General features: G+C 40.0%; 13 protein-coding genes and 2 long non-coding RNA genes across 38 annotated transcripts; 4 read left to right on the forward strand and 11 right to left on the reverse strand.

The window, feature by feature from the left end:
- Nucleotides 1-51,936: 51,936 nt before the first annotated feature.
- On the reverse strand, nt 51,937-64,984 carry bbs4 (Bardet-Biedl syndrome 4). Its single transcript, XM_056378379.1, has 16 exons — nt 64,736-64,984; nt 63,135-63,177; nt 59,746-59,825; nt 59,263-59,326; nt 58,902-59,013; nt 58,565-58,637; nt 58,055-58,108; nt 57,838-57,965; nt 56,902-56,956; nt 56,687-56,755; nt 56,331-56,483; nt 55,560-55,731; nt 55,230-55,299; nt 54,978-55,122; nt 54,684-54,888; nt 51,937-52,737 (listed from the first exon to the last, which is right to left on the reverse strand). The coding sequence occupies exons 1-16, from the start codon at nt 64,874-64,876 to the stop codon at nt 52,583-52,585; spliced, it is 1,719 nt and encodes a 572-aa protein (XP_056234354.1). The 5' UTR covers nt 64,877-64,984; the 3' UTR covers nt 51,937-52,582.
- Nucleotides 64,985-65,999: 1,015 nt separating this feature from the next.
- scamp2l (secretory carrier membrane protein 2, like) lies at nt 66,000-73,135 on the reverse strand. Its single transcript, XM_056378391.1, has 9 exons — nt 72,969-73,135; nt 72,128-72,205; nt 71,556-71,642; nt 70,790-70,916; nt 70,553-70,681; nt 69,924-70,083; nt 69,243-69,344; nt 68,648-68,765; nt 66,000-67,409 (listed from the first exon to the last, which is right to left on the reverse strand). Exons 1-9 carry the CDS (start codon nt 73,023-73,025, stop codon nt 67,254-67,256), a joined length of 1,014 nt encoding a protein of 337 aa, XP_056234366.1. The 5' UTR covers nt 73,026-73,135; the 3' UTR covers nt 66,000-67,253.
- Nucleotides 73,136-74,542: 1,407 nt separating this feature from the next.
- Nucleotides 74,543-175,317, reverse strand: myo9aa (myosin IXAa). 11 transcript variants are annotated; one of them, XM_056397722.1, is made up of 45 exons: nt 175,020-175,317; nt 151,294-152,265; nt 120,456-120,550; nt 120,303-120,365; nt 118,530-118,629; nt 116,366-116,419; nt 113,402-113,499; nt 112,833-112,959; nt 111,932-112,021; nt 108,744-108,860; nt 108,346-108,480; nt 103,817-103,938; nt 102,076-102,217; nt 101,156-101,351; nt 98,660-98,707; nt 98,032-98,107; nt 94,745-94,885; nt 94,155-94,194; nt 93,927-94,049; nt 92,619-92,699; nt 92,289-92,399; nt 89,117-89,239; nt 87,950-88,099; nt 87,023-87,333; nt 84,773-86,557; nt 84,096-84,195; nt 83,648-83,863; nt 82,607-82,704; nt 82,318-82,451; nt 81,955-82,178; nt 81,647-81,763; nt 81,270-81,458; nt 80,985-81,035; nt 80,638-80,749; nt 79,606-79,667; nt 79,147-79,339; nt 78,903-79,031; nt 78,647-78,752; nt 78,411-78,542; nt 77,661-77,784; nt 77,427-77,474; nt 77,015-77,032; nt 76,545-76,753; nt 76,269-76,411; nt 74,543-76,173 (listed from the first exon to the last, which is right to left on the reverse strand). In XM_056397722.1, exons 2-45 carry the CDS (start codon nt 152,176-152,178, stop codon nt 75,674-75,676), a joined length of 8,118 nt encoding a protein of 2,705 aa, XP_056253697.1. In that variant the 5' UTR covers nt 152,179-152,265; nt 175,020-175,317; the 3' UTR covers nt 74,543-75,673. The 11 variants fall into 11 exon arrangements, with proteins under 11 accessions (XP_056253697.1, XP_056253284.1, XP_056253197.1 ...); XM_056397309.1 differs by lacking the exon at nt 98,660-98,707 and adding an exon at nt 99,549-99,668 and having other exon boundaries at nt 82,318-82,448; XM_056397222.1 differs by lacking the exon at nt 98,660-98,707 and adding an exon at nt 99,549-99,668.
- Nucleotides 175,318-175,437: 120 nt separating this feature from the next.
- On the forward strand, nt 175,438-179,016 carry senp8 (SUMO peptidase family member, NEDD8 specific). Of its 4 annotated transcripts, none has more exons than XM_056375257.1 (2): nt 175,438-175,583; nt 177,606-179,016. In XM_056375257.1, the coding sequence occupies exon 2, from the start codon at nt 177,633-177,635 to the stop codon at nt 178,296-178,298; it is 666 nt and encodes a 221-aa protein (XP_056231232.1). In that variant the 5' UTR covers nt 175,438-175,583; nt 177,606-177,632; the 3' UTR covers nt 178,299-179,016. The 4 variants fall into 4 exon arrangements, with proteins under 4 accessions (XP_056231232.1, XP_056231231.1, XP_056231233.1 ...); XM_056375256.1 differs by lacking the exon at nt 175,438-175,583 and adding an exon at nt 176,381-176,471; XM_056375258.1 differs by lacking the exon at nt 175,438-175,583 and adding an exon at nt 176,501-176,707.
- A 3,363-nt stretch (nt 179,017-182,379) lies between these two features.
- Nucleotides 182,380-186,328, reverse strand: LOC130168899 (uncharacterized). The gene is made up of 3 exons (XR_008827761.1): nt 185,772-186,328; nt 184,216-184,302; nt 182,380-183,971 (listed from the first exon to the last, which is right to left on the reverse strand). It is a non-coding gene; the product is annotated as an uncharacterized LOC130168899 (long non-coding RNA).
- A 2,719-nt stretch (nt 186,329-189,047) lies between these two features.
- On the reverse strand, nt 189,048-215,751 carry gramd2aa (GRAM domain containing 2Aa). 7 transcript variants are annotated; one of them, XM_056375251.1, is made up of 14 exons: nt 215,440-215,578; nt 208,211-208,295; nt 207,210-207,398; nt 206,516-206,620; nt 201,008-201,065; nt 199,268-199,586; nt 197,985-198,088; nt 197,294-197,392; nt 195,134-195,205; nt 194,980-195,036; nt 193,781-193,958; nt 191,528-191,621; nt 190,737-190,841; nt 189,048-190,148 (listed from the first exon to the last, which is right to left on the reverse strand). In XM_056375251.1, exons 3-14 carry the CDS (start codon nt 207,233-207,235, stop codon nt 190,145-190,147), a joined length of 1,221 nt encoding a protein of 406 aa, XP_056231226.1. In that variant the 5' UTR covers nt 207,236-207,398; nt 208,211-208,295; nt 215,440-215,578; the 3' UTR covers nt 189,048-190,144. The 7 variants fall into 7 exon arrangements, with proteins under 7 accessions (XP_056231226.1, XP_056231225.1, XP_056231229.1 ...); XM_056375250.1 differs by lacking the exon at nt 215,440-215,578 and adding an exon at nt 212,577-214,184; XM_056375254.1 differs by lacking the exon at nt 207,210-207,398.
- A 1,377-nt stretch (nt 215,752-217,128) lies between these two features.
- On the reverse strand, nt 217,129-292,305 carry LOC130166947 (zinc finger protein 609-like). Of its 2 annotated transcripts, none has more exons than XM_056372823.1 (8): nt 290,922-292,305; nt 268,869-269,754; nt 241,733-241,958; nt 229,160-229,247; nt 224,135-226,538; nt 223,654-224,020; nt 222,014-222,394; nt 217,129-220,500 (listed from the first exon to the last, which is right to left on the reverse strand). In XM_056372823.1, exons 2-8 carry the CDS (start codon nt 269,625-269,627, stop codon nt 220,457-220,459), a joined length of 4,269 nt encoding a protein of 1,422 aa, XP_056228798.1. In that variant the 5' UTR covers nt 269,628-269,754; nt 290,922-292,305; the 3' UTR covers nt 217,129-220,456. The 2 variants fall into 2 exon arrangements, with proteins under 2 accessions (XP_056228798.1, XP_056228790.1); XM_056372815.1 differs by having other exon boundaries at nt 223,654-224,023.
- Nucleotides 292,306-302,305: 10,000 nt separating this feature from the next.
- trip4 (thyroid hormone receptor interactor 4) lies at nt 302,306-370,632 on the reverse strand. The gene is made up of 13 exons (XM_056378145.1): nt 370,465-370,632; nt 369,525-369,706; nt 369,150-369,280; nt 368,799-369,017; nt 368,595-368,673; nt 368,390-368,495; nt 368,030-368,245; nt 367,795-367,924; nt 367,509-367,702; nt 367,238-367,362; nt 366,977-367,068; nt 343,825-343,927; nt 302,306-302,671 (listed from the first exon to the last, which is right to left on the reverse strand). The coding sequence occupies exons 1-13, from the start codon at nt 370,542-370,544 to the stop codon at nt 302,607-302,609; spliced, it is 1,722 nt and encodes a 573-aa protein (XP_056234120.1). The 5' UTR covers nt 370,545-370,632; the 3' UTR covers nt 302,306-302,606.
- Nucleotides 370,633-372,302: 1,670 nt separating this feature from the next.
- Nucleotides 372,303-391,540, reverse strand: LOC130161227 (neuronal acetylcholine receptor subunit alpha-7-like). The gene is made up of 10 exons (XM_056364761.1): nt 391,390-391,540; nt 387,880-388,019; nt 387,451-387,495; nt 383,713-383,822; nt 382,001-382,080; nt 378,604-378,771; nt 378,286-378,480; nt 374,610-374,696; nt 374,126-374,235; nt 372,303-373,632 (listed from the first exon to the last, which is right to left on the reverse strand). The coding sequence occupies exons 1-10, from the start codon at nt 391,442-391,444 to the stop codon at nt 373,090-373,092; spliced, it is 1,533 nt and encodes a 510-aa protein (XP_056220736.1). The 5' UTR covers nt 391,445-391,540; the 3' UTR covers nt 372,303-373,089.
- Nucleotides 391,541-393,228: 1,688 nt separating this feature from the next.
- Nucleotides 393,229-403,866, forward strand: cln6a (CLN6 transmembrane ER protein a). 3 transcript variants are annotated; one of them, XM_056373707.1, is made up of 8 exons: nt 393,229-393,486; nt 395,959-396,079; nt 396,293-396,391; nt 397,200-397,388; nt 399,469-399,524; nt 401,023-401,145; nt 402,091-402,375; nt 402,477-403,866. In XM_056373707.1, the coding sequence occupies exons 1-7, from the start codon at nt 393,431-393,433 to the stop codon at nt 402,359-402,361; spliced, it is 915 nt and encodes a 304-aa protein (XP_056229682.1). In that variant the 5' UTR covers nt 393,229-393,430; the 3' UTR covers nt 402,362-402,375; nt 402,477-403,866. The 3 variants fall into 3 exon arrangements, with proteins under 3 accessions (XP_056229682.1, XP_056229692.1, XP_056229701.1); XM_056373717.1 differs by having other exon boundaries at nt 402,481-403,866; XM_056373726.1 differs by lacking the exon at nt 393,229-393,486 and adding an exon at nt 393,539-393,927.
- A 169-nt stretch (nt 403,867-404,035) lies between these two features.
- calml4a (calmodulin-like 4a) lies at nt 404,036-408,019 on the forward strand. Its single transcript, XM_056373740.1, has 5 exons — nt 404,036-404,145; nt 404,267-404,297; nt 404,549-404,689; nt 405,274-405,462; nt 407,729-408,019. Exons 1-5 carry the CDS (start codon nt 404,143-404,145, stop codon nt 407,824-407,826), a joined length of 462 nt encoding a protein of 153 aa, XP_056229715.1. The 5' UTR covers nt 404,036-404,142; the 3' UTR covers nt 407,827-408,019.
- Nucleotides 408,020-408,477: 458 nt separating this feature from the next.
- Nucleotides 408,478-475,410, reverse strand: LOC130167467 (A disintegrin and metalloproteinase with thrombospondin motifs 7). Its single transcript, XM_056373692.1, has 24 exons — nt 474,989-475,410; nt 472,069-472,436; nt 463,559-463,742; nt 461,398-461,594; nt 458,143-458,226; nt 456,601-456,725; nt 454,245-454,394; nt 452,438-452,581; nt 447,071-447,215; nt 442,500-442,592; nt 441,550-441,695; nt 440,457-440,626; nt 440,206-440,339; nt 438,699-438,819; nt 437,993-438,237; nt 437,115-437,256; nt 434,769-434,895; nt 432,596-432,809; nt 428,976-430,781; nt 428,426-428,578; nt 427,452-427,625; nt 426,290-426,436; nt 424,443-424,605; nt 408,478-412,547 (listed from the first exon to the last, which is right to left on the reverse strand). Exons 1-24 carry the CDS (start codon nt 475,104-475,106, stop codon nt 412,408-412,410), a joined length of 5,490 nt encoding a protein of 1,829 aa, XP_056229667.1. The 5' UTR covers nt 475,107-475,410; the 3' UTR covers nt 408,478-412,407.
- A 633-nt stretch (nt 475,411-476,043) lies between these two features.
- On the forward strand, nt 476,044-478,583 carry rxfp3.3a2 (relaxin family peptide receptor 3.3a2). Its single transcript, XM_056387246.1, has one exon. It carries the CDS (start codon nt 476,860-476,862, stop codon nt 478,003-478,005), a length of 1,146 nt encoding a protein of 381 aa, XP_056243221.1. The 5' UTR covers nt 476,044-476,859; the 3' UTR covers nt 478,006-478,583.
- A 1,604-nt stretch (nt 478,584-480,187) lies between these two features.
- LOC130176316 (uncharacterized) lies at nt 480,188-483,251 on the reverse strand. The gene is made up of 4 exons (XR_008828851.1): nt 481,135-483,251; nt 480,916-481,034; nt 480,617-480,829; nt 480,188-480,540 (listed from the first exon to the last, which is right to left on the reverse strand). It is a non-coding gene; the product is annotated as an uncharacterized LOC130176316 (long non-coding RNA).
- Nucleotides 483,252-489,469: 6,218 nt separating this feature from the next.
- On the reverse strand, nt 489,470-537,691 carry itga11a (integrin, alpha 11a). Of its 2 annotated transcripts, none has more exons than XM_056382667.1 (30): nt 537,246-537,691; nt 528,413-528,527; nt 517,357-517,466; nt 516,756-516,847; nt 516,380-516,494; nt 516,117-516,244; nt 515,724-515,872; nt 515,483-515,627; nt 514,838-515,003; nt 514,193-514,263; nt 510,992-511,136; nt 510,036-510,184; nt 507,984-508,127; nt 504,653-504,856; nt 503,551-503,681; nt 503,192-503,358; nt 501,256-501,395; nt 500,622-500,732; nt 500,456-500,541; nt 500,107-500,317; nt 499,825-499,923; nt 495,933-496,009; nt 495,614-495,697; nt 495,302-495,392; nt 495,086-495,199; nt 493,631-493,714; nt 493,415-493,525; nt 493,134-493,229; nt 491,910-492,023; nt 489,470-490,766 (listed from the first exon to the last, which is right to left on the reverse strand). In XM_056382667.1, the coding sequence occupies exons 3-30, from the start codon at nt 517,439-517,441 to the stop codon at nt 490,689-490,691; spliced, it is 3,387 nt and encodes a 1,128-aa protein (XP_056238642.1). In that variant the 5' UTR covers nt 517,442-517,466; nt 528,413-528,527; nt 537,246-537,691; the 3' UTR covers nt 489,470-490,688. The 2 variants fall into 2 exon arrangements, with proteins under 2 accessions (XP_056238642.1, XP_056238633.1); XM_056382658.1 differs by lacking the exon at nt 537,246-537,691 and adding an exon at nt 535,362-535,516.
- Nucleotides 537,692-553,934: the final 16,243 nt, after the last annotated feature.

The raw sequence follows: 553,934 nt of genomic DNA on the forward strand, positions 1-553,934 counted from the left end.
TCTTATATTTGTTTATTTTCTCCAGTCTTACTGATCATTTTGAATTTCTAAGCTAGAATAATGCACTTTGATGCATCTCCCTCTCAGTAGCTACAGTAGTCAGGTTGAAAAGCAGCGTTGGGTACTAGTAACAGTATGCTGAGATAAGTTGAGGATAAGATTTACATATGGTTTCGTCATATTCACATATCAAGGGTTTCACTGGAAAAGTCTTGTCTTCTAATATTCATCATGTAAAAAAAAACATAGAAACCCAGCTGACTTTACTTTGAAAACATTGGTACTTTGCAGAAAAGGCTGTAGGGTGCCTCAAAATATTAACCCTTAACTATAATGTGGTGTACTTTTTTTACTTTTTGTATTTTTCAAAATCAACTTTGTGTTTTCAAATGATGGATTTATCATTCTTTTGAGGCAAACCTTGCACACACAAAACGAAGGAAAGCAAGAGATATATTGTGATTCGACTTGCTGCAAATCTTGATAATTTTGTACTCTAAAGCAAGACCGCACCGGGGAAGTCATTAAATTCTCTCTATATGTTGCATACATGCATGATATTGAGGTGATGGCACATTTATAGACAACATCCAGTACAGTCAGACAGATTATTATGGTTTTGGCTTGTAGCTAGGTTTACATGACTGCCCATTATAATGTAATGGCCAACATTTGTTCCTGTACAAGACATATTCCCCAGTCTGCTGATAAGAAACCAAAACATTTATTCCAACAGTATATGAAACCCGACCACAGCTTTTTAGAGTATACTCTGCCCTTTATAATGAAGCAATATATTCCACAGCAGACCTGCCTGTTAAAGTCAGTTCTCATCCTAGGGCCAATTATATTATGTACATGCACACAGCTGGGCTCAAACTCACTTCTAATTCTTTAACAGTGTGCCCCCCCCCCTCCTCCCACTGCCACATGACAGCCTGTTGCTCTGCGCTCTGGGAACATATTTCTTACAGATTAAAGAACAAGGTCATACCAAATCTCAAATCTCCGACATTAAAGAGATATTCACGTCATGAATCAAATAATGGCGACCATGCAGTTGAGGAAATGGCCATTAGATTACTGCACTGAAAGGATGGTGGATTAACTTGCACTTGAGACAGCTGTTAAGAGTAATATTTCAAACGTTTTTAAATATTTTGAACTCTGTTAAAAGCAGCAACCATATGTACAGCATAACATATTCAGGCATCATTAAGTTGCACGGAAGTGTGTGCTTGCAGAGGAATGTTAGTATGCTGAGAAAAAGGGAAATCTACACACACACTGAATCTAATCTATATCCCTTCTCCATTTACTGACTAATTTTATGCCATATTATTTAACTTTAAACATGTCTCCCTCATTAATAGTACAGTTCCTCCAATAATTTCACCAAATCAGCTGTTCTCTTCAAATGATTGGTGTGGATTACCAATACTGGCATTGAGTTGAATGCGATCCCAGCATGATCCTGATCTTATTTAGAACAGGATTAAGAGGCACGAGGCTCAGCTCATGGACGAGCCGGATGAACAGTCCTTAGCGTGGCATTTGGTTCATCCTTAGGATTATTTACACTCTAAAAAGAAATATCATCTCAGCCACTGACCCCTGCACACAAAGGCGCAGCTCCGGTGCTGAATTACAGCTAGCCAACCATTAACTGAATAAATAGGACAGTTATGGTCAACACAGTGGTGTTAGCTGTGGTGACTTAATGAGCCACTCTGTGTGTGTGTGTGTGTGTGTGTGTGTGTGTGTGTGTGTGTGTGTGTGTGTGTGTGTGTGTGTGTGTGTGTGTGTGTTGCATATGTGCATCTGTGTGCATAAATGTAAAAGTTACTGTCCACAAGAAAACAGATGACATTTCAATCCTGAACCTGCAGTGATATTTCCTCCTCCACAAGTGTTTGTATATGTGTGTACGTGTGTGTGTGTGTGTGTGTGTGTGTTATTTACCCACTGAGACAAACAGCTGCTGTGTACCTGGCCCAGACCCTGGGCTAAAGATGGCAGCAGCACATGGCCTCATGGAGCATTCTCACCTGCCATCGCACAACACATAACTTGCTTCAGCGGGAAGCAGGCAGTGTTGCACTCGGACACCCCCCATCATACATGTGCTTGCCTGGGCACATTTTCAGAGCCTGGCACAGCTCACCTCACACATGTCAGCACTTTCATTCCCTGTCTTCACTCTTTTCCTGGATGCTGGTAATCATTGTTCTAATTATCTCTCAGTGTGCAGCTGAAGTATCACAGCGCACAGCCTGCTGAAGCCGGTGGCTTGATTGACGTCAGAAGTCATGGAGGATGCAGAGGGCAGAGGGCAGAGGAGCAGACGTGCACCCACAGCAAACAAATACACTGGGATCTATTCCAGTCTGAGCTCTTACTAGTAAAGGTAATGGTGTGGATTTTGTCAGATTACTAACACATTAGTGAGCAGTGGTTTTGCTCTGGTCACGGTTCAGAACAGGCCTGCCAAGTGTCACATGCAGCATGTGCATGTGACACTTAGCTATACCCAGATTTTTCTAAATATCAACAATGGTAAAGATATAAGTAACACAAAGGGCAAAAAGCAAAAGTATGAACCATGCAGTAACAGAATCTAATTAATTAAAAATGACTTACTTAATATATAATATCAATCAAAATGGGACGTGAAAACAAGTCCCAGAATGTGACTGTAGATGGTACAAATTATAAAATGATTAAAAAAAAAAGAAATGGAGTTTAAATAACAACAGACAAGGTTGTATAATCCTAACCAGGAATGTGTAAGGGATGCGTGAACATCCACAAATATATGGCAGGGGTTGGGCAACAAGTGCACAAACATGGGAGAACTGGTCAGATATAATGCCACATGTGTAAGTATAGTACATTATGAATTAAAAGAGCATACCTGTTTTTCAGATGTGATAAGTACATAATTAAAAAAATGCTATTGGAAATGTGTTGACCATACGGGAAAGAATAAGCGAAAAGTACATAAACATTGAAGTGACTTAATCACAAGCAGAAACAGTGCAGCAGAGGTGGGTCCTTTTGAGCAAGGTGCAGCTGTATCAGAGGTCTGGCAATCATCACTGTGATATACGAGTTTTCAAAGCAACATAAGCTCCAAAAAGACCAAAATCTCTGTAGCCAAACTGCAGGTGCATCGGTGAAAAAAAAAAAAAATTCAAATGTCAAGGGGAACAGCTTTCGTCTATTTCACCACAAAGTCCGATTATGGATTCTGAATACGCCATGGAGATAAATTTATGAATGCTTTGATTCATTTTCAAGGGAGCTGTATATGGGAAATCTTGACAACATATGGTGAACAAAGTCAAACTTCATCAACAAAGAGGAGCAGAATCTTGAGCTGAAAGTAACCGACAAGGACGTGAAATGTACTGCCACCGCACTGCTAAATGGCATCAAAGCAAATACGGCCCAAGCCTGTTTGCATTCGTTTCTCATGAGGAGGCAACATTTTTATTTACCTCCTGTAGGTCTTTTGGGACCATAAGCTTGAAATTTATTATGCAGTACGCAGTGTAAGACACTCATATTGTATAGGTATGCTGGATGGATTTGTACTGCTCTGAAGCACGCAGCATACTTGAATATACGCTTGTCTGCAGGCACATCAAATACGTGAATAAACTTATATGTCAAACGGAATTGAGCAGATGGAATTATTGTGTATTGCTGCTGAACATAAAGTAGATGTTTTTAGACATTTTATTTTTTCTGCCTTTCTTTCGTGATCAATTTTTTTTTTTTCCCCCTCATTAGTTGGTTTTATGTTTTAAAAATGGTCAGAATTGTAAAGCAGACCGAAGAGAAAGAGTGTGTCATTATGACACCATTTTTTTCTCTGGGCTTTTGTCTCTTCGGGAAAGACACATCACTCTTCTTTTTAAAGGTTAGTCTGTGACAATAGCGTACAGGTGTGCTTGAAATGTCAATGGTTTCTAATGAAAGGAATAGAAATTCAAATCGGAGCCATTAAGCCCAACAGCTCTTGGTTGGATAAATCTGTTCACCCTGCTACAGTTCACAGGCACACGCTCTGCGTTCGAGCCTATTTCACAGACAGACAGTGGGTGATTCTATCTGCAGTTCATTTGCTGAATACGGACAGTCCCTGCACTCCGAAGCCATACATGTACATTCAAGCGCAATACTTTAAAAGGAGAAGGCGTTTACAGGGGGATATTGGGTTGAAGGAAGGTGTAATTTGTCAAAACTGGTATTTCAAACCAATTTGACAGTGGAAGATAATGTAGTCTCAAGAGTCCTCTCCCCGTCTTCCCCTCCTCTCTGTTAGACTCCATCTTGTGAAGGCAGAGGCTTCCTTAACATCCCAGCAGGAGCCGTCTGCTCCGAGACGCTAGGCTAACAAACTGAGCAGCGTAAACACGGGCTTCAAAATGAATACTCGATGCTGTATGGATTTTGCCGTGGTGCCCCGCTTTGAGTTATAGCCACTGAAATATGTTGAAAGAAACCAACTGTGGAGGCACTTTAATTTTTTCTCTCTGTTTTATGAGTAAATATTTTGAGATTTTGTGGAAACCCTGCTGATAAATTCAAATTCAAAATACGGTGCACTATTTCTGACAGAAAGTAGTGAAGTGTGTAGAAATTACAGACCACTAAAATATAATGAGATGTACAGCCCTCTACCATTCACAGTTTTGTACAGAACCCAATCAATTTTGTGAGCCCGTGTTGACACCCTCTTGTCTTCTCTCCAGATGGGCTTGGTTTGTTTTATACTGCTGCCCTGAATGGATGGCTTTCTATCGGGCGTAATGAGCACCATTGAGATGAGGTGAAGTCACTTAAGGGGCTGTCTGGGCAACACATGCAGCCTTCCCAAGATGTACAACCACAAGCTGCCTTCCTCCTGGCTCACCTCCCACCCCACCCCACCCCACCCCACCCCTCCCTCCCTCCAGGCCCCAGCTCTTGTGGTTAAGGGCCTTCTTCCTGCCAGAGGAGGTCGACTGTTGTTGTTGGAATTGCCATGGCCACTTAAAGGGACTCTCTCAATCAACAGGGACTGCAACTCTTTAAATGAGACTCGGGGATCACCGGAAAACACGAAACAAGAAGTAGCACCTAATCTTGCATGCTCCACACTCTCTGAGTACAGGAAAATGCATTCAATTTGACCTGACAAACAGGGTAGAGGTTTCCATAAGTGTTTCATTTTGATAGTAGGTGGCCAATTTTACTAGAATATTTTCTGTGCTTACCCCCCCCATTTCCTGCCTAAGGAGGAACTTGTGGCCACAGGGGTGTAGTGTAATGTTTTATCCATGATGGATGATCATACACCTTCACCAGGGATGTGGCCGGAGGGCTAGGCACAATGTAACGAGGCCATGCTATAGCAGCGCCGCCTAGACTGACAATGAAATGAAGAGTGCCATATTGCAATAATGGGAAAAGGGGGGAGAGGGAGACAGAAAATAAGTGAGGGAGGGAGGAGAAATACACAGCACTTCAACAGGGAGGCAAAATACCGCAATCTGTTCTGGCAGAACAGATTGAAACGATTACAGTGAAGAGAATATTCAGTTTTGGGATTTTTTTCACCCCCCTCTACGCCACCTCATCCGTCATGACGAGCATGAACGCTCTGACTAGAGTAGTGGGGTTGGGGGGGTGGGGGGTTGCGCAACCGTCACTGCCAAATTATGCCTTGATGTTTGTAGCATCTTGGATCATTCTTGGTTTTATGAATTACATGTGTGAAGAGGGCAATGACGGATGATAAGATTAGTGCTGCCAAAAAAAAAAAAAAATTCTACTCAAAACACCTCGAGGCAGAAAACACCTATTAGATGCTGTGGGTTTCTTTAAAGAATTTATTTTATTTATTTAGAACATTTTCACAGAACATGGGTGACATGACAGCGACAATCAGACACCCAGAAAAAAGTATCTAAACAAAAAATCTAAATCTAAAGTCTGATTAAGATCATCCATTACGATACAGAACGTCCTTAAGACAATCTATGGTATAAAGTAGGAAGAAGTGAAACAGAAAATACATAAATATCAATAATATTAAAATAACTAACTCACTAAATAAATAAATAACATCTAGATTAAATCCTTTTAATCAACTCCTGAAGCAGACTGAATTATTAATAAGTTTAACAGACTCAATGAAATTTATAAATTAAAAAATGACTAGTTCAATAGCTGAGAGAGATTTTGAAATTTAGAACTTATAAAGATGAAATGATGAAGAGTCTATTATGTTTGTTGGCTCTCGTGCTCGTGATATAGCATCTGGCTTCTAGCTTGTAAAGTTTGTTTCATTGGCAAAAGAATCCTGTAATTTTCTTCAAAACGCTTTTTTAATTGGACCTTGTGTTGAGAATTTTACTTTTTCCAAGGTGAAGAATGAATCTTCAAGCTCAAGATGTGATGGGACTTTGAGGAATTTTCAACGCAACAGAACAACTTTATCATTTGTTCCTCTTGTAAAAATAATATTGCTTTAATACAACAATAATTGGTATCAGCTGTTTTTGTTATCTGCTCAGCATTAAAGAGCAAACAGACTTAAGGCTGTTTTTCTTTTAAACAATCGACAAGCCTTAAAGTACATTTAAATCTCCAATTAATTTTCTAAGGTATGGAAAAACCAAATCCAATTGCTGAGATGGTTTGTTAAAAAGATTGTGTTTTGTTTTGTTTTTGTCCATCATTTGCTTATTATAAATTGTTGTGACATAAAAGAATATCGTGGTTATTATAAATTGTTTTAAGGGGAATGGATGTTTTGGGTTTTTTACATTATCATTTCAATAATAATAACAGTAAAACACACGCATAAAGGTGGAAAAAACCATGATATAATTGTGGTCCTGCACTCAGGATCTCCCACTTGTGAAAACCACAAAAAGGTTAAAAATGTCAAAGAAAATAATTATCATAGAACATGTTGGGTGTTGAGTATCGGGCGTGGCTGCCATAATATGTGTACACATGTTGACCTTATGAGTGAAGGCAACAAGTGTAGGGCCCCACACTGGATGCTGCAAGGCATTCTGGGAAACACAGCCGAAGCAGAAGTAGAAGAGGTGGTTTGAGGTTAGGTGGGTACACCAGAAAAAGAAACTCCTAAAATAAACTGGACCTGAAAAACCAATGATGATATGATGCGCCAGGGATGCACTCGTCTCTTATGACACGCTTTCCTGACTTTTTTTCCGCAGAAATGCATAAAAGTGAAAATATTTTCAACAGTTCCAGTGCTCATCAATGTGACACTTGGGCCAGACAGCCCCAAGCGCACCCAGCCGTTTTGCTCTGCCATGGTATTTTTGAAGCAGATACATCTGTAATGAGGCATCTCTGTGTGATCCCCACCTAAGGGTGTCCAAGGGCACAAGTTAAGATGATCCTTCCCATCATTCAGTTATATATTCCATTTAAAAACACCAAAACTAAATGTTGAACCCGATTACCTTCTCTTTTTTTCTGCCCTTAGAGAGAGAGGATTAATACGGATTTTAATTCACCATGAGGCAATATGTGGCCAGAATGGGCCTGGCACTGTATCTCTGGCACAGTTGGGATATACAGACGCTTATGTCAAGATGTAAAAACTAAATTATCACAGAAGTGGCTGCAAAACAATCTGCCCATTCCACAGCAGCATGCCAGTGCAGCTGAACATCTGTATGATCAGAGAACCTCACTGTGAACCGAGCATGCCACAACAACCTGTCAGGCAGAAAAATGACGCATTAACTCCCCATGGCCAATTACAATGCATTACACTGGCGTGCCTGTCTCCTCTCCAATAGTTATTTATTCCTGCCCTGTAATTAGGCCTGCCTGCAAAAAAAAAAAAGTCGATTTGTTTACCCCGATGTTTCTTTCTCATTATGTCTGGAATACATCCCCCAAAGAATTACTCTGCATGTAGCCTACGGAGCACAGGGGTAGCAGGGGTTGTTTTCAGCAATGATGAATAGTTCTTCCTTTATTCTTTTAAGAAAACAATGCTCGTTTTTTCCATCTGGGTATCAGTCATACAACTAAGGCGTGGTCATTTGCATTTACAGTAGGTGCATTACCTGCACCTCAACAATAGATAATGGTTGGGTTTACATAATGGATGTATTTTATGTTTGGACTTTGCAAACTACAATCAAATATCTCACAAAATGTTACAGTGGTGTCTTGAGTTCTGTGTTGTGTTCAATAATCAGACACTTTGTTTTTGAGGCTGTCATTGAGACCTGCAGGATGTGAAGGACGGCATGTCATGTGTGTCAAAATCAAATCAAAAGATGACGACATGTTTTTACAGCACAGTACTCTGGATTTGCATGTTGTGGAATGGATATTAAACAAAAACTCTAATTGAAACCCACAAATTACCAGAAATATATAAGAAAGTGTTGCATGTAGTGTATATACAGTATATCTGTAATCACATTCAGGTCATCATTATGAGGCTGTATTTAGCTACAGTAATAAATACAGTATTGAGCTAAATTCTTATTTTAGGATGCTAACATGCTAATGCTTAGCAGATTTAACTTTCGCCATTGTCACCCTCTTAGTTTAGCATGCTATCATACTAACATTTGCTAATCAGCAAACAGGTAAGGCTAATGGAAATGTCATTAATTTTGCAGATATTTGAACCAAAGTACTGGACAAATTACAATTTTGACCTGATGATGCTGCTGGATGAAAAGTGGAGACATCGCCAAAGTTACTGCATTTCATTCTCCTGCAGGGGACAGAAATTTGTGCACAAACTTTCATGGAAATACAACCAACAGTTGGAAAAAAAACAAAAAAAATGTTAACTTGATGCACGAGAGTAAAAGTGAGGAAAGTCATCATGATCCATCCTCTGGGGACCATGAAGGTCTGTAAAAAAAAATTCAGGGCAATCCATTCAATATTTTAGTCGACTGACAATTCCATCCATGAATGAACACAACTCAACACATCACATCTGAACTCTGACTTAATTTGCTTTAATCATTAAACAGTTACTAAATTTTCTCCTTAACCTCGCAACGATTGATGTGATAGACCTAGAAGGATCAGGTTTGCCTTATTTGGTTTAGAGGAATTAATGTTGTAAGCCATTTGTTGTCCAGGATTACTGAGGATTTTTGTTTTCAAATTCATTCAATACAGAGCAACATTGTTATCCTGGGGACATAGTATGTCTGTAGACAAAATCAGGGGGGCTAAGTTTGGGGTTACTATGGTTAAATTACAGAAGGGTTTGTTATCTTTACTTAAGTAGATTATGATTTGGGATGATGAGCTAAAGCTTAAAAGTCCCCTAATTTTCACACTTTTCTTCACACGGTTCTGACTAATGTGTGACATTCAAAATAAAAACACCGGCAAAAAAAGGCCTAAATCTATCCACAGAGGAAACCCGCAGTCCAAGATACTAGAAAACATGGACAAAATGAAAAACCACTCTAGATTTCCTTCAGTGTCATATTCAATAACAATAAAGAAGACAGCGATACGCAGATCACCAACTGTCTGGCACGAGCAGGCCTTGCTTGAAATCACACATCTCTGAGCGGCGTTGCTTGCAGCTTGTCTCAGCAGGCTCCTTGTTAACAGGATAGCACTTCCAAATCTGCTCCTGTAACACCTCCCAGCACAGGTCATTACTGCAGAGATCACTGCAGATCATAACGCAAAAGGATTTCCTGCAATCAACCAACGACGTACATGCAGGCAGTGAATGGGCATTATAACAATACCCTTAAATAACATCCAGAAAGGCTGGGAGGGAAATAGGAGGTGCTGGTGTGGTGCTAACACAAGCTTCATTATCACATGGACTACAGATGAATAGATTTGGTGTGATACTATGAACACACCCGAATCCATGTGTGACTGTGCAATTACAGCACATTTACTGCACCAGCTGCTGTATAAATCGAGGCGATTGCGCAGTGTGGTGTGACAAACACTCCCAGGAGATTGAGCAGTTGCTGGCTTTGATGTTGAAATATAGTATATATATATATTCACACTTGAACTAGTGTTAAGAGAATATTAAGTCACAGGAATATCATATGAAATCACATCAGCCTAGTAAATTCAGTTGGATTAATATGAATCCCTCAAATGTGTTTGATATAAGGGCAGTAAATGTATGCATGTACACAGTATTAACGCAGATTTTAATTAGAAGGACAGCACATCATTTTGGGTTGAATTCTAAGATTGAAGGAGAAAACGTAGCTGTAGAAACTGATTGAGCTCGCTTTTTCTACAAATACCTTTGAGGTACTTGAGAAAGGCAGCGACGTCGATAAGTGGACAACACCGAACTTAACATCAGACAGATCCTGGGTGTTAATGAGCAAAGTAGTACAAAAACAAGGTTGGTCGAACTCACCCGGATAAATGAAGATTAAATTAGGACAAAGAATGTCTCAATTGGTTGTTTATCCTGCATGAGTTAAGGAATTGTTGTTGTAGTATGGAATGACACCTGTGACACTTTTGAGAGGTATATAGATAATATAACACATTGTTATGGATTTAACTACCCAACAGTGTATACAGTAGCTAGAATTAACTCCACCACTTGTAAATTGCTTCTAGGGCTAAATGTGAGAGTGAACGATTGTCTGTCTATATGTGCCAGCCCTGTGAACCCTGTGTGACTGGTAACCTGTCCAGGGTGTACAATGCTCTTTGCCCAATGTGTTTGAATAGGCACCACCCCCCCCCCCCCACCCCCCCAGATAATGGCTAGATTGATGAATGCATCAATAATAATAACTCAGAAACTCTGAGTTTAAAAAGATCATCCTTTAAAGTGATAACAGCAGTTGACCAAATAATCTCCACACCACAAGGTCCATTTAGTAGCTGTTCCAGGACTTTCGATCATATCACAAGTTGTCCTGGATTTTCAATTTTTATTTTTTACATGCAATGAACAATTAATAGCAACAAACGGATCTTGCAGTTAGAGTATTTTGACAGTGAAATCCAGTAATTGTATAACTAGTGGTAAGTAGTAGTAATTACTTCTTGCAAGCCTCTTATTTTTCATTGTGTTATCAGGCTCTTACTTAAGAAAAAGCTCTGAATACTTCTTCCACCACTGAGTTGCTCTTTGTTCTTTTTCCGCAATGACATGAGTTGGAAGTAATTATGTGCCTGTGTTGACAGGAAATCAACCCGAACTCACCGAGCGCCTTACAGAAACTCTCTTGACACTGTCACTACACTGGGGAGTTTGCTCCAGTAGCCTCTCTTTCACTGCTGACATTTTGTGTGAAACTTATGGCGCTTCTGCCAATTAAGCCATTCATAACCCCAAGACAGTGCGCTTGGCTTATAAAAGCTGGATGTTGTAGTCACTTGTTGGAAAATGCATTTCTCTGATGTGTCAAGGTCTTTTAGGAACATTACTATTCCTTCTGTTCTGTATTAGCGTGATCAGAACAAAAGATCCTCCGTTTGACTACCAAATTCACTCCACCAGCTTAAGGAGAGCTGCTATCAAAAGCAAATGTATTTTTAAGATCAGTTTTGCTAATTCATGCTCTGGAAATGTTGAATTATTGATCTGACTTTCAGTGAGAGTCATGAACATGAAGTCACCATGAGAGATAAGATACTGCAGCTCGGTTCAGACATTAATGTGAAGCACAAAGAGAATGTTTCAGCATGCCAGTCTGATCTTTTAAAATGTTCGGGACTGCTGCTCCAAAATGTATGATGGTGTTGAATCTGTCAGTGGTGTAAAAATGCAGACAGCCACTGCCATATGGTATCAACAAAGCTCGGATGGATGGAGGGAAACTGTCAACGTACTTCTTGCATTTGAAGTTGCATTCATGCCTTAAAATAAATACAGTATATAAGTTTATATTAGTATCATGTAGCCAACGGCTAAAATCATTAATACTTCATAAATTTAATTATGTAGTCTAAGTGGGAGCATGATTGAAAAACATGAATGAGATGAATGTCATGTCATGTCAACAGTATGTTCTGTTTCTTCACTGAAGACTATATTTGATGGGTAGTCAGTGCTCTTTGAAAATCATGTGAACAAAGAACAAAAGAAAGTCAGGACTCCACATATTTTGAGAAATAAGAAGTCACTGGTCTCTTTGTAAATCGCTCGGAAACTCACACAGTTCATCCATGTAGCTGCATTACTGTAGCATTACTGCAGTGTAAATGGGGTCTTTAATCCTGTGTGTCTTCTTCTTCTGTGTCTTTACAATTGCAAAGTAACTTGTTCGATGCCAATTATCAGTCAGAGGTTTGGCAATCAGTGTTTGGCTATGTGAGCTTCCAAAGCACCGTGAGAGAGCTAGCAAAGCTCCAAAGTGGCAGAATTGACTGTGGCAAAACTGCTGGTGCAAAATATTTAACGTCGAAGGGAAACTGGAAAATCATTTCCATTACCGCAAAATACAAACTGCATTTACAAAAAGTAACAGTTAGACTCCACTTCTGTCAAGTATTTGTCTTTCTGTATAATCTGTATTGCCCTTTAATGATAGAGGTTGTCAGAAAATATTAATCACTTCCTTTTTGGATGCAGACAAAGGTCATAAGTGAAAAGCTTTAGTTTCATTACCACTTTACAAAGAAATGCCATTTAATCACAGTGAAAATTCTGTCATGAGAACCAATTCAGAAATGCAAATCTCTTTTTCCTGTGAGAATGAAACAAGATGTCACCAGAATAATAATAATAATCCCTTACGTTTTTTTAAGAATGAATATTTTACATGTATTATATCCTTCTGTATGGAGTGTGATGAAATTAAAAATGCTGCATTTAATGTCACTGGGTACATTCTAAACGGCTTTTGAGAAATTGGTTTAATAAGGTTTTGTCACACGCAACCTGCATTTTACTGCATACCAGGAGCAATTAGGTTAAACAATTTCACAAACGTGAGACAAAATCTAGCATAAACCTGGTTTTAGTTTAAATGTATCAACAGTTGCAAATTGCATATTCAAACTACATAATTAAATTACTGTCTTGGATTATTGGCTGTAGACATTTTACTGAGTACATAAAAATAGTCCCATTTTATTTGGCTGGTGCACAAAATAGCTTATTATTCAGATACTGTGTCATTTTATCTATGTGTTTTCTTTAGTGCCACATAGCCAATGTTTCTGTGTGACTTTTTTTCTAAAATACTGCTAATAAAGACTCACCTCTCAGTGCAGTGAATGGATGGTGAGAGTCCGGGTGACATATGGAGGCCACTGGAGGTGCACTTTGGGTTCCCATTGAACAGGTGGAAAAGCCCCCCTCCGGGCATCCAGAGTGGACAACCACAATGATCGGAGGAGCCCCAGTTGGCAAGGTCCCATCCCTCAGTTCCACAAGCAGAGGATGTGCCAGGGAAATGGCATGTTTCCTGCCAAGGCACAGAGCCATGTCTCTGACAGCTATGCCAGGTGGGATGGGGCAGGGGGAGAGGGGCGTGGTCCTCAGAGAGGCAGCGGTGTATGTCTGTCCTATTACAGGACACAATTGTCTATGAAACAATCACACACACAAGAAACTCAAACACACAGACCAGCAGTGATCACTGGAACAAATCTCTGAAAATAAGACACGGTGCAGACAGCTGGTTCCCATGAAACACACGTGAAAACATGCATCCTGAGATTTGAGGAAAAGTAAAGGAGACTGTAAAGTCATCATTTAGTCATCAGAATATAAATCCATATATTCCCCTGGTCAATTTTGTGCTAAATAAATGATCAATCATTATAATGAATGATCTCCTAACTTAAAGACGCAGCATCATCAAGCACTTTGCAGCTCAAAATATTATATGACACAGACAAGCGTTGTGCCATGACTCTCATTCATCAGTCATCAGTCATCATTACTGGAGGCTCAGCACTCATCAGCATGCTTCAGGATGATGATTCATCATGAGCACCGAGAGGAAAAAGAAAGGTCAAGCTCAGAGCAAAATCAAGTTGCAGAAGCCTCGCCCTGTTCTGACATCTGAGCGGCCATCAATCAAGAGCCCGAGCCATTTACTGATCACGAATCTGTCGCCTGTGTTGACCTCAATCATTTTTTAAGTATGACTGCAAATTGTTTTATTTAAGAGGGATTCATAGCCACTGATGCAATCATATGCTAATTGAGGGCACTGTCAAAAGTCCAATGTCTGACAGTGGTATGATGCCCCCTGTTGACAGATTATCCCTGCACCGATGGCTTTGTTTCCATGGTGATTTACTTAACTGAAAATAGTTTACGCTGCACTACTTTTCTTAGATTATTACGCTAAGTGGTACAGTCACAAATTTCAAACTACACTATATTTATACTCTTTGTTTTATAAATAATGATAATAATAAAAAGAGAAAATGTTTGCATCTTCAAACAATCTGTAAAAACCCATAAAGAGCAGAAAGAACTGATGTGATGTGGTGACTTCTCTCAGGACATGACAAAGCCTGGGAACAGTTTTTGGTATAAATTGTAGTTTTTGGCTCTTTGACCTGATGTGATCAAGTTTGGAGGTCGTACAATAATGAATCTCTAGACCTGTGAATGAGGAATGAGCCAGTCTTGGATTAATGTCCCAGACTTGTCAAAGACAGTGATTGTGACTAGATTAGAAACTTCTTGTTCCACAGTACTGCAGTAGAAAAAATACACAAAGACTAGATGGCATATTTGGAGTAACTGCAGAAGATTATAATGACATGTATAACATTCATGTTACGTACAGTATGTTAAATATATAAAATGCCAAAATGTATAAAGTCAGGAGGAGGAGGAGGTTGCACATTTTTCTATAAAGGCTAATTTTTCAGCCTTTACTAGATGATTTAAATAGATTTTCTTTTTCTATTTTTCCTCTTTAATACAAGATAGAGTTTAACCTTGAAAACTATCATTCTATTTCAACAATGGGAGTAATTTCCTCCCAAACAAGACAACACTGCTTTATCGGCATTCATTCTGCTTACCACGGATGTTTTCTTCCACTGCAGCCAGATTACATTGTGGAGAAGCAATTAACATATGGATTACTACAAAAGCTTTTGAGATGCATGCTTTTCAGAAAGAAAAAAAAAGAAGCCTTTTGGACGTTTGTCTGCTGTCTTCATTAGCATGAAATATGTGGTGTACTGATGATATGGGTGGAGGGAAGTTGACATGATTTACACGCACATGTTTCAAAGAATGTTGCTCACTTCTGTGGATTAAACGGGTTACTTTTAAAAATAGAAGCGTGGCGATGCTTCTTTAATCTATGTATGAACATCATACTGGCCATCAGCATTAATCCCACTGCAACAATACCCAGGCTTCCAGCTAAAACCCAACAGCTTGAAGTTGTAGAGCCATCAGCGGTGTCTTCCAACAGCAAAGAGAAGCTGAGAGCAGAGGGAGAGATAAAATGAGGGAGAGCCGGAGCTGAGCCAGTGGAGCTGTTCATTTTACAGAGAGAAGTGGAAGGGGAAATGTGCTCCTCTCCACTAAAGACAGCCATGATGATGAATGGGACTCAGTGAGACCAGTTAAATATCTTGTCATCATGTGAATGGAGGGTGTGCACTGTCCCCATCCAGCTGTACAGCTAGTGGGCTATTTTCATATGATAGTAGTCTGCAGATGAGTTAATGATTATAGGACAGGGTTTATGAATCATATGGTATTACGATATAATTGCTCAGTTTTTAACTTGTATAGTCAGTGTCTGAACAAGCCAGCCTCTTGGAAACTCTTGGTTCCGACTGTTAAAAAAACATGTTTTAGTAACAGGATTATATTCCATACTCCACTAAGAAGTAGAGTGTTAGCCTTTGTCCTCTCAGTCACATCATGTGGAGGCATTAACATGCTGTGTCCCAATTGGATCCTACAGTATGTACTAAGGCCAATTGTCATAGCATGCAGTTTTTTGCAGTTATTATACAAGAAAATGTATGTATTTACAATGTACGTACAATATGTGCACTGACAAACAAATGTCACTTGAGTTTTCACATCATGTGAATAATCTATAGATCGTGCCTAAAACCTTTGCACAGTGGTCTGTATTGAAGCTTTCAGAAAAATAACTGACTTGATGTTGACATGACTAGTATTTATAAAATCAGACACATCAGATGTAATTTCAGCAACTCCCACATAACAAGCATATTACTTATAGTCAATCTGAACACAGGTTGTCCTCAGGTCTGTCACTCTCTTTTAGCTGGCTCCATTTCTCCTCAGCTATCAGCGTTCCTCTGCTTCCTGCACTGACCCCATGTTTCCCTTTAACTATCATCTCATTTCTCTTGTCTCTAAGCTGCTGTCTCTACTGTTCTCTTGTGCTTTTCTTCTCAAATTATTTCCTGTGCCGTCCCCAATTCCCTGTCATTCTACTTAAGGCGGCCAAGGTCTTCGAATCCTTCTCTCCCTCTGTCTCTCCCCTCTTTTTTTTGCATAAAACTCTCCTGCCTCTTCTTGCAGGTCACACTCCTGCCACTCATTATCACCTACACTATTATCATCATCATCGTCATCATCATCATCATCGTCACCTGGTTTCTCAAACTCACTTAACACCTACTGCATCCTGCAGGCTGCTCGCGACCTCTTATCTCTGTGAACAGCTCTCCACTGTGTGTCACAGGCTGATAGCTCAGTCTGTCCCTGCGTGTGGCTCTTTGTCCACCTTCCTCTGCAGTTACAGCAGGTACTGACCATCCCTACCAGGGGAGAGAGGAGCCTTATAATTAAGCACAGCTGCAGCTAATCTACCCCATTTACCCCTTATTTATTCAACAAAGCAACATTAGAAAAACAGCAAACTAATGCAAAGAAAGCATACACAAAAATTGTAACTCACAATGTGCAGTAAATGCAACACAGACACTGGTAAAAGCTAATGATTTGGTTGTATTTCTTACAGCTGCATTATTCAATTGTCTTGACCACTTAAGAGCAGAAAAAACTCCACAATATCATCACCTCTCTACTGTGAAAGCTCTCCACTATCCAATAAATGCACAAAATGGCAAAAAAGAAAAAAAAGAAAAAAAGAAAGTTGGATGGCAAACATGTTAACAAATGACAGCACACTTCACACATCCAGCAGACACAGAGCAAAACTAGCACAATTAAAATTTTCAGCTCTCCTTTTAGCCTCGCCTTGATCTCCACCAACTACTGAGAATAACATCCAAGTTTTTCACTGCTAAATAATCATATTCCTTAGTAACTTACTAAGTTACTACATCTGTCTGCTGTTTGGTCCAGAGTAGGTAGTGGACTGCACTATGCACTGATCAGTCGCAACATTAAAACCGGTTGCTGGTTTTAATTTGGTGGCTGATCAGTGTAATTCCATCACTCTGAATGAGAACAGCATGTTTGGTTCAGCTGCACAGATGAGCCAGTCATTTGTGAACAAAACTGTGGTACTCCAAACACCAAGCATATGGAAACATTCAGTGAACGTTCAGTGATATAACACATGACCAGCAACATGTCAGCGTGTTTTCAATGACCAGCTCCTATGGTACCAATGTCTGATTGCCTCGCAGGTGAAACCACTTCTCATGTGGTCTAGAGGGCCATCTGGACCGAGAACAACACAGTTTTGATGAAATAAGCCAGAGCACATTTCTCTGACCTTGTGCAGTGAACTCAGACAATACAGTGAATTTATGAGCATCACCAGTGGTATTTTTTCTTTGACTTGTTCTTAAGGAGAAACTTATAGCATGTCATGTGAAATGACTGGGCGTTTCAAAATTGAAGCCGCAACTGGCCAAACAGTCGACCAAGCAAGAACCCATCTCTCAGCTTCTCATCGACCATCTGGACGTAACTCAAGATGAGGCACAGAGCCAAATTTAAACAATCCCTCCTCTGGGCAGTTGTGCTGACTGATGAGGTGCTACGCAGCAGCCATGACCCCGCTCAGCTCTCTGCTTTTTCCAATAACAACATACACTCATAGTGGCATGTCCGTGCTGCCAAAGAGCATTGCCCCTGATATAACTGTCTCCATTACACAACGTGTCACCACGGCTGCATGTGAGTGCACACATACATGGACCAGGGAGGGTGTTATGGCGCATTCCACAGTGAGGCCCATTGTATGGAAGCCACAGGGCACATAATAAAACCCAGCGGTTGTAAAACATGACATTTGACAGTAGCAGAGTAACCTGAGAGATTTGACTCTGGATCTCATGAATGACATGGCTGGAAGTAATGACTGTGTGCTAATGAAAGCTGGTGTTTATTTTAGCAGTTTTAAGTGGTAAAACAAACACTTAACCACTGTCCCTTATGGTTCCACAATTACTCATAGCAGTGTGCGATTTTCATTTTGTTGCTCAAAATGGTAAAAGCAACATACTGCGGTCTGGGAAAATGTTACACTTCAAGAGTCACCACAGGAGCTACGGTGAATTTGTCACAATGACTTCCTTTCCCAGGCCTACACTGCTGACCCGTACTTCTCCCTGCACCTCTATTTGCCATGACCTTGAAGACAGCTCACCTAAATCTGGCTTAAATTACCCTGTATGACTGACTGAAAGCCACACAACCCCCTTCTTCCTCCTCTTCCAAACCCCCAGTTCCTCAAAAAAACACCAATATGACCAAAGAGGAAGCAGCTCCAGCTCAGACAGCCTCTCAATATCTCAGGCTTTCAAACACCGCCAGGCAGCCTTTCTACTGGCTGCAGCGCTCCCTGTCCTTGCTTAAGCCTGGAGGACTGCCTCCTCCTATACGGATTAACAGTCATTTTATTCATGGGAATCAGCCTGGAGCAGGTGCTGCACGGATCCAATAATCTCCACGTCAGATGGATTACCTGGCTCTTAATCAATGATACGATTGACACATTCACATCAGAAATACAGTTTCTATAAGCGGCGCCAGTGTCTGCTTTAAACTGATAAAAGAGTTTCACAGTCAAGCACATTTAAGTGTGCCTTTCTTGTGCTTACTCACATGAAAAAAATCAAGGATAATATGAGGAGCTGTTCTGCTCTGAATGGGATTTTTCTGATTTTGTTCATCCAATTCAAGCTATTAAAGTCTGAGAGCACAAAACTTCAACTGGCTCACAAAAGCTGATCATTAGGAACACATTATAACTCCATCCATCATTCATGTGAACAGCTTCATATCCTCTAATTTCTGGCAGGTCCTTTTTTGGATCTAACTCTAACTCTCCGCTTTGTCTGCCCTTACGCCTCCCTGCTGCCATAATGACAGCAACCTGTGGAGCTGTGCAAGATGCAGCTACGTTACCGACGACTGGCTCGCTGGCACTGGCGGAGGCTTCTGTGTGATAGGTAGAAAATGATTAATGAGCAGTCTAAATGCAGCACAGGAAAGTCCACTTATTCAGCCTGCAACGTTTCAAGAAGCTGGCAGAAATGAAGAGGTCCGAGAGTAGAGTCCTGAGGGACTCCGGTCTGCTGCTTGTAAAAATGCCTCTCTCTTTGAGCTTGACGGTAAACAGGTGGCTGGTTCTAATAGATGGATGTCTTCCTAAACTACTAAACACTAATGTGAGATATCAGGCTTTTGGCCCTCTCTTGTTAACTGCAGTGAGCTATGCTGTATCAGCACCCCTCTGTGACTCTATTAGCTCTGTCTTCGCTCATCAGCTAATTACTTCGGCTATACATCTTCAGTGGTTTTATTCATGCTGCTACCTCTGACATTTGTTTTTTTAAATAAATGATCACCTGCTGATGTTGGTGTCAGATTAGAAATGACTCAGGCTATTACATCTATCAGTCTTTTTCTTTTTATGTCTGTATGATCAATAAGGCTGCACGATAACAGGCCATATTTTCTATATCATGTCATATCATTTAGTTATAATCATTAAGTTATATAAACATGTATATCACATATTAATATTACACATTCGTATATTATATTATGTTTCAAATTATGCTTGATTTATTCATTATTCATACACGCAGTGTATAAATATATCTGTGTCTACTTTGTTGCTTTTATTAAAAAAAATATTGAAAAATGCTCTTTAATGAATTTTACTTATTTGTTAATGCATTTGTATTTTCCTGTTTATCTGCAAACCTCCCCTCTACATCATGGGCCCATTTTTTTGTGCTGCTGTGAAGCTCAATTGCCCTCCTGGTGATCACTGGTAAAAGAACAGATAATAAATGATTTACAATATAATGTGTGACAGTTGTAATCATAAAAAATACTGCATGTCAACATATTTTATATAAACATTTTTAAACTGTGTTCTGAATGGCAAACACATATGAGTGAATATAATATCACTTTGTTATTCTAATTCATTATCTGTTTATACACCAGACATGGATGTGTCATAGACAACATTATACTTTTGACACAGTATAACATCCGACATATGCTTATAATGCCAGTATAGTGTGTTTGTATACTGCTTACAAATGCCAAATATGGGTGGTTTGAGTAAAGTGTTCCCGCTCTGTCTCATCTCATCTAACTTTAGTCTCCTAGCTGAGAATTGTTGTGTGTTTTGAGATTTCAGCTCAACATGCCATATCTCATATTGACTACCTGCAGAATACATATGCACCATTTTGTAAAATCCATGTATGCTTCCACCTCTGTCCTCCCTCTTTCTTTGTTTTGACCTCCCATTCCTTTTCGCCAGTTTTGTTATGCAGCACAAACGTGCGCACACACACACACACACACTCTCTCACACACAAACACAAACACACACACACACACACACACACACACACACTCCATCAACATACCTGCTGGGCTCAGATTACAAAGCCTTTGCCATGGTTAGGGAAATGCCCCTCAGGAAAGCGGTATAGGAGATACTGTTGCTGGCTGCCTCTCCAAACCTTTTCACTCCACTATATGGGCTGTAATGAGCTGCAGTGAGGGCAGCGATAGTTAATAAAAATGTGAAGCACATGGGAATGGGCATTTTGCTCTGTTCCCATTTCATCTTTGTGAGACTTTGTGTGTTCAAACGTGAGAAAAGCTACACTGGTAGAGATTTCTGGACATAAATGAAACAAAGCTGGTTTCAAGCTTGTACAACTTTCTTTGGCAATATTAAACACACAAATGAATCCCCATTTTATCTTTTCCTTTTCTATTTTTTTTTCTGTCTTTTATCTTTTAAGTCCTCATCTAATTCTAACTCATGGCATTTCCTTTCTACTCTAAAAATATCTCTGTATGATTACCTAGTTATTTTGGGCACCGGTGCACTGTCTACATATTGCATTACTTCTCAAAAAAGACGTAACATTTCCTGCCTTGCTGATACGTGAATAACGGTCCAAGACCATCAGAATACCAAGAAAATGAACATATATGTGCATATGGGAGGAAAGGTGATTGGAGATAAAGAGCCACAGACAGAAGGAGAAGAATGTGACCTTTGTGGCTTTGACCTCCTTTCATCATGACCACCACACTCCATCAATCACTACCTACTAACCGGCATCCTGATGGCTAAACAGTGTTTCTCTGCTGATGAAAGGTGCACAGAAATGAGGGAAAACAGCAGTGACACAAAGAGTATGGAGAAGAAATGTGTGTTATTACACGGTGCGGTGTAGTGTTTTCTGTGATATACAGTCGTTTTTCACTGGGGACAAGCTTGGCACTATGAGAACAATATACTTAAATTTAGGGGTTTCAGAATAAAGACATTAGATAAATATATTTTGTTGTGCTGGGGAACAAAAATGCCATATTCCTGAAAGTGCCTGAGGGATAAAAAAAGCTTAACAAAATAACCAATCACAGCTTGTGGATATAAACATATGGGCCTATAATTTAGCCACCAGAGTAAATCAGAGATAAATTTCCAGATAAACAGGATGAAAGAGCAATTTGGACATCTGTGACTGGCCAAGCAGTTTCTGAGAGTTGTTTGATATATGGCAGGATGTTTGCAGGGTTTTGCCACGAACCATGCAATGTGAGTAACAGATTGTTTCGTAATCAAAACCATTCAGCACGCAGGGTGTACATTATTCTCTGGTGGATAGATTGAGCTCAGTCATTCACAACCACGCCATGCCTGGGTCACCTAAATACGTTGCTCTGTTCATATAAACAAAGTGATGTTTACGTGTGAGGAAGGAAGGAGATTTAAAAACATGTTCAGTCAATGTACGCTGAAGAAACTGAAATGTCAAGAGACACGCAGTGTTGACAACCCGTTCCCCCCACAATGATACTCACTGCCCTAGTAATAATTTGCAGGCTGACTAACTGCACCGCCAGTCTTCTTTGCATGACTACTGACAACACTGCCAGGCAGGATGGGGAGGCAAAGGCTCATCAGCAGGGAGGAGGAGATGTGTGCAGCCCCCTGTGTGGTGCTCCACTGCTTGGGGTTTAATACCTGTTGAGTGGACAGAGATTTAGTGAGCTTGAGCACCGCAATCCGAGCTTAATGTTGTACAGGTGCATCTCTCCTCTCAGGTTAAACTTGCCTCAGGGCAGCTGGCAACATTAACTGGAAAAGCTTCAGCCTCCTGCAGTCAGCTGGGGAATCAGTTTGACACTGTGGCAAAGGAAAGGGTATCTCTTATGAAAGGCAGAAAGAAATACAGCAGAAAGATACAAAATTCATATTTAGACACATTGGATACTGATATCTATCATTTGTGAATCTGTAATCTGCTACCTGACCAACACCTTTCTCAAGTAAAGCATTAGGGATAATAAGACATATCTCTCATTCATCTAAGCTGAATCAAAATGATCAGTATGAATTTGACAATGACGTTCACACTCCCATAGAGGCCAGTAACAACGAGGCCATGGGTGTAATTATTTTTGTGCTCTGTTTCTCAGGAAAATAGATTATTATAAATTATTTCATGCTTTGACGAGGCAGTTTTGTATCCTTGTGATCACAAAGTGTTTTATGATTTTGATTATGATTTTCACACATTTAGGCATTTAGGCTGCATCTCTGTAGTCTTACTGGTTGATGGCTGCAGCCTTGAAAACACAACCAAGTACAACTATGTCACAAGGAAACAAAAAGCAAACGATAAAAACAACAATCTTCTTCTGTGGTGGCCCGCTGATTAAAGTTATCATTACATTTAAGATATTAGAATCTGTTTGGGCCGTTATGAGATGACTAAATGATCATTTCAACATCATGATAAAACAGACCTTATTATGTTAAATTGCCTGATGATGAAATATTTTGTCCCATAATCACAAGAGCACAAAACAAAAACATAAAAAAATAATTAGAGCCATAAGTGGCCTGTAAAGACGTTTGGTGATATTCAATACTTTTGTTTTTGTTTTCCATGAAAAGACCAAAGCCAACAATGTTACTCTGTGTGCGTCAACATCTCCAGCTTCTCTGTGGCTGTCATGAAGACATAAATGTTTAAAAAAAAGCAACAAACTTTCATTTTCAAAAAATGTCTATAAATGATTGTCACTGCCACTGACGCGCTTTATAATGGAAGCCACATCCACCCATTCACACACATTCATACAGTGCTTCTTCCTATACATATAGCACTTTTCAATTACACGCACAGTCACATCTACACACATGCACACACCCATGATACATAGGGGCAATTCAAGTTTCAGTATCTTGCCTAAGGATACTTCGAAATGCGAAACTGGAGGAGTCAGGAATCGAATTCCGATAGTGGACAACCTCCTGAGCTTCAGCCGCCACAGAGGGACTCACATGCCTGACCGGCTACCAAAGCAAAGAACAGAGAAACTCAGATTACAACACATATAGAGGGAGTGTGACTTTGTTCTCTGCTCAGAACCCCATTACAGCACTATATCTTTACATAGAAAATTGTTGTTTGCTGCTGTATTAATGTTTAAAATCTTGTTTGTAGAACCTTTAATAATAATCCCAAACAACTGGCCACTGTTTACTTCAGCAAACATCACTGTGTTTTTGTTGGGGATTGTGTTCAACTGCACAGATTTGGTCCTCTAATGTGAATTTGTGGCGGTAGGACGACACTGAATGTTAGACTGACTAATAATGAACAACAGTGCCCTTGTTTCTGGTAATTAATGAACATGTCACCCGGTGCAACAGTGTGGCTCACTGGTGTGTTTTTAACAATAATAGTTTAATCGTTTTTGTACAATAATGGAGCTCTGTGGCAAAGAAGATACATAGATCAATTCATTGTTGGTTTTGTTCTTCTCACGGGATTTGAAAAGTATATAAAAGAGTGTAACTGAGTTACAGGCACCTTTTACAAATTCCAACCCTCCAAAGGCCTTTTCAATCTCAGTCATTTTGACTTGTCACTGGAAAACCAAATGTGTTACTTCTAACATAAAACAATGGGTGGGTTCCACTCAAGTGTCCAAGAGGCAATGCACAATACCATGACCCTGAAACTTGAGCAGCTAAATGGAATTCAGCCATTATTGGTTTTATTATTTACACCTTTTCCTACTGAGACAAGTCAAAATTTGTTATGTGAAAAAAAAGCCTGTTATCTCAAAGCGTAAGTATCATTTTCCAGCTCATGTCTATGCATATAGCTCATTGTGATCAATTAATGAGCGCTAATTACTTTGTGAAAACAGTTTGTGCTCCCTAATACTTTCTGAACATGACATTCTGAATCATCTGTTCTTTTATGTATAAATAAAGAAACTTTTTCCTATACTCAAAAACAGATCAAAAAAAAAAAAAAGACAGATTCTATTCACAAAGGCTGTAAATATTTCAGGGGCCGAGGACAAAATTTCAAATTAGTTGCCATAGGCCTTATGTTTTATGAAAATAACTCCTCGAACTTCTCTATAATTTACAACTCTCTATGGGGTCCTTTGGACTTACCTGTGCTCCAGCTTTGCCCTGGACAGCTGTGGAAAAATCTGACTTCCTTCCACAGCACTATGTAAGGTAATGGAAACATGGTTACACCGACTGACATCATTACAGCAAACAAGCCTGTGCAGTCATTGGTTTGGGCCTGGAGCTCCAAGTCATGGGCTGTGGAAAAGAAATCCTTTGTTAGTGGCTACACCTGTTAAAGTCATAACAGAAGAAAAGAGATCTGAGCTTTACAAAGTCAGTCAGGTTATCGATTTCGGTCTTTGTATCACTTTTATGGCTGTTTTCTTGCTCTGTTTGACGGTACACTGTGCTTCTTTAATCTTTGCAGGCATCTCTACCTCAGGAGACGCTTTAATAATGTGCACTGTAACCAAGATGGAACAAAAGACTTCGGAGGAAGTTGTGAGCCTTCTCACTCACTTGACCTCTCGCTTCTTTCTGACCTGACCTCCCGTTGCACTCTACCTTTTAGTTTATCTTCCAGACTAATGTTTACACCAGTCTCCTAGACCCTAATGAAAGGCAGCTTTCAGGGGCTCACTGCTTTTCCTCAGTCAATACACAGCAAGCAGAAGTTGTCAAGAGAACATTATGACCCCTCTGACAGATTATCCTTTTGAGAAATTCCTCTGTGTTTTGGTAAAGTGTTAAGTCAGATGTCACATTGACTTTGTGGGACTGGTGGAGTAACAGCATACACATATTTATTAAGAATGTATTGTAATGTATTCTACATCTTTGAAATAATAGTTTGACATTGTGGGAAATAGATTTTTCTTGCTGTAGGTTAGACGAGGAGCGTGACATGACTCCAATGTTAGCCTAGCCTGTTAGCATAGCTTAACATGAAGACTGCAAAAGGGGGGGAATCAGTTAGCCTGGCTGTGTCTGAAGGTAATAAAAACTGCAGTCACTGTCCAACAGTGGTTCACTCTAGTTTAAATGTACAGTACATGACATATGGATATCCGTATAAATGTATTTGTGCTCTGAATATGATGATATTCATTCTGATTTTTTTGAGAACCTGGATGTTTTTTGGTTTGTTATTAAGAGGATTATTAGTAATTACTCAGTATGATGTATCATTTCGCTTGAGGGGCCACAAAAAGTTACCAATATTTAAGCAATCTGTAATTAACAAGTGGCTAATTAATGAGTAGCTAATAGTTTTGTACAGCTCAGAGGCTGATTCAGAGTTAATAAGCAACAATTCATGAGCAAAGTGCTCAGAATGCAACCCCGTCTCTGAGAAATTACGACATTTTTTAATTCCTTATATGAATGAATGAAGCGCTACTTTTATTACCAGCTGCAGAGTCGCCAAGAGGTGGTTGTGGTGGACGGCAGGAGCACAAAGAGCTCGACTGTCACATCCAGTGGCCCGTCTTTGGTTTGGTTTAAACAACACTCCTTGTTCCTCATTTCACTTCTCGACCACTGTGATCCTCAAATCCCAGGCCTTTTATCAATCCCTCAATCTAATCGTATGTATATTAAATAAATATGTATGTTCTATCCCTGTGTTATGTGTTGGTTCTTTTTAATCTCACTGTGCTGTGTTTTATATTGTAATTTATTACAATCTTATTAGTATTTTTTTTATACATTTATATTTTTCATGTGTGCGTGAAGCAAAAAAGTGCTAGATAAATAAAGCTTTACTTATTTACTTACATGGTCTGAACAGTCTACTGATACTTTAGGGATCAATTTATTTGCAACTTACCAAATACATTAATTAAAATTTGCTCATCACATTAATAGAAAACGTTATTCGGTCTCAACAATGTTTTCCTTCAAAACATATTTGCTGCTACAGATTAGTTGTATGTAAACATAATTTCTAGGAGACAGTTTTGTAGCATGGCATTTTAACAATAAATATTAACTATTCATTTCCTAATAATTCATTAATATGGGGTCACCATTGCTTACTATATAGTCCCTGATTCAGAGTAATTCAGGGATTATGTATTCCTCAGTTTTCTTACTTCACAGTATTCACATTTTTGTGAACCATCTTGCAAAGTGTTACCCAAACAAGATATAAAGTTTTAATAGGTGATGTTTAGAGGTCCTTTGGGATTTTGAAGGTTGGACAAACATGTTAGCTGTTTCCCCCTAAGCTATGCAAGTCGGCTGATAGCTCGCTATAACTTCATATTTACAATACAGACTTGAGGGTGGCATCAATTTACTCATCTAACATTTGGCAAGAAAGTGTATGTCCTACTAATGCTAAACTAGAAATATGAGCAATACGAGTGAGATTTGGCTTTATTCATCATCTACTGAAACTTCTTTGTTGCATACAATACTAATCTAAATGTGGGGATCCATACCAAGACCAAACATGACCGTCATTTCCATTTCTCTTTCATGAATTAATTTTAAAGCACCAGGAGATATGGAATATTAGACAGTTTTTCAATTCTGCTAAAAAGAGAAATAGTAGAACATAAAATATTGAATAATTCAATGGTGAATTCCCACAGAGATAAAGGCTTTCTGGATGAGTAGCACAGTCAATGAAGTGAATATCTCAATTCAGGGGATTCATAGTCGTTCTGTGCTTTTAATGGCCTGATAATGTTCCAGTACTTATTATTCACACTCAGTGCCAAATAAATGACATTCAAGAAATGTATTTAAAAGTACAACATTGCCTTTTATTTTAACATGAACAAATGGCAATAATGAAGAATCATTGGATGTCATCCCCATTTTTGATGATAATAGTTTGCTATATTTGTGTGCGCGTGCGTGTGTGTGTGTGTGTCACGTTGTGTTTGTTAACTCTAAGAGCGTGTGGCAGCGTGCTGGGGTTCACCCAAGATGCTGTGTGTGCTGTAGCGGACATGATGTGTAACAGGTGTGAGGCGGTGAGGAGGGGAGACGTCCGCAGCTGTCCCTGTAGGCAACGGTCATGTCCTCCCCCATCTGCCTTCCCCCAACCTCCCACCAACCACCTTGTATCCTGGCATAGCTGAGTGTGTGTGTATGTATATTTATGTATATGTGTGAGCAGCAGCTGCTGAATCCCTGCTAATACTGCAGCCAAGTGTCGTCACCTCTCCATCCAGCATCCCACAGCCTCTCCCCCCCTTTTCTGAACTAATACTCTGCTGGTACCCACGGATTCTGGACACATGTGGTTTTGGCCATGTGTCCATTTAACAAAGAATTGTCATGCTTCATAAACTCGCTTTGGCCAGCAGCAATCCAACCTTCATGCTGATCATTATGTCTGGGCGAAATTTAAAATCAGATTTCTTAAATTGAATACAAGTTTCAGAGTGTGAATTTAAATCACATGGTGGGAGAAATGATGAAATTAAAGGAAATTAAAGCGGCGTTCACTCTAGTGAGAGTGAATGCCACTCACGTTTTACGACAGTTTTCCGGCACATCACATGACGTCTCCATGGACACGGCCCAGCATGGCTGGTGCTACCTAGCTAGAATATCAGCCTATTTATTAAAAAAAAAAAAACTGAACAAATGAACGTGAAGTAGTTCATTTTTGAAATTGTGAATTTAGTTCACAAATTCAAAAACTATGAACATGAACTAGTTCATTTTCATCTGTATGAACTGAACTTTGAACTAGTTCTTTTTAAGTGTGAACTAGCACAACACTGCATCTAGTACCATCGTAGGGTCAAAATTTTAATTTGTCCAATACTTTGGATTATAACTAAATACCTGCCAACACTAAATGACATAACTAACCTCACCTGCACCTTGTGTATGGTGCTAAATGCCAAATATTAGCATGCTAACACACTAATACTAACATGGTGAACATGGTAAAGATTACACATAGTAAACATCAGTATGTTAACAATGTGATTACTTGGCGTAATTTGACTTTTACATTGACTGTAAATGGATGCCATAAATTATCCATACTGCTCTTCTTGCCTTTTGCAGAACCTCAAACACACGACACCACCTTAAACAGAGACAGTAACAAGCTAAATAAGGGGGTTGTCTTGATCTCAGGTGCCTGCAGGAGGCACTAACATCACTGTAGCATCTCACAAGAGCAAATTCTCTATGTTAATAAGGCAAATGCAGTCTACTTTTTGCACTTACCAAACCTCAGAAGATGACACTTGGGCCAATCTGGTAAGAAAGCAAAGAAGGAGTGATGAGCCAGTGTTTTGTGATACAGTTGGTCTATATGTGCAGGTGAGACTAGAGGCAAAGATACCACGGTTCGCATTAATAACCTCAGTGAAATCTGAACACAGAGACACAATACAGATATTTTTACACTCTCAGTGGTTATCATTATTTCTAAAGTCTGTTGGAAATAAATATCAATAGATCCACTTAGAAATCATAGAAAAAGAATATGCTCCAGAACTAAAAATCATCTACACGCACAGTCTGATTTTGAAAACCCCTGTGTTAGAAGACACACTGCCTTCATTCCTGTTTAATCTGGGTGCATATTCAGCCATATTAAATGAAGAATAAGACCAGTACCATCATGGCATTACTAATGAAAGAAACTATCAAACAATAGGAAAAAAATTAATATGCAAAACAGACTTTACAATGTTTTAATTATTCTGGATCATTAAAAAAACATTTTAAAGCACCACATACGTGAAAATAGTGTGAAAATTGAGGTTTAGAGGCGTTTTAATGGCTTGATTCTTCTTTCCTTTGTGTTTATACATAATCCTTTCTACTCTGATGTTATTGTCATTAGCCTGTCTCACAAATAATGATTCTTTTAATTTTCCAGTATGTTGATTCTGTTTGAAGGTAACCACCATCTCACTTATTCTTTCCTCTTAATTCTGAATATTTGCTTTTAAACCTCAAAATGCAAATTTTGCATATGCCGTGTTTCAACATCTATTTGACCTACAACTCAGTTTTTCTCTCATCTTAGTTTTTCTTTAAGTAGCATCAGAAATGTCACATCAATGAGCTTCCTACGAGCTTAATTTCATGTGCGATTCTTCCGCTTTACCAAGAGAATATTGGGTTTTCTTACCTTAAGGGCATCCCGATGTCTGACAAAATTTTGACTGACAGCTCAAGCAGATAAATATATCCCAAATAGAAATCAATTAAAGCCTGGTGACAGATTAGTAAAGGGGGGTTACTTATCCCTAGCAACACAATACCCCCCTCAGGTAATCTGAAAATGGAATGTCATGAAGAGAAAATGAATCCACAAAACTTCCTGCTGAACCAATACTGAGTGCCAAAAGGGTGACTGTGATTTAGAGGTGACCTGCAACACAGTGCGAAACACTTAGAGACGTGAACAAACAGAGCCGAGAGGTTTCGCATGCAGCCGGAGCCCAGTCACATTATTTAAAATAAAAAAAAAAGCCGCTGGTCTTTTTTTTCTTCTTGATTTAACAAGTCAAATGAAAAGGTCTCAAAGTATTTTCTGTCTGCTGATTTACTGTCCGTTTATTTGTTTACACAATTAAAACATCATGATAAAAAGACATTCAATATTAAAACTAAATGGATAAACGCAGGCGAGGAAGGAAGCTAAACGGCCTATACATTTGTCTATGTCCTCCCCATTGCAAGTTAAATTAAATTAAATTAAGTGTATTCATAAACATCAGACAGACAAGACAAAAACAGACAAGAGTAACAAGCGCACAATGTCCCGGGGCTTAAGTGTCTAAGATGTGCATCATGTAATTGCAATGCTTCTGCTTTAAATCCTGCCAGGGACCTTTGTTGTTCATCCTCCTCGTGTTCTCTAGCAGAAACTACAATTAAATCATGTTGTTTGTCACTGTCAACAGACAGCGTTTTCACCAGGAGCATGAGAAAAGCTGAAGCATCTGTGGTTTTAAATGCTCATAGCAGGCTGTGTTTGCATTTTTGTGATTAACAACCTCTTGTGGTCAAGCAAAGGTGGAAGCAGCATGACATTGCTTAACCATGACCACAACCTTTCCCTAACCTTAACCAAGCAACCAAGTGGTTTTAGTTTAACCAAACCTTAATCAGATCAGATCTTAGCAGATCAGAAGATGCTCATTTGGACACCGGCATCTTTTGACGTTGTTCTGCCCGCAGGAGTGACAGATACAAGTGCCCTATTTTGTTGTTTAGGTGTGAGGACATGTTGGGTCAGCGAAATCTTTTTCATTTGAAGATGTAACCAGTTTAGTTGGTTTTAAACAGTTCTAAAGAGATGGACTTGTATGATATAAATATAATAACAAAAAGCATGAGGGGAAGATAAGCTAAAAGGAGAAGAATATGACTGAAGGTCTTCAGATTGATTGACATAAATGACAAAGCTGCGATACATAAAGATACTTGTATGCAAAATAAATGTGTGTAGTATGTTAATATTATAATAAAAGAATAGAATAGTTTTTTTCTAAACCTCAGGGCCCGTAACCACTTGTATTGGTGATGATTCTCAAAAACCTCATATACCCCATAATATATTAAAACTGTTCATATAGAGATAAATTACACTGAAACATTAAGTTAAATAACACGGTGGTGAATCAAACTTTCTTCAATAATGTAAGACAGATGAATTATTTCAAAGTTATTAATCAATATGTGTGTAGCTTGTTTACTTGAAACATTTAAATATTTGTACCAATTCTGCATTTGCATGATCTTTACAAACCGTAGTCAGGTCTTTAGCGTAAATTCAAAGAATTCACCAAGACTAAACTCAGCACAAAAAACCATTACTAGATCTGAATGGACTGAATGCCCTACCAGTTCTTAACCATACACATAAGCCTGACTTAGGCCTTCATTGGCCATGACTAATACATGGTTCCAGACACTGATGTGATGTAGAGGAGCTGGGAGTGCACCAGTTCATTACAGGCCCACCGGGCGTACTACATTTTGATGGATTTCCCCAGGACTCTCCACATGGTCTATGCTGCACATCAGGTAATTGCTGTTAGTTTAAGTGCACTACCACCAGTCCCCAGACTAAAACCCTCATGACACATTGTCCTTCCTCCACCCTGAGTGTGTGTGTGTGTGTGTGTGTGTGTGTGTGTGTGTGTGTGTGTTTTTGAGAAAGACGAGGGGAAAAAGAGAAATGAAGATGGAGATAAAGTGTGCATGTGTGTGTGTGTGTGTGTGTGTGTGTGTGAGTGTGTGTGTGTGTTTGCTTGTAGGCCCATGCATTTAAAAGGCAGAGTGAGATTGGCTTTGTGATAATGATATATGAAACATAAACTCGAGGTCATCTGTTCCAATAAAGCCTCCAGTCTCTCGGCCCCTCTCTTGCATGCAGATGAACCAATATAAAGGGCGCGCTTGGTTTCACAGGTTACGCTCTCATTTCTCTACACAGACAACTGAGGGGTTAGTTTACTGCCTGTCTCCCTTATTGAGATGATAGAGAAAAAAAGGAGACGGCAGACACAAAGGAGAGGAAGAAGAACAAAGGAAACGTGAAAACAAAACAAAACAAAAAAAAGAACACAGAGAGACTCCAGGTTTCCAATTAGTCAGCGTTGAAATAGGATGTGAAATAGATTGGAAGGACTGTCCAGTGCTAAGTGTCACTGAGCATGGTGGGGAGGTGGTTAGTGGTAGTGGACGGTGGGGGGGCTGCCGGATTAGGAAGAGATGAGAAGAGAAGCGCTGCATTTTCCTCTCTTCCCAGACAGCTCATATCTGCTAGCTGCTGGAGGCTGGCAGAGAGAAAATACACACCAGGGGGTCTGGCTTTGGAAAGTTGCTGCAGTACTTCAACTGAAATATCTGGCCTCAGAACTGAGTTCATTTTTGGCTGCTCACATTTGCTTTTTCTTTCCTGGAAGGTCAGGAAAGAAAGAAACTGGACCATTTTACCATTAATTCCAAAATTCTGATGATGAAAAGTATTATTAAAATTGTCAATCTGAAGTACTATTAAACCTGCATTAGTTCTTGTTTGGGCACTTGGGGAAAATGGAGAGAAGCTGTAACAACAACATATTATCACCAATTATCAATGTAAGTCTAGGGCTGCAACGATTAGTCGACAATGTTGACAAAAATCGATGACAAAATTAGTCGCCGACGAATTTAATTGTCGATAATTGTTGGTTACGTCATCACAAGTCTTTTTCACGCTGTAGAGCTGAACAACATCGTTTTTAGTACAGAGTGAGTCATCTCGCTTTTCTAACTATCTCTGCTGAGAGTTGCACATGCGGGAGGCGACAGGTGAACGACATAGCGTAATGGCGGTGGCTGATTTAACACCCTCTCATCCCAAAATATCAAAGGTCTGGGAGCATTTCACTCTCGACGCACTGAAGAAAAAGATAACCTGTAAGTTTTGTAAAGCTGACCTCACGTATCACGGGAGCATGTCTGTTATGCATGAGCATTTGAAGAGGAGGCATGTCGAAGTTCTGGATGACGTGGACTCGCCTTGGTAAGATATTTAGCTTGTATAACTATGTATAGATGGAGTTGTCTTGGCTTTTAACATTAATATAATACTGTAGTGCTATAGAAAAAACGAGACATATCTCTTTTGAACATCAACTGTATTATTTAACTTCACAGTCCAAAGTTACAACCATGCAGTTCTCTTTTTCACTTGTTTACTTCTTCTTTATGTTAATTGGCGCTATTGGTACATTACCGCCAGCACTCTTTACATTTTCAGTCCCTCACCCATAAGTTAATGTTGTAAGTCAAGACAAAATATGGCTTGAATGTATCCTTTTTCAATTTTTAGATTGTTTTGCATTCCTGGCATATTTAAGTTTAAAGGAGTAAAGTTACTATTTTATCTGACATTTATCTATTTCTTTTTTTAACTTTGCAGAGCCAGCAATATCCAAAAAGGAAGATCCTCTCATATGGTGGAGGGAAAATGAGGGGCGTTTTCCAACACTATCAAAGCTGGCAAGATCTCTTCTGTGCATTCCTGCAACATCCACCCCATCAGAGCGAATCTTCTCTGCAGCGGGGAATATCTGTTCTCAGAAGAGAGCGAGCCTCACACGAGACCATGTTGAGATGCTGACTTTCTTCAGTTTGAATAAACTGTAATTGACATATAACCTCATGTAGTTGGAACTTGCAACAGACACTGTTGACCACAGAATGCTGTGCACAAAATGCACGGCAAATGCACTTTTATTTTCTTTTTATTAAGGGAAAAGTATTGAAAAGTTTTTGTTGTTGTTGATTTCAGGTGATATCAGTTTAAAATGTCACAATTCACAACTGTAGCATTGATTTCCTGAGTAAACTGAGCCACAGTGGTTTGAAGTAGTTTTTTTTATTTTTTTTATTGCTGCTACTTTGCCTGTCCTTGGTTTATAGAAAATATGGATACTTGATTTTTTTCATTTTTTATATCAGCACTTTGCCTGTCCTTGGTTTTAAATGCCTAAAAATTTTATATAAGAATTTTTATTCATCTTATGTGTCAGTAGTAGCCTAAACAGCAGCAAATTTTATTAAAAGACATATTTTTGAATGATGTATCTTTATTGTCTTTATTGTTAGTTAGCACATGCCTAATACAACTTCAAGTCAAATATAACAGCTGTTAGCTAAATAGTACCATTGAGTAATTGTGTGATTTATTATCCGATTAGTCAATTAATCGTTTCAATAATCGATGACTAGTCGACTATCAAAATAGTCATTAGTTGCAGCCCTATGTAAGTCCAATACTCACTCTATTTTAGCTCAGTTTTGGTCTCCACCAACTCCTGAGAAAAACATCTGACTCAATTACAAACTCATCTGTGTTCACCAGCTAGCTTTTCTTGCTGGAAACAGCTTGCTCATGTGGCTGAAACAGAGTCTATGAGAGCAGGGAGTGTGAACCTAAACAGGGACTTTGCGATCCGGAAAACCAAAATTATGAGCTGAAAGAGGCTGAAATGCTTTGTAGAGCTGACGGAACCTGTATAGTTGGGTGATTATTCTCTATGGGTTCATGACCACAAGCGACACGTTTCACATTACACAGTCATTACATTCATTGTTAATGTTATGTATAAAAAATAAAAAAAAAAAAAAAAAAAAAAAAAAAAAGGTGATTGTATTAGCTTTAAATATACATGCATTTTCTGTGCAGGTGACACATCTACTGCTTTCCTTCTTTTCTTCCACTTATACTAACCTCACTTGCATGCTCATGTAAAACCACCAACATTTTAAAATATGTATTATCGTTATGTTTTTTCTTCATTGTCTGTCTGACTTATGACCATTTTTCATGCATTTACAATTGGATGTTAATTAATAATTTATTTAAATGTGGCTGGATACTGGAAAAGGAAAAATAGACATGTTAAAATGTAATATGGTATTGCACTGTATACGATGCTGAAACAAGTAAAATATCATTTAAAAGTCCAGTTTGATTTTAGTGATGTATTTGTAGATGACTAGCTGGGGGCTTGTGAGCCAATATTTACTGAGGTCTAATAAGGAGTAAATGAGGTGTGAAGATGGAATAACAGTTTAAAGGATTTTTTGATTTCGGTGAATTTGCTCGACTAGATAAGCAAATTAAGAAAATTAAGGATATTCTTTCCAATGGACCCATTCTCTTTCATTCATTGATTCCTATCCCCCAGATAAACAGCCCAGGCCAATGAATAAACATTGGACCATTTTAGTGCTTAGAAACAGTCTCTGAGCAAGAGGCCTAATTCAAGTAACATCCTTTCCAAGGGATCGATTCCGTGAAGAAGCATAATGCTATGCTTGGTTGTTCAGCTCGTCTCAAGAAAACAATTCCAGCACCACCGGCAGCATTTGTTACTGGGTTGTCTTAAAAACCTCCCTGCAAGAAGTTATTGTGCTGCCATGCCATGGTGGAGAGGCATTTAAAACAATGAAACAGCTGCTCAGGGGGCAATTAAACCCAGGTCAGGGCTGATTTATGACCCATTTGAATGACATGACAAACTCAGTTGTTTGTGCATATTTGTATGTCTGCATGCACATGCATACAACGATGCAGAGAGATTATCGCCGAGGTTTTCGCATTTACATTGTGTTTACCAAGGCCATTTGTTTCTACCGGTGAGCTGCACATAAACACTTGCTGCTGCAGCCATTTACTGTTAACATTAACACTGTTACTGCTGTAATGTCCTCAGTAGCCATCAAGAGATACCCACTTAAATTGCGGGACAAAACCCAGTCCCTTTTACTGTGCAAAAATCTATGCTATTGTTATGCTGAAGTGAATATAAGACCTCAGCTCTAAATTAGTCTAATCAAGTGGGAATCTTCCAGACAGTGTTTTAGTAGACAGACTTTAGTAGACAGACTTTAGCACTAAGTAGGCTGTAACTCTGCAGGATATCCACTCTAACTTAGACTGCGGAGCCCTATAGTGCCAGGAAGTTCAAGTTTTGTGTTGCCTTGGTATACCCAGGTTCAGACCTCTATATGATATATTGAACTTTTGAGTTTATGGGTTATTTTGAGTATGAGTGTGGCACACCTCTTCAGAGTGATACTGAGTAGAATTAGAGCAATTTATGTATCATTATCCTCCCAAAACATTAAGTTAAATGTTAAATGAAGCTGGTAACTGATTAATGATTGAAGTGTTATATTATATATATATATTTTACTTACTTTATATAAACATACCAAATTGTATGTATGTTTTACAAACGCACTGGAGACATTGTCTGCAACCAAACTGCAGCCACAAGTCTTGTCAAATTCTAAAGGCTGCAGGAATAGCATCCACAGGCTAACAGACTAATGAGCACCGATAGTGCCAGACTCTGGTACATGAATGAATCTGGCGAGCCCCCAAGCAACCTCTTTGGTATTCTCTGGTAGTTTTGGTATGTACTAGAAGTGTCAAAGCCAGCGAGTATGTATGAAAGCTGCAGCAGCCAAGTCAAATCGGGTTCATGAGTTTGTACAGGTTTGCAGTGCTGAACAGTCTCAGCAGTGAGAGCATACAGCTACGGTAAGCCCCGAGGGGAAAACTTGATTCAGTGAGTCACCACCTGGACATCTAAAAGCAAGCTCCACTTTGTCACACAGTAGTTGAGTGAAGTTTAAGATTGTAATGCTTCAGTTTTGACAGCTGGCAGATAATGTGGTAAAAAAGAAAAGCTGAGTGTGAGCTTTTGTCAAGTGTCCAGACCCAGGAGGCGAGGTTTTGGCCATTTCCTGAAGCAGTGCGTAGCAGTGCAGACCCAGTTTATACCGAAGTCAAAAAGGAGTCGCTACTAAAGATTTGTTCGTTCTTTTTTTTTTTCAGCATTACTTAAATCTCAACTTTAGCAAAGATTCTGACACCAAATGTGGACTCTGCATTTTGTCCCCCATCACTTACAAAACAACCACATTAACGAGATTTCTTTACAGCCAGAATGGGAAAGATAAATTAGTACAGAGATGCATGTGAAATTTATTTTTTGACTGAACCTTTCCCTCAAGCTCTGAAATCTCCATACAGAAACTTAACACAACTGTCACAATCTGCATATCAAAAAAGACCCCCTGTGTCACATCACCCAAATATGACGTCAGCCAGCGATTGATCCCAGCGGAGGGAAACAGCCTGACCCAGCCTGGCAGGAGTTTTTCAATTATTCACCGGCCCTCGCCCTTGGCCCGAGGCTGTTCAACTCTTTTACTGTTGCTCTCTCTATACCTCATCACTTGCTGTATTCATGAATAAAAAAACATGGAGGAAGGCTCGATGTGATCCACCTACACAGTTATCAGAATTCACTTCACGAACTATAAAACTTCCCCAATGCCTCTCTCCCGAGCTGCAGTCGTCAGGAAGCCTCTCTGAGTCCTGATCAAGGTAGATGAGTTCATATGATGCACTGCTACTGTTCTAACCTTGCACAAACATTTTTTGTGTATTTACTACAAAAATTAAAAAATATACACTATAAAAAGTATTCACACCATCTGACTGACCTTGTTGCATTGATTGTATAAAAAACACAGACAACAATGGGGTGGCAGCAACACATAGACCACACCAATTTTCACCAGGATTCTCCTATTTTTCTAGAAAAATTCAAAGATGCTATAATAACATAAAAATTCTACATACAACAGCTTTAAATCTTGGAAAGCCTCTGACATGAAAAGTCCTATTTGTTGAGAGTTGGCTCCATTGAGATGGGGCTCTAAAGAAAAAAATAAAATCTGTCACTGTAGCAAATGGCCCACAAGAACAAATGTTTACATTCAAGTGACAAAGCCACCTATAGGCCACAGGAAGAGAGTGCTGCAGGAAGAGGCCTAAAACCCACAAATAAGTATTTGCACTTGTTCACCTCTGGTTCCCTCGTCTTGCATTCTATGGGTTTTTTGGTTAGATTACTGAAATAAGTTCTGTGATTAACACAGGTTCAAGACACTTCCACCTTTCACAAGTTGGAGGTTTAGCCGTGGTGACAGTGACGTCATGTGACACAGTTGTGATGACAGTTTCTAGGAAATAGATGACTTTCCCTGTATAACTGCTCTATTCTAATTAACTGGGTCCAAAGAAGCTTTTCCCAGTTTCCCAGCTACTGCACATTTCATTCAGTATTGTTACACTATATGGCCAAAAAAGCTGTCCATTTATTTTTGTCTACGTTTGGTTTTTGGGCAGTTTTGTATGGTCTGGGCTCCGACCACACAGTTCAAATTAAGGGGAACACTTAAAGATAAAGCATACAGTGTGCTTATAACAGTTTGGGAAGAGAATTTTTACAAGGCTATGCGCCTGTGCACAAAGACAAATCAATAAAGTTTAACAATGGTTTCCAGAGTTTGATGTGGAGGAACATGACTGGGACACCTTATCACAAAACATCAGCACTAGACCTCACTAATCTTTGCAGCCATATTCCAAAATCTTGAGGAAAGCCCGAACCCAGAAGAGTACAGATTAATGCCCATGGTTTTGTAATGCTCAGCAATCAGATGCAGGTCGGATGTTTGGGATGTTCACATACTCCTGACCATATAGTGTACTGAGTAGATTACTGGCACACTGCATATGAGACTTATGCAACCAAATCACTGATGATATCAAGCGCATCAGGCCTGCAGCACATGTTTGAGTGCTGAAATAAAGAGTCATGTCACTGCTGCAGACCAGCTCCTGTAGCAGTTTGTTACTCCTCATGATTCAGTTGTTTATCTGCTTTTTAAACTGTAATATGATCGTTTGACCGTGCAGACATTGCTCTGCTGCACTCATGGTATCACCAAGGAAAACATGTTTCCCCCCGATGCTTCGTATCTTGCGGTTTCAAAGGTTTCTGTTTGTATGACTTAACATCCTCTTTTTTCATGGAGTTTCCCCTCTAGACTGAAACGAGGCTGTGGAGCGATGAACACATCCAACTGAGCCTCCTGATTACAAGCTCTATTTATCAGCTTTCCCAAGACCAGTGGCCATGCAGGAGGCCTCGCTCTTGTGTTCAAAAACATTTTAAATGTATCCCTGCTGCTGCTAGTGAATTTTCTAACTTTGATGTGCTGCAGGTTTAAGATTATCTATGTAATCTATAAGTTACAGAAGGCTGTTTTGATCTGCTATCTGCCTGTCTCCAAACCAAATGCTGGTTTGGTCTTTGAGATGCTATCTCCTGTTGTGTTAAGCAGCAACAAAGCTGTTATCACATGTCATTTTAACATTCATACACACAACTCCTTTTTGAATATCGCAGTGTCTTAATTTTTAAATCGGGAGTCTAAAACCCCAGTGTCAGCCTTTGATTTTTATTTTCACTTCAAGTCTTGCTGCTCTTGCTGGAGAGGACATTTGGTCTCTGATCACTGATTCACATTTCTGACATTTTTAAGGTGACAAGTGGTCAGCCTTTGAAGAGCTGCTACTTTGATCCATTACTTCATCTTCTAATAACTAACTTTATATAACTAACTTTACTCAGAGTTTTACTATATTTGCAGCATTTCAGCGTTCTGCTCCTTGTGCCCAATTAAATGTAACTGAAACTACCATATTGTCATGTACAATACTGTGCAACAGTTTAAGGCTCTTCAGATGTTTAGATCACATATTAGCATGAGGGAGGTGTCTGATGGGTCATTCATTCTGCAGCATAACAATGACCCCAAACCTACAGGCAGTGTCATAAAGAACTATCGTCAGCAACAAGAAGAACATGGAGTCCTACAGCAGATGGTTATGACCCTCTTAGAGCCCTGAGTCAGTCTGGGATTACAGGAAGAGACAGAAGACACTGTGACAGCCCAGGTCCTCAGAGTCCAGGAGAACTGTGGCAAGTTTTCCAATGTACTTGAAACGACCTCCCTCCTAAGTACTCTAAAAAGCTATGTGCCTAATTGGTGCTGGAAAAGTGTGGTCACACCAAATTTTGATGTGATTTAGGTTTTTTCTGTTTAAGGCACTTTGCATGAAGTGAGCTTGTTAATTAAAATTATTCATGGCATTATTTTTGAAAGCATCTTCACTTTACTAGTGCTTAAAACTTTTGCACTGTACTCCAAAAGAAAATTAGCTTTGTGACATTTTTTTTTTTTTATGTAAGTTCAATGGGCTTTTAAGAGTTAATGAGATCTGTTGGTTCAGTATGAAGCTGGTGCCGGAGCTCAGCATAATGAATGGAAACAGCTCTGTCCACCACTCCAAAGCTCACTAAATACTATGCGATATTTCCTTTCTCTAACCATACAAAGGTTGATGCGCAAAAATTTTAGAAAGTTTTGTGACTAACCCTAACCGCAGTAAAGAAATGGTCATAATTATGTTATACTATTGTTTTTACAGTTTGTTTTTTGTTACCTTTTGGTACCTTTGACTTCAGTCCGGCTGCTGGCGGTAGCTTCATATTTAACGGACAGATACGAGAATGGCTCTTATATGCCTCATCTAAATCTCAGCTAGAAGGTGATTGAGTGTATTTTCAAAAAATGTCGAACTATTGCTTTGATCCTTTAATTCATCCTAAAAATGGACAGTAAAGATGTGGATTGTGATTTTCTTAAAAAGCTTTTTTTCAAAGACAAAGTTAAGAAAGAAAAGTTTCAAATGGTTCTTCACACTGGGCACAGAGTTAATTGTTTTCGAAGTAATTAACTGCAGCACAGGTTCTTTTTTTATTACAAGTGTAATATCACTAGAGTCCATCTCCATTTGCAGTTATGCTGTGATCGGTTTCATTGTGTAGACTTGTCTCAGCCTGCTTTAAATCCATTGAGTTAGATCTGGTGATAGTACTTTCATGTAATTTATAGGTATGATTTTCCAGGTATGCGTGAGATATATAGGCTGTCCCTGTCATTTATATCTTTGGGTTTTCCCCAGAGTATAAAACACAATAGATCAAATGAATCAGCCAACACTGTAACGTGGTTTGTAACAATCGATCACAGCAAGAAAACAGGACTTCAATTTTTGAAGTCTTAAAATACACTAGTAAAACATCTTAGACAGGAAGTATTGTTTTTAAATCCATTGTAAATGTGCTCACAGAGGAGGAGTGAGGTTCAACGAATGACAGAATGGCTGACATGTTGGTTTACGTCCTGCCTACCTGCCTGCGTGGACTGTGCATGGAATACAATCTCACCACATGGCTCGGATAGCTCCACAGATCAATATAGCCAGAGAGGAATGAAATAAATAGTCTTTCTTACCAGATTACTGCAGTGACAGTATTTTGCTTACATGAGTAAAATTAATTCTCCCAGGCTGCTGGGTAGAGAGATGGGAAAACAATAAAGTGGGAGAGTATGAGTGGACTTTAGTAGGGCGATATCACATCTCACAAACATCTGGGGAAATACATGTACAGAAATGGGATGGAGGATGAGGGAGGGACAGATGAGCTGGTGATATATGTTCAACTCCTTTTATGTAACTCAGCAGCTTTATTCAGTAAAACGATTCAGTAATTTATTCTGTAACCATCTCAGGAAAGGGAGGCGTGTCTTTTTTAGGCAGTAAACATATTTCAAATGGTCGGGATCGTCCAATGTACTCATAATTTAACACAAATCTTAAATTTCCACTTTCGCAACAGGAGTCTGGTTCGGCTTGTTGGAGTGGAAAATCATGTTAAGAGTCCATTATAATGTGGAAAAACTGACCAGGGACTTTACTCACATTTCATATAATTATTAATGCACAACCATAAAAAATGGCACCCCAGTAAAAGAATAAGTAATATGAGATTTCTTTCCCAATGTTAAAAAATGCTCCCTCACTCTGTTTTGAATTGTCTTATTGGCTCCAGCAAAATGTAAATCGGCTGCTGAAACAAAACTATCTGCCTCCCAAAGTATCAGAAATACTTTGAAATCCCTGAGTCGATGCGGCCCACTTTATTTTGAGACAGGTAATTATTCAGACAGAGAGCTATCTATATGCAACAAAAGTTCTCTCCAAGTAGTCAAACACAAAATAAGTTAGAATTTGTAGTTTGTGGTATTTGTACTACATGGAAAAAAAGAAATTGGCAGCATGCATGCATTTACAATTACAGTGTAAAACCCTTGAAGAAGTTGCAATAGTTTTTTTTTCCAGGGAAAGAAAAGGAAGTTGCAAACACCTTCTGTTTTTATGACTTTTGTCATTATTGTGGCACAAATTGTTGTCTTTACAACCAGGTTTGACATCAGCAAAATTATGCCTAAAGCCTAATTAATCACCCATGAGGGTTCAAATAAAGTCCACTTTTCATTTGGATTAAAACTACCCCCAACTATGCCTGTGATCAGGTTCCCTGGACTCAGCAGCCTTTGTTTTAGCATTGTAATCTTAGTTATGCCCAAGAAAACTCCCACATACCCTCTAAAATAACAACAAAGGGGACACATTTCCCTTCAGAGCAGCTGGAGCAGCTGGATTCTGTATTCATGTTGGAAACAAAGACCTAAACAGGCATTAATCTGATAATTTAAAACTAAGGTGACATTGAAAACATAAGTCAATGTGATTCACTGGCTTGAGCTTCATGCATTTTTTTACTGCTCTACATATTTTACACAGCTATGGGGGAAAATGTTACTCCTAGCTGTGTACGTACGCAACACTTTCAAAGTATCTCTTTGAAGATGTAACTTTGAAAATTATCTCTGTTGCTCTGCACATAAATTCCCTTAACTGGTGTCAGCAGAACATCCACTTCCCTGCCTCTTTATTCGTATTAATTTACATTCATATGGAGTGATGGGAAATGAAACAGTAAACCTTTGTTGAGAGAGCTGGTGGTGATGCTCTAATGAATGGCTCTCTCATCCCTGAGATGCAGTTTGTGACTGTGACTTGCAGCCTGTGGCTGACACATTGGGGTGACACAATGAGAAGAGGCTTGTGGAAAGACGGGACGAGCGGAGAACCCAGATAAAGCTGCTCTGCTGAGCTGCCAGCAGGGGGTCTTTGAGTTGTCTCCAGGAGAGGGGCGGAGGGGGGAATTTTGGGAGGCAGAGCTCAGAGTAAACAGTATCTGCCGAAAAACAACAACAGCAACAACCATGCTCCCTAATCAAGTGGCTCTATTGAAATGCAAAGCCTCGCTCCTTCAGTTCCTCAAGAAAAACGCAGAGTGATTAAAAGTAAAATACATTATATGCACCATTACTCTACCTAAATTACATGTTTAAACACCAACTAGGATTCTACAACATCATATAATTAGGCATTATTAGTGTCATCATGAAATATGGCATGAGTCTAGTGAAGCTAGGCAGATTAATTACGTGAAACAGCACCTCAAAGGCACAGTGGGTATGAGACTTGTCTCTCTCTCGCTCTCTGTTAGTTTCCTGTCTGTATGTTCTAATCCATGTATTGCTGCCCTAAATCCCAAACACTGGTTTGTGTTAAGCCGAGAGGACTTATGAAAGGGCAATCATTGAAGGGAAAGAGGCAATGTCAAGACACAATATGAAGTTGAATTATAGTAAAAATCCATTTTTACATCTCTAAAACTTCAGTACCCACATTGTATCTCCTTATTAACCATTTCAGAGATACATTCAACGTGAAATTAAAGAACACAGAGGACCAAACAAATACCATGTCTTTGATGCCATTTACTGTAGGAAATAGATTTATTTGCCTTCTTGCTAAGAGCTAAATGAGAAGATCAATAACTACACTACATATCTGCATGCTGAATATGAAGCCACGGCCAGCAGCCAGTTAAGCTTATCTTAGCATAAAGACTGGAAACAAGGGGAAACAGCTCGGCTGGCTCTGTTCTACCAATAATACCATAGACTGCACATGGCTCATGGATGTCAGCCATGGGTTTATTTTGAGAGGTTTTGAAGCTCATGAGATGCTCTGCCATCGCCATCTTGACAGCGCCTGACTCAACCTAACTCCTGTCTTATCCAAAAATAGTTGAAGAGGTTGGGCGTGTGTGGAGCCCAGACTCTGAAGTTATAATTTAGTTAATAACTGTCGCAAGAATATACTCCCGTTAGCATCGTTAGCACGTCTGGGGTCTTGCTCGTTGGCTAGCCCAAGGCTAATTCATTTGCTAGCTTATTAGCTAGTTAACGAGCTAAGCTAACACGATATGATGAGCGCAGGCACCGATACCTGCTAATTAGTGCCAACAATGTAAATAAAATACTAGAATTTCACTCACCTCAAATAGGAGCACAGACGTCCTCACGTTTTGTTAAGTCAGTCACAAGCGAAAAATCCAAAAGCCAAGAGGTCACGTCCAGTGACGCTAGCAAACACCTGAGACAGACCCCGCCTGTTACTCAAAGAGGCCATGCTCTTAGTTATGCATAACCTTAAGCCTTAATAAAAATTGAAATGGAAGATTTATACAAAAATTCACCCCCTGTACAGTTGTCATGAAGGAGGAAATTAGCTATAGTGACCAAAACTGTTTTTTGTTCCAGGCTGTAAACATATTTCTTTCTGCTGTAAAGTAGGGCGTTTTAACAGGAGTCTATGGGGAGGGAGGGGGCTTGGATAATACCTAAAGCTCTATTTGTCCACAAACTCCAGCCCTGGCACATGTTGTGTAAGATCACAACATGTAATTTTTACACTTTGGTTTTTGTACAAATTTAACAAACGATGTGTAGCATGTTAATTAGTCAGCTGATAGGTAGATTTATGCTTCCCTCTGGAGAAAGCCAGAAGAGTGGTGTCAGTCTTTTCATCTAATTCTCATTAAGAAAGTGCATAAACATATTTCCCAAAATGTCAAGCTATTCCTTCAACTGAAAATTTAAAAAACAAGCATGTAGATCTTTTACAAACAATACAATGTTGAAAGTGGATTTGCTTACCAGGAATACAACAGAAAAAAATTGTAATATGACCCAAAATCCCACACACAGGTACACATGCTGTTGATGTGGAGGCTTTGCACACTGTCTACACTGCTTTTAACTGAATGGCAATACATGCAGTATCAGACCTATTTACTGTTTGGGTTGATACTTTCCTTTGAAGCCGTTATAACAGTAAAATCAGGTCAGATCTCCAGGCTCTGCCTACACAAGTTGAAGTATAACACAACAACACCAACACACTATTTCATTGATACAGAAATATTCTGCCCCATCTGCTCTACAGCGTGACTGTAAACAATGTAATGTTTCTAAAGTCTCAGCACTGAGGTCTTATTTCACTTGTTGGCAGAGAATCATCCCGGTTCTTTACAGCCTGCCAGATAGCCACCAGCACCGCTGAGAAAAGAAGAAGTACTCCGCTGGGAAATTCTTTTCTTGTGGCGTTTGTTGTCCCTCATCACAGACATGATGCATACATACATCCAGAGGAGGCAAAGCAATTGAGCCGGCACCATAAACATGTCTTACTGGAAGGAATAACAACCACTTAAACGTGAACACCAATGATGAAGCGCTTTTCATGAAAACAAAATTGTGTCTTAAACCCAAACATGCCTGATTCAGTGGGTTTAATCCTCAACTGATCACTCATTTGCAAATGATTTTGATTACAACCTTATATATCTCTGCTTAACGAATCAGCTTTATGTCCCCTGCTGCTTTGAAATCTCCACCCAGGCACAAACCCTTGTTACTGTGAAACAGCACTGAAAGTTACAGGGAGCACTCATGAATTAATAAAACAGTCTCAGAGACACTGAAAGACGTAGTTTTTGGACTTTGACATGGTCAGCAGGCAGGAGAGCAGAAAGACATTACACAGGCCCTGATCTTATAAAGTTTAAGGCTAACATGTTAGCGAACTGTTGCCTGTTTACACATCCAGCAGACACAGCATTCGTCTAGAGTTGTGTTTTTGACCACCTTACAAATGTAAGTACATAATTCACTCTCCTTTTAGCTCTGGTTTGGTCCCTACCAACTCCTGTGAGAAATAGCTGGTTCTTTAGCTGCTAGTGCTCCACTATATGCTCACTGGCTTGTCACTAACATTGTCTGTCTACTGTTTGGTGCTGGGTGCTTTATCAGGGCTTAAAAACAGCTGCCTGCTGTGGCTGGAAACAAGGTTGAGGAGTGCAGTGAGACACACAATCAAAATGATTAAGTTGTGGGCCAGAAAACCAAATTGGTGAGCTGAAATACACTCAAATGCTCGATCGAGCTGAGGGAAAACAGGCTGTCTACAGGCAACTCCTTTCACAACACACATTTGATCTTAATATGTTCATACGAAAAGATTAGTGCAGCTTTAATTTTACAAAATACCTTCAGTAGCAAGAAAAGACATGAAACTAGTAGGATCAACGTTTTGGGGTTTTGGTCATTTTCATAGTATGTTTTCGCAGTAAGAAAATCATTAAATATCACCAGGCGTCTGTACAAGCAGCTTATTATGACCCACAGCTCCATTTTGTTGCTAGGTGACCTTTAGCATCCATGGTGATTATGATTGGAGCAAAGGAGGAAGTCAGGTGATGCAAGCAATAATGTCAGTGTTGGAAGGAGGAGTGGGTCGAGAAAACACAGGAGACCACTGTTCATTTCCCATGTGAAACAAAAAGATCAACATTGTTTCTTTTATCCATGACTGTAAAGATAGTACTTCTTTTAATCCAAGTCTCGATCTCTTCCTTATTATTGTAACCATGATCAGGTCCAGTACACCTGCTGCCACAGGGGTGTTATTTCAGGAGATGCTCCTACGGGTGGTATCAGAGGGTACGGACAAAACTGAGGTTAGTTGTCTTTGGAACAAATAAAAACACATTTAATTTCTCAAGAGGTAAAATTTAGTGCCCTTATTCTTTGATAAGCCTTTTAAGTAACAACTGCCTTTGAGGGTTGAAATTTGTAAGTTAATGTTTCCATTCGCAGACAAGCATCAGAATCATATTAGATCTCGCCATGTGTGCAGGAAATAAAGTCAAAGTCACTCTGTAAAGCATCAACTTGACATGCATCAGTTCTAAACCAGGTTTATATCTGACATAGCACATTACTTTCCTGCTGTGCTGAGGCTTCTCCAGGCTTGAGAAGCACATGTGAACCCCCATTGTGAGCTGCATGCAGGCTGCATCAAAATTTTTTGATACAAAGTGGCCTAAAATTTTAATGTTGCTGTCATTACTTTTCAAAACAAGTTTAATATTTAAAGTAAATTGATGAGCTCATGACCGAATTTTCAGTTTCTACAACATTACATTAGGATGCCAGTGCTGCAGCAGTGAAATTTGTAAATTGATCTATAAGGAATGTAAGATTTATTACAATTCCCAAGGTGGTTTGTCTTAGACAGGTGCAAAATATGTTTTCTAAATGGGCAGACTCAGCTTCATTCAGATAATCTCATAAATCAAACTCCTGCACAAAATTGAAAAATGACATCAGGATACCTTTAAAGATTAATTAGAGAATCCAGCTTTTATAAATGAGGGCCCAAGTAATTCCTGCACATCACATCAGCTTTCAGTACATGAATACAGTTTATAAAATTATAGGCTGAGGACTCCTATTGAGAAACTGATAAATCATCTTACACACAGTCTAACAGGTGGATGGAATCACTTGAGGGTGACCTTAAAAATGTCAGAAATGCATACTTTGCTGAAATAGGAGGAATCATGTGTCCTTGAAGAAAAGCATGTTTACGTTCTCCATCGCTCTGCTGTCACCTTGTTCACCCGGAACTGCTGCCTTCTTTTATTCTTCGCAGTGTACTCAAACCTCTCGGTTCATCATCCGACTCTGTGATCTGTGGACGGTAACATAATTAGGATGGATCAATATTAAGTTGCCACAAGACTGCTGTACCTTCGTTCCTGTGATTTGTGTTTCAGGAGCTATTTATCAAGGTTTCCACTGTGTTGCTTTGTCCCAGTATCATGCTACATACCAATTCTAAACAGCTGTTCAGTATGTAGTGTTTTCACTGTCAAAGCGGAAAAGTATACAAAAAAAAAAGGCAATATTTGTAGGCAACTAAAAACACTAGATTTTTAGTGCATTGTTGATTGGTGTTATTCTCCCACAATGCAACGCACAAAGGAAAAGGGGCTGGACACAGCTGGAAGAAATTTAAACTAATTGTGTATGGTGATTGTCAGGGACCAAACAGTGAGGCTCAAGAACACTCAAGAACTTTTCAAAAATACAAAAATAGGGAAACAAAAATAGAGAAAAATGATTTCAAAACCAGTGCCCTTCATCTTAAACTGAGGTCAAATAAACATACAGCAAACTACATTGAACTCAACATAACTGAGCTAACAAATTACACAAAGCTGACAGATATTTAAATCAAGAAACTATTTACAAACAGAAAAATGTCAGCAAAAAACACAAAAAACAAACTCAAAGTCCAAAATAATAGTAAACATTAAATATGATTATATAGCATATACTGTATTATAGGCTGCATGGTGGTGCAGTGGTTAGCGCTGTCGCCTCACAGCAAGAAGGTTCTGGGTTCGAGTCCCGGCTCGGCCGTGGGATCTTTCTGTGTGGAGCCTACTAGAGGATAAGCAGTAGAAAATGAATGAATGAATGAATGTATTGTATACAATTAGTAAGAAACTGGGAAAGTGGTGGGTTCAGAGGAAAGTAGAAACAAATTATGTGTAACTGAAGAAAGAAAGGAGGGAGGGAGGATGAAAGTGTGTTGGACTACTTTTAGCCAAGTTGCCACTACGGATCTTGATGACCTCATGATTATCTGGGGAACTCTTTAAAAGATCCAGACAAGGGACAGAGACTGCACGAAGAGCTGTGGACAGAATTACAGTAGTTTTACTATAATGTAAAAGTTAAACGCTGAGGTTATAGAACTGCAAAGAAGGAAAATGGATGAAGGTTGACAGCAAATTTTGACAGTCAAAGCTCCACACTTCACTACACTTGAAATGAGAAAGACCAGGGTTGTCGAGTGGTGCAGTGGGTTGAGAGCCCACAGTCCTCGCTGCAGTCGGCCCCGGTTCGAATCCCGCATCGGACGACCCTTTACTGCATGTCATTCCCTCTCTCTGCCTCCCCATTTCCTGTCTCTCTCTACTGTGCTGTCATAAAGTCATAAAAAAATATACTTAAAAAGAAATAAGAAAGACCAGATGGACAAAAGAAATAAAACATTTCTTCTTCTTTGTCCAGGTAAGGCCTCCTGTGCTGTAATGCTGCAATGAGAAAAAACAAAAATACAGCACACCAGCTGTGAGCATCTCAGCAAACAAGTCAGTCAACAACTTTGAGTGACAACAGCTGCAGGGAATAACACACAGCAACTACAAGCCAAAACATTATAAAAGTTATAAAAAAGAAAAAAAAACTTGATGGGAATGTAAAAATAAAATATAAAGTGAAATCTAGTCTCATTTCAAAACTAAAGCTTACCATTATTATCATAAAGATACTGTATTTTTTTTGGTCTATTAATATAAGTTACATCCTCATCAGTAATAAAATCTGAATAGAAAAAAAAACAACACCACTGAAAAAATAGCACAACGTACCATTCCCTTGAGCCAGAGAACCTTAAATGAAACTTCCACGAGATACTGAGACGCCTCCACAGGCGATTTGAATTGTAGAAAGATGAGAAATGGAAAACCAATCTTCCACAGCTGCACTGAAAAATAACTGCAGCAGGAGCAGTAACTTACATGCCATCAGCTGGCTTGTAAAAGTTACGACTACAGGCAATCCAGGCATGCACACTTTAACAAGGGCCTAATGGAAAAACTACAGTCTCTAGGTGATAAAAGCAGCACATGTAGATGCCATTGTCAATCATAAAAAGCATAAAAAGCTTAGGTTCGGGGTCAGATTATGGTCTGGTTGGGTTCAATCTCCAGTGACAACATGCCGCAGTTGTTGATATCTGAATATCCGTCTCCAAGAAGATAGTATAAAAAAGAAGGGAAGGGACTATCAGCTAAATCAACAGACTGAAAAAGAAACCATACCAAGATATCAGTGGCAGTGTTATCTCCATCAAAGATTATAATATTATGACAAAAGCTTTATAAATGATTCTATATATTTAATATCTGTATGGTGTCAAAAGAAGCTCAGTGAAAACATGAAAGACATCTGGAATGAAAAATAAATGATAATTCTCCAAATATGAACCTAAAACCATGAGGAAGAAAAAAGATTAAACTTTCAGTATTTCTCAAGCCTTAACTTCATTAATAGTCATTTATATTCCACCGAGCTTAATTTGACTCCATAGGTAATTACTCCTTGCTAGAATCATATTCTAGAGTCTGAAGTTGTGGGGTTCAGCTTGGGAGATAAATGGTGCCAATAAGCTAATTTTAGAATTGTTCAGTTCAGTCTTTGCTCTTCCACATGGGAAAATTATTTTTTGCAGAATTGCAAACACATGTAACACATTTAACACATATACAGTTTACTGATCAGCAGCTAAGATGTAAATTCAGTCAGAGCATGTGAAAGGTTTGAGGGTGATGTATGCACAGCAGAGTTTGTAAATATTTAGATATGTCCATATCTGAAGTCCCAAGAGCAGTCGGTCATCATGACAGTAAGACGCCATGTTCATACTTCTTGAGCACCATTATCTCTAAACTACAGATAAAATCACAAACAAGGCTTTCAACATGACTGTCTTGTCATCATATCAAATAGCAATGAGAATAGTTTTTAATCCACTATTATCTCAAATAGTCTCAGTCAAGCATCTGTCATTTTATTATCTCAGGTCAGGATTTGAAACAAAACAGCAGAAAAAAACAAACAAACAAATCACTATTTAACATTGGCTGTGCTTAAACTGGATTATTTTTGTGAACCATTTTTTTTTTTTTTTTTTTAAGTTGAATGCTCTAAAATCTCTGAAACCAATTTACATTGTATTCATCATTTAAAATACATTAAACTATACTCTCTGAATTGGTTGTTGCACTGTAGACCTACCTCAAACTGAATGGACTCACAGTTCATGTCAGTACAGTTCACAGTACAGTTTTTAAACATCTCTCTAAGTGCAGTTTTCTTCGTCTTTCTTTGTTTAATTCGTAGCTCAGTTTCTAAACCACTAAACCAAACAGCAGCAGTTAAATATTTATATCCCTCCAAAGTATTAAACACACGAACGTAAATATATTTGTGTGTCTAGACTTTGGCACGGGGGAATATTTCATACATATATTTGGTCAATATGTATAGTACGTCCCATCCATATTGTAATTCATATAAATAAATAATTTCAGTTTGTATGTGATCTTCAGTACAGATATTTTATGAGGTCCCATCTTACACAAGAACAGTTCATCTCTTATTCACGTTTTTTCCCCACAACCATTAGTGGATGTTCATCCTGACTGAGGAAATGCTCGGCTTGATGAGTAGCTCAACGCTATTGCACATTTCACACGCACACAAACAATATCAACACATTAATATTTTACACTTTAGAAACAGATACTTTACTGTAACTCTTCATCCAAGAAAACACTATGTTGACAGTTTGAACATTAGCACGGACGATGGAAAGTTCAGCTTGCTCATGGATTGTGTCTTAGATAATGAGTAGACTTTGAAAGCTCTTAAAACAATACTGTCCCCTGTTGGTGGTGTCTGCTGAACTGAATGATCTTAACATAAGAGAACACAAAGACTGGACTTGAAAAAAGAAGCAAGAAAGCTTTTTCTTTAAACTTACAAACAAACAATATCCTGTAACTATTCAAAAACATCCCTTTCTGTCCTCAGATCTTAGCAGTGATTGTCGCAGCGTTTCCCTCACATGTATTCAGCTGCAAGCCAAACCCAGCAGCCGAAGGACTGATACCCTCACCAGAAACGTCAATACATGGGAAATGCATCATTTAGCCTTATTGCTAAGCTCATCCAAGTATTAACACTTGCAACTGCACAAATGCACATATCATCATTTTGTTGAATACAGGCATTCTTTAACTGCAACACCTATTGGAATTGGTTGTGACCTGTGCACCAAACCTGCCACATCTACACAGATTTACAAGAAAGATTTGATTATCTCTGGATTTTGGTTTAAAAAGCAATAAGCAATGAACTGACATTCAATATTCCTGAAATAAACTGTATTACAGAAGTGCACATGGACCTCGCCCTTTTCAGTGTAAAGTAAATTATTGTGTGAGATATGAAATGTCTGCGCACCATGCACCTAAACCACAACTCTTTAACTCAAGGCTTCATGTCTGACTACAATGAGCTAGAAAACCACAAATAGCTTAGCTGCTGTTTAAGAACCTTCATTTTCCTTCAGAACATGAGACTCGTCTAATGACAAAGATTTCAAGTAAGATTGAAGCCACCAAAATCATTCATTCCTCCACCTTAGTTTTCCTCTTGGAAGTTCTGGGTTTGGCATTGTCTGACTCTGCAGGTTCTGGGGAGCCTGGAGGATCACTGGGTGGGCTGGGGGCTTTGTCCACATCAGGTTCTGGCTCAAGGGGCATGGAGGGTCCTTTGGAAACTCCTGAAAATATGAGCATAAGAGTCGATGCCATTATTTTTTCACCAAAGGTTGTTTAGAAAAGTTTTTCATTTCCAATGATCTACACGGGTCGAATTCAAGCATGCACAATCTTGAGCTGACCACAGTGAACTCACAAGTCACAGTTCACCTTTAAACCCCACAGAGGCAAACAGAGGCCAATAGAAACACTGATACACCATGTTTACTTATTACCCTCACTGAAACCATGACACCACATAATGTTTTGAGGCTGAGTGCAGGGAAACTTTTTAGCCTGATGTGACTGTACAGAACAATGTCTTTTTTAAAAACACTCTAATTAACCTTTATTTAACCAGAAACTCTCTAGAGATACATTATTTCTTTTACAAGACAGACCTGGCCTAACCTGGTGAGATAGGTGTCACGTCACGTTTTCCAGTTGTGAAATCCCACAGTTTAGATTGGCTTGTTTAAATGGTTCAATTTCATCGCTTTAAAGAGTTGGTGAAGCATTAAGGACAACACTTCTTTAGCGTTTATTTGCCCTTTGACCCTTGTTTTTTTTTTATTATAGCCCTCTCTGTAACACACATGGATGAAATGTACAAGGCTACTGAATGTCTGTAAAACAAACATGCCAATACAAACATAACTTACCTTTTGGAACTTACCATTTACATTGTTTTCATTTGGACAAGTAACTTTCTTAATATCAATTAACTTTTGCAAATGGTTTTAAACCCACATTGCACTCTTTCACCCTCAAATCCCAACTAAGTTACAGAGTTAAGTTGTTTTCCATGTACAGTGTCTGAATGGCATCGTAACTACCAAGAAACCCAAGTCACTGCCTGTCATAGCTGAATCCTTGTCTCCAGCAAAATTAATTTACAGACTCGTTATTAGAGCGTAGCAATAGGAATATTGACACAGCAAATACATACAACCTCTACTTTAAATAGTCAGTCTCTCTAACAAGTGACTTGGTGGGTACTTATCCTTAAATTAACTGGCTGTAAAACATATATACACACTATATTTGGTTGAGTGTTAGAAAGCAGAAGATTGTCTGAGCTGTGTAATTACTGGACGTAAAACATCAGTCACTGAACATAGATGCATGGTTCTGGCATTATTTGTTAGCAGCTAAACAAAAGGGGTAGAAATCACAGCCAACAGGCTCTTGTGAAGAACACCACTCCTTTCCACTTACTTGTGAGAGCTGCAAGATACTACAATCAATTCAGAGAAGCCCTGAATTTATCATGTGTGATTTTTCTACACTACTGATTTTCTTTTGTTGCCAATAATATATACTGGCTAGAGGTTAGCTTCCTTTTTTTTCATAGATTACATTTGGCCTCAGCCCATATATTCAATCTGGTACAGTAGTTCAGCTTGTGAATAGCAAGGGATATTTTTAAGTTCCCATTTTAAATGAACAATTGGGCTTTGGTTTAATGGAGAGAGGTGGAGGCTGTGAAATTTGTCATCATCTGCACTGCCAGTGTAATACTGGACTTCTCTGAGGGATTTTTGTTCAACCTCATTTTGAGTCTGTACTCAGGACAAACTTCAGAGAGATATTTGCCCTGGATTTCAGGTTTTACACACAAACATCACACCAGAAGCTCCACTTAAGGCCTGAACGATATGCAAAAAAAAAAAAAAAAAAATCATATGTGATTTTTTTGGCAGATATTGTAACTGTGATATAGAGTCATAGATATAGATTGCCATTGACAACTGGAGAATATCATTTGAAGGCCTGGGGATCTCTGTAGCACCACAATGCTTCATTTGTGGTCTGTTGTGACACATTTTACCACATTTAAAATGGCAGCTCCTGTGATTTGGATATTGGACTCAGCCATGTTGTGATTCTGATAATATTTAATTAAACTTAATTTGATTCATTGTTCAGCCCTACTTCACTTTGTATAAACCATACTGGCCGTTTGTACCTGCTGGTAACTGGATGTTCTTGTTGTAGCTTGCAGCAGAAGACATGGCCTGACCCAGGGCTTGGTTAGTACCGAGGGGAGCACCAGGGGTTTTGGTAGCTGCTGCTGAGTTTGGTTTTGATTTGGAGTCCTTGCCTGGTTTAGTCCACACCAGACTCTCTGCCACCTGCAGAGCACCTCCCATCTTCTGAGCCATGTCCACCAGCTGTTAGGGAATGAAAAGCAATGCATGACAACAAGTAATAACTTCAACAACTGATTCTGACACATTGAAAACAACAGGAACTACAGTACCTCAATATCAAATTCAAAGTTGCTACTGCTGTCTCGAAGCTGGTTGACTTTCCTCTCCATCTCCTGATACTGATCCAGAGCTCCCTTCTTATCACCATGATTATAGAGGAAGATTGCAAAGTTCAGGTTAACCAAAGGGTTGGATCTGTAGGAAATAGATCACCAAGGAAGAAAAAAAAGATTCAATAATCTGATACATTTTCAAATTCAGCTTTATTGAACAGTCAAGGAAAGAATATAAGACAGACTCACTCATCCAGAGTCACAGCTTGTTCATACGCTCTGGTGGCATTCTCCACATCCTCCAAGTTGGTCAGAGCCACTGATAATCATAAATATCAGACAGTTATAGACTGTTACTGAATCATTGTTGATTGCTATCACCAGCAACAACTTCAGCAGCATGTTCAGTTTGATGAAAATGTAGCCCACCGGTCCACTACATTTTGTATCCTTTGTAAAGTCTAAATTAATGCACAACAGTAAGTATAAAAATCAAACAGCTGCCATTATTTGCAAAGAGTGTCTTATCAAAGGCAGAATTAAATCACAAATTATTTCTTTGTCTCTTTGACACAGTACCTGCCAGCAACATATAGAGTTCCCCCATCCGTGGGTTCAGGTTGATGGCTGCACTGAGGAAGTGGAAGGCTGAAGCGTACTGCTGCATTGTCAGGTGTACCAGACCCAGGTTGTACAACACTTTCCAGTCAAAAGGAGACAGGTAGTGGGCCCGCTTCAGGCAGCTGATGGCCTGAAGGAAAAAAGAAGTTGCAAGAGAGAAAACAAAAGTATCTTAATAATATATGAAGAACGATCTAAGATACAACAGATTCTGTACAATGGTGGATTTATAATACTGCAGGAGAAAATATAACAAATTAAGTGAATATACCAGTTAATATATTTATAAATATGATCTTATCTGTCTGGCTCTAAAATTAGTCTAATCTGTTCTATAGTGGATGCAGTCACTTAAGGGAAACTGATCTGCTAGTTGATGGGAGCTTCTGACTTATCAGATACTGTATAGTATACATGAAACCTGCTCATAACACTGTAGGATGAGCTGTGTGTGCTATATGACTATTGAGGAAAGATGAAAGACTCAGTCCATGGTTTGTGTACAAACTATACTGAGCAGCACTGATCTGGTTGTTTCACTTTGGCAGTTTGAAGTTAGATTTCCCTCTGGTTGTTTTGACTGAATACTGGTTATTATTTTTAGAATGGGAAACTATTGTTATGACTGATATTTTCTGATATATTTCAAATATCTAACATTTTCTTGTGTTATGAGCACCACCTTCACTAAGTCCTTCATTAAGAAAACCCCGAAACAACATTACTCACAGCTACATATTTCTTTTTCCCAAAGAAGCACATGCCGATGTTGTTCCAGAGAGGGGGGCTCTCGGGAACAGCACATGCTGCCACTCGGTACTTATTCATGGCCACATCAAAGTCACCATGGGTCTGCATCATGCTGCCTGCAGCCAGGATGGCCTGAGAATAAAAACAATGATTAGAGAGACATTAGAGGAAGATGCACTCTTTGAAACAGCACATGATGAAAGACAGACCTGACAGTGATTGACCTTATATTTGACTGTGCTGCTTTATAAGAAGTCCTATGAACTGTCCTCAGGTAATTTGGTAGCAAACTAAGTTTATACCGGAGCATAATGCTTGTTCAAGTATCCACATACCTTATAATTGTTGGGGTCAAAAGTGAGGGCATTTCCAAGGTGCTCAAATGCTTTTTGGTATTTCCCAAGCTGAGAAAAAATGAACACAGAAAATTATACTCCTTTTTTTTTTTAGATTTTTCAGACACCTATATATGTCACTTTTATCCTGCAGCACTTGTTGCTTGTGTACACACAATTTTACAGAAAAGATAATTAAAAAAAATCCTACCTACCTGTAAAAACAGCAGGCCAAGAGTTGTCAGGAGTTCGGTATTCTCTGGGGAGTATCTGAGTTGAGAACAAGACAATCCTAATGAAAAATGTCACTTTATCTATTTATATATTATATATAATGCCTGTGCTTATTCTTGAGCAAACATAGTTGATATTCAAGGAATCTGCTGATTATTCAATCAGACTTTGATTCAGCATAATTGTGGAGTATTAATTATGACCTATGGGGGGTGTGGGGGTGCAATGTGGCTCAAAGAAAAAATGTTAGAGAAGAGACAGATCAGCATTAAAATAAGATTCTCAGTGGTATGTCTCATTAAAAGCAACACCAGTATTGGGGCACTTGATTAATTCATTTATCCCCAACAGGAGGTAGCCATAATGAGCTCTATTATAGACACTGATGTCATTTCCTTATTTACGCCATGGCCTAATGTTTAAATATTCAACATGTGAATAGAAGTGGAAATGAAAAGAATTTATACCGAAGTGAAAACGACCCCAGGTTAAAATGTGGCAAGGCTGGAGCTTGGTGCGAGATTGAAGGAGGCCCACTTACTGAAATGAGCTAAAAAGACTGAAAATCATCAGATAAATCAAGAGGAAGCAACAAATCTCATCTGAAACCGCATGTTTTATGGCAGTCCCTTTAAGTATCTTCACAGAGCGGCATCATGAAGACAACTGTCATGCTGAGGCTGTTAACAGTTATCAATAAAACATTCCCTTATTATTTGGATTTGATGAAAAACTTTGCTGTGGTAAATAATTCCTGAGCTTGAAACTTAAATAGTTACGATGGATTACTGTATATCAATGTCTACTATATTTAAAAATACTCTATATACAGAACCTACACTGACTGGTTATTCATTAAGTATTAATTTCACACATTCCTCTTTAAATGTCTCAGTGCTTTTTCACATTTTACTTACTCCACTGCTCTCTTATACACTTCTATGGCCTTGTCAGTTTCTCCAGCCAGTAGATGAACTTTCCCAAGCATCATGAACGTCTTGTCATGTTTATTTATCAGGAGAGCTATGTTTAGATGCTCTTCAGCCTGACAGAGACAGAAGATCAAAATAATCAAATCAATGTTTAATGAGAACAATTTGTACTGTATAGTGTTGGTAAAATCCACATACTCACATTTTTGAAGTCTTTGATGAAGAAATAGCACACACCCAGATTATGACTGATCTCCTGGGGTGAGAAAATGCCAAATTTTACATGGAGTGTTGCTGCATGCCTAACTGAACAAGGCAGAGCTAAATTTAATTTCCAAAACTAAAAGTTATTTAAGACAACAGCTCTCTGGAATACAAATTCTACAGTGTTACTGTCAGCAATATTAGAAGGGACAGTTTAAATTTCCAAAACATGCTGGTGTGAGTGATTAATGGCCCTGCCTGGCCAGTTTAATGCAATTTTATAGGCTTTATAGTAAAACCGCCCTGGATCAGTTTGGAAATGCAACCATGAAGTTGTTCTTGATAAATTGTTGCATGAGTGAGACAAATTGGTTCAGTCTAGGTATTTCCGTCTAAATATTGTGATTTGTTGAGAGAACTTTGTGTTCAGAGTGAAATACGCCCGGCCCACTGAACACTTTCCCTTACAAACTTTGAGACAAAGCAGAAAGTGTTTCTTTTCTTTTACCCAGTCTTTCTCATTGAGCCTTGCAGCTTCATGGTAGAATTCAATGGCTGCTTTGTGCTTTCCCAGGAGAAATCTGCAGAATGAATAAACAACAATAATCCATATGAGATATTAACCCATCTTAATGCTCATGCTCATGTTGAATAGCTATTAATAAAATCTAGCAACAGAGGAATACTGTCACTTGGGGTGGATTAATTTTTCCCTACAGTTAAAAAAAAAAGTTCTTGCCGTAACTTCTTTGTCTGTTATCACTGTATATTTCTCTTTTAAGTCTGTCTTGTTAACTAATGGAGACGGGTTGATGCACCCTAGGACTTGAGGGCAGTAGACTCACAGGGATCTGGCCACTTGCTTGAGATTGTCAGCACTGCTGGGATTAAGGATGGCACAGCTCTGAAACAGCTCCAGGGACTGCTGGATCTTGCCCTCAAGACGCAAGATTAGTGCTGCAGGAGGAAATTAAAAAACAAAAAGAGAGGATCTTAATCTAAATGAGGAAGTAAAAAAAAAAAAAACACATTAAAAAATCAAAGGCACAGCATGGGGTCCAAAGAGCAGATTTGGGGGAACTAAATGATGTATTGAGGAGCTTGGGTGTCGACAACGACACAGGCTTCATTTGATGTAGCTGTTAATTAAGATCATACATGTTTGATGTGTGAGACGGGAGGCTTACTATAAAAATTATGGCTCACCTTGAACATATATGGCATATTCACACATTCCGTTAGTCTCCTGCAGTTGTTCTTTGATGATCGCCTACATGGACATAGAAAGGGAGAGAATTTCTACAACTGAGGTATGTTATTGCAACATATATGATAGGGACATGTCTGGAATTAATGGCTAATATGCTTGAACACTTCAGGCTGTGCTGAATACAAACTCCAGTGTGATTCCTCTAAGACCAAGTGAGCATGAGTATTTCAGTACAAAACCTTAAGTACAGGCATCTGTTCAGAGATTTTATTAAGTACCTGCTGGTTTCATGTAGGAATATACAGGTCAATGCAGTGAATTAGGCCACAATAAAGTACAGTGTTAAACAGAATCTTGTACATGCCAGGCTTCCATTATCCTCATTATGTTTAAAAGGTCAATTAGACCAACACTGTGCATAGACGCAGGCCAGTGACTGACTAAATCATAGGGAGAATGGAAGGATAAAGGTGCTTTACCTTACAGGTATCATAGTCTTTGCGGATATAATGCTGGTGGATTAGCCAGTTTCTCCTCTCCACAATGGGAAGCTCTGGAGCTGAGAGGAAGAACATAATAAGATGAGAAGACTATAATTTCAAAAATCTAGGAAACTTTTAAGCTCATTACCCTTTACTGTTCAGATGATGTCTTATTCGGTTGATAAGTGAATGATTAATCCTGAAAGTGCCCTCCTTTTCCAGTCATTAGTAAGTCTCTGATCTGACAGTTAACACTGATGTAACACTTCAACCTAAATCCACAGGCTAAATTTAAGTCAATTCACCAGACACATTGTAAATCTCAGCTTGTTAGCAAGTTTTGGCTTACAAGCAGACAGCTCAGACTATTAAGAGTTATGTCTATTTGGACTATTTTTAATTTATACAGTCTTTCTTTTTAAATTGACAGCTGAATAAATAATCCTGAAAGAACCCTCCCTCTGCAGTCACTAGCAAGTCTTTGATCTGACAGTTAACATAGATGTTAACACTTCAACCAAAAACCCCAGGCTAAACTATAATCAATTCACCAGCCACGCTGTAAATGTCACCTTGTAAGCAAGTTTTTCGTTACAAACACAGCTTTTTTTCTGTCTCTCTTTTAATGTCTCGGCAGACTGAGATATTCTTCCCGTTGCCAGGGCAACAATGTCTCTCGCAAGCCAGGTGCTTGTGACAGAACAGAGAGGTGTAGAGACAGACTGAAAGAGGAAGGCTGTAGGAATGAACGGCACAATGCAAAGCCAGCTTTAGAAAAGGGTTAGGTAACCTAAAGAACCAAACCACAATGCTCCAAGTCTTCTTCCCAGTGGAGTACATTTCATCTCACAAGGAAGCAAACGTAATTCCAATTCGAGTGAGTTTGATTCTGGTAATCCTGTTATCTTGCACCTACTACCTTCCTCCGAGGCTAAAAATAGGATTCAATGCAATACGAAATGAAGTGCTGGGCTTTGAGTCTGCCACTGACATTGGGGGATATCATTAATGAACTGCCTGTGTAAAAATACAGTGTGAATTACACTAAAGCTCCCTTCTGTTTTTATCTGTCAGCGCTTCAAGCAGTGCTCTGTTGATTTGCTGCCTGAACTGGAGCCGCTTCCAACTACTTCACAGAAATCCTCTCCATCGCTGAGTGCGAGACTACATGGCCTTCACACGTTTGCTTCGTCAAGATTCGGAACGGCCCTATTTGTAGCGACCTAATCCGCTTTTTTCCTGCTGAGACAGCAATAATATTCTTGTCTCTGGGTTTCAGCTGTGGCCCTGTGGTGCTCCAGTGTCCACATACAAAAAGCCGGGCAGATTTGGAGAGAAGAGAGATGGGATACATGTGCGACATGTATTCCTGCAACTACCGTATGAAAGAAGGGTAGAAAAGGAGCAAAGAAGAAGAGCGCAGCATGAGGTCTCCTAAATATAGTCCCGTAAAAAACTTCATCCCAAACATGGAGGAATTTTCTCATTGTTATATTTGATCTGGCTAATGCTAAGACAGATTTGCCCTCCATGTGCTTCAACCATCTGTTAAAAGGGGATAAGAGCGGGGAAGAGGCATGCTGAGATCAAAAGACACATGGGGAGAATGTAATGAAAAATATGATGAAAATTATTTCGGAAATTTTACCGCAAGAAACTTCAAACGCTCTGGGTCTTGTCAAGTTATCTAGTCTTATATTCAGCCGCAAACATTTATTCTTCTTAGGAATTTGACCGAAATGAGCGTCGATATCTTGAAAAAGACGGAATAAGGCTGATCACTGCACTAGTGTCAAGAAATTGACTCTTGATTCCATAAAAATGAAACATGCTGTACAGGAAACCGGTGAAATGACTTTATGCCAAATCTGCCGTTTTTTTAATTTTTATTTAATTTTTTTTGCTGGTTAAAAAAATATTTTTTCAGACTTTCTGGTGGGCATGCTCATATTTCTGCAACATCACCTGGGTGTTAACTGAATGTAGTAGAATGTCATAACTGCATTATACAAAACTTAATAAAAAAATATAATGTATTCATTGTGCATAGCATAGTAATTTTGTGTGTGCAATACATAACCCTAATTACATTTAATGATGTAAACACAGATGGAGTATGAACTTAGTCGCTTATGAAGACAAACTGTGGTTTATGGCTTTTTATTTGATTATTGCAGATTGTTAGATTTTTGAGTAACAAGATGGTTCACTTCTTGCTCAAATTTATGTGAATTTGGACCAAATTTCAACATTCATTCATTCGAAACTTGATACAAACAGTAAACCAATTACTTCAATCATTAATGTTTTATGCTTAGAGTATACCTTTTATATCACTAATTATTTTTATACATACCCCATATTGGTAAGACATGATGAAATCACAATTCACTAAGAAGAAGCCATGAAGTTCATGCACCTGACTGCCATTATATTTTTTAACTCAGAAGTTGCTTTTAAAGATTGTGTTAATAAATTTCATAATTTACTTTCTTTAGTTACTGAAAGTTCCAGTTTTTTTCTTTCAAGTCTGTACCCATGTATGTGTGTGGCATATGTTTTTCAGCTTTATATTTCCTTATCATACTTGCCTACTCTTTATACTGCATTCTATTGTATGGTTATTCCAAATATTGTACTCTTAATGGTTATTTGCTTTACTAATATTGGCGTATTAGAGTCATAAGCAGAATTAAAATTCATAGTCTCACTGTTTTTGACTAAGTTATGGAGCTTTTAGTGCTTCACGTATACAGTTCTGTACACTTACATTACATTAAGCAATACAAATGGAATTTTACTTCTCTTTTTATTACTTAATTACTCATCTTACCTTACATTAATGTACTTAGCATTTCGATTTGCTTTATCTCTTCAAATTAAACTAAGTACAACACAGTAAGGGCTTACATGCCATGTGAAGGATCACTGCATGGAAATACAATACCATACCGTGACATGTACTTAATTGCTCCTATAGGACTTGCATTCTCAGCAGTGGTGATGGTAATTACAAAACATTGTAAAACAAATCAAAAACAAAAAAGCTTAATCCAAGAGCAACAGTATTAACTGGCAAACGGGACATATATTATTATGACAAAATATCCTCAATGATCAACAAACATTTTCCACACAGAGGAATGTGTGCAACAATGCTCAGCAGTATACTGTATACACAGTTCCTTCCTTTTAGGGACAGTAGAGAGAAGAGTAAGGGTGACCTCTGCAGGACGCTTCGATCCAAACTCGCTCTATCAATATCCTTTACCAGTTACACACAAATCGTCAGAAATTAATAAAAAAATGATGGGTGTCATAAAAGGAATTGTGTTGCTTGAAAACCATTTTGTAAGAAGACTTGCGAGTGTCAACTCTTGTTGTACCTTTTGGTGCCCGGCGTTTCTTGGCTTCAGTAGAAACTGGGAGCTGAAATATATCAAATAAAGTACAAACAAATAAATGATTAATAGCATACAGGATCCCTATGTTATACAGCAAAACACACTGGACACCATCTATAGATGTTTCTCGAGGAGTACCCCATGAGCAGCCCAACCAAAATATATTTGCCTTAACAAAAAATTGTTTCTTGTATGGTTTCCTCCTGATCAAAGACACTGTGTGGAAATATAGGTCACTGCCTTTGCATGTTGTCCTGTATGTCTTGTGAGAATTTAAAGTGTACTGCGGGGCAATTCATATTAATTGTTTATGGTCCTTTCTAAACAAACAGTTAACTAAACTGCTCTGCACTCACTTACTGTACTTGTTTGAGCTTCCCACTGGTCAAAGAATCACTCCCTACCTACTGTTATGCACCCACATACATATGGGAAACACTCATTTATATGTGATACTATATTCACGTTTTAGTTTTAAATTTGAAGACTCCCAGCAAAATCACTCTATCCACTGTCTACAGGTAAGACGAATATTAAGTAGCCTACAGCAGCAGTCTGCACAAAATGCCATTTTTCAAAACTCATTCAGATCAATAAATATCAATGCTCTCCAGTTAAAGGCTTATTACAGGTGTAGGAGCTGATGCTGAATGCACAATCAGAGGGAACTTATTTGCACACTCCGATCTGGTTTTGGTGATGCTTTTCCTATTATTATAGATTTAGATTTCATTTAAATAGCCAAATTACACAATATAAGCAATTGATTGGTAAGTTGTCAGCAGAAAGGCTTACTCAGAGTTCCCCCTCTATTTGGCAAACCTGTACTGTCAAATGCAGTCCAGCAAAAACTCTTGAAGCTCTAGTTTGTAAATCAAAAGAAGATGACTTTTCGCTGACATATGTGTCAGAGACATGGTTCAAACTCTTTGAAAGAAGAAAAGCAAGAAAATTTACTAGTTCTGTGATATAGCTATCTTACGTGCAGGTAGACGCAGGCATGCACAAGCCCAGCGTTCGCTTTAAATAATTTTCCCATATTTGACTCACTTCTAGTGCAGTCACTGACGTTTTCTTTGGTCGGTGTATTAATATTCTCGACATTTCATCACTTCCTAAACGGTAGATCGTATCGGTACTACACAGCTGGGATTTGCAGTGAAGCCAAGGCAGTTACAATAGAGCTGGACTGTCAATAAATAATGTTACCTATCGTATTAAGAGTGGGTTAACGATGGTAAACAATGCCTTTTTGCACTGTAAGGTTACCTCTGCGCCACTGCTGCTTTCACTTTACTGTAGCTATAGCTGTTAGCTCTCGGGTTTTACTTTGCCCTTGGATGAGTGGGATTATAAACAGAGTACAAGTTACCGCTAGCTGTAGCTAATCAACTTAGCTCCGACTTAGAGTCGGTTAGCCAGGCAGCTAGCTAACGTACAAATAACGAGTGTTGTACGACGGTTGGACACAAACCTGGCATTACAGTTACTCACTTGCGTGTCACACTACCACTTCCTCCAGCTGCATCTTTACCGGTATATTTACACAAGCAAATGATAACTAGCTTTGGCTTTGCACTTACCACCGTGGTTGCCTCTTGGTCCGCCATCTTGGGATGAGCAACACTAGAAGCTGTTGCCATGGATACATCTGTGGAATGCGGAGGTTTAGCCGTCCAGCAGTGCCCAGTTAACATTAAAGTAGGCCAATTTTTAGTTTTCATTTTCAATGGAATTGCATTTTTTTCCCATAGTTTCTTCTTTTGACTGATAATATTATATTCAACATTAAACTCCTCACTCACTTCAAAGATGTAAACCTCAGAATCCAAAAGTATATATTATCATAGATTCGCCGCTTGCTACGTAGACTACCCTGTGTTTTTGTTTTTTTGCCTACATTTTGAAAAATTACGAATTTTTCGCCGAATTAGCTTTTAGCAGTTCCTGTTTGCATATGTATCATCGGATGTACTGACAACCACCAATCAATTACTCCGACGCACAGCAATAAATTACTCTGACACAGTAGAAAACTTGAAAAAGTTATGTTTGTAAGGAAATTTCTAGCTATAAGATTTCTAAGAGGGTTTATGGACATTTATTTGCGATGACGAATTCCGTCTGAATATTCAAATTTGATAGTTATGACTCCGATTTTCTACAATAACTACCATGCACCTGAGTGCACATGTCCCATTACTACACAGTATCTTAGCCTTATGTTTCTCCCCCATGCATCTCCTGCTAGTCTCCCACATCTCAGTTACAGTTTGAAAACCTCTGGAGTATATCTTAAAGAACATGCTATGGCAAAAAGTCTTCACTTAAGAAGAAAATCACAAGGTATCAACACCTAGTATCAAGTCACAATTTCACACAGGATCATAGTATTTCAGACAGTCCATTTCCTGCTCCATATATTGTCTGCCATTTACATCAGAATATCTACAGATTTCCCCACCTTACATTCACACATCTGTACACCTCACAGCTGCACGTTCTATTCTCATTTCTACCTGGGGTGTTTCTTTATATGTGACTTCATAGTGATTATGGAGTCAATTGTTTTGTATCTGCACAGTGAATGAACTGATACAACAGAAAGAGATTTGAATAATGAAAAAGCGAATGCACTTGAGGATTTGATCACCAGAAATATGATCATCAGAAAAACTGTATAACTGACTCACAGTGAACATAACCTTGTTATGTTGCTACACTTCTGTACAGATGAATCAAGGGGCTACCTCCGTGTATTTTACATCATGTAGCGAAGACATTTGGTGCAGTATGATTACATCTTTACCTGGCAGGCTTTGCTAAACATGATCCAAATTTTCAAGAGAAAGAAAACAGTCAGTTTATTGAATGTTAAGACAGAGAAGCAATTTCTAACAAACACCCCTCCAGTAAATATGTTTTAAATAAGTCACCAATATTTACAGCACATCTCATTACACATTCTGATCGTCAGGGGGAAACTTCACCATAAAACAAATTTCTCTATAAAGAAAAACTAAATCAGACAAAACACTAATAACCAACAGCCTTGTGCTTAAACCCCCACACAAAAAAATGGTAGGTTCCACCTGTGTAAAGGCCCTGAGGTTACACCTAAACAAAGTGATTCAGTGTTACAGTAACAAATATAAACTATCTGTAACTATTCAGTAACACATGACTTTGTCTGCAGTATAATTACTATGTAGATAAAGTCAAAGAAAGGATAATCTACAAATAAATATTGTTCTTTCTGCTCATTAATCTTTCTTTTTTTAGTACATACATCTAAATTCTATGCTATGTCAGTAACTTTACATTAATAAACCTGTAACTTGGCTGGAGCAAGGCTCCATACTATGACAGAAAAGATAATGGTTTTTCTAGAGGGTCACCATGCATTAAAATGTGACACACCAGTTAAACCACTTCTTCATTTGCCCTCAGGAGAGCGTTTTGTCTCACTTCATCATAATCATTAAGCTGATCAAAAAAGTAGAAAAAACCCCATCACCTTCATTAATCATCAGCTTATCCAATACAGTATTATACACATGAAAACATAAAATTTAGAGAGAAATATTTATGTGTTCATCAGTAGTGTAACATGTAACAGGTTGCATTTCATTGTAAAGGGCATAATGGACTGGTTACCCTGTAAGGCTCTAGATGCTGCTGTAGTATCCATCTTTAGTCTACTATGTTGAATGCATTCCAGGAGTCTTGTTGTGATGAGGTGTTGCCAATTCAATTCCCACTCCTTTTTTTGCCTTGTTTAATTCAACTTCAGTATGTGACTTCCTACATTTCCCAGAATAAACTGATTTTTGATAGCATGAAGTTTGAACATGCTAATTAGGGTGAGGGTGTTAAAGACTTCATTAACAATCGAGACATGTGCAAGTCAATCCATGCATGTATAAGACCCCTACCCTCTCTTCTGTACTATACCACAGTGCCTTTAAGGGTGGAGAAAGGGGACACCTCAGTAGCCTTTTCATTAAATAATCAAACCCCCATCCTCTACACCCAGAAGAATGCTGTGACATGGCTAGTCTGATAATTTAGTCGGAGAAGAGACTAGCCTGAGGGAAACGTCTAATTTCCCTGGCCCCTGCCAAAGGTTCCCTGGGCAGCGGAGGAGGCAGCGCTGGCTGCGGCAGACTGGAACGTTCTGTTGGTCAGGACTCCTTGGGAGAACTCCTGCTGGGCCTTGGTGAAGCTGGCACCTGTCCTCCTGTACTTAGAGTGGATCTGAGGAAATGGGAAAAGAGCCAGAGGTTAGGGGCAGCAACAAGTTTATAAATCAGATCAGATGATGCATCACATCTGTTACTGGAAATTTTTCTCAGCTCTCACCATTAACCTGAGCATTTGGGGATATCAAAGTGAAGCCAGCCAGTTTTCCGAGTAAACTGGGAAAATTGTGTTTACTAGATTTTTTTTCCCAAGGGTTTGATAACATTGCAAGATAGATTATTTTAGGCAGTTTTAAAAGTTTTCAGATTTTCTCATGAAGTATTGTACTTGACAAAAAGGTGTTGGTTGTCTACCAATGTGTGTATTTTGACACAGATTTGGGTCAAGATGCAAATCACAATTTTATAAACATATCTTCTATTAAAATAGCATTGTTAGGATTGTGCAGGCTCTGTTGGCGTATGTGCTCTCTGATTGCTTCCTACTTGTAGTCATGATTTTTTTGCAGAGCAAGAGCATATATTTGCAGAAAAGAATGGGGGACAACATGGTCTTCAGACTCCACACAGCACACATGCTTACTGTTAAAATTAAAAGTCTTAATACACTGACCACAAAGTGCTACTGTCCCCAAAAGTTGCCACAAAACACAGTTGCCTTTTCTAGTAGATAAATGGTTCCACCTCCCATTTTTTTGCCCTTATCTCCATCATCTGTATTGACTGTGTTGACTTTTTCCAAATCAATTGTTTGTAGGCCCAGCTTCCTGACTTGCTTTGAGTATTTCTGATCCTTTATATCCATTCAGCGGTTTCTAAATCTTCATATTCCCTCTGATGCCATAGTTGCCCTTTCATTGCAGCTGCTGTTCAGAGTTTTTGTCACTACCAGTTTTAGTTTCTCTTGTTATGTTTCTCCCTTTGATCTGTTGCAGCCTACTGAGTTGGAGTGAGAATAAACAATATGAAGCCAGTGTGAATACCCATATTTATATATGTATGCCGCACAATGTTTGACTCTCTATTTTGGGCAAGTTCAAGGAATTCCAAGGCACCGATCTATTTAATTTGACTGCAAACACAGGGTATATATAGACTGCAATTTACTTTAAGATATTCAAATTAGGGTTATGTAACCTATTCAGGGATTCAGAGATTAAATGTGACGGGTTAATATTGAAATTGTAATCAGATTATCCGCAAAGTGTAAACTGTAACAAACTGTAACATAGTTCAATATTCCCTTTTGTGAAGAGAAGTACTAAAACGTCTAAATTAGCTTTGGCTACATACCATTTTCAGTAGGATGACACCAAGAACAGCGTTTACAGTGAAAAAACCAGCGACTACCATCATGACCACAGCCACAGCCAAGTTTGTGTTGATCATGGAGATTGATGCGATCCATCCACTGCCAACAACAGAGACATACAATCAAATAACCATGTGTCATTTCACATATTGTCTACAGTGAGTGTCTACTGTACAGTACACAACAAAGTTTATTGGCATAAAAAAATTGTATGAAAATTACTGAATTAAAGAGAAATGAGACAACATCCTAACCTGCCCCAGCAACCAATGGAAAAGCATGAAGTTTGGAAAAAGTGAATGATGGAAGATAGGAAAGCCTAATATATATTATATAGATATAGAAAAGTAACCCAAAGAGAAAAGTTCCACACACTTACAAAGCAGCAACCCAGACAAATTAGGGCAGCAGGAATCTGTCAAAGAGATGCAAGAGAGGAGATACAGGGCAAGAATACACACACAAACGCATAGGTGTGAATGAAGAAACATACTGACCCATGCATACCCACATTTACTATGAATCACATTCACCCAACATGAAGATTATTAGTCAGTTAAAAAGGTTCCCACTGACCTGTTTCCCCAGTTGGGGATCCCCACAGACTGGATAATGTACACTGCCACTTGGAAGAAGAAGACAAAAAAGAAGAAAAAGAAGCTGAAGGAGCTGTCAGACCTAGGGAGAAAAAACAGACAGTGCAGAGGATATGATATTAATGTTATTTAGATAAGACATTCACAAGTCACAAAAACAAGTCAAGATCTATAATTCAAAGCCCTCCAATTAAATACTTGTGCACATATATCAGGAATTAAAATATAGTGGAGGTTTCTCGCAGGCCAAAGAAGCAAAGCAATAGTCTGTACAACCTTCAAAGAAACTTTATTTTGTATTTTTGGAGTCAAGTGAAAGTCTAAATGCTGTTTTAGATGTTTCTCCTTAGCCAAAATACAAGTTTTCAGGGGGAAAAAACCTAATACATTGACCTGTAAGCAAGAAAATTATGATATTAGCATTTTCTAATATTTTTATATTTTATCCTTCCTTGAATTCACTACCAGAATTGCAGGATGAGGGTGTTCACAAAGTTTTATTAAAGTAAAAAAAAAAAAAAGGGAAAAAGCTAACTAGTTCATCAGCATCTATCTGTATTTCTACTGCTAGTACAACAAAGTGGTTACGTCCAGTCCTGTGTGAAAAGAAAAGCAAAAAATACTTCATCATCAGCACAAGGCTGGTAAAACATAGTGTTACCTGAAGGCTTTGTAGACAGGCCTGTACCAGCAGATGAAGGACACAGGGGTGAAGAGGATGAACCAGAGGATGGACAGACCGAAGTCCACACCATACTTAGCGTCTGCAGTGAAGTAAGCCAGGCAGGCCAGCACGTTGAGGAAGAGAGTGGCACTATGGACTGGAAAGACACACAGGAAATAAATGAACTGGGCTGAGAGTAGTGGAGTAGTAACTATCACGCATGACTCTGCTTTAGAACAGCTAAAAAAACAGGTATGTGTGGATTTTTCTGGTCAACCATCTTTAGTCCCTTTTAGAGAAATTAGAGAAGTAAAGAGAAGTAAAATCACGATGGAAAGCTGCTGATATTTGCCAGCCTTGCAACCTACAGGATTTTTGCGCTGAGGCGTGCAACAATCTTGATCCATCTCCGTCTCAAAAGCATCAACAAGGCAGGAAGTGCTGATACATGCATCTGAAAATATCTCATTTTTTTGTTTTAAACGGAGATGGGCTTGTTTACATACAAAACCATCAAATGTAAACCATACTATCCTGCAGATCAATGACTCTTTCATATTCAAAAACAACGCAACGTTTGTTGTCTGAGGAGGTATTGAGGAAAAACCGCATGTAGCTGTACATACACATCCAGAGGTAGTACATTCTCTTGCAGATCCTGCGGTACTCCTCAGGGATTTCCTCCTCAAAGTCCTGGTAGAAGCAGGGCCGCACAGGGAAGAAGTTGGGAAGAGGTGGCCAGTTGTTCTCTTTAGCTGACAAAGATTTCACAATTTGATTATCATGAGTGGCGTGTCCATTCTTATAGTTCATATATATATATAAAACATATTTCACAGCTTTGAACAACTGCAGGCACTTACTTCCAGGGTTCGCTCTGCCTGTGTTCCTGTTCTGTAGCTCCTGCTCCTTCCGGTCCAGCTCTGCTGCTTTCTTCTCCAGCTCCTCCTGCTGTTTGATCAGGTTAGCTTGGGCAGCAGCTGCAGTGGCCTGATGAGTGATGGAAGAGCTGCACTTTTAACACCGTGTCCAATACTGGCACTGCATCACTACAACTCCAACGAACTGATTATCAGATTGTAACTGCTGACTCACTATTAAAAGTCTAAGCAATGAATGTGAAAGTAAGCGATTAAAATGATACAAGTGCAGCTATTTATTCTTAATATCTGTGTAATAGACCGTATGTTTGTTGTATTTGTTTAGTTTTGCATGTGAAACAATGGCACACCTTGGAATGCAAGATAATTCTCAGACAAATATTCTGATAACAAATAGAAATCAAATCAAATATTAATATTGGTGTATATGCTGGCCAAGATATTGCACCAAAAGCAGCCTATATAACAATTCTTTATTTCTTCAATTCTCAAATGTTGATCTTTGCCCCAAACATTAATAACTGATTAGGCTCCACTTTCTTCTATCACAATACACTCTTGATTAAGTCAAAACTGTAATCTACCTCTATAATCTTGATCTATTATTTTGAATATTCAAAGTCACAGTCAGCTCCCTCTCTCTGGTTAGTTAATCTCAACTGAAATATAAAACGACTGAGATGTGACTTCACCCCTGCTTATTTAATTTCCTTTATTTGTAAACGTGTGGGTCTTGTGTGTGACTCACTTGTGCACTCTGCTCCACAGACGTCTGTAGTACAGCAGGTTGAGAGGAGGCTGCAGAGATGGGGATGGTCGTGCCTGAGTGGTTTCCCTGTTAAACGATTGAAGCAATATTTCTTTTTAAATGTGTAAATGACCTTTCAGCGATGAACACCTATACAGCACATCCATGAAGGGATTACTTAAAACGGCCAACTATGCACAGGGGCCCAAAAAGTCAGGGGGCCCATGGCCCAGAGCCTTTGTTTGAAGTGACTGTTAACATTTCTTGTTGTAATGTCAGTCAACCTACTATAAACCGATGGAAAACGATCAGAAAGAGAAAAAAATGACCACGTTAAGACACAAAATGACCATAAACAGATGCAAAAGAACCACAGAGAGACATAAAATGACCACAAAGAGATACAAAACGACTACACGTCAGCATTATTTGCAGTCGTTTTGTACCACTTTTAGTTTTAGGGGTCTTGCTCTTAATGTAGGAGGGGTGGGGGGACCTGTGTCTGTGCCCAAAGGCCCATCGTCTCATAATGTGTCCATGATCACATCATTAAAAAAAAAAGAGTAGCTAACCGTGTCAGTTGCAGAGAATGGGTTGAACTCCCCGAGGTGTTCACTGCCTCCGCTGGTGGCTTGTGTGACTGAGGCATCCTGAAAAAGAGACCAAACATAGCTTAATGTTATGATGTGTTATTTGGTGCTGCTTGTGTGAAGTAAGCACTGTTCAAGAGAGTCCCCAAGAGAGTCGCAACCAGTCCAGGAAGAGCACTTGAACGCCAAGCTGTCTCACACCACATTAACTATTAATAGACTCTTGACTCTGGATCACATTTGTCTCAGTTAAAACACAATTTCTTAGGTCTGAACAAGCGAAAGGTGCTTTTTGTTTTAAGTAAATATGTGACAAGGACATGTTCACCTGACATTAACATAACTGCCTGGAGCTATTGGATGTGAAAACACTGCGGTGTGATAATTACACTAAAAACAAGAACACACCACTAATGAAGATCCTGTAAATCGCACCATTAAATCCCACAATGCCCCTTGTAGATTTGATTTACAAAATTAATCACTCGGTTTTTATCAATGGCGCATTGAATAGGAGTCACAGTTGATGGCTACATGGCAGCAGGCACCTGTTCGTGGGTATGCTTACCTGTGCAGGTAAGTTAACAGCCCACGTACAGCGTAAATACACGGTTTTACAGATAATAGTTATATTTAGTCTAAGATTGGACTTCAACGTGTCATACTTCATAATAGGGACGATTCTTAAGCCAGGAAATGCTGAGGCCAAACCCAGCAACCAACCAAACAGGTTTTTGTAGCAGCACTATCTCAGTCTTCACTTCACACGAAAAACCTTCTCAAAAACTGGGTTCGCAGAGATGAAATGATACAACAGTCTCACCTGGAAAGGGTTAACGTCCACTGGGTCGACGAAGGGGTTGCTGTCAAATCCCGACATTGCAGAGAAAAGTTTACCTTTTGTGAAATAAACAAAACGACAGTCCCCGTCTTCCCTGACGGCTGCGACGGCTCCAGAGTCCTGATGGTGCTGCTGTGACACTGGGCCTCTGCGCATGCGCCGCTCGAATGGCGCACAGCGTCACCGGAGGTTGTCCGGAGTCACTTCTAATCAATTTAGCCTTCCTTTATTTTTAGACATAACGTCAATTGGTTTCAAATGCGCAGTTCTCGTGACAGTCTGAATTCAGTCCATTGTGGTGAACGTACAAAGTGAGCTCCTTTTCAGTTGTGAAGCAAATATTCAGATCCTTTACTTCAGTAAAACTACTACTAATACCACACTGTGAAAGTACTCCAAGTAAAACTCCTGCATTCAAATGTTACTTTTAAGTATAACCAGGACAGTGTACTTCAACTGTAAAAAGTAAAACTACTCAAAACAGAAAAATGGTCCCTCATTACTCATGCATTAAGGTGCAAACATTTTGCTGTTGAAGGTGAGGTGCCTCTAATTTTTAACTATTTTATATACTAAGGCTTTAACTCCATTTTCATAATGGAGTAATCTGCTTATTATATTCTGAATTATTCAACTGAATGTTTGGTTTGTAAAACTTTTGAAACTAGTGAGAAATATCTTAACAATTACCCAGAACCCAAAGTGACGCATGATGAATGCCTATTATCGCTGAAAAGTAGTCCACACCACAAGATTATTACAAAATAATTAAGATAATTGAATCAATCATTTAATTGACTAATCATTTCAGCTCTAATCTTGAGTACTGCTGACAACAGAACTATAGTAATGAGTTTAATCTGTAGCGGTTCATCATATTCTATGAGCCTTTTCATATATTTTATATGTAAAAGTAAGAGAAAAGTAAAAAGTACTTATCACAGTAATATTTTCCCCTGAAATGTAGTGGAATAAGTACAGAAATAAAACACTCAAGTAAAATAAAAGCACCTCAAATTTGTACTTAATAACAGTACTTGAATAAATGTAGTTAAATACTTTCTACAACCTTTTAAAACTTAAGGACGCAACAAGCTAACTCAGAAAATGGGAATTTCTTAGTATAGGCCTGTCCTATTTAGGTTATTTCTTTTGATGTGATTTTGTTTCTTTTATATTTTTTTTTACAATGTTATCTGCTGCTTTCTTAAATGCTGCTGCTGCCTTTTAACTCTGGAAAACACCTATTTACTTGCCTCTTAGTGGAAAAGTACTTGTCTCCTGTGTTGGCTGTGCTGGCTCACGTGCGCACAGTCGTGGCTTTCTGGGACCTTTGAATATAATGGAACCATTACTAGTGCTAATAGTAACACGTGTTCTTTTTCTACTGTGACATGTCCAAATGTCTTATTTTAATACATTATCTATGATTGGAATTTTGCAGTTATGTCAAAGTGTTAACTATTTCAACACAGGCCTGAAAAATAAATATTTAAAAAGTAGACAAATGACAAAAACATAAACATTTTCATTAATAACGACAGAAGACATTGTGATTTTATGTTCTTGCTTGGTTGCTATTGAGCAAACACTTTAGAGACAGGAAGTGGGGATGGGTTCGGGAGCAAGGGGTAACAATAGATTTCAAGAATAGAATGGCATTTGTCCACTATACTGTACATATGAACTGTACTGTACATTACAATTGTTGTATGGCTGTTAAGCAGTGAATGCATGGATTTTATACACATCCGACATTCTTTACAGAGCTGGGATCCCCTTGGCTGGAATACACACCAGCTGACTTGGTCCCTTTGATGGCGGTATTTCCCTTGTAAGGGGGAAAAAAAAAAAAAAAAAAAAGCAGCACAAACTTAAAACACATGAAGTGGTTCTCTCTTTCTCACACATACATACAGTCACGCATGACCGCTTGGCAAATGCAAACACACACACACTCACACACATAAACCATCCACTGCCCAAATCCGTACATCTCTGTCCAAGATACTCCAAAAAGATAAATATTTGACTTCAACTACCCAGCAGAGGCTGGTGTTCCGGCTTTGTACAGTATTTATACCTGTATATTATATGCTATAAAGAATTTCTGTGACATTAAAATTTATTAAATAAGGGAAAAATAAATTTGTAATAACAGAGCAACCACTGCTTACACTCCTTGTTATGAACTGTAAACTCATAAAGCAGCTAATAATGGAGAGCTTTATTTTCACTGTAACATCTGTCACGCCTGATGTTGCCTGACTTCTTCTCATATGCTGTAGTTCACCGCTTTGGCTTTCCAGCTCTGTGTCGTTCCCTGATGCTGAGTGGTCTTCTGTGTATTTCAATGTTCCCTTTTCTCTGTCCTCCTGCTCAGTGTGTCTCCTCTTGGCGCTGAGTAAAGTGCTGCCAAGGCACTGTGAGAGCATGGGTTGCAGTTTAGTCTACAGAAGAGGAGCCCTTCCACTGATACCCATCCATCTGCCAAACATCTCCCCCCTGTGGAGGTGGAAACACTATACACGGCACTTGGGGACACTTCTTTGCAGACTTCAACGAAGAAAGGCTAAGCAAGAGTGCTTTGAGAAGTGGAGATCAGTCGCCACTACGTTACCTCCCATTGAGAACATCTTTGCCTGCCAGGGAGTTGGATAAGGAGTGCTTTGGTGTCCCAGTGTTCTTCATACCATGAATTCATTACTGCCATATAATACCAGCTGCTGTGGTATGTCTGGAGGGTCCCTGCCATGGCCACCGCCATCTCTTGAGTGCCCCTGGGTTGAATGCTTGGCCCCCTTAAGTTTCTGTTTGCCCTTCTCTGGATTGAACGTGCCTCGGCTGGTAAACTGGGGCCTTTCGTCATATGCACCCTTCTGGTCTCCTGTAGGGCTTCTGTCTATGCTGTCGCATCGGGAGGCGTGAGATGCATTCAGAGCCTGGGCCTGAGACTGGGCTGGACCTGAGCCTAGGGAGGGAGACTTGGAGTGGAAACGAAAGCGCCGGGTCGTGGCAGAGGAGGAAGAGGACGATGGGTGGAAGTGTGATGAGGACGAGTAGGAGGACACACTGGAGCAAGAGTCAACAGAGTCCAGAGAGTCAGGCTGCCGGTGGAGAGCACGGCGTCGGGGGCTCCTCCCGTCAGATCTCCGAGGCCAGGGGGAAGTCAACACTGGACCTCTTTCTGCAATGAAAGGCAAATAGAAGTTAAGTTTTTTAAAACTATTTTTTCCACTTTTTTCTCATAAATGAATTATGATTCCCTGTATTTTGACATACCAGAGAAGTCAGAAATGGTTCCCTCAGAGTCAACATTGAGGTTTTCAGAACTGTCAGCTGTACCGATAGAGGCCTCTGACTCCAGGGTCTCATCATCTGATGCTCGTGGCTCCAGAGTCAGCATCTCAAACGTCAACTCCTCTCTGCACAGGCAAACATCCTGATTAAACAATGGGCTGAGCGCACATGGTGAGACACAGCTAACATTAATAGTACATGCAAAATAGTAAGGTTAATTTTTGTAAATTGAGTTTTAAGTGCAGTGATGGAGTTTACTTTTCTTTCTGCAGGCTTTCAATTTGCTCTGTCAGCACTCTCTCTTCCTGCTGCATGGCAGCCTGCTGATGCTCGGAGATTTCAGCAAACGAGTCCGCTCCCTCCTCACCACCACTCTCTTCTACCACAGTGTTGGCCACAGAGGGCAACCGGGGACTTACTGGAGGCGAAGGCGTGTGGTAGCTTAGTCGCTGCACGTGGCCTTTTCCCTGAGAAACAAATCAAGGGCAGTTTTTTTTCTCACTAATGTGAATATTGCATTTGTGCTTCATAAAAAGAGTTGACGACCACTAAATGAAAGCAGTTATGCTGTTATATATGGTACATTTCACCACTTTAAGCAAGAAGCTACTGTCTCAAACATGCAGTGATAGAACCACATGACAAGCTGTGCTTAAAACAGTACAGCAGCACTAAAGAGACTCATCAAACTCAAAGGTGGGTACAGCACAATGAGACACAAACTTTACCTTTTTAGCTGCGTTTGGCTGCTTAGAGCAAAAGTGAGAAACAAAAAAGATAGGAATCAGAGTTTTCTTAGAAGTTAAGCTTTATAGATTTTAAGTCATAGAATACACAAAAAGTTTTCACTTTGTATGTTCCATACTCCACATAACATTATGTGAATCTACTGCATGGTTGTATAATGTCTTTTCTTGCATCCACAAAAGACAGTTACAAAATTAAAGTAAAAAATAAAAAATCAAACAAAGCAAAAAAGAAAACAGAATCAGAGACAGTAAAGTGATGACTCATGCTTTAGGGATGAAGAAGGAAGATGTTAATTTTTGAAAAGATACGACTGTACAGTGATCAGTACCACATCAACATCACCAATGGATGATGGCTTGGGAATGCAATCCATGGTGTGTGTATACATACCCTAGTGCGTGCTATGCTCATAAACCTAACAGCTATTAGTACGGGTCTCTGGGTAAAAGAAAGGACAGGTTAGGGGAGAGAATCTGGAGCAAGAGAAAAACTGCTTAGAGAAGGAGGAAATCAGGGGAAGATATAGGAATGAAGGAGTTGGCTCAGTCAGGTAGATTAAGCAATGAGTCACTGTGACTATGAGATTCTGATAACAGTGTGATTAATCATGTAATTTGATCTTACCATTGACCGTCGAATGAGGGTCAGTCTGCACTTGGCCTTGTTTTCAGCAAACTCCAGGGTGCTGATGTCCTTTAGTCGTACTTTGTACTTATTCATCTGTTCACAAATGATAAGTTCTACGCACCTGAGGAGGGATGGCGAGAGACAAAACCACTTCAGAATGACTGGAATTACTTAGCAATATCACAGTATGGTATTTATTTATACAGTATGTGCCTCCCTTTTTCTATTTGCCCAGTCATTCTCAGTTGTTTTCTATCAAGCCTGTCTTTGGAAACAATCCATGTCCCCATCCCATTCATTAATTTATCAACCATTATTGCAGCAAAGCAAGCCAAATGAAACATTATTTCATTGAAATAAAGTAATTATGATGTAGTGACAAGAACGACACGAGGCTGTTCTGACAGTGAAGATGAGAACAACTTCAGTTGACTTTAGTTTTGACTGATGTGTTTACTTTCCAAGCATCACCTTTCTTTTTGTTAACATTTCTCTTCCCAAAAGTCTTCTCAAAAACAGGTTCAAATTGTACTTGTGCCATCTGAATAAATCTTGATAAATTGGATTTGATGGCCATGAAAAAGAGTTTTGTTTATTGTTCCCACATGAAACAGATTAATTCAATCTTAGTACCACTCCAATTTTTCCTCCTGGTCATGCACGCCCCCACTGAAATGCCAGCGTGCCCCATCTCAACCCACACTTTCTTAGATGAAGCAAAGAAATAATTTGATAGAAAAGACTTACGCAGTCGTCTTGCTGATGTCCTGGACGCTCTGCAGTGGATCAATGGTGTCAGGACAGCGCAGGATACAAGGAGCAAAAACTATAGCCAAGGCATTGGCTGACATACGGTTCGTGTCTTCTTGCAAGGCGATCCTAAAAGCAATAAACTCAGTATTAGAATAGTCTACCAGGATGGAAATAAAGCAGTCTCATGTATTAATCCTACTGTAAGATTAAGAACAGCTTTTCTTTGTTACCTGACAAGATGAAATATGAGGCGTTCCAGAGTGTTTAGGTGAGTTCTGCTTAGCTGGTCAATAACTGAATACACCCCTCTGATCATTTCCTTTTTATCCTGCAAACCTGGAGAGACGTTCCCGCAAGATAAATCACCATTTGCTGCTACAGCAAACAAATGTATCTTCTGCTGTTTGCAATAATGCATTCTTATCGTGGACAGAATCTACAGTGTCAAACATAATAAGAGTTGGATGCCTGATGTCGACCACTCACCCATGGCACGTATAAACTCCTCATACAGTTCAAATGTCATGAGAGGATTAGGCAGGTCTCTCAGCCACTGCTTGAAAACACTAGCAATAACATGGATGTTGTAGTCATCCAGACTCATGCTGTCCACATCTGGAAGGACAGACAGAAACCAAATCACATTTAATCCTTTCCCACCAATGTTTCTCAGCTTTTTTAAGCCAGCTTGCATCATTCACCTGTTAGCTGTAATCTATAGCAAAGTTACCTGTGTCCAGTCCCTGCTTGAGCTCCTTAATTTTGTTGGTGGAGCCTGACTTTCTGTATATTCCTTCAGTATAGAGGCCATGCATCTCAATGTAGTTAATAAGCTTCTCCACTACCAGGGGCACCGTCCTCTCGTCATTAGTCAGACGAGAAACTTCCACTCCGAACTGTCTGGAGGAGAGCTCTGGATCAAACTGTTCACAGACACAAACAAATATACTCAGACATGTGGTGTATATATACATGAATACACATGCACACAGCAATAAAGACCAGTATTTTTATATACAAAAATTGGAGAAAAAAAACCCCACAAAACTCAGCCTACTAAGTCTTGGATTTTTACAACAATGGCCTCCCGCATATCAAGTGACAGAGAGAGCTACTGTACATAGACCCACAGTAATACAATTAATGTCATGGGACATTATTGTGTTGGTACACACTATGGCCGACTCACCTTCTTACTGCATTTGGTGGTTGTCTTCTGGCAGCACTTTCTGTGGCAGGCGTAGCGGCACACTGGATAAACACAGCCAGAGAAATCAAACAGGTCATTTCCATTATCAACAGAAAGGCAGTGCCTCCTCATTATTCAGCAAAAGTTGGGACAAAAGAAAAAAAATGTTATCAATGTTATCACAAGCAGCATTGGCTGGCATGAAGAAAACATCCTGCGCGAATAAAGGACAAACTGTGTGGAGAAATCTCTGGAGACACGGAGCCGCAGACCCCATGAGTCCAGTTGAAAACAATCTGATTAGGGCTGAGGAGGGAGAGAGGGCGGGGCTCACACTGAACCCAGCTCTGCCCATGACATTTTGTGTGTGTGTGTGTGAGTGTCTGTGTAAAGATGAGGGGTGTTAGTGAGTGCATTTGCGGTCAAAAGATTTGACATGAAAAGCAATTTCTTCTACAGCGCATTGTCCAACAGTAAATTCATTTCATCACTAATATTCTGCTGTTGGTTACATAAGAACAATGTTGGCTGTATGAGTGAGTGTGTGAATGAGAGAGTGCGTGTGTGTGTGTGTGTGTGTGTGTGTGTGTGTGTGTGTGTGTGTGTGTGTGTGTGTGTGTGTGTGGCAGGGTCCCAACAGTCACTGACATCAATTTTAAGGACATTTCAGTTACCTTCTGTCAGAAAATAGTGAAAAATGCTCATCATGAGTTCCCAGAACTCTTTATTTTGTCTGATCCACGGCCCAAAACCCAAAGATATCAAATTTACAATTACACGAAACAGAGAAAAGCAGCAAAACTCCACGATTAAGAAGCTGCAATCAGCAAATACGTAATTATTAAAATTGCTGATGCTTCATTTTTTTCTTAATTGAAATGTCAATTATTTCAGGACTAAAATATTTAAATTAGAAAAAAATGGCAATCAAAACAATACATTTAAAAGAAAAGGTTCATAATCTTTCATAGGTCTATGAAGTTCAGGGATTCTCAAGATCAGTTTTTTCTGTTATTTTGTATGTGCACTCACGTTTGCACACGCAGGCACGGTCCATCATCCAGATGAGCGATGAGCAGTATTCACAGTAAGTAGGGATGCTGTACTGGGTGGACTTGAAGATGTGGCCGTTATGCTCCTCCACCTGCAGAGAGCAGCAGAACACAGGTTTATTTGGAGTTTCCTATTACGTTTATATGGATTTTTTTATTTATTTATTTATTCTGGTTTTTTATATATCCTATTTTCTATTTTGGTCACTGGAGTATTTATATCTTGTTATTCCAAAGAGCAGATGGAGGTGTCAGAGCAGTGTTGTCTTTCTTCTGTTGCTCTCAGGATCGTGTACTCAGTAATGATGAGAGGGAACGGAGACTCACAATGTCAGTGTCCTTTTTCCTCCGTTTTTTGCGTTCAGGTTTAGGTAGCGGCTGTAGTAAAAAAGAATTTAAAAAAAGACAAAAGAGAACAACATATATGTTTTAGTATTCAGTAGATATGTTGCTGTAAATGTAAGTACTATTAATACACATTAACATGATGTATAGTACATGACATTTAAAGTTTGTAAAGATCGCTACACTTCCAATTTCATCCACAACAGTTAATACACACCAATACACCAAAATGTGCATATATCCCCGGAGGCTGTTACACGCCTTTACCTTGCTGATTGTGCTGTCCATAGGTTTATACTCAGTCATGAACTCATCCAGGAAAACTTTAAAGGTGTTGACCCACACTCCGACAGGGGACTCGCTCCAGTCCCTCTGCTCCTGTCGCATGGTCTTCTCCAAGATGTGCTCAAACAGAGCGTAGAGGTCTTTGTAGCGGATACTCTTACCGTCATCCATCTACGGAGGAAGAATAAAAGATCTAGTCTAACTCTTTTGAATCTGCTATTATGTAAAAAGCACTGTGATCTGATTACAAACTCGTGCTTCTAATCATAAAAAGATCATGAGTGATATTTCCATATGATGCTTTACTTTTAAAGAGTATCTTTCAATTTGAAATGATCAGATAAACCATGCTGACTTACCGCCAGTGCAGTGGAGTACGAGTTGAAGATGTTTAGACGGAATTCTTTCAAAGCCTTTTTAAACACAACGTCCACCATGGTGTCCTTCTTACTGTCCTCTGTGTCCAAGTCGTTGATCTAAAATATGACACCACAAACATCTTCGCATGAATATGGAGGTCAGCAAAGAAAAGAAAACTCAACACTTGAGCTCCAAAGTGCATTGTAATCATCTGGAGTTACTCCTTGTGAGGACACACAGCTGCAAGACATGAAATCATCTTTACACATATGTATCAAGAGATAAGAGAGAGCACGTTTGGCTGTACCTTCTTCATGAGGAAGTCGTTCATGCTCCTGTAGTCGTTGGTGCAGGTGAGGATCTGCAGCGCGTCGTTCTGCCACTGAGCAGGTTCCAGAGCCACACTGCTGATCTTGACACTGCGGCGTCGCTTCACCTTGGGAGACGGTTCCTTGTTCTCCTTCAAGTCTCTGAACCCTCGATCCAGCGTCAGATCAGGACTGCAGGGGGGCGACATGTTTTCCTGACCGGCTGTGTGGAAGAGAATTGCAGTTGGTGACACTTATGCAGGTTCAATTCAAAGATTTCAGCATCCAGTGTCTCTCATCTTGTAATTTTTAGTTTATATGAACATCATTGAAATGGATGCATTTGCTCCTGGGTAACGCACCCTCTCCCAGCAGTGGCCCAGTGTCTCCGTAGTCTCCATCCAATGAATCAGCTCCGCAGATCAGCTTCTCTCTGGATGCCTTCTTATCGCCGTACTTTGTCTTTCCCCAGAAACGCATCTTACCACGAACCCTGCTAAAATAAAAACAAATTTGATGATGATTACTGATGAAACTGATGAAAACTGTGATCATAAGTGTCCTTAACAATTTCTATTAAGGCCAAGGCATGAAAAAGAAAACGTTATGGTAAAACTCTGGATGCTACCGAAGCTGAGTTGAGGAACAAACCTTCCATCTTGCGAGTTCTTGCGCATCGAGTCCACTTTGCCCAAATCTCCTGACGACATGGCTTTGTGTATCTTCTTTTGTTCCTCGGAGCTTGCAGGCTGAAAGAAAATCAGGTTGCAATTACATGTAAAAGAGAAGAACCTCTCTTATGATGTATTCCCATGTGGTCTTGTATATTATGATCTGAGAACAAGTTCACGCCAGTAGAGGGCAGCATCACATCACTGGAGCTGCAATGTACATTTACCAGAGCTCTAACTTCTTCTATGTGTCAGTGAACGCTAACAAATGCCTACAACAAAATTACACTTCTGAAACATATGGGGGGAAAAAAAATCATCTTTCCCAGGAAAAGAATCATTAAAAGACGGGAGGTTGTTAAGTGATGAAGAAAGGCGAGAGTGAATGATGACCCATTTTCAAGGATTCTCCAGGTCTGACGAGTGATAAGCGCTACGTGATCAGAGAGGAAGTAAGTGACGTGCAAATATTACCAGAAAGAGTAAAGGAAGGAGGAAAATCCCTGTTAGAGCTGTGAGAGACAGAGAGGCCAAGTCGTGTTATAAAAGCAACTATGTTAAAGGCTTAAAGTTTTAAAGGGAAAACACTCCTGCAACTTTCACGATGCATGAGGTCAAATTAACATTCACTATTGATAATGATTTCTAGACAGTTTGTCAAACCAATAAAGTACTGCATTTATGGTTGTTTGACAGCCTTGAGTACACATCTTTAAAAATTGGTAGGTATTCTATTGGTAGGATAGTGTTTATGTTTTATTGCACAACACCATTTTAGCAGGTATTTTCATTTTATGTCTTTGAAATATCCGTCTTGAAATACCTTTGAAATGTCTTCCGCTCTCAGGAAAAGTTTTTATACATTTTTAGAAAAACAGAAGTTTGTTGAAGCTCAGTTTGAGTCAGAGGTGTGATGCAGATCTACGCTCTCTCTGCTGAAGGGGGTTAGAAATGTCAAAGAGAAGACACGCTTTAAGAAGGTAAGAGAGGGCCACAGCCGGCTCTGATTGGCGCCTGTTACCATGTCTGAGTCACTGAAACAGGACTCTCGTAAGCCTGCCTCCGTGGAGCTCTGTTTGGAGAGCGGCAGAGTGTAATGGCGGGGGCTCAGGGGGCTGTCGCCATCATAGTCATCCTCGTCTGAATCGCCCCCGTGCGAGGCGATAGGGGCGCGGGTGAGGAAGTCGGAGCGGGTCCGTGCCATTCTGGCTTTCTTTTTTTGGCCCGCTCTGCCGACCTGGAGTTTACCAGAAGTGATAACAGCATGTTTAAAAAGGTGCTTTAACGCGTAGAAGAGCTTCAGTGCACTTTGATCTGCATGTAGGTCAGCTGTGTTGTTTTTAGTGTAAGACCGGGAGCTATCCTCCCAAGGTTCATTAAATTATTCACAACAAAAGGCACTCTTGCAAATTTGCAAACGCATGCTATACGTCTATTTTGAGAAAACAAAAAAAGGAGAGATTACTAACATCCCGTGCTTTTGTTCCTTTAGTGGGCTTGGACACTGGCGAGGGTCCTTCTCTGGGAATGGTCACAGGTGTTTCTTCAGTGAGGGTGTCGCTGTCAAACCTGATGGACAAAAAAAAGGGAAAACACAAATACAAAGAGCTATTCTTAAATTCAAATTTCATTAGGTGGCAACCAAGAACAAGTGTGTCAATGAAATCTTAATTAAATGCACAATTAAAGCCATGTGAGGAATGTTTATGTGGGTATGGCATCTTTCAGATTGGTCTGATGGTAGAGTTTTTTGTTTGTAGAAAAATGAGCCACCCCATATGAAAGCTGGTGCAGTCCATGTTACTTTATTGTGCGAGTGCCTGAAACAGCGCCTTCATGTTATGACCAATGGGAGGCGCCAAAGTCAGAAATCTTCAAATTCTTCACTTGGTAAACAATTAATGTCACCATGGTTTATTTTTGTTATTTTATTTTGGAAACATGATTTATTCAATCCTTGAACATAAATTAATTTATATTTGTTTTTTCATTTATTTGTTTGTTTATAGTAATCCTTGGGTATTTTTATTGATAATAACTCATTATTCGTACAAGGATTTGAATCAAATGTCAAACAACTCTAGTTTTCAACAAAAACATACCCAGTATAAGCAAATAAAAAGCAATGTATTAATTTATTACTCACTTTGCAAATGTCACTTTGTCCTTTGGAGAGAAGAAGATGTTGCCCGTCTTATCCGTCATACTAACGGTGGTGCCTTGATTACTCGGCGGCTTCCTGGCTGCTGTTCTCACCCTGGCCCCACCTCCGTCTCTGGACTCCAGCGTGAGTTTGGGTGCCCAGCCCTCAGCAACACGCCTGCTCTCCATGCGTCTCTCTCTGGGAACAGAAGCGGGTGGAGGAGGCAGCTGGGGGAGAGGGGCGCTGCCTTGGATGTCTACACCCAGGGGAGAGTGCGCTGATGGAGCAGTGGAGTCTGAATGTGTTCTGGCATGAGGAGCTAGCTTTGCCGTCCTCTCAATCAGCAGGGAGCTGGGTCTAAGGGGCTTGCTGGAGGTTGCAGTTCCACCCACATCGTGTCCACCCTGTCGACTCTTCTCTATCCTGTGCAGAGCCTCTCCTCTTTGTTTCTCAAACATGTCTCTCTCATACTGAGCGAAGTAAAGGCGCTGCCGCTCCAGCACTTCTTTCTGTTGTCTTATCTGCTCCATCATCTCCTTTTCATTCTGCTGTTGCTGATTACGTTGCCTCTCCTCTTTCTCCTCGTTTAGTCGCACAAGTTTCTCAATGACAGCCTGGTCGGCCTGAGGGGCAGAGGTAGAAACAGGGACGGGACCTTGAGGCACTGTTGCTGGGCCTGCTTTCTGTGGCGATGGGGTCAACTCCCCTGTCTGGGCTGCAGAATCTCGAACCTCTACAGGGGGACGGACGATATCACTCAGCTCTTCGCTTAATGGTGTTTCTTTCTGCATACTGATGACCACCACCACTGGTCGACGCGCCGACTCTCGCCGTTCTCTGAGAGGCTTGGTAACAGTGGAGGTGGTTGTAGAGACGGCTGCATCTGTTTTCTGTTGAGGCTCTTCAGCGGGACGATGGGAGATGACCGTGCTGCCCTCACTAGCAGGGACGTAAAAGGTAGGGAGGTAGTTCTCGATTTTGGGCGGATGTGTGGGGGCAGAGGGGGCTGGCAGATCCATTTTGCTCTGACCCTGGCTGTCTGGGGGGGCAACAGCATCAGAAACCCCTGCCGTATGTGGTTCAGCTGGTGTCGGGCTTGTCGAGACAACCTCCACATTCAGCTCTGGTACTGAATCTATTGACGGAAGAGGGGAGCAGGCGTCCTCGCTGTCTGTCACCTCTTCTAAAGCCTTGGGCGGTTCCTCATCCATACTCAGAAGCTCAAAGCTGCCTTTGGAGCTCTGGCTGTCAGGCGTGCCCTGGGGTGAACAAGGAGGCGGGGTAGCAGGAGGCACCAGCTCGACAGACCAACGCCGTTCCTCGGATGGGGACGAGGCTCCGCCGCTGGTTGCTCGCACCTTGAGGAGCTCCAGGCTGAACTTGGCCTGCTCCAACTCTCTCATCCGCCGGCTCTCTCTCTTGGCCCGAGTGGTTTTCTGGCTGGGCTCATCTACAGTTCTGGCCCTGTCTCGAACAACCACAGCAGACGACGGGATTGAGGCTGGTGCTTCACTTAGCGCTTTAGAGGAGCTCTCTTTTGTCCCGGCATGCTCTCCTCCCTCTGCTTCGTCCCCGACTGTGTCCTCGTGGCTGCTGAGGATTTGGAGGCTCTTTTCTCGTTGCTCATAGGAACGATCCTCCCACGTGCTGAGGTCCAACCCCATGATTCTCTCAGGCGACTCCTCCTCTTCCTCTGGTGAAAGACTCACCTGGCCATTCTGTAGCTGCAGCAGCTTCTCCTGCTGCTCCTCCTCCTCCCTCCGTCTCTGCTCTCGCAGTTCCTTGAAACTGTAAATAAAAAAGGCGCGATTAAAACTTAAGCTGATGTCAAACTGTTTCCTCACCCTTTTATCAAGATGTATTTTGAACAGTCACAGTTATTTATAACAAGCTCAAGTATGCACCAAAGTCAGAGTCTGATATAAAAATTCTTGTCCCCAACAGCTCAGCTGATTGTAGAGCTGCTTTGGGTTGGATTTCTTGCGTAATGGCATGCTCTGTTTCCACACTGAACAATGACCAAATACATTGCAGAGGCTGTGTGCAAAGATTAATCTGGTTTTGCACTAGCTTGACAAAAACCATGCAGTCACTTACCCATAGAAGCTACTCTCAGAAGATGGAGCCTTTATTAAAAAATGCTAAAATGTTTGCATTCCTTAAACTAAACTCACCTCAATTTTCTAGCAACAGAAAAAAGAACTGGGGCTACTGCTCAGAATAAAGTAATCAGTGTTTTATGGTATGGTTTACCTCTGCCTGCTGAGGTAGCCTCTGCTAAATGCCTGTAGTTGTACCACAGCGGCATACAGACGCAAGTAGGCTTGTCTGGCTTGATGACAGCGCCAGGCGGTCTGAACAACCAGAGCTGCTGTGCAGCGCCGATGGAGCCATAACCTCCATGCCCTCTGTAGCACCAGAGCAGCCTCCCTCCACAGCCTGAACCTCTGGCGCTCCCTGTAACCTCTCCACTGTGTCTGCAAGCACAAAGCTGCCCCCTCCTGGACTTTAGGGTCATAGTCCTCCTGCTCCTCTTCTATGGGCCGGTACAAACGCCACCATTTCTGTAAGGAGATGATCGTAATGATAGATTATTTTCATGATAATATCTTCTTTTTTTTCCCTTTTAGTCAAAGCCTACTTCAATGTTCATTGACTACAGCAACTCCATTAGAAATATAATCATCTTTACTCAAATCTCAATTTTCTTTTTTCAGATTTCAGATAATTTCCACTTTAGTCACTTGAACTAAAATAAATAAAACATCCCTGATATTAATGCATGCCTTTCCATATTTTCATTTCAGATATAGTGAAGTACTGAACTAAGACTGGGCAGTATTACCAATATCATTTCAATATTGATTGGTATCTCAAAATTGCAAATGTAAGCAAAATCATATGGAGTATAACATGGGGTTTCATTCAAATTTTTAAAATTTTATATATATATTTTTTTTTAAATTTTGGATTCATTGATTTGGGAAACAGAATTGAAACTATAATATAAAATGATCATATTATCAAGATACAAAGCCACTGAAAGGAACAACACTGAACTACTGAGTTCCCGCTCGGCTGCTAAAACAACAGGAGAATATTCCAACACAAAAACCATAAAAAAGCGATTTAAATCAGACAGAAATGAAAGCACTGATGATGAAAAGCTCAGTACTGTACCTGGATGCAGGTTGCTGCCTCTCTCATCCTGACAAACTGCTTCCTCTCCAGCCGGGCTCTAAAGCGCCGCTGCAGCATGACGATGAGTCTGAGAACTTCCCCGTGGAGTAAGGCCTGCAGCCGCTGACGCTCAGCCTCCCGCAGAAACACCTGAAGGGAGGGACGACGATGGGAGTCAGCACAGGACAACACACACACACACACACACACACACTTAATGAAGACAGAGGCTGTCCAGCTGCTTACAAAGGGATATACACACACATTCTTTAAAAAAAACGAAAAAAAAAATTCCCGCTCACAGTTACTCACAGGCACACACACAGACCTCAGAAATCCCTCTAGCTGGATACATGGTCACAGGAATGTCAGGTATGATCCTCTAATTATATAGACAGCATCCCATAGGCATGGACCCCACCATCATGTCTCATTCATACCGCACCAAATATGGGGCACCTTCTTCATTACATCCTTTTGTTAAGAGGATGCTTTCAGGTAATATGAGGTTATCCTCAACACTATCCTATCCTGACTCTATTTATAGTGTGTGTAATTAAACAGTTTAATAAACTGACCAAAGTATTAGCAATTTAAAACCACCAAACAATGACACAGAAGAAAATCACTCGACCACTGTCTTGTCCTACTTTTTCTCTTTACATCTGGATTATGCATCGTGACTTTATTTAACTTATTGAACCCTGATATTCCCTTAAATTCTCACTGAACTAGCTGCAAAAACATTTTCCCATATCACATTTCATTTTGAATCGGCTTGTTCCAAAACTTAACTGAAGCTTTATCATATGCTCAGACCGTGTGACATATTATGAAGCAGACACCAGTTTGTACACATTGAATATTCTACATATCACATTCATCAGTTTAACTGTCACTCTGCGTGGTAGTTTTGGTATTGATGGAAGCTTTGGGATAAATAAAATTGAACTATACTGTCTGAGAGTTAAACAAAGCTGAATTGTGTAACATTCATGTGTACTAGTGAACACTAGTGAACAAATTATTGACATGTTTTGTACAGTAGAGGAAAGCATTTCAGAGAGGGATACTGTGCAATATTGAAAACAGATGCCACGCCATATTTTACTGTATTTGTTTATCAGGAAAAGGAAAAAAAGAAAGGAGAGAGAGCAGAGTAAATACCATCGTCTTTCCCACTTGGTACCCATCTGGCTCTAGGTCTAGCTGGTCCAGACATTGCTGGATGCCCTCCCTGGTGGCTCTGGTGCCCTCTGGGAGCAGCACGCAGAAGTGATGAACAAAATCCTATCAAGAGAACAAAGGAAAGGTGTTAAGGGGAAATATGTTTATTAACCTTCAGTATCTGTTCTGGGTTTTATGTTTCTGTGTCACGTGCACAAGATATGGGTACAATAATGTCTCTAACAAACGGTTTACGCCAATGAATCTGCTGAAGCCATCGGTTTTTCTAACCGATTTATCACTTGTAGACACTCTGGCCCTGAATTTGAAACATAACTCTTGACCGGCACCAGAGACTCAAGCAGCCTCCTGTAGCATCTCTTGAGCAGAAAGTTGCCAAGGCACATGTGGTTTCAGGTAAAAGTCCATGCTGTCCATATTTGCAGGGGTTCAAACATCATGGCATAAATATGCTCAACTCCCACTCTTCAAACTGAGGCCCATTGTCTGAATTCAATACGCTCTGCACCCTGGGCTGTAGGGGGTGGATAGGGAAACAGATGCTGTGTTTATACAATTACAAGCATGGGGAGTGTTTCAGAGACCCGAGGACAATGGAGAGGCTCTGTTCTGAAGAGTTGGGAAACAGCCGAGTCCTCCAAAGTGATACTGTGCCCAAGATATTTCTCATTAGTGCTGACCGCAGCACTAAGTATGTTTCTAGGAATTTCTGGTAAACGACGATGTCTGATGCTAAAATTATTTGAGTGAGCTCATCAAAGCAGTTACAGTTTTATGAGCTTTGCACTCCAGATTTTTAACTAAAAGGCCAGTCCATAAACAACTAAATTTATACTGTGGTTTCATGTTTATATTTGTTTACAAATATTAGTGGTAACTATTTCCCAATTGGTGGAAGAAGCACTCAGCATAAGTATCAGAACAATAAAGTAAAAACACAGCATTCAAAATCCTACTTCAGCAAAAGTACAAAATGAAATCAGAAAAATATACTTTGAGTAAAAAATAGTCAGGAAAATGGCATCTGTGACTGATGTATACTACGTTATTACATTGGTAACACATTGTGCATTCAGTGCAGTACTTGAGTAAATGTACTTTCCACTGCTGCAAATTTCTAGTCAAGTTGAAAAATAGTGAAACTGTCTTTAGTGAGGTCTGTGGATTAGCCCCACTAACTGGGACATTGTTTCAGGATCAAGTCACTGCTGTTGACTCAGAATTGACTCATTTTCATTGCTTTAATTCCCATTAATGAAACTCTGTTATCTTTGATTGAATCTGGGAGGAAGCAGCAGCAAAGATCTCAGAACCCCAGCAAATAAAACCTGATCTGTCTACTGCTGATACCACTGTGTTTACATGGGAAAATAAGTTGTGATTCGGTGAAGTGACTCCATAATAAACTAGCACAGTGACTTCATCTTTTTCCAAAAACTTTGACATCACAAGACTGGCACAAATTAAAATTTAAGACCGCAAAATGGAAACTAATGTTAAGAAAAAAAACTGGAGTGGGAGAGAGCCCACTTCTTCTGTCCAAAGACTCCCTTCCAATCAGCATTAAACACGATCTTCTCGATTAGTCATACAGTATTTCTCACAGGGTTGACATCATTCTTATGAGAGCCAGTATGGTTAAGATGGCTGCCACCTCACGTTCCCCATAATTCCCTCTTGACACAACACACAATGAATCCCGGCTCAAACATCCTCAGCGACATGTTTCCAGGACATTAATTCAATTCTCTGGCACCGAAACGAATGGAAACCTGAGTGTCGCTTAAGTTCTGGGACGTGAGCAGTGAGACTGATCAGAGTATCAGTGTCCTGGCCGGCGCACGCCTCCACAGAGAGAACATGTTAGTGGGATCTGCTCTCAACTCCCTTTTCTGTCTTAGTGAGTGTTTGCTTCCTGAAAAAACGTCATACCTGGCAAAAATAGTAGATGAAGTGAGTCTGTTTTAACTATCAGGAAAAAAAGGGAAACTCCACCAATCATACACATACAGGTCAGTTCACCAGCCATGGTTAGTACTTCTCAGTCTGTGAGAACTGATTTATGATGTCTTCTCTGGCTCTGGGGAGCTTTGTCATGTCTGGTAAAATAATTCTCGGGCTGGGCTTGGAGACAGCAATTTTTTTTTTTTTTTAACAAAAAGTTGAGCTGAAAACTGGGATTGTGGAGTCTAATGAAAAGATGTTATTCGTTTAACATGGAAATGGAGAATCCAGTATTTTTAGAGTTTGACCCAGATTAAAGAAAAAAAAACAAAAAAACGTCCAGAGTCATCACCATTCTTTTCACAATTTTAGATAATTCATTCTGTATGGACTACCACCAGTGCTGGACAAAGTAGTCAAATACTTAAAGAGGCTATTTGTGAGTTTTCTCTGCCGCTGAATGTGGTTTCTAACCGGAGGCAGGTGGTGGTGATTGTCGCTTAACAATAGCTTCCACCATGGCTGTGTTTACATGACTAGAGGTTATAATACGCCATCTGAGCAGCTACATCTTCAGGGCAGCTTGGAGGCTTGCAGCTAGTCACTGTCAGAAAGTGAGAAGATGGGCCGAGCTAGCTGGTTAGCATGCTAACTTCAGTTGAAGAAAAGACATGATTGAGACAAGACTTAACATTGGAGTTGCTTTCCACCTCTGGAGACAGCTCTTGGCGAATAAAGGAATGAAGTTTGATGCAGAACTCACAACGTTTCCTCTAGACTGGTAAGTAAACAGCTGTTTATGCTAACACTGTAGCAATAGCAAAACTTACAAATGGCTGCTTTAAGTAAAAGTAGTAATGCCCCATTTTAAAATTACTCCTTACTCTAGTAAAAGTTCAGAAGTATTTATTTTATACATACATTAACTGGTAAAGAGGAAGCTAATTTTAACTACTTTAGACAATGTTGGGTAGTTCTCATCTTTAATAATGGATAATATTTATATAAAATCTGTATCTGCAAATGCATCTAGTAATAATTGATTTCAAATAAATATACTGGAGAGAAAAGAACATTTCCTTTTCAAATCTACTGGAGAAAAAGTATAAAGTGGCATAAAATGGAAGTGCCATTGACCACTGATTGGCAAACTGTTATTTACTGTATTTTAAACAGTATCTACAGGGTGTAAATGTGCGTATGTTACCTTAAAGCTGTACTTGATGTTGTAGCCCGACTGCCGAATGCGCACAGTCTCCAGCATACCTGTGTAACGCAGCTGCCTCAGCACCAGGTTGTCGTTAAACCGTAAGGGCAGCTGAGAAAGAGAAAGCCAGAGGGAAAGGAGATAATGAGGAAGAGGGGAGAATGACAGAAAAAGGGAAGAGCGACAGGCAGCAGAGGTTACAGAGAGAGAAGGGGGGGAATGATAAACAGCTCTAAAAAAAAAGTTGGAACTTCAAAGGAAATGAAAAATGCTTTGAAAACTAAACCAAAACAGTCAAAGTAGCTGCAGTCTGGAGTGAGCACACTGTACCTTCTCAGCATTGGAACGGATGCACTTGACAAAATAAGGCTCAGACTGACCCAGAGTCTCCATTAGCTTATTGAGAGAGGCCTGTGGAGTGAGACACAGAGACAAGATGTCAGATTCGCCACAAAATCTGACTATAACAAGCTACGGCACGGCGCTTCTGATGCTACACAGTTGTTTGACAGACAGTAGTCAAAGTCAGGTGGCTCTGTCAGCTGCCAGTAACCGTTGGTCCATGTCTAAGAAAAACTCTTTGCTGCAAGATTAAAGTCACAGCCTGGGATCATAAATACCAGCAATATGTCAACGTAAGCATATGGTTCTGTAGAAGAAAGAGGACCGTGTGTGTGTGTGTGTGTGTGTGTGTGTGTGTGTGTGTGTGTGTAAACACTTGCACATGTGTGTCAGCATGTGTGTGTGATAATTCAGTGGCTGGAGGAATTCAGTCTCCTCCCCCTCCATGGGAGATTAAAGCAATCAGCGCAGCATAGGATGTGGGAAGTGAAGTCATCCACACACTGGGGCCGGGGCGGCCTGCCAGAGGGGCCTCAGCACTCATCTCTGCCTCCAACAGCTGGAGCACACAGTTCACGTCCAGAGAAATCAGGGAGAAAATAGCAGTTTTTGGTTGTTGAGCTGGCGTGTCAGCTTTTATCAGACATTTGTGACCTAAAGAAATTATTATGGATGTTAACAGTACTTTAAAAGGAAATCCTCTGCTAACAGGTGCTAAAACAAAGGCCAGAGCACCTAGCTACAACATCCCATTTGTCTTCAGGAGTTTAAACGGTAGGAATAAGCTTATTTTCAGCTTGAGGCGTGTACAGTTAACTGTTTTCATGGTCTCATCGAACCATTAGTGAAGAAATTCAAAAGGGTGTGTCAGTAACTGAGACAAGGCAAGCCACCAGTTTCTCACCAAATCAAAGTATTTTTATAAGACATTTATTATTATTATTTTCATAAATTCCCAGACATGATGTCATACATTTAAGACTTTTGGGCGGGTGTGTGAACTACGTAATAGACTTCACACACATTGCGGACAAATACATGGATTAGACAGTGGACAGTAAAGGCCGTTGGCAGGCAGAGAGATGGAGGGATGTTTCCACCCACAGCGAGTTGTAAAGGACACACCTTGTTTTTATCATATTCACAGCTGGAGGGGGATTCCTACGTCCAGCTCGGGATAATCTTGTTATTTTTACAGTGAGAGCACTGAATGGCAAATCATGGAGCTCTAAGCAATATGCTGCTTGCTCTGTGTGTGTGTGTGTGTGTGTGTGTGTGTGTGTGTTTTGTTTCGACCTGGAACTGTGCACTGATACTGGGTGGTTTCTTCTTCTTGTGGAGGTGAAGCAGCGACTTGGTGATACGGTCGTGAAGCGTCAGGTTGCTGAGGTACTTCAGTGACTTGACGTTCAGTAAATGCTGCAGATGTGAAAATAAAGAGTCAATTGATAACGATGAGAATGTGACACGACATCATATTTTTCTGCGCCTTCTGTGAAGATAATCAAAGAAACTGAACGCTACCTTCGGAAGAACTGGCTTAGATTTGTAGTTTTTGTTCCTCCTGTTTATAAAAAAACAAAAACAGAAAAGTTAGCAGCTCATTTGAAATTGTTTTCACCACAAAGCAAAAAAATCCCTCTCTTTTCCAAGGTCAACAAAGCACTGAATTAATTTCAGAAATTCTTCCCGAGTGGGTCGTATCCCTGTCAAAATAGTGGAACTTTATTCACCCCTGTGGGGAAATTCTCTTTTCACGTGCTCTGCTCCATAAGGAGGTCAGAGGTCAGGGTCAGCTACAGAACAGCACCCTTGGAGCTGGTAGGTATGTAGCGATCACTGAAGGACACTTCAGCAAGGCAGATGTTTTCTGACACTGAGTTTGAACTCAGGTCTTTCAACTTTAAGGGCGTCTCCAGGCCAGTCGGCCACACTGCTGACCAAAATACCAAATACCAGTAAAATAAAACGATGCTGGAAGCAGTTTTGCATTTTACAATCACACAGAAAGCACAAAAAAAAAACATTAAATAGTGGATTAATTAGATTTACAAATCCGGGTTAACAGGGAGTTTAAAGCATTATTGTGACTGTGGCTGTGTCTTGTTACTGACATGAGGATGTCGTGGGCTCGCTCAAGGAGTTTGCTGCTGGCTGAGTTCACAAAGATGCCGTCTTCATCCGCAGTGGAGCTGCTGGACGACAAGCGGCTGTGTCGGCCCACACGCCCGTTCCAGCCGAGGCCCGGAGAACCCCTTTTGGACAAAACACACACCAATAGAAGTGATTAATTTAGGAAATCCAAACTTTAGACATGATGTTTACTTTAGTCTATGAACTTATACATTACAAGAAGACAGTAGAAGAAAGAAATAAAAGCAATAAAGGGATAATCGTTTTTTTCTGAATTCATTTGGACAGTTATTTATCCTCCTTTACTTTGGAAATTCAATATAAAATCCATTTTAACAGCAATAAGAGAGTAATCACCAAAGACCTTTTGCAAGAGTTTGTGAACTTCCTCAGGTACATTGACTGTTTGTCAATGTCTCAGACGTAACATCAAATACTTTATACTAAGAGGTCAGTACTTTGAGGAAAAGCTGCAGGGAGAATTGAGCTTGTGTTGGAGTGATCTGATGTAGCTCAGCTTTTGAGAAGTGTAACCTATGCATAGTCACCAGCAGGGGCAGCAGCTTCTATGTTTTTTTCCCATAGGACAGAGTGGAATTCATCTCAAACAGAATTAGACACGGTTTACTGAAGCCTCAAAGGGTTTAAACCTCTGGCCTCAACGTGAAACCTAACCACCTGCACAGAACTACAACAAAAACACGAGCGTCAGGTCATGGTTAAAACCATTAACCAATCTGAACTATTTTAGCCCAGAGGAGAGGACGAGAGAGGAGCAGCTGAGGAACCGAGTCAAGAGCCAGAAATGAAAGATTCTCAACATCATTGTTCAGAATCAGAGTACAGATGTGGCAGCAGCAATTTATTATTGATTCAGCCCTTCCGATTAATTGAAGCCCTTTCCAATATCATCATTCATACTGTGTTATTAGAGCGGGCTGAATCATTCAACTGGCTGATGAAAATGAGAGTCAATACAAATACGGAACAGCAGGTTAGAAGGTTGAGCTTTTGGTCCAGCTGTTTGGATTGAAAGTGATTTTCCACTGCTGAAATACATTAATAAAAAATAAATAAAAAAACACAGCTTTCTCTCTGATCATTGTGTTCAGCCTCTGTGCACAAGGAGCAAATATTTATATGAAATTATTAATATGAAATTTCCATACTGACTTTGAAGATTCCCTGACTTTTGTTCTTGTGCCACCATCAGGTCAAAAATGTGAATTGTGGTTTATCATCAGCTAACTGTAAAACTAATCATACTCTCATCAGCCTCGGTTGTTCGTTGTGTATTTGTGCCAATTAGCAAATGTTTAAACTAAGACACCAAATGCCAACATGTTAGCAGTGTCGCTGTGAGCATGAGCACACTTACGTTAGCATTTAGCACAAAGCACAGTCTCACACAGACTGGCAATAGTCTTGTTAGCCACAGGAAATTGGAGTCAAATTCCTTGTATGCCTAAACATACACTGGCCAGTGAAGCTAATTATGATTTTAAAATAACAAAACGTGAAACGATAGATGTTTAACTTTGACTTAATCTGGCCATAATTTTCTTATTCGGTCAAATATAAAAACATGAAACAGATGTGGACGCAGATGTGAAAAAGATAATAATAAAAAAACTCAGGTGTGACCGGCCTACTACTTTTTCTCTCTATAGACGCCGCGGAAGAGACCCACAGGATGCTGCTCCATAATCCTTACCACAGGATGGGGTACATCTCCACTGTCCCAGAGGAGCAATAGGATACATATGATTTGAACTACCAGCTTGCACTAAATTACAATATTATGAATTGCGACAGGAGATCCACAAAGCTCTAGTCTGTAAGAGAAAATCAAAGTTTATACTCCATCCTTATATAATCTTATGACCGGTGTTTAAGGGTTTATTGTATATGACTAAATCAAAACATAATTTCTGATGGCACAGTATGCAATGAAGAATAAGCACAAACTTTCTGTTTGCATCTGGCCTACCATATAAAGGAGAATTTCTCCCCAGTTGATCATTGATCTCAGTTAATGGTGACGGTACAATATGCCTTTTGTAGTGACTGTTTTTCTCAAAGAGTCCCATAAAGCACTGCACTGTCCGCTGCTCTGTCCAGCTGACACGCACCCTGCAGGGGCTGAATATTTATCGCTCCCCGGGCACTCCTCTCCAATGCATAGCTCTGACTTTACATCACAGAGGAAGCAGCTGCGCAGACCTTAGTGCTCTTTTTAGTATGTGGACGATGAGTGTGTGTGAGTGAGAGAAAGAGACAGAGAGGGAGGGCAGAGGTTGCAAATCACATTAAGAGGGGATTTTAACAGCCCCTGACTGAGCTCTTGTGTAACAAAAACTATCTTGTACGGGTTGCTCTGTGCTGCCAGTCGTGGTCGTGGGCTGCTAATCTCACGGTCCACAGCTAATTAGAGGAGGTGGTGGACCGGAGGCTCAGTGGGGTGGTATGGGAGCAATGCTCGGGGTCAGAGCACAGCCATCACTCTTTTTTTTCTTTTTTAAAGGAATGCCAAGTCTGTCTCAATGCCCAGAGGTGAATCTCAACACATGATGATTAAAAAGTATATTATCTAAAGTATGACAGCACATCTGTAAGAAAGGTATTAAGGGGTTTGTTGATAATTACAGATGTCTTTGTACTCTGTCTGTGGGATTAAACACTAATTTACAGGACACTATGGGGGCGTGGGGGTGAAGACTCGCCATCATCCTCAGTTTGATCCTGACTGGAAGCGCTCTCTCTCTCTCTCTCTCCCCTCATTTCCTCTTTTACTGTTGACTCACTAATAAAAAGGCACACAATGACTAAACAAACAGGCGGTTTATTCTACCCGCACTGCTCTAGTTGCATCATCTATTTCTTGTCTTTTTTTTGTCCAATAAAATCAATATGATCAGTAAATAAGGAAAAATAAGGAATAAAATAACAAACAACTGTTTTAATAATAATTAAAATCAACCTTTATGAAGCTCGTAACAGCACAGTAACTTCTCTCAGCCTGTCAGTTGTGGTGTTGCGTTAGACTGCATTACATTGTCAGGTGTGCCAACACATTTGTCCTCATGTGATACATGCATGGGAGCTCATGCTCATCAAGCCCCTACACATCTGTGGTATTTTGTGAATGCAGGCATTAGGATGACCTGGCTTTGAACTGTGTAATTTATTTCTTCACATACGTGAACCTGGAAAGTGAGCGGAAGCTTCACAAAGACCTTGAGACGCAACGTTCAACACAGACTCTTACCGTGGCGACTTCTCAATGATGGTGTTGCTTCCCTGAAGGTCTGACAGTGGCGTACGTGGACTCTTCCTGGTCACACCTGATCACGAACACACAGGTTGGCGTCATGCGAAAGAACACCACACACAAACACAAACACACACACACACACACAAAACAGACAAACACACTCGCAGACAAACCCCTTCCCAAGCAAAAACACACCTCTGACACTACGTGACACCCCAGTGTTATTGCAGTGAGTGTTATGTGCCTTTTTATTGCAAATATATTCTACTGCAGATGGTTTGATACTGAAACAAAGATCTGTGAGGTTAATAGTGAGTTGCTCTTGTTAATATCGCATTATGGAAGATGATATTGAAGAGTTATTGAGTTTAGTTTGGACTGTAGTTTTGCTTAAAACTTTGATTAATATAAAATACGGATATTCAAACAGCATCTTCTCCTATAATCAATAGTCAGCAGCCATTTAGGTCAAACTAAAAAAAGAAATTGACATTGCTAGAGTGTGATGGCTAGGTTTCGGCAGTGATAAGCCCTACAGTTGCTACAGCCAATCAGTCACAGTGATGAGAAATCAGAGACATCTACAGTGTGTTAGCCTACGTATAAAGACTGAACAGTGTACCGTTCTCAGTTTCATCACTCTGTACAACATTGTCACTCTCATCTGGAGCTGCAGGGTGGCACACAACAAAAAGACACAAACACATTTGAGTGTGATGAAATGTTTGTGGAGGAAAAGTGACCTTTGAGAGAAGTGTGTGTGTGTGTGTGTGTGTGTGTGTGTGTGTGTGTGTGTGTGTGTGTGTGTGTGTGTGTGTGTGAGGCCAGCTGTATGTCCTGAAGTTAGTGATTATAATGTACACATCGGTGTCCCCCAAACTACGTCATTCATGAACCTCCGTCTCCTATCACCATCACCAGCCTGTGTGGTGGTGTTAGTGACAGGAGAGGGTGGTGGCGGTGATTTTAGAAGTGTGTGCGGTGGTGGACAAGCAATTATACCCAACTGCCCAAAAGACAGGACTGGACATTTAAGCGTAGCGATGTGCTATTACTGACAAAAGGAAAGTGACGGACACCTAGAGGTGTTACTGCGCCGTTCCCTCGGACCACAGCTAGCTGATAAAAGCAGTACAACCATGCATTTCTCTGCTTAGCCTTTTACTAGCACAGTGTTAGTGACAGAATCGCCGAAGCATGCTAGTGAGCAACATGCAAGACAAACTAAGAACGAACGCATGCAGGCGCGTAAGAGAGGGGGAAGAGGGGGAGGCCGGAGGGAGCGGAGACCAACAAGCATCGAGTGTAATGATAGAAAATATGAGCTGTAAATTAAAACTTTGTGAAACTATATCCTCTTTAAGTTTGAACACTCTTATGGTTTTGATCTATTTTGCCTCGACTTTGGCTTCAGTAAAGTTGATGATGCTGGTCAGCCTCGTCCCTACAGTTTCCCCAGGTCATGGTCTGGCAGGAAGTGGGAGGAGTTATTTTTGTATTGGCAGCCTTACTGTACTTCTCCTCTTTGCATCTCTGCAGGATCTCTAAGCTTCTCTGATGCACAGGGTGCTGCAGAAAGCTAAAACTATCCACACTTTTCAAAACTGCACATGGAGCAGCGTCATCATGCCCTTGGAGAAGCAAAACAAACAAAAAACAGAAAAAAGAGGGAGAGGAAAAAATACACAAGTAAAAGAGATGGGGGGAAAAGAGAGAGAGAGAGAGAGAGAGAGGGAGAGAGAGAGAGAAATGACAGATTAGACAGCGAAGAAGAAGAGATCAAGAGATGCAGTCGTCTACTGGAGAGATACCTGTGACCTGTGCAAGACTTCTGGAGAGAAGATGATTGACATTCAAAACTGCAGTAGGATGTTTGTCATTGTACTTCTGTGTGTAAGTGTTCGCCACCCAAAGGCACTTCCATTCAACGTCTTCTAGAGGTTTTTCTGTAACCTGATTCCACTCCTTGTCCTCTTAGACAGGGTGAGGGTATTTAAAGGTGATTTAATTTACAGCTTATCCCATAATAATTCATAAAAATGAAATCAAAGACTTATAAACAACTTTGCTACAAGTCAACACAACTGTCATTTTGCAGAAATGTTTTAGAAGACATGTAACAGGTTCCCTTGGGTGACACCAATATCTTTAGAGTGTAGTTGGAAGGATTTCTAAAAGATGTATAAGGATAAGCAAAGAATACAAGATTTCTAACAAAAAAAATCTATTTTAAACATTACAACATCTACATGTAAAACTTTATGTGTAGGAAAGATCAAGGGGGTGCAGAGCGCAAGACTGATTCATACGACGGCAGTGCTGAAAGAACGTCTGATGGTAACATCTACTGCATATCAAGGACAGCAAGAGTAAACTCTCAGGGAGAAGGAGGCATTCATATAAAGCCAAAGCTGAGAGAGACAGAGAGCGACAGCTACTGTAAATACATAGCAGCACTACCAGCACTATGCACACATACTACAGGACAGGAACTACTGAAACACAAAATACGGCGCAGGTAAAGAGAAACTATCATGAACAAAGAGGACAAAATTGTAACTGCGTGGCATGTGAGCATACGGTCCTGAACATGCTGCTTCAAAGGTGGCACACACCTTTTTCTCTGCCGACAGCCAATAAACTGCAAGCGTCAAACACACAGCAAGAGGAGATGAAGAATTAAATACCCATTAGTCCCTACTGCAGATTTAATGAGTTCACTGTTCTTGCTATAGTAAGTACCTGGAATGCTCACATGCCATGCAGTACGTTCAACGTCCTTTGCCTCTTTGTGGATTCTTTGGTGCTGTTGTGACACAGCCTGAGATTTACACAAACTGCAGGGCAGCACAGATTTTCATCATTCTGAATATTTATTCTAGTATAATCGATCACTGAAAGTCGTGCAGCTGCAGAATGCTGTGACTTAATAATATAAGCAAACTCAAACACCAGTAGTTGCCTTGATGCAATAAAAAAACAAAACAGATATTTGTAGATGACAAATACATTATATAAGCTTTACTTTACTTTCTAAGTTCAGATAAGATTTTCCCTATGTATCTCTCATCTGTCTGTTTATACATCACTGCTATAACGTGTGCGTGTGAGAGCTCACCAGTCTTCTTCTGCGTGTGTCTCTTCCCAGCCTCTCTGAAAGCCACCAGGGCTCTGAAGTAAGCTCGGAGAACCGCCCAGCGGAAAGTGGCCGAGGGGTCGATGCCGATCAGCCCGCAGATGAAGGCGTTCTTGCTGCTCTTAAGTAAAGCCACGATGTCTGGGCGCATGTGGTCTGTGTTCTTCTCCCTGAAATCCTGTGTGAGATATACAATAGCATCCAATGGTATTATTTGCTTATTTGTTTATTGTATTGGATATCCACTAGCTTCTGCCATAGCAGCTGCTATTTTCCTGCGGTTTGCACATTAAAAGATGTTCCAATAAAACATTAATACAATAATGAGAGCAAGGTCCAAAAGAAAAAACAAAAGTTACAACAAAGCAGCCGAACTTAATGCAACGAAATCAAATTACTAATAACACAAAACAATCAGTCATATCAATAAATGGTTAAAATCATCCAATAGAACATAAATAAAATAAATAAAGAGTGTCCCAAACAAGCACAAACAAATTACAGCTAAAACAGCTAAAACTGAAGAAAACAGTCATCCATAAAATTCATGAAAGCTTAAACGACATTAGATATATAGTCATACAGTATATGCCATTTAATGATAATCATATATATATACACATCTGCTTTTGTTTCATAAAACTTTAAGCAGAATCTCTATTACTAACTAAAATGTTTAGTCTTGGATCCAGGGAAACAAACTTGAACTAAATACACAGCTCTCCTCATGAAAACAAGCAGACTGGAATGTAATCTGACTTTAACTGAGAGCCATGGCAGCCATGCATGTATCGCAGGCGTGGCTGTGTCTGAGTATATATAGTCTTCTCTACATGAATGCTAAATTCTTCCATTCAAAACGGCACATTTCGGCCAGGTGTGGAAGTGAAGATTACACTGACCTTGACACCGTACTTGACCTTGCCAGCATAGTGTCGGATAATGAAGGCGGGCTCCATGACAGCGGGGAACTCGATGTAACTGTTCCCCTCATGCTGCCGCTTGAACTTATCCAACAAAGTCTGGTTGGTGGCTTGAGGGAAACTGAAGTGAGAAGGAAAGAGAAGTTTGACTTGGAGAACAATGGGATTTTTACAGCTGTTTTTAAAATGAAAACACATTACGTAAGGACGCCCGCCAAGAAATCACCATGTCGATGCACTACTATAAATCACACTGAAAATGTTCAACAGATTCCCGAGGTGTTCATCCAAACAGAACATAATGAATTAAAGGCATTTCTTTTCCACTAGTCTCTAACCCAGCCACAGCAGCAGTTACTACACCAGTGCTTATAGTGGACCACCGAAAATGTGGCAGGTTACTATTATCTGATCTGTTGGACGATCATTTACAGCTCAGATTTCCCTTCTGCCCTTTAATAGCAACTTTGAAGAAAATCAACGGCTTACAGGAAGAGGGGAAGAACGAGACACCAGGGGTTTTGGAACGGGGTGAAATCTGAGCTACGAAAACAACACAGCCAAAGACTCAGAGCTGTCCAGCTTTTTCAAGTGGGAGGAATTTGATTCAGTGTACAAATGGAGAAGGGGGGGGGGGGTAAAGAAGGAAATATTGTTAGTAAAAATAGTCACAGTACAGTCATGAACCTGGAAGGATTAAATCTCTGCAACCTTAAAAGGGTTTTACATTACAGGCAACTCCATTTAATGGATGGAAAGGTAATTTCATTACATTCTACAGTATGGGCAGAAATACATTAGCCAAATTCATTTATTGTTCGAAATGTTACAAAGTTCCCACAATGTACAGGGACAGTCACAGTCAAAATGTTACACATGTTCCCATGGAGCTTTGCAGTTGTTAACATATTTCAGGCAGGGCGTGGACTACACTTTAGCATTTCCCTTCACGGTGAGAGAGTGTTCAGACTGAGTCCATAAAAGATGAGTTTTCAGAATCTGCACATCAGCCAACCCTTTCATGCCCCCCCCGTCAAACGGCCCATGGTCTTATCTGGGATCTTCTTATCGTTATTATACATGCTCGCCATTTTCATTAGTTGCTTTTTAGAGAGAGCAGTGGATCAAATTGATTTGTCACTCGCCTACGTCAAAACAGAAATAAGACCAGGTAGTGGGAGTTTTACAACTGTAAATGTGAAACCAACGAAGAGGTGATAAAAACAAAGAAACAATCTTTCTTTCACGCTCTGTAAGCTCCAATGATCACACAATTGTATTTAGCTTCATCCCAACAATCAACCACTTTCACATTCCACATCATCAGAGGTTAAAGTTCTGTGTCGCTACACGTCGGAGCCGTCCTCCAGTAAAAGCGCATCCATGCTAGCTAACCTGGATCGCCTGGTAGCTCACTTCCCATATCCAGTAACAACCCCTCCCCTTCTTTTTTTTCCCCTTAACATCTACACTGATCTCATACACGGCCTCTCCCCTTTATTCAATTTTAATATAAAAACTTTAATATAGAACTGCATCTCCACAGTGGTGGATAAATATTTTATGCTCTATGGTTCACAGATGACAATTTAGGAAACAGCTGAAAGTATGAAGACAGACAGCGGGGGTGGGGGGGACCAGTGACATTGCAGTTATGTCTGGACGTGTGCCAGTTTTTCTTTGACCTTCCAGATGCACACGAGGGTTTACTAAGACTCACTTGCACTCTTCATCCAGTAGGTGGAACAGCGCTGTGGGCTTCTTGCTGATCAGGTTGATGCAGCCTGTATTGTCAATGTAGTCGATGTTTCGCCAGCTGATGCCCTCTGCCCTGTACTCCTCCTGCAGGGGAACATAGTGCAAACAGAGAGTTCAGCGTTGGTACTTCTGCCAGTAAAACCTTTTCTCTGCATGTCTCACTGTAAAAAAAACAACAACAATATTAGGTGCCTTATTCCATCACATTTGCCTCAAATTTATATGTAACTTGTATTTAAATATATTGGTTTGCATTTTTGTGCTTTTAAGCATATGGAAAACGGACAAAGAAGATTTAAAGTCAGTTTCAAATTCACACACAGCACGTGTAGCATCAAAGACAATATCTCTTGGCACCCATAAAAATATTAATCATTAACATGCCATTGAGAACAGACAACCAGTCCTATGTGGGTCAGGCTGTTTTAAATTTTACAATCAAAGCAACAATGCTGTTTGTATGCATGCTTTCATGTTGGCTGGATCTCTCTGGGCCTCTTGGTGGTTTAATAATGAGAGAAGCATTAAGTGCATTTATCATTGTTCTTCCCCATATATGTTATTTTCCTGTGTTCCTGGGAAAGAGATTTAACCAATAAAGACCTCAATCCAGGGGAGGTTTAATAAAAATCACTGGAATCTCCTTTTCTTTTGTCTCTTCTCTTCTTACCCTGAAGTCAGGAGGTGGAAGAAAGAAAGAAAAAATCAAGTTAATTACTGCTGCTTACACCACTTGTGTGCTGGGAGCAATAAACTTCATGGGCAAGAATATCTTAAAAGGGAAGATAATCCTTTTCTCAGTGTTTGGTAAAAATTAAACCGAACGGCTGAGTGCTGATGTGAGCAAAGTTTTGCTTGCTACAATCAAACAGAGCAAATTTTTTTGTCTAGCCATTCTTATACAAAAAAAAAAAAGAGTTCGACATTTCATTAACATTGCAGCAGCGTGAGAAGCAGTAGTGCCTTTTTCAGTCATTTGTTGCTGGTGCTGAGATTTCTCCATGCAAACAATCCAACTGATTCCATTCAACTCTTATCAACAAAACACTTATCTAACTGTTGGTAAGTAAACACATTCTTGGGCATCAGCTGTTGCTCCCCTGCTAAAAAGCACAGCTGGTTCATCCTCTTGTTACAAAATCAGAGGGAGGAAATGCCCCCCCCCCCCCCAAGAGTTTTACGAGACATACACCAGGGTTCAGTCTGTTAAAAAAATACCATTTATCCTTAACATCTACTGAGACATTTAAAGCAAGTGTACTGTGAACTGAACTGAGCAAGAGTGTGTTTTATAGCTTATAACCTTCGCTTTTCATTTGTATGAAAAGAAATGTATTGTTTCTCTTCTTTAAAAAAAAATGGCACTGTCCTGCTTTAAAATCAACCATCCTGGAAAATTAACTTAAGATTCACCAAAACTAACGTATGTATTTTGTCATTTTTTTGTTGAGGAAACAGATATAGTCCTTGCCAGAAAACTCACAGTGACAGTTTTCACTCTTTCAATAAGACGCACACAGGCTGGAAACTAAAAAACAAACACCTGTGCAATATAATCCAATAAAGCAAACCTGGAATAAACATGTGTGACACTCTCAATATTCAAGTCGTGTGTCACATGGCTGCTGACTCACCTCCTTTGGTAATCACTGCGCTGTGGTTTGTGGCATGCGTTGTACTGCACTTCATTATATTGTACATGATACTGTATCCACCCCCTCAAAATGCCTTTGGATCATCTTCCTATAAGTGATGTGATTCACTCAAAGTTTGACAAGAAAGGAAACTGTAACAAGTCTTTTCATCATCATCATCTTCATTCTCTGAAGATTTCTTTCGTTTCGTTTTTGCAGTTTCTGTTAATAGTGTGTGATCAATGTTGCCCAATAATCATATCATAAACAACAGCCCATAACTGTAGACCAGGGTGTGAAACTGGCTTCAGTGGAAACAAGAAGCGAGCCAGCTCTTGGTCAGCCTATCCTTGTTGAATCATTTTCAGAGGTTTTCAGGCTGCCTCAGTGTTCTACATGGATTTTTCCACACACACAACTAATGCTTTACTGTACTGTACCTCAGCTATTATGAATTCCTAAGCTCTCCAGTTTCCTCTGACCGAGACGTTGGTAGAGTTTTAATCGACTTTTGTAACATCAAAAGAAACCTGTTTAAAAGATTAAACTTAAAAACTGAAAACTGTGGATTTTATTCTGTCACTGGCCTGATAAAATCCAAGATGACTGATAAAAGCTGTAGCTTAAAAGCTGTAGTGACAGTTTGATCCATGGAAACATTAGAAATCAATAGGAGCACTGATCATTTCACAGGCCTGCTCATGTGCAGAGTAACCGGGTGCTGCGGCGGTCGATATATTGCGAACCAGCGTGTCAGGGTTGGCTTGGTGTATGTGGCTGCATCTCTGCGAAAATGTCAAACTGAAGTTCAAAGTATAGATGAAGATCACCAGTGTGACTTTTGTCTTTGGCAGTGTGACAACTGTGTGCTGCTGCATGCCCGCAGAGATTTACCCATCAGGAAGTGGATGGACATCAGGTTCTGTCCTTTATCTGAGCGAGTGGCTGTTGTTTCATCCAAAACACTCAATGACAATAGCCCACATCTGCACGAAGTGAACACGCACAAGAAAAGAAACTTACCCCTGAAAATACCCCTGACCTCTGGGTTTGAATAAAGATTTTAAATTTGTGAAGGCCCTGTGTTTAAGCTGTAACAGGGTGAAATGGAAGTAATGGGGAGCGGATGATATAAAGACAAAATCTGGAGGATCAGGGAAATCCAAAAGGACTGCTAGGGAAAATGGTCATGTATCAAAAAGAAAAAAAAACAAAAACAAGTTCTACATCGTCAAGTTTGCAGCACAAACACGAAAAAGAAGACGCAACACACAGAGGCTGCATTTAAAGAGAACATCTTTGTTTGAGGCTGGATCTACTATGACCTGGGTTAGCGCAACAACCAGTAGCACAGGAAGTACTGTGGGATTCTGTGAATTATCAACAAATACTGCAAGCTGAAGTCTCAAAGTCAGTGGGGAAAAAAAGAAAAGAAGTAGGATATTACACGATTGTGATCCTAAACATACCTTAAAATCAACCATGAACTCCTTAAATATACTACTAAGATTAAGGTTTTTCGCAAAGGCCGTTACTGGCCCCACAGTTTACTATTGAAATATTTGATCTGATCTCAAACATGTTTTACAAGTGAAGCTGTTTCCAAGCGCGAAGTCTTCTACAAGGACGAGTGACAGGAATGTTTCACAAGAATGAAAAGAGTGTTTGCAAGTTACAATAAATATTTGGGGGTAAAGGAATTGCCGAGTGACTGCTGCCTTAACATTTGTACATGTTCACGACTGTTCCCTGCAGAGGTTGCATTAAAACTATGAAGACTTTGATACTGTAATTGTCAGGACATTGTTTAATTCAGTTCAATAGCTCATGTGAAGAACAAACATCTAGTCCTTAAAGGGGCTATTTATAAGTTTGCTCTACCGCCGAATGTGGGTTCAAGAGGTTATAACACGACGCTATATCTTCAGGGCAGATTGGAGGCTGCAGTGAGTCGCTATCGGAAAGTGCCGAGACGTGCCGAGGCTACCTTGTTAGTGTGCTAACTTCAGTAAAAAAAAAATAGAAGTGATAGAGACAAGAGTTAACATTGGTGTTGCTTTCCACCAAGAGACAGCTCTTGGTGAGTAAAGACATGAAGTTTGATGCTGAACTCGCAACGTTTCTTCTAGACTGGTAAGTAAACGGCTGTAAATGCTAACACTGTAGCAATAGCAACGTTTACAAATAGCCTGTTTAACCTTCAGAGCAATGATCAAGAATCTAATTTACCTTAGCTTCCGGGGCAAAGAAGTCTTTGAAGTCTCGTTTCATGACATAAATTTAAAGTGGATGCCTTGACAGGGTTTGTGAACAAATGCCTCAAACAGGAATGACTGAGAACACAGACCTTCATGTCTTTAAGTCGTGAACTGCGTGGAAGCTTTCAAGCAACTCAAGCCATTAAAACGTGTCAGGACAGGCCTGCTGATTCGGTCAATTTCAAGGTAAACACAATGTTTAACTTACAGGCAAAACCTACAGATCAGGACTTTCAAAAGCCCTTTGAAGTTAATCAGCTCACTTAAGAGAACATACATCCAGAGTTGGGGTGGTCACAGTGGTGTGAGTTGAGTCATACGGTTGTCAGGTTCTCAGTAAACCCTCTTGCATAATGTGCTGAAGAATTTCTTCATTGTTTCAGTGTGATTGTGATGCATGGGCTCTGTGCGGGGTGATAAGGATGAGGGATTTCCTTGGAAATGGTCACAGGCAAAAGAACTTAAGCGGATAGATCTATGGTACGTTAAAATAATAGTTGCAGTAATACAGTAGTTCAGAGGTTTAGCTCCTCGCTCAAAGAGGCTGAGCCTAATAATCGTCGTCCCACAAAAGAATATTTATTTAAGAGGCATTTCACCTGTTCGAGCTTGAAGATGTGCTGGTTGAAGTAGTGTTGGAGACGTTCATTGGCAAAGTTGATGCAGAATTGTTCGAAGCTGTTGTTCTCGTAGTCTTCAAAACCAAAAATGTCGAGCACTCCGATGGACAAGATCTGAGGAAGACCAAACCAAACACAATGTGACAGAATTAAAGCTTTCATCCCAAATTGTTGCTCATCCATGTTGGTTCTTGAAAATCCTGACAATTTCATGAGTAAAGGAAGTAGGTTTCCAAACAAAATATAATATATAAAACTGAAGCTGAATTAACAGTTATTATTTTTTGAAAGTTTCCATGCTGGAGAATTTTCTAAAACAGACTGACCAGGTCACTCACACACAGCAGCTCTTGTCTAATATACTTGTACCGTCCTACCTTGGTGGTGTCCTCCAGGTCCTTGTTGTTGAGCAGAGCGTGGTTGATCCTGAAGACAATCCAGTCAAAGAGAGCACTGTACAGCGACTTTGCCATGGAGTCTCGCACCGTGCCAGCCTGGATGTGGACAAATATACGGTATCTATTTAATATAGCCAGAAAAATATGCTCAAGCAAATCATGGATCTACTCCATGGCTATGGGGCATTGAAAGAATTTCCCCTCCCCACAGAGGAGGAGGTCTGGTTTATAAACTATTGAGGAGAGAAGCTTTCTGGATATAGGCTACACACTTTAACACAGTTGAACCACAACTGATGCTTGGCCCCCCCCTGCAGACATTACTCCTGACTCACCCCCTCAAGTTCAGTGTCCCACACATCTGTATTACACATTACAGTTTGGCCTTGAATGCCTAGTGTTGTGCAGGTCCAGCATAAAAAAAACAACAATGAATAGAAAGAAAAAAAAAAAAACAGATTTATATATAAAGACATCTCCCAGACAACACTGACCTCGTATGAAAACCGTTGTGAGTCAAGATGATGTACAGACAGTTATAGTTCTACTTTACAACCAATCGTTTACAGTTTGACCTGAGAATAAATCACATCCTCACAGTCCTGTCAGAAACCACTGTGCTCAGAGCTCATGATGGAAAACAAGAAGTAGTGCATCCTAAAAATGTAAAAAAGCAGATAACAAAGACATAAGAGGAACAGTTGTACTGCACTTCCCCAAACACATCTCCGACATTGATTTTCTCTGCTGAAACTTTGGCACAGAAGGCCAACGTTGCAGACGACACGCTGGCTGACCGCACAGTGCCACAGCAGGCCGTCCCGGGGCCATTATTACTGTCATTCTCCAGCCTAACACTCATCAGGTCGACTCATGAGATCTGCCAATCCGATCTAGTGTGGCACAGACGGTGTGCGCTGCCAAGCTCTGATGGATGAGGCTGCAGAGAGGTAGCATTTCAGTCATGACCTAATGGAAATATTAGCTTTGACCGGCTAAACATAGACTGTATAAACTAAATGTACAGCCTGTGAGGCTTTGCTGCTGTGAAGACCAACATGATATTCACATCACAAACATGAAATATTTGGAAGACATAGAAATAGCCTATGTCACATTAGTTACAATCATATTCATAAACTTTATGTTTATGAATAGTACTTAAAGTCTGGGTTGGACTGAGAAAGAAGAGTGCGCTTTGTCGGAGTTGTGTTTTCTTTCATGACCACAGGGATTATTTGACAAAAGCTTCCTTGTCAAGTTATTGAGAGAAACTTTCTAATTCCCGTATCCGCTGGAAAGATTTGACCTTGCAGCAGCAAAGTTGAGCCACGGTCCTCAGAAAGCAAAACAAACCACAGAGTTGCTACTCAAACTTAAAATTCCTTTGTTTCTAAATAATTAACCGGGATATTTTTAGCCATCGAATCAGACCAAATATGCCTTCCATGAGTCAGGACAGATATTATTTTGAACTCCACACATATTGTGGTCTAATGACTCATAAGCTTTTCATTATTTAGAGGAAGTTGGACTTAAAACATTGAGAGGGAAATGGCCTCGTGAGCAAATGGAGAGAACTCATTACAGAGACGCTCAGATTTCTCTGAGGTTTTCGAGTGTGTGATTTCAGTCAACAGGCAATGAGACTGTTGTGACTGTGACTGAGCAATATTTACACAGAGACCACCCAGTATGCTACCAAAACAATCACTGTTTGTTCATATGAAATGGCTCCTAAATATCAAACAAGCCTTTATAAGGTTACTGCCATTTTGATGGGAACATGTAACACACCATCATCTCTTGGGAGAGTTTACGTTAAAATACTGATGAGACAGTTTGCACTGGAGAAAAAAGATCATCATTTAACTCAACTCTCAGTATGTGTATAAGCAAAGATTTCATGGTTTATATGAAATATTTAAGCACTGCTGCGAAATTGTGCAATGCAATATCTACATGTATAAAAACAACTTCACTCAGACTGACAGGCGTGTTACAGTGTGCGTCCACGTCGCTCCCTCTCTCCTCTCTCAGACGGGTCTCATCCACAGACCATGACGTGCGCTTGTTTTTGGGAGCAGGGGTTTAAATGAAAACTGTAGAAGGGCCCTTAAATGCCTTCCCTTTCTCTCCAAACAGACTGAAGGACTTTGTGCATGTGTGCGTTTGTAAGTGTGCACTGGTGTGACTATGCGCACGTGTGGCCACAGACTGAGAGCTGCAGAGAGAGGGAGAGAGAGAGTGATAGAGAGAGAGAGAGAGAGAGAGAGAGAGAGAGAGAGAGTGTGTTACTGCACACTGTCCTGTAAACATGGCTGGGTCAGACTGACTAGCCATGACTGCAGCGCGGTTATTGAGTTGGCAAAGTGCCTTTAGTCGCATAACTGAGTATGAGACTTTAGTCTAACTTGGGAGAACTGCAGATACGTGTGGTTCTTTAGGTATGGCTGTTTTGCTGTGTGCCAATTCCATAACACATAGATGTACTTACAGTATTCGGTATGTGTTGCACAATTTTGCGGGCAGTATGTATGAGACCGACGACAGGAAGTGATACAAGGCTTGCACCATTCGACATCAATACTTTAGACACAAAATATCTTTATGAAAATGTAATAGTTCGTTTTCGTTTCCTAAAAGCTAAAATGGTTTCCTTTATACAACACCTTCATCTATACCACTTTACAATGTGCGCCCCATTCACCCATGCACGCACGCACGCACACACACACACACACACACACACACACACACACACACACACACACACACACACACACACACACACACACACACACACACTGATGGCATGTGCACAGCAGGGAACGGGGTTTGAACCACCGACCTGGTGATCAGGTGATTGCTTGGAAGAACCACAACTGTTTTCTGGTGCTGGAGCTGTTTGACCACCATCCACAACAAGTGTAATTTTTTTTACAGCTGTGAGCAACTCTTCCTTTTCCATTTTGCACTGCATTGTGGGACAACAGTGTACAACAACGGTACATCCAAAAATAGTAGTTTTTTTGTTTTATTTTGCCATTTTTTCAGTACTAACACACAACATTTTGATTCAGTGGTTTCCTACATCCTGATTGGTGCACAAAAGTAAATGACATCACAACTTTATAACTGATGCTGGAAAACAACTGTAGTCTCACCTCAGAAAGTTTGTAGGGGACAATCAGCTTCTCTCCCACAGTAACTGTCTTCCGTGTCGTCAGAGCTTCAAACAGCATCTCCTCTCTGACCTGGTGATGGCAGCGAGGGGGAAATAAGTTAAGAGTTTGACTTGTTCAGAAGAAACCTGACCTTTCCTTTCCAAGCTGCCTGTCATTTTTGACAGTGGTTGGGGAATTGAATGCTGGGTTGAAGGACTGCTTTAAAAAAAAAAACTAGCAATGTGCTCTCTCATGAGAAACATCTCCTCAGTCTGTTCTTTTCTCACAAACATCGCTTCAGTTCACAGAATGAAGAGATGTGACAATTCAGAACAACCACACAATAATGAAGGTTAACATGTTAAGAGTCAACTCACTACAAAAGCTAATGATCGACACACAATAATTATCTTTCTGAAACAGCATTACAAGGATAACTACCGACTGTCACTTCAGTGGAATCTCTGCAGGATATAATATTAACATCAGGGCTCCATGTGTACATGTAAGTGTTTTCACAACTAGAGGCTCCAAAGGAAATTGACTAAACACTTTGTTGTACTTCATGTTAACTGGGAATTTGTGCAGCTGGCATGTGTGCATGACAAAAATCGAAATAGACTAAAAGCATTTGACCCCGCCAACATTCACAAAAGGTTCCCATATTTAAACTATGGAACTAATAATAACTAATTTATATCATATTTTATAAACGTGAAATTGTGGAGAGACGATATAGTTTTTATGTTGTTTTATTTTGTAATGTTTGGCAGTACAAAAAACAAAACCCAGGAAAAAAAACAGAGAGGCAATCAGAGCAGGCGTGTCATGTAGACTTTGACACCATCTGTTTAGAGAGAGTGCAGCATAATAACTCCCAGCATTACGCTTTTCCCCGTACCTCCAGCAGTTCTGAGACGACAGGCAGCACCTCTGGGTTACAGATGTCTATCGAGTCGTCCCTGTAGGTTTTCCTCTTGTAGCCGATGTTGCCCAGGTGAAGGATAGCCGACAGTAGGGAGAAGATCCTGCACAACGGTTGAGGAAAAGTTTAAGAGATGCCGCGCTGGAAACATACTGTGGGACCATCTGTAGCTGCAGTCACTGTCAATCTATTGAAGCCTTTGATTTTATTTGATTGAAATAATGATAGAAATGAAAATTCGTTGCGCACAGAATTAAACACGGGGAGTAAGCTCAGCATGTGAGTGTGATACAGTGAGTGAGAACAGCTAAATGTCTTTAACTTGACAGAGTGAAATGCATGTACAACGGGTAATAGCACAGTTAAATTAACCATCTGTCGACAAGTTATGTATTCATTGGTATTTATGTGACTGCTGCTGAATTGTGGGTAACACACCGCTTTCTTATTTGCAAAACAAAACTGTCACCGTCACCGGGGACTATTTGAGTTTATCTTATCACACACTCGTTGCAGTTACATGCGCGTGTGTGTCTGTCACTCACTGTTTCCGCGTGGCAGGAAGAAAGCCCACCATCTCCATGGCCAACTGAAGCCTCTCAAAGTCATGCTTCAGGTCCTCTCCTTCAACAGTGAAGCAGTCCTGTAGGAGAAAAAAGAAATAGAAAAAAGAGAAGCAGTGAGCGGGTGTTGTCAGGCTGACAGCAGCTGTTACGACACAGCGCCCTGGAAGCCAGAAGAGCTAATGACAAGTCGCTACGAAGTTTAGAAAGACTTACCAAAGACTGTTGACATACACAGTGCCCAAATGTTTTTAATGTTTACAGAGTGTCTTGCAAGGATACTTAAAATAGTTTCTTCGTTTACTTTGCAGCTGAAACAAAAAACGGCAAAAGTGGCCTGAAGCAGACAAATTGAATGACTCATACTAAAGTAAGCTATCATTAAGAAGCTTGGGGGTCAAACAAAAGAGCAGCACTCCAGTCTGATGTGCAGAGCATCTAGTGAACAGCGGCGTGTGCAGCTTCTGCTCATGTGGTGGAAAAATCGAGTCTGGCTTCCCCTTTAGACCGATCCACAGAAATTTGCCGAGTTGGCAGAAGAAGCTGAGAATCTAAAGGTTTGCCTGTGTTTGAGAGACGGGTGGCAAGTTCAGCTGACAAAGGAGGAGACTGATTTGATGCAATAACAGTGATGTGTGCAGACAGGTGCTAGTTTTTTTCACACGGTACATGTAATACAGGTGAAGTGCAGACATTCAGCCTCACCAACACTCAAATACACACACTAAATAGCCTGTGGACAGCTTGTTCTTAAACCCAGTTTAATAGCTGTAGTGGAGCCAAAAAAAACGTTGGCATGTCCCTGGTGTCCGTTGGTAGAAGAAGAAATCCTCTGTACCTTTATTTTTACTAAAAAAGTACAGCATCACAATTCAGAAATAGCCCATTACAAGTAAAAGCTCTGAATTCAGACTTTTACTTAGGTAGAAATATGGATTCATCAGCAGCATAACAACATTATTAAGTATATATATATATATATATATGTGTGTGTATTGATTTGTAAGGAGGATTAATGTTGTAGCTGGATGAGGTGGAACTCATTTTCACAACTTTATATACTGTTGTGCAGTTTAATCTATAATAATGCATCATATGTTTTGTAAGTAAAACATACAGTAAGTAGTAAAGTAGAAAATACAACATTAACCTCTGAAATGTAAGTATAGTAGCCTATTGGCTCTTTAAAGCAGCTTGTTTAATAAAACTATTATGTAGCAACCCAATGCACATGCGGAGGAGTAAACATCTGGATAAATCTGGATCTGGATTAGTTGTTAATGACGAGAGGAGGAGTTTTCCCAGACTAGGAACACATGCTTTGATGCAACTATTTCACTGTGTCTTTCACTACGTTCACCCACCGTAATGTGAGCTCTGCTCTTTGCTTTTTGAGCTCATTCCACCATGGCTGCCATAATTATCACATACCGATTCCTCAGAAAGACAAACATGAGGCTCACACTCAGACCAACTTGCCTCCTTTTCTCTGACAGAAACTTGTGACCTATTAGTGACTCTGGTGTTACATTTCCATAGCAAGGAAATCTAAATTTATTTCAAATATTCCCTCATATTGCTCTAACTTGAACTTCTTTCAAGTGAAAACTTTCAATATAGTCACAAAAGACGTTTGAGGATTCCAGATATATTATAAATTTTTTTTACACACACTGGCGTTGTCCAGCATTTTCTATTATCAATTTCTATTGTCAGAGTTTACATAAACTGCATTATGCATCTCACAGTATTATCATTATTAAAAAAAAAAAAGTTTATGATTTAGTCAAACTGTTACATACAAGTATTAATAAACAGAGAGCTCAGTGCCCACCACAAAACCAAACCCAGTGCAAATCATAAAATACTTTTTTGATCATTGACATCATTCAATCAAAGTATTTCTACTGCAGAGCGGCAGGTGTGATTTGAATCAGAGCCAATGATTCACAGGTGAAGGTGTGCCTTTGGGCAAACAAATGTGGCAACTCAGTGGTATCAGCATGTAAATATACTGTAGCTCGGTCACTGGCTGGTTGGTGAACAATGGAGCTCTGATATATCATTTAAATTTATTGTAGAGAAGTGAGCTGTGGCTTGTTCGTTCAGGATAAACGTTCACTCTGCTGTTCCTCTTGAACTTATTAACTGTGATGATTTGACTGCCGAGCATCTATCTCAACTTCACCTTCATGTGTTCCTGAACATTTAAGTCCCTCAGACAGTTGCACACGTACAAGTGAGTTGGGAGGATGAGATGCCAGGGTCTCCACGTCTTTTATACTATACTAGAGACCAAGGGATCAAACAATCCGGGATCACCAACAGCAGTGGCCTCAGTTTACATTGGTTCACACAAGTTAGCAGACTTACTCTGTCCATCCAAAGTCTTTGTTGAAGTTATGAAGTTATCATAATTCCAAGTTTCTGACTTGTAAATGGCATTGACATCATCGTCCGAGTCATAAATACAACTGGGAAACTCTTGTATGTCTGACTTGGCACAAACAGAAATGAATGTGTGTTATTTTGAATTAAGAGAATCATTCAAAATTACCCACATTTTTTTCTGTGACTTTGCGAGGACCTCATCTTCAGCAGGGAGGATTTCATTATCAATACTAGAAAATGTCAATAATCAAAAAAGTCACACAGGCTAGAGCAGCACAGGAGGCTGCAGTGGCCAGGATATGACTAGACATACCAACATAACTCAGAGAAGCAGCGCAACAGGGAAAAGCAAAAACAAACACAGCTAAAATAAACAGTACCCCAAACCAAACTAGGAAATATCCAAGGAGCGACAAAATAAGCAAAGGAGGGGCAGGGAAGGAGTGCGCAACTGTGCAGGGGAAAGTGAGGCTGGAGCTGCAAGTGCGCAGGTGACTGAAAATCTACTTGTTGCGGTTTGTCCGACACGTACAGACACACACAGCTGATACTGACCGGTTCACTCTCACAGTAACTGTCCCAGTGCGGTTGGTGCGTTGTCTTTGTCATCTGGAAATGTCAAGGCAGAGTTTACAGAGGGAGGGGAGGGGCAGGGAGGGGGGGAGGAGGAGGGGAGGGGCAAGGTTTAGGTTAGACAGCAGCATTCCAATGCCAACACATACTGTACACTTAAACATGTACGACAAGATTTATGTGCCACGAACAGCGAAGGGAGGACGTGTTGTTAAGACGCAAGCGACGGGTGAATTTTACAGCTCTGCTCGTTACATTCAGACACAGACAGGCTTCACAAACTCACAGTCAGACAACATCCAAGAGCACATGGACACTGATGAGGGACACGTATGCACGCACAAAGAATTCACAGACATGAAACAATAAACGTGTAATGATTGAAGGCGGATTGGAAGGTGGAATGAAAGCTGAAGATTACACTAATTGGCTTCACATTACTGCTGATTATTTCTAAAAGCATACCATCAGTTTTTATGATTCATCTCCTGCCTTCTGCAAACAACAGATTTCTGAAAAGGTGTGAAAATCAACGTGCAGACAAGCTAAACTTGCAACCTCCGTTTTATCTTTGAGTAATTGGTTGAATGCATGCTCTTCCAGTTTGTAAGTGGGAACTTGTTTTAAAACTCTTCTTCAGGTTTGTATTTCAGAATTTGCTGCAGCAGTAATTTATCATCATCTATGTGGGGCTAGCCGGTTAGCATGCTAACTCCAGTAGAAGAAAAGAGTTGAGAACAATGGCGTGTTTTCCACCACTGGACACAGCTCTTCATGAGTAAAGGAATGAAGTTTGATGCTGAACTCGCAACGTTTCTTCCAGACTGGTAATTAGTCAAATGTTACTACGATTGCTGGCTATGTAGCAATAGCAAAACTTGCAAATGGCTCCTTTGAAAGTGTCTAAAGAAAGTTTCAAGTCTCTACAAAATGATTTTCATTCAGTAGTTAAATGAGCCAGAACTAGCGGTTGCGACAAAAGCAGGAAATCAACCTAAAAACCTATGGTGTGCTTTGGACAACGGTCAGTCAGGTGAACATTTGTGGTTAATTGTCTAATCAAACGATGCAAACAACAGGTGTGGTTCTCACACAAAATGCAGAATGAGTTATGGTTAAGGACCAGGGTGTGAAAAAATGTGCAGCTTGTTAACAAGTCGTGGACAGGAGGGGTTGCGAAATCCATTCAAAAGAGCTGCAGCTGATGCAAGAGTGTCATTTTTTTTATGTAAACAGACAGAAAGTGATCAAGCGAAAGCAGAGGAGGATAGGAACAGAATGCAAGAATGTGTGTATGTATGTATGCATGTACGCATGTGTGTTTGTATGTGCACGTCAGTGGCCGGGAGGAATGGAAGGAATTCCCTGCTTTCTTCTACGTAGGCGTAAGGATTTTCGGAGGAGGGGAGCGGGTCCCTGGTTTGTCATGGCGTGACTGTCAAGGCTCAGAGGCAGAGATGCAGCAAGTTTTACACAAAATCCACATTCCATATGCTTAATGTGTGTGTGTGTGTGTGTGTGTGTGTGTGTGTGTGTGTGTGTGTTTATTGTGGCTTGGTTTCATGGTCATGTGAAACCTGTTTTTCGTTGTGGTAAACACACACAAGAGAGACAAGGGACAAATACCATTTTTGTCTTTTTTTGGTTTGTTTTTGTGTGTTGTCAGCGGCGGTGGTGGGGTGAGGATGTGCTGGTCCACACACATGCAGTTACACCCATAAAACACAAATTACCACAAACAGATGTACAAATTAAAACAATCTTGCTTGTGTATATGAAGAAAAAGAGGGTCTTGTGTGAGTGTGTATGAAAGGGAGAGGGACTGTGCAGCAGGTGTTGAAAGCCACCGACAGTGGAATGTGTTTCCTTTGTGTCCTGATTTCTCTCTTTCCTGTTCGCCGACAGAGACACGGAGGTAACTGTGCTCGGGTCTGAGGACGTGCAGATGACACCAACACAGATGCACAAAGATTCACAACCCTACAAATAAATGAAAACTGCGGCGAACGCTTCACAACACATGACACGGAAAACAGAAACAGAAAAGAACAACAACCAGTATCAGACGAAACCAGACATGTTTACTTGTTTATCTCATTTTTTCTGGAGATAAACAGCTTATTGTGCCTGGTGCTGAAGGTCCCACCTGACTGAGGTAATGGTATTCTTCAGGCTTCTTGAGGTGAAAGGCTGTCCTCTCGTCTTCACTCGCTCCTGCCAGCAGGTAGTAAAACACATGGTAGTTTCTAAAAGAAAACAAAAACAAAACAGGTAAGTTAAATTTAAACTCATAACAGCTGCAAGCGTAATTTTTCACTAACCAAAATGTGTCTTTTTATTTGTTTATATATGAGAACATGTGCATGTAGGACAGAAATATTTGCTTCTTAAAACGGTTAATAAGCTCATGGTTTGCAAAAGTAAGGAAGACGTTAGCACCTTAAGTTAAACTACAATAGTAGCATGTAAAACATGATTTGTTTATTGGCTTGTTAGCTACATATTAAAGCTAAATATTAAAAATATTAGTTAGCAACAACAGGATAATAATATGTGTACAATTAGTGTGGCAGCCTGCTAACATTTAGCCATATGTAAAGTCTCAGATACAAACAGTTAGCTTAGCAACATGCATACACATGTGTAACATGTGTATTCTATTTCATCTTACACTAGTACATTTTGAACTCATATTTTCTATTCCACGCTATATTATACTGTACTGTATTAAACTATGCTATATTATATTAATATGCAACATTATATATTTTCATCATCATTACTTTTTCATATTATTTACTATTCTGGTTTATGTTATTACAGTAAAATAGTATCATTATACACTAAACCTTACTAAAATGTTAGTTACAAGTTTTATTTATATTCTTATATTCATTTTATGTATCATTATATCTTACATATCATTAAGTATTTATTTTTTACTTTCTCTATTTATCTGTACTTATTTTTGTCCTGTGCCGCTGCAACATCTGAATTTCCCCTCAGTAAAGGTTGATTTTATCTTATTTTAACGCTCACTAGACTCACGTGTTGGACTGATGGACCAGTATCGAATTCCCTAAAGCCACGCTGCTACAGTGGCTGAAACTAAAGCAAGAAGTAGGAAAAAGAGTAATGACACCTCAGTTTGTTTGTGTGTGTAAGTGTGTCTGCATGTGTGCGTGCACTTTTTCTCTCTGACAGCGCAAAGGTTAGAGGTCAAAAGTGTGCAGCAGCTGGGTGACCAAGAGTCCTCTCGGAGCACGTGCGCACACACACACACACACACACACACACACACACACACACACACACACACACACACACACACACACACACACACACACACACACACACACACACACACACGAGCCTGGAGTCAGCAATTCATCTCAATAAGAGATGGCTAACGCATGGGGCCCTCTGTGAGCCCCCCATGGTTAACCCTCACCACTCCATCCGGCCAGTCCAACACATTAGTGTCAGCCTCACTTAGACCTCAATTCACTTCATGACTCACACTTTGGCAAACTCAAACAACAGGCTTTCTGAGCTAAATTGTCTCAGATGCACTTTTTTTTTTCTTTTTGCCAAAATTCAACTTTCATTTATTTTATCCTTGGTTCGTGAAAAAGGTTTTAAGCAAAGTGCAGTTCAAATGTCACGTAAGATTGATTCAACATACAAGATTAAGATCGAATTTAGTTTGCTGACATATTATAGATTGTGTTAAATTAATGCGTCCAAATCTGGAGGCCAACATTTAACAGTTTGCCAAATTTTTGAGTATTTATTAACCTTCACGTTTGTTTTCAAATGCACTTCAAATCAGCACTTTTAACTTCACTGCTCAGAAGCGAAGCGAAGTGTCCAAGTCCAAGTGTTTGGCATTTGTAAGATTATGATTAAGTTTGCTCACCGCTCATTGTGCTCCTGATAGACCAGCCTTGACTTCTCCAGGAGGTATTTCTCCACATATGCCCTGGAATAAAAAGCAGAATCAAAGGGTTAACTTCATGATTATTTTTCTTTTTTGAAGAGGAAAAGGAAGCATTTGTCTTTGGTTCCTCACCCTCTCACAGTGCCGCTCTCCTGGTAGTTCACCTGAATGAACTTGCCAAAACGACTCGAGTTGTTATTGTGGGCTGTCTTTGCGTTCCCAAATGCCTGAAGGGGAAGAGAGGAAGAAGTGGTGAGATGAATACGAATACACACAGCTGAAAATAAATGAGGAGACGCCACATATTGCACATCTTACACACAGGTTAGTGCTAAACATGTGAGGTCAAGTTCTGAGTCGACGTTAGGTGTGGATAATTTGTTTGCGGGTCAAGTACACAGAGACTTTGGCCTCACTCCAAACATTGTCTTGAAACACTGTCAGCCTGGATGGCGCAGAGCAAGCTTTTCCTCTTACATAGTTTCAAACAGCATCAGTCTGAGACAGATTAATAACATGGTTTTAGGATCTATTTAAGTCAGAGTCAGACAAATTGCCAGAGTGAGGATGAAGGAGCCAGGGCCAGCGGGCCTGATGGAAAAAAGCTCCTCAGTGAGTAATGGGATCCATGTGGCCGTTTGGAACATGTGTAGTGGTTGTGCTTTAATAAGACGGTCCAGTATTTCCCCTCACTGCTCTGTTTATGTTGTATGGCTGCCTGGAGGGGAAGTAGTTTTTTGCCGTATATAAACCCTGCAGTTATTTGTAGCTCCGCCACAAGTAAACAAATTCCTCAGTGAATCACTTAGAGCGCCCCAAGCCTTGTGTCTGTGGAATGGGAAAACACCCCTCCTTGACCCCACCCTTTACCAACGCTACTAACCAACATGCAAGCATGCTCGGAGGAGGCTAATGCCAAGCTAATCGGCGAGGAAGTCAAGGAGGTCATTCATCGCTGGATTTCACTTGAATCTCAAAAACACCATGCTGCTCTGTTTCAGCGTGGGACGCCGTTGGCTTGCGGATTCGCTGCAATGCAACACAGATGAAAGAATTAGGACAAGATTTCCTTTTCCAACCACAAACAGCATGTCAAAGCTTCACAAGGCAAAGTGGCAAGCTTTTTCTTTTCATCATTGCTTTTAAAATTAATCAATGTTGTCTCACAGTTTGAAATGCATTTCAGTCACAAATATGCACAGTATGACGCATGTAAGGTCCTTTGTAGAAGTTAAAAGACCAATGTGTTGATAATGTAGCCCTACAATACATCAGAATGAATTCTTAGAAGAAACCAAGTGCAAGTAAACTGAGACTCTGCGAATCAGAACAGTCCATTGTAAGTCTATGGGCAGAGATCATCAAACCATTAAGATGCTTGTGGGAATCAGGGCCCTGGAGAACTCGGGACACTTTAGCCTCTGTGCTACTGGCAGACCCTGGCTCAAAACAACTGGATCACAGCACTGAACTCGCCCCTTCATTTATGACTCACCCAGCTGAGTAAATCATTAAAATGGGCAGACACTGTGGAAAAACATATTCAACTGCCGTCTGGACAAAGAAAGAGCATCCAGGGTCAGACTGAGTTACAGTGACGGTATCATTTCGCATCCAGAAACGTGGGCTTGAAAATGCGACGCCTGATGCATTTGATAATCCCAGAGGAAGCTGGTATTCTGTTCACCACTCCATCTGTCTCTGAACTGGCTAACCTGCCTGGTTCAGGAACCGCAGGTCAGACGAGGACAGAGTAACCATCAGTCGGAGTCCTTATGTAGTAAGAACTTCCTGACTGGACGGCCAGTAAAAACCAAGCACTGATAACAACAACCTGCTCGCAGACAGGGTGAGGAACTTGGGTTAGACGAGCCTGATATCGGACCTTTCACTGTGTTTTTCTGTTAAATGGCTTGACATTCAACATTTTGTGTTGGGCCAGCAGGAAGCAGGATGTGGAGCAACTAAAATACTGAGGGCTGATTTATGTTCAAGCAGTGTGTATTCGTCCACCTGGTCTGTGTAAAAAAGATGCATTGCATAGTTAAAGAGGACATTTTTATGGCCGACAGTTTGTATTCTTTCTAAACTTGGCTAGCTCCATATCAGCGGCCATAAAACACAAATCTTGCCACAGAAGGGACGTTTGCTCATAACAGACGTCTTCTGGGAGAGGAGTTTAATCAACATGGAGTTACACATATAAAAGCATGCAAAAATGAATCAGTCACTACAGAGAGCCTGCTGTCATTAGGGTCCCTAAACTAGTTAGTCAGTGTCATGACTAATTCCAGTGTTTTAATTTCTAAGAATAAGTAAAGACATTGCCAGGAACATCAGTTACACTGGCCTTACATCATCCGAAGCGTTTACTACAGAACAACAGAGCAATCTGGAGTCACGTGTCAGCAAACACAAATAAATCTGTTATAGAGGGACATTTTTTTTTTTCACCCAAAGTAACCCCGAACAGACCTGAAGGCCGAGCAGCCACAAGACAAGTTGTGCTTTCAGTAACTTGTTCGCAACTGCAAAAAATTATTTTACTGCACTCTTGCTCTTTCCACCTACACACACAGCCCACAACAATGCAAATTTGTTCTTGCCCCTTCTCCTACGGGAGCTGTCAAACATTATTCTGCAACAAACTTCAGCAAAGTGGGAAGACTAAAAACACAATATGACATAATTTAATGACAACATGACTATTAAAATTTCAAACACATAGCAGTGGAAAAGTATTTGAGGGTGGACGGACATAAAGACTCAAAGGGACACCGGAGCTGTTTGCACAGACGTGATTCGCCCCACTTCAGTCACTCCAGTAGGTCAACATTGTTATTCTTGGCTACAAACCACAGACTGAGCCAAAGGCAGACCAAAGACAGAGTTGAGATGGTGCCAGCGTGTTCTGGGTGTAATGTGTCTGACAACGGTCTCGGTCAAAGTCGTTCAGAGCAGCACAGACGGAGGAGGTCGCCACAAGGCTGATGTGATGTTTTCATAAGTGAAGCACTCTGTCTATCCTCATGTCAACATCTGGAGAAACTGTTCAGATGTGTTGAAGTACTTGTGGTCACGGTGAGAAAACCTTTTAATTAGAAGTGTTTGAGTTGTGGCTTTTAGAAAGGTTTTACATGGGGGGTGCACTAATCCCATTTATCTGATTCCTTCTATCGGGGCAGTGACCAAACCTTAATTATGATTTCTTTCCAATTTAGAATCTATTACTCTCTTGTTCCCAATGTTTTTCTATCTGACGTTCCCCTACAGCCCCTTCACTGACAAATACAGTTACAGTACCTTCTTCCTGGAATTGTCAGTGTTTATTATTGTCTCTCTTCTTTTTTTATTACTGTCCATCTGGTCAAGTCTGTATTTGTACTTCTGCCACTTGTAGTGGAAAAAGCTGGACATTTAAACTACATATCCGTTACTTTTAGATGTAAATAGACTTTTCTGCTGACTTTAGTAGTTTTCAGGCACTTTCTGCGCACTGGGCTTAACGTAGCTGCTAGTTTATTGGCCGGTCAGCCTCTCATTTTTAGCCGACGCCTACCATCGCTCTCATCACTAAAATTATGAAACCTACAATTAAATAAAATAAACCTGTTTGTCTGTTTAAAATTGTCTGTTGTTGGGTTTGTGTACTTTCTCCCATTCTCCCCACCTTCATTTGTATCATATCAATAAACTACATACATATTTTACATATCTCTCCTGATGTCCAGTATAACAAATCAAAACATCTAGTGTGTCCAAGAACATGAAGGTTTTCATTCACGGCATATGATGCACAGGATCATCTAGTTCCTCATTTGTTCTCTTCTAGGAAATCAATTAGACTTCGAGCGGCGCCTTACACAATGGTATTCAGTTCAGATTCTATTAATGCCTCTGTCTGTAGTGAGTTAATTAAGGTCTTTGTCCGCCGCTGTATGCTCTGACTCATGCAGCGCACAGCAGAGACAATTTTAATCATATGAGGATGACTTCATTGGCTGCTTCCTGAGAGGAGAGGAGAGGAGAAGAGAGGAGAGGAAAACAGACTGTCATACTGGGTCGAGTCTGCAGGGAGTTGAGAGTGTTTCAAATGGTTGCAGGGGTCACACTAGACTCTCAGATAGAGAGAGGAAACAAAAGAGCGCTTCATTTAACGCACAAAGGGATAATCTTTCAGTAAGTCATCAAATGCTTAGGGTTACAAATGAATTTCCATGCTGGGTTGTGTTTAAAGATCATGTGACAGCACAGTCCTAAACTGGACAGAGAAACGCTTTGTCTTCACTTCAAAGTGACTTAAGTGAAATGGCCATGAGAAAAAAAAAAAAAAAAAACGGCATTCTTCTGACTCACTGACTGCAAAATGATTTGGGAAAGTGTCACCAAAATTTTTAGCATTCCTTCTCTGACAGTAGCTCTGTGTGATTCCATGGCTTCAAAGAGGCATTTGCTCATTTAACCTCTGTGGATTCATGTCCTCTCCCGGGCCTTTTACCAGGCCAGCTCACCCACCGCAGCGAAAGAGCAAGTGACTGAGCCCAACGTGGATCATGCTTATGTCACAGTGTGCAAGGGCAGATGACGCTCTCCGGAGGCTAACTCGTAACCATGGCCCTTGTAATGTCAAACCTGAGGTCACGCTGGTCAGACTGGACTGTGGTCACGGTGGGTACTTAATAATAGTGTGTGTGTGGGGGGTTGGGTGTGTGGGGTGGGGTGGGGGGGGGTCTGTACTCATGGTTCCCAGCTCAGTGGAAGCGTGGTGGGATGTGGGTTCTGGCAGTGACCGTTTCTGTCAAAACAGTGCCTTAAAATGTGTTTGAGGGCAGGATGTGTTCAGGTTTAACTGTCAGTATAAAACATTTAAGAGGTGAAATGTTTGCCCTGTTCACCATCTCACAGCACGCTAGTGCAGCTGAGACTGATGTGATGGGCTCATTAGTTTAGGAACTATTTTGTCATAAAACAAGTTAAAAAATTTGAACCTGATGATGGCACTGGAGTCAGAGGGTCACCAAAGTCGGTAGGATTCATCTTCTGGGGAGCACGAGTGTCTGTCTCTTGAGATATTTCAGTCTATTTTGATGATAGATTTTGAATAAGAGGCAAAAATACCGAATATTGTGACTTGAGTTGTGACTTGTTTTTGTTTGAGGCGATAGTAAACTGAATATCTTTAGGTTTCATGCTGCTGGTTGGACAAAATAAACAATCTCATAGCATCACCTTGGGTGTAAGAAATAGTTTTCTCACTACTTCCTGATATATTTTTTAGACTAAATGATTAGTTTATGAATTAAAGAAATAATCAGTTGATAAATCGATAATGAAACTAACTGAAAGAGAGGTAAGGGATCCAAGCTCTAACACAAACTGTCAGAATACATTGAATGGCGCTATACGTTGACGAGCTGCGGTGTGACGATGTAAATGTTTTCCACATTAGAACTATGATCCTTCATCTTAATAATTAAGATTTCAATACATCCAAATCAGCAAACTTAGGCGACCGCAATGGGTAACAAAAGACTGAATTAAGAAAAGTGCCTCTGTCTACAGTCGAGATACAAATCATCTCCATGCAAATCACTGTCAACCACCATGTGACATAGGGAAATGAGACTCAGCCATTGAAAACGGTACCAATCTTTGGTTGTAAGCTTGGTTTAAAAGGTCAGGCTGTTTGTAACACTGCACTAGATCCTACTGGCAGAAAAGCTGTCTCCCATAATTCTCAATGAGTTCACCGTCACTCAGCCTCAAACACCCCTGGGAGCAGATCTGATGGTCCAGTGAAATTAGTAATACAGACGTCAAGCTTCACACGTTGTGCAACTCTGGGCAAGAAGCATCGGGCTTGAATGAGCCGCCAGGAACCTCAGCGCTTGTTTGTTTGGGGTTTTTGACAACTGTTGTGTCCAAGAGAATCTCAGCTTCAAATGATGTTGAAACTGCAGTCACATCCATTTACCCTGCCTCTTTCTGTGCGGGCGTAATAATGTAAGCACAAGAGGTTATTGAGGTTTCCAGCACTACGTTTAGAATTCAACTGCAGTAGTTACTTTATGTATAGCAACTATTTTCTGAATTCATATTTGCATATACAACATCTCATGAAACAGCTGGATCTTTTTCTCATTTTAGCAATGTATTGACATTTTTTCTTCTTTTTTTCTTTTAACCAAATCATCATGTTGTCTCTCTAAAAATCTAGGAAACAATAGGAAACATTCCTTGTTTTTATGAGATAGGTTTTTTGTATAACAAAGGGAAGGTTTAATGATGTAGCAAGATAAAGTTTATTATAGAAGTTGAAATATTTGGTACAATAATGTGAAAACAGGTGATAACACCATGAAAAATATCTGGTTAGAATGTGAAAAGGACCTGATCAAAATGACACAAACATCTTTTTGTCACGGTGGTAGGAATGGACATATAGAAGTAAAATAATAAGCGCATTCCCCAAAAAGTCAGACTATTCCTTTAAAAAGGTTTGGGAATCACCGGACTACAGCTGACAGAACTGTCCATGTGTATGCGTGTGACAGAGAGGCTGACTGAGAGAAAAGAGACAAGCAGACAAACAAGAAAAATGTAATTAGAAGAAGCAATGGCCTTTTGATCAGTGCAATAATTGACTAAAGTATTTGGCTCAATCAGAAAGTCCTCCTGAGTTAGAGAGAGAGAAGCGAGCATTAGTCACAGGGATGGAGATGAAAGCCAGGCGCAACAGAAAAATAATCACAGATCTCTGGGACTCCTCAGCTATCACAGACAGCTCTTATATAACATTAACCTCCCTGAATCAGAGAAGATGAGCGGGAGAAAAGCCACATTCCTTAATTATAGGCCCCTCAGACAGAAGCAAATCACAAACTTTCAAAAACCTTGAAATGGGCTAATTCATTTGTTATGCTATTCCAGAAATGGTAGACCTGTGTGTGAATCCTGAATGTTTTCATATCCTCAGGCTGTGTATGCATCTCTCCATCATTTTACTGTTTGAAAGCTGAGCCTACATTAGGCAGGAAATTGTGGGGATTGAGTAATGACAACAGACCGTGCACAGTATGATAGGCATATCTGAATGCATCCATTTGTGTACTGATAATGATCTGAAAGGTATAGGAAGACCTAAACCAAGATAATCTGATCCTAAGTTAGCTTAAAGAGAAGACGATAGGGGCGTTGTGTGGCGTAGTGGTCTAAGCAGGCGCCCCATGTGTAGAGGCTGCAGTTGGCCCCGGTTCGAGTCCCGCATCGGACAGCCTTTACTGCAGAGAAGACGATAGCATCTGTAATAATTACTGTCAGCCGTGACATTGAGTACCAGAGAAGACAGTTTGTATTCATCAGGTCGGGGACACGGAGGAGAATTTCCAGGAACGTGGACAAAAGCCTTATTCGTCATTGGTGTTATGTGATGGAAAATGTTCCCAACACACAGTGAAACATTGGGATCCTTCAACATAACTGAAAACAAAAAATAACACTAAAACTGGAGTTTGTGTAATGAAGCAGGATTTGAATTGTGCAAAACGCAATGAAATAAATGAAAATTAAAGGGCCGGTGCATCACATTTACACAAACTGACCTACGTTGCAGACTCGGGTCTAAAAAGTCAGAGCTGATCCAGCTTCTTTCTCATTTTGAGAGAAGCTTGAGAAAAAAAAGCTGCAGATTCACCATCGTTTGGCGGCGGCAGCGTGTTTACTTGTTTTCTTCAGTCGTGAGTCAGCTCAGCGATCTGCACAGTCATTCTTCATCTGCAATAGAGGTGACGTCTTCTGATTCAGACTCCCTCCCTCTGGCAACTGATCCCCACTTTATCTGTGTTTCTACTGATTTCACTCTCGCCTTCACTTTCCCTCACACATGATGGATACCAGCAGACCAACAAACACAAGCACGAGCTAATAACAGGTTTATGTTGGTAACCACAATGTATAACACCTGTGGTTAGAGGCTGACGTGTTTCTATACACACATGACACTACAATATCTCGATGCTGGACTGTTCAGCAGGGACAGAAAACAGAACCACCAGAACAAAAAACCGCACTGAAAACTAAACAGGAAGAGCAAAAATCAATTCAAACGGCTCTGGCTTCAGCAATAACCCCCAAAAAAACTGAACTGCAATAAACAAACTGAATCCAAACTAAACTGGTTCTGTTTCTACAGCAGACGTTCCTTCATCATCAGTTACATTAAAACCTCAATGCGAAGGAAATTCATTTATATAACATTTTTCATTCACTAAGCAGCTTTAAAGTGCTTTTACAAAAAAATTGTAACAAAAGACTGAGAATAAAGCCATTAAAATAAAATAAAAGTGCTAAAAACAACAATGGGAGGCAGCAGGATGTTGCTTTTAAAAGCAACAGTTCCTACTATTTATGTCGACCTACAGTATACATAAGTAGTAGTATATAATCATTACTGAATTTAACTGTGGTTGCCAAAATAACCACTCTTAAATTGAGCTTCCATTTTAAATACTTAAACTATGAGGACTTTTTGTGTATAAGAAGGATATGATTTGCTTAAATCCATTCACTTCCTGTTTGATGTATCTGCACAAACTCTGCCTCACAGAGAGATATCAGCAAAATTTCAATTTCAAAAAGCAAGAAAAACAAAACCACAAGGAGCTTTAACCACCTTTTCAGCCACTAATGTAAAGAAAGGTTGTATGAGGAACTCTCTCTGGTGTAGAAAAGTGATAGAGATGTAGGAAACAGATGACACGAGACAAGAGACTGTGACGTTCACATATCCAGCTCTGTTACTGCTGCTTTCTACATCAGATTAGTCTGCAGGTGCAGTGTGGAGATATGAGGTTCAGCTAAATTGAAGGTTAGTCCTCTTTCTTTTTATGCTCCCATCGGCATTGAGAGTCGAAGTTACGTGTGTGTGTGTGTGTGTGTGTGTGTGTGTGTGTGTGTGTGTGTGTGTGTGTGTGTGTGTGTTTGATTTATATATGTTTTAAACATAGTACAAGTGTATAGTACAGAGCTCTTTAAAACAGCTAAAATTAGACATGTTGATGACCAGGCTCAGCTGTACATGTGACCACAAGCAGGGAAGTGACATTTCAATACAAATGGAAACTGAAGTGGGAAATTAAGACGAACACTGGGCCTTTCCCAGTCCCAGGAGCTCAAGGTCCCAAGGAACTCGCATCAGGAAATGAAAGTTAATCTATGACAGTAAAGTCAATATTTTTGGGGTTTTTGGCATTGATCACTTGATTTTTCCCCGAAGGAAAACGGATTGCACATCAGTTAGAAACTAACAGGCAACAGGCAGTCGAATAAAACAGGCAATGAGACTTTTCATGGGTGTTTTCCACGATGTCAGGCATTAGAAAAAACAGGAAATGAGGCCACAGAGAAAGCAGTTACCCAATTAATCAACAGATTAAGACAAGTGTTAGCTGCTGCCAGAGTTATTGGAAATAATGTAATACTGATCACAGAGTAAATGACAGAAACGCCTCTCTGTATAACACACTAAAGGATAACAAAGGATAATAAAGGATATTAGACTTAGTTTTAGATATTTGTACCTAATAATAACACAACTGCATGTACAAGAAGTTGAATGAAAATGAATGAACTTAATACCCAAATCTGTTTTTCTACATTTTGTTAATATTGTAGAGTTCCTTGTGTTGACTTTTTGTTAGTTTATATCTAGTTTCTAATGTTTCCTTCCACATTGTATTTGAAAATCTAATCTTCACTTCCAGTTTCCATTCTTCTTTGATATCTAAACTGTTGTCAAACATATAAAAGGTTAGGTCCAGGTGAGATGGCAGCTTCTGCAACTGAAACTTCCCCTGGGAAATATCTTCCATTTTAAGGATTCAACTATTTTGGGCCATTACACTGGAAAAAGCTGTACAATCACGAAGGCAGGTCTGCCTTGATGCATTCTTCCAAAAAGAAGTTAAACCACATTCCTCTTCAGTGCAGCTAGATGACTGAACCTCGAGTCCTTTGCCGTGTGTGGTGACTATTTGTAGCAGAGGCCTCTTCCTTTGCTGCGGAGCACAGCTGCCTCACAGGATTTATTTCAAACATTGTCAAGATGCCTTTGACGCAATGTCATTTCTCACACCGGCACACAGTGTCTTCTCTGTTCTTCGGTCATTCACCTCATTATTCCTGCTTCTTCTGCCATGTGACAATTTCAAAGAAAAAAAACAAAAAAAAAAACTTTTCCTCAACTGAACTTTTGACCCAGTGTTACATAAGGGCACGTAAGGGTACATAAGGTCTCTGAAGTGTGGGAATGGGGGTTAATGTGGTTTAAAGATGCAAGATCCATGGAAACGTATTTCCTCAACCCTAAAGGGACGCAGAGGGCGGCAGAACAAACGGAATCGGGAAGCTTCTTGTTTCAGCGACAACTTTACCGGGACGTTCTGGGATAAACAATAGTGCAGTGTTTCCTCGTGGTAACGAGATGAGGTAAACGAGAGGCACCGAGAGAGGGACCGAGGAGGCAAGAAAGAGTGGGACAGAGAGGAAGAGAGAGAAAAAAAGAGAAAAGGTGTGGAAAGAAATGTAGATTACAAGGACTTTTAATTTCAATTGTGCCAGTAGTTCAGGACATTTCCCACTGCGGGGAATCTTCTGTTGAATCAAGGTAAAATATAGAAACTCATTCTGTAGCCTCGGAGGACGAACCATCACTCTTCATTAATGTTATGTGCTGAGTTCATATGGAAAGAGGAAGTGTGAAATGATGATTAAATCATATAATTCAGATAAACAGAAGGGAAGGAGAGAAAGACATTCCCAGTGTTTATTTTCACATTTTAAGTCAAATATTACCAACAGTTTGAACAAATCCCTGATCCTCTGTAAATATTAACTTTGCATCAGTTCCTGGAGCTTGTGATTGTGTCTTTTGACTCCACACATCACCTGTGCTTTAATTACACAAATAACACAAAAAGAGATTACCAGCAGAGTAGAATGGCTGTGCGGTTTTAATGAGTGATCACTGGAACTAATTTAATACCATTGAGAATTTATATTTTTATTTTCATTGAAGAACATAAAGTTTTTTATTAAGTACTACAGAAGATTTTCAGCTCGTCTCCAGCCGACCATATGTGATCAAGGAATAAGAAAAGTTTGTCATCTTGTCTGAGCAACACATGGAGGTGTAAACACCATCCATATTCACATTCTGACTGATGCCGTCAGTCCTGGAGGCCGTGCTGAGTCCGTTTCTTGTCACCTGACACTGGAAGATGATGATGATGATGATGAAGTTTGCATGATAAAATGGTAAAATGAAAGAAATTATTCTACGGTAAAGATCATATGTATACACTTTTATCTGTGCCGCCTGTGAAAGGTCTGTTAATAATTGAGTTCATATCATACTGCATGTTTAGTACCGGTGTCAAGAGAACGCAGTGCCAAGTGTTTGCTCCTGAGCGTCACATTTTATCTCTGAGGAATCCACAGAAAACGGCGCAATACAAATGTCAAAAAGACTCGGACCGGGGGCTTTTCTGGGGCTTTTCTGGGGTTTTTCTGGGCTGCATCGTGATTCAGCCTCGGCGGTCTTCCTCCTTCTTATTCTGTGTGTTAGCGTAATGATTAGTCCTCCAGAATCAGTAAATGATACAATTCTTTCCCTGATTAAAATGTAAATACTGATTTAAGTAAACAAAAACAGCACACCTCCTCTCACATAATTTGTTTATATGCAAAGTTATTTATGGTGAGATAAAAAAAAAAACCTCCTGTCTGGTGATGGTTCAAGGGGGGGGGGCTTACTCCTCCTGTCATATTCAGTGATAACCGTGGTATTAAAGTGTACTACCTGTCCAGTCTTATTAGGATTAGAAAGGTTAACAGGATGCAGACTGATGGTTCAGTTTCCAACACATATCTGCACAAAATGTCCTCACTGTCAGTCTTCATTAGCGCGGCCCCTCTGCAGTTTTTTTGGGTTTCACTCGCACAGTAGGGGAGAAGAGCTGATGTCTGATAGTCATGAACTGCTGTCATTCCTTCCACTCAGCCCACAGGCTCAGCTCAGTGCTGTGAGTCACTCCACCGACACAGAGGAACAAGACCCGATTGTTGAGTCAAAAATCAGACTGACCAGTGCACCCGCTGCAATGAGCCGCATGGAGGGGAGAGGAGATACACATTAGGAAAAGAAACCAACCTCACAACTAGGGCTGAAATGGTTAATCGATTCATTAAAACAATCGAGTGACAGAAGATTAATTGGTGACAATTTTGATAAATATCATTTGTTTAAAAATAATTCACAGTTTCCAGCTTCTCACATGTGAATTTGTGCTGGTTTCTTTTGTCTTTTATCATAGTTAACTGGATATATTTAGGTTATGAGAAGAGTAAGTAAACTTAACTGAAGTCCCTAATGGACAATGATAACATGAATCACAACACTCCCACAGCTGAGCCTGATCCAAATATATATATATATATTATATACACACAGATATATATAATATATATATATATATAAAGAAGAGCAAATATTGCTCTGACAAATTTCAGTTCAGTGCCTGCGACCGGGCCATCAGGCTAGCATCGTTCATATTGATCCACATGCACACAATTGAGCATGCAAACCAATACAGACACACACTCAGTTACAGACACACACACACACACACACACACACACACACACACACACACACACACACACACACACACACACACACACACACAGTCAGAGCCCTCAGCTTGAATCTCTGCCAGCACAATGCAGCACTGCAGACCTGGGTGTGGCCTCAGCAAAAGGCCCTTCTCATCAGTACTTGTGAATCTGATGCTGATGTGAGGACACTGAAGAATTACTGCACTTACACTTGCACCTGGAATTTTTAAGTGGTTGCTTATATTAGTAGATCGATATTTGTGTTTGGTTGTACAGTTTGCTGCATCATGAATAACTACCCGGTGATCAAACTACAGAAATCCACAGTTAGAAATGTAAGTGTTCATACTGTCACATCAGTGGTTCATAAAGGCAGCAGGAAAATATCTGAGGCAAATATCTGCAGCTTCAGCCTCCCCCAGATCACAACTCAGAGCAAAGGCCTCTCAAGAGACATGATGAGAGGGCGCTAGGGCTGCAGCTAATGATTATTTTCATTATAGATTCATCTATAGCCATATCCAATCATCTTCTTAAGTATCAGAAAACAGTGAAAAATTCACATCAAATTTGCAAAAGTTCAAGATTTTTTTTCATACTTGCTTAAAAAAAATAACTCAAGAAATTATGCAAATTAAATTGTTGCTGACTAATGATCAATTCATTGGCTAATTCTTTCAGCAAAGAAGGAAAGATCGTGCTTTCACATGAAATATGATTGAGAGTGATGATTATTCCACACTGCCAGCAGTAAAAACACGTGGGAGGGAAGAGGAAGACAGATTTTTTCTTGTCAGTTTGGACTAACGCAGCGGCTATCTGGTATTAAAGGGGTTTTATTGGCTAGCAACAACATTTACAAGCTCTCACAGTCTGATGATGTAAGAGCTTCCACAGCAAAATCCCTTTACATGCCATGCTCCCACATCCCTGCCCTCTTCACTCAAAGGGTTTATTTTAATGGCTGGGTGGGGATAATGTCAGGTTCGAGTATGAGGCTGTGGACTTCAGAAAGGGGATGAGTGAGTCAGTCACACGCCGGTGGTTTTTACCGGTCACCATGTTTGATTTCTCGATTAGGGGCAAACCTAGGAAATAGAATTTAGATCCTAATGTAAACAGTGGTGGAGTGGAGTTTCTATAGGAGGTGTTTTTTTTAAAGTGTGAAACACTTTAGGCTCCAGCTCTGCTCTGGCCTGAGCTGGAACCAGGCATTTCCTCTCCGGTCCAAAACCACTCTGGGCAGCAGCTGCCACACATAACGTACAACATAAAACACTGGGAAGACTTGAAGTAAGCCTAACCATACACCAAGCTTCTAGTTTGTAAACATAACTACAATATAATGCCGTTAAATACATTAGCAGCAACTCATTTGATTACACTGCATGTATATACACAACTACGCTGATGTTTAAGGCCTTTAGATGTTTAGATTCTCACCCATCACTGAATATCAACAACGAAGCGTCGGATCGGCTCCAAATTCATTCTGTTTACTGACATTTAAATAATCAAAATCAAATTAAATGTTGACAAAAATCATTAGCTGCCCTAAAAAATGCATAAAGGAACGCAAGCATGCACATCAGTGATGGAATAGTAATGAAAAAAAATAGGCAACTTAAATAAGAGGTAAAAGCACTTAAATAAATAAATAAATATCAAAAGTGTTTAATATTGGTCTGTTACTAATAATTTCAATGTTACACAGTAGATGCCTTACTCTACATATTGTAGGCTACTTCAGGCTAGTTTAAATTCCAACATGGAAATTTTACTTTGTGAGATTATTACTATAAATACAGTCTATTGTATAAAAACCTTATTCTAACAGTAACAATAAAAATACAGCTAGAGTGAAACGTGCTATACTTCATCGGTCTCCAACGCTTTTAATGATAAACTAAAAGCAAACTTGTTGAAACCAAAGAAAAATAATACTGTCTGTGTTGGAGCTGATTCTGTGGCATTTCAGTCAGAGCTGTGCTTTGAGGATGACGGAAGGTTGAGTGACCCGAGTCAATTTGCCTCCCTGTATAGGATGTGTTTGACAAGCGCTAAGTAAATGTGCTCAGCCATTAGGAAAACAGGCCTATCTTTTAGAGCAAACACTAATCCCACTCACTCCAGAAGCCTGTGTCAATACGCAATTTCTCTGTGCCAGCAAGCTGCCTGGATAACCTGCAGCAGCTTTGAATGTAATATCTCCCTCCTGTTACTCTGAGAGAGCAGGGAGCCTTTTTTTAACATTAGCATACAGCTTTACCAAAATAAAAGCGCTTCATTCAAAATCCTACTAAAAAAAGTAAGTAAAGTAAGTAGTAAAGTAAAAAAGTAAGTATTAAAGTATCATCAGCTACATGTAGTCAAAGAATCAAAAGTTAAAGTAGTGGGTTGTGCAGTAAAATGCTCCCTGTGATGGATGTATAATAATATATGACACTGTTCGATTGATAATACTGTGCAAGCAGCATTTTACTGTTGTAGCTCCTCTAAGGGTCGGGCCTGTCCAAAGGGTCACAAGATAAATCTGAGGGGGTGTAGGATGATTAGGAAAGTTCTGCTGCACAGATTTGTGTTCATTCATAGGCTATTGGATAGTTTGAACAGTTATCGACATGAAACATATGAGAAGTTTAGAGGGAAACGTCTTGTTGGTGGAACTGCTAACAACTCAAACATCTGAAATGTGACTGTAAGAGATCACAAAACAAAGAGGTTGAGAAGAACTGGTTTAATTTTTTAATACTGCATTGCATTGAATAAGGGTATCATAGGTTTTTTTTCTATTGTAAGATCTTAATCTGAAAAGTAACTTAAGTACTTATTATTAGTATTAGTATGCTAAAGTTAGCACATGTCAACTTTAGTGACATGATTCTGCTGTTTTAACAAGTGAAGCCCTTTTCTAGACTTTTATTATGTCTCTATTCTTTTCTAGATGAAAATAACAGCTTCTGATACGTGGTTCCACACGTCAACTTAAACAGTGTGTAATATATTCTAAGTGGAACAAGCTGCCGAGCACAAACACAATCTAACATCAAGACGTGACTGCAGGAGCGGCCGAGTTGAATGAGATAACTCATGACAATTGTAGGTTACAAAGCAAAAAAAGCGTCTTTTGGATGAAACCTCCTACGCTTTGTACTGCGCACTCACATAGTTGTGTGTGAGTGTGTGTGTGTGCGTGTGTGTTGTCTCTTGGTGAGTGTGGAGGTGTGCCATGAGGGATGGAGGGTGGATTTATGGAGTGGTGACAGACCTCTGGGCTAGTAGAGAAACCTTAATCCAACTCTTTGCACTCTGGCTGAGTGTCTGTGTGAGCGCAGCGTTTACAGCAGCTCGGTACGCTGCAGAGGGAGAGTGTAAAGTATTGTCACAAAACACTTTCCCTACGTCTTAGCTGTAATTCCATACAGCCACAGAGAAAATGAGTCAAAGTTCCTCTCAACACTGCTCTCTCTCTCTCTCTCAAAAAAAAAACAAAACTGGAGACGATCAGTGTAGAGTGAGAGAAGCAAAAAACAGACCAGACATCAGCAGAAAGGGAGGAAATGCGGGAGGCGCAGAAAGAAGCTTCCCAAATCTGGCTGCCATACAGTGAAATGGAATGTAATAGTGAGGGGGAGTGAAGGGGCGGGGTCACGATGTCCTGGAAAACATGGAGTCCCGTCCCAATTCACTGTGTTCAGACACAAAAACTAGATGAGTGTTGTGACCGACTGACACATCTACAGTCTTGTCTCAGATCCAGTCTTAGAGAGATTTCTTTCTTTCTTTCTTTCTCCGAGAGAGAGAAAGAGCAGAAAAGCATTCGTCGATTAATCAAATCGACAGAAATATAGCCGGCAACTCTTCTGACAGCTGATCAATTGTTGTAGTCATCTTTCAAGTAGAGACGCCAAATATTCCAACTTGTCACTTCTAAGTATTTGCTGCTTTTTCTTTATTGAAAGTGGCGTCACAACCTCTCGCCCACAAATATTCACACCATCTCCCATTCATTTCTATTGATCGACAAAATGGACAACTGCAATCTCCAGCAAGCTCCGGTCGACCCGCAGGTCAGAGTCCCCCCCATTTTTCAACTAATTAGCACGGCAGCTAACCATTGTTTTCATTATCAATCAACCATTTTCTTGATTAATCTAGAAAATAATCATGTGGTCCACAGCAGTCGCTCACAACCTTTTCCAACTCCTGGCTCACTTGAAAATTTCAAAAAATGTTGGCGGCTCAAATCTGAGCTCATAGGGGAAACATGTAGGAAGCTCAATGTGTCTACTTTGTTTGGCGAGGGAGAGATCGCCTGTCGAGGCTGTACGATGTGGTCCGGCGGCTGCAACATAAAAGTTCCTACCACTGGCTTATCACAGTGACAGGCCTTAATATGAGAAGAAGAAGAAAAAAAAACTATTAAGGGAGTTTTTAAAGATAATTTTGTTTTAAAACATTTACAACATTTACTTTTGAACGACTTTTAAAACCTGAAGATATCCAACTCATAATTGACGAATGGTTACTGCCAAATTGGCTTTCAAAAATGGATCAAACAATTAATCAATTATCAAAATAGCTGCAGATTAATTATCTGTCGATTGTTTGATTAATCATTTCTGTTTTTTTAAGGTTTTGAGAAGTTGGTTTGCAAGAACAACCAACTCCAAACAAACAAACAAACAAACATCCCCTTGGGCTTTTAGAAATAGTGATTTTTCTCTATTTTCTTACATTTTACAGACAATAGTGTGGGTGAAATGAAAACATCTGTTAGTTACTGCCATGCCCCAAATTACGTGCCTCCAAAATATTTAAATGGGCCATAAAAGATAAACATACAGCCTTGTTTATCTCTGCAGCAACAGGCTGTAACATAACCCTACTGCCCTTTACAATGAAGAAACTCAATATTCAACACAGTCACACTGACAAAATGCAGAAAGAAAGTGTTGTGTTGAAGATAAAAACAGACAGAAATCACAGTTCCACACATGAACTCAGAAACATGGCTGCACACATTGCACTGCAGGACAGAGAGGATTACTCCGCCACAGAAATATAAACCTGCAGTCTCTTCGAGTATTTATAAGCTCAACAGTCTGCTCACACTAACAGTGCAAAGCTGTCGCTAATTGTTATTACAGATCAGTCAGTGCCGGGGCCGGGCTTCAGCTTTCCCAGTTTCTCAAGTTAACACGGCGCCAACTGCACAGAGGACGAGAGCGGACGGACACGGCACAAGTGGAAAAGGAGACGGATCCATTACATGTTAGGACAGTAGAACAGGTTCTGCTCAAGTTTTGTCGGAAATTAGAAACAAAAGCGACAGTTAAACAGGTTTGAGGTATTTAAATGCATATTTATGATCCTGTTACTCATGCGAAAAGGTATCTGGATTATATTTCCCACCGCTGAAAGGTTACTGCAGGTTATCCAGTTAAAAATCATGAGCAGAAATCAGGTCCTCATCTGTTATTTTACACATGATCTTACTGCATTATATTCAAATTATAATAACTCCTTTGAGGTTGACAGCCACCATTTAACTTGTTTAGATTGGTTTGTAAATATGTGTCTTAACTTGGAGAGCTTGGCCTCGGAGCAAACGTCTATTTCAGCCTGGCTTCATGTCAAGTATCACCACATCCAGAGATTTTTCTATCAACAAACCCGAGCTGTGTACCCGACACTGTCAGTACTGTTTGAGTTTTAGCTGCCTGCGCACTTGGTAATGGAGATCATCAATTCATTTATCTGATCATCTAGGCAAACCAGAGAGGAAAAAATGACAGGCTGAAAGAAGGCAGAAGGCTAAAGGAAAAGAAAACTGTAATTCCTTGATTACAGCTGGATTTGCTCATTGGGGTTTTGTTGTGTTGAACTGCCAAAATGTAGACTTTTCATGATTTAAACATGTAATAAATGATTTTATTTTTATTTTTTTGGCCACCTGAGAGCAGTGCGAAAGAGTCCTGAACCCAACTTGTTAGCAAACAGCTGCTTATTTACACAACCATCAGGTACAGGGCAACGTTATCATTCATGTAGAGTCAAGTTTCTGCCCACCTGGCAAATGCAATTTCAATATTCACTCTGTTTTTGTTTCCAGCTCCTGAAGGAAATATCTAATATGCTGATTCTCCACTACGTTCACCGGCTTGTTGCTAACTGTGTTTTAGTTTGCAGAGAGTTTTTTAGAGCTTGTTCACTGAAGACGGCGTCTTACTGAGGCTGAAGCAGACAGTTCGACAGTGAACTGAAACTCACTATAAAGTTCTGTAAAGCCAAGAGCTGCTGATTAGTGTGATAATTCTCTGTAGGTTCATCACTGCGAGCGACTCCTTTCCCATTGTCACATTGTCATTTGGTGCATTGTGATAGGAAAATACTGATTAGACCCACTTAAAGAAAAACAGCCTCATTTGAAGCTTCATGGCATTTTTTTTGTTTAGATAGACCACTCGACCTTTAAAGTGTTTTATTGACCTTTATTGGAATTTAACCTTCAGTTTATCACAAATGTTTCAAGAAAATGTTAAAAAAAACTTTGGAAGTAGATGGCTTCTTTTTTTTGTCATTTTATTTTTTCATGGTCTTTTGAGTCATTTTTATACTTCTGTCCTTTAGACACACACATACAAACACACACACACACACACACACACACACACTATTACCTGTGTAGTAGAAATCTGTCTCTTGTTATGTTACATACTGTACCTGCACCCAGTGAGGAATATAAGCCACAGTTAACCTTCAACTTCAGCCAACAGATGACTCGCTATATGTGTGTGTGTGTGTGTGTGTGTGTGTGTGTGTGTGTGTGTGTGTGTGTGTGTGTGTGTGTGTGTGTGTGTGTGTGTGTGTGTGTGTGTGTGTGTGTGGTACACTACAGCATGTGTATTGTGACCTCCCGGTCATTAGCCAACACCCGGATCACATTAGTAAAGCTCTGTCCACACAGCTATCCATGCTGGAGCAAAGTCGGAACAGGTGGTCTTATCAGCAACACGCCCCATATGTAGGCCACATGTCAAGCATTACATGGCCAGCGCTAGGCTAACACTGAGCTATGCTGAGGGCAAGACAATGCGGCCAGGTGAGGGGAGTGACTTAGCACAATCACTACACTGAAGCTGAGCCACATGGTCGAGGCAGGAAGGAGGTCAATCCAATTAGTTAGATCTGACACACACAAACATCGGGACTCTGTCCAATCCCGTGCCAATCCAATAATATCCGTCCGCTTCAGGTCCTCCGTCTCACATCACACACAGATGTGTTAAACTGACCGGGTCTCACATATAAAAGTATTTCTCTCAGTCTTCTAAGACTCAAAACATTAAAATAAGATGATGATGAGGTATGCGCATTGGGTGGAATTAAGTGGTTAATTATCTAATCCAAAAAGCATGGCTGCCCGATTGTTTGACTTCACTAAGCTAATAGCAAGTCGCCTCACTTTACTCATCATCAGTGTCGTGTGTGTGTGTGTGTGTGTGTGTGTGTGTGTGTGTGTGTTGAATGCATTTCCTTTCTCATATCACAGTTGCAAAGTAAATTTTTTAAATATTTTTTGGGGGGGGGGGGGTCGACCCGATAGCCAAATGGTTAGGGTGTATACATCATTAGCGCAGATGCTCTGAGCAGTGAGTCCCTGGTTCGACTCCGGCCAGCCGGACATTTTGCCGCATATCATTCCCCCGTCTCTCTGTCCCTCGATTTCCTGTTTCTCTACACTGTCCTGTCAAATAAGTAAAAAGGTAGAAAATGCCCAAATAGAAAACTAAAAGAAAAAAGAAAAGAGAATAATTTTTTTCTGAATATTTTTGAGACCACTTTTTGCTGCTGCATGGCCGCCGGCAACTTACAACTGATGATGTAATGAGTTATCAAACAAAATTAATTTTCCCCCAATAGCCTGAGACAGTCTAACATTATTTGTATTATGAAACAGCGTGCAGCATCAAAGGACAAAGCTGTCGTGTGTAAAACATAATCCTTTAACGACTGAAGCCCGAGGTCAGTGTTTACTGAGCAGAAGCGGCGATGTCTGAAAGACGGTGGCTGTTAAAAGCTTTATGATAGAGGGGGGAACCATGTCTCCACACTTTCTAAACGGGCCGCAACGCCTCTTCAGAGCCATTGTTCTGGACAGTTAATGAGTCATTCACATCACCACAGGCAACTTTCCCAGAGTGCAGCGAATTATTCTTAGCATGGCAGCGGCACTTATCTTCTGACTGGGATGGGCCAGTGGAGATAGACAGGCTGCTACTGTAGTGATGGGCCAACAGAGGAAGAGAGAGATAGAGGGACAGAGAATAAGGAAGATGATAATGGCACTTGATAATTGCATTTCATTTCCTGAAGTGATAACATATCAGTGGAACAAAAGTCAAATCTTATCTTAGCTAAGACCGTCATGTTTACTCCTGTATGAGCCAGAGGAGAAAATTAAACCCAACTTCCACCAACAAATCTAAGACAAACTACAACGCTCGTGCACGTGGCCAGCTGGGGAGATGCCTCCATGAGCGACGAGCTCCGGGGTGACATCCCTCATGTTTTTCTGCTCCCTTCCAGATGTGTGCGTTCTTCACACTGGGTTTTATTACACCACATCTGGACATATGGGAAGAACAAGATGACCACAAACCACACACACACACACACACACACACACACACACACACACATGCACACACCACATGAGGACCTCTCATGCAGAAAGGTCACCTGCAAGGATTTATGTAACTCAAGTGAGGAGTGGAGGGTTTGCTCTCAGCATTTATGTAACGGACTTTATTGATACTCAAAATCATGAGGAATCAGCTGGAGGAACAGAGGGGTTAGAGGGGAAGGGGTGGGTTCAGATTTTAACGGATGCTGTCTTTGTAATCACCTCATATAAATAATTTTAATAATAATAATAATAATAATATATATAATCAAAAGCCAAACGTATCCTTCAGATCATTTACTGAATTTGAAAACGCTCGATGAGAGACATTTCAGAGCATCAACAGAAGACTTTCTGTTGTGAGTCCTCTTCCTCTCTTTCTGCTGTTGCCATCCCCACAGGAGGAGAGCGGAGGGGAGGGGAGGGGAGGGGAGGGGGGTGGACATGACTAAGCATCCACAAAGGGCTTTTAAAACAAGTCCTGAACATCCGCTCCTCCACAAAAATCAGACGAGGGGTTTCTGAGGAGGGATGAGCCAGCTGCAGATGGACACAGTCACGGCAACAGAGGGGAGGACGGAGGAGTGTGTGTTTCTCACTGTGTGTGTGTTTGTCATCTGAGAGAAACAGAGGACACAGAAGACACTTTCTTTTCTCTGGCTCCGACTAACAATTATTTTAATCATCAATTTATTTATTTTTTATATTTAATTAATCATTTGATCCATAAAAATAGTCAAAAATTGTGACAAATGTCCATCAAAACAACAAAGCCAGAATCTACATATTTTAATGTCTTCTTTTGTCCAACCATCGGTCCACAAGCGAAAATTATTTAGCAAATATTTCCCAAGAAGAATCTGAACCTGTGAATTTTGGCATTTTTGCTACTATTAATCAATTATTAAAATGGCTGCTGATTAGTTTCCCCATCAATTGACCAAAACAGCAATCACCTAATAGTTTCAGCTCTTCATGACTGAATAAAACTAGACTTCTCATTAGAAAACATAAAATCTGGGAAAAAAAAATAAAGCTATACAGTAATTGAAGGTATTAATAACACAGATGTGCTCGAAAGTCATTCGTTTTAAAGAGTCCGCATCATGAATTTTACGTCACACAGAATAAAGCCTTTTCTGTTCATCTCATTTCTACACAATGCCCTGGTGCAGGTGTTGTCAGGGCAGTGGGGCAGCTGGTCAAGTCTGACAGCAAGTGCTGTGTGTGTGAAAGTGTGTGTGGGTGTGTGTGTGTGTGTGTGTGTGTGTGTGATGCTGATGAGGCACCTGCAAACTCCAGCACAAAGAAAGAGCCTGTGAGAGGACATCTGTTGCTGACGACCGACTCAGAAAGTGCAATGAGAGACACGAGTCACAGTGGACAAGGCTACAGATCCTGACAGACACTTTACTTTGTTGGCCATAAAAATATATCAGCAACTAGTGATCATTCTCATTAATGATTTTCAATTAATCATTTACAAAAATTACATCACAACCTCCCAAGGCCAAAGGTGACATCTTCATGTGTCTCAGTTTGTGCAACCAGAAGACATTCAGCTTACAGTGATATGTGACAAAGAAAAACAGCAGACGCTCTCGTCTTTTTGACTGAACTTTTCAGTTATGGCCAAAAACGTGTTTTGCCGAGTCACAGTGACTTTTGACCACCAAAGTCCAAGTCGGTGTTTGAGCCAAAGTTGGTGTTCCTGAGACAAGAAAGTGTCTGTGGTGGGAACATCTGTTGTTGAAGACTGACTAGTTCACTCACAATGAGAGCCACGTGACTGTCATTACACTTTGATTAACACACTATCAGAATAGCAGCTGATTCATTTTCTGTCAGCAGACTAAGTGATTAACTGATTCATCGTTTTGAAACAGATGTGCTGTCGCCATGACGACTGTGACAGATTGTGATAGTTATCCTTTTTCTTAACCTCAACAAAATCTGGCAATGCTGAAAATTTCATACACAAGTTATGAATGTAGTATACAAGTGAAAATAACTTCTATTACCACTTTACCAGCACAGTGAAAATAAAACGTCGACCCGTGATTATGTCGACTTGTTTTGACGGACAACACAACACAGACTACAAACTACTCAGCTGAGCCAATAGAATATCTGCTCTGACCCTTTGAGACTGATGTGTCTCCACTAAATCTCTCTGTAACCTCTGACCTCAAGCTGTTACAGTCAGAGTAAGAAGCTGTATCAACACTACCCTCTGCTTGATAGTTTTTCTTTCCCTCTGTACAGATGGGTTGACAAAGCAGGAATAGTATGTGCTCCTCTCTCCCAGCCAGTGGTACCCGTCCTCACGTCTACAGTTTCAGAGGAAAATAGGAGCTTGGCACCAGGGTGGCGAGATAAACAAACAGTGAAAAGTAGCAGCTGGAGCTGTTGGCATTCTTCATCTTCAGCTGAGTAAAACATTGTTAACACTGGCTTTTACACAGTCTGCAGTTGTTGCTTGTGGGGTATCATGTATTAAATTTGAATAGATGAAACTAGCTCAAGTAAAACTTTGACATGGACCGAAAGAGGAACACCTGCTTCAAAGAATTTAACTCACGGCTTTACTTTGACAGAAACCCAGAAAGGATGTGGAGAGAGACAGAGTTGCCATCTCCCGTTTTGCTACTAAATCCGCTTTTGCTTTAACCGTCAGCGTTGCTATATTTTGAATAAGCCGTTTAATCACATCACATTAAATGAGAAAAGTACTTTGAAATATTCCTAAACTCAGCTACAAAAGTGGACAAAACACTGAACTTCAGCTAATTTCACTTGGGTTTTGTAACGTCTCATTTGTGAACACGTAACCACAGCAGCCTTAACACACTCTCGTATCAATAACGACTAAAAATACAGAGTTTCCCACGACATCAAACTCTTGAACTCACAAAAGCCAAAGTCCAGTAATGTTTGTTCTACTGGCTACTTCCAGCATTGAAGGTGAGTAAAGGAGCGAGTGACTCATTCATTTCCTGTGATATGTTTTTATGAGTCTGACTTATGACAACTATGGGGGTTGTGGAGAGCAGAGGAAGGACATGGTCATCTGGACATGGTAAGGAGCATATATCAATGCAAATATTGTATAAACTCCCACAAGCTTCACCACAGAGAAATAGAAAATTATTTTTTGTTTGTCTCTCTTTCTGTCTGTCAGAGACACAGAGAGTTCCACTCTGAGTTTATATAAGGACAGTATTTTTCTCAGTATTTCTGTTTTTAGAGGCCTTTAACAAACCAAACGTCATTTCCCATTAGCCCTGGATTAAACCTTCAACAAAAGAGGTTTGGACATGTTCAGGTCAGAGAGGAGTGAATGGTTTTTTTAAACAGAGATTACAGCTAAAAAGCTTGAAAAATGACTTTACAAGAGAGTGTTGGGGAATTTTATGGATGTGCGATGACAAGGACGTAGATACCTGCAAATTTTTATGGGAACTGTATTTTGACAGAGCGCTCACAAAGTACAGTTTCAGCTTCCTAATAGCAAGTCCTGTAGTGGATGTCAATGTGTCTTTGAATGGGAAAAGTAAACAGCAGGATTACACATATTTGAAAGATGAATGAAAGAAACGCTGATAGAGCGATTGCACTGAGCAACAGAAACTAGTGAAACAGAGGCTAGCCCGGATGCGAGGTCAGTACTTCAGCTTAACCAACAAGTGCGAGAAAACAAACAAGAGAGTTAATAAAACTGATAACAGTTAAATCAAGAGCTGTGTTCATGACAGAACAGCCTTCCCTCGATCATCTGGGACAACCCTAAGCAAAGAACTCTAACCGTATGGCCTGATATTACGTAATCGTCTAACCAAGGTGAGGAGCCAAATAATGTAACTACACGACTAACCTCAAGTAGCTAAATGAAGAAAAAAAAATCCTGTGGTAAACTGCTTGTGTAACTTTCTGTTTGTGTTTTTTTACTCCATACTGTTCATGACTTTACTAGCACAGATAACCTGGCACCTGAGACTCGCACCTTGCATGTTACTCAACCGGGGAATGCAGCCTATAGGCCGAGCCCACTGTGTAAGCATTCACTCTTTACCCTGGTTTCACCTCAATAAAACACACAGCGCTGTAACTTTACACTCAACCAAGGGACACTGTGCACACTCAATCATTCCCTGTCTCTCTCTCATCTCGGCTTCTTTTTTCCTTCTATCCCAGCCTGAGGAAAACAACACTTTCAGGGCACAGTAAATCTCGCATGACCCCGCCCGGTTGGGGGAGATCCCGTAATACACACTAATCCTGCTCAGTGTTAGTGGGGGCTCTAGGGAGATGGTATTAAATGTGCAAGTGTGTGTGCCTTTCTGCGCGAGTGTGCGTGAGCGCATTGAGGTAGCAGCGAAGGCGATGCTGAGAGGTGAAACTGCTGACCTGGGTTGACTCACACTGGGAGTGTTTCTGTTGGCCGAGAGCACAGAGGAGCACAACAGGAGCTCCGGCGCTCACCGGGCCAACAAGGTCTGCAGGTCCCTTACATGAACAAATTATGAATTATGAAGGGGGAAAAAAACTGCAGATTCATTGCACATTATGAAAGTACTGCAGGAAAAAGCTTTTTTTTTAACCATTCTTTGTTTTCACTCACTAGTTAGATTCACATTTAAATGTAACACAATTTTAACTGAATTTCGAGAAAATTAATTCCTGTCTCCCTCCACTGCCCCTACGTGAATATTAGGAGTAGGTTTGTCGAGATAAACAGTTGGTGTTTGTGCTAATTTTTCCAACCTGGTGCCATCAAACCACCACAAAGGAAGAGGGCGCAGCGCTGAGCGTCCTCTTCCTCCAAATGTGAAAAACAATAATATGGTGTTTCTCTTAATTTCATGTATTCGAAGGTTACAACCTCCTCACGATTTAAGTCTGTTATTGCACTTTGGTTCATTTTGCTTTCATCAATACACAAACTTTTCCACCTAAACCAAGATTAAAAGCATTTTTTGTGATATCTGACATTTTGACTTCAGGAAAACTCTAAAAACTCCATAATGCTGAATCCTTAAAATAAAAAACTCAAACTTTACAACAAAAAAGCTTACAAGTAGCTTCCTGAAATGTAAGTCCAACATTAACTCTCTTTTAAGCTGTGTTTCGGTCTCCACCGACTCCTTCAATGTCCTTCCAAAGTACAGTCTGTATTCATCACTAAATACTGGCTAAATGTAATGATAGGGCAGATCAAAGTCTAGCTTACATGTCTCTGTGTCAGTAAAAGTAAAATTTATGTGTGTTCAAACATGAAAGTGGGTGTTTGCATATCATTTGATAGGAGCAGCAGCAGCAGCAGCAGCAGTTCCTCCAACATCCCACCAGCACACACACCATTAGCTGTGCTCCTGCACTTTAATGCCGTGTGACACCTCCCTGGTCTTGGAAAGCAGATCGTGATGATGCACTGTCAGAGTGAGCAGCGTGCGGTAACCTCATACTCTCCCTCTTGACCCAGGGGAGAACGGGAGACAGCTGAGCTCATATTAAGCTGTCACTTGGCTCACATGTAAAAACAAATGACCGTGCTTCCTGTGAGAAGTCTTTGTTTCCATCAGTGTCAACAGTAATGTTGAACCAAGCCTGGTTCCTTCCTAAAATAGCATTACAGCCTTGCATCAGTATCATGAAATGACCTGAATTCAAATCCTCATTTGTTATATTCCATTACAAATCTCTACATTAAATAAATTTGCTGATTACAGTTTATCCTGTTGTATTTTTTTGGCAATTTTTCTTTTACTTTTATTTTATTTTTACACCAAAGACTCGATAAAGTACATTAATCAATAATAAGAATAGTCATCACAAGCCAGAGACAAGGCGTTCTGTAGGACTTCATCTCACAGAGACAAGACTCACTGTTTTCTGCACGAACCTGTCATTACTGATGAGCACTGTTGGACACATGGAGATCAAGCAGAGAGGCACACAGCAAATGGGCTTTAATAGTAATGCTGCACTCACAGCTCTTCTCCAGAGGTGAGGTGTCTGTCATCCATTGCTATGCAGCCAGTGTCAGTCTCCCTCATCAGTATGCGTGTTCAGGCAGCAGGTTGCTTTAAAATATAATCCTAGTGTTTACTGTATAGGGGGAAAGTAACACACATGTTCCACGTTGGCAATCGAGACAAAAGAAGATTAAGACTACCCAAACAATTACAAACCGTAAATTCCAACGTGGAAATATGTAGTCACAGGAATTTAAGGTTTAACGTCGATTTCATTCATATCTGGGAGGAGAAGGAAAACAACGTCAGGAATGACAGACGGCAGATAAGAGCTCAACCAACAATCGGTGAAGTATTTCTCGTATTTCATGTATGCTTGTGTTCGTCTTCATTCTGCGGGGTCAATTCAAGTCCAAAGGTGTTGAAGATAAGATTACTAAAACCAGTCAACTCCCCTTCACACTCTTACCCCAAAAGAATTGAAGCATCTCTCACATCTCAAATTGCCTTAATTTAGAAAATAACCATGTTGAACCAAAGCGCTGTAACTTCCTGTATATCTAACCAGCACCACATGCCCTTATGGTTTATGTTTCCATCTCAGTCAAGCTGAGTTTTATTAACTGGAGCACTTGAGCGACAGGACTTGTCAGGATCTTAACACGTAACTGCAGCTGTTGGCTGGTTTCCAAAAACCAAAACCTCTCGTAAGTGATATCCTCTATCAAGAGCGTCTCTTTATACGCTTCAAGTCTCAGGGTGAGTTTGCCCGGTGACTGACAGCGAGTAGAAAACATCTGCGTGTCTGCTTTGCTTTGCTTTCGTATTGTTTACATGACATTGTCCCGGTCTTTGATATCCGTAATTTCTGAAGGATGAACTCGCCCAGTCACTCATGCCCTGAAGTGTAAACTAAATTACACCCCATGTCACTGCCATTAAGCAAGGAACTAAACCCTTGGTTAAGTTAAGTGGCTCAGTGAACAACAGTAAACTACTGTTTTCATACTGGGTGTTACTGAGGTGTACACACAGGTGAACATAAGCATGAAAGCTCCTCAAACCTTTGATGGATATTTACTATAAGATCGTAAAATCATCTGCTTTACCTCAAAATGTCTTGTCAAAACCAAACAGGATGTCTAACCATGATGGCCGAAACATCCTCCAGACAATTTCCTAAAACTACTAGAAATACTAGTCATACTATATTGAAGTGGCATGCCCAAGTCTGTCACACAACCCATGCAATATCCACAAAAGCATCTGATGAGTTCAACACAAAGCGAACAAAACATTTCCTTACACTGTATTATCTCCAAATCATGTAAGATGATCTTTAATTAGGATCTTCTCTCTTTTCCTTAAAAAGGGATAATCCACAGATTTAGAATTGCAAACAAAGAATAGCTTTGACAACATGATCAGAATTGTTGCAGCAGAACCAGAGATATCAAACTTAGTGGCTACATTACCCACAATGCAACTCAACTTGTAAAAGATTCGGGTGTGTAATGCTAGTAGCAGCTAATGCAGCCTCAAGGCTATAGCCCTTGAACGTGGGACAAGATAACATCAAACCAGTGCGGTTTGGCAGTATTTTGATGTAGAAAATGAAAATAAAGTTGTATGTAGCCTGTGTCAGAATAAACTGGTGTATAACCACTCGCCTGGAGCAATGCATATCCACATTCAGCACAGTCATGTGGACGTTAACCTGCAAGGTAAGAAGGCTGCTTGTACTAGCACTGCTAATGTTAGCCACACTAGGCAAACCAATATGACACTGTTTACCTGCAGACGTTGTATTTTGACTGTTTTCTGAGTGTTTTCTTACTTTGAGTTGTCTATTTAAATTTAAATTTAAATTTTGTTGCCAGGGAAATAAGGCGTCAGGAATGTCCCTGCTTCAGGCCCAACCAACACTGACTCAAGTGACATTACTTGAGGGGCCACAAAAGCTCCTGTCAGAGGTCAAGTTTAAATTCAAAGCTCTTCAACTTGAAGTTGAAAGAACTTAAACTCCAGCGGAGGTCAATACTTTTACTGTCACCTGGACACTGAACAACTTGTCAATGACAAAATCCTGTAATGAAATATAACTAAACACAATTAAAGGAAGAGATTAAAATCCACAGAATATACTAAAAATGGCTTAAAAATATCATTCCACCATTGCTGCTTGTCTACTTTCCTGAATGAAGAGCTTTACGAAAATTAAGTATGTCCATGATGTAATGTTGGCTGCCGCTCTCTCCCTCCTCTCCCCTATCTCTCTCTGCAGTAGCGCCGCAGCTTTAGACTTGGCATCAATCACCAGGAGGCAGATACGCAATCTTGCTGTGCAAACAATTAAAGGCTGCTCCTCTGCACTCAAAACTACTCACTCGTGTTGCCGTGTCGAGGATTAATCCAACATGCTTACACATTAACCCCGGAGACACATCACTGAATGGCATTCCTGAGAACTGTGTTTGCTAAACGGAGGGCAATAAAACACGGTGTGGAGCTACTTGTTCTCTCGCTTCTTACCTTTGAACTTGGCTTGTGAGCTGCCATTTTCAACTTGACATTGATGCTAACAACATTGGAAGGATTAGCTTTCGTACTGTGATTAACCATCAAAAACCATACCATAAATTATTTGGCTGATAGATAATGAACACAATTATAAAGATGAGGAAATAGGACGAGGACATGTGTGTATTGTAACTGCCCTGTTCTTTGTAAGTGTATCAAGTGTGAACAGCTGGTGGTCAGGTGACGACACAGTTAGTGATACCACCCCCTTTTAAAATACAACTCTCTTGACAATATATAACCTGTAGTTGCCTTCTTGACTGGCAGCATTGTGTATACAGTTGAAGGGTGTTGTGCAACCTTTAGGTATTCAGTTGATGTTGAAGACGTGTAAAAAAAAAAAAAAATGCGCGGTTGTGAGCTTGTCAAAGACTCTTGACTGCTCTGCATTCAAGCAACAGGTCCCTGAAGAAAAAAAAAGAATATGAGTGGAATGTTTTGAGTGATATGAAAACAACCAGCTTCCTTCACAACCTTCAGCTGGGCCTCCACAACGTCTGCCGTGAGACAATCTTTCCAGTGTGGAGGGGAAAAAAAATGGTCATAATCACAAAAAACAAGAATCTGCAACTTCAACCACTGATAGGCCACTGGCTGTTTGCAGATAGAGAGCTCCACTGTGCACGACATAATCCCCACACAGCTGGACTGAAAGTGCAATAAACCTCTGAATGGGGGCAGACACAACTCAGGGCCAACCATAGAGGCAGTTGTGGCTAATGCAGTGTTGTGTAACTAACATTAAAAGCCACACAAAAGCAGGAATCAGTCCTTTTACACAGTAGAGACTGTGAATGCAGAATAAAGATCTCACACTGAACATATCAGCCCACACATATTGGCGTAACCGGGATATCTACAGATGTTAGTCTCACTTCGAGGGTGAGGGGATCTCTGTGCAAGAAAGGACCTGGAGTGATGAGCTCTGAACTATGTGGTTTTTATATAACAAAAGCTTTTCAATAAGAGCTTTCACTAACTTTTCAACATTAATGCAAACAATAATTTTTTTTTTTTTTTATTGAAACCCAGAGTGCTAGATGTTTTTTCTTACCTCTAGTACTGGCCCCGCTCCCAAGATGATCTGCTCCACTCCACTGGCGAAACCCTTCTGGCTGAGAGCAGTCAGATGATGAATGAGGAAGTTTGTGCTCTGCGTCTTCCCAGAGCCGCTCTCCCCAGATATAACAATGCACTGATTCCTCTGTCTCTGCAGCATGGTGTGGTAAGCCACATCCGCCACGGCGTAAATATGCGGCTCCAAATCTCCCAACGTATGATTATCATACAACTTCACATACTTGGGGTTGTAGATGGGCAGGAACTTGAAGGGGTTAATGACGATGAGGATGCTCCCGACGTAAGTGTAGATCCTTTCCTGGCGGAAACGCGAGCGCAGGTTGTCCAGCAGCGAGCGCTCGTTGAGCTCCGGCAGGCGGCACAGATCTGCGTGGTTGCCCTGAGATTCAGGCTGTGGCAGCAGTCCACGCTCCACCATGCGCCTGCGCTCCTCTGTGACCTGCAGCCACATCTGGAGGCTGCCGCCATAGTGAATCGAGCCATCTAGGTTCTTCTGTCTTAGGAGGAAGCGGTAATCCTCGCCACCAGACAGCGGGCGGTGCTCTAGTGCCACACGGGGCCAGAGCATCATCCTCTGCACAGGACAGTCGCTGGGGTTCAGGATCCATTCCTCCCCACCAAACTCCTTCACCTCAGCTAGAACATAACACTTGGTGCGGTCCAGCTGGAGGCGTTCAATGACATGTTCGATGGCCTCAGCAGCTGTGGTGGTCTTGCGGGCACTGATCGGGCAGTAGATGGTGCCCTCGGCTAGGGCGCCTGGGTAGATGCGCACGGTGAACTCTGAGTTCTCGAAGCGCTGCCGTCGGCCCAGGGTGCCCACACCACCGACGCCACCAACGCCATCACGAGCACTCATGGCGGAGCAGGAGTTCCCATTAGCAGCAGCCCGGCACTGGCACGTCCTTCACTGGGCTGGAGGGGCCACCAGTTCAAGACATTACCACTGCAAAAGAGAAGGACAACAAAAATTACTCAATACTGTATGACAAAAAACACATAACTCAAAATGATCTTTATAGACTGTTTGGTCTATAAAACAGTGAAGAATACCCTTTAGAATTTCCTGAAACCCAAGTTGATGTCTCCAAATATCTTTTTGTGTCCAGCCAACAATTCAAAAATCCAAAAATCACTAATCTACTATCACATAAGTCAAAGAAAAACAGTCAATCCTCAAAATTAATTAGTTGGAACTGGGGACTATTAGGTAATTTTTCTTGAACGAGTATCAAATTATCAGTATAGCTGCTGATTAATTTTCTCTTGATTGACTGATCGATTAGTCAATTGACTGTTTCAACTCTAAAATCTCTGATCTGAACCTGAAATTAATAAATGAAACTTCTACTATCTATCTAACTGATCTAGGACCAAGCATTTCAACAGAGCCATCTGCGATCTGCCAGATTACGAAATTCGTCTGATTATGACACAGACCTCATATGCTATTACGTAATCTACTAAAGGGCCAAATTATTTTGCTGGAACCCGACATGCATACTCATAAAGGATAAAGGATAAGTCATCAGGATCTACAGGATTACCATTAACACACATACACACTCCCAAGCACACACATAAGCTCTCGCAAACACCAAGACCAACAGCTGCCTCTGTCCTCTTCACTGAATACACAATCAAGCCATTCACAAGTTCCCTCTTCAATACACGGCATCGGGACATCATGGGATGAGTGGAGGCCACAGATACAGAAATAGAGAGAGGACGGGTTTAATGACTTAGCTGCTGACAAAAACTCTGCTGCTCTGTCAAGAGGATTTGGACTCTTCTGTAGCACAAACACTCGATAAACTACATCTGAATGAAGCAAATCGCCGTCTTTAAAATGAAACAATGATAACCAATATATTCAGCACAGCAAGGGATGAAGGCGGCGGTAAGGGTGCCATTCGAGCTATGTGCACTCTATGTGCATTATCTGCAAAACTGCAAATTAAAAAGCTTTTAAACTCAACCATATATCCAAGTCATGTCTCTTAAAAAGCCGAGGTGGAGCAGCGCAGCTCTTTGACTGCATGATGTGTAGAAAGTAGTATAGGCTCTGGCTGCGAGTCAACGAAGCCCCGTATTGCTTTTAAAAGGAATCACATTTGGTGAAAGGGCCGAAATATAAGTCTTGTTCAGTGTTTACATAAACCAAAAAGATGTTGTCAACCATAGATGAAGCCTGCAATGCAGTAGCTGACATATTTGTCCTTTTGCCGAACTCAGGTAGCATTGCAGTCTCGTGTATCATCAGTCTGAAATGCTCAGTGCATTCCAGGAGTCATTATGCGACATGCTGTACCCACTTCCCTTCAGTCCGACTCATCGACTCCTGCTTCAGATACTGATTTTCAAAGCAGCACAGGAATGGAGGGCGGGAATGGGCTTCGACTTGTTGCCATCAGCTGTGGCTTTTTCATGCGGGTACAGAAAGGAATGCCGTACCGTGGCACTTAAGTTGCCACTATTAATCAAAGTGAAACACGTGTTGTGGCTGTGGCTGCTGAATTAGGTTCTAAGGGAGTCTACTACACCTCTCTCCTGTCACTGCAGTCCATGCAGCTAACCCACCACCGCACCACCTCCCTGCCTACATTCGTCATTTCTGAACTTGTTGAACCGAAATAAATAAGTCATATTTTCCAAAAAAGAAAAGAAAAAAAGAAATGCCAACAACAATTATGAAAATCCGGATAAGCAAGAGACGACGAACGAACGAATTATCAAAATGGGTGCCAATTCATTTTTCTATCAATCAACCGATTCCTTAATTGACTAGTACTGCTTACATACTTCCTGAACAGCATGTAGCAATACACAGCAGGAAGAAAGTGAAAACAGGAAATGGAACAGGGACACATGTAGTTGGTGCACGCAGTGGAGTACAAAGGATTTCAGCAGGAAAATGATACAATGCTGCACCCCTGCCTGGTCATTTCCTGTCGCCCCATATCCAACCTCTCATGCCACGTGTCGCCTCAGCAACTTTGATATAACCATGTGCCACACAAACACATGCACACAAGACCTCCCCCCTTTCCAAATACAGACACACACACCCACATGTGAGACACAGGAAAACACGCATGCATCACCTTTTTTACCCTGACACAAAGCATTCAATCGAGCTGATACCATACACATATCCACTGGCAGGTATTCACAGAGTGTGATGAATGTATTTCCTGCTTGTGTGATTGTACCGTGTGTGTGTGTGTGTGTGTGTGTACTGAGCACTCAGTTCGGGCCTGGCGCCTGGAACAGATGGTCAGCTCGCTGCTTAAAGGATAGGGAGGGGAGATTTAGGGTTGAGGCAGTGCTAGACAGCACAGGGCCATGCTGGCTGCCTCTCTGTTAACCATCACATGAGGACAATCAACTAATGGACATCTCCTCCGGGAAAACACAAGCAAATCTTACCAATCACAGCCTATCTCCCAATAGCAACTATCTCCATTGCTATCTTGCTTCTTTTTTTTTTTTTTTAGAGAGACAACTGCATTAACCTCAGTCTGGGATGGATCAATGTGACATGAGGGAGGTCCTGCTCAGATTGGGGAATGGGGTGATGTGACAATTGTCAGATACATGAATTATCCATGATGAATTAATCACTGAAGAAAAATTGCAATGACAGCTTTATACAATTCACTGTGTTATTCCAGCAATGCAAAAACAATGACAAAGTAACTGCAAAGTAACTGCTCTTGTTCACTCAACCTGTCATTATTCAGCAATTTGCCACACTGAATTCAAAAGATTATGTTTTATCTTTTAGATTTTATGTGGTGAATTGCAAATTTCACAATGATTACACGCTATTTTTTAAAAGACATGAATGAGATGAGACTGAGTATTCAGGGCACTTAGAGCCTGAGCAATTTTGGTATCAACAAGTGCTGTGACCTACAAATGCAGATCATCTGTTCTGATAATGCCGATTATCTGTATTATGGTCTTCTAACAACACACAAACAAACCAGTGTTTTCAGACCAAGTTTTTATATAATCTCTCATGATAAATATTTGGTGCAACAGCTTTGCAATGGATAATGTTACAAGGAAGGAATGGCAAGAGCAGCAGCAGCAGCAGCCACGGTGAGCTGGTTAACTACGTTCAACAGGTGTTAACGCCATTTTAATCACAAAGGGCGGATGCTTTTATCTTATTTTATTTCACTTTAACAAGTAGGCTGAAGGTGTCTTCTGGAGATTACCCTGTGGGCAGCCATAAACATGGAGGAGGGGTGGCGGTCGGGTAGTTGCAATGACAGGAGTAAATTCCCTTAGAAGCTAAGGTGTGTTTTCATTTCACTTATACCCCCCTGGACGTTGATCTTAAAGCAAAAGAGTGTATGTTTACGGACATGAATATAAGCAGAGCCGATTATTGCTCTGAACTGGGAACAGGTGATGAACAAAACATCGGTGCCTGGGTTAAAAATGCATCACACTGTGTTAAATTGGAAACAATAACTTTTTCTTTCGTTTATATTAGTGACAGTGAACTGTTTCCTTTTGTCTGCTGTTTGTATGTGCACAGATATATGATGGAAATGTACATTTGTTGAAAATATTGATAAAAAAAAAGAAAATCCTCAATTATGAGAAGAAGGGCCCCTGGGCAGAGACACATAAAAGACCCCCAACCCCTCCTACATAGGACCCCCAGACTAAGAGGTACAAAATTACTGCTACAAATGACTACTTCGTTATGGTTATTTTGTGTCTCTTTGTGGTTGTTTTGTGTCTGATTGTAGTTGTTTTGTGTCTCTTTGTAGTTGTTTTGTGTCTGATTGTAGTTGTTTTGAGTCTCTTTGTAGTTGTTTTGTGTCTGTTTGTAGTTGTTTTGTGTCTCACCTTTATCACTTACAAACCACAAATGTTAAAAGTCACTTCATAGAGAGGCTCTGGTGAACGGGCCCCAAGAGTTTTACGGGGCCACTGGTCCTGTAATCTGCAGACACATTCAGTAATACCTCCATGGCGCGGCGGGCAACTTAGTTTAAATATCCTTCAGTTAGGATGATCAGTGATTTACAGCAAAGCATATTAACAAGTGAGAGATGAAGCCTCAGGACGATGGCAAAATTAAGAGAATTAGAAACTGCAACACAAGTTTCATTATTGTTAAACCAACAATCCAACATGTGATCAAAGAAAGTAAATACCCTTCACCACGTTGTTCCTGCTGAAATAAAAACCCTTTGTGTGTTCATATCAGGGGTAAGGATCCTGGTTGTTGGCCGTCCACACGGTGCAGTTATCCCAGCATAAATCTGGATACTGAAATCAACCACACGAACGGAGCTGTCGTCCCAAAGGATGATTAAAAAACTGCCACACCAACTGTCATATTTTCAATCGAATTCTTGACAATGATTAATTAATAACAATGAATCATTAGCATCCCTAGCTGGGAATGATGCTCCTTTATCTTTCGAGATAACATACTGTACATACTATTCATTCTCCAGATCAACACAAAACGAAAAAAGCTCCCTGTGAAAGGCAAACTGTGATACTTGTGAACATAATCAGAATGGTTGCACTTTTTTCAGCTAGATAAAGTCGGTGTTCCCACACACACACACACACCACACACACACACACACACACACACACACACACACACATATTCGGCACAGACGCACTTTCACACCCTGCACTGACGGTATCGCTCACATTCTGTAGAGACGACCTTCTCAAAGTAACAAACACGCAGCTACTCTGCTGCTCAGAGGGAAAACGCCTGAAGACAAAGAGGCAGAAATCAACACACTGAGAGAAGAGGAAGAGAAAATGTCTGAAGCATGATGGCATTTCACCTGAGCGTCACGCCTGTGTGCCTGCATGGTAACTTAGGGAAAAAAAAAAAAGGTTTGATGTAGATAAGCCAGAGGTTTGTGCCCTGGAGGAAGTTACAAAGCAGATGGAGCACAGCTGGAGGAAAAATGCAGTGGCCTCTTCTCGTCTCTGTTCTCCTCAAATGACTGAACCAGAAACAGATCTGGTTACATCACCTGAATGGTTGGAGATTAGGAATCACAGTCAAGTAATCTGACCTGGAATCTGTGTGTGGAAACGTTTCCCAAGACACAGCAGCTCAGGATAAACCCAGTCAACGGAGACATCCACAAACAGCAAAGTTAGAATTCATACGCAAATTCTGAATATGCAAAAGATATTCATTCTAGCTTTGAGCTTTTTTTTTTTTTTTTTAATAAATCAAATTTAGGGCCAGATGTTATCCGAGTTCACAAAAGTTAAGATTAATGTTGGAAGTTATCTGCACTTGAATCAGTGGCGTAACACAGCCTGCAGCTTGAGTGAAACACAAAATACAAAAAGACAAAGGAAGGAATACTAAACAATAAGGAAATACAAAAAAGTGTCCCACTCAATTTGAAATGCAGAGGATTCAATAAAACTTTGATTTTATTTTTCTCAAAACATTTGAATGGTGCCCTGTTTTTAACTAATAGCATATTTTTAGTTAAAGGTGATTTGTGAAAGATTTACCCAAGATGCCTGAAAATGGACGTATTTCATTAACAGATACTGAATAATTAGAAGAAAATTATACAATTTGCACTCTCTGAAATCTGAACATTGTCTGGGAGATGCCTGTGTGGAGGACAGGAAACCAAGGAGAGGTTCAACCACGTGAGTCAGACTCTTCAATGGCTGCCATTGTTACAGAGGAGTGAAGGATCAAGTTTGGTTAGCTTTCTACGATGTGAAGTCACTTTTTCTGAAAGGCTGTGCTTCTGTGTGTGTGTGTGTGTGTGTGTGTGTGTGTGTGTGTGTGTGTGTCACGGTCATCAGGGCTCAGCACATGTTTTCAAAGCTCATAATGTTGTGGTGGCTCTTTATTATACCTTTAGCCGATTGGGAATCTGCATTACACTAAGGTGTGTGAGTTGGCACTGGACTGTGAACTCTCACATCTAGTCTGCACATTTTTGTGGGATCATTTGTGAACCTGACAGCTCCATGGTGCCAAATTTAGCTGCTATGTTTATTAGCTACATGTCACAGGACCACACTGCTAGTTTCTCACTATTGTGCCTCTGTTTTCTGTCAATGACAGAAATGAGTTTGCAATCAAGTGTTGCTAAAAAGCTTTAGCTCACATCTTTGACCACTGTTAGGCTAAAGGTTGATAACTCTAACTGTAAACTCATCACTTTTTTATTTGAAAGCCATCGTTGTCTTTATAATAAATGAAGTTATAATACATCCTCTGAGCAGCGCTACGTCTTCAGGGCAGACTGGAGGCTACAGTAAGCTGCTATCGGAAAGTGACGAGATGGGCCGAGGCTAGCTGGTTAGCATGCTAAGTTCAATAGAAGAAAAGACGTGAGAGAGAGACAAAGCGTTAACATTGGCGTTGCTTTCCACCTTTGGTGAGTAAAGGAATGAAGTTTGATGTTGAACTCTCAACGTTTCTTCTAGGTAAGTTACCAGCTGTTAATGCTAACGTTAGTTTTGTAGCATTAACAAAACTTACAAATAGTAATTTTAACCATCTTCTTCATCTTTGGCACTGTCCACACACAGCTTAACATTCAAGTCAAATTCACAAACATGTTTCAATTATGTCTGTGGAGTTTAAGGTGTAAAGTCTACACAAACAAGAATATGTTTTGGTTTTTACAACGAAAACAAACTGTCTTGTGAGATACAGACGATAATTTCATGTTATGTTATAATGCAGGACTATTATTTGGATGCTTCATATATTATACTATATATATTATTCAACCCTTAAATTCAGATAAAACAATGCATCCTTCATCCGCTGGTCAGAGCTACAGGTACAAGAGATGTGTCATCTTGTATTTACTATGTTTATAACAGTTTTATTCAGTTATTTTTGCAATATTATTTCTATTACTTTACAGTTATCATGTAAAGTAATTATTATTTGCCCGGGAGGTAATGATTTTAAACCCCGGCTGTTTTTGTGTCTGTCAGCACAAAAAATGGAAAATGTTTTTATTGAATTTGATGAACAATTTGAATTTGTACGAAATAATACAGTGACAAGAAAAAATATGTGAAGCCTTTGGAATAACCTGGTTTTCTGCATTGATTGGTCATAAGATGTGATCAGGTCTTATTGATCTTATTGAATACAGCTTTTAAACATCACAGTGCTGGTGTAAAAAGTAAGTGAATCCATAGAGTAATAATACCGTACTATAAAAACTAGATACTCTGTTGCTGTCTAAGTCTGTTCTGTGAATACCTTTTTATTAGGACAATACTTTCTAATACTTTCTAATAGGACATGCTTAGTTTATGGGTGTTTGCCTGTATCACGTGTGGAAGAAGGTGCTAATAGCGACATTGCATTACAGCACAGATAAGATAAGGCACGGAGAGCCAGACTGCATTATGCAGTGTGCATACCACACAGAAACTCATTCCCCCCCCCCACTTTTAATAGGGCTACACAACCTTCAAAAACAGACCCAACCCCCTTCACAGTTACAGGGAGAGGAAATTGCACTTCAGACATAAAACACATACAGTACAACCAGTCATAAAACCAACTGTAAAGAAACAGGATGGGCATGAGCTACTTAAGAATAAAAACACTTTGCTTTCTACAGAATGTGCTTTGATCGATCAGAGCAGATGCTTTAAGTGTTACAAAGACAACAAACAATGCCTGCAGCCTTCCATTCAATTACAACAGCAAAATATAAACATGTGTACGAAAAACTAAATTGTGTTCTACTTTATTGAGGCATGATGTAAGTGATCATAAAGAGCAGGAGGGGACAAAGAACTTTAACCTAGCGATTCAGTGGAGTGCAAGGTCCGTCTTTCCCGCTCCTAGATGTTGGTTGAAATGTACTATTTCTCATATGCCAGTGACAAAGGAAGTAGTAATTTAGCCAATTTCGTTAATTATTGTTCATCTTTTCAAAAACAACCTGAAAATCTAGCACGGACACAGGTTGTTTTTACATGTTAACAGTGTTTTCAGATGTGCACACCTCAGTCTGCGGAAGAAGTAGCCCGAGCTGTAGCATGAGAGGACCGGTGGGGTCAGCTGATGGATGCGGACGTGCCACACGAGCACCGACACGTCCAACAGACACACACATGCACATAATTGCAGGTCACCATTCCTTGGACCCAAATGTATCAATGTGTAACACAACTCTGCGTCTGCAGTGTCCCACAGATATAGTTTCACCTTCAGCCTGCAGGCGACTCTGCAGCTCACCGACAGAGGCCTTGACCTTGTCAAGCAAAGAGCTACATTTCTCCAGCTCGTTCGGACTCTGTGTAGAGGCCACTGGAGCGACCCTGTGTCCTGGAAATGACACTTGTATGCAACTAAACTGCAACAGCAAATATGTTCACACTGAACGTTCACAGACAATTTATTTGATCTCTGCAAAAATATCAGATGCAGTGACCACAACTTTTTTATGGTAACGATTAGGCAACTCAAAGCACAACACAGGAAAGACTGCAAAAAAATATTTCCTGTTGCAGTTTAGTTGTATACTGTAGAAATGATTTTGAGGAAACAGGGTTGACTAAAGTAAAATCACAGTCGTGGAAACAGGAAGCTGCAGAGTTCACTAATTGCTAATTATTTCACTGGTTGATTGACAATCATTTGAGTAATCTATCAAGGAAAAAAGAGCCTGGTCACACCAGCATGTAACAGCAAAGTTTTGTGACGAAATCTTTTAATTCTGGTGGAATCGCAGTGATTGGTGGATTAGCAAGCTTGCTGCCATCAGTCAGCAAGCTCATTAGCTCTCATCATTAAAACTTATTATTGAAAGAAATTATGTACAATCCATGATGTAAAATGCCAGGTGGGGGTGAACATCACTGCACAGAGAAAACAGAAAGAAGCTTGAGGAGCTGTTGTGGCTAACGGTAGCATGTTGAAGCCAGTCAGCGTGTTAGCTTGTCAGCATATTGTTGCATTTGCACATCTTTAGATTTGGATATTTTCTCTTCTTACATTCAATAGCTTAAAGAAAAAACATTGAAGTGTGAAAAATGAGAAAGATATATAAGAAAGATGTATAGAAAGATAAAGCTCCTTTTGTGAAGCTTTATTCTGCTGCTCTGACTACAGTTGTATCTGACAGTGTGCTGTTTTACACCATTTCCTTCAGAGAAGTTCACAAACCATTTCTGAGTCATACCAGTAAGGCTGCCCAAAAGTGAATGGTTGACAGAGGTTAACTTTTTTTCTTAGACCATGTGGTAAATTGACTGTAACATGAGGATATGGCACAGCAGCCTACTGTAACCTTTCCTTTTATTTAACTCACTGGTGAGTGACCGTGTTTGACGCTAATTTGGGTAAATGGAAAACGAGGAGCGCAGGATGCCAACATTTTTGTCAGCGTCTTTAACATTTCGGTTTTGGGGTTTCGTTACAATTGCAGTTAATACATGCTAATGCTTCCTCAAAGCTCTAATGTGTAGACTGTGCTCACTGCTCCAGAACCTGGACTTTTTTAGGTGGAGGAATGACAGCGCCAATAGATTTGCAAACACAGGAAATATTTTCTCAGAGCAGCTTCTTCGTGTTTGCAGAGTCTGAAAGGAGCTCTACATCTTCAGATGATTTTTTTTTATAAAAGTAGAGTCGCAAAAGGTGTTTGATGTTTAATATCCAAAGCATTGGAGCAAATCTTGGGATCGGTATGAGCTGAAAAAATCTGATCCTTTTTACTTTACTTTGTTTCATTTACCTCGGCCTGCTCCGGTTGCAGAACAACAGTCCTTTACCATAGCAGTACAGTGCATTGCAGCACAGCACTGTAGACTGGATTCAAGTCGCACTTGAACTTGTCTGCTATGAGACTCGACTCTTAGTCGAAACCTGAAGGGGAAAAGCTGAGAAGATCTAACCATAAATATTACAGAAAAAGACTCTTAAATGCACGTTGGGGCAAACTGTAATGAATAACTGATAACATAACCAGGACGTGTGCAACATCTCCGTAGTCTAACGCATATTTCAGTTGTTTCTGTGATGAACACAAGCCAATAATAATATTGAGGAGTATCACCTGAAAATTAATCCATCAATAAATCTTTAATCTCTAGTTCAGCTAGATTTACCACTGTGATGACAATGGAGAAGGATGAGTCCATGTGAACTTCAGGGAGTGGAGATGAACTGTTTCCCTCCTGAATCAACGTGTCAATTAAAGCCCAAAAGGAGGAATCGTTTGCTTCTCATGCACTGACAGTAATATGGTTTCAGGGCGCTGCAGAGAAACACAGCATTACATACATTTTACTACGTCTAAAGCATGTTGTGCACTCACTCACACGGCTCTCAAGTCTCTGTAACTACTAATGACTCGGAAGTGGAGGCCGGGGTGTGGAACATGAGCTCTGGCAGAAACGTTCAGACAGCCAGCAAAGAGTGAGAAAGGAGAATGAACTGAGAGGGAACAGAGACAGAGACTCACAGAGAGAGAGAGATTGAATTGAGAAAATGGAGGAGATGCAGAGACGGAAACAGACAGAGAATCAGAGAGAGAAGAGGATGTTGGTTTCCTGAAATCTGAGCTTTGGGAAAGGGAGAGTGAGCGCGGAGGAAAGGAAGGAGTCAGAAATGAAAGAAAGGAAAGAGCCGACCTGGCTTCAGCATGGCGACACATCACTGTACTTGTACTCATTATTGATACGGTTCAACAATTTTCTGGTTTAGTCCGCCATTTCAGCAACAATTTGTGCCCTCAGAGCTGAGAGTTCAGTAGGAACATCACAGCAGATTATATCGAAAATATATTATCACTGTCCAGCGTCTTGAGTTTTTAAACCTTTAATAAACATGATGAAACATGTATTTAAGTAATGTCAAACCACACGAAAGAGGGGAAGGTTATCTTTCCTGATCTGGGTTTGCTGTAATGTGGCAGCAAAGGCAGAGAAGAAGACTGCAAGCTCGTAAACATGGACATAAACAATGCTGGATTTAAAATACTTAGAAAATCAGCTTTGAAAATGTTTTATGAAAAAGGAAATGCAGTTGATTTGGTAAACTTCGTGGATGCACATGGTGCCGTTTGGTGACACTGAATGTAAATATAACTTGTTTGTTTCCAAGAAAATTTCAAAGGGCACCTTTAAATATCTTTGTGTTTTGGACTGTTGGACTCTCTGAGCTCAACCAAGAGAGCGTCAAAGCGGCATTTTTGTTTTTTCAATTTCACTTTATCGCTGCATGGAAATGTAGTTTAAGTGCAGATTGATTTGGAAAGTGTCCTTTACATTACTATACGGGTCATGACGTTGCTACTCATAGTGATGGATTAACTAACTTAAGCACGATTCAAGAGTCTACATATTGATTTTGGAATGGATGTCAATGGCTGACTCTGGACATGGGAAAAATAAATTCAGATTTCTTGTATTGTACAGGTTCCATTTGAAAATGGAAAAAGGAGCAGTAATGTTTCATCAGTTTGAGTCATGGATCTCAATCAATCAATAAAAATAAACTACAACGAGTTAGCAACAAAAGGCTGACACGGTTGAAGTGTGTTTCCAAGACACCTGAGTCAGTGAGGCTGGGGCCAGGCTGGAACAAGTCCATACTGGAATCACTGTCCACACCGTAATTAAAAATGACTGAAGGCCCCTTAGGCCCGTCTGTGCACACAGCAGAGGATAACCGTGGCTGGTCATTCTGAATGAAGCGCTGGGCCTTCACTAACTCCCTCCACATTCCACCGGCTGAACACCAACAGGTGACACAACTGACATGAAAATATGACACTGGAGGAAATGCCATGTGTGTTTGCTAAATTAAGAGCCTGACTTCGCCGTGCAGGACCTATTATTGTTGTTGCCTGAACTGGGCTGGAGAGAGTGGAAGGAGAAGGCAGAGGAAGGAAATTAATACAGTGTACGGCAGGAGTCCCAAGGACAACACTGTAAAAAAAAAAAAAAAGAGCAATGCACCGTACTGTGTGTTCTGATATCTACAGTCCCTGCTATTTCTGTACCTTCAACTTGTGTCTCTTATCAAAAAACAATATGTAGCAAATGTTAATCCAACCAGTTTCAGTCCCAGTTTCAGTATAACTTCACAATAAGACAAAATACAACGATTCCAAAGTACAAGATGAAGTCAGGAACTCGTAAATGATTGATGGATTTATTTTGATAGACCCTCATAAAAAGGGAAAGAGGCTAGCAGAAATGGGAACATGGCTGCTCCCACCCACACTGGTTAAAATGCACTTCAATTTTTATAGTAAACCTTTTATGTCAGTGGTGACAAGCATTTACAAGGAAGCAAGTTTTAGATTTATTGTGCTGGACAATTCTCTCATGGTTCAACCTGGTAAACCTATTTAAATTAATGATGACTATAATCAAACAGACTGCTTGCCATTAAAGTGAACTCAGTTACAGGCTGCTGAGAGGAATGGATATTACAAAATGCGACTGGGGGCTTGTAGAAAGAAACACTGGGAGTAAACAGCACCACTCCTCTGTTGTCGCCATAGAGAATTCCACTTCCTGTGTCCACTCCCAGGACAACGACAGCAGCTTTGGGTGAGACAGGAAGTGTAGCTGAGGGGGCTTCGACATAACAACACCATAACAACACCATCATGGGACTGTTGATATATTTCTATTTCACCTTCTAGAAAAAAATCCTTCTAATGTCATATTGATCTTTTTTGATTTTCAAAACCCCAAAAAGTGACAAAGCTAGTTTTATACCACATAGAACAGGGGACAAAAAGGAGAGGGTTTTCTGCAATGCAACACAACCAGTCACGTGACATTTTAGACAATCACAGACGGTCTCACAGTGGGGAATGGTGTGACCGTGGTGCAGACTCCACAGTGTGCACAACACCTTGCTTTTACCACTGATGTTCTTGCAAATCTAAATCCTGATTTGAGTACAGAGATGCCATAACACACAATAAAACACAACATCCAATACAATTATCTGGCTGCATGAGATGATCAGTTTGAGCTTCAGATTTTCTGTTTCTAGGTTAGCAGGTGAGACAGCCAAGTCAGCTGATCCTGAAACACCTGCTCTGAAACCTGTTGCTTGTCTCCAACTCTGTGTCTCAACTGCTGGTCTCACTCTGTTTTTGGTTAACTGCTCTTTTTCCCTGCTGCTCATATAAACTTCTCTTTGCCTCCTACTCATGGTGGACTAAACCTCTTGGCGATAGGACAGTTTTATTTATCCAGTTTCCGTGTTTCTTAACAAAAGGAGAGTGTCTATGTGCCAGTAGGTGCTTTACCAGAGAGCAACTCAGTGTCAGTAAAAGTGTCATAAAACTGAATAAGTGTGAGCTAATGCTTTAATGGCTCGCTGCTATCAGAGGCCAGTGGTGTGTGTGTGGGGGGGAGGGGGTTAATTCTTCACGGAAACTGATTGTGAGAGTAATGAAAGGTCTCAGTACATAATGAAGCTACAACATGATTACGTGTAACAATTACAGAGATCAAATCATTTTCTAATTAAATCCGAGTAGCATTAAAGAAGAATCACATTTCCCTGCACACTCCACACACATAGTTTAAGTGCATTTCATCAGGTGCAGTGTGTGCGGTTTTCTCAACATGCTCTCCCGTGCTCGCCTTTACTCCATAATTGCCTGAATTATGTTCTCATGAAGCTACCGTAAGAGGAGAAATTGGTTTTGCCATGTGCCGTATGACTATTGAGCACTGGTGTAAAATGTTCTGTCTGAAACAAGGCCCTTGCTCTTGCACTGACCCTCGCATTTACATTTTATTGTTTTAGAGAGTGGAAAAAAGTATTTTTCCTTTCAGACTCCACTCTAGCTCTGGAAATATCAATATGAGGCTTCACAGTCTACATTTGGCCGGTGGAGTCGGAAAAGTACACCACCCCGCAATAAAACAGGCCAGCAAATGCACGGCACGCCATCAGTAGCTGCTGTTTTAAAAGGCATTAAGTGTTTAGGTTTAATGGTTCTCTAGGAAATCATGTTCAGAGAATGTACATGTTGATTTTCTGAAATGCAACAAAAAAACTTTAAACAAGAAGTGGAAACACTGAAACAGTAGAGAGGCCTTTTAACTTTGCTGAATTTAAGCTGTGGTAGAAATTTGCCAACTTTCAATACTCAGAAATGCGGCTAAAAAAATAAATAAATAAAAAAAGACTTTGAGAAGGAACAACTGCATGACACGTGTATGTAAAAAGCAACGTTGCAAACACCGACTCTGACATGAATATGACAGGAAAAAAGACTCATAAAAGCTATCTTGTAAAGTAAAAGGCGCTTTAATAGACTGGCATATATGATGAGACCAGTATCTGTGCGATGAGGTCATGGCGCGTGACGTATCAGACGATGAGAAACTGAAATACAGAAATGTCAAAGATATGTTTTGAAACAGTGTCACTAAAACTATTTAAGCCTTATCAAAAGAAACTTCATACTGGCAGACTTATCAGTCTCAGGTTTTTCATACTCTCAAATATCAGTATCAGCGTCAAACGTTCTGTATCTGTCTATAAAAGTTTCATATCAATTTGGTAAACTGGTCAAAATGTACTACAGACAGCGGCTGGCGAGGTGTTATCAACCAGCAGAAGCAGCAGAGGCAGAGATGAAAGAAGAGGAGGGAGGCGACGAAGAGGAAGACGGTGAGGGACTAGGAGGTATCACTGACCTGGATTATGCACACTCCATTTCCCCCTCAGAAAGGGAGTCTGTTGGGCCAAACGGACCCATTCAGCCGCCCCTGGCCTGAGGGGGAAGACGGGGCTGAGGAGCAGCCAGGACACCGGCACGTTTTCCTCCAGAAAGAAGTCAACGTGTAAAAGACGACATACCAACCAGCAGCGAGACTGTGTTTACACAAATGTAAGACTTCAACACAAACGAGCACAGTACACATACACACAGCGGAGTGGGTAAAAGGGATTGGGAGCTTGTCTGCAAACACAAACACACACTCAGACTAAGAGAGGCTGCAAATGCCAAAAGGACTCATCTCGTCTTTCATAGCTGAGCGGAGATGAGCAGTAATGACTGTAGCTACTCACACAGCGCAGTGCCAAGATGCCTCCGACCTCGGAGTGACGAGCACAGACGTCCTCTAATGTGCACCCAGAGATGAGAACTGTTTCCTAAATTGGATACCTGTGACCAGGTCAAGCGTACACACAAACCACAAAAAAAAAAATTCAGATCTCCTTTGTAACTTGCATGCAAGGGCTCGTCATCTCCACAGTCGATTAACTGCAGTGAATTTGATTAAATTAGCTGCCAGAGATTTCTTTTGTGATGCACTGCATATTGATACTGGGGCAAAATTTCTTCCTTAAGGGCATTGAGCACCTACAGTGAGAGCTATTTCAAAGACATCACTATGAATCATGGCATACATGAGTGAGCACCAGGGATCAAAGGAAAACCTTGTAATGTAATGTATCAGATTTTGGCAACGCTACAGTCATCGAGCAAGTTGAACAAACTCACCACATATAGTCAGACTGACACCCCTGAGTGACACAGTGCAGTGCAGTCTGCAGCCAACCTCTGTACACACCTCTTTTTAAATGTAAAATCACAATAAATCTAATTTTAAGGCAGCAGAAGAAAAAAAGTCAGTGCAGTTGAAAAGTCCAGGAAACTAATTGAGAATAGAGTTGTTGCTGTGAAATCAAATATAATTCAGCTTCAATCAGATCACATTTATATATGGTGCATGTCATTTTATTTCGTTTTGCTGTTCAACTGAACTTTAATCTGATCGTTATTCTCTGTTAAATCAGTTGTTGTTGTGATTCTTTTGTCACAGAAAATAAGACAGTAAGAAAATTAACATGGGGGGGGGGGGCTCGGTGGCTCACCTGGTAGAGCGCGTACCACATGGGCTTAGTCCCAACCGCAGCAGCCATGGGTTTGCATCCAACCCGTGGCACTTCGCTGCATATCGTCCCCTCTCTCTCTCCCTGAATTTCCTTTCTCACTTCACTATCTGAATAAAGGCAAAAATGCCCCCCCCAAAAATTCTTTAAAGAAAATTTACACAGAATTTGAGAATCTCAAATCCAAATCATTTGGTTAAAAAAAAAAAGAACCGGTGTGTGCCTCCACCAGCTGATAGTAATGACAGGTCATCACGTCCAACTGGGGCTCCGAATGTTAAGCATAATTTTAAGCACATCTGTTTAGCGTATTAGGAAAAAACATGACCTGTAATTACAGGGCAGTGTTACAGAGGCTCTCGCTGTCTCCTCTGAGGATGGGGAACAACTGCTGTCTTTCTGCCTTCAGCAGACCGCAGGCTTTTTGAAATCTGAGCCCGGTGGTGTCAGAGCCGCAGTCGACTGAGAGGCAGACAGACAGCGAGAGCTGCAGTGCGATGATAACGCTAGTTCGGTTGCAGGCTTCAAGGAGATGAGGGGAAGATGTTGGCCAGAATCCATTTTTCTATTCAACATGCTTCACCTATTTCTCCTTTAGTTTGTTAAGTTCTTCATTTCCCACAATGCCTTCTGACAACCCTACACAGCATGCATGGTCTTGTTTAACTAGCGCACATGTGATAAACAGTGGTAACAGAAAACCATGACCAAGACAGATAAGAGTTTTTTAGACAAGAAAGAACAAGCAGTGAGCCTCTTACTTACGACACAATGTATTTTTTGTTCATATCATGTATATATATCTAAGAACATGGACCAAGGAATAGATTCAGGGGTTTCCCGAACAGTTATTTCCATTAGCCATTAATCCATTCTTTTTGTTTTTTGTTATTAACCGACCGATCGAATGCTGATCACAGTCTCCCATGATGCAAGGTAACATTTTCAGATTTCTTCTTTGTCCACATAACACTCCAAAACCCAAAGATTTCCAAGTTACAGTCAAATGTGCAAATGTTGTTGACTAACTTTTTACCGACTGACAAATCAATTAATGCTGTAACTGTAAGACTGACAGGAAAACAGATATCTCTCTCAACACTCTGACAACATGCACAATCACGTTTTCAAAACTCATACACTTCTTATTCCCCCGAAAGAGAGCACAGATCCACAGAGAATTAGCAACGAGAACAGAATGACTTAGTCCACTCTTTCAGAACAATACTTCTTTCTCTCAGCTGAGAAGGTCAGAACAGTCCAATCCTTCATCTGAACCCTCACTGAGCTCATGCTGGCTTGGTTCTCTCCATGTCCAGAAATAGGACTTGAGGAAAAACTCATTACAGTTGGCATTTGAGTCTACTTCCATAGCTCACCTGCTCCTTGGTGCAGCTCAGTCAGCGTGACATGTAGAGCAGAAACATTTGCTAGTCTGAGACTGCTTCACTTTTAAGTGGGCTCTTTGAGGGCTGAGTGGAGGACTCGGATTTTGTGAACATAATAGGGACCCTCTAATCTTCTCCAGGGTGTCTGACCAGAATCGGTCACCCAGACTGCTCAGTCGGTGCAGTGAGTGCCCGCTCCGAAATATACTGAGTGGGGAATCAGCACAAATGTAGGTGAATTATCAGATTTTTGCACCTTCAAAACACCTCTACCATTCGGACAGAAATACTTTCATCATCACATAATGTAGTTTTTTTCTTACGCTCTGTGTGGTAAATGGTCAAACTGAGACCCACCCCTATTCCTTCCTTCCTAGACCTTGTATCTCTTGTTAACTATTGTCACTTACTACTACAAAAAAACTCAACTCAGAGAGTGCATACCTCTGCCAAAGCTTTACAATCCTCCTATTAGTCTTAACAAAATACCAAGATTTGCACCTGAACTCAGATGGTCAAAAACATACCCTGTCTTCCTCGGCCCCGGGGTTAACTTTCCACCTAAATTTAACACAATCTGGTACTGAAACTTTCTTTAATAAAACCTGAATATTTGCGACCAGCACCTTAACGGGGCGCCCTCCGAGTGTCATTCCACAGTTAATGGTTAGACTTTCTCTCAAAGTAGTCTATATCATCTGCTCATTTACTTCACTGATAACTGCTGTATAGATTAGACAGAAGAAGCATTCCAACTGTTAGTGAGCCTGTCTCAGGCTGCACCTTATCACAGCCTGTTTGTTGTCAGATACCCACAACTATCTCCGCTCTTCCTCCCCTCTTGCCTCACTCACTCTGACAATGCACAGACTACTGTAAACTGCCACTATTTCTCACAGATGAGAGCATGCGCTGTACTGTCGAGACTAAACTCTAAACTTCTCTTTCTCCCTGTTCTCTTGACTTCCCTGTGTCCCATCATCATTTCCTTAAGGTTTTGATATCATATCCAGCTTTGAGTGGGTGTGAAGAGATATACAAACAAAAAACACAACTCTTGCCGGTTAAATATCCAAATCGAGGGCCAGTGCTGTCATTTGAAGGCTCCAACAAGACAGTCACACTTTTGACTGATGGTTAAAGTGGTTCCATGGCAGCACTGCTCAAATGGACGGTATTGTGTACCATTACACAACAGCACATGCCTGAGGATTAACCATGGGCCCTGTCCTGTCTGTTCCATGAGGCTGCAGGGGGCCAGTAGCTATTGTCATAGTTGTGTGACACACAAAAATTCAGCAAATCGCAAGATTTCCTGTGCTGTGCTGCCAAAACCCTGCAGTCATATAGCCACTGACATCAGGAGGCTTCTGTCATTGAATGTGTCATCAGGCCTAGATTTTAACTATAACACATCAGTACCTTAAATTAGGACTTTTACACTTGAGCCAGATGAGATGGTCCGGGTTTGTGATCAGGATGCCTCCCGAGCGCCTTCCATTGGAGGTTTGTTGGGCACGTCCAACTGGTAGGGGGAGGCCCTGGTGTAGACCCAGAACACGCAGGAGAGATTAGATATCTCATCTGGCCTGGCAACGCCTCGGGGTCCCTCAGGAGGAACTGGAAGGCATTGCTGGGGACTGGGATGTCTCGACCGCCTTGCTTAACCTGCTGCCACCATGAACTACCTCCAGATAAGTGGTAGGAAATGAATGGATGGATGGTAGGAAAAAGAAACTCAGAGGTCTTGATGCTCAGCAAACTGCTCTCTTTGTGTGGTGTTCAATTTTTCTGTGATTTTTAAAGGCCTTGACTAGATTACCACTCAACAAAAAAGATGCTAAAAACACACTTCGTCCAAAACAAAACCATGGAGGATAGAATTTAATTTAAGAGGATACAAACTGAGCTTCCAAACAGATCAGTATTGTTTGTTGACTTTATTTCCCATTTTAAGGGATTAATTAAAAAGAACAAGTTAAGCTCATTTCACATAAACAAAATTGCAAAGAACAACACAATGCACTTTCTTCTCTCTGTCTCACTCCAGCTACTGTTAGCACCAGTGAGTTAATGAGGGGAAATGCAAAATGCGGGGAAGCTGAGCCTTTGAGGCCAAAGCCTCACTCATATAATGGCCTACTAAAGAAAGGGGAGCTTTGTTCGGTGCAACACAAGCAGGTTCCTCTTTAATGACTTCATGTGCATGCCAATCATTTACGCCATACAATCCCGTCATGCGGCCACAACACTTTTCAGGACATCCCAATCATGCGAGCTTGCAGCACGTGACTCGTGTTGTGACCCCCAAACACAAGCTGCGATTCGGTTCAGCAGGTAACACCTTAAGGGCTGATAATGGGGTCATTCCCATTTTCAGATTATGGCAGAGACTGCAGGAACAATGCTCACAGGAGCTGCTGTGGATGTGCAAAGAACTAGTTATAGCCCAGAGGGTTGTTAACCCAATTATCAAGAGAAGAAAACAGCATGTTTGAAGAGCCGCTGCACTTTTCAAACACTGTATTTATGTTTTTAAAGAACAATTCTGGCATATAGGCCCTGGTAACTGTTGCAGCTTTCTTCCCAGAGCTGTATTTCTACAGAAGCTGCAGCTATGAAGAAGAGCGCATATTTTGTACATAGACCTATCTGAGTATTAGTGGATGCACATCACAGTGACTGTCCCTTGGTATTGGGGTCACATTGTGGCTAACTTTAAACAGGAAATGATGCAACATGCGAATCTGTATTTCTTTTATTTCCCTGTTCAGTTTGAAATGTCTTATAAAATAATGTGTTTACATCAGTTTCTTGTCAGTAGAAATAGCAGCTGATAGCAGCATTATGTTCAACCTGAAAATGATGATGATAAATTACAAAAATGTGCTAAATCTTAAAGTTGATGAACAAAGACTGCTGACACAGATTTTATGACAGGGAGTTTAAACTGCAATGATGGTTGCTCTTGTTGCCGCCTTGATACCTCAGCTGGTCCACATCTAACATGTGCTGCAGCACATACCGTGTATGACACGCTCCAACACAGAGGAGTCTTCTGAAGCCCAGCACTGTATTCAGTGAACTGACTTTGGAATCAACTTCTGAAGTTTTATTTTGTGCCAAATTTCCAGAGATGCATGAGCGCACATAACTGAAACAATTCATAACAACCTACAACAAAGCTGTTTGAACTCAGCTGGACACAAGGAACAAGACTGGCCAAAAGTGAGGCCACACCCCAGGTCTAACTGGGAGACATGATAAAAACCTTCAGTCATGATTTCTTTCCCTGAGAGAACATTGACTGAATCTCAAACCATGTAGCTGTGAAGATGAACTGCAGAAACTCTGCATGAGGTGATGCTGCTTTGTTGTTTGTAGTTTCAAAACATGTGCACCTTCATCAAGATGTCTTACAGAGGTTAAGTTTTTCTCAAGTATTCAAAGTAGAATAACAAAGGCAGATTGTCTTATTCTAATCCTGGAAATCTTTCACATAACCACAGAATCTCCACACAACAGTACAAATTATGCTCCTGCAAAGACTCAAATCTGAGCTTTCAAATCTTCTCAGCCACAGCTTCAATCTTTCAGGTGGTGTCGGTGATAAATCCCAACACAGACGCAGCCCGACGTGGTACAAACTGAGGCCGGTCTTTTAGAAATAGCAGACAGAGGGCCTGTGGGGTGTCAGATGTCGACAGGGACCAGTTGCTGGAGTCTCAGCCTGGGCCGCCTCTCATGCTACAGCAGCTGTGTCTTCTCAGACCTCACATTCCTGCAGGACAGGCCCACTTTACTCTCATCACCTGTGCTGATCTGAGGGCAGGATGAGTTCTCAGGGGAACCTCACAGCTATTATGAAAGGAAGACTGATCTAGAACAACAATTACAAATGTTTTTACAAAGTCAAAAGACAAATAGCAGCATCATATTAAGATGTCTAGCACTAAAAACCACAGAAATCCAGTCCAAAATCTAACAGAGGTATTATATAACCGTCACACAAATACAGTGAGATGATCAGAGGCACCGTGGTGGTTTAGGGTTTATGACAATGTACTGTTCTCACTTTGAGTCCAGCTGGGGACCCCATCTCTTTCTACTCTCATCTGAGCGCCACACACACAATGCAGGCAGAAGCCTCTGCAGAAACGCTTCTGTGCCATACAAGATAACACAAGAATCCATCCAGGTGCAGTGAAGCTGCATATTGCACAGAACCAGGATGTCTAGTGTTGTAAAATCAGTCTGAAGTCGACTCTCTGTCCACTGACTGAGACGCACACCCATGATTCAGCAGCTTCTTCACCCCATTAGACCTCCTCGTACAATTAGGGCTGCTTTGCAGTCTGTACTGCTTTCACTGCATTATAAGCTGTAGTGCCTGACCTCCACTAAATAATACATGTAAACATTTATCCCTCCCTGCTGCAGCCAAACACTCAGACTAGTACAACCCTTCCTCATACACAAAATACTAGACTTATGTGCTTTAGCAAATTAATTAGTTGAATTGCTGTATATGGTTCTGTTTTAATACTACTCCTGTATGTGCACCAATGTTGTTTTGTTATCGCTTTTTGTTTGTCTAGCTTCTTTCTTTCCTTCAATGCATAACAACATCACCCTGTCCAGTGACTGCAGATAAAGATTAGCCTTTTGGCTAAATCTGACACATTTATATCATACTGATTAAGAAAAACTTGCAACTATTCTGTTAATTGATTGGCTGTTTCAGTTATTTTTTAAGCAAAATGGATGGTTGGATAAAACAAGCTACTTTCTGAGGTTTCAAAAGACTTAAACGATGAATCGGTTAATTGATAAAATAACCAGCATATTCATTGATACTAAAAAAAATAATCTGAATTGCCCCTAGGGAATAAATAAAGTATCTACCTCCCTAATATTGATGCTAATGAATGTGTTTAATCCCTGATAGTGAATAGAATTGAATAAAGTAAATCCAAACAGGATTCATCATCTTACAGAGCTGTGATTCTCCAGTGTCTCATTTCAGAAGGATAATATTGGTGTGTCTTTAGATGTAGAGCAGACACTCTGTAGTCGCAATGTCACTGAACAGCAAACTTTTTACAAGCCTTCACACCAAACACACACACACACACACACACACACACACACACACACACACACACACACCTCTGATTGTGACTCGTCAATTCAACAAAAGCACCGGGTGAGCCCATACACACCTTAACAGCATGGCAACAGAGAACAGTGTTGCTAATGAGTGGAGATTAAAAGAACAGGTTTCTTACACAAACTAAAACTGATTCATGGATCCAGTGGCTGCTGCTTCCAGCCCCAAAGACCCTCTTCCCACTGCGGGGCAGCCCACACCACACCAGAGCCTCACTACAGAACATCACACACTCTTACCTCCAGACGTGAACGCTGAAGTAAACTGGAAGTGGGACTCAAGTTTTTCGTCTCTTCTCGGGATGGGTTGTGGACCTTGTAGCCAGACAAAATGTCTAAGTCTCTATTTAATTCCTTGCATTCCCACTGAATTAATATGCCTTCTTCTCTCTCCCGCCGCTCGCCGAACAACTGCTCGAAATTCAAGTCCGCGCTGAACACTTGCGCATTTTTTATACATATATATCCGAGCGAGTTTGAATGTAATTACAAGGCAGTGCCTCGCAGCTCGGTGACGGTCGCTGAAAACTCCTCTCTGCTTCTCTAATCAGTGCGGCCACTCTCAAGCGCGCTGCCGTGCGCGTTCACGAAGGTCCTGGGCGGGGAGAAAATACAGAGGCAGGACGGAGCGAAATAACAGGAAGTAGGCAGAAGCTAATGTACACAACGCGCACCTCATGTTTCTGGAACATTATTTTAACCGAATATAAGCAGCTATTTTGAGTTGATGCAATGACTTGACGGGAATTGGGCTGATTTCTACATACGTAATTGTTTTTCCTCTTATACAAGTGTGAAATATAAGTAGGTACATTTAATTTGCTTTACTTGAGTATTTTCCTTCAGCTACTTTCTATTTCTACTGCACCACACGTCAGAATGACTTTCTACTGCAGTACATTTACCTGACAGCTTTCAAAAATTAATGGTTTACGTACAAGATCTCATAAAATATGATGCACTGATGTAGATTAAACTCAGTATTATAGTAGTGTAGTCAACAGTACCCAATAGCAAATAAAATTAGAGCTGATATGATGCGTCAATTAAAAACATACTTACAATTTTTAATAATAAGTGAACTAAAGTGAGTGTTTTAATTATCTTAGTTATTTTTCATGTAAAAACGTGAAACATTTAACGGTTATAGGCTACAGTGTACGGTATAATTAGCAAATTAATAATTAAAATGATCATCAATTGCCTCATATAAAATTGTTAATAATTACCGTAACTAAAAATTACAACAATTACAAATGTTGCTTACACATTAATGAATGAGTATTGAGGGACGATTTTTCTTTTTACTTTTGAAACTTGAAGCACATTTGATTGATTATGCGTACATACTTGTACTATCTTGTAACTTAAATGCTGGACTTGTATTTGTTAATGAAGTATTTTTACAGTGTTGTAGTAGTACTTTTACTGAACTAAAGAATCTGGATAATTCGTCCACCACTGCCAATTTCTTTTCAATGCTCAGGTGTTATGAATCAGACAGTTACCCTTCCAGTAAAAGCACTGCGCAAGTACCCGGATGAAACCAGCCAATCACGGCCAAGCTTGTCTCCTCCCAACTGTCGCGAAATGTTTACGGTCTCAAACCTGTAGCGGTTTACGTTAGTCATTGCAATGAGGGACAAGACTGCAGTTTTCGTGGTTCTTCTTGTTTGAATGTGTCTTTTAAAGGTATGGACATTGAACGAACAGCACGTAATATAAATCGACAGTACACGGGTTATTTTCTGCGGGCTAAAATCACGGTTTAGCCGAGTTGTTTCTCTTCGTGTGCTGATGGAGAGAGTGGCGGTTAGCTAGCTCGTGCTAACCGTTTCAACGGTGAACTATAACGCATTGCAGTAATGTGACTCCGCAGTGGCTTCACCCTCCGTAGTTTGTCAGTTACAGCCGAAAAAACGGCCATGGTAAATATCTGAAAGTAACACTACAGCTCTAAATAAATTAATCCAGTTCCTTGTAACAATCCACACCATTGAAACAAACCTGGATCTTTGTGTGTTCGCTTCAGTCAGCGGTGGACGAAGTATCCAGGTCCTTAGGTGAAAGTATTAAAAATGCAAACAAAACTCATTTTATCAAAAATAAAAGTACTCACTGAAGAAAAATGGACCCTCACTACAGATGCATTAATGTGTAAGCATGTGTTATTTTATTAAAGATGTGAAAAACAAAAAAGCTAAAGAAGACATTCAATATTTAAAATTGGCATAATTTATTTTTAACTTTAAGGTGAACATCAGTGAACAGGCTTATATTTCAGTTTACTTCACAACAGCACAAGTTTAGTGTTTTTGGATATTTTCTTTTTCTTTTTTTAATTAGAAGAAGTTAAAACATCTTTACTTATAGGTATGTTTCACATATATTGATAAGAAAGTATTTTATCTTAAAATAATTGCTTACAGGTTAAGTTATAAGTCATAAAATATTAACCTAGTAAAAGTTGCCTAACCTAAAAAGATGTCATATTACAGTCAAAATATCATTTTGAAATTACTACTTTAATCTGACCAACAGTGTAATTTGATTACTTCTCTTCTATTGACCAACTACGACAGAGCTGCAAATATCAATTATTTTCATCATCAGTTGACCAGTTACTTTCTTTATTAATCAATCAGCTGTTTGTTCTATTAAATCTAAGGATTTAGTTAAAAGAAATCCACATCAAATCACAGCTTTCACATCTTCAAATTGCTTGTTTTGTACAACCAACATAGTTGCTGATTCATTTTCTGGTGATTGACTAATCAATTAATCAGCTAAACATTCAGCACTAAACTCTTCCTCTTTGTTTTTCAGATTGACACTCCCTGACCGTGTAGGAGGATGGACCCTGTAGTGTTGAGCTACCAGGACAGCCTGCTGCGGCGCTCTGATGTGTCCTTACTGGAAGGACCTTACTGGCTCAATGACCAAGTTATAGGTTTTGCCTTCGAGTACTTTGCTGCTGAGCGCTTCAGAGTCCTGGGAGGGACCATCATCTTCATCAGCCCGGAGGTCACCCAGTTCATCAAGTGTGCTTCTTGCCCTGATGAGTTAGCCCTATTTCTGGAGCCGCTGGATCTTGCCTCTCGTCGCTGGGTCTTCCTAGCTGTTAATGACAACTCCAATCAGACCGCTGGGGGATCCCACTGGAGCCTTTTGGTCTACCATCACAACTCCAACCACTTTGCTCACTATGACTCTCAAAACGGCAGCAATTCACTGCATGCACGGCGCATCGCCAGCAAGTTAGAGCCTTTCTTAGGTGCTGGGAGAAAGGCGCTGTTTGTGGAGGAGCCCTGCCCTTCACAGCAGAACAGCTATGACTGTGGCATGTATGTTATCTGTATCGCTGAGGCCTTGTGTGAGAAGGCCAGGGTGGAGGGTTCACCGCGCCTCCCTGTGCAAATCATCACCCCAGCCTACATCACCCAGAAGCGGGCTGAATGGTGCAGACTGATCCAGAGTCTAGCTCAGAATGATCTCTGCTGCTCTCTGTCTTTTCCTTAGCACGTTGATTGCCCCTCAGTATATGCAGAACAGCTGTCAGCCCCCACATATCTACTGCTGGAGCATTGGAATGCACTCCTTGAATACAGTATTTAACTATATATGAAGTATATTTCTATTACAGTCTCTATCATACTCCACAAGAGAAATACGTTTAAAAAATAAAGCAATGTTACGAATCTTTAATGATTCATTGAACAGTTGGTGTCATGTTTATCCCTTGTATATGCACAGCAACATACAGTATGTAAACAAGAACACCAGCATGCCTATGAAAGGAATCCCCCACCCACCCACCCCTTGTAGATATTTAGTGAGGATGAAGAATATGTCATGTGGAAGAGGAGACACACACTTTCCTTTTCCTCCATTTGATTAGTTTGGAGCGAATGTAGAAATATTTACACAGATTATTGCTCAGGGTCATTTTAAATGAACTAGAATTGACAATAAGAATGTGCATCTTCACTTTGGCTCCTATTTTATGTCACATGTTCTGGTCACATTTTTTTTTTTTTTAGTATGAACAGGTGTGATGTCTGCCACTACAAACTTTAAGTTTTGAAACAGTTCAAAGAAAAGTGCTGCATGAGAGTAGGATGTGCACCGAGTGTTGCGAGTGGTGGAATGTATGTTCTCATATAAAGCAAATGTCAAACTCATCGTCTGTTGACTTAATAAATTTTACTGTTGTCACACTTTTGTTGACAAAATGCTACATTTGCTTTGTGGTTTTTTAATTTGAGGTCTCAGCTGTCTTCTCTTCATTGACTTCAAAGTTGTATTAATAGAAATAGATTTACATTTTCACTAAAGTTTCCTTCAGCATTTAAATACACAGTGACCTCACTAAAGAAATCGATTTGCAGGTTTGTAGATGCACTTTTACTGAAACTTTTAAAGAAATGTATGTTTCAGTGTTTAGCTTGAATAAAGATAACTGACAGGTTTAGATACAGATGTGAACCAAGATGCAATAGGGAAGACAAAAAATACCTCTCAAGTTCATGGATATTACTACAAAAAATGTGTTACCAGAATGTTATCCCATGGTAAACTGCTTTTGGATACCTTACTTTGGCGATTTCCCCATGTTTAAAATATCCATACTCTGGTGAGTGTTTTAAAATCCTTCAATAATAATCCAAAATTCGCCTAAAATTAAAGAAAATAGTAGAATTATCACACAAATAACATTTTGTAGACTAAATGGATTCAAAATAAATAAACAAGATTAAGAATCTGACAAAACAAACTTTAAGTACCTGAGTTTTTGATTGTTACAAACAATTCAGTGAGTACTCAGGCCTCCCGTGCAACAGCTTAACGTTCAAACATCTCATTGTGGTTGGAAAGAAAGGAACTTAATACTCACAACAGTTCAATGGACTGCAGCAATAAAAAGCTGAAACACATTAGAGGCAAAGTGTAAACTTCACTGTGAGCCTGTTGCAAGAAATCTGTAGCAGTAAAGATGTTCAGACAATAACCTGACTACATGAAAATGGACTCGCCAAGTTAATTGACCACATACAGTGTATAATCAGGGATACCATCAGTAATTGTGTGTCAGAAAAAAAGAAGCCCTGCACTTATTGGACGGTTTCCACCCTCCTCTCTCTCCCTCCTCTGGCATCCTGTGTTCATCTACATCCCACAGGCATATTTCATCCGGAGTAACCAGTCGGACGAGCCATCAGGGTTTACTATTGTCCTCATAAAATGCCACAAAGCTGGGGCATTCACCACGCTGGCAGCACACCACATTAGTGAGACAAAGCACCCAAGGAAGGACACATTCATTTAGACTAATTTGCTACTTAATTGCCACAATTTGTATCAAGTCAACTTCATTTGGGCTTACAAAGAAACTGAACTTGACTTCCGGACAGGTATCTTAACAGCTGCCACGCCAGTTCATCTAGATAGATAATCTTAGAGTTTGCTCAGACCTTGGTAAAACTGCATTTTCTTATTGTGCAGCCAGGGCTGTGGTAACACTGCCTTCATATGAGGCATTCAAACACTGCATTCAAAGAAATGTAATTGTTTTGTCTCGTGTCACTCAGGCTTTGTTTTGTTGCCATTAAATGGAATGTTTGTTATTTAACTATGTGACACTTATTCTGTGTTGGCACTTTGTCCAGATCTCTCTTGTAAAAGACACAATGAATCTCAGGAGACTATGGTTAAATAAAAAAAAATTAATCAAACGTAATTTGGAGGAATATTACACAGGGACTTATTGTAATGTTCTGGATAATCTAAACTGAGACGGATAAACCTAAATCCTAGGAAATCCTGTACCCTGCTCTTTGCTCTATTGGCAAATAATACACATCTCTCTGTGGCGTAAAACAAAGCATCTTAGTATCTGTAGCTTTATTTAGCAATAAAACAACAGTGAGGTTTTCGATAATCTCCGTCCTAATCAGAGAACAGGTCATTCTTCACCTGCTGGACTCAGGTTTGAGTCTCTGTCTCCAAGCTCTGCCCCTTAGTACTCATGTACATGGATCACAGCTATGCAGTGAAATGAAGGCTGAAGACAGCAGTTGGTCTTTAAAGCCTTTTACTGGAAGCAATTATGAAACTTATGACCAGTGTTGTTCAACAAATTTGAGGACAGTGATTAGCGCAAGTTCAAAATAATTATCTCTTGATCTAAATGCTATTTCAACTCGTTTTGACTTGAATATACACTCCGAAACACTTTCAACATGTTTTCTACATCCAGTTTGAGCTGAAACTATTTAAGACATACATATGGCTTTCATTTATGATCAGATGTGCAGACATACACCTTCATTTATATACATAAAATGAACAGAAACACAGAGCTGCATCAGTAAACTCACTCACCGCTGTTCTTAATCAGGGTTGTGTGTAATTGATTTCAGGAGCAGCAGCCAAGGTTTCTCCTCGGATCTCCAGGTGGTTCATATTCGCTCATCAGATTCAACTCCTCAGGCCTGGAGGACGTACATACATACATTTTCTCTCACACACACACACACACACACACACACACACACACGCAACTCCTAAGCTCAGACTTGTGTCTGGCCCGTCAAAGTAAAATCTGTTTTGGGAGTGTTGAGAGTGTTTTTGTACATTACATCATCTCCTGTCACAACACATCTGCAACCAACTACAACAACTTGGAACCGTTTTAGATTAATTTACAGCAGCCTGCGTGAGAATCAGTTTGATTAAAACAAGCAGCATCCTATCAAGAGGCCCAAACCAGAACAGTAACATCCCGGTATCCAGGTGTGCACTGCACGGTAACACATCTTTCTTGCTCAGGGCGTTTAAGTAGGTCAGGTCCAAATCACATCTCATCAGAAATTAAAAGAGAAAGGCAAGAATTAGATGCTCCACTGCATGTGCAGCACGATTCCCGTGAGATAAGGCTTACCGTTGTGCTCCATGTTAAAACACTGTACCAGTGAGATTCAGAAGTGCCAGCCAGGCTTGTCCATCCCACCTCCATGGATCATTCGGTGGACTAGAGTTGTTATGAGAGTCAGTCATTGTATGAGCACTTTAACTTTAGTGTTCTGTCACTGAAGGAAACAGTTGGAAAATTACAACTCTTAAATCCAACAAAGACAGTGCAGAGAGTTAGAAACTAGAGTCACCAGCTTCAATATGGGAAGTATTACACAGAACCAACAGGACAAGACCATTAAAAACACATTTGGAGAAATCTGTGAATAGTTATTAAGGTGAAAGTACTGATTGACTTTTATCAACCTCTGCTGGCAACCAGGGAATTGGAGCAATTTCTTTTCTAAAGTCCTGTAAGTTGGCTAATAACTCATATTAATAACATCCAACTCCATTTTTATATTAACATCAGCCAGCAGCTGGTTCACTTAGCAAGGGGGAGACAGCTAGCTTAGCTGTTTCTTAGTAAACCAAAACTTTTTACACTTTAGTCTTTGTACAAATGACACAATAATGATACAATGCGTTCATTATGTAGCTTTAGAGATCCTGGTAGGCGGATTATGTTATCGTCAGACACAGCTAGGCTAGCTGTTTCCCCCCATTTCCAGGATTTGTGTTAAACTAGCTGCTGACGTTAGCCTTACATTTACGGTACAGACATGAAGGTTAGAAAGAACATGAGCATATTTCCAACCAAATGTCAAACTATTACTTTAAGTCTATATTACACATTAGAACAAGAAATCATTCTGTCTTTAATGGCTCAATAGACTTAAAATATGTAAAAATGAAAGCAAAAATGAAATGAAACAATAAGTTTCTTTCACCACTTGTGTCTTCTTTAAACAACTGTAGCCTGTGTCACTTGGTGGGCTCTTAACCAAAGCCATTGATTCTGTGGAAAGTGAATACACACTGAGTTATGAGGAACCGCAGATCTTTCAGCAAAGGAGATGCTGTGTTGAATTAGTTATTGCTGGAAGGAAAAAGAAAGAGCTGATGAAGTGCAGATGCTAAGAGAGGCGGAGAGAGGGGAAAAGATGAGAGTGAAGAAGAAAATGAAAAAGTACAGTAAATTTAATTCCATGGCAATGTTCATATAGACAACAGTTAATCCAACCATGAAGATTCAGACGTTCACAGCTGTGTCTCCTTCACAGGGACTGTAGTTATTACAATGATGGTATCATCAGACTTGCACTAAAACAGACTGAAACCAAAGACAGAGTTTGTCCAATGAAAAATCGTCATTCCTTTACAGAAAAAGTCCCAGAATGCCTTTCAACAGCTCTCCAGAGAATGGGTGTGAAAGTGTTGCTCTCAGTCAATGGTGGGCATATAGATCTATAAATATAGTAAAGCTATCCAACTTGTTCGTGAACACAGGGGTGTGTCTGTGGTCACAGCCAACCTCTGTTAATCAAAACACAGTTTAATATGTGGTTGCATTGCATTCTGGTCCTTTGAGGTCGTCTGGAAGGAGAGAAATGAAATGTTTAACCAGAGTTTTACCATTAAGACAGCTGACTATGTTTTTGCCATCAAACGCAGTTGTAGCCTAGAATGATGTAATTCTTTTTTCTTCGCTGGTTTTCCATGAAAATAAGAAAAATGCATTGTAAACTGTTTTCTCACAGAGTTAGCACTGATCTTTTTACTTAATGCTTAATTGTAGTCATGTATTATTAAAGAAAATTTGTTCTCTAATGCCATTTCTTATCCCTTGTCAGGTGAAATTGCATGTACATCCATCTTACTTTTTATATTAGCCTTTTTCATAATTCTATTTCATAAACATGCATGAATTTATTGCCCCAGTGTGGAATATTTCCTTAAAATGTATAGCTTTTGTAATGTAATGTAATATTCTCTCTGGATATTTGGTTCCAGTGTATACAAGAAAAACACAGCACCTCTCACTTCATAAATGGATTAACTGTAACACTTGGATTGTGACGTGGACACATTTAATGCATCACTGAGGTAATATGTTCTTGGAAAACCTCCAGTAATGCAGCCTTGGTGTGATGATTTTACTGTGTGTAACGCAGACCATTACCGTGAAGTTACAGTCAGCATTCTCCTTCACACCAGAGAGGTCAGAGGTCACCCAGAGAGCATTCCAGGACAGACAATACGGCTCTCTGGAGGTATGGACGAGGCTGCAGCTTGTCTGGCCATCTGCATCGACCTGCCCCCATTACTCCCCAGCTAAAACTGACTCCACATTCACACACACACACACACACACACACACAAGGAGTTACAGTAGTTGGCCTCTGCCCTTTGTGCTTATTTATATCTCCAGGCTTGCTGTTCACAACTTTACAAAACTGTCAGAATTTTCAATAAGAGATTACAGACTTTTAGTAACATGTTTTTCTTTTGTCTCATTCGAATCAGTGGTTGTTTACTTACACAGGTTACTTAGTTTATAAGTAAAAGCATGTTACACACTTACTGCATGGCATACAACTGACTTGCTGCTGTTTGAAAAGCTTGCAACTCCAGATCCCTCCATATCAGTTTAGGGGGTCACATGATTGCTCTGACATCGAAAGGGAGAAAGAGGAGGAAGGGAGGAAAAGAATGAAGGAGAGAAGGGGAAATGAAATTAGAAAACTTGTGCAGGTGAAGAGAAAGAGGAGGGGTATGGAGTTAAATGATAAAACACCTTCCACAAATACAAAAAATACATTTGTAAACTCACAAAATTATCTTGCAACTATAAAACGGAGCTACAAACAAATTTCACAAATAAAAACATCTGTGAATGCCTTCAATTAATTTACAAATAAATGAAAAGCATTAGTGAATATCTCCCTAATTCTTACAACTTTCAAACAAATATTTTTTAATCAATTTTTCTTTCTCTACACTTGTGGATTTGCACTTTACACAGTTTTAAGACAACAAACTAAAATCGACTTGTATCCTGTCACTCCTATCAAGAGATCGCCTGCTGACGCCACCATTTCTGCTTTTCAAAGTAAGAGCACGCAGTTTTCTTTGAGCTGTTTTAGTTCCTCAAATAATCGGCGACACGTGCGCCATTCTGACACTCCATACTCATGAAGATGCATTAAATAGACCACATTTCATACCCATCCAACCTGTAAAGAGATAACTAGTGTCATTTCTTTACCAGAGTTTATTATAATCATTAAGTCCATTTGCTGTTTACACCATAATGGGTAATTTCTACATGTAGCCTATACTCTTCATACTTTTCACTTGTCCTGCACAGTCACTGCAACAGCCAACTCGTCTCTTACAGGATGTAATAGTAAGGAATGTTATAATGCACAATATATATTAAATAAGTGAAAGAAAGGTTACAAGGTTAATGTATTTATCATTTGACACAGGATTGTATAACAAGATGAGACTCCCCCATTAAAAAAATTATTCTTATGACATCTTATTTATTCACTTATTTACAGTATATCATTTTGTTTTGTTGAGTGGAATAAAGGGAACGGCAACTAGCATGTCTCCATATACAATGTTATAAATATCCAGTCAGAGATGACTTAAAATAAAGATAAATATTAACATGGATAATTACATTGTTCATGTTGAGAAGTTAGACTCAGTGTTATATTTTAGAAGATATTTATTCAGAAAATTAAACTCGTCATGCAAACATACACTATTTACAAAAAACTCTGTAAATGTGCATTAAATGACATTTTTCCATGCATGAATACAAGTTTAAATAGTATACATTACACCTCATCCTAGAGAAACTACCAGTGGGAAGCACCTGTTAAGAATACTAAGAGATGTCTGTTTGACAGATCAATCAGTTAGACATAAAATGCATTTAGAAAGTATTCAGGCATGTATTATTTTTTACATTTTCTTGTTTATTATTCTTTGTTGAACTCATTCATCAATGTACAATGCCAGCTAGCAGCTTGCTAATGCAGGGGAGGTGGCTAGCTTGCCCACAGTGGGCAAGCAATGATAATACAAAATACACTTAATCACAAGCTATGAGACACAGGTATGTACCTGGGATGAACGGTTAAAGTGGAAACCGGCAAGCTGACCCCGGCCTTTGTCATCCTACCAGCCTCTGTATAAAGCTGCACACCTGGTGGGTCCTGAATGCAGCTGGGGTGGCACCTCTGTGTCTCCATAAGTCCTGGATGCAGACAGAGAAAGGTTTCAAATGTTAATGTTGATATTTGTGTCACACACACGCACACACGGATTTAGGGGCAGCTAGCTTGTGCCCACAGCGGGACTCGTTGAAAATAATTTTGTCCATCCTTTAGGGTTTTACCGGCTGACTGCAGGCACTGAGGGGAACCGCATGTAAACGCCCGGGGCGTTTGACTACTACCGCTTTTGTGACGCACAACGTAAAAAAAAGGGCGCATGGCGTTGAGCAAACAAACATTGGAAAATAACGTCTAAGCGGCGGAAAGATACAAATCACAACTTCCGGTCAGGGCCACAATAAAATCATAATGCAGATAGTGATGCGCAATAAAAACCAGCCCAAATACCAACAATACAGTGTAACAAAACAAAGTCAGTATATTGACTATTCTCCCACTTTAATGAGGAATTAGCTGATCAGAAATGCATAAAACAGGTTTTCAACTGGACACATTACAGTTAGTGCCAATGTAAAGCAGAGGCACACAACAACAACAACAACAACAACAACAACACTTCACCAGTCCTATGGCATATTCCCAGGAGATACCTCAAAATGCATAATGATGGCAAACACAGCAGAGTCTGTTACACTTACATTAATTGGTTGTGGTTTAAATGATATTTACTGCTGCCAATGAAAATGAGCCTATTTCACCCTCTGCTAATTCTAGCTGACACTGTTTAGTGACAAATACGACCTCATTAAAATAGTAGTATCCAGTCCCAGAGTCCAATCAGAGGGCAGGTGGTTCTGTTGCCTTCATCGACAGATTCTGGGTCCGTGAATGTTCAGGGGAAAAAAACGAACTGGCTGAACTTACACGGACCAGCAACAATAAAAATTCAGTTCATTTTATTCAGCGACTCAACTTTGTGCTGAGTAACGCTCTTCCAAAACAATCAAGTTGCTTCAGTTGCATTCATTGTTTTAACCTGTGCTTTCACCATGCAAACAAGTCATCTTCCCAATTAAATAAGATCTCTGATAGAGTAAACTTTACTCTACCTCCGGTACCGGGTAGTTGATTTCTTCTGCAAATGAGATGCAAGAGGACGACTGTTCCTGGAGACCGGCGTGATGATGAGGAGGAGATCCGAGTATTTTTACCTACTGACCGCGGACTGCACACTGAGTCAAGAGTGATTCACTGACGCCATCATGTTGTTTGTCGTCCGTATTTAAAAATCCGAAATGGCGCCAACACTGTCCAATCACCGCAAGAGGTCAGTGTATGACAGTGCAGAGCTTCCCTCTGCTCGGTGTCTTCCCCTCCCCTTTCTGCTCCACCGACTGTTTGTTTGTTTGTTCCCCACCATGGTTTTATTATTTCAATCTAATATGTCTTATAATAGACCTACATCCATGTTCCCCACATCATGGTTCCACAGTTTACTTTTCTAATGCTGTTATTCCTTGTAAGAGATGTGTCAGAGATTACACAAATATTTTGTGGCCTTGCAGCATCAGAGCCCCATTCATTGTTATAGAGCAAACTGGGATGACATTGCACATTTTAAGGTTCTTCCTTTGGTTTCTTACTTTAGAGGAGAGTGCTGCACTTTCACAAATATTCACCAGTTTGTTCTGGGGCACAGGAATAACAAATGTGAATTCTTGAAAAAGGGTTGGGTTCTCCTTTAAATGCACAATCCATGATTATGATATAGTGTTCCATCCTCAAAGCATCTGGAAAAATAACAGGCTAAAATGATAAATATTAAAGTCATTATAGAAGCCTATTGGGCACTGTTAAGATAATCATGTAAACTTGAAAATGAAAATTTAATTCCATGATGGCAATGTAATTTTTCACATGTGTTTTAGGATTACACTGGACTTTATAATATATATATAATATATAATATGAGCAGAGTAGCAGACGCAGTCAGCAGGACATTTCAAGGGATGGATGAGTGAAGCTGATCGAGTGAAAGAAGAAGAAGAGGAGAGAATGTGAACAGAGTGATCTGGAATAGATCAAATAAAATACTGTCAGTTAATATTACAGTACATTTCCATATTGTTTATCCTATGATGCTATTCTTTAAAGTAATTTAATATCATTAGAGTAAATGTTCTTCTTTCGGCGTAATATTCAGTTCAGTCATGAAGATGTTTACTGGGCCTTGTTTAGGATCCATGACTGCTCACATATTATCATCTGGATTTAAATGTAGATTTGTTATCTAAACATTAAATCTTTGAACTGTAATCCAGCATAGTGTCGCAAAAATAGGTGTCAAGATTAGTGATGCTGTTTATGTTAAAATTCATTCCCCACCTATGTCATGGAAATTCAAAATAGTAACATCAGACAATTTTTGCCTCTTTTTATGTGACAGTAGTGAAAATTTGTCATTGTCAAAATCTGTTGTGTTGTGGTTTCAGAATGATGGAGACAGAGAACAATTAGATTCAAAATATGATGTAGGCATCGGATGATTTTTTCCTGGGCAACTATCATGTTTTTCCCAAATGATGTACAAATGGCCTGATACAGTAAACAGTGCATGCAGCTGCTGTGAATGGGGGGGGGGGAATTCCCTAGGGGAGCATGTCCCCTGAATATCAACTTAAATTGGGGTTAAGCACTGAATGTTAACAATGTCTGGCCAAGGTCATTCGATCAGAGAGTTACAAGCACCACCGTTGGATTAGGGAGACCATTGAGATCTGAAAACGGTCCCTGGGATGCTGTTCTGAAGGAGCGGCTGAACAGCAGGGGGCGTGGTCGTCCTGTCAAACCTCACGAGCTGATAAGAAACGTCACAGCAACATCAGGTGACTCTTCTGAGGAAGACAGCAGTCGAAACGTGTGAAGGTAAAATAAACACCTTAAAGCACTTGTCTATCAATGAGAAAAAGGCATAAATGTCTGGCTCTGCCCCTTCATCTGGCAGAAAACCATTGCCACTCCATGTGCAAGTTGTTGAGGACTCTGTGCTTCTGCCGACATTGTGTTCCAGTTTCACAATTTAGCCTGAATTGTGCAGGTTCCTTAAATTTGCTAAATTGTTGGGAGTCAAGCCTCTTCATGGGGGTCCTCTGTGTAGTGACAGTATGACAGGATGTAATTTCAGATGGTAAAACCTTGGCTCCCAAAATGACCAAAAAATACATTAAAAGCCACAAATGTTTATCTACATTTTGTTTCCAATTTAATTCATACGGATCTGCAAACTAGTCTAACTAGGACTACATTTCACCCATATTTGCAAAATTAGTAAAACATCTTCAAAGATAAACCATCATCATCATCACACTCCGAACCTCAATGTGTCATTTTTGAGTTTTTGTTGACTTCATTTGAAATGTATAAAAGAAAAAAACATTCCTTTCACACAGCAGATTCGTACAACAAAAAACAAAAATTATGCATGTCATCTAACTATCTCATTCACATTACAGTTAACACCCATGGGTGGTGTTATCACTCCTGTATGTTGACTTCAGACACTAAAGTCATAACAAGACTTCCTTCCATAAATACTTTCAAAAAATGATAACTGAGTACCTATAAACAAGCAAAAAACAGCTAAAACAGTTACATACATTTGAAATAATGTGAACATATGTTAAAAAGTGCTTTGTCGCAGCTAGTTGTAGCCTTCCTACTAAGGGCTGTGGCAGCAAGATCTCACCAGAAAGAAAAACATTCAGTTTAGTCCACTTGTCAGTCAGAATATATGTCGCATGTCGCATATTAATTGATGAGTTATGACTGCTAACACCACTCACCTGAAATATCTTTGCTATCAGTCTTTTCAAGTAATTAATGTGTTGAATTATGTCTTACCTTTCCATCCTCACCTTTAGTCTCCACCACTGCTAAACTAAACTTCATCAGTGTTACAGAGGGTTCAACTGTAATCTGCTCTACACTGCAGCATCATGTGGTTAAAGATGAAATGTCTGTGTGAGGGACCGGTCATGGTAGACAATCATTATCTAAAGTAAAACCTACTTTATATTCAAAAATAAATAGACAGTCTGTTTGCATAGTCTGGAAGTGATCACTGAATAGGAACTCATTCCGCTGTGGGAAGGTCCGTAACATGCCCGGAGTCAGGTTGATGTTGCTCCTTTATGTGTTGCAGCTGGTGTGGGCTTTATCTGTTCTGGGCTTTAAGCTGGTCCTGGATCAGGGCATCAACAACTCCAAGCAGGGGAAGAATCAAAGACAGCCAATCTGATGGGTCACAGCGGAGAGCAGCGGTTACCTGGACAAGAAGAGAGCAGCCAGGTTAGTGGACTCTAATGAATAAATGGAGGGTAAACCAACAGCATAAACATCTTTTTTATTTTTTCAGGCTGACACTGATCCCATTACACACTCACACATATGCTGATACTTTACACGTGGAAACCAGCAGAATTTCAAACTAACTAAACTCAAACCTCCTTGTTTTACTCCTTTAAAACCCTAACCCTAAGCATGGACAGGAGCTGCAAATTAGCTTCAGCTAGAAGCCCTTTATAAATCATATCTGATAGTTATTTTATTGATGCAACAATATCAAGGTAACAGTAATGTCCCTTAAATAGCAGTGTTATCAAATACAATATAACAGATAATAATACAATACAATAAGCATAACTCATCTTATTACAAATTAAAATCTAATTGTCTCAAACCTTTGGTTTATTTTGTCTCCAATGTCTAAATCTCATCTTTCATTGCACATTAAATGTCCTTATTTTGTGCATATTAATGTATTGTCTTTTTTTTTTTTTCCCCCAATAAAAAAACAAACAAAAACACAAAAACAAACTCAGATGTACTGATGATGTTGCTGATGTAGTGTTACCTCTCTCTCAGGGGCAGATTTGGGTTACTGAGGAAGGACAGCTGTTGCTCCAGACTGCACACACGAAAGGCCAAGTAGCACGATGACAGGATGAGGAGAATAATACTGATGAAAGAGGAGGAGACACAGATAAATTCAGTTAAAGGTTTGAGGATTATTATGACATTTGAATGCTCTGTTGTGGAGGAAGAGAGCTGCAGTGCCTTCGATGAACACTGGGAGGCAGTGTTTGACTTGCTGTCAACATATTATGGCTCCACACTGTCCTTGATCAACCCTCTTTAAGTGTATGTCTTAAAGGACCACAGCAGTGTTTTTGCAAAAACTAAAAAGAAATCTAATCTAAAGAAATAAGAAAAAATAAAATCTACAAAAAATAAAATAAAAAAATAAACCTGCACTCTCCCAGTAATATAATATGTCATTTATTCATCTTTTAAGCATTAATATATAGAGTTAGGTCAGGCCACGGCAGCGTCCTGCTAAGCTAGAGTGCAGGTGGAGTAATGGCAGCATGATAGTCACTGAGACAAATTATTTGATGCATTGCGATGAATCTTAATAAATAAATTAAGTCTCATGACAGGCAACTTCTCTATGTAAAAATGCAAACTAAAAAGTGTTTTAATAGCTCTGCTCCGCTGTGTTCAGTCTGACTGTTTATACCTCCATGTTAATGCGCAGTGTGTGTGTGTGTGTGTGTGTGTGTGTGCGTGTAGCTGTGAGTCAGCTGTTGGAGGAGGTGAAGGTGTTGGTGTTGTTGTTGTCTGTGTGTCCCTCTCTATACTCACAGGAGGGTGAAGAACTTGAGCAGCTGGTACTCCATCTGGCCCAGCTCTGCCACTGGCTCTGATAAAAGACCTCTGTCTGTCTGCAGAGCTCGCTCTGTCACATGCACACACACACACACACACACACACACACACACACACACACACACACACACACACCATAAACCATTAACAGTGCTTGGCTTGACTACACTACATGTTTCACTTTTAAAAGTGCTGGCCCACCTGTTAGTGTACATCTGAACACATTTGGACAGCGCTCTCTCACAGCTAATGGTCTGACAATATGCACTCTGGAGCTCACAAATGAATCACGGTATTTAGGCAGTCTGATCAATTATGCCTCTCAAAGCGTACATGTTGTTGTTTATACATATGTAATGCTGGATATTGCAATTAAATCATATTAACACTGAGCTGACAGATCCCAGCTGCTGCCTGCAAAGGTTGCCATGATGAAAATGAAACTTTGTGGTTGTCATGGGGTAAAAACATAAATAGTTTTAAGACTATAATGTTTTTACTGTTTGTTCATTCATTCTTCATTATAAATAAACAGTGAACGGTATACCCTGAGCTCATTATTATGTCCCTACATCTCCATTACTATTGCATCCTAGCTGACATACCTTGCTTCTTTTGGCATGGGTTCTATATATGTATAACACAGGTAATTACATCACTTCCCAGCCGTCCACTCCACTTGTGAGCTGTGATGATAATGTACACAAAAGCTCACAATGATTAAATATCCAACTACATTAATGTAGGCGAGCATTTAGAAATGTTTTAAGGTCTGTCAGCATACAGCTGATAAACTGTCCTCGGACAACTTTGACAGCAGACATTGTTTGTGATAATCTCCACTTAATCTGCATCCGCCCCAAGCTTTTTAATACAAGCCCCCACACGATTTAATCTCCATTTGGAGCTTAATGTGTGTCATTGCGTAAGAGAGACGTTGCCATCCAAAAGCAATTACTCTGTCTTTTGCTCTCTCTGGCTCTCTGACACACACAGACACGCAATATTCAAATGAAATGAAAGATACACACACAAACATATGCATCCACTCAACTCAACACTACATCTATGTGTCACACAATAAATGTGATTTGATGAAAACAAATATTCACACCATTATCCTATAATGTAAGTGACATTTTGACGATGCAACACTGATTTTGTCCTCACTTATTATTCACCTATTGCTACTTATTACCTGTAAAACTTTTCATGGATTACCACTTCCTTAACAGGCAGAATGCCTTAAATCTTTTACTCCCCCACTTATACTTATACTACATCATTTTATCTATTTTATGTTAATATTATTTTGGTAATTGTTTTCTTTCTTCTTTTTAAGTTGTACTTTTAATTTCTACGTCTTTCTTTAATTGTATAGAGACACTATGTGATCGTACACTCAAAATGAACTTACTCACTCACATTTTGGTTTACAGGGCACAATTCTCTTCAAACTAGTTATTGAATAAATCCTTTCAGGGCTCTTGTTGACGCAACTTTTTTTTTTTTTAATCAGTTTCAGATAATGGTGACATCTTGTACAGACATGCTTCGGCTGCAACTCTAAAATCTCTTGATGTTGTCCACCATACTGCTCTCAGGTTCATTACTGGTGATGCTAATAACACTCATCATTTCATCCGGTACAAAAAGGATGGATACCTGGAACTAATTACAAAGCACTTTGTGTAACTGTTGGTACCTCTTGGTCATTTTAGATTCTTAATCTCTAACATTTAAATTTCTGGTTGCACCTATTTTATTGATTCTTGTCATTACATTATTTATTAATTGTATTCACCTGTTTATTCTAATTAATGTTCTTTTATTTTTATCTGCTTGACATCCTTGTAAATGAGGGCTTTACCCTCACTGATTTACAAGTTTAAATAAAGACATAATAACTGAAAGTATCGGCCATGTTATAACTCTAGTACTGTGTTAACCAGGAGCAAAAGGCACATTCAAAACTGCCTTTGAATTCGAACTACTTTTGAGGTGCAGCTTGATTTACCTGACTATTCATCGACAGTAGCAACCAGTGATGTGGATATTTCTTATAATAAACGTAAACATAAACCATGCCAACAACTTTCAGCAAATTATTTGCAACCTCCAGCCAATCAGTTCTAACAAGAACCAAAAAGTGTGTGGCCTTGGATAAAGCCTTGGACTTTGTATCCATACTCTGACACTGCATTTTCACTGTATGGATCGTTTTATCACCTTCCAGCAGCTGCTCTGATTTGAAGGGTGTGTCTGTGGCGCTCAAGCTGCTGGTGGAGTTCCCCAGGAGGTCAGGAAGGGAGGAGGACACAGACACCACTGAGGGTTTCCTTCTCCACTTTAACACTGATGGGAATTCGTCGACCACTGGGAATTCGTCTGGAGTCGGGAACTCGTCCTGTGGCACAGAGGGAAGAGGAGGATGTATTGGAAAGATAGGGATCCAGACTAAAGGAAGTATAGGTAATAGGTAAATAGAATCATTATAAATGTTGGTAATCCATTAATATACACACATGGATTTCTCACTTTCTAATAAACCATAATTCTGCACTTATAAATGTATGTAAATGTACATACCTAGATAATAAATGGATTTTGGTCCAGACAAGTGGTCCAACAGTCATGGGGATTTTTCACAAAAAAGTTGTTCTTATTAATCGTTTACAACTGGTCTATAAAACATTAGAAAATTATGTTTTAATTATTTATAAAGTTGTAACTTGATGATTTATTAGAAAGTGGTACCATTCATTTTCAAGCTCTGAACGCCTAGATCTCTATTACGCTCAATGGGAGCCTGTATGAAAGCTATACTGTAAAGAGATATTCAGCAATATTCTGGATATTTGGAATATACAAAATCTACATTTATTTCTTAATATGATTTGGTATTATGAATATAATTCAGGCAATTTAACATTTTCTAACTTCAGGATTAGCAAAGCTTTGTAAAACCATCACAATATGCTGGCAACGTGAACAAACATCCTTTTTTCTTTGAACACTGTCAGCATAGATTAGAGCGTGATCAAGGATGAGCATGTTAACGGAAATTAATTATTCCTCGATACAAAAGCTGTTCTGTCGCAGAGCGGCCTATGGTACACACACAGAAGGTGACTTCACAGAGCTCTTTGATAGCATCTTGCCGACTCGGGGGATAATTCACTGCAAGGCTGCAGCTGTAATACAATGATCTATTGATCCTGTCTGTGTAAGGAGGTAAGTCAGCCTTCAGGTCAGGGGTAGTTGTGAGAGTTGTCAGAGGCCTTTAAGCCAACATGAAACATGAGAATGAAACGTTACAGATAGTTCAGATTGGATTACGAAATGTTCCACTTTGAGCTTTACTTTTTTATGGTTTAATGATGGTTTATGAAAGAGCTTCTCTCTGTGAAAGACAGGTTGTCACTGACCAGCGATAAGGTCGGCTCCTCCATAAACTGCTTCAAGCTCAGACTCTTCCCATTGACCTGGAGAGGGAAAGGAAATCACCCCTTCACTTGACATGTACAACACACAGTATATAGTCTGAATGAAGAGTATGCATGAGTGTGCACGTCCTCTGACCTGTAGGTGTGTGCAGATCCTGCGAAGGACGTCATAGACGCTGTCTCGTGATAGCAAAGATACGAATACATACTGAAGAAATAAAAAAAGAGAAACAGTGACATAAAACTCGTGTTGATGTTTTCTTTATAATTTTCATTGTATTGTGCACAGTAAAACCTGAGAACAGTATACACGGAATAAAAAAGATTTAAAAAAATCAGTATATTGAAGAATAAAGAGAGTTGTGTTAATGTCTATCTGCATGTAGAACATTAACATGACTGGGCAAGGGTTAAAATTTGCTAGAAATAATTTGGGTGAATAACACTTCAGGGATTCAAAAGCTTTAATCTGGGGCACAAAGAGGATATTTCTCTAATCACATTTCTGTTCCAGTTTATTTTCTCATGAAAAATGATGAATGGCAGGTCAGTGACAGCTTACCCAAATATCTCTCTGACCTGGATAAATTTCATTGTTATCTAAAAAAGTATTTAGGAGCTTTTGAAACACTGTGTTACTGTGTGTTGACTTTTATCAGATGTTTTTATCCACGTCAGTTCATAAATGGTCCTGCTGCATCTCTCATGACAGTCATGCGGGTAAATGAGATGAAAAATTACAAATGAGCCTGAACTTTGTTGTTACAGACACAAGTTGTGAACTTTTTACCTCATAAACAGAAGACCCAACCTCGGTCATTTTTCAAACCTATGCAGTATAGTCACACTGTATAGGGGCATGTATTTGTGTGTAGTTATGTAATGCATATTACATAATCATGCAGACATACAGTGGGGTCCAAAATGGGAAAGTAGTCTCAGACTTTTGGACCCCACTGTATAAGGATAGAGATATTTGTCCTTGTAAGGTATGAAACACATACTGCATGTCTCACATGCTTTGACAAAGGTGATTCTTTGTTGGGAAGCTGCTGCTCTGACCTGCTGCGTTGGCCAGGGGTTGATTATCTGCAGTTTGGGCTGATGGGCTCAAATATTTATGTAATATTTCACTTATTTGCTCATTTTATAGCAGTAATATTCCAACCTCATATGTGAACGACTGTTTGACATTGCTGATTGACGGGCTGAGTTAACATGTAACCTTAAATAGAGAAAGAGGGGGGAAGCATGTGACCATCTGAAGGTGAAGACAGAAACCTTATATGAGGACATTTTGCATGCATCTGGAAAACTAAGTGTTATATAATTCACACATAGTATAGCATCTTGTGTGGTAAAAAAAAAAAATCAGCCCTGTCATTATTTTTTATTAATAATTAATTGGGCACTTAAAAACATGTATAACATGCCATTTCTGAACTCTGTGATTCCCATAATGCTGAGGTATGGGTGTGCTGAGGCAGCAGTCTGCATGAAGTATATGAAATATGTCGTTACAACTAGAAACATGCAAAATATTCTGTGATCCATTGCTGTGAATTATGCAAAAAGGTCTGCCAATGGTGTGAGAAAAAACAACAAGCATCAAAATCAAGTTCCTACAAAACCCTGTCTGATGGTAAACTTAAGGAATCCAAATCGCATCATGTGCTTGAAAGAGCACTATTTGCCTTTTAATTTGGCTCTGTTTATATGTTCCTATCTGAAAACAGGACTGCAAAGAAAGATCTTAATTTTTCTGCTTCTTTTCACCTGCCAATACCTGTACCATCATCCATATGAAAAGAATAGACAGAATTGAGCTGTAAATTGCAAAAATGCTAACATACTTGTGTTTTTGAACTTCTCCAGAGCCCAACTGGGTGTTGGGGGTGGGAGGTTTTGGATGAATCACAGTGTTCATTTTGTGTTAAGTGGTGTAATGATACATTAGATTTTAAAACATGCTAATATTGCTTATCGACTAGCATTATTTATGGGTTGTTGAGGCCAGAACAGAGTTTGAAAAGACACATTATGTCTTTGGAAACACCACCACCTGATGACAGGTTGAATTTGACGTGATAGAAAGTTAAGAGGCCTCTCTGAACGTTGCTGTAATGGTGGAAAAACCCTTCATTCTCTTGTGCTGCCAGGCTGGGACTCTACTCTGCGTCTATCTATAGCATGGTGTTGTTTTTTCCATCACACCTCGCCTGGAAAACACACCACCCATGCTGCGCTAATCAGCATAAGTATTTTAATTCACAGTGACTGCGATGGGAGTGTTTACCTTCTGGCCGGTGTCTGTGGTGATAGCCAAGCCATTGGGCACGAGGCCCGCTGTTTTGTGCTTCTTCACCAGCCTCACAGAAGCGACAGGGATAGCCACCTAGAGAAGATGGAAAAAAAAGGCACAAAAATAACAGAGACACTCAGATCTGAGGAATCAAACTTAAAAGCAAGACGATGAGAAAATGGTAGGTAAAGGAAAAACACCAGTGCGTATTGAGTAAATGGTGACAGCAAAGACAGACATTGAAGTACACTCAGGAAACACCCCCAAAGAAAATCAGTAGAGGACATGAAACGTGTCTTATTTTAGTCAGAATGTAAGGAATGCAGTCTGAATAAGAAGCTTATTGTCACTAAGATGACAGCAGAGGTTTAGTTTTAAGGAAATGAAGGAAAAAGAACAATTCACAGCATATCAAAGAGAAAATCACATAACTTTGAGGTTAAAGGTTCAAGAAAGTCTACCTGCTCTCGGTACATAAGCTTAAATCCCAAACATGTAGAGAGGTATTTTCTATGTGGTAGAATTAAGACTGTGACACTGGAAGCCAGTCTGTAATCCTGACTGACTTTCAGTTCAATAAATTGTCAGGTTGTCCAACCAGCTTGTCAGATTGTCACCCGCAGTCACTTGGTTCAAGGTTGTCAGTCATTTTGAGTTTATTAAGCTGCCTGTCAGTCATTCATACCTTGATGTCTTTGCCAAAGAGGTTGGCACAGAAACACAGCCAGTTTCTGGAGATGTACAGTCGGCCTTGTAGAAGGATATCTCTGAGAAGAGCACAAGAGTACACTGAGGACAGAAGAGAGAGAGAGAGAGAGAGAGAGAGAGAGAGAGAGAGAGAGAGAGAGAGAGAGAGAGAGAGAGAGAGAGAACGATATTCTTACTACAACTATAAACTGGACAAAGAAAAACATACAGGTTTAATAAGACAATGTCAGATCCCTCAAACTGCTTCACTATTAATCAATTTTATAATCATTCACCTCTAAAGTTTCACATCATAGGGTTTATTTTCATGGTTTCAGGTTTCACAGAGCATCAAAGGTTATGATAAACCATGCTGAAGTGTGCGAACAGCAGAATTGATACTGTGCAGAAGAAGCTGGTTGTGCTGAAACCTGACAGTTCAAGTGTTAATCTGAGTTTAATCAGATTCACAGACCCAAAGGGATAAGAATCAAGGCTGGATACAAGTCAAGAGCGCCACTTCAAACCAATAAAAAGTACAAGAAAAGCAAAAATTACAAAGAACTGCACTGTACAACAGTTAAAAGGTTTGTTCAATGTGGCTTTTGGAGCATGAATATTGTTAAAAATACCTATATGTTGAAGCTGCTGACACCTTCTACAGATATTAAGAATTGTTGGACATTTTCAACTAAGATTTTGCTTTTCCACCAGAATCTTTACTGTTACCAAGGTGGAGAGATATAAATGAAATCATGGCAGGACACTGAAAATACAACAATTATATGAATTGATAAAATGTGCATAGACAATGAAATATCAGTGTAGATTTGAAGACTTTACCTTTACATGGTCAGAAAATATTTCTAATGCCCATATTTTTCAAGAGCCAAACGGGAGGTGTTAAAATAGCTTGCTTTATTCCAAACCCAAGCAATACATTGAATTCTTAACAATATAAAACAGACAAATAGTAAATCCTCACAAATGTAAAGCTGGAACATGGGAACTTTAAAATTTGTGATTGATTTTGTTTGATAAATGACTTGAAGATTAATCAGTTATCAAAATTTCCAACTGAGTAATCATTTCAGGTCCAGATCACATAGCCAATATGTAATATTCAATAAAAGGACAATATCAGTCTCATGTTAACAGCTTGCAATCAATACAAATGCATAACAGGAAAATGAAATGGTATGAGTGAAGCTGAAACATGAATAATAAAACAGATGTTGCAGTACAAAACACAGTCTTAAAGTTGGGTAAAAAAGACAGTACCTTTCATGAGTATCTCATCCTTGGGCACGCACTGGAACAGTTTGTGGTACTGGGAGTTGTACTTGCTGACAGTCTGTGCAGAGGGACAGGGCAGAGTCATGAGCAGCTCCTTGGCGGACCGGCCTGCCTGCACAGCACTAGCACCGCCGGCACCACCAGCCACTCCGCCACCACCGGCCACTCCTGCTCCGCTCGCCGCAGACACCACCCTCTCCCTCAAAGGACGCGAGCTCTGCACCAGGCTCAGCACGTTGGCACCGTACACACACACACACTCGCGCACATCCAAGGCCTGGAGCAAACCGCTGCAAGACACACACTGTTCCCCTGTCGTCAGTCAGTACGGGGCAGAGGTGGACGACTGCCTCTGTGCAACTACCTCTAGTCTACATGCACGTACAAACACACACCTGGCTCTAATGTGCACACCTACATCTACATCTACATCTACACACACACACACACACACACAGACTACTAAAGAGTTACAGCAGCAGCGCCTCAGTTTACAGCCACTGAGCTCTTTCTCAGAAACTACAAGGCTCTCTTTCTCTGTCTCAAATACACCTCCAGTGACTCTACACTTTGCAGCACCCAGCTGACACCCTCCCTCTCCTTCTCCCTCCTCTACACACATACACACACTCTGCCCTTCATCATTCTGAGCTGAAAAAAAAACACACTCTGGCACACACAGGCACTCTGCACTACTCAGTTGAAATCCTTTTCTTCCTCTGCCTTTTGCCTTTCCTTCCCTCTATCTGTCAGGTTCTCCTCCTGTCTGTAATGTCAGTCTGTGACACCTAGAAGTGCTCGCTTTCCAAGGAAATTCATACACTCTCCTCCCTGAACACAACAAGAGGTCTCATTCATTCCCTGCTCTCCTCCCTCACCTCTCAAACTCACCTCCAGTCCTTGATATCGCTGCCACCACAATATTTTTCCCTATTTCTCCATCCTGTCCTGCATCTCATCTATCTTTCCTTCAACGTGTGTCTGCTCAGTTTGCTGTTGTCTGCAGCTCCTGTTTTTGTCTTTCTATTAATAGCTCATGCTAGAGCAGCTTCTGTCCTCAGTGATATGGTGCTTACAGTAAGTTACGGTAAAGGGCTCAATCACCATTGTGGGCAAGCCCGGAGATGATGGTGACTATTAATGTGATGTTGCAGAAAGTGAAAATTTTGGCAACTTAACCCCCTTTATTTTACTACTCATGATGTGAATTTGTTTTGTACTTTAGTCTAAAGTGACAGGTGATGATAGATGAGAAAATAAGGAGGGTAACTCACAGAAAACAAAGTAAATCCAATATGCCAATGCCAATAATATAATTTGTTCTCCATTCAGCTTTATAAATTATAAATGAGCTTGAAAAATCTCACATTGGTCATTTTTCACATATTTATTAGGGCAGCATGTCATTTTTGTTTTTGGCTTGTTAGCATGCCATCATATATGATTTCTAAAAGATAATTAAGTAAATAAAACATTCACCAGATTGCAATCACATTTTGGCATATTGGTTGCAGCTTTTTGTCAGCTTTTGCATCCAATTTTAAAGCCACATATCAGTTTGAAATGTATTTAAATAACTGAAGAATTGAGAGAGAAATCACAAAATAATCTCCTCAGAGGGAAATTGGCGTTTTAACAGGTAAATAAACTGTTTATTATAGATTATTATAGATATAGAAACATTTAGGTAAAAGTTAATAACTGGCTGTAGGAGACCAGACTCACCGAGCCCCTGTAACATTTCTTTACATCTTCATAGGACAGGTCTTCAATCAGTTGAAACCTGTGATGGAAGGAAAAATACACTTAGAATTAACATGACACTTCTTCACTTGTGTGTTTACCTCTCAATAATGGTAATTCTGCTGAGCGCAAAATATACCATTCATCTACAAGTCTTGACAATGCACTACTGGGGACAAAATAAAAAACAAAAAAAGCCTACCTCAATATATTCATACAATCACAATTAAAGGCAGATTAATACCTTAATCTGGCTTGTAGAAGGCAAAAATAGTTCTTGGCGGCATAACAAATGGTGGTTAGCTTGTGTGCATGTGTACAGTATAATAATAATAATAATACATTTTATTTAAAGTGTGTATCTCTCTGTGTATGTCTATGTGTACATTGCATGAAAATCCCAGCTGGGTCACAGCTTCCACATGACAAGTTAATCATCGGCGTGTGCATAACTGCAGGGAGATGAGGGCTGTCACAAAACAACACAATCAAATATTGAGTTGTTTGAACACAAATAGTGACCATGCCAGGAGATTATCCATGTTGTTCTTTTTATAGTCAGAATACATAAAAGAACACACTCACACACACACATCACTGGCATCACGCTTGCCTCAGGAGGAATATTCAGAGCAGTGCAGCAGATGTCACAGCAAGATACTCATATCTATTGCTTATGCAGACAGAACCATGCAGCAGATAATCAGCCCTTTAAGGTAAATGGCATTGAATTGAATTGCTGTCACAGTTAAGATGCTTTAAATAATAAGACATGTATGCTGGAACAATAAAGTCTGAATGGAAGCATGTTTCTGAGGGATTATTCCCTGACAGAGACTTCCCTCTCTTCCTTTATCTGTCTGTGAGTGCCAGGTGATTGATGGTGAGCAGAGGACAACGTAACGCAACACTGATATGAAAACACTCCTGCTCAAGGAGATACTGATAAAACAGAAGCACTGGCAGAGCCAAATTGCAGCTTTGTGTGCACTGTGATGTATTGACTCACTCTGTGGAAGCCATTCTTCATAGTGAGGAAGAGAGACAGCCATCAAAACGTAGATGACAGTCAGAGAAAGCAAGCAGAATCCAACAGCAATTATGTGAAGGACACAGGAAGATTGGGTTGAGCCTCAGTCTTTTAGCACAGTAGCCTATTATATACTGTATTTAGTATCAAGTGCATATTTAAGGCACGTTGTACAGGACTACCGTTTTTAAACAAGCCAACTGGATAAAGCAACTACATTACTAAAAGGTGCAAAAAACCTTTAACTCAGTAACTTTACCCTTAGTTGGCGAATCTGAAGCTGCAAAACGGACACGAACCTGTGTGAAATCAAGGACTCACTGTTTCCAAAATTAACACCAAGTAAATCAGTTGCTGTTATCATACAAGCTGCATATGTACCATGCTAGACCAACAGAGACGTTGACAGCCGTAGAAACAGTAACTAAGGGGGGCGGGGCTTAGCTAACGGTCCATTGGCACAAACTTAAAAAAATAACCCTTGATAGCCTCACTAGCTAGCTTGTTAGCACGGGCCCATTAAAGTTTAATGGGCCCGTGCTAACCAGCTAGCTTTAATGATTAAAGCTTTAAACCAACGCAGCATCAAGTGAAAAGTATAAAGACAAAGAAAATCATTTCCTACATTTCATCCTTTCACCCTTGCTGGTTCTTTCAGAATATTTCTAAACATAGCTTTTCGGCAAGAACCTCTATCATAATATAATAGCACCACATTTGTATTCTCCTTTACTGTATATAGCAAGGTGCCATTGTGTTAAAATGTCCTTCAATGTAGCTTTAGTAGCAGTAGGACTGTCGGATTGTCCTCTGGGTAAGAAGATAGTGTGATCTCTGTCCCCAAACAACCCTCCCTGACTGCTTCTTTCAACATTGCTCTTTCTTACAGTGGAAATTAGTCTGTCATGGTGACATCCAGATAATTATCTCAGAGGAATGATCAGTCTACTTTGAACTTCAAGAGTGAGAAATCATCATCATCAGAAATGATATTGAAATGGAAACTGGATCATGCATCAAATAATATTCATAGCTTTGTTTTAGTTTTCATTTTGTCAAGTGTCTTTTTACACTGACTTGAGGCAACAGAGCTTAGCATCTTAGCATATAATATAATTCTATTCATTTTCAAAGTTGAAAGATTAAGAGATGGCCAACAATAAAATTAAATTCTAGCTGAGCCTTATGTCAAAGTGTGACAAGGCAGCAGTTTTTAACTTAACTGTTAAGTAAGAGGGAGAGAGTGAGACTTATAAAACATGGTGAGATTGAGAGTGAGATATACAGTATATAAAGAACAGAAAGTGCTAATAAAACAGTGCTTATTACAGACCAAAGTGATGAGGAGAGTAGGAAGAGAGGATAATAAGCTGCTTAGATTGTCTCCTCCTGCTACAGTGTAAGGCAAAAGAAAAGGTAGAAATATGTTTTTTTAATCTAATTTTACAAACACACTTTGCACAAATGATACAACTGCACTGTGTCCAACATACAGGGGTTTGACAAAATGATCTTAAACCGAAGGTCCACTTACAGTACTAACTTTCAACTGTATGACATGGTCTTTGTCAGCAGACAGTTTACTGAAGTGTCATGGAGACAGATGTGTTGACATGAAACTTCAGTAGCTGTTTTCATCCGTAGCACTTTTAGGACTTTTGTGTTTAACTTGTGTTAAGTTTAGCACAATTATTGCTATGAAAGCAACTATTGAGCTCACATGACAACAGATCTATTTCCATGACAACTAAGCAAATTCATGTGACGTGGTTAAAAACCATGGAAAATTATACTAAGTGGACCATAAGTTTGGATTGTTATGTCAAATTACTATTGTCAAAGTGAAGTAGAATGTCTTCCACGATTGTTGTACTGGATTGTAATATATTGCACAGATGTTGCTGTTATTGTGTTTGCATCTGTATGAAATGTACACAGTACTATACACGAAGTTTCATTGTGTCCAGGTGAACATTTCTTCAGTCATTCATCTATTCACCCGAGCAGGGTTAAAGTGTCAGGGAGCAGAGGGGGTTGACAGATGCTATAGCTCTGTGTGTGTGTGTGTGTGTGTGTGTGTGAGTGTGTGTGTGTGTGTGTGTGTGTGTGTGTGTGTGTGTCAGATTGGGATGAGGCTGTTGTTTACAGCAGAGCAGTGCAGCTGTGACAGTGCTGCCAACTATCCTGCCAGATCTGCTGGATGCTTTATATCACATATTTTTCTTTAAAACAGCTAGCATCCTGTATCCATCCAAGACTTGTCTTTTCCCTGCTGTTAAAAGTGAAAATATTTCTTATGTTACTCTCCTGTTGCACATTTAATACATTTTGTTTTTCCACTAGAACATCATATTGTGGAGAATTTACTTACAAAATGTACTTTAAATAAGTAAAAATAGTGAGATTTATACCTTAAAAGGTCAGAATTCCCAAACAATTTCAAAGCAGTCATAATGAATTCAGAATCTATAGAGTAATCCATAACCAAGCTAAATTACAGCAGAAATTAAGTCATTAGTCAAAGTCAAAAACTACCCCTTATTTAACATTTCCAACATTTGATTATTTTATGTAGATAGTCAAATTCATCATTTTCCCCTATTAAAACCACCCTCCTAGAAAAGACATCCCATTATCTTGTGACCATGTTATGAACAATAGTGCATGTGTGCTGATCTTCCAGCCTGCTGGTTGCTGCCTATAAATAGGATCCACAGTGGCTCTGCATTCCCAGGTGGAGGAGAAGAGAGTGATTATTAAAAACAAAGGACGCTCTGTGGGGACTAACTGGCTCTCTAGTCCTCGCTCTCGCTCTCCATCTGTCTCTCTCTTTTACACAAGATCCAGGTCTTAATCAATACTGCTGATGCATCTAGGTGTGTGAATAAAGAAAACTGCTACAGGCAATTCCCACTGTGCCGTTAAGAGAGCTGTGAATGCGGTGTGTCACGGTATAGGCCTTTCTACAAAGGGTATGAACACGGTCATGCTGGGATAATATGTGGGGAAATCATGGACACTTGTCAAAGAGGACAGCCTCAACGAAGTGTCACTTAAAGTTTACTTTTGACTTTATTCCAAGGGTTTGAAATTGATTCACAGGCCCAAGAGGAACCATCAAATTTTCCAGCTGAAGTAAAAACATGAAAATCACTAAAGCAGGTTTGTAAGGTTTTCACACAGCAACAGCAACAAAGCCAGGAGGCTCTGTGGCATGTACATGTAGTGAACCTGTCTGAGTCCTCCACATGAGGAATAATAAGGCATAATAACCTAAAAAGGATCAAAAGACTTTGATACACAGGTGTAGTTATGACATTAAGGATCAGACTATTCCCCTTATGAGCAAAGCAAAACGTCGCCTGCTACAAGTGTGTGTGTGTTCATGTATACGCATGCGCCTCGTCCATGTATTTCAGTGCCCTTGGCTGAGAGGCTGGATAGTGAAACTAATTACGAGCTCAAAGAATCCTAAATTGAATCCTAAATTAGAAAGCGAACACCTCCCATCGGTGGGCCGGTGTAGCAGTGGACTCCCAGTCAATAATTTAACTGGAGGAGAAGAAATTGGGACTGAGAGATGTGGATAGATTCACTATGAGACAATGAGAGAGACAGGAATGATGAAGGATTATGGGAGAATTTTCAAATAATCTCTTGATTTTAAAATCAAACTATTAAATTCATAGATCAGAGTTCTCATTTGAGACAAGACTTATTTTTTTAAAGAAACACTTCAAACAAATGTGGAAATGAAGTCACTGTTTTGAAGCATTAGTCAAGGTACCCAAACAGTTTAAACACTTACTTGAACAAACCTTTACAACCTGAAATACTGCATACAGCACCAGAGGAGGGTCAAGGTGAGTTGGGCACAAAACAGACACACTACTTGCTGAGTGATTGACGTTTGCATAAAGCTTTCAAGTCCCTCCCATTCACTGAGTATACCAGCACACACCATGCTTCAGTGCTAAATCCCATCCCAGGACATATTCGCAGGATTACACTGCTCCTGCTTCGAATCCTTCTTATATAACACACAAGCATATTCATGCACTCTGCCTGCAGTCATACACAAACATTGTGCATATGAATATCTATCACGGAAATATGTTGAAATTGATTAAAACACTATATAACTAGTTTAATTACAATAATTTACTGCACATTTTACAAACTCATATATTTACTCCCAAGGCCTTTGGGGTAAAGAAAAAATGTCCTTTGTAAATCTGTGTTTGTGGTTGCTTTGTATGCATTTCTCTGCACATATTTGACCATTGTTTAACATCAAAAACAGCTGAAACAAAAGCACAAAATAAGTGCTGTGAAAATAAATCTCCTAGGGCTGTAACCCATGACCATGCACAGGATACAGATGGCGTGTAGGGCAAAAAGAGCCTGGAAAGACAGCAAGTATTGCAGAGCAGTGTGTTGTTTGTGTGTGTGAGATTTGCCTGAAGTGGCCGTGTGTGTCGTCGTCCTTGGAGGGGTCCAGGTCCTGAGTTGAGAGCAGGCCTGTGTCTTCACTCTGCTCCTGCTGCTCTGTCATGTTCCTGGCCCTGAATACACAAACACACAGCTCTAAGTTAGCAGCAGGCACCAATCTCTGCTGGACTTTCATGTACACTTGTAAAAAATTATGTTTGTGTTTGTCTCAACGTTTGGCTTCAAATAGACCTCTTCCCAAAAAGCTTATGGGGCAAACAAGTGGACTCTGTCTTCAAAATCAACACAGCGGTGGTGCAACATTCAAAGTCTGATTCTCCTGGTTTACATTAAAAAATCTCTATTCAGCAAAATAAAACTGTGTTTGTATTAATGGGGTCAATGTCTGCACTCACACAGATGTCCACAAAGAAATAGAGCAACTCAAAGGTTGTGCAGATGGCTGACCTGATGTACTGTTGTGAGCTGACTCAAATATTTTTTTAAAATGTTTTACACTTCACACTGAAACTTTGCAGGACCAAAATGTTGCGTGAAACAAACTGCTACGAAAACCAAAAGAAGTAGAAACCAAGGATATGACCATAAATTGTGTAATTTCAGATGTTTTCAAGCAGACACTTACATTTCTTCCTGTGGGTGGTGATTGACACCGAGTAGAGCAAAGTATGATACACTAAAAATAACCAAAAAACACTCAACTCAGACTCAGAGAAGGAATGATTCATCTGAAAATCTGTGGGCTGTCAGCTTCATGTTTGCTGTGATGGATTATGTGGCTCAGGTCATTTTAAAGGCTAGGTGATTCTGCTTTGCATACTGTTTGAAATGGCAGCAAATGGTTTTCTGTTCGAGGGGAAAAAGCCTTGCCATCTCCATCTATATTGGGACCTTAAAAGCAATGGAAAAACAGATGTGAACACTTGACGAGATCATACCTTTTTTGTTTTTTGTACAATGTGAAAGGCAGTGGTATTATTTATTACTGTTAGCTAACAATTTCAAGTGTTTACCAATTACTTTTATGTAGCTATTTTAAGCTAGCTACTGTTTCAATTTCAACTATTTCAACAGTTTAGTTTTAGCAACCTTTACTATTAGCCGTTTCATATGTAAATCAATTACTTAGCTAACAGTTTTATCTGTTTACCCAGACAATGTCACACTATGTTAAACTATTTTAACAATTTGTGTTTGACTTTCAGTTAATTACATTTAAATTGTTTGTCCAATACTTTTAGCTAACTACTTCAAATGTTTAACCGTTGCTTGTTTTTAGCTACGTTAACTAATCTGTTACTTTTAGCTAACTAGCTAGTTCAACTGTTTATCCAGTGCTTGACCTGTCAAGTTTACCCTTTACTTTTAACTAACAATGTTAATGGTTTGTCCATTTGTTTTAGCTAATTCTGTCAACTGTTAATCCATAACATTTAACTTCCTATATCATCCAGCACTTTTAACTGTCTATTTTGACAGTTGGTGAACTATTTCTACCATCCATTACTTACAAAGCTATAAAGCTATAAAGCTAAATTTTCAAATGTTTATCAATTACTGTTGGCTAACATTAACTATGTCAACTGTATATCCAATATGTTTAACTTCTGATATTTATCCAATATTTTTTAACTATTTAGTTCAACCTTTATAACTATTTCAATTTTCATTTTAGCTAACAATTTCAGTAATTTATTCCTCACTTGTAGTTTATGTTTCATCTTCCCAGCAGCCCCCTGGCAACTGTATCTCCTAGGGTACACGTACCCCTGGTTGGGAAACACTGATCTGCATGATAAATAAGAAAGAACAAGCTGGTATTACCCTATAAATGTTTGTTGTGTTGTCATATTACAGCACAAGTACAGGGAAGCTTTAAACCTCACCTTCACATCAAATGTTTCTTTCTTTTCAAAATGCACACACAAACACACACCTGCCCTGTGCCATATTTTCCTCTGGGAGAGGGGAAGTCGTTACCACCTGTTCTGGTATAATTACAGGTGCTGATGGAAATAGGCCCCTGCATGCAGTTTTTCCAATGTATTATCTCTAATTGGCCAGAAGCTTTACGTCAGCCCCTGACCTGTTCAAACAACAGGGGCTTCCTGGTGCTAGAGGTTACATTTGACTGGTTATCTGTGATCACAGAGGGGTGAATGGGAGATGAACGACCTGTTGTAATAGATAAGAACATGTTTGTGTTGTAGGGTCTTTTCACCTTAAGCCTGAGGTTAAGGGATTCAGGAGGGGTATCTGACCCCAGATGTGAACCTAAGGGTAAAATGAAGGCTCGTGGTACTACTGCAGTTCACTTGAAAACAGTGTGCAAAGGATATAGTAGGCTTGTAGTTGTGCTTGACTACTCTTTGAAAGGAAATGGTTGGGTTGGAGTATTATCATGAGATTCCAAAGATCACTGGTGAAGATATTCCTTAAAACTGTACTTGAACTAATTTGCATGAAAATAACTTAGAGTGCTCTTATTGAGATAGCAGAATACTTCACTTTGTAGCTTTGGATTGTGTCTTTTCTTGTCAACAAAAGAATCCTGATTGAATTTAAAAGTGGGGCAGGTGCAAACTTGCAAAATGTAAATAAATTAAGATTTTTCAAGAGCCATGTCATTGATTGTGCAGGTTTCAGACAATTAACCAAAAAAATAATTAGATTGCTGCCGCACATTTTCTTGTTGAGGTAGGAAAAAAAACTCTTTGTGACCTTTTACGTGACAGCTGGGAATTTTTTAACACCAGACTGTGTTCTTGTCTGGCAGAGGGAACAGACTTTGTATGACTCTTTGGTTACCTCATTCACAAAATATATTTAAAAAAAAACTTATGAAACACATACCAGCCCTGATCATGCAGTCTTCAACACAAACAGCCTTGGGATAAACATTCTCATTATGTCACTGAGTTTGACCATGAGGTTGTTTCATCCAAACTGGGTGTTATTTAGTCTGAGTGGGTTTCCTAGAACTGGGATTAAACAATTGATCAAAAAGTAAACAATGAATGTTGCCTCATCTACACCACAACCTGCAATTTTCTCTCAGACATGTTACTATGTTAATACATCTGTCAGTATGTTATTGTTTGCACTTGAAACTCTAACTTAACTTTGTTGTTTGCCATACTGCTGCCAAAAACGATGAGTTCCCTCACAGTACTAATGGACAAATAACCTAATTTTCAGGTTACTCCTGTTTGATACTGAATTATTTAGTTAGCAAACTGTTTAGTGCAAGATGTTGTTTCCTATTTGGCAATGTGATCGGAATGTTATACACGCAACCAAGTTTCTATGAGGCAAGAGGTTGTTAGATCTCATAGTCAATGAGCAAATGGATCTGTCGACCAAAATGTGCTCCCATTTCCTGGAGAAAATACCTGTGTGCTTGTGAAATTATACAGTAAAACGGTTGCATGTGATGGATATTTCTTTCCTGCCACTGCATGAGAAAATAACCTCAGGTCAGATCTATAAAGATGGTCAGGTGCTCCTGTAGAACATTATAGAAAATAATAAATTAATGGCTGGCAGTGTATTTTTTTCCAGCTCAAAGGGGGAATTTTTGTTCTACTAGAAACATACCATATAATCTAACAAACATGTAAGAAACACCTAATAGCTGTCAGTTTATGATTAATTATTCACAGCTCTGTTTTTTAAATAAAACTTAATCTATGTTGAGAAATCTGAAGAAAATGAAAATGCTGATATATTCCAGGGAAATAGAAATTTGAAATCACAGGAAAACCATTCATTCCACCACTGTGAGGCCAGAACAGAATGGAGTCATGACTGAGATGACCAACCACAGGGCCTGTGGGGTGACAGGGCAGCATGGCCATATCGACCTTATTGGGGCCCACGGAGGTTCTGCTGAGGTCTAACTACATGAAAGTTAACTGAAAGGCTTCAACCAATCCGTCTCTCCTCCTCCATGTCCTTCTTTGTCTCTGGAGACAAACATTTTGTGCTGTCACAAGACATCCTCCAATCCAATAAACTGTAATCTTGTTAAGGTTGCTAGCCACCGGGATTGTTGCTGAAGAATCACTGCACTCTCTCTGCGTCCGGTCGCCCATTTCCAGAAAACCTCTGCCACTAAGTTGGTGTTGTTGTCACAATCTAATGTCAAGTCCATTTTTCAGGCTACACTGTTCTATATCAGGTGTGTGATGCCTCCCACTTCATGTACACATACATTACAAGCCGCTGACACTGTCATTTAAATGCACTCTTCCTCTTTGCCCCTCATTGATCACAGGGGCTCTTGTGTCAGGTCAACAGAGAGTATCCACATTGAGACATATGACTAAATCACACATTACAATAATTGAGATGAGTCTTCATTAACTCAGTCCTCAGTCAAGGTCACTAACAGCCAATGGCTTAGGACTGTCAAGACAGCAGGTACACAGCTTTGTAAGCAATGCGGGCCACTTTGTTTACAGTGGGTAGTAGCAATGGTTAAATATGTCTAAAAAGCTGAAAGTGGTTTTGTCTTATTATGGGACAACACTAAGTCGTCTGCAGTCTGATGTTGGTCTTTTCACAAACACAGACAATCTATGAAACAGAAGCACACCCTTTGGACTCTGGGATACGCTGCTTGAGTCCTCCTGAAATAACCTCCCCATTGTGCAAGAACCTCAAAACAGCCTTTGATGACAGATGTGCGTTTTTAAGTCAGCACCAGGCTCCAAATGTTCTTCTTACTGAAGACTACATGGAGCACATTCATTAGCCTACTGTTCAGTGTGAAATCTTAACCAGATTTCAGGGGAAAAGGAGTTTTGCAAAAAGCTAGTTTCTGGTTAAGTGTTTTAGTTGTATCATAAGGGCACAAATCATAGTCATTTGTTCATTTTAAAAGCATATTAACACTTCTGTTGGGAAATAGCAGGCCTGATATCACTAGTTTAAGTAACATTACAGACTGACATAAATATAGTATTGTGTTTCAACTGTCAAAAGTCATTAGTTTTACTACTTTACCCTTGACTACATATACACCTGGCTCCTGAAATGTAGTACATGCTCTCCCTCTATAGCACTTTGAATATGCCTTTTATTATTAAAAGCAAAAATGACGTCAAGTTTGTCAACAGAAGCCAGGTTAAGGTCGGAACAGAAGCAAATTTTCAAGATAAAAGTTGAAAATGATTCACTTTTGGAATAAATGCAGAGTCTACAGCGCAACAAGGGGCAATACAAAAATTATTTATATTGAATCACACTCGCTAATAATAAAATGTCTAATGAGAGAAATGACACAATTCTATTCTGGTGTAATTCGTTATTGACTAATATTCTACAGTACTTGAATACAGTACTTGAGTACTATGAATTTAAATAATAAAACCATATCATACTAACATTTGGTTCGAATTTGTTAATAGAACTGCATAAAAATGAACTTATTAGACTGCCCGACTCTAGTAGGCAATTGAATTTGCCTTGAGAAAGATCAGGTATGGTTGAAATGTCACTCATATGATAAAATTATTGGAGCTTAGTGTTCAGTTATCTTCACTTTTATTCAGATTTTTGCATGCATTCATTAGACAGCTTTTGCTGACTGTGACCAACAATTATTTTCTTTGCCAATTAACAGTTTTATTGAGTAACTGATTAATGTGCGAAGTCCACAAAACATTTCCTGAAGACCAAAGTGATGTCTTATCATCTATGATAATGTCTTGTTTTGTCTGACCAACAGTGTAAAACCCAAAGATATTCAGTTTACTGTCAAAAAAGACCTAACTAACCAGCTAATATTCACATCTGAGAAGATGTTTGTTAAGCAGTTTGCTTAAAAATGACTCAACATGACTCAACATTAATTTTCAGTCAGTTGACTAATTGATTAACTGGCTAATGGGTTCACCTCCAATTACTGAGCATCATTACCCACTGATTAAAAAAGCCAAAACAACATTTTCATGCTTATCCTGATCAGTGACACCCATAACTCATGACTAGTGCTTTTATTTTGAAATCTTTCTCGGAAGGCCCGCACTTCCTCTCGCTAGCTTGTCACCGGGTAATGTCTCCTACCTGTAGCTCACGAGCTGCCGCGACGTTGACCGCTGTTTTGTTGCTTTGTAGCGCCACGTAACTCCTCAGGTCTGTGCAGCATACCTCGGTGAAATTATCGTACTTTCTTTATCCACGAAGAACTGACAAAAAAAAACCCCATTAAGCTCCAGTTCGAAGAAGTCGTTAAAGCTGAAGCAGAGAGTCGCGCTGGCGGAGCTGTAACCGCCTCTGAAGGGTGTCCGACACTGGAGAGGTGGGTTGAGCTTACCTATAGCCCAGTGTGGGCTGTTTACTCACTGCCAGGGGATTAAACGGCGGCTATTTTCTTCCCACAGTTTCCCAGAATAACCTAACGAGCGCTCATTAAATACAGCTGCAAAACTAACCGGAAAAATACTGCCAAGGCCCTTTTCTGGTTTCACTTTTAATTGTGAAATTCAGGTTGTTCCAACAGAAATGTCTCACTTGAACTTGTTTTGCAGTGATATTTTTTTTTTTAAACAGGTCATAGATACTTCAAGTCGAGGATTTTGTGAATTATTTGTATTCCACAGGTGTAAAAACAAGAACAAACTAACATTATAAGGCAACATTTCAGTATTTGTAGTGGTGTAAAGTAACTAAGTACATTTACTCAAGTTAGTATAGGTTTGAAGTACTTTACTTGAGTATCTGCTACTTTCTACTTCTACTCCACTGCATTTATATCACAGCTATTTTTACTTACTCAAATTAAGGTTTTACATTAAAACTCTTATAATATACAATGCTTTGTTAAAAATTCAACCAGCAGTTCAACCTCAACCTTTTTGGGTTTTTTGTCCTGACACTAAAACTTTTCTCCTACTTTTCTACCACACTACATTTCAGACAGAAATATTGTACTTTTTACTCCACTGTATTTATATGGCAGGTGTTGTTATTATTGCATTGAAAACATGATAAACTCAAAAAATACAACACTTTGTTAAAGGTTAACCAGCGGTTCCCTTCCTGTTTCCCCCCTTACAAAGAAGCAGTGTTTTATTGTGTTTGTTTCAGATGTCCATGAGTTGTTAAACTTCTCCTGTTGTTTAAATGTTTTTCAAGTTATTCAATATTTAATATTCAATAACAACAAATATTAGAGAAAAGTCTAAAAAAAAAACTGAAAACAGATTTGTGTATCAGAATTTGTTTTATCCTCTTTCTTGTGCCATTAGTCATCTCATGATCTCACAGATTTATCTTGTGACTCTTTGGAGGGGCCTGACCCTTTCATCGGGAACCACTGGACTAAACAATGTTACTGTAAATAACTGCCTCCGTGTGAGGTATTGGCTGATGAATGTTGTTGGCAGACAAGTAGATGACAAACAATGTGAACTTATTAACGTAGTGAGTTCATATCTATGGAAAGTATTGGAGGATTAGTCTAATAATCGTTATTCACAGAAAGTTATTTGATGATAACAATGTGTTCATGTACACTGCTCAGAACTTCTTTTAAATGTCTGCTTATTTAATGATTTATTATTTTATTAATTATTTGATCTCATTTTACATTCATGTTTTTAATGTTTTTCATTTTAGATCAATTATTTTTTCTTTTATGTTTTTATGTTCATTTTATGTCTTTTCTTCTCATGTCAAGCACTTGGTGCATGTCATTTCTCTGTTGTTAAGCACTTTGTGCTACCTTTCTTGTATGAAAGGTGCTATACAAATAAAGTTTATTATTATTATTATTATTATTATTATTTATTTTTATTATTATTATGTAAAAACCTGAATTATCTTAAGTTTTCGGTGATAATAAGTGAGCAACTGTCAAACATAATGTTGAGCTCTGGTAAAATGTGATGGTTATATTATTATTCATTATAGACTAAATAAGGGTAGAGGAAAAAAAACATTGCACTCAACCAAAGACAAAAAAAGAACTGAACACTGTCCAAAAGCTACAAAATGAATCACACACAGTATAGACTAAACAAATAATGATGGAAAAAATAATAATAATAAAGAAATCTCAGTACACAGCTAAAAACATTCAGCCACTTTCCATTCAGTCATGTTGAGGACAGTTCAGGCTCTCAGGTTAAAACACAGAGGCACAGTCCTCCAGTTTGTGCAGTTTGCACATGGTGACAGAAAAATATTGTAACCCCCCTTTATGAATTATAAAATAAAATTGTGTAACTTAACCACAAACCAAACACTGCTACAAATGTGGATCATATTAGCTTCACAATGCCAGTTAGCAGCATTTGAATCACATCCAATGAGAGCTGAATCACCTGAGTCCAAACTGCAGGTGCAAAAACTATTTAAGTCTGGGAAACAGGGTTTTGCGATGTGTAGCGACATAACGACGCTGGGCTCAACGTCATGATGTCTGTCAATCTGCACTGCTGACATGTTTATCTTAACCTGCCCTCCATGTTTCTACCCATTTGATACCGAGGAGCAAAAACACTTCAATCGCTTAAACTGGATATTCTTACTGCTACTGTATATAATAATATATATTTTAAAAGATCAGTATTTATCACTTCATTGTGACTGTCTCCCTGCTTCCTCTTAGTTTTAAATTAGATTTTTTTTTGCATATTTAAAAAATCTACATCTTGTTTTTCACTGAATGTTAAAAAAAAAAAACATGAGGCACGTCTTCCTGATATTAGCTATTAAGTTTGCACAATCCACATCTCATTTGGCTCAGTTTCAACATCCTTCTCTGACACATCTAACTCACATTTTTTGCGTCTCCTGCTCTGTGATTGGCTGCTAACTGAGCATCAATTGCTTTTACCTGGATTCACCTTGTCAGCGTAACTCATGACAAGCACACCAAATATTCAGCACCTTCCATTGTTCCTGCTGTGTGCTGTTGACTGACCTGGCTCTGCTGGCTGCTATCCTCTGACTGCAGTTACCATGAGGCTGGCGGTAGTTGGGGAGCTGGTAGTATCTGTCCTGGCCTGGGGCCTCGTCGGCGGGCAGGGCCTTAGGGCTGGCTGCGTAGATAGTGCATCCCATGAACACCTCCTGGAAGGCAACCTTAGTGTCCTACAGCGAGCGGAGGAGAGCCGTCCTCAAGGTATCCTTCCTGTGAGCGGCCTGTCCTGTCCTGATGCCAGCCAGCTGCTCTGTGGAAAAGCCACTGGCTCAGCACATTGCTATCTTAACCCCTCCTTCCTTATGAGTCTATCCTGCAGCCAACCTCGTCCTCTCTCTCTCTCTCTCTCTCTCTCTCTCTCTCTCTCTCTCTCTCTCTCTCTCTCTCTCTCTCTCTCTCTCTCTCTCTCTCTCTGTCTCCCTCCCTCCTGCCTCTGCAGAGCTGAGAGCAGAGAGGATAATCAGATTTCACATTTACACTCAACAAAATCATCCCCAGCGTAATCACTCCCTGTCACTGATGTTGCATTATGCTAATGCACAGAGCGTACTCTCAGTTCAGGAGCATTAGGGCCAGTTAAAAATACCCTAACTTCCTGATAGAAGTGAATGCCACAGCAGACACAGATAAAGTCTTAACAGTGTGTGTTCGTTAACTGATGAACTGCTGACAGCTGGTCAAACACACAGCTTGGGCTGCAGCTAATGATCATTTCATTTTTCAATCTATTACTGTCTGAATACGGTCGGAAATGAGTGACAACTAATTTTCCAGTGCCTAATGTAATCTTCAAGTTGTTTAGTTTGACTGACCAAAAGTCCAAAACTGAAAGATACAGTATTCAATTTAAAATAAACCGTGAAAGTGAAAGTAAACATACGAGAAGCTTGTGCCAGCAGATGAGGCATTTTTGCAGGATTATTGATTTAAAGGTCGCCTCAAACGTGTTTCAAGACATAACATAACACATCACTCAGCTTTGAATAATAATTTGTCTGACAAGGTTTTTTTCTCCAAAAATAAATGAATAAAATCACTCAATCAATAAATTATTAACAAATTGCACCTACTCCTCCCTAATTGAAAAACATAAAAAATCCAGGAGTTGGGGGAAGTTTTCAGTGATTAATGGGTGATCAAATTAATTCTTTGCTATATACATATATTATATATATTGTATATGTTGTATAACATGACATTTGTATTGTGTTAAACTCCTGGAGTATGTCAGTTAGGACAGACTGAGGTCTCTTTAGAGACACTGCTCTCCTGTGGCCAAAACCCACAGTGCAGTTTCCATATGGTAATAAAGTGTATTTCTACCAATCACTGTTCGACTACTCCAGGAAAGGAATACTTTTCTACCTCCTGTGTTCTGGTGACTCTTTTCTGATACTGTGTGAAATAATGTAATAATAATATCGAATAAAAACTACCAAGGTCAGTTTTTAGAAATCAACCTGTCAGACTTTACAAAAGGCAAACTCATCGCTATTTAAAATAAAATTTGAAATGAAGTCTCAATTTGAAGACAACACCTGCACAAACATGACGGGATGCTGAAGAGTCGTTGATCATCTTTCAACAAGATATAGATTTGCAAACAGCGAGACAGTATTACTGTCTAACTTGTATAACTCCACAGCAATGACAGAGCAGGAGCCATTGAGCAGTTCCCAGGACAGATAGTCTCATAAAAAGATTTATTTTTTCCAGCCCAAATTTACAAAGGCAAGTTACAGAGTATTGTATAAAAAAGAACCATGGTAATGTACACTTTACACAAACTCCTGAAGGGAGGGAGAAAGGAGGAGAGGGGGAAGAGTTCTGAATTTCTCACACAGAAAGAAAATGAAGACATTGTAAACATCCTTGCAAGCACCAGTCCTGGTACTTTGGGGGGGTTTTGTGTGACAGTAGGTGGGTCAGGAAAGGACAAACGAGCAAGTGTCTCTGTGTTTTCACAGAAGAATGTTCAACTAGGCACCAATTGAGACAACTGCTGGCCAATAAATATACTCTTCACCATGAAACAAATACAGTCCTGCAAAATACAAGAGCCAAGCACTTTCCAATATGTTTATAGCAAACATTACTTTTCTGGCTTTTCATACACTTTAGTATATATGATTTTCACTGGGCTTTGCTTACTACTGAGATAACATTACTACTCTCAGAGAGAGAACAAATGCACTTGTCACAACCATTGTCTGATAAAACTATATGTATGCAGTCTGCTGGTACTAAAACCCACTGACTTTAATGACAACATCACAGCTGCCTAGATTACCCTTACAGATTAAGTACAAGTCAAACACCACCACATTCATCTTAATCATGTCAGCCATTCTTCTTTAAAATGCGCAAAAAGACAAACGATAAACCATCTGGCAAAAATTTGTGGAAGGAGAAACTGACAACTTATTTACTTGGAATGTCCAAGAACCTCAAAATGAAGAGCTGCAGTTTCATGATCATGAGTAGTGTCTCAACAAACCGCTAACATCCAACTTCAGAGGGTGCTAGACACGAGATTAACTGGTGGCTTACGGACTTAATCACATACAGTGTTAAATTTAAAAAAAAAAAAAAAACTACAACAATGGGGACACTAAAGGTGATTGTAAAACCAAAATCAATAAAATTAAATTTAATGACAACATGGTCAATAATCTACTCTCATTATAATGCTTTTTAGAGGAACGTAAAGATTGTTCACAACCCACAACAGCATGGTATGGCATATTAACAGTCAATCATGGGCCAATTTGTCATTTCTGAACGAACAGCACACACAGCTCAGAGCAGAAAATGTGCTTTTCTCACACCCATAAACAGAAGCCCTCTCAAATCAATGCAAATAGCATATGGATAGAATTTCACTTACAACCCCTGAGGTATGAGAGAACTGTAATTCAAAGCCAAGAGGGACCTCTGGTAGAACAGGCCATATTGACGCTTGGCTCTTTGTGTAGTTTTTTTTTAAGTTAACCAGACTTGGTTTAATTTTACAGAGTGGCACCATCAGTTTGAGATCCAAAGGAAAGCCTAGAGCCAGGTCAGCTGCTTCTTTTCAGCTGACCTGGCAACTCTGAGCCTTCCCACTTCAGTCGTGTGTGCGTCATCAAGGTCCCATTTCATTCGTTTTCACCATGTTAGCTTTTGCTCCAAGCTTTTCTCTGGCTCACCCTTTCTTGTGAATTTAGTTCATTGTCTGCATCTGATTGGTTTATGTTTGTTCTATAATAGTAACAGCAGAAAGAGGTTTTTATTTTTTATTTTTGGGTTAATTTCATGCACTTTTGTTTAATGTGCCAGTAGTTGACCTTACAGCACAGGCAGCAACTGAACAAAGAAAACTGGTGTCTGAGGTATCAGACTCACTGGCCCAGTTTCAGACTGATCCAAAGCTAGCCGCTGGCAAGAAAACCATGCTAACAACTGCCTGAGGTGAAAGTGTGTTATGGTGAAGTCACACAAGCAAGCGAAGCACCAAGAGAAATTCAGTCCTTTTTTTTTTTTTTTTATAGTGCACAATAGCCTAAAAAATATCAGACTGATTTACCGTTTTGTTTTCTCTTAATCTGACTGAATTGTCAGTTTGAGTTGCCATGATGTGGACAGCGATTCACAGGTCTGGAACCGGTCTAACCGCACACTGCATGTTGAGATGAATGGAGACGTGCACCAAGGTTGTGATGTGTTGAAAAAGTTCATCATATAATTAAAAAAAAGAAAAGAAAAAAAAGAAAAAGACAACCAAAGCCGGGGCAAAGAAGAAGCACACCGAGACATCTAGAGAGACTCTGCAATGATCTGAGCACAAAATGTTTAACGCTGTGAAGTCCGGAAGCTATTTAACAGTGACGGTTTGGAAACAGTCGCGTGCTGGGATAAATATAAACATTTATGCACATAAAAGTAGGCTAAAAGTCTATATTACAGCAGAAAAATACATGAGTTGAGTGAAATTTCACATTGTTTACAGAAAACAATCAAACTTGATTGAATGAAGCACAGTCTTACAGTAAAAAACACTAAAAAAACAAAAAAACAAAACAAAACAAAAAACCCACAAGTGGCCTAATGAAGTGATGACAATGCCCCGTGAATTCATCGCTTGCTAATGTGGCTTCACCGTTTTGAGTGAGCGTGAAGACAGATGTGACTCTTTCATTGAGAGCAAAAAAGAAAGAAAAAAAACAGGACTAATACCAGCATCAGACACATTCAATGATGAACACAATGATATGATAGAAAAGAAAACATGAATAGTGTTTATTCTCCATTGAGGTGTATGCGGTCCCTTCGCAAAACATGACGACATCATCCCTGAAACAAGAACTGAGGGTTCAAAGAGGATGGGAATTAACAATGACGATGGAAAATGAAAAACTTCAGTCTCAGGCTCTTAAGTCTCTGAAGAAAGCAGCTGCTGCCATATTCCCTCTCCCCACAAAATATAGCCGAACATTTGTCAAGTTAAGGATATACTGTTGTTTCACGGCATACGAGAAGCCAAAGACATAGAGTTGAAATCATTTCAATATGATTCACTTTTTTTTGTCAGTCTTTAATTTAGTTTGACTCCCCTTTCCCATCAGCCACCCAACTCCCCAAAATCACTGCCAATTTCTTTCTGCGTGCGACAAAAAAACAATGCAGTCAAAGGAAAAAAAACAAAAAACAAAAACACACACAACAAAAAAAGCTGTTCTGGCAGTCCAATAGTCTCTTTTTGCATTGTATTTGTTGACAGTGCAAAGACTAGATAATCAGCGGGTTGGTGTTTCCTCTGCATGATGGGGCAGAGTAATGGCTTTGAACCTGGGTTATTATCAGTCCTGTTACAGTCCAAGGTTTGGAGAATTTGGGATCATTTACGAGGGGAGAAAAAAAAAAAAAAACGACAATCTGCCTAGCCTTTCAGCAGAAGAAATAAAAATATAGATAGAAACACCATTCAACTGATGTCTAAAAGGTAACACCCGGGAGATCTTCTTCTCATGTGATCCAGTCACATGAATCTTTGCAGGGTTGAGGTGTGACGGTCAGGTTTCCCTGCAAAACACACAAAAGGAACAATTTATTTATTACCAGATTATTTATTCATTTATATAAAACACAGATGCGTAAAGAAAAAGGGTTAATAAATATTTTTACACACTTCCACTTGTAGTGGTGGAACATTTCTGAGGTATTTGTTATTTACCATTTTAGGTTATTTAATACTTGTACTTCAACAAATTTCAGAGTAAATTGTGGCACTTTTTTTATTTTTTTAACTTCATAACATTCACTTGAGAACCACATTTACTTTAAAGATTAAGATTTTAGATACAAAATACTGTATGTGAATAGTTTGAAAAATATGATGCATTTTATACACTACAACATTAAAATGCTGTTTACACATAAATGCATTCCTAAAAGCAATACAATTATATAATACTGTATATATAATCATATAGTGCTTTGGAAGGGCATATTGACTTATGATACTTTAAGTGCATTTAGCTTGTAATACTTCTGTACTTTTACTTAAGTGGAAGTTTGAGCAGAGGGATTTTACTTGTCATGAAATGTAAAGGATTTGAATAATAATGTGCTGTTTGACAGAAACTGGATATTATCACCTATAAGAACAGCTGTATAAGACTACAATAGTTTCAGCTGCCATAATAAACTGGCAACTGAATGTGCATTTATTTATCAATTGTAATATAAAAGAGCTCCCACTAGATGTCAGTGCAGGCTGCAGTGGATTAGTGTCTTGGCGAGCTCACGCCATGTCTCTATTATCAACACTTGTCCTCAGAGGACCCACTTAGAATGGATGAGCTGAGGGGCTAAATGCTGCACTGCATATTGTACTAGATTGCAGCAGAATAATGAGGGTTTTGTTTGGCCAGGATTTGTTTTCTTTACAGGTTGCTGCCTCTGAGTCTGCAACGTAAATGTTGTAAGGAGAAAGGAGAGCAGGGTGTTCTTTTCACTTTAAATCAAATCAATCCAGGACAAAGAAACACAAGGCTTTATTTTAACAGGATGTTCTACAGCTGTGCCAGCACTCATAACTCATTGCCTAAATATTTTTAACTAGAGCTTTGTGCCTTGTTTACGTGAAGAAGAGTCTGCCACCTGCATTTGTCAGATTTGCAAACACTGCTCTCAGTTTACCTATGTGTCTCGGTAGGCTTGTGTTTTGTTTCAGTGTCAGTCTTTTGCCTGTCTCTGCTGCTGAGGGGATCTCACTGTTCTCACCTCTGTGGTGGTGGACAGAGTAGGGGGGTGGGGGGTGGGGGTTGCTGCTTGTTGGCTGGCAACAATAGCTGATGAGGAGAGACCTATGGTGAATTGGGAAATGTATGACAATCAGTCATACTCCCTATTTTACTTCTGAATTTAGAGCGTGAACTGCCATATATTAACAGTCTGCATCTAATTACAGGAAGTTAAATATTCTGGACTGTTGGCCGTAATTTATTTAAGTAATTGGCAGTAAGCTATTTTGTTCAGTATGTAACAAAAGAAGAATAGTATAACATTTAGTGTTGAGATGGGGCTGACTGACCTGTGGCGTAGGACAGGTCATATTGCCCTGAGAGCAGGGGGTATGCTAGGTGGTGGTGAGAGGGCATGATACGCTGGGAGGGGGAGGAGCGCGGTCGGTCCACGTCTCTTTCTCTTTCCCTCTCACGCTCCCTTTCCCGTTCTCTGTCTCCAGCAGCTCCTCTGTCCTGCTCCCTCTCCCTGTCGTGGGGCGGCTTGTCACCTACTGTGGGGGATTTGCTCTTGTATTGGCTGGCGTGCTGATGCAGGATATCCAAGGCTTTGGAGTCTGTTGCCGTTTTGGTGACAGTGGGGCTAGCACGAGATTTGTCGTTGCCTTCCTCACCTCCGGCTATTTTACTACCATATGGAGAAAACGGATAACCTCCGGGTAGGTAAGAACCTGAGAGTGATGAAGAAAATTGATGGTTCAAATTTAGGTTTGTACAAACACAAAATGTGACAATTAATGATTGATTATTCTTTATCAATGTTCACATCAATCAAACATAATAATCAACATGATTTTAGGTCACCAACCAGTCCATTTTGACTCACATCATTCACTTAACAGGCCTATATACCCGCACATTGTCTCTACATTGGATCATTTTGATCCTAAACATGAAAACATATAAATATTGCAATGCGGTTGACCAGATTGGCCCCAACTGCAGAACGTGGTGTTTTCATTTCATCTACAAAGGAAAGTGCCTTGAGCACTCTGTCCACATGGATGTTGTATGTACCGTGTTAATAATACAGTGGCTTTATCTGTTGGGGAATTACCAGGCATGCTACTATACATGTTGAATATATTCTTTAGGCTACACATTTCAGATCCTCTGGGAAATTTTTGGATTAACACAAAATTCGACTACTCCTAGTACAATTTGTAAGAGCATGCAATTTTGCAAACACCTTCAATATTTATGGGGGGGGGCTGCAATTTTTCCCACTAAATGCAATTTCCCACATATAATCATTCTATTTAGACTAACTGAACGCAGGTCAAACAAAATCAATTCTTGATTGACTTGACCTGTTTAACTTCCTGTGCTGTGTTTTGCCCCCAACAAGCTCCGCCAAATACTCACAATCATTTTGCTGCTCTACAATGCACAAAAATTGCTGCAAATTACATAAGACCTTTTATGCAGAAAATGCCTCCAGTTATGACTGAAATCATCACAAAAACACTTGGAAATCCCGCTGAGACTCGTGAATACAGTTTTGATAGACAATATAAATCTGCCCTAACAAATACCTACAGCCACTGAATTTTAAAAGCAAGCAAGCAAGAGACAAATTATTCAAGCCATGTTGACTAGGCTGCCTTTTCATCTAACATAAAAGCCACAGTGCAGATTTTAAAATGTAGGTAAGGCCAACAGCTTAATCACCATTCTAAATCAGTGCTCAGGTTAATCTTGCAAGTATTTGACCAAAAGAAACCATGAGAACCACTAATCAACAACGATTAAACTCGCTGGTCAAAAGAATATTACAAATGGATGACTTTAGCTTGTAAATGTCACCATTTCAAACACATTTAAAAAGGATGTAAGAAAATTATTTTTCATACTGCATATTATTTTTCACTAGGAATGTATTAAAAACCTCTAAAATTGAAATGTATTTCGAGTCAATCTAATGTCATACCTGGGTAATTCTGCATCATGACTGAGGGCATGCCCCTGTATCCAGGGTGGTTGGGGTCATAGCCTTGTCCATAGGGGTAACCATGCATGTAGGGCATGTAGCCTTGGTGCTGCGCTAGTGGTGATGAAAACTGCATGTGGGGATTGGAACGAGAGTCTTTGCTCATAGCCCGGTGGTCCTCAGAAGTGATTCTGGGATCGCAACCCTCTTTGCCGTCCTCCTTGGGCCCACTTTGATTGTCCTTGGGCCTGGGCCTATCGTCTTTTAATTTACGATCACGTTCCCGTTCTCTGTCCCTTTCGTCTTTCCATCGAGGTTGTTGTTGCTGGTGTTCGTCTTCTGCTTGGGGCTTCTGGCTCTCGGGGTACTGCTGAGGGTGGGAAAGAAGGTCCAAGTCAGCATAAATCACATCTTTATATTGAAATTCCTCAAAAACATTCTCACAACAGATTCACAAGCACACTGTTACATTGGTGTTTACCTGTCTGTACCATATGGCCTGCTCCAGCCCTGCTTGACCTCTGGACTCCAGTGTTTGCTTGGAGTCTTCCTTTACATGGTGGCCCCCTTCAGTCAGCTTCATCTTTAGCCCCTCAGCTTGCTGGGACTTCTGGTCCTCTCCTTTTATGCTTCCAATAGTTTTTGAAGAGGGTTCAGAGGGCGAGTCCCTTGATTTTCCTGGGGGCTGTGGCGTTTTTCCGAGGTCTGACTGACTTGGGGCTTTGGAGAGGCTTGGTGGCATTGGGCTTTTTTGTTTCCACTCCTCCTTCATGGAGGCTTCTCTTTCTTTTATGGCTACATCTGACTTTTTCTCAGCAGCACGATGCTGTTCAGCCATCTGTCGCTGCCGCTCCTCATACTGTTGCCGGTAGGCTGGGTTGGTGTTCATCAAGTGGTTATGGTAGGCTTGATCAGGATGGTATGCATATGGAGGGACATAAGCATACTGGTTGTAGTAAAGAGGTTGCATGTACATGTTGGATCGCTGTTGGATGACTGAGGGTTGCTGTTGCTGCTGTTGCTGTTGCTGTTGCTGTTGCTGTTGCTGCTGTTGCTGTTGCTGTTGCTGCTGCTGTTGCTGTTGCTGTTGCTGCTGCTGTTGCTGCTGCTGCTGGCCAGGAGCACTGCTGTCAGGTTTGCGGTCTTCATGAACCTCCACTTTGACTTTCTCCTCAACTTGGTCTTGGTCATCATCCCTTTTGATCTTAACCTGACCTTCAGCCACTGGTGTGCCTTGATTGGGCCCGCTGGGACTGGGGTTGACGTAATTGGGTGAGTAATACGCATCATAGCCGGCATAGTACGGGGACTCTTTGTTGGGTGTCTGGTTTGGAAAGAGTGCTTTTTTGACACTTTCCCTGATGGCTTGGTCCTCTGTCCTGACTTTGACACCTTCTAGTTTCCCTTCACCATCCTCACCAGCATCTGAAATGTCTGAATATGCTGGGCTATTAGTTTTGACTGATGAATTGTCAGCACCATTCTGGTTGACCACATGAAGTGGCGTTAGAGGCTGCGGCATCCCACTGCCATCTATTCGACTGGCTACACCAATGGATGGGCTAGGGGCATTGTCAGAAAAGCTGTAAATCTTGTCAGCCTCAGCCTTGATACTGGCCAAGCGACTCTGATGAAGATCTGAGGAGCCATTGAGGAGTCCTTCCCCCTTGTTTCCTTGATCAGAAGGTTCAGAGTATGGAAGTTTTCCTTCCTCTAGTTTTCCTCCCTTTCCCGGAGGCTTGGGGCTGTCAGCCTCCTTTCCACTATCTTTTTTCTTCTTGTCTTTCTTCTTCTTGTCTTTGGAACTACCTGAGGCAGGATCTCCAATGGCAGGGGGTTTAGGCTGTGTGCCTTTCATTTGCGGACTCTTAGGGATACCTTGTATCATTGGGGTAAGCCCTGGGGAAGAATTTGGGTTTCCAGGAGGAAAAGAGTACATTTGCTGGGATGCAGTAGAGCCAGGGCCAATGGGCCGTGGAGACTTCATGTTTTTCTGGGCCATTTTATCAGCCTTTGTGCCAGTGCTACTCTTTTTGGACTTGTCTGATCCTCTCTTATCATCTAAACCATCATTACTGGCCTCATCAGTGAGGCATGGCCCATCCTCACACCCGTCCATTGGTGTACCTCCTGTTTCTGGATCTGTCTCAGCAATTTTCTTTTTACTCTGCTTTGAACCAAACTTGCCAGGAGATGGGGAAGGACTTTGAGCATCAAAGTTCCTGCCTTTTGGAGTAACTGAACGTGCTGGAGACAAGGATCCTTTCTGAGAGATAGAGGCTCCATTACAGTTCCCTGGTTCAGGGTGGAGAGTTGAATCCTCTCCGTATTCACTGTCTCCATCTAAGTCCAACTTAATGTCATCATCATTGTGGGCACGGGCTTGGTGGTACTTTAGACCATTGATGTGCTTGTACTTCTTGTTGCAGTTAGGGTGTGGGCAGTCAATAAGAACTGGAGAGGGGCAGCTGCGATCGAGGGGAGGTGGAAGTGGCTCAGTCTTAATAGAAGGGATAGGCAGACCTGTTGGTCCCACCCCTCCACTGTTGGAGTTTGTCCGCATACGTTTGTTGCCTTTGGTGTCCTCTGAGCTGGAATTCGGTTCCATGTCTGAGGCTGGTTTGGTCTTGCGTTTCCCAGCTGAGGAGGGACTGGCCTTGATGTCCTCTGTGTTACTGTTCGGTGGAGTGCGGCGCTCTGATGGCGTCTGGCTGCCCCTTCGGCCCTTGCTGTTAGAGGCAGCACGTGTCTTGTTGTTGGTGGTACCCTTGTTGTCAGATGAGTTGCTGTTCTCGTTGATAGGGGTGTTGCTGTTCGGTCTCATTCTCTTACCTCGACCGCGGCCATTTCTCATCTCCAGATCACTTGTAGGGGATTCACAAAACCTGCAGTAGTGTTGAAAATAAGAATTAGTGATGTCACAGTATCAATGACTGATTTCCATGCAACTCTGCTTTAGTTTAGATTCTGAAATGAAACAAAGGAAAATCCTTTTAACATTAAATCACTGTGGATATAATTGGCTTTTTTGTCAACGATCAACATTCTTTCATGAAGAACAACAAATTTCAATAATTGATCTTAATAAGATCAAAAATAAGTATTAGTACTAAGTATTTAACCCCTTTACTATCACACACCAAAATCGTCATTGGTGCAGTCCATTGAGTGTAATGGAACCTCATTATTTATTGTTACATAACTACACAGAACCAAACCATTTGATTGTACAAGTTAAATGAAAAATTGTCAGGTTTGGCGATTGTAATGCTCTCTAATGTTGTTGTTTTTTTAATACCTATGCAGTGTTTCCCAAGGATTTTAGGGGGCAAATATTTTAATTCCCAAGTGGTTTTTGACAAGTACCCGAACAACATATACAGCTCCACTGCTTTATGTCTAGTCAAACAAATAACATGGGTTGATTGCATATTGTGACTGGCCAGTGAGCTCAGTCCAGCACATACAAGCAAGCTCCAGCATGGGAATCACAGACATAGAGAGGGCTGGTAAAAAGACAGACAGGGATGGTAAAAATTTTATGGATTTTTTTAATGGCCCACCAGCCCACCGATGGCCAGTCCAACTATGACAGACAGGTCCGTTGTCAATGCATTTGTGAGAGTGAGAGCGGGGCAAGGAGAGGCAGATCAATGTGCTGCGCACAGGTGTACAATGAAAAAAGATTTTACCCATTAGAAATTGTAAAAAAAAAAAAAAAGAAAATCACTATATGACTCTAATGGCTGTCAATGTCAATATGGTGGCAGGCCGCCACAAACAAATCAATATATGGGAAACACTGCTATGCTTCTGAAGGCATTATTGTTTACCTCTATTCAACACGTATTTACAAGATTTTAGGATATGTCTGTGGTTGGCCATATTCTTCTCAAGTTCATTTGTTCTACCAGAGGTTTGTTTATATTTCTTACTGAGAATCTCACATACACAGTTATTTACTGTATTGGTATGCCAAATAACATGCCACACTTCCACATTACCTGACAGAAAATTCCGAATACAGAAAATAAGTCATAACAATAATACCAATGATGACAACGCTAAGTAGTTTCAGTCCTTTTGAGTCCCGAACCCAAAATAAACAGCAAAGGTAAAGATATTTTGAATATGTACACCATTGTTGTGTCCCTGTCCTCTCATTGCATATCAAGCTGATATTTTGCGCACGACAAGTGAGTAAGCACTTTAAACATAGTCACGATTTTCCAAATGAAAATGTAAACATCATTGGAAAAGACAGCAGTGAACATTCCAGCTGCTTTGTAATCAAAACATACAGTCATTCAAATACTTAAAATAGCAGTATGGCCTTATCTCTCCATAACAGTAATGTAATTATCTTTCTGCACAGCAGTGAAGGTTAGCAATCTGTGACAAAGAGAAACATTGGGCTGCTATGACTCACAGCTTCCTCTACAAGTCTCTCCAAACAATTTCAGCCCCAGCAGGGGATGTGAATACATCCGTAGTCTGAGAGTGGTAGAGGAATTTAGACTCATTACAAGCCCGGGTTTATATTCAGTCCGCTGAAAGCTTTCTGAATTATTCATGGTGTGTCCCTAATGTAGTCGTGCTGCAAACTGTAAGACCATGTTGGTGCAAATACAGCCCAGCAAACCTCACTCACTGTGCAAACCTCACTTACTGAACATTATTGTGATATACTGTGATACATTAGTGTGATACAGCCTATCCTTGTTTTCCATTAGTGCTGCTTTAATCTTGATTTTTTTTTTCTACTGCACTTAACCATGCGTTTAAAATATAGATTTATATTTACATTTAGATACAGTGCAGGTGTTCCAAATCAAAGCAAGTGTTTGGAAATATATTTTACACAACCTGTGTATTTAGCACAACAAAGGCAAATGTTCAGAAATTACAAACACCTTAAACTACCACCCACATAACACTGATCTAAGAAATTGCAGCCTTTGTGATAGAGAATGTTATACAGTGTTGAGGAAAAGCTATTAGTCCAATAATTGGATTCTGCAATCTGGCTTGTTAGAGTTGCTTTCTATTTCCACAACCACCTCCTGGGACGTCAGCCGTTTGCCAGTGAATCCTGCTTCCCTAGGCTTGAGATAAAGACTAACATGGAAGGTCCAGCTGCACATAGGCAAGTCAGTGCATTCAGCTATATTCTTATTCAGCTGATTCTACTGCAACAGATTCATATCACACGGAATATGAAAAGGTTAAGAGACCAAGTGCAGCTTAGATAGAGAGAATGTATCAATAATTCATAGTAATCATGACTCTTTTCTACCTCGACATCTACAACTACCATGTGCGACAGTAAAGTCTTTGTAAAGTGCAAATGCTATGCAAAATGTGTGCATGTAGCCTTAGTTTTAACAACACCACACAAGTGATATGTCATTAACATAACAAGTGCAGATTAGATGATGCATATTTAAATAAAATAAAAAAAACATGTCCGCCTGCGCTCTCCAGTGAAAATAAAAATGCTCCTTACCTGGGGGGAGCCCAGTCATGCCGTGTACAGTCCAACAGGGTGCCCACATACGTCTTGTTTCTCCAAGTAACATTGACCACCAGCATACCTGCGAGACAAAGAAGAGAAGAGACAAAGGTCATTTACTTTATGCCAACTATGACAATAATATAGTCAAATACAGTTAAAAGCAAGAGAGAATGTTTTACACTGAGATTACTTTATAACTGACTGCACTATGTGAGCACAAAGAGCATCGTGTCTGCTGCATCTACGTGTTGATCTTTGCTAAAGGGTGTCATATGCAAGACAGTTATACAAGTGAAAGATCCTTTTTTAATCTTCTTCACACAGTAAAGCCGTAGGGGCGAGACTGACTGATATCTTCTAAATGACTTGGAACAGACTCAACTGCAGTCGGTATTGTAAAACCTGTATAAAATACTGGCAGAAGGTCTCGCTAAGAATGATCACAGTGAGGTTACCGGGGAATACTCACTCACTGAACAGCCTTTCCATTTAAATAAGCCATCTCACAGTACAGGAGATCTCCCTGAAGGAGAATTATTTGGAGGCAAATAATATTTTGTAGTCCTCTGTCTCACTTTGCAACCCAGGAATTTGCTACCTTGGGGATAATATAGATCTACTACTACAGCTTCTTAAAAACAAACAACAAGCTACTGGCTTAAACGATTTCAGCGTGAATGGTTCAGTTAGACGGACTGTAACGGAGTGTGCAAGAAAAACTCCTTGACTTCACTGGAATTGCTGCAATCTGTCACACTTAGAAGCTACTGTGTTGCCATTTGGCTAGTGTGAATTTGGTAGCACTCAGTGTGAGCTACACAATCCGACCTATACTGAGTGTGATATCTGACCTTGCATTTAAAATCTAAAATTAGTTCCAGAGGATCACACCACTCTCTATGTATGTTTCTCCTCAAGAAACAAAATACTCTTCACTTGGCAACAGCTCCCACGTCACCGAAATGTCACAAGTATGCAGATTTGTACAAAATGACTCAACTAAATCCCTGCACTTTGTACATTTAACCGCACAGCACTGAGTGCAGATTTTTGTAGATTTTGCCCGTATATTCAAAAATAAATCATCGACCAAACAGCTTCAGAGGATTAAGAGCAACGACGGTGCAGAACAACACTCTGAATTTATTGCCCCCACCACCCCCGCTCACTCCCCGGTGGTGACCTCAGCTTGCCACTTCAGCACTGCAGAGAAACTGGAGGCTGCAGTGAACTAACTTATCTAATGGCACAGGAATGCTGGCTGGCAGCTTCCATCCCTCCAAGCATTTTATTAGCTTAGGAAACCTCTCTTGCTCACCCCATTTTCCCTCTCTCCTTCACCCTCATTTCCTCTTTTCAATGGTATAACCATCCCTGCCTTACAATCTTTTTCCCTCCCACACACAAGTCACAGTTCAGACCTCATTTTTCTCTTGCTGCCTCTGGCATAAAGCAGCGAGTGTATAAGGTATTTATATATGTTTACAGGAACCTGCTGACACTTGGCCACAAGTCTCTTGCTTCACTCTATGGCCTCAAAACATGAGTGCTCGGCCATGGCTAGATACAACTGCAAATGTCGTTTGTCTATGTGCGCAGGGTAGTAGAGAGGTCCTCGAGTTCAGATTTTCTGTCACATTAAAAGAACCCAGACCTTTTCTAAAACGCCTTCAACAGCCCGCCCCCCTAAGCTCTCCAAACACTCCAACACAAAATGGCTCTGGCAGCTGGTGGTGGCAGGATGTAAATCAAGGCCGGGCAAATGAATGACTAGGCTTTCATGATGTGCTTTCTCCAGTGAGGAGTTTTAGAAATTATACCACGAGTTGTTAAAAGCCTTTAATGATTTTATTTTAAATTAGCATTTGGTCTTTGTGTTAGACTGTCTCTTCACTTAAGTAGCTGTGACAATGGATGACTATGAATGAGATTTTAGTATTACTGCCTCCAGTACTAATTAAGATTTTCTTAAAGAAATAGTTCCAGCATTTTGTGAAATTTGTTTATTTTCTTTTTCGCCTCAGAGTTTGATGGGAATATTGATACCACTCATTTTTTTTTTTTTTATACCTTTTTTATCTTGACACTGATACAGCCTTGAGTTGTCTTTAATGTACAGCTGTTAACTGAGCACATCAAGAGTTTTGGATTCCCTGTAATTCTACCCACAGATTTACCCAAGCTCAGTCAAGACGAATGAAGAGTATCTCAAAAACCATCTTCAAGCCACTGCAAAGATTTTTCATCATGACTCAAGTCTGAACTCCGACTCAGTTTTAAAAGGACTTTCACAATCTTGTTCGAAATAAAATTCCTCAGTGTATTTGGTGGTGTGATGAGAATCACTGTGCTGGTGGAACATAAATCTTTGCCCCAATCTGACATCATAGCCGCTGTGTTTTTGGTTTTGGCTTCTGAGGAATTTTCCCTGTTTTTCCCTCAACTACAGCTCTCAGGTGTCTGTCAGTGACAAGCAGCCCAGAGTGTACGGCTGTAGACGCTTAGCTTCATAAATGCAAAAGCTGATGACAGGTGATGAGAAGAGGCGCAGTGATCATTTGGGCATCAGTCTTAATGAAAACGTACACTCTAAACGCACTGTTGATTGATTGGTCAGAAATATTTAATGTGATGTAACATTTCAATCATTAAGCACGCTATAAAATGTTATTACTTCATTTGAATGAAACCCAACCCGTGTCCCGAGTCGGACCAGGTCAGATTTCTACACAGTCTAATTGGGTCGGGGCTCTTTTTACTGCCACAGGTCTCGAGTCTGTGTGACGATAAGTCCAATATCTGAGTGGATCTGAGCTCAAACTGAAGCCGAGCTTATTTTAGTTCAATCAGGAGCCTGTTTTTCTTGTTGGTGCAGGAGGTGAAAACTATTTATATAAATTTGTCTTTGAAGCATATAAACTAATTATTGATGTTTCTATAACTTCACATCTGTTCTTTGGAGATTATTATTATTACATTGCTGCTCTTTTCCACCATGGCTGCTTGTTAACTGATCAAATGTACTGATAGGACGTCACGCTTCTGCTGGTGTTTGTGTTCTCTCTCCGCTACGGTCCTTTTGGGTCGACCGCATTTTGGATCAGGTCTAACAATCCCTGGGTCTATTCAGGTTGGGTCTCACTGTGCTCCAGTCGCCCCTTAGATTGGGTCTCTCTTTTCTGAAAGGTCATTTATGCACAACAGGTCAGGTCGGTTTACTACAAAAACTGTCTAAGACCTCCTATTTCCAAATTGAAATGTACTCAAATGTACTGCTAATGGACATGCACATCCACCATCACTACTTAATATGGACTCTGTAATATTTAACATTAAAGGCCAATAGCTCCATTTTCACTTTCTTTGCTTCAGGCTCAGAATCTTTAACATGCCTTTTTTGAAGTCTCTGTGCTGGCTGTCATGTTTTTTTGGCTTTCCTCTGCGCAGCCTCCCATGTTGAAGCCGAGCAACTCTGTAATCCTGTCAGAGTAGCCCTTGGCTTCTGGGTCACCTCAGATCTCTGCAATACCGTCTTTGAGTGTTAATAAAGTAGTTCCTTTGACGTTATGTGGGACATCTCAAGGACATTCAGAGAAATTTGGATGCATCTTAACTCAAATGGGAATGGTGCTAAAAACAAACAAGAAAAAGTTCCTGCCTCAGAATATTGCTGCACTTCATGTTTAATTAATTTAATGCAAATTTTAAGCTGTTTAAGCCCTTCAGTGTGTATACACTGTGTGGCTTACAGGAACGGAAAATGTCATGCCGAGTTATTATATCATACTCCTCATCTCGGGTGTAAGTGAAAAGGATTTTCATTGCTGACACCTTTAAAGTTGCATCAGAGATCTGAAATTAAATTTCCATGTCACACAGTTTCACTCTGAGGTAAATACAGCCTGGATTACTCCAAACTAGTAGCAATAATGACAAGTATTTGGAAATCATTTTACATCATTATGCAAGACTGTTGCTTCTACTTGATTCTTTCCTTAAATCTTACTGATTATTTTCTGCACATAATAATTCGTTTTAAGCACAGAATCAGTACACACATTTTCTTATCAAAAATGTACCTTGTGTAGATTACAGTTTCTCTTCATTAAGCAGCCATTAATACGATACTGACTTATCGAACAATGAAATATGCCTATTATACAACTTTTAGACTGAAAAAAGGAGTTGGTTGGTTTAAATGATGTGGTGCTTTGACAACGTTCACATCACATGCTGAAGTGGCCTCCAAGTGACTCAGATCTGACTTTAAAACACAAGTGTGAACAAACCAAATCAGAGTTTTTCATATCTCATCCAGGCCAGTTGCATATGTGATCCTAAATTTGATTCTCATCCAATCTCTTGCTCTGCGGCCGCTGTCAGAATGACATAAATCGCAATGCAGTGTTTTCCGCTGGACGACCTAAGCTTCTTTACAGTACATCTAAATTCATATGACCTCCTGGCAATATCATAAAAATATACTCAGGGAAAAACAAAAAGATCAAGATTAGGTTTGAGTGCTAAAAGCCTTTTGAATTACTCTGTACACTTTCATCCTCGGAATCATTTTCAAGCTGTCAGGACAAAGATGTCAACGTCAAGTCAGGCTAAAAATGGAAAGCCCTTGACAAAACAACTCAAACAAATTTCCCTGTGGCGGAAAGCAAATTACACAAGAAACTGAGATGACTTTCCATGCATGATCATTTTATTTGTTTTTACAAGCGTTAAATATTTTGTTTCTGTTTTGTTTTGTCAGCCATAATTTCTCTCTTTACTCACTGGAAGAAACGGATTGCAGTTCAAAGATCGAAAAATCAAACTTGCTCTTTGGAAGTGCAGTTCATCCGTTCACACAGGATTGGTTCACTAGGGGAGGGTTGCTGTGAGGTGAAGGAAAAGGGGTCGACGTGATTTGGAGCAAACCCAGTTCCCTGCACCCTGCACCCCTGACCATCCTCCCTCCCTTTGTGACAGCCTTATTAGGGTCACTCAGGACAGCTGAGTGAAGCCCACATTAATGAGAGGAATTGGCCTGTAATTTTACCACTCATTTCCTTTCAGTGCTGTCGAACAACAAATGGCAGCCCTCTTTAGGCGCCCAACTCCACTGCGTACTTGTGTAGGATTACTTGAACAAGAGGCTAATGTAATGGGGGGAAATTAAGTCAGGAGTAGGTTGTCTGCTGCATGGGTGACTGCCCCCTTCAGCCCCTAAAACTCCCCTCCTCCCTCCTTAACACATTTCATTAGGTTTGCAGTGGGGCCAAAATATCAGGTCCTCTGCTGCTGGTGAGGGCCACGGGTTCACTGGCTGACCTCTGCTCTGCTCCGCTCCAACTCAACAGGAATTCAGTGGGGTTAATGGCATTTTCACTGACTGACCCTGTCAAAATGCCTTTGTTATCTTTGAAAATGGGAGCTCACTTCTGCGTAATGATTGTTTGTGACATTATATGACTGTTCTCACAAATATCAAATTAAAGGTTTCCATTTGCCTTTAAATATCTCAGATATTTCTGAATAAAACAAGACAAGGACTGGGAAAAAAAAACAATTATGTGAACAATTACCAGCACTTGCAATAATCATCTTTTGTACACAGTCACATTCTAGTTTAATTATCAACAGATTTTACAACCCTCTTTGTATCCTGCTAGAAAATAACTCTTCTGTCATCCCCATTTTCTCAGAACTAAAAGCACCACTCATCAAGGTTGCATGTAGACAAGAAAGTGAGAACAATGAGAAAAATAGTGTCAGTATTCATTATGGAGAGAAGATAAAAGATAGCCGGGTGCTGCCATGAGCAATAACTGTAACATTGATAAATGAAGCGTTTGAGCATTCAAGTGTCTGAGCATGTTTCCAACAGTCCATTTTAAGAGTGTTTCTGCACTCATGGTGCATAAAATGAAGCCGAGCTTGTCCGGTTATGTCAGTATCCTGACTGACCTTATCTTAAATCCTCGGCAGATGGGAATTGTATGAGCCACTATTAGCACTGGAGAGGCTATATGGTGGGATGTATTATTTGCAGTATTTTAATTGCTATGTTGATTTGCAAGTGAATTTATAATGCAGAAGTGAAATGATAGGTTGATTTGCTGAACAGCAGATACATCAGCAACTATTGTGATTGAAAGGGAAACTAACAAATTCTGCTAAAACCTCACGGTTACATAGTGTGTGACCTGGAGTGCCAGGGGAAACAGAGAGTGACCACCACGCAGTGTAGCATGGATGGAGATGTGACATAGTGCATGTAGTTAGAGCTAGACAGCCACGAGAAGCTACTGTCGGGCTCTCTGTCTCTGCTGGAAACACAGGGAGTCTGGTGGAGCAGTGACAGTCACAAGAGGACTTTATGGTCTTTGAAAGAGACTCTGTGTGGGCTCTGCTGCGAGTGGCACTGTCTGTGGGGGAGTGTCAGTACATACCCATAACCCTGTGGTTTATCGTGGTTAACGTTGCTGTTCATAAATTCTAAATGTCTTTTAAAGCACTGAATATAGCACAGTTACTGGATGGTGTGTGTGTTGTGTCTGAAGGAATAAATCGTGTATCTAAATGTCGTTGTAATGCTGGTGTTTATCAAGCTTATTAATGCTATTGATGCCAGCGACAGGCACAGACTACGGCTATGTTTAGCCAGTGCTGCGCGTTCTATACATATTGACATACAACATAGACGTAGACATAGATCATGGATATATTCTATGAACTGGATCCAGGCATGGTACATGACACTGCTCGCCTGCATTGCTTCACATTGCAATGATGTCACTAAAATAAAACTCACTTTTCTAGGCTTTAGAGACATTTCTTAATTTTAGAACATAATTTTGGTCTATGGGGAAAATACTTTTTGAGCAGCAAGAGGATTTTTTTTATTGCAATACTGCGAGTGGCCACTGGGACAAACAGGCAGCGCCAAGTCCAGCTCTCTTAATCCAAGCCGACAGATACGAGCTGAAAGAACATTGCAGTTCCACAGCGGTTTAACTGTCCACCACTTTGTGACCAAACAAATACCGACAGAAACCCTTTATCTACTCCCCAGATGCCTCTGTTAGCATCATTTGTAAGTAATGTAGCTAACACTGCTAACCAAGCTAGCCATTATATTAGTTGTCTGAGGTTAACATGTTGCTAACACAACATTCAAAGTAACTGTTTTAATTACTGTTGGGCTACCTGTCCTGTAGTTTACTCTTTTTACCTTTACTCCTCCTGTTGTGAACTCTATGGATATACTCCCACTAATTATTGTGTTGTGCTGCCTGTGGTGACTTTACAGATGAATCTTTGTTTTTCAAGGTTTCTGCAGAGTTCATCAAAGTAAATTGGCTTTTTAAGACCTTTTTAATACCACACAGAATGCAATGTACTAGACATTCACTGAAAACTAGTAGGGACATTAGGGATTAAATTAATTTATTGATATGTACATCACATTTTTTCAGTACTTCCCATAAATATTGAATGGTTTAGCACTTGTTTATGGTATCTCACCTTATTCTGCTTTCTAATCCCTATCATGAATTTGTTGTATTCACAGTTTTCACAATTGCCTCCAGTAAAGATTTCAAAGTGTGTTCAGATCACTGCATAGCTGTGCACATGGTGAAGGTAGAAATGGTAAATTACGATTGCTGTTTTTAACTATTTTAATGCAAATGATTAAACATTTAATATAGACAAAATAATTGGCAGATAAATCAGTAATAAAAATACTCTTTAGTTGCCGCCCTACAACACTGTAAAGCACTTTTCAAATTAAGTAAAGTTGTAAATAGTCGTACAAAGATTAAGCCAAGACATTAAGCACAGATAAACATACCATAAAAATGCCACATCTTGGTAATATAGTTAGGGTTTAGTAATAACCGGCAAATGAGACACGGGTATGGTTGATGATTTCATTTTGAATTTTAGAGCGTTCGAGTGAACCCTATCTGAAAAGTTCAGGCTGCATTCCGGTTCATAAGAGGTAAAAGTGCGAAGTCACTCTTACTGACAAGAATAACAGCCAGTGAGAAGGTCAATTCTCTCATACCACTGAGAGGCAAAGGAAGGGTGCATTAGTATGCTCTCCACATCCACGCAGCATTATCAGCCGCATGCAGCAGTTTCTCCTTCCACAAAATCACTACATGTTTACTCTTACACTGGGAGTAGATCACAAAGCAGCAGCGATGCATGTAACGGCCCAAAAATAAATATTTGACATCTCTACCGACTCCGCATGCATTTATTACTGCAAATAACTTGTAGTGAGGCGAGGAGCAGTTTCCTTAAATGTCGTCTGGGCAAATCTGCAATCTCTCCATTAAAACGAACCCTCTGGTGTTTTTCCTTAAAGAAGATGGTGCTGAGATTATGAGACAAGCCTGCCAAAGGCGCATTACTCAAGCTCTCCTTGACGTGTATAGAAAACATGATATCTTGTGACAACCACTGACAAAGCTTACAGTTCCTCAAGGCGTATGATTTACGTTTCAAGACCATTTAAGTGCTTGAAAAAGAAAATAATGCAGTTTTTGCTCAGGTGCCATCTTGGAATAAATGTGTTGCTAACAAGACGAGCTTCCTGGTGAGTCCTCTATATCTTAAGTTCCTTCCAGAGTCTTATTTCAACCACATACTTAGGAAGAATTCTTTACAACGTGGGGCTGTTTTTCCCTGGAAATTGGCCACTTCCACTCTTGCACAGTGAACGCTGATGAGGGTAAAGATTGGCTTGGCAGGGTGGAAAGTAAACGTGGCTAAGGAACTGGCAAATTAAAATCTACAGAGTGGGAGCTAGAGAAAGAAGGCGGCATATCACTTTCTGTTCTTTTCCCTTCAATATGTCCTCTACTGTTAACAGAAGTTGGACCTTTGTGATTGATTTTTCACTCCATCTTCTTCTTGCTCATTGGCCTGGCACAGAGCTGCAGGCCTCCTGACAATGCTCACTCTTATTTCAAGGACAGTTTCTATGGCAAGTTCACAGAGAGCAGCCACCGCTCGGCTTTATAAAAACATTTCAATGAGGCCACTGACAGGTGGTCTCCAAAAGAGCAAGGAAGCATAGCTGGCAAGTGAGCTACAAGTGCTCCTTTCATACAATATTCCTCTTCTCAACTCAGTGACAGGCTTGGAGAAATAAAGAAAAAAGAAAACCCACATCTCTCAAACGTTTATACAAGAATATCCGTTTCACACTGACCTCTCTTCTATTCGGATGCCTAACAGCTTTTAACTGCTGTGATAAAGCCAATTCTCGTAATGCTACAGTGATGTAATGCGTGTTGCATAAATAATCCATGAGACAAACATTTATCACAAACAGCCTGTATTATTTGTCTATTAGGGAGCTTAAGAAGCTGTGGGACCTGCTTGGGAAATGGCCTGCTGTGTACAGGAGGGTCGGTGTGTGAGTGTGAGCCTTTTGGGGGTTGGGGAGTGAGGAGGGGCTGCACTGGCATGGAGCTGCAGTGTTTGGCCAAAGGGGCCCCCTCTGTGTTCTCTCTACCCCGGAGCGGGAGCCAAGGCGTTCTGGGCTGTGTTTCAAGAGCAACAAACTTCTCCAGCATTTTAGAGATGACATTTGGAGGTATCAGCATGCTAAGCCTGGGAGGGGTTGGCCCATCGCTCTGCCGACACGACCCTGGGAGCTGCCACTGCCTTGTCTGCGCTGAGGGGATTTGTGTCAATGCCGGGCCTTAAAATACCACGGCTCTGCCCCTCCTTTCTTCTGTCTACACTCCACTCGCCCCCCAGACTGACTGCATGACACAGACTCACTTTCTCTCACCTCATATTATCCGTTTTTTTTTTTTTCTCCTACAAAGAACAAAACACATCAAATTTATATGTTTTTTCAGATTTTATGGATCATTTCGTTCATTCAGCCATCCACATATACATTCAGGCTGCTGATTAAATCTTGCCGATACGAAGATTCGGCTGAAAGCGCTGCTACATCTGTGCTCAGATTACACAGGATGAAAAATTTATGCGGCCTCATCAGCCAAGACTCTTGTCAGCTCTGACCAAAGGTGCAGTTTCTGTGATCGTATTTTTGTTAGTTGTCGCCCGCTCTCTCCTCATCTGTTTCTTTCTCTGGCACTCTGTGAGTCGGGTGAGGCGCAGACAATTACTGGGAGCCTGTTGTTCATTTACTCCCACAAGGCCGAAAGGCGGAGGTGATGAAGCAGCTGTTGGTTGGCATGCTAAATGAAACGCGCACACACGCAGTGCATGCCTAAACAGCCCTATATGAGACTTGTCATGCAGAGAAATGGGGGACTGCTCAACTTCACTGCTAATCAGGATGCCTCTGCTATGTCTTTGGGGCCTCTGTTTGTTGCTCTTCCCTGGTACTCTGCCTGGATTTGCTTGATTTCCTCATTTGGTTCTCATTTGTTCAGTTGCCCCACAATGAGAGAAGTCTGCTCCCACAGGTCTCTTAGGGGAAAAACAGTGGAAAGGCATTGCAGTTTGATGTGAGCAGCATCTGGGTCTCTTTCATTTTAAGACTAGCCAGTGGGTTGTTAAGGGCTTGTACCATTAAAATGATGTAGAAGGAATACGCATCTTTGTGTTGTTTAATGTAGTGTGCAAAATCCAATACAATAGAGGCTATTGAGAAATGCCTCCTTAGAAACTCAGTCCAGATTCGCTGTTATATCTCCAGCTGCACTGATGGCTCTTTATATGACACCAAAAACTAACAGTTGCACATCTAGTATGGATTCAGAAACAGCACACATTTCAGGCGCTGCAATCTCTGGCTTTAAACACTAAAGTGAAGCTGATTTTGTTAGAAATTAACAAGCTGTGATCTCCTCAAACGCCTTAAAAAATAACAATAAAAAAACAGAAAGCCATATAAGAATGAAGGCCACTTCTAAATGTATCTCTTCACCCTCTACCACATGATTTTTTACCTTGACTGTGACTACTTGATACAGGTTTCGTTGGAGATAAAAAAAAAAAAAATAATAAAAAGAGGCTTCAAAGAGAGCAAAGGGGGTTGGATTCTGGAAACCCTGCTGGTCTCTACAGCTCTGATGGTCATAACAACCTGTGTGCTACACCTGCAGAGTACCCCCCACCCCTTTTCCCCTCAACACACACACACACACACACACACACACACACCCACACCCACACCCACACCCACACACCTTCTCCTCTCCACCATACCACTTTTAAAACCACTCAAAAGCTCCCACCAGCCTCCTCCCCACTGAGCCAGATAGAGTAGAATCAGGAGAAAACACAGCTCCATCAGGCCAAACCACTACCTCTTTCAGCCAAAATAGCAGCTTTGAGAGAGCGAGTGCAGGCAAAGGACAGACTTGGATGGTGAAAGGGAAGGGGGCAGGGCGAGGGGGAGGGTCAATCACTCTGTGGGAGGCAGAGAATGAGGGAGCACAAACATAGTACTGGTGTTGGCTCTGAGCCATGTTTGTGTCACTAACAGAAGTAGCCTTGTCTAACCCCCCCCTCTCCTGCCCCAACCTTTTGCCTTGCACTCACTCTCTCCCAGTTTGCTTGGAAACAGAGTCAAGGGGTGACTGGCTGGATGCTTGGTAACAGAAAAGAGCTGCAATACAGAGGAGAACAGGGGTGAATCAGACACAGCCCAGGGCTGAGCAAAAATCAAAAAAGGTTTGGGGGGGGGGGTGGGAGCCACTCAATAGCGGGGACTGTGCTTTGGGAATGTTGATGAGGCAGGGACCTTTTCTCTTCAGTTCCTCCAAGTGAACCAACGAGCAGCACTGTGGATGTGTGGGCGATTTGTACTCAGCATGCCCGCAGAGCGACTGAGCGTGAGCTGCTTTGAAGATTAGGTGTTTGCATTATTTCACATGCACAACAGAAAAAGGAGGGCAGTTTTTCAGACCCAGCAGAACCTGATAGTGCTAGTGATACATCTTTAAATTAAGTAAGCTGAATGCGGTTTCCATCAAAGGGAGGAAAACTGAGAGGGTCTGAGATTTCACTCGGACTGCACTGCAGAAGAGGAGCCAACTCTATTCCCAACTGGCAGCCTTGCAAAAAAAAAAAGAAGAAGAAAAAAAACAACAAAAAAAAGTGCTTTGTGTTATGAGGCATGTTGTTGTTGAGAGCAGATATCTCTGTGCAACAAACTCCCGTCTGCGTACTCCCGAGCACAAAACAAATCAAGGCCACCTAAGAACTGCCTGCCAACTACTATTCTCGTTCGCAATATTATGCAGCATGTGTGCAGTTGAAGCACATATTAGTACCATCACCAGCTCCTGAGGCAGTCAGGGCATATCCAATTACATTTTAGCAGGAAAAATATGTATGGAGCAAGATTTTTTGTTTTTAAACGACTGAGACTTCACCAAGCCTCGAACAACCAATACCTCTTTGATGTCTTAATGCAACCAACTGGATATGTACATAAAAGCAAAAAAAAAAAAACGAAAACTATCCCATATGTTTGTAGCTTATTTTTCTTTTCCGCCAACTTCCAATACTCATAGTTTTTCACTGGGAAGACACTCAGGAAAGAGCACGCTAAACAGTTTGACTTACCGTCCTCAGTTTCCTGCCACACGATGCCTTCAAGATTGACACTGGTACCAGGCTCGCAGGGCCCCAAGCACTCAGGTTCGGTAGCCAGGGCCACATCGGATGTGTTCACTGCTACCGAGCGTGTACGCACCATTATCTGCTCGCACGGCGAGGCAATCTCACTGTTGCCTACTGTGGCCAGGAGGTGGAGGGGGGGAGGGGCTGGCGTGGAGACAGGAGATTCCATCTGTGAAGAAAGAAGTGGGGGTTGAGAGAGAAAGAGAAACACATGAGACACTTCAGAACCACTGTATAAACATGTACAGAGCAGATGTTGAGATACAGCCAACGGATGCCACAATGAGAGGAAGTGGAAAAAGAAGTGCTGAGCGCATGAAAGACATCCTGGTATTTCAGTGGTCCTTAAAAGAAGATTTCATCAGAGAGAGGGCGATGCAGCAGTCAGTGTTGTAATGTGCTACTTTTGTCTTTCCTCAACCTTAGAGGTGATTAGCAGGCAGGGGAGGGACATGTGAACTGCTCTGGCTGCCTCTGTGGAAGGACAGAATTAGTTATGCAGGGTTGGTCAAACAATCCCTCCCCCAGCTTTCTTGCCTCACACACGGACGAGCGAGATCCATGACACAAATAATCTCACAGACTGATCACTCATTAATTCCCTCAATTAAAGAGCTAGTTGTGGCAGGGAGTGGGCTGCTGAGGGTCAGTAATTGATTCCACCTGTTCTGACACACTGTGACAGCAATGAAGAGACAGTGGGCCTACGTGGAAAACGAAAATGAAAAGGACAGGAGGAGTGGGAGATGATGGGAGCAACTGAGGGGAAGAGTGAGGGAGAGAGAAGGAGAGAGAGCAGGAGGTAGAAAAAGTGTGTAGGCGGAAAAGAGACGGAGAGAGGAAGACTGATGGTGATTTAAGGGCCACAGTGATACCAGGCTTAGTTCTCTTTATTCAAGGCAGTCAACATTAAAGCGCTCCAAGTCATTAGCACTGAACTGCGGGAGGAATGCCACGCTGCAGCCAACACCACACATTTATTAATTGGGCATAAACCATTCAGTGCTCGGGAATATGCTGCCAATGCTGGATCCAATTAGACTTGGAAGACAAAATAACAATTGACACATTGGATTAAAAGACTGTACACCCTTTAAATAATTGTTATAATCTACTTACTGCTCCAAAGTACGACCTGGAGAACTAAAACCGCTCATCGCTGAACATATTAAAGTTGCTGCTTAATTTTGATCCTTCTAGGGATGGAAATGTTGGCCTGTTGCTGGGTTGTTAAGTCCATCACTTAGGACCATAAAATTCAGCTGAACCAATAGATATTTCAGTCTGGAGCAAAGAGGATGAATCCTGACTTTGCTGATCCCCTGACGTGTTCTCCAATGGCACCAGCGGTTCTCTTTTTTTAACTTATCCTGAGAATTATCTCGTCAAAACTTACATTCATGGTTTCCAGATGATGAATCCAACAGATCAATCAATGAATGTAAAAAATCTGAATTAGTGATCAGCTGAGTGCTTTGAAAACCAAACATTAGTCCATGCTGAAATTTAATATTAGCACAAGACTTGTCATCACAGGAGCTTCATATTTCATGGATTACTGAAAAGAGCTTGGATAGCACATTTCTCCCAGTGCTCAGAGGACGAGCAAATGAATGTGTGCCGAGAGCAGCGGAGAGTCAGGTCTAACGACATCGTAATCACTGTCTGTCACTTTCTGATGCATGATGTGGCCAAGCTGCAGGCCGGCTGACTGAATGAGACAGGACAGGTAATCACCCGAGCTGTCACCACACACTGTTCCTGGGCCTTATGGAGACACAGTGGGCCGCAGACAAGAACACGCGACCGGCCCTCCTTCAGAGTGACAGCAAGCGGTGAAAGGTGCAAACAGGTTCATGCTGAGCCTCCTCTAAATTGACTCAAGTATTCAAACTGTTTGTGGTGACATTTTGGTAACTGACATTTTGGGTATTTTTAAGACCAAGGTTAGGTGACATAGTAACGGCCTGTAAACAACTTCCTTCACACACTGAAATCGTTAAATTGAGTAGTAGCCTCATATTATTAGATTCACAGTATTTATTTCCTTCTTTCTTTTGGCTATCTACTGGTGGACTGTGCTTATCAATACACTCAGAAGCCAAGGTGTTCTAAGTACCACAGTGTTAGCTATTTAGCTATTACCATTTTCTTTCACTCAGACAATTGCACACTTTATATTAGACAGTGAGCCATGCCTAGACTAGGGTCAGTTATTCTCATTATCCACTAATCTGCAAAAAAAAAAAAAACATCAGAAAATCACTTTTTCCCCAAAGTCAAATTCAGCTAATGTCTTGTTTTGTCAAACCAACAGTCCAAAACCCGAAGTAATTTAATTTACAATGACAAAACTAGCAAAGATTCTCATTGGAGCTGCGAAAACAATGAGTGAAATTATCAATCGATTATCAAAAAGGTTGCCGATTTATTTTCTGTCAATCAACTATTCGATTACTCAGTGATGACCCATCAACCTCGATTTAAAATGATAGGACGTTCATAACACCTGGATGAATTAAGGACAGATGAAGTGTCAAGGTAGAGTGAAGTTCAAGGATTCCCCTGGATTACAAACCTTAAGATCCTAACTCTCCGATCGTTTTAATAACACTGAATACTGGTGATTCCCACAACAGTTCCATCTTGTGTTCCTGATGCTCATTATTTATATCAATAAAAACCTAATGAATTTTAGCTCCAGTATAGCTTTGCCTGGATGAGCTTTGATTTTATTTTCCATGCTAGAGGGAAAGGGGAATTACTTTGTTTCATTTGCCACAAATAAAAGTGAGGAGCCAGTCTAGTGCCACTCCACGATAAAGGAACCATTTATTATGTAATGGTATAAACTGATTACAATAGAATGAAAGTGGAAAGGGGACCAGTGTACAATGCACATGAACAATGCTGCTCCATTCCCAAGTTCTATCAATGGACGAGTGAACAAAAGGACTTTCACTCTGGGGCTGCAGAATGCAAACCCACATAGTGAAATGCCTGACGTCTTGTCCAGGGTTTCGAAAAACCACATGCGACTGAGCTACACAACTTGCCAGATTACACAAGGCTCTACCCGACGCTCAGCCGATGCCAAATTCCAAGATTTCTTCCCTCCATGCAAGACTTTACAGATGGATTTTGAAATCTCCCCCAAAACCACAATGCTTCAATGTCACGCAAACCTTTTCTTAACTAAAACCCCATGCCGACTCCTAGAGAAAGCCACACTGGCAAGAATAATGTTTAACTGGCTGACAAAAAATTCCTATGAATCTTGGACTGGTGTTGAGCATACCTCACAGTGCTGACAGAGGGGGAACTCTGCCTGGATTTCCAGAGATCACACAATAACTCGCCCATGGCAGACGGACACGTGCTGCACTTTTTACTGGACACATTAACTTCAGCTTTAACTTGTTTATTAGAGTTGGGATTAAGAAACTGAGCACTGAGCTTGGACACGGATTAAGAAAGGATTACACTGCAGTGTCATACTGAGACACCTGTCTTGGCTAAACTTATGTGGGTGGTGTGAGGCTTGAATACAGTTGACCAAATTAAGCTTTGAACCTTTGTTGGACACTCGACTTAAGTCAGCAATAAAAGTGTCTTAGCCTGACTTAGAACCAGTGAAATGTGCCAACAGCTATTACTCTACTTAATATTAAATTTACTATAATAAAGACATGTCACAAAAAATGATCTGGAAGATTAGTTGATAAAGTTTTATTTCACACGTACATATATCCCAATTTATTTCTATATAATCTCCTAAAAAGTTACAAGGAAAGAACCATATCATTTGGTAACAGTTATAGGTAAAATAAAGCAGTTGGTGTATAGCCAATTATTTCTGAATGCTAACATAGCACAAGCTTGAGCTATTTATTCAGAGGACAGCAGGTGAGCTAAACATGCAAAATGTGTGCGTCTACACACAAACATGCTCTTCATCATATATGAAAAATAAAGTTTCCAGGAATAAATTAATGAGTAATAAATATTCACTGGGGTTTCAAATGGAGCAATTCATCTCCACACAAACTAAATAACTGAACTAACCGAAATAAGAGTCTGAGAACTTTGTCTCTATAATCGTCTCCTGTAATTACTACCGAACTGCATCGTTCTCTTCAGCACACTTTCACGAAATTATTAAAAAAATAACAAACCTGTAAAATAAGGCATTACCAATTTGTTTAGTCATTTAATTTGGTCCAGTGGAATTCATTTACTGTGACCTTGTGATGTGTGATACTGGTATTATCATTTCTAAAATGATTAAAAAAGAAGAAAGGAAAAGAAAAGAAAATAAAAAAGTTAATATCTAAAAATGGACGATCTCCAAACTAATATCACTTTCATACACAAACCTCATGTTCAACACAGGATTATGAAAGCATGTTCTGGTCACATGAGACTGCTGTTACAAGTCACACAGAATCATGTCTGCAATTGTAGTTCAATACACATCACTGCTAAACCATAGAATCGCACTTTTTCTGGTGCTTTTTCTGCATTAGTTCCTGTAATAAAACACCATGAGGAGTTTCTCTACATGTGTACCTGATTTTGTGCACCCCCCCCCCCCCCCCATGCCTTCTTTGTTTATCTTACTTTTTTTTGTCAGACTGGTTTGATAATCGGTTACAATGCCGTTTAAAGGGAGATATCCATGCCTGACAGAATTCATGTTCACCCTTTCATACCGAAGTCGAGACCTGTGTTTAACCTTAGCTGGAAGCAATGTATGGTCCTGAGGTCAGGTCCGATAACACACACCAGGTCAGTGAGATTGACCGCAGATATGGGTTTATAGTCTTGGTCTCTGACCATGAAATGTAAATAATTCACAACAATAACAATGTATATAATACATAACATTAAGCTAATGCATGTAGGCTACCTTGAAGGCAATGGAGTATGTGGTTAACTCAAAGTGCCTGTTAACACATCTCTGTTGTATTAAGAAGTGATAATGCACATAAATTCACTGATAACATTTAATTTTAGAATGGACATTTAATAACTGGTTTATAACACACTACAATGTAGTTGTATGTTAAGTGTCTATTAATATACTGTATTTGTCCAAAACGTAAGTTCTACATACATTTACTGCACCATTTACTATATTGCCAATATCTGTACATAAAACGTTCTCCAGACATTGACAAATACATTACTACAATCTTATATTTGCATACGACTACACTACAGTGCGTCATACACGTTTATATGCTCCTATAACTGCTAAATAAGGGGAGTTAAAGTACAGTGTTGCCCATTCATCTGACTTTTTCTATGATTGATGTGAATTACTGTGCTATTGTGATTTGGAGCTGATATGATAAGTCAATTAATCCATTAGTCTATCAACAGAAAATTGATCCGCCACCTTTCTGATAATCAAATAATCGTTGGAGTCATTTATTAAGCAGAAAGTCCAAAACTTAGCTTGTTCCCACTCCTCCAATGTAAGAATTTTCTGTTCTTCTTTATTTTATATAATTGCAAACTGATATTTGATATCAGTTTTTATGATATTTTATAGACTAAATAACTAATCAATTCATCCAGATAACCAATGACAGATTAACTGATAGTGAGAATGATTGTTATTTGCAGCCCTACTGCGAATGTTAAAAGTCTAGGAATCAACCAAATGGCAACCAAATCACAGTAACCTGAATTTTCCGGTCCTGACTAATTGATTCAAATTGACACTGGTTGATTGTTCAACCATTCAACTGTATAGATCTTCCAGCTTGATAAAGCAAATTCAACCCCATTTTCAACATCAAAAGGAAAAAACATCTGTCTCGTAAAGAGAAGATGTAATTCTTCCTGACACAGAGGTCCATTATTAAGTAAAAATGAATCCTTCCAGAAGTGCCATTAGTTGGCTGAGTTCAGTGTTTCCGCTTCAATATGTAATTCTTTCTGACTCCGGGGGCAAAGCCTTTGAACATCTTTGGTGAGTTACTGAGGTCGGAGGCCAGTGGAGATTACACTTCTTGCCGGCTCTGGTTGGTGCCTCTTTCAGCACCACTGACAACCAGCTAAAGAAACGTAAAAAAAACCCCAAAAAACGACCCAAGACCCTTTATTTGGCTGTCATACGAAGAATATGGAGACTGGTAATCTCTTAATGAATTTAAGAACAGAAGCATTTCAATTCTAACCAGTGGAGACAACTGCAATGTAAAGTCTTGTTATCAGCATGCAATCACATCACTGGGTAGCTTTTAAAGTGAGCCGTATTATTGCGGGCATTGAAGTAACATGGTTATTAGCATTAGACTACAATTGAAAACAAATACACAAGCCTCATCTAATTTGATTACAAAAATGTTCAAATCCGCCGAGGGACAGAAAAAAAAAAAGACATAAAATGACTGGATTCCCTTTCAAGTTCTGAAAGCTCACTCGATTGTTTTCAAACACTGCACAATGGCCTAATTCCTTTACTGAAACCACATTGTCATTCTCTTTGAAGCTCGGACTAATCACAGAAACTGAAAGAGAAAACACAAATAGGAACACCTGACATCTATTGTACATCGCCAGCTGGCAAAAGGCACTCAGTTTCTAGGCAACTCTTCTTGGTTTTAGTTGCTAATTGTGCTTTCAGGAAAGCATAACCACACATTAATAATACAGAGAGGAAACTAAGCTGTGATGAAGTCGGCCACCCATGACCTACAATCTCCTCATGAGTAAGCCAGAATCTCACCGTCAATAGTTATTGTGTGACAAAGAAATTGTTTGCCATATGACTCTTTAACATTACAAGCCTACACCCTGCATATAAATGACTCATTGTCTCGTATGACAGACTAGAGGAGTTAAAGTGAAAGTAGCATTAATGTAAAACACATTTGTATTTTATCTCGAAAGCCAAAAAAAAAAAAAAAATTGTTCCTTTACATCGCCCACACTTTTAACACTTTTAAAATACAAGTCAACCCCCATGTTCGGGAAATACAGCAGTGAAAGATGAGACATTAACATGAAAAACGTCTGTAAAAGCAACAGCTTCATATGCAGAAGAGCAAACTTTCATTTCACAACCCGGAGCAACAGCTGTGAATTACAGCCTAACTGTTACAAAGACAAGTAATGCGTTCGTGCTTGCTGTAAATTTCAGTAATAATCAAATGTAATATCTTTTTAGTGTGACACATTATAGCTGTACGCTGCAAATCAGAGCTACTATCCTACCAAGGCCCTTGACTGCACTGAAGCAAAAGAAGGTACACAAAGCTTTTTCAAAGGGAAACCTCTTCAGAGAGCATGAGAGGCTTTACCTGTGGAGGCATCTGCACTCCCCGATGAAAGGACAACAAACATTAGTCAAGAGACGACTCCTACAGCTTCTAGCAACATGATGGGAAGTAAAAGTGATATAAAAAGACAGAAGGCACAAGGGACCGCAGGGTAGAGGACTGAGCCAAGATAAGTGGAGCTTACCAATTTGCTCACTTATGAAGCAGTGGCCTAATTTTCTTATTAAAGCAAAGTCACACAGAGGAAAAAACTCATCTCCTTTTACTACTACTATCAAACAGCACAAGTAAAACTAGACCAATATTTAGTAAAAACTGGGGGTTTGTTTACAACCTCTCTGACTGTCTACTACTACTCATATATTTTATGCTGTTGGCAAAGTCCGTGTGTCCCCAGATTTTAGTAATAAACTTGGGAGTAAAAGGTAAAGTGAGTAAAATAAAACCCATCTAATAAAAAATCGTGAATTGAACTTAATGCTTTTTGGGTGAATTATAAAAATTATTGAGTAATAAAAACGTAACACCTTGTTTTAGCTTGAGCATGCCCCCCTTCACATATTCAGACAGGACTCAAGAGACTGTAACCAAGCTATCCTCACATTTACCATGCTCACCATCCTGGTTTAGCATTGGGATGCTAATAAGCCCAAAATTGTACAGCTGAGACTGATCGGATATGGTTGGGGGCGATTGGACGCATATGTTGGTTATTGGCGATTGGTTATCTGTGATTGGCTGACAGCCGAGTCCATAGCTGGTTGTTTTTTTGGGAGTGATTTTGGACTGGTGAAGTGGGGCTTGTCCAGTGGTACTCGAGGGGGGGTGGTGTATTCGATTGGTGTATTTGTGTTAGAATCTTTTCCTGGCACTGTGCGTTTGCAATGTTGGCAAATTGCTTTGTTGAGGTCCTTTAGCTTGCCGGTTGTGTCCGCTTTAAAACCAAAAGAATCCCAAATAAGTCATTTTTTATTCTTTTCACAACAAGCTCTTCCATGATTGCATTTGCTGAAAATGGCATGTGGGGAGCGGGGACTCCTTTGCCCCGCCCGAGGAATATATCGGCAAGCACTGGTTGTTGGATTGAGGGTGGCTGATCGGAAAATTATTGCCCAACCCTAACAGGACTTTCATTATTTTTCTACATAATTTCATGGATATCCACTTAATAGTTGTTGAGTAATTTTACTCAAACCCATGAAAGTCAGCTGATATCCAACCGCATAGGACACATCCTCTGCGGACCATAAATATCTGTACCAAACTTTCTAGCAATCATGGGTTTATTGTTATTCTTTAATGTTACCTGTTATTCTTAATCCGAACAGTCATTAGCTCATGAAACTATCCAAATTAGTTAACACTTTCTACTCAGTGAAGTAGCTGTAAAGCTAAATCTTTAAGTAAACTCCTCGGTATATCTTGTTACCTCAAGCCAAGCTCTGCCCACCAACTTAGGCTAACAAGTAGCTGTGGATTGGAAGTATTACCTACATTTCTTGCTAAGAAAAGTAGGTAGCTTAGCTCAGAGATTTGGCAGGCAAGCTGGATGCCTGGTTGGCTGACTGGGCTTACACACAGCAGGTGGTTTGGTACACTTTCTCTTGTCTTGGGTCAGCTTGACCTTGTCAACTTAATTCCTTCCTTTCCTCTTCCTGGACCAGCCGGCTGCCCTGAGCCTACGCCTGGTATTGTTTGTTTGATGACAGGGTGGGGGTTGGGTGTCATGAGCACTAAAAGCTCTTCACATAGCAACTGAGCAACCAAACAACTCTTTATGTTTAAGCAACACATAATGTATACACACATAATAATGCAACTAATGATTGTTTGGATTACAGATTGATCTACTGTCTTTTTGCCTATAACATGTCAGACTTCCAGTGGCTTGTTTTGTCTGACGGTCCAACACCCAGATATATATCCAATCATGTACAACAAAGAAAAGCAACACATCCTCACATCTGAGAAGCTGGAATGAGCAAAGTTTTGCTAAGAAATGATGAAAACGACTATTGGATTATCAAAATAGTGCAACAAATGACTATTTTTTACTTTTGATTAATCTGCAGATTTATCTTTAATCAATGGATTAATTGTTTATCATAGTGTACGAAACGTCATGACAGCTTAGTAGAGCTGATGTGACATCCTCAAATGCCCCAAAATAATTAGTTTATAATGATAAACAAAAAGGAAAAGCAGGAAATCCTCTCAATTGCATATGAATATGTAGCATTGATTCACTATTTTTGCTTGAACAGTGACCGAATAATCAAAACAGTTGCCAATTATTTGTCGTCGTTGCAGCTCTAGTCTGGTTTCACTGTTAGTGGGTGGCGGCTAGATTTTCTCAGCAACATATGATATTGCAGCGCAGTTAACTGGCAGTGCAACACTGCATAGTGGTACAAGTATTCATTCTAACACTGTGAATATGTCAGAAGATTACACAGTCATCAGCTAGGACAGGTTTGAACTTAGTCCTATCTAGACGCTGATTCTGCTGGGTTCTTTTAGCGGTTCTCTTTCCTTTCTCTCTGTCTCCCATTACTCATCCTCCCACTCTGACCATAGGTCAGTTGACAACAACAGTATCTATTACAACAATAAGCCACATTCTTGTCAAGGTCACCCACTTGCGTCCGACAGGCAGAGAGGCTGTGCTGGGAGCAGAAATCCAGATAAGCTAAGCTGAGCCTATGAGGATTTCTCTCTCGCCAGCCCTCTCCATACTCATAAATCTTATCTCACAGCAAAGGGAAACCTGACAACACACTGAGAGGCTGTCATCAACAGCTCAGCCACCTAGATTCCCACCCAAATACCAATGATTCACTCTTTGACTTCTTACAAGTGTGTGGTTTTGACCAAGGCTTTGAGATCAGACTGGAAAAGAAATCTAGCTCCGAGTGTTGTGGGCTCAGTGTTTACGATTCACCATAATGTTGACAGCTGTGACTAAAACTCCAGGTACATACCTTCCTGAATTCAAAAGCTTAGTGCAGCAGAGCAAAATAAATTCTCCTCGACATACTATCCAGACACCTTATCAGCTAAGTAACAAATGACATTTTACAAGTCCCACACATTATACAAGGAAAACAAGTTGTTATTCAGGCTGTGAGATTTCCCTAGAGCTCCTAACCTCAAACTATTTATAGATGTTCTGTTAGTCTGTTTCCCTTGTGTTGACGCTCTTCTGTGGGTGGTGCCTTCACCAAACATTAGAAAGACAATCCTAACCCACACATAAGTGAACACACTTGTTAAAAAAAAAAAAAAAAAAAAAAAATCAAAACGATGCCAAATTACTTTCTATTGTTTTGTGGACTGACACAAACAAACAGAAAACAATGAATATTATACTTAGCCCATAGAATTCTCACTTTCAATGTGGGTGCCAGAAACTTACGCAACATCAAAATTGCAGCACTAGGTGATATATGCACTTGAATTTGGGCAATATAGCAAGCTATAAATAATTAAAACACTGAAAAACCTCTAAATATACCTACACTACTACAGTCAGCAGATAACCGTTGGGAATCTGCTGAACAGCTTCCAAAATCCATTCACGACTTGTCAAGTTGCATTCAAAGTTTTAGCTGTTCAGACAGAACAGCAGATGATAAAGGAGCAGAGGGTAAGGCCAGGGCTGTGGGAGTAGAAATATGTCTGTAGATGTGAAGGAGTGTACTGCGCTCTGTTCTGCAGATAGTGCTTGAGCTGCACTCACTGCGTTGTCCCTCATGCTGCTACTTTCACTGGGGCTTGCTACTCTGATTGACCTCTACGGCTGGCTGTCTCACAGAGCTCCTATTGAACCATGTCTATCTTAATGGGCGGTGAGGTGCACTATTACCGAGTGCCAGTTGTTCCTGCACCACAGCCTCAAAGCTCTACAGAGTTTTACACCTTAATACACTTTGGGACAATGAATGCCGTAGCTCGCACCACATGACATTTCGACACTCTCTCTGGTGAGAAGGGAAAATACTTGAAAAGGCAGGTCACTTGAAGAACGTGGCGGGGTAAGTTACACCACAGTTTATTTTCTGATCCACACAGCATGTCTGTGACTTGCTTGATAATTATAGTCTGGAAGTGACTTAGGTATAATTGAGGGAATTACGTGAGAAGCTTTTTCTGGAGTGAAAAACCTACCAAAAACAAGCCGACCTGGAAATAAATCTACTTCAGCAAGAATCAAATCAATCTAAAAGCTGTTTGAAAAGGTTTAAAACGACTCAGTGGATGCACTTTGGCCTAACAACAGAAGCCAACTGAGCCCTCAAATGTTCCTAAGACACTTGCTTAATCAAAGGACATGTGGCGACGTGTCAACACAGTACAGCACAGTCATTACATTGCAGGCGCTGGTGGGGAATCTCTAAACAATTTATATCTCCGTGCCCTTCAGCTCATTAAAACCACTAATAGGTCAGGCTGCAGGGATGTCAAGGGAGCAGGAGTAAAGTGAAACCCACTATAACACACCAAATCTCCCCTCTCTCTGCCAGCTGCTTAGCAGAGGTCTGCTGCTCTCAGCCATCAGAGTTTGATGACCTTGTTAGTTTGAGTGCCTAATCTGCTAATGCCCTGATAAAAATAAACAGTCATTGCAGTCATTGTAGTCCCCCCCTCCGCCATGTCTGCAGCTGCTATCCATAAACACAGATGATACTTCCATCTTTATTTATCCTGGGCTCTTACTGTCAAACTGACAGTCTTAAGAGCCAGCGAGGTCAGCATTATGTATTGTCAGTTAAAGTTAAATGCCGTTTAACATACTTTGGATTTTAAGATATAGTGTTAACATTTTGGGGATGACGTATTTTTGTAGACCAACCTGGACGTTAGCATCGCCCTGGTTCCCTTGACAAAAACACAATGGGATTTTTCTATTGGCTTTTGGATTACTGCAGAAAATAAGATGAAACATGGAAATGTCTCAAGCTTGTGTTAACCACTGACCTTATTTCGCTCATCTAACCAAAAACCCATTCAGAAAATCCACTGACTTTGGAACAAGGGAACCAGTAGCGCTAACATGCTAACTAATTTCCAGGTTTTAGGTCTGATTCCTGCAGCACTGTATTTGCTTTTTATTTTTAAAGGTTTTTCAAGTACATTTATTCCTAACACTTTGCCTCTTTGGAGCTTAATAATTCATACCCAATACTACAATTGAGATGAGGCTGGAATAAATATTTAAACTCACAGTATATATTAGAAATTCTGCAAAAACCTCCTGTGACAAGTCACTGGTGGTTTTTCTGTGCTTACTCTTGACTTCCACAAAGAACAATCAAGCCCTGCAGCTAACAGCTACACATCTAATACAGCGAACAAAATATGAGTCTGGTCTACAAAAATCAAGTACATACACTAGGCTATATTAAAAGATTTGAGATTCGTCTAAACCAGTTCAGGATAAAACCCCAGAAGTATAGTCTGAAGGTCATGCAGCACAGAAACAAAGTCTATGAATTCTTGCATCAGACTTTTTAAGTATATTAAATGTCCCATTATTCAGCAATAACCAAATTGCCAGGACCTCCAGAGTAATATCCTCAGCTATATTATCAACAATAAAAATACCATAATAATTGTGACATATGACTTAAGTGAATGGATTAAACAGCAAAATGTCTCGCTCTTCAAGGGATACATAAACCTAATGGATATGATTAAACATAATTTAGTTTTCCAGATGGACAGAGAGGCTCCACTCACAAAACATAATTGAATGTGCGAGCTCAGCTCATCGCCAAGGACTAAACAACTCCCCAGCCTCCACTACAAAGAGGAGCTCATTTCCATATTAACCTCACCTTTATTGATCCACTGACACATCCTCTCCTGCCATTACACCAACACCCTGAAGTCCTTTTGGGATATTTGGAAATGGTGGTGCCGGGGAAGAAATTACCTCAGGAATATCTAATTAACAGGAGGAAAAAAACACTGCATCCTTGGTAATTGTATATTCTTTGGGTAGAGGGTGAAAAGTCTTCTCAGCAAAACAAAGATTAAATGGGCCATGATTTCAGGGAGCTTTCCCTGTGTATCAAGTTAAAAATTTTATTGCAAGCCATCAACCCCTTTTCCCACCTGTGCACAAATGAAGCAACCTTTTTTTATTTTGTATTTACGTTCCAAAATGATTTCACAGTTAAAACAAGGGGATCTAAAGGTGCAGATGTTGCGCAAAACCAGTGAGAATTAACACTTAAAGTTGCTATTATCGATATTTTAATAAAAAAGTAATGTAATGACTATGTGAAAGGATCATCACCAGAATCTGCAGCTCACTGGCTCCAAGGAGCTTCACAGTGAGTTTCAGCTCATTGTTTAGCTGTCTACCCCACAACTTCACTGTTTTGGTTCACTCACCGCTGTCGGAGTGCCATTTTCAGCCACAGGAAGCAGCTGTTTTCATTTGAAAAGCTTTTTAAAAAACCCCACTGTACACTATCTACTCAACACCAAACTGCAGACAGACACAGTCAGGGACTAGCTGGTGAAAATAGTGGAACGTTTAGCAGCTAAAGAGCCAGATATTTCCCTCAGGAGTTTGTAGAGACCAAGACAGAGCTAAAAGAGGGAATATGGGATATTGGATTCTAAATGAATGATCATGTTCTGATGCTCTGTAACTGTTGGGTGTGTAAATAAGCAGCTGTTTGCTAACACATTCACCACATTTGCATTGGACATTGTAAAAACACTGGAGATGCACGGGAATTACAAATACTGAACTGGAAATCCAAACAACAATGCAGTCTGAAAAAGCTAGTTTGTGATTTATCCAAGATTAACAAACGCCATTAAATGGGGTTAGTGGAAGTCCGCCACCTTACTTTAAAACAAAGACAACCTCTCCTAAAACTTAATTTAAATGTTACACTACATGACATTACTCTTTTGGGGGGAAATGAATTTTGCATTGTACTGCTGCAAAAAAAAGTCCAGCCACATTCATTTTTTTGACAGATGACCCTAAATTTTTTTTTTTGTTGCCAAGTTGGCATCCCCCGCATGTCAACCCTCTGGTCCATCAAAATTACTAAGGCTTTAAAGCACCCAGGATATTTAACCAGCACTTTCAATATGGAGTTTGCACGTTCTCTCTGTGTTTGCATGGGTTTCTTCCAGGTGGCTCTCGTTTTCCTCCCAGTCCACAGGAATTCATTTTGCATGTATTGGGGAAAATAAAATGCCATTCATTATAAATGTGAGTGTTGACCCCGGGAAAAATAATAGTTGTTAAGTTGTCGGCCACTGAGGACTGTGATAAAGAGTAATATCCACCTGGATTCTTAAATGTTGTTTTTTGCTCAATTATGTAGTTACTTAATCATTTCCAACAGTACTAGCCACAACACAGCCTCACCCGTAACGGCAATAAATAAAAACCAACTGACAGGACCGCTGACCAAATGGCTCTGGAACAGGGACTGAAGAAAAACACAGCAATATAGGATGAATACGATTTTGACAGCAGACCTTTTTCCTCTGCCTACAACAGATAATGTAACGCTTCTGTATTCAAGGACACTGATGCAGTCTCCATTGAGCATATCAACATTCATAAGAGGACTCTGCTGTGGCAGGGGTGACTTTGATGCATGTGGTACTCTTGTTTAAGGAAAGGAAACAGCATGAGAAAATCAAACCTTCATACACTGGAGACTATAAAAGTCATTGGCACACAACCAATGTTTGAGGAGAGGTACAAGCAGAGGACAACCTACATTTATCACTTATGGCATTTAAGGCTTTTAATGTAGTAAACCATACAAATACAAATAAGTTTTAACACTTAAGAGTCTGTACTATTAAGAAAACTTTCTTGACAAAGAGGTGGAATAAAAGCAGCAGCAGAAAATGCAATTGCAGAAAATCTATTGGTTCTAATATTTAACATTTAGCCCATTAAGATCTTCGCTCCGGATATGGAACTGCTATTAGGCTATTATAACTCTTGTTTGGCAGTGAATATCTTCCAAACTCAGCATGCACTTTAGAGTTAATATTTGGCTGACTCATCTGCAGTGGAGAGTTGGTTTATATGGTTGTTCTGCTGATAATAACTTCATCATATCTCTTTATATATTGTTATTTTAATACACTTGCCCCTGCATGGGCCAAGACTGGCCCTGATCAAAGGGCTTCTGCCAACTGCATAAATTTAAAACATAACGTAAACTGTGACTGACTCCTTGATGCCAGAATCAAATGTCATTCAGTTTGAAAAGATTTGGCAGCAAGCAAAGCGAAAACTTTAGTTAGGGCAGGGGGAACAGTACCATCCAACAGCGTTTGTGCACTTAATGCATAGATAGTTTATTTATTTATTTATTCCTCTTGAAGAGCGGAAGATTGGGGTGAGGATTTAAGGGATTCAGTGGTAATGAAGCGTTAAGTTGTTGGACTGAGGCCCAGGTCAGTGAGCCACACTATGCTTTACCTCATTCTCAAACACTCTCTTTTCCCAACATGTTTAACATGAAGGGCTTCAATGTAATGGTCTCATGAGAATCACGCTTTGCTGAATCAGTAAATCTAAGGGCAAATACTGCTGAACTGAAAGAATAAGCCTTGAATGAAACCTTTTGCCTTTGCCTATATTTCCCCCCTCACATTAATGAAGTGTGGGTAATGTTTTGCTTTTATAACCTGATGACATCCTAATTTATGATCATTTAAAATATTTTTTAAATTGACTGGAGCATAATTTCTCCCCATGATTTTCAACTTTAATGACACTTTCTGACGACATCAATAAAAAAGCCATTTTTAGTGTAACGATGAAATGTCTTTGTTTAAAAAAAGAAAAAAAAAAACGCAATTTGTGTAATTTGAATAACAGATCATCCAATAGTTGAAAGAAAATTTTATTGGAAGACATTAGTCATTCATCTTTGTAAAGTGGAGCCGTGTAGACCAACATATTGCATGCAGGCGTAAGCTCTGCTGCTGCTGTCTGCATGTCATGGATCGACAAATCTTTAGGAAAAATTTCAATAACAACTACAGAACATTTACATTAATGACCTCTCAAATGTAATGTTAATAAATCATTACTTCAGTAATTTGGTATTGAAAAAAAAGATACTTGTGAAATACAAACTGTTCCAAATTCAGTGCTATATTGTGCGTGCACGGCCCGAAGCATTCATCGCATCATGAATGTTTGACATTGGTCCCAAAGGACAGACGTGTTCTCCCTTTAATTTCTATCAGCGGTATAATCCCCTTTTGAAACCCTTTTTAGGGTGAATTAGAAAGGCCCTGCATTCAAAGAGATGAGTGGAGAGAAGGGGGCAGGAATAATCACAAGGGCCTAGCTGTCTGTGTGGATTAGAATGGGAAAGAAAATCCTTTCATCTCAGATCTGTACTTCCAAGCTTGGAAGCATGCATGCACAGTCTCATGCACAGACACACACACACACAGACACACACACACACACACACACACACACACACACACACACACACACACACACACACACACACACACACACACACACACAATGAAGCAAATCTCAAATGCACACTTGTCATAAAAGAAAGTAGAAGACCTCTATGTTGCTAAATTCTTTCTTTTTTTTTTTTTTAATATAGAAGAGGCAGTTATTTATGTTTAAACAGATGATATTCAATTATGCTCCAAATGGGCATGATAGTCACTGGATTAGAGAAAAGCTTGTGTAAAAGCTTTGCTCTCTAGACTGACCTCTCAGTTTGGCTCTTAGGCAAGACGGAGTGCAGACGAAGGCTCACACATGACCTAACTTGCTTCTCCAATTTCTCTTGCTGAAATGTGGACTGCTGCTCTATTTTTGGCAGACAGTTTTTTGACATCCAGCAAAATGTAATGAGAGGGATAAGCCCAGAGAACCTCCTCAGTCAGAAAACAACAAACTACCCCCCCCCAAAACAACACCATCTGACAGATAAGAAAATGGATTAGCCATTATGTCTATTTGCTCAGTTGTCTACCTCCGTAAGGGTTTAACTGCGTGTAAAATGACAAGCCTAGTTGTGTGTAACAGGAGCTGACACTAAAAAGAGTGTGCGACTGTAAAAACATAAATATCTCATATACCCAGAAGATAAACATCAGGGTTTCCGCCGGAAAAATTGTTAGGCCTGGCAGCTGTTCTTGCTCTAATGGCTTTACTGCGAGTTCGATGACTGTGTTTCTTCAACCCGAGGCTAGGATAATGTTGTTGACTCGGCCGAGCTGCGAATGTTAGCAGTCTCTTCAACATCGCCGTCGCCTCCAGTATTCGGCTGTCTGAAAAACCTGTCTGAGGGTTTTTTTTTGGCTTTTACATTTCCTCTTTGATATGATCCCTAAATGTCACAAACCTTGTATCTGCGTTACTGACGGTTTGGCTATCTAGCTAAGGTTGCTACGTAATGTTAGCTTCCGATAGCTGGAACCGTTAAGCGTTGAACATCACTCACGTTTTAACCAACAGATGTCTCTGGTGAGCTTTCCGACCATTATATCTTTGTTCGCAACCGAGCTGTTGCAAGGGTTTTCTTACACCAAATTCGTCAGAAACCTAAGCTTGTTTTAATGAAGTTAAACAATAACAGGATTTACAAAGCTATATACAACCCTGATGTCACTACGGCTTTATTTATTAGCTAATTAGGGGCTTTGTAGTGCAAATCTTCCAGGTTTCAACTAGCACATACTCCTTACTTTATTGAAAAAGGGACAATTCACCTGAACTAGACTTTCTCCTGCCTCGTATCTCAGAGGAGACACCCCAACGTAACTATGTACATCATCACAAGTACCCAAAACTGAAACAGTCAAACAAACCAAACACAAATGTGTATAGTTATTTTTTCCAAAGGCTATACGACCAAGTGATATTTTTAGGCCAATTATAGATAATCACACAGTGGGAGCGGGTGCACAGAACAGAGTTAAGAATCTGGTCTATATAGCAAGCCTGAACAAACTGTGTTGTTCAAAGCATCTTTTCTTTCCAAATGTCTTTAGGTAGGCAAAAATGACTTCCTGAATCAAGTATATTCATTATTGCATATTACATCTGATTTTACTGTGTATCATACATACATCATATCTCCCATCTATACTACATGTGCTTCAGCAGCAGGCTCTTAGCTCAAACCAGTCGCCCAGTAAACAATGTTTTGTCAGTCAACAACATATTTCCCCAACACAAAACACAAACTCAGGGTTGTTTTGGTTCAGACATGATCTCCTCCTTTATATCCAACTCAAACAGAAGCAAAGTACGTATTTGTCCACCTGCTACTTCACTTAAAATTGCTATCTTTATTTCAGATCTACAACAGTTAGTTGATTAATTGATTAGTCGAGTAAAAGAAAATTAATTTGTAACTATATGGGTGACTGATTAATCATTTAAGTCATTTTTCAAGCACAAATGCCAAACATTTGATGGTTTCAGGTTCTCATCTGTGAGGATTTGCAGCTTTTGTTGGTCTTACATAACTGCAAATTGAATGTTTTTGATTGGAGACTGTTGGTCAGACAAAACAAGACATGAACAAGACATCTGGGAAAATGTGATGGGAATTTTTTGTTTTGTTTTATAAACTGAGAGAAAAAAGAAAAAGACAAGCAATGGTGCAATGAGGTAAAGAATTTCAAAGCAGAAACATTAGAGATTCCCAGAACTCGTTTCATTTAACAAACTGGCTGCAAACAATCCCCTTAGAAAAGTACTAGGGGGAGGGCAAGAAACGTAATCCTCTCTATAATCACTCTTGCTCAAACACTGCCTTTCTGTTAACTTCCTCTTTGTTAAACTAAAAACCTTTCACAGGCAGTTAAGATCTTGCACTGCGAATGTTTCTCATTAAGTGCTTCATGGTCAAACCTGCTTCAATATTGATGATTACTTTAACATGTCCGCCAGAAAACATCCAAATTTAAAGGTTGAACTACCGTTAAGGGGAGGAAATTCTTTTCACATGGACAAAACAATGGAGATTGTGCAGAGACAAAGCCTTCAGAAACAAGTGAGAAATCCCCAAACATAGGCTGCAAACTCTTCTACAACCATAGCAAGGCAGTACAAACTTTGAGCCACCTCTTCACTTGCTGGTAGAAAATTCCAGTTGAGGACTGTGTGTGTGTGTGTGTGTGTGTGTGTGTGTGTGTGTGTGTGTGTGAGTGTATAGGGGGGGGGGACGTCTGCTCCTCCCCACTGTGTGGGTTTTGTTCTGCTAATCAGACCACATGCCTCAAGGATTCAGGAATCCAAGAGCTCTCAGCCAGCTCCTCTCATTCCACATACAGCCGCAGCAGCCTGTGACAAACTATTCAGTGTGTAGGGGGGGTTAAAGACTCTATCCATTCATAACACTGTTCAACCCTCCCTCCCTCCTCTCCTAATCTCAGGCAGTTCTTTACCCCACCTCCTCCCCCTCTTACCCCTCATGTGCCCTCTCTCTCCCCTCTCACCACAGCAGAGCCCTTTTTTTTTTTTTTTTTATCTGTCTGCATACTGCACACTGGGTCTGAATAGGCTCATGGTTTATTATTAGACCATGGTCCAACCACACACCCACCACGGTTTTAAATAGAAAAAAACAGAACTAGGCCTACATCGAGTTAGTGCAGTGAAAAAGTCTTGATATTTGCCTGTCTCTTTCCCTGTTTGTTTTCTCCTCCTTCTTATTTCGGTTTGTTTCCTCTCTGTTCTACCCTCCCCTGCTTCTCTTGCTACTCACGCATTGAGAGGCGAAATGAGGCACGCTGGAAATTTGCAGGCTGACAATGGAAGACAGCTGCTCTTGCTGCATAAGTCTTTCATGAGCTGAATTAGTTGTACAAGCCTTCGCTCCCTTCCCCCAACACATGCCTCCCTCATAGCAAGCTGATCCAGACACAGCACAACACACCTTGTGGAAAGCTTAGGAGAGAAAAGACGGGGAGGAAAAGACAAAGCATGACAGAGGCTTTGTTTGACAGACCTGTGATTGCTTTTTGGAAAAGTAGACTGTGTTTTGTGTCGCTGTCGAAAATCTCAACATCAATTCTTAATGAATTCTAAAATGAAGGTTTTATTATGTTGTTTTTTTTTGTTAAAAACAGAAGGTGAGATCAAATTTCCAAGTTTCTAAAATGATTGATACTGATGTTAAAATAAACTATTACCAAGTTCCAATAGGGTGAATGCCAGAGGCTTTAACACACTGAGGATATGACCTCCCATTATATTCTGGAGCTCATATTTGGGATTAATTGGAAAGGGATGGATTCAAAAAGAAGGTATCTGGGGTCTCCAATTGTGTTACAGTTTTTCAAGACAAAAGACTCTGATCTCTCCTGCACTTCACAAACTAAATTACAACAACGGATAAAAAAGAACAATCAAAAAAGACTTCTCACACATCAAAACATGAGAAAAAAAACATTAATACAACTATGTTGATTAAAGAAATCTAAAATGTTTGATGTTACAAAATAGAAAAGAGCTGGTTTTCAGATTATGCTTATGAAAACCTAATGGAAACCAAATACTTGATAGTGGGAGTCACAGAGTGGTATTACTCACTCAACAACCGCATTGTTCTCATAAAAAGGAGCAACAATACGACATTCACACTCCCAGGATGGCGTCTCAGGGTTTATATGCACCATGATTAGTTTCGGGAAAATTGTCAAGGATGACTAAAAAACACTATTCTGCAGGGCTGAAACGATGAGGCAATTAATCTATTGATGAAGAAAAATAATGGCCCACTATTTTGATCATTGATTAATCAAGGTTTCCGAGCAAAAAAAATGAAAAATGTGAAATGTTCAGCTTTTCTTTGTTTTTGACGTGACTGCTAGTTATGGAAAACATTTGTTTTACAATATTATTTTAGACAATATAAGGATTTACTACATGTATGTAATACATGCCAGTACATGGTCAAGAGGACAGGACAGTGCATTAGCAAATAATAAATGAACAATGTGCCTTTTAGTGAGAATCTTGGGGAAAAAAAGGTTGATGAAAATTGCTGCTGCAGAATCTCACAATCCTTTCATGACTAAGAGCAATCACACTCATTCCTATCAGAACTCTTTCAAAGTCTTTCTCATGCCAGATTGTACTTGTTGTAAAAGCAAGCTTACTTTATAACCCAACATCAGAAGTGACAGTAAATCCCCCCCCCCCCCCCCCCAAAAAAAAGCCTTCATGAGGCAGATAGATTGGGACACAAAACAACCTCAACATTCACTGTGGACCAGGTGAGAACAGGCAGACTGGAAAGACCTGGTTCCAGCATGAAATATTTCCCAACAAAGAAACCTGTGGTGCCTCTCGACAGTGATTTCCTGTACGACAAGACTATAAACTTCGAGGGCCAATGCATTCTTCTTCTAATTGAACTGAATCTGTGGTCTGCTGTGTGGGCTGAGGAATCTGGTGTAACGGGGTCTTATGCTTTAGTGATTCTCTCATACGGATTTCTAGCGTTACGGTCGATGACTCGTCTCTACAGCAATGTGAATCTGAAAATTGTTTTCAAGTGGAGGTGCAGATACACTGGAGTATGCTCTATGTACAGACCGGCTACAGCATGCTTTTTACTATTTTGATTTGCACTGGCACGTCAGTGAGGGATAAGACACTGTAAACCTTGAAAATGTGAGGTATGCGTGGCATGTGTGTTTGTCTACTGAGAAAAGCAGGATCCATGGACATTCACATTTAATGAAAACAAGAATAAAAGACCCAATCAATGTTATTATTACTACACCTACGTTCTTACATCCATTCTAATCGGTGTTCACTAATTAGAAATAACTAAATAGTCAACATTAATAACTTCCTTGATTTGACTTTATTTTTTTAATACTTTATGTAGTCTAGTGTTTTGTTTTGCCTACAAGCTCAAAACATTTCACATTATTGTGAAGGCAGCGGCTGATGGCAGACGGGGAAAACACTTAGTGTCAAATGTTTTCTTCCTGTTGTAGTGAGGGACTCCCTGAGGGTGAATGCTTCACATGGGCACAACGCAGAAATCACAGCAGCTATGAACCAGGAGATAATTCACGCTTCCATCATTTATCTTCTTTCTATGGATATGTTGTTGTTATTTGTTTAAAACTCATGAGTCAAAGTCGACTGTGATTAAAAACTAACAACAATTATTCAGAGTTATTCAGTGATCATGCATTGAATGTGATAAACAATAATGAAAAATATCTTCATTTTCTATCATCAGACTGAATGAAACTCTGATAAAATTCCTCCCTTGATGCGTGCAAGGGTCAGGTTATGATCAAACAGAACTAGTTCATATGATGCATTGTCCGACTGCATCGGAAATCAGAAGGGTTTATAGCTCCTGGAAGGCATGCATAACGCGGTAGTGGGTTGTACATAAAAGAATATTGTGTAAGAAATGAAAAAAGAGAGAGAAGCTCGAGCTGCTGGCTCCTGTTTCACCTCTGCACAGCCGACAAATCACAGCGTAAAGTGGGTGTGAATGTCCAACTGTCAGTTTTGGAAAGTTACAAGAAATGGTCAGACGCAGCAACCCGTAATATCACATTGGAAAGGCGTGGGAGGAAGGGGTTTCTGAAGCCGTTTATTTCAGTCCTGACAGAGTGTACTGGCAGCTTAATACAATCTCTGCAGAGAGTATACACCTAGGTAAGACCTAAACGCTCAAGATACTTGTTTGTGCAAGATGCAAGGAAGATATAGCATATTCAAACTATCATAAAAGCACTTCAGTACACTTTAAAAAATAGGAGGATTTGAGAGAAATTACATGTTTTTCTTAAATCTTCTGTGTAAGTGTTCTGTTACTAAAGCAACAACTGTGTTCATCTCTGCAAAATTAGCTTTACTAGAGCATGGACAGGTAAACTAACAGCCTCACTTCGTAGTGAGCTTCTTGATGTAATTTGCTCCACTTCTTAAAATAAGTCACAATCTCTCTCCTCTATTCCGGAGCCTTTAAAAGCCTTGGCACTACTTAAAAGGAATGAGCTGTAACACAATAGCAACAGTCAGTCAGGCACAGGCAAAGAGAGAAAGAACTCAAGCTAGCTCTCATGAGATCCCTCCACTCCCCGAGCTGGACATCAGCAGCAATGCAGAGTGGTGGCTGTGCTCTTTCATTCAAGTGCAGCCTTTCCTTTCTCCCCCCCTCCCCCCTTCCTCTATTCAAAGTAACATTGCCAATGTAATTTTCCATGAGAGCTGCTCCATTTTTCAAGGCCAGTGGCACATTGAGGGAGCTGATGAATGCCTTACTCCTCTAGATTTGTATAATGAGAGGTGGGAGAGTGAGACACACTCAGAGGTGGTTAGCACTTGTACGAAGGAAGTAGAGATGATTTATTCAGCATCCGAGAGCCAAAGCTTTGGGGAGCTTTAACTTAGGACACCGACAATGTAGCCACGCTATTACACCTCTACCATGGAGAACAAGATAGCTACTGAGACACATACTGATTAATGCTCGGATTACACAAGGACATGAGACAGCTAGTTCTTTTAAATGAACAGATAAGTTGTAATGAGGCTGACAAATTTCCAAATCTACTTCCCAACAGTAATTGATTTCTACAGTAATGCTGCTTTGTGGTAACATTTTTCATTTAACTGACCCTAATATACAAACGACACAGACACTTAGAGCAGGTGCAGGATAGCTGTGTACATGTTTCATTTACCTGGATATAATTCAGTCACATCATTGGCGAAAAGGTAAGAAGTTAAAGTGCAAGATGAAAATTTTCTTTTGAATTTACATTTTACAAGCTACAACAACTAAATACATGAAGAACATTGAACTTCAGCCCCACAAAAGGTGTGACAGCCCATAAGCAAGTATGTAGGATTCCCTAATGCGAAGCTGTGAGTCAGGTCAGTCGACATTGTTCACCCATTTTTCCTAAATCAGATTCCGTATCAATTTTCTAGTTTGTGCGAGCTGCAAAAAACTGTAGCCTGTGGACACTGAGCTAGAACTGCAATGACTGGTCGATCAACCAAAACTTAATCGAATTATCATTTTAGGCATTAGCAAATAAACCACACACTTGTGTTTCTACCTCCTCAAATGTGAGGATTTTATGGGTTTTTTTTTCAGCTGATTCATCAATAACGAAAACAATCATTCTTTGAAGCCCTACACCGAACACTAGCTACTGTGACTAGTGTGAGATGAAGAAATTGGATTCTGCTGCTGCCACATCTGTGATGAACAACAGTCTTGTGAAATGCTCATTCTAGGCACAGGGATTATGTTTCTAGCTGATGTTACGGTGGAGTTCAGGAGCTCTGCCGTTTGCAGCAGCCTTTGCTTCGACTGTGGCCAGTGGGAGTATCTGTTACAGAGCCAGCATGGCTTCAGTTCAATGGGCATTTTAAATACACTTTTGTGTTGTAGCTACTGTAATTGTAACTGATGTAAATTTTAAGACATGTTTGCTAACACACGTCTCTTGTACCGGGCAACCTGTCAAATGAACAGCACTGAGCTGCAATTTTTGTCTAGTGGCCACAGTTGGAACTGCAGATTGTGCGACATGCTTGGGTCCAAAATGTCTTTTTACAAAATTAATGGTTGTAGAGCGACAAATAATTCATATGCCAATTATTTTTCTATTAATCATTTAACCTATAACAGATTAAAAAATTGTCAACATCTTCAAATGTCTTGTTTTGTTAAAAAAAGTCCAAAAACCACAATTTTTTGTCGTTTTTTCTACAATTTTTGCTTGAAAAAATTATTGGAATGATTGATATATAATCCACTGCTATCAAAATAGTAATTATCAGCCATGTCAGAATATTATCCTTAGGAACTGTTTTTTGGGCGTGTGTCTGGTGAGCAACCTTCAATGGAATGAATGGGCGTCTTCATAAAACATGCAACATATTCTACAACCGGGATGTTCTCCAATCATTGCAGCTCATTTTCTCACAGGCTCAAATTTTCCCTTAAAACTGCCTTTCACCGATTCCAAAAATTAAAAGGCCGTTCAAATATGTCTGAGTAGACATTATCAAGCTGACTGGTGTCGACACTAGGGCTGGGTCCAAACAAAGTCCAATAGCCCTGAATGTTTTTAAATACATATATTGATTTTATTTGGTTTTATTTTATGTTTTGAGAAAAATTAACTTGCAGTTTTAACACATCCATTAACTGGGGTAGCCAACTTAAAAACTGCTCTTCAGGGCTAAATTGCTGTGTGCAGCAATATAATCACATCCTTTTTTCATCATGTTTTGAAGGATACTTTTCTTCAGTTAGCTATTTGAAAGCAGTTATGACCTCTCTCCTTTATTCACTGCTGTCAACCAATTCATGTTGTTGTTCGTCAAAAGCCTTTTCATTCCAAGTACATTATGATTACAAAGACTTTCCTGAAATTTCTTTTCATAGCGTTCGCTCCAAGGAGACTCTACAGCTTGTGTTCATGACTGGGTGTCCTGGATTTAAGGAATCAAACAGGCTTCCTCGCAGCCCATCCCCCATGCCACTTTCAGAGCAGCAGGAAAAACGACGAAGGCGTGCTTTGCACCAGCTCCCTCCCCCACATACTGCTCCACCAGGCATTACTGGGGCTTGTGGGATTAAGAATGGAACACGATGACAGACAAAAACAGTCCTCAGCACCTCCCTGCTCTGCTGTCTTTTATACTGCGAGAGCATGAAAAGGCTGCTATGAAGCATACAATAGACACAGTGATAGATCAACTCTGAGTGAACAAGATAAGTGTGGGTGAACAGCTACACAGATCTTTATATTGTTCTTGTATGACAATGTCAGCGTTGAAATTGTGTGAAGAAAAAAAAAAAAGTAGAACACGATGTGACATTTACTTAACTTCACAGGCGTAATGTGATGTATATGGCTGACAGTATCTATTATATTCTAGACTGACAAATGGGAACATTTCCCTTATCTGACATTAGGACTCAGGTTTCCATGTACAGTACATAACGCTTCCATAATTACAACAGATGTTGGTATTGATTTTTAACATGGTATTTTTTATTTTTTTTAAATATCAAGGCACTTATGCATCCTTTGAAAATGAATCAAGCCTCCACTGATAAGAAGGAAAGAAAACACCACGATTTGGGGTATTTCCTGTAGCTGGTCTCATATTCATCAAGAGTGGCCTTTTTCACCATGTGGTAATAAGAGAAAACAGAAGTAGATCTTTTTGTGCATCACATGTTAGACAGCTTCAGGGAAAGGAGTGCATCTCTCAGCCTGCTATAAGGAACAGGCTATCACAAAGCACAACTTCATGAATCCTACAATCTTCAGTCCTATAGTGTCCTACTGTATTAATTCACACAGCCGGTATTGTTTCAAAGATGCTTCTCACAGATAAATGCAACTCTACAGCTGTTGCTTTTACAGCAGTCATGGAAAAAAAACTCCAAAACTCATCAGCAGGCTAGTTAGCATAGCTTCAGCACTATGTTTGTGTGTGGATATGTTTTTTTAACTACCAGAAATATTTATTTTTTTGATACATATGTATTTAATGCTGCAAATAACTTTTAGCAACTTTATATAAACTATTGACTGTTAACTGTAAGATAATGGTGCAACATTAGCCGACTAACTGACAACTGCACATCCCTAAAAAAAGCATGGAATTAATAAGTGCCTGTGACAAAGACAAACATCACCACAGACTTTTAAATGAAATAATATATAACAAAACACCAAACAAATCCATGCAGCATGAAAAGAGAGTAAAAGGAAAAGCTTACCTTCTCATTTTTCACCTTCTTTAGCGTCTTGCATTCACTATTACCATTTTCCACCTCCTCTGGTTCAGTTTTTGTGGCCAATGCTGGTACTATCCCAACAGGTTCAAGTGCAATATTCCCCATTTGATTGGCTTCTGCCAAGTCCGTTGATTGTGTGTTCTCAAAGGACGTATTACGACTATTCCCCAAAGCGACGTGGGCTTGAGACACAACATCCTTCTCCGCAGCAGCTATTGCCACGACAGGGGCTCCATCTGTTTTGTCCTTCTTACTTTTCCCAGTTGCCCCTTCTTTCTCTTTTTTACCACTCAGAACACCTCGGGAGGCTTTGCCCCCCTTTTCCATGTTCCTTCCAGAGGTGGAATTACTACCAGCAGCTCCTGCACTTGCTGCTGTGCCTGTTGGCTCCCCCTGAGTCCGTCCTGTAGTTTCTTTTTTGCCCCCATCTCCAGCTGAAGCTTTGCTACTATTGTCTTTAGAGTTCTTACTGCGCTTGTATTTGGATTTGCTTTCCTTGCCTTGAGAGCCAGACACTGGACTAACAAACCTGATGTTGTCAGGCAATGCTGCCACTGCACTGGGTGGTGCCGCCATGCCGTCCTTGGTACCAGACATCTCAAGTTTGTCTTTCTCTAAGTCAGCGTCGAGGTCAATAATCAGATTTCCAACACCAATATCCCACTCATCCCCGCTGTCGTAAGTGTCCACCGCATTAGAGTCCACACCTTTCCCGCCTGCAGTGCCACCACTTAGGGACATTTTAGTGCCAACGGCCCAGGATTGCCTCAGTGAGGTCCGACACCCTCTCAGACGGTTGGGACTCCGGGGCACGGGTTAGAGAATCCTCACGGTCTACTCGTTCCTGTCCCATTTAACCACATATTCCCTAAAAGAGAAATAAGAAAAGAGTTATATTAGACTAATACTCCAGACATAGAAATAATATTACTACAGCTCCGCCATCACGGAACTGAGCATTTCAGAGGGTACAAGACACACAAAAAAAAATCATTTGATCATGGGCCAGTAATTCTCTGATGATCACTGCGCAAACCACTATGGTAATACCCACTGGTGTGACAGCACTGCTCGGAAACCCTCTCTTTATAATCACCTCCCACAGTCGTCATGGCAACCATGGGAAATGTAGCCTAAATCCTGCTTTGACAGCCAAGGTGGCCCCACTGTTCTGAATGACTGGCTCTCTTTTCACGAGGCACTGCTGATAGTGTCACTGCTGATAAATAAGGAGTAGCTGGTCTCACACACACCCCCACCCCCACATGGTTTATGGAGCCGTGCCTTTTCAACTCAAGAGCACAATGGTAATCTTGCATTAACAGAGGAGCTTAAAAACATGAATGAGCCAGTGTATGTCTCAGGAGAACAGTTTGTTGTATTTGCAAACACAATATAGCCCAAAGGTCATCATGTTTCATATCTTTTAGGAAGTAAATACAACATTCCTGTACACATCCCAGCTGTATCTAATTTTGGACCTACTGCAAAACAACCCCGATACAAAGAAAACTTTTAACTGTGTTTTCAATGTGGAAATTAAGTCTACTAAATTTATTTTCTCAATTTCCCAAATGTGTTCTCAGATTACCGTGAATTTAGAAGACCGGAGGTCCTTTTTGTTTTATCTAAATATTTGCAAATCTTTCTTTAAAAAATACGGCAGTGATTGTCTAAGAGTGGAAAAGGAAAATGTGTGTGAAGATGAACTTGTTTGTCGTTGAGTGAGTCATCTTTAATAAAGTTTAGTGAAGTTATACGCTGTATTGCAATTGTGATGATGACTAACACCAGTTAGTCAATTTTAAAAACCACAATGAATAGTATTAGGAATAGTAAAAATCTTCTGTGAGGAAAAATGTTGATGAATGATGAAAATGAAGAATGCAACTGATCAAGCCAGAGCTTATTGTGTACCATAGCTTAACACTGATACAGTGCTGTGTTTCAAAAAGCGTCATGTATAAATAAACATTACTGGGACACATATTTACAACACTGCTAACAATTTGAGTTATAGTAACTCACACGGTTACAAGGTTTCAGCCAATCCCCAATAATCCTGATAGTCTCTTCTTGAAAACTAAGGTATCATTGCACCTTACAAATGTTCTATTTCTTAAATGGAGAACATGCAGTGCTTTCAGTCCAGAGGCTCAATTTAACCCCTCCCAAGCTGTAAATAGCCGGGTGCTGATAGTGTTAAACATGTGCATGAACCGGTACCAGCAAAAGAATCAGACCATCTTTTGAAAATCTTGCACTTACAGACCCCTGAGACTGAGACACTACATGTAGGTAAATAATTAAAAACCCACATCCAGAGTTCTCATCTCCTCGTGCAATGAAGAACGTGAGGGAGAAAGGAAGCCTGAGCACAAAAGACTCAGGGGTGGTGTTTAAGGGTGATCAGATCAATACCTCCTCAAACAGGCATGAATTCTGATGATTCTCTTTGTGCTGCAGAAACTCGACTGACAAAACACAGCAAAACACAGGGGAGCTCTAAAAAGAGTATAGGTTCTTATTTCTAATTGGTAGCCATGGTGTGTTTGTTTTATGTTGTTTCACTTAAGTAATGAATCCTACATTTTGTAGTGGATATCTGAATTATTATTATTTTCCTGTTAAAGTAGATCCATATTCAGATCAGGGCATTTTAACCTATTCATAATTAGATTTTTAACAATGCATCATCTTAAAGGACTCAAGTAAAAAACGGTTCAATTCAAAATTCATCCATGTTTAGAATCAAGAGCTGCAATAATTATTTGCTTAATTAATCTGCAAATATTTGGATAATCGAAAAATGCCAAACATTTACTAGCATTAGTTTCTCAAATGTCAGGACTTGACACTTTTCTTTGTCGTAAGTAAAGTTTAACTGAATATCTGTGGGGTTTGGCCTGTTTGTCAAATAAAACAAGCTAAACAAAATACAGTCAAAAACAGCAGCTTAATCATAAATAATGGTTAGGTGCAGCCCTTTCAGAATCCACATTGTTTCAGCACAAACAAGCTCAAACACTTACTGGTACTGCTAATTAGATGATAAATCAAATTGCTCTGAAATTTAACATAAAAACAATTACCGTTTAAAGTGAGGAAATTCCCACACATTTCATTTACACTAAAGACAATTAATTGAATTGAAGAATTTATCAAACATAAGAAACATGCACATATTTAGCTAACTATTAGCTTCACTCGCTAAACAGTGTTGAATATTTAACTGTTTATTAGACCTATAAAATTACAAACACAGCAGACTCATACTGCAATTTAAACAACAAACTTAAATTATTATTAAATTAAATTATTTCAAAATTGACTTCTCATGCCCAGATTATTAGCCTCGTGTTAATAGAGCTAATCTTGATGGGTTTATCAAATCAAATCCTGAAGCTTCTGGAATAACTATGACAGTATCCAAAAAGATTGTATGGGGATATCAGCATATTTTCTGCTTCATTACTATTAATCGGACAATTAAATTAATCTCCCTATAATGGGAGAGTTTTATACAACAAATGCATCTAACTGTTATGGTTTCATGCTCTATAGTCTTTACCGCTGGGTTGTTCCCACTGAATGACAGAAAAGGAGCCATCTACTATTACTCAGCTCTCATTAGAACAACAGTCCAAGATGGCAGCTGGATAACATAATGCACAGAGCCCATGTTGATTCAGTTAAGAGGCCATTCATATCACCCCCAGCAGTGACAGAGGTAAAACTGTTGAACAATCATTTGATCACCGTGCCTGCTTATTCCTCACAGATGGCTCCCCAAAGGAACAACAGTCGGTGGCAGGTTTTGGAGGGTGGAGAGATGCAGCTGTCCCTGTTTGACTGGGTAAATAGTTGTGAGGTCTAATTTGTCCAACACCTCCACAAAAGAGAGGTTGTAACTCTATCAGCAGTTGACCTACTGTACTGCCCTTAGCTGGAACTGCAGCGCAAGCCTCTTTTGAAAAAGCCCCACTGAGGAAATGTCCCAGTGAGTGCCCCGTTGAGCGAAAGGCATGCAGGCTGTGCAACTCCCAGAGTGCTTGTCCTTTTTTCACAGATCCAGTTTCATTCAGCTATCTATCACAGAGGCCACATAAGGGTGATTCCGCCTTGAAAGCGCAGAAAAAAAAGACGCGGGGAAAAGCCATTTCTGGTCGATTTGCCGTGGAACACAACTACAATCAGACCTGGCATAATGTTGTTTTCTGGATATGACTGTTAGGAACACCAGCTGTGCATGAAACAGAAATTACATTATGAGGTTCATCTATAAAGAACGTTCTGGAACTGACTCTGACGCAGGACTCGTTTAGCCATTTTATGCTTATTGTTTATGTGTGACGGACAGAGGTAAGGAAAGGTGCAAAGGAAAATATCAACATACACAAGGGGAATGCGCATGTTGTTAGGTATTGTATGTGTAAGAACGCAGAACAGTTACTTACAGTTTCAAATTCACATTTAAAAATCTGCTCCTGAGCAGTGTCAACCTGAAAATTTCTTAGTACAATTATCTTGGCCAGAACTATATCTGTACATGATTTGTGAAAACCTTTAAACAGTAGTAAAACGTAGCTACTTTAATGACAGAAATCACCGTCTTTAAATACATTTGTAAGAAAATAGCTTCATTTAGACCAATAAATGTCACGAGGAATGCATATTTACTGGCATGTTACTGGGCCCAGGCCTTTGCACGCAGTTGTTCCTGCTATAATTACAATGATAAAAACATACACTATGTTATGATGTTTTTATTTTATAAGCGAGGTATGTATACATTCATAATGATTATTGCCTAATCTCTACTCCCAGTGCTCGAAATCTCATTAAGGACTGAAAAACGCTTTTCCAAAGTTACTTTAAATTGTCTTGCAGAGATGCAGGGAAGAGTCTGGTTTATCATGGCTCACAGAGGAGATTTTTAACGCCTCCAAACTCTCAGCTGCATGCCTTGCATTGCTGAGGCTCTTCGTTTCAGACAAGCGCTGATGGGTTGAAAAGTGAGGGATATCCAGGAGCACTCGGGCTGGGCCAACACACAACTACAACAATAAACCAAATGGCCAAAGCTACAAGATGGTTTGTTTAACTTCTGTTAATAGCTGTCTTACCATTGCCTTGGGGGGAAGTAACCAAAGAAAAAACAAGTAAAATAAAAAAAAAAAAGACGGAATATTTCATTTATTTGACCTAATTTTTGTGGTATTCTTTCATTTTAGGTCCGTGTGAGAATCTCTACTACAATCTGCTTTCAGTTACGGGCATGTTTTTCCTCTCCTTTGTTGAGTGGTGTAGAGGAGAGACAGGTTGACAACTCATTATGTTAAGTGCAATAACATTTTCCAATAAGTTAAAAACCAAAGATGGACAAACGTCAACCTGAAATGTCGAAGGTCAGGCCAAAATATCTGCATTTTTTAAACGCATGAAATCTTGAGACAGTGGCGAGGAAGCTATCCTGAGAGCACTTGCAGCTCTCTGGCTTTTACAGCTACAAAGAGAAGTTGAAAACACCTTCCTACTCTGTTTCTACACTGTGTTCTAGAGCTGAAAACGCTGGCGCTGAAAACCTGTGTAGACCTACGTTTTTTCCCAAAACATAAAAATGAATTTCGAGGAAGCCACCTCCATCAAATTTTGTGCCATCTCTGCCTCACAACAAAATTCTAGTAGGCCTACTTGTTTTCTCTGTGGATTTTGTAACTGCAATTGCGGCTGTACGCCACTACGGCAATGTAGTGGCGTTGTATCGTAATCCGTGCATCAGGCAGAGCCATCTGAACGCACTGGATTTCCTGCTTGCAGAAGGAGGCGGCAACCTGATTTTGCTGCTATTCAAACAAGTAAATATTATCTCTTTTATACTCAAGCACACACAGCTTCTTGAGAAGTTTCCCTAAATTAACGTTACATCCCATCATGTATGTTTTTTTGCAGAAATGTTTTAAATCCAGATTATTTTAAAAAGACAGTTCGCGAGGAAGAGAATCACGAGGACAGGTGAAACAGTGCAGAGTGCAGACATCATTAGTTCTTCTAATATGGGAAAGAAAAGTGAATTCATGTTACTGACGAGATATGATTACGTTGTCGGGTCTGAGAGTAGGCCTAGTTCTCAGTAACATGTCTTTAGGAGTGTATTAATGAGCGTATTAAAGCCGACGTTTACCTGACCACCCCCCAGTCATACCTTAGTACCATCCCCGCCTAATTTCGTCCAGGAAAAACCCTGTCACAGTAACCTCCATGTAATTGGATTGTGTGCTTGAGCTGATTACCGAAACAGAAATGCATTGAGTCAGTCCAGGTGATGGGAATCAGGAGTTAGTGGGTCAGCCAGCATCTTTATCAGTAAATATGTCAACAACAGGAGCTCACAATCACCAGCAAAGGGTGACCTCACTGGAAAGCCTTCAGGATGCATTATACAGATTATTCTGTTGGTGGGCCTATATTTTATGATAACGTATGTGTATGCGTAATGTATTTCATCTTTAGATCAAATTAAAACATCATATTCAACCTAAATTGGAAACTCAAAGAGGTCACTTTTGGTTGATACTGCTGTTACACACAAAAAGGTTTATTTCAAATATATAACATTATTGCCAAAAGGTCTTTTATCCCTGGTTGCAGCACCTTCCCTTGTCTCTTGGACTGGCAGCTGTGTGACTCAAACCGACAGTAACAAAACAAGTGTGAAATATGCATATTGCTCTCTGGCTGATTGGGCCTTAAGTCCAGGCTCTGGTGTGATACGGCGAAAAACAAAGCTCTCACATAAAACTGCCTCAAACTGCATTATTCTCCATGGTAGTTTTCAGTAAACAGAAATATAGCAATCTGTCTCTATTGTCAGTGCCTTGCATGCTTTGATCACAATTACATAAACACTAAGGTGGAGGAATCAGACGATGTTAAAACAACACTCTGCACTAGGGCTTTCAGGTCAATCAGGGCAATTGCAATGTCGTGTTAAATAAAATACATGCATTACTTGATTGACTACACTGATACTCAGTATTAGCAACCACAGAAAAATGTAAGGCACGTAATTCTTTATATTGCACCCTCACAGCAGAATACACTTGTCTGAGCAAACATATTATACTGTTTACAAAATCCAAGACCAGCCTTTTCAGATTCATGAACACCAGAGTGTGTTTGAAAAGCTCAGTTTTTAATGTGAAAAACAACAGCTCATTATGATATAAAGGGCAAAACCATTATCGATTATTCTGCAAATTATTTTTCCAATTGATTGTTATGTCTGTAATGTCAGGAAATAGTAGGAAAAAAAATTGTCCATTATAATTTCCCACAATAATAAAACACTACTAGCTAAAAGGCTCCATGTCTGATTATCATGAAACCTTAACAACAAGGCTGAGCCAGACCTAGCCAACAGCAATACTTTTAAGTATAGATGCCATCACTGTGATCACTGTGTCTATTCTGAAGAGAAACCTTTCATTTCTAATTCCCAAGTGAGTGAACACCTATTAACCTTTATGTAAAGAAGGCCAAAAGCACTACAAGAATTTAGGCATGTACAGAGTTTGAAGTAGCAAATTACGAACAAATGTTATTAGAGAAATGTGACTTCAACTGCATTAATGAGCAATATGTGAGGGGTGGAGCTAGATGACGTATTGAAGGGATGCTATACATATAAATAAAGAGCTACTCACTGAGTGTTGTATACTTATACAACACAATTTAGAGATGATCACCCAGCAGCCAGCAGAGCCACCATATGAAAATAGTCTGAGACAAACTACTTTCCAACCAACATTAATGTGGAATCACACAGAAAGTCTTTATCTAGACAGCTTGAGCTCCTTTTGATAGTGATATCAATAGATTAAATGAAAGAATAAAGACTTGCTCTCAAGAGTTTAAGCAGCTGACAGATGAAGTCAAGTTGGTGTGAACTGTAATCAAATTGAGCTAAATATCACACTTAAAATATTAGAAGTAAACAAACATTTGTCTCACATGAATCAAAGCAGCTTCAACTACATTTACTGTCATTTGAAAGTAGAAAATGTTTGCCACAGTAAATGATCTTACTCTCATTCACACAAGCAAGTGCCTGTCACAAGGTACTTGTTCGCTGTGAAATATTATTAGAAATAACTTCATTGTCAGCATGTTGTCAACATTATTCTTCAATAGTCATAGAAAGGAAAATATGGAAAAATAAATTACACAAAGACCATCATTTTGCCAAGCCAAAATAGTGGTAGCCAGTCTAAACTGGGAATTCAATCCACCCATGAGTACAAATAAATAATCAAATTGTGGCTTGTCTGTGGCAACAGCCGATGCAGAGGTCGGAAAGAACACTTACACATTGGCCAGGGAGTAAGGAAGCCCTGATGTTAAATACTGACAAGGTGCCAGATTGATTTTTCCTGTGCTCAAAGAGGACTCTAGCAGAAACAAGAGCAGCTCCATTAACATGCTCAGCCATTCCACTCTGCCATGATTTCTGAATTACAAAAGCCAGTCACTTGGATTCTCAAAACACTTCTAATTATCTTTGGTCTCTTCATTCTATAATTGAGACACTCTGTCTCAATGCAAGTCGATATAGTAACAGCAGCAGTATCTACTGTGACACACTTGATTGTGTTTGTGGTCAACTGTAAAGTAAGCTCAATGAGTGCGTGCTTAATCTCTCAGTGGACAGACTGAAGTTTATAATGAATTTTAATATATCATTATTAAATCCATCTGTATGGTGGAGTGTGGTTAAATACTAATGAGGCATATTCAAGTGGTTTGAGAAACTTTCCATGCTCTGAGAAATCCTCTGGTTTGTTGTCGTTCAATGCCATCTAACCTCAGCAGTTCCATATATTTGCACATGGTCATTTTCACTGAATACTATTTCTGTAATTTGAATGTTAAAAAAAAAAAAAAAAAATTTCAGTTGCAGGGTACTTACAGTTTGTGACCGTTTACACAAACATAAAACAAAAAATAGCAGAAAATATGTTGTTTGGATATTAAACCAATTAGGGCTGCATCTAACAATTACTTCATTAGTGATTAATCTGCTGAATTTTTCCCCCTTTTGGGTAATCAATTAATCATTTTATCTATAAAATTACAGTAAATAGTTGCAGGTTCATTTGCTGTTGATTAATTAATCCATTAATTGTTGTCGCCCCCCCCCCCCCCCCAGAGTTCCTATCGTTACCAGTAGTCTCTTTTTGTTAAACAATCTAATGATAAAAAAATCATAACTATTTACCATTAAAGCATTGTTGATTAAAATTAGAGCTTTACAACTAATATCACTTTTGTTTTTAGCTATGGTATATCTTTAATGAACCAACATGACATTTAATCCAAGTCTACAATGTTTGTGATGGAATTATCAATTATACCTTAAATTGTCAACAGACATAAAACGAGTATCATTCATGATTGAATTAAATAAGCTTGGATTTGCTTTCATTCAACAGTAGATGGTTTTGAGACCTCAAACTTTTTATTAATCCCTTAAGTATATGCCGGTGTCATCTGCATAACGTTGCAACAACATATTCATCATCTTGATTGCAAAGATACTGAAAACAGAAGGGACCAAGTCAGGACTTCTGTGGTGATGCCATTTATTATGCTGGATAACTGACAGAGAATTGTCTGCTTTAATGTGATGGGTTTCAGATAATCGTGCAATAAGTATGAAATTCATGTCCACAGCTCAAGTCGGGTTATGAAGATTAAAGTAATTGTGAATTAGGCAAGCAGGTACCAACAGTTCAGCAAGACATTGAGACAGAGATCATATAGTACATTACAAAGACCTGCTTGGTGACATTATTATGGAAAGACAGAATAAAACACTACATCAAATATATGTCCTGTACAATAGGGTGATTCCCTCACTGGACAAGTTGTACTAAACCAAGTGTAATATATAGAATGTCATTTTGGACATAATTTCATCCAAAAGGTCAAAGCACTCTTGGATGAAAAGAATATTTTTTTTGTTAGGGTTTATGGTTTCGAAAATCTACAGTAAAACTAGAAAACAAGACAAAGGAACTTCACCATTAACCATGAAACTGAATTATTCATAGGCAGGGAAAGTACCTGTGGAGATAAGGGAGCTCTTGAAGTGCTCTGTGTTGACTTTGGTGTCGACAACTAAGCCCCCTCCACAGCCAGATATTAGAGTTAGTAAAAATAAAACTTCAGGGTGTCTTCACATCAGGCAGTGCTGCAAAGGTGTTTTGAACTTAACAACTGGTCTTGATAATTGGTCTTACTCTGCCGTCAAAATAGTGTTCCAACGTGATGACCAAGAGGTTCGCACAACAGCACCAACTGGCAAGAATCTGACATCTCGTCACAAAACACCTCGAAAGATCTCGCAGCAACATGACATGAAGGTTCAAAAATGTGCAAAACAAAAAAAACAAATCCAGGAATGAGCAAACAACAACTTCCTGAGTGATTGTTGTCGTTTCTTGTGGATGGATCAACTATCAGCTAAATACAGTCTAAATACAGCTGGTTATGCCAGCTGTCATGAACAACCCACTGTATTATGTAAGCAAATATACATATTTCCATGTAAAAGGAATTAAATTCATTAGTTATTTTAGCAGCAAAATATTGTAGATGAGCTAATATGCAGCTGTAGGAGAGACGCTAGTTTCTTTTAAAAGGTTATATTTTCCAGAGGTGGTAAACAACATGTCATGCTGATGTGTGCTCAGCAGCATGAAAGCTGGAGCTTCTTGTGTTTATCTGTGATTAAAAAGAGGTTTAATATTGTCAAATAAGAATAGCCGTGGTAAGTATTAGCAGGAAGGTTATTGGAATTAACTTGAGACTTAGCCACTCCACTCTTGGGGTTGGGGGGGGGGGGTTGTTCAGTAAACTCAAGGTCTGTCTGTTCCATCATCATTGTGACCATCACACCCGACTGCCTACAGTTAGTTAACTGAAGTCAGGCTTCAAACCAGGATTATTAACTCGTGTGAAGATACCACAAAGCTAAACCTACGGTGCATGTCTTTTTGTTCACTGTGATTCAGCAGAAAGTCCACTTTTGCACTGCGCTTCAAAACTAAAGAGGGGAGCTTATCAAAATGAAGGAAGTATCAGACACCACTATACATGTAAAATGAGAAGCAGCACATTTGAAAAAGAAAGAAGCACTTACTGTAAAATTAACATGGCAAAGATTCTATTAAGGTTTTAAGGTTTTAAGATGGATTTTCTTCCTGAAACCCTAAAACCAGGTCCAGATGGGACAATGAGTCAAACAGACAGGCCAGTTTAAAGATATATGACACATTGCCACAACAAGCAAGTAGAGTACTTAGAAGTGCCGCACAGTACTTGGACCGCCCACTATGCACAATTCACACTTGAATGCCAGTACACGAGTACTCGGAGTTGGTTCATTCGAGATGTTTCTCTCCAGTTCTGCCTTCATCTGACACATAAATCAAGCATTTGTCCTCATTTAAAACTAGGTGTAGGAATTTGGTTTAAACTGAGAAAGAAGAAAAAAAGAAATGAAAACTTGACTTATAATTGGTCCTTATTTTATTGTCGGTATAAGTACATAAAAAAAATTAAAAAACTCAGGTAGGGCACAGACACTGCTAAAAACTGTCTGTGACAAACCCTGCATTGTCTGTAACAATTCTGAACTGTTATAATCTCAAACGTCCCTATGGAACAGTTTCCCTGTCAATCAATGTTATTCTATGGTTTTCTCCTCGATCCAGGAGGAAAAGAAAGAATGAGTTGGATAAATGTGTTGGGTAAATGAAGCTAGTTTCTGTTACTGAAATACAGACAGACAAATGAGGGAGAGGGAAGAATTGTGAAAGGACAAGGCCTGGGGCTACAGAGCAGACAGTCCCTTGTCTAACACTGCTGGGTGTGTGTGTGTGTGTGTGTGTGTGTGTGTGTGTGTGTGTGTGTGTGTGTGTGTGTGTCTCTTTGTCTTTATGGGTCTGTGTCTGTGGAATAGAATAGAATAAGATAAAGACACTATTTTTTTTTTTTTTTTTTTTTTACTTCAGTCTTTTGTGTATTGTTTATTACATGCATTTTAACAAATTCTAAAAACTCGTATCCATCTGCACAGAATACATTCAGTCACATTAATGGTATCTGCATATACCTTCTCTGGACATTTCAAAATGCTAAAGTAGTTTAATCAAGGAAAGTTCTATTATCCTACTACATTGTAAATGGCTGACTTGTAACACAGCAATAAAAGCACCACATGGAACAGTGGTGTTGCTGCTCCTGTGGGGAGTCAGGGGTCTAACTATGAGAAGACAGCAGGCCACTGCTGAATGACTAATACACTGCACTACTGTTTGTACCATGTACAGTTGAGGTGTTGCCATATAAGTGTCTAACTAGAGAGAGGGCATGGACAACCATTAACCTCGAATAACTGCCAGCCTCCCTCCCAGCTGCTGCTTAACAGAAGCAGAGTCAACAAAGCGAGTCTCAAATGCCATTGTCACTCTCACATGGTCGCTTTCCAGAATCGATGCAGCAGTGATCTTGTTCCTGAGAGGCACAAGTGTCACATTCAAAAATTGATGAGTATCAGGAGAAGGCACCAATTTAGACCCAATTCATCATTGATTGAATACTGTAAGTTTTTCACAGTGCTTGGATCAATTACTGACCATTTAATTCCACTATCTCTAAATTTTTCCTTTTTTGCACAACACATCATATTAAATACTTCCATCTGCAGTGGTTCCATCTTGCAACTTAATCTTGCTCCTAAAAACACAAAATGTATCTGACAATGAGCGCTGACAGTTGTACAAGAAAATGTATGTATAAGAGGGGGAGGAGTAGCATTCTGCATTTCAGGGATGATAAAGTAAGTGTTCCCATTCAGCTACACCCAGTGTGTAATAAAAACTGAACTTGTGTGTTTTGATGCTTTCATATTTTTTCCTACTCAAGTATGGTATAATTACTTGTTGGCGCTGGATGTTTGCTTAATCTTTTCACCAGTGTTCACTCCCACATTTAAACTCGCATTAACCCTCGTCGATAATTTTTAGACAGCACAAACTGAGCTCTGTATTCTGTTTCGCATGGTCTTAAGACTTCTGGAACTAAACTGCTGCTGTAAACAACCACAGTTTCCATTTTGCAAAATAGCAATGCTGGGGTCTTGGGGGAGCTAGATCAGTTTTCCTCATGTTCCATTCTGGAAAGTAATCAAGAAAAACATAAAAAAAAAAAAAAAAAAGCACCACCCAATGCTCGTTGCAATACGTTTGCCTTATTCAAACGTCTCACGTTCTTGTTTACCTATCTGCTGCCACCATGACCACTTTGTCATCCATTAAAGGAAATGACAAGCCTCGTGTGCATGCACCTTCAAAAATGCAAGTCAGCTAGGTCAGAGCTCAAATGCTTTGTCATCCTGAAAAGAGCTCAGGTTTGCTTCCTTTTTCCTCAGATTGTCAGATATCAACTCTTTTCTTTCAGTTATTAATCTACCTTTTCTATTGTACGTGCCTGCCAGCTTTCATTTTCTGCAACACTGTCAATCTTCCTTTATAGAGCCTGCCAAATTAAAATGCAAAGTAAACAGACTGACTGTCAAGACATTATATTCTCCTTTAATGTCAGGATCTAATCTATTTTCTGGCAGATTACAGTATGGTACAAGTAAAACCTAAGACACCATATTCCTAGACAATGGCACAAGTGTTCCTTTTCAGCAGTGCCACACTACATATTCATATTTAGTCTGACATATTCACAGCCCGGGGGATCTCAATACTTCACTTTACTACTAATAACACTAAAGCTGAATTTATGCTTCTCTGTCGGGTTGTTTCTCTGCTCCTGGTGTGGATGCCGACAGCGTGGGGAACTGATTTATAGTTCGTAGGATTTAACCTGTAGATTGTTGCGGCACCGCTACCTCACTAGATGGATGTGTTGTACATTATCAAGACGTGTCGTGCATTTATTATGCACCCAAAGTAATTGGGTTTTCCTTCATTTATTCCACTTTTTTTTTTTTTAATATATATAAACAGAGCTGATTGTGGTTAGAGGAAGTCTTCCAGTGGGGATGGCTTTGCATTATCTCAATATATGCATTTGTGTAACATTACTGAAAAGGAGCATTAGCGGGCATTTTTATCAACCTGCACCGTGTTGTGTTTCCAATCAACAAATACTCCCAGCAATGGAAAAAATGTCAGAGAAAACATTGGGTAGACCAAGTTGGAAAGCAATTTTTGTTGTCTCCATGTAACCCAGATAGCCTCCACTGCCCTGCATGCAGATACCACAACATCTCAACACAAAGGCATAAATCTGCCTTTAGCTGTTGAGTGAAACGTTACCCACCCATATTTTTCCAAACCAGTCAGGACGGTCCAATCCACTTATGTTAAAGCCACAAGATTGCTTCTCTGGCTGTTTAGACAAACGTCCACAGTGCAGATGTTTTTATAATGTGCGGTAAACATCACAGCAATGGCGCTGAAGAAGAAATCAATATACACTGCCTGCAGCTACACTCTGATCTGTCCAGTGTCATTACTGGAGGTTTTTTTTTCTGTAATGGGTGAGTGAAAAGTTTATGATTACTGCAAGTGTTGCTTAATTTGCGACATTAACTGCTTTCTCACGATTTTAATACTCTTGAGATAGACATGTGTTTTTAATGTGAGATTTTCCTGGATCTGTTGTGAAAATTGCATAATACTGTTTATTAAAGTATGACATGAATTTCCCGTGCAAATAAGTGAATCTGGTTCCAGCACCTTGTCCGATTAATGGGAAAATGAACAAGGACAGATAATTACTTCCTGCAGCGTGATCAGATCAGTGGCTTGTCACTTGTGTCTAATTTGATCAGAAGAACCGACAAATGAGTTAAGTCTGAAAATGTTTTTATCATTTTCAGAATTTGTAGTAAACCGTTTGCAGGGTAGCCTGGTTTGATGAATTAATATTTCAAACCTCAAGCCCCATTCTGTGCATTCTCTGGTGCTTTTAGTTTTAGTTTCCCCATGGTGCTGAAAGACTTTTAAAGAGTGAATAGTTTCTTCCGCAACTAACAATTTTCACAGTTGTCATTGTTCATTAATATAATAGAGAAAACTGGGAACAATGTTGGATAACTAATGAATTAATCGATAAATTCTTCGAACAGCGTCAGCAACTGTCTTCTGGGTTTGTGAATGATGTGGTTCATTATTTGACTTCTTTTTTTTACATTAACATATTTAAATAGATTAACATATTATGGCATTTCCAACAAAGCACAACAGCAGCTCTCTTGTTTGCCTAGGTACAAGATTTTACATTTACGACAGAGGAATCAGTGTGTTGGTTACCAAAAAGAGCAACCACACTATACAAAATGGTTGACAGTGGTCCAAATGTGGTTGCCAGGGGCAACTGGCCAACCAGTACTGTCCAACCTTGAGGGCCATAATATGATTTCCTGTAACTACACGCCAAAACCGACTATTTTGTTCAAGATTGGTGGATTTTAAAGGGGATTTGTTGTAACTGGTGACACGGGTGTGAACCAATTTTGAAGTCACCATAAAAATCTAAAGCAAATAAGAGAAAAGTGGGAGATTTTGGCACTGCCAAAACATCCTGCACTAGTTTCTTTGGTAATGTTTTCATTATCAAACAGCTGCAAACACACTGCCAAAGAAACTAGCCCCGTGATATTTACAGTACATGTCTTGCAAAATCAAACGAATAAAGCCTGTAATCCCAGAAGATTCTTTATCCATGCACAGTTAAAAGGAACTGGACATGATCACTGTGCGCCTGAAATGACAACACTTCAGTGGTCTATAAACTGAAACTGCTTTGATGTGAATATGTTTCAAACTTAAGACGAACATAAAACACTTCTATAAATCTGTGTCCATGTGCGCTCAGGCCTGTGCCTGACAGAAAGAGAATTACTACTTTCTTTTTTAAAAAGCATTGACATCTGTATTGAAGTTCCACTCGATCATGTGTTTCAACTTTAGACTGCAGCAATTTTTGTCATTTGTGGATGTTCTCTCATTTACTCGTCAATAGCACAAGTGAGGCATGTGTCAGCCCAGAGAGACAATGTTTCTCTTTGATTCTACAGACGACACTGGATCCTGCAGTATGATTAGAGCAATGGGGACAGTGCCTCAGAACCACCCACTCACTGCCACCATGTTACAGTATTGATGTGCACTGAGGAAATCCCACACATCATCTTCACAGACCTTTCCTGCTCTACAACAACAACAACTCGACTCAACAATGTACATTTATAAAAGACCGTGACATTCCTACGGATAAAAATCAAGCTTACGGAATCTGCTTTCTGTCAACAAATTGATGGGCTACAGCAACTGTAGAGCAGCAACAATTTCATACCACTTGTGTGCACCTTGCAGTGAAAAGATCACCAGTGTCAGAAACAAATGAAGCAAGAGCGGCGAACAAGGTCATGTTGTTTTTGAGTGGGTGAATTAAGACCCTACTGAAAGCAACAGTGTGTTAAATATACTAATGCAATTTGACAGGGCTTCATTATTATGACAACAACAAAAATCTCATCAATATCAGCCTGAATGGACTCATAATTTCTGTGTCTTATCTTTCTAAGAATACAGAAATGATCCATCAAACCAAAAGGCAAATGAGACAGCATTTCTGCAGCACTCGGGACTGTGCATCACCACAAAAGCTGACAATATCTTTAGAGCGTGTGTGGCAGAGAGTTGAGCGTAACCTGGGCTCGCATCCCAGGAAAAGATGGATCACCAGTCTCTGGCAAAGCAGCAACTGTGCAACAAGCATTCAAAGCTCTTTCCTGCTATAATTGGAAATTCGCTCGCGAGGAAACCAATCAATGCTATAAAAACTAAAGCAGAATTGCATATTCTTTGACCCATGATACCAGTTTACAGCTCACAAGACAACTGTCACATCTAGTCAACTTTTTCAACAAAATAGTAACCCCAGGAAATAAAGGAGGTAATGTTCTCCCATAACCCAACAGCTCACACATATATATAAAAATATATAAGATTTATTTTGGTGGCTTAACCCAGATACATTTGCCCCCACAAGTGTCCCAAGCTGATTCACAGGATGGATGGACGGATCAATACTGACAACAGAAGAGCAGATCCAGTTCACATCCTTTGTTTAGTCTACAGCATTTCAAGTAATCCACAAGCTGTCAGAAAAACACCTCACTGTGTTTTGACATTTTAACAAGCAAATAAAACGGCAACGAGCTGTTTTAATTAATGATATCTACAGACACACTGAAGGGACTGTGAGTCAAATGACATGTTTGTTGCAACATTAAAAACACTTGTTTCCACTGCTACTATTTCTGCAATACTTAAATATTCCTCATGTGCCCATTAGCATGCTGCTAGCTGCAGACTGAAACTGAACCTCAGCATTTTTCTATCTGGCGGAGATGAAGAGACGACGATCCAAATCCACCCCCCAACTATTCTATATGACACCTCTCTCTTTCCATATATATATATATATATATATATATATATAATATATATATATATATATATAAAGTATATTATATGCGTATATATGCGCACACTCACACACACTTAAAGCCAAGTGTGCAGCTGCGTGCAATGGACTCTGTATTAGGCCTGTGACTAATGGATGTTATCGCAATCAATTGTTTTCTTGATTAATCGTTTGACCCTCCTAATAACAGTAAACAGCAATAAAAACGCCAGTTAAAAAAAAAGAAGATATTTTCACATTTGAGAAGCTTAAAGAAGAGAATGTTTACGTTTTCTACTTTAAATGATTTTGACCTGCTCTGTATTGATCAATATCTAAAGCTCTGAGATCAGGATAAGGCTCAAACACTGAACTGTGAAATCCTGAGACTCAAAAAAAAAAGAATTTCCTAAACGTTTTTATTCACTAATTCTTCCTTTTAAATGTCTCCCTGTTAAATGCAGCTGACTGTGCAGAGTAGCAAGTAAAACGTCTGCTGTATGCATTACTGGCTACTATCTGGAAGTCAGATCATGTATGTAATGCTGTTTTTCCTGCAGACTCTCAAGTGTTGGATGTTGTAGCTTCCCACCAGGGCTTTAACGAGCCCAACCCCCACCACTTTAGGTGGACCACTTCAAATAAATCTCAACCATGGGGAAACACTGAGTGATGTTTTTAACTACAAAGATTCTCCATCTCCTCTCAATCTGTGAAACGACACTAACCACATTATGAGTCTAACACCAACTCACAAAGGGAGTCAAGGAACGCATAGGCTTCTCATTCCGAAGGTCTATTATTATTACTTCTATTTATTTGCCCAAGTAAAATCCAAGAATGCAATTGCACATGGGAATATACATTCATAAATGGCTTCATTCAAGTGATTTTAAGGTACTTAAAAAGGATATAGGCCAAATCCTTTCTGAGTTTGCCATCAGCTGGTGTGCGCCCATGAGATGACGGGAGACTTACAAAGCCAAAATAATCCCCTTGTTCTGGACTAATCTGATGCCCTGGACCTCTAAACAAACACTGTTACAATTTCCTCTTCCACACTGTTTCTTGGACGTCCAGCCTCATGTGGAACACATTTTTAAAAGGTACGTAAAATGAACACAAAACGTAATAATAATTTTCACTGTTTTTTTTTTTCAGATCCTCGCAACATAATATTTCCTTCTGGTCATACACATACTGACAAATACATATTTGGTCAAAGTAAAAGCCACTGATCATCACATACATTAGTCACTTTTACAATCAGTTGTTTCCCCCCCATTTAAAAACATCACAAGCTCCTCAGTTGTCTCAAAAATCACATCTGGTCAATAATAAAATGGGGATTTCCTCAAGTGGCATTGCTCGTATATTCAGCTTAAGCACTCGTCCAAGCATTGGGCAAATTTACACATCTCTGACAACAATAAAATGTTATGTTATTGTGTGGAGCTTAGAGTCTTAAATTTCACTTCCATTTTGCAAATGATAGCTCTTTCAGATTGTATAAAATGTACCTGGTGTGCTACAGCAAAGCTCCTTACAATCATTAAAACAAATTACTGGTATAAAAAAAAGGTTATCAAATGGAGAAGAACTGAGCCTGTCTCACCATAAAAAAAGATGAATTTTTCCTGTTCCAAAGGAAGGAACAAATGTTTGCTCTGAAGAAGTATTACATTTATTAATAGTACCACCAGCAACATGAAATCATCCGGGCCTGACATTGTTATATTACTATGTTTTGCATAGATCTCTCTATTACCCTAAATATCCAATATTCATTTTGTGGTCGTATGTGTGACTGTTTATCTACGTCATTCACATTACTTCCTGTTAAGTCACTTGATAGTTTGAAACCAACTAACCAGTCAGGCTCTAGTGACTGCATGCCAAGCCTTTACTTTGAGCAACCCAACTGCTAGCCACTGCTGATGTTTTTGACAAAGTGTTTGAATACAAAACAACCACAGGTCTGCTGCTAAGTGGAGTGTCCAAAGAACTTCCAACATGCTGCACATAAGCAAATGCTAGGTGCGAATCAGCCATATTTATTGCATGGCACACTGGAACAAAGTGGATTAACAGGACAGTGAAGTGTTGCTACAATTGAGCATAGGAGGAATTCATGTAATATCTCACACCTGCATTTATGTTATGGTTATCTTTTATCAGAGTCACCAGCTCAGAGTTTTTGCCAGCAAATGAAGTTGCCAAAATGCAAGGTTACCAAACTGGTTTTTCAAATGTACTGCATTATCATGAATGCTTTAGGTTCTTCAGGAACAAGTAAAATGTTTCACTGCCAAATATTCAAAGTTTCCTTTCTCGGTTATTGATGTTTTTATCTGAACAAAAAGCATGGACAGTAGGTGGTTAAACACTTGAAAACAAGTCTTAGGGCAACAACATTATTGATTGCTTTTTTTGATTACTTGAGAAAATCAACAGATTAATTAATAATAAAAAAAAACGTGTTGATGCTCCTATAAGTTTCAGAGCCTCTGTGTGAAGCATTTTGATCGGTGAAACTTATTTTGGCGATGCGCTCTCTCAGCCCCGACCACAGTGCAACCGTGGTGTATCTGGTTTAACAGGACCGTGCTGGAAAGGTAATAGGTCTGTTTACAGTGTTTTTGCTGTGCAAGACATCAGAAAAAATTGGGCAAAAAATTAGGTTGTTCACCCAGATATTGTTTTTACATCACTGTGGATCAGAGCCAAAGCCCATTTAGATTGCTTTTGTTGAAAGAACTGTGACCAAGATTTGTACTGAGACAGACCTTTTCAGTGTAAATATAAAATTGTCAGAGCTCTGTGGTGGACAAATCTAACCTGGCCAATTTATCTCTTCAGTTTTAGTACACTCTAGTAAAACTGAATTTGCAATTTTCACAGACACTGTTGACATTCTCTGAAATACATCCCCCTGGGGTAATGCTAGAGACTAGTCCATTAATTTGGTCAGGTCAGATGGAGGACTTAGGAGTTGCATTGTAAGCCTTAAGCAGTTGCACGAGTAAAAACAGAAATAAGCAACACAAATGATAATATGTGAACAGCCAATCATATCAGTTTAACTGTAGGCAGTAGTTCATTAGGAACAAAGAACAAGGTTCTGCAAAACATACAAAACCGATACCAACATTATCTTGCAGCTTGCTTACACAATGACAACCAAATCTCACACTTTTCCACCCACAAACCTGACATTTTGCCTAGACCAACATCGCAACTTCAACTTTACATGAATACTGCTCCATTTTAAAGGCAACCTGTTGGGGTTGGATATTTATCAACCCTCCTGCAGAAACTTTCACATTTTATAATTCTTTTTTTTATAAAATACATAATTGTAATCTCAGATCTTGACTAACTGACATATATGTTAACCTGCAATCGAGTATTGAGCTGCAGTCAACATGACCAGTTTTTAAATGTGGTACTGTCACACTCTATGGAGCAGCACAGGCCACAGGATAGAGAACAGGGTTAGCCCAAAGTGGTCTTGTAAAAAAAAAAAAAAAAAAAAGAAAAAAGAAAAAAAGTGCTTTAATTGAATGACTCACTTCACTGAGATTGGACAGCCCCAACAAAATGAGCCAACGAAAAGAAACTGACTAATCTGGAGAGAAGGGTCCCAACATTTTTTCCTATCAGAAATCTACAAGGTTTATTAGACCACAGTACACCATTTCTTAAGATCTTATCCCCTTAAATTCCACTAGAGAAGACAGTTTACCACATATAAGGCGTTGCTGAAGTGTAACACCTTATATTCAAAGTGTTGTTTGTTAACCAGTGTAGTGGAAGTGAAACATGGGGTCACACACAGTCTCACATTCTGTTGAAAAACCTCAGGAGTTACACGCTACTGAAAAACGTTTCATTTTCTGTTTATACTGAGAATCTCAAAAAACCCCACTCACAGAGCCCCTGGGGTCCCCGGTACTCAGCTTGGGAAACACTGTAGGCACTACACTGGAGGAATCTGCAGCTTTAACTCTGTCCAACTAGTGTTTCCTCAAAAAACATTTTGTTGCCTAAAATTGAACTTAAAATAAAAATGATTGGTGCATACAAGCAGGCGAGTGGTTCTCCTCTGCCTGAAGTGAAAGCTGACCGTTACTACCCGTGTACTAAAGCTATTTCATTAGGTGCTTCAACGTTACTCAGGATAAGAGCACGTTAAGTTAGCATTTTACATGTTTACACGTTAGTTGAACTTCAAGAAGCTAACAGCGCTAACTTAGCTTGGTGTAATGAGCTAATCTGACTTGTACGCTAGCAGGCAGAGTGAAACAATGAGCTCAGAGTGCAGTCAGGCTTGGCTAGCTTCTTGCTGCTGCATGCTGTGTGGCTTTATGTTGTAAAGCTAGCCAGCTTTCCTTGCACGCAAGGCTGGCGTTAAATGGCTAGCGAGCCTTTGCATTATCAACAATAAGATAAAAAAAAAAAAAACATTCACTAACTTACCGACTTAGCTAGTCACTCTTATTCCAAACCCCCGGTCTGTCCATGGTGGTGTGCACTCCATAAAAAGATCAAATCAGAGTAATGGGCTTGAATTACAACAAAACCTCTAAAAAAAATCTGAAGCACCAGAAACCAGTGGCAGCGCACTCCCCAAGACATCCAACACAAGAGAGGAGGGGAGGCCAGCGATTCACTGGACTTCTGCCATCACACTTCGAGATACCGTCCACATCGAAAACAACCGAGTCCGGAACGCATTTTTATCGGTGCCGTCTCAAGCCCGACACCAGTCCAGTCCACTCCCGCGACCTTGTGGCAATTAATCCCACAGTTAACAGCTTCCCATCCAGGTTAATTCCTCCGTATTCACCGTTTCTGGATGAGCGCCGTGGTGGTTCTTCTAGTGGGAACTGATACAATGTAGCCAACCAGCAGCAGCGGGAGCGGTTAGGAAATCCAGGACACGCGGTTCCACTCGGATTGAACTGTCACACTCCACAGAGCCCGGGCTAAAGATATGGAACTGGATTAACCGCACTGAATGGACTGTGATTTAATTTGTTTGTTCTCTACGAGGAATGTCCACCAGGCAGCCCAAATGACATAAAATGTGTTGAGTAATAGACTGGTAGCTGGTGGCTCTGGGCACGGTCATAGCCAGGACTTTAGATATACGAAGGTCGCGAGTACAAATTTTAATTTAATAAGCATAAATAGTTTACAAGAGGAAAGGACTGAATTACAAAATACAATACAAAACAGAATATGCCGCTGGTAACAAATAGTAAAAATCATGTTAAAAATCAATTCAAAGACTTCTTACCAGTAAGTGATCTGCTTACATAGAAACACAAAGAAAAAAATAAAAAGGAAAAAAAAAAAGGAAACAATGATGCAACACAATATACACTGTATGTAGCCTGTACACACGCAATTTACATTTAATGCCTCTCAAACCAAGGACACGAAGAGTCGCATATACCTCAAGGGTGGGGGGTTGCTTCAGATGTCTCTATACATGAATTACTCTTCTTAGGAATCATTATCATTATCCATTACTGCCAGTGTAACTCCATTATCTTCTATTTACTAAACTGTGTTGTCTTATTTTATTCACACACATGATTACATCATATCCTTAACCTGCTTACCTAAGGGTGGTTTATTTTTTCTTTTCTTTTTAAGAGCTATCAGCCTGTTTTCTTGCAAAATATCAACATTTAAGTACAAATTGGCCCTTTTTTATATTAATTACTTTGGGAATGAATTCATGATAAATATTCCATGTTCAAGAGGGAGATGTACTGAAACCAACAGTCAATACAATAATGTAGCCCACCTCTTTCCAGAAATGTCCAATCTATATTTCCCTAAATAATGAAAGTGTTCCTTTGACATTATTACATTTAGTATGAATATCAGGGATGTTACTGTCAAACAAAACTAAGAAAGTTAGAAAAAAAAATATGTGAATATGTGAAATTTTTATATTATATATAAGGCTGTTTAATTACACGGTCTCTACAAACGTACCCAGTCATGATGCTGATTAAGAACATTTTTTGGGTTGCTGTGTGAAAAAAACCCTTTGACTGGTGTTTAATTTGTAATAATGCAGTTACAAATGTTGGTAATCCATTATTAAAAACACATCTCACTTTGTAATAAGCCAGCTGGTCTGCAGATATAAACACGATACAGGTGTACATTTTGATAACTTATTGATGATTGGGTTTTGGTCTGTTTTTTCTGCAGACCTTTTCCAGAAGGAAAGTGGTTGAGCGATCCACTGGAGCCGCTTTTCTGATGAACGCAAGAGCTCATCTAAGAAGATAAATCAAGTGTCATGCTGGAGGAGGATGAACACCAGCCAAAGGGATTTGTCACAACCTGGCAACCCAAACATTGATCTTATTAATGGCTTATAATTGATCAAAAAGCCTTAGCAGATGAATTATTTAACATTAATAAAGCTGTTGGTTACCATTTAGAAACTCTATATAGATGAGGCATTATTAGAGAGTGGTATGGTTCAAACACGGTTCTATAGTAAATACATCATATACATTAATCTGTTACATAATATACTCGTGAACAATAAAGGAAACATTCCTTTTCAGGTAGTCATTGATATCTGCAAATAATTGCTGGATTCTTCCAACTGTATCAAATGTGCATCTTGTTGAAGGTCAACACTTTTTAATCTCGTGATTACACAAAAGAAAACTGCTGCAGTCAAAACTCCATCTTCACGCTTCAGGGTGGATTGAACATGTTACCTTTGTGACTACCTAAGCCATGTTCTAATTTCACTGAACTGAATCTATTAACAAACAACCAAGAGGGAAATTCTCGGAAAACAGCGAACCAGGAAAAAAAAAAAGAAAAGAAGATTCCACCAATAAGACCTTTTCAGATATGTCACAATTCCAACTCTCACAGCACCGTGGATAACCTTTCATGTTATCCAGCTTCAAACACCATGAAGGCTTTAAGTCGTTGTCTCTCTCTGCGCTGGTTTCCCAGGCAACAAGAATATGATAATGTTGCCTTTGACATGACAGAAGGAATCATCTCGCTAACAAACAGAGACAACAGGCACAGGGAGGGCTGGGGGAGAGGCGGGGGGGGGGGGGGGGGGGCTGAATTAATGGACTCATTTTCACACAGAGGGAAAAGCAGCAGCAGCTACTCACCATCCTCCATCTTTCTCTATTGCCTTCGATGCATTCCTGCTGGCAGGCACACTCATGCCTCCCCAAGGGAACAGCCAACCTCCATTGGAAAGCTAAATAACAGTCAGTGGTCGGTGGGGACTGGAGGGGACAGATTTCTGATGATGACTGCCCTTCAAGGCTGAGGCTCCAAACCAAGTGCTCTCGCTGCTGAGCGTCACACCAACTAAAACCTGAAATGAACAAGCTGTGTGGACGCCATGTGTTTTCCATCAGTGAAAAAGGGCTAATCAGCCAGCCATGTGGAATCACAGAGGGGCTGGCTTGATTCGTGTGATCATCTTTCCATTACTCTATAAAAGAAACTATAAAGCCTTGAAACCTATCTAAAAGAGACTTGTTCTTTCGTATGTTTAAATTAAAGATTCTTGTCAACAGCAGACAGCGCTGTTGCACATTCATCAAAGGCGGTAACATAGATACAGTAGAATAAAGTGATACAAAATTACATCATTACTAAAACAAGGACAAACAACACAGAAGAATACAACAAATTGTTTATACCATGACCAAATTCATTTCCATTCACGACGTGAATGATTGTAGAGGCAGCAGTTTTTCTACCGCATTACATCTACTTGTAACAGTTGTTTACTTGTGTTTTACCATTTTCAGGCATGTTAGCAGCATGTTTTTAGGGATGGCAGTTTCAGTCTGTTGATTGGTTCACCACTTTGGTGCAAACTGAATTGTCTCACTATTGGATGGATTTCTATTTCATTTTAAATAGACGGTCATAGTCCTGAGAGGATGAACCCTAGTGATTTTGGTGATCTGCTGACTTCACCACTGACCACGCCTCTAGCGCCACCACGAGGTTGACAGTTTTGGTTTTGAGTGTAATATCTGAATAATTATTGGATGTATTGCCATGAAATATTATACAGACATTTATGCTCCCCAGTGGATGAACCTTAATGACTCTGGTGATCCACTGACTTTTCCTTTAGCGCCAACTAATGACACTCCATTCAGCCTCAGTTGTACTTTGTGTTTAGTGCTAATTAGTGAATGTTAGCATGTTAAAGCGCTAAATCAAGAGGGTATAACATGGTAAACATTATACCTGATTAACATTAGCATCTTAGCATTGCGATTTGTAAGTATGTTAGCATGCTGACGTTAGCATTTGGCTCAAAGCACAGTAACAGAGCTGCTAACATGGCCGTAGACTCACATTACAGTGCACCATATTTACCATTTGCAACTCTACAGCTGTCAATGATATTGCAAAATATCTGAAAGTGTCTGAAATAGAGTGAATGAGTGAGATTCAGATGAACAGGGAGAAGACCCTGTGGTCTGATTGCCTCACATCAGCGAAGGTCATTTACTATTAGTGCTTAATGGACAGGAGTCGGGAGACAACAACATACATTAAGGCAAGAGAAATCTGTTTTCTTGAACGTGAGATCAGCCGTGAGCCAAGAATTAATCAACAATGACCAGTGACGTCAATATAGTAATATTGGAGACATTTTGCTGAGGAGATTATTTTAAAGCCATGTTGTAAGACAGATCTGGTTCCTAGAATACACTCGGACCAAACGTGTGACTTGACTATTGCACGAAAAAGCAAAAATCAAAAGCAGAAATAATGAGGGGTTTACAGATTGGTAAAGATGTATTCATGTGTCTCTCTAACACGTTCCGTGTCCCTCCTCTTGCAAAAATGAGATCAACTAAGAAAGTAATGACATTTTTTTACTCCATGTTCTAATTTTATATGAAATATCTCATTTGGGACAAACTTAGATTTTGACCCAATTAGTCAAACAGAAATCATACAACAGTAATGCAGTAGTGCAATAGATATGTCTGAATGTAACAGATCTAGAAAGAAAGATTTATTGTGAGTATAGTGGTTGTAAGGCGTTTTTTTCCTGACATTTTCCCTTATTGCTGCTTCTCCAAATTTAAACCGCTTTGTCAAATATCTACCCATTTGTCACATCATTACATTTCAACAGTCACAAGAATAAGAACACATTCTGTGAGCCTGTGGCGAAAAAAAGGAGCTTGCATTTATTGTCTATCATATAGCAATATGCTAATAGTTAATCCAGAGTAATCATGTTATGTATCAGTTACAGTGCCTGCTCCTAAGAAAACAGAAGCCTGGAAGGGACTATTTTACATATTTAAGAGACTAAAGCTTGAAAATCACTATGTTCAGAGATTTATCCCTCCTGACAGAAGAGGCCTTGAAGACAGCTATCATCTGAACTGTATTCCGTGTGGCATCATGTGGGCTAACAAGCTCTGAGAAACTGTGAAGACGTCCTGGTGGGGGGGCTTTCTGTGGAGAGGAATTATACCATAATAAACAAGAACACACAGGCATCGCTTCCATTTGCCGTTTCTGTTTCCACTTTAGGAAATTGATGTGGCCATAATTTTAAATATCCGCTGCTACATTTGTGTTGTTACAGGTACCATGTCATTCAGCAAGGTCAGAAGGTCATGGACTAAATTGATCACTTATCAGCAGATCTTTAGAAATGGCAATGAGTGAAAGCCATTTGTGATGGAAAATCCATTTTTAATTGAATTTATGCATCTGCTCTCCTTTTGAGGGCTCACAATCATTTTCCTGACACGCCAGAATTATTTTCTGTTGAAGTCAGTTTGGTCTTCTACTGTGAAGATTTACTGATATTTGCACAACACAGATTTCCTTTGATCACAGTCATCTGTGAAAATAACTTGGTTACACTTTATGATACAGCCTGCAATTTACAATGTAATTTTGTTGTCCAACAAAATACTTACTAGTTCCACTGCTACTTACATGTAAGTGCAGTAAAGAAAAGGACACAGTGGGAACAAGGGAGTAACAATTGGGTATCTTAGAGGAAAGGAGGAATAAATTACACTCACTATTTGTAAATATCATGTTACTAGTGAGGAACATTGCTAGGAAACTAAAATGAATTTTGGTAAAATGGTGTTAACAACACTGATATTTTGGCCCACAAAGTTATTATGGTTTAACGTATTTCAGTTACGATATGCAAGCCTAATTGTAGGGTTCTCCAAGAAAACTTGAAGGAAAAGGTGTATACGTTTTAGAATAATGAGGGACTTGTCAATCATTTATGAGGTGCAACTATAGGGGACCCACTGGCAATTTAGCCTGCCAGCTAACGTTGTTTGAATTGAGTACAGAGTATTTGCTGGTCTGTACTGGACTCAGTCTTCACACAGATTTGACAAATCATACATTGTGCAAAAGCTATGTCTCCTATTCAAATCATTTTTGGACCGTCATATCACTACAACAGCTGTTGACACAGATAGTTTCAGACTTGTGGTTATGGCTCCAAAGTGTTTTCCAGAGAAAATGTATCACTACAGGCCTTATGTTCCCTTTTTCATGCCAAAAAATAGTCAAGGCAAAAAAACAAAACAAAGAACCATTTCTCTGACTTTTTGGTTGTAAAAGAGTTTCCTTTCAAAACAGACCAGGGTTACGACTGTAATCAAAAGGCTTGAAGAACAGTAACTTTTTTATGTTGGGAACATAATTTTTGGACTCATGGAGATGTGTAGTAACAGTTTAATGTTTAAAAAGGAAGCTAGTTTTATTATTTTAAGAATATGCAGACAAAAAGTAGTATTTTACTCTTCATCTACATAGCAACAATACTTTTATGCTACTCTAAAATGCCCACTTGTTACTCCCTTGTTCTCCATTTAAGTACCAGCTGGAAGAAGAAGTAGTTTATTGGTGCTTGATTCATACAATGAAATTACACTGTAAATCGTGGGCTGTATTATAAAGTTAACATTTACTGTTGCCCACACCTCAAGGGCAAACAGGTCGTTGCTCTTCGTGAACACACAACACATGCGGATATCCACGTCTTAGATCTCTCTCTTTTACTCACTTGCCTTAAGGGAACCCCCCTCACCCCCACACCCCCCACCCAGATGGGGCCCACCTTAGACCTCTGGACTAATCAAAGCCGACACACAATGACACACATTGGAGCCAGTACAAAAAGCAAGAAGGGAAGGAATCCTGCTCTACTTCCAAATTCCATAATACTTGCTCCTACATCAAGGTTACAGGAGAGTGCAGAGATTACTTCCTGTCGGCCATTAGAGCAGGTTGTCCACTAATCAGAAGGTCAGTGGTTCAATTCCTGGTTGCTCCAGTCCACATGTCCAATTCCTTGGGGAAGATATTGAGCCCCAAATTACCCCCAATGTGTGTGAGTGACAGAAAAAAAGTGCTGTATGTTTAGAAAAAAGCACTGTATGAATGTGTGTGAAAGGGTGAATTTAGGTTGTAGTGTAAAGTGCTCTGAGTGGCCAATAAGACTAGAAAAGTGCGCTCCATTTACCACTTGGTGATAACGGTGAGGCGCTGTGTGTTTGAAGTCCTGAGATGTTGTTGTGGTAGTTCAAGGATTTCAGTGAATCAAAAGTCTGCTGTCAAATTGTCTTCAATGAACCAATATCCTTTTCTAAATATTTCCTTTGTGCGTCCACCCTGGTTCGACAAGCAGCGTTCTGTGACAGATTATGAGATGGATGACCCACAAGCCGGTCCCAGGTTGTATTGTTCCCCCGCCTGCCACCACCTCTTCTAAAGTGCTCCAAAGCCTAATTCATCTTCCAGGCCTGTGGGGATGGGGGTGGGGGTGGACCCTATGCCCTCCGTCCAATCAGTCTCTCAGCGAGCACACAAAGGTCCTGCTGCTTCTACAACTGGAAACTTGGCTTGATGGTAAGGGGGGCATACTGTTGGACTGGAGTCAATTGCATTTCATTTCAATCAGGAAATTCAGCTGGGCATCTTTTTCAGCCCAAATGATGAATAAACACATTACCTTTTTTTATGTGTAATTTAATTTAAAACCTTAGCTAACTGGTTGAAAGTTGGATGGTGACAAGAATTTTAGTTGGGGTTCTTACTCCTGAAACAGGTGGTGCTCAAAATTGGATGACACCCTGCGTGTTATATTGCTTCATCTTCTCTGATTAGTTCCTCTCCCCTATTCACCAGCATCATTAACAGCAGGGTGGCTGGTTTGTGATGTAGCAGAAGAAGCCTCAGGCACTGATCAAGCAGAAAAACACCACTGATAGTCGGTCGGTGTGATTTAAAGCAGAAGTTTGACATTTTAGGAAATGCACTTATTGGTGGAAAGTTAGATGAGAAGATTGATATCACTCTCGTGTTCGTTAATTACAAAGCTACATCCAGCAGACCAGAAAGAGGGAAAAAGGAGCAGCCCAGCTCTGTTCAAAGGGAACAGAATCCAGATACCAGCATCTCTAAAAACTCATTAATTCAACTGCTAAATCTTGTTTGTGTAATTCATCCAAACACTGAAGTGTAAAAGCAACATTTTACAGTTTTACGGGAGCTATGTAAACACACTATTTGTTGGCTCCATGGCCACGTAATCCCTGTAAAATGGAAGAACTGTCATCTTTACACTTGGGTGTTTATATTGAGCAAACATAGAGATATAAATGTTATAATTAGTGAGCTTTAGAGGTGCTGGTAGTAAAAGTCTTCACATGATCTGCCATCAATTATTTCAATCAATCAACAAGCAGCCACAGTGGAATAGAGCAGCAATATGATGATAAAGATGATGTCCTAAGAATAAAAGGAAAGTAAGAGACAAATGTATATAAATAACTGAACGTCCTATACCCCCCCCCCCCACACCAGTGATAACACATTCTGTAGCCGACTGGGTGACAGACAAAACACAATCTTCTAACCTGTTTAATATCTGTGAATCAAATTCAATCCAATTCTTGCAGACTACTGATCTTCCTAAAATAAACTTGGCTTCAGTTCCCTCATCCAAACAGTGAATTTCACAGTTTCCCTCAAAACACACCAGATCCGGTGTACGCTTGTCTCCATTGAGATCCACTCTGGTGTTGGACATACTGACACACAGAACAGAGACATATGGCAGTAAAAACGAGACAAAACCTGACTGATTAGACTGAACACAATGTGGACCTGGCCCATCTTTGGTACTGGGAAGGTCTTATGTTCTCAGAAGTGAAAACTGAATGAAGACCTCTAGCCGGATGGTGAATTTTGTTACCTTTGGAACAGCTAACCAGAACCAGGCTAGGTTTCCCCCGTTTGTGCTAAGCTAATTGGCTGCTAGCTGTAGCTTCATATTTAACTCTGATCATACTTCCCAAAATGTTGAACTATTCCTTTAAAAAACGGGATAATTTGCTGCTTGCTTCAACTCTCTTGAAGCTCAGTGTAGCCCAGACAGCATGGCTGTTTTATTATTTAAATTGATCACCTAGAGCATTTTCCTCACACAAGTGCATCACATCATCTTTTGTGCATGAAAAACCAACAGCACATGATCTCATGGTGTTTATCTAAAGAGGCTTAGTAAAAACTGCATGTGCTTAATTGTTCGGCGTAACAGAACAGAGCCCTTGTTTATGTGAACTTGGATGTCTGTTCTCATTCAGAGAAATGGCCCAGATTTGGAAGAAAGAAGGAAGGGCCACCCACAGGGCAAGGAGCTGTCATCGTTGATTCACTGGAGGCTGAATTTAGCAAATTCTTAAGCAGCCTCTCTGAAAAAAAAAAAAAAACCCACCTTCTCTGGAGAAACTTTACAAAAGAGACCTCTTACATTCTCTGGGTGGGAGATTACTGGGAGGGCTGGTGCAATTATGCGTTGTCATGCTGAATGGAGTGGAGCAGAGAGTTGTAGCTAATCTGCAACTCAAACAAGAGTAAATCTAAGATAATCAACAGCGAATTACAATGCTAGGCACAGGCAAAAACATAACAACTCTGGATGGGTGTGTGTGTTGGTGATTCACTTTTCAAAACCATGGTGAAATACGCCCTCAGGCAAGAAACAGCTTAGTCAAAGAGCCACTCAACACATTTGGAAGGAAACAAGCACACAGCACTGCAAGAACAGGTAAAATGTGGAAACACAAAATTAGATTACACCGGCAGAATATAAATCAGAGCCTGTCACAGCAGCACTTGAACCACGGGAAAGACTTAATAATAAAAATGTCAAAAACCTTCTGTGCACTTGAGTATGAGCACAGAACCTTCAAGAGGTGTAAAGAATTTATTTCTGAGGTAGCAGTCGGTGCATGTTAGGCTTCTTGTTGTTTGCCACAACACTGCGTCCTTAAGATGTTCATCATATCAAACCTGATTTCTGATACTATTTATGGCTCGTATTGATTCTGTTATAGAAATCAAATGTATTTATACTCATTAGTTACTTCTCTATAGTTTGTATGGTCAGTGGTGGATTCATCATGCACCAGAGATTGAAAGGAAAGAACACATTCATGAACTGGATGAAATTTGGAAAACAACAATCGACCTACACCCCAAGGTGATATATATAGATATATATATATAGATATGTATATGTATACAGCTAAACTGCAACAGCAAATACATTTTGTAGGAAACATTTTCTATTTGCATAATAAGGAAATGTTTTTGGCAAGTTGCCAATATGCTGATACAGAACATATGTGTAAAATGTTCACAGAGAGCATATTTGACTTCTCCCTAAATATCCAATCAAGTACAAAATCTGCTTATAGTGCATACAGAATTATTAAACATTTTTATGGTTATGTTTAGGCGCTCACAGCAGTTAGGTGAGGTTAGGGAAAGGTTGTAGTCTGGTTTAATACAGAAAAAGTTCACACAAAGTGATTATTTATATTTCACCAGAATCAGGATCTTTCTTGTAAAGTGTAACAGCCTGTTGGTTTTTGTGTTTTACAGTGATTTACAAAGAAGGCCTCAAATTAGCATTACAGCTGAAAAGAGTAACTGCTCAAAGCACCTTTCCTGCCCCGAGTGGAATTTAAGTGGGATTTATGTCCTGGCCACTTGTGCAACTTTCTGAAACTAACGATCCAACATTCACACCCACTTCACGCCATGATTGGCCGGCTAGAGAGATTCTCACTGTAGCTCTCTTTTTTTCCACTTGTTACAAAGTTATTTGTGTCATTTTTGGTGTGAAGAACTGAGTGCAACATCATTAATTTCTTCTTTAAGCGACTAACCCTTTCCTGTTGTGTTAACAATAGCCCATCTCCCCTTAACGTTGACACATGTTTTTTCACTCCACCTTCCATTGTGGCCACTATGTTATTTAGAAAATTTACACCAATGACCACAGGTGTCGCTAAATCAAACACAACTGCAGTGTCAGACCGGGTTAAAACTTCTGTGGTGGTGAGCGGGGAGCACAGACTCAGGTTTGATAATCCATGCTGTTTAGACTGAAAATATCCCTGCGTCCAAAACATGCATAGCAGTAATAATTTTCTCCTCCTGCTCAATGCTTGTGAGGTAAACAACAGAATCAGCACAAGTGCACAGGCATGTATTTGATTAGTCTACACAGAGCATGTTGGATTACATTGTTGATCCTGGATCAACTTCTTTGCTCCACCCCCCACCCCCACCCCACGCCAATGCAATGGTCTCATTGCAATGAATGAGAACGCTGTTAATGCAGCTCTATTGTTGGTCTAAATGTGGCCATAGGTGTGAGAGGACCCCTCTGATGAGGACGAGAGAGGAGGAGCATCGCTTTGGTCATTTTGTCAAATCCCATTTTAATTGGAATAAAAGACGCACAAAAATAAACCTAAAGATCTTTTTATTTGTGCAAATAATCAAATAGACAACGCAGAATGCAGAATTTGTCAAAATGATAATATATATTTATGTACTACATACTTTGAAGCAGTATTTCTTCAGTAAAATGCAAATGTCAGTAATTAAAAACAGAGACAGAGCAGATAATGATCCTGTGTCAGCACTGACAACTCCCAATAAAATGAAAATGTTGGGAATGTGGCCATTTTTCTTTTTTTGGAGAACATAATTTGCCATGTTCCCGTGAGATCAGGCTGTTTTTCCACCACAGCTTCTCCTCTGACGTCACTCTGCAGCTGATGGGACCAGCCCCTTCTTGGCACCCTGGTGGTAGTGGCTCTCCAGCTTCCCTGCGAGAGAAAGGGGTGAAAGGGAAGGGTGGGAGGGGAGAGAAGACGAAGGGATGAATCAAAACACCATCAAAGGGACAGAGTGACCTTTCTGAGAGCTCAAGGCCTGCTGATTAGAGGCGGCCTCGGGTAGACAGGGGAGAGCAGGAGAGACGGAAAGAGATAGGCCAAGAGGAAGAGAGAGAGAGAGAGAGAGAGAGAGAGAGAGATGATGATTAGGTAAAAGGCCAATGAGACACTTTATTCCACAACAGAGAGATTAGACCCCAGCCTTTGTTGCAGCAAAATAAGGTGTCTTTTAATTCAGTTGTAAAGATGTACAACATAAAAGTGATGCATACACTATTAAATCTCCAATAAGAGTTCAGATTTAAGTACTAACATCAAAGCCCTGTGCTCCTGTGAGATTCAGACATTTGTTTCTTTTTGGAGTTTAGAAGAAACTTCAAATTAATAAAAGGTAGGTTTTCAAAATCAGACTGTAATCTGGAGAAGGCCTGACTGGCAATAGAACCACTGGTGTACAAGATGGTATCATCAGCATAAAAATGGACACAGCAGTGCAACTAAATATAATTTGTGAAGTAAATAGTAATGGGATGCAATGTGATCCTTGTGGGACACCGTTATCAACCATCTTGATCTGAAGCCATCTGCAACAACGGTCTTAACTCCAGCAGAAAGATATGACTTGTACCAAGTGTAAACAGAACCATCATGACCAACGGAAAGCAGGAAAAGTGAAAGTGCTATTAGTAATAACAAATAAACATCACACTACACAGAAGGGTATGACTGATTATTGGCCTGGCTGATTATTGGATCTGATATTCAGCCTTTTTACGATGATCACAATCGTTTTTTTTGTTTTTTTTAACTGATTGTTGATAAAATGGATTAAATTAAAAATAAAGAAAGAGAGAGAGAGATAAAGGCCATCACTAACTGATAAGCTAAAGTAACAATCAGATCTGAACAGCATGTAAACAACAGTGGAATTAGACAGGAAGTTGCTAAAAGAAGGAGACAGCTCTGAGTGCTGGAGCAGAACTAGTGCAAGTTTAAATGTTACGATAGAGCAGGAAAAAGTAATACAGAAACACTGGCAACTGGAAATGAGACAGTATGGTTTCCGCAGTGCATCAGTATGTCAACGACCACTTACTATTGTTACTTAAAATAAATTTTATTCAAGTAGTTGTAAAATTACTTGTGTAAAACTGTTCTCAGATAAAAGCAGAGTCAGTCAGTTAAATGCAGTCTGAGTAAACGTCTTACTGCGAGACATTTTTTAAAGGGGGGAGGGGAGGGAAAAAAAATGTTATATGGTGATAATAATATATGATAAACCTGTTAAATTAATCTGTACTTCAATGCATGTATGCAGTTCCCAGGTGAGAACAGCACAGAAAACAACTAATAAATTCCAGTCAGGCACCTCGCAGCCTGTGTATACAACGGATAATTACTAATATACACTCAGTTGGCAATTTATTAGGTCCATCTAAAACTAATGCAGTCTTAAACTTAACACTAGATCCTCCTCCATGAAGGTTATAAAGTTTAGTTTTTTATTAAAACTGTTGTAGACAGTTGTTGATTCAGCTGTATGAACATTGTGGAGGATGTAGTGTTTGGAGCCTAACTTCACTGATATAAATGGAGTGGACAAAATAACAAACACCTGGCCACCATGAAGGGTGTCCATAGACTTCATGTAGCAGCAGTTTTGTATTGGTTATCAGTCTCCTTGATTACTAATAATTGGTATCTGAATTGGCCCGGAAAAAAACCATATCGGTCGATCCCTACTATACAATAATTTGTGAGTGTGCCCCAGGGATATATCCGAGGAATGTTAATGTCTGTGCATGTTTCATAGTCTGCCAAGAATGTAGCCGTCAACAATTCTTTCATTAATCCTTTTGGATTTTGTAGCTGAGCCAGCGAGCAGCACCTGCATGAACTTGCTGATTAGCAGACTATCATTTCCAAGTCATAAAACAGTAGCTTCCATTGTTGTGAGAATTTCTACGGTTATAATTTGTTGCTCGCCAGTTCATGTGAAGCTCAGATGAGAATGTTTACAAAGATGAAAACAGCTGAGAATCTCAAAGGGGGTTTCATCAAGTTGCTATTTATACAAATGCTTGCAGCTATGGTGTGTAAATAAAACCCCTGCAGACAAGTTACCAGAGCTGACCTCCTGATCTACTGTAACTTCCCCCTTTCTCTCTCAATACAGCGTTCCTATTATCAATCACATTGCAAAACCCCCTATTAGAGCTCATTCTTACAGACTCTGCTGCTTTGTTCCTTTTCTGCAGAACAACCTCTGCTGGGTTTTGATAACCTGTGTTGACCACCATCTTTAACTGCGAGGCAAATAATAACCCTCTGTCTCTCTGCTGAACACAAGCCTCCTGCTTGTCAAACCAGAGCATTAGCTGGCTGTTTTCCTCCATGGCTGAGGCAGGGGAAAAAATTATACAAGTGTGACAGGCAGGGGTGGTGGTTGTCACTTGTGCTTTCTTTTCATGTTGTCACGTTGTGGCTGAACTCAGTGGGTAGTAGCAGCATAAACAAGTTGTTAGGGAGAAGTGCTGTTTGCTCACCGTTTCCAAGCCTGTCTGAATGGCTGTCAGTGTCTGTCTGTTCTGCCAGGAGCAAGTGCTGCTTAGGCGTGGGAACACCTCTGGAATTTTTGGATGAATGCTGCCAAAAGGTTCCCCAAGATCACTCCAATGATAAATTCACCGTAACAGAAATGCATCATGGGTTAAAAACAACAACAAAAAAAACAAAAAACGCTTTTTGAAAGATTCAGCAGACACGGTCTAAGAGCAGTTCCACTCTAGTGTGTATTTTAGGAGAAAATAAATATTAGATGTTAAGAGCCCAATAACTGTATCATAAAATACTGAGATGGCAGCTGAACTCCGGAGAGCCGGAGTCAGAGTGGTGTTGTGCCAGCATAAGCTGACTTTTTCTTATTCTGGAGGTGTGTTAATGGTTGAACTCTTCTGAGTCGCTCAGCTCTTTCTTGCTTCCTTTTAGGTGTTGCACAAGAGCTGGAGTCAATAATGTGGAAAAATGGCCCAGGCAATTTTCCTTGTCATGACAAAGTGACATTTCTGTGAAATGTTGTTTATCAGCGTATATGAATAAAATAAGCACTCATGGAAGGAGCATTTAGAAGCTGTACTGTGTTAGTTACTCCTTTGGCCAATGTCAGCATTGTTAGACCCACATGAATCTCAGCTGAATGAAAAATTCTTCAACTCCAAGGACACGTGAAAATGTTAGGAATATCAATCATACTGAGGTGCGTAATATACAAGTCCTGTCATTAGGGATCTCCCGGTCAGACAGTGGCTTGCTAAACAAAAATGAACAGGAGAAGATATTCTAAGCTACAATACTACATAAAAAGGATGTAACCATTCACAACAAAATTTGTAGTATTTGCAATGCTTGACTTGGCTGTACGACCTCCCTCAAACCCACCATGCATAGAGTAACTCATACTATGTTATGTTACAAAATATGCAATATACAATCAAATTAATAAAATGCAAATTTCCTTTCATGACACTTAGGTTGCAGACATTATCTCAGGTGCTCTACCTAGGAAGAAACCATTCATTAATATGACCATATCACTTTCTAAGGTTGTGGTATGGCAAACGTGTTAGCAAACAGTTGTCCATTTACTCTACCAGCAGACATGGAGCGACATTAACATTTATAAAAAGTCATCACCGCCTGGTAAATGAAAGTTAAATATTCACTTTTTGTTTTTTGTCTCTTTATTTGCTATACGCTCCACTATGCTCATCAGCTAGCTGCTAACTGTCTGTCTGACACTGAACGCAGAGCAAATAGCTTATGGTTGGTTTTTACAGCCTTTTCACTGAAACTACTTTATGAGAACTGAGTTGAGCAGGTGAACGAAAACAGCTGGTTCCACAAAACCGATAAGGTGGAAAACGTTATAAAGCTCTGCGGAGCTGAGGGGAACTGCAGAGTTCGTAACTACGAGCGACCTCTTTCACCTCCAAGTGGTTATGTGATCTAATGTTAATACAAAAATCTTGATTATATAATGCTAATTTCCTTAGATAAACTTGAGTTGCAGAAAATATTTTAAGTACCTCAGCAAAGTTCTTATATCTTTTAGTTTTTAAAAAAAATCTTCCTCAGTTTGTTTCTTTTACCCGCTAAAAATTCCCTACGGCTAGATAACAAAACCATAGTTATTAACAGTAACATCATATTTAAAGCTATGTGTAGATCAGATTTACTTTACTTTTCCAAGTCACATTTGCGCATTTCTTTGAGTCACTTTGAGTCTTTTTTTGTTGATATTATAATACAGCCCAACTAAGACTTAACTTACATGATTAGCTGTCATGTCACTGTCACCATAGCAATTCCAGAGTATTTATGCTCCTTAAAAGGACTGAATGTTAGAGACCACTTAGTATTTTTTTCTGTTGCAGGGTAACAGTTTAAGAACCGTCCTTTAGGCAATTTACTGAACTCATTAAAATACACCCTTAAGTGAAACATGGAAAAAATATGGTGGGCCTTGTTGTCACGACTGTCAGAGGGAGCACGCTTGGTTGTATGAACAAGTCAGACTCATTATATTCGCCAGGAAAGTCAATCCAGCAGTGTTACATATTCCACGTGTGAAGGCGACTTTTGTTAATGGCTCTGGAGCTGCTGAGCTGCCGCATTTCAGAGTAGGTGCTGCGGAGCTGAGAGAGCTGGAGGGAATGCAAGCAAAAGAGATGGGGGGTTGGTAGGGGGTGAGTGAAGGAGTGGGTGGAAAAAACAGAGAGACAGCAAAAATGAGACAGAAGGGATGAGGAGAGGGAGAGGGAAGGAGACAGGGAGGGGTCCTGGGAGAAAGGGATACAGATAGGAGGACAGCGGGAGAAGAAGAGAGAGGGAGAAAATAGAAAGGCTGGCCCATCGATTGGCTGAGATAATTTCCCATTGATTGCTGCACTGTTTGGAGATTGCTGGAGAAAGGTTTATTGCCCACACGCTGCAGCTGGGGAGGAGGCCATAAAATAAGCACAGGTTGTCTGCAGAGGGCTAGCTCTCCATCATCAAGACCGTAAAACACACACTCAGCCACACAGACGCTCATACATACACTACCCCTGGATACTCTCTTTACATAATCACAAATATGACTGCATGCATATTATTCCCATTACACATAATGGGAGAATACAGCTCATTGCAGATGGAAAACTAACTCTCATAATCCCCTGAAAATCCAGGGGCAGTAGTGCAAAGAGTATTTATTAGACTGAAACAGAGGTCCACTGACATCCTCCTTGACATCAATAACATGCAGGCCCATCAGCTTCCTTGCAATAATACTCACAAGAATAATTGGCTGGTTGCTGCCTCTCTTTCTGTGAGAGTAACCGCCTACACACGGAAGAATAAAAAGGTGGAATTTTGTATGCTATCTTTTCATTACACACCAGTCCCCATGCACCTGGATAATAAACCTAGAACAGCTATGCATGTACTCTTTGACCACATGTTGATGCACCTTCTGAGGGCACGCTTTGACACGGGGAAATTGCTTCATGGCTATAAATGATGACACAGAAAAGTAAAGTTAAAAGTGGAGCAGCACCAGCTCTGAGATTGAATGTGACACCTTCAACAGTATCTGTTACACTGATCCCCACTGGGCTTCCACAATGACCAATTCAGAGTCTACAACAAATGTACTGCTGGAGAGTAAAAAAAGCTCCAACGATAACTGCTCACAAAACATAGTTTCACTCTTAAACAAAGCCAAGAGTCTACAGCCACAAAAACAACACTAACCTGTTGATGTTTAGGTTTATTTAGGTTACCATGTTCACTGTCAGTTTAGTTTAGTTTATTAGCATACTAACAATTGCTAATTAGCACTGAACACAAAGTACAACAGAGGTTGATGGGTATGTCATTAGTTTTGCTAGTACCACAGAAACAGTCAGATGATCACTTAAGTCAGTAGGATACATCATCTGGGAATCATGGATGTCCAACAAGGTTTGTGCTCATACTTTCAGTAGCTGTTGAGTTATTTCAATGCATAAATGAAAACTCAAGGCAGAGTATCACCAAAATGGATCCATTCTCTGGGCATCACAAAATATACTGCAATCCATCCATATTTCACTAAAAACCCTAAATAGATGTTGGGATATCTCAGTCTGAACCACAGCGGTGGACTGAACATTGCCACTGCCGTTGAGTTACACCACTTGTGTAGCTAAAAAGGTCAAGTAATGTGCTGCACCAGCAGGACAATGTAGTTCTTAAAAGAGTTGCTACACATTTGGTTTTTAAGTGAGTATTTACAGCACCAGGCTGGTGTATGTGGTACTCAATCAAAATGACTGTTCATGGGATGCAACATGACAATGACAGATTTCCTCACAGGTTCAATAAAGCCTACCTACCTGTACCTACTCATCTACTGCAACAGTGGAGCTCTGTGGCACAGAGGAATAAGCTAAATCAGGCTTTAGCTACACAGGCACTACTTGTTAGTAGGATCTATTTATTGTTCACTTTGGTCTACATGGGATTTGCTTGCAATGAGGAAAATATCGTCAGCTCTGTCTTTGAACATGCAAAAAGGGTTTAGTGTACTTGATAAAGCTGAAATATTTCGGAGCAATCGAGAGCGGCGGTTGTACTTCCCATTTTTTCAGTAAGCGCGACTGGTCGGATGGTTTTGAAGATGGAATGAAAAGACTTCCACTTCATGATAAAACTAATAGTTTTTTTTTTTTTATACAGGCTTTATTCTGACTTCAGCTGAGCAACACTGCCCTTCTATCTTCTTTTCCGTATCTGGCCTCGGCTTAGTACATCTCCGACTGAAGTCATTCTGCAGACGAAACCAAGCCAACAGCTTCGAGCACTGCAGGAAAATGGATGTGTACAAAACCCTGGGTAGCCAGGGGAGAACAGCAAGAGAGGAGGGGAAAAAACTGCCTGGATTCCCATCTTGCTGTTAGTCACACCTAATTTACATTCCCTTCCTGTGCTGCCGAGCTGGTGAATTTACAAGTGGATAGAGAAGGTGCTGTTTGAGAGTTGTGTTGGCATGCTGTTTACAAGGGGTTAGGGAGAAGCATCAACCCTGCTTCACACTGCAGAGAAAACAGTCTCTCTCCATCTCTTGGTCCGTCCAAACCTCCCTGCCTGAAGCTGTTTTCACAGACACTGAGGGGCTGTAATGGCTGAGTGATTTCTCCAACCAACAGCGTGCTGCTGAGCCGGTTTAGTCACGCACATGACAGTTCGTCACAACTCGCTAGAGAACCGGTGTCTGACATGTCGGGACAGCAGAGGTGGTGCTGGTTGGTAGGCAGATGTGGAGCAGTGAGGTATTCCTAAAATTTTCATGTAATCTAGAGCAAAGATCCCACCTGCTATTAGTTCACTCTACTAGACTTCCTTTTTTGAGGGGGGTAGTTTACTCAGCTTTGTTTCATGTAACGTGTGAAGACCATGATGTTTTAAGAATAAGAGCTTGAATAAGTGTGTGAATTCATGATAAACAGCACTGAATTAATATGATTTTAATATCAATTTGAATTTCTCTGGAAAACTGTGCTGGCTATGATTTGTGAAATGTAGTTTATTTGTGATATTCACTCAGAGACTCAATAAATGCTTTAAATTCATCCACATCTCACTCTTCGTCTGGAAATGTTGTCATCTACATGCAAACATTAGCATTAACATTGTCAAGAAATTTGCTACGGCAAGCTAATATGCAGAGAGTATTTCTAAGTTACTGTGACATATAGACGCAGTGAGTTGCCTATAAACAAAGCGATCAGTTTCAATCAAAACGTGCTTGATTATGAAGTAGCTCAATACTTCATGTTAGTTACGTGCGCTAGTTTAATGTGCCATGTGTTTATATACAGTTTATAGACAAAACATTAGAGTCAGAGAATTTTAAATTGCCAAAATTGAAGGCACCAGATTAGTCTGTGTAAAAATACTGAGTCGATTACTGTCTAATCATAGGATCATGAGCCATTTAATCTTATTTTGAAAAAACACCTTTCCCATTTGGAAATTACACATGAATGCACTGACATCCACGTTTTTCACCAGCGCTGAAACACAGCATGCATTTGTGGTTCAGCAGATGTGAAAATACTCCTAAAACTCCTCGCACAAAGAAAGACTTATTAATTATATGCGCACAAAAGCTTTTCAAAAGCAAATTTGATCAGATCTATGAACTTAAAGTTGAAGATATATCCTGAATGTAAAATACAAACATTTATTCAAATTGTGATGTATCTATTTGTAAAATTGTTTTACATTCGTTCAAGTTGTTTGGTATTTGCTTATGCATTTGTGAACACCATAAGTTACCAACAAACCGTCAGACATTTGCTAATCTTTTTTTTTGTTGTTTTAGATTACGTCACACACATTTGCCACCCTTCCTGAGACTCATTTCTCTTTATAGGCTAAATGTCACACAACTGCACAGAGGCAACTTTTGCAGTTCACTAATGACCAGTGACAGAAGTAGAAATGTGAGGAATGTGGAGGAAAAATAAAAATCAGCACAGTGTTTGGAGCTCTGCCCGTGCTAACTGCTGCAGGAAATCAGATTCTCAGTTTCAGAGAGCTACGAAATCTAGTGATGAAGACCACCTCCCGTTGACACGTTGAAAAGCTGTTTCTTTTTTTACTCCCTTCAGACTGTCTGAGCAGCACTTTGTGAGTGACAGTCTCAAATTTGAAGGGTTAGCAGTTCAGACTTTCAGACAAGCATGCAAACTCAGAGTGAGTAGATCCTTAACAGCCTCAGTGTTCGAGGGTTTCTAGGCGAGGTACAAACCTCAGCTGCTCATTGGCAGTTAACATAAGACTTCAGTTGTTCTGGTCACTCCCCGAAATGTGTATCTTTCTAAATATCTGATTGACAAGCAGGGTTTAATGTGACATCAAATTAAAGCCAAACTCAAATGCAAATTGCGACACAGAGATGTGGAACCTGAGTGAAGTGTTCGGTGTATAAATGTTTTGTATATAATTAACACCTACAGTTTAATAACTGCGATCTCCTACATCACAGAGACAAACAATACACAGATTGTGATTATTTTTGAGAGAAAGAACCCTGTTGGCGGTATAGAGTTTAATTGTGCGTGAGCTTCATCTGAGCGTTAGACAATGGTGTCACACAGCATACATATTGATTACATGCTGGAGGCTATACTGTGTGTAAAAATAAATACATCAGCCTACATTACATTGGATTGTGATTCAGGGTCCAAAACTAGTCAATGATGATCACGGTCAATGATTATTACTTAGGCTACTGTTGACATTGCAGTTAAAGTCAAAACTTCTTGCCTTAAACATTTGTTATAGTTAGAGGCTACGAAACAAACTCAACGCTGAATATAATTGACTTCAGAATGATTCTCCTCTCAGTCCTGATGTCATGGCTTCAACGCGCAGCCACTTGGCTCCGGCAGATTCACACTGCGAGCACACATGATAAATAACTTCCCAAAAGTCGCTCAATTTTACCCCCGGAGCTCGACAAACGGGAAAGCTCGGGCCGACGTGTGAACAGTTTGAACTCTGTCGGCCAAAGAATGCTGGATGTGACTGTCAACAGACTGTCAACGGCCAATCAGATATCCTGGCAAGTGCAAGGTGAAAATTTTGTCTATTGCATCTATTCAGTTCTTTGGAAATGCGCAATATTTGTTTTCAAAACTGCTAGAAGCTCCGTTCCTTCAGTTTAAGAAATGAATATTCATTTTCCATTCAGTTTTTCTATACATTCATGAGCTTTAAATAATATTTCACTGGATTTCTCACCACTGGTGGGGGAGCGACCGTGGGTGTCTACGTCATCGTTTCCATAGGTCTCAGTTTTTGCCCGTCTAGACAACAAAGCAACCAGAACAAACTAGAACAGGTCCAGCAGCGTTTCCAAAAGTCTCTGTTTTAGGTGCTTGAAAACTTAGCAAAACGTAGCAATAAGAGAGGCATTTTTTAAAACTAAAACGTAGTAGTGTGGATGTAGCCTGAGAGTCCTTGGGTGACAGATGAACTTACTGTGAAGTTAGTTCAAGTTCAAGTTCCAGTGAGCCCTCCCATTGCTTCACTTGCAAAAAATGGTATAAGTGAGCGTGATTACAAGGGGAACTTTGCTGTAATAGCTTGTTACTGAGCTTCGTCCTATTTGTTCTCCAGCCTTTGGTGATCAGTAACAGACGCACCGAATGACAAACTGTTAGGAACTAATGATGTAATGTAGAAGAAGAGGAGAGTTTCTGTTGAGTACAAATAAATGAGCGTTTCTGTCAAAGCACCACTGACGCCTGACTGTTCCTTTGGTACAGAGCTTTTACATCACCAGTTGAAAAGAAACACAGTTGGTGTCTTTTTTAACCACAATGACTGGGAAACCTGTAATGACTGACATACTGAGGTTAATCAGTTACTGGGAGTTGCCTGTACAAATGTGCTGGAAGAGACAGAGCAGGTTTCCCCTGCAGCCACAAGTGATTCGTAGCCGCAGCCTCACAGCTTATCAATCACGTCTCCTACGCTGCTGAAGCGCAGCGCCTTGTAATGACGACTGGTGCTGAACAGTTGTATTAAAACATCATGGGGAAAAAAAAACAAAAAAAAAACTGAGATACATTTCCTCAGAAGATATTTTGCAAACACAGCTCTGAATTTAATAAAATAATTGTTTTGGAAAATTTCAGAACAATATGATTCAAATTTGTCATCATGTCATCTTGCTGTTTGGAGTGAATTTTATTGAAGCTGTATGTGGTGTGAAATAAAGCACATGTTTTCATTGTTTGTTCCTTTTAAGTGGAAGTTTTGTGAGGGCCACCAGGTTCTGATTTTCATTCTCAAGCTAATGGGAAACACAGAGAGAAGTCAGCTGGAGACAACATGAGCGCTACAGAACATCAGTGTTATAATAACTATTTGTTTTAAATGTACATTTATCCATTAACCTGTGGTAAAGCTTCTTCTATCAGATTGTAAATATGTTTAAACTTTTAATGGCTGAACTAAATGAGTTTAACCAAGACTTCACCACTGGCTGTGAGAGGTAATCTTTGGAAGAGGCGATGTGTTATAATTAACTCAGAAGTCTCAAAAAATGGACTCACTGAAGATAACGGCGCTCTGTTTTGCATTTCCATTTTCCCTATATCACTACACTCCATCATGCATTACCCATGAAGGCTCACAGTTCATTAGACCACACAGAAGAGTCCAGAAGACATGCTGAACTCACAAAAAGGCTAGTTTTAACTAACTTGAACATAATGAGAGATCTGTGGGGTTATCAGCTGCACGCAAGTTCATAAATGTGATTTTCCATTTTCAGTTCAGTTCAGGTGACACTGGTCCTGCAAATTAGCTCAAGTCAGATTTACGACTCTTTTCATGCCACCCGTAATGAAATGCGGGCAACGTCGGAGTTCGGGAACATCTCCTAACCTTTATTTGACTTGTTTATTTGGTAATTTGTCTCTGTGTTCACACACCACAGTGCCTCTGCTTTCAGCGTGGGCGTACATCTAAACGTTGTCCGGAGATCTGTTGCTGCTTGCCCTGGTTGCTTGTATCGGAGATGGGGGTGGAGACGAGGGTAGGAAATACTTGGCATCCGTATGCTGGTTGACTTGGCAGTTTTGTGTGTCTCACTCTGCATGTGGGATTCCACTGCCTTGATTCCCATTGTCCCGGGTTTGAAACCGCTCCTGCACGAAATGCACGGTGCCTCGTACGCATTGCCTGGTACCCGTTTCAGCCATGCAACCAACTCTTGGTTGAATAGCCCATTTTCATTGAATTTGCACCCCAGTGCTTCCACTACAATCCTCCCTCCTTTAAAAGAGCTTGCTCAATCTATCGGTTTAAAGTCGAACTACACAGAACACAATGAGGTTTACACAAACATTTACTGAATGTTTTCTATAGAAACTTAAGATAAGTGAAAGTGAACAAACTATAGAATTTAGAAAATAATAAAATATAACACTGAGCTAGAGCTCCTGCCTGGTGTTTACTCCAGTCCTTTAAATTCAACATTTAATCAATAGTCAATGTCAGTCCATCTTACATTAGTCCAGAGTTCATCATCACAGAGAGTCTCGATCATCATCGTCTTGTAATAAACTTATGTGTGTCATATAATGTCTTCAGTATTTGGTTAATTATTTAAAAAATAGATGTTACCAATTATTTCCAGATTTTAAATTGCAAGGTCAGAAAAAAAAACTATTCCTCAAAATCCTACTTCCCATTTTTAAAACTTTTAAAAGAATGATTTAAGGCATTTTTATTACCAATAAAGACCTTATTTTTAGATTAATGAATTCCATGCCCTTTAAGACTTTTTAACAATCCACAGGAACCCTGGGTAAGTTGCTCAAAAGCTAAGGGGTGTGAGTGTTTATTTCTACTTTCATTAATTAGCTGTGATTAATGGATTAGGACGGCACTTAAAAATGATATTGTCCTGCTGGTAGGGCGTCAGATCAGAAAACACTTCACCAATCTGGAGGGTGGTGACACACAATGTATTCTGACTTGTTGGAAAAAAGGTGCCATTTTTATATCTAAAGCACAGAAGTACAAACAGGCTAAAAATCAATTATGATGTTTTTTGGTAGCGCCACTGTTTGTGGAAAAAAAAAAAAAAAAAAAAAAACGGCCAATCTTTTCCTTTCAGCTGCTAAAATGAAGCCATTGTCAGTTTGAAATGAAAATGCTGGTGATGAGAAAAAAAAAAAAAAAATCAAGTATCCCAATCAGACCTCTCACCAGCCTTGAGGGAGCGTTCACAGGATTGAAAATGAGGGCAGTCATCCAGAAGATGTTTTATTCTTTTCACATTAGATTCAGTCACATTTTCCTGTTATAACAACATGTTGTCACCAAAAAAAAAAAAAACCCTAACACAGGAAGTTACTCCAAACACTGTAAAAGCACTGTTTCCGCATGTTGTTTAAACAGCTGTCAAATCTCAGCAAATTAGAAAAGGAGAGTTTTCATTTAAGAGAATCAGAAAAAGAAACTGCAGATTACACCTCGATGAAAACGTTCGTCACGGAGTGAGACAGAGACTGACTGTGTAGAAATACTAGGTCAATGGACTTGAAGTTAAATTAACTCTAGGAGACTATTCTCTTCTTATACAGTGCATTACAATCAGAGTGGAAACAATTAATTGAATAACTGATTGATCGAGTGAGAGAAAATCAATATATTTTGATCATTTAATTGTGTTAATTGAGTTTTTTGAGGCAGAATTGCCAAAAATGCTGCTTTTTCTTTTGATCTTTGTCAGACAGAATTTTCTTTTTAAATTTTTTATACTAAGTGATTAACTGATGAATTGAGAAGACAACTATCAGATTAATAAATAGTAAAGAAGAGTTGGATTAGCTGAGGCTCTACTTATCATTACTGAGGACCGTAGTTATAACGAATAAAATAATAGGAAAATTAAGTCTTTATTCGTATAAATGTTACATACAATGCTACAGAGACTACAATTAAACGTCCTTTATGCCTAATTACGGACAAATTGGGTGTGATGTGTATAGTGTTGGCGTTTTTATTCCTGCTCCGGCACCACATCTTCATTTCTTACAATTCCATTTATAATTCATCCTCTAGAGACAAGAAAACCTCTTGTCAGGCTATACACACTCGGGTGCTGAGGGCTTTAAAAGCTACTTAAATCCTCAGTAGCCACAATGTCAAAGGGACAAAATATAAAGTGTAGCCTACTTTTTTTTTTTACAGCCGCGGTGGGACTCTGAAAAGGTGAATACAGCCGTGTTATTAAAAAGGGTCCTTATGAAGCGGCCTGGGCCACATCTAATTAGAATGTAAATGTAGTGTGGGCTGGGGATGGATCACAGAGGATAGACATTGGCATTTAGATTATGCTGAGACTAGATTACTGATGACACTGTGTGTTGGTGAGATAGCCTTTTTGAGAGCGGCTTGGCAACTGACTAATTGTGTTTCACCACTAGAAATGTGGAGCGCCGCCGCCGTTCTATCGCTGGTAATTAACAAGAGGGACGGGGAGAGGTACAACACAAACAATCCTCAACACCGCCAAGAGTAAAACACACGTACGAGTATATGTACGTACACATTCGGCCAATCTCTCACTTCTTGTACCTTGTATTAAATTCAAAGAATGAAGCGTCTTCTTTGCTCTAAACCAAGACGTGAAGCTGCTCTCACCTCCCTACAATTCTTCATTGAGGGCATATGCCACGAGCAGAGCAGCTAAGAAGAAACAGAAAACCAAAGAGAGAATGGAGACAGTGGAGTAGAGAGGGAGAGGGGGAGAGAAGCAGAGAGAACAGAGATGGAGGGAGGGTGGGTGCAGAGAGAGAGAGAGGGAGCAGAATGGAATAAATTGAAGCTGATCTGGTGCTCTGCATTCTGAGGAGGCAGGATTTCCATATCTGTGCAGCGGTGCAGAGGGAGAAATGTGTTGGTGCTGACAGCAAGCTGAATATCTTAAACCTCCGCTGACACCCCTGCAGGCACTCTCTCCTCACACACACTGATACAAGGTGGAAGGAACACACTCACAAAATCACACACACACACACACACACACACACACACACACTAGACTTAAGGTCAGGAGATGGGAAGCTTTGTGCATTGCTTTGTTCCTGCACAGTGATGTACAGTAGTGCTTGTTGTTTAACAGTCAGCTCAAGTACAAGACTCATCTCTGGGGAAAGGACCCAGTGAGGCGGGCCATTCTCTGCTGCCACTCACAGACATAACTATTCATATGTGTATATGTGATGTATATACAGAGGTTTTACCGTATGCATTAGTGCACAGAATACTACAAAAGCAGACTACACAAATATCCACACATTAACCAGATTTGTACCTAACTGCATGTAGCAGCTTGACTCATAAATACTGTATAACATTACTTTTGGACTGAACAGCTACATGCACATTTGCACTTCAAACGCTGGGCATTAAGCCATTTGAAAATGAGATTCTGTTTTATTGGTGGGAGGTAAAACTACTAAGACCAATTCAGTGTGAGGCCAAAACCTTTTCCTGTTTTCAGAGAAATATGTTGAAATAATAATTCGACCACATGCTACGGACTCAACTCCACTCTACTCTACTCGCTTTTGGTACCAGGTACTTCTTCTTCCACTGCGGATAGTATACCCCCTTAGTGTGGCGTCGTTACTATAGCAACACTATGTTCAACACGACACACACATGAACAAAGGAGGATATCAAAGGGAAACCAAACAGAGAAGCGTCTGCACCTCCTCGCTTGATTGGTTTTGGGGGGGTCGCCATACTAAAAGTACGGTACAATAACTAACAGGAACGTAGCGGGTGAGTGGTGTACAGTCGCCTCATCCCGTCAATCAGTAGTCTGCAGTGTTTTCACTTCATCTTTTGGTATGGCCTCAGCTCGCTTGGAAGCTCAAGCAGAAGTGATGCCACAAAAACTACCAGGTATCGGATACAATGAATAATTTTTAAGTCGAGCCGGTACCATGCAGTGGAAAAGAGCAATAAGTGGTTTAAAAGAAAATAAATGTTGAATAAAGCTACATTTGTATTGGTCACTAAAACCAGCAGCTATTTAGCTTAGCTTAGCATAAGGACTGGAAGTGGGGAGGGAAACAGCTAGCCTGGCTTTGTCCAAAGGTAACAACAGAGATAACCTAGCATCTCTAAAGCGCACTAATTAACATGTTATGTCTCGTTTATTCTGTACATAAAATGATTTAAATGGTTTTACTGGCAGTTATGTGCCATTTCCACTCCATGACACGCGAGTGGTACTGAAGAGAATAAGCGCATTTCCTACAACGTCAAAATATCCCTTTTAAAAAAAGCTGCATTTTTTGGGGCTCTGCACCTTGGAAACAATATATTATCATCAAGTCACCAGTGGGGACTTGGCAGCGAGTGGACGACTGCGAATCCATCAAAATATGGCTTCATTTATGGATCTCCGATTTCTTTTCTGACTGATTGTGATTTATCTGACCAACTGCACAAGAACAGAAAGGCAACAGAGCAGAAAGAACAACACGAGTAGATTCTCATTATTGATTGCGCAGCGCTCTCAGAGAAATAACAGATATGTTAATGTACCTCACTAAATAATTTAACAAACTTTTATACTGGAATAGTTTCTGGAATATGTACAAGCACCATCATTTTTTTTTTTTTTTTTTTACCTTTTCAAATAGCTTGTTTCTTTCTGCAAGGTCCTTTCATGGGATTATATGACATCTACACAAAGCTAGCATGAGGTTCTTTGCAGTATGCTTCGTGTCTTTCAAATATTTAAGATCCTCAGTGGGTGAGAAGAACAAAACCTCTCCCTCACAAGTCTTAGGCAAGACATGTGATGGGGATGAATTCTTCTTTTTCATAGTCAAATCCAAACACGTTACACTTTGCCAGACAATCTTCATGCTGTTTATCATAAAAGCCCAGAGGGGGATTTAATTTGGCAAGTTGCATTCTTGTGCTGCCATCAACAAGAATCGAGGGAAGACATTTTATTTGCCTGACATTGTCTAATAGCCACCATCGTTTTTGATTAATCTTACACTGCTCGAGGATTTATCTATCTGTGTGCTCCATGTGGTGCTGTACAGCTCAATGGGGAGAGAAAGAAGAACACAAACACTGCCAGGGTTAGTGCTTCCACTCCCACTGCACATAATTCTTACTACTTTGGATAAAATCCTACGCCAAATGGTATGTATGTGTGTGTATGTGTGTGTGTGTGTGTGTGTGTGAGTATTTCTGTGTGGATAAGAGTAGCAGTTCTGAAAAAAAAATAATACCTGGGGCTTTGAAAGTGACCAACCTTGTTTGTCACGTCTTTTCTTATTTTCAGGTCCTTGCTGACCGGCATTTGCCGGCATTATGACCGGCAAATATCAGAGGAATCTCTTGGGTCTGGTTAAGTGGCTCATTTAGCTCAAGGTTAAGTTTGCTCAAGGTTATGTTTGGGTCTCTACAGGCTGGCTGTCTGCAGAGTGAGAGGAAGGAAAATGCTGATGGGTCTGTCAAATGTCAGAAGGTATCCTGTCTATTGATGGGTGAGAAATAGCGAGAGAGGGATGTCTGTGAATTGGTGAGAAATCGTATGGATGACAAAGTGTAAGTTTATGTACTGCCTGCTCGTTATTGTGTGTGTGTGTGTGTGTGTGTGTGTGTGTGTGTGTGTGTGTGTGTGTGTGTTGGGGAGGAGGGGGCTGAGGGGGAGCAAAGGAAGCAGTAACACGGTGGACAAGCTCCTTGGCATGCCAGAGGCACGATGACATTGATCCAGGAGACCTCTCTCCATCAGTCTCCCTGACAGAGGTAACTGGATTGTTCATAAAAATGGAAATTGAGCCATGTTATTCTCATGCGCGCAGGCAGACACACAGATGAATTCATCCAAAAATAAATGTACCTGCACACGGGAGTGCACAAATAAGATGCGCTGCTTGACAATAAAGCATGTGCATATATACGATTCATTAATATTACGGCCACGGCAACTCCCAACAATATGGGGAAATCTATAGTGTTATTTGAACATAAATGTACATAGACAAACATTTCCTCCACCAGTGTGGTTCCTCTGTTATTCAGGGAAAAGCAGCACTTCAAACAGATGCAGAGCAAATAAACAGAGGCAGCTGGGGGAAGGGGACACAGGGTGAAGGAAGTAAAGCCCTTTCCTGATTAACAGTTTGCTGTCACGTGTATTATGATAATACTTAAAGAGGCTAACATTTCAATGGAGCATGGGTGGTTGTGGAGGTGGGTGGGGTTGATAATTATGGCAAATATGCCACAACATGCAATTAGCTCTCTTATATGCATCATTTGTTAGCTTAGCAGCGTTCTGTGTCACACGCTAATTACCCACAACCACTGTAGGCATGTGACAAATGCTCACTGCACAGACACCGAGCGTGCTGAAGCCCTTTCATCATTATTTCAAAAGCCGTGGCAGGCAATGGGTTACATGTTCATGTTTATTTTATCAGAAAGTTATTGCGTATGATGATGATAGTGAGTTTCTTTGTGGAAATCATCAGAACTTTTGGAAACGCATGAAACACTGTTCCTGTTTTACTGTTTCATCAATGTGGACAAACTTAGAAATCATCATCTCTAAAAATAGCTTGATACTTAATCAATTTAGCTCACCCACTGTTTGTCTCCTTCAGCAATGAGGCAGGCTTTAGCTGTATGGCGGCAGATGCTATTGATTTTTTTTTTTTTTTTGAAGAGTGGGGGGCGGGGAGGAACAGAGGAGGCACGGCTAATGACGGAAATTTTCAGAACTGCTCCATGCTTTTACAGGGGGCTGTGTTAATGGTGGCTTCAGTCTGATGAATTATATAGCTATGCTGGACACGGTGTAACCTTCAGAGAAGAAGAGGCATTGAGACGAGGCTTCTGACAGCATCAGCAGTGATGAGTTGGATATACAAGCAGGTTTATAATTGCTACCAGATATTCCAGTCTTGTCTGTGTCTAAGCTGAGCGTGACAGGGGCACTGATATTTACTTCACAGCGCTAATAAGATGCACTGTTGCCTCTGTTTGCTTTAATGTGTAAATATTGATGCAGTTTGTGAAAAGAGAAGGGAATACAAGAGATTAGCCCAAATTTCCTTTAGAAATCTAATGACTTTTTATTCAGGCAGATACTATATTTGATGTACGTGGAATAGTAGGAAACAATACTTGTGTTGGTATCTTTTTTGCATTTAGTATATTTGTATTATTCCTGTAAATTATAAAAAACCGGAGGCAAGGTGATGTAATTTGTTTTTTTTTTTAGCACAACTGAAAAAAGTGTTTTCAGTGATCTGTACCATTGACAGTAAATATACAAAGGACAAAGGATTATTTCTAACACAAGGAACATAATGAATGCAGATGCTTCTACACAGGTGCACTGCATGGTAAATTTAAGCAATTAGCATCCCATCATGCTCTGTGGCATGTTTAAAAATGCTGAGCAGGCCCAGTTGATTCCGGCTTTGTATCAAGATGGCAAGAGGAAAAGATCTGAGTGACTTTGAAAGAGGTTTCTTTGTTGGGGCACAGATGGCAGGAGCTTCAGTCACAAAGGCTGCTCAACTGGCTCATGTTTCAATAGGAACAGTGACTAAAGTGACATCTGCATTTAGATCTATGGGAAAGACGTCAGAGAATAAGGTCAGAAATTGTGGTTGACAGCTCTCAATTGATGACTGCGATGCTCGTGCATTAGTGTGATATGTATGGGAAAACAGAAGGGCAACTCTTCCTCAGGTGACTGAGGATGTCAGCGCAGGATGTGATCAGACTGTCAGCAAAAACAGTCGGTCGACAATTAAATAGAGAGGGATATTGTAGTAGGACTGCAGTGCATGAACCGCTCATTACAAAGATGAATGCACATTTGAGAGTTCAGTGGTGCAAAAACCATTGACACTGGTCTGCAGAGACGTGGAAACAAGTGATCTGGTCAGATGAGTCATCCACCATATTCTTGATAAGTGGGTGAGCGCATGTGGCGTACACCAAGAGAACGTACAGGCTTGAATGTTTGACCCCTACAGTGAGGGAATCCGGTGGCTCCATCATGCTGCAGGGGGCATTTTGATAACCTATACTACATATATACATTGGGGTCCAAAGGTTTGAGACCACTTTCCCACTGAAGGGAATGGGAAAATGGTCTCAGATTTTTGTACCCCACATATATATATATATATATATATATATATATAGATATATATAGATATATATAGATATATATAGATATATATATATATCTACATATATCTACATATATATATATATATATATATATATATATAGATATATAGATATATAGATATATATATATATCTACATATATATATATATATATATATATAGATATATATATATATATATATATATCTACAAATATATATATCTATATATATATATATATATATATATATCTACAAATATATATATCTATATATATATATATATATATACACAGGTGGGGCTCACTGAAAAGAAACAAAGGAGCCATCAGTGGGTTTTTAGCCTACAGGTCTGGATGTAAAGTGGGTCAACTAGGCTCCTGGAGAGCTTAACAAGCTGCGAGAGGAATAAGGCAGTGCACTCGATAATTAGCAAGAGGAAGGCATGTCTGAGGGAGAGGGGGTGCAAGAAGAGGTGGAGTACAGATGAGAGAATGTGTGGGTGTGAGGCTGGACTAGCAGGATTCAACCAGGGCTATTCAAAAGCAGATAGTTTCTGTTTTGCTCTTGTATTTTCCTCTACAAATGTGCCAATATGTACTATGTACTTTGCTATTTTTGCATTATATATATAGATATATATCTATATATATATAGATATATATATATATGTGCCAGTATTCTACTTTACAAGTCCCTGTTGGACTGTATTTATGTTATTAACAACTAACAATTTGTTGTCCACCGTCTGAGACAGGTGAGTTCTTGGCCTCAGTGTCGTCTGTCAAAACTGTAGAGCTCGTAACTTTTAAAAAGCACTGTGTGGTGAATGTGCTGTTTTACATTTATTTTTGAAATAATTGGGCTATTAAACGAAGGTGGAAGATTTCACAGAGGCAATGTGATGCAAAGTGTTTCTAGCTGATTTTGACCTTTAGAGGCAACGGGGCTGTTTGATGTTGGAGAAGTCAGAGTGGTAGAGAAGGAAATGGCTTGAGAGGCGATCTTTTTCATGTATGCCGTGGTAATTCTTCTTTTATTCTCTAAACTGAGGTCTAGTCCTTCATCTAAATTGGCTGCTTTCCCCCTCATTTTTGGCGTACAGTCAAAGAAACCCAACGGTAGATGACATACTTTTTGGTTTGAACACAAGATCCAAGACTTTAATTAAGATGAAAGATTATAATTATTCCAGGTTATGCAATGATGGTGACATGCTATAGTGGCAACATTAAGCCATGACAAGGAGAAAACAAACACTAATATTAGGACTGATGAGTTTTAGTGAGTCTGGCAAGTACAATGCTTTCCTTTACTCATTCGTAGTCAATGACAGAGTGAAAAAATGGCACACAAAGATCTAGTTTACAAACATTACATGAACAGATTTTTTTTTTTTTCCTGCTGGAAAACCCATGGTGTTGGGCTATATCCATTCCCAGCCATCAGTAATCAGGCTATTTCCACAGCTGAGGGAGAAAGATGCAGTCCTAATACCACTGTAAGCAGGGGGGCTCAGCTGGAGTTGATGTGTGTGTCTTTTGTGTCTGTGTGTGTGTATATATGTGTCCTTTCCTGAAAGCTCAGGTGCTCTCAGGCGAAGTGTGAAGAGGGTTATGTGAGGCAGAGAGAGAAAGAGTGAGATAAAGACTTAAGAGCTCATACAGTGAATAGCTGCACAGCAAGCTGAAGCGAGAGGAAGAAGTCACCGATACTTCCATCCTATACTATATATATAAAAATATATCTAAGCTTAAGAGACCACCCTGCCTCTGTTTCTTCTGAGAGTCCACTCAAGTGTCACATCCTTCCTTTTGCGACAGGTTCATTTGCCCCTGAGACCCTCAAGCTATATACAGTTTATTGATTTGCTACCTTGACTGCTCTGAAAATTTCAAACAACCATCCACATGCTTTAAATCACATGCGTGTAAGAATTAGAGCTGCAACAGCTGGCTGATTAATCGACTGCTTGACCAAAAGAAAATTAATCTGCAATTTTTTTTTATTAGGTGGTTAATTGTTTTACTTTTTTTTTTACATTTGATTGTTATAGATTTTCAAATTTCAGGATTTGCTGCTCTTGCTCTTACATCAGAATAAATTAAATATTTTTGCGTTTTGGCTGTTGGTTGAACAAGCTGTGATTCATCTTTAGCTCTATGGATGGATGGCGGCTGTACACAGTGCAGGACTGTGACACGCTGAAGTCACTGTTATTTTTTCTGTATTAAACCAGACCAGGGTTTTTATATAACCTTAATCAAGTGCTTTGAGTGCCACTACAAGTGGATGTCATACTACAACATATTGGATACACTGGTTATTTTGACAGAAAGTAAATATCTTGTCTGTGAAAATTTTACTGCTGTTACTAGTGTTGTATATTAAAGAGGCACTATTGTTTATATACCAAAGAATTACTTGAGGCGATAATCTGCAGATTCATCCATAACAGAAATAAACGTTAGGTGCACCTCTAGTATATAAGATTCAAGTATATAATGCCTGGTAATACTGCATTTGTAGTATCTTTAATTTTTGTTTGTGTGTGTGCATGTGCAAGGTCTTTCATTGTACTGGTCACTTCATCCTAAAGATGCCATTCTCTCTTGTCATTTTCTCATTTCTGTGTCTGTCTGCTGGGGCTCCAGTACCCAGCCCCATGGGGAGGAGGCAATCTCATGTGAAAAGCCCTTTCAAGTGGCCAGCTACTCAAACACACCAATTTCACAATCAAATCTGTGCTGGAAAAGAGAACAGACTAATATTAGGCCACCGATGAATGCAGTAAAAATTATAGTCTTTATTATGCTTATCACTTATGTTTTTGTATTTTTCTCTTTAGTGCCTGGCATTTTAAAAATTGTTTAAAAAAAAAAAAGAAAGAAAAAAAAAAAGATAATATGTCTGACAGCTGGTTAACTCAGTAAGCCTGCTACAACAACCTGACCAGAGGGTCAGACAGATTTCAGCTGTTTCAGACTCGTTGTGGTTCGAATTATTCTGAGCCAAACTGCCTTTGACCTTTGCACCAATTGTCTAATGTGCTTTTGGCAGCATTTAGGATATTACTGTGTTGTCATGCTAAAACACAAGCAGCAGCAACCATGAATACAACAACATAAAATGAATAGAATCTTTACATGCTTTAAAAAATTTGTATACAAAATAAATCACAAGGCCACACAGGCCTATGTGTTTCTCTTTACATGTTCTATTGTTTTTACATATTCTATACCAGTATTGAGAATTAAAATTGCATCCTAAAGTGGGACTTAATAAAGTATATATATTATTAATATATATAAATAATTTTAATCCATCAATACGCTTAATATACACATTGTTTAATCTTTTAGTCTATACAACACCGGAGAACAGTGAAACATTATCCCATTATAATATCACAGAGTCAAATGTGACGTCATCAAATGTCTTGTTTGTCTAACCAAAAACCAAAACCCTAAAATATTCTATTTACTGTCATGTGAAACCAAAGAAAAGTTATTTGTTATTACATTTAAACAATTAATAAATGATCAAAATAGCCACCAAATATTGCAGAAACAAGGATACACCAAATACTTAATTCACTAAATCACATATAGAACCAATTGAAAAATAGTAAGATAACTTTCTCTGTAAATAAGTGAACTCCCACAATTGACCTGTTGCAATAAAATCTAAAACACTTTATTAAAATTTATGGATGTTGAGGTCAAAGGACAGAGAGTCAAATTACTCAAGTGATTTTCTTTTGAAGCTTCTCTAGTCCCTTAAGATGTCTGTCTTCTACATGTCTACAAAGCTTTTTCATCCCGCATAATATCCTTGGATATCAGCCAGGAAGAATTATTTTTTGGATCATGTTGTGGATTCTTAGTCGTTTATCAACCAACCACCTAGGGCAAGGTATATTCTCATAATCTACATTTCACATCTGACAGGTTTGAGTGCTGTTATTCAGACAGTGCAAGTGCCGCACAAGGGTAACCTAACCCACCATCCCCGGTGCACAACGGTGACACATACAGCCACTATCTCTCCCTAAAGAGTAACTCTACATAATGGCTTATAGGTGGTAGTGTATTTGTGTACCTTAAAGTCACTAAATTATATCATTTTGTACTATTATTTCAGCATTTTAAAAAATATACGTCCGACAGTTAAAATGGCTATAATCTGTATTTTAGCTGTCTGTTCCGCAACTTTACTGTTCTGGTTTACTATCGCCGTTTAATGGTGTTGTTTTTTCAGCTGCAGCAGACAGGTGATTTCAGCAAAAAGCTCTACAACCATCTGTACACTTCCTCCTCAGCACTAAATAGCAGACAGATTTAGTGGCAAGCTGGTGAACATAGTGGAGCATTTAGAAACTAAAGAGCCAGATATTTTCCTCAGGAGTTGGTAGTGACCAAAAACAGAGCTTAAAGAAAGAGAGTGAATATTGGACCACGGTGGACAGAAACATGACTGGATGAATGATAATGTTGCTCCATAACTGCTGTTTATGTAACTAGGTAACTATTTGCTAACAAGTTTGCCATATCAATTTAAAAACGGTGATGATATGTCAATGTTTTGCTCACAACTTCCAACTTCCACTGCCTCCAAATGGCCAACAACATTAGTTATTGGAGGGAATGGAGCTCCCACAATGCACACTGCAGCAAATCTGATGTAGATCGAGTCCAATAGAGGCTTTCAGGGCGAGCATAATCATATGCCAGTTTAACCAATATTTATTTTATTTTGATGTTCTTTAACAAAAGGATAAGCTTAATCCCTCTCATACACCCAATTCATGTACATACACACACAATCCTCCCACAACCCACTGGCTGCTGCTAAAACAAACATACACACTTGAACCCTCTCTACCCTTTTCCCCCTCTGTCTTCCCCCTCCCCCTCCATAGATCCTCTAGTTCATCCAACTCAAACAGCCCATTCACTCCATCCACTTCATTCCATATTTCCCTTTAAGCCGTGGACTACAAACAAAGGAAAAAGAACTGTTTGGTCAGATCAACAGAAAGGAGAAGAGAGACCCTACAGGGTGTAGGACTGTTTATCAACTAACTGATTAATGCCAATTGTTGGAAAATTTAAATTAAACATTAGAAAGTACAAAAAAAAAACTAGACATTGCTCTGAATATCTAAACAATGCTAAAACACCAGGGATGGTTGAGCAGCTGGGTGCAATAAGGTCTGCAGCAATGATGCGATTCCAGTACTCGTCAATTCCTTTAATTGGACACTTGAGAAAACATCTCTTCCACTTTCATGGAGAGAAGTGATAATTGCTATTTTTACAAAAAAGGCAAAGAACTACATGTTATGTATCTCATACAGAAGATGGTAGGCATGTGTTCAGACTTGATTCCTTTTATCTAGATTCAGTCAATTGAAACCTAATTCATAATGATCTAACTGATTTTATCTGGGTTTTCCAAATACAAATTCAAATGTTACCTTCATATTTAGGAATAATTAATTTAGCCTTTGACTGTATTATGAATATCTGACTTTGGTATTTCTGCCCCTACTGCTTGAATTGAAATAAATTGTAACTGTACACTGTAGAACCTTTGGTTAAACTGGAGAAAATAAAAGGCATTCCAATCAATACCATACCAAAAGCTTTCACAGTATGCTGATGATACAATATTATATATATATATATTCTCATTTCTCTTACTTTACTTCATATATCTAGTCTGAAGTGAAACTGAGTGCATATTCACACACACATATATGGACACTGGAACTATCTACAGAATTTTTATGTGATCATATCGAATTATGTTGAAAGCATAATTTTGTGTTTGCAGAAAAAGAGAAACAATCCTAGAGAAAACTGTGGTCTAAGAGTTAGTGAGTCACTGAAGCACCACACTGAGTGAGCTTTACTGTTTTTTTTCCAGCATGGTTTAGCTGTAACCAGCTGGGAGGGGGGCAATATGAGAGGGATTGAAAAAATGGTAAATCATGGTTCTAAGTAAGAGCAATGAGTGAGTATAGTTAAATAATTAAGCCCATATGTATGCATGAACAGTATTTACCTTTCAAACACACAGGGCTTGCATAAACTAACTGCAAATAGAGTGATTTGATATCCTTCCCACTGAAAAAAATACATCTGTAAAACAATAAAAGAAATACCCCTTGTACTCATCTGAGAGCTGGAACATGCAGTACATTGCTATTGTTAGATTTTTTTTGTGTCAATCCAGAGAGCACACACAGCCAGCTCTGTCGAGTGAGCCACTTACAGTTGCTCAATAATCCATTTAGTTGCCTTTGCTATTGGCGTGACTGTAATTTCAATCACATGGACAGTAGAGAGATAAGAGTGGGAACTGCCGCCTGGAAGCTGCCTGATGATGACATGGGTAGAAATCGAATAATGGTTCTTAGCTTGTTGCCTTAGACAAGAAACATCTGGTCCAACCACAGTGATGGGAAAAGGAAAGGTGAGGGCGAGCTTCAAAGTACAGCTCACACTTGATATTTCTTCATAGAAATGTCAGGATAGAAATACAAAGCTCCTAAATTCAAATATGGAATTAAACCTCATACTTGCAAGACTATAGATTTTCTCAACAATTCAGAAGAGAGACAAGGTGACAGTTCAAGTTTCTTCACATTTCAAACAGGCAATATATTTCTGTTTTCCTGAGTAAATAATCAGAATTTAGATTTTGAGTGAGAAAATGTTTATCAATTAAATTTATGACGAAAGGGTCATTTTAGACTGTGTGGTAAGCTTCTGCTTTCAACTTTTATATTGAAAGTGGAGAGGAAATTCTGTTTCTCTGACAGAACGAAATACTGCTTTCAGCTGTGATTCCTTGAGTTGCAGAAGCAGCACTTAAATATTCGGTTTTGTATGAGTGAACACACCTCATTTTAAAATTATGACTACTTTAAACAGATTTCATAAGGTTCTCGTGACCTCCTCTGCACTCATTTGACAGCACTCATGAGATCTAGTAAAATTTACACTGCGTGTGGAGTGTTGTAGCCTCTCTCCAAGAGAATTGTCTGTGCCACAGCCAGCCATATTACCATATCACCATCTTTCCAGGCAGCCCTCTTTTCCCTACAAACCATTACTTGCTGCCTCGCCTCATTAGCATTGCAAATAACACCTAAAGCAAGAGCAGCGATGGCAGCAGCAGAGGAAATAGGACAGAATTAACAAATTATGTAAGAAGCGTGGAAAGAAGGAACAGAGTGTAGCAACAAGGAGGTGGGTGATGAGGAGGAAGTGGCAAAAGCATATTACAAATCTGATTATACTTTAAACTTCACATGTTCTTAGATGACATCCATCTCTACAGGTGCCATACCTCACATTAAAGATTGCTCACAATTTGTGTAAAGTTCCCTCTTTCTGATGAGGAAAGCTCTAGTGTTTACAGTTAAATTACAGAGGCCACCTAGACAGTATTTTAGTTTTCTACCTGATTGTGTCGACAATCAGCAACAGCTCTCAGGCCTTGTTAGATAATTCAATCTACCTTAACTCTGAGACTGTGACACAGTTTCTAACTGAATTTTTTTTCAACATGATGTAACAGACATATTTTTATGTCAAAAATTGGACCTTACCTTATTCTTTTATGCTACAAATCCACATTATGACTGTGTTTTCTTCACAATAGCAGTAAGCAATGCTACATTTCATTAAATATTACATTTCAGTCTTATTGTGGCAGAAAACTTTGCTCAAATGAAAATATCTTTTTTTTTTTTTGATCTTCAAGTCATATGTAAAAAGCTTGTTGTCAGTTTTTACAATCTACAGTGCAATAAATATTTGAGCAGTAGCTTCTGCTTCGGGCTAAAACGTTATTATAGATCAAGAAAAAAAATCCTAATCGGTGAAAAAATGATAAATTCCTGCAGTATATTCTGCATCATTTAGGAAGTTAAGGCAGTCAAACTTCCGTGAGCAACAATCAGAGCAACCCACAGATCATCTGATTAATTACCAGTACCATTACCAGTTCTCATCAGTGTGAATTTTAATGAGTTTTCAGTGCTTTTTTTTTTTTTTTTTTTTTTTTTTACTTAAAAAAATGTTTGATGTGTTGTTGCTGCCTAACTTAATGGTTCTCATGTAAATCCACCAATGCAGTGAAGTTATTCCTTTGCTTCAGTCTATGTTCAGGCTGCACAGTGTTGTTCAGCTTCATTACCTAAAGCAGATTTTTGTTTAAAAGCTCAAGACATTTAACTACTATAATCTGCTCTCTTCACACTTGCCTATCTGGGGAAGCTGCAGAAACAGGTTCATGTCAAAGAAACTACAGTCTGCACATGCAGCTTCTCAATGCAGCGCATCGTCCAAACATGAGCAGTAAGACAACCTTTGTTTCAAAAGTGAAAATGACGATGAATTAAGAGCCTCTAACTCAATCTGTCCAACGCTACAGCACTATGTGCACACAGTGTTACAGTGAAACCAACAAGTACAATGGATATTTGAAGCGTGTTCACTTTCAGTCTCAAATCTGAGAAGTTCTTAGAGAAATTAAAGTTCAATATTTTGGTGATTATTTTGCCAAGAGTCACATGACAGGATTGATACCAGCGTCATGTTGGTACATTAACTGTGACGCTAGAGCCAGGAGTCAATTAGCGTAGCTTAGCATGAAGACCAGAAGCAGCTAGCCTGGCTGTTTTTACATTTCCTTTTGTGCACAGATTCAATAAATGAGATACAATGAAGTTGATTAGTGAGCTTTAGAATTGATTTCTGAGAGCGCCCAGCTGTTTCGCCCTGCTTCCAGTCTTTATGCTAAGCTATGCTAATGGACTCCTGGCACTAGCTGCATAGTTTTGTTTTTCGACCTTTTACGTTGACTTTTTAATACTATTTCTTTTTTTAGTAAATTTTACCAAAGTTTATGTATTTTATAATTCTATTCCACTTTGTTCTTTTTTCAATAATCTTATTCTTTATATTCTCTTGAATTGTGTAAAGTGCTTTGAATTTCCTTGTGTATAGAACATGCTGTATAAATAAACTTGCCTTGCCATAGTTAGCATGAACACACACTATCGGCCTTTTCATCTCTGTAAGAAAGAAAACAAGGCCAAACTATTCCACCGAGATTACTGGGTTTGTTAACATCTCATGACTGGTGCTGCTCACATTAGTGGATAACTGGTGTTACTATATCCCTTGTTTAAAGTTATACATTTGGCAAATAAACATTATTGGCAATAACTGACAATAATGAAGGTCAAAACTGCAAAAATCAAACACTCCTTGTAAATAAAAAGCAAATAAACACAAAAACTATCTCCTTTCCAATCAAAGCACTTTCAGCTGCAATCCTGAGTGAGCTGTACTATGGGGAAATAATGTTGGCAGTCCTGAAATGAGTGCATGAATCAGTGGGTAATGAACTCTGTATTCTGTAATGAAACTGTGTCGAGAAAGAGGGCAGAAGGAAGAAAAGGGCAGGCTGTGATGTAAGTGCTACCACTCATCATCTGCTAACGCCAAGGTCAGGACCTTGTGTGGTTCCATGGTATTTTCTGTTGAGCCTTTAAAGAAATGGCCAGAGAGTCAGACTGACGCACTGAGTTGGTTTTTCGACCGTTTACAACAGCAGCGACTGTGCATGATGTGTATTGATGACAACCATCCCTGTCCCTTTTTCACCGGTAACTGGAAATTGTTTCTTTGTTGTAATAATTGCTGGTGACATGCAACGCAACAGGGGTCTCTCTGGAGGAGTCTGGGGATTCTGTTGTGTGAAAGCTGCTCTGGCTTGTGTGGTGTGTCTGCTTGAATGTGGACACCCCTCTCACTTGACTTGGATGCTTTGGCACTGTGGCTGCATATCCACTCTACAGAGAGTGGGGGTAACACAAGGAGCCCTATAGTGCGGTAATGCAATATTCATGGTGGGGTGTGAGCAGAGCAGTTAAACACAGCAGAGTTGTGAGAAGACCTTCCAACCCTCTATCAGGGAGCAGCTGCTGTTTGGGCTTGCTCCTCTCTCCAAAGCCAGTCCTCTTGCTCAAGCATTATCTCTTTCTTTCCCTGCCCTCCCCTGTTCCCTCTCTGCAGCCTCTCACTCAACCATTAATTTTTAATCACAACTTAAATGGCTGCCTTGGCTGCGACTGTGGGGGCAGCGAGTCAAGGGCTCTTGCCTCTGGTTACAAAGTAGGAAATAAATTTGAAGAGATCAAGCTAAACATACAGGGAGGGAGAGGGCTGACGAGGGAGAAATGTACAAGGAGGAAAAAAAAAATATCAACTTGCTGCTGCCATTACAGCTTAATTAGAATTTCAACTCTTTCATCTTGGAAATTGAGATCAAATTAAGATAAAGAATTGAATTTTTCAAGGGTTTTTTGGAGGCCATGAGAAAGTAAGAAAGGAGGGAATAAGTGGATTTAGATAATAAGAAATATATGCTTAAGTCTGGCTCTTTAGGAAATGATGATGGTTTTTATTTATTTTGTGGTATTATATAGACCAAATGATTCATTTATTAATTGAGAAAGTATCTGGCAAATTAATCAATAATAAAAAATAATTATAAGTTGCAGCCCTAGCTAAAACGTATTGCTCAAAACCACCTCAAGAGCATATAAAAAGCAGCTTACAATAGGAGTGTATTAAAGGCTCTACCACTTATTTATGAAGGACAAGGTTGTGTGGATGTTGTCGGTGAGGTGGCAGCACTCAGGTTTTCCCCTGCATTATTTATTTTCTGTATTGGGGTGGTCTGACCCACTCTTGTAATGAGAACTAGAGTCACGGTCTGTTTGGAGTCCCGGGGCAACGCCGTGCAACCGTGTCCCTGGATCACTGCTCAACCACACAGGCCTCTACACAGCCACTGTTTGCTCAGACTTCACTTGGACTGTAAAAGTCAAGCCTTGTTGACACATCTGTGCTGTCTCTCCCCGAGGCTAATGGCTATTACATCTGTCTGCTTCTTTTCAGAGGGAGAGGAAAACTACAAGAATCAAATGCCCCTTTGAAAAACAGGCAAAGTGAAAACACTGACAGCTGATGGAAAGCTGACAGCCTTCTCTGAGGGGAATTACCGCTGTTGATCTTTCTCACAAGTGCAGCAAGGTGATTACACTGGTTAAGACGTGTTTTGAAATACATGTTAACAGCCTTCTGGGTAGCCGTGTGCCAATGTTTATATTAATATAACTTTGTTTTTCACAGGTTAGAGGTGTTGATTCAACTGTATGATTATATTGGAGGCTGTAATTTGTGCTATTGTACTGTGTTGCATGATACTGAAAGGGGATTCTGTTATTTCATCCACCCTATTAATATAAATGAGGTTAGGTCAAATAACAATATTTTTATTTGAAAAAAATCGACAAAACAATGACTTATTATTATTATCATTATTATTATTATTATTATTATTATTATTATTATTATTATAAGAATAGTTGCAGATTCATTTTCTTTTGATCGACTAATGGTTTGACTAATTGTTTCAGCTCCAATAGGTGTTTACTCTGTCAGCCTATATCAGACGCTAAGTGACATAAATTGCAGTAAATAAAACAAACAAAATGTCACTTTTTTTTAATTACATATATAAACAACATGTTTGAGTGGTTTTTCTACCAGAGAGTTTGGTCTTTAAATGTCAAGTTCCCCTTACTGTATTTTAGCATTATGTAACAAGGAATCCCTGTCAAAAATGTTTATGTGAGGTATTTATGTAAAAATACAGTATCTGTGAAGCTGTACAAGAAAGTCACTTTTTTGTTGCCATTTCAGACTTTGGTGTAAAATTCACTTAATACTTTTTAACCAGGTCAAGTGACTCATTGGCCATGTCCAGTTTAACATCCTCACCTCCATCAGCAACTTGAACGGTGCAAATAATCCACCTATTGATCCTCAATGCCTAACCCGACAAATGAACAAAATCAAGGCAGCAGGCTAACTGCATTTATGCTAACCAGCAGACACACAGACGCAGGCACAGACACACACACACACACACACACACACACACACACACACAAACACACACAGGAGTAATCTCTCACTAATCAAGGACATCGATCACATTGCAAAGCACATCTGTCTGTATCCCCCTTCTCAGTGCTGACCCAGATTGATTACTGACAGGCTCAGGGCAGAGACAAAGACGGAGGGAGAGAAAAGATGGACAAAACACAGAAAACAAAAGGATGTGTGGCAAAGAAAACTGGAGGCACACAACATAATAGGTCCAGTCAAAAAAAACTAAAAGAAACAAGGCCAGATGTTTTAAAATCACACATTTCGAATTTGCACAAATGTAAATAATGTGTAAATATGAACAACACTGTAATTCTAATCACAAAAGCACTGTAATGAACCGCAGCCAGGAAGTGCAGTTTATGCACCTTGTGCGTCTCTCTTCATGTAAATCGACACCGAGGAGATGAGCATTTGAACGATGCTTAGCTGTGTTCTATACAAGCCTCAGGGTCAGAATGAAAACTACTGATCATAGCCCAAGCCTGCATGCGAGAAGCTTTGTACTTTATTTTCTCCCTGGGAAAAAAAAAAAGAAAAAAGAAGCAAGGATCACTTGTAAAGCAGAAATAATTTGGTTACAAAACCGACGTTTTGAAATCCACTGTGCTGAGTGCATGAAACAGACATCCCTCTGCCTGCCTCACTTTTATCCATCTTATATTCCTCAGACTAAATCAATTCTAACCTCAGGAGTATAAGCCCCTCAGGCATCATCAGAAAAACTGGGTTGTGCAACAATACAGTAACATCTATATCTCAACAAAAGGACACAGCGAGCTTCTCACACACCTCCAGTATATTTCAATGCCTTCATCACACAGACAGACACTGGCTGTTTAAACCAGAGCCTCATGTATACATTAGGAGCACATATGAACCTCGGTAACACATGCCACATGTACATTATCCCAAATAATTATGTCGCATTTTTTACATGAATAAAATAGCAATTGTATTACATGACATGATGACTAAATAAAATATGAATGCTTAATGCAGAAAGCATGCGAGTCACGCAGTAAACGTGACACCAAAGAAAGCAGTGGCACGTCGAATGCTGATTGATACAGGTTTTGTAATGGTGACTGATAAAGGCTCCAATGCTTGGTTAAGATAAATTCTATTGCTACAACAAAGAGCAATTTCTTTACACAGCCTGTTCACCCTTTAGTCAGACGGAGAACCAAGAGGTTTCATTACCAAAGGCAGCTGATTAAACCTCTGAGCTCAAGTGCAATCAAGTATAACAAAGCTCCCAGGGTAAAGCATGTCTTTGTCAAGGCTACACAATTCTGAAAAATGTGATTTCAATAATATGAAATGTTTCAAATTTGTTTTTCAAAAAAGGTCCTGATTATAAAACACAATAATAATCATTGAGATATAGAGTTTATATGCCAGGTTACTCTTGTTCAATTAAGTGCAGTAAGACAAAACATCAGGGTGTGGCAAAAAAAGAAAAGTTCAGTCTAGTGCAGTTTGCAATGTTAAAAAGCCTAGATACACACCTGGAATCTGAACTGCAACAACAACAACAACAACAAAAAAGACGATAATTTTCACATAAAAGTGTCTGTGAACCAACATACACAAGTGTATTATGGGTAACTGCAGGTGGCAAAGGCTCGCAGAGAAGCAAATGGATCTCACCAGACCTTCAAACAAGCTGATTGGTTGATACAACTCCCTTCAGGAGGCAGGTTCAAAACGCCACAGAAAATAAAAAAACATTTTACAAGTTGTATGAGCAAGTACAAAAAAAAACACCCGAGAAAACGACTCTCAACGTCTCCTGTGCACGTTCTGCTACATGCAGAGAAGCACTTCGCAGCCTTGATATAAAAACTCTCGTGTCTGCATTCACACGTTTTGTTTCCGTGCACCGTCTGCACAGTCAGAAATTTTGGGCTGTGCTGGGATGAGCCGCACGGAGAGACACGGGGAGATGATGAAATGAAAATTCACCTTTGGGCTTACGGAGGTAGAGTATGTTAACAATAGGTCTCAGTCTTAATCCTTTCTGTTAATGTTTGTTCACTGAAAAATATTCATTTCATTTTCTTTTTCTTTTTCCTTTTACAGATCCTGATTTAGTAAGAATTCAACATGCAGGAGCGTTGCCACTGAATGTGTAAGGACAAGCAGATCTAGTATGGCAAAGTTTATTGCTTGGGGCTCTCTCCTGCTCCCATGCCTGTGTACTCCGGTCTCTGCTCGACAGCTCAGCTCTCTCCTCTCTCCTCTCTTCTCCTCTCCCCATTAACCGGCTGACAGATCAGTAATAAACACAGCCTGTCACCTTCAAGGCCTGCCTCTCATTTACTAGAGAACACATGAAACCCTGCTCTCTCGTTCCTCTCTATCTATCTCTCCCTCTCTCCCCTTTATCCGCTGGGCTCATTCGAGCTGAAACCTGATTTTTGGCCCCGGCTGCCTCCGAGGCAGCAAATTCTCTTCTGCACCCAGATAGTCCTGAAAAAGGCATGAATATTAAATGGAAAATCCATGAATAAATAACCAAAACAGGACTTCCGCTGCTCTAACCTCTTTCTGTCTCCCGGCGGTGGATGACAGAGAAAGAGCGCAGGGGAGAAATAAAGGAGAACAAAAAAAAAAAAAAAAAAGTCATGACCACCTCAGGAGAGAAGGTGGACGTTTGTTAGGTAATTGGCTTTCTCTATTTGCAATCCCATGGTACTGTGATTTCACACGTAAAAACAAAGAGGTAATAACAAGGTAACAGTGCAGCTGATGGTTAGTGGAGCAAAATTCAACTACAACATTTTCACTGGGAATATATCGTGTTATTTCCATATGTGATGCAACTGAGGGATAAAAGCCATACATATTGCAACAGCTCCATAATGTATGCGCGGAAAATGCAAATTACATCGAAGAGAGAGCTGGAAGTGCAGTGTGTACAAGGGGTATGATGTAGAATACATAACAACCAAATAAAGAGAATCATTTATTTGTGATGTATACTCACTAGTCCCCTGGCACGTGGCTGTTACACGGGAACAAGTAAATATAGATTTCTTTGCCTCAAGCAATTCCCATAAGGGTGCTTAATATGTATTGTACTGGATTTCAATGGTCTGTATTTTCTAACAGAGCACATGCAGACAAATGATAAGACAAGCATATAGTAGCTACAAGTGAAAAAGTTAGTGTATGTGTTGCTGCTGTATTATATGTCCCAGGCTCTGTGTCTTACCATTCATTTTCTGGAAACTTTCCTCGCAGTTGCCTCAAGATTATTTGGTATTTAGCCGTAAACTACCAGTAAATTTCCAACAAAGGGCCCTCACAATTTGGTTCTAATTATTTGAAGGGAGATGGAGAAGTGTGAGTTCCTTAGAATTATTAAGAGTTAGTTTTTAGAAAAAAAAAAAAAGAAAAAAGAAAAGGGGAAATTAGTAAGTGGAAATTTGTTCAGAAACAGACGTCAATATCCAGCGGAGTTTCCTAGAAATAACTTTGTGCTGCACACCGACTGAGCTCACAAGACATGAGAGATAAAGGCTCAATATTGTTGTAGTTTTCTTCCAAAATATAAGAGATAACACAGGAAAGAAACACAATAACAATGTTGTCTATTTTTACAGTGGTAAATTTGGTGCAATTGGTCAATAATTACGCAGCCCGTTATTTTCTTTGAGCTTTACCATACAGTACAGACGGCGTCTTCCTGTTGTTTAAAAAACCTCCTTTCAAACATCAGTTTCTCATCATAGCTAATACTATCTAATATGTCAAGAGTACATATTCATCCATTCATGCTCAACAGCTTACAGTTTCCAAACATGTGACAAAATTGTTTGGATAATAAAACACAATTACACACACTGTAAAGAACTGGTTGTGTGGGAATGTGCCAAAAGGGCTTTGCTATTGATCACTGAAAGGCCTTTGTAGAAAGGGAAGTAAAATGAATTTGGTGCCTCGGGGGTTGAGACAGGAGAACTACTTTGTCGACCTTGAGGTCTTTTGAAATGCCTCCAGTCTCCAGTGATTTTGAGATTATATATGTCAATGACTTACGCTACAAGAGATAAAAAAGATCTCATCATGACCTGCTGCAGAAGCTGAATTTCTCAGCTTAGCAATTATATCCATGACTTCCTTCCCTGTAGTTGGATCAAATCTCTGCGAAAGAGAGCTCTTTTGTATCTGCTGGAAAGCCATTAGTGTGACTAATCTTCATAGAAAAAGATGAGCCAATGTTCATAAAGCACTCACTGAATTCATATGTAATATCACAAGAGTTTTATTTTCAGCACCAAACTGAGCTGGGAATGGGCTGTAAAGGACGTTGGATGACTGTTTTATTTTTATACTGTGCAACAATCTCTTCTGTTCCTTCTGCACTTCCTGTAGTACTGTATGTGATTACAGAGATTTAATTACATGCTTAACTCATGTGCAAACGTATCGCTTGCCATAAACCAAATACACACTACAGAACTGAATTTTTATCTTCATTTTTCAGTCATATCACTTAGCATTACTTTTGATTCCTGCTAAATTATCCCGAGATGGATAATTGGCATTTGGTGCCTTGAGCTTATCAGAACTTGAATACGATAGATCCTGAACTGTTGCACTTCTGTGATCTGTGCTTTTGTCAGTTTATTATAGGACTGCTTGTACAAGAGACTTGCATGTTCGTCAAACACTTTAAACAAGGCTTAGAGGTCCCATACTGTATGAAGTGAGATTTCCGTGTTTTCTCTGATTATAAAGCAGGTCCAGGTTTTATATTAATACTGTGAAAGTATCAAAGCGCTCAGTCCAAAGAGAAATGCCTGTATTCAGAAACTAAGCCTTAAACAAGCCGTCAGGACTTCTGTAACTTTGTGATGTCACAACAAAGCAGTCACCGCTCTCGGCCATGCCCCAGCCCCGGCCCGTCAAGCCTTGCAAGATTTGGTTTCTCTGAGTGTTTACCTGAAATCTGGGTTAGGGTTAGTGTAATGTAATGTTAGTGTATTGTAATACTTCGGAGGTCATAAGCAACAACAGTCCCAGTTTCATGTCTACCAATTAAAGCTGAGATGGACAGTCATTCAAAGTTTCTGCCTTCAAACTTGGAAGAATCTAAAGTTAGGCTTAAATAAATTCAGACATGTAGAGACATGTACATTTCTTCGTGTCAGGATCACACACATCTCTGACTATATGGAGTTTAAGATGACAAGGGGGGCTGGAGCAGGAATGGCTTATGCCAGCACTGTGATGCCTCCAACCTTCATGGAGCCCTGCACGCTACAAGATAACGAACTCTCTGCTTCTTTGGGATCAGCTGACGTTGTGTAACCGTTTTAGACAAGGTCCAGTCATTCTGGTACTTTTACTAGATATTGACCTGAAAAAGGTAAAACTATTCATGAAAAAAATAATAATAATAAGGTGAGGAGCAGGTTTACTTTGACATTTTGAATTAGATCTATGAGATACACTACATGAAGACATCTTGGTGGTGTATGGTGTGTGTTTCACTTTTCTAGCTGTGTGGGCACAGCCACATCTTACAGAGAATGTCAGGCTATTAAAAACATGGGGGAATTGAGGGAATCGCTATAAAGGCAGAGAAAAAGCAAACTTGGGTTCGTGTCAGAGAGCCAAATAGCTTTCACCACCCAGACTGACCTTCAGCATACACAGAAGCACACACACACACACAGATACAAATGTTCACAGGATGTGACCATAAACCATAATGCACATCCCTTATTACAGGGAGTGAGCCTTGGCTGTGTGCCATTTTAAATGCCACAGACTCCACAGGGTAATGACTGATCAACCCGAGTTTGCATCTAGCAGTGCCGAACATATTATCTCCAAAGGCAACTGTAAAACCGGCTGGACAGAGAGAGGCAGCATCACATTATTTGATAATTGCCACGTCCATCCAATAATGTCCAACCGTATGCGGACGTGTTAGCTCTCCTGTCCTTTTCCACCTTCCAGCTGCAATAAGCGACATTGCTACACAGCCTGGAAAGCAAAACATCAGCTAGTACTGATGATCCTACAAGAAGCAGCACGCTAGACTGCAGCATTTTGCAGCTTTCAGCTCATGTGTTTGGCTTGGCAGTCACACCAATCAAAACAATTCCCCTTCTTATGAAAACATAAGCAACTGTAAATTTCCAAGCACAAAATGTAGTGAGTGAAAAAGTGGCAGGTTAAGAAAAAGAAAACATCTAGCAAAGAAACTACAACAAGATATTTCTTATCACTTCTCGGTAAAATAACAGATTTTTTTTTTTTTTGTTTGTTTTACAAATCATACGCTTGGATTGATGTGATTTTACTATGTTTTTTAGTCAGTGTGATATTGTCTGAATGGATGGGGATTATGGATAAGCATTTGAATTGTTTGTATTTTTTTTTTTTTTTTAAATGCACCCCAGGAAGAGTTGTTGTTGCTAAGGTAACAGCTAACTGTGATTTAAAAAATAATAAACAATAACAACCGAACCAAGATTCCAGCAAAGACATTTGAGAGGTGTTGACAAAGGTCGACACCCTGGCAGCTGTGTAACCTGATATTTTGCTGTACCAAAGCTTATCACTGTCAGTTACCAGCAACTGTCAACCATATTAGTGTTTAACACCGCTAAGAAAAACTACTTAACAACTAAACTGCCTGTGTTACGCAACGAAGCCATGAATCTGCTGAAAGCAAGAGAAAAGCAGGGAACTGTACTCCTTTCTTGCTCATTCCGATGAGGCATGAGATGGCCGGCAATGCCAGTGACAAGCAGATCTTGTCAATGTAAGCTGCTGCGGGAGCAAAAAAAATACTTGTGCTAAGCCCCCCTGAGTAAGAGGAGCGGTAAAGCCTTGACCCGTGAGATGCAGTGGGAATTGAGGTGGAAGAGGGGGCGAGAGAGCAAGAGAGTGAGATAGTGAAAAGCTGGCTGGTGAATAAGACAGGCTGGACAGGGGAGGTCTAGTGCGTCAGGATATGACCGATCCAAATACCTGGACTAATGCGTGAAGCCGGGAGCATATTGTGATCAATACCAACCACTTGAGAAGAACATGCAATACATACAGACCTGCAGGCATACAGTACATAATGCAATGGTACATCTAAATTACTCCAACAGCTCAATATATTGAAGGGAAGATGTGTTGTAAACAAATAGTAGAAGGGTAAATATAAGGTTGAATATTTGATATTCTGAAATACTTTTTTAATTGATTTGATTTATGTGATAGGACCCCCATATCCTACACCCAGTGTCATATGTACAGAACTACTGACTGGTGTCTGTGTGCATTTTTTGGGGTATATTAGTTTGACTTGTCAGATGTAGGCTGTACGTATATAAGCCTGCCATTGGGCGCCATTCTCCTCCCTTTCCACTTCCCCTGGCTGTTACAGATTTCAAAATCCACTTCGCTACGGGAAACTACAACAACCTCCGAGCTAACAAGCTACAAGCGCAAAACGGCAAAGTTTTGATAAAGATTTGGATCGTGCAATCGCACAGTCGACATACGTGTTCGCTGTTTTTTGTGGCGAGCGTTTTCCTCCCCCATCGGCAAATTAGATAATAGGTGCAGCCAGACCCTTCTCCAGCACTGACACAGCACTGTGCAGACAGGTCTGGCTGTGAAAGACCAGGGGGTATATCGATGCTCTTATATGTGAATTAGTAAAATTATGTGGATAGTCTTAAAATAAAACAAAAAACAGCTGTCTTCAGGCTGCATTACTAAACACTCAACAAGAGATTAGTGGTGGTGGTAGTGATGGTGTGTGTGTGTGTGTGTTTGGCTGGGAATAGGTATATGAAATTACACATGTGAAAGCCATATCTGGAACAAAGCTGGAAGGCAGATAGGACAATAAGGAAGACAGTGCTGTTACATCTCTCAGCAGGTAAAGACATGCAAAATCTCACTGATTCGGAAAAACGGTAACGCACTTGAAATGGCTGCTGGCAGGATTTCTTTATGGATAGTAGAAATGTTATGTCATCAAGATAAAACCAGAGGAAAGGCTTACTGAAGCGTTTCTGTTTTCAGTGTTTTCAGACATCACCAGTTTGGAAATTCTAAATGGGAAAGAATCAAGCTGCAAGTACTGTAAAAAAAAATAAACAGGCAATAAACGATCCATTTATCAAGTAATTATAAGTAAGCTGCTGATTCATAAAACCACAAGTTACTGTCGGTTTAAATAATGTAGGTACAGATTTCCCTACAGCGGTCCGTGCTTACGACGGCAAACCTATAACACTGTGTCAGCATGTCTTATCAAGTTCAGCCCTGTAGTTAATGACAGAATTTAAGGTACAAACAGTTTAAGACTATTTAAAAGTGAAAATGAAAACAAGTGTACATGAGCAACCTGATCTTTTTTTTCTTTTCTTTCGCTTCAGATGTAGTGGAGCAGGAAACATCGCAACAGTTTGACAATTTCTAAAACAGAGCTGAAGACTTTGACAGTATTTTCAGACACTCACTGAACCCGTCTTCATATCAGTGTTCAAACCAAACACATTTTTCAAGACATGCTGACATCCCATTTAACGCACACTTCATTTCACTTGTCTGTTCAGGTCTGTGCTAAACCTCTAAAACCTTCTTAACTGTTCCTCATTTTCACAAAACTGCAGACAAGGCCATCACATCCATTTTAGTAAAATAAAAAAAGGGCACAGCTCCTGCTACATTCTACCTTGAGCCTCTCAAAAAAAGCCTTTTCCATCGATCTGGAAAGATGTGAAAGAGGCACAGCTGCATAAACAATCCTCTCAAGTCTTTAGAGGGTTTTGAAATATTAACAAAAGAGCTTGCAGGTACATCATTTTGCAGCAGCAGCTATGGCAGCAGAGGGAAAACGTGTTTGAGTCCTATTATAAATCACACAATACAGCAACAACATTGCACATCCAGGCCCGACTTGTCCCCCCGGCAACCTGACAGCAAAATCCCGTCTTTACAGATGGCTCTCGGAGAGAGAATCTGTACATGTGTATGTGGCAGCCTGCTTCGAGCGAGTGCGTTTGTAATTCTGTTTTATTAATGAAAATATAGTAATCAGGAACTGCAGGTGGTATTATCACTCTTTTACATGTGTATTTACGTGTGTGTGTGTGTGTGTGTGTGTGTGTGTGAACATACAAACACAGAGGAGAAAGCTGACGGAAAAAAAAGAAATAATAAAAAATTCTCAGTCGGCTCAGGCTAATTTCATCCACTCCACTTCCCCTCACATGAAAGAAGTAGGACTTACAGATCTTGTGCTTCCCTTTCATGGGGAATTTCACCAGCAGCTCCTGAGGGTTGGTGCAGATGAAGACGAATGGGGAAGCAGACTCCTCACAGGTATCAGGGAACTGCAGGGTTGGGGTGGGGGTGGGGGTGAAGAGAAAAACAGTTTAGCATCATCTTACACACAACTACCATGACCATATTGTGGACAGAATATGTTAAAGCTCATGATGCCCCGTGTCACCGATATGAATCATTCAGTGAGTCTCTCTATTTGGACGCCTACATCAAGCTAACCGTCCTCCTTGCCTGATGTAATACTACAAGCCCGACAGCAACTGATAGTTATGAGTCTCGCTTTCGGATCTTGTGCGCTATAATCGCACAACTAATGATGCAGCCGCTAATGAGACCAGTTGCAACCACGTGCGAACAGCGGAGATGAGACGAGATTTATTACGACCAGCACCAAAACCAAACATCCAGGGACTTTTTTTTTCAGATGCAATCTCACGTATAGACACACTGTGAAAGAGAATATTGCAGCACAATAACAAAATGATTAAAACCGTGCGCACAATATTAATGTGTTCACTTATTAATTACACAGAATTTTTTAACTTCGAGCGTATCATAATTTACTAAAAAGCTCACTTCTAAATCTACAGACATACATCACTTTGAGCCGCATCCTTGACATATTAATGTGTGCCATACAACATTCCTATGAAGGAGAGGGTGTTTTACAGCACCTAACTGACAGCAGCCTACAGCGCACAGAGGCCTGGAGACAAGAGAAAGCCTCTCTCTCCCTGTGTTATTGATTGGTCTCTCAGGTGAGAGTCGGGAATTGACTGACACAGTGACAAAGGAGTCATCTTTCCCATCACTGGCAGCCAACGGCTCTCAGCTCATCCAATTTCCTCCGGCGCTATCAGATAGTGCCCATGATTGCATCTAGCCAGCCAGGAAGTGGCTCTTTTCATGACAGCATGCTTTTTCCTCCCCCCCACCCCACCCCTCGATATCCACCTCTCTTATTCACAGCCTCCCTATCTCCCTCAAAGGAGCACCGAAGGTTGTGACAAATTTGGGGCTTTTAAGGGAAATCGAGAGAGTCGGCGATCCATCTGTACTGCCCCTGACAAACTGGGTAAAGATGATAGAGATGTTTATTTCAGATTACAGTCCATGTCAACCCGAGTGTAATACACCGGCGAGTGATAAAATACGTAAACACTCAGAGTCATTAGACATCGGTGGGAACCCTAAAAGAGCCCCTTGATTTCTTCTTCCTGCGGTAAATGACACAGTGATTCCAATTAAATCAGGTCTTCCAGTCAAGTGTGATGTCTCCTCGTTAGAAAGCTCCCAACAGCCCTTTAAAAAATAATCTGTAATTTAGTGGAGGGTTAAAAAAGGTGAGGGTTGTAAGTGCAACAAAAGTGGTGTTTAGGGAACTCTGTTTTTCTTACCGTCAACAAAAAACAAAATCAACAATAGATCTGTTCTTCCAATTTATCTATACTATTTAGCCTGTGTGGCTAAAGCCTGATGTTGCGTATTCCTCTGTGCCACAGAACTCCACTGTTGACCAAACTGATTAAAAACACTTCACTGTTAAACTGTGCAACATGTTCCTTCATCGCCATGAACACGGGCTCTGTAGTTTATTTTCCAAATACACCCATCCTGCCGCAGCGAATACTCACGAGCACCACAGATATGTATTAGGGTCGGTTCATGCTCTGTCAGAACTAGTTCTTACAACGTGTTGTTAAACCACATCAGAAATCAAGTGTTTATTGTTCTGAGTGGCCACACTTGAATTCCTGTTGGCACAGACGGGGGCGGGTGGAGGCAATATTGTTTAAATATGGGGGAAAACGGCAGATATTTTCTGACAGCTTCTCCAGGAAAGCCTTTATAGTGTTCACATGAAAAGTGCTCCAAAAGTTGTGTAACAAATTTAAAAAAAATAAGAAAAAAAAGAGAGAGCTGGAGAAAGAGAGAGAGAGAGAGAGAGAGAGAGAGAGAGAGAGAGAGAGAGAGAGAGAGAGAGAGAGAGAGAGAAGTTCAAACTCAACAGACTCTCTCAACTCTCGCATCAAGGTGTGAAGTGGTGGGGAATGTCGGGTGTTTGGAAAGCAGTAGTCCCCAACAAATGCAATAAAAGGCTCTTTCAGTAATGTTTAGTAAAAAACTACAGAGCCCCACAGTTTGTGTAAATTGCTGAGCCTTTCGTGTAAATGAAAATGTATTTGTGACCTAGTTACAAACGAGTAGCGCCGCATGAGAAAGAGACACCTCATTTATTGTGGTGCCGCCGCCGCAGCGATGAGGTGGCAGCACGCGGTCCTGGTAGATTGACTGTTTACATTGTGATTGTGATTGCGTAACGAAAGATAAAATAATTACCAGAGTTGTAAAATCCTGTCTCATAATTTCTCACAAGCTCTTTCGTGTTGTGATTTGGTGTCTGATAAAATTTCAAACTCTGTATCTATCGCTCAAACTGGATTTTCCTGGATGGGATCTAATAACCACCCGCCCCCAGCCATGTAGACCCTTGTATGTGTTTCTAAACACAGAGATTCTTGTTGGTTTTCAATGATTCAAAATGTAGAAAACACTAGTCTTTAAGGTTCGTATCAAAACATAAAAGAAACAAAGTGGTTAGGAATCACATTTACAACGTCGGCCACACTGTCCGCCTTTCTCTAGTTTATATTAACAGAGAGCCGAGTGTTTTCCCGTAGCAATTAACACCCATTAGGTCAGGACGAATGGATCCCTTCTTTAAAGTAGCCAGAGGGGACATGAAATTCCACCTACAATGTAAAGATCGATCCTGTGAACTGTTAACACCATGCAGTGCTTCTCAAATAGCTTACTCAGGTGAGCAACTTTCCAGAGTCTTCATTTAAATGTACATTAGGAAGACACTTTAATCCAGAGTGGTTTAATTCGTGCACAGTGATTAAGTTTAAAGAGCCGTTAGTCAGCGTCATTCATTGTTAGATTTATACAAAATGGCATGTAATTCTGTGGTTCAGCAGTGATTTGATTACAACAACAGTTGCAGACCCGGGTCTTGAGCGAACAGCAATCAACAGGAATTAATATGCGACAGCTGTCTGATGTAAACGGGTCAAATGTTGGTTAAACACATAAACATAATCCTGTGCTTGTGTTTAAATAGTAGAGAAAACACAAAAACCACATTACAATTTTTTTTTTTTTTTACTGAAGTTCAAATACTATGAGAATATTTCTACTTTCTAAGAATAATCAAAAAGGGAATCGAAAGGGGAAGTATGAAAGCTACATGCACAGACAGGAGGAGCGATTATGCAAAAAGGAAGGAAGTAACACGAGGCGCTTTTTTGGAAAAGATGAGTTCAGCCTCATTTGAGATCATTAGCAAAAAAAATTTCACGTTACACAAGATGGCTGTAATGTCGGAAGGTATTCAAGGAAACAAAATGGTGGTGGTCTTGCTAAAGTCAGATGAAACAAGCAGAGCTGCAGCCGGAGCTCGAGTGTGGAGTGTGAGACCCCGCCAGTTGCCTGCTCTTTCATCCTCCATTAGCTAATTAGCATTTAAAGCTGTTGAATGTGCTGCTTTGCCTCACTACCTCCCCCACCTAATTGTTTCCATTCCATGTTAATCAAAAGGGCATGAAACGTTGTGGTTGTGTGACACGGAGGTTTGCTAAAGCCCTCTACAATCATCAGGAAGGATCTAATGCAGTCAGAGCGGACCTCCTTACAAATACAATTAAAGCTGAGCTTGTTGAGGTACACAGGTATTGAATTATGAAACTGTGTGTGTGTGTGTGGATTTATGTGAAAACACTGTGAGTGACAGCGGCTGTCACACTGAATTCAGTTAAGACTGATCCAAGTTGTTACTGTGACGGTTTCTTAATCTGGTAGTTCAGGGTTACAGCCCCAGGGCAATCTGGGTAGTGGGACCCAAGTGTTTTACATGGAGGAGATCTGAGGGTGTACGTGTAGTGACAGTGTGACAGGTGCATTAAAGTGTCTCAACGTGAGTTGAGCATCACTAGTCAGTTGCTTCAGGCAAGTTTACTTGCTGCTAGAAATCAGACAATAGTGAGACAATGACCCCGCAGCTTCTGCTGGATCACAGACATCACCAACAACTCAGACTCAACACAACGGTGCATGTTTACCACATCTTCAGGCTCCAAACTGTTTTCAGAAAATACCTCACCCTGGCTAGAAGGGCTGAACGATACGCAAAAAAAAAAAAATCATATTAAGATTATTCCAGCAGATATTGCGATAATGATATGAGTCATGATTTCAGATTTCAATGGTTATTTTTTCTTTTCATTTTCACTGAAAACATGTGAAAATGATGATGATGGGGTTTTTGTTGAGGCTTGTACTAAACAAGGAAGTTCCCTTACGTTTGGAGAATATGATTTGTAGGTCGGGTCATCTCTGTAGCACCACAATGATTCATTCATTTATGGTCTGTTCTCACACATTTTACCTTCATCAAAAGAAAAGCAACTCTTGCGATTTGGATATTGCACTCGGCCATACTGTGATTTGGACAATAGTTTGATTAATACGAGCTAGTATAGCAACTTGAGATGAAGGTAAACATCATGTCATGTGTATCCACATTCATTTTTAACTGCTGATCAGTTTGTGTGTGTCGTTCATCCAGTTAATTAACTTAAAGGAACAGTTCAACATTTTGGGAAAGGCACTTTCCTGCAGAGAGTTAGAGCTCTCTCATGTCTGTACAGTAAGTTTGAAGATACTACCAGCAGCCAGTTAGTTGTGTTTAATCAGCTCTTCTGGCCAGAGACTGGAAAACCAGTCGGTGCCCAAACAATTTAAACTGAAGCATCTTTTTATTTGAAGACCGGACATACTGCCATACTTTGATAATACGTGCTGAAGCAGGATGAGTGGGAGGCAAAGGGCTGTAAATATGGATTCAAAACATTTTACCAAGAGCCCAGCTGAGTGGAAAACTACATACAAAATACTAAACAGCAAAATGAAGAGGTGAGAAATTTCATAGAGCTTCACAGCTTCTTCAGAGACTGCCAATTCAATAAACTGCCCACTATTTAATTTGCTGGGATCAAGCCAGAGGGGATTCAACAATAACCAACTGTAATAATATGAAATTCACAAGTTCATTGGAAAAAGTAAAAAGGGACGGCGGGGCACAGGCTGCTGGAAGGAAGCCCTTGGCTATGAAAAATAACAGTGGCTTAGAGGGCAGGGAGAGGGCACAGTGGCCCTATTGCTCTTACCACACACCCTCATAATAAAGTAACGTGTATGGATATCTCATATGAGTCTTTCACCGGCTTACCTTCCTCGACACATCATCTGCTTTCTACTGTAGTATTCACTCTTAGTACAGTCCAACATACCATGAGTTACGAGCCGCAGATTTGATGAAAACAACATCCATCTTAATAAAAGCAGCTAATACAGAGCCAGGATTTGACAGAAGAAACACAAACCTTTGAGTCCAAGCTTGTCAAGTGACAGCTCAACAAGCCAACACTGTTCCCTCTCCTCTCTCTACAATGTCTCTCCCTCTCTCCCTGGCTCTTTTCAGCTGCTGTCGGCAATTAAGGGCAGCAGAGACAAGTAATCTCCTTCTGGGCGACAGGGCCAGACCAGAACAGGCATGTGGAGTGGGCTGTGCAGTTGGGGTGGGGGAGATGGGGGGGGGTTGGGGGACTTTGAGGCTGGCCCCAGCCTCAGCCCTAGCCAGGCCCTGCTTGGCTGCACTCAATCTCAGCCCAATAAAAAGCCCTTCATTGGCAGGGTGCAACTGAGCCAGACGGGCTGGGAGCATGTGGCTTTTAAAAATGAGGAGGGTGGAATAAGGGGGAGGGAGGCACAGAAAGGAGGGAGCAGCAGGGGGGGGGGGGGGGGGGGGGGGGCACGACTAGAGAGTAAAAATGAGGAATACGATTTAGTAAGAAAGACGGATAATAAGAGTATAAGGTGAGGGAGAAACACAGCGGCAGAGATTTTGATAGATAGGGAACTGCACAAAGCCAACTGTGTCTTCCCGGAAAGGCCACTTTTGAAATACTGCTTAGCTACTTGTGTCAAGGCTGGTTTCACCCTGGGAATGGAGAAACAGATGGGTTGTCTCTGAGCTATGGGCTGCATGTGGGAGGTGAAAGGGTGTTGTTGGGAACTGTATGCAACAGCAATCGTTCGCCAGTCTTTCTTTCATCTATCGTGTTCACCAAACAACACAAGCCTGTTTCTGGCATTCATTAACCCTCCCAGAAAAAAAAAAAAAAAGAAAAAGCTGCCTTCAGGAAACTCGTACTGTAGCTGCCTTTTAGGTTTTTGCACGCACCAACCGTATTATTTGTTTTTCCTTCGCAGCATGACACAGGAACAGAGCACACAGACACACAGTGTACGTATGTGACTAAGCACACATGTATCATTTTTGACAATATTTTAATTGAAAACAGCTGTCCCGAAATTAACTCCAGAAAATATCTTTAAAAATGTACCAAAACCATTATGTGAAAAATGATGTCAATGAATGTCAAAGTGTAAATAAAGCAACTGTATCCATGAGACAAAGTTTAAAAGCCTTTCAGTTTTGTTAGTGGTTTAAATATATTTTATATTCAAAATAATAAAAGTTATTTTTTGAGTTGTGTTTTTTACGTTATCCCAAATGTTTCCAGCAGTTCTCAAACCAAGGGAATTATGGGATCAAAACTGAATTTTATCCAGTTTTATTAATTTTTTTTAAACCTTTCGTTTTCAACTATATACTTCAACAGGATGAAGGATTTTAGTCATCGGACGTCTATATCTTATGTTATCGGAGAAAAAAGCAAATGTTAGGCAGCTCAGCTCCTAATGTCTGATTTTTAACATAAAACTGCTTTATTTGGTGTTTCTACCGGTACTAATGGGCAGGAAGACGCCTCTGCAGAATAATCTGGCTGCCGTTAAAACCTGCTGAATGTCCGGTTCATAAGTTATCATAAAAACAATTAAAACAAAAGGTTAGCGGGAGTCTCAGCTACCAACGAACAAACACTGACTTTAAATGTGAAACTTCCATGTTCAGATAAAAGTTTGAATTTGTAATACAATCTGAGAGCACTAGTCTGTACCATTACATATTCAGTTTGCAGCTGAAAGGAAAGTCCTGACTCAAGACAGCTAAAGTGGCCAATAAATAAATGACCAATTTGTGTACGTTATAAGTCTCTATTTGGGTCAACAACTGTAAAAGTCACACCACACAATTGCCAAACAGTGGGTGAGGCCTTCATGTGAAACTAGGCTATCATTAAACACACCCCTTTTATTTCTAATTATCCTCATATTTTAACAGGAATCCTCCCTGTTTGCTGGTTTACTCTCATCTGCTGTTAATACAAACCTACTCCTCCATCTGCTTCACATTAAAAGCCTTCCAGCGGTTGAGGAGAAATGATCTTTTCACGTCACATTTACTGTGAAACGTGCAGAAGGCGTTGAGTTTCATTAAGAGCAGCTTGTCATCGTGAAAACGCGGCAAAGTAGAATTGATCGTAATGAATATAACGGTGAGTTTAGAAGCAGCATTTTTTTGTTTCGAAGGGGAGAAACAGCAACATCAGTATGTACAGTGAGTCCATACTGGGTCGCTTGACTGTGTCGTCCTGATGCCAGAAGTGGTGTAAAAATGTAAATTGGGCCGACCATCTCTTGCCAGCCATGACAGTACATGTGCCAATAATTCTGTATTTTACGTATCTTTCCAATATCAGGTTTATTGGTACAATATTCAGTATTATTCTCCATGTATCAGAGATGACCTGCTGGTCAGGGTAACTGGCGGTTGCATCAATATGTATTGCAATCCAGGCGGACCATTTTGTTTACGGGCAGAGCAGCTCAGGTGGATGAGAATATTTTAGTTTTACTGGTTTATTCATGGTAACAAAGAGGGTATCAACAGTTCACGTAAACAACTGAACACAAGCAGGATCTCTACAGGAGTATGGCAAACTGCCAAATTACACCACGTGTGTAAATGTAGTCAGTGACCTCTTCAGTTGTCTTTTAGACTGAACGTTGTCTTTTGTTTCTCAGGCACCTTTCCTGAAAAACAAGGCCAAATCACTTTGTGTGCGTTTCTCTTTTTTTTTATTTTAATCTCTCTTTTATTTTAATTTTGGATTATCTGACATATTTTGCATTTAGATTGTTGGTTAACAACACATAATATTTTCTGAAGACACTTCAGTGTTTTAGCAAAGTGTGAATAGTAAAAAATATCTAGTTTTGGATTTTATTTTTTAGACTAAACAAAAACGGCTAAATAATCTATAATGAAAATACAGGAGTTACACACGTACTAATGATGATATAAGTACCCTTTCATTAATTGCAACCTAAAATAACCTAATTGCAATTAATCTCTGTATATATATACACCAAGTTTGAAGCCTTTAGCTACAGGGGCCATCACACGCCCAGCAAATTCTCAGACACCTTTTACAATCCTTTTAAAACTGGAAGCAATAGGTGCAAACACATGGACCCTCAGCTAGTTTGGACTCCATTAACCCAAACCAATACTAAACTTGTCCATCTAAAACAGGCAGCTATTGCAGCTCACTTTGTCCCTTTCATTGGAGCTCAGGCACACCGGGTTGCACAGGGATGATTAAAAATTTAACATACTCCTTCACCTACAGAATCAACTGGTGTCAAGTTGGAGAGTGAACATTAATTATCTAGGAGTGTGCAACACTGGCTTCTGAATTTTTACATTATTAATATCCTCGGCACAACCAGAGACATGTCTCATTATTAGAAGCTCAGCACCAGGGCCACGATTTTCCAATAACTGACACCGTGTCGGTCAGCGCGGCTGCAAAGACATGTTTCCTTCACCTTAAAAAATGCTCGCTGTTTCAGTGCAGCTGAAAGCTCAGTGGACACATATAAACTACATATGTAAGTCTGTACACTGAATTTAATTATACGAAACTATCCAGGGAGGAATCCAGGCAGGACTTACTGATATTAACTATGACGCCTCAGTGTATTTGTACTGTGGAGGTGAGTTCAAGAACCAGCTCTGTGTGTCAGCAACTTCATTATTGTCTTGATGTAAATGACTTCAAGCTGTCACCAGCGTACTGTTAAAATTCCCCGGAAGACTGAGGAGTAAAAAGTATTAAAATGTATTTTCTATCCTACACCCCCGCCTCATAAGCATAACAATTCAAGTCTGTGAAAGGAAAAAAGAAAAATGTTGGTGAAGAGCGAGCTGCATTAGCCTTTTAGCTAGCGCTGGTGCTGACAGGTGTAGTGAAGTCATGTGTTTTTGCAGGGAGATTCACACAGACTTCCTCGCTTAGCCCAGTTCCACTTTCCCAGCCATGTTTATGACTTCACCTCCTGCGGTGGCCCTCAGGCAAGAAGAAAACAAGACTGCCTGACTACAGTCAAAGCTTTTTAGACTCAACAAGCTAACTGCTGGAACTTTCCAAGGAAAAGACTTCTCCCTCGTACTCACAGTTAAGCTTCTGTTTGACGAGCGCAGGACTTTTGCAAAAATTGAAAAAAAACAAAACAAAACAAAACAAAACAAAACAAAAACAGATTCCTAATGTGCAGCGGAAAATAGCATTTTGAGAACCTTACAATTTCACGAAAAGCATTTAATAAAAAGTGGTTCTGATGCTACAAATCCCAACCATGAAAAAGTAAGTAGATGTTATTAGCCGAAGTATCAAATTCAAGACAACTGCACTGCATTTACAGAAAATCACACAGGCAAACCCTTCTCCTTCTTAGTAGTTTCCTTTATAGCACTCACACACACACACTCACACACACACACACACTCACACACACACACACACACTCACACACACACACACACTCACACACACATAGCAAGAACCCCTGGAGACAATTACCATGTCTGCTTTCAAACCCTGACTTCAAAGAACAATCCAGGGTATCTAAGGCATTAAAACTTCTTATTTTCCACCACAATCTCCTTTTATCGTTGCCACAAATCCAGCTCTCCTTAACACAGGTGGTGTCAGCAAAAAGGGCTCGTATTTTAAGCAAGGTAACAAACCTCTTCACAGTGGGCATTTGATTTCATAATGTGGAAATTGAGAAGGACCGGGGAGTTTATGAACATGTCTGTCTCTTAAGGTGAATATTTGCTTTGATATTCTGACGCTTGGGGTACAGCCCTCCCATCTGTGTTCACTCAGCCTCTGTGGGAAATAACTGTCTCTTCCCTCCTCCTCTCCAGGCTGGCAATGAGCACGGTTTGAGAGAGGAGCACAGAAGGAAGGCTGTCCCCTGATTCTTATCAAAGGCAAGTTTTAGGTTTCTCTAAGCCCATGGGTTAGTGCTACAGCTTACAATAGATAAGGTGATCCTACTGATATGTTCCAAAGGGAGAAAACAGTGAACCGTTAAACAGAAGGTGCTGAATAAGAGCTCTTCACGAGTCCATTTCAATTTATACTTCTACAGTTTTTGCAAGGGAGCCAAAATATTTTTTGGCTTTCAACACAAATGGGAGATTACATGGATTTCCTTGCACTAATACAGCCCTAAATTATTTTAGGCTCTGAACAACAAAGGCCTTCACTGAAAAAGAATTTAAAAAACATTTATCATTTGCTAAAACCCAACGCTCTTTAGTTACTGCTGCTGCTATACCCGTCAAGCTTTGCATTCTTGGCACATCCAGTACGCAGTTTGAAAATGACACGGTGGCAGATTTACCACTTGAAATTCTTAGCAATGAAATTAAAAACTGTTCCTGGCAAATTTCATCAGCTGTAGCTAGCTAACCAAGCTAACGTTAGCTCCGTGAGTTCGAGTCGACTCGAAAAACTCGTAAAAAGGATCTTAAACATGAACAAATACTTGAGGACTGAGGCTGAAGCTGCATGTCTCGGGCAAAAAGTCATTCTTATGATCCAGCTGATGATCCATGTAGAAGACATGGAAGTAAGGAAACAGCACTGGTGTTTTTGTATTGCAGTGTCATCCTGGTATGAAAAGTATGATGAGGAAGATTTTTAATTTAATTTTAAGGTAAACACAAGAAACTTGTGCTACAGAAAATGGACCAGACTCAGTGAATAGCTCCCTAAGCTTAACATCCCAAGTCCTATGATAACTATTAATTTAGCTATACAGACTCAGTATTACACAGTGGGTACGATTATCATGAATATTTTGTTTCTGTAACCAGTAACCTCACAAACTAATGTAGTTAGTTGGTGTTCACCTTGGCTCAGTTAGTTAACCAGCAGCTTACATTACAGCGGATAAAAAAAAAAAAATCTACTTAATCCATTCCTTTCACTTTTGTGATTTTTCTCATAAAAAACGAAACAAAAACAAACAACCCATCCCTCCGAACTCTTCAAATGCCAAGAAGCTCTCTGACTGCAGCCCTGTTCACACCCCGTTTCTTTAGCGGGAACCAACTGGTTCTACTTTATACATAAAATATCAACAAGCTTTTTTTCTAGCAAGAGCACTAAAAATGGTCTAGCAGGACCTGTATAAATATTTTCTGCCCATGCCTGTGGTTGGATTGCAACTACATTAGAGGGTGTTCTCTGAATACACCAACTTCTAGAGAGATGAAAACGTGCTTAAATAATATTCATTTGTATTATTCAACTTTCTGTTCCGTGATAAAAACAGCTTCTTACAAGGTTTATTTGAACTTGTGGTCAGAGGGGACGACGCCTCAGCTGCTTCTGGGTGATTCCAATATTATTACAGTGACATCTGGACACAAAATGACTTTTTATTACCTCACAGAAAACCCTCTTCATTTGACTGATAATAAAAGACATGCCAGTTCATTAGCGATAACACACCTATGTTTTTTTTTTGTTTGTAGGCGATGTACAATTTAAAGATATTTGAAGTGCCAGCATTATTAAAGTAATTATGCTGAATCTTATTTCTGCTGTACTGACCACCAGATATTTGAGAGGCGAGAAAATTATGCTGCATGTAAATCAATACGCTCCTTCACACACTGAGCCTGCAAAAGCATTTGATGGCATTTTTGTGCAGTGGACCATGGCAAAAAAAAAAGAAAAGAAAAGAAAAAAAAACGCTTGTGCACAATGAGCTTCAAGACATTTCACTACATGTGGCGAAAGCAGTGGAAAGAGGTTGGGTTGTAGCTGGCAGGGAGGGGGTATATGACTGCAATACCCATTTTAATGATGCCAATATTTTAACAATCCAGTCGCAAATTATATTAAATTTACATACATGCTTTTGAATTTAGATACATGTTAATAATTCATGTTCTCTCTGGATAATTCAGGCTAAACTAGCGTGTTGAATGTGGTACAATCTTCACAGCTGAAAGAACAGTGTTAAAAGCCTCCTGAGGTTGATAAAGGTGAACTGCAACATGTTTCGCGGCCTGGTTAGGAAAAGTGTTTGCTCATAAAATGTATCTCTGGCTGTTCATTTATCTGTAAACATTAGAAAACATGTCACTTGGCATGCGTTTTAAAATCGTTAGGTGTGCCAGAGGAAAGCAACTATTCTCTCACATGCTGAAGCGTTGCTGCTTCACATTAACGCATGTCAGACCTTATTTTCATCAGCTGTGATTTTGTCCACCTATTAAATGGAGCCATGTGGAAAAATGCTACAACATTTTTAGTTGTTATGTAAAAGTGAGTGATAGTGTGGTTTTAAATGCAGCAAAAACAATCCATGATTAAGCTTGAGAGTTTCAATGTGACATTCAAGGGAGCTGCATGTACGTTTATTTTTGGATTTTACTCTTAGTAAAGAGGGAGCAGCTTTTTAAATAATCCACTCTGAGGTTAGATCGCGTCTCTGTGGATACTCAGACCAAACGTTCAGATACTTTTTGTATTTCACCTAAACACCCTTCAGCTCTAAAGATGAAAGCTGGCCCAAAAGAGCCGAGCATGAAGGCAAAGATATTCCAGCAAGATATCACTGCACAAAGGAAAAAGCATATCACATTTGATGTAAATTCTACTTGATCACACACACACACACACACACACACACGCACACACAGGTACCTGGTGGTATATGGGGCAGACTGTTATCTCCCTGCCTCCCACAGCACATATCACGGGAGTCTCATTGAAAATAATGATCACACTCCTGTCATTTAAACAGACAGCAGCTCCTATCAAGGCACAGGTCCCTGTGTTGTGGAATTAAGACATTTACTCAGTCAGACTAATAGATCTCATGCACTAAAGGCAAACAGCAGCATTCAACTGAGTGTTGTGTACCACTGAATGACGAGCACTAACTCAATGCCATTTAATGGACAAACATACTGAACCCAATATTCAGCATAAGACCACATTGGCACAGACACTGCCAAAAGCAATTAGATTTTCTTCTGAATATAACAGACTAAACAACGGGATACGATTTTCAATGTGACTGGTTTTTGGATTCTCAAAATGAAACGTTAGGAGGCAAAATTTAATTTACTTAAAGACGGTGAATTATTCTGGTTCTCTCTGCCTGTGTTTGTCGTTCATTTCCAAGTCAGGCAGATCGAGTGAACCATCTTTAAAGATACTGGCAATCTTAAAGAAACACACACTTGATGTCCATGGCAACAGCTGGCAGCACCTGGCTGGTATCTTGGCAAAACAGCTTGTGGACGCAGCCTTTCAACAGATCACATTATAATGTATTCGCAAGACAGAAGAATGGGGTAACTTGTTGCAAGGCTCATGAATTTCTGCTTCTTTCTTTTTTCTGTTCTACTTCTGTTTATATGAAACAAAAAAGCAAAAACATTATAAGATGCGGTTGCTCAACTTAACCTGTGTGTGTCTCAAACTTTGAAAATAACCCGTGACACAGAGAGGTGCCGAGGATTTTTACAGAATCTGTTATGTGCAAGAGTTTCGTAAAAATGATTCAAATAAGGAAACAAATGGTGGATGGTAGAGAACCAGCCAAATGGAATGACATATCAATGATCAATACCGACCCCAATAAATAGGATAAATATATGGAGGGAAAATGATCTCAAATTATAAACCCTAAAGATTAAAGAGACACAATAAATTATACAGTAAAAATCCTTCATATTCATTCATGGGTTGTATTTTGTTGTCCATTTGAAGTTTTCCCGTCTTTTTCCAGTGATTATATAAACTGGGGAAAAAGTCAGACTCACTGGCTTGATGTGCAAGTGGAAGCTAAATGTTTTTTTAGTTTGCTGCACACAAAGAGAGAAAGATTAATGGCACTGGAAGCTTGGACAGCCTCCCTCGCCTCCCCCTCTTTCTCCATACTTTCCTCCTCTCTGATGTCGCTAGCAGGAAGTTGCTGAGCAGACATGTCACCCAGCAGAGTACAATTGAGTTTGTAATCTCTGACCCTGCAGTGGCAGAGAGTCTCTCGCTCTCTGTCTTTCTGGTTCTCCCTCTCCAGGAGAGATACTTTTAGTTATACTGCTGCTGGGTCAGGGCTTGGCTGGATAAAGATCTCTTCTCAGATGAACACACACAGGCATGTGTGACATAAAGCAATTGCATAGGCATGCCTGGGGAATGTTGGCAAAAACACACAAAATCGGCTTGGCATAATGACTGAAGCACTGCCTGCTCTCACATTTGGATTTGGATGGGAACAGGCATAAAGAAAAGTGATTAAACTGAGAGCATTTCCCGTTCCTGATAAAATCATAGCAGGGAAACACGGTCGCCCACTGGTTCTGAGCAAAGTACTTACTGACTACAACACACAACCTTCATTCATTTCCTCATTCCAAAACAGAAAACTGGCGCTGACACTGGCCTCATGAGGAGCCATTTTGGGGCATCAACAACAAACACCAGATGTGGAGATGGGAGATAAATGTCAAACATATTGATTCTATGCTTCATTAAAGCTGATTGTGTGTATGTGTGTGGGTGTGTGTGTGTGTGTGTGTGGGGGGGGGGGGGGGGGGGGGGGCTGTGGAAAGGCACTAAATAGATAAATAGATCACGACATTAAAATCAACAGTGGTCTTGTTTTATGCAAACATTGTTTAACACTGTCGGAGCCATTATTTCAAACACACACAAACCGAGAAGCTTCACGCTCCGGGACCTGAGAGTCGTCTGCAGAGACGTACTGACAGAACTGCAAACATACCAAACATAGTTAAACATGCTGCTACCACAAACTCATAGGATTTTAACGTTTGGGCTGTAAAGACTCCGTGAAGTCCATTGACTTAATTTGATTTAATTTGACTGATTCTCTTTATTACCCTCCCTCAGTACATTAAGTATCATTCAGAAGGTACTAGGGCGAGATGATGTGCAAAAAAAAAAAAAAAAGTCATATTCCAATTATTTCGGCAGATATTGAGATTGCGATTTCAGTTGGAACATTTCATTTTCACTGAAAAAATAAACAAACTCCTCAGAGACTAAATATTACTAGAAAAGGGTTAATGAACATCAAAGGAATAATTGTGGTGCAGGTATTTGTGAATAAGTTCTAGTTCTTTTTATTAAATACATTAAAAACCAGTTACATGTTTACTACAATTTTAGCCATAGCAGGTAATATTGAGTGATTGCTACCCTAAAGCATTAATACAATATAATTAACCCAGCTGAAAAATACATAATTTGTCCCAATGACTAAAAACCAACGAGTTTCTCTAATAAGAAAACAAACTATCTCTTCCTTTTTAGATAACTTTCACATTAGATTGTCTTATTTTCAATGCCGCCAGTTATAAATAAAAAGAAGTGGTTGCCTCAGAAGGTTTCATATATTGTCATTCCTATTCTGTTACAGTCAATACGATTAGTCAACACTAACATTACGAGTCCCCTGCAGGCTTTTCTGTTTATGTGCTAAAGGACTGTACTGGAGTAATGACTACATAATGACTATGACTTAAGCAACATTTTTCCAGTTCAAAAAAATAATAAACTGTCTCAGAATTAAATCATAGGTCTGGTTTAGAAGAGCAATAAAGCATCAGATCATTTTTAAAGAGAAAGGAAGACTTTGAACCTGTTTAGCATTCAGGCAAACACACAGCTCGGCATTTAGTTACCTCCCTTTGATTCTGACTTATTTTCATCAACACTGCTGTCTTTCACACCATCAAAGGAAGCTGTCTGGAATGTCTCTCGTGTTGCCTTTATCGTTGTTCCAAGTGCCTGTGATCAGCATTCGGAGAGAAGGAACAACTCCTATTATACGAGCAGATTAAAATGGAGGAGAAGTAGAGATAATAAAGGGGGCTTAACTGTCAGTTTCCCCGGCAGCAGAAACTGTGTGACATTCGATGAAGTGGTCCGAGGACAGCAGTGAAATTCTAAACAGTGCAGCAGGCCATTTGAAGTCTGGCAGATGGTTCTATGTATTTTTCATGCTGTTGAAAACCTGTGACTGAGGTTTGGTTGGTTGTCATCCAGTGCCTGGGGACCCTGGGCTGAAAGCATTCTACACACCACTGCAGAATCACATGATGTCTGACCTCTCTGCCATGGCAAACTGCCCAGCAAGGAAAAGGGAGGAAGGGGAGGAATGTGAGTGTGTTAGTGTGTGACTGAGGTTGTGCAGAAAGAGAGAGAGAGAGAGAGAGAGAGAGAGAGAGAGAGAGAGAGAGAGAGAGAGAGAGAGAGAGAGAGAGAGAGAGAGAGAGAGAGAGAGAGAGAGAGAGATGAGCAATTGCACGTACGCGCACGCGTCTGTTCACATAAACCAAATTGTCCACGACCACATACAACTTCACAGTCCTGACCTGTAAAGCATACCGTTAGAGGGAAAGTGTGGAAAATGTGAAGATGGAATGACGGAGGGGGAGGGGTGCAGGAAGAGAGGGGGGCAGCCACTGCTAAGGATTCACACAATGTTACAGAAAAAGAGGGGGGGGGGGAGAAAAAAAATAGCATTGCTTGACTTCCCTTCCTTTGGAATGCATCCAATGTATCCTGTGAGAGTGTGTGTGTGTGTGTGTGTGTGTGTGTGTGTGTGTGTGTGGCATGCTGGCAGGAAGGCTTTCAGCATATAAATATCACATTACCACACAAGGAAACGCAGGCATCAGTCCGAGCTTCCAGCTGGCCTAACAAGCACAGGAGCTCCACTCTGGAGGTCAAAGGGAGAGCTTGCACAAATGGAATTCCACAGAAACCGGCACTTCTTTTAACAGATAAGTGGCTCGGCTTGCAGCTATGTGATGTGGTGTAAGCCTATGGTTTCAGTTATCTAACATGTTGGTGCGCATACATCTACTGAGCTGCGGTCTATATATATATATTTTGTGCCAGAATGGAATTAAATATACAGTTTCAAAAATAGGCTTCAAGCTATAATGAAAACAACTTAAAGGCTTGGTTTATTAACTGGACGTTGAAAACAAAAACAATTACAGTATAGGCCAATGAACAATTAAATAACAGAAAAGACAGACACAGCGCAACAGTTACGAATGATTTGAATAGCGATATGATTTTCTAAGCAGTATGATATGGATTGTGAAAGCAACATTTACCTGATTTGTTGTTTTTGTTTTAATAAAGGAAACGCTCTATTCAAGCTAGACAAAGATTGTGTTAATAAACTGTTTCAGCTCAGTGTAAAAATTTTAAGAGGATTCTTTCACAATTGTGTTGATTGTTGTGTGATTACACAAATAACTGAACAAATCCCTCTTCAACTGTTTCAAACTAGTGTTTGTCAGGGGTCAATTGCAAGCACACTTCGTTTATATATAGAGTTTATAGAAAGTTCACTTTCCCATTCACTTGAATCACATATTAGATTAAATTAAATGTTAACAGAAACTCATCACTTCTAAAATTGGCTATTCTTTGACCAGAGGAGATACCATTGCGACACACTAGCAGCTGTGCTCTGATAAGTGATTATTGGTTGCATGTTGGTTTTGTTACAGATCAATACTTAATTTTCACAAAAACACAATTAGAAGACTGACGTTAACTTTATAATCCAATCATATTTTAAGACCTGCCGAAATTGTATTTAAGACATTTTTGTTCTTAAATTCATATTATTGGATTTTAGATCTTTTCAGGACCTGCGGAAACCTGATATATACAGATGATACCGTTTCAAACGACACATATATGCAGATGACACAGTTAACTATATGAATACAATAGTTGAATGCCAAAAGATGTCACTTAACATTACAAATACAAAACTACCGTTTAGTATTTCGCCATCTTCATACACAAGACTACATGTAAGAGTCAGAGGTTTTTAAAAATGAGACATTAATGGAGCATCCTATATGTCTTCTTCTCTTTCTTCTTCTCATCTTAACGACAGTTTTATTGCTCTGTTGTTGTGTGTCCTATTAACTTAAACAAAAGACCTTGTCTGAATTATTTCTAACTGCTATTGCATCGCTATTCGTGCCAGTGGTTTTTAAGCCTTAATATGACTGTTCACAGCAGATATTTTGACCTGTCATAGCAAGAAAAGCACAGGTGTTACTAATAACTGCTTTACTCAAGTGTCCCAGTAAACCTTGACAGTGTGATGGCGATCCAGCATACACAACGCCACAAACTGAAGCAGCTAAATGGAACTCAGCCATCATTCATCATTATTTATTCATGTGGTTTTTCTATTTTGACATGTCAAAATTTCTTCTGGTCTGTTGCAAATGTCTCTTTTGTTTTCATTTTGTGAAATAAAACTGAATTGGTGTTCATTTGGCTTATGATTGGACCATGACTTAATGACTAAGGAGAAATGTGGAACTTGAATCTACACCAGTTGGGAAACCACCGCTATAAACCATCCAGTACAAGCCATGTCTCAAATATGTGTCTATCTGAAATACATACAGGACGTGCCAGGGGACCTGCTGTATGTCAGTCTTCAACAGACCCCAGGTTAATAAAATACGCTTATCTGGGAAACATGAGATACCACAGATGATATTACTGTTCAAAAACCTCTGTGAATTATGAAACTTCCAGAGTGTATTACTGTGTCAACATTTCATCATCAGGAAATTCAGGGGGCTCTTTGATTAGATAATGTATAGATAAATCACACACACACACACAAACAAAGCTCACTTTGCCCTCTTGCCCTCATAGTCATTTCATATAAATCAATACAGCTCTGAACAGTCACTGGTTTTGCTCTTGGCATGCCTGTCAAATAGATTAGACCTCTCTGACTTATATTCACAGAGACATGTAGCTCTGCAGCTGGTAATATGGTCTCTGGAACAGAGTAAGAAATCAGACCCTTATAAAGAGTGTGGATTGATCCAGTCGTCAATTTTTAAACCACAGGAGTAAGTTGATGGTGCGATTCGAGCTCTGTATGGGGTCTGATGTGGCTTTGCTTGAGCTGTGAACGAGTACGAGGACTGAGAAGACTGAGAATGGGTCTGTGCATGTGTTGATAAATGCTGAATTCAAAATACAGCAGTGCTGTTTGACTTTATTTTATGCACAATTTTAAAATTTTGCACAGCTGAGTGTCATTTGCAAGTGTAAAGTAAACCATCTGCAGCATATCGACCACCCATAAACCTGCTCAGTTTGGCTGGAGCTCTCTGCTGATCCTTTTTAATTACCTCACTTTGCCTCTTAAAGCAAAAACATTCCAGTTTTCAATCTGTAATGTACGTAGATTCTTCCCAACACCCCCGCCTGCCCTCCACAGTATGCAGGTCAGGCGTACATCTCCACCCATTGCTGCTGAGTGAGCACTGGGGGGTAGGAGTGCAGAGAGAGACCGCACAGATCATAATGGCTGGCCAATTATCAGTAGTAAGGGGTGGGGTGGGGAGACTGGTGAGTTGGGAGGAGTGAGAGATTATGGGGAGAATGGATCAATACACCAGTCAGTTTCTAATGAGGGAAAGAATTGGTCCAAGTCAAGCAGATGGAAATCCTGCTCTGCCCGGGGTGGTCTTCCTGCACTATCTGTCAGCAGGCTATCAGGTTTTGGTGCTGCTTTGTACAATAGCACCCCAACAGGGGCATGACTGCTATCACACTGGATCAGTGATACTCAAGTATTTACAATATTTACAGCGTTTTTTGTTTTTTTTTTTTGGGGGGGGGGGGGTTGTTGTTGTTGTTTTGCGTTCATAGTCTTTCTCACATGCTATCCTGATCTACCCACATTCCACTTTCTCTAAATATTTCATACATCACTAGGGGCAGATTTAGAAGAGCCTGAAGAATAATGGCTGTCTGTCCTTCACCACCCCCCTTTTAACCACCCACAGCTGCCAGCACAGGACAGTAAATCCTACGCCTCACCCACTCGCCCAGCCCAGCAGCTCAGCTGTGTGCTACTATGCACTAGCACAACATGCACTCCTCTACTAAAATGCTAGGAAGGGGGCTTAAACGGCTAAATGCTGAACGGCTAATAGTCTCTGCTTTTCACTAAAATGGTGGAATAAGCACCAACCAACTGTTCAGCACCAACATTACATTTGGTACTGGTTGTTGTTCTCTGGTTGCTCCACTATTTTCTACATCTGCCTTTCTTCCTTTTTTCTGAGGGGCCTTGTGTGGGGTGGGGGTGTTATTTATGGCTGCTCTGTGCAAGTGGACACACACACACACACACACACACACACACACACACACACACACACACACACACACACACACACACACACACACACACACACACACACACACACACACCCTTTCACAGGATGAAAGGGCAGTCACACTGCCTGCAAACATGATTTTACAGCCCTGGGTGGAATGAGTGGTGGAGGAGACAATGAGGACAGGGTACAAAAGGGGAAAGCCCTTAAATTTACAGGTCCCAGCAGTCAGAATGCAAACCATGCAGCAGCAGCACACATTTTTAAAGATGATTTTTATATTTATTTATTTTTTACACCAAATACAGAGCTGCTCAGAAATAAGACAAGTGTCTTTATGCTGGGACACACATATGCTAAAACGTGTGAGCTGAGATACACGGAGACACAAGCACTATATCCTTAGAGAGGATCATTGCTTTTTCTGTGGCTGTTATTTTTAATTGGTACAGAGGACTGTGCAGTTTCCAAATGTGATCTGTTTCGGTATCTCATCAAAGATAGCATACAAGCGTGTGTCTACATGTGTATGAGGGCTTCTAGCTGCTCAGGGTTAGGGCATGTTTGTACATTGTGTAGCACTTTACACATTTCTCTAGTTTCACTATCGACCCACAAATATATACGAGTGTGTTTTCGTGTGAAAACTACAGAGTAAGGAATGTAGATGTTTATACACAACACAGAAATAACGAGAAATAACTGCCACCTTATCAACTGAGGGTTTGTATTTGTTTAGAGATTTCACTCTAACGTGGGAAAAGCAGAGTAAATGTTTTTAATAATAACTAAGTTATTTGTAGAGAATCTAGACCCTATTATTCAAAATGTAAATGCCTCGAAATTAAACATGTTCATAGTTGAGTTGTTGTTTTCAAAGCCTGACATTACTTGAATAGTAATTAAGGCTGCAGCTAACAACATTCCTCGTGTTGTCTTATTGGCAAGCTTATGATTAATGGATAAAATAGTAGAGTATAAAATGTCAGAAAACAGTGAAAGTGCCCATCACAATTTCCCAGAGCGCCAAATGACATCTTTAAATTTCTTGTTTCAGCCCAAAAGTCAATTTAGTGTCAATGAATGATAAAATAAAAACAGGTATTATTCACATTTGAAATGCTGGAAGCTGTGGACGCTAAAATAATGACTTCAACAATTAAATGACTATCATGATATCTGGAAATTCATTTTCTGGAGCGACTAATAAACTTGTTTCAGTTCTAATAATAACAAACATATAGCAAAAAGATGTGGCCAGTGGACTTCAGACAGAGGAGTCATTCCCAAAGCCAGAGGCAAAACTGCCAGGATGAGGATGGCAATGTAATTAAATTTAAATGTGTTCCACTGACAGTGGATGGGAGAGCAACTCTGCATGGACATGATGACTAAATGTGGAGTGGGGTATATTTTCCAGTTTTTACTTTGTAAAACTGCAACTAATTAAAGTAATTTGGGTGTAAAAGCTCAAGTAAACAGTTTATGAAAACAAAAAGGCAGCGCTGACCATGCTGCCAATGGAGCAGCTCCACGCTTTGCCACATCAGATACTCACAGTCTAACCAAAGTCCTCGTAACACTATGGTTGAGGGTGAATTTAACTTTAGTGTCCATGGAAGACATAAACTGAAGATCATAGAAAGCGGCAGTACACTCTGTTGCTCTATTCATAATCAGATGGTTCTTTTTGCTGCTCATGTCTTCTGTAGCTGTAAGGCTAAATTAGCCCTTTTTTCCATGAATATAAAAGGCTGATGCCAATGTAATGTGTGTATATCAGCACTGACTTTGGTGGAAGCTCACTGGTATGATACAAAAGGGCTTTGATGTGTGGTGGATGCTGCCTCCAGTGGGACATACTTTAAGCTGGCAGGGGCTTGCTGGTGAAAAGGTGCAGTCTGACCTCTGCTGGTAAGAGATGATATTGCAGGATTTCTTTTCACAAATGGCAGAAACTGCATGGTCATCTGAGTGAAGTACAGTATCTCCTTGTACAATGTCCAAGAAATAAAAGAGAAAAAGTGTAATAAAATTATGATCATCCTACTACTTGTTGCATGCGCCAGACGGAGTAGCAGGACGTCCTTGTAGCTATAGTCCGCTCAGGACTCAAGGACTGTGGAGACTGTGTAATAATACATAGCGTTTTTACTGAATCCTTTTTCATTCATCTATTTATTTATCTATCATTTGACTCTATGCACTAAACTTCAGCGTAGTTGCCATGGGCAGAAAGACAGAAAAAACCAAGAGGAAGAGGAGGATGGGAATTGTAAGACTTCAAGTAGTAAAACAACAACAGTCTACCAAGTCAACAAAAACCAAACCACACGTTTTTTTTGCAACTACCCTCTGCTGCCTTCACAAAGCAACCACCAGAAAATAAACTCCTCCAAAGCATGTGTGGTAAAAAAATGAACTTTACAATGCATCACAGTGGTTTTTGTGTGGATTCAAATCACACTTTCATTCAGGTCTTTCTATCCACCAAACACTGCAGTTGTAGTTCCATAATTTTTCTGACCTGTTCTCTGAACTGCTCCTGAGATAGGCAGTCGGTCATGTTGACGCAGCCCAACAGGCAGCCGGTGGGGTAGTCTTTAGGAAACCTGGGCTCTGCACACAAAACAAGAGCAATCAAAGATCCAACAACAACAAAACAAAGTACAGGCATCATACTCGATTTTGTGGCTGTGGTTTGTGCACTTCAGATAAAGCAGCTAGAAACAAATCACTTCTCGTATTCACAGTCTTTCTACTGATTTGCTGTGTATAGTATGTGTACCTCTTTTGTAGATGTGGCGGTACATGGCTTCCACCTCAGCAATCTCCTGAGGGGTGGGCTTCTTGGCTGCAGCAGCAATCCAAAGACGACCTCGGTGTGATGTGTACCAAGTTCTCCCCTCTACCCTACACACAGACACAGACACAGACACAGAGACAGACACAGACACAGACACAGACACAGACACAGACATAAAATGCAATGTTACCTCTTAGCACTGCGATTTTGTTCAAAGCCTCAAAACTCATTCTGGATTGTGTTTGCTCCTTACCTCTTGATGCCTTTGACCAGCAGTGAGGCCCATGGTTGGTGCATGCTGAGGCACAGGCCTCCGTCAGCCATCTCTTGCAGCTCTTTGTCTTGGAGCCGCAGCCTGTTACGTTCTTCTCCTCCCTTGTCCTCTGCCAAACTCCTTCGCTGCGCCGTGTTTCTCCTGTAGCTTTCGCCGCCTCCAACATTCACAAACTGCAAAGTGTATTCAATATGATCATTATCATTAATAGAATCAGTGCGAATACCATCTGCACGATTTTCATGATGGGGAAAAAAGGACCTACCTCTGGTGCAGACTGAACTATGTTGGGGTTGACCAGGTCTCCGAGGCTCTGCTTTCCACTTTGTTTTTCAGAATACACTGGTGATTTTGACATAGTGTCATTGTTCATAGCCTTGAGGGTCTCATCCAGCCTGTAAATCATTGCAAACATTTCAAAAGGAGAAGGCGTTTATCATGACTACACAACACATATCTGCCCTTGCAGCCTCGATTCAAGTGGCGTCGGATAATCTTACTTGTTGTAGTACTCGTTGAGGTTGCTTCCCTCCTCGACCACTTGTCTACCAGCAAAGTCCAACGTGATCTTCCTGTCCTTGCGAGAGGCATGGCGAAGTTCCCTAAGCTCCTCCTCCTTCTTCTTCAGCTTTTCTCGCTCTCCGGGTGACAGCCACTGGTTGGACTCAGTTGCAAAGTAATCTGACTCATCATCCAGAACTTGTGTTCTCTTGACACTGGCGTTGAAGAGGACAGTAAGCAAAGAGTAAACAGTAAACGTTAACATGAAATGTCACTGTTGCCTTCTACAGTTATTGAAATGTTAAAGTGCTGACATTGCGCAGCTATCCATTCTAGAGAAGCTGTGTGTTTCATGATACCTGTTCCTGTCATACTCCAGCAGTTTGTCTTTGTGCTGGAGAGCCTTCTCTAAGCCCGCCTTCATCTTGGCCTCATGGTGTGGGAGATAATCTCTGTCTCCAGAGTCTGTCACCACAATAAGAGCACATTTATGGCATTAACCTTTGTCATTATTTCATAGATTGTAGTATAATAATAATAATACTGGCTAGTTTTGACTCTCACCTCCCATAAGCTTCTTTCTTAGTTTCTGACTTTTGTTGGAGTCTCTTTGCAGGATCTCCTGCTCCTCTTTTGTGCAGACCTGAATCAGTAAAGGGAAAAAAAAAAAAACAGTGAGTACAGAATACTGAATTAGAAAATGACTGTCACCATCACAAGTAGATTAAAATATAAAAAATGGATTCTAGACACCCAAAACTTACGTACCAGCTTTCCACAGAAAAGGCAGGGTCCTGAGCCCTCTTGCTCACACACAATGCGACCACAGGTGATGCAGTTGTTGATAAGTTTGTGCTTTTGAGCAAGGCACTCACAGGCATATCGACCAGGGAGTAAGACAGCAAGCCTGTCCTGTCCCTCTTTAGCATAGAGACGGACAAACTTACTTTTCTTCTTTGTTGAAGAACCACTACTGTTTTCTTGGGCCTTAGAAAGTAGTAAAGGAAGTAAGGAAACATGGTGACAGGAATAAAACAGATGAGGAAAATTAGCACAACAAGAAAAATGTAAGTAAAGTAGGTAAGTAGGTGATAAGAGAGCATATGTTTGTATACTCACCCTCATCAAATCAATGGGGGTTTTGACTGCCTCTGGCTCAGGTTCTGTTTGGCTCACAGTCATTACCTCCTGTTTGTTACGGCCCTTACGTTTAGTCTTCTTCTGGGTATCTTTAGTCAGGTCTTGTGAGTCTAAGAAAAGCAGGCAAATTACCTTCGACAAATATTGTAGATAAATGTTGGTGTTTCAGTTAATTACACTTACATTCATAAAGACATTTAAACATTAGAATTAGTAGTTATTTACATTGCTTAATTATGTGCAAGTACCTTGCATAGCAGTTTCATCTGAGGCTTTTAATGGCTGGGAAGAATTTAATGTACAGGGTAAATCAAGATATATTGAATGGCAGACACCAGGTGTTTATTGCTCTACCTGCTGATGAAACAGATTCTTTGAGAAGGAAAAGACTTGAGGTATCTGTGGCCTGTCTTTGAGTCTTCTTCCATCTGCTGAGGAGCTCGTCTGTAAACTGCCTTTTTAACCCATCCGTGCCCTGCAGGAGGTCTCCCATGTACTCCTCGATCTCCTCAGCTGTTTCAATGGATAGAATGTATCTAGACAGCAGAGTGACACAATAACCATTTAATTTAATGACATTTCTTATCAAAGCAGGTGTTGTAAGGCAAAAAAAAATGCTTTCTAATTCCATTATCGTCTTTATGTCTATGCGGCAAAGCAAAGGGTGTGAATACTTATGTCAATGTGACATTTCAAATTCTCCTTTTAAATAAATTTGCACAAATATCTGAAATTCTATTTTCGCTTTGTCAGTATGAGGTAAAGTGTAGATTGATGAAGAACAAAAACATGCAACTATGCAACTTAACAGAATATGAAATAAGTGAAGGGGGTGTGAATACTTTCCAGCTGCACTGTACATACTTAGGTAGCATTTTCAATGCAGTATTTGTACTTGTAATGGTATATTTTTACAGCGTGGTATTACTACTTTTAGTAAATTAAAGGATCTGAGTACTTCTTCCACCATCCAGGAAGTGTCATCTCGAAAACAGGAATTTAATTGAGTTTGATGGGTTGGGGAATAAATATGTAAAACACCTGTCAGACTGTGTACCCTCTGCTGTAACAGCTGGAATTACAACCTTACTTAGCTGTATTTGAGGATATCAGTAAATTAAACGCACACATATAACGATAATTATACTAGTTTGATTACATTTTGATACACAGACATTTCATTCAATCATACCTAAAGCCATTACATCACAGTACTGCATAACCAAGTTAGCTTCTTTAACGTTAGCTTGTTGAGCGGGCGGTGTCAGATTTAACTAGCGTTAACATTTCTTACGTGACGATGTCTTCACACGCCTCCAACCCAAACTTGTGGTGTAACTGGTCCACACACCAGTGCAGCAAAGCGTCCGACATTTTACCGTCTAAAACACTTTAAACCCCCGAGCTGAAACCAAAACTCAAACCATCACACGAACGTGTTTCCAGTCGGCGGGATAACAGTGTCGCACACACATACGTGGCAGCTTAATATCCCGTCCTGAAGAAAATTCTGCTGTGGGTGAAAGGGGTTCCTCCCAACTCTTCAAGCAAGCAACCAAACATCAAACAAACAGACAAAGTTAAACTGTTATTTTTCCTATTAATATATATATTAATACTAGTTTGAGTTGTTAAGTATTCGGGATCCTTAACGTTCCTCAGTGTCCATTTCTCTTACAGTTATATGCAAAAGTTGGGGCACCCCTGGGTTTATTTTATTTATTTATTTAAATTTTTCTACTTCTTTTCACTTCAAAAATCAACAAAATGTGTAATTTGCCCGTCTCTGTGCAAATTACTTATTTTGTTGATGAACACTTGCTTATTTGGTAAATATTATTTTGGGGGTTGTGTGGAAGTCATGGGCAAAAGTAGCACATACAGGATATCATTGTCATGCAGTCAGTCACGAGGCTGGTTTCTACAAAGGGACAACATGATCAAAAGGAGTCCTCAAAATCCACCGTGAACTTTTCAACTCAAGCTGAAGTTTTTTGGAAAGGTCCCCTGAGCTGAACATCAAATCTGTAGGTATTGAAGAGGTTATACATGCAAGACAACCTAAACCTACAGACCTAGACACCCTAAAATAAGAAGTGGGTGACGATTCCTAATGCTCCCAGATGTCTTGGCATATGATCCTATAAACTAAACTATGTTTGTGTCTTTTACTGCCTTTGCTTCTCGTGGGATCTGCATGCCCCTTCAATTTCCAGTGACTGAGGGGCATATTTTTGTTTTCAACTAAAGCACAGTGGCTGACGGTATTATTCTGGATTCAGCTGTTGATTACTCTAGACGTTATGGTCTGTGTCGCTGTAATTGGATGTGCTTAATAAATTCATTCACTAGGTGGCAGTTTTGTAATGCTGTGAAATACAGAACCTTAGAGCATCTGCTCGTGTCAAATCATGATGCTTTCCACTAGATGCTGATACATAGTGAGAGCCAGTGGTGAAATGTAAACACGCTTACTCAAGTATGGAATAGTATAAAATAGCTGAAATTACTCCACCTCCACTATGCTACATTAAATTGCTACTGACACATTAATGGACCCTTAATAATAATCTAATAAAGTAATATATAACATTATTATAAATTCTACTAAAAGTTTTGATAACCTGGTTAGTAATAAAAGCTGCAAACGTTATTTATAAGATTCTATTTATGAGCTTTAAAGACTCCAAATAGTTGACCACTTCTATTTTTTCCAAGTAACCTCTAAAATTATTTACATTTATGTACTGAGGAAAGTTATGTATGCATCTTCTGTAACTGGTAGCAATAATTAAATTAGTCCAATAATCAGCACACTATAGTTAAGCAATGATTGAGGACAAAACCATCAAATCAAGCATTTATAACACTTTCTTATTGTTCAAACCATTTTACATTCAATTCTGCAAAATTGGATGTAGGTTAACTGATGACTCATTATTCTTAATATATTTCTGTGAGAGTTGTATTGCAGTACTTTTGTATTTTATCCATCCAAAAAAGTTTTTTTTTTTTTGGATTTATGAAGCCTTTTGTAACAGTCTGTTAGATTTCTGTTTTCTGTGATTGTGGTTATGTAGATTGAAAACACAGTTCTGTGCAGCAAGACAAAATTTTTGATGTGCTGTGCCATTTCCGAATACAAAAGATACATTTATTTGTGAAACCTCACAGTATAGCTTTTCACTTTACACGACAAAATTAACTGAAATTGACTGATATCAAAATAAACAAACTATTTTTATCTCATGTTAATTTTTATTTATTTTTTTATTATTACAAAATGTTATAATAAAAATGAGTAAGAAACAATAAGTAAATCAAAGTAAATTTTGATGTTCGGTTATGCTTATGATAATGATCAACGATAATTTGTTTTCATAGAAAGGCAATTTAAAACAGCACAAAACTGTTTTGGACATATGAGGAATCATGCAAGACAACAGAATCATTTCAATACAAGATACTGCAGCTGCAATGTTCGATGTATGGAATATATTTTAGTCAGGATCTTCTAATAGATAGATTGTAATGAACAATAATACACAGGTAACATCACATAGCAAACCACAGTTGCATTCTTTGTAGGTAAGCAAATTACATCATAAACAATGCTTTGTAGGATCAATATTTTTCAGTCATTTCAAAACTGGGACGAGGGAATCAAATTCAAATGTTAACTGATAGCACACCATCAGGCTGTGTTATATAAAAGGAAAAAGCTGGCCATTTTCACCACTATAATGTGAGGCACATAATTATTTATGCATTACATACATAAGTCCTCAGTTAGGTTAAATGTTTGGTGATAAAGAAGTCCCATACACACTAGGTGAGTTAACTGTGTCCAAATTACTGCCCCATGAGTTTACAAATTGTTGTTGGTTAGTAGACTTTTGTTTTCACTGCGATAAAGCTCTCAAGTGAAAAAGTCTTTGGAAATGGCTTCCACAAAGTTGGGTGCTGACATGAGGATCCCGATGGTGCAGAGGATAGTGATGAGTGAGAAAGCCATGAGACAAAGCCTGTCGATAACAGATGCAGCAAATTTCCACTCGTTGCACACTGACTCGTGCTCGTCTTGGTAACGGAAGCGTTTGGCAATATAGCGCACCTCGTCCAGGATCTTGACCAGCTCTGGCTCCAGACTCTTCATGAAGGGGGTCTGACCTGCGGGGAGGAGCATCTCATCCTCACCTTCCTGTCCAGCCAGTCGTCCACACGCGGCCCCGGAGTCAGATGAGGTGGCAGCTGTGGAGTAGTGAATGCTCTCCAGGCTGCGCATGCCAACATAGAGCACGTTGCCGTTGGTGGGTGGGGGGGCTGAGGCGCCAGCACTGACGTCTATGCTGGTCACGCTGCTCCGTGGAGCCTTATTGTGACAGGCTGAACGCACCCGCTCCTCACCTGGGCGCTTCATGCGCAGGAACCAGGCGCACCAGTTCAGCAGGATCACACGGGTCTACGGGATCAAAACGACAGTGAATAAGGAACAGATCAACAAGGCTCTTGTTAACTTAAAATTAAACCTTGAAGAAATGAGACACAACATACAGCCTGTCTTCAAGTTTAATTTGTTTGGGTCAGAAACGGCCCAACATTTCAGAGAGGTGCTCACTCTGCTCCAAACTGACATACATGTCCTAACTGGTTAGCTATCTTTACCACATCTGAACACCAAGTGATTTTCTGGTGATGTCCTGAGGACTTTTCAGCATATGTCCATCTGAGATACCTCATGGACACATGGCTTTACACAAGCAAATGCATGTTTATCTTCATAAACCACTGCAAGTGAAGCAAAAAACAAAAGCAGCACAATCAAAGTAAATGTCCGCCATTTATCATAATCTATTCACAGTTCTGGGGTGTGGTTGAGAGGCAAATGACTTATGTTGGTGTTGATAAGATCATAGTAAGTCACAGGTAATGGTGTAACATGACAGAAGACTCACCCACTTTGGCATCTTGCTTCCATCAGGGTCATGGTGGTGATATTGTAATACCAGAACTGTAGCAATTACTGAGAGCCCAACAATGACCATTGTAGTAGCAAAGTACTGAGCTGGGTAAAGAAGAAACAGAGGACATTTAAAACAGATGCCACTAAATTTATAACGAAAAAAAAAAAACTGGATAAAATATATAGTGTAGGGAAACAGAAAAGCTCACAGTCCAAGAGAGCAAAATAACCTTTTTGTTTCAAACACAGCACTCACTTTATGTGTGTCAGAGAAATGCAAAAATCTACTTCTTTATTTCACTCTTTCAAATATGGTGGCTCAGATCTCTAAATAAAAAAATAAAAAAATATTGGATGGTTGCTTAAACTCAGTTAGACCGGGATATAAGAAATGACTATGCAATTTGCCACCCGTGTCTTCCCACTGATAGTAGCTGACACCCATAGCGACTGCTTTTAACATTAGCCTGGCTTACCTATTAAAGGCACCGAGTCTGATGTGGCAGGCATAATCTCTGCAACTAGCAGCATAAAGACAGTCAGGGAGAGCAGGACTGTAATGCCTGGGGAGGAAACCAAAGCTCAGTTAGCGTTTCACAACAGAACCATTAAATGCAATGAAAAGTCTTAAAATCACACAGTTATGACAGAGACCCATGGTTCTTTGAACCTGCAAAATATGTCATACTTTTTCATCCTTAAAATGATTTTGTAATAACATGCCAAGGATTAGGTGAGCTTTTCTGATGTTTAGCTTTCTGTAGACTAATTGTTTTCTTCCATTTATGTGCTTCCAGTTGCACCAGACTAACTTCTATTCTGTTACCTATTCTTGCTTTGTTCGTATTTTGTGTGAAGTTCTCCAATCTATGCCATGCATTTGTAATGCCTTATATTCTTATGCTAATTTTGCCTTGTTCAAATTTCATGCTACTTTCCCACAATGGGATGCTGCACTGAAGCCAGCAGAGAAGGACAATCCCCCCCAAATCAGAATTGCAGCTGTTAAAGTTTATCACTATCACTATCAGAGCTGAGAATGCACAAGTAGAGACGAGTTTTAACTAATGAGGTGACACAGTTAAGCCACTGGCTCTTGCTGTCTTATTAAAAGACTGAACTTGTAAGTAGGATTAGGAGTCACAGATATTCTGGTGTATGTTTGACACCTCTGCCGTAATGCTGTCAGGACTGCTGCTGCTGCTGTTTCTTATACTGTATCTGTGGAACTAGGAGGAGCATGTGAATCCTTTTTAAATGACGATGAGTGTTGCATGCATGATCTCAAATATCATAACTAATACTGTGTTTTAAAAAGATTATCAAAGAATGAATTAACAAAAATCATTATAAAAAAAAATTCCATTTCATTTTATTGGTGGTGATATTTTTGTCTTTTAGACTATTTGAAAAACTGCATCTGAATAACTGTAAAACAGCTTATCTTTACAGTAACAATGATTCAGTTCCTCTGGATAATCCAACCATCTCACTGCCAACACCCGTAATTAGGAACTATTTTCTACCGAAAGCAGAAAATACAAACAATATTCTCTAGAATGAGTGTATCAAACACAAACTAAATCCCCTTCAGCTCCAGTGTAAGGAGATGCAAGAAGATGCTTTTGAAAATGTCAACACCTCTCCAAATAAAACCTTAATATTATGCAGAGCTAGATGCAAAATGGGACAACATCTTTTTGCTTTGTAATTTGGAAGAACCAATCCTTTAAACCAATAAACAAAGTTCATTGAAACATGATCCCAGTACTGGTGATGAATCTCATAATAAAAACAGACATTTCCAATACTGATATAAAAACATAGATGCAGACATAAACACCCAAATCACACTAATGTAGGTATGAATGGATTTTGTACTGTCATACTTACAGTATATTACATGTGTTATTCTTATTTGCAATTACTCTTACTACATCTTCATTTTTCATTCAGTACATGTTAAGGGGTACAGGATAGAGATGCTTAGTAATTGAATGCAAAATGCAGTGGTGATGATAGTTAAGCTTCACACACAATAATAATAATCCTGTTGATCTATTTGCCCATTTTGCAAATCATAATTCTCATGACAGCCCAATTCTACTGAAATTAAATCAGAGAATAAATGCTGCCATGAGAACATATTGCTCAATGTGGGTTCACCATTCTGAAATAATAATAATAGCAACGAGCGGCTGGGTTGATATACTGACTCCATATACAGTAGATTTGGACCACACGTTCCCACACACACACACACACACACACACACACACACACACACACACACACTTACACACACTCGCACAGTATATATATATGTATATATATATAACATATGACATATGCCTGATGTGAGCTGTGAACAACAGTAAATAAAACACTTTCAAAAACATTTTTGATAGGGAACATTAAGATCTTCGTAACAGCCTATTACACCTCACATGAGCAATTCTCATTCCCAATTTACTCTATCTGTCCATGAGCTATTAAAACATCAGAGGGAATGCACACATGTAGGTACAAACACACACATAAGCCCACACATCTGGCTCTAAAGCACTGTTTGGTTAATGAAGGAATCCAGCTGCAGGAGTCTAATGATTTGCGGAAGGTACAAACTGCATAAATCAACGCTCAGACTCGCCCCACTTCCCCAACCCGCTCCCACATAGAGTAAACACACACGAACACACACCACCACCCACCCACCCACTGACACAGTCTACATAAAGCCTATATATAATTTATGCACAAACTCCTCTGACAGTTTAGTCAGCTACTAAGTGCCGATTACCACTTTACTTCACAAGGCCACAGAGGAAGTGGATTAACAACAAACGATTCATTTTCATAAAATGACCGATTGCCCAGGAGGCAAATGGGCTCCGATTAAAAGTTGTTTTCAATGAAGAATAAATAAAGAATAATAGAAAGGTTGGCTGTGTGTCAAAACGTGCACTGTGAAGGATTTGACTTGACTGAGATTTCAGTAGTAGTAGTAGTTTGTTGTTTTTACAGCACACACAGTTAGCAAAGTCAAGATCACAGTTAAGTCAGCATGGCAGGAAGCCACCAAAGTAATGCTCTAGAAATATAAAATTTAGGAGCATGCAGGGTTTCAATGGTCATGTAATTTTAATGGTCATGTAAAACTCTACACACATACGTCTCAAGAAAAGAAGAACATCAACATCCTGATATAATTGAATGGGTCAAAAGTGCATAAGATGATACGTGGCGATAGTCCAAAGATCTATTAGGATCTAAGCAGAATGCATTAGAAAGCATTCAGAAAGTATTCAGACCCCTTCAATTTTTTTACAGTTTGTAGTCCTTTTTTATTTTAGCAACCTTGTGCTAAAATAAATGTAAAACAAAATTCCACCTCATCAATCTACACTCAATACTACATTATGAAAAAATCAAAACAACATTTTTTGCAAATTTATCAAAAAGGAAAAAACTGATATATCACATTGACATAACTATTCAGATCCTTTGCGATGACACTTTAAATTTAGCTCAGGTGCTTCCCATTTCTCTTGATTATCTTTGAGGTGTTTCTACACATTGACTGGAGTCTAACCGTGGTGAATTCAATCGGTTGGACATGATTTGGAAGGGCTAACACCTGTCTATATAAAGTCTCACAGATGACTGGTATACACTACCGGAGCAAAAACGAAGCCCTGAGGCGGAAGGAGCTGCCTGCAGAGCTCAGAGACAGGATTGTGTTGAGGCATAGATCTGGGGGAAGCTACAAAATAAACTCTCCACACAGGATCTCTGGATCTCAGACAGAGTGACCATCAGGTTCTTGGTCACCTCACTTACTAAGGCCATTCTCCCCTGATTGCTCAGTTTGCCTGTCAGCTGTAGGAAGAGTCCCGGTTGATTCAAACTTCTTCCATTTAATAATTATGGAGGCCACTGCGCTCTTGGGAACCTTCAATACAACAGATTTTTTTTTCAAAAATAAAAGAGCAATGCACTGCACTACCCGGAAACTTAATGTGACTACAGTTATGTTACTTAGCAATAGGTCACCTCCAAACAATAGTGAGCGCACTACTTTACTTCTGCAATGAAGCAGGGCCAGACCAGCAATCTGTAGTACGTTTGTGTGTGTATGTGTGTTGCCCTAACCCAGTGAGATCTTCTCCCCAGAGTCCGCAGGCAGAAGGAAGACGAGCAGGGCCAGAGTGGAGATCAGAACACACGGGATGAGCAGATTGAGGCCATAGTAGAGAGTCCGTCTCCGCATCACCACAGTGAAGGTGACATCAGGGTACGGCTCCTCACAGCAGGCGTAGAAACGCTCGTTTCTCCGACCTTGAACCTCTGTGAGGTAAAAACAAAACAAAATCTACTCTGGAAGACTTGACGTGAAAAGTTATGGAGAAATTATCCCTTCACTGACATTTCAATTCTCTCTGCACTTCACAGGTCAAGAGCCCCTCTCACCAACAAGATCCCACTCTCCGTTAGCAATATAGCCACTGATATCTGCCTCCACCATCCTCAGGTCCAGAGAAAAGCCCCCATAAGTCCAGGAGCCAAACTTCAGGTCACATCTCTGGACATCAAAAGGGAACCAGCGCACATCGATGTAGCAAGTGGTCTTGAAGATCCCTGTGTGGTTGGAAACATGAAAACACAAGGCTTTGATATGTACTGTACCGAATGCAGAGGGAGATGGAAATAAAAGAAATGACAGTGCCCAACAGCTGGAGAGGTTTTACACCGAGAAGCTATGAGAGTCTGAGTGCCATCCATCCTAACAAGGGTAAAAAAATCAAATATGAAACTAATTTCAATCCATTTTTAAGAAAGATATGAGACGCTGGCAGTAAACAACGTTTCTCCTCTGTCTCATTGCCATGCAGATGATAAACCTCAGCAGGGAGCGAATGGTGATGGGGAGCAGACAAGTAGAATGACTCCTATTTACTGCGATGAACCTCAGTGAAAAAGACCTAGTAATTTGGTAGGTTACATCTGCATACATCTTTACTCATTTAACGCAGTTGTGCTGAGCTCAAGTGGCAAATGACTAATTTGCACCAATATGGCATTCAATGAGGGTTCATTCTGAACTAAGTTGCGAGGCAATTTGCTTGTGACAGAGGCAATCGACCCAGAAGAAATTCAGTGATGGAGCTATTTACGCTGGTATTGATTAAGATGCTGAGGTGAAGCAGGCCCGTGCTTTTGCATCGTAAGGGAAAAAACACTGGGAAGAACAGCCTGCCAGAAAACGCCCTGTGTTTCGATGTTTTTCCCATCCATGAATGTGTGTGCATGTGTACATACAGATGGGTCGATGGTTTCACAGAAAAGTATCATAGATTTTCTACGACCACACGTTCTGGCGCTAGTAGGTCAGCTGGGGCTTGATCAGGAAATAACTTCACTGCTCAAAGCGTCTGGCACTAGTGGGTCACTAGAGGTGTGATCAGGAAATAGCTTCACTGCTCAAAGCATCGAGCACTAATAGTGAAGAGATGGGCATTCTGGGAAAATACATTTGGTTTTATTCTCAAGAGTTAGATGAGAAAATGAAAACCACACTTATACAATAATATAATATATAATAAATATACTACTATATACTATATACTACTAGCCTCAGCCAGTAGCTGGGTAGCTTAGTTTAGAATAAAGGCAGGAAACAGGGGGAAACAGCTAGCCTGGCTCCGTCCCTACAGGGGGCAAATTAAAGTTTTGCATGGACTAAACAAAGGAAATAAAAATTGTTAATTATTGACCTTTTGTCTTGCTATCAGGTAGATTTTATGTTTTTATCTTTGCACAGAGCCAGGCTTGCTGTTTCACCTGTTTTAAAGGAGCTATTTATCAGTTTTGCTATTGCTACATAGCCTTAGCGTTAACAGCTGTTTACTTACCCGTCTAAAAGAAACATTGTGAGTTCAGCATTAATTTTCTTTCCTTTACTTATCAAGAGCTGTCTCCAGCAGTGGAAAGCAACACCAACATGAAGTCTTGTCTCTATCCCGTCTTTTGTTCTACTTAAGTTAGCATGCTAACCAGCTAGCTAGCTAACAAGCTAGCCAATGTCAACCTTCTCGTCTAAAGTGAATAATGTAAAAATGTTACACAATTTCTTTAGTAAAATAACGATGTGAATTTAGTCCTGTGAAGGTAAAAAACAAACCCCTTAGGTTATCTGATAGCTGTAGGGAGTTAATTCAAAGCTCAGAATATTCAGCAGCTTCTTCTGTTGTAAGCCTTAGTAGAAATCCCCACGAGAAAATACAACATAATGTTTATACAGTTTATCCTGTTTATACAGCACAATGGTAGAGCTAGGAAGTTAAATTTTGTGCAAATTCATTCAGTTCATGTTTTTATGACAACAAGACTATGAATCAAAAGACTGACAACTACTGTGATTTTATGATATTTGCATATGATTTCTATGAGACAATAATGATACCTCATCGTGGTTATTGTTCCCTGACAACCCTGAATAACTCCAGCACACCTCAGCAGCTAAGAGTTAATATTTGCTCATTATTTGCGTTTATGTCGCTCCACTCCGTCCTATGATGCTATACTGGACCTGCATTCATGTTCACTGCTCTGAATAATTAAAACACAACACCAAAGGTTGGTGACAAGTACCTGTTCAATAATACCCATGTGGGTACAGATGCGCTCTAATGGCAGACTTGGATAATGTAAGGCGTTTTCATATATGAATGATTCAAACCCAAGCTGCTGCCCTCTGTGGACCACTACTGTCAGATCTCTTAGTTGAACTGTAATGCAATAATGTTTCAATAATTAAAGAAGTGAACTGTGATACACTAGGAGTACTTATTACATATTTAGTCACACAAACAACAAATACTGCAGAGCAGGGGTGGGCCAGTTTCAGCATTGTTCAATTGGAGGGTGCAGGTTGTGTTGAGACACAGGCCTATACTGCATGTTGTTTTTATTTTTGAGTTTTGCATTTCTGTTAAATATAAAACAGGTTTATAAATCTGGTTGTTTTAGGGTTGTATCCAAGGACAGGTCACTGAGAGTTTACAGAGTCACAGCAGCAAATGTTCATGTTTATTTGGCAAAAAAAAACAAACAAACAAACAACAAAACTCTGATGTAAGCTTTGCGTCACCACTCCTGTCAACTCTAGTGTCACATTTGCCTTGACAGCCTTTTTCCTTCCATGCACTAACTCTCCTCTCATTTCAGATCCACTCTCCGTCCCTTGCTCTTCCCTGCCCACGCACACACCTGTTCCCTTCCTCCCATTAGCTCTGTAGTATATGCTGTACGTACACCGGCCACTTTCAATCACTTTTTGTCAGATTGTCTATTGTGCTTCAGCTATAGATTTCCATCCTTCAGTTTTCTGCATGCTGATGTACATACAGTTTAAAAATGAAGTAATCTGATTGGCAGTATGGATTCCATGTGAACAGAGAGCTAATGGTATTCCAATGAATTAATGCAAAGAGGGGATACTATCATGAAATCAAAAAATAAACAAAAATTAAATGACAGTAAAAATGTCTCCCTTTTGGGTTATGTTTGTTTAGACTCTAGAGGCAGAATGTAAGGTTTACTTATATGTTTTGTATAAAAATAGTATGTGTTTCATTTGATTTCACTGAGAGGAAAGCTTTCACTTTGCTGCTTATGTAAGTTTTGCTGTGTATCTCAGGTGTTTTTCAAATCAAGTAGCATCTGTGACTATTTTGAGATATTTTTAGGTGTGAAAAAAATTGCAGAGGAAGGGAGCAATGATCCAACATCTAATATTTCCACTGAGTAAACATCTGGTTTTGTCTGATACTGAAATGTGAGTGTTAACTGAGATTATAATTCTTACCTGGAGGTATGTAAGAACAGGCGCCCGTGGAATTGACCAAAATGTTGGTGCGGAAAGTACCATCAAATCTTTCATCTGCACTGTAGACAACATGAAACTATGTCAGTATTTCCCGCTGAGTTATCTGTAACCCAAATACAGCTTCAGTAGAAAACACCATAATTAATTCATAAACTGGTAGGACCTTTGCAAAGACCCGCTATTAATTATAAGGATGTAACATAAATTTGGATAAGCCGCAAACAGCGAGGGGAACAGATGTGGTGGAGAAATACAAACATTTCTCTAACTCCTTATTGCAGCAGGTACAGAGCACACGAGGAGTCACAACTGATGCAACGTTTCCCTGGAGATGGGTATTCAGTGGTTACCCTCATTCTCCCCTGCTACCTACAATTCATTCCCTCTAAATGAACTCCCCAGAGGGGGAGGCAGGGTTGAGCTTCAGTTGAAAGAGTTGCTTGAAAAAGAAAAAAAAAACTTAACTTGCAGCAGCGTCTAATTCAAAGAGTCTCAGATCAAGGCGTTACTCAGTGGGACAATGACAAATGAAGTACACTGCTTTTTCCCTCATTAGCTGATGGGGGGTAGAGTGCCTCTAATGTGATTTGTTAAGATCTTTCTTTTAAAGATTGATTAATGGTGATCTCTTTAGTATTTTCCACAAGGGACATAAAATAAAATGCTCTTTCTCCCATCTTTCTGATACAAGTTTATTCATTTGTTTAAATGATTTATTGCTCCAAAGTGTTCTTTTAGACAGTACAGCATATATCTAAACTGCAGAGCACCACTAACCTTGAAGTGTTATACTCCTGTCTGAAACCCAGCTTACATAACAGGACACAGGACGTTCACTTTATGCACATTGATCTTCCAAGCTTGTGCAAGATGTAAATGCTTAGTTTTAAAAAATTAAATATTTGTTCCAAAAGAAGTGAGGTTTAAGTTTGTTCATACATCTTTTGTTTTCTGCTTGTGAATACCTCTCTGGAAGATATCCCGAACAAGTCCTTTAATAACCCGGGGTCTGAAGCCTGAATATTCTAGCACATTCTGACATGTCACCAGAGAGCAAAAGAAAAAAGAAATTCCCACCGCAGAGCTTGAAGTCCTGCTGTCAGAAATCAGCAGATGAAAACATAAAAAATTTAGCTGTGTCATCCGGGACCCAAAAAATGCAAAGTTGGAGTTAAACCAACTTAAAAAAAAAGCTGTGTCCACCAGAGTGGTCCTTAAAAATGGGAGGTGCTCAAGGAGAAAATTTTATTCAATTATTCAGATTTTTATTGTATTTGAATTCACTAACATATATAAAAATCCAAATTCACTCACAAGGTATTAAATTAATAAGTCAGTTATTTTACAAGTCATCTGCACATGACTTGTTCGACAGGTCGGTCTGGATCAATTCTACATCCTAAAACATTTTGTGCACATATTCTCTTAAATCACTTGTAGAGGTGAAGAATGAAACTGTTCGGAGTGGTGTGTCTTTTTCAAACACACGTCCACAGAGCCAATACAAACAATTCCTTTATGTTTCAGAAATGTCAGATATGTGGTGTCCAACAAATCGCAGTCAGTGTGGCAAATATAATCCAAAAAAATGCATCTTCCCTCCAAGATCTCTCCCCTTTACATCGTGCAGAGGAAGATGCATTCAGGCGGAGTCTGACACCGTGCATTTCTAATGTGCCAACCACACCTACCTGTTATAGAGCAGGATGTCTGGCTTCCAAATGAAATTGTCAGGAAATCTCACATTGGGAACACCTGGATACTCCGATTCATTCCACTGGAGGTAATGATCATTCCAGTACTGTGGGACACAGAAACATAACATACTTTTCATAAATTACATACGTACTGTATCTTTGACATCTTTATGGGGGGTAGCTGAATATGCTGAAATATGGAGGGCGATATCCTGGTACCTGTACCTTTCAGAAAAATGATAAGACAGTGACAAATACAATAGGAGCCACAGGTGCTTTGGTAGATCCTGCTTTCATGTGTGGAGGATCAGAATCTTATTATCATATACCCACGCATAGGTCAGGATGTTATTATGTCCATTTAACACTGTCGGTAAATATAATTCAAATGACTGATGATCAGTTGGAAAACACTTCTTCAATTGCAGCAGTCATGTTAGGGAAGCCCAGATCTCTTCCTACTATAGAAGTGACTTCTTTAGCTTTACATAGTTTATCTGATACCATGTAAATAACACACACTCAAGTCTCACGGACTGACGCTGCAGCAGCAGCCTGATTTTCTTATTCTTTGAAGATGAGGGGTTATATTCTGAGTAATGAGATGGATATTTATGCATACTTTAGTACATTTACTTGTTGAAGTTTTATTCTGTTTACATTTATTTGCTCTATTCATTTTTATTTTTACTTGATAGTGCGTGTTGTTTTCCTCTGGAGCACCAGCAACAGCTGTGGTCAGAGGTATGATATGATCTCATTCAAGTCTCTCTGGAATCCAGTGTCAGGAGATCTTCTACAACGTAGAACTTTAACCCCTGAGCTGTGCCTCCTGTTGTAAATCATGGAGGTGACAGGTACGCTTGGTTATTTTAACAGGGCTGAGCTGACAGTTGAAAAGCCAAGGTGGCATCAAAATGGAAAATGGACAAAACACCAGAAAAAATAACGACTAGTATACTGATAATAGTTACCACTTAAAGTGAAACTGCACAATTTGTGAGAGTCAAAACATGATTGGAAAGTTGAATCTTTCACCATATGTGACCTCTTTGAAAAACAAGCACAAAACCAGGCCCACACCAGATGTGAGCATATGATGACTTTGGCTGAATTCCAGCTCAGGACAGCCAAATGTTACAGCTGGTCAACTTGGCTAACACATGGTATCTTGGGTTTTTAGGCCTTGATGAAGATGCCTTTTCTTGTCAGATCTATAAGTTATTATTGAATTATTTTATACCATAGTGGTGTTCAAAAAAACAGCTGTGGCCAGCATGAAGAAAAATAAAGGGCAGTACCTAGTCCCCAGAGACTTGCATCTGTTTTAACAGAAATACTCATTTCTATCACTGATCCTTGTCTCCTCCATTTTTTCTATGTTGTTAAGGAATATTTTGACATTAGAGGAAACATGCTTATTTGCTTTCTTCCTTAGAATTAGATGAGAAGATCAATACCCTAATTCTCTCATATCTTCCTGTTAAAGTATGAAGCTGGAGTCGGCCACCAGTTAGCTTAGCTTATCATAAGGACCTGAATCAGAGTGAAACAGCTAGCCTAGCGCCAGTTTCCGCACAGATTGAACAAGATAAAGACGTGTCAGTGAGTTAACTTTAGAGTGTCAAATTATTTCATGTGTCAATGATTTCACCCAGGTGTGTTGGGTGGTGCTAGCTCTTCTCTGTGGGAGGCTGGAGAGGATACTACCCTCACTCCAGTCCGAGTGAGAGATTTAAAGTTTGACGTCTTGGGAGTTGTTGTATGTTTCACTTGGGATTTAATGTGGGTGCTGCTTTTTAACATTTGTGTGTCTGGATGTTGCAGTGTGGCCACGCAACCTTTTAACAGATGCTCGCTATGAGATGTTAATCTACTTTGTGTGGGAAATGTTGATATAGCAGGTATATGACGTTAATGTTATTTTTTAGGTTTAAGTATTTAAAAATTTTGCAATTATTGTTTGTGTTTTGCGGTGATTGCCAGTTGGTGTTACCACTGTTTTCCTGCTGGTCATTTGTCTTTGTTTGTGAGGTTTGTTCTCTTTGGTTAGTCCGCCCGGCCTCGCCTGTGACGGACCAGTTTTGCTTTTGCTTTTTTTGTTAATTGTTGTGTTAGCTTTGTTTTGCCACTTCTCCCATTCCAACCTGCTTTGGGGGAATAAATCGCTTTAATCCCTAGCAGGACTGAGATCGGATGTGTTTGCTGGTTGTATTCACGTGTGAATTGAAGTGATCTGTGTTTCAGTATTGAGTGTGACAGTTTGGTGAGCAGTAACCTCTGATTTATTCATCACGCATGGTTCTCAATGTTCTTCAGTCAACTTTAGGGAATTATTGGAGTATATGATTAGCTACCTTTTGGGAACGTGAATAGGGTTTGTGCTGTATGTGTTGTGTTTAATGCAATAAATATTGGCACCTGTATTTATCTAGTGCTGGTGTAGGACTGTTGTACTAAATGCTACATATTCCTTTGAGCCACTTTTAATGAAATTCACTGATGGCCCCAGGAGAGGGAAACATGGTGAAAACAGAAGTGTATTGGGCATTAACAAGACTAAAATATTACACAGCCATTTGTCATTGCAGTCAACCACTAATATGATGTCTGAATCTAAAAGTGAAGCTGCTCAATTATTCATGTCATTATTTTTCTAAATGCTACAGTAGTCAGTGCAATTATAATTTATTCATTCGAACACTATCCTGAGGCAGTTAAACATCTTATAATTACTACTCTCTGGCAGAAAATGATTGAGTGTGTAATCTTCCAGAGCCATCTTCACTGTGTCAAAGTGTCCTTCAGAGATGAAAACATCTTTAGGACATTTAAAATTTCTTTCGTTGAGTCCACACAAATAGACTGAGCGAATACATGCTAAATCGACGCTAACAGACAGTAGATACCGCGGATGCTGTCTGCACTATCTTGTGTTTGAGAGCCGGAGTCAATTGTGTGGGTTTGGGGTGAGAGAGATTGAATGAGGCTGCTGCTGTGATTCCACATCGTGGTGATTTAAAACAGACCAAACAGCCTTCATGCAGCTTGCTGACGGTGCAGCAGCAGGAAACTGGCGTCACACAATAGACGGGTTGCGATAAAAACATCTGCGTTCATACACTTCATCTCGCTACATGGGGGAGAAAGGGGTGCATTGCTCCTGTGGAAGATGAAAAGGGAAAGACTGGGTACCAGTTGATGTGCTAAAGAGGCTTTTAAGACAATTACTATACATTTCACAAACGATACTAGTAATTGGTCACATTTTTGTGAAGAGATGCGCAGTCTAAATACCAGGTGTAAAGCTAAAATTACAATTAAAGTTTGACATGTAGAGTTAGATGATGAGATGGACACAAATCACATGACTGCACAGTCGGTTAATGGTTAGCGTAGCTTCGCATAAAGACTAGCAATAGGGGGAAACATCTAGCCTGCCTTTATCTTAAGGTAAAAAAATCCACCTACCAGCATCCCTATAGCTCTCTAATTACCATGTTATATCTTGTTTGTTTAGTCTTACTTCAGGAAGTCACAGCCACAAAATAATCTGCCTCTCTCGCCCAGTGTATGATCAGATAAACTCCAGTATCTTGTGACCACAAACATGATGAGTACGTACAGAAAATAGATGTTTTTTTTGTTGTTTAAAATGTTGAAATATGTAGTTGTGCAGCACGCAAACTGCTCTACAATTATAGTAGTTAAATGTGCAGGGAAAATTCTTACCAGTTTCAGCCAAATGTTGGTTGTTAAAATCTGATTCTTCTCATCCTGTTAGAAAAACATGATATTCATTACTATTATTATTCTGTTTAATAAATTTCACACATATCTAATAATATTATTTCATTTCACGAAGGAGGAATCATGGTATTAAAAAAATGTAAACGTCCACAACAGCTTCACCTCTCACGACTGAGGTGGTGACAAGCACCAAGACAAGCAAATGTAAAAACCGTATATAAACGATGATACTCAAGGAGCTTGTTCTATGTCCCACGTTTCTCGTAGCTGTGAACGCAGAAGATAATGACAATCCCTGTAGTAACTGATGATTACAATCTACACAAGAGCGACTTATCATAACACGGCTTTCTGCAGTGCACGCAGTATGCATGCAGGTACTGTATGTGTGGAGAGCCATCATTTACATACCACATCAATGATCTGCATGAGGCTGAGGCCAAAGTCAACAGTGAGCTTGTTAGAGTCATCGGAGACTGGTCTCACCAGTGGGTTGTAGCCACTCATCAGCTCTTTATACAGTCTGTGCTGGTAAACCCCTTGAAGAGAAACTGCAGCGTACAGAAAAACTTGGATAGTAAATATACTTTCATAATTACTTGAGGAAAAAAAAGAAGAGAAAGACAGACACTGTTGGTCACATCAAATGCCAATTCTTTTTCAGTTTCATTGCCAAAACTTCCATTTATACAGCCATCCTGCAGCGGTTGTCTGTCTTATATAACTGATACGGTTTCTTTTGCAAGTAAGAGCAAAAGCATTTTGTTTGGAATAAACGGATAAAGAGTAAATTACTGTGCAGTGACGACCACAAGTGAACAGACACTGACAGGAATGATGCTCTACATTCACCAACAGAAAACCTAAAGAGGAGGAAGTCACAGTACTGCACTTTTTGTAATCAAGTGTTATTTTTTTGGCATTTATTGGACAGACAAATTGAACAAACTTGATGTCTGTCTGTTGTTTGCAGCTGAGCAGGTAAGTGTACAATGTATTTCTACAGCTACAGAAGAAAGCAGTGAGAGGGATTCAAAACAGTAAAGTTACAGGACAGGAAACCAAAACAATGAGCTGAAAGCTGCTAAAGCGCCCTGTAAATCTGAGAGGAACTTAAATTCTGAAGAGCTGTGTGATAATTTGCTGCAAGTTCATCACTACGAGCAACACCTTTCACATAAGTAGTTGTGATCTCTTGTCAATAAAAAAAAGACAATGGTTATAGCCGCTTTAAGTTCAAAGATGAAACTGAGCCATATTTCCCTCTCATCCTATCTCCTACATCATCCAGTCGTCGCCTGAGTTTCAGTTCTCAAAAATAATCTTGCTTTTTCCTCATTCTTGCGGGTTTCACCGTACATCAGGTGACTCCTTGCTGGGGCACTTCTAGACGTCTTCCTGCAGAGATCTGCTGCGACTGTAAGGTCAGACTCTGCACCAAAATAATTTTGCATCTCATTTAAAGGTTGGCATCCAAATACAATACCTGGACTCGATTCATCTCACTGTGCAATCTCAAATCAGACCTGTCCTTCATTTTAACACACTCTCATCTCCCCTTGAGTTATGGAGCGTTTTTGGCAGCATCTCTTCACTTCACTAATGGCCGTGGCCCAATTATCCCAAACCACCTATGAGAAGCAACATTATCCCAATGATTTGGCTCGAAGCTTGTTGTTTATAGGCATCGCCCTATTCCTCTGCTCTCTCTGTCACCTCCACTTCTTTCATAAAAAAGCCAGAAAGATTAGCTGAAAGCATATCTTTGTCCACGGCCCAATCCCATGTGGACGTCCCCATCCCCCCATTCCCAACCCCACCATAATCAAATTTCACTGTGAGGCTCAACAAGAGGACATCAGTGTGAGTAACTGTCCTGGGATGTTTCTGCAGTACTTCTCAGCACATTGGACCACTCGAGGGACGTTTCTGATATGTTGCCAACATGTTGCTGACAGCCGTAAAACGGAGAAGAAAAGCCTTTCTACCTCTTAATCAAATTTAACAGCCATAATAATGTCAGACAGATGGACAAGGGCTTTAAGTAGCCCATAAATTTGCTCCGACCTTAGATGTGCATGTATGTGCACACAATATTACAACTTCCGTCCATCTGCCTCTTCATACATCACTCTCGGGGGAAGCCTCAATTAACAAGTGCCTGTAACAAGTGCCTGAGATTTTAGAATTAGCATAGTTTGCATGCGTCTATAGCACAGGAAGCAGCTGGGTTTGTAATGTTAATACAAATAGAAACATGTGTTGTAACATAGTGTGAAAGGCACAAGGAGAACATTGACACTTTGGTTGTAACATAAAAACCTTTGTTCAGTTACCCAATTCAGTCATGGGTCTTTGAATGAAGAACTTGGCATGACCTTTTTGGTGCTTTCTGGAGCTGTCTCTCTTTCTGTTTGTGTCAATCTATCACACACACACACACACACACACACACACACACACACACACACACACACACACACACACACACACACACACACACACACACAGAACATACGCCCCCTATTAATTGACATGCTGTGATCTGACTGACTAATTTGTCTAATTTTGAGTCCATTTGCCGTGTAACTATCTTCACTTGCATTTACAAAAACTGTCTACACTTCAAGCTAATGATGAAAAACCTCACACAGCATCAGTAAAAGCTGCAAGACATCGCAATGCTGGCAGACAAATCAGTCAAACACTACACGCAACACCATGAAAACTATGATGTAATATGTATTGTAGTCATTGTAGGTCTGAACTAATCACACAGACTGAAGTACTTGAAAGATCTTATTATTAGAATTTCTGATTAAACCAGAGCAGAAAACAAAGCCACATAACATTACCCTGCAAAACAAACTCAGAATACATTGCTGTTGTCTCCGATGGCCAATCCACCCTTGCATAATAAGCAGCTTTAAAGTTGTCCATCTGCCTCTCGGCTTCACTCTCGGGGGCAGCCTCAATTAACAAGTGACTATAAAGTGAAGGCTGAAGAGCCTGAGTCAGTGATTACCATTACATTTGCTGCCTCAATCAAAATATTAAAAATTCAGAGCGGATTTGAATAAAACTGATGAGACACAGCATGTCTTGAAGATTTCATGAACTAATTACCATTTACGGATCAGACTTTTTAGAATTTGCATGGTTTGCATGCATCTAGCACAGGAAGCAGCTGGGAATGTGATTTGTACACAGCAGGGGAAATATGTGTTGCCACATAGTGTGAAAAGCACGAGGAGAACAGGGTTACTCTGCTTACAACATAAAAAAATACCTTTTTTCAGTTTTCTAATGCAGTGAGTGTCTTTCAATGAAAAACTAAGCATGGCACTGCTGGTGCTTTCAAACTGTTTGTATTACACACACACACACACACACACACACACACACACACACACACACACACACACACACTTACTTGTACCTCTATCTCTGCCATCACAAGGGTTATTACAACCCTTTTCTGAACCCTAACAGAAACCTCATTCTACCCGCTACAACTCTAAAACCCAGTCTAAACCCTCTAACAGTCCCGAAAACTTTTTACCAGTCCTCACAATGCAGCATTTACATTATAATTACAACATAATGCCACTCTCACCACCTGCAAGTTTGGGTCTTTACTCACCAAAAAAAAAAAAAAGGCAGGAAAGCAAGATAGCTGTACCTTTACAACAAATGGAAAGTCTTGTCAATTACTTTTCTACAGACATAACCCACATCATTCTTTCCTTTTTAAATACAAAGCTGTGATGAAAATATTTAAATTTCTATAACTTAATATTTAGCATACATTTAGCCTTCTATTGAAGTCACTGGTGATTAAGAATAGCATTACAAAACCCCCCAAAACACTAGATTCCTGTGTGAGTTAATTGACGATTAAAGCGCGTGCTGACCGCCTACCTTCCACCGTGCACGCGGTGACTGCAACGAAAAGTAAAACGTGTAGAAAGTCCATGTTGAACCGAGCACGAAGAGAAGGCAGAGATGCTCTTCAGTTTATTGCTGGACGTAGACGGAGTGCGGGAATAATAGTACTGTCCGTGTGTGTGCGCGTGTGTGAGCGCGTGTATGTTTGTTTGTGTGTGTGTGTGTGTGTGTGTGTGTGTGTGTGTGTGTGTTTGTGTGTTTATGTTTAATAACTCCTCCTCCTCTGCTGTTTGCTCGACAGTGAGTAACAGAATCAAAACTCTCTCACTGATTGACTATGAACCTAAAGCTATAAAAACGTTAATTTCTTTTTTGTACACATAAATGAATACGACCCCTGTAGCCTTTATATTCTCATAAAAATTGAGGGTGCATCAGTCTTTTTGACAAAACGGATTCTCTAAGAATCCAAATATTCACTTTTCAATTGAATGTCGTTTTTCATAATTAGTTTAAAGACATTATAAGGGATTGCACAGGGAAAAAGATGTCCAGCATCACACTGTGCTACTATAAATTCACTTTATCAAAAGAAGGTGACATCTGCTGGTTGCTGATAAAATTACAACTACTTAAATGCAGTTAATGCATGGAGTCTTTTTTTTTCCGTACTGTTTATCAGACTAATTTCACAAGCACTGCATATGCTTTTGATGTGTGCACATACTCTACTGCTTCCTATCCTATCTACTAAATAGTCAGCCGCTCTGACTGTTCTGTGGTTCAACCTGTTGGAGGTCATTTTTTGTGGCAGTGAAAGATTCTCATGCACAAACCAGAAACACGAGAGTTTTGCACATTTAAAGTACTGTTTATAAGTTTAATTTATACTTTTAAAATATTGACATGTAACACTAAGGCTTTCTATTTTCACTCTGCATTGACTGTGACTAACAGGAAGCTGTGAGCTAATGAATATATAACATGAAAGAGCACATTAAGCTCTCCATGAGATGAGTTACAGTCAGTTGTGGGAAAAAGCGGTTAGGAAACAGACATGTAGAGTTGACAGGGAACATCTTTTTGAGAAAGTGGTTCCATTGAAAACAGAATGAGGTCTGTGCATTATCCAGAGGAACTATGCCTTTTTCACATACTATAAATATTTAGGGTCACTGTCCACTCACACAGGTGTTTTCACTTATTTTGTGTGATTAGACCTCAGGACTATGTGTGTGCAAACTGCTTTATTTACATAGTTATTGTTACATTCAGTTGTGTGACCTCATGTAATTCACAGCATAGCACTGCCCAGAGGAGATGTCTAATCAGCTGGAGTAAGTGAAAACACCTGTGTTTGGCATGCAGGTCTTGTTACAGTCTCACCTTCAAATAACTGAACTGAATCAGCAGGGTGCCCAAACTTCTGTACATGCCACAATTATTATCATTATTATTATTATTATTTGCTTTTTTAGAGCTCAAAATAACAGTGCGTTAATTTTTTTTAAAAACACTTGGCTTTAAATGTCTCTTTGCTGGATAAGTTGTAATTCAATTAACTATAGAAGTCAACAAAATATGCAATTTTCCCATGATGCCCAGACATTTGAGTACAACTGTAAACACTAATTGGATTAATCCCTTAAAATATGCTTTTAAAATATATCAGTCCATTACCTGATTATTATTAAGATGTGGAAAAACTCAATAATGATTTCAACACAATCCTCCGCTTTACATAACTTAATGGTAAGGAAAAGTTCTAACAATATTTTTTTGTGCCTACAAAACAGAACTCGGGGTTAAGGTAACCCGAAACACTTGTAGCTCCTCTGCCGAAGTTTGATTGGTGGATTAGGCGAACGGGCGGGAACATGGCGGCAAGTAGGAAGTGAAGATGAGTTTTGACAGAAAGATGTTTAACTGCTGTAGCTAGTTGAATCCCGTTAACTTTCCATCGTTTAAACCTCGGGGCGGTCAGGGAGTACCGTTAGCTAGACGAACGTTAGCTAGACGAACGTTAGCTGGACGAACGTTAGCTGTACGAACGTTAGCTAACACGGAGCCGATAATGCATTCTGTACGGAAACGTCGAAGCAACGCTTCACACAGGACACAACAAATTAGGTTTGTGCGTTTAACACTGACACCTTTAAAGACACTGGTTTTGTTGTCAATGGAGGAAAACAGAGTCGGTTCATTGACTAGAGAAAGAGCTGCATGTGGAAAAAAAAAATGCTCTGCAACATCTTTTAGCTTCGCCATGACTACATTATGTGTCCAGAAACGAAAACTAGAGGCGGCGAGGCTTTAGACAAAGTACTTTGTTGGAGTCTCAACTTCTACACCCACGTCATTGTATTTGTTATCAAGTCTCGTAGGTGTCTCTGATTTGTAAACGGTCTGACTGCCAAAACACTCCAGCGGTAGCATGTGACAGATATAAATAGATGAGATGCTTGTGGAGGTCCGTGTTACCTTCCTCCTGTCTTCAGGCTTCCTGAGCTGCTACCAACTTGGCTCATGTTATCACACGACTGGACCAAACAGTGTTGGATGACAGGGGGCGTAAGTGGAGGCATATTAATTCATAATGATGATAAAAAAAATTCTTAATTTGTTCAACCAACAGCCCAAAATCAGTTTTACTTAATTTAGTTTTTTATAATATACACGGTGGTCAAAAGTTTTAGTACATTTTTCCATTTGCTGTCAATATATGTAGTTTAATATCGCAGTGTACTCTGAAATTAAAGTATAGAACTGGAGATTATAAAAGTCTATTCATTAACATCTTAATAACATAACTACAGACTTGGTGGATTATTGTAGAGGCCTTTATTGATGATTTAATAACATTTATAGGTGCTAACTTTTGCAAATTGTACAAACCCATTACCCTCTAATAGCTTGCTAAGATTTATAGCTGCATGTAAGATGACTTATTAAAAAATGACATTTATAACTGCAGACTTGTTGGGTTGGAGGGGTCTCTCTAACAAATTTAAGTGCAAGCAAAGTGTCAAGCAGGAGGAGGATTTTCAACAACCTGGCAACACAAAATATGTTTTTATTTATGGCTTATAACTAGTCCGTAAAGCATCAGTGAGAAAATTATTAACCACTACAAAAATACATTAATTACATCTTATAAGGTCTTTGCGGTCTTTATTTTTTGTGTCTTTATTAAAACACATGGATCTGACAAAATTGTGGATGTACAGTAACTAAACACTAAATTGTTTATTCAATAGTGAGCTGTGAATTGAGATTTCAAACACAGACTAATGATCATTTTGTGTCATCCCTGACAGGTGTACAGCCACTCAATGATAATTTTCTCATCTATAAAATGTGGCACATTGCATTGTGGGAAAGCAGAAAAGTACATGTACATGCAAGACATTATTTTTTCCTACCATTGTGGAATTTGTTTGGGAATTATATAATGGATACATTTACATGCTCAGAGCTCGGGCTCTCAAATAAAATGGCAAAGGCGAAATGAAGTGCACAAATGGGGAATGATTTCGGACACAGCCAGTGTCACTTAAACTGTAACTGCTGTGGAGTTCTGTCAGTGGCAGTCGCAATAGCAACAGAAAGTTTAGCTGGAACCAGCTGCTGATGGCAGAACGGTCCTGCTCTTATAGTTCTTGCACTTGAGTTTTGCAAAAAAAATCTGTGAGGCCTTAAATAATGCTGTCTGGATATTTGAATGACAAGAAAGGGTTTTCGGCAGGAGGTTGGAGGAGTTTGACAGCTCTATTAGTAGTCCATATATGTTCTTCTGGTGTTGACAAACAGCCTATGTTCCGTGTGCATGACCTGGCAGGCAGGGCTGAAGTACCCTCAGTGTATTCATCCACAGTCATCCTCATAGTGACTGTGTTCAGTGGGCAAGAAGAAATTGCTCAGCTGCACACAAGGAACAATAACTTGAATAGGACAGAAGCAAATCCACAGCTGCTAGTGCAATCATTATTTGACAGTGATTTAGCAGAATGCAGACACCATTTTAATTAATACACAGTGATTTAACCATTAACTTAAAAGTGTATGAAGGGTTTTTTCACACTATATTCTATATTGTGCAAGTTTCCCCTTTCCATCTTTTACATATTTACCATATACAGTATATGTGTGTGTGTGTGTGTGTGTGTGTGTGTGTGTGTGTGTGTGTGTGTGTGTGTGTGTATGTATGTGTATATACACAGTATATATTTATGGTTTTACTATATTTCTTTACCATATATACATATATATATGTACATGTATGTATATACTGTATATGCACACACATTTCATTTTCATTATATTGTATTACATGCCATCTTTGTAAACACATAACTATTGCTAAGCCAAGGCCTTTGCTACATTCTATGTGAAGGCCATGGCTTAGTCCTCTTAAAGTAGATGAATAAAAAGCATTAAGAGCAACTGTGTGCTTTAGCCTGACTTTACTGCAATAGTGAACATCATAGTAAACCTTGTTTTACTACAGTATTCCTAACATGTCTGTTAAATGCTCCATCTCTGTGCCTTGTAAGGGTAGCTTCATTCCAATGACTTACAGCCACTGTAAATGTGTGTTGACAGCACTCCCAGTGGTTTGAAGGAAAATGTACTACAGAAGAAAAGACAGTGGTTCCACTTTGACCTGTGGTTCTGTCTGACTCTGCAGAACTGGGTACTGGACTTCGGAAGGCCTATTGTCATGGTAAGGATCCTTAGTGCACATTTCACTTGATCTGTCCCTCATGCAGTTTTAAATAGCACAAAGAAAAAGGTGAAATCGATGATTACACCCCATTACGTGGAACAATGAGCATCAATAGTTTAGTTAAGTGGACACAGGGTGTGTAGCTGGAGGGCATCACTAATGCTAATTAGATTGGAATTAATACCATTTTCTTGGTATCATATGCATTAGATCATCCTTCCTCTGGAATGGTTTCCCCTGAACAAGCCCAGTGCTGGAGACTATTTCCACATGGCCTACAACGTCATAACACCATTCCTAATGCTCAAGGTAAGTCTTAAGAAAACAAAATACTTTGGTGATTACAAAAGAGATGCAAGGAATATTCAGGAAGATAATAAAGCTACTAATTCATTCAGTACATCCCAACAATGGCCTTATGTAATCATGCAATTTTATTTTATTTTGGTTTTGGTTTATGATTGGTTAGGTTGCTCACAACCACAAACACCTGAGGTTTGATTGCTGAATGTCCGTAGTCCACCTCATCACAGCACTGACAAGATCTGCATAACACAGAGAAGTGGGTAGAAATCAGGACAAAACATCTGAAGTAAAGCAAGTTAGCTGATAGCTGAATGTTTAGGGCACATACCACATGGGCTCATATGCCCTGAGAAGTGAGTCCCCGGTTTGATTGTCAGCGGGCTGGACCATTTTCTGCACGTCATTCTCCTACACTCTCCCTGAATTTCCTGTCTGACTTTACTGGTTCTATAAAAGAAAGGCATAAAATGACCAAAAAAGAAACGTTTGGAGAAAAAAAAGAAAGAAGAGGATTGTGATGGATTGTAGATTTATAGCAGGGCTGTGTTTGGAATAAAGGCAGAAATAGGCAGCTAGCATTAATAATGCTACCTACAGAAAATCAGACTTCCAGCAAAACAAATCAAGGAAAAAGACGTCACATTATCATCACATCACATTGAAACCCCCTTGACTTCTAGGAAATGGAGCAGTTGATACTAATTTCTAAAGATGTAACCAAAATCATTAAAAAGCATCAATGGATTATTTTTTTAAGACACAGTTGCTATTATATACTGTATATAGAATATGTGTTTGCTGCTCCATTCAGCTGATCGAGCGCAGTCCCAGTGCCCTGCCTCGCTCAACGGTCTACCTCAGCATCATCACTTTTGTCATGGGAGCCAGCATCCACCTGGTGGGAGACTCCATCAACCACCGGCTCATCCTGAGTGGCTACCAGCTCCACCTGTCAGTCAGAGAGAACCCCATCATCAAAGACCTGAAACCTGCTTCACTGGTAAGACTCCATTTTGTTTTGTTTCTCATGTCAGGTGTCAGTAGTGATAGAAGTACTGGCACCTATATAAATTCTACAGACGTTTATCACCTCAAATGTCAAACAACAAAAACGTCTTTGTGTTGCTTGTCATGACTCCAAAGACTGTTCAGTGACTTTAAAAAAAGTGAACTTTCCTAGTTAGCGTGTGACACAAACTGACGACACATCACACAAAACATGTCTGTCTAGTTTGATCCAGCAGAATTTATCCTGCTGTGTGGAGTGAAGCCTATTTTTCTCTCTGCTAATCCATTGTTATCACATCTTTTGACAGAGATGTGGTTGTCAATGAGCTACTGTAGGCTGACGTATGGCAAAGCAGGGGCAGGATAAAAGCAGGACTATTACAAGTATATAGGTTAGCTAATGATTTGGCTTGATTTGACCCCAAGCTCTGGAGGTTAATGTCTTGTTGTCTTGTTTCTACTGCTTCCTGACCAGTGGAGCAACCATTAGTGACTCTGTGTACATGAGCAAAAGCAAAGCCTTTAGTGAGAAAAACACAATTACACAATTACCCGATTACTCTAAAATAAGCATTTACATTTAGTTGTTAAAAAAATCTGATTTCTCCCTCACTCCTTACCATAGCTTTGGACCAAGACTGTTGTATTTTAAGTGTGTTAAAACTCGGTTTATCCTGCCGTGAAAAACTGAATTATTTAGACTTATTTCACTAACAGGTTAGTTTTAGTTAGAGTTTGTATTTCATTGTTTTTGATACAAGGATGCACAGTTACCTGAAATTATCTCTTCCTCCCACCACACAGCTGCTGCTTATCTTTGTGCAGTGTCTTTATTATGGAACTACACAAAACCCCTGTTAGAAACTGAGTTATGACGAAACTGTACCAGACCAAGAAATCAGGTTCCTCCAGCAGGTATCGTTCTGTGTATCAGCTGGATCTCTATTAATACCAGAAGAGGATTTGAAATTTCTGATTTCCATGATGTTTCAGAATCATTATACTGTAAACCCATAGGCACCATCACAACAGGTATGTAGGGTCATTATTATATGTCCCTTCAGTCTGTGGTCATCACTTTATATGTCATTGGTTGACTTATAGCATACATGTCTGTTAGTTCAGGTCAAGGAATAGTAAGCATCTATCATGCCCCTTTATAGATGTAATACATTTATTATTGTGTGAAGCTTAGTGATACCTAGATGTATGATCCAAACTCTCTGTTTTGAATACATCAAACTGAACTGTAAGTTAAAGTTAAGTTAAAGGTAAACGCTAAATAAAATCAACAAGAAATAAATTAGGTTTCACGGTCAGCTCCAGGGCTGCCACTTGAGAGAATTTTGAGATTAGTCTCAAATCAAAATTCTGAGAAGTGATTACATAGCATTTCTAGTGCAGATGTCTCTGTTTCTGATTTCACCAGCACTGACAAATGTGGAAAAGCAATAATTATTTGCAGAAGCTCTTGGTAGAGTTGAAATGCTGCACTACGAAATTGCATGAAGAGCTCCTGAAGAGCATTGATTTAAATGTAAAATGTTGAAATGAATGGATTAGCCTTCAACTTAGATGATGATTTATGTATGACAAGTCAAAGTTTTGTTGTATTATTTAATATTTTATATTATCACACAGTTAGCTTTTCCCTTTGATTGAATACTGTAGATAAAAACATTTTAGAAGAAGAAGATATTGAAGAGGAGAATGTGCACAAAGTCAAGAGGATTAGACTTAAAGTGCTTAATGTGACTTACATCAAAATAGAGGAAAAAGCCAGAAACTTCAAGAATCATTCTGTAAATTCTACCTGGGTGTATGGACACATCTGTGTTTGTTATGTTTCTCCACTCCATTTTTCCCTCTAATTTGCCACCTGTAGATGTGATTCCCACTCAGTTGGCATTATCGAGTGTGAATGGTTTTCGAACAGTAGGTGGCACTGTTGCATAAGACAGAGAGAACCACAGCGCTCTCCCACTGATGCAGAGTAGAACACTGTGCCATTAAACATACCTGTTAATGTTAAGTTTATTGTAATAATACAACTTTTTGTCCTTTCTTCACAGATCGACTCCTTTGAGCTGCTGTATTATTATGATGAGCAGCTGGGACACTTGATGTGGTACGTGTTTGTGACTTCAGCTCTTTGTTTGAGTCTGAATGATTAATATTGCTGTAGTTGATGTTGTGTCTTTTGAGATCACACAAAGGGAAGAAACCAATTAAAGAGCGTCTGATGTGTAGATTCAGATAAAACCGTGGAGACCATAAACACTGCAGCCATTATCAGTGCGCTGGAATCTGGGGCTATTACATATCTTTCAATACAAAACAGATTTTACAATGAGAAGACTGATGAGTGGTAACCGGTAAAATGAATCCTAAAACGTGCAGGAAAGGAGGGGCAGAGAAACTTTTTCTGACAGTTAAGTTTGTTTTGAAGAAAAAAAAAATTGAAAAAAAAGGTGAAATGGAAATGAAATTTTATTACAAGCAGTAAAAGGAAGAGGTGTACCTCTCCCTCGCTTGCTTTTAATTTGCATAGGCCTTGAGTTTTACGGCAATAAATTGGTTCAGTCGACCCTAGCATTATGTTTTCACTCTGGCGATGACAGAATTTCAGTTTGCACTTGATGATACTGCTGTGTTGTATGTGGTTATCCTCATGTTGGTGCGTTTTGAATATTGCACCTCTGGAAATAACACACTGAGGTGACAAAAAAATCTAGATACAGTACTATACAGTGGTTTTTATTTCACGCCCTCACAAAGTGGTGCTCTTAGAAATCGAAGATAAACAAACATATCATTGTCATGTGTGTAACTGCCATTTGTTGTTCCTGAGTGTGAAGTTAATATGAGCCAAAGATCGGTCTGGTTCTAAAGGATACTGGTGTAAAAGCAGCAGAACTCCATGCATCCAATCTCAGTCTAGCGGAGACTACGTTTGAGTCAATTTCAGTCCCTGGATTGAAAATGAACTCATCTCTAAGTGTTGCAGTATTTTCAGCACCGGTTTAAGAAGAAAGAGAGAGAGAGGAGATCTAGTTTCTGTGTTCCTGTGCTCTTCGTGCTTCGTGCTACTACAGAGAGTATAATTGTTCGTTTACCACATTCACTTATTAAAAACCGTTGTCATTTGATTTTTAAAGAGGAAAGAGTTTCGCATAAGCACGGTTCCTATGGTAACCTTAAGTGTGATACACTAATTTAGAACAGTGGTTTTCTGTTGAGTGAAATTGTGTTTGTGTTTGTGTCCTTATCTGTGATTTCAATAGAAACCTGCCAGTAAATTAAAACTCTTTTTTTTACAGCTGTGGTATAGTTATTCATTTGTAAATTTATTTATTAATTAGACCAGTTTTTCATTTACTCATTTGGCCCGGAGGCTTTGTAAAATATATTTGGCTCTGCTGTTGCCCAGCTGGGTTTTACAGATGCTGTTGCAGAGGAGACTTTTATTTTGTTTAACCAAACAACTTGTGAAGAATTATGCAGATAAACACATACTGTATCTCTTAAATAAGTTTTACATCTGCCTTTTACAAAATAATTATTGAATCTCACGGTGTCCACCGTCCACAGTACATTTTATGAGTCCGCCTCTTCTTTTATTTTAGGTATATTCCTTTCTTCATCATTCTGTTCATCTACTTCACCGGCTGCTTCACCGAGGTACAAGAACAGAAAAAGATGCCTGTTTCTGGTTGGCTGTTGCTTGGACCCAGCGCTCTATACTACTGGTCAGTCACCTTTTCACGTCTTTGAAAAGGTTCTGTGCATTTTCCCCATGAATACATGACATAAGTATTTTTGTTAAAGTTAAAAAAATAAGTTTGTAGACAATGCATCAAGCTTTGGTGTAACCTGAATGATTTGAAACTAACAGGACAGGAAATCTGATGATGGCTTTTAGTAAATTCACAGTTCAGAGATACCTTCCCTGCCCATTATAGAAGACGTGTTTTGTAGTCTCTGTGATGATTTCTGCTTAGTTTTATAAGCAGCAGCAGGAGGTTGATGTGCACAACAACAGTAACAAAACTCAGTGAGTTAAAGAAAAGAGTGAATCTTTGGTATGAATTGTTAAGTGCATGTTAAAACATTGAAAAGATCTCTCTTGCACTACAGATTGAAGCGATTATAATGGATACTTTAAAATTAGTGCCAAACCATTAACAGTTTTTAGTCAACTGCAACATTTAAATCTGAATGAAAAGCCAGCAAACATTCAGTTTGTTGTGTTTTTTTTTTAAAATGCAACCTTGGCTCTCTGGTAGGTAAAGAGGTATGAGGTGTTTTATAGACGGAGCCTTTCCTTCTTTTGTCTGTTGATTGACAGTAAACATAGCGTAGTAATATTATGTGTGCATCGTTATAAAAACACCTTGGGTCACATTGGTCTAACATAATGACAAAAATGAAAGTTTCACAAAACCAATTTAAGTCACAATGTTTATCAGGACAGTTTTACTGTTTGTGGAAATTGTATTTTATACTTAACAAAAAGAGAGAAGAATCAGATGACTGGCATTTCCATCTTCTTTTTGGAAAAGCAGTGATTTGAAATTTGAAATTTGCCCAATAATGTGAATGTTTTCATTGTAAAACAGATTTCTATTGTATAATTGAAAGTTTTTGTTTCCCTCTGAGTTCCTCTGACATCTCCTGATCTTTCTTTCCTCAAGGTACTTGGTCACTGAAGGACAAATCACTGAACTTTTCCTCCTCACCTTCCTTGCCATGGTTGCCATGGTGATATATCAACAGTGTAAAGGCCTCAGCCCAGACAGCAATGGCCTGTTCCTGTTCTGTAGTTTCAGTGTGACTGTGCTCCTGGTAGCACTGTGGGTAGGCTATCTGTGGAACGACCCTGTGCTACGCAACAAGTACCCCGGACTCATTTATGTGCCAGAACCCTGGTCCTACTACACCCTACACATCAAGAATGACGACTGACTACACCTGTCCAGGTCTGTGTTGCTTTGAAGAAAAAACAACTCTCAATGCCTTCACATCAGATGCCACTTATGTTTGTATGACCTGACTGATGTATCACTTTCGTTTCTTTCAGCCAGATTTCCTGCTACAGTGGTTGCACTTGGACAACAACAATTGGTGCAGATTGTTGATGTGCACCAGCCTCGCTTCAAACACAAGGTTCTGCCAGCTTCATAAGGGAATCTCTTCTATTTCTATTTTCTCTATCTAGATCAACTCAAGGTGAATATACAGTGTGTATGGTATATTCTTATAAATTCTTACTTTGCTTACCCTCATCAGTGAATCCAGTCCAGTCATTAAGATGGCAATCAATCTTGACTGATTAACTTAAAAATACATATATATATATATATATATATATATATATATATATATATAAATTTTATGTTATGTAGCACTTGTCAAGTGAGATAAATTAACTAAACAGCTTGAAAATAGTAAAAAAACAACAATTTATATGAAAAAAAAAGTTCTGCAAAAATGATACAGCAGCCTCTGTATCAATACAAAGCCAAGAAATAAAAAACCAAGATAGAAGAGAATTTTAAAATAGCAAAGTCTGTTTGTAACATCACCAAGCAGTTTTGTGTAAACAGCGCGATCTGTTGGTTATTATTTTTAATTAAAAACAACAATATTAAATGGAAGACTCTTTGAAAGCTATAATTTAATGAAAAAAATAAACATTTGCTCAGGTATTTAAAGGTGCTTTAAGCAAGTTTTTGTTATTGCTACATAGCATCTTTAGCTATTTACTTGCCACTATGCTAACTCTTTTTTACTTTTTATATCACTTCTTTTCCCGAAGTTAGCATGTTAAGCAGCTAGCTCCAGCCCGTCACTGCAGTGTCCAGTCTGCCCTCCACTTGACATGAGAGGATGAAGTAGCACTGATCACAGGGTGTATTCTAACTTCTTGTCTTGTAAACGAGGGCTGAAGCTAAGTTTGGCAGGTTTTGTTAAAATGTATATTGTCATTCATTTAAACATGAGAGCTGTGAACTGTTTCTACTAGTTTCCGTTTGTTGTTATGGTACTATTTAAGAGTTGACATTTGATTTATAGCATAGCCCTATTGCCAACATACAATATACTGTTTTTAACTACATTTACTGAGTTTAAGTAACACACAATTTTCAATGTTCACAATGAAATCTATTGTGCAGATGCTTTAACACTACCTGAAGAGATATTTTTAAGATGCAAATCAAAACTCATTTTTTATGAAAGCAGAATTTAACTGATAAGTTGTTACTTTGCTGATTTTTACATGTTGAGTGTATGTCTTTGCCTTTAGAGTTACTGTTCTTAATGTAAAATTGCCATTGTTAATGTTTTGTACAGTATTGTTCCTTTACATAAGATCAGTTTGTTGCTTGGAAAAAACTGTGTAGTTATGGTTTAGTTACTGGTTCCTCACTGGTTTGGTCTGTTCATGTTAATTAAAATGTTAAAATTGACATTCTGCTTGCTCATTATTGGACTCTGAGTGTGCTTTAAATCAACTGTCTTTCCATATATAATATATATGAGTAGCAAATAATTGGTCCCTTCGTTTTATTGGAGGAGTGCAAAGGGAAAGGACAATGCAGCGCTGGATCTGGTATCTGTGTTTCCACAGCAACACGTATTAAATTACGTAGAGGCTTTCAGGTAGTGGACTTTAAACAGAGGTAGAGGGTCAGGTGACGCAGACAGCGCTCTTCTTCCTGGAAGGAAACAAAGGAACTGCAAAAATGGTAAGTGCGAGAAATTCTTTCCATTAACAAGCTTTTTTTTTTTTTTCACGTATTTTCTAATGTTAACGCTATTTTTGTGAACTTACCTGCCATGTGACGCCATGCTTCTGTAATGTTGCAGGCGAAATTCTTCACACAAGTTCAAATCAATGGTAAGAGAATTGTACAGCACCACGTTTTCCATCTATTGCTTTTATTTACTGATGTTTGAGATGTACTATTTGCTAATGTGTCTTTTTCATATGTACAGTTGTTCTTAAATGACTAATACATAAAGTCTGACCTTGTTCAGTCTTATTAGTTCCTGTGAAGTAATGCCAGTGTATTTCTAAGTTAACCTGCTATTGTATGATGGATAAACTATACTGAAAATGTCAGTATTTTTTTTCTATTTCCCTTGCAGAGTTCAAGGAGTGCTTTTCTTTGTATGACAAGAAGCAAAAGGGCAAGATTGATGCCAAAGATGTGATCACAGTTATGCGCTGCCTGGGTACAAGCCCCACGTTTGGTGAAATTGAAAGACATCTGCAAGTTCACAAAATTGGTAAAGTACAACATGCAGTAAATCTTAATGGTTAAGACTTACAGTGGTTAAAGAGGCCAAAACAGCCCTTAAACTAATGAGTAACACCCTTCTGTGGTTTTATACAGGTTTTATATAGTTTTGATTATACATTATTATATTTAGGTTGTTGTAAAAATCTTGGTTCATGGCATTTAGGAGCCTGTTATTAGATTAAAATTTTAATACTGGTGAAACCTGTTGCTTGTTATTTATATACTGTGGTTCAAAATTTGTCTCAGAGGGCTTTACAATGTGTACAACATACAGTATGATACCCTCTATCATTAATCCCTCAAAATAAAGACAGGAAAAACTCCACAAAAACCCTTAAATAGAAAAAAAGGGAGCAACCCTAAGAAAAGCAACAAGGAAGCTGTTCCTCTTCCAAAAACATGTTTTCTTTTCTAATTGACAATTCCAGTGTTCCTGTCCCCAATTGGCCCCTACAGTCACTTTTACTGCACAGGTTAAATGTTATGTAATTCTTGCCTGTCAATGTGTAATTTTTCTTTTCATTTGACAACATGAAACACACCTAACCTTTGCGCCACATTCATGTTTAGAAAAGACAGGTGAGCTGGACTTCTCCATGTTCCTGACAATGATGCACAGACAGATACAACAGGAAGACCCCAAGACAGAAATCTTGCAGGCCTTGAGGATGACAGACAAGCAGAAGAGAGGCTACATCCAGGCATCTGAGCTCCGAGCCAAACTCACCATGTTAGGAGAGAAACTCACAGACAAAGAAGGTAAAGTAAAAGCTGATTCTAACTGTAGAGCAACCTCAAGTGGAAAATCTGCAGAATGTGGGGACTGTTTTTTCACCTTTGACCCTATCAGCAAAAAGACTGGAGGAGGCTGCAAAGTTGACACTGACGGAAAGCAAAAACTTATAAAAACTACTTTTTCTGTCAATCAACAAGAGGTTATGATATATTGTTCTACGTAATCCAAAGGGAGCACATGGATATATGGTTCACAGATACAATGCAGTCTGTGTGTGTTAGTACAATTTATTTGTTATATAGCAAACTGGATTTGAAATGAAACTATGAGGTTCAAGTGTTGACTTTCTGTCCATGAAATGACAAAATAACTATGTATTTTAGTCCTCTACCGCAGTTTAGTCTGTTCCTTTCATGAGTCACGTCTGCTGTATCTTCCCATGGCACTGTGAGTCCTTTAATGCAAACAATCCAGTGACTCTTACCACAGCAAGTCTGGCTTAGTGTCTTTTGGGAATTACAAGCTGTTTCCACTCAATCTGTTACAATTTGCCCGTCCAATTTTTTGCTGTCCTATGACCTGCCTGCATGAAATAGTTCCAGTCAAGAAATAGAATAATTTTCCTGGAGACGGACTTAATTTCTTCCTCAGAATGTTGCCAGCTCGTAGTAAACTGTAGTGGTTTGGTTGTACAGGTCTGAATATTTTGAAAACTTTGCTCAATATTCGTAATACTAAAACTAAAGCGGAAGCATGCACTGTTATTTGTAGAGTAAAATGTTTTATGGAGAAAAGTGCAACATTTTGGGGAGAACACTTGAAAATTTATACGATCCTCATGTTTGTACACTGAGCATGAAACTACAGCCAGTAGCCGGATGACTTATCTTGGCATTAAGACTGGAAACAGCAGGACACAGCTGGTCTGGCTCTGCCCACAAGTAAAGTTATATTGTTTGTTCAATTTGTATAAAAACGGATGTGTCGCTGTTTTCAGGTGGGCGTGGGATTTATGTGCCAGAGGTCAGGATTAGTTGTCCGGCAACTGGCTGTTTCCCCATTTCCAGTCTTGATGCTAAGCTAAGTTAGCTGGCAGTAGATCCATATTTAGTGTACAGATAATACAGTTCTCATTTAACCTTTGGCAAGAAAGCTGATAAATCTATTTCCCCAAATGTTTAACTATTCATTTATTCATTCAGCTCACAAGTTATTGTTTTTTTAATATTTACATAAATATAACGCAGTGGATTAATTGAATGTGTTTTTCTGACATTTTAACATTGCTGACAATAATGAGAGTTCGATGGACGGACTCCTGCAGGGACGCTCAGTTAAATCTCTGGTGTTGATTTTGATAGCATTAGTGTTTCTAAGCCCAAATTGAGTCATTCATGCGGTAAAGGGTCTCAAAGCAACAGAAATTTAATTGAAATTGCTGTCAGTGGGTGAGTGCTTTTTGCATAAAACTGTTTATATTTAAAAGACACTCAGCTTCTTCCCTGTGGGGAGACATCTATCATGTTGTTGGATTCCTAAACTACTGAAGCAGATAGTGACACCACTACACTAAAGGAAGAGCCAATAGCTCCTGACTATAAACTGTGGTGCAGATGATCTCACTGTTGCTGTTTGAGCTTTTTTTGATGAAAATTGATGTTATGGTTTTTGATGAATTGATTAACATTTTGTAGCTGGTTAAGCCAGAACTAACATTAACTTTTTTATATGCTGTTTTGTAGTCTGATTTATAACAATTCATCAAACTGTATGAAGTGACCTGATATATTTTTATTTAAAATGTTAAGTAGCCACTAATTAAAGCTCTCAAATAAAGTAGTGCAATAAAAAGTATAATATTTCCCTTTTGAAAGCATAAAATCAAAGCACCCAACTAAAGTGTGTGTACCTCAACACTGCTCTTAAATACAGGTAAATATGCTGAGATTTGGCTCTCTGGTGGTTTTAAGAAACAAGTTGCTCTCATTAACAAATAATTGAATTCACCAGATTAGAAACACTGATTAGCTTTTTAATAGAGCAGAAATTCCCAATAATAAGGTGATTGATTTAACATTTGCTTTTCATTGCGCATATTTTATGGAACGATGACTCCAAGCAAAACAAACACACTCAGTCTGGCTCAGCAGCTTCAGACCAGAGGAGACTATCTAACGCCAAACTGTGTTTTACTGGTGTTTACTTCTGAATAACTGGAAGAGACAATTTTCAGGCAGCACTCCCTCGTCAAGTTCACTTATGAAGCCAATTTCTGTGTTGTTTGTCTAGTGGATGAGCTCTTCAAAGAAGCAAATGTGAAGTCAAACGGGACTATCAACTATGAGGACTTCACCCAGATGGTGACGCTGCCACCTGTTGATTACTGATTCTTCAAGGAAAAAACCACGGCCATGGATGGGGATTGACTTTACATACTGACTGCAGTACGTAATTAAATCTACATGAAGACCAGTTCTGTTCTGGCAGACTTTTGAGACTGAAAACTTCACTTTGTTTTTTTCCCTCATGATTATTCACTGATTATTTTATTAAAAGCGGAATCTGTTTCCTCCAACTCTTTCCATCAGTTTCTTCTATGACTGAATCCATTGTGAAGCACTCCTATAACCAACACTGTGATATGGTTTAGCGTGTTATTCTTTGATAGGATCAAAACCATTGAATCCTTAGTTCACCTTTTCTCAAGCCTGACCTTCAACCGAACCAAATTAGTTTGAACATGCAGTCTGATAGTTTGTATGTGTACTTCTGATGTAGTTTTTGTTCATGTGGCAATGTCAACTTTCCACACATCAGTATTACATTAGCTTCTCTTCATATGCTATCCGTTTCAACAAGTTTTATTTCGTAGTGTTAAGCACAGTATATAAATATCCATAGGCAATATAACATATCACTGATTAATAAATGCATAACATTTTCTCCAAAACATGTAATTGTTTTATGGCCTAGTAACAGCTCATTAAAATTAAGTTTACAGTGGGATTTTGTTAAGAGATTGTAGTTAGCCAACTGACTGCCCTGAAAAATGTGTTTAATAGTTACTGTGACTGCGACATTATGTCATTTCTGTTGGAGAAATACTGTACATATCATATATACTACAGGCAGGTAAGCATCATACTAGCCACTCTTGGCTAGAGTCTTCATTTTGTGCTTGGAAACCAACATCACCACCAAATTTACAAAGATGAATATTTAAAAACAGAAAAAGAACAGAAACTTCAACAAACTAAACTGAGTAAAAGAAAAAATATGCTCTTAGTTGCAGTGAAAGGCTTCTACAATCCATGGAGTCAGACATCAGCTGTGTTTAACTGTGGGAATGGGTTCGTAAATGAAATGTGAACACATCAAAATACCTCAAAACATGATTGACCCTTTGTTACACCCTCGATTGTCCAATCAGTTTAGCAATTATACCTCGGCACAGCAGGTGCGTCCCGCTTTGAAGCCTTCTAAATTATCTCTAAATAAAACGGGTGTGTATGCAGGACGAGTAAAAAACAAAAACAAAACAAACTCAAAAACAAGAACACACAAGAGATATTTAGTCCTAGCAGGAAAAGCACAGCTGTAATGAACATTAACAATGTCTGCGTTCCGCTTCAGTGTGCTGAAGTGTCTGCTCCAAGGTAAACATTCGTGTGCTCGACTAACTCCCTTTACTATCACAACTGAATGGGTGGAATAACATTAGGTAACTACAACATTTTGTGGGTTACAAGTTACATTAAATAGCCTTGGTCACTAGGAGTGGCATACTGAATGTGTGTTAGCTGGTCCCATATGCCACTATGTCAAAGGTTAGTGATTTTGTTTTGCTCTTTATGGAGAGGTTTACCTGAGACACATCTGCTAAACTCATCTGTCCCTCACTCATGAAACCTGTTATTTTGTAAAAGTGAAGGATATTGTCTTCTACATGGATCTATATGATGAGGATGCAGACTTCTGCTTGACGTTTTAGCCTCAGCCTCTCTTATATGGTGCAGAGTTAGCATGGCATCATGTAGCTTAACCCCTACTCAAACATTAAGGGAAAAACCGTAATGTTATCTTTTACCCATTATCCAGCAGCAGGCTTCAAAAGTATTAACATGGCGTTATTGATGTCTGCTTTTTGCCTTGAAAGAGGAAATGTTTGCCCAGGGCAAAACCAATGTTTAATCCCAACATTTCCACAGACTCATCTCCACTATTCCTCTTTTGCTGAATTGAATCTTATCTTTCTGAGCAGACAGAACCATGAACATGTTTTTTTAAGACACAACCTGCTGCTGGATAACAGATAAAAAGATAATGTTACTCATATCAAATCTGTCTGACCATGAGGACCTGTTTTTGGAAAAAATTTGAATTTTGATTTGAATTTGAGATACATCTGCCACAATTTTCCCTGTAGACTCCATATGTGCCACACCTGAATTAAAAGCCTGACAGCAGTAACCAAAGAGGAAGAGGCTAATTGCATCAACTGAATCCTGAGCACATTTCCAAATGTATGTCATTTTGAGATAGCAAACTGAACAAGGCAGCATGTGAACATTGCTTAAATTGCTTATTCCCAGTATCACCTGTAAACTTAAAAGAAAATTTCACTTTAAAAACACATCAGTGTAAAAAAAAAAAAAAAAAAAAAAATACATTTGTTTTTCTGCCAAATAATAGCTCTTTACACATATACATAATGTATGTAGACAAGGTATTTATAATTTACTTTTAATACACATTAAAGGTAAATTACAACTCTGTATTATCAAATAATAGTATGACTTCTAACTGTGTGAGATGCAACAACACTCCAACTGTAATTTGCTTCCTGTTGCTTGGGTATACAGTTGCCTGAGGACATAATGTACGTTAGTTCAACAAAGAGGTTTTGCAATGTCTCTGTTCACCAACGCCTTCAACAAATACCTTATAGCTACAGAACCGCAACTCCAGAGGCTTGTTAACGTTCCATTCTTCCAGCAAAGAAATGTTATTTAAAGCTGCAGCGCTGTTTCAACAGCTGTATTTGTGGGACGATTTGACCTCTGTGCACCTTATCTCAATGTTTAATATTTTACAGAAACACAACATGGATTTTTTTTTCTCTTTTTCTTTAAAATAAAAGAGATTTTTCGTTCAATAAAGCACAAAAGCTTTTATACTACTTTTTTTAACATTAAGCATTAAACAACATAAAGAAATACAGGAGATAATGATGGCACTGCTGCTGCCTGGGCTGGACTGCATTGATCTGTCTGAGCTGCTTTTCAATACCTGCTGAAAAGACTTAAAGAATTTCAGGCTACATACAGTATGTATCAGTGCTAACAACGACTGTCAATGCAGGAATGAGCACAAAAGATGAAAGAGTTAAGTGTGAGGGATTCAGTTCCTCCATAACAAGAAAATAACAGAAACTAAAACCCACGTTAAATTATAAAATATTGCATATATCTAATTCCTTAATTAAATTTAACAAACCTAATGTGACACTGATAGTCCATTTTGAAAACTTTCACAAATGCTTCAAAAATATTTATTCCGAAAAGCTGAATTTGACTCGTATTTCAATCAAGTGGTTAATAAAAATAATGACATCAAATTATCCAATATTCAAGTAGATGAGGCACTGGGCCTGCCAATACCTGACCCAAAAATGTCCGGAGCCTATGTGGCTTCTAGCACCAAGTATTTCCTGCAGCTCCACTTTTTACATTTACATTTTACTTTGTGACTTAAAAAAATATGCGTGTGGTAAAGCCTAAATATGACATTACACAACTGTTACCGATACAACTGCTTCAAAAAGGCTTTTTACAAGCTGCTGTGGACATTAAACGTTTCAACTGACCGTTTTTTTAGCCCCGCCCTCCCCATACCTAATATTGTCTATGTTTAGCATTAGCATCAGAGATTAAGCTAACATCGACTGCTAATATTCAATGCTACGGCTAACTAGTTCTACTCTGCAATACCAGATCATGACTCAGTGAGGATGACTGACTTTATCCCTGGGACATGTAGCTTTAGCGTCAGTCTTTCAGCACAATGTCATGTTTATGAGGCGCTCGTCTTCTCAGCTTGTGGAAATAGCATTAGCTTACCTAGCAAGCTACAGGTGATGAAGTTTGCCAGTGACAATTGCCGACAACTCATTCCAGTTAAAAGATGAGAACAGATGAGAACTGATGAAGCTGCGTTTTTGTCTGCTTCCGTGTGAAATTTCAAAAACTGGTAAATCTACCACGCATTATTGTTAACTGCATATGTGCCACGCAAGATTGAAAAGCATATCGTAGCAACAGTAACTAAGGGGCAGGGCTTAGTAAACGGTCAGTTGTTTATTAATGCAACATGAAGCATTTTTATGCATCACTTCTTTTTTTTTAGCTTCGTAACACTTGTACCACATTATAATGTACATATATTCACACTGCGAATTTTATACCTGCAACAAACAGTTCAGTGTCTGTTTCAATCTATACAGTTTCTGTTGCAGATCAGTAAAATGAAAGCACTGTACCAACCATAGAGTTTGGTTTGTCTACATGTGTAATAATGCATTACTATGTTGGCTACGATAATAGAAGACTCCTCTATTTAATGTAGCTCCGTATGTGTTACAAGGACGTATTGACTCATAAAATATCATTCTGCTCAGACTGCATACTAAAAACAAAGTGCAAACAAATGTTTACATTCTCATTGTTTAGCTATAAGAGGGGCTGTGCTTTGTTATAGTTCAAATTACTTTCAGCCCTATGTAATAATTTCACCAGCACAAATATTGAGAGTTTTGGAGTGGGACTAATTCATCATTAGTCTGTAGTGGTGAAAAAAAATCAGGTAAAGGCTCAGATTGTTGACTTTGCATGATGATTGATATTTCATCAGTCAGTGGTGCAGTCAGTGTTCCTGCTGATGAGGCATGTGAGTGGTTACTTTGCTGCATGTCAGCGGCGAGACGTGCTGCTGGGGCGCTGGCTGCAGGTTTTGCAGCACTGAGCTCGCACATTGGGCAGATGGCAACGGCCGAGCAGGCGGAGAGTCTGGCAGAAACGAAATGTCAGGCGGTCACGAAGACAAACGGCTCCTGTGAGAGAGAGAGAGAGAGAGAGAGAGAGAGAGAGAGAGAGAGAGAGCGAGAGAGGGGATACATACAGAAGTGAAATACAGATTCAGCTCACACATGATTGACTGTTACAGCATGAATCATAGCCATCATGTGTGGGTTGTGAGTCTCTGAACATCTTGAGATTTTCCTTTTACACTGAAATCAATGGCAGATGTGAGAAACGTCACAAATGCAGCTCACGCTCCTTTGTCATTAATTCATAACAGATAATATTTGAACATCTGTCTCTGACGTTTTATTCTGTATTGTTTTGTGCAGTGTATCAAAATTACTGAAAATATATTTAGATTTAAATATCTAAATATATATATTTACAAGGCAGGCTTATATTTTTGAGTATATCTTAAAACAAAGGATAATATGCCCAAATGAACAATGAAACTATTTTTGGTCACTGTAATTGATCCCCATGTCCCCATGAAGAGGAACCCTCCTAATGTGTAAGAAATGTCAGACAAAATCTACAGTCCTTGTTCTGTACCAAACTCTTTTAAATGGTAAATGGACTGCACTTACATAACGATTTTCTAGTCTTACCGACCACTCAAGGCCTTTTACACTATAGGCCACATTCACACATTCACACACACACACACACTCATCCACTGATGGAACAGCCATCAGGCGACTTGTGGCCTGGAGGAGCCAGTTTTTTAGAGTTTAAAGCTAATATAAGGCGGCAGCATTTTGAGTTAGTTGGTAGTTTCTAAGGTTACAGACGTTTTTGTAGGGATGCTCCCATCTGATATGCCTCTTTGGTATTGGCACTAGCGCTGACCTTACCAAGGTGTTACCAAGGTCAGTGCTCGTACTAAAACTAGAAAAACTGAAGGACAAACAAACAGATAGAGATTTCTCAATACAGGATGAGAGCAGTGTTGAGGTATCATGATCAGGTGAGGCCAATCCCCACTCTTTAGTACAAAATTTGTTTGTGTCATCTTCCCTCCACTGCAGCCCAGTGTGAAAATAACTGAAGCTTCATACAAGGTTAATTCAGCTTAACATCTCTTACATTGGAAGTGCATGAAAAAAATGTGAAACTATCCTTTACATTGCGATTAGCATCAATAGCAATATATTTCGAAAAAGTAGCTGCCGGGCTTTCTGGCACTTTCCAACAAAGGCACAATGAATGAACGACAAACAGAAAACGGCATTTGTTGGTGTGCACAGGTTTGTTTGTGTCCATCAAGTTTGCAAACACTTTGCCTACTTTGGGGTTGAAATACCAGCAGAAGAATTAAATTATTAATCTTATTGAATAATTACACTTCATCATCAGATACTCACTGTTTCATAGATTAATTTTTTTTGTTGTTGCTGTATTCAGCTCAATGTCTTCTTGTTTAAGAGCAGCTAAGTGGGCAGGAATTAGAGGCCCTTTGGGAATTAAGTTAGTTTTACCACCTGTCTTTAATTCCACATGAGCACCATGGTAGAAAAAAAAAGAGAAAAAACAACCCACACTTTCCTGCTGGAATCTCAGTTCAGGTGAATAATGTGTTGAAGAGGTGGAGGCAACAGCTGATGGCTCTAGCAGACACTTAATGTATTGTGTGTCAGTCATGAACCCACTGAAAAGCGAAATGTTATGTGCTTTTCAGTGCCAGTGACAGCTATTCACTTTAGGAGAGAAACGTTTCACAGTCTGCACATGAACTGTGACATTATGATTATCATATTAGATTAGTAAAATGCTTTTGTATGTAAATCAGGGGCTGTGCTGCTGTGGGGGACTGCAGTCAGCAGAAGGCTGATGTTAAAAGCAAACTGAGTGTTTTAGAAGAGAGACTAAAAAAACAAACAAAAGGGAAACAAAGTGCTTAATTAATGTAATTTTAAAAAACAAAACCAAAATATGACCTCAGTCATCTTGAAAACAAAACACTATCCTGTTCATTCATCTGCAAGAACAAAATGCAGCCTTTAAAATGTTGGAAAATCGATACCACTGAAAATGTTAAAAGTGGCAGTTGCTTTGACAACACAGTAGAAATGAAGAAAACCAGATTAGTAGTGACGTCGTTCGTATCGATTTTTCAAGAAAGTGTTCAGCACCTACTGTAACAGTCTTGTCATTGTACAATGGAAAAGTGCAGGTGACAGATCTATTTGCAAGGCAGTCATTAAAAACAAGCCACATGCAGCCAGCTGTACATCTATGTTTTTAAATTGCTCACAAGCTGCAGATGTTTGTGGCAAAAAAAAACAGAGAATGTGAGTATGTTGCAGAGCTTAAGTGCTCAACCAATTTACATCTTGCAAATATCTGCCTATCCATTATGATCTGTCACCTAAATCAAAATCTGTCCATTTGTCTAATGTATTTTTTATTTTTTTGGGATATATATGGTACAAAAGGACAATGTAACCTGAGGGTGGTGCTAGAGAAAAGAGTCATAAAAATCATTATAATTCATCCTCTGAGAACCATGATCATTCACATTGCTTCATTTCTAGCGAATACTTAAAACATATCTTTTCAAGGAGCAAAGTGTCTGACAAATGTCGTCTCACGGTGGCTCTAGAAGCAAAGTAAGGATGTCCTCATTAGCAGTTATATTCAGGGGATGAATTATGTGCTACTGACCCCACTGCTCTCGCATGAAGCAATTCTCAAAACACCAGTGTGCAGAATTCCCAGTGTCTCCCAGATCAGAAACGCTGAACTGACATAAGTGGGGTGCAAAGGTCACAGCTGCAACTCAATACACGCCACTTCCTGTGTGCTACTCATCTGCTATACGCCCCTATTTGCTTTCTTTGACCCACTCACCAGCATGCCCCATATAGAACAGTAAACAACAGAGGGGGACAGAGGGACATGGGACTTCCGCAGCTCATAAGCTTTTCTTTCACTGTTGGGGAAAACAGAAAAATCCATTCATGTCTCTTCAGCCCCACTTCACCCTATATATCAGTGTCGTCAGTGGACGCAGCCTCACATTGTTTCCTAGGAAAATCATCTCACGGTCAAAGGGTTAATTACAGCATCATAAATGAACAAGCCAGGGAATGAATGATCTGAATAAAGAGAGGAAGTCAAGAGTGAAGGGCTATTAAATGACCTACAGTACACCTATGGAATGAAAATGTACAACTTGCACAAGCCTAAAAGACATAATCTTTTTATAGCCAGGATTTATATGTGACAGTGAAATAATAAATGGAAATTCTCTGGGCAAAAATTATAAGATAAGTAATGAAACATGTTTATTGACTCGTCACTGCACATCATTATTACTGGTGAACTATAAATCATAAACTTATTGTGCGCTGCCACTTACTGATGAGTATAAATATATGTGTTTAAGTTACTTTAACCTGCAATAACAGATACGGTTAGGGAGAAACATTATCTATTCATTTGGAGTCATGATTCTGTTCACCTGACGAATGCATCTCATCTATTTACTCTCCTTTAGTTCTGTTGATCTCCATGAACCCGAGGCAAATATCTGGCCCTTTAGCTACTAAATGCTCCACTGTCTGTAACAATGCCTTTCTGCTGTCTGGTGCTGAGCTTGTAGTTGCAGGACAGCTAAACCATGAGCTGTGACGCACTCTCGAACTGCAGATTCAGGGTGAAAATACACTGTAGTTTCATCACCACGACCGATTTCACACCGTCATATTGTCATTTCATATATTATAATACATATATTGATTGTCAGGCTCGGATCTCTCAGGTCTGGTGAAGGAGCTGAAAATGCTGCGGTTATATCACTAGCTTGTGAAGTTTAACTCTGGGCAGCTGCTTGATAGAAGTTTAGCCTTTTGTTCTCGTCTCCAAAATCCTCTATGGGTGAATGGTGTAAAATTACATTAAATATTTGGCCCTGCAGAGGGGCAGGTGGGCTGGTAATCTGCAGATGAAAAGGAAAGCGAGTCCACGTCACCTCACCTTGAAGCTTTCTGTCGTCATTACTCCGATCACTGTTGGCATGTTATTGTTAGATTACTGATTGCCCAGTAATCTTGACTCAGCATCTTTAAATTGGCTGCTTTTCAAGATGAACAAAAACCAAAAACATTGAATACCTCCCCCTTCGTTATTTCTTGGGGTGTGGAGAGGACTCTGAAACATACCACTGCCTTGAAATGAAAAATTATAAATTACAGATTCACACACACATTCTTTGTTTGAAATATGATTTTAATGGCTGACAAAAGTGTCACTACTCCGGCTGTACTTTTTGTCTAATCCATGTGGCCTGAGCACTTTCATGTAGATAACACAATAAACATCATAACTAATTACAGATAATTTAACCTCAGTGGTTACTTAGTACTTGAAAAATGTAATTGATTAAAGATTTTGAAAACTTTTTTAGTGCCTTACCTATAGTCAATTCAGTTATAACTGTACAAATACCCTGCCTGGGTGTATGTACATTATTAATACATTAACTTTGTTTTCTTTCTATGTGCCTAAATTAAGGACAGTTCAAATCCAGCTGTGTTTGTGGCCAAACAGTATACAGATATGTATTTCCCAGATGTGTTTCAAAGAAAATAATCCCAGCTGAGTTTTTAGAGCTTTGTCACACTACTTATATTATACTGTATTGATATTTTTAGCCAGTTTTGATGTGTGTTATGAAACCAGGCCATCAGTGCAATGATTGCATCACCTCTTTTTATGAGACTGTTCCAGACGCTTACAACCAAACATGAAAACCACACAATGTAGCTCATTAGCTCCTGACGGTAACTCAGTGCTGTGGGAATGTGTGTGTGCAGAGAGACTCTCAGACTGAATGCAGGTCATTTGTCCACTTGACCTTCTTCCATTCTCCCTTCTGCCTTTCCCAGACAACAGGCACACTGAATGCAGACCACAGACTGTATTATTTTTAGCTTGCACACAAAAATTCAGCCACCATAAGAACAAATGGCTTGTAAAATCTATTTTCAAAATTGAAAAAAAAAAAAAAAAAAAAAAATCAATGCAGCTCTCAAGGTAACAGAAATGGTTAAATTGTCCTCTGTAAAAAACAAGCCCACATGCAGCTTATTACAGCCCGTAGTCATGTCTTATTGTTAGGAGACCCCGAGTAGCTGAGGAAGTAGCAGACGACTGTTTGTCGGTTTTGTGAAATGAAAATGGGAATAATAGATCTCGGATCTTTTTCTAATTTTAACACAACATGTAACCACTGTTTGTGATGTAAAAAGTTAAGATGATTTGGTGTTAGAAAATGATTCTGTTTTTGCGAGATGCTTTTCTTGTTCTATGTAGTAATGACAACAACTCTAACAAGAAAATTATCTTGTAAAAATATTACAACAACAAATTGAGCGGAAATTCTTTTATTATAGTAGAAGCAACAGGCTGCTGTAATAAACTCTGTTTTGACAAGCTCCAAAATTCATATAATTGATATACTCGATGAGAGTTCTGTGTTCTACCATATTTGGATTGATAATTTCTTCTTGTTTACTCAAACTACCTCAGACAGCAGGTGGTGGACTCAAACAAAATGGCCGCCTCGGCCAAAAGATTAAACCTGCAGTAACCAAAATTAGACTTGAGATGTACTGTTGAAATCAGATATGGTAGATGATAGTATCTCAACACCGTGCTGAAAAGAGCTTAAATCTGAATAGAGGACTAATGTGAAATATATCATTGTTTTTTTCTGATAATTATATCCCTTGCTTCAAAAGCATGTGCACAGTCCATGTGAAGGATGAACTCGCATCAACTTATCCTCCTACTGCTAAGAATCCAGAAAAGATTTCATAGCAGGGTGTTAATCATATGCAGCCAAGATTCAATGTTGGGGCATACAAAAATGGAAATCCGTCCTGGGTTTAAACAGCTACACACGTGTCCCGACAGGTCTCGTGTCAAAGCACTGGTCTCACACTCTGAATGAAAGTGCGGCTCCTCTCTGCAGCTTCCACTCCACGTTTGATGGGACCCCACTCGGAGCAGCTTTTGTCACACAGGCTCTGATGAAACCATGAATACACTGCAAAGAGTAGTTTCGTGGACTAAACTGATTTGTTCTTTTAGTAAATATATCCCAGTGGTGCAAGTTATATTGACACGTGACCTTTATTAAATGTCAGATGAAATGTTGCCCAGGTCAGATATGATGAACCACATCTGGCTGAAGGGCTATTTCGGAAACATCCCCAACCTGAACAACTTCCCCACCTTCTACAACAGAACAGATCTCTTTCAAAATGATCGTCTCTACCCAAATCATACAGGATCTCGCACCGCATGAAGTATGGCATTCAGAATGCAACCCGTCCTCCACTCTCGGTCTCTGCCACTATGTTTCACATGTACCGATCACTAATGGCCCTCGCAAAACACCACCACCCCCGTCTTGTGCAAGTTACAACCCTAAATATGTTATACTCATAAAACCGAAACAAGCTCTAAGTTGCCTTTTGCGAATAAGCCCTCCTATGACTCTGGACAAGTTTTATTCAACCCGCATGCTCTCAAATCCAGAAACGGCCTGAGGTTGATGTAGTTAAATATCAGAAGTCTGTGTAATTGAACTGGAAATTCTTCTATCACAGACGGACCCTGATATCCTGGTTCTGATGGAGAGATGGCTTCAACAGACATAACTCATATAACTAGAGCTTGTACAGAACAGACAGAGTTGGGGGGGGGGGGGGGGCTGTATATGTGAGGTCATGTTATCTGTTACTGTTTCGAATGCTGCCACTATCCCTCATTCTTTTGACTTTGACCTGAGAGTTAACTTATAATAACTAAAGTTAATGTGGTGGGTGTGTACAGACCACCCTCAGCTGTCTCCAGTGCAATTAAAAAATTAGGAGACAATCTCAGTTGCTCTCAGCTGATTAACTAAGAGCTGAACCAAACTAATTTGAAGGATCCTTCGTAATCAGCATTGGTGGACTTGATCCTGTGCAGTAAGAGGGTCAACTTACTGCTTCAGGGGTTTTGGCGCTTTGACGCTAGTGACTACTAGCCTGTGTTAGAAGGGCTAGACAGGACAAAACTTCAAAGACATCATTAACACACACAGCCTTTAAAAAGCTTAAGGCTAAAGATAGATCAAGCCCCTTGTTCTCCAGAATTATCAATGAGGATTAAGGGACGCAGCCTGGGCTGTAGAGAGGTGCACCGGTGAAGCGGAACATTTACCGACTTTTACACAACTCAGAGATAAATGCACATCATCCTTGAAAATAACGAATCCCTCTATATCTATTCCTTCTTATGTTTCATTTAATGACTGCTTAATGAATAAGTCATCAGAGATCTGCCATGCTTTGCTGCTGGGAATCAGGTTCTGCTCTTAAAGTAATAGTCCGGGTTATTTGACGTGGGTTTGTGTGAGGTAGTTATCTGTAGTCGGTGCATTAGAGCTGGGAGTAGATGGACAGTTGAAGTATAAGCTTTATCTTGCTGTCAAGCAGCCCTTTCCTTTGGAAATAAATCTTTTCAACCACTGAATCGTATTCCTACGCACAAGCACATCTACTTCAACAGTTCACAAACTGTAGTTTTGAAAGGAACGGACTGTTTAACAGCAAGATAAAGCAGTGAAAATATTCAAAATAAAGTGTAACTTCATCTGATATTGGCTTTCTTGTATTCACATTTTTTAAAGTGGCTAAAACACGTTTTTGCGATGGCCACGTGCACAGCAGCTCATCACTCAGCTTCTGCGCCGCTGCTCCTCTAAACTGGCACCAAATTGATCCGAAACTACTGCAGGTAATACACTGACTATGGATAGGTACCCCACGTCAAATAACCTGAACTATCACTTTAACAGTCGCGCACTGGCTCATGTATCCTCCTTCAACCTCTCAGTACCTCTCAGTTCACCGAACAGGCCTTCACTTACCCATCGCACAGTATATTCTGTGTGCAATGGATCTAAATGACCTTCTGCTTCATCACTTAACATTCCCATCACGCCTGATCTCCAGTAACTCGGATAGATGTTTAAGAGTTTCTGATCTGTGCAGTTACAGCCGGGTTACAGCTTTGTTTCAGTACAGCATGAGAATGAATATGTGCCTATAAGCAGCTATGCGGAGTGACACTTAAAGAGATTTGACAGGAATGCTGCGATGTAGCAGAGGAATCATTTGAATGCATGCCAAACACACAGCGTAAGATCAGATCCAACTGTGGTGTAATTCCTCACTTAGGGGAGTAATATTGGTGTGAATTAGCATGTGAATTTTTGAGCTGTGTGGTCACAGTGACCGTTTGACCACGAAATCCTAATCAGTTCATCTTTGAATCCAAGTAATTTGCGCCAAATTTGAAGAAGTTCCCTCGTGTTCACTCCTCTCCCCCTTGTTGATAAGAACGGGACGGACGGACAACCAGAAAACAAAACGCACCGGGCGCCATGGCGGCTCACCTCGTAGAGCGCGTGCCATGAAGGCTTGGTCCTAACTGCAGCTGCCCGGGTTCGAAGCCTGACCTGTGGCTGCATGTCACCCCCTTTCTCTCTCCCTGACTTTGCATCTGTCAGAATAAAGCCAAACAATGGCTAAAAAAATAAACTGTTTTAGTAACTGGAAAAAAAAAAAAAAGCCTAAAGAGGTAAAAACTCCAGCAACAATTTTATTGTCAAACCAGTTAAAAAACTTGCAAGACTTTCCTTCACAACACTGAGGGAAAAGAACATTTACAACCATCTGATTGCCTCGTTGAAGCAAAACACAAACAAATTATTAACTGAAATGATTGGTCACACACGGCGCTAAAAACGTCTGTTTGCTGCCACGTTATCGCACACCTGAAATATTTATGATAACACTTTAATACCTCTATGCCGTCAAAAATGTCAGCAAAGATGGTGTCAAGACTCTAACAGGCTGCCCTCTGAGGAACATTGTGATTTCATATCTGATATCTAAAAACAGAAATGCCACTGAACTGCTGTGACCTACATCTGAGGATTCAATTGAAAAAGTGAAAATTGTGTATGTTAAATGTTTAATTAAAGAATGAGGAAAAACAGAAAGAGCTGCAAGGAATTGGAGATTGTATTTGTCTTGTATTATGAAGGTGATTAAGCTAAATAAGCTCCATGTAAACAGAAGTAACTGTAACTGTGAGGACTATTTTTATACTGAAAATCCAGGAGAGGAAAAAAATCAGCTGTAACACGCTCTCCTCTGCAGATAACCTGTGCCTTCAAACATCAACTGGAACAAAAATACACCTCGAACTGCCTTTCCTAGTCATCGTCTTCAAAGAGACATGCACATCAAAGCCAGATGCAACTTCAGATAAACTTCAATCTACATGTAGTTAACAAGTTTTTGGCATATAGTCAGTCAGTCTCACGCAATCAAAAGCAGAAGATGGAAATGTCAAATCATGAATGATGTGTTTCAAGCAAAATAAGATGTACAGCTTATAATTTACCATTGTGAATAGTTGCTTTGATTGCAAATGTCTTTGGCTCAAAGTTTGAAAAAAAAAAAAAAAGTTGTTCTGTGTGGCTGTTAACAAAGAAGAGCTTTGAGGCCACTACAGTCAGTCTTTCCACTGGTCTTGTGATGTTGCATCATTAGAGGAAGAGCGGGTGGATTCATACAGATATCAACGCTACTGTTGACGGCCAAGTATGGCAAAGCTCACTGCTTCATGTGGTCAAAACAGCTAGTACCATAAAATACTGAAATAAATAAAAAAAAAAACATTAAGGGCATTATAATGTCTCAAAGCTTTAACATTTCATGCCTCACTTGTCCTTCAAGACTAAATAGGTTTGATAAAGGAAATGGAGGCTGTAAATGGATTTACCTCTGTGTACATTCTGTGTGTTCTTTGTTTTGTACTTGAGTTGAAATACCTTTTTGTTGGAGTTCTCAAGATCCACAACCCTAACTCACGCTGAAGGTCTTGGCGATTGATCCAGTTTGACTGTTCACTTAATATCCCCAATGACGTGTGTAAACAGTCGCTGTCTGATTAACAGCCCTGCTTCAAGGTCAGAATTTTTCCTTTGTGTAAAGTGCATCTTCAGATGCCCTATAGTTCTGCTGCAGTCGCTTGACGTGTGGGTCCATCCTCTCGTCTTGCAGTAAGACACATACATACACCACAGTGGATCTGCCAGCACAAATCCAAACACTCATCTCAGACTCTTAGACTACTTCCTGGGGTTTAGTGATAATAAACAAAGAAATGAAAGATCCTAACACTTTGGCACCGAAGGTATATCTGGACTGGATTCATGGCAATACAGCCAGTAGTTGTTGAGACATTTCACTCAAACCCACAAATGTCAACCTGCTGGTGGCTCCTGAGGAAAAGTCAAAGGATCAGCAACATCAGTAGGATTCATCCTCTCAGAGCCACGAGTGTCTGCACAGAACTTCATGGCAGTGCCTCCAGTCCATCCAACCAAAAGACAGACCAACACTGCCATCCACTGAGCCACACTGCAAGCATCGGTAAAAAAAAACAAAAACAAAAACACCAAACCCTCAGAAACAGAGCTGCACTGTGCAGCAATTTTGGCAAAGTGACCACAGTGAAATGGAGGTCATGTGACACCCTGGGATGTTTCATAATGTTTTCATGTGTTCATATGTTAATGCTGGACAGAAACGTTTATAAATATTCTTCTGTGTGTGTCAGTAGGTGACGTGTGACATTGGTCTGATATCGCATCGATTCATCAAGTCAAAAACGCCTCACGCTGCAGACACGACTAAACAACATGGCAGAGAGTCATCGCGATACATTTAAATTTGAGTTTGATTTACAAATCACCTTAAAACAATAAAAATACATTGCTTCAATTATAAGTTTCAATCATAAGATCTTTACTGATGTAGTGCAACCTGAGGCTTATTTCTAATAACTTTAAGTCAAATGTTCATCAGTGCTGTTTGTTCAGTATATCCATATATTCCATTTAAAGAGGCTATAGGTGGCTTGTTTATTGTCTAGCCTTATAAAAACAAAACAATTTAAATAGATTTTTTTTCAATTTGTTTTTTTTATTTTAAATAGAAATTGTTCTTTTGTTTGTTGTTTTGGTTTTCTCATTTTTCATATTATAAATTAAATTACATTTCTGATATAAACAGAAGGTACAAACAAACTTAAAATGCCTCCTGTGTTACAGATGGTGATGGTACATGAAAACAAGGTTGTTCAGAGATATGAATGAGGCAAAGGATGTTAAAAATGTGTATGTTTCTTACACATTTTTGACGTGCACGCAGATATAATGAGACGACAGTTCATGAGCCAGTACTGACTCTTTAAGTGAACCTGTCCTTTCATCCATTTCCTGAACCCGTTCATCCTGCTCAGGGTTGCTGGGGACTGAGTCTAGCAACTAATCGTGGTTTAGGATTTTCATAGAAAACCGGAGCAAACACTGGGAGAGCATCCAAACTCTTTCTCGCGAACAAATGGACTACTGTGTCAGCCTTAAAGTAAACCAAAGATCCATTCTGTTCTGCAATCTAGGTTTAAGCACACATTGACCACCACAGTAGTTCACTCTTATGTAGTAGCTATTAAAATGTACATGAAACTGACACATTTAAGTCCACTAGTTTCTTCATATACTGTTCATTAGAAATGCAAATACATGCAAAATACAACCCCCCTCCCCCCAGCTCCACAACAGGGATCTGGAGAACAGTGAAGAGTCTTTTGGATTTAATCTTTTTCACTGAAGCATTAGCTGAAGTCACACTGTCCTCAAGTACTCTCTGCAGTCATGATGATCACACTCATATCAAAATGCTGTTATTACCTGATTCTATTGTTTCTATACCTCAGAGGCAAATGGAGGAGTAATAACTATATAATCGTACATCGCTAGAGATTGTCTGATTACAGCTTGATTCACTCACCAGAGGGGGCGCTCTCACACTCCTGTATGTTACACTTCTGGGTGCTCTCAGGCTGCGACTCACGGTCACATTGAGTTTGATCAACTTCGTCGTCCGTCTCGGCCTTCATGTCCACACATTTGATGAGTCGTTGCTGGACTCCGCCTCCACAAGACGCTGAACACTGCGGGGACAAAACAGTGATGCGGTTTTTCTTCCTCGTTTTACATTGTCAAAACACCTCACATTCATTTTGTAGTTTTATTTGTTGTCACGATACGACCCTTCTGTTTTCTTCTCCAGCTTTTATGATTGAGATTGACGCGGAGTTCAATAGGCTCAACATGCACCGACTGATAAAATGTCATTTCAGTTCATTACAGCAGGGCTGACAGCCATCATTGTTGCGTTTTAGGACCAAACACTTTATTTTTTTTATCCATCACTTCGTATCAAATCACTGAACTCACTCACAAATCACTGAGGATCTGAGGAGCCAAATTCCTTCAGAGAAATTAAAAATAGGGATACCTTTTAGACTCTGATTGGGCTACTGATAGCAGCAGCTTTAGTAAGCATTACACTGTGCTCCTGTTTGCACATACTCAACAACAGTCATACTATAAATGGTGTTGTGGACACGTTTTATCTTGACGTGTTCAGATTAAAGATTTTTAGACTCTGTTTTGCCTCTGATGTGGTTCAGGGATTAAAAAGACTAAAAGACCTGCCTTTGTGGACAGAACTGCAATTCAGATAACAGTCATAATTCCCAGTGCGGCCAGGTTTTTATAAGACAACCGCCTGCAGCTGTTTAATTGTATATTGGCACACTGATTGTGGGTAATGTGGATTCTGGGAGATTGAATTGTTACCCACAGTTAGGTGATATTCTTTTGTCTGTGCATTTCAAAAATCCTGTCTTTACTACTCGATGTGACAAAGGAAAAAAATGGATATTTTGGATTTTATCTGCTGCCAGTCAGGTTAAGAAGTCGATACCAATTCTGGACACGAACAGTGAATAATGAAGGAGCAGTGGAACCTCAGCTCGAGAGGCTTTATCGCCTTGGTACACGGCTGACATAGTCTATCCATTAATTTTTTATTGTTGCTTATCTGGGTCTAGGTCACAGTTTTCTTCCTGTTTTGTTTTTCTGTCCAAAATTCTTTCTCTGGTTCTTGTATATATTATTTATTTATATAACATCCAGTCAATACGTTTCTCTTTATTTCTCTGGTCAATCCTTCAACCAGTCTCGCTGCATCTCCCTCTCAAGCAAACCATCACTTCCCCCATTTTTACCAGGACCTCAGATGTCTCTCTTAAGTCCTTTATATCGCACCTCCATGTCCGCACCTGCTCCTTCACTAAACCATCACCTGTAAAAATCTCTCAGCCAGGTGCTGGGGTGTTTGCTAAATCATCCTGTGTTATATAGCTAAAAAATAATTAAGTAATTGTTTAAATCTGGTTGGTGTCTGTGGTTGAAGTCGTGTTTTAAGTTTTCTGTCAGGATCTTTAGGACAGGTTTACGTACTTTCAAACTGCAATTGTTGACAAATCGATCACATCTTTTTAAAATCACAGTATGGATCACTGTGACTGAACAGTGTAGGTGCTTTAGAAAAAGAATAGTGGGATACATGATATGAATTACTGGCTAAAATGTAATTTGCATCGTTTGTCCCTCTGGTATTAACATCACATTAAGTTGAAAATCAGGGTACATTCCTCATGAAATTGCTCTATGATTCTGCTGGATTATTCTCTTATTTGAGCTGTTTTGAGCTGTTTTGTTTTGTGTGTATGTGTGTGTGTGTGTGTGTGTGTGTGTGTGTGTGTGTGTGTGTTTAGTGTAGCCTACCTGTCCCCACGAGCCAGTGAGCCACTGAGCACAAGGCTGGATGTTACATGATTGGATGTTGCTGGGCTGAAGATCCCTGTCGCAACGTTCCTCCTCTGGACAGGTGACAATTCGCTGCTGCTCACCTCCTCCACACACCTCAGAGCACTGAACAACACACACACAATGACAGACGTGCGTTTTGGTACATGCAGTACAGTCTAGACAGAGTTGAGAGAGTGTTCTATTATCTATCTACAATCAAAGCCATCATATCGGTATTTCTGCATGACTCACTATTGCATTGCAAAGTGTTTGTGCGTACTTTACATCACTGCCCACGACAACACACTGTTGCCATTTAAAAGTTTTGAATACATTTTCAGGACCTCCCAAGTAGTCACTGGTTTTTGTTCATTTCAGTACAACAGAAAAATCAAATTGCAGACACATTGTGAGACATTTAGTCCTTTTTGTCACATAATTGTTGCATGGTGATTCAGTTGAAAGCACAGCTTCTTCTCAGATGTCTCACTTGTTGATGGGTTCAAATGTTTGTGGGAAGCTTGAAAATCTAAGACTATTACAGCCTTTTCACTACAATCAGTCATATTATACTTTTGATGACAACTACGGTATGTTTCATAGTTGACTGTCCTCTGCGTTTACTTTTTTTCATTCCTTAACCTTGAGCACTTCATTCTCAAGTTACAATGTATCTTGGGAATGAAGTGCTTAAGGTTAACTCTCACAACCTCCCACCTGAAGGCATCAATGCAGATGACACACACCACAAACACACAACAACAACAACAACAACATCATTCTAAAATGGACTGAATGTTGCCTGGCGGATTTTCCATTTCAAGCAGCAGCCACCATCTCACACCTCAAATTGATTTTCTTTTGCACTGAAATAATTAGAAACACAGTTACTGGAAGAGCAGGAAGAAATATATTGAAAAACTGAAAATACACCACAATGTACGCTTTGAAAAATCTGTGCAGTATTATAAAGAAAAGGAAATGTAGGTATCATCATTGTGTTAAATGGTTTGTGAAAATGTTGTCAGATAACCATTTCACTGCTACCTTACCTTCCATTTTATCCTATTTAGAAAGCATGTATACGCCATAGTAATTTTTTCCCAACATCTCTCATTATTTGCCTCTCAGTACTCACCTGACCCCAGGAGGAGGTGTACCAGTCGAGACACGGCTGGAGGTTACAGGGCAGTTGTGTTTGTGGCCTGGAGGACATGGCCCGGCAGTGGAAAGGTCGTAGGGGCCTTTGATCCCGCATGTCGAAACACTGGACCTCTCGTGATTTAATGCCACCTTCACAGTTCTTGGAGCACTGGGAAAATACAAGGCATCTTTGTTATTCAAACAGCTTGAGCTGCTGGAGCTTGTAAGTATCCAGCGGTAGCGAGTCTAAGGCAACTGGATTTGGTGTGTGGTTTTAATGGGTTTCATCACTCATCAAGGAAGCTTAAGTAAACTGAAGGCAGCTTTTACTGATGGATGAGAAGCTAAATGTTTTCAAGACCTGACAACACTTTCAGATGCCTTTGACTTACCACATCTGGACAAGATATGAGTGACTTTAATCATATGGTACTACAATCTCATCATCTTCAGTGTTTATTTTGAATATTAACCAAGAGTCTGCAGCTGCACTGCTGCCTCTGAGAGGCTGTACGTAAGGTCAGTGATACTTTGAGCTAAGCAAATAATTAAAGTTTAATTTAATGATTAAAAGCACAAATTCGCCCTGAGGGGAACATGAATGTTTCAACTAAATTAAATGACAATCTATTCAATGGAAATTTCCCTCAAAGCTACAAATGTCACCCTTATGTTGGCTCTAAATAAAGTCAGAGGATCACCAAAGTCATTGGAGTTTATCCACTGACCATGAATATCTAATTTCCTGGCACTCCATTCATTAGTTGTTGAGATATTTCACTCTTGACCAAAGTGTTGAAACAGCTGTGGCTAAAATGTGTCAAAATAAATACTAAAATCTATGTCATAAAATAGGCTTTTTTTTAATTTTATTTTTTTTTAAATACAGCTATTTTTCAGGGTAACAATTTGTAAAAACCTACAGGAAAACCTCATCATATCAAATACTTATTTTGGTAGCTATCTCACCTTACTCCACTCCCCAATATTCCATGTGGAGCAGGGGCGCAGGTAACAGCGCTGGGCTGGTGCCGGCCTCTTGGCCGGATCACAGTCAGAGTCTGAGCCAGTACTGCAAGCCAAAGTCCTCCAGATAGCACCGAGGCCACAGCTGGTGGAGCACTGTCCACAAGTGCAGTAACAGGAAAGAAAAAAAAAAATTATGTCAACTTCATGAATTGAGGGTTGGATGTATAAACAGCTCCAGCATGCATAACAATCCTGCACATCACGGTCAGACTTTCAGCATTTTCATGATGTAAATTATGTGAGTACTTTAAAAAGTGATGTACAATACAGCAGGGGTGAGAGGAGAAGCAACCATCTTTCAAATTTGCCACAAAAATCATAATGTAACCAGACATTAGTTGCATTGGCTCTAGGTGAAATAGCGTCTCCAAAGTATTAACGAAAATATGTGCAGGGACCAAAACAGGATGCGGTGTGTCTACATAACAGAAGAGACATAAATAGAGAGACACAGCTGGGGTTGAGAGTGTGAGGACTAACGCAGACTCACAGCGCTCCAGTTGCCGGTGACCCAGTAGGCAGCGGTGGTGACTCGTGTTGAGGCTGAAGTTTGGGCAGATGGAGGCGGATGGGTTGGCACAAGGAGCACAGCAGGTGTTGGTGAGTCGATGGGCATTACCGGTGTTGTGCTAGGTCGGGGAGCGGCTGCCGAGTTTGTTGGAAGCTGATGTGAAGGGCCAGGATCACTGTCACCGCTGCTCCTCACCATTGGGGGAATGACTATTTCATTGTAGTCAAAATCAGCTAAATCAAATGGTGGCGCCTGGAGTGTGGAATCTGTTCCAGTTGTTTCCGTGTCGGCGGGTTTTGTAGGTAACTGCTCCGTTTGAGCTGGCAGGAGATCAGCTGGAGAAGGCCGAATGGCTCCCTCCAGGTTTGTAGGAGGTATGATTTCTGTTCCAGTTAATGATGTGGACTCATCAGAGGCCTCTCGGTTACCTGAGCTTGGCAGAAAGGGAATGGGGAGAGTAGTGGATTTCTGAGAGGCAGGAAGTGAGGTTGTACTGAGGTCAAGGTCAGGATCCCATGTATTGCCCTCGCTCGTGCCATATACTGTATTAAAATGAGTCTGATCCAAGTCCAAATCCTCCAATGTGAAGGCAGTTGGAAATATTATTGATTGGCTGGTTGTTTGAGGTATTTCTGAATCACTTTCGTCCAGCTGGACTTCAGTCCTGACCTGAATGAGAGTTTCAGGCGTGGGAGAGCCGACAGGTTCTGGACTCTCTGCATCCTCTTGGTCTGCAGAGACATCCGGACCTAGTGTGCTTTTTTCATTGAGACTGTACTCATAATCATCATGTCCCTCCGTCTCCTGAGCACTCGCTGTTGTGGAGACAATAGCACTAATAATTGTTTGATGTCTGGGAGTAGGAGCAACATGTTTTGGAGTCACAGTGACAAGCACAGTGGGATTTTCCTCCTCAGTGAAACTGTAATAGTTATTTTCAGCCTCCTCCCCATATTGTCCCCATTTCACATCCCGTTCAGGCTCCTTTGTAGTGAAATCCAGACTAGGCATTGTGCTAATGGTTTCATGCCACCACTCATCGTCATGTGTCTCCTTTAGTGTTTGTGAATGCTGAGTCGTAAACATTGGCGGTGAGTGAGTAGGAGACACGGGCAGGAGATAATCCTCAGCCAGGAAGTCGTCCAAGTTTTCAGAATTCGTCTGAACAGACTCCTTTGTTGCTGACTTTTCGCCGTCCTTCACCTTGTCCACATCTGTGGTCTGTGGCTCTGTGGTCTTTGAAATGGTAGAAATGGCTGAAATAACTGTGGGAGCTCTTGTAGTTTCAGTAATGGCATATTCTTTCACTCTGTGTGTCAGCTTGTCCTGCGGAGCATCGAGTCCATGACTGTCCCCTGAATCATTTCCTTCACCCTCAAAGTCATCCGACAAGTCTTCATGGAAATTGATAAAATTATAGTCATAGTAAAAATCGTCAACTTGCACACTGTTTTGATCAATATTTTCAATGTTATTGTGGTAGTGAAAATCTCCCTCAACGATGTCATTAAGGTCATTATGATTTTTCGGCTGGGCCCTGGTGGTGCTGAATTTGGGAGGAGGTTTGGCTTCAGGAATGGAGTTAATTTCATTGAGCACTTCTTTGCTCGACCAGCCGCTTCCAGACCAGTCGATACCTCCAAAGTTATCCACAACCCGCGGACAGTCCTGGAGGTAACAGGTGCTGACAGCTAGAGGTTTCTTGTGGGGGTCACAATCAGCGCCTGTGTTTCTAGAGCAGGTGACATTACGCCGACGCACTCCACTTCCACAAGTCAGCGAACACTGCAGGAAAGGAAAGAGAACAATGCTAATGAAATGCATCACAAGCTCAACTGGTATACATCATCAAACAAATGCATTTAAAAGGTGTAAACTAAAAAGCAGAGCAAGATAAACCTGAATTGATGGTTTCCTGAAGGAAAAAGACACATCTAAAATACATGATTGTAACTTTTTTCTAATATATTTAGTTGAAATATTCTCTACAACATATCATGAAGTGGAAAAGTGCCGGTCAAGGCTTCTGTGACACAAACTCATTGAACATCCTGGCAGCAGCGCAGAGATAATCCCCTCTAAAGTTTATAGTGAGCTTCAAAAACATCAACATGGTCTACTACTACTCTCACATTGAGGCTTCAAGCTTGTCTTAGTCTGAAACGGAAATTTTGACCTGGTGATGGTGCAAGAGGAAAAGTTTTGAGGGATCAGTTACTACAATTCATCCTGAGGGGGGCATGAATGTGTGGACGAAATATCACAGCAGCCCCTCAGAAGTACAAATGTCGACCTGCTGGCAACTTATCAGGAAAAGTCAGGGATTACCAAAGTCAACAGAATTCATCCTCTTTGTCTGTAATGTCTTGGCGACCCATCCAACAGCCTGGACACTAAGTTGTGTACTGACCGTGTCAGACCGACATCCTCTTACCTAGAGCCACGACAATAATGAGGTACAGAGACACAGCAGGAGAGGGGTCAGACCGCGGTGAACTTTTTCTAAATGCAGGCTGTAAATGCTGTTAATACACTTTTACTTTCTGGCTCTCCATTAGCTTCCAAAAAAGTGTTTGCTAGACTTCCTGGGGTCTGCACAAAAAAAAAAAAAAAAAAATCAGGCTTCAATTTGAGGAAGTATCTTAAAGGTCATTCATTTATTTTTAAACATGTTGCTTCCCTGTGTGAAAAGCAGAGATGGAAATAAAGGACATGACCTCTGTGTAGTTACCACTGTGGTACCTGAGCATTCAGCAGCAGCATCATAAATCATCTCTACCAATAAAAGGTGAATCTTGCGTGTAGCAAAAGGGAAGGATGTCTGTCTGTCTGTGTGTCTGTGTGTCTGTCTGTCTGTGTGTCTGTGTGTCTGTGTGTCTGTCTGTCTGTCTGTCTGTCTGAGTGTCTGTGTGTCTGTCTGTGTGTCTGTCTGTCTGTCTGTCTGTGTGTCTGTCTGTCTGTCTGTGTGTCTGTCTGTCTGTCTGTGTGTCTGTGTGTCTGTCTGTCTGTCTGTCTGAGTGTCTGAGTGTCTGAGTGTCTGTGTGTCTGTCTGTCTGTCTGTCTGTCTGTCTGTCTGTCTGTCTGTGTGTCTGTGTGTCTGTGTGTCTGTGTGTCTGTCTGTCTGTTTGTCTGTGTGTCTGTGTGTCTGTGTGTCTGTCTGTTTGTCTGTCTGTCTGAGTGTCTGTGTGTCTGTCTGTCTGTCTGTCTGTCTGTGTGTCTGTCTGTCTGTGTGTCTGTCTGTCTGTCTGTGTGTCTGTCTGTCTGTCTGTCTGTCTGTGTGTCTGTGTGTCTGTCTGTCTGTCTGTCTGAGTGTCTGTGTGTCTGTCTGTCTGTCTGTCTGTCTGTCTGAGTGTCCCAGTTAAATCTCCCCAAGATATGAAAACGTCCTGAGGCACGTGCTGCCCAAACAAGAACTAGAATGACTTTCCCCGTATTCCTCTCTGAATAATTTAACATCATCGACCACAGAAAGAGCTTCTCGCAAAATGTGAAAGCGGCTGTATGAATTTCTGGAGACAGACAGAATAATTTGCATTTTCATTTCCTTTTGAAACGGCACAGTTGCCCACAAACCAGAATATATCCCAGCCCAGACCCACCTTTGACCAGCTGCCAGTGCTCCAGTCTGCTGGGCAGGGGATGTGTGTGTTGCAGGAGGACAGAGATTCAGGTTTGGGCATGTGTTCGCATTCACCGGGCTGCAGGGCTTCCTGCTCCTCCACACTTACTGCCTGGATGCAGAGCACCGTCCTTTTAGCCAAGCCCGAGCTCCCACAGCTCGCTGAGCATTTCTGCCACTCCCCAACCCACCATCTAAACACAGACACACAAAAGACGCAAAGATTTCCAATTTAATTGTTCACTTGTGACGGAAAAAGGACAATATATTACAGCTTTGCAAAACTAGATGACTCAGAATCACAGCTTTAGATGACTGTTATAGAGGTTCACTGAGTATGATTTTATCGGACCCCAGCGCACAATGTCCACATTGTGTCTTTGGGGTTACTCTGGTTAATGGTCAATAGCAATGTCTGTAGTTTTGCTTCAGTAAAGTAGCGCCTTTGAGCCTCCAACTCACTCTCCACATTTTCAGCTGCCCAGTGATGAAATACACTGTTACAAGCCAAACACCATCTTCACAAATGAACAACCATTACTGAGATGTTTACTTTGTAAAAGGGCGATAGAGACAGAAAGCGAAACAGACTGGGACCTTTGCTCCTCCATAGCATGGTGGTTATTACGTTTGTTTCAAAGCTCATCATAACTGAAAGTTGTTGGTGTCATTATCAAAAAAATATATGTGATAGCAGCAAGTGTGAATTTTCATGTTAATGGTGTGTTTTGTGGAAAAACACAGCTGTTTGGATTGAAAGTGTAGTAGAAGCTCTGAGCTGTGGCTAATTCTCGGTTAACTGCAAAATAAACTAAATGTATTCATTGACACGACACAGAAATGTAGTCATAAAACAATCATATAAAACACAACACACAAATAATAATTACACATAAAATTGCTTCTCTAACAGCAGGTATGTATCATCTATCATCATCAAAAACGACATGCACTCGGCAGTGTGCATGTCATTGTTACTTGAAGTTCCTGTGTGTGTCTCGGCACCAGAAAATAAAAGTATTTTCATTTTCATTAATTCGATCACTCTTAAAAACATTACACAACAACACATCATGCAAAAACCTTTCAACAACACACACATTGTCCTTTCAACATTACTTGTAACATCTACAGAAATAGTGACCAAAGCTCGGTGCATTTTCTGGAGCAATGGAGCTGCTGCTGATCCAAAAACAGTTCTTCTGGAAATTGAAAGCAAATTGAGCTACTTTCACTGCTGATGCTACCACAAGGTAACAAGCTGCACTCTGATGCAATAACATGTGTGGGAGTAAAAATATCTGAGGAGTGGTGGGTCTTTGATCTCAGTGAAGCAACCTGCCAGCTGCATCCAACCAGCTATTATACCGCTCATGTCTGGTATGGAGAGGTCGTGCTTTCAAAATAACCATAATTTGTCCTCAATTCTGGGGGACTGAACAAAAAAAAATAAATACAATCAAAAAGTAGTGGCCGAAATAAAGGAAAAATAAGTTTTACTCTCCACAGAGTCCCCACTTGTCCTTGAGCGCTCACCTCCCTTTACAAAACACTCCCGGTAAAGCGCCACCAACATTAAGTCATAAAAATAATGCAGTTATCAAGACACGACTCAGAGAAGCAAATGGCTTTGATAAACTGAATGAACAACATTAATAAAGCTTTTTATCCTACGTAACTCAATGCTTCTTCAAGTGCTTTAAAAAGGTACAGATGTAGGATTGATAAAAGTGCATGAACAAACCACTTCTGAAGATTGAACTTTTACATTCTGATAGCTGTGAGCTGATAAATTATGATAAAAGTAGTAGCATGTGCAGCTATAAACCCATGTATATGACATTTTTCAAGTTGAAAGAAACAGTAAAGAATGTAATCTTTACTGTTAAAATGGCTTTATCAAGGACACTTATTGCATTTCCGAGCTATTAGAAATGCAGTTTCGTTTTACATTGTTCTGTTACAATTATCAGTGGCATATTTTTCTGCGGTACAGTCATATACTAAACCTCTGACTCCAGCAGTAACCTTGGATTTGGTAGCTTGGATTATTATACTACAGTGTGTTTTGATCCTGCAGAGGTTGAAAAGCAACGTTTATTTGCCTCTCAGTGTGTCTGTGCAAACTGCTGGTGTCATTAATGTCAACTCACATGGCTGGACATGGATCCTTGCTACAGCTGGTTTGGTTATCATCAGGACGGGTTAAGGGGTCACAGAAGTGCTCCTCCACTATCCCAGTTGTCTTTTCCACACAGTGGACAATCTGCCTCTGAACACCTGGAATAGCAGTGAGAGGAGATTAAAAGATAAACAACATTACTGAAGACACAGCGACACATTTCTACATTATAAAACCAGGATCCGACAGCAAACACGACTGAGTCATGAATAAAAACATCCATCTGGTTTCAAAGGCTTTTAAATGTAATTGAAAAAACAACAATTCCACTGTTAAAAAATGTGGATTTAATCCAAATTTGGCAGGTTACTCCGGATAACCTTAACATACATATCTTACACTAACGCAAGTGACAAACTCAGACCACGACAAATCAGTTCTCTGTCCTTCCTCAGCAAATTCTAAAAGTCTCCATCTAAAATTGTCTAAAATTGAGTTGGACCGAAACACCTTTTGCATTTTTGCCACACCGAGAAGTGTCACATCCAGGTTTCAGACAGCATTACACAAAGCAGTACATAAAAGGTCTTGTTTCCTAAGGCTGTGAAAGATTTATCTCCTCCTGTGATACCTCTCTCCATCATTACTCCTGCCCCCCTGAGGGGATTTCCACACCATCAGAGCAGGAGACACCTCTCACCTCTCTGCGTCCTCTGTTCAGGGGCCTGCTGAGGGCCACACTGTGTGTCTGATAGCTAATTTACACCTTCAAAGACACCTCATAAAGGACAAGGTAGCTACCTAAGATTGGAAGCCAGATGGAGGCAGGAGGAGAAAAAACATGCAGGAAAACACTCAAAGCCATGATGATTACTTTTTGGCTAAATTTAATAGCTACTTGAACAGTTACTGCTCTGTGGCCTCACGCTGTAGTAGGTATTGTTCTCTGCTGCATTTTGAATGTGGGTGTTGTCTGTTGATGTGCTAATGCTAATTATTACGAGGCTAAGTGGAGTAGGAAGTGGATTTTCTTAAGAAAAGGACAGGTGGGCTCATTTTTGTGAGGCAGCTTGCCTTACCCGGGGGGGGAGGATGGATACTAAAGCCAGTGTTGATGCATCCACAGCTATCGCGCTTATGGCATTTACAGTCATAAGCTTCACCTCCACAGCGGTATCCAACTCTGGACTCCAAAGACCAGAAAAAGATTTGAAGAACTTTTTGAAACCTACAAAAGACTATCCCACACGCCAAAACTATTTCCACCAACATACACAGATGTTTAGCCTTGGCAGGCAGAAAGACGTGAATACTGAACAGAGAGGAACATCAAAACTGTTTTGCTAATTTAAGCTTCATCCCGCGTGGAAAGACAAATAAACAGAGGAAAAACAACAAACTGTGAAAAGACTCGGGGACAGAGAGGCAAAGGCAACGAGGACTCTGTAACGCAGGTGAGGAAGCTGCAACAGTGAGGTGAAGTGACCTGATGAACTGAACCAAATTTTTTTTTTTGGCCTCACTCTAGATGTAGAAATTAAACGTGTTTCAGATAATCCTGATGAGGTTGACACACAGCAACTGTATCAGAAAACAATGTGGTGTTTAATTAATAGAGAAATGATTCTGATAATTCTTTGATAAACAGGCAGAAGCCAGTGTGATTAAAAACCTAAAATGAAACATCACTGATCTTCGGATGCTGCACAAGACTGAGGAAAAATATTCAGCTGTTTAAACCATATTTATATTTAATATTGCCAGACTCTGGGTCAACTTTAGATTAATCTAAAAACTGCACTGAGGAATTTCTCTTCATTACCTTTTTCATCTTTATGAAAGAGAAGACATTTAACCCTGAGAATCATAGCCGACACAAAAGGAAAAACTGAAAACAAAAACCACCAGTGACTTTAAATGAGGGTGATTTTCTTTCCTCTTTATTTGAATCTACAAAAAAAAAGCTAAAAAGATATATATTACTCGATAATACTTCTTGGGACAGTTCTGTCAAGTGTTATCCTACTGATTTTGAACTAGAAAAATAAAGGGTTTGACCAGTTGGAGAATGTATAACTGTATTATTTAGTTTAATTATGAATTTTCTGTGAATTTTCTTCTCTCATTTAAGTTAAACTTCCTTTAATTTCATGACATTTTATTCTAATTTTGATGAAAGTCCTGTATTTCCTATATGTCCTCCCACTAATTGGGCCACACGCACTTGCACACAACACAAGAAGACCTAAAGTAATTGATTTTCAACACTAGGAAAACACCAATATTACGTGGTTCTTCACGCCTCTCTCTCTCCGTCTTTCTCTGCAAAGCTACAAACGTATCTATGGCGAAACCTGAAGTTGGTTGTTTCTCTAACCTGCTCCACAGGTGACACTGCATTCAGTCCATGAACCATATTTCCAGAAGAACACTGACACGGGGCCGTCGTTGTCCTCCGAGACATTTCGACTGATTGTGTACTCGTACCGCACTCCTGGATTGGTCTCCTGAAAGAGAAGCTGCAACACACGAGCCGACAGATTACAAATTTTGCCAAACGGACAGAAACAAATTATTCCCAGGAATAAACCTCAAACTAAAAATATCTTTTGCATATTTCCTGTTTGTGTTTCCCCTTTGGAGGGAGGAGCTTTATCTGAGCAGTATTTTTTTTATGGCAAAGTAAACTAGCATAATAACAGAGACATGCTTTTTGAAAGGATGAGAGGAAGGTGACATACAGAGCTAGAAAGGTAAAGTCTCCAAAGTAGTGATGATGTGCTGAGTGTTGTCTGGTTATTTTTCTGCTTTAGTACATTATGGCACTGAAACTATAGGAAACAAAGCCAAATTTTATGCCCCCCCTCCTCCATTTATGTGGCTTCGAGTTAGTAATGTTCAGCACTACCACCCCCACCCTGATAAACCCGGGGATTTCAGAAAAAGACTCAGGAGAATGGACCTTGTTGGTTCAGGATCCAAAACCAGAACTACGTTTGTGTGATCGTACTGCAAATAAACATCCTACAGCAGTTCTTCATTCATCGAAAAGTTACTTGATCAATCAAACAAACAAGAAGCATCTCCTCTAGCGGCACATTGTACATCAAAAGTGTTGGTTTGTTGTTGTTGTTTTTTTTTTAGCCATTTCTTTTCCATGTGAATAATACGCTTTCTTATTGTTCTGCTGACAGAAACTCACTTTGATTTATTTCTGAACACACAAACATTTTAAGTTAAAGCTGTTAATCGTACCTGAACCCACAGTGTTTCCATGGTGGGCCCGGGAGACGTCAGGTTTTCCAGGTGTCCTGTCCTCACGTAGGTGAACACTGTCCCGGCTGCTTTATACTCTCCGTTCCACTGGATCGTCCAGCCGCCGTTCAGAAAATACTTGTTGGGGTTGTCGCTTCGCAGGGCCAAGAAATTGCCCGCTTCAGCCACCTCCTCAATGCGGATGTCCCGGGCTCCCTCAGGGATCAGTCCAATATCTACATAACCTGAAGAACATTGTGTTTTATGAAAATGAAACTGAAGCACACGGTCTCCTGATGTACAGTCGACAAGATCGTGGAGAAGATGGCACCTCATAACCAGGTGTTTCTTCTTGTGGCCAAAACAATAATGTGTGATAATAACACACGATTTATAATACTTTAGATTATATAAGTGACCTGTGGAAACAGGGATGACAACACTAAAAATGACGTTATTCAAGTTTATGCATAAAAATATCACACGTGTAAAATCCAAATAATGGATGAATGAATGAATGAATAGCAGCCAAATGGAAAGCACCCCAGGACCCTGAAACACAACCAGCTAAATGGAATTCAATCAAGCATTTTGTTTTATTATTTTAATTATTTACACCTGTGCTTTATTTAGTGTAACATGTCAAAACACCTGCTGGGAAAAGGCCCTTAGCTGAACCAAAATAAATGATGAATAAGAAACATACCAAGTCCTTCACTCTCCTCAAACGTCCTCTTCACGGTCGTACAGGTGGAACCGTTACCATGACACACACCACAGCGATCCTCCACAGCACTCGACTCGATCACGTAGTCACAGCCGATATTCTGTAACACACGTGCGACAAAATATCTAGAATAAACCTGACAGTGATTACACAACAAACTGAATATCCCTCAACATCTTCCTTCTTGAGGGATTTAAATCAAAGCCGAACAGTTCTAATCTGTTATTCACATAAGAGCTTGATAAACCTTTGTAGATGATCTGCTCATGCTTACATCACTTAGTAAAAGCCATAATAAAATGGGACAGAGCACTCCCCTGCCTCACCTTGCCTCATGTACCTTTGACTTTCTCACACGTGGCAGCTGATGCAAGTGAAAATCCATTAATGTTGTTCTGTGCCGCTTGATCTTTATTTTCACACCTCGTACTGTGGCGCTCAAATCTTCTACTTACATAAAAGTGGCAACGATACAGAGAAAAAATATTCTCTTCTTCCTTCTATAAAATGGTAAACAGGCTGCACTTATGTGTGCGTGTGTATGTATATATGTTTTTCTAGTCTTACTGACCACTTCAAATTCTTTACAATGCTTTCCGCATTCACTCATTCACACACAGATTCATACAGCGCTTCTACCGTACATACACAAATACATATACACCATGATGGAACAGCCATCAGAGGCAATTTGGGGTTCGGACTGGAGTTCTCCTGAGCCACAGCCGCCACCATTTTCACCCATAATAATACATCATAATGTATTTGTTGATTATATTTTGTATTGTTATTCAGAATCTGTAAAAAAAAAAAAAAAAAAAGGTAATTGAAGTTAGGGAATAAATGTAGTGCAGTAAAAAGGCTATTTAAGTGTCAAGTAGAAGAAAATGGAAAGAAGCAAGTAAAGCTCACCACTGACAAAAGGTTCATCCCACAACACTATAAATCCTGCTCAAAAGCTCAACATGATTAACAGGACTACGACTAGACAACAACTAAATCTACCTTATTATTGATTTCTTAAACTTTTTCGCTTAAGCCTTCATCTTTAATGTTACATCGACTCTCCAGAACGCAAAATGACGCAGGTGAGGAGGAGAGAAAGCTCGTGCCTGATAAAAATGTCACAAAATGTCATGTAATCAGAGCCCAGGGTCTGTGATTAGTGTCCACTCAGTATCTGGATCAGTGACTGGTATTTTGGCCCAAGGCGATAGGCAAGAGCAGGCAGTAATCTTGAGAGATAACAGCCACCATATTGTTCTATCAGCAAGCTCATTTTCATGCAGAATGTCAAATGTGCAACACTCGCCTGCAGTGAAAACAAGGTGAGGGTCAACTCAATGTACTGGGCGCCTAACAAAGCACCAGCGCAATGAACAGAATATAAGGATGGAATCATCAGTTAATCGTTTGGAAATTGAGAGAGAGGAACTGAAGAAGAGGCAATGGAGAATATATGGAATAGTAGGTCCAGTACTGATACCTTACAGATGCCATTGATGCACATCTCTCGGCTTTTGTTGCCCTCATAGCACGGCGTCCCATCAGTGACAGCATCACGCATCTTTTCTGAGAAATGCTCATTCAGTGGACGGCAATGCAGCTCACAGGGGTTGACTTGGGTTTTAAGAGAGATCAGACGGAGAGAAAGACAAAGTCGTGATGAGGGTGAACACGCGCTGCATAATAATGACCAATGGTGCTTTTATGTTCGTCACAGTTCGATCTGCTCACCTCTGTTGATGACCGCTTCCCACTTGTAGAACTTGCCCTTGTACGGCATGGTGTTAAAGTGACTACACTGGACGTCTCTGAAGGTGGGCAGGTCGTGAGGACACGGGGTGACGTTACAGATCTTGTACCTCCGTCGTTCTCCCAGACAATACTTTCCTCTGTTCTTAGGACTGTGGGATGGTCAAAGATGTTATTTCAGTGCTGCTCATTGACTTTTAAATTAAAAAAACAAGTGACGTTTTACGACACGTATTTGAGGTCACATTTGCTGTTTCATTTAGGTCATTTTGTTTTGCAAACACATACAGAACAAAGTGGTGTATTGATAAGACACCATTCTTGCTCTGAGCAACCGCTCACATTTTGCAGGGTGACACTGAAGGTTATGAATAGTTGCATTATATATCTGACACATCAGAAATTAAAATTAGTATAAATACAATGCATCAGCCCTTAGCAACAGGAAAAGACTGGGCGGACGGAGACCATACACACGTACGTTTTCACACCAGCAATGTAACAACATAGTGTCTAAGTGTCTAAATACAATTTGTTACCACACGTGCAGGTTTTACAAGCACCCACAGGAAAGTTAAAAGTAAAAGTAAAAATTTCATATATTTATGTATACGCTTAGCCCATACAAAAATATGTATGTTTATGTATATATGCTTATATTGTACACGTTACATAAATATATATCCATCCCAAAGCCTGTCAATATGTTCATATTACATAACAAGGGTCCAAAAGTCTGAGACCACTTTCCCAGAATGGGAAGGTAAATATGTAACTGCTGAGAAATTAATAAGAAAAACAAATATAAGCATATAGAAATTGTATATGTATATTGTTTTAATAAACTTGCATAAATAAATGAAATTATTACGTAATGAATGATTGCAACATGTTATACAATATGAAAATGCATCATATCCCCTCATGTATTGCATGTTCATGTCCATGTTCATACAAAGACCCATGAGTCCACAACTGAGATCTCATGTTATGTTTATCAGCTACTAAACAACAAGAGTTAAAAACAAGAAACACTTTTTCAGCTTTGTAAAGTATTTCTGTGTGAGAAACTTACACTGGGTCATCGCAGTCTCTTTGAGCCCCCTGGACACCAGCTCCACATGTCCTCGAACAGGCTGACCACTCGCTCCAGGACGCCCAGCCCCCATTCACACTCTCAGGGAGAAATCCAAATGCTACACACTCCCCACTGAAACACCACTGGTAAGAAAAACATCAAAGCTTTGCTAGTACCATGTTGTCTGAAATACACACAGTAATACAGTAAAAGTTTGTGCTGTGTGTGTCTGATGGGCTGCACGTCTCCAAATATCACTACATGCACTTTCAGTGAGAGCTGAGTTATTTTTATCAGTTCTTATTTTTTCTTCTGGCACAAAGTACAGCTGAGTAAAACTCCTACAGTGTTGTACAGCGGAGGCAGCTCACCTCTGTTACCATGGTGATACTAATGAAGACACTTCGGTGAAATAAAACATTAACTTTCAGGGGAAACAACAGAAAGAGCCATTACATAGAACAAATGCCAACTGTTTAATGAGTGTAACCTTTGGATTTTATCATTTTCTACATTAATTATGAGGCGAGATGCGTCAGCTCAGGATACGGGTGAATTACAAGTTTGGCTCTACAATCAAGAAAACGTTGCTTTTTGCCAACTAATTGCTTCGCCATAAAAAAAGCAACATACACAAAGTGCGTTGGTATAGTTTCCTGTTAATGCCACAATCACTGTCTTTCAGTATTACTTATTATATCATTAAAGGTAAAGGTAATAACTGAAGTATTTATTGTCATTTCTCAACAACTTTAAAATTGAGAAACATGTTTTATTGTTTTTATGTTGACTCCTGTGAAACTTCTAAAAGTAAATACAGCAAACAAGAACTAAAGTCCTTCTCTTTAGGAACCAAACACTGACAGCTGTCAACAACAAAACTCTAGGCGTTCTCAACACAATCCCCACGTCTCACTCCCCTCATGGACATGCAATGGAAGATGTACCTTGTCCTCGCCACAGCTGGTCCCATCCACGGCCCCATCCAGCTTTGAGTGGCAGGTTGTTCCCACGGTGCACCATAGGGTGCTGCATACGTTCTAGGAAAGCAAAGAGAGATTGACGTCTTACTTCCACAGTCTGTCGTTCATTTATTTTTCACTGGCAGCTCTAAGCGTGAAAATGTTCAGTGTCTTTTTATCCCCACTCAAAACATACAGTAAACAGGCTTTACATGCTGCATTTGGACCTTGAATGAAATTGAAAACATGCACATTCAGTGGATCTGCTGTGTAACTGGAAGATTACCTTGTTTATACATCTTGTGCTCTCTAATTATTCTAGTTATTATAGCTGCTGGTGTTTTAATGCGACAAATGTAGTTCATAGATTTGCAGTGCACAGGTTGTATTTGTCTAATTTTCTCCTCTGTCATTCACTCTGACTAAACTGAGTGAATCCAGCAGCTCCACCGGCGAACAAGAACAAAAAGATGTGATTAATATTGAAGGAATTATTGAAGGCTTGAAGGATTACAGACAGGAGTTATCAAGCAATGGTTGATGACATCCCCCATCTCTTAGAAAAACCATCACTGTGTGAACGACCTGAGAGAGTAGCCTTGGCAGTATGTGTATTCAGGTCTAAAGTATCCAGTAGCCATTGGTCCTATGCGTCACGCTCTACTGGACAACAGTGATGATTTTCAAAGACATTTCTCTATGTGTAAAATGTGCACTTGAAACCCATGAAAATTCAAAACCTCCAATTTAACGCAGCAGTGCAACAGAAATGTGAAACTGGCTCTGTCTGAAGGTAAAACAAAATCTTCCTACCAGCTCATTAATTAACACATCGTATCTTGTTTGTATGAAAACCAAAGTGTAAAAGCCGTATGCTGTTCTTTCACGGCGGTTACGTGGTGGATTATTTTGTTTTGTCGTCAGGGAGAGACAGTCCACCACATGAACCCCATAAACTACATCATGTCGCTTCCGTGGTTCTGTATTTCGATGATTTAAACAAATGTGACATAATGTGTTGATTAGTGACATTTAGAGGTGCTGCTGGAAGGCAGATTTTGTTCTGGTGAAAGAGCAAAAATCGGCTCCAACACTGTTTCTTAACTATCTCCTGGCTCCAACTTCATATGCTACAGATATGAGAACAGTATCAGTTTTCTCATCTAGCTTTTGGATAGAAAGTGGATAAGAATATTTCCCAAACTATTCCTTTAAACTAAACAAACATTTCTAATAATTTCTGATTTAAATGTACATCTGATGCAATCTCTGTGTGTTCCTCTCAGGTTATAGCTCAACCTTTTACAGAACAGCACGTACTGAGTGCAATATTTATCCTTCACGCAAAGGCTGTGGTGGTAATGACAGCTGAATGCACTGTGACTCATAGTACCTGGGAAACACATTTACCTACTTAACAACACATACACAGCATAAAGACATTCTGACGGCACAATTTGGAGCTTGCAGTGTGATTCTGTATTTGCCGATGTTTTGTTTTCCTTAGTCGCAGTGCGCCTCACTGCAGAAAGTAATATCAGCTCACTGAGAATGTAAAAGGAACTTAAACATACAACAGACTGCGACAATAATATATCAAAAGACCTATTTATTATTTCCTACAGTGGTAAAAAAAAAAAAAAAAAATCTGTGCAGACCGATAACACCAAAAGGTCAAATGTGCTGTTTATCAAGGAGTTCATGGCTGATTGGTGCAATTGTCTAGGTCCATTCCTGTTGTTTGACATTTGTGATGAATGTGTGGAGGACATTTTGCATTGTTGCCAAAATAGTCATACGATAGGACGATTTTTTTGAGATGTAAATGATTTCAGCATTTCAACTTTCAAATGCAATAATTAGCTGCTATTTCCAATAAATATGATGCAACTGCTAACGCATAAATTAAATACTGTCACGGAGAAACAGAACCAATTTTCACTGCAGAGACAAACTTCGAAAAAGAATTGTAAAAGTCATTTGCTGATCGTTCTGGTGATTCTAAAAAAAATAAAAATAAAAATGGATCTGTGGCGTACTGAACCTGGATCTGATTCTCTCGCTCCTTTCACATGGTTAACATCCCCATCCCCATCGAGACACCTATCCCGACATCCTTCTCTGACTGCACCTCACGAGAACATAAACAAGTCAATATAGAAACCCTCCCAAATCCCAATACTATCTTTGTATCGGACAATTTTTGTAATCCCTTTAGCCAAGAACAAAAAACAATCAGATGTGCCCCTGACTCTATCCCCAGTGCCGCCATCCAGAAGGCTGCACTACAGAGCTATTGTCAGTGCAACCTCATGTTTAAAGCTGAAATCCACAACTGTAGTCTTTGACTTCGGCACAGAAAAACAAGTATGTGTTGCCTTATGTGACTTTAAATGCTGCAGTGCATCTGTTAAATAGAGATACAGATATAAAGTAAGCGTTCATGTTTTACAGTCAGTTAGTATATTAAACAACAGGGAACTATAATGAAGGGAAAACACCTATAGACTTAATCCATCACATGCATCGTGTTTGAGATTACAATGTCTAACATTCTGTGGGGATGGATGAACAGTAAGAAATTATAAACTCTCATCACAGAATGAATGGTGAGGATGAGTAGAATCCAGTTGAATGTAAAGTAAACATGTTTATTTGTTCAGAGAGCGAACGAATAAATCATGGTTTAAGGACAAGCGTGTTTCATTAGCATTTTAGAGGTTTTCCACTTTTCCTTTGTAGATACAGTATAAATTAGTTTGGTCCCTCTGAATCTGACTTTCCTGCACACTGTTATGGTGAAACACTAATATATAAAAACAGCATCAAACCAGTCACGTCCACTTCCTCAGGCGTGAATGCTATTTCATGCTGGTCATTTTAAATTCCTGAATTCTGGTTTCTGCTTTTTGTGATTATGGTAATAGATGTTGAAGTCAATCTTTTTATAAATTTATTTTGGAACAAAGTCAATAGTAGATTTAAACTTAAAGAAAAAAAAACAAGACTGATGTTCCTTTGCAGGTGGTTAATATGAATGAATGAATAAATGACTTTAGAACGAAGTGAGAGAAGCAATGTTTGTATGAGCTGCTCCCTATTTTTTATCTCATGCTCTGCTAGCACGCACATGATGACCCACAATTACTGTATATGCGCCAACACTGCCAGCAGATGTAAACAACGGCCTCAAGGACACACACCATACACTTTGGTGAGTAACACAAGAAGACTCTATGAAAAACGAACTGTACGAAACCGTGTGAGCGGAAATTAGTGACGTGGCTGGATTTGCTTGAATGTGTGGATTTTCAACATTGCGGCCTGTTGGTGTTGTGAAACTGTAAGTTATCCCAAAGTTATTATTCTTTCCTGTGGGTGCTTGTACAACCTGCTCGTGTGGTAACAAATTGTATTTGTAGAGACACTGTGTTGTTACATTTCTGCTGGAAAAATGTACGTGTGTGGTCTCCGTCCGTCCAGTCTTCTCCTGTTGCCATTGGCTGATGCATTGTATATAAATGATCTATGCTCTGCTCCAAGCCAAAACACACAGCAGTCTGACAAACTTCTAAGGCACAGCTTGAACAACGATGATTTGATTGAATAGAGGATGGAATCTGCAATTCTCAAACGCACACACAGTAAAGGAGTCGGTCCCTGTCAAATCCTGCGTCAAAACCGTATGTGCATCGTTTCAACACTTCAAACACGATAAGCCTACATGATTCTTCAGCAGTGAGCCTGAATACTGAGACTGGTTCAAGCCTCGTTAATCATCCCCTTGTTAATCTTCCCAGTCACTGTAATTGCCTCGTGCCGTGTGTGACTCACGTTACCACCGGCGGCTGCACAATAAACTGTTCTTATGCAATGAATTCAAACCCGCTCATAATGCTAGGACTGATGTGAGGTTTAGTCAAGTCAAATCAAAAGGAAAGAGAAGTTGTAGCGAGGACAAAAGACATGAAACAAGACAGATCAAAACAACCCTGGCGCCATGGGGGGGACATAAGGTGGAGTCCCTGCCTCAGATGGACCACCCCACCTCAGTAAAGATTAAGATATTTCAATTTCATTTTAAAATACGATAAACATAATAATAATAAACATTCGCTAAAATCAAAGTCACTTCATAGCCTTCCTTTCCAAATCCACTTGATTGGTTGGATGCTGGGAAAGTGAAACCATTACTGGATTTAACCAAGTCTAAAATGGATGAGTCGCAGGTGCGTGTCCGTTTTTGGAGAGTCGGTGTGCAGGCCACTCTGCCGGCAAAGTACCTTTAGGCCAGCGTGTCTCTGGTTACACCTGTGTTTTCGATGAAACGCCTGTGGTTCTTACTGCGTTCAAACGTGCGCTGACATTTGGGGGCCTCAACTGCTATGTGCGAGAATTATTTCTCTATGTTGGAGAATGTATTCCCACAAATGAGAACAAACATGTACAGCGGCGAAGAGAAGGAGAACATAGGAGACCCACATTCTTTGCATACAACCTTGCGTGGCTTTGTTCTGGATTTATTTTGGTGTGATTATTGTTATAGAGAGTCTTACGTCCATGTCATCACACAGCAGGGACCCAGATCCGTACTGCAGCCGACACTGATGGGCAGCGCTGTACAGAACCCCAGGAAGCAGCGAGTTCAGAGACAGCTTATCCTTCACCGGGGGATCGTCAAGGCACCAGCCCCAGCCGCGACTGTGAGGGGTGGGGGGAAAAAAAAACAGAATCTTGTGAGAACACTTTATAAAAAGGTCTCTTTGTTATAGACACACACACACACACACAACACACACACACACACACACACACACACACACACGCAGTAATTATTAAGGTTTTCTCTAGTAGAAAATTTGTGAAAATCAACTGAAAAACAAAAATAAATAGAGAAAATGTGATTTGCAATGGTTTTACACTCTCCGGCTTATCTACAGGTGGAGGTACTGTGCCTAGAACAGACTGCCAATGTCAGGTCAAGTCAAATCATTTATAGAGAACATTTAAAAACTACTTTATCACTACATGAATTCATAAAGTGGTATAATTCGAACTCTAAAATTACCGGAACAATGTAATTTGGCAGAGTGTTCTGGCATAAATTAAAACTAATTGGCTTGATGGGGATGCTCTAATTAAAGGTCAAATTTGAAGCCATCATGGATACAGCACCAGCGAATACCTGGGTTTTTACTATTTAATTGAAACCTTATACTCACAGAGCCAATTTGGTTTACATTGTAAATCAGTCGTATAAGTCCTTTAAAAATCTGTGCAGTATTGTGTAATACTGCATTGTGAAAACGTTTTATCAAAATGGACTCTTCCAGGAAAATGAATAATTGCTATCAGTGTTGTATTAACAGACTTGTCAGCTGTGGAGTGGAATATGATGACAAGGATAAATGGGTTTTCAAATTTCCTTCAATAAAGCACACAACTGGTGAGAAGAATAATCTTCAGAAATAATGCTGCAGTGTAGAATAAGTTCAGCTTCCTACTTATTATTTATCTTACATCTATTGAATTGGGCAAATGCTCTTACTCAGAGTGACATAATCACTGTTTAGTTTTCATTACACTGTCAGAGGGGAAGAACGAGTGGAAATACTTATGTAATAAACTGCTGAAACATGTTTCTGCTTTTGTACAGATTTCCTATATCACTGACATTATTTCCATGTTAAGAGAAATTCAAGACCAAGTGTTAGAAACCACTGAGTTGATAAGATTTTGCTATTGCTACTATAGCTAACATTAGTATTAAGAGCTGTTCACTTACCAGTTTTTAAGGAAATGTTTCGAGTTCAATGTTAAACTTAATTCCTTTACTCACAAACAGCTGTCTGCAGCTGTTGAAAGCAACCCTCTCGTTTTGACTCTATGTCAATCACTTCCTTTCTCGTGCTTAAGTTAGCATGCTAACCAGCTAGCCTCGACCCGGTCTCATCGGCTGACTTTCTTTTCATTCACTATACTGTACATGTAGCCCACACAACAGTTTTGTTAGAAACTAACCCTAAACATTTCTATGTTTTAAAAGGGAGAAAGACTGAAAAAAAAAATCCACCTTGTGTCTTTTGATTCCCTAATAAACAATGCAAAGAATCTTGCTAGCACCTGTGAGGCTGTACTTCAAGATAAATGCTAATGTTTAGATGAAAATATTCATTATGTTTGGTATCTCAGTTTAAAAAACAGCTGGGAATATCACCAGAATTAATCACGTTCAATTAAACTTACATTAAAAGTATCCATCTATTTAAAACATTATTAAATGAAGTCAAAAATGAATTAGATTAAAAGCAATTTCATTTTCATTGACCTTACTGACCCAATGTTTTGGTATTCTGCAGGTGTATGTGATTTGTGAATGCATTTTTATTTAAATTTATTTTAAGAGACTCTTTGGGAATGTCATTAGGGGAACTTAGCAAAGAGTATAGCTGACATGACTGGAGTCAAATCTCCAACCTGAGTTGTAAATAAACATATAGAGAACACATAAATTTAAGGTCTGGCCAACTGATCTTGAATAATCCTACTATATTATTTTACACTGTAATGATGAAACACCTACTGTGAGAAGCTGCAATCAAATCAGCGGGCTGTGTCGCTAACAAGATGTAAAGAACTTGCACAGTCTGTCACAGGGCTGACACATGGAGACAATCAACTGTTCACGCTCACATTCACACTTATGGGCAAGTTAGAGTCACCAATTAACACAATTAACCTGCGTATCTTTTTGAACTGTGTGAGGAAGCCGGAGTACCCACGAGGAAACCCACGAGAACAGCAGATTCAAGCCCAGAACCAGAGCTGGAAGTGCATACCACTGAGCAGAGCGGCTGCATGGGAATGAACCACAACAGTGAACTGAAAGATGCTGAAATGCTACGTATAACTGAGGGGAATTGCAGAGTAGTGTGATAATTCTTCGTGGGTTTGTCTGTGGTTTGATCTCCAACATACATTTGTACACGCCTGTTGAAAATGATTCACCCTCATGGGTTCAACTAAAGATTTAAACTATAGATCAGATTTAAAGAAACGGACACTGACCGTTGAGCATTTAACAACGAAATCATTAACGTAAGATGACCTCACATTGACTACTGAACAGCAGCAATTAAAATGTTCTCCATGAGTGCGTCTGAACTGAAAAGCAGCTCAGAGGGCAAATTAGGTTCTTTGTCAAAGCCAGCTTTCCTGGAAATGTGTACACCAATTAATGAACTCTGTTGAATCCATACATTTCACAATTAAAAGTAATTCCCATTCATATGAACCGTAACCAAATATGCTGTGTTAAGTGTGGAATATCTCTGCCTCTATGGCCTTTTCTGGAATTTTTCTCTGGACATTAAAGAGTGGCTCCGTTTAATGGCCCGTCTATGTGATAATATCTAAACCACTCATCTCAGTGTGACCTTCTACATTCCACATAAAATAACACCTACAGACCAAAGCTCTGAAGCAGCACGAGCAGAAGAGGCCTGCGGGACAACTAAAGCCATATACAATAGAGGCCTTGTCCTGCTGTCAGCGAAAGAGATAAAAACAGAGAAAATGGGGGGAAATTTGGGCATTTAGAGAAATGAGATGGGAAGACAAATATCAGTTGTCAGGTCTCATGTGTAGATAAGGATCAGAGCAGTGGGTTTGGAGTGGGTAGCTGGATATGGAGGTTAAAAGGCACGGAGAGTGAAAAAGAAGGGGGCGAGGTGTAGTCTTTTTTTCTTCATTGATATAAACATAAATGCTTTTATAATACGTAGGAGTAAGTTGTTTCTGGATCCCGAAAAGATTTACTCGGTTGCCTTTAGTGTCTGTTGTGTTCTGTCAACAATTACATGATTTCAATCGTCATTTCCATTCTGTCAAAATTTCCACTCAGCATGCGAGACTCGTTAGCGGCAATAAATTCTCACCTGCATCCGGAAACAAGGCTGAGGTGCTACAGCGACACAAGCCGCCCTGTGAGGATGTAGACTACTCTGACATGCTCATGTTTAGCAGTCGTACTGTTCACAGTCTTAGTTTAGCATGTGAGAGTGTTAACATCTGCTAATTAGCACTACACACACAGTACAGCTGAGGGTTGCTTTGAATGTTAATACAATGTTGACATGAGGATGGAGCCAGATGTAAAGTCAGGTAATCCACCCGACCTTAAGAGTTACTGTGACAACCCATCCACTCGTTTCCAATATATTTGACTTAAAAAACTCTGCGCCTACAGGGAGTCAACACAGGCTCCCAGCTGTGACAGCCAGCTAGCTTCACTGTGAGATAGGAATTCATGCAGGACACAACCATTACAAGAATACAAAGAATACAAGTATCCTTTATTTTAAGACACTCCAGGGCAAAGTTGCGATTTTTTTCCAGCCAAAAATATCACACTCAATACAGTGAAGCTGTTATCGTCAGAGCCTTATTCTCCAGGTCTGTCTGTCAGTCTAACTGTAGCTCTGTCTGGATGAATTGTAATGGCTTTGGTGTCTCTTTCCTCTTATCTAGTGCCACCAGCAGGTAAAACTCTCCACTTAATTAAACACTACAGTTCTTACAATATTCCCTCAAAATCTAATTTCACTAAATTCTGTTAAGCCACAGCTTTACATTACTTTGAGCACAATGCTAAACATGATAATTATAGTCCGACATAATATTATCTGGCCAATTCCTTTTGATAAAAAAACTTTTCTTGTTTATGAAATGTGTGGAAAATGGTGCTTTTAAGCACAGATGCATCTCTCTCTGTCTCTTTTATAATTGCCACAACAAAGACACACATACACAAACACACAAACCAGCGACCTTTGTGTTGCAAACTCCCACGGGTGTAAATATCGCCCCGCAGCCCTTTTTTTCCACTGGAGTCAAGACGCTACAATGCTGTCAAGTAGGTGAACACCCACTGAATGAATTCCAGATGCTTGGAGCTGAGAAACTGGGGCAACTATAGTGAAATATGTCAGACATTCAACACATGTCCTGTTGAAGCCAGTCTGTCTTTGACAGTGGCAACACACACACACACACACACACACACACACACACACACTAGATAGTAGAATAGAATAGAATATTTAGACTGACTATGCTTTAAAATCAACAAACCTTCCAATCACCAAAATTAGTAATTTACATAATTTCTCTTTCTTCTCTTTGTTACCATGACGCCACAACACCTGAAAATAAGAGTTAAAACACATGTAGCTGCTGCTCTATGAATCTACATGATCGACAAGTGCAAATTCCACGGCCAGTCATTTGAAACACACGGACAAAACTGATTTTACTGCATGATTAAAGAAGCTTGACGAGGGCGAATGGCACGAAAAACTTTCCATAAGTCTGCAACAATTACAAAAGGTCAGTTTTGATTTGTGAGGAAAAAAAAAGGAGAAAGCTGAAGCGACATAATGTACAGGTAAAGTGTAATTTAGCCGAGGCTCTAAGCAACGTTGCTGATAAGGGAAAAAGAGAGCAGCGCTATCGGATCTTTTCTTGGTATCAGCAGATACACTGTCAGTAATTAAAACTGTGGAACAACTTCGTCAGCGATTATCCCCGGTGTATCTCCGTCTTGTGCATGAACAGGAGAATTCTTCATATTAAAAAAGTCAGCTGCGACCTGAGATGACAGGTGTATGCTCCAGTATAAGCCGTCATCATGATGACAGAGGAATCTGGGAGTTATTTACATATACAGTCGAAACTCTTATTCATATTCGTATTTTTTCTTCCATACATATATTCTATATACAGTATATATAAATACAGGTTACTGACTGCCTGTCGGATCTTCACGGGGACGCTTCATGGGCACATGAAACCTTGAACTTAAATAGACAAATGTCGTGTGAGATGTGATGGCAGTGTAATCATACAGCATGTTTGACACTCACTCCAGGAAGCGGGTGATATACTGGCGACTGCAGTCTGACCACCTGGGCAGGGAGGTGCCGTACAGGAGCTGTGGAGACATGACGAAAGGTCGTTTCCCAATGGGTTCACAGTCATTACCGTTGCCATCATGCTGAATCCCAAAGCTGTGACATAAAAGCACATCCCACAGAGTGGGCAATTAACGTGAGTGGGCACAACATGTAACACATACTTCATGGTACCTCTACATTGTGCCACATTAAAAAAAAAAACATGTGTCTGCCTGTGAATTGTACATGCATGCATGTCAACATTTAACGTTTATCTATTTTGTTGTGGGTGCAGCGGTAATGAGCCGCGAAGTCACTGCAGAAAAGAAAAATCTGTGCACAGCAGTGATAAAAGAAAGCACAGCAATCAAAATGTTCTTAAACACGCTGCACTTGTAACGTCTCTTTCTTCTAAGGCGTCGTGCAGTGAGAATTACGCAGCCGGTCTGATGCCTTCTGATGCATTTCTGCTAGTGGCTGATAGATGCTGGTTAAATGTAAGTGAATTGAAAACCCTCCAACTTCTTCTGAATAATTTAACAAATCAAGGTTTCAGCAGATAAATTCAGTCCTTACATGTGTGAAATGTTTTGCAAATTAATCAACTGAAAAAGAAAAAAAGTTCTGTCCTGTTCTTGTGAATTCATTTGAGTATCAACAAAACATTATTCAAACGAATTTTTCCGAATAAGGTCAAAGTCACAAATGAAACTTCATGGAAAAATTTAGTTTATGCTCATATGATGATGTACAATGTCGCTGAGGGTTGAATGTTTGATTCTCTAGCAGCTAAACATTGTGCTCCTTTTCAACACATTTGACATTTTGACAAATAAGAGGGTAACCATCATCAGCTGTCTCAATTCTAGCTAGCTGTTACTTGCATATTTAATCAGCTAGGTATAAATGTGAATTCAGTTAGCCTGGTAAATCAGGAGAGGAGACCGAACTGAGCTGAAGATGGAAAAAAGAAGCTGGGAGGCTAAATGGGATCTCATAATGGAATTGTGGGAAAGACTAGTGATAACAAAAACATACGGTTTCATTAAAAAACCTCTACCATCACACTTTTGTATGCTAGACACAACCTCACTCTGTCAGCCCATTGTAAGTCCACTTGGGATTCACAATGGGCTCCTGTCAATCCAGGACTTGTTCATGCATTCAACATAAAAACACCCTTAACATTTATTCAGGACTAGCTGTCAACCATGCACACGTGTGGTGGAAAGGACAATACCTTTCCAAAGCAGAGGAGGTAAAATACTCCAGGCTCATGTGCACCGTAATAATCAAGATGGACAAATACAATGAAGCTATCAGACACGCACTGTTTTCAATTAGTCTGAAGAGAATGTGATAATAATCGCAAATTGCACTGAGAAATAAATGGAGTGGTGGAGTAAAACTGACAATGGTCACTTCTGTATGTGCCTATTACAGTTTGATTTATTCCTCACAGTTACAATACAATAATACAATATGAGGGTAGTGGCAAAAGAAATTTGTATTTTTATATTTTCTATAAAAGGGAATAAACGAAATGAAATTTAAATTAGAGTGACATCTTGTCTCTGTGCAGCATTAAAACCATATTTCCATTTACAAGTGTTATGTTCATGGATGGCTATGTGACCGCAAAACCCAAATTTTAGGTTAATTAAATAAAACGATTAAATAAAATGGTGATAACGAGTTTTTCTTTTTTTTTCTCTCTCTTCCTGCTCATTATTTGTGTGTGTGTGTGTGTGTGTGTGTGCTGTGCATTTAACCTTACTTGTGTCCCAGCTCGTGAGCTACAGTGAAGGCCAGTGGAAGTCCTGTGTCCTCACTAATGCTGCAACTGCGATGCGGCTGACACATCCCTGCCACATGGGACAGGCCCAGAGTCTCACAGGGCATGTTGATGGCTGCACAGATGTCCTTCCTTTGAAAAGCGAAGGTGGAGCGTTGGTTAGATGTCAGTCGAAGCGGAAAGCAACACAATGAAGATCTGAGTTATAAGGCGATGGAGGACAGATAAAAAATGATTGGAGGTTTGTCTGGTGACGCCATGAGGGCGGTGGGGTTTTTTTGTTTTTATTGCAATATTGCAAATGTTAGAATGCTATAGTACAATCATCATGTCACTTCGATTAAGAGGCAACAATAACAGGAGCATCTACCACTGTACATACATGGGGAATTTCTTACAGTTACATGATCATTGTACCACAAACCACCAACTGCTATCACATGCATGCGCCTTTAAATCCACTGAAAGTATTTTTACTTTAGTACTTTTAACAAACTCTAGTATTCTCTGCTTTTTTACCCACCAGCTATTTATAGCCAACAAGCCACAACCATTGGATCCTTTGTTTCTGTGTTGGTACCCACTCATTCACCTTTGACACGACTTCACAATACAGTCGCTCTTCTCCTGATCTCCCATTGATCCATTTCTGCCTTTTCCTCTTACGTGATCTAATCTGATCGTCGTGATCGTCTCTTCCTACTTTGACTTTTGACTCTTGATTCCACAAGATGTTGGAAACACTCCTCTGAGATTCTGCTCCATGTTGACATGATTACATCACATCATTTCTGCAGATTTACCAGATTCACTTTGGGTCTTGTTTATGGGTGTATAGCACAAGTAAAAACGTGCGCCTGCATGGACAGCTGGATTTGATTGAAATAGACGTGTATCTGTCCCGTCAGACACCTGCGAGAGGGACGACTGAAAAACGCAGCTGAAATACCTCCGGTGTAGACGCGCCATGAGCTCTGCCAAAACGTGGCTGACCTACATTCAAACCACGCCTGAGCGCACACAGAAGTATAACGGCTTGGGTTGAACTCTATATGATTGAGTGAGAAATGCAAAAAAAGAGAGTGAGAGACAGAAGTTCAAACCCAGCATCCACCCTCATCTCCGTACAGCTGGCCGGTCAGCGAGTGAAGTGGACGTGAATGCGGTATTGTTGAGAGAGACTAATGCAGATGCTGTTTCTCAGTTTTTTTTACAGACCTGTAGGTGAAGGAGCAAAGGTGATATGGCAAACACATAGTACAGTCTGAAGAGAACATTTTTCCACTTTCACTCTAGTCCACTATAATGTGTAGCTGTTGCAAAAAAACAGGACCAAGGTGAAGGATATCTCCTTTCTACATTTCATGCTTCACAAGTAGCAAAATAAACAGCGAACGTCGTTGCAGTACACGGACAGCAACCTTGTAAATGCTCTCATTCCTTCACTTTCTGTTCCTTGTTTGCTAACGGCATCTCAAACTAACACATTTTGCTTGTGTCTTAATAATGTGAATAATTTGAGAGTTTCGGGGGCCTAACCTTAACAAAAGCTAAGCCAAATAACAGATAAGAAAGAAATGCATTTGCAATGAGTGTGTTCTGTGTGTTTCTGAGTATCATTGTAAATATCGGCTCCATTATGCTCCTTCAGTTTTACCAAACTCTTTCTTGTGGCTTGTGTTTATCCAGTTCTGGATTCTGCAGCTGGGGTTTGGGGTCACAGGACTTCGAGTGAAGCTGTGATAAACCGCTTCATCTGATATTTCCTTGGACTTCCTCAATTAAACTACAACTGTACTAATAAGAGGAGGTATTGGGTTGGAGCCCTGTGTTGGCAGGCTATGAAAGAGGTTAATCAATATGGGCAATAATTACAAGCCAAAAGAATATGTGGGCCCCGAATAAGGAACTTGTATGATACATGTTGAACGACTCTCGCCTGGAGTGGCTGTTTTGAAAAAGAGACCTTCTGGATTATTCCTCTAGTTGTTGTTTACCTGTCCTGACTTATTTTAATTAATTCTGTAAATCAAATTCACTCAATGTACCTGCAGCTCATCTGTTGAGGCATTGGACATAATTATTTTTGTCACATCGATCAACAGCAGTGTTAATTCAGCGTAGCTCACTACAGCGGGCGACATGACAGCCGTCACATATCAAAGCATGGCTTGTGATAGAGATACATGCAGCTTTGATTCTGCTCTCTGCGACCATCTAAATCAGTATATCAATAACTGCTCCGAGACAACGTGACAAAACTAATTATGCATTGCATCTGTTAGAAGTGGTGATCATGTTTGGTTGAGAGAAAGGAGAGCTCGGTCAATTCGTTTACCTGGTGAGCAGGACGGCTACGTCATGGTGCAGCGGGTGTTCCTCTCCTTTCATGTTGAGTTTCTTCTGCCACTTACAGAAGCTGTTCAGGCTGTTGTCAGCATGGTGTGTAATCTTTAAGTCATCCTGTTATCCACAGGCCGCATCGAGATGAAGGGACGAAAACATACAGAACAAATCAATCAAAAAATCTGCAGCTAATGCACTCTAAGTGCACAAAATGGGAGAAATAAGAGAGAGAAAAACAGAGGTTCTGTTTGATAAAACTGCTGCAAAAGTAATTGCTTTACATTCAGTTAAATTGCCCCATCAGTGCTCTCAGCCTTTAAGTGGGCCAGAGAGACAAAAGTAAGCATCATACATTACTGTGTTGTGTTTATGTCATTTGCACGTCAACCCTGTCAGCACTTAACTTCTGTATATGTTTACGAGCATGGTCATGTTTTTTCAGTTTGTATCTTTTTTTTTTTGTTATACATGTATTTACTTTAGCTCTGTTTATTTGCTCCTTTCATATCTATATCTTATTATATGCTGCTGCAGTACACAGTTAGGTTCTATCTGATAAGTGCCGACTGCTGGCAACAACATAAAAGCAGCAATTATTTTGAACAGGAATAACCTTAGAATGAGTCATTATGTGATGTGAATGTGATTATGCAATCAGTAATCTGTATAGAGGTGCCATTCATAAAATACCTGTTGAGCAGAGAACTGACATTCACAGCTAATCTGGTGACATTTAGCTTCTTTGGACTTTCAGAAGTAGTTTAACATCAGGTATTTTTATCTACAAAAGAAAATATTTATCCACAATGTAAAAAATACTTCACTGGCCTTTGCTTGGCCCGTTTTCTTGAAATTAAGCTTATTCCGTATCCAAAGCATCATAAAATTCTTTAAACTCTAAAAATACATAGTTGTAATTCACTCATTCATTCATGTACTCGGCCACAAAGAGAGACATTCATAATCAGACACTGTGAATCTCAACGCTTATGTCTGCTGCTGGTGCTATCAAATCCAGAATTCATGCTTTTTAACCTCGAAACCTGTTAGAGTGTCTTTCACCTGCTTTGCGGTTTTATTTAAAATTCAAACTACTGTTGTAAATATATTAAAAGGGACATTCTGGGTTTGACATTATTTGCTTTCTTGTTGAGGGCTAGATTAGAGAGGTCTTCACAGTATGAAGCTACAGCCTGCAGCCAGTTAGCGTAGCTTAGCATTAAGACTGTTTGTTTGTTTGTTTGTTTGCTTTTCACTGGGCCAGCGATTGCAACACAAAACGAACACAACAACTTAGAGTTTACGACACAGTTTAGGATCAGGCTTTGTGGGTTTTGTTTGCATGTAAACTTGAAATAAGTTTGTTTTTGAAAGCCCTACTAAGCATGGCCTAATATTATTACTACACACATACACATTCTGTTTAGTTTGTCTTTGAAGGAGAAAAAGCTTAGTTTGCTTTAGTTTTTTTTCCAAACTAAATAATCTCAAATGAACCACGTTTCATCATCAACATACACTGATATGTTTTTACCTCGTCCTGCTCCAGTAGGATGACTCGAACAACCACAATGTTGATCGCATTTCCAATACTGGCATCTCTGAACAGACCCGCCACCTGTAAAAGAAAATTAAAATGAATCAAACATTTGGACATTCATACAATATACAGGCTGTTGATATATAATGTGTTTCGTATAATGGGCCTTTCGATGTAGTGTAACCATAACTTTTTATATCTGAAAGGAATGTTGTATTACTGTTGCATCAGAGCCATTACTCCGGCATCTGACTTTGTGAGCTATTTTGACTGTTTGATTTCCATTTCAAAGCTTGAGCATCCACTTAAACACAGCACTTACAAATTGCCTCAAAACTAAACAATGAGTGAAACATTTCCTCTTTTCGGATGCATCTTGTCATGTCTGTTTGGGTATTTTGATTCCTTCTATGCCGCAAGCAATTCACAACCTGGCCCGAGTCAGAGGAATGCCTTTTCTGAGGGATGTAGACAGCAAACAACCTCGCACCTCAGAGGTTTGATAAAGTGCGTCTGGCATCGTAACATCAATCCAAACTCTCAACATTTATTTATTCCACACATTCTTACTGAGTATTAATAATCTAAAGTGCCTTGTCCTTTGAAGGACTCACAATCTATGATTATAGCTTGCAATTATATCAATTTAACCTCTTATACTTTTAGAGTACACCACACAAATGTCCATAAATGTTACGAAAATAACCTTTCAACTCTGAGTCACCGCAGCTTTGACTTTCTAGTTTGTGCTCAACTAATATGAAAAAAAAAACTGGCACCCAAAGACCCTAAAACAAGAGGGTTCGCTGGGAGGGCTTTTGTCACTGGGTTATTTTATATCCAGCATCATATACAGCATCAAAACCTAATGAAAAACTGGAGTGTAAGAACTGCTTTTAAAGAAGTCTATTGCTTTGACAGTGACTCATGTTCTCGAACTGCGTTACCAAGCGCAGGAGGCAGCATGGGGCTGATTACTGGAGAACAGCGAAGGATCATGGTTCACCGTTCACCCTGTGGAGAAACAAGTGAGAGCCGAGGAAGAAAGGTGCTCAGGTGAAAGGAACCGACACCGATCAAGAACGTGAGCCTCATCATCATCATCATCATCATCATCATCATCATCATCATCATCGACTGGCTCAACGGAGGCTTCCTCTCAGAGCAACACAAGCCTTTCACTGCTGATCTGTTAGAACAAGGTCTGTAGGAAATGCCTTGTGAGGTTGGCAGCATGTATCACTTCCTGTTGCAGATAACACACAGTTTATAAACGTATATATACACACATACCATATGACAGAATGTATTTCTGTCGTGAGTGGATACTGTTGCTACCATTTTACCACATGTATTGACCGGCCAGGTGTGCAGAGGCAACAGATGTAAGGTTTAAACTTTTCTTTGTCTCTTTTTCTCACCATTAATTCTGTCACTTTTCAACTTTTCACCTCATGTACAACTCCATGAAAAAAATAAAAAAAAACAACTGCAATTATACATCACCACTTGAATCTGACAGTCCAGTTACTACACAGAGTTGTAGAAGCAACACTCACATTGTATTGGTCAGATTCCTTTCATTTTCCTTGCTGTCGGGCAAAACATCTACATACTAAACCTCCTGCACAAGTTGTGTAACTGAGGCCCTTGAGACAGAACAGCTTTGACACACATAAAGGACTTAATTCATCAAGACTGTTTGTACCCATTGTCTCTCATAGTAGCACCCATTCACAGATATTCTTGGTGCACGTCTTGTAGATGAATCGACTTTGCAACAATTTTTTAAAAGCTTATCAGTAAAAATAAATATGCTTACAGTCTATCTTTATCCATTTCTCTCTATTGTTTATCTTGTGAATAAAAACAGAGCCGCAGCTATTTAAAGCGATTTTTTTTTTTTTCCATTTGTTGCAACAATGTGCTGTTATTTTACATGTTTCCTCTCAAGCCACTTTCTGTGCATTTGCACCTAATATTGAATTCCCATTGCATCTATATTTACTGTATGTCCTTAGGGTCTGCTTGTTTGTTAATACACAGCGATAATAAATATCTCGGAGGAAATGCGATAATTTACCATCAGATCACCATGTGAAAGGAAGTTGGGAGCTATTTCGGTGAAAGGGCTTCCAGTTTCTTTCTGCTGAGATCGACTCTCCTGGCTGTTGCACGTGTGTTAATCATCCCACTGGGCGATTACAGTACAGCAGAGTACAAAAATATGAACCCCTTGTGAAGTTGACAGCTTCAGGACAGCGTCTGTGACACGACAATGGAGCAGATGGGTTGCTGCGGAAGACGGTGCCATTAACTTGTTGTTTGGACACTTGTAAGAGGCCGTTTCCCTCGGAGCTGCGCAAGATTGTTTTCACATAACTGAATTGTTTGGAAGTTCAAAGCCAGAGTGTAAAGGACTCTGAAAAAGAACGCCGAGAGGATGTGGGGAATAATGGCTGCTTCCTCTGTGTATTATTGTCTGTTAAGTCAGTTAATCTGTGGGCTTCTCCGTCAGTGAAATCCCTTTCCTGATATTCTGCCCTCTGATCGCATTTTCAGTAGCTGCAGTCAGAGCAGACATGACTATATTTTGGAAAGACCTACTCGTGTGTTAATCAATACCAGGCGAGGAGTCAGTTTATTTAACCCCTAACTATGAGGTAGTAATAACATTTTTTTTGTGAAAGGCTCTGGGGGTCAGGGGTGAAAAAATCTAGATGTGAAAAGTTGAATCAAGTCATTGTATTACCCGACACGAGGATGGAAAAACAAACAGCAGGTCTCAAACAGCGGTATCATCCAAAACATCTGGGAAGATGTTCAGACATCCTGCATTCTAAACATCTGGAGGAGTTTTTTTTTGTAGTAATACGAATCAATGAAACTATTCTACAATTTTAGCTTAAACTGTGTAATTCATGTACTCCTAATATTTCCATTACAAAACATAATGTTTTACTAACAGTGATTTTACAGGTTATTACAAATCATCATATTTTTGTACCAGATTACTTTTTGAATCAAGCTCTAAGATAAACAACATTTTGTCTGCATTATTATTGTGTTTGATATGTCCTCATGATCTTATCCTCAAATAGTATTTGTTTGTAGTAGCATAGTGCCACAAGTGAAGAACAGCATGGAAGTGGCTAATGCTATAATGCTATACTGTATTCTTCAAACCGCATGGATTTCAATGCATGAAAATGTCACGTTAATGTTACTGCTCATGTTTCACATACTTACAATGTTCATGATAGCGAGGACGTATCCTTCCACAGCTTTGCTCCCATGATACTCCACCATCTTCGGGTCAGCCACCACCAGGGTTTCCACCCACTTCTCTTTGCTGACTGAGCGTTGACGAATTCTCCTCCTTCTCTGCTGGCGGTGCTCCCAGCGCTCCCGCTGTCGCTCGATGTCTTCAAGACTTTGATGGGAATCTGGAGATAGAAATAGACATTGAAAACTTTCTTTCTAAAAGGTGCCTTGCGTGTTTACAAAGCAGGTATGAGTTTTAACCTGCAACAAACAGTCTACTGTTCATCAAAGGCCTAAACCAGCTCATGGCCCCTCTGCCTTTTTTACTCTTCTTCACTAATTAACTTAAGTTGTTATTCAAAATCATTACATAACGAATGATAAATTAAAACTCTATTTGATTTCAACATGCAGCCTGCAATCTCCAAAAAATAAAAATAAAAAATAAAATCACGTATATCAAAGAGATTTCTTAATAATCCTCCACAACCTGCCTGTGAGCGCTTTTATTGATGCTGTAATGTGTTAACTCTCTTATTGTTTTCTGTGACCAATAATGATGAAGATAATATATTATAGTAACTGTTAACGGTGAATTCTCTAAAAGAGCACGTGTGTTTCATCAGGCCAGTGTGGGCAACACTGGACTTAAGTATGATATTTCTGTTTTCTGGACGTTTTTCTGAATTTTTACAACAGTATATCACAATATAAACTAATATCGTGATCACGTATACATGACAGTCATCATTAACTCTTCTCCTCAGCAACCCTAACCTGTAGAATAAAGCTTAAAGGGGACCCATTATGCTCATTTCCAGCTCTATATTTTCTCTTGAGTAGCTTCTTAGTAAAAATCCTTATTAATCTCATACTGCCTGTTATGCAGCTCCTCAGTTGCTGCTCTGACTGAAGCAGGCAGCATAAACTCAGGGCAACTTAATCCCCCCCCTCCTCCCCAGAAGCTCATTTTCATCTGATTGGCCAACTTCCAGAGTCCTGCCGAGCTGTAGCACCCAGCGCGTGTGTGAACCGCCTCATCCTCTTACCGCTGTGGAGGGTTCCTACAGCAAAACTGTCAAACTACTAAGTAACATGATTTATTAGAGGTGGCAGCTTCTCAATTGCATCTGTGCGTGTCTGAGCCCGAATCTGATCCGGAGTATGAGAGTGGACAGCATGAGCGACAAAGATTACAGCAAGACGTCTCTGTTTGATAAATATTACACTGATTACTTGCTCATTGAGTGACATAACTCTTTCAGTCATCATCTGTATATTATTTCACTGTTGATAGCTGTACGTGAGGGAAATGTGATAAAAGAGCGGCTGAAGTGGAAAACGTCTGATGTCAGCAAATACCAAAGGTAACGTTGCCTGTAAAACGATATTCTGTCGATGTCAATATGTATGTATAGTAAACCTGTACGGTCGGTTATGTCTATATTGGAGTACATTAAATACCTATAATATTACCCAAGTCAACTGCTTTGGCAGAATGAGCTGTGGAGCAGACGACTGGAGCTGAAATCAGTGTCCGTGCGTATAAATAGGTAAGTATGATTCACGCTGCTCATACTCTTCTTCCTGTGAGCACTTCCATTCACATCAGCATACGGCCAAAAAATTTAATACCTGAGTCTGATTGGTTCTTTTAAAAAAAAAAAAAGTTAAACCCACCAATTAGTGACACACCACTGCACTGATGTCAGGAAGAGATTCAGGCGGCAAAAACCTGGGCAAGTGCCAAATGAAACATTCAGAAACTCCAGACACTCCTCAAATCCACCACTCGGTGGGATGCTCAGTATTCTTTCAAGGTCAATTAAGCCGACTCAGAATTTTAAGTGGCTGAATTATGAGCGAATAAATTTCACTGTTTTTCTTCTTCTGCCCTCTGCAGATCAGCCGGAGACAGGAACAAGAACATTTTATCAGCCATCATCTTCATTCTGGTCATTCAGTGCCCTGTGCCTTATGAGAAATGCGTAAAACTCAGCATAATGTGGGCTACTTATCCTCTTGTCTGCTATTGGGCAATTTCACAGAACAAATAAAAAGTAAACTTTTTAAGTATTGTGAAACTTTTACGTGTCACTTTATATATATATAAATGTGGTGAGAAAAAAGGAAAGAGGTGATTTACTTTTGAGTCCGCAGGTACCGTTGAGAGCTTGTTTCCCTGAGATCGGCTGTACGACTGGACTCCAGGAGGGAGGGGACGCGTGGCGTTTGTAGACGGCATGGGCCTGTGGTGCCGAGGTCTCATGGCTTGGCTTCTCCAGAGGCTGAATAAAAAACTCCTCATCAGACAACCTGAACAGTCCTGTCTGAAGAAAAGAAAGGCCACAAGTCAGTGTTCTCTTCATGCCTCTAAATATATATCAATAACTCTTAATTACGACCGTCACAGAGGAGTTGGTGAAATATTGAGTTATTTACAAAAGAAGCTCAATATTTCAAAAAACACTTATTTAATCTTTAGATATGTCATGAGGTGGAATCCCTTTTGTGCAGCAACGATTAGTCGGTTAATCAATTTGTCGATCAAAAGACTAATCAGTGATTGATTATCAATGGTTCATTAAAAAATAACTTTTACTGTTAAATTTGATGGTTCCTGGTTCTTAAAATGTAATTAACTGCTTTTATTTATGTAACATTTTGGTAAATTGATTATTTGGTGTTTTAGAGACTAAATGATTAATCAATTAACCAAGATCTTAACCAGCAGATCAAGTGCAAGTTAAATAATTGGTAATTGCAGACCTACATGGCCCATGTATCCACACACAATAGAATATTTTCCCAGTACAATATTCACAAATCAAGTACAAGCCAGTAAGTTTGACCATTCACGCATCATTTTATATATTTAGAAATAAATATATTTATAACGTTTTTTCTGAATAGTTTCATATTGACAATGTTTGACTGTGACGAAGCTGCTGTACAAACTCAGCACACCCTGCAGGTGGCTCCCAGTTAAAGCCTTCAAATGAAAACAAGTGTCTTTTCTCATGAGGCAGCGTCAAGCTCCTGTCCCATGATGCTTTGCCTCGTAGGATAGTAAGAAGTTATATTTGCCTGCCTTAGCCTCACGCTGAGCTGGCTGGAAATAAAACCTGGTTAGAAATAAATATAAAAATGCATAAAATTAAGGGAAAAATCTCCATTTTATATAATATATTCAGTATTTTATCTTAGATCTTGTCTGTCTGTCTTCAGTCGCTGCTTAATGTGGTGCAGCTCCTGAGGAGAAAGCGTTGGAAGCCCAATACACAGATTTGTCCTCAGCACATAGAAACAGCCCAGTGAGCAGAATAAACAGCCTGATGTCTCACGTCTGCCGCAGACATCCAGGGCGCGACTCAGACGGGGGAAAGATCAGATGTCACATAAATTACTGCACCCTAAACCACACTGGCAAGGAGCCAAAGTCGAATTCCAGTAGCCCCCTTCTTTTTCTTTTCAGCCATCCTTGCCCTATATCTAATTCCACACTCATCTTATACCCCTATTTATTTTTCTCCCTCAGCTGTCACAGGGTCACACTGAAGCTCAGACAGGAGGACCGCTCCTACAATATACAGCATGAACAAATACAGTGTACTACATTGGGGGAAGGTGAGTAATGAAAATTTAAAGTAACAAAGCTTCAAAGAATAGCTGCTGCACACGCCATGACAGGACGCCGTGTTGAAAGATGGGACAGACTGACATGATCAAAGAAGCTGTAGTGCCTTTGTTCTTATATCGCCACCTGAGGTAAACAGCCAAACTTACACTGCCCCAAATGGTTGCACAAAGTCAAAATCTCTATGCTGCAGAAATGCTACCGTCTCCATGTCTACCAGATAACAAGCGAAACAGAGAATCTTCAAATGTGAAATGTAAATTAAGCTCGACATGAACACGAGGAACTGAATGCTCAGACTCCTGCCTTTCTATCCGACATGTTTCGCAATGTCTAATTGTGTCGAACTGTGTGAAAAACACCAACGGACTGACGCAGTGAGCCACAGTTGAAATGAAATCACAACATGTGTAGTACTTGATTGATGATTTCACAGCATCTGCAAAACACTCGCTCGCTTCAGACATCCACCGTGTGTCTGTGTTTTCACTCTTTGTTGACTTCAGATGACTTTCAAACACAGGGACAATGTAAAGAAGACATTCGCTGTTACTATCACCACACTGCACTAGAGAACATACTGTACATCGCTGTAATGTGCAGCAATGTATTTGTAGAGTTGACAGCGCTGCCTCGATGTGCCCATCTGCTGCGTAAATAACATCCTCGCGCTCTGTTTGTGTGTGTGGGCTGCGAGTCTCTGTCACGTTGTCCCTGCGCCACTCTCACCGACAAAACCTCTGAAACATTTATTTTGCCAGTGACTCCACGAGTTCTTACATTATTGTACTTTTTAAGCCCGACCCAAACCTCGCAGGAACGTGGAATCCCACCTCTTCAAGGAACACACTGTGATGGAAAGATACAATATAAACAGGAATACATAGAAATACAGTTTATTTTTAAGCAACAGCATCAATAAGGAAAAACAAAAAAACAACAAAAATTTGAGTTTCTGTCTGTGGTTCAGGAATGTAACACCACAACAAAACCTTTAGTCTGATTCCTTCAATCTGGTGCATCATGCAACTGATCAGCGTGTGTTACTGTTGGAGTGAACCCTGTTTTTGCAAGACTGAACAATTCCTTTTTTTTTTTTTTTTATGTATATACACAATATTTCAAGTAAATGAGGGGAGTCGTGTTCATCTGACATTTATGATTCAGCAAAGTGTGTTTTGTAACTTCAGCAACTTAAATCTTGCTCTCCATGTGTTTTGGTTGTACAAAGGCTTCGGTTACCATGTCGATATTTGTTTTGATGCACTGAAGAATAAGATGGCAAATGCTTTTGTAAACCATTACACACGTACTTATGTCTGCACAAAAGAAAAAGAGCAGCTTTGTCCCAACAGGATTTCAGCTATTAGCTCTCTGATGCAGGACAATAGATTTATACAATGCTTAGCTTTAATGTTAAGGACACTTGAAATGTAACGACGATACTAATTGCGGTTGCTTGGATACCCTATAAATTGTGCTCGTGAAAATCAAACAGTTTCGGTCTGTAATGTATACAATGCGGGGGACTCAGCACTCCAGAAATAAAACAATTATCATTTTACATTTCTATCTACAGCAGCTCTGTGAAAGTTTTTTGTGCAAACAAGAAAGTGAAACTTCTGCTTATGTCAAAAGGACAAGATATTTTTGCTGGACGGCCAGATTTTGGCCAATGGGCTGCTATTTGCCTGCCACAGCTGCTCTGGCAAAACATTTTTGGATGATTTTTCTTTGGACGGCAGTTTAGATCTAAACTGTTAAAATTCCTAACCTCCTCAGTAATTGGTCGCAGAGGGTTGTTATGAGAGGCTGCTGCTTCACTGAGTGCACACCAAATACTCAGGATCCACAGGGGTGCGTATGATCTCCAGTGCTTCTTTATTTACACAAATCTGGCAGTAACGACCGGGGTATTTAAAGGAAATACTTATTTTTACACCGTCATTGACAGTGAAGAAGAAAGTGATGCGATGACTCATGCCACGGTGCAACATCAGGAACAATAATAGACATTAAGTGACTGATATGATGCTTTTAAATCAGAGTTTGAACACTTATCTGAATACAAGTCACAAAGCAGGTGTAATGCCCTGTTTGCATGTACTGTAAGGAGCTGATACAGTAAAGTGCCCACACTTAAGATTTCTGATTCATTTTCAAATGACAGTGATATTCTTTAAAAATTCATTAGGATCTCAAAAATAAAGCAGGTGGAAGTTAGCACTCATGCTTTAAAACATTAACACACACACTTTACCAGCTCCTTGCATAAAGGCTGGACACAGAAACAGTCAGACATTTTCCAAATAGAGAAAATCTGGGACACGCCACTCTGTCAAAAACATCTCCAAGAAAAAGACAAGAAATCATCCACAAAGACACAAAGACGCCTCAAACAATGGGAAAGGAATCTCAAGGCTCTCTCTCCCCATCAGTCCACAGTATTTATTACTCCTCCATCACAAAGATTAAAGTGTAAAATGTGTTTAATATCAAGCTAGAAAAACATAAATGCTCATCTCAACATTTGCCAATAAAAGCTTTGGATAATCTTTAGGTTTAGTGCCAAATGTTCTACAGTGCAGCCTCATAGTACTAGTCTAATTCATAAACATTGCACACAGGATTTGAGATGAAAGGATGGCTATGGGGATAAAGTGTCCACTTTTTTCATCCCTATCTGCACTCAAAAATAGTGCCAGCAACAAACAAACAAAAGAAAAAGTTTGTTCAGTTTTTATTACTAAAAAGGGCAAAATGTCATTGAGGAAAACTTCTCTTCCTCTCATGTCTGAGCTGCAGGAGCCTGAAGGACAGCAGCTGGACAACCTGAGGTCCAGCTGGGAGAAACAAAGTAAACAAACTTGCACCGTTGCTTACAAGTGATGCTCTGTTGGTAGCAGTGGTATTGAAGAGCGAGGACCACACCAGCATCTAAAACCGACTGCAATTACATTTTCAGCATTAATGCACTGTAGCTGAGCAGCTTATCAGTTTCATTAATCTGGGTGAATTGATTCTATAGGCTGAAAGGAAAGAAGTTCTCCATCTACACGATCGGAGAATTAATAGGGGGGAAACCCTACATTTTTTTCTTTTAAGCAACATCTGGCTAAAGCTGATGCAGTGCAATGCAACCTGCAATAAATCCTCCTTCCTGAAGGTCGTTCAGTTATTGTTGAAAAAGTGTTGATTCAACTGTACAATCTATTTGGAGGCTGTTTTCTGTGGTGCTGCTTAATCAATGCGCGTTATGTCATGGAGTATTGAGTGTACACTGATTTTAGCACAAGGCTGAAATACAAAAACAATTTTACTTTCTGAATGCAAAGCACTGTGTAACGTAAAGACAAAGCAACCAAGGACTCTTTTAGAGTCAAACTGAAGAATGGTCATAACCGGTTACGTCAGTCACTTGACCTCAATTCACCCGATTATGTGTTTCAGATGCTTTAGAGCAGACTACAAGCAGAAAGTCCTAAAACAAGTGAAGAGTGAAGCTGGCTGTGGTACAGCCCTGGCAGAGGACCACCAATGTGGATACCATGTGTCTGTGTGGGTGGGGACACTTCAAAAGGCAAGTGTCTGCAAAGTATTAACAGTTAATAATTAAATAAAAATGTTGTTTTAAATTACATTTGGTCTAAAATTGGGTGAGAATAAAAGCGAGTGCGGATTAGTGCTTATGTTCTAGAGTCAAATGAAGTGACTCCTTCATTAAAGACCCTGTGGAGCTTCTGACCTGTAGTAGCGCCGCGGAGCGGGTTTTTCAAAAATGGATCCTTGTTTTGTTTGTGTTGTGCACTGCACAAGGGTGTGCGTGCATGCACACATGATACACGGCCCTGCCAATGGTTTCACACTGTTCCACTAATCAACAAGCGGCGGTAATGTGCCAAGAAACGCAGCAGTGGTAGAGCAGGGACAGGGGAAGGGACCCAATTAAAAAAAAAAAAAAAGAAAACTTGGGTCTTTATGGGGAAGGATATATATTCAACAAGTTTGTTGGACCACAGTGATACACACAATGAGTTTTGGTCCACTAACTGTCTCCATAACTGTTGTTTGTTTACTAGAAAAATTTTACCTTTAAGCGTACCTGCTCAGCACAACAGCCAGATACCCCAGTGAATCATGCTGCAGCTTAATAGGAGTCACAGTGGCTTGTGAGCCTCTCCGGGTCACCTCACCATTAGACAAGCAGGTGTTCGGACTCATCAGAGAAGATGACCTTACTCCAGCCTGCTACTGCCAGGCCTTGTTGTCTTTTGCAAAACTCAGCCACACTCTCATTGATGAAGGGCTTTTCTTTTTCTTTTCTTTTCTAGCTCTGCATGACTTCAGCCCTGCTGCCCTCGGGGGCCTTGTTTTGAACCATCCTCGCCGTGCGTCGTACCCCAGCTGCTGTTTGCCATTCTTTTTGTAGGTCACTCGATGTTATTCTACGATTGCTGAGTGACATTTGAACGAGTCGGCGGTCATCCCGGTCAGTGGAGAGTCGTTTTCACACTCTGCCGGTCTGTAGCTTTGTTGTCTCCAATGTTTGCTGCTTGACCTTGTTCTTATGAACCGCCGTCTTTGAAATTTTTATGGATGGAAGCAACCTGACGCTCGCTGTATCCCTCTATGAGTAAAGCCAGAACTGAACCCTTCTTTTCCTCACACAGAACTTTTCTTTTTCAACTCTCTTGCACAGATTTTGCCACAGAGCCGCTACTTTTCCTCGTTAAAGAAGATTTGGTTCCGGTGATCACCTAATCAGTGCCTCTTTAAGTGTAATGAGGTGTGCCTGGAATGGAAAGGCTAACATACATGTAGAAATACTGATTGAAGAAAATTTTATTGCGGTCTCTTACTTTTTTTTACAGAACTGTAAAAGACAAAAATGGTGCCTTTCTTGTCTTACTTGCTCAGCGGAAAGTTTATTTGCTTCCAGTCGAGAGGGAAACTGTGATATTCTCGGCTTTACAGGTTTGGTCAATAAACAGAAAACTGAAAGGAGTTGTCTCAGTGGGAATTTGGTCGATTTGAAAAAAGAAACTGCCTGATGGAAAGGTTTTCCTTTTCAAAATAAATTCAATAATCAATATTAAACAGATTACTGTACTGATAATGCTTTTTATCCATGTGGGGAACTTAATTCTGGATGTGACTGCAACCTTTGAAGTGAAACAAAGCCAGTGAAGCTTTCCAGAAAGGCAGCTTAAAGGGGAACTCTGCTGATTTAACTATCAGTCTAGGGATATGTATATGTAGAAGAAAGGTGTGTATAGCCTTTTTGTGAAATCTGATGAACTGCGATATCATTGGGTCTGAAACTCAAAAAGAAACTGGAGGTGCAGAGTTAGAAAAAGAAGTAGAGAGGTCACAAGAACAGATAACTTTGGGACAAAGTCGATGCCAAAATTCTGAAAATGTGACTTGTGTGGTTGTTTTTCTACAGCACCATCTGTACCGAATGAACCGTAGATGTACTGGAGATGCGGTTCTTCCGGGACTGACGAGGGCAGTGTAATAACCCTACAAGTGTCCCAGTCTGAAGAAGGCAGGCACATTACACAGCAACAACAGCACGTGTACTGGCAGCGGTAAGTGGGGGTGCAACAGGTCCACTGCGACTCTCTCCTATCACCTCTAACAACTCTAACACTCTAACTAGCACTTACTATGCACTTCTCTTCCTGATCTCCTCGCATTTATTGAATAGATGTAGTGCTTGGTTCTTATGCCATTGTCTACTGCACTAAAGCTTTAGTGGTGTCCTTCACTTGTAAGTTGCTTTGGATAAGAGCTTCTGACTAATGAGTAAATGTGACGTAATGCAACGCAGCAAGACTGGTGTAAGGAGATATTTAGCATTTGACACAGAACGTCAGGGACAAGTTATACACAACCAAAACAAACAGACAAACAAACAGTGCCACAGAGCATCTCAAATGAAAGGAGGAAGCATCTCAAACTTATCTAAGCAGCTCAAAGATGAAGAAATTCAGGCACCAGGTGGCAATTCAAAATATAATGGAATATAATGCAGTAAGACTCTCAAATTCAAATGTCCCACACTGTCAACAAATCACATGCTGCTGCTCTGTTGACCGTCTCTGAATCCTGAAGTAATTTACTCCTAAAAAAGTAAGTAATCCTGAAACATTACCGAGTGGCTCACAAATGACTTGGTTTTGTGTTCAAATATCAGACCTCCTCCTCCTCCTCCTCCTCCTCCTCCTCCTCCTCCTCCTCCTCCTCCTCCTCCTCCTCCTCCTCTTCCCTTCCGGCTCCTCCATGGTTACCAACCTGCCTACGTGTGCACGATGCCAGAGGAGAAGAAGGGACATTGTGCCGCTGTTGACACACATCAATCACAACACTGTGTGTGTGTGTGTGTGTGTGTGTGTGTGTGTGTGTGTGTGTGTGTGTGTGTGTGTGTGTGTGTGTGTGTGTGTGCGTGTGTGGGGGGAGATAATTACCACAATTCATATTCTTATTTTGTGTCTGAGACATTGTTACATCTGTGAGCCATGTCACAGCTGTTTTGACTGGTGGGGACAAATGCACATGTTCTATATATTCAGGGAGGGGGACGTATCCCCCCGCATCACTCCCAAAATCTACGCACCTATGATCAACCCTGCCTCCTCCAGATTACATTTCTCTAGTCATTGACCAGATCCAATAAGGAGAAATACTAATGTAGCATTGCAGTGATGCTGTGTGAAAGACTGAAAATTGTCTGTCGTCAGTTTAAAATGTCTGATTAAAAAGAGAACGGACACTTCCTCTCTGCTCACACACCTATGTTTAGTGGACAATCTATATGGGGTGTGCAGCTGTCTAAATGACCCTTAAGTTGTCAAACAAGTCTGAGGTCTGAACATCCACTTGAACAGATTTTGATCTTAACTCCTCATCACACGCACCTCAGCCGACACCTCTGTGCTTGACTTGGAAAAAGGCCTTTTAAAACAACTTTGAATGCACTTGTATGTAACATTAGCTAGTTTGTCGATTCCACTCACCAGTCCATCGCAGGTACTTATGGCTGCCTTCCCTTTAACGGTCGCCCCGTCCCACACTTCACCTAAATAATGGCACCGGGAGGATCCAGGAGGACGGATCTGTGCCCCGTCCAGGCCACCGTACCTCCTCTCCGTCAGGAAGCCTGGAGCCAGCAGGTGTGGGTTGAGGGTGAGGTTAAAGTTCAAACTGTGGCCGCCGTGCCACAACTGGTAGAAGACTCGATCTAAGTCCACTGGACTCTCTGAGGCTTCCCGGCGCTGTACTCTGCGAGCATGGTGCGACAGGAAGTTGGACAGGAAGTGACCTCTGGCATCAACCCTAGCGGGGCGAACCACTTCATACTCTGGCAGATCCTGCAGGAATCTCTCTGTCAAAGCCGAGGTGGGGAAGAGAAGATGTGAGAGAAGAAGGGTTATTAAATCATGGGAAAGAAGAGGGTAATGAAATAATTAAGTGGTTGCAAAGCTGTAAACAAAACCAAGGAAACTCTAAACAAACCCATATGGGTGTCTCATCTGTCATCTTTATGTTTGAATACAGCTGCAGTGCTACAGGATTCTTCTCTGCTATACTCCTTTCACTTTTTACTCTCATGAGCAGCAGGTTTGATGAGGTCAGTGATTTCCTGTCACCCGGAATAGCTGAATCAGCAGCATGAAAGGCGGCGTGAGATGGACCTCCCTCTTTTTGAAACAAGGTTAGAGAAAACCTGCCTGAAGAACAGGGACCACCAGCAGCCACTGACTGTAGTGCACAGTCGTCCCACAACACACATTCAAGTGTCTCCACTTTATTGTTCAGAGGAGATTAAGTCTTGCTAAACATTGCATATGTTTTTACTTTAGGTCATCACACTGAATAATCAATGTGTGCACTTTCAGAACACCCACACACATCCAAACATCCACACTGTGTCTATATGCATGTGTGTATATATACACACACACACATATATATATATATATATATATATACACTTTTTTTTTTCCAGTATAGGGTTATTCATGAATCACATACCTAGAGGGAATAAATGTTGGTGTCAGCAGCAGCAGCAGCAGCAGTTTTAACCTACATGAAGATGTTTTCAAATTGCATAATGACTATTAAATTACTGCACATTAAGATGATGTTTTAGGGAGGATTTTCCATGTGATTTTTTTTTTTTGTAGATTACATAACTTATTTCACCAGATTTCACCAAGAGTGCAAAGAGCTCGGAATGACGAGATAAGAGGCAAACTGATTATTTGATCTGCGAGGTACAAAGACCTGCTCCTAAACCTGCGTGAGACTGTCCTTACCTTCATCTCATTCAGGAGAAATGAGCAGAATGCAAACAATGATTTCACACAGCATTATGACAAGGTGAGACAAGGGCTCTCTCCATCCAGCGCTGTGCTGGATTATCTGCACAAATATTTTCAAGAATACATCAGCGCAAAAAGATATCAGATGTTTCTGGCAACCAGCTGTTAAGAATACCTCACTGAATGAAGAGCTAAAAGAAAACATCATGTCGACTATTTGTAAGGACACTGACGGTGCATTCACTTTTATTCCTTAAGGCATAAAGCACTGTACGTCAGATACCACACAGGAAAATCAGTTGGATTATTACTTATAGATGAAGTTACAGCAGAAACTAAATATATGGCAATCAATCAGGGGTCATGGGCCTGGATCACTTTAAATTTTGCTCCGCTTGAGCCTCGAAAAGCCCAAATATTCCTGCAGAAAACATGGCTGCCATCAGTCAGTCAAGCATGACTGAAGATCTGGATCCAGATGGGTGGATGGATTTTAATTTTCTAAATATTTACTAAATAAAAATCTATAAGGTGTTTTATAGGGCGGATGTATGAGCTCTCTGGTTGACTTCTCGTTCCTAATGAGATGATTGATTTCATGGGAGGGGATTTCAGAACACATGAAGGATTTTGTAATAATTATCTGCAGCACCTTAATTAACAGAATACACACGAACAAGTATTTCATTTTAAATCAAAGAGACTTCATTACAGCTTTTCATTAAGCAGTTGAGCTTCTGTCACTGAAACGGATGCATCTCTACATTTGTGTCTTTTCAAGAGGACGTCTGTGTCCCACTTCTTTTCTTGTTCTTAGCAAGTTGAAAATAGACTATAGGATTTCTGTGGCAACTTCATCACCTGGAACCGTTATGCCCCGACAGGACTTTGTTTTTCTCTCAATGCCACACAGCTGATTTAGACAAGATGAGACAGAGTGCATCCAGATTCCTTGCTCTGCTCGTTTCTGTAATCTCAGGGGAGGCCTGACTTAACATCCAAACCACGTACTAAAGGGAAGACTGATAGATTGAGAGTGTAGGGACTGGAGGCGGGGGACTGCACCCTACAAGACAAGAGAGGACTCATTGATGGGATGATTATGCACCGGGCCTGACACTTTGCAAACTAGAATAGAAACCAGCTCCATAATGAGAACAATAATAATAATAATAATAATAATAATAATTCCCCCTGTCTGTTCCCAACGTGAAATTCTGCTACTTGCCCTTCTGGTGAGGTCAGTGTCAGTGTCAGTCACAGAGCAGCAGCTGCAGCACTGTGCTGAGATTCTGGGGTTTGCTCAAGGGCACTTTAGCGAAGGCAGATGTGTCTTCAGCCTCTGATGATTCATTGGAAAGAAGGTCTCTCCGGCTACTACACCAAGCTAAACCTTGAGCTTAATTGCTGTGGTCAACCCACGGCTTTATAAACACAGGTCCCTGCTGGCCTCCCCTCGCGGGGAGGACCGCCGGCCTCCGTCTGACTTCACTGATGCAGGTCTGGAGCAAATGCGCACAACAGAAGCTGACACAGAGCCCCAGAGGACGTGGTGATACCATCAATACATGAATGCAAAGTCTTACAAGTTGTTGTTTTCAGACTCACTAACCTGGTTCGTCTGATAGTCCCAACGTTTTGCAGCTTTCCAGGAGCGTGAGCGCGATGAAGAAGTGAATGGGAGAAACTCCTCGCCAAGAGCCGCGACGCCCGCAGTGCAAACGGGTCATTTTGTCGGGACGTTATTCTACACGTTAAACATTGATTGCCTTTTCTAACACCGCGTCGACTGTCAGTTCAAATGATTTCCATCTGGGCCGGGTGCACTTTTCGCTTTTGTTGAGACCGTGCACTTAAACTGTGACAGTCCCAACAAACTTCTCCAGTTCAGGCCTGAACATGGTGCAGCTCCGCGGGGCGGGTGTGTTGCATTCTCGCGCTCTTGTTGATTTGTTCGCCCGTCGGTGTTAGCGTTTGCTTAGGAGTCGTAGTCCCCTCTGTCCTCCATCAGTCTCCTCCCGACAGCCAGTGACAGCTTAAAACTTTGCTCTGCAAACTTTCGCAGAGCCACCCCCACAGATGGGTGGACTTAAGACAATGGGCTATCTCTCAGGACGACTGGAGCTGGAGGCTTAAAGGGGAATGCTACTCCAAGAAATCGGATAAAGTGACACAGTCCAGTTGGCAGTTGTTCCTAAAGCGGAGGTCCTTCGGGTTCTCTGTGGGTCAGATGAGGACCCACTTACCCACAATATTGTTTCACTCACTGGGAGTCTGAGAAATATTTTCAAATAAGTGGTTTGAGTCTGTTCTTTATTTCCTCCTCATTGTGCTTTAAGGGTAAACAGACAAGACTTCTCCGGTGCAAACTCAAGGACAAGACCTCCGTAAAGTCTGTGCAGAAACTGTGATTGAAAGCATGAAGTTCAGTGAGGGTTCCTGATCTGAAAAACTTGTGGAAAAAGCCTGGCCCCACTCTCCTGCAGTCATGTTAGCACAATGTCTCCAACTTAAGATGCCTTTTCATTAGACAGTAAAGCAAAGTGGTTTTCATACCATCAATCACACATGAGCAGTTGTAGTAAGGTCAAATCGACATGGTCATTAAGCTCTTCAATACTGTTTCATCCTATTATTGGTGTTGATCTGCCCGAGCTTAGCGCCCCCTCTACCGGGAGAATGAAGGAAGGCGTCTGCGTATCACTTCTAGCAGCGCATGTTATGATGGCCTGTTATAAAAGTGCAGGCATTTGCTGAAACGCACACTGATATGGGTGGTGATGCTTACAGACAGGATTTTAATGCAAAACAAAAAAGTGATATGCACCAACAGAAGCAGCTGAAGATGAACCTTACAGGATCTGCTTTGGTCTCGACCTGTAAATATATCTGAAAGTTGTGGGTTTTTTTTTTTTTTTTTTAAACTTTGAATCTCTTTAATTCCGTGCCAACTTCCAGGCTTCCTCCAACCACCATATAGCACACCCTCTGTGCTCAAATATGATTTTTTTCTCAAATTTTATCTTAATTCCTGTGTTTTATTTGGATTATTTTGAAGAAATGTTGTTGTTGGCACAGTTTTACGCACGAGCCGGTGTGCCAAGTGCCTGCCACCACAGGCCAAATGAGCTGACATGCTGCGGGAGTTAAATATGAATTCCTAGAGACCAAACACTGAGCCAGTCCAGCTGTGTCTGCTGCTGGAGTCAGGGTGCTTCATCCTCATTTCTGTGACTGGGACTATCTGCTTCTCAGTCACGTCTCATTCGACCAATCGTGGCTCAGCAGAGGAGCGACACACCTGTATAAAAGCAGACTCCAGGTCAGCTGTCATTCACAGAGGTGTGATGAAGATGAAAATCGGCTGAATGGTGATAAAGAGCCGGACACTCTTTTCGCATGGGGCGTTTGTGCTGTGTTGTGTTTTCTAGCTTGTGCGCAAAGTAGAGAGTTTGGTGTGAGCGAAGGTCCATAACTTTAAAGATGGATGAAATATTAAACTACAGCGCGGCACTGAACCGAAGTTCGCCCGGCGATGAGAAATTTAGTTTCGAAGACATCGATTTGAGCGCGGACGGCACCCCCATCCTGAGGATACTCATCTCCGTGGTTTACTCGGTAGTTTGCGCTGTGGGTCTGGTGGGGAATCTGCTCGTCTTTTTCCTCATGAGGTTACGACAAGGTCGAAAGAGATCCACGATCAACGTTTTCATCATCAACTTGGCAGTGACGGACTTCCAGTTCGTGCTGACTCTGCCCTTCTGGGCCGTGGACACCGCGCTGGACTTCAGCTGGCCGTTTGGAGACGCTATGTGCAAAATCATCCTCTCCATCACCGTGATGAACATGTACGCCAGCGTCTTCTTCCTCACCGCCATGAGCGTGACCCGCTACTGGTCGGTCGCCTCTGCTCTGAAGAAAAAAACTTACAGGAGGTCACGGTGTGTCAAGTGGGTGTGCGCGGTGCTGTGGGTGGCTGCGACGGTGGCCACGGCTCCGACAGCGATCTTCTCCGCCGTGACTGTTGTGGCTGGAGAAAAACTCTGCCTCCTCAGGTTCCCCGAAGGGCACGACTGGCTCGCCCTCTATCACATTCAGAAAATACTCATCGCCTTCATCATCCCTATGCTCATAGTCTGTGTCAACTACCTGATGCTCCTGCGCTTCGTCAGGCAGAAGAGCATGGACAGCAGCAACCCCAAACGGAGATCTAGAGTCACCAAATCTGTCGCTATAGTGGTTTTGTCTTTCTTCTTCTGCTGGATGCCAAATCACGCCATCACCTTCTGGGGCGTCTTGGTCAAATTCAACGCGGTCGACTGGGATAAAACGTATTACATGGTGCACACCTATGTGTTCCCGGTCACTGTGTGCCTGGCGCACGCAAACAGCTGTTTGAACCCGGTGCTGTACTGCCTGATGAGGCCAGAGATCAGGAAGACGCTGAGCGGTTTGATCTGGAGGGTCTCCACTCCGTCCACCAGCAAGGGCTGTGCGACGCGCTCTTTTACGCAGGGAGAGACCCAGGGAGTCGTGCCTCTCCAGATCATGGACAACGGAGAGTACACGCTTTCCATCATAGACCGTAAAGGCTTATCAAGCTCCAGAATGATCCCGTACGCCCGATGACTTCACTCAGATCAGAAAATAGATGCTTCTTTTCTTTTCGCTCTGGCTGTCCAACTGTAAAATGATTTCATGCCGGTGTCCCAGTCTGAACGTTTTAAAGGACACTTCATACCGACACTTCACATCATGCGTTTGTCAGACTAAGTAAGGCCAGTGTAACGCAAATTGACTTGTTGATTCTCTTCTTTTTTCCCCCCACTTCAAAACGCAGCAGCTGCATGGAGCTTTTCTTTTTGCACTTTGTAAGATTATGTTTATGATAGGTTTGCCAGGACTCCCAGCAAAATGTGGGATCTTAAAAAAGGACCTATGATGGATATGGAGATTCAAACAGAATCACAAGGTTGCAATATTTTCTATTTATGTACATCATGTGAAGCCTGTTCTGCAGTTGTTCACGTTGTATAATGACAAATGCCGGTTTTGGGGGTGGGGTTGCCTAATTTCAATTTCCTACTTGTGCTAAGTGCAATTGTATGTTGACGTTAGTGAGCTCTTTCTTTATTAGCCGATGCTGCCTAAACGCTGTTAACGCTTTGCTTGTGTTATTGTCCATTAAATGAAGACGTGCAATTCAATTCAGTGCACCAAAGCGTCAGTTTCTTCCATTATCCAACTTGTCCAATTAAAATTGAACAAGGAAGTCAAGTGCCGGAAACAGAGACAGCTCGTCTTTAGGGTAAAGGAGACACACACACACACACACACACACACACACACACACACACACACACACACACACACACACACACACACACACACTCACACACACACACACACACACTCACACACACACTCACACACACACTCACACACACACACACACACACACACACACACACACACACACACACACACACACACACACACACACACACACACACACACACACACACACACGTTACCGTGCATTCTTATTTATAAAGGTGGCGGGGAGAGGTGAAGGGGTCGGTTCAATATATGGTTGGAACATAACAGGTTTGGGTTGTTGCGCAGCTCAATTCAACCAAAATGAATGAGGAACGGTGCTGCCTAATAAATATAGAGGAGTAAAACACCTCAGTGATGTATAATAAACCAGACAGTTGACAAATTATAGAAAAAAAAAAACAAGATAAAGTGTAGTAGTAAGGTGTTCAGCCAAAAAGGCTTCAGTGGTTGTTAAACTGGGTTGAGAACTGGTGACTGAAGGCCACAGCATATTTTTCACATCATTTTCATCCTCATCAAACCATTGAGGTCACTAAGAGTGACTGTGTGCACATTTAACACATGGATCCATTTAACCATTTATTTTGTTCAGGAAATTCAACAAGGAACTGATGGTAGGATGGATGATTTCTTCAGTAAAACAAACAAAAGTAAATACCTTGTCATGCAAACCACAAAAATAATAAAGAAAGGGTAACTAAAGCATCTTACATTCTTAATGCATCCAAAGGGTAAAAAGGAATCTCAAACGTTCCCCAGGGTTCTGCTTATCCTGTTAACAAAGAACATAATTAAATTCAGGATACAACTTTACAACTTCTGGTTTTAAATTACATCTATTTGCGTAACTGACAATTTTCACGCCAAATAAACTCATAAATTAAGAGTCACTGAAGGTAAACATAATTTGAAAGAAAAACAATATATAATATCAAACAGAGGATGTTGGTTTCCAGCACCCTATTGGTGCGGCAGCGTGGTCTCTAACAAAGGGATCTCAGTTGTACACACCCAGTGATTTTGTAAACTCCCCTATGCAATCTCCTCCCCTGTCCTCTGACAGGTGAATCCCCACCCGCCCAGTCTGACGTGTCAGCTTGAGATTTTTGAACAATAACAGAGTACAACACAATTCAATGGAATATATACCGTCCACGACCTCCTCAGCAGCAAAGCGAAGACAGATACAGTCGGAGAGCAGCTGCTGAACGTAGCGGCGCACTTAGCAGCTAAAGAGACAGATTTCCCTCAGGACCTGGTGGAGACCAAACACAGAGCTAAAACAGTGGGAGAACTGGACGAGATCATCATGAGACGTCACGTGAATAATAATAATAAATAATAAACAATGTTAATTAAAAGTAATAATGAAGATAGAAAAAGTTGTCCCCTTGTCTTTCCACCAACAGTCACACAGTGTGACACACCTGCAATGTGAGTGTGGTCAGTGTCAGTCCTTTTGGGGTGGCCACACTAGCTACAGATGTATGATGTCGGCTGCCAGCAGGTTTTTCCTCCAGGCAGCGGCCCCCGCTCTGCCACAGAAGCTTCGGGCCGCCTTCCTCTTCCTATAGGCTCTGGTCCTGGGTACATGTAGTCCAGGCCAGAGGAACTGGCTGAACAGAAGAGGGGAGTGGAGCTGGAGCGAAGGGAGGACCAACAGCACTGGATGAGGGGCCAAGCTGTTCATTGTCTGGAGGAGGAGGAGAAGGCAGACCCCTGCTGGAGGGCTCAGGCTGCTCCTCTGGGACATTGAAGTTTAAGGGCTGTCCTTATCCCACCTGTACCAAAGACAGACCCTTTGCTGAAGAGTCTGGCCAGCACCTGGAACACACAGACAAACCCTGTTTCAGGATTTCCAGCTTTCATTAAAAGATAAATCACAGTACAGTACTCTTACCACTGAGTTCTCATTTTAATTCAAAGAGCTGGATGTTGGTTTGAGCCATCAACCTCAGGCTGGCCAGCGCTGCCTCTCTAATGGCCACATAGTCTTCGAGGATGAGGGACGACCAAGTCCTTATGGTCACTCTGGACCACGTGGCCACTGGCCTCCACCAGGCGGCTGGCACTGGGCCAGTTTGCAGGGCCTGAGTTCATTTCAAGAAAACAGCTGAAAGATAATCATAGAGAGCAGTGTGTGTTGATATAGATCTGATATTCATTAGAGGAAACAGTGATAACTGAAGTAAATCTCACCTCTGGAGACTCCAACCTTGAACTGTATCCTAAAGCTGCCTCTCCTGGTATCTGGGAGGGAAGACAACTTGCTATTTGTCCAGCTCTGTCTGGCAGGTGTTGGAAGTACTTGGCACTGGCTTGAAGAAAAAGGTTTTGGACCAAAAATGAATTTTATGTTTGCATGAAATGATCATACACAACATACTTAATCACAAACTATGAGACACACGCATGTACCTGGGATGAACTATGTAAGGTGGAAACCAGCAGGCTGACCCCGCCCTTTGTCAGCCTACCGGCCTCTGTGTACAGCTGCACACCTGGTGGATCCTGAATGCAGCTGAGGTGGCACCTCTGTGTCTCCATATGTCATGGATGCAGACAGAGAGAGAGAGAGAGAGAGAGAGAGAGAGAGAGAGAGAGAGAGAGAGAGAGAGAGAGAGAGAGAGAGAGAGAGAGAGAGAGAGAAAGGTTTCAAATGTTAATGTTGATACTTTTACTTTTTTTTTTTTTTTTTAATTCAATACACACATAAGTAAAAGTAGCTGAAACATACATGACATAAACCCTGCCATTCATCAATGCTAATGCTAATGCGGGGGGAGGCTTTTTTTGTCCCCCCCAAAATAGCAAATATGCAGCTGTAGTTTATGCATGAAGGGAATAACCATTAGTGAATCATCAGGCTGAGAGTGCCACGTCACACTGAATGTCTTCATCAGATATCAAGCAAACAAACATACAAAAACACTGTAAATGTTCAATGAATGAAATTTTTTCTCCAATTTTTCTACCAAAACGAGTTATCATGCATGAAAACATAATATACATTACACCTCACTGTAGATAAACTCGCTGGTGGGAAGCATCTGTTAGGAAAGAATACTAAAAGATATCTGTTTGACAGATCAGACATATGTATTTAGAAAGTATTCAGGCACCCCCCCATTTTCTTATTGTTATTCTTGTGTTGAAATTATTTAATTCATTAATCAATGTAAAATGCTCATTTGTTCATCTTTGATTCAGTTTAAAAAAATATATATATATAAATAAAAACAAATACAAATCTCTTCGACATAAGCACAATTTTTCACATGCATAAACTTGAATTTCTCGGTTTTAAAGGTTTTCAAATGTTTATTTATAACTACAAACATTAGAATTATTTGTGAACATCACTTTACAAGCTCAGAATCATTTTGAGTCTAATTTGAACCCGGCCTATACACACACACGTGGGGTGGAGTCATGCGCATGACTTACCTTTTCTTGCTGGTCTGGCATCCCAATGAAAATCGTATTAAATGAAATGAAAAGCAAAGGTGGCATTTGATATTAACTACAACAGTTAGAGTTTGTTTTTAAAAACATCTGCTGCTAAACTAACATACATATATTGACACCACATTTCTAAGCATAAAGCAGGCTGTGTTAAACCTTACATAGTTTGTAGAGATTTGGTCAGTAAAGTGATACATCAGAGTTGTTACTGAGTAGTTCAGTACTTCATCAGTATTTCACAGTAAGTTCCTTAACAACAATTCAGAAACTGCAAGCTTCCAAACAAGTATTTTTATTATAGTATTAATAATAACATCCATGTTGTTTTCGGATGCATTAGTGATGACAACTTTAAAAAATAAATAAATAAAAACACACTAAACAGAATATCATTTTAACTTATCTTTAACGTTTTAACTATGATCTGTGAGGATGTCAGGAGTATGAATCAAACATATGTATACGGTCAGGAACCAATCAACCTGAGATCAAGAACATAGGAATTTTGTGGCGTAATTAAATTGAACTTTAACTACTTAAAGGCAGCAACAGACGGGACACAGGAACAACAGAACACACTGCTACACCGCAGTAGCCTAAATTAACATGGATATGCCACTTAATTGTTCATATAGGCAACCTGGACATAATGTGGCTGCTCTTTTTCATTCATTGGTGGCATCTTGCCCGAATTGCCACTTCACCATCTACTATCCACGACACTGCATATATCAGGGGAAAATATAAGATTCAGTTACTAAAAAACGTTTTGAAATGAAACTAGCTATGGATGAGTAAGTACATGATTATGAAAATAAACTCAACATATCCAGAGATCGTTAAACAGTGAGCTTGCTTACAGTTAGCCTTAACCAGTTAGCGTTAGCTTAGCATCAGGGGACTCGCCTTGATAGTTGAATAAGTAGTTTTCAACAAAGAACTTGTAGCTTCTCTCAAGTTAATGAAAACATTTCGGCGATTCTGTTTACATCAGCCATTGTAGTCTTAGGCAAGTTGTGGATTGACTCGTTGAAAATAATTTTGTCCATCGTTTAGAGGTTTTACCGACTGGCCGCAGGCACCGAGGGTAACCGGATGTAAACGCCCACGGCGTTTGACTACTTCCGCTTTCATGACGCACAGCGTGAAAAGGGCGACGAGCAGAACAACATCGAAAAATAGCGGCTAAGCGGCGGAAGGATACAAATCACAACTTCCGGTCAGGGCCACAATAAAATCAGAATGCAGATAGTGACGTGCAATGAAAAACCAGCCCAAATACCAACAATACAGTGTAACAAAACAAAGTCAGTATATTGACTATTCTCCCACTTTAATGAGGAATTAGCTGATCAGAAATGCATAAAACAAGTTTTCAACTGGACACATTACAGTTAGTGCCAATGTAGAGCAGAGGCACACAACAACAACAACAACAACAACAACAACAACAACACTTCATCAGTCCTATGGCATATTCCCAGGAGATACCTCAAAATGCATAATGATGGCAAACACAGCAGAGTCTGTTACACTTACATTACTTTGTTGTGGTTTAAGTGATATTTACTGCTGCCAATGAAAATGAGCCTATTTCACCCTCTGCTAATTCTAGCTGACACTGTTTAGTGTCAAAAACAACCTCATTAAAATAGTTAATTTAGTAATAGTATCCAGTCCAGCATTCATCGACAGATCCTGGGTCTGTGTACCTTCAGCCAGTTAGTTTTTTTCTGAACTTACATGGACCAGCAACAACAAAAATTCAGTTAATTTCATTCAGCGTCTAACGAGATGCAAGAGGACGACTGTTCCTGGAGACCGGCGTGATGAAGTGGAGGAGATCCGAGTATTTTTACCTACTGACCGCGGACTGCACACTGAGTCAAGTGATTCACTGACGCCATCATGTTGTTTGTCGTCCGTATTTAAATCCGAAATGGCGCCAACACTGTCCAATCACCGCAAGAGGTCAGTGTATAACAGTGCAGAGCTTCCCTCTGCTCGGTTTCTATCCCTCCCCTTCCTGCTCCACCGTCTCTTACAGGTGTTTGTTTGTTCCCCACCATTGTTGTATTATTTCAACATGATATGTTTTATAATAGATCTACATCCATGTTCCCCACATCATGGTTCCACAGTTTACTTTTCTAATGCTGTTATTCCTTTGACGCTTTGTCCCGTGGAAAGAGTGAACCAGCAAAGTGAAGTCCAGCTGCAAGTGACACAAACTCCATGAAAGAAGGTTCAAAGTTCATAAGCTGCAGCTGAAAGCCACGAACTGCAGTGGGAAGTGAAGGTAAAAGTCCAACAGCAGCTGTGTATGAAGTTCAAAATAATAATAAATAATAGTCACAACATTCATAAACATACAATTCATTAATTTGAAAGCAATTTTTGCTAAATAAAAGGATTGAGTGTCACATATGTTTCTTCCTGTTAAAAGGGAGGTTTTCCTCCCTGTTGCCAGGTGCTCACTCTTTGTGGGAACTGTTGGGTTTCTTTCTATAATAAAGTAAGGTCACAACCTTACCCTGCAAAGTGCCTTGAGATAATGTATGTTATGATTTGGTGCTATAAAAATAAAATTTAATTGAAGAAAAAGGGTTGGATTCTCCTTTAAATGCACAATCCATGATTATGATATAGTGCTCCATCCTCAAAGCATCTGACATGACAGAGGGAAGCAGCTGAACTGAAGGGCAAACAGAGACTGAGCTCAGGACACCTGTGTGCAGTTAAACACCGATAACAGTTATGAATTGTGTTCATATTTTAGGGAGTTTGTTTATATATTAGCTCTCCTTAAACTGACGCTGCAGCCAGCACGTTTCTTCAACACGCGCAACCTTTACTTTGAAGAGGCCCAGTCTCTGTTTCCGGCTCTCGGCTTCCATGTTCAATTTTTATGTGAGAAGTTGGGCACATGGATGTATTATAAGAACTTCATATAATACATCCATGATTGGATAATGGAAGAAACTGACGCTTTGGTGCGCTTTATTGATTTGCATGTCATCATTTAATGGGACAATAACACACGCAGAGCGTTAACAGCGTTTAGGCGGCATCGGCTAATGAAGAAAGAGCTCACAAACGTCAACAAACACTTACACTTACACCTAAAGTGGCATTTTTCTTTATACAACGTGAACAACTGCAGAAGAGTTATAGCCTACTTCATGCACGGACCGTAGTGGCTGATTTTTCTTCCCCCAGCAAAGTACATTAACTTTGATTTCCCTGCTTTCCTTTACAAACTGTGCTACACTGTGGGTCACATAGGCATATAGAGAATTGCCCATATTGTGAACATATAAAAGTGATTCCCATTATACAGTCTAAGCTGTGTCCAACCACCGCTCCAAGCACATTAAAAAGAGCATATTATGTATATTCTCATATAACCCGTTTTCACACTGGACTCTGGAGTTTCTCTCAAATCATTTAAAAGCAAATGTGGACATCCTGGTAGATAGAGCAGGTGCATTTCTGAAGTTGGATTGAAGAGAATATCATTGAGTTTGAATGGGCAGGTGAAATGATCCACCAACAAATGCTGGTGAATAATGATTCAGATCAATTCTAAATACATACATGTGCATGAACATGTGCTTGTTGATTACTCTTTTTGATGGTGTGGAGCCTGTTAATGTGGGCTTCGTATTCAGCAGTGGTCCTTGTCAAACACAGGGACTGCCTCAGGTGACCAGGGAAGAGGTTAATAATAGCTGCACAGGTTCCAGCTGTCACTTGGCGTTTGGCGGCGGTGCAGGTCCTCCACAGATGATGCAGGAAAACCGTGGGCGGAGGGAGACTCCTGGCTGCAGGAAGCTGCGGCTGCTGCCAGGTCTGCGTGCTAATGAGTGAGTCCCTGCCTGAATCTGTATGTGCTGTGATTGGTCCATATTGTTGATCTATGTGATCTCAATAGCAGGTGACAGCAGCTGTTTTTAGACCCATGACTTGGATAAGAGTTATCCCCCTTCAAAGACAGATACTGAATATGAATTACTTTGTGCTTAATATCATGAGCATCACTTTGAGCTGAACTAATTCAATGTGTTTTACATATATATTGATGATATTGCAGTAAATTACTTGAGATATAAGTAAAGTTGTACAAAAACTGTGTAAATTTAAATCATAACCTACATGCTACATAAAATTCGGGCGTCTTAAAGGTCCAATTACATTTTCTGATATAAATGCTCATATATATATATATATATATATATATATATATACAGTATATAGGAAATTATAAGGTCACTGTTAACATTGTTTACACTAACCACTTTCATTTCTATTATTAAATAATCTTGTAATCTATTTTTCTTCAGGCAAATATTTTGTATTGTCTATACTGCACCGCTTCTTTGTTCTTCAGACTTTTATAGTTATTATTTAAATACAAAATAGTTTTCATCAGTTATTTTGTCCTTAATTTACTTCATTTGAGACCAAGACTTCCATTACTGCTAATGATGTTTTGCCTCGTTATCAAGTATAAACTTGAATAAACAGAGCACAGAAATTAATCCATATTCTGTCATACGTGTCCCATTTTTGTTGTCAAATATTTTTATTGTGAAGCGTCATTTTCAAAGACAGTGTTGCCATGCTTCTTTTTGCTTTTTCTTTCGTATTACAGTTTTTTTTTTCTGTTTAATAAATTTGATTCTCTCAAGGTGAATTTCTTTGAGCCATTCTTCATCCAGAATAATAGGATACTGTTCTCTTTTTTTTTTTTTTGCAATGATAAGTCCATGCCAGGAAGCCAGTTGTTGTATATCCTGAAAGTTATTGAAATTGGGTCTCGGTCCATCTTAACATTCAATATGACAAAAAGGTGAATATATAAATCCAGTAACTAAGTGTAGCTGTGAAGCAAATTACCTTCCTCTAAGTCACAATTTTTCACACAGGGGAGAATGTATGTCTCATCTTTACAGTCTATTTATGGCAAAATGTTCTACAGCATGCTTACATAACCTCACTTTTGTTTGTTTTTTAAATGAATTTCTGTGGTTGGTATTCTAGGATTTATTGCTGATCTTTAATTCTGTTTGTGTTGCTGCTTTCCCCTTTTGTCTTTCTGAATCTTATTACATTTGCAGCTCCAACAGTCTAATTTCCCCCTCAGAGATCAATATGTTTTCAGCAGCATTGTCAGTGGCAGATGGGAAGCATGTTTCAGTAAAGCGCTGCACTACATGGACGCCCGCCTGTGTTCATTAGTTGTAATTTATTTTGTTTAACTCGGAGAACAACAATAACAACCACTTTCAATTATTCTCATTTGACTTTAGATTACAGATGTCCTTGAGAGCCTGAACAAAACCTGCAGCTCTGATCTGCAGCTGGCCGCCCAAACGCCTTTGTGTTTGGAGGCAATTTACTTTCTAATTGTCTAAATTAGGACACGACCCATATGGCAAAGCTGTCAGTTTAATTCTGTACAGAAATCGGACTTTTATTTGGTTAAATTTCACACACTGAAGTGTTTAAGCCGACATGCAAAAGCTCTGTTGCTGTTAATATTTTAGAGTCAGGAACATTCAGAAACCTTTTTTTTTTTTCAAGAGATGGTTTTAGCTGTCTGCAGTTATAGGAGTCAATTCAAAGACGTCCACTGAGTTAATATTGTTTACCACAGTTAAATGGATATCTATAGTGACAGGGGTAAGAGTTATTGTCATCCCCTCTGATTGTCCGCTCATTAACGGTGGATAAAGTGTAATCAAAGTGCCTAAAGGTTTCTCTGAGGACTTGCTGGAGAGGTTGAGAGATACCATAAGAGAAACGCTGCCCCCTGCAGGTAGATGGAGACCATCACAGGACTCATTTGCAAACATGTTACTCAACAAATGTTTCTAACAATGATTAAAGGTTAATACATAATTTATCAATGTTTTACAGACCAGTTATAAACTAATAATAAGAACTAATTTTTGTGTTGATGGGTTGTGGAAAATCATCATCAACACCACACTGGTCTTTTTATCGAACTCTTTAAATCATTAGGGAGACCCCTATAATGAACCGTTTGACCCTCTGGAAAAAAAATAATCCATTTATAAAACAATGTATTAACATTTACAACTGCAGACCTGATGGATCATAGAACCTAAGATTTATTAATAGTCATAACTGCAGGTGACTGACTAACTTCTGCTAATGGATCATTACAAATCAAGAAACTCAAACTCCTTTATCAGTGTCATACTAACATTCAAAACTGCAAACCCAAGCATTTATAACTTATTAGAAAGTGTGAAACACTACGTGCTCATTAATGGTTTACCAACATTTACAACCACATTATTAGAGAACAGAGACACACAGCCATGTTATTACCAGAACATGTGATTTAAACAGGACTCAATGCTGCAGGAGAGTCTTTATTCAAACAGAACAGGGAATTTCTTAATGTAATAATGTCATAAAAACAGCTTTTTAATATCAACACAATTACTGTATTGCTCTCCCTACATTGGTATTCATACTAAATATGCACACATATCAACAGCTGGACAAACTCCAAGTTAATAAATGGTTATACCATAAGTCTGCAGTTGCAAATTTTCAGAAGCAGTTTATAAATGATTTGGGTCTTGACGTCCTGCAGCCCTTTTCCAATGTCTCCCTAATCATTTAAAGAGATTTAAGGATGATTTTCCACAACCTGTCAATGGAGAAGCTGATCTTACTGATTGGTTATAACTGATCGTTATTCAGCCTCAGTCAATAGGTCTAACGTTATCAGGTTACTGTTCATCCGTGTCCTTGATTCCTCGGCATCAAAGACAGTCTCTGTCATTTTTGTGCTGAGGAGAAGGTGTTATTCATATGACACTTTCAGTTATGGTTGTGGCTATCTGTAATTCAGTATTTATTTAAATTCATTTTTTTCCCCTTTAATTATTCAATTTTCACGCTTCAGGCCTGCACCAAGAGAGAGGATGTCAGTGTGAATCTTCTGCAGCAGGAGGGTCTGGACAGGATTTAGACAGATATCAACAACTATTTTTGATAGGTCCCTCGCTCTCAGTCATACCGTTAGTGTTTTTATGGAGCACAGTGGGGCCATTTTGACAGCTGTCATTCCAGGAGCAAACATCTGGATTTACAGCTATCTGTCTGCATCGCAACATTAAAAGACATTATCATATCTCCCAATCTGTGTATCTGATCATTTGGCTGAAAACATATAAGCATCACTTGGCTTTTTCAGGCCTCCTTTTTGCAGTTGAAACTCGTCAGGTGTTCATAAAAAAGACATTCATAGGACATATACAACGTTTTATTTGGTGGCGTACTACAGCTCTTCACACCTTATCAAAATAGAAAAAACTGACATTCATTGGTAACACTAGGAGGTGCTGGCATACTGTAAGCAATGTGCATTCACTCCACTCATTTTTATGGCTTGTGTTTTGAATTACTTTGTTCAAATCCTGAAAGATTTGCCAGCAGTATTTTATGCACACCCTTTGCTGTGATGCAGTGCATGTTGAAAGGAAACCGTCTCTTATTGTGACAGGTTCTGTAACAGAAAGCTGACTTGTTTAATTTGCCTTGTAGCTTAAATTACAAGGTAATGCCATAAACCTGTGGGAAAATACTGGAAACTATTGTAAAACTGAAAGGGTATAAAATGCTACTTGACTATTTACAAAATTCAAGTTAATTTTGTACAAATTGAAAGTGCATCAAATGTTTAAAGACCATCCTGCGTGTTTTCCAGGATAAAAATATAAAAAAAAGAAGTGGATACATATTTAGAAGATTCTTCTCTGCAGCAAAAGATCAAGAAAGTCTTTGAAAGATAAACATCGCGAATCTTCTTTGTACTCTGGTGACTTTAGTTCAGTTTTTTTCTTTATAAATTATTATGCAAGTCAACTGAACATGTTGCAGATAAAATCTTTTAAACATCGAATTCAATATACAGTATCGTAACTTTACATTTGCGGTAGCGTTTGGGTGGCAAGTCACCCTTGAGGTTTTTCATGTCTTTCAAAATTTACCATAAGAGTTAAATAAATAGTATCATCAGGAAGAGACAAAAGAGTGACTGGCTGACATTTGCCTCAAGGGCAAACTGTGGCCTGAAATTCTTGGAACATATCGATCAAAGCTCGCTCTTTTCTCCTTTTCAAACGGCCAGAAAAAGCACCAGAGCTCCAGCCCAAAGCCAAGAAAACGAGAGCTCCAAGATCTCTGAAGGGACAACACAGAGGGCAGTGAATACAAAGACCAAGAAGGCCCTGATGTCGTAACAGTGCAGGAATGCTAAGTGAGTGTGACAGTGCTGACTCTTCAGGGGGTCAGGGGTCGTGGCGTGGGACAGATCCAGTGCACTGATAAAGCCTTGCTTCAGCGATCATGCGGAGCTGTCTATGCGGTGCCACTGTGGTGGTGGGGAGCAGGGGGAGGTGGGTTGGTCCCTGAGTGTCGGGTCCCCTGTGGAAAAGGCGTCTGCTGGGGGCCCTCAGCCTGCGTTACCGTTCTTCGGCCACTTTCCCGTTGGCCTCCTGCTCGTCCTCGTCTCTTCGCTTCTGCCTCCGGAAGAAGCCGAGCTGAGCGAGGAAGCAGTCAAACACAGAGAGAAGTTAGACAACAAGTAATGCTACAGTTTCAGTGTAAATGCGATAAGCTACTGTTTCTGCACAAAGATGGAACCGTTTCTCCCTAATACCAACTGTACCAAAGATTATGAGTCTGTGGCCATGCTAACACAAAGCCAAAATGCTAACATGCTCACAATTACAATGGTAACATGCACTTGTTTTCCAGCAACAATGTTTACTACGTTCCCGTCTTACTTTAGCGTGTTAGCATGCTAACATTTTCTAATCATCACTCAGTGGATGTCTACACCAAATTTTATTCAAGCTTGCCACAGCGTCTATATTTAGTGGTTTTCTTGGTTTTCTATAATAATTAACTTAATGTCTTTTGGTTTCTGACTGTTGGTTGGACATTTGAAGATGTCACTGAATCATAAATTGATTGATTGATTCATCAAGAAAATAGCTGGCTGATTAATTGACAATGAAAATATTCGTAACCTGGCTACAGTCCTAAGTTTCATGGCAATCGATCTAATAATTGTTGAAAACACACAAAAAAAACAAACATATCAACCTTGTGGTGGCACTAGAGGAAGAGATTTATCAGAAAATTTAATACTGCTCTGTAACTTTTTTGTTATATTACACTCATTAGGCAGAAGCTTTAATTCAAGTTCATAGGTAGATATTCTGTAAAACAGGGATATATTGGAAATATGTCTGGCAAGTAGTTATTAAGCATATGATCAAAGTCAGATAACAGTGTTTCTTTTTCAGACTTTCTCTGCCAGAGGGTGGCAGTCTAAGCCAACGCTGAAGTCTGTTACTGCTGACTTGGATCTTTTACTATAGAAAAGTACTGTAAAGTTTATTTGAGTAATTGATTTAATTTTTTCAGCACAACATGGGTTATATGAATATCTATACTGCAGAGATATCACATGACATTATAAACAGTGACTAAAAACACCCCACAGGGTTAAGTAGGATATATGAGGACATAAGATAACTTCTAACATTGTAACAGATCAATATTAGATTCATAGTAGAACAACATGCTGCTATTGACTGTGGATAAACAGCAGTTCTGAAGCATAGCTGGTATTTTGCAGACTCAGTGATCAGGGTGATCTTGATAGGGTGACTTACCTTCCATAGAGCCAGACTGAGCAGAGCTAACAATAGGAGTCCTCCCAGCGTGCTGCCAATGATAATCCAGGTAGGGATCCTGTAATCTCCCTCCTTCCTGATCTCCAATAATATCTGTCAGACAAGGTGAGATAATATGACAACATCTCATTTGTGCTTCAGACACAAACTGAACTCAGTGTCAGCTATATTATTATTTGGTGATCTTGTAGAAAAATGAATAATGCAGTAATGTACTTGAATGGGAAAGTGGACTCAGACCCCACTGTATATATAATTATAAATCAAGTATGTTAGCATAAATGAGAATGTAATGACTACAAAAGATGGCACAGCTGCGACATTCGCAGACAGTAATAATGCACCCCACCCTGATATGATGATGATGATTATAGTGGATTATAAATCCAGACATTTGTTATTGTGGTTATATTCAGCACATGGACGTCACAGGCCCAACATGGAATATTTACAATGATTAACTGCAACTGTAATAGACATATATGTACAATAAAACAATAACTGTTGCAAATGCATTTTTTGTATTTCTTAACATACACACACACACACACAGACACACAGACACACACATACATATATATATTGTATCTAAAGAAAGATAAATTAATTGCAGCACAGATCAGAATCAGATTTACCAGGAAATCCATTCTCCTTTTTTACACTAATAATACATGTCAGTGAAAGGAAATCAGTATTTATGGAATTTGTTCATGAAAGCATAGTAGAGATACAGGATGAGTGCTGGTAGTGGCCAATAGATGGCAGCAAAGATTAGTGTGCATGTCGAGACTTTTACATGTTGTGCCGCTGGTCCTTTCGGTCCCTGAGCACCACACAGCACGTGTGCTCCAATACCAACCTTTACTGTTTGATTCTGCACTGCCTCAGTTCTGCAATGCCACGATCAGCTGTAGCAGAACCCACTGGTATTTTTTTAGAAAGTGATCTCTGCAGCAAAATATGTTCCTTTTTATTGTTAGATCAATTGTACTATTATAGCATTTTAATACTTTCAGTCAATTCAAATACATTTTAAGGGACTGATCTTCCTCAGCACATAAAAACACTGTGTTCATACATGGATAGGACAAAAATCAGAGAGATGACAAATATAATTAAATTATGATGCTTTTATCAATCAGTTCGGAGTCAGGTCAAACCCAGGGCAGAGGCAGTTTATAACATTAACCGTTGTTGACTCACATGTCTGACAGGCCTCGCTTCATGTAAAAACATGGGGCTGGAGGAGGGGAGCTCCACTGATGCACTGGTTACCAGTTCCAGGATTTTAAACTTCAGCTGGAGAGGAAATCAAAACAGACCTTCAGTTTTCACAAACACATAACACAGCTGAAAGACTGCAAAGCTGTCATTGCTACAGTCAAAGCAGAATAACACTAAGATGAATAGAGAAATTGCATGCATGGGTATACTGTTATAAAGCTGGGGCAATCACCAAACATGTTATTCAGTTTCACACTCACTGCGTGTAAGGTATCTATTCGTAGTGTTCCTGTGATCCTAACTGCAATTTCTCTGTGGGAGGCCACATTGACAGCGCACTGGATCGGCAGAGTTAAGGTGTTGGATTGATTCTGTGTGAAGAAGTCAGACACCAGCCTTCAGGAAAAAAGTTTCCAAAGATAAAGTCGGAAATAAAACTCTAATTTGGGAATGAAGTTGGTTGGTTTGCACTTTACCAAGCGGGAGACGCGTGAAAGGTCCTCAGGTGATGCTCTGCTCTGTGCCACATGCTGAGGCGGTAAACAGTGAGTGCCATCTCTCTGAGGTGTGACATAAGAGTGAAAATACCAGTTACTACGTTACAGTCTCACATCTGCAGAAAAAGAGTAAATTAATATTCTGATAGGCTGAGTTATATTTCCCTTACATTACAACCCAGGATTAATATCACTTTGCAATTTAAAGAATAGTTTAACATCTTTGGAAATATGGGAAGCTCAATACCAATGTGCCATGGAGCTGATGTGGTTAGCATAGCTTAGCATAAAGACTACAGAGGGAAACTAAAGAAGTATTTGTGCTAATTTCGAACAATTTTTGTAATAACTCTTTGAATAAGACTAACATTACATTATTCACATATAACAAGCTGATGTGACTTTTGCTGAACAACTGTCGGCAAGAGACAATTTCTAGAAAATGGCAGATGCTAAAACATAAGCTAAAAGTAGAGAGGAAACTCTGACTAAACCCCTCCCCTGAGCTGCGATTGTCCAAGCTCAGCAAACCTTAACAGTGAAAATGATACTGTTTATAAAAAGTTAGGAGGATGTTTTTTTTAATACCCTCTCCAAAATCAACACTTTAGAAAAAAATGTAAGGAATGGATTAAACAGTGAGCGTGGTGTCTGCTCCTACATAAACTACAAACATCAGCACGTCTCAGTAACGACAGCTGTAACTTAATGTTGTGGTCAAGGAGCATTTCATGGTACTACTCCTATACTGGGGGTTACAGGTAGCATTAAAAAAAGCTTCAGTCTAGTCACAATAGTACATCCGCTGTGCAGACTAACTTTAGCAGCTGTGTTGGATTTGGGGGAGATTGTCGGGAGTTGTTTGAAAATACAAAAAATATTATAGATATAACCTCTACCTTGCTTGCCCTGGTATGTAAACCAAGCAGCCAAACAGTGTCAGAATGAAGTGACACTCTGATCTTACTCTTCTCTCATTATCATACTTATAAAACTAGAGCTAGCTCTATGCTACAGTATAAGAACAATGCAGATTCTTTATTGCCATGTTTTCTGCATGGGACATAACCTTTTGTTCCAGGGATGCAGATTTATCCTTTTGCATGTTATCATGTGAATGTGAGCATGAATGGTCTGTCTCTGTGTGTGTCAGCTGGGATTGGCCTGCTTCTGTCTATCTTTGTGCGCATTATGTGCTGCATGCGGACAGACAGCTTGACAGGCATGACAACAGTAACTAAGAGGGGTGGGGCTTAGCTAACGGTCAACAAGCTTGATAGTTCATTCTTGACTTTAGACTGGAAAGAATCTCAGTTAAAGATTGTTTTATTCTTTAAATTCAACCATCAAGAAGAAGAACGTGTTATTATTCTTTCAAAAGTTACATTTTCTCCCTTTCAATCACTGAGACTCGCTCTGAGGCTCCACACTCACCTGGTCAATATGGAAGTCAGATATCTGCAGGAGCTGGTTCCCATTTTTTGTCATTTCTGGGATCTCAATGTTCAGCTGTAGATCCTTTACCGGAAAGTAGCCAAGGTTCTGGATCTGAGAGAAAACAAAAGAATAAATTGTGTAAATTATATCCAAGCAGTGTTTTCCTGTGCAGTAAATTAAAGTCATGGTGATGATGCTCTTCTTGACTCTCACCTGGAAAGTGAAGTTGACAGGAGGACCGACAACTCCGGGCTCCTCCAGTGACAGCTCTGATTTGATCTCATACCGAGTTGGATTTGAATCCCTTTAGAAGTAAAGATTAAACATGATACAGTAATGTGTGAGGAGCAATTATCTTTCATTTATCTGGGCTTTAAAGCATGTAGTGTAATACATGATAACTAAGACCCCAATCCAGCTACAGCATCTCCCACATTTATTCAGTATTTTCCAGATCTCATTTAATCACTTTGTTACTTCCTGCTTGGAAGCTAAAAAGCTTGGGCAACACAGAAATGGACAAACCTAGTGAAGAGAATGTCTGCCTCGTATTTCAGTGAGTAATAGATATCATTGAAATTATCAGCTGTGCTCATTTCCTCGCCATCACTGTTGAGAGAAGGAGACAAAAATATCCAAACAATGTTGTTACACACCAGATGAAATATATATCCTTGTATCTCAGTAGGGTTTCAGCTTTTTTAGCTTATCTCAAGATTGCCACTTGGTGTGTACAGCGGCGGTAATGCTTGGTTGTTATGACATCACTCCATGCAAAGAGAAAATGTATTTAGGAGTCAAACATTTTAAAAATACATATAAGGGTTTAAATTTATGTTCACACCTGCCGGCCTCCAGGATAACCCTGATGTGGTCTAGGAAGACAGTCCGACTGAACTCGAACTCCAGACGAAATGTTACCTACACAGAGGAGAGAGTAAAGTTTCAATCACTCAAAAACACTAAAAGCACAAGTCAAAGGTTCTTTTGACTCTGCATGCTACTGTACAGTATATACCCTGCCAAACAGTAAAGGCCCTGCATTATGGATTAAGGAGTAAAGCCTGCAATAACCTGCTCTAAGTCCCAGGCTCTGACCCCAGGCAGCCGGCTGCACAGTTGGTGCTGCTTAAAAAGAGCCAGGGAATTTCCCCTTAGTTGGGGACAATGCCATAAATACAAATCAACATGACTACACACACACGCACACACACACACACACACACACACACACACACACACACACACACACACACACACACGCACACACACACACACACAAACACGCGCACACACACACCTACCATTAAGTGTCACATTCACGGCGAAATACAAACAGAGGTCTAAAAGACAAGAAAGGAGGCAGACACAAACAGGAGAGACAACAGGCGTGTGAGAAAATGAGAAACAATTGAGGAATCCTAAACGAAAACAAACAGAGGAAGACCCTTAAGTGTGGAGAGAGGAGGAGAGAGGAGATTGGTAACAGAGCGTCGACCGAGCAGAGCCAAGCTGAGCATTGTTTACAGTCTCTATGCCGTAATGAAATCCTGACAGATTCCCTCTGACCAGAGAAGAATGCATAACAATGTTTACTGTAACGTTCCCCCTCCATATAGTCTGACTAATCCTGGACAGACCACAGATATACAACACACTGTACATACGAAGATGATGATCTGTTTTCTTTTGATCTTATCCTATTTGTGGGGAATGACCCCTGTAAGAAAGCTTCATCTTCTTGTTCGTCCTGTTTTCAGGATAATTGGATGAATTTATGTGATGCTCATTTAGAAGAAAGTTAGATGAAAACACACACACACACACGCGCGCGCACACACACATAGGAATGCGCAGACACACACATGCATGTAAGTGGTATGGGTTTGGAAGACATGATTGTCTGTGGCAGGAGGATTTTTGTGCGGCAGCATAACAGAACATGGAAACTGAGACAGAGCATGAAGCTCCTCTTCCTCCTCGGGGTCGATGAAGTCTGCCTACATCCCTGAGCCACATCCACTGTCAATCATCAAACACTTAATTGCAATAACTAGTGTACCACGTCTCTGTGTACACCAACGAGAAAATAAACCTCCCTTTGCTGCAGCAGTAGTAAAGTTTACAGTACATGCTAGTTTTACACAGGTCAAAAGAAACCGGAAAAGTCAAAACAACAGTGACAACTGGCTATTCTAAAAAAGCTTGCCCACAGGTTCCTCCTTTCTTTCAGCTAAACAGTGGTCAGGGCTGGTTTGGCAGTGGCACCGATGCACAATCAGCCTTGTTTAACTCTGTGCCACATTTTTAAAAGTTTCTAAACCAGAGCGGATCAGCCTTGTGGCTCTGGATGCTGTTCAGGCTGAATAAGTGGGTATGAATCACTCTGAGTTTTTACAGGGTGACCCGAGTCCTCTTGGTTCACGTTGTTGGGGAGTGTTACAGAGACATGCGGTGATCTTTTCGTTGCTAAGGAGATGACTATTGTTTGTGATAATGACGTGGTCAGGACATCTCATGAACTCTTTCAATCACCTTCATTACTTCATTCCTCCAGTTTTTGTCAGCAGACTTTCTATCAGTATAAGACTATTGTTCAGACATCAGACTGCTTATGTGTAATCTGCTCGCTCTTTAAAAGCTTTTAATTTCACGGTGTAATGTGCAATCAGTGTCATCCCCAACCACAGTTAATTCAAACATCACCCTCTCTGAAATAAAATTTGATGCCTTGCTTTAAAGTACACTGGAAAGCGCAGTCTCTCATAAATATGGTTGACATTACAAGCCTGTGGAAAAGGCTTGGAAACAGCAGAATCGAACGTGAGAATCAGTAACAGATGAGAGAAAAAATACATCTCAGTGTTTTTCACTTGGTCTCACCTGGTGCACCAGGCTAAAGCGGAGAGAAGAAGCTCTTTAGGAGGAAGTTTCTTCTGTTGCTCACAATGTAATAACGACCAAATGAGATTCTCATTTAATTTTTATAGTGAACTGAGGAGGAGGGTATTGCTTGACTGATCTTTATGTCCAAATAAGGGACAGCTACTTTGACCTTTGAGAAAATGCTTTCAAAATATGCAGAGTCACTTGCAGACAACTGTGTGAGTGATGGCAACAGGACTCACATATGTTAGGGCTTGTGTCCCAGGGACTCTCCACACTCCACACTGTAGGTTTTCACTTGCATCAATATGTTTCCTGCCAGTAACAGTGCGTCCTCTCTCTTACAAAATGTCAAACAGATCAAAGATCTACAGCGTGAAGGGTGATTCTTGACCTTGGGAACACGTTAAGTATGAACTCAAAGTTGTCATCATCAGCGACATGGCCTAGGTAACTTTGGGCACATTATAACAAGTGATCATAAATAGTTTTTGGTCAAATATATCACGTAACTAAAGTTGTGACTCTGAGCTTCATGTGGGATACAGTTGAAAGCTGTGAACCATAACCTTTATTACATGAAAAATCTGTTGTTAAAAACTTAAAAACCAGTGTTTTATCTCTCGTTTACTCTCTCTGCACACAGCAAAACGTCTCAGCTTCTACTTCTTTGCCTGTTAGGCACCTTATTATTCTGAAATAGCGGCGTGTTACCACCCCTAAAGCAGGATACTGGATCAAGCTGAAGAAAATAAGAAACTCTAAAAACATTTTACACAGCCTGGTGACTGTTAATTAATTAAATCTATCTGTATATTTAATCTTTCATTTACTTAATCATTATCACTATTTGTTCTCTCACTAATATTTTTATATTTTTATTCTTAATTGAATTTCTTAGGAAATTGTGAGGAAAGTTTCAAGGATATTAGCTGGAAAATACAGGACCCTTAAAATAAAAAAATACCAAAAATGTATAAATAATGTTTGCAAATAAAATCTGTTATGAACTAAATAGTATAATGACTTGAACTTTAAGGTCTTCAGGTTTAAGATGTGTCGGGTGTGTGAGGGCATAGAACTGTACATAATGTTAAGTCACAGGTAAAACGAATACACTATAAATTAAGATGAGGACGTTGATCTTAATCGTTAATGTGCCACTAAAGGATTTTTACACTAACGTAATACGACTAATTATATTATTACAGTTGTTTATACTCACAAACGTTAACTGTAGACGTTTACATACAGAAGGACGTGTTTCAGCGTGGACACTGTAGACTTTGATTTCAGGCTAGAAGGGATCTCACGAACCAGAACTAAACTGGGCTCTTCTGCTTGCCTTGTGGTTCTTGCATTAACCAGTGTGGTCTGCCATGTTCATCTAAAGCCTGGAGCATGTGTTCTGGGCCCCTGTGGTCTAATACAGTCCACGTCGATGTTTTTTCAGCCCCTGGGTAGTGGCACAATGCAGCTGTAACAGGGCTACAGGCATTTCCCAGATTTGTTATTCAGTTTCATCCTATCTGGGAATCAGTATGAAAACTCAAATATGAATGAATTCCTCATGGTTGGAAAGATCAACTTTTTTCATCTCTTCACTTTGAATAAAGAAATGATGATTCTCAGCTAAAACATATGGCATTTTTGGACATAAACCAAAATGTCAGATATAATGGAGGAAAATGAATGAATGAATATTGTTTTCACATAAAGAAAGCAGCAAAACTTACTAATGTAATCAAGTTATTTCCTACCTATGGTTACTTTTTTAAACTAATGAAGTAATATATAGTATATAATGAAGTATATCCTTCTCGGATTGATTGAGAGTGCGGTTATCTCACCTGAGACTTGGCTCTCATGAACGGAGCACTGACATTGCAGATCTTCTCATTCCTCAGTTTGTCCTCATTGTAACACTCAATCTTGATGTCAGAGTTGTCCTGCATCAAAAACAACAACAGTTTAGATTTTTGTTACAGTACTGGTATCTGAAATGCAGCCTGCTTCTCATTTCATTTGCTGGTTAAACCTAAAGACATCTCAGAATATAGTTCTACACATTTAACACACTTTCACAGTTTTGAGAAAAACCACATGACTAGTTTACAGTGATGATCAGGTACCTTGACTATGAGGCTGGAGAAGCGTAGATTGTGCGTGTAGGTGATGTTAAGGCGCGTGCGGTAGGCATTCTCTCCTTTGTTCTCCAGTCGGACGTCCACCACCATCCTCCTCCTGTTCCCCTCCAACACCCTCAGAGATCCCTCCAACCCCTGCTCGCTAATGTGGCGGCAGAAAGCACCACGAGACTGTACGTGCTGTGCACAGAACTGACTGGGAGGCAGGGAGGGAGGAAGAGGAAGCAGAGTCAAGTCATGAGTAAAAATTGATTGAGTCTATTTGTGTAAATACGGTATGTCTGCGAATTCCCGTGAGTGTACTATGTGTTGCAATGAATATGTGTGTACCTACTTTCGAGTCATCAGGTCGGTCATACTCTGCAGTGCAAGGTCCGGTATGCAGCGGTCGTCCTCATCACAACCGTTCCAGAAGGGCAGCTAGCCAAAGAGACGAGTTTCTGTGAGTCAAAGAAACTACTAATCCTCTCCTTTCCAGAAGATGTCAGATGGTGTCTCACCTCAGTCCTCACAACAGTAGGCCAGCTTTCATCTAGCACTGGTCCTTGGTCTGGATCCTGTAGTCCCACTTGTACAGCAAACACTATAGGCCTTGCATAGTCTGTGGTCTCCTGATATAAAACATTAAGTTCAAAGATTAGCCTGTGGTTTTACTCTATCATGGCACTTTATCTATGGCGCTAGCTTTTTATGGTTTACACAAATATACAAGATGCTCAAAAGATATTATTATAATCTCATTTTAACATACACAGTGTGTTGGTTTTGACCAATGTCTGAGACCAAATGAATAGACTGAGGCAGCTGAAGTATTTTTGCTGAAATTCACATGTTAAAATTGGAATCTTATATTTAACAAAGGACTGATGAAGCATTTTAACCTTCACATGGTATTAAAAGTTTCCACAGAATCCTAGATGCAACAAACGTATAGCTTTCAGCCATCTCACCTATTCAGTGATGAAGTAAAACATTACTATTAGTAATTAATTTACAAGTAAATATTAACGAACAAACACACACAATTAAAAGAACAAATAACAATTTCAAGCTAATTCTCTCCTTGCAAGTTACCAGTGTCTTCGGAAACGGTGGCTGCACTCGTGTATGTGACTCTTGCAACACGGGACTCACCATGACGTGGAAGTAGATGTGTTCGCAGGTCTCTTCTCCAGGAAGGAGGGTCAGATTTTGAGGCTGCAGCTTGTTCGGGTTGTCCAGTATGGCACGGGGATTGAAACGTCTCTCCGCAATGGAGACATTATACTTGATCCCTAGTAGGTCACAGGAAGAGTTAATACATTATACAGCTTTGAGAAACTGTGAAAAATCCTATTCAGCAGTATTTGTGTTAAAATGTTTCTAACATAGAGCTAAAGCTTCTGTTCTTACTTAGGTTAGTGCAGACTAATTGACAAACGGCAGCACCAGGCTACGGTAAATGAGATCACTGTAAGATTGCGGAGCGATAATATTAACTTCACTCTGAACATATAATAAATGTGTGACCAACATATACAAGAATCCAAACCCTCTGGCTTCAGTACTGAGTCACTTCCAAGCCACATTGTTTTAAAGGCTTTCCATTTATTGCATCTTGTTTTCATGGCATGAGAAAAAATCCACTAAGGCTGAACTTGTGCATGTCTTGTGTTGGGGGTCAAGTAGAGAATTAGAGAGCTGGAGAAAGATCTGGGCAGATAATGGAAACTGAACTGGAAGCTTTTATCCACTTTTCACCACATCACAAGGATCATTATCAACTAATATAAAAACATTTTCCTCTCTTGATGAGAGAAACTAAAAAATTACAAATGACTTTTTCCTGTGTTCAAGTTCTCACTTGAACTTTTCCCGTTTGAAGAGTTATGGGGCTGCACAGCACCTCTTGAGAACATCTGAAAAGTAGCTCGTTGAGTCTCTTTGTTTACAGACACCACTCTCAAATATTGTATGAAGATATCTGCATAAATAAGATTTACTTGAATGAGAAAAAGTTCCATTTTATGCAACAGACCACTGCGAACTTGAAAACACCAGCACATCTGCCACGCATTACCAGCCAGACACGACAACGAGAGAAAATTAAATAAACGTGTTTACAAACGTGTATGCAACCATAGGAGACAAGATAACGCCCTCTGTTCTTCCTCTACTCTGTTTTGACACATCCCATAGATTTGATAAAGATGTCGGAGGGTCAGGAGGTTAACTCAGAACACGCTCCCCCGCACTTCTGCTTCCTCCCCCCTGAAACACTGTGTGAAACTGGACCCTGCCACGATATCTCTTAAAACAAATTGTGAGCAGAGTAACCTTGCATTTATTTGCGGGTGGGCTACCTATCTGCTGTCTCTGCCACCCAGCAGTCAGAAACACCTCTGGAATAAAACAAGAGATATAAACTTGTAGATGCATTCCAACATCTGACACCACCAGCGTGGTTCAGATATACCAGCGTTGGACGCAGCAGCATTAGCTTTGGCAGAGAAACAGCAGCGAGATCAGAATCTCTTACTGCTAGTAAAGGCACATTCTGCCTTGGCGCCACTCTCAATGGAAGGAGCCATCACCATCAGCTTTTACGGGAAGCCACATGGTGAAAAGTCTGCTGGACCCGGAACATGAAGGATATACAGTATATTCATATGGTCCAATGCCTTTTCTCACTTGAAACCAGCCATGTTTCATCCTGTCGTGTATCAAAGTCCAAACAACAGCTGAGCTATGTTGCAACTACAGATCCAAAATATAAATTTCTCTGCTCGAGCGTATTGGTGGAAATGGTCTGTTAAAGGTTTGACAGTCTCCAGAGGTTTGACAATACAGCTGGTAGTGCGAGCATCTTTTTGTCTCAGAAACTAAACATGATTGAGCGGTCTCCATTTAAGAAAAAACATATTTTCTCTATAGATCTGATAGGTTGTACAATAAATAAAAGGCTCAGCTTTACTAAGCGGTCAAAAGGGGTTTTGTTAACCGAGGGAAGATACCAAAAACATCAGACAAGGGGAGGAACTGGGAAACTTCCGTGTGCTTGCGCAGCAGTGGATTATTTTTGCTGGCTTACCAATTTCCTGTGTGGGAAGAATGGCTGTCCTGGCAGTGATGTTGAAACATACAATGGCTGACATACAGGTCACGTCTTTGCCACCTCTCTGACAGTCCTTCACAAAGATGTTAATCTTGCTGGGCTCAAACCGAACAGTGGCATATATCCGGATGACACTCTGTGACCTGTGAGGGCATGAAACTGTTACAGATGAAGCCAACATAACATGTGAGACTCTAGACTATTCCTGAAAATATGATTCTTCCTAAAGGCATACATAAAACAAAATAAAATCGCAGGGTGGTGGTTACATTTTTTAATAGAGTTGAGCCCACCTTGTACTGACAGCAGTATTATTTGCTGGGTGAAATACTAACCAAAGGAGAACAGCTGCACCAAGGGACCCTACTGCCAGGTCCACTAAACCATCATCGTTCATGTCCATTGTGCCATGGATACTGCGGCCAAAGTACTGCAGGCCAGGGGCTAAATCTGCTGCTGCTATCCTCTGAGAAACAGGAAGAGGAAAAAACACCATATTGACAACAACCGCAGTTTACAGTCTTGTTGTTAGAGCAGCCACATGTGCAATTAAACCGTGCAGTTCTTGGGAAATACAATAATCACATTTAAAGCCATAATAGTAAATAGACACTGTACATTCAAAATGACTTAGTCAAGGATAATAAAAATTACTTCATCACTCCAAAAGTATTTCAGTACTTCTTAAACTATAAGGCTATTCCCTAAGCGTAGGGCCATGTAGGGCCATTACACTTTCCATTGCCACGGAGCCAAAAAGAGATTAGAAGTTCTATGTACAACATTATCTCAAGTTAATATTCACAACAAATGTTTTTTCCTCTTTTCTAGGGTTTGTGTGGTGTGTGGTTTTTGTATGTTTTAGCTCACTTAGTACAAATCACACATTGTAGATTATTACCAACCATTCTTTGAAGCATGCCATTGGCTCAATATGTTAATTGCAGCTACCCGTGTCTGTTTAAATCTAACTAACCTCTTCTGTCAGTGCAGAGCCTGTTGTTGTCCACCTGTCCATCATCAGTCACTCAGTATATACACCAGCACCTTTTCACGGAGTCTTTTGTTAGATCCTCTCTTGTGCTCCTTAGCCCTGTTCTTGCCCTTCACTAGTTCTGTCTGCCCTCACTGACGGGTTGCTTGTGACTGACCTGAGCCTTCATTTTCAAGCAAGTAAGGCCTCACACATCTGGGTAAAGAGCTGTCACAAGTATAGAGTGACACAAGTTGTAGTTTGTTCTTTCTTTCTTTTTTTTTTTTTTACCATACTGAAATGATCATAAATCAGTGGCTGCCTAGAAGGTGGTAAATCAAATGAAAAACATATGCCATGCTTTGGAAGGTGATTGGCAGTAACTTGTACTGCATGTGCGATTATAGTCAGGAGGAAAACACATGCATTTACATTTTAACTGTATTTTTTTGCACACCTCCTACCTGTTTGTACTTGCGTATTATTCTGTTGTGCTGACTAAAGAAAACGTAAATGGCTCCTTTGTGGTCGTCTTCCAGCGGGGCGCCCACCACCAAGTCATTGAAGCCATCGCCGTTTAGGTCAGGGACAGGAGCGAGCGATGAGCCGAAGCGGGCGTTCTGGCCACCATTGTGGATTTCCAACGCTCCTTCAAGGATGAAACGATTCTGAGGGATGAAGGGAAACATAACGACCACATAATCTGTTATCTTTTTAGTCATATCATAAAGCGTGTAAATGTACTTGATAAATTCTTTACATGTCATACAAATCATCCTTGTCTTGCTGCCGTCAGAATGTATTTGTTTTTCCTTTGGATCTCACTTCATGAATATCTCAAGGCAACTGCCCCTCAAGGGACAGTTCAAAAGAATTTGTGACAACACACTCTGGTATTTTATGTTGATAAATACATTAGCTTTAGGGGGAAGTTCATATAAGTTCATATAATCATAAGTTAGTGCTACAAACAAAACATGACATGCACGTGCTTGGACAGCATACAAAGCCTTTACAGTATTCACATGTTGTTCATATCGTATAAATAATGTGTGTTAGTCTAAGCCAGTCCTACTTTATATCATTCCTAGTTCAGCTCAGTTGTCCGGTCAAAGCACTTATCTGTTTGTAAAATTATCCGCCATTAATTTTATTTAGACATCTCATTATTTAGACAAAGGAAGAGACTGTTGTCATATCTGTCCTCCACCCTGTTAGGTTTGTTTTTTCAGTTATCTCATGATGTATTTTATACAGGAAAAAGCAACAAACGCAACTTTTTGAAATCTTTTCTCTAATCAAACAGAAGATAAAGTTTGGATCGGCTTCTGTGTTTTCCACATAATCCTTTAATTCTGCCTTTTTGAACTAAAATATCTTAAACATCTGGCGACAGAGAAGTGAGGAATTTTACCTCCAGGTCATAAAAGAACTAAAGGATGCCATATAGCTTTAGTATATTTATTTGAAGTTCTATTCTTAGCGAGTGTTAAATCAGATGGAAAAGATCCATTTCTTTGAAAGCAACTACCCGACTGGAAAACAGTCTGACAAAATGGAGCCAAATACTAGCGTCCATCAGTAGTCATGCATATCATTGCTCCACTTGGCATCCTGGTCCATAATGTAATTTAAGGTCGGCAGACGAAACATGAGATCACTTGTTTTTTCAGTTGAATAAATGGGAGGGGGGTTAATTTAGGAGGGTAGCTTTGACTTCTCAGCTACCTGATGTGTGCGTGTGTGACAAAGAGGGAGACTGATAGAGAGATGGGGAAAAAATATAGTCAGCTCTGTTTAAATTTGAAACACATGGTTCGTGTGGAGGCCATGAAGGGTCATGACTAGTCTGCAGTGGCTCATGTGTGAGGGAAAAGCGCAACTTCTGTATGTGCTAGACCGTAAATGGAATTTCATTTTTGACCAGCTGCCAGACTTTACGCAACTTTATTTCGCTTTAAATTTGTAGTTATTATCCTTTAAATTTTGGTCAGAGCACTCGATGAAAAGGCAGCTCAGTATGAGCTTCTCGGTGATTATCTGTACTTATCCTGTACTTACAATCATTTTCATCATTACTCTGACTGCATCACAGCTTTACCATCCATTTATTTCTGATAAGGCAAGACATTCTTCTGAGAATGAGGAAACAGGGAAAATATCTATGGTAGATAAACAAGGCAAGGGTCTACAGCTACTCTAGCAGCTCTGTGAAGCTGGAGGCTCAGTGGTGCTTTGACTTAAATGCTAGCATCAGAATAATAACCTGCTCACAATGACAATGGTAAACAATGACTCATTTTTTTTGCACACTTGGGGGCAGCAGAAACAAATTGTGAAGACAACATATTGTCATTAGGCAAGTTGATATGACAAGCATACTGAAAAACGGTTGCCTATACTGTACACATCCAGCTGATAAAGAGCAACAGTCTGATATTCACTCTTCTTTTAACTCTGTTTTGTTCTCCACCAACTCCAGATGTTCATCAGCTGGATGCTAACTGTGTCTGTCTGTTGTTTAGTGCTGGGGGGCGGTGTTCACTGGGCTTTTAGAGCGTTTTCAATGAAAGCAGCTGATTCGCTGTGGCCAAAAATGACACCATATGAGTGGTGAGAGTGAACCGAAGCAATAAACCAAAGCAAGTTAACCCAAACAATGAGCTTAAAGACACTATAAAGCACCGCAGAGCTAAGGGAAACTACAGGCCTGTGATCTGTTGTTGACATAAAACTGTTGATTATAGCAGCTTTGAAATGCAAAATGTGTGTCACAGCAATCCATCAAATGATTACAGAGATTTCTCAATAAAAAAATTTAAAAAAAGAGAAAATGGAGACCAGACCTGTTTTAGCGGGGTGCTGCCTCACAACAGACATAAAAAATCTTTCTATTTTTGATGAGATACTGACTAACATTGCCATTCCTAAAACCATGCTGCTAGGACAGGTAACAGCCAAAGAAACTTTCTTTTTAAAAGTCAAGTCCGCAGATTCACATGGATGTGGATGTTTAATATTCACTGTGACTACAGGGACATATTTCTGAACCAGCGCGTCCAAACTTGAACAGTTTTCCAATAACAATACCACTGTGCAGCATCTAGAGCAACACCTGAATCAGCCACATTATGATTATTAATTGCCCTGAACATGTGGTATTGCTGTCCCGATGATGACAGACATTTTTAAATGAATGATTTCTCTCTGTTTGTGTTTTTGACTGTTAAGCTTGGCCTGCCTGCCACCTGTGATGTGGTTTGGGCCACACCAGATATTTAAAATACCTCTTCCATGCCTGTTCAATGGATTCAAAACAACTGAAGACATTCATTATTCCAATGAGCAAGACAGACCTGGAATAACAGGAAATTTCCTTCTATTAAAAAAAAAAAAAAAAAGTTCTCTCCTCCAAATGCTTCGCTGGAAATGGGTTTAAAAGGGGCAGAATACTTTCCTGCTGACTTCACTCTACACTCTTCTAGTAAAGTCTGCACACTGGCATGGCAAAGTTTTCTCATTTGATCTGCACATTTATTCTGGACATGGTCATGTGTCAAATGTCTGGCTGCAGCATGTCAGTGTGTTAAATGAGTAGCTGGAATGCAACAGTCTGGTTCAGTGTGTGTTACCGGACACTTCTGGTGAGGTGTGTTAGAATTTACTGGGAAGGTCTGGAGTTTGAACAGGTGTTGACCCAGTTCTGTGTAGTGGGTCGCTTGCTCCAAGGTTGATTAGTACCTGTATGTGGCCAGCCTTTGTGCATTGGTTTAAGTTTGTTGAGTTTATACCTACCAGTTCTGTCACTCTGTAGATGTAGACCTTTCCCTTCTCCATGCCTGCACTGAAGAACATCGGCGCTGACACTAAAAGGTTGTCAGTTATACCGTCCCCATCGATATCCAGAGGTGCAATCTCACTGCCGTAGTAGGAGCCAATCTGAAAGAGATAAACATGCATGTCACACCAAGATCTACAACTTTTATTAGTTTTAATGATTTAAAAGCAATTCATTCAGGTTATTACGCTGTTGCATTGAAAAGTGCATTTATATCATTCATTTAAATCACACAACAAATACCTTTTTGTTCTATATACCTCTGAAATTCTGGACTTTCCCTGTTGTTTGTTGAACCACATGTTTAGGTTTAATGATTTGCTGACGATCTGCGGCGACTCTTGAGGTTAAATATTGTAAGCAAATGGGGGTCTGTGTTGTGTCTCAACAAGTGGTCAGAGTCCTGATGCTTTGCTTAGATGCTCAGACTGTGAAAGCTTTATGGAGAGAATCTGGATTAGTCACTGGAGTGGATGGAACATCATCTATTGGTTTTCAGATTAGAAACATCTGCCTATAAAAAGCTCTTTTCTCAGGAGCTGTTTGATCGAGAAAGTCCTCTTCAAAAAAACATCTGCCGTTCTGGACGAGCTGTTGCTGACAAGGTACAATGTAAGCTGCTGCAGGATCACTTCAGACTCGCAGCCTGTGAAGCGTTGCCAGTTATGAGTAGTGGTCATTAACACACTGAGCCACATCCCATTTGAAATGATGATCATTTTTAAACTTCATGTGACTAATGTCATAGTGGGATTACATCCTTCTAGAGGATCTGATGTACAGTATTAAAATTTTATAGGATATACATACATATGACAACAGTAACGGATGTTTAAACACCTTCACATAAAGTGAATTTGTCCTTATGTCAACTCGCACCATCAGTGCGGCTTGTTATGTTTATGTCATTTGGACTGCAGTAGGGGAGCACAGTCATTTTATTGAGCTTAAATTTCAAAATGAAAATCCTTTTGGCTATTGGCCTTTTCCACGGAAGAATACTAATTTTTCCGGCCATCTTGTTTAATTTTCAAAGCTCATGAGTTGGAATAATTCTGACGCTTTCCGAAGAACCAAAATGTCAAAAACAGACGGAGGAAGAAAGAGGAGCTCTATCCCTGAATCTGGCTGACGTAGCATCCTACACTGCCAGCTGTGATCCTCGTTTTTTATGCACATTATGTAAGGTCATGAAGAGATGCCCCCTGAGGATGTTCTTTTGTATTTTCTTAAAACTTACTGCAGCTGTCTACAGTCTAACTAAAGTACCTAGCCAGGAACCTTTTAGCATATGAGTAGCTGGTAAACTACTGTACCTGGCGAGCTAAATGCTAAGCTTTGCTAACCACCTGAGAACAAGCTGGTGCTAATAACTCACAGTATCTCCCCCCTTTGATCTCAGAAGTGTACTATATCATTCTATTCACCATAATTGAACATATGAAAAAACAGGGCACATATTTCCTTCAGCCCCATGAGAAAATAGTGTTTTTAAATGCCATGTGACTTGGCCTTAATTGAGCCTTAGCTACATATTGTTGTTGTTGAGTTGCTTGTAAATGTAAATAAGTTATGTACTGAGTATATTTAAAGCCACTACACAGAGAATTCAAAAAGGTCAGTCTTTGATGTCCCCATGGCAGACCCCTCCCCCTGACACTGTGTGCATGTTATTAATGAGCTTAAATCAACTCAGACTCCAGTGGCATTCTCAAATTTTTCGTTTACAAAAGTCTATGATGAAAATTATATAATCACATAAAGATCTACACAAAGATCTTTGAAGGAGTTATTTGTAGGTTTTGCTACATGGCCAGTCTTGGCACAAATAAGGCCTTTAAAGCCTCTCATAACTAACTAAGCTGCTCTCCATCAGTGGCAGTGCAAACAGTGATTTATTACAATGTTTTACGACATTCCTTGTTGCACTGTGGAGTTCTTCCAAAGCGTACAGCTGATGAACTTTTTTCATCAAGTTGAAGGGTAAGTGCTGCTGGATGCTACAGTACCTGCTGGCCTTTGAGGGAGTGCAGGATGGTGAGGTTGCCCGAGTTCTTCAGAGTGAAGATGATGACTTTGCCGGTGTGGTTAAATCGTGGAGCTCCTGCTACGAGTAGTCGACCATTTTTGGCTGACACCACAGACGTCACAGTGTAACCTGGTTACGTAAAACACACACATCAATTCTGCCTCTAATGATCTGTAAATTAAGTAAACTGATTGTTTGATAGTCAAATTGTCAACACTGTCGAAAGTCAACAAAAATCTCAGGCACTGCAATTTGTTGCACTGTTTGAGTGAGCTAAGACTGATGGGCCTGACCTTTAGGATTTTTGTAGCAGTGATTTGCATGACTCAAGGAAAAACTGTAAAATGTTGTAATTTGAGGAGTTAAAACTCAGCGAGCTGCATTCAGTTACGCAGAAGTGGCTGGTCTGGTTTCTCAGGTTTCTTAGATTTCTTCTTCTATTTCTTCTATTTCACTGTTTCCCACTAAAAATTCCACTTACTCCTCGTACACTTTTCCACCTTCATCTCTCATCTTCATAACCCCTTTTTCCCAGCTTTAACTTTCTCCCTGCCTGTCCAAAATTATGCATCCTCCTCATATTACTATTGAGTCTAGAATGGCTTCCATTGGCAGCGTGGTGGATAAGCTCAGACACAAACCACTGATGGTAAAAGCAGAGCTCTGTGGTGGTGGAGCGAGATGGGGCTGGATATGATGGGAAGCTCTGGAGCAATGGGTACACTTTATAGAGATGGGCTGCAGCTTGGACAATTGGTGCTAAACCACAGGTCTTCTAACAGGGCAACCATACATCCTTCCACCAAAAAGGAGGCTGTACAAAGAAGCTAATGGCTGATGAGCGTGGGAGCAAATGATCAGGGGGTATCCAAGCTTAATCTTCATTGATAAAATAACAACACTGTCCTCTACAGTTTTTTTTAGGGTGTTACTTACCCAAATAGGCACCATGGTTTTTGAGCTCTTCGGGGAATTCCTGTGTGTAGGATGACTTAGGTGGGACCACCTTCCCCTGCCGTGTTTCCTTCAGCACTGCTCCGTTCCAATCATAAGCCCCAACAGCTCCCACCAGAATCCCATCCTGTAGACGAGGTGCACAAATATATTATACACACAGCAGGGTAACAGAATGGCTGTACTGCCTGTACTGCATATCCTCACAGCATGGTAAGTTCTGTATATGATGATGATGATGATACACTCTTTGACCACCATTTCGGACCACTGTCTGTGTGTTGTTGTGGTGAGTTTTCTTCTTAACACAAACACTGAGGGAGGTTCTCTCTACATTTTTGGATTGTTTTAAAGGGATATGAAGAAAATCTAATTACAGTACAACAACACACCTTTAATACACATCAATATTAACAGTATAACAATGTTCTTCTCACAAATCAATCCAGGTGACAGCAATAGTAATCATCCACTCCTTACTGATACAAGGCTTTATTCCTGGAATGTATGGAAACATTCACTAAACTATAATGGCACTCAGTAGAGCGCATACCTCTGCCAAGGCCGAACAATCCTACACATGTCTGTGAGATCCAGAACTGTACAAAGTCATAGATCTCAACACCATTAATACGTCAGATTTTGTCATTTTCCTTTATGAAAATGTGAGAAAATTCCCCTATTTCGCAATTTTTGGGAAAGTGATGAAAAACAAAACAAAACAAAAAAAAAACATTCCCCTTTGCCCAGATCGGCACCAAAATTTGACGAGTTCTTCCCTTTCCCATGTTCAATCCCTCCTCTAAGTTTGGTGCAAATCAGTTCTGTACTTTTTGCATAATCCTGCTGGCAAACCAACAAACCAACAAACAAACCAACAGACAAACAGACACGGGTGAAAGTATAACCTCCATGATGGAGTAATAAGTCGCCAATTAGACAACCATTTCAGATAGCGTGATTCATTCATCGCCATCAACTAATTTAATATCCTTTGTGTCTCTAAACTGTCTCACAAAACTCAGTGTAGTGAAAATTCAAATGATACTAATTTTCTTTAATTTTCTTCTTGCAGATCACACACTGGACTAATTCCACTTTCCTCTTCTTTGTCAGCGTAATGGACCTTTTCTTTCTTTGATCAATAAGTACACCGTTTTGGTTTACTGCAAACCTCATTTGCCCAGCTGTGCATTGTGAGTCCTTTTCCAACACTGAGCTAAAAATATTAATCTTTCCCATCTTAAAAAATTACCCTCAAACCCACATGTACAACACATATCATACAAGTTCCTTATCCAGGACCCGTTTTGATGTTTATTCCTACACTGATTAACCTATTCCATTGCTACAGCAAACCTCCCACTGAAACTCACTGGGATCCCACCCTGTATCTCCTACTACTGCTGGAGTTGGAGCATGTCTATGCAAAGCAGTGAGAGAGAAAAACAAAGTCTGCTGATCCATATTGTATTTAAGACCTTTTCTCTCTGGAAAGCTCAAAAACTACTGGTGGAAATGAAATCATGACAGCTACTTCTTCGATAGTCTCAAAAGCTACAGGAGAAGAGTTTCACACAATAACAAACCGCAAAGACAGCAATAAAATCTCTTAAAGTCTATTATCAAACCACTTCTGTATCTTGAGCAGTGTGTATTTTTAACTCATCCTTCAACAAAGCAAACAAACCAGCAAGTGCAATTAGTTGCAGTCACGAGCAGGAACAGAGGAGGGATTTTGCCTTCCATGGTTCGCCATACTTTGTATCACTGACACTATAATTATTGGGTTCCTCTGCATAATGAGCTCAGTTTTTTTCTTGCCTTACACAATATGCCAACAACACATTTTCCAGCGTTTGAGCATTGGCCAGAAGGCCTGCCATTCCTTCCTGAAAGATGGAATTGTGTGCTCACCACGCTCGCACTACGTCACTCTCTGACAGCAGCGTTATGCCAATGTGGTTATCTGTTTTGGTCAAAATGGTCTCCATGGCGAATGAATGAAACCCCAAAACAGTTCAACCTTATAAAGCAGTGACCTATTTCTGCAGCAGTTGCATGTATGGACAAGTGCCTTGCTTTGGTTAGTACGTCAACCCCATTATTTTACTGGAGGAATCCTGAGTTGTGGTTATACGTAACCATACGCAAGTGCATAGAGGATACATACACTTTAAATCAGCTCAACCAACAACTAACGTGTATTCTGCATTATGGTAAATATACAGCAGTCAATTTTGGTAATGAGCTAAAGTTTCTTGATTTTACAAATGGAGCCTTGAGATTATTTTTCAGCATTGTTTACAGTAAAAGAAACAAACAGCATACAAAGAAACTGCTGTGTATGCAGATGTATGACACATCTGGATAGTATATGACATAAGCAGCCTTCAGAGTTGGCACATATCACATTCAACAAAACCATCTGGGCTTTAAGGACCGTTTTCTCCTTTAAAGCCCCGACATTCTTTCCAATAAGTTACCCGACTCTCAACACTCAGGTTGGTGTTGTCGAGCATTTCTGGAATCTGGCCTTGAGGACTGAATTTCCAAACATTCCTGCCACCCAGCTACAAATCCTGCTTTATATTTAATTTTCATCATAAAAAGGGATATATTTATTTCTCCCTTGACAAATCACACTGTGAAAGGGGACTGGAAAATCAAAGCAGTTGCATCAGCAAATGTCTCAACAGAGCCAGAGAGAGAGGAATGGAAATGAATTAATTGGTATGAATAGCAGGTACAGAAGAGATGTGCCTTATCTTCCTCCTCCAGCTGCATCACCCTGAAAGCCAGGACACCTGCAACTATCTGCTCTCAGATTCAATCAGAAACCTCTAGGAAGGAAGAAGGAAAAATAACCCATGCTGAAGCAGAACTGTCTCAACGATGTCCCGGCTGCTCGTTAATACGTTTCCCTGGGGAACAAGTAGTGTCTTATTTCCCATCACTGCATGGTTGAGGTGGAAAAAGGCCCGTCTCTCCTGTCAGGGGCTCCTAAATCAGAATGACCTAAACCTTCTGGGGCCACACAGCAGGCACCTCAGGGGGGACTGGAGAGTGATAAATGGCAGGTTCTGGGGAGGAGTTATGATGCGCCAGAAATTGAGACAATGTGTGTTGTTTTACATGGTGACAGATGATATGAGGCGACGTGGTAGCAGAAGTCAGACTCACCTCGACGTTGTGTGCGGAAAATCCAGCTTGAGACATCTGGAGGCCAAACGCTGTCCCATTCTTACTGGTTCCTGTGTAAACAAGTCAGTCTTTGAGAGTTTTGAACCACTGCAGCAGAGAAACTTAATCTTCCAAACACAGCCATATTCTGAGAAGAATGGCATTGAAGTCATTTCACATTTAGGAGATTTAAGAGATATTTTCAGCCCTAATTGTAGAGGGCTCAGTTGTAGGGCAACAACAAAAAATGTATTTTCATCTTTTAATCTGAATCATCATTTAGCCTATGAAATGTCCATCACTATATCCCAGAGCCCAAGGTGGCATTTTCAAATGGCTTATACCCCAAATGTATTCAATTTGCAAAGCTAAAAAAGAGAAAGAGAAGAGGTGGGATACCATTTTGATAAATAAATTAACTGATTATAAAAATGGTTGCAGGTAAGGTTTATGTAAAATGACTAATAGACTAATTAGCTAATCTCTGTTTGTGGTTATTTTAGTTTGCCTGCCTTTGTTACCTTCCACACAGAGCCACTGCATCCTTCGGTTAAAGTTACAATACGAAATAGAGTTGGAGGATTTTCATGCAAATGTAGCAGTACATTTCTAAGCAGCTGAAGTGAAATGAATTTCATGCACAACCTTCCAAACTGAAGATGCGTTCTCCAAGAGCATCCACGATGTCCTTCAGTGCCGACTCGTCTGTCACATTAAAGAAGTGCTTGTCATCTGGGTCGCTGGCAATGTACTTGATTTCATTGAGGAAGGCCTCAGGATTGATTCCTCTACGGTTGTAGTAGCCGAGAACCTGTGATGATAATATTAAACAATGTGTGCATGAAGAACTTGAGTGTGAAACAATTTATCTGACACATTTTAAAACCTTCTCTTTGAGAAGGTTTCAGAGGATTTGGATTTGCTACACCTATGCCAGTGCTGTCACCAGTTTCAGTTGGTGTTCAACCAAACGACTTCAGAGCCCTTGCCCAGCTTAGCCGCTGGATGGAAACAAGCGTGCTATTAGCTGTCCCAGCAGTGGCACGAACCAAAGAACCATGTGGTCTGGCGGAGATCATTTACACCTTTAACTGCACTTCCACTGAGCTTATGTGTGGAGCTCTCTGAGGGTCTCTGGCTCCATTCTCAACTTAGCTCTTGAAGCACTTGCTTTTGCTCCATGAGGTCACCTTATTAATGTTTATGGCATTTTAATGCTGCACAGGAGATTTATTACCCATCAGAAAACTAAGTGAAAACCCAGGTGAAGAATAGGTCTATCAGACTCACAGCAATGGCATAACGGGTGATGCCATCCTTCTCACTGTCCTCTATGGCTTGCTGGAGATCTGGACTGTCATGTGACTCTCCGTCCGTTATCACTATCATCACCTTCTTGGCACCACGCCGACCTCCTTGTTTGAAAGCTTGTGAGCTGTGAGAACATGTTTGATATGTTCATTAGAATAAATGACAGGATGGACGAGCAGTGAAGTAGTGCTGCTCGTTTGTACAAATGGAGATACTGTACCGTGCAACGTTGATGCCAAGAGCCGTGTTGGTCTCCTCGCCCCCCCGCTGATTGATGCTGCGTGCTCTCTTCACCACTTCCTCAACTGATTTGTAGTCACTGAGTTTGAATTCATGAACCACTTTCTCACCATACTGGACGACTCCAACCTGTCCAAAGAAACACAATGACAATGATCTATCACAGTTAGTAGGAGATCTATCTTCTTGCAGTTAACTACAGTAATAATCAAATATAAAATATTCACAGTATTAAGTTGTCTAGAAAAACACAAACTGTCATGAACATATAGGCTCAATAAATTTGAAACAGGTCCAATATTCAAATGTTTTCAACAAGGAACGTTATGAACACATCTTATCTTCTTTCAGTATCCCTTCCTTTCTTACACACCTGTATTTGACCTGGTCCAATATAGAACTTCTGAAGAATGTTGATGAGAAAAGCCTGCACTTCATACCAGGGGTAGATGGAGTTTGAGCCATCCAAAACAATCACTATGTCCATGTAGGTCTCACATCCTGAAAAACATTTAAAGATGAGACTTAATACTGAGAGCATACATGGAGAAAACAGATGTTCATAAACGAGTAAATAATCCCCTGCTGTGACTGAGAGCTGTCGAAGACTCTTCATCAAACTGAAAAGATACTTACTCTGGAAGGCTGGCGCAATCGTTCTGGAGAACTTGAAACTCGCGTTGACTCTGGAGCATATGCCAGTGCTGTAGTAAGAGCTGCCACACTCGTAGGACCATAGTGGCCCACAGGCCTGAAACATAAAAGGATGCATTCATACAAGCAGCATTACCGACATCAGCATATTACCAAAGAGTTAGGTTCTTGCTCTCAGAGAACTTCCGCAGGGAGAGCTGCAGTATGACAACCGTGTAATCAAAAGACAATCTTGTGGGATTGTCCTTTTTTCCACTTGCACAGTTATCAAATGTGTTTCTTACTTCCTCTTAAGGTTCTTCAGCAACAGGCCATTACTGTGTTATATCTCAAGAAGAAGTTTTAAACCCACTCTCACCACAAAGCTGTTGTCTTTAGGGTTAGATGTGAGCGTCATTCCCAGCCTCATCTTGTCTTTGCGCTCTGATACGTTGGTCAGAGATATCCTTCCTTGAGGGAAAAAGATCCTCAGTGACATGATCTTGGACAGACAAACTCATATATACATAAATACATGCACTATCCTTCAGAGACCAAACAGAAGTTCCACCATCTGGGTGGTTGGTTTGTTATTGCTGTCTGGGCAGCCAAACCAGTGTCTACATCCGCAGTTCGAAACGTTTACTTGACAAAACTTCATGTGCCCACTTTACCAGCACGACACATGTGCGACCCATATGAAGTAGCATGCGGTGAGATGTGCGGTATAACACACGTGTGGAAAGGTACATGAACCATTTAAAAAAATAGTAAAATGTGGAATGGTTGGTATGGTCCCCACACCTCTGTCTCACACATGCCACCATGCTTACTGAAACACATGCAGAAAAGCATGCCGACATTTAAACCTTTACAGTATATGCATACACATTTTTCCAGATGCACATTCATAACTGCCACTGTTACTGTATGTGTGATTCTCAGGTTAAAAAAAATGAATGGTGTTTGTGATACTATACCTAAATTTAGCTTGGAGCAACCGCCATTGGTTCGTTTGCTCAGTGAACATTTATAAATATCCCCTGTCTGGTAAGGGCCATTCATTTCATACGGAGCGCCCACCAATAACCTGCAAAAAACCCAAAATACAACAGTTAGTATCACTAAAAACATACATCACTACAAAAGTGTGTTTTACACAAGCTCTCAGTTGTTATTTACTGTGCGTAAACAGTTAAATAGTGATGGTAGAGCAAGAGTAAGCGGACTTTTGCTGGTATCTAATTCTCTGAGGAAATATGACTGTGACTGTTACAATCAGTTACACAGACGAAACACATGGGCTGGAGAAGAGAAGAGTTCAAAACTTTATTTATCTAAGGAGGCTAACTAAGCATGTTAAATCATGACCAGCAGCACCAGACTTCACATTCATAAACAGTTCCACACAGTCACACCTAATAGCCAACCAGTCATCTCCTGTGAGTCATCTCCCATCCTATATCTTATGCTAAATTAGCAGAATATGTGAAGGCACACATATCATGCCACATATATTGCATAGTACATATCTGTTAGTGTGTCAGCGTGTGTGCTGGTTTAGGTGAAAACCTCAGGGTCAAGGGTAAATTAACATGACTGAAACCGAACAGCTAAGACATTAAAGATGTTATCCTTTTTGACGTTGTGGCTGATTGGTGTATGATTATTAGGCAACACATTATACAGACAGCCAGTTTACGAGGTAATTTCACTGCATGAATAAGGTGCAAATAAAATAGTTACAGATTCCAACTGTTACTTGAATGTAGGTAAAGTGGAAGACAACAAGACTGTGGGGAACAAGGGAGCAACAACAAGGGAGGATAGGACTGACAGACGGACAACCCAGAAACATGTCTCCAGCAGACATAATGTCGAAGAAGCATAAAAGGGTGGAGCAACCATATATACTTTATTATACTGTATATACCTTATTGCATTATAAAGTTTTAATATTCTTTACAGTAAAGGACGTTGTCGTTCACAAGTGTCTGATCACCTTTTTACAGGGTTTTTTAAAGCTTTTAAAGCATCAAACAATAAATGTAATTTATGTAAGAAATCCGTTTGTTTAAAAGCTGAGATTTATGGCGCCTGTGATTTGTGTGTTATTTAACAGATCAGATCTTTCTTTTCAGAAGGGGGAAGGAACCCATTCACTCAGCCTCAGAAAATCCATGTAAACATGTCGCTTCGCTGAGTATGTTCAAAACTAATTTACAAATTTTAGATACATGTAAGACATACTACATGTATATATACACCAAAAATACAGGCCCTCAAAATACAGTACACTGAAGTTGCAATAACTACAATGGCGACTGCTTGCATACTGCTGCTGCTTACATACACACATGAAAGTGGTTATCGGCATAGCAGTTTTGACCTGAGGGTCAACCCTGATGAATAGTCAATTATTGTACAGTACAATTTATCCTGAAGTGACATGAATGTGTGAACCACATGTCTTGGCAATTGATCGAATAGTTGCAAGATTTACTGACTTGCTCAAAGATACCTTTTCAGTAGTTGTGGAAGGATGGGTATTAGTTATTCATGTGTGCCATCAAGATTAAACTCTCCCACTAATCACTGCTATAGATATGTTCTCATTGGGATCTCTAGCAGAAATCACCACTTGTTTTCGTGAGGGTTGTCCGTTTAAATAAAATAAAATCAGATGAATTGTGTTATCGTAGACGACCATGGGATTTAAAGTTCCTCAAAGAGCAGTGTTGAGTGCTGGACATTCTTTTCGCATGACGTAGTGTTTGTTAGGAGTCAGTCCTGCACTTGACTTAACAGTGAGTTTCCTGCGCGGGGTCAGTGTGGTCTTATAAACGTCACTAAAAGGTTTTGGATGACTTTGCTCGATGGAGAATATAAAGTCCTCTGGCACTTTTAGTTCAGGACTGATGGAGGCCTTAAAGGGAGCTATAATTCAAATGTATTTCAGAGATAAGAACTTTATGCGTTCTTTACGAGAAACACAAAAAGGGGATTGAAGCTGCTGTATTCATCACAATCTCCTTAGGTTCAATCCTTTGTCCTGTAGGGTGCTATATCTTGTGATGTGTGTCTGTTTATCACGTGATGTTTTTAAATTGAAGAGCTCATCATTTGTACATATCAAGATGCACTGTCACGAGGCTCAATGTTCATTTTCCTCAGTTTTTAACATATCTCAACAGAGACTGTCCTCAGCTCCATCGCTCCAGAGTGAATTTTCATATGCATTACATACAGTACATACAATACTGTATGTAATGCAACAAGCTAGATAGTTTGCTACTCCTACTGTCATTTAGGCCTAACCACAGTGTCTGTGTGACACACAGGAGCAGAGATTTGAAAACATGAGAGACTGATGGGAGTGAGGCAGACAGAGGGGACGTCGAGGTTAAGAAGTGGTATGGTCCACTTTAAGGGGTGTGTGAAATCGTATTACAAGATTCTTTCAGGCTGAAAATGGGAAATATAACTGACCCTAACCTTAACTGTTGTACATGTAACATCATGTATTAACTATTAACTTAAAGTTAATGGTTAATTTCTGCATTTTGGAATTGCCGGTTGTGTTTTTTACATAGTGGTTTAAAATATTTAAATGTATTTATTTATTTTAATTTCTCCTAAGTTTAACTAATAAAGCATTGAATTAAGATGAACATTCTCCTGGAAAAGTTGCTGTAAATACAGTAGGTCAACTCGGATTTTAACAACTGAGGAGTCCAAGGGAAAATCACAGGGAAGCAAAGGAGCTACTTCCAGTTCAGTGATGCCCCAAAGGAAAGACACTCGACACCACTTTATAGCTAAAGCAGACCATGGTCAGCCTCCTGCATGGACTTTTGGGTCCAAGTCTAACAAATAGGGAGAGACAGATCTTCAGCTTGAGGATGTCTTGGTCACGCCCATGATCCAGTTTTGAAACTGTTTCAAATTCCCAAGAAAACACTTTGGTAAAATTTAGTCGGAGAGGCGTGGAGACAGAACATTACTTATAACTGGCTAAGATAAGCATGACATAATATGACATACTTGATTTCAGTGGAAATCGAAGGTGTGGTGGATACTGCATCGTATCAAGCATGTGGCATAACACATCCCCTCAGATACAAAGACTCACCAACAGTCACCATTTAATTAACTAGGGCAGAGCAATAACAATAGATAAGGAAGAGAGTTGGAAGTTGAGTTGGAAGAGAGGGTTCATTTCTTTTTCCTAAATTGTAATGCTTTGTCCAAAATATGCTTTCTTTCTTTTTGAGTTTCATGAGCCCAGCCTGAAAAGGTCTTTAGACACAACAAAAACATTAAAATAATTCAGCTCAAGTGTTGAAAGAATGCATTAGTTTGGGCTCTATCAGCTAAAAACCCTGAAATGTACTGTAAAAGATAATTGTTCATTAGAATTAGAAGATCAGATGGAATTTCACCATTGCCCCATCTTTTTATAATATGCTGTTTTAACTTCAGTAATAAGGATGTATTAAGGAAGTGTTCTAGCTCCAGAACAGAAGTGGATCTTGTGGTGAGACTGTTTGTTCATGTAGTTTCCAAGGTTGAGAATGAACCTCCAGTCTTAAGTATATTTCTTGCTGTCATGTGGCCTGCCATCTTTATTTGGGAATTTCTTTTAGCACAGTTGTACATGTTATGTGTGATATATTTAGGACACATACACAGAATCATACCAACTATGATTTGACAGTTTACAGCTGTGGACAGGAGGAAAACCGTCCATCACTGCGCATCTAAGAACGACTCATATGGAAGTGAGCTTCGATGTTATTGCTCTTGAAGCCAACTTTTAAAGTCTCACAGTCTCTGGAAGTCATTTTCACCACAGTGGCTCCAGCATACATTCATAGCTATTAATATCATGATTATTACTTCAGTTATTGCTATCCCTTGGCAAGAGGACACACTGCAGCACAAGTTCAGGTCAGGATACAGCTACCTTGATGAAAAGGGACCATTGTTGCCTTTGACTTGGACGCCTGCCTCGGGACCTCCTGAATTTCTCCAGAAGCTGTTCAAACAATCATGTTCCAGGGCTCATTAGGGTCGAAAGCTAGCCTCAGTGCATCATCACTGCAAGTATGGTAATGACACTGAAAGAAATAACTTGACCCAAAATGAATGCGTGGACATTTTCTACCATGGTTACCAGGGAATACAGGATTTTGGGGTTTGAGGAAGCGCCATCCCTAAGCCTAGGCTGTCATTAATGTGGTAATGTTTTTCATATTTGGAAGGAGGAGATGTATACGCTGTGAAACCACATCCATGCCCCAAACATGAGTGCGCTACTCCAATGTCACGCTTACTCATCACATTCCATTCGTCTGCTTTAACAGGATGTCTTCTTTGTTAATGCTGCCTCATAAATCAAGGGAATTGTAAAGGTCACATACTGTATATCATTTTCCCAAGATTTTCATTTAACGTGCCTATTTCACTTGAGATCATTGAGCAGACAGCAAAAAGCTGATTAGAAGACTTATGAGACATTTTCAAGCATATTTTAAGATATGTTTTCTTAGCCGTGTTGGTTGATTGGTTGTTCCACCACTTTCCTCCATCTATTGGATGGATTGGATGGAATTTGTAGAGACATTTATGGTTCCCACTGGATGAACCCTGCTGACTTTGGTCATCTCCTGAACTTTCCTCTAGCACTAGTTTTCACATATCCAGTAAACTTTCTCAACATTTTCAGGATACCCCTGTGGCTTAGGGATCCAGACTTGGATTACTACAAATATTTGTACAGACATTCATGGTTCCCAGAAGATAAACTGAAATTACTTTAAGTCCCTGACTCTTCTTCTAGTGCCATTATATAGCTGAAATTTGTAGTATTTTACTCAAGAACTATGAGATGTACTGTCTTGAATGAATGGATGAATAGTAATAACTTTGGTGATCCCTTACCTTTCCATCTATAGTGCCATCATCAGGTTAAAATTTCAATTTGTCCAATAGGCCTGCTTTGGTTTCTGACCACCACAGCACCTTTAAAACTAATGTCATCCCCATCATCCTCAGCTATACTTTAAGTTTAGTGCTAATTACCAAATGTTAGGTTGCCAACATGCCAAATGGTGAGCATGGTAATCATTACACCTGCTTAACATCAGTAAGTTAGCATTGTTATTGGCAGCGTGTTAGCATGCTGAGTTTAACATTCAGCTCACAGCCTCACAAAGGTGCTGGCATGACTGTAGACTCTTGATCCTGTTTTTCAGTAATTTTGTTTTCATTTTTCATTGCCATTTACCAGGTATTTCCTTCTATCTTAAATACTTAATTTGAAGTGAATATAGACATTACAATGACATGACTGAGTGTTTTGTCTGAACTAAAATTCAATAGATCAAATTTTGTTTTCCTACCAAGCTCAGGAGGTTTTCACACTTTTCTTTGCAGCTCTGTAAATGGGCTAAATAAAGGGAACACTATTTAAGGCCAGTGCTGAAAGACTTCATAGACTTCCTGTGGTTCTTTGTGGTGTGCAACTCGTAACTGAGCTAAGGAGTAAAGGTCAGGTCTCCACTGAGGAGACCTGGTACAACTGCAGAAAAATAAACAGTGGAAATAGAGAGTGGGAGACTTCTGTGGTGTATGGCTTAAGTATGCAGGTCCGTGTATCCCATCAGGTTTAAAGACCCAAGGTTGTTGCCAGTTGGAAGTGATGTGGCCTCTTCTTAACTCCCTAAAGAGTGTCTGGTCTGGCAGAGTGTTTAGAGCACCATAATGCTGCGTAGACCCGTGAAGAAATGACACATTCTTGACACGATGACCTTTCCTCAACTTGGTAGCTTCATCAGCAGTCACGGACAGAAACTGTCAACAGACCGAATAAAGACGTCTCAACGTCTTGATTTCTCTGAAATCAAATACTGTTAAAATATTTTTTTTCTTACTCACTTAAATATTGATTAGCAAAATTGTGCTGTTTATACCACCTGCTTGGCTAAGAGGAAATAATCTTAAAACTATGACAAGTTTTCTTTTACACACACTGTTTTAATATCTCTGATACATGAAAGCTCTTCCTCTAGGCACACTAGAATCAACAAACTCTACTTTCTTAATTTAGTCCTCCTAGAAAGCTTTTTGACTTTAGCTGCATGTCTGTCTTACTTCAGGGTTGGGTCATAAAATGTTTCTTTTTTTTTTTTCTTTTTTACAGAGTCACTTTCCAGCTGTGATCCTGTTCCTATCTAAACACAGAGCTGAGGCTTTTGAGAAATCAGACAATTCTGGAAAAGTTGACATTGCTGCAGTTTGGCACAGATGCTCATGGGCAACGTTAGTAATCGTAACGAGTTAAATTCTCTTGAAAGCTCAGTTGAGGTGAAACCACTTGAGGGAGAAGTGGAGGTTAGAAAGTTAAAAGGCTAAATAGCCAGAGACAACATATACTGTCTATTGCAATTTATAGTATGTGTATCACTCAAAAGCATCTTTTAATTAACAAATCTTAGTGTGAATCTGGGTAAACACACAAACCCACACAATCTGCAGAAAACCCCCCCTGAAGTGTGGTGACACTTGGTGAGCACATGTCCTGCTGCAGAGTTGCTGTCTGACACTTCAAAGATGGATTTTCATTTACTTGAAAAAAAAAAAAAAAAAAGAGCAGATTTTGCCTTAATGTGGAGAAATATTTGCCTCATCAACACATTCAATATCTGGGGAAACATAAAACCCTCAGAAACATTTTAGCTGAAAAACATGAAAGTGACAGATGTGTTGAGTTAAAGTCATCACTGCTCGTATCCCAAGCACGACTCTACAACTAAGCATCACTGACAGTGCTGGAAAACAACAAGTACTTGTGTTTACTTAAGAACTGTAAAGTACTCAAGTAAGTGCAAGTGCATGCTACTTCATACTTTATACTTCACACATTTGTCAGCTATAGTTACAACTTTCTCTGCAGATTAACATTTTACAGCAGTATCCTTGGTTTAGAGCATCAGAAATGACTGTGGAGAAGTTCAGTGTGGATGAACCAGATCAACTCTTGTCAAAACTGAAAATATGATTATTTCTAATCATTTTAATGATCCTTTCACACTCGATGATGTAATGTTTTTCCATTAGCCTCACATCCAGTGACATTCCTTAGGCCAGCTGAGAACTGTCAGACTATGTATTGCACACAAATACTCCCACAGACACACACACAAATATACAGTCTTCCTTGAGTATGTGCATGCAGCTGTGTGTTCACATACCCACACCTACGCACCCTGCTGCACTGACTTAACAGGCCTTTTTAAAGTAAAGTCAGCTGGATGAGTAAGTTGTCTACTAAGCAGACAAACCAGTCATAACCAAGGTATAAAAGGAGAGGGAGACTCAGCGCTGTGGGTCACAGTCGGTTTGGCTAGACAGAATACTGTATTGACACAATATTGAAACCACACTTTACAGCATTAACATATAAAAATAGGACACATTTACAAAAAATGTTTTCTTTTCTTGAATCAATTAGAAGTATTTCCACCACTTTAGTGTTCTTCCACACTATGACTCTTTTATTGCTTATGAATAAAGACACTTTTATACAAGATGTTTGAACACCTAATAAAGATGCCAAAATCCTGGTCCCTCCAGCTCCTTTTGGCCGTGTGTTGTTTGCACAGTCTATGCTGCACTATTCTTCCACTGCGAATGTTTTCACCTCGTTCTCAGACATTTACCTCAGTCGAGCCTGTGTCTCTGGTGACCTTAATTCCACACATGTCAGCCTCATCAGACCTCGTCAATTCTGGTAGACATGGTTGGCTGACGGTTGCTCAGAATGACAAAGAAGTTTAAATTTTACAGTGTAATCAACAGGGTCCTGTGATGAAGGACTTTGACTTCTGTGAGCTGGCAACACTTCATCCTTGTTGTCTGTCATTGTCCCTTCCTGCACACTAAGAACATACATTTGCATTCCCAAGACACTAACCTATATCTTAAAAGGACAAGGCCAGGGTGAGTCTATACTTTTATTACTATCAAAAATAACAAGAATAGTCCAAAAATCAACCATGTGTTAGTCTGTATCTCAAAACTTTCTGACTCCCAAGCCCTGTGAGTGATCCCTACTGCATGTCAACAGGTCATGAATTTATCCTTTATTTTAAATGCTTTATTTATTGATACAAAATACAGAGCACTGTTTATGCCACGTTATACTCAATCACAAGTAAACTATTCATTTGTAGGGGACTATTTTTAGCTGTAGAGTAATACACATTTGGTGTGATGACAGCAGGATGGTGTTTCCTGGATCGCCTTACTCATTTACTACAGTGCCCATGTCCATTATAATGAAGAAACACATCACTGAGTCACACAGTGTGGCTCATCGATGTGTTTTCTATTGAGGCCTTTGGCACAGAGGAATATTAGTAGAAACAGTTCAGTTGGTTTGGTTGGTTTTGGATTTGCTGACAATTTAAAAAAATCACCAGACATCCTTTAATCATCAGAATCCTAACACTTATCCTGATCTGAACCTGCACCTGATTCTAACCAGCAGTAATAGTTATTTCACTATAGTTCTACAATCTAAAGCGTCTTTATATAAATACAATACTGTCTCTCTTCCACACATGAACACAGGGGCACGCGCGCGCGCACACACACACACACACGCACACACACACACACACACACACAAGGCCTCATGTCCTGCTCAAGGGTGATGGAGGATGGAAACATTTGCCAGAGGAACATTAAAAATAATCAGCACTGGACAGTAAGCCAAGTATGATATTTTCTGCATATTCAGCAGATTGGTTCCATTGTTAGCACAGCAGCACTTTTGCTATGGATTGAGCAATGAGATGTGATAAAAGCCCTATTATGCAGAAATGTTTTGTTTTTTTGCAACTAGGTGCCCCTACAGTTTTAGAGTGAGATTCACTTTTACACCATTGTCACAAATTCAAATCGTGCCTTGACCCCCGACTCGTGGACAGCTTACTCCAGCTAAAACAACATGTCGACCCATATACATCGTTTCCTAGGCATTTGAATGTGGAGTATGTGCACAATCAAATGAGATGTTGCTGGTGACGTGATACAGGCTATATTGCACATAGTACACATTCAACACTTTTATTAATACAAGCTAGCTGACATGGTTTTGCAAGGTTGCAAACTTTCAAGGCTTACTGGCGTTCAGGGCACAGAGTGGGAATGGAAGAGGTCCATTCTCCCTACTACAAGTCAGTGTACCATCAAAATGATTTTGAAGCTGTAATTCTAAGGAAAAAATAGCTGCATAATGTTGCTTTACGTGACACGATGCAATGACATATTCAGAGTCAGTTTGTGCATACAGGCAGTGCTTTTAATATCTACATTGGGTTCTGTTATGTTGTGACCTGATAAATTGTGCTCATGGGAAGCATTAGTAAAATATGAATCCCTAAACAACAAAATAGGTCACTTGTATTTGCCTTCCAAAACAATGCCTTTTCCAAAAATGAGCTATTTCTGAGGTATCACAGCAAGTTTCCCACTGCATAGTTTGATAATCACTTGCTGAACAAATCTTTTATCCAGTGGAGTCTGCATCAAGTTGAAGTTAGTTTAAGATTAGGTATTGTTGAACAGATACCCTGAGGCACACTACAAAGTACCAGAAATGTTTACTTGTATGTTTTTGATTGGCCTATGCAGCGCTATTCAAGATAACAATGCATTGTGTTGCTGTGAAAACTGAGCTAGACTTTTCTTTTTTCTTTTTCCAGAGAGCCTTGAGTTTATTTGCAGGACCCCTGTGCATAAGCATCCCTGCTGCGACACAGTGGTTCTATTCAAACAAATGAGTCGGCTGCGTTTCTTCACTGCTTTTGTCTGTCTGAATACGGCTTCAGTCGACTGAAACTGTGCATATGGTTAGGAGAAAGACCTGATTATTTTGAATTTAACTTTCAGGGTTAAAACAAAGTTGATTGTTGGAGGAAGACAGGATGTGAGCAATGGTCTAGTGCCACATGCTCTACAATTAACCATCCACAAGTGAAGCTACTCAGCGGGGACAGTCATTATTCTCAAGAAGTCGTTTTTCAGAAAATTGGAAACAAAGATTCTTTTAAGCATTTAAACAAACAGCCAATGTCATTATTTTTTGTTGAAGCCAGTCTGGAAGTCAATGAGGTCAGATTAAAAAAAAAAAAAATAGGTGCATAACTAAAATACATTTAAACAGAATTTATGATTTACACACACCACACAGAAGCACAGCTGGCACTATAACAGTGCTTGCAACCAGACATTTTTGGGGATGCCAGGAACTAATTTTGGCCACCACACGGTGCCAGTTGGCCTAATAATAGCGTGCGTCAGGAATCAGTTTGTGCTATGAGGTAATATGATGAATGTGAGGTATCCAGCTCAGAACCCCAGTTTGTTTTGCAAGCACAAATTAATGGGAGGAAACTTTGTACACCACAAGACAGGTACAATAGATCACTATCTTTCCTGGGAAAAAAACAGAGACATCCGATTGTATCTCCGCCAAGTCAGACAGTTTGTCAGCCCTACAGCTTGTCAGCATGTGTTTTACAGTTATAATGTACTTGACCTCTTAATCTTAGCCATAGATCTCTAATGTAAATTCTGGCAGGTTTGCAGAAGCAAAAAATATACATCACGATTAGAGATACTTAAGCTTTATGTCATAAAATATAGATAGATAGTTGTAATTTAAGTACTCATTGTGATGTTGGAAGTCTTAATAATGTCAGTACAATAGTTTTTCCAGTTGCTGAAGAAAGTATATTAGACACAAATAAAACTTCCATAATGAATGCTGACATTACTAACTGTGTGTGATTTTCAGAATTACTCAACAAAGGCTTGACTTTAAAGAACTCAATGTTTGCCAGGGAAAAACAGGCCATGATCAGCAGAATCTGAAACTGAATTATTGTAGTGTTTTCTAGGTGTAAAATTCCAACAAGCTATAATATTTTGCATAGTAATAGTGTGTAAATCAAATAAATCCCTTACCACTTTTCTCCTCCAGCAGCCACATGTTGCTGAACAGTGTATCCAAACTGGGCTTGTTTAGGGCCTTTGATGATCCTGTGTTTCTTTGTGTCAATGTTGAAGCAGTCAAGGACCCCTTGAAGAAAAACAAAACAATTTTCATCAGCACTGTCTAAAGAAGAGATTTAAATTTCTGCCATTAATGACCTTTTAAGGGGCAATTTGTAAGTTCTCTCTGCCGCTGAATGTGGGTACTTTCCAACTGTTGCTTGACAAGAGCTTTGGCCATCGTTGTGTTTACATGACAAGAGGTTGTAATACGTCCTCTGAGCAGCGTTAGTCTTCAGGGCAGATTGGAGGCTACAGTGAGTCGCTATTGGAAATGATGAGGTGGCCGGGGCTAGCTGGTTAGCGTGCTAGCTAAGATGTGGTAGAGACAAGAGTTAACATTGGTGTTGTTTTCCACAGCTGGAGACAGCTGTTGGTGAGTAAACGAATGATGTATGATGCTGAACTCACAACGGTTCTTTGATACTACTAAATAAACAGTTGTTAATGCTAACATTGGCTATGTAGGAATAGCAAAACTTACAAATAGCTCCTTTAAGTTCGCAATCTAGTTCTGTAGCATTCGTATAATATGTACAGAACATCTAGTTTTCAGTACCACATGGTCGTATCTCAGCAATTTTATGGATGTTTGTACTGAAAGAAACACACATGACATCAATAATGATCAAACCTCAGCATCTGGCCTAAACGCAACACACAGCAGCAAGTCATCCTTACTAAACTTTAAAAATAACTCCACACTGTCTTGTGTCTGTTTGTCCCCCTGCAGCAGTCTAAACACAGCCTGCCTTCTTAAGGAAATAAATATTAATTGTATAAGCAGAGCAGCTGAGCTGTCTCTCACGTTTAACTGATATTCTTCCATCAGATATTTGCAGAACCAGGAGTTTTGGTTCAGCCGCATAGTATCAAAGTGACTCATCTGACATGTCTCATCAGAAACCTGACATGTAGTAAAATAGTAAGAAGTAAAAGCTGCTGTGGGACCCAAAGTGAAGCTGTTCTCCTGATTGTGCACTTTTCTCTCACATCTTTGGACATCTCACCAGGTAGTAGAAAAGAGCAGTGAATGTCTGTTTTCTATTAAAATACTGATCAGAGAAAGTATTTTTCAGATTTTGCATGTCACCAAGTTACTCATTATGGCTTATTAATGGTGACAGCATCGTTTGGCTTTTTAAATTCCCATCAAAAGAGGAGGACTCTGTGTGAGGACATGGAGGTGATGAGATTTTCCTTTTGGCAGAGGAGAAGGGGAAAAAAACATAATTGTCTACCACTCTCTTCCTCTCGATCTATCTCTCTCCGTTCATCTGTCTTCTACTTAATCTCCTGCTGATCTCTGTTTTCTCCGGTTGCCAGACCTATCGCAAGGGTGTCTGTTGATCAGTGTTGCTCCACTGATGTGTCAGCTACTGTAAGGTTAAGAAACACGTTGGCCTTTCCACTGGAGGTCACTGATCCTCTAAACCCCAAAATATACCAATTTAGATTAAGAACTGTCACAGAGACAAAAAAACAGCATGAAGAAAAGAAAGTTTGAGGGAAAGTCAAGTTTATTTTATGTTTAATGGGACACAGTGGTTTATTTTGTAGATGAAGAGTATTGTGTAAAAATAAATGGCTTTCTCACAGTTTGAGCTGCACAGCTGAGCTGAGAACACAAAAGCCTCTGCTTTTCAGCACCACAACATATCACGCACGCACGCACGCACGCACACACACACACACACACACACAATTTCTTATATCTCTGTGGCTCTTGTCCACAAACTGCTGGATTTATTCAATCACTTGCTCTCACACACTCACACTAAACGTCCCTGCTCAAAGCTCACTCCCCATCTGTGAGGCTCTGGGGTCAAGTAAAGTCAAGTGAGCCTTTTTTTCTCTGCGAGGGGAATTTCAGTTAAATGTAAACAAGGAAGGAATGCTCAACAAAGTTGGAAAACATATAAAATTCAAATTAACCCACAGTGAATAACAGATGAGTTCAAATTACAGCCAGCTATAACCAGGATTGTGAAACTGTTTTTTAATTGGTAATGTAAAGTTTGTAACTGGTATGTAAAGCTACAGTTGACTCCTTGTTGTTTTGTGGATGGATAGATTGCATTGATAAATGGATCACAGAATATTTTGGACAATAGCCGATCTACACAAATTATACAGTTGTTATTTGGCAATAAATGACTAATGGTAGAACTTCTTTCTTATTTAACTGATTTGCACAATTTGCTGCATGTACTTCCAGTTATGTTCATAAGCCTGCAGAACCAGTTTGAGTGTGTTATGGTTCATTTTGATGAGTGAATTGTGTTTTATAGCATCAACAAGTCAATTTAAATTGAATTGTATATTATAAACATATGCCATGTTACATCTATTTTCCAAAATTAAAAAGGTACAGCTGCAACTCAGCTTCATTTTGCTTCACAGCAGACAGGTTTTATTTGTGTGGTTGTGTAGTCGTTTGCATTTTGATGCAGAAAAGAGGTCACAGCAGCTGCATGCTGTAAGAAAAATGGTCTCAACAGAAATGTGAAGTTGTCTGCATTCCTCAGATAGTGACTATTTAGGAGTGTTGATAGGCTGTCTAAACAAATAGCGAACTAACTATTTTATCCCACTGTTCCTTATCAAGTGTCTGTAAACCTGGGACTGAAACTGGGACTGCAGTCTATTTCATCATGCCACAATTTTACCACAGGACATTGTGTCAGTGGAGTGACAGCAACAGAGTGAATAAGTCATTCATTGAATACTGTCAAGCGCCCAGGAGTATATCACACCTTGATTGGCACAACCAAAGACCATTTGTTCTGTTTCGTGAAAACCTCAATTAAAATAAATAGCCATCTCTGCCATGCAGGCTCTTCATGTAAATATTGACACGTTCTCCACATTGCTCATTTCCTGCAGTATGACTGGTTCACATGTACAGCTGGTCTTTCATCCTGCCACCAAACATCCTCCTGAAGTTTCTGTTTATCAAGAAACATAAAAGGGGTTACTGAAAATAGATGGTTTGGAACAGATAGGTGTATGAAAAATAAATAAAAATCAGTAAGTAACTATTGACAGTGTGGTGCAGCCTAAATCATTTAACGAATAGACAGCAGTGAACTGTCTCTGTCTGGACTCTCTCCATCATTGTTCAGCTGGAGTGCATAAATGTTCTGGTACAGTAGCTGATTTAAGGCTAAGATGACGTATCAGCACCGAAAATAAATTTCCCAAGATGCGATCACAGGAAAGCTGAAGTCTGACCAAGAAATAAGGAAAGGCAAAGACAGGGACAGGGGAACGTGTCAACGATGAAAGCATGAGAATGGAGGTGATCCAGTTTCCATTTCAAGCTACTAATGTGGCACAGCAATTTAATATTCCCAGTAATATCAGCAGCTTCTAACGCAATGTCGAGAGTCTTGCTGAGTTTCCTGTGTACCGGCTTCCATGCCCAGATAAATAAACCTCAGGCCGGTGGCTGCCGGTGCGACCCACATTAGTTCGCTGCTGCCTTTGGCCCGACACCAAGCTGTGGGAGCTCCACCACAGATCCACTGACAAAGAGCAGCCGTGTGAGCGTGTTGTGCAAACTGCTGGCTCAGAGATATCCTCATATCAGACATGCATGATGCAGTTTCCTTTTTCTTTATGATCAGTTTTGTTATGTGTGTGTGAGTGTATAGACACTGCCTTATGACTGCATCTGGCTGGTTTTATGGGGCCTGTGGCATGAGACTTTAACAAATATGAGAACTGAGTCTCCACATAAAAAACATTTCAAAAGCAACAGAATGTAATGTCCATCGATCCATTCTGGGTTTCCATTACAATGGTTTTCGTTGGAAAGATACTTTACAGTGGACAATATACTTTCAAACATTTTGGCACCTTATATCATTATGACCACACGCCAATGTAAATACTCTGAGAGGCATGGGGTATCTAAAACCAGATGTTCCCAACACACAACAGCCAACTGGGCACAGCGTAACAAGCTGTTAACCCTCTGAGCCAAACAAACCATGGCTCTATGGCAGGGCAATACAGGATGGATACCACCAGCTATCACATACAAGTACAGATCTGGACAAAACAGAATCTGGACACAGAGATCAAAAATGCAGCTGACAGAGCTCAAACATCTGCTAACATGAAAGAAATAAGGAATTCCTCATTAGGATCCTCACCTAACTACAATCATTTGAATAAAGGACAAATTGTAATCAGTTAAGATACCTTACAAAGAAAACCAATGGCCATTTTAGCCATTGGTTTTGTTTTAAGTACATTTACAGTTTTATTCAGTCTTACTGCTCTCTCTTTAGAAAACAGACTGTCTGGGGCATAGAGTAGCTCAGTTGGTTGAGCATCCGCCCCATGTGCAGAGGCTAAGGTCCTCACTGTCCCGCATCGGACAAGCCCTTTGCTGCATGTCATTCCCCCTCTCTCTGCCTCCCCATTTCCTGTCTCTTTCTACTGCACTGTCAATAATAAATAATTTAAAAAAGAAAAAGAAAAAAGAAAACAGACTGTCTTCCAAAGACAAAAACACAGCACTTGTTTTAGCAAATGCCCCAATACAAAAAACATACATTTAGGTTAAAATGTCAACTCCCTCTAGTGGCTGTAGGAATTAGGAGTCTTGCCCACTGATAGCAAAGAAGGATGTAAGGAGGCATTATTATAAAGCAACAAAGTCTGCATAGGGAAAGGGTCAACAAAAGGCTGGAGCAGAAAATCAAAACAGACTTACAAAGATTTATCAGGAGGCAGAATAATTCCTTCAAATTGATTACTAATTTTGCTCCATATTAGCCATGCAACTATATGAGGAAAAAGTGTCCCCTAATGGCTAAACACTGTAAATGCAGCTAGTAATATTAAGCTAACCATAAGTTACAGGTGACAGTGAGGCAGATAGCTTTACTGTAGCATGATATATAAGGCTTTGTGCTATGGTTTCACTTAACTCAGTAATGAAATAGCAAGCATGTATTATACTGACTACAAAAAATGTGGATGATGATGCAAACACAGGCTCCCAAATTTCTGTTGGGAAGTGGCCATGATGTAATTGCGTCTATGCAAGTTGAGGTATACTCATTAGGAAATAATGGCCTTGGCCTCAAGATTTATTATCAGAACACCCCATAGAGTATTATTGTTTATTTAATAGACTAGACTTTGAATCTGGCATACTTTCATTTTTGCCTTAATGGACCATAGATTTTGTATTTCAGAGTGCCTCTAATAAAAGCTCATTTCTAGTATGTCAGTAATTGTTTAGCTTTGTCACTGTCATTTTGACTGCACTCTTCACCTTCCACATAAATATATAAATCATAGCGGGAACTCTTCATGACAGCATCATCATCACTGCATTGACTTCCCACACTGAACGTCTATTAAAAAGGATTAAATAAGAAAATATATCCTGCTGGACATGTGCCTTATGAGGACAAATCTGGTTAATGTATGAAAAGAGCACAATGTTCTAACGGGAAGAACTAAAACTGTAGGTTTTACTTGTCAGACAGTAGTGTTTTTCAGGTAAAGTCAACCCGCTGTTTCCATCCGGAGGGGGATCATTGGTCCAAAGGTTCCGGGATTTCTCACACACAGCACAAACAGCAGACTAAAATGCAGCCTTCTTCATATGTCCCTGCCAAAACCTGTCCCACCACAGCCAGCATCAAGTCTTTCTCCGCAGACTCCAGCTACAAGGTCAGTGTCTCCCTCACTGTGGCATCACTCCAAAACTTAGTTCCAACAAATTCCAAAATCAAACCAAATATTTACAATAGACATTTCCTCTCCTCCAGTTTTGTATTATTTACCAAACTAATTCGAAGATAAATGCATTTCTTCTTCTAAAGAAAAAATCCAGTCTTGTAGACCCCCAAAGTTTCTTCTTCAGTATTAATCTCAGGGAGATAACTGAAAAGGAGTAAATGCTTGGGGGGAAAAAAAAAACAAACGAAAAAAAACAACCCAGCAAAACATAATGTTGATATACAGCCGTGGTTAACCACACAGAAATTTCTACTGTATCACTGCACTGACTACTTAACTTTTTACTGTGTATTTTATGTGGAAAATACAGTAGGTTTGACTGCCTTTACTTGTACATGTAGAAATATAATATATTAATCTATGTGACCCATATTGAATCTTTGGGATTGAAAACAATACAGATATAGACTCTTTGTTCCTTTTATTCACTCTCTGTCTCTCTCTTTCTTTCATCCTGTCTAGATGTGTTACTGTTATAGTGATTTCACTGGTAATTGACCACAGCTCTGGCTCAGCACCAACAACTCTCCAGTCGCTGGAAACTTGACTGTGAAAAGATAGCATCAACTTTCATTTGAGCGAACATGAATGCTTCCAGTGAGACACAGAGCACCTCTGTAGACCTGAGGGGGACAACATATCCTTCAGTAAAGCCACTGAGCTCAGCCTTCCTGTCTCTTACCATCATACTGGGTCAAGATGTCAGGTTATGATGACATTCACACAGACAGCCATTCATTCCCATAAGATATTCAGAGATTACTATTCCTTCAAATACAGAATATGTGTGCATGTTTGAATTTTTAATTCAAAAGTTGGAAATGTATTCTTAAAATACTAACCAAAAAGTTGCCTAAAGTTGCAGAGTAGCTATTTATGTCAAACCTTTAAAAGCAACAGAGTCAAAGTTTCCTGTGTCTGTTGGAAAAGTATAACTAACAATTAGAGTACCATTATTATACTGCAAAGCTACTTGACGAAAGAAAGAAGGTCAGATTCATACAACAGCCTAACACAAGCATGTAAAGATGTATACAGCACACACACATATACACACTTCATCAATAACACACCTACATAAACACCTTTCACTCACCTAACTGCTGGCTGTAGATCCAGAGCAGGAGGAAGCAGTAGTACTCCATATGTTTGCCGGTGCAAGCGTGCATGTGCATGTGCGTGTGTGTGTGTAAACTGCTGTGAGTGTGTATGTGGTGGGCTGAGGCACAGAGACCCAGTGGCAGGCACAGTTAAAGATCCCACTCTGATTTACTCCAAGTCTAAGTTAAAGCGCTGCCTATATCTTGGGGAAGTAGGAGGGGACTGCAGAAGAAGAAGAAGAAGAAGGAGGTCCCCTCTGACACAGCAGGCAGAAACAGTCTGTTTCTCACACTCTCGTTCAGCTCAGTGTGACTGGGTGAATACTCTCAAATGGCTCATATTTTTTTTGTTTGTTGAGGACATCTTTTGAAAACATTTTAATGTGGAACAAATGAAAGAAGAATTGGTGAATTTAACCTAAGCTGTAAACTTTGGTTGGACACCTCAACTAATTTTATAAAAAGGGTGAGGTAAATGAACAGAATATTCTGATGTTTAGTTAATTAGAGCCTAGAAGATAGCATCTGGTTCCATGATTGTGAAAGGAATACGGAACCAACAACTATAAGGCATGAAAGGGTCCATAAAGAGACAGGCAGATGCGAGACATTAATCACATAACTAGGCTCACCATAATTTCAAAAGATATTTTGAAATGTCTAAAAGTAAATCTAAAAAAACACGCAGTACATCACCACCAGTCCTTTTCTCATAACAGACCTAAAATGTCTTCTGTCAGACTGGAGCTATGCACCACTAATGCTATCATCATGGCACAACCACAAACTAACCAGTGTATTAACAGTGGAACGCAAATGTGGGGCTTGTATGTTACCTCATACCCTTGCAGTTGAACCATCCAGTCCTAACTACAGAATGTATAATGATCCCACTTACGTAATAAGACATAGTTTGTGCACATTAGCTCTCCTGAAATCCATTTGTGGTCATCTTGCAGATCTCCAAATCACCACTTAACTACTGTATGTCACAGATATGCACATCTTGTCTTTATACAGCCTCATTTTCACTTTGGTTTGGAAAATGATTTTTATACTGGCAATACTGTGATTCAATACATCAGCACCTGTGTCTGCATATTAAGCTACGTATGCAGTTATGTACAGAAATATTTGAATGGTACTCGAATATATGAAGCAGTGTTCTAATGTCAAATAGGTGGAAAATGTTATGTTTGTATGCTATGTCAATTTATATAATTATTCTTTGTGTTTTGTTCTGATATTAATATTCAGGCCTGGATTAAGAATGCAGAGGCCCCTGGGCACAAAATCTTAGAGGCCCCCTGCCACTAATCAGCTCTCCTCACAGTGGCAATCCAAGGTTTTGAATTATAGGTTCTGAGTGCAGGCTACTATCTGTTGGAAACATACACAGGATTTACACTGACAGGCTACAGCCTATGATCACAACATGAAGGACAATTTCAACACCTGTAGATATATAGTATTATACAGGATTTACAATGCATGATTGTCCTGGGCCAGCAGCAACAATATCAATGGACTGCGATGTGTACCTGGATAGCATAGGCAAACAGATTCTTCCATCAATCACACACACACAGAGAGAGAGAGAGAGAGAGAGAGAGAGAGAGAGAGAGAGAGAGAGAGAGATCATACTGCTCTGCCCAGGTAGACCTATAGCAAACAATGTAAGTAACCTGTATCATACAGGATTTCCACCATATCAACCACCCTGGTATAGAGGCACAATGATACAATAATCAAATGTTTCCAAAACCAACCAACCAATATCAATTACTTCTCATGGTGAACACAAAACCTTGGAGAGAGGAATATATACCTTAAATTAGGGCAGTCCATAATGTGTGACTATAATAGGAGAGAAAGCCTACCTCACATGACGGTCTTCTTCTTCTCTAATATTCCTCCACCACAACAATAAAGTCCAGATCTCTGAGGAGTTCCGCCTCTCTTGATAAAGAGTTCAAGCTACTTAGGTGGAGATGAGGGGTGGGGCAGGCGAACAGGTGTATGTCGCAGGGCTTCTGCCCGTGTTTCATGCTAATGCTAAGCTGAACAAACGTAAACGGCTGCTGTTATTGTCCTCCTCCTCTGTGACGCTAGCATCGTCCTCGCCAGGCTATTTGCTAACAAGCTAGCAAGCCAAGTAGCCAACTTTTGGAGGAAAAAAAGTCGACAAAAATGGCAGGTTTGCCAAATTCCAGTTTCTGTGAATCCTTTTTCTATTCCGTCTTTCCCCTTGTTACTCCACTTCTCCGACGTTTGTTTTCCATTGTGTTTTAAAAAGCGTCTTTTGCAACGAGCCGCCTTTGCCGCTATATTCTCACAGTCACCACGTGACCTGACCTCTGACCTGACCTGACCTGACCTGACCTTACTCGTCATCATAATGATACACACAGCAGCACAGCCGCCACGTTCAACGGCAGAGAAAACCTACAAGTAGTCTCTTTAAGGTGCTGTATGAATAAAATAGGCCTACATCAAAACTGAATTTCAATTATATTTATACTATACAACTATTTTAAGGACACAGTGTAAAACATTGCTGGTTTAATGTGAATTATATTCTGACATTGTCTCCATTGGGAGATGAGCTACATGAGTAGTCAGCAACATCATAGCCCATCTCAGCAGTCATTATTCTGATCTTGATGCCGGTGGTGTTGGGGAAAATGGTGATCATTGTTGGCAGCAGCATCAGGAACCTGAAGCAGTGTGCTAATTCTGAGGATACTGGGTATATTTATTAGTGGTTGGCTAATGTGTGGGTAGGCTACATGGGATGAGTGACTTACATTCATTCGGATAAAGTGAACTAGAGATGAATTGCATCTTGGCGTCTAAATGACAGAATGACAGGATACTGCAGGTTCACAGGTAAAAAAATTGTCGGGGCTCGAGAGAGGTGAGGCTAACAGAGAGTGATGAATAAAGGAGTAAGGGAGCTGCAATAGCCTTCAAAAATAGGTGTGCTGTACATCTCTCCTTGAGTACCATACACACAGTAACAGGCTGTCAAACATCCAATGTGAGACTGAAGTGCCTGCAAAACTCATCATGGAGGTAATTCATGATGCATTTGTCAAATATCCAGATCTGATATCCATCCTGTGAACAGCTGTCTATCTGAAAATCTGTCAAACTGAAAAATGCACGACCTTGGCTCCAACATACACTTCCTCTTAGTCTGGAGGCACAGCCCCTTTTCTCCTTTCAACAAAGAACAATCACAAATAACACAAATCAAGTCGGTGTTTGTGCTTAAACGACATAGGATAACTGAGCATTAAAAGAAAAAAAAGTTTTAAAATCAAGACTTGCTTTCATTAAGGGTGCTTAAAAGCTCATTGGATTTTTTTTGTTAATCATCACTGCTCCTCAGTAGACTCTCGGCCCCCTTTCTTTCTTTCAAGTCAGGAAATTAAGCCCTGCGTGCTGGTGCCTGAAAATGTCCACATATCACCACTGATGTGAATATCAGTGGGCAGGGTTCTTGAAATGAGTTACTGCATTAGGTGAGTGAAAGTAAGTGATATTCAGTGCTCGGATACAGTACAAATGTCTGCATTTGATATCAGGACATTTCCTCTGTCCTAAACTCAAAATATCAACACTGATATTATGTTGTGCTTCCTGCTGACATTATATTGATTTAAAGCAAAAATAAGTCTACAGGGTATACTGGGTTACATCATGAGCATATAGTAATTTCCTCAAGCAGACAAACGAGACAATACAACAAAGAAACATTTCTACAGGCAGCATTCCTTGCCCATCAAACTCTGTCTCCCAAATTGGAGGAGAAAATCAAGAAGTTATAGGGGGTTGGCAGTCATTACAATGTAAAAAAAAAAAAGTTCAGGGAAAAGTTTCATAACAAGAATTGTTGCATCCAGTATTGTGGGTACATATTCATAGCCCAAGAATCTCCCACTGTCAGTTTGTTAGACAAATGATAGATCAGAGAGGAACCTACAATTAAGATTAAGGTCTGGTGCTCTGAATGAAGGCAGTGTGCCAGTGCAGTTAAAGAGTTGGGCTCTTTATGTCGATGTTTCAAGACTGGGGAGGGGGGTACGCAGTTCTCCCCAATGCTTTGCTTGTAACCAAAATTACCATGTAGATATTTAGCTCACTGTCAGTAATGGGGGACTAAAGTGAGGGGGAGCAGAGTCAAACCAAACGGAGTGTGAAAAATTAGGTTTTGAAATCCTATGCTTTCTCCCTTCTCCAGACCATATAAGCCACACAGAGTCCCACTGTGAAGTGCGGCCTGAAATCAATACTGAACAGGAGCTGCACATACATCACCTTTTCAGGGCCCTCCCCAACACCATACCACAACTGCAAGCAATTACCTCAATCACTCCAGGATTATCTGTTTGTGTGCGATATATGGCCGTCTCCTCGGGCTAGAATGGGAGCTTTGGCCAGACACAGGACAAGTCTTCTGGGATCAGACATAAAGAAGCAAATAGCCAACCCCCATCAGAGTTCAGGCTGGGTGCGTGTCTCATGTTGAGACCCACGTTCAACCATCCCATCATAATGTTGTCAAGCTTGAGAACTCTAAGCCTGGTCTCTGGGGCTTTTATTCAACTGCTTCTGGACTTCTTTTCTTGGAGACATTATTACTTATGCATTAGTTAAACGGCCAATTTAACATTTGAATGATGCAGGTTTTCGAGGGGCCAACCCTTATTTAAATCTGACTGTTTTCTGAAACTTTTTTTTCCAGTTTGATTAGGTGTTTCTGCAGTTTTATTCATCGCTTAGTGGAGCCTCTGTACAGTTACAGTTTAATAAATCGGGACACGACACAACTGTAGCTCTTCACATTTTTCAAGGCAGCTTAGTACCTCTTTAAAGGTGCATTAATTGATTTTTGAACACAAGAGGGTGGAAAAAACATCAATCCAAGCTTGATAGATATACAGCCACTATAACTGTTCAAGGACTTTAAGTTGCCTCCATTATTGTCCTTTTAAAATAATGTATTGTGATTTTTATGTTGTATTTACTGTCCACAAATTACTGTTCGTCTGCTGGTGGTGTAGTTTCTGCTGACTGTACAACAAATTGCCTCATTCCGGGATAATAAAGATATCCTTGACCCTCGATCACACTTCCAGAAATTGACATGATCATGGCTAATGCATTAGATGCCAGATGGTCTGAAAAAGGTCAATTAAACTTCATAGCCCCTTAGTGAACTTCGTTTTCAATCAAAGGTTTTATCCAGAGAAAAATATAAACATGACTGTATTTCCTCTTCACAGACTCAAACAGTGACGTCAATTAAAACCCCTTAGAGATAAAGACATTACGCTCCCCAACCCTAAATCTGTACATCTAAAGTCAAGAAGGCACAAAGGCTTTTCAATTTGGTTGTGAATTGAGAAAACCACATCTCTCTCTTCTCTGCTTCTCCTCCGTGTGACTCTCTGTCTCAGGGGATGGACTTCTGCAAGAGTGCATGAGATCTAAAACAAAAAAAACAATGCAAGCGAGTGTTCACCCTTTGACTCAAAACATTGAATCATTTGGGAAGGCAGATTTGAAACATCAGATCTGGGTGTGAAGCTTCCGCTTTCAGCTGATACAGAACGTTTCATATGGAGTTTTTATGTACATATAGCACCATATACTGCTGTCAGAAGTCATCTCCGCTTCTCTGTTACTGTCTGAGATACGTCTTGGAAATTGTTCTTCAAACATTCAACTGTACATGCTGAAGCTTATTGCCCGTGGAGATGTTACTTTCCACAAATCACAGCCAAGTAAGGCAGGGGAAGGATGAAACAATGAATGGTTTTTATAGCAATAGAGAATACATTCAGAGTCCTCCAAGGAGCTTTTCAAACATGTTATAACTGTTCCAGCAGCTCGTATTTGGCCCCGCTGCAGCTGCTGTGTGGACAGCAGGGAGAGATTACCGCACAGTGCCAGCAAGTAGCCCTGCATAAAGCATTAACCTGGAGAAAGTGTTGGGAGGTCATCTGCAGGAAGCTCTCTGTAAAGCATTATGTGCTGCAGAATACATGAACCAAACATGACTCCATCTGTTATCCATATAGAAAAAACCCAAAATGGATTGGTTGTCAGTCTAAAATCACAGGTTACCATTCCTGTATTCTGATGTATCAGTATATCTGATGTACATATTTTTTACTTATCTTTAAAAAAAAAAATTAAAATAAGCCAAGTAGACAAATATTAAGAAATTTAAAGAGTGAGTCCTGCTTTCAAAATTGTACATAAATTATTAACGACTGACCATTAATGAAGAAGCGGCACGTAGCAAGTGTTCTAGATGGCACAAGTGGAGCATCTCTCAACAACTTTACACATGGTTAAGCAATAAATTTGTAACAAAACAATCTTTTTTAGAAGGTATTTTTGTTTGCTGACCAGTAGCAAGTTTCCCCATTGAAATGTGAAGTAAAACTATAAAGTTGCACAAAATGGAAATACTCAGTGACTCCAAATTGTCCTTATATTGCATCTCAAACCGTGTTAATGTCCACTGCTGCATGTTGCATAAACATACTGTTTTACAATTAAAAATATACAGAGTTTAAAAAGAATGTACACTCAATGTTTTAAAAATTTAAACTCAGGTCTTCTGTTTCAGCAAATGTATGAAATCATCTTTCTGGAATGAGAGGAGCTAGTCAACCAGTGATGGAGCAACACAAATCCAAGCAATGCGAGTGGACTTGGATGAGGGGAACTTGAGTGACAGAATGCAGGCTGAGAGGAATTCAGTGGTTTTTAAGCTGCCAAGCAGAAATCTTGTTACTCTACAGAATGCAGAGGGTTTTTTTTTTTTTTAAAGTTCTTCTTGAAGCCTTTCTTGTTGTTACTGTATGTGACGGGTATGAATGTGGCGCATGAAGATTCCTCAGTTGTAGGACAGTGAAGTGTATACTCCACCTATAAGCAAGATTATACTGTGATGAGTAAATAAACATAGCAAGGATCTCTCTCTCTGTGTGTGTGTGTGTGTGTATGTGTGTGTGTGTGTGTGTGTGTTTTCTAAAGATGGCATTTAGAATAAACAGTCTATCAAAGATGTAAACTCAAACTGAGATCTATGGTTTTGAGCAAAGATTTCAAAGACATGTCTACCCACATAGCTGAAGTGGAAATGCGTAATACATCCCACATATCATTATGTGCAAGTCACTGTGGTGTCTTTGGGAACTGCAAATCGGAAATACAGAGTTATAGGCCGCATGGGCTTCTGTTAATTTTGGGGTAAATTAGCAGAAGTGGCTGTTCTGTATTTCCATCATTCATTTTCTTTGCCTATTTCAGGGTCATGGAGAGCTGAGGCCTGTCCCAGGATGCATTAGAAAGAAGGCAGGAGATTACCATAAACAAATCCAACAGGCTTGTGACAAACAGGTGGTTTGATTTGGGCAATGTTTCCAACCAATCCAAACTGTGTATTTCAGTGATACTTTCTGACTTTGTACTGTGTACAGACTGTTTCCACAGTCACTACAATTCAGTAAGAGACTTCTGGAACCTGCATTTAGTGGTCAATAGAAGACCTGCTTCGTAAAGTACTTTCAAAGGTAATGTCACATCAGTCAGCTACTGACTCAGAAGAAAGACAACATACTCTACATTTTCACCGTGTGCGCTGTGAGAAATCTGTTCATTAATGAGCACTGGCTTGAAAAATAAAATTGGATAAAAGCTCTGCTATAAAATCCTAAACCTATATTATCAAATATTTTTAAAACTGACAATTACCTCTCGTAATGTGAAAGGACTGTTCCCCTTGAGGAAAACATGTAGGATTAATGCCCATCCCTGCAGCTTTACGAAGATTTTTATCCTCTTTTAAGACATTTATTTTAATTTAACAGCACACACATTTACAGTCAAAGTCAAAGCCTCAATCCCTCCCCTCATCACTGCAGGCAGCCGCTGGCAAGAACAACATAAAGAAGAAACCTCAGATAAATCCATTCACCTGTCCAGCCAAAAGCAGAGTGAATATTGGGCTTGGGTTTTGTCAGGTGGAAGGAAATTAGACTCCAAATGCCTGTGAATATTGTTCTGTTTGCTTGATGTATAAGTAGGTAAACTGGTGATAATGCCCAAAATCAATGAAACCCCATCCATCCATCCATCCATCCATCCATCCATCCATCCATCCATCTTCTTCTGCTTATCTCGGGTCAGATCATGGTGACAGCAGGTTAAGCAGGTATTCCAGATGTCCCGCTCTCCAGCAACGCTTTCCAGCACCTCCTGGTGGATCCCGTGGCATTCCCAGGTCAGATGGGAATGTAATCCCCTCCAGAGAATTCTGGGTCTACCCCGGGGTCTTCTCCCAGTTGGACGTGCCCGGAGAGAACCTCCAAAGGAAGGCGCCCAGGAGGCATCTTCATCAGGTGTCCGAACCACCTCGACTGGCTCCTCTCGGCTCGCAGGGGCAGCGACTCTTCTCCGAGCTCCCTCTGGACTGTTCCTCACGACAACTAAGTTCCATTAATCAATATTTCAATATTTTAGTTCCACTAATATATTTATTAGCTATATCAGCTTTATATGGCAACAATATGTCAGGACTGTGGAGTTTATTTGCTTCCATCAACAACAAATAACTTAATTTATCTTCTCAATTTGACATGGTTTCCAAAACCCATGTGGTATCACAGTGCTTATCCTGCTGGCACCACAGCAGAGGGAAAAAAAACTTTGGCTGAAGTGTCAACAGTTCGTCTGGGGATATAAATTCAGTCTCAGAGGAGATTTAGCCACGATGAGCGCCAAATTAGCTTTAGAGTTAAAGAGGGGAACGATCGTCACAGGAATCGTGAATCTACCAGTGGTTCAAAGAAATGGTTTTCCACCAATATTCAGCTTAACTCACATCTCTAGCACACTGTTCAGATCTGTCTTACTGAGTGAAATTCCCAAAGAGAAAAACAATTACTCGGTAAATGATACAATCTCATTAGTAGTTGAATGTGTATGGAAAATCCCAATATATAGTAAAAATGAACGTATTAAAGAGCCACATACAGAGAATGAGAGAAGTAAATGTTTCTGTCTGAGCTTGAGTGAGTCATTCTAACTTTTCCAGATCTCTGGCAGAGCCTTGTGCAGGTTGAGTTGTGCCAGTAGCAATAGTGGGAAATAGACTAATGTGGAAACTAAAGCCACACGCCACAAGATGGACGACAATGGAACGCCGCAAAGCTCACACATCCAGATTCAGGGCAAAGCCGTGTCTCTCGACACCCAGCTTTAACACAAAGCCTCGCTGCCCATATGAAGTTACTTCCATGAATGTAGTAATGTGCTATATGTCAGGAAGGCATATAGCACAGTCCCCCCCCCCCCCCCCCCCCCCAGTCTGCTCCCTAATAATGGATTCAATATAGTGCTTCATCGTCATAGACATCTCATATACAATCAGCTCTTATTCAAGCCTCAGTTTTGTAGTTGTGTTATTTTCCAGGATATACAGACAAAAAAATATCAAAAAAGGAATTACAGTCACTCAGCAAGTCCCTATATCCAATCAAACAACAAGTCGTGGTACAGAAACTTAGGTCATACCGTCCTGTGGTCTAACATAAACTTCTGCCTCCGTCATGTCTTCATCATGGGAGAACACTCGCTCCTGTTTCATTGCGTTTGCATTTACATTCATTGCAAGACAGATGGAAAAATTGTACTAGGCTTTTTTTTTTCTCCGCTTGGATCTCAATGGAAAACCAAAATGTCTACAATTTTCTGCTTGTAATTATTAGGTTTCACAAAGCTTATATGCAATTATCTGTTGCAGGTTGACCACTCAAACACCAAGTTAAGTCCCTCTCACAGACCTTTTAAATGCAATCCTTATGACAACACATCAACGGTTAATGCAACACAACTTGTGGTGTGGTGTTTCCAAAGGGACAGTCTATGTGTGTGATGGTATTTTCTGTTGTTTTACACCCTGGTAGCTACTGTTCCAATGAGAGTTTTAACTTTCTGCTTATTTTTGCACCAGCCTTGGCTGTTCATTAGCTCACGAGAAGACGGATTCAGTTTCCCTAACTATGTTTGTATTTTTCAAAGAACTGTTGAATTTGGCAAGCGGAGCATATCTTCCCTGAATGGCTGCTAATCCAGTTTAGTTTGTGCTGTACATTGTGTTTAAAAGCCTCTGCCAAGATTAGACTGGGGGCTTCTCAGAGGGCATAACCTGCATTTATTGCTCACGTTGAGGTTTTACAAAATGAAGGAAAATATGGTTACTTCAGCATAAACTAACTGTTAACTGTTTTCCAGATAGAAACAGAGGTAAACGATATTTGTAATACAAGATTATAATATAAATAAAATATATAAATTAGATAAATATTTCTATAAACATACCAACACACCTTACACATTACACTTCACAGCAGTGTATCTTCAAGGCAAACATGTTTTTCTGAGAAAGCAGTTAACAAAGTCAACTAATCATGGTTCAACAACAATTTCAGAGATGTGGGTCTTTGAGAGTCCTCTTACCACCAGGGGCCTTGCCCTGGGGTCAGCCTAAGCCCCCCATAGTCAGAGGCCCTGGGACACTGGGGGAAAGTTTGAAATGTAAATATGAATGTGTGAACGGGGGCAACAATGGCCTTCGCACCGTTTTTAGGACTGGAGGGTTGCTGGGTCCCCAAACTGGCTGAAAAAATCTGGGAGCAGTGTTTGCCCCGCCCTCATTACCAGCACTAAAAGCAGCTTCCTAGCAGCGAAAACGTCACATCCCAGGAGGCTGGTGTGACTTTTAAAAAGAGCTTAACTGGAATTAAAGTCAGCAAGTTATTGGTGTCCATGGTGAACACATGTTCTAGAGAACAAACTGAATTTACAAAGTGTCAACTACTAAAAAACATTACATGTGCACACAGCCCCAACTGGATCAAGTGCAGGCCACATACCACTGAGTCTAACACTAGCTCATGTCTATTGTATAAAAAGACAAATAAAAAAAACAAACACTTCTGCTAAATTTGGATTTTAGTTTGGTAGTGAAAGCAGACTGTTTACTCTAAATGACTGAAAACTGATAACAGGCTATGATGAAGTATTGCTATTCTGTACCAGAGAGGAAACACTAATGTGTGACAAATTACAAAGTCTTGTCTGTAGTTTATTATTGTCAGTGGGTTATGTGTCGAATTAAAATTAGTCTGGTGAGACTTGGATTTGGTGGGGTTCAAGATGCTAATGATTGAGCATAGTGAAGTCCTTGTTTTATAAATCTCACTAAAAGTCAATTCTTGCACCTTATCACAAATATGGGAAGATGATGGGCAGGTTTAGGCTTAAATAGAATGAATCACTGCGGCAATAAAAGGATCACTAATATTACACAAATTTATCAATCTCCTTTTACTGTGAAAAGCTGAATGGGATCGTAGAGGAGTGGAGACAAAGGCACGTTTTCCTGCCAACATTTAAACGTAATTGATTTCTTCTTCATTCTGTTGTATAAACAGATTACACTGGGGGAAAAAAGCATATCTTGAAGCAATATTTAAATCTTTTGGAGAGATTTGTTTATTCTCACAAATACAGTTAAATGTATTCTAAGGTATACATATAAAACATTTCTTAACCTGTGCCACCTTTAGTGACATATGAACAGGCTTGGATTATATGAAATGATTAGATGTAATGTCCTTTGTGGTACCTGAAGTATATAACACCCAGCACATACACACTCTCTCACACACACACCCTCACACACACCACAGCCTTGCTGCTTATACCAGACACCCTGCATTAAACATGATGAACATCACATGTGAACAACACCCTACATAACGAAGTCTGAAAAATGATCCATGGGGAAAAAAAAAGGCAGCTACCTTTACCAAACACCACCAAGATATATAGCTGGCTGGTCTCCCATTCTTACTCTGCCAAACAGCTGGTGTCCAGGAATGAGATGTTTAGCTGGAAATACCAACTCAGACTTTTAAAACGTTTTCAACAACCCCTACTGCTCTGTGATTTACAGTAAGAGGACAGCGCGAGTCCAGGGGCAGGGTCCAGAGCTGCGCAGGGTCCCTGCCTGCTGAGCAGCTTTCCTCTGCCAAGCACAGGTAAATATACCCCCCGTGGATTTGGACAGCTGGAAAACCCCCCCTGTTCAATTACACAGTTTATGAGCACTGGGTCCACGCTGTACCTGAGGAGTTCTGGTTACAATCATTCTCATAAAGTGCTCCTTCTGCTTCTCTATTACTGGTCATGTGCCTTTAGATGTCCTGAGAACACCACTGTTCCCATCGCTTACAGTGTAATCAGTCTATATGCCTGTGATCAGCGAAACACAACCTGGATGCACAATGAGTCAGCCTCCTCCAAACCCTTCAAAGACCACGAACACGGAGATTTAGACAATTGAATATGTTTTTTTTGGCCTTCAAGCCAGAAAGAGATGCCGGCCTCTCACCTAATTAATGCGGTTGTACTCACTTGCACAGCTTCAAATACTTGTTCCTAACACCAGCTGTTTCCACACAGATGTGACTGTGCGTATGAGCTATTAGCCACAACATAATGAAGCATTAGAGAAGATCGTCGACACTGTTGAGGCAAAGCAGATTGCAGATGGATTGTTGTTGTCACAGTGAGAAAACACACTTTTTCTGTCTTAGTTTGTTTTGTCATGGATATTGGACAACAACAAACTCTCAACAATCTGCGTTAATTTCTTATTTGTCAACGTGGAGGAAGCCTTTCACCTTTCAACTGGAAATTTTCTCACAGAAATGCCAATATTCTCCTCAATATATCAAATCAGATTGAACCTACTAACATATTATAGGAGTAACAATATCAAAGGAGTACCTGGAGAAAGTTTTTGTTTGTGTAATATCTTAGTGATAACCTTGAGTCTTCCCTAAACTTTTTTTGTAACACGATTCGATACCTCTGTCGGGCGGATATTGCACATAAATTGCATCATGTCATAATGAATCAAGACAAATTCCCAGACTGAACAACACAATGTCACTTGCTCCATGTGCTAGACATATGCCACTGGTTTCGGCGCGGCTGGCACTAATCAGACTTCATATGCGTTCCAAGTTTGATTACCGGCTCAATCAAACACAATCAAGAGGAAAGTTGGAATGCAATCAATCCCTGGTAGTTAGGATTCAAGCTGTTTGTCAGATATAAACAACGCAACAATAGAGCAGAAAACAGAAGGAGCCAAAGAGCAGATACAAATTTACAAAACCATTACAAGTTTTTAAAAGATCTCGGAGAATTTATTTTTATTCCTGAACCACCCAGAAGTAGTTTTCGTGCTGTCACATGATGCCTTTCTCTGGAAATTTTTTGGAAGTGACGTGCCTTTTTGACTCTCATGTGTAGGCAAACATGACTCAAGTGTCTTTGTTTTCACTTTTGGCAGTACCTTGGAAGGATGCAGACTTCTGCAGAAGGTTCAATAGCATTCCACTGCTTTTATGATAAGCCGTGGCCAGTTAGTGCTGAGCCTGGGAGTGAAAACTTCAGGCTGGCAAACAAGCTGTGTAAGCAACGATGGGAGCTGCACTAATTGAAGAAAGAGTGTTGGACTTAGTGCTGGACTATAGGAGCTAGCAGGTCTGTCCCCTCTGCTTTTAAGTTTGGAGGACCACACAACCACGTCCACACCACTTCTGTTGTTGTTTTACCATCATCTCAACAGAGGATCATTGCAACTTACTCAGATGACCTTGGTTAGAAGAAAGAAAGAAAAAGACAAAAAACGTTTTTTGTACTGATGGTGGACAGAAAGGATTTGAATGGGAATGTGACCGTTGTTAATACAAATCATTGTTTCACTTAATGAAGATGGTAATATTTGAATCTGTATTATCTCTGAAGTTCAGATCACGGTGCAACAGTTTCCCTATTAGAATCAGGTTTTTCAACATTTTCAACAAAGTAGCCGAGAAAAAAATCTAACACCAAGCAAAGGCCGGGGTCAGCTGCTCTCTCAGGTGTGCCTCAGTTCAGGAAAGAAAGGCCGAGGTGGGTTTCCTACCCCATTTTTATCGACTCTGCCCCCTCGCATGGGTCCTAATGCTAGCCTCCCTTCCCTTTCCTTACATTTGGTGTTTGATGATGGTGGTGGAGAGCGCGGTCAGTCTGAAATCTCCCATTTATTCAACTGGGTTGAGATCTGGTGACTGTGAAGGCCACAGCATATGATTCACATCATTTTCATACTCAGCAAACCGTTCTGGGACCCCTCCTGCCCTGTGGATGGGGGCATTGTCATCCTCATTTCAGTTAAAGGTTTTTCCTTTAATGTGTCACGCATCTGTTTATACCTGCCCCATCAACTCATGACACAGCAAAGCCATAAAACTTAAAGAAACAAGTCAGAAATGTATCAAGCGCTAGTGTGGTATCCTTCAACTTGACCCCAAATGGAAACCAAATGAACATAAAAGGCACTTCATATTCATTGGTGGGGACCGAGCTGACCAAAGGAATATTTAAATGTACGGTGTCTGCCAAACTGACTCACTCAATCAGTGTAGTGCATGATCCTCGGGGGAATTATAAGTTATGAATGTGTTTTCCTCTTGCTTATTGACTTTTATGAGATCCAAATATATTGCCTTTGGCTATTGTAAAGAGAAAATGAGTGAACAAGAGCAGGGTAGCTGTTTTACTTTTCTGTCTAATGCCATTTAATGGAGGAACGTTGGTATCAGACCTCGACAGAACGTATGGGGGCAAAGTTATCTCTGTCTCCTGTCGGGTCTATATTTGATGGTTGTGTGCTATGTTTCCAGTGATTTTTTCTTTTTCTTTATTTGAGGTATATTGGATTGCAAAGGTCTGCTTAACTGCTACCACATGTTAAGTCTTTGTGCTGCTGTCACTGACTTAATGTGAGTGTGTTGTTTTCCAGACTCTGTGTGTGGTGAATGTGTGTGAGAGAGGAAAAGAGAAAGACACAGTAACAAACAGAGAGGAATAAAGAAATAAAGAAAGAATGTATGTGTGTGTGTGTGTATGTGTGTGTGTGTGTGTGTGTGTGTGTGTGTGTATATGTGTGTGTGTGTGTGTGTGTGTGTGTGTGTGATTACTCAGTTTGGATCTTTTTCCAAATGGTTGCGACACTAAACACTAAGTCAGTGATATATCTCCCTCCTTAAAACATCTTAATTGCATCATCTTATATCTTTAGAAATCTATCAATAACTCAGCAACAGCTTTTAGTAAGGTTGTTTTAAAAAAAAGCAGGAAGAGAGGTTATGCAGTGTTTTGAAAATTACAACAACATTATAAGAGAATTCATTTCAGAAGCATCTCTCCTTGACACTGACATGAATCAAAGTCTGGTGAGGACTGGGATGGGATGGGATGGGGGTTTTTCTTTCCATCGGAGGACTGCGTTAATTTGCCCCAATGACCGGCAGGTGAAAAAATAGAGCAGAGGAGAAGCTCTGGGAAGGGAAATGTGGCTGGAGAAGAGACTTGGATGAATTAAAAACCGGTGGAAAATGACTCAAGGAGGGGGCAAGACTGCAGCGATACATTTGTGCATTGAGTGAATAAACGGTGGAATTCTCCACTCATGGTTGAGCTTTGCATCACCTACACAAAGAGGCACGCGCTCGTGAAGTGTTTGCCTCTACGAAATACACAAGATTGACTTATTGCAACCTCAATCACTCTCACTCCCACTTGCTGTCATATTTCCTATTTCTGTCCACCTCTATCAGCTCTATCACCCCTCTTCTTCTTCTTCTTCTTCTTCTTCTTCTTCTTCTTCTTCTTCTTAACTTTGCTTCAGATAAAGGAAGTGGTTTGTGTGCAGACTGTGGTTGGCTGGAACACTGTGCTGTGCACTGAAGAAGCCGAAATTTGAGCCCCTGTGCATTAAATGTTCCACTAGAGCAACCATTTCTGTGAGGGGAAATCATGTGGTGGGCTAGTGTTGGAGGATCTGAGGGGGGGGGGGCTCAGTCAGGGTACAAAGGAGAGAGAGAGAGAGAGAGAGCTGGGGTAATGGGGCAAATTGCTCATTACTATAAATAAGAACTTGGCCATGCTGGTGGTTGAGTTGGTTATGGTGCACATCATATACCGTCGACCTGGAGTAAAATCTGTCCACACTCCTTCGCTGGATGTCATTGTATTCTTTCTCCTCCATCATTCTTATCTCTCTCCCTCCCTCTGCTGTCAGCCGGCCAGCAAAGCAGGAGAATTAACAAACCACACAGACATTAGTTACAACGCTAAAGAGTAATGTATCTGCAGGATGCATGTGAGCGTTTCAAGACACAGGAACACAGCGCCACCTGTGGATGGGCCTCAATCCAGGAAATATTTTATAGTGATTCATTTTTATTTGGTGCTCAAGCTCTGTGTTTAAAATTGCACTTGAGGGCTTGCTGTGGAGGTTTTGTGCTGCGGATTTGTTGCAGTGCCCAATACTAGTTTACAGGGTTTAATAAACCAATAAAGGCCAGATGAGGAGAGTATCCACTGACTCTGGATCAGCAGAACTCACTGCAGCATATGTAAGCATATGCATCTCTTCGTTGATAGATTAAAAACCTAATTTGTAAAATTTTTTACTTTTTGTGTTGGCCTAAGGCGGGACCATTTGGAGCCATTATGGTCAACTGGGACACCAGCCACTAAATGTTGGTACAGTTCAGTTTCAACCCCGTATGAAGCATGAAATTGCTGATGTCTGCAAGATTAGTCATCCCACTGACTATTATTATCATGTGGTTTCTGAATGGTGAGTCAACTGGAGGGCCAAAATACACAGTGTCCTTAGGTGAGCTTTCTATTTTTTTTTTTTGGTTTGCGGACACTTGCCAGTTTTCTGTGAGAGGTCATCAGCTTGAATCAGTGGGCACAGCGGCTGTTTACATCAGATTCATCTGTTTTGCCTTTTGCAACAGTCATCTGCTAAGCGGATTTATCAAATAATGCCTTACAGGATATCACTCCCTCACACTCGAGTTAGTGGGAGAATGAATCATGAGGGATTCCACTGAGAGCTGATGCGTCAACAGGATTATTAAAACAATGAAGGGAATCCATGTGAAAATATGTTGCAAATGTGAGGCCAGTAGGTGAAGTTTCAGGTTTGATATTGCTGCAAACTGTTACTAGAAGAGCTGCAATTATAGGCTTGATCAGCTGTGGAGAGCTCACAAGCTGATCTATTACAATTTTTAAAAAATGTCTTTATTAAAACAGCAACAAATATTGTCAAACGACCTATGGGTGTTTTGCTTGCATTGATCCTAAAACATTCCTGCTGATCTTAACCTATTCAAATTTGAATTAAAGTTATATCAACAGCTGCTTAAACCTAATACTGCACCAATAAGAAAAGGTGCAGAGAGGGTTGTTTATTTGCATTAAATAAGCTTTCTAGGTATAATTCAGTAAATGAGTTGACTCAAGTCCCATGCTTCTCGTGGTTCTTTCATTCATCAGCACACATGTCTCATGCATAAATTGTTTTATAAAGCCTATTTTTTTCCCATAGTTAAATGTTCTAAATTGGTAAAGATTCACCCCATAACTTTGGTTTTTCATTGATTGTTCTCCTCACCATGATGGTTTTTATGAAACCTACTCTTCCACTGTTTCTTTTTATTTATTATAATTTATTTCATTTATTATAATTTATTTTAATCTCCATTATGCTCTACCTGGGTTTCATAGAGGGGCGATTAAAAAAAAAAGTTATTCTGTAGAGTCTAAACTTACAGTACATTGGTAAGTAATTAGTACAAAATTCCACATAGCGATCATTTATACTTGTTAGTTTAAAACTTTGTTAAGAAGAAGTAAGTCTGGAAAAAAATAAGTACATTTCACATAATATACAGCACTAGTCACCTTGGAGGTAATAATATGATTTCACCACAAGAGGGCAGCAAACTGCTAAATATGGTGGACTCCCCCAAGTTAAAAGCTGTCAGAGGGTCAGAACAGTAAACAACAAGGAAATTAAATCCCTAATGCAAAACAGATCACGGTAATTCACTGGAACAGACGGGAATCATGGATGTGGAGCAGCTACGACAGACTTTGATCACTGCTGTTTATTGTTCCATTCGTCACAATGAATATTGTTGACATTCATGCACATTGACTTTCACTGTGAAAATCTTAAAACATGTTCTCTCCTCCCACCTCCATTTTATTTGAATTGGAGCTTGTAGACATGTGGTGGAACACGGGCGACACGGCGGCTCCTCCAGGTCTGCAGGTCCCCTATTTGCCACCTACACCCAGTGGATGATGTATTTTCCTCCCACACCTTTTTCATGGTGTCAGCTGGAAAGATTACGTACTTCCAACATCCTGAAGAACTGGACTTGCATGAGTCAGCGCTATGGCACAGCATATAAATTTCACACTGGATCATACTCCTGCAGGTCATAGAAATGACTAATTTACTTATGTTCTCTTCACTCAAATGAGCTGAAATGTCAAAACCTCTTGAGGATGTACTGAAAGGCCTTTTCAGAAAAAGGCGATTCAGTCGCAGTTCT

The sequence above is a fragment of the Seriola aureovittata genome, chromosome 1 (assembly GCF_021018895.1).
Source record: "Seriola aureovittata isolate HTS-2021-v1 ecotype China chromosome 1, ASM2101889v1, whole genome shotgun sequence".
Taxonomy (NCBI): Eukaryota; Metazoa; Chordata; class Actinopteri; order Carangiformes; family Carangidae; genus Seriola; species Seriola aureovittata.

Coding starts and splice junctions, on each gene's coding strand:
- cln6a (XM_056373707.1), top strand. CDS start 393,431: ATGCATTCTGTACGGAAACGTCGAAGCAACGCTTCACACAGGACACAA. Junction 396,080..396,292: donor TCGGAAGGCCTATTGTCATG/GTAAGGATCCTT, acceptor CATATGCATTAG/ATCATCCTTCCTCTGGAATG. Junction 397,389..399,468: donor ACCTGAAACCTGCTTCACTG/GTAAGACTCCAT, acceptor CTTTCTTCACAG/ATCGACTCCTTTGAGCTGCT.
- LOC130166947 (XM_056372815.1), bottom strand. CDS start 269,627: ATGTCCCTAAGTGGTGGCACTGCAGGCGGGAAAGGTGTGGACTCTAAT. Junction 241,959..268,868: donor AGAAGGTGAAAAATGAGAAG/GTAAGCTTTTCC, acceptor CTTTCTTCACAG/ATGGAATCTCCTGTCTCCAC. Junction 224,024..224,134: donor AGGCCATATGGTACAGACAG/GTAAACACCAAT, acceptor TCCCACCCTCAG/CAGTACCCCGAGAGCCAGAA.
- itga11a (XM_056382658.1), bottom strand. CDS start 535,440: ATGCACATGCACGCTTGCACCGGCAAACATATGGAGTACTACTGCTTC. Junction 500,733..501,255: donor ACATCTACTTCCACGTCATG/GTGAGTCCCGTG, acceptor GTTTTATATCAG/GAGACCACAGACTATGCAAG. Junction 499,924..500,106: donor TCTCCAGCCTCATAGTCAAG/GTACCTGATCAT, acceptor TTTTTGATGCAG/GACAACTCTGACATCAAGAT.
- scamp2l (XM_056378391.1), bottom strand. CDS start 73,025: ATGTCGGGATTTGACAGCAACCCCTTCGTCGACCCAGTGGACGTTAAC. Junction 70,682..70,789: donor AGGCAGAGCGAACCCTGGAA/GTAAGTGCCTGC, acceptor AATCTTTGTCAG/CTAAAGAGAACAACTGGCCA. Junction 67,410..68,647: donor GTGTCATCCTACTGAAAATG/GTATGTAGCCAA, acceptor CCATTTCCTCAG/ATCCACTCTAAGTACAGGAG.
- rxfp3.3a2 (XM_056387246.1), top strand. CDS start 476,860: ATGGATGAAATATTAAACTACAGCGCGGCACTGAACCGAAGTTCGCCC.
- LOC130167467 (XM_056373692.1), bottom strand. CDS start 475,106: ATGACCCGTTTGCACTGCGGGCGTCGCGGCTCTTGGCGAGGAGTTTCT. Junction 434,896..437,114: donor CAGTGTCACCTGTGGAGCAG/GTTAGAGAAACA, acceptor CTGCTATTCCAG/GTGTTCAGAGGCAGATTGTC. Junction 428,579..428,975: donor TCACCGGCAACTGGAGCGCT/GTGAGTCTGCGT, acceptor ACTTGTGGACAG/TGCTCCACCAGCTGTGGCCT.
- bbs4 (XM_056378379.1), bottom strand. CDS start 64,876: ATGAAAACTAAAAATTGGCCTACTTTAATGTTAACTGGGCACTGCTGG. Junction 55,732..56,330: donor GGAAAAAGAAATATGTAGCT/GTGAGTAATGTT, acceptor TTTTTCCTTCAG/GCCATCAGCTGCCTGAAGCG. Junction 52,738..54,683: donor GAACATCCAGTTACCAGCAG/GTACAAACGGCC, acceptor TCATATTTTCAG/GAGTTTCCAAAGGACCCTCC.
- gramd2aa (XM_056375249.1), bottom strand. CDS start 215,579: ATGGGATGCACTATCTACGCAGCCAGCCCTAAGGCCCTGCCCGCCGAC. Junction 199,587..201,007: donor AGAAATGTTACAGGGGCTCG/GTGAGTCTGGTC, acceptor ACAGGGGAACAG/TGTGTGTCTTGCAGCGGTTT. Junction 193,959..194,979: donor AGGAGCCGACCTTATCGCTG/GTCAGTGACAAC, acceptor TCTGTGCCACAG/GACGAGTTCCCGACTCCAGA.
- senp8 (XM_056375257.1), top strand. CDS start 177,633: ATGGACCCTGTAGTGTTGAGCTACCAGGACAGCCTGCTGCGGCGCTCT.
- LOC130161227 (XM_056364761.1), bottom strand. CDS start 391,444: ATGGACTTTCTACACGTTTTACTTTTCGTTGCAGTCACCGCGTGCACG. Junction 383,823..387,450: donor CCAACATTTGGCTGAAACTG/GTAAGAATTTTC, acceptor TGTGTCCCACAG/TACTGGAATGATCATTACCT. Junction 374,697..378,285: donor TGGGGAGAAGATCTCACTGG/GTTAGGGCAACA, acceptor TTTCCTCCCCAG/GCATTACAGTCCTGCTCTCC.
- myo9aa (XM_056397222.1), bottom strand. CDS start 152,178: ATGAGTGCTCGTGATGGCGTTGGTGGCGTCGGTGGTGTGGGCACCCTG. Junction 118,630..120,302: donor TATCAGGAGCACAATGAGCG/GTGAGCAAACTT, acceptor GTTTTCTTTTAG/AAACTACCATGTGTTTTACT. Junction 77,785..78,410: donor GACATCAGCAAGACGACTGC/GTAAGTCTTTTC, acceptor ATCCCTCCTCAG/GTGCGTAGAACTTATCATTT.
- calml4a (XM_056373740.1), top strand. Junction 404,690..405,273: donor TCTGCAAGTTCACAAAATTG/GTAAAGTACAAC, acceptor ATTCATGTTTAG/AAAAGACAGGTGAGCTGGAC. Junction 405,463..407,728: donor GAAACTCACAGACAAAGAAG/GTAAAGTAAAAG, acceptor TTGTTTGTCTAG/TGGATGAGCTCTTCAAAGAA.
- trip4 (XM_056378145.1), bottom strand. CDS start 370,544: ATGTCGGACGCTTTGCTGCACTGGTGTGTGGACCAGTTACACCACAAG. Junction 368,674..368,798: donor GCCTTTTCTGTGGAAAGCTG/GTACGTAAGTTT, acceptor TTACTGATTCAG/GTCTGCACAAAAGAGGAGCA. Junction 367,363..367,508: donor CTGGTCAAAGGCATCAAGAG/GTAAGGAGCAAA, acceptor GTCTGTGTGTAG/GGTAGAGGGGAGAACTTGGT.